Source organism: Leptosomus discolor, chromosome 1, assembly GCF_034619465.1.
Source record: "Leptosomus discolor isolate bLepDis1 chromosome 1, bLepDis1.hap2, whole genome shotgun sequence".
In the NCBI taxonomy this organism is placed as follows: domain Eukaryota; kingdom Metazoa; phylum Chordata; class Aves; order Leptosomiformes; family Leptosomidae; genus Leptosomus; species Leptosomus discolor.
Window position 1 is genome coordinate 178,764,176 of NC_141391.1, and position 576,716 is coordinate 179,340,891.

Genomic DNA, 576,716 nt, shown 5'->3' on the forward strand with positions numbered 1-576,716 from the left:
GTTATGTTTGTCTGCTGTAATAATAACATGGGAGAATGTTTGCTGAAATGTCCTGAATACCAGCCTGTATCTTGTGCCTTTACAGTCATCAAGTAGGTGTTCCAATTTATGAATAATAGGTTTTATGGAAGCAGGCGGGTGAACCAACACCACTGGTTTGCCTCATCAGTAACTTCAAAGGGAAACTTTTCTTCAGAAGAGACAGAAAGATCACATTCGGAGGTTGAAAGGGTATACTGCACCCTTTAGCCAAGACAAGGAGAATCAGCCAGTGTCCAAGAGAACTCTTTGTCAAATTATTTAAGTAGAAACACAAAGAAAATGTTCTTTAAGTTGTAAGTAGCATGGATGACTTATAGGCAAAGTGCCTTTATTATTGTTTCCAGATGTAAATTTTGAAATGCAGAAAAGGCAGTTAGCATTTGGGTCCATTAAAAGCAATATAATTCAGGACTCATTCAGCCTCATAGACTCTTGGATGAGAAAGGGAAGACAGGAATGAGAACCTAGTGCAGCTGAAGGCAAGTAGACATGGATGGAGCCATAATTGTGGGGCTTGGGTAGGATGTGTTACTTGAAAAGCAGCATCTGGACATACACACGCACCAGCAGAAATAATTGACAGTTTTGTTCTGTGGCCAAAAAGAAATTGGAAAAAAAGAATTCTTTCAATCTGATTGTTTTTTTCTCGCAGCGTCAAAACTAACATACAGTTAGCCATTTCCAGAGGAGGTGAAGGGAGATACAGCTTCCCATTTCCCACTGAAATTCAGAGACTACACCTCACCTTGTAGGCAACCCGGAGGACAACTACTGTGAATGAAGCGAAGGTGCTCACTAAAAATGATACATTTTTTTCCTCCTATTGTTTACTTCCACTGTGTGCTGAGCTTTGCCGGCTTACTGTGCTGACTCTTGGGACAGGTGCAGTCCCTTAGAGGGTAGTTCTCATATAATCCAGAGGGCCACAGGACTCCTGAGGTCTATAGTTATGGGCTCCTTCAGGGTTCATGAAGGCACTCATGCACAGGGTGAGGAACCCTGAAGCATAAAGTCAAGCAGAAAGTGAGCCAGTGCAGGCCCAAACACAGACTGACGCACCACCAGGCGGGCCTTAGTAAAGCAGCCTGCAGCTGTCCTTCCACAGCCATGTGTGAGCAGCAGGCAGCCAGGAGCTGGAGCACACGGTGCTTACAGCTCCTCCAAGGGTGGCATAGCCCTTGCCAGTATGTTTTAGCTGCTTTCCTTTTTCTGGAGAGCCAATGAATTTACTGAGAGTGGTTTGGTTTACTGTCAGTCTTGCACAATAGCATTTCTAATGGAGTTCCAGCCGTGAGGCATCTTTTGCTGGTGATGCTGATGAGCATAAACTTGACTTTTACATTTCAGACCTAGTTTGGAGGGTTGGCATTTACAAAAGGAAGCACAAGCATGTTTTAACTTGTAAACTGAATAAAATTGATAGAAAATTAATGAGGTCACTGGGAAATAAAAATACTGAAAGACCACAGTTTTACAGAGGGCTATATTAGTATACTACTGGATAGTGAGATAGGTTTTATTCTGTGAATTCCCTCAGGACACTGACTGTTTATGTCTTTCTCACTAAGGAATATAGAGGATCCAATTCTTCTGTGACTCTACAGTCACAATTACTATATTAATTACACAATTAAATGGGTGCCCCATGTGGAACTGAGTAACTCAAATTATGGGACCCCTGTAAAAAGATCTCTACTGAAGTGTTCCAGCTTTTAAAGTTTGTCCCTTGTTTCTGCACATAAATTTCTGTCTGTAAATGGATGCAGCCAAATGTGTAGGCGATGCATATACATTACTTAACCAAAATAAAATTTTCATGAGTAGAATTTATTTTGGCTTTTCTTTATCCTGACAGTGTAACTGTTTTAAAAATATTTAACCAAAAAGCACAAAATGTACTTTGCTTAAAGCTTTCAGGAAGTGCAATAATACACCACAGGAGAAGAGAATAAAAATCATCAATTAATAATTCATAACATTTCAGTAGCTGTAGTAATATCTGCTACTAAATTAGTAGAAAAAGCAACTTTACAAAAGACGTAACAAAAAGATTATACCAGCACTGGCTCTCCTGAAATCATTCTTTCTTGGATGACCTTCAGTGTGGGATTTTCACAAAGCAAGCCAGAGGTCATGACATATCTGACTCCATCCATCCTTTTGCTGTTTGCTTTATGCAACTATCTACAGAAATCTTTCATTTCTTAATAAAAATATGATTCTACTGTTAACATAAATCCCCCTGAAGTAAGTGGAAAGGTTCACACTGAATTCAGTAAGACCTCACTTGCCGGTCAGTCACCCAAATATCCGTCTGTTTTCTCGAAATAAAGCAATGTTTAGGATACAATTGCAGCACTTGCTGGTGCAAAAGTTAGGCTCATAAAATATGTGGCTATCAGGCTTCACCTTATGAAAATCTGGCCTACAATGTAAAGGGATAGGGAAATTTAAAGGCACTTAATACTCTTCTGGTTTAAAGATGACCATGCATAACTCATTTGGGGCTTTACTTCAATCGACACCCTGCACTTTTGTGCATAAGGTCATCCAAGAGTCACAACTAAAAGGGGCATATTCTAGGGGGCCACAATTCCTTTGACACCTCTTTAAAATTAAATGATAAATATGAATCACAACTGAGAGAATCTGGTAAACCTGATGCGAAAATATCTAGACTGCCGCACTCTACTAAGTACCTTCAGATGGCAATAGGCATTTCTGGAATTAAATCTTTCTAAACTAAGCTATTTTGCATTACCACCACTTAGTTCCCTAAGCTGAAGTTGAAGATTGCTGAAACTGCATTGAAATGAAGTACGCAATTCCTGAAGAAGCAGCCAAAAAAGACATTTTCCACAATTACCTCCATCTGGGGCTGCCTAAAATTCCCTCACTGTGACCCTGACTGCCCTTGAAGGTGTCCCCAGGCCCGTGCAGAAGTGCCCCCAGGGTGAGTAAGAGGGTCCTGTTCTCCTACCCGAGTTCTGCTGGCTTGCAGGAGTTCGGAATGACTCCCCCATCCAAAGCCAACCTCTTGTTTGCACTCAGTGGCCAGGCCCAGACCGCTCGCCTTCTACAGCAACGCCAGTGCTAGTGTCCCATTTGCGTCACAGTATTCAGCCAGGAAGCAAGAAGGAGGACCTCCAGGCTCTCTGGAGTCACTGGCTGATACTTCCTCTGAGAGTGTGGCAGCTCCGGCCGCAGTGCATGCAAGAAGAGGGTCCGTTTTGTTAAACCCAGATCACTGTGCTCCTGGGAATGCAAGAGACTGCTGTCAAAATGAAACCATAAAGTCTGACTTTGCAGCTTACCAAGTCAGGGAGACCAGGGCTCCTTGATCGGGAAAGCATGCACCTATGCCTGTTAATGCTAGCTACAGATCTAGCCTTGGAATAACTGCTCTGCCTGTTGGAGGCAGAAAATTATCAAATTATATGAGAGTTGTGTATCCTTCGTTCAGTAAAGTGCAGGTACCCTATAAGCATGTTTAGTAAGGGAAATAAGAATACTTCTTTACAACAGACTTTAAAATATTCAGTTAATTCAAATTCTGTTTGGATTTAAGAGAACAAGTATGCTACAAGGCTGGTTGTATATAGACAGGGTTTCCTTCTAGAAAATTATACTATATTGCATGTAAATTAACTTCATTGTTTCATACAGTTTGAAATTATTTTTCTTCCTGGGAAAACTTTCAAGATTTTGATGATTCTGTCCATCCCTTGTCAGGGCAATACGTTGAAATTTTGGAATGGTGGTGAACTTAACTATTGCTTTTGCATGAATTGTTCTTTTTGATTGCTTCTAAAGATATAATTCCATTTTTAAGGTATATTACTTCAGCTATTACTGCCTTACATTTTGAGATTAAAGCAGAAAATTAGTTAGAAAATCATCTGAGTAACTCTTCTCAGTACTTTTGAAATGTTTCTTTTTTTTTTTTTTTTTTTAAATAAGAAATTCAGCGCAGTTGGCTCATCTCCCCAAACAATTTCAGTTTAAATCATTTTGTATCTTGTGGCAAAAGTAGATTTCTTAAAATTTTCCATTCAGCAGCATTCCTAATCCTGGAGGAGTAGGGATTCATTTATTTCAATGTGCTGATGGATAGGCAGTCTGCTTTTTTACTTTTAAAGTGTTATCTGATGGTTAGAAACATAAGACAATATCTTAAACCACACAAATGCCTTAGTTATTTAATAGAAGAATAATATCAGTATGTTTTTCCCCAGCATTGAGTCCATGCAGTCACATTATAATGATTACACAGGATTTACACGGATGACATCACACAAGTATTTTGTCATATGTATCAATATTAGCTTCCAAATAAGTTGATTTTGGGGTTTCCTTTTAAACATCAGAGGTCTATTAGTGTCAGTCTTCTAACAGAAAATATAGAGGAATTCACTAGGTGAAAAAAAGGCTTATAATGAGATGAAACATGTTCAGTTTTAGGTTTCCAGAGAATGCTTCGAGCATTTTATATTTTACAAACATTGTTAAAATCCCATCTGGTGTTTGTGAAGTATTTTACTATCTCCTGCTGGGCCAGGCAGACATTGGTTTTCATGTCTGTATGTTTCCAAAACATTAGGAAAAAAATTTGAATGGACCTGGACCAAGTGCAGCAAAATGATAGAATACCGTATTTCCATTCTTCTGCATTTGGGAACGGAGACAAATGTCCCCCATTCCAGAAAAGATCCATCAGTTCCCATGGTGGAACTTCTTGTGAAAAATGCAAAGGAGTAAATCTCTCTAAGTAGTTCAACATTCAACATTTTCTGCATGATAGTTTTTTATGAGCAAAAAAGACATAATTTCTGTTTCAATTATATACTTAATTTTCAAGGGAATTAATTTAGAAAATATAAAAGCCAGATGAAAATGTGTTCCATTTCGATATATGTGTTTTTCCTTTATGCAGTTGACTGCCCTTATTAATTGAGTGTGAAAAAATAGATGAGTACCAAAACAGAAGTGCAAAATCCTCCTAAATTTGTATTCCTGGAGCCAGCAGCATGCATACTCGATGACCCATTTTCTCTGAAGTCAATGGGAACAGACCCATTTCTGGTCTTACACCGCATCTGCAACTGGTATAGCTTTTAATTATTTTAATTTGGTTACTGAAGCAACAAGAGAGAAGAAAAGAGAATCAGTTCAGAAGGGAGAAGGGTCAGTGGGTCTGCATGAGCTGTTGTTTGTAGAAGGAAGATAATTATCTAAAAAGACCTGGCAGTGATAGCATTGCTACTGCATACAACTGCATTTTAATGGCTTAGGAAATATAAGTATTTCCAAACACATTCGTTGCACTGAAGATCCTAGAAAGCCTTTCCTACGTTCACTGATAATTCATAGAAAATGTAGATACATTGCCAAAACAAATAAAAATATCTTAGAGGAACAGAAGTATAAAAATAGTCTGATTGCTTTTTAATATGCAGTGGTTGTACCATTGGAATATCAGATGGAATTTTCCGTAGGCCCTTTTGTGCCTTTTACCTGACAAATGGCTGGCGTTATGTCAGAAAACCTTTTTTGTTCATGTTTTTGATTGTATGTATGCTATTTTCTCAAAGGACACGCTTTTGATGGGAGTGTAATTCCTGCTGCATTTGTTCATCCTTTGTGCCTCCACATAGGGCCCATCTTCCTGCCAGGGAAGACGAGGAGCAGGTACACATGCAGACACACATTTCATATAAACTTCATGTGTGAGCAACCCAAGGGGCTGATTGTGTGTGCAGATAGTCAACAGGTGCATCCCCACTTCCACACAGCCTTGGCTCCTGTGATGTCTTGAATGTCCCTCTCATTCCAAGCCCTTGGCTCTCTCCCGTTGCTGGTACCATGCCCATTCTTAGAGCTAAAGAACAAAGTTGAGAATGTGACGTCAACAGATCACCTGATGCATATATAAAACCCATGGAAATTAGATTGCTCTCTGATACTCACTTTCTCTGACCAGTATAAAAACCCACTACCTTTGCTGCTTAAAATGATATTTTCAAATATTGATCTAATATTATCTTAATGTCTAATCTAATGCAATCTTAAATGTCATGATAGTCAGCATTCTGGATATACGGCATTTATTTCTATTTGAGGCACTTTGCTGAGTCTGTACACACAGAGGCTGATAACAGCTTTGTGCTTAGCAGCAAACGTGAGCTGTTAACTCTCCGGAAAACAGGGCAGAGGGATGGAGAAGCTCCACTGAGCTAATTGCTGTCTCCTCCATAAGGCTGATGTGCAATACAAGTATTTGTTCCATGAAGATCTGAATGTCTGATAAAGAGGAACAGGAGAAATTCTTAGAGAAAGGTAAGAAGCTGAGGGGGAGTAGGAATTGCTTAAATCTGTAACAGCAAGGAGACAATTGCCTCTTCAAGCCCCTTTACCCTTGTTTAGGGGATATGGTGGTCAGTGGTGAGCTGGTGACCAGCTGTGGAGGTGGGGGTGGGGGGGAGTGGTAGGAGAAAGGAGGCCAACTGCAGCTCTCCAGCAGGTGGGAATGATTATGGAAAGAATGAAGACCTGTACTGTACAAGTTATTGATGGTAGTTCCCAGAGGAGTTGAGTTAATAAAGCTGCAGCCAAAATAAACCACATCCCTTGCATCTTGTCTTTCTTCCTGCATGTCCGGAACAACACAATGAAAGTCTATTGCCTCCCCTTCCCCCCATGCCTCCCCCAACACGCTGAAGTTTTCTTCTACTCTGTTCTATGCAGCTGTGTCACGGAAGGGTTTGACTTGTGTTTTCTGTTAAAAATACTAAAATATGAACATGGAGTATATCCTGATTCTACTTTTCTGAAAGCAAGTATACACTCAACGTGGGAAAAGGAGTGGAAAGCAAAGGGGCAGAAATAATACCTGCTTGATGTAACAGTACGTTGCTTTTGCCTTTAGCATCTGTTCCTAGATCTGTGCTAATGCGCATTACTCTAGGCTGGGCAGAAATTACCGTGTTTGCACTCTACAGTCCATGAGGGGAGCTGACATCCAGCAATCAGGTGATGGTCTTTCAAAGTGATTGTTCTTATGGACTTGTAGACAAGGAGTTGTTCCGAACAAGAATAATCGTAGAATAGAACTCATTGAAGGGTTGAATTCCCAGACTCCAAATTCCGGCCTTCTCAGTGGTTCCTGTTGATCCAGAGCTTTTTTTTTTTTCTATTATGTCTTTCTGGTAAAAGTATATATATTGTCCGTTTTGTAGACAAAGTAACTTTCTAGGTATTTTCCACAACAAACAGCAAGTGGCAACCCTGATCCTACGTTACGTTTTTCCATTTGGTTTTACAGCTCCAGTTTTAATTTTCATTATTTCCATCACTGATGCTAAATAGAATTCTTTGGTACGACTTAGGTTCCAAGCCCTGTCAGTATGGAAGAACAGTTGAACTAGTGTGGACCGAATGACTAGCTTGCCAGTCTATTATTTAATAGCTTTGGCTTGCTATTTCCTTGAAAATTGGTTTGTCTGCTTCCAAGTCTATCACAGGAGCCACGTGTGCCAGGATGCTGTTTTATGTAGACATTAAACCCCCACGCTGTTGCCCTGGATATAATTCTTTGCACAGTTGTTTGTACAGTCCATCTAGGAACTGGCCTGTTACTGAAGTATCAAAGTTCTTCCTGGGTATTTAAAAATAGAAATATCTTTTTTTCCTTTTTCTTTGTCCAGGGTGTAGGAAAAATATCTTCATTAGTTTATAGCTTGCCTGAATGGTCGTTTGTGTACCTGTGTATGTGATTGAGTGTGTCTGTATTTATACTGAGAACTCATAGTGAAAGGTATATTGACTATACATTTATTTCTGAAGGTGGTGACATTTCTACTCATTCTCCTGTGAGTCCTACAATCAAGGTTAGTGTTTCCCGGACAGGGGAGCTATAGCATTCATGAGGAGGTCATCAGCCAGAAGTGGGGATGTGGTCCTGAAACTTGATGTGCTGATGTAAAAGCTTGGGAACAGCTCATCTGGGTCAAACTATTGTTAAATGGCATTTGAATGGAAGATAGTATATATAGGTACGTTTATTAGTTCATTAGTAAAGAATCTTCTCTTAAGCTCAGGAGAAAAGGAATTTAAAATTGAAAATTTAGAATAACAGGCATGGGCTGCACAGCTGTTTACTACCAAGTCAGGCATTTTGTGTGCAGTAGTTTGTTGCTATTTGGGTATCTGCAGTTATTGTGAAATCATTACATCTTCCTGTAACAGTACTCCTTACTTGTTTAAAAGCTGAGCTCACTTTCGAAACGAAATCAATCAAACCCATTGTTTTTCCATGAGCTTTTACAGTCAAACACCTTAACATATGTATATTCTAGTTTACCCTTATTACATACTCTTTTTTACTGCTTATTCTCAGAAACACTGGGATAAGGATTCCTACTAACATATTTTTCCTTAGTACATGCATCAGTAGTGAAATAGGGAGCAGTATTGGCATTAGCACCTCTTGTAATTGGTGGATTTAGTGCATGTCTAACAGTACAAGTTGCAGGCAGACCCCTCTGAACCGACTGCTCCATTTTTTGCTGGCACCTTTCACACACACAAGTTAGAGCTTTAATTTTTAATAATGGCAGCTCAACCTTTGTTAAGAGAGTTGCCCACCAAAGCCAGTCCATATCCTAAAGCATGTTCTACATATTGAGAAACGTTGTTCTTTAATTACCAGCTTAACAGCAGGGAAGTGAAAAACTCTTTTCACATATAAGGACTAGACCTTTTATAAAGATAAAACGTTTTGCAGACTGCAGAAATTTTGCAGTCTTGGTGATCTTGGATAAAGTTAAGATGAGGGTATTTGCTTCTGTTGATTGAATTCCAGCATTAATTTAGACCTAATCATACGTAGCTCTAATCATCTTGTTCTTTATTTCCCAGTGAGGGTGGAAAATTTCCTTAAAATCCCTTTTGTTACCCTGCGTTTTGCTTGGTTTGCAAATGTAAGGGTCTATCCCTGTAATTTTTTCAGGTGTTCTCTGATGTGAAAGCCTTTAGGGAGCAGATCACTCGACTGTGGGCATTTCATGTTCGATGAAGCATGATTGTATTACTAAAGCTTTAGGTATCAAATGTTTTGAATTCGTTGAGGTACAATTTTTCCTAACAGCTACTCCTAACATACCTACAGTATGTAGAGAGTTTGGCTAGTGGATCCAATGACTGGGGATGAGTGAGTAGGCCAAATGTGAATCCTTGCTACCCTGCCCCAGCCTCAAAACTTTCTTGGGAAGGAACAAAAAAACACAGCGTGGTTGTGTACTCATGAAGGGTCTGTGGCTGTCTGCATACAGCAAGATCTGCCCCAGCACTAATAACCACAGTAAAGACCGACACTTATTTCATCAATTGTTTTTAAGCAGCTGGGTCAATGATATTTTTGACAATGTGAATGGTGAGCATTTCAATTGCTTTCACAAAAGCGGTTAACACATTGTACCACTAATTATATGATTACAGGGGAGATATTTATCAATTTACTTTTACAGGAACTGTTTATTTTGGACTTAACCTTTGAGTTTTGCTGTAGTTTGAAACAGAGCCTCTCACAGAAGGAAGCTGTTAGTAGTGGCTAGTTTATAGAGTTTGGGGCCCAACAAAAATACCTCAGAGTCATCCAAGGCCAGACATGAGTTTTTATGAAAGTCTCCTAGTTCCACACATGAAACACAAGTTAAGTTTCAGTTTAAAAGTGACCAGATTTTTTGTTTCTAAATATTAACCTTTCTTAAAATTTGGGTTTCGGCTCATGCCAGCATAGGTAAGTGGTGACACACAGAAAAGGACTGGCAACCTTTGTTCTGTCTACCTTAGTTCACTTCCCTCCTCATATAGCAACCCTACTCTTTGGTTTTTAGCAGCTATAAGAAATAAAGAAAGTCAAGTTTGCTCATGCTCTCTGGCATGTACTGGCTTTGAGTGGAAAGATTTTGCTAGGGACAGAACAATAAACCAAGCTGCCTTTTTTTGAAGCTATGTCTAAGGGCTGTAATACATCTACATCTCCTTGGTAGGTCTGCTAGTGATGGTATGAGGAATTTTGCATGATAGTTGAAATATGAATGTTGCACCAAAAGTGAGCACGCACAGTGGAGTAAGAATGTGGAGCAATGAGAGTATTAGAGGGAACAGTGTGTACTAAACCTGTAGCCAGTATAGCATTAACCGACACATGCTGGCTTTTTTTGCAAGTTAATTCCAGATTATATGGAATGGACCGTTCTCAAACCTGGGGACTTATGCCCTGTGCTCCCTTTGGAGGAGTCCGCATATGCAGAATAAATGCAGGGCAGCATGCCCTGAGCTTTGCCTGCAGGAACGAGTTGCGTTGGTTTAACTGAAATTTTAAAATAGATTTCAGTTAAACACTCTGTGAGGACATGGTTCCCTTAGTTTAAGTATTAGATAGGTTCCTGACTAGCTGACCTGAAATAGCAAGGGTTTTGTACAAGAAGCCTCACAGGATACTGTAGACACTACCAAGTTGAGCCTAAAAAACAAGAGCATAGAATTTATTCACAGACTTATTTAAAGAGTGTCTTTGAACACACCTGTACTTTCATAAGAGTTGAGCAATTTGTCCTGCTCAGAGCCTAAGGGCTAGCCCTACTAAAGGCTGCTTAAAAATTAGGCACCATGCCCCTAGACTGGATCCCACATCCTGCGCTAAGTGCTAGCGTTAGCTGTGCTGAGCGTGGGGAAAGAGGATGAACCAAAAACATCTGCAAGAGGCCTGTATAGGGGACTTTCTACAGAGGGCCAGAAGGACATGTTAGGAGTCTCAGTTCTCTGCTGAAGGAGCAAATCTGACTTACAATTTCAAAAGGTGTGTCCTTCTAAATTTGGATGCCTGGTCTAGAATCCTTTTCATGGGAGACCCTCAAAGTTCAGTGTATTACTTTGATTACACATTTGCTGGTAGTGCAGCAGCCGTCTGCTTCTCTTAATAGACTGACAGCTTAGGACTAACAATCTGAGGACTTGGAAGAGCTGGGATCACTGCCATTGGCTTGAGGGGCAAATCTGGATGCGGCAAGTGGACTCTGAAGTGAACATTGCAGTCTTGGTTTCTTGGAGATCACACCAGGGACTTGGCCATAACACACTAAGGCTTCAAGTTCAGGCTGTGTACTTCAGTTTCATTCTCCCAGGGTGCCATGGTGGTGATGGTGCAGCCCTGCATGTTGTCCCATGTCGAGATGTGATGTGATGCGGCAGGGGCACTTACTGAGATTCAGGAGTCCCATATAACCGAGGGCAGGAAATGCTCATTTCTTCCTTCCCAAAAGATGTGTTTGAATTACGCTCTGCCTGTACTATTGAAGTTGTGACACCATCCAGAAAAAGCGTTCAGAATTCATTGATCCAGAAAGGCAAGAAGAAACCTGTTTCTGTACCTCCTATTTAGGTATTCCAGCCTCAGGAGCGAACACCAGAACCCAGAATATCCCATCTGGTTGACAGGTGGTCTGTATTGCTGCCATTCAGAAACAGACTCTGCTGCAAATTGTGGTATCACAACTGACCTTTTCTGCCTGATAACCTCCATATTAGCCAGCAGCCTCAGAGGCAGAATTTGAGTCCTCTCAAAATATGTACTTAAGCCGTTGAATTTGCATTTCTCACTTCCTGGGTAAATGTTGTAAGATCTTCTGTAAAGAGGAGTGCTCCCACCTCTGAGTATTAAAAAAAATAAACTTGGTGGCTCACAACTGCTGCCTCTAGAAAGTCCAGTTCCATGAATATGTGTTATATGTCTCTCTGAATGTCTGTTGCATTCAGTTACTCTGAGATTTTAAGACAGTGGAACATGTTTTTTCTGGATCCTGACCATATCTGGGCTGGCAATGGCAGAAAAAGCACTGAATCAAAGAGATGCATATGTCTGGGTGAATTTAAGTAACTTCAGGGTTACTTAGGGAAGCGATTGTCCCCCTGTACTCGGCACTGGTGAGGCCACACCTTGAATACTGTGTGCAGTTTTGGGCCCCTCACTACAAGAAAGACATTGAGGTGCTGGAGCGTGTCCAGAGAAGGGCAATGAGGCTGGTGGATGGTCTGGAGAACAGGTCTTGTGAGGAGCGGCTGAGGGAACTGGGGTTGTTTAGCCTGGAGAAGAGGAGGTTGAGGGGGGACCTTATCACCTACAACTACTTGAAGGGAGGCTGTAGTGAGGTGGGGGTCAGTCTCTTCTCCCAAGTAACAAGTGATAGGACAAGAGGAAATGGCCTCAAGGTCTGCCAGGGGAGGTTTAGATTGGACATTAGGGGAAATTTCTTTACTGAAAGAGTAGTCAAACATTGGAACAGGCTGCCCAGGGAAGTGGGGGAGTCACCATCCCTAGAGGTGTTCAAAAACTGTGTAGATGCGGCACTTCAGGACATAGTTTAGTGGGCATGGTGGTGCTGGGTTGATAGTTGGACTTGATGATCTCAGAGGTCTATTCCAACCTCATGATTCTTTGGTTCTATGATTTTAAGATTAGGCAACAGCTGGTGAGTCTTATTTGGATCCAAATTTTGCTCTCAGGGCCTTAGTTCTAACTTCAGTCCTGCTTTAAATGCCTGTATCCTTCCCGGGTATAGCACAAAGGCTTTAGAGAATGCTTGTGCCTGTGTTCAAGTGTGCTTTTACATGGAGCCCCTGAGGAAAAGATGATCCTCTTTATATCTTCTTCAGACTCCATGCTATGGCATAGATTGTCTTTTTTTCACTTTTGAGTAAACAAAACTTACAGGTTCATGATGGTCTGTACAGATCTCAAATGTAACTTTCTTCTTCTTTCCCTACTCTTAGGGCTCAGATACTCCAAATAAGGAGTTTGGGAGTTTTTGGTTTCTTTGGTATGATTTTGTTAAGGCTTCATTATTGCTTTTGTGAAGTAAGGTATAATTTAGTAGATTGTAACATATGTGTTTCTGTGCATGTTAATTAAAATTTGCAAAGATAATTGATCTAATCTCAAACACCACAAAATCCCCACTTCTTAGCATATACTGATCTGAGATTTGTAGTGGGAATGAAATGGAAAGAAAGAGCAGGTGTTACAAAAATACACAGGGACTCTCTTCTGAAGAATGTTGACCAAGAAGCTGTGTACACATATTTCTTTTGTTAGAAAAAATGTTCTGAAAGGTGAATACAGTAGTTCTATATTTTCTCAGGGGAAACTTCAAGAAACAATTACATTACAACAATTAGAAATTATATGGATATATATTAAAATGGAAAAAGTGTTACATTCAGTAACTTGCAAACACTATTCTTGCTTTTAAAGCTTCCTGTCAAAACAGAGAATTTGCTGCTAGTCTGACAAGAGCATTAAAGCATTAAACAGTTATTCCTGACCTTTTTGGTTGCTCTCAGATGCTAAACACCAGAAAACATGAAAGTAGCCAATTTGGGGTTTAAGAGCTTACAGATCAGATTCATTTTATAAAACTGTTACCCACAGAAAATAAATAGATGTTGCCTGTTGGTAAATATCCAATGAATAATTTCAGCCTGCAAAATACAAGTGTCAAGGGAACAGAAATTTGAAGCATAGAAAAGACTGACGATAGATAGGTGGCTTGTTTTTAGTCACTCATTCTGAGAGAGGAGTGTGTCTGATATTTACACTGCCCACTATTCTTCATTTCTAACCCAAAATTAAAATTCACTTAAAAGTGGAGGTCAGTCTGTCAAGAGGATTCATCAGATGGATATCCATAAAACCATGTGCCAGAGAAGTCAGCTCTGACGCAGCTTTTCGGCAGCTCAGGGGATGATCTAGGCAGAAATCCTGTGACTGGTAATCCTTTTGCTGGAATGACTGCCCAACTTGCAATACGGATGGCAGAGAAGCTGCTGTTGCTAGTTCCTCACAGTCTGGCCAGTGGTGTTGACAGCAGCTGAGGGAATCGGATTCCCAGGCCTGCAGCAGCATCGTGCATAGTGCCTTTTTTCTTCGTTTTGAAGGAAGAAAAGGAAGAGTTAATTTTAGCCTGACATGCAAACATTTTCTTTTTGTGTAGTGCACGAAGCATGAACTCAATGGGAGGTCCATGAAACAGAGCCTGACTCTGCCCCATTAGCATTCTGGTCATATTTTAGGACAACATAAGCAGCCTTACAGCTTTTCGAAATGTTGTTTTGCTCTCATCTAAATCTGCCTCACAGCTGAATTGTGTTTAGAGAGGGGGTGTTGTCCCATGCCAAGGCTGGGGTATTTCAATTTCCCAGCTGTGTATATTGTATTTAATTATTCTTTCTCCCCCTCCCCACCCTGATAGCTTTTAGAAATCAATGAGAAAAATGAAAGGCAATTAATTCTGTTCAAGATTTATTTCTACCAAGTCATTCCCTAGCCTATGTTAAACTTTACCATTTTCTTCTCTTTTTTTAGATAAACACTTTTACTAGTAGCTTGAAAACATTGTGGTTTTAGTGTCTGCTCATGAACAAAGTCATAGGAAGCTTCACTGACCTCCTCTTGCTTCTTCTGCAGGGAGGGAAGAGCAGCTGTGCCTGTTATTTCCACCACCACAAGTTGAAACAGGCAGTAGTGTCTTCACAGCAGCCCGGCCATCTGCCCAGGTGAGTTCTCTATCTGGCAGAGTCAGGGTCCATAAGCAGGCAAGGGCATGCTTTAAAGAAATTCTTGTAGTGGAAGCCACTTGTCCTTAATACAAATGATCCCTACTGCAGGCTCTTTTTAAATAGTGAATTATTTCTCATTTCTGTAGTGATGGAAGTTTTGTATTTCACTTTTCAGTTTGTGAATACTAAAGGAAATATATTGATTGATTGATTTAAGAAGCTGAAATGGTTTTCTTCTGTAGTGATTAGAACACATGAAATAAGTACAGGAACAAGTCTCACACTAACAGTTTATTTTGTTTAATTCTTTCTGCAGCTAGCTTGAACTAAGTTTTCATGTTCCTTAGGTTTTTGTTTGTTTGTTTGTTTGTTTCAGGCAAAACTATCGGTGCAACTGGGTTTGCATTAAGCAGAAAATAAAATATTCAGAACTGTTTTGGGCTTACGCCCTGTAGAACCACAATTATGTCTCTAAATGAGAAATTGATTTTGAAACCAACCACAAGTTTTAGTAATTCTCAATGTTCCCTTCAGGTTCCCGTCCTGTGTAAGGAGTGCTGTAATTTGCACCTCTTGGTTCAAGGCAGAAGCACCTTAAATATGGATCCGAAATGGATCTGTCTGCAAAGGTTGGCTCTGTACCTTCCCAAAGTTTGGGAGTGTTTAGATCTTGGAATTTGATTTTGGTCAGGCTTGTTCTTTGATATCCTCAGATGAAAGGCACCCTATAAATGTGAAGACAAATTCTTCTGCCTTGGTTACACCAGTGTTACCGAATTAGCGCCAATGAGGTCGCATGCTGTAACAGAGTGGAAAATTTGGCCCAGAGTGTTTATTGTAAGTAGCAATAAGGAAAAGAAACCTATTGAAGAGAAGAAACACAAAACTGTAAATAGTCAGGCAGCAGGCCTCTTGCTAACTTTACTTGCCAAACTGATGATTTACTCCAACATTAACATTTTATACAGCCAAGCCAAATTCACTGTATAAAACATTTTATTGCAACAACCCTGCCCTTTGCCTTTTCCAAGAGATTGAAGGGCACATATAAACTGCTAAAAGAACTGAAATTGTTTAGCTATCTGTATTCACTATCCCTCCAGGCTTATTTACTACATAAAGAGCAAAGAAAAACAGCTAAACGTTTTAAGAGGATAGAGAATTTTCAAATGTGAAATATCCAGGGCCTTTATTGTAGACTTACGGGTCCGCACAACACATTTCTAATAGCAAACAATAGAAGTAAAAAATAAAAGGGTTTAATGCATTAGTTATGGGTTGGCAATGGACAGATATGTGGTGCTTATTCTCTGGCTGTCATGGCATGGAATCAGCATTGGGTCCCTACTAAAACAAAAAAGCGGAAAGTCAAACAACAGTCATGTCAAATTAAACCTCTTTCTGTTTAATTTTTCAAAGTGATTCATTTAGCTGGTTGGCAGTGAGTCAAACTGATAGCTAACAATAGTTCATTTATTTAATGTTGCTTTCAGTACCCTGTAGCCACTCAACTGTATCAGAACTTATCTTCTGTAATTCTCTTTGAGCTGTGAAGATAGGCCAGGAAACTGGAGTAGGTCAGGTGAGCATGAAGGCGCAGCTCACATGGTGGGGCAGTTTGTGCTTCGTGAACCGTAGAATTGGGAAGGGATTTTCAAGAACAGTGAAAGCTTACTTTTAATCTGAATAGCGAATAAAACCGATATCACTGTGTTCCATGTTTGCTGAGTCTCAACAATTCAAAAAATAAAAGAGCTCAGTTTATAAAGAAAAAAAATGTGTTGTCTAAACTGCCAATACTGCAAATACCCTGTGAGAGCAAATAATGAGAATGAGATCTTTCCTGACTGCATTTTTTCACCAGTTATAAAAGTCTGGGGATGGTAAGTTGGTCTCATGGTGATTTCCATGTAATTCTATTTTTTTCAATAGGGTTGAAAAAAGTAAGTTTGATTAGAATTACAAACAACTCTGCAGTTTTGCACAAATATAAGTAAATCTGGTCATAAGCACTTCTTGGTAATGGTTCTATGTGGCTTATAGGAATAACATTAAGCAAAGGTTAATATGTCAGTGAAGTCAGTAGATATGAACCTAGTAATCAGAGAGGAAGCAGATCAGTTGAGTAAGAAGATAGTATTTACAATAAGTGTGAGTGTTGATAGCAGAGGTTTTTCTGTTCTATTTAATAGAGTTTTGTGTGAACTGTTGGATGGTGTTTGATCACGCTCTGGCATAGGTTGTTCACTCAATGAAAACAAGTGTAGTGTATGACAGTTCTCTGGCATTTTAAAATTCTATATCATGCAGTATAACTGTATACAGGAACACTACAGTGAGTGGGAATATATGAGCAGCCTACACATGGAAGACATCTGTTTAAATCCCATGTGTAATTTTTGTTTGTTTGTTTGTTATAAAAGGCTGGATAATTTTGATCTTTAGTCAATTTTTACATTTTTCAACTAAACTTTTCCATATATTCACGCTCAGACAAGGTGATCTGTGATAAAAGAAAGCATTTTTATACATAAGAACCATGCATTGTACATTACATAAATCTTTCTATTATTCAGCTCTGGTGAGGATTGTATATGCTTGCAAGGGACAAGTTTTCTGAAAAGCCAAGTGGCCCTTTCACCTCTGTTCATGTAAGCATGCTCTGCCTGTGCCAAAACCTCTTATGCCTGTGATTCACTTCTAGTTTTGTGCAGGTCTTCTACCAAAGAAGGTTTTTTTAGAATAATTGGCAAATGCTGATTTTCTTGAAGAAGCATAGTTGTTTTTCATCTTGTATTTATGAAAATATAATCATTCTGACAGAATAAAAACATTTTTTCATACAATGTGTATAGCTGTTGCTAAGTAGAAGGATTCTATCAAAGAAGATAAAGAGTGATTGATCCATCATTCCTGATTCTCTGGATCTATCTTTATGTGATCCTTGTGTTAAAACCTGTAATTTTTCCTCTCTGAACATGTAGTTTTGATTATTCCTTGTGTTATTGCATCTTGAATGTGTTGGGTAAGGTTTGTGTTCTCCGACATCCTGGTGAACCAAGCCAATGAGAATTTTTGGTAAGTATGGCTCTCTAGACAATCAAATCAAGAGTGGATTCAGGTCAAAAGGAATGCTTCAGCCTAACAGGGTAAAGAAACAATCTATTCTCAAGAAAATTTTACATTATAAAAATAATAGTGTCCATAAGAAATATTCTGCTTATAAGAAATATTCTGCTTATGGTATGTACTTTCTGGTGGTTTTGAGAGCGATACGAAATACAGTGGAGAAAAAACAGATTCTAAATGTGTATTACTTACCACACTATGGTATGTGTACCATGAGTACCCTGGCGAGAGTGCCCAGAAAAGCTACCACTATTGAGAATATACCCATTATGTTGAGGATCAAGAACCACTCTGCTATAATAGAGGCCCACACTGCTAAGGACTTTAAAATAAAAGAACACTTAAGAAATGTAAAATCCATACAGCATTGGTTAGGGTTAACATAAAGGCAATGTAAAAAACAAAACAAGCATAATTTTATTGTTATTTATTAACAGTGTTATTTATATTGCGTTGGAAGTGATGTAGATGTTATGTAAATAGATATATAAATAATGTTTTCTCCCAAAATTTAAATCTAAATGCCTGTGTACAGAAAAAGCAAAACCACAGGAAGGGAGGTGCCAGGATTGTTCATGCCAATGCAAAAATGTCCTACTATGTGTGGTGCTGGTAGTGTTGGCATGGGGCTTACAGGACATTTTATACTGTTGAAATGTATACTTTGAAAATATATCCCAGAGGGTAAAATCCAGTTGTGAAATTGAGTTTTGCCTTTGACGTCAAAAGGGCCATGGTTTCAGTCAGGTAGGTAGTTCTGTCAAAGTACAAGAAAACATATGCCTGGAGAGAGTATTAGTCAATAACTGGGAGGCAAGTAATAAAATTTTATAGTTAATTTTCTTGAAAGCCCTTTTAGTTCTGGAAAAAAACAGACTTCAGTATCAAGGTTATGCTTAAAAGTTACAGCCTAAAATATGTGTTTTACCTTCCACAGCCAAAAAGTGGAGAAAGTTTTGTTGGCTTTTGGGCTTAAATTACTTCACTTAAATGAAAGGCAGAGAGAGATCCCATTAACGAATCACATTAAGAGATGGGAATTTTAGTCCAAAACTTACAAGTTTTGCGTTCCACAGAATTCACGCGTAAGCATGCAAAGGTGACAAAAGAGAGTAATTGCTGAAAGGATTCAGCTTCTAGTCTGGAGTATGTGTTGCGCACATACCTCTTTACTCGTGCAAGGTGATACTTCCTGAACACTGCTGGAGTCAAAATGTTTAGAAAACTGAATGGAAGTCAACCATCTCTCCAACAGCCTGAGGTTTTTTTTCATAATTCCCACAGTTTTAAATAAAAATGCAAGGAATCCTGTTTTTTTCCTGCTCTTACTTGCAGAAAAATATAGTTGCTTACTCAAATAATCTGGTTCATTGCATATACTAGAAAAAGAAATATTGATGGGAATATGTCATTATGACAAGCTTTTATTTGCAGACTTATTTTAGGAGACACCATTCTGAAGACACATCCCGTTGCTGTTATAGCACACACATTTCTTCACCGACAATTTCTGACACAACTGGAGGGCACTAGAAAGGTTTATAAGCTTATAAGTAGTTGGAGCAGTCTGTATTTAAGGAGATGTTATAGAAAATAACCTTAGACTGGGCAATTGGAAGTTAGAAGGATGCAGAGATTCAGACTGTAAGTGGATTTAGGATTTCAAAAGGCCAGTTTGCTAAGTTATGGGTACAGGTACATGCCTTTGCTGAAGAGCAATAGCTTTACTAGTGACAACCTGTCAGCTGACACACAGAAATTATCTGTAAACACGCCTCAATCATGACAAAACACATTAGCTCAAACCTCACTGAAAGTAATCATCTACCTTGCATTAAAACTCCGGATGGGCACAGATGGCCACAGAAAAGCAGCTGACAAACCATAGGTTAAAGTGAGGATTACTCTGCAGCAATTCATCACTGTGTTGATGCAGTAAACGCAAGGATAGAGATACCTAGCGACGAAGATGGAAGATAAAGACCTAAAATAAGTAGCTGAATGGTAAAGAGGTTAAAGAAACCACAGCTATTGACACAAAAGGAAAGAATAATTTCCTCTGATTTCAGTAAGTTGACGTATACAGGGGAAAAAAGAAGTATAAATGGCAATGAAATAATGGAAAGGACTGTAACAGAAGTAAAAGCAAAATTACAGATGATTTTACCAAAAGCGTAACAGACTCAACAGTGTACATCCCCTTTCAGAATTTGCACTAAAATACAGGTCTAATAGCAACTGTTTTAAATCAAGCCTACTGACTTAATGTTAGTACTAGATCCGAGGAAAAACGTTTCGCATGTGTTTGTGTAAGGAGAGGAAACTGCTGTATGCAACTGCAGACTTGTGAGTCTGCCTCAGTAATACACGTGGTTTTAAAACAGGTTTTGAAGGGAAAGTCCATTAAAGCTACAGATAAAAGGGAAGTGGAATATTGGTTTACCAAAGCAGGGTATGCCAAACTAACTTGATCTGTCCTTTTTTTTCTTTCCTTTTTTTCTTTCCTTTTAAACAGGATGACTTCATTTTCTAGACAAAAGAAACGAACGGGGTGTATTCTGCTTGCCCTTCTACAATGCACTCATTATACTGCTGTAAAGAAAACTACTTGCTTGGAGGAAGCAGAATTTAAGAGCGCAACTGAGACGGCCATAGTAGATTATTTAGGGCAACATTGAAAAAGGAACCATTAGGCTGGGGGGTAGGTAGTTAAGACTGACCCTTAAGAAGCCCTATTAGGAGAAATCTTTTCACTGATAGTCTTAAAGGAAGTGGGATTGAAATTTCCTGATAGTACAGTATTGGAGACTTAGATAACTGAGAAAGGGCTCAGTATAACCAATGAAAAGAGCTGCATCGCCTTGAGGACTGGGGCACTAGACATGAGGTTCAGCAGTAAGAATTGCAAGGCATTGCAGAAAGGTACAATAAAGAAAACATGAAATCTTGTTATGAGCTGAGAAATCAGCTGGAAATAGAGATTATGAGAGGCCTGATTTCTATGTATCAATGTACTAGATGGCTAGAAAACGCCATTCACTGTTTTAAACATGACCTTTGGGTCTTATTATGCCTTCCTCTGCTGTGCTAAAAATCAGTTATTAAAAATCTCTTTTCCACATGGCTACTTGTAGAATGTGTTCCAGTCACTTTCTTAATTAAGTACATGAAAAGAGCTTCTATCACCTCTCTCACTACAAAGGAATTATTCCCGGACCACTAGCTGTTCTTGTAGCTTGAGTTCCTGCCATCAGGATCCCTTTAGAATTGCAAACAGCGGTGCATTTCAGCAATGATCTCATTAATACCATATTACTAAGAAATTACTACTCCTCACACTGTTACACATCCCTCTGTTCAAGGATTATATTCTCTGTCTATACCATATTAAAAACAGACATTAGTTAATAATCACGATTTTGACAATTTTCCAGTGTTGCTGTGGTTTAGAGTAGTATCCCCGTTCTTCTGAATTTGACTTACTGTCTGCATTCCTAGGTATCTCTATCCTTGTGTTTAGTCATACTAAACAACTCGTTTATTTACCAAGCAAAAAGATCAGCCTGTACAGGTGGTTTGACCCTACTTTTACATGTTATTCCTGTAATAAGTGGAAGGTTATCTGCATGTAGATGTGATAAATAGAATACCAGGAAGGTTATTGCATGTAGATGTGATAAATAGAATACCACCTTAGATACAGAAAGATTTTTCCTGGCTTTGTTAGAAATTGACCCTACCAGTGCCAAAGTGAGGATCCTTCTTTACAGAGGTGCTTTGGTTTTTTTTTAGCTCTATCAATTAAATAAGAAATTGTTTATATATTTATGTACCAATTAACAATATATATCTATATTTATCAATGTCTTTTATGTGTGTGTATATATATATGGAGGATACATATATATGTGTATATATATGGCTATGTCTTTGTATATGTTACCATACATAATTAAAAAATCAGTATTGATGTGTGTAAGTCTTCATACAGTTAGCTCCATTATAAAGCACCAAGATTAAGATAGTTTAGTCTTGTTTATTAGTAAATCCCTAGTACTATGAATAAGTCTCAATAATGAAATTGTTTAATAGGTCCTTAACAAATAAGTACAGTAGGTTAATTCTATGTGAATCGAAAAAAATACAGCAAGTTACTATGAACTGATGTTAAGGCCAGAATAGCAAGAAACATTTGCCATGTAGAAACAGAAATCTTGCCTTCAAAATCAAATCCTGTATACTTAACACCATTGTAAAAGCTGTTTTACTGTGTGCACTGCTACTTGAAAACACATCAAGCTGCTGCTGTCTGAACTCCACTTCTTTATAAACTGTATAGAATCATAGAATCATAGAATGTATTGGGTTGGAAGGGACCTTTAAAGGTCATCTAGCCCAACCCTCCTATAATAAGCAGGGACATCTCTAACTAGGTCAGGTTGCTCAGAGCCCCATCAAGCCTGACCTCAGATGTAGCTGCAGGCTAGCTCTATATAGGCAGGCGTGCTTAAACTAGTGGCCAAAAAATAATCATAAATGAAAGGCTCTGGAGACAGATGAAATGGTGAGAGGAAGCCAAAATGTAACTAACAGCATTACAAGGCAAGCATTGGCTTGGAATATCTTTCGCCACACTGCCCAGAACACCCCAGAAATGTAGACACCTTTGCTGTTTGCTGCTCCAAAGAGGGGTGGAAGTGAGCTGAACCAGATAGCAATGGTAGAGCCATTGAGAATTTACAGGTCTCCTTGCTGTCAGAGGAAACAAGAAGATTTTATCTGTCCAGATGTCTCCCACTGCCCCAACTCCTCCAGAGGATCAGGAGAATGTAAACAGTAAGGGTGCGGCTGGCCTACCACTCCCTGCAGCTGATGACATACACAGCAACCTGCATGATCTGTGTCTAAAACCAACGTTTTTCCTAGGCAAGCTGCATCTACTCAAACAAAGGACACCACAGGTTACATAAAAAAAGGGGGAAATAACCATTAAAAGGGCATCTGGAGAAAAAAAAGGCTGTCACATGGAAGTCAGAAATCAAGGGCTTATGTTTCACACTGGACAAGGACACACAGCTAACCACTCAGCTTACTGTCAGCCAAATGCCATTGTATTGTCTGCATTTAGCATCTATACCTTTCTCCTTAAATATGTCACTTCTTATCACCATGAGTGGCAGTGACAAGTGAGACAAAATAAAATATCCTTTTGGACACTAAACTGGAGCTGTAAGACATGACATGGCCTAGGCCCTTCACTTACAGAAATGTAATGCATGGTTGAGGGACACATTATCTCTTATTCCAAGCAACAGATTCTGGTAAAACAACCCAACTTTCCCATGCAATTAATATGGGAAACAGTCACAACAAGGACTTAACTTCAGAATAACAGTTTTACTGGCATTATGCACTGTGAGAGTTATATATTAGTTGGACAATTCAAAGACTGCCTATACTTTTGAGCTGGTGTTCAAAAAATACTTTGGAAATGATTTTCCACACTAAATATAAAATTACTAAGCAGTTTATTACTGTCAAAGCCATTCAACACAGACATCATTGCCTCTAATGCAAATCTCCTGAGGGATGTATTTATGGCAAAATACACATGAAGTGTTCATTTCTCAGCATCCCTGTAAGCCATCCACAGCAGGAACACTTCATGGAACTTTCCACTGCACATTACTTTCCTACCCTCTCAGTGATTTCTTTTATGTCGTTATGGCTCAGTGGCTGTTAGGTGAGGGAACTGGATACAATGCTGTTGCTCTAATTGGACTATGGTGATCAGTCAGTGGAAATTGCCTTGCTTTTCTTGCACTGCTTCGTTCCCCTTCCTGTTTGAGCCTGTAAATCTTTTCTGTCAGCCTCTGAATTCCATCTTTCCATGCACTTTAAAAGTTGAGGTTGGGATGGGGATTACTATCTCCAAAACTGCTTGGGTATATAAAGCTTTCTCTTTTTTTTTTTTTTTTTTTTCCCTTCAAAAAAACACATTTTGCTAAGAAAACATTGTGAGAGATTCTTTGTATTTAGCTAAATCCTGCTGTTCTTACTGAGGGTAATACACACTAATGGTGATAAAATCTCACCCACTCTAAGATCCCGTGGCCCCAAATCATTTCCTCTACCATAATCCTTAGGAGTGAATGAGTATTTTGAGTTACTTGCCATTATGTAATCAAGACTCTACCAGATTAAACTGCTTTGCTGCTCAAAAGAGCTTGAATATGGCCTTTCAACTATACTTGTAGTTTTGCATATGCGTATTCTTCTTGTGCCAGCTCTTGATAGTCTTGGTTTTTTCCCTCCATCTTTCTTATTGAAGCAAAATCCAATTGAACACTTCGGAATAAGCCCTGGTACTTTCAAACTTAGTGTTTACATGCACGTGAATCACACTCTGTATCAGATAAAGTAGCTGGACCTGAGGCCACAAACTGCAGATCTGTCTGAGCGTCAAAACAAGAGATCTGTTGCACATCATTGCTGTCAACTAATTTTACACAACAACTTTTTTCAAGTGAGGAATGTTTGCATATTAAATGCCTTTAAATACATAAATGCGAGGGAGGAGGATGAAAGAACCGTTGAGCTCTTCTGCCTTTAGTTGACTGTAATGCTAACTCTGGGGAGGATTAAGCCCTCTGGAGAGAGCTACTTCTACTGTCATAGCTTTGTAAGTACGAGCTATAAAACTATAAAGCATTTTAACACAAGCAGCATGGAGGTGATGTCCAGTGTTTGTAAATCATATGTATCAAAGAAAAACCTATCAAGCTGTGTTTAATAACGTAAATATGGAGATAATTCAGAGGGATGTCTGCATTTTTAAAATATTTTTTAAAAATATAATTCCAGTATTTATTTTGTAATTAAAATATGTATATGAGGAAAACTTTTGTTATTATTCCCAGAACTAACAAAGAGTGCTAATTTTTTACTGTGAGTATTTAATTTAAAATCTTAAACAAGTCAGTTTTAGCTGTTTGCTTTCTACCACTGAATTCAACCTGTACTAACAGGCCCAGTAGCAAAGAAATTTTTTCCACTCAATTATTTGAACAGCGAAGAGCACAAATTCTCTAGGCCACTTCTGTAGATTTTCATACAAGAAAGCTAATGTTGACTTACACTTAAAAGTACTGAAAACAAAAGTAGTGCTAGATAACTTACCTGATCAGAAGTAAAGTAGAACTTTAGATTTTTTACTTGAGAATACAGAGAAAAGGAAGCTTAAATAAAAATGATCAAATGATGAAAACATTAAGGAAGTTTCTGAAATATTCAGGAAAAAAGCAAAAATTACACAGTAAGTGGATATTATAAATTATTTCTTCCTCTCTGATGATTTCCCTTATGATTGTAATGAATTTATTTAAGTCTTGTTAGTGCTGACTGTCAACATTTTAACAGTTAATCAGGAAAGGAAGACAGAATCTCTGGTGGTCATTCTACATGATTTCACTGCAAAGTGCTTTTTCAGTTAACGTTTCTAATCAGTTTGTCAAGTGATGCTGCCTAATACAGTTGGGAAGAACTGCCTATAAAACTTGCAAAACAACTCCATTTGTTATCTGTCACATCTGTCTTCAAAATTTGCCCTTGCTGATGTCTGCAAAAAATATATCAATGGGTAGACTGCTGGGGTGCAACCATAACTGCCTATCAGACAGAGATTTGTTTCACTTCTTATCACCATCTGAAATACTTACTAGCCTTTTGTCATCTCTATCATTTTTCTCATTCTTCTGGAGTAAGGTTTTTGGAGGAGAGGCTGTCTTTTTGCTCTGTGTTCTACAGTCATGGTCCATGTCTAGGGCTCCTACTTGCTAAGTGAAGGCAAGTGAATTTCAGCCTTTCTGTACATTCTGTTCCCTGAGTAGATACCGCCCTTCTCACATATGCTAAATATCTTATTTTTCTTTGCCAGTGATGCTTCAGGTGGTATACTAAAATAGTATTTTATTTTCCTCAAAGACAAGTAAACGAGATTCAGCAAAGCATGTAAGCAGACTGCACTTCAAGCATGTAGACCATATCATGGCTAGGAACCAGTCCAATATAAGGTTTCAGTGCATAGTTATGTACTGTGCTAAGCAGTGATAAGAGACTTTTGTTTAAAATTCCGCATGAACTTCAGGACTTTTCTGCCCTGGGGTCTTTCTTTGCTTGAAAGCCATTAAAATCCTAGGATGTAAGTTTCTGTCAGTTCAGGCCCTTTAGCCACAAGACCTTATGCAACACATATATTTTGCATTGGGCAAGATAAAGGAAGAGGACATGATGTTTGGAGTCATGATAACACAGGAAAATAAATTTGTGAGGGAAATAAATCAAGCCCGAGCGCCACGTAACTCCCATGTCTGTTTTCAGAGTCTACGGGACGTGGGAAGAAAATACAAACTATTTAGTTCCTCTTTCCAAAACTATATCTGAGTCCTGCGTAGATGAAATATTCAGACTTCAGGGATCTTGAAAAGAATTTGATTCTTCAAGTATTTCTCAATGTAGGTCACCTGAGAGAGCAGCCAGGCAAGACACTGTCATGCTTCACATACTGTTGAAGATTTTTCTAAGCTACCGTTGTGAAACTTTGTGGGCTTATGCTCTTGCCTCGTAAGTGTCACACAAGCAATTAAAAAGCCTGGAGCACTTTATACACTTCATAAAATCTTTTAAAATTTTTCTTCTTTCTTTACGTAGAACACCGTTCTGGTCCCTAAAGTAGAGTAAGGAAAAACAAATATGAAATTATCCATCACATGGATATAAACCAGTGAGTTATACTTCCAGTTTCTTTCAACACTCGGAGAAAAAAAATTAGTCTCATAATAATGAAATCCTGAAGTGTGCATCACAAGACTGATTAGTCTTCCTGATCATAAACCTCAACAGTAAAATTATGTCCTCAGGGAGGCAGTGAATGTCCTCATGCAGGGCATAATCCCAAATATCATTCATATGTAGTCAGATCTGATTAGCCTAGGTGAGTGGTAAACTCATTTTGTATTTAAATTACAGCACTAATAAAAAATGTATGAAGGCAAGAGATTGAGAAGAGGAGGCTGCAGGCAAGCAAAAGGGGGGAAAATTCCATACTTCTGTTTTTTGGAATGTATTTGGAGTGTGCAAAACACACCTGAACCCTTCCATGTGTCATCTGTCTTTAGAATCAAACATATGAAAACTTGCCATTAGCAAAAAGAATGGCCTAAAAATTATATAAACAATTGAATACTGCCTTTGATTTAGTGAATGTATCGATATTATTGCAAGCCTGATAAAACTCTTACTGATCATTATCATTGATGTGAAAGGAATAAATAATGAAAGCCATGTGTTTGTACAGATTTCAAAATACAGTTTTTAGTTGACCATGAAGTGGACTAACACAGACAGTTCCTGAAGAGCTACAGGGCAGCATAAAGAGATATAAAAGGGGGAAAAAATCTGGGAGAACCAGAGATGAGGGCTTGTTTTTTTGTGTGAGGCTTCTTTTCCCTATTTGTTTCACCATCAGAGGAGATAAGGTGTTTTGAAAGATAGTCAAATGATCGAGGAGGAAAGGCTTGGTACACTACAAAAGTAATTGAACTGGAAGCTTAATTAAGAAGTCAGGATCTAGGCATTGTGGACATCATTAATGAAAGTCTATATTACCGAATGTTTTTATAATTATATTTCATTGTGGATCCAGTACCAAGTCACACAATACAATTTCCCAATAACTTCAAGAGGTAGTTGATTTTTTTTTCAGGATAACAAATTGATTCATTTTGTACAATATCAGTGATATTGCTCAGACTTTGAACATTACCAGTCATATTCTGCTGTTTTTTCTTGCAAAAAATAAGTGGCATTTTGTCATGGCTGGCTTTGGTCTGTTCTGTTTCCACAGTATTAGAAAAGGGTGCAAAACAGCCAATAGAAAATTGCTGCATAGTCATTCTGCAGCCTTTTCCTAAGTGCTTGTATTTCTCTTTCATCCTATTATTCATCATCAGTGTGTGTTATTGCATCAGTGTACTTGGAGTTCATCCAAATATATGTTTACACAAGGTAGGCTTTTGTAAGACAAAAATCTCAGTAGTCTTAGCTCTGAAGAGAGAGTATGAATGAAGAAGCACGTCTCTGAAATGTAAAGGCACAGAAACTCTCTTGGGAGAAGGCATAAAGTTGGAGGACATTCTGGTCATTCATGAAACTCTCATAGAGCAACATACAGAAAAAGGCCAAATAAAAAATGTGGGATTTCTTCAGAGTGGGGAAAAGGTAAGACAGATATCCATTCCTAGGGCACAGGTGCATGGACCTACCTGACTATGTACAATAGATGTTGAGTCACTAAAAAGGTAATTCTAAGGCTCTGAATCCAGTTTGGTATAATTCTCTCTATGCAGACAGAGTTAAGCCTCTTCCTGCAAATCTCATTGCCTCTACATTTTCTTGGGAACTCACGACCTGAATTCTGGATACCGTTCAGAAAATACTCAATCTTTAGTTCCGGCAGTACTGAAGGCATGTGTTCGATATAGGAAAGCACATTCTGTTAATGGCAGTTTCTTGCTGTGATAACTCTTGTGGGGGATAAAATGATGTAATGGTGTTGTGAATCAGGCCCATAGGTAACACATGTAGTTAGCCTATTAGATGGTGTCTTTAAACAAAATTCACATTTTTATTAATACTTTTTTTTGATTCCTAGTTTTATGGATGGCAATCCATGGAAGGCAGCTAAAGGTCATTTTAATTATATTTCATATTTAAGGGCCTGCTTTTGCAGGAATTATGGCAAGAGAAATGTTGGCAAGTTCACAACAACTGCAAGATTGGGCAATAAGGGAATTAAGAAGTTTTGTAAAAAAACCAGTGACTAAGTGCCTATTTCTCTGCCTGTTGTATCCTGTTATATCTAGAGAATGGAAAAAGGAAATTCCATGTTGACTAGATTGAGCTGTACTTGCCATCTCAGTAATGAATCCATCATGCAATTCCTTCAAATGAAACCTCAGTTAAACTGCACAACTGTTTCTTTTTACTTTCACACTGTAAAAATTCAGAACAGCAAGTGTCCGGGAAAATATATTCACTGGAAAGAAGCTACCAAAGTCTGTGCATTTGACTGTCATCTGCAGCTTATTTCACACATCCTCCAAAAGCAAGAAGTCAAAAATGGAAACTGCATGGGTGGTTTATTACTCAGCATTGGGCTCCAAGTGTGTCTTCTTGATGCAATTGTCTTCTTGATACAAAACAGACTGATAATTTATTTCCCAATTCCATAATTATCTGAACTCATTGTATTTCAGAAAATATTCTCACAGGTAATTAATGACAGAAAAAGAGGGAATGGACCCAAGCTGCAGCAGGATAGGTTTAGGCTAGACATCAGGAAAATTTTTTTCACTGAAAAGGTTGTCAGGTATTGGAATAGGCCGCCCAGGGAGGTGGTTGAGTCCCCATCCCTTAATGTGTTTAAAGGTTGTTTAGGTGCTTGGAGATATGGTTTAGGGGTGTACTTGGTAGAGTAGGGTTGATGGTTGGACTTGATGGTCTCAAAGGTCTTTTCCAATGTGAATGATTCTATTCTATGATTCTGAGGGGCATGAAAGTACATCCAGCCTTGATATCCTGAGTGTGTGCTACCAGGATGCTTAAAATTTTCAGAAGCCAACAAATACTTAAAAAATACGCTCCCACATGCCCCTGTATTTAAATTTTGGGCCTAGGTCCCTTCTTCCTTGTAACCAATGCCATAATTTACAGCTTTGCAGGTGTAAGAGGGTGTAATAAGCACACAAACTGATTCTGATTTGCACAGGCCCTCCATTACACTGAATCTGAACTATTTTTAACAGGATATGAGACCTGCATACTTAAACTGCCAATGAAGACCTTTTCCATGATCAATGATATTTAAAGTAGCTTTGAAGTCAATGTTCAATGCAGTGATGTAAATAGCAACAATTTCTCTAGAAAAAAAAGCAATTTCTTTGTGTCACTCCCTTTTTAGAGAGGGCTGTCTTCTCAGTTCCTGTGTCACTACAGTTCCTGTGAAGAGCACTGTAACTGAGAGACTGCAGTTATTCTATTCACACAACACAATGATGGACAGGTTAATACTATTGTACAATATTCATATGCTGTACTATAATCAGCACAAGTTCCTGGTTCTGCCAGAAGAAAAAATTCTTGATACCTTGTTAAGTAGCATTTGCTACTCTCAGAATTGCAGAGTGGGGGGGGCGGGGGCAGGAAAAAAAAACCACATTCTGTATATATCAAGAGAAAAAGGCACAAAGACAAGCAAGCAGAATAAAAAGGCACTTTAAACTTCTTTTTCACCACCTTTCACCAGAAATTTGATTTTAAGTGTGTTTCATTTTACTAGAGTACTATCTTTAGACTGGAGTTTAGCAGCTCACATTAGAGGTCAGGAGTCAATGACTTACCTTTCTACGTTGAGGATGAGGGAAGACAGAGAGGATTGACTGTTACACTTACATAGTCTTTCCTGGAGTTCTCTTGGTTCTGCATAGCTGCTCATCCCTCAATATTAGGAGTAAAGACTATTCTGGCCTTCACAAAATATTGTCCAAATATCTGTTTCTGAGTAGGTCATTAATTTTCAGGGACTTGCCAGCTATCCTATGCAGTAGGTGAGAAAAAATGTTGTGCTGCTTGGGTGTGATGCCAACAATAACTAGCAATTCACAGCTATGATTTTTCACCAAATAATTATAACTTTTACTTTACTAGGGGAAAGAAAATAATACTGAGAATGAATATTTTAATAACATTTATCCATTACCAAATTATTTTTAAGTTTTCTTTGGGAAAAGGTGGTATGAGCCTGTCATACTGGCTGGAAATTTCCACTAACTTTCTTGGAAATTCCAAGCATGCTAAAAATACAGTATCTCTATACCTATGTGGAAAAGCTCATCCACTTTTCCTAATAAGATGCATTCTCTATCCAACGTAGGCATCTCACAGTTGTATCATGGTCTTTATGTGGTTTTTGCACAGGTTCCTTCCCAGCAGAGCACTTTAGGCATTCCTGAAGGTAGGTGTTCCAATATTCAGTTAACCTTCTCCTGAAAATGTCACTGCTTCTTAGCAGTGCCTTTGTCTGGTCAAGGGAAATCTAGAGCAGGATCATGAGGAAAAGACTCCAACACTCATGGGGAAAAAGTGTTAGTCAGGTTTGTATAGTGTTTCCTTTCCTTATGTAACTGCAGTTTCAATTAAAGCTTTACCATGTGATTCATTTGCAGTTCTTGTTATAAGAACCCATTGTATTTTCTTTCATTCGAGGGAGATAATTATCACTTCCAGATTTAATACTGTTTCAGACTCACATTAACTTGCAGATGTATTACTGTATGTACTCAGAATTTGTCCATCAATAGTAAGTCAGTTTTTCTGGGACCTCGGTTCACATTAGAAATGCAAAGCTTCCCAGTAATATCATGGAGGTGGGTTTTGCATTTTTTAGATATGTATTTTCTTGTGGATTCTTACTAAGACATTACCTGTCCATGCACATAAGAGGTCATAGAATCACAGAATCACAGAATGTTAGGGGTTGGAAGGGACCATCTAGACCAACACCCCTGCTGAAGCAGGTTCACCCAGAGCAAGTTGCACAGGACTGCATCCAGGCAGGTTTTGAATATGTCCGCGGAAGGAGACTCCACAACCTCTCTGGGCAGCCTGTTCCAGTGCTCTGTCACCTCTCACCACACACACAAACGAAAAGTTTTTCCTTATGTTAATGTGGAACCTTCTATGCTCCAGCTTGCAACCGTTGCCCCTTGTCCTGTCATTGGCCATCACCGAGAAGAGCCTGGCTCCATCCTCCTGACACTCGCCCTTTACGTATTTATAAACATTAATGAGATCACCCCTCAGTCTCCTCTTCTTCAAGCTAGAGACCCAGCTCCCTCAGCCTTTCATCAGAAGGGAGATGTTCCATCCCCTTAATTACCTTTGTGGCTCTGCGCTGGACTCTTTCAAGCAGTTCCCTGTCCTTCTTGAACTGAGGGGCCCAGAACGGGACACAATATTCCAGGTGGGGTCTCACCAGGACAGAGTAGAGGGGGAGGGGAACCTCTCGACCTACTGACCACACCCCTTCTAATACACCCAGGATGCCATTGGCCTTCTTGGCCACGAGGGCACATTGCTGGCTCACGGTCATCCTGCTGTCCACCAGGACCTCTAGTGTTAGTTTTGTCTGCAATGTATTTGAAGAAGCCCTTTCTGCTGTCCTTGACCTCTCTTGCAAGGCTTAACTCCAAGGAGGTCTTAACTTTCCTAGTTGCCTCCCTACATGCTCTGACAACAGTCTTATAGTCCTCCCAAGTGGCCATCCCCTCCTTCCAAGATCTATAGACTCTCTTCTTCCACTTGAGTTTGCCCATTAGTTCCCTGTTTAACCATGCGGGTCTTCTATCTCCCTTTCTTGATTTCCTGTTCACTGGGATGCTCTGATCTTGAGCTTGGAAAAAGTGGTCCCTGACTATAAACCAACTCTCTTGGGCCCCTTTACCTTCTAGTACTGTGTCCCATGGGATTTCCCCTAGCAATTGCTTGAAAAGGCCAAAGTTGGCCCTGCTGAAGTCCAAGGTTGTGATCCTGCTTGATATTCTGTTCCTACCGCACAAGATCCTGAACTCCATCATCTCATGATCACTGCAGCCAAGGCTGTCCTCAACCTTCACCACTTCAACCAGACCCTGCTTGTTAGTGAGTGTAAGATCTAGCAGTGCTCCTCTCCTAGTTGGCTCATCCACCATTTGCATCAAGAAGTTATCATCGATGCATTAGAGAAACCTCCTGGACTGTGAATGGCACCTCCTGGACTGTAAATGGCAAGATGCAATGTTGCAGGCACTTCCTCAGTTCTGTATTTTATTCAGGCAGTGTTTGTTCTTTTAAATTACAAGATTATTGGTACATGGTCTCTGGTCAAGATTTGTTTTTAAGGTGCTTAAAGTTAAGCCCTGAAGTCTACATTTTGCACCAGTTCAGTTTTCTAATAACCTAAATCACTGGGAGCTGTGAACAGCCATGCATTTGGGAAGTTTAAACTCCTATTTTTTAAAACTTTGGCCCCATCACTTGCAGATTTTGACTTATGCTGAGGGACCACTCTATGTCCTTCCTCTGTTAGATAACAGAAAGTATATAAAAGAGTTAAGGAAGATACAGGAAGGGATTGTGTGGTGGTGTTTGCATTTTGCCCTGTTTTTTTTTTTTAATGCTAGCGATTGGGAATGGAAGATGTTAATGCCTCAAGGAAGAGAGGAGGCAAAGATTACCAGCTGCAGAATTTATGGGATGAGTATTGTCCTCTAGAGTGTTTGTGACAGAAGGCACTTTTGGATGAAATGTTACTCACACTCCTAGAAGAGAAGCTGAAGTGATGCTATAGGCAACCATAGGTCAAGTCCAATGTCAGGGATAGATGTTGGGACATGATGGAACAGGAGAAGATGACACAAGTAACTGAAGAGGTGCGGATAACTTCTGATGATGGAGATGGGGAAAACAGAGCTCAGTGGAAAGGGAGATGCAAAGAAACATCGAACAACAGGAACTACCTAGCATAAGAGAAATAGGATAACAGAAGATGAGAGAAAACATGGCAGCCAAAATGGGAAGAAGGAAGAGAAGGAGACAGTGCTGCTGTAAGACAATAAGGTATGGGTATGAAGGATATTTGCAGATTAGAACCAAAGGGAGAAAATAGATGATACACATCTGATTTGAAAGAGATATACAGGTGAGATGAAATGAGTGTCAAACAAATGGAAGAACCCTCTTCATGCCCTCATGGAAAATAGGCAAGTTTGTGTGATTGGTATTCCTCACTAAGAAGAATCACCAGGCTTGTCATCAGTACAGGCCCAGAGGACAAAAAGGCATGATGGTTTTTAGGCTCTGGGATGCATGGAAGTAGAGAGAAATTGGGAAAAAGACTTTATGGTGGGAAAAATAAAACCAGCATTGCCATGTTAGCAGTAGGCCAGCCAGGGAGCATTCTGAGAGAAGCAAAGCAGGGGACCTCACTGGTACTGCTGTTTTCTAGTGAAAGACAGAGAAATTATGATAACATAAAGAACTGGGCTTACTGGAGTGGTTTGTGGTTTTCAGCTTATGGAACTAAGTTGGTAATTCACAAGGAAAATTTTAAACAGATACAGAGAGAAGGTTGAGAGACACTTATGTAACCTCCAAGTCTTGTTTTATTTCACAACAACAGTGAAATTAGGTAAAGGGTAGCAAAAATGCAGTTAAAGGGTAGAAAGTTGCTGTACAATTAAAGAACACCAAAATGAATAGAAAAGATAGTATTAAAAATGAGTAGAGTCACAGTCAAGTGGGTGCTGCAGCTAAAATCATGTAATATAGCTAGAGAATTGAATGAAGTCAGAAGCAATTGAAATAGGTAAAGAACCTCAAAAAGAAAGTGCAGGAATCTGAACAACTGATGCATTATATGAATTCTAAGTATTACAGAGAAAAAAAGAGGCATAATAGAGTAGCCAGATGAACTGAGAAATACCTGTTGAAGGGTATGCAGTATTAGAGAAAATAGTAAGGTGAATGCACCAGGCAGGCATTGTACGTGTTTAGATGCAGAATGCTGCAAAACAATGAGAAAAAGGAGCATGCACAGAAGACAGCAGATATTCAATCTCGCGAAGAAATTAAGAAAATTATTCTGTGAACATATCTCGAAGACCATTTTTACATGTTTAACATTAATTTAGAAATAATGTTTCTAGGCATTGTGTTGGGGACATTAATTTCCTTGACACAAATTGGTGAGCACATGCTATTGGTAATTTTAAGACCACCAGTAGTGTGTTGTACTGACAAGAGAACTGTGCAGCACATTTGGGGATGTATTTTATTTAGTATTTTCACTATTGAAAGTGGTACAAAAGTCTGGAGAATGATCATGAGGTTTCGTGATGCCATAAAGTGGCATAAAGTGGATACCAATATCCAGCAGCATCAGACTATCATATAAGAAGCATTGGATTACTTTGAGAAATACAATGCTAGATAGAAATGGGTGAATGTTACAAGGAAAATGTACAAATATTTTTGAGATAAGCCAGGGATTCACTAGCTGAAGACAACAGACACATCAAAAGATGTGTATGTGCTAACCTAAGGCTGAGAAGAATCGGGAAGACTTGCTGATCACAGGACCACCCCATAATGCAGAAGCTGAAGCAGGCACAAGTGTTCTAGGACATGTGAGCTGACCTGTTTCTGAGAGTGGGAGTCAATCCTTGGTGCCTGCTGAGCAATTGCACTTGGGTTCAGGGAAGTGAGCTGCCCTGAAACAGAGGAGGGATGCTTGATTGATGGGGAGTCAGAGACTCTGATGTGTGAGAGAATTTAAAATAAATTCTCAAGAAGAAGACTGAAAGGGAATGTCATGGTAAATACACCATGTGTTCGAATCAAACTGGGAATGAGAAGAAATATTTTAGCCATCAGAAGTGCAAAGCTGTGGAACAGTCCTCCTAGTACAATAGTGCAGGCAAGAACACTGGCAGCTTTTAAGATGGAGCTTAATGAATGGGAGCTGTCTGACATGAAGGGGACTCAGTAACCCAGATGTTCCTGTCCCCCAGAAATCAGCCAGGATGCCCAGCTTCACTTGTCGTTCCAGGAGCTCAGGGCAGGCTCAGACTGGGGTGCCAAGTCTGACTGCAGCAATGTTGCCAATACCCCTGGGCCCAGCCCAGGCGCTGCAGAGCCTGGTGGGGCTGTCTGGATGGACTATAGCCCTGCCTTCCCACACTGTCTCCAGTGATTGCCAGGTGGTTGGCAGTGCTGTCACTGTCACCACCATGGCTGTGCTTGGGGGCTGCAGGCCTGCACCCACCAGAAGGCCACTGCTCGGCCTGTGTGTGGGTTGCCTGCAGCTCCTGACTCATCCTGAAGTGGGCGGCCCCTCTCCAGCTGCTCCCTGGCAATTCCCTTCCATCCTTAGTGGTACCTTCCTAGAACAAGGCAAACAGGTGACGATCATGTAATACAAGGACTGTTAATGAGCCTGTGTTAGTATTGATCCAGGTCTTGATATCCTGATAAAAATTAATTACTAAGTGTGCATGGTGATCTGTAATGCACTGATTGTAATTTCTTCAGTGGCTTCATGGCCTTCCTAAGGAGATCAGTATCAGTGTGCATATTTTCTGGTTAAGAAACAGCAGCCAGATACTCAAAGGCCACCCAGCAAAGTAGGGGCAGAGACTGAAGCAGAACTGAGCTCTTCCCAAATCTACTTGGGGTCTGTCCAACATCTACTTAGAGAGACCTCAGAAAAACTACATTTCTTATGGTGGCCTGTTCTACACTGAGTAAAAACCAGGCCTATGGCCTGTGCTAATGATTTGGCCAGTAGCTAAAATGCTAAATAACCAGTCAGTGACACCAGAGTTAAGTATAAAAGATGCGCATTTTTGATGGCAATGCCTAGAATGAAAGAACAATAATAGTTGTGTTGGTTGTGGTACTAAAAATATCTTTAAAAAAGTTTAGAACCATCCATCATTGCTCTAATGGACAAATTGGCCTGGATGGTCCCTGTATTTGGTTGAAACTCTTTTGAATGCTCACTTCTCTTGCATTTTTGTGAAGGCAACAATTTTTCCTGTCTGTTCAATTCAAGGAACTAGCTCTTTTCCCATACTGAAATGGAGGACTGTGAAACCCTGCATGAGATCCTGTGACTGGAAACAGGCGTCTCTCCTGTTGAGCAACACAACATATCATCAATGTCCTGCGTGTGGTTAAAAGTAAGAGCTACATCCATTAATATTTTTGCTGATGCTAGCGATGCTTCCCTTGCAGTATAATTCAGTGTAATAAAATTGCAGCTTTTCTCCAGAGGGAAGTCAAATCCTGTAAAGAGAAAATCAATGTGTTGGTATTGAAGTAGGGCATCCAGGGCAACTTTTTCAGATGTACAGAATGCTTTACCTAGAACAAGGTTAGCTAAATCCTTCTGTGTTATATGATATCCTTTTGTCACTTATGTGGTACAAAAGGAATTTAAAATAACTGGGGCAACCAGCAGAGGTTTTCCTGCTGCAAGGGTAACCTCTGCCTGCAGAAAGATCATGGCAGTATGGAAGTATCTTGTGCATTGGTCATATTTTGACCTTGAAATAAATGAAAGCCATTTGCCACTGTGGACAGTGAAGCAGGCTGACACCGAGGTATGTTTGCTGAGGATCTTCATTCAGTGGAAAAATAAAAAGACCTGCTTCTAAATACAGATCTCCTGGGATTAAGGAATTTCAATCACCTTTTTTTTTGCATCCCTCTTCTCCACCATCTCCAAATATAGACCAGCTAGAGTGGAAAATCTAACTCTCAGTGCAAATATGTTCAGTACACAAAATTGGGGTATGTGCCTATACATTGGTAGGTTAACCACTCTGCATGCTCTAATGGAGCTTTTAGACGTATGTACTCAGACAGCTATTTATGTGCTGGGATTTTTCACATAATTTAGGGTATGCAAGCTCATACTGCTAGTTTAAAACTGTAAATCCATTTATATAAGCATGTGCAGCCAATACGGGATTCTGAACATGTGACAGCACTGAAACCATGAATGAACTAACTGAGATGAACAAAGTTAAGTCTGGTAGTGCATAAAATCAGCAAGATTCTAGACAAAAAGCACCAGAGACTTTAAAATAAAAAAAGGGATATGTTTATGTTGGATGATCTTGAAAGTATATAACAATACCAGTAATCTCAGTTTTTTCATTCTGTAGTCACCATGGACGTCCCAAATTCCCTATGAATATCCAGCCATGTCCCATTTTACTCCCATAATTACTCTTTTTAACTATTAATATGTTCTTGAACAAACACACACTTGCATTTATACATAGATAGATGTCTATGATCTATACTTTCCCTTGTGCTAATGATTCAAACCAGAAATATTTAAATTTGACTGTGTTTGTCGCCTTTGTTAAAATAGTCTTCTTCTTGAATACCTGACTATTGTAGTTTTCAAGAAACTGTATGAAACTTAAACATTGTGTGGTCACACTTGATGTCTGATGTACAAAGAATTTTTGTGATGTCACTGATATGACATGACTGGCTTAGAACAAATGTGAGGAGTGGCCTTAAGTTCTCATTCTATTAATTAAAACTTCAAAAGAAACTAGGAGGCATTTGGGATGAATGACACTACAGAAGCAAGTTTATTTAGATGTCATTTACCCTCAGGTGCCATTTTGCTGGCATAGATGGTGATTTGGATTATCGTTACCTTGTAACATGTAAACACTGAAATTGTAATTTCCACAGAAATTATTTTTTCTCATAGGATTAACGTGACAATAGTATTGTTACAACAATAAGTTGACAGGCCAACTAGGCAAGGAGGAGGAGTTGCTTTTTATGTGAGAGAGCACCTGGAATGTATTGAGCTCTGCCTAGGGGGGGGATGACAAGCGAGTTGAGAGCCTATGGGCAAGAACTAGGGGGCAGGCTAAGATGGGAGACGTTGTTGTGGACATTTACTATAGGCCACCTGATCAGGATGAGGAGGTAGATCAAGCCTTCTAGAAACAGCTGGAAGCAGCCTCACAATCGGGGTCCCTGGTCCTCATGGGGGACTTCAATTTGCTGAAAAACTTTGATGATAAATTTTTGACTCAGATGGTGGAGGAACCAATGAGGAGAGGTGCGCTGCTGGACCTCATAACAAAAAACAAAGAAGGACTGGTCAGGGATGTGAAGGTTGGGGCTAGGCTTGGATGTAGTGACCACGAGATGGTGGAGTTCAGGATTCTGTGTGGAAGAAACAGGGCAATCATTAGGATCACAACCCTGGACTTCAAGAGAGCTAACTTTAGCAACTTCAAAGACATACTTGGAGGAATCCCATGGGCTAGGGCTCTAGAAGGTAGGGGGCCCCCAGAGAACTAGTTGCTTTCTTCAAGCCCCAAACCGATGCATCCCTATGAGGAGGAAATCAAGCAGAGGACGCTTAGATGAGCAAGGAGCTGATGGAAACACTCAAAGGAAAGAAGGAAGTTTAAAATGTGGAAAAAGCGACTAGATACTTGGGAGGAATGTAGAAATATTTTCAGAGTATGCAGGGATGCAACGAGGAAGGCTAAGCCTGTTGGAATTAAGTCTGGCTAGGAACATCAAAGACAACAAGAAGGGATTCTTCAAATGCATCAGTAGCAAAAGGAAGACCAGGGAAAATGTGGGCCCCCTGCTGAATGAGGTGGGTACCCTGGTGACGGAGGATATGGAGAAGGCAGAGATACTGAATGCCTTCTTTGCCTCAGTCTTTACTGCTAAGGCTGGTCCTCAGGAATCCCAGACCTTGGAAGCAGGAGAGGAAGTCTGGAGGAACGAAGACTACCCCTTGGGCAAGGAGGCGGAGGCTTGGGTTAGGGATCTCTTAGCTGGACTGGACAGTCACAAATCCATGGGCCCCAATGGGATGCACCCATGAGTGCTGAGGGAGCTGGTGAAGCCACTCTCCAAAATCTTTGACAGGTCATGGAGGCCAGGAGAGGTGCCTGAGGACTGGAGGAAAGTCAATGTCACTCCAATCTTCAAGAAGGGCAAGAAGGAGGATCCAGGGAACTACAGGCTGGTCAGTCTCACCTCCATCTCTGGAAAGGTGGTGCAGCAGCTCATTCTGACTGTTATCTCTAAGCATGTGGAGGAAAAGAAGATTATCAGGAGTAGTCAGCATGGATTCACCAAGGGGAAATCATGCCTGATCAACCTGATGGCCTTCTATCATGACATGACTGGCTGGGTGGATGAGGGGAAAGCAGTGGATGTTGTCTACCTCAACTTTAACAAAGCTTTTGACACCGTCTCCCACCACATCCTCATAGGTAAGCTTAGGAAGTGTGGGATAGACGAGAGGACAGTGAGGTGGATTGACAACTGTCTGAAGGATAGAGCTCGGAGAGCTGTGATCAGTGGTGCTGAATCTAGGTGGAGACCTGCGACCAGCAGTGCTCCCCAGGAGTTAGTACTGGGTCTGGTCTTGTTCAATATATTCATCAACGACCTGGATGAAGGGACAGAGTGCACCCTCAGCAAGTTTGCTGAAGAGACAAAACTGGGAGGAGTGGCTGACACACCAGAAGGCTGTGCTGCCATTCAGAGACACCTGGACAGGCTGGAGAGCTGAGCAGGGAGGAACCTAATGAGGTTCAGTAAGGGCAAGTGTAGGGTCCTGCACCTGGGGAGGAATAACCCCAGACACCAGTCCAGGCTGGGGGTCGACCTGCTTGAGAGCAGCTCTGTGGAGAAGGACCTGGGAGTTCTGGTGGACAGCAAGTTACCCATGAGCCAACAATGTGCCCTTGTGGCCAAGAAGGCCAGTGGCATCCTGGGGTGCACTGAGAAGAGTGTGGCCAGCAGGTCGAGGGAGGTTCTCCTCCCCCTCTACTCTGCCCTGGTGAGGCTGCATCGGGAGTACTGTTCCCAGTTCTGGGCTCCTCAGTTCAAGAGAGACAGGGAACTACTGGAATGAGTCCAGCGGAGGGCTAGTAGGATGATGAGGGGACTGGAGCATCTCTTTTACAAGGAAAGGGTGAGAAACCTGGGGCTTTTTAGCCTGGAGAAGAGGAGACCGAGAGGGGACCTTATCAACACTTACAAATATCTAGAGGGTGGGTATCAAGAGGATGGGGCCAATATCTTTTCAGTGGTGCCCAGTGATAGGACAAGAGGCAACGGGCACAAACTGGAGCACAGGAAGTCCTGCCTCCACATGAGGAAGAATTTCTTTACATTAAGGGTGACAGAGCACTGGAACAGGCTGCCCAGAGAGACTGTGGAGTCTCCTTCCCTGGAGATATTCAAGGCCCACCTGGATGTGGTCCTGTGCAACTTGCTCTGGGTGAACCTGCTTTAGCAGGGGTGTTGGTCTAGATGATCTTTTGAGGTCCCTTCCAACCCCTATCATTCTGTGATTCTGTGATTAGAGATGGAGGAAAGAGTAGGTTATCTGGTGTGCTTCTACTCCCTTGCGTCTGGACATTTCTTAGTTTTCATATATTGTGAAAGCATTTTTGGCATGTTTTTTACAAAGTGTAAGTGGTGGAAGAAGAGTCTGAATGAGGAAGTAAGACAGGACACAGAGGAGCCTAGGGAGAAAGCTAAGGTCCGGAAAGTCTAGTATGAAAACCATTTGTTGAAATAACTGCTATTTGCAGCTGAGAATGCTCATCAAGTTCCAAGTATTTGGCTGCGGATCTCTTTCCATAAACATTGGAGTCACATCATACGTGTCTACAGGGCTCAACCACACCTCTTCTGCCTTTTCCTCAGAATCCTTGCCTCTAGTGGTGCAGCCAACACAACAGTCCAGAACACTCTCCTTATCATTCCTAATTCCTTCTTTTAAAGTTTGTTTTGGGGCTGCAACAGGCAATGTCTTTCCCCCATCTCTCTCCAATTCAGGGTCACTGACCTCTTTGGGCATTGGCAGACCAGATTTTTCTTATGCTTCACGAGAGCCCGAACTTAACCTACATGTTGGTGATGGTTTAACTTTCAAGCAGAGTTTGAAGCTTTAGGGGCTTTCTCCACCCTGTTGACTTATTTAACCTAAACAGATTGCCAAAGTTTTGAGGATGCCAAAGGTTGTGCTAGCTAGTTCCATTTGGTTCTCCCACCCAAACAAAAGGGTGGAGAATTCCAGATGCTGTGTGATTCAGGAAGGCCAAAACCCCTGTAAGACTCCATGAAAAATATTTATTTTTCACTTTTTAAGCCAATCCAGAAGAAACAGCACATCCTTTTTACCTTGAACTTGGGTGCAAGAGAAATTTGAACCACCACAGAAGGTGGAAATTCTGTGTACCTGATCGTATTGTTGTATTTTTTAAGTAGAACCACAATGGTTTTACTGGAGTGTTTTGGTTAAAACAGAGGTCAGTCTACCGCTTGGGATGTTTTAGTTGTTTGCATTTAAACAGGTATGGTAAAATGTAGTGACAGCTCTTTGTCTGTGTGTTGACAATATACGTGCAGGTAGCGTTACTTGTAGGTACAGTGTGAAAAGCAAATCCTGGGAGGTACCTGCCTGTACTGATAGCAAGAGAGTCTTATGACTTCCCTGCATTTTAGGTGTAACATATATATAAAACCGAGCTTGTCACCAGTGCTGACTGACAGGCTTTGCCAAAATGGATTGCTCTCGTGCTTTCTCTGATACCCATTGGAGGAATCCTGGGAAGTATTTCATCATGCTGTAGCTATCCTGACCAGGAGTGCAGCAAAAACCTTTCTCTAGAGCATAGTGGAGGTGGTAGCTACAGATTATTTATTGGAGGTTTCCCTTATTCAGGTTCGTACTGGTTTTGGCTGGGATGGAATTAAATTTCTTCATAGTAGCTTGTAGAGGGCTATGTTTTGGATTTGTGATGAAAATGGTGTTGATAACAGAGGGGTGTTTTGGTCACTGCTGAGCAGTGCTTACACAGCGTCAAGGCCTTCTCTGCTTTGCAGGCTGCTCTGCCAGTGAGTAGCCTGGGGTCGCGATAAGAAGTTGGGCAGCTGATCCCAACTGACCAAAGAGATATCCCAGACCATGAGGTCATGCTCAGTGATAAAAGCTGGGGGGTGGAGGTTGGTGAGGTCTGCCATTGCTCAGGAACTGGCTGGGCATAGGTTGGTTTGTGGTGAGGAATTGTTTTCTTTTGGGTCACTCGTTTTTTTGCTTGTCAAGGTTTTCCCTTCCATTTTTTCAAATAATTAAAGTGTCGTTATGTCAACCCATGGGTTTTCTCACTTTTACCCTTCTGATTCTCCAACCCATCCCACTGTGTGGGTATGAGTGAGTGGCTGCATGGTGCTTAACTGCTTACTGGGGTTAAACCATGACAAGATTTGTACTGCCACATGAGCCCATTTGCCTCTCTTCTGAATCTCTGGCAATCATAACTCAGAATGTCGTTTGGGTGCTCATCATGAATGTTCATCTACAATGCTTAATTGGCCTTGTTTCTGCTCTGCTGCACTCCTAATGTTTTATTCCAATAGTAGTGGAGAAAAAGAATAGATAAAGTAAATATATAAATATAAACATTTACAATAAAAGTAATCACTTTTGGCTCCCTTTGTAGTAAATGGAGAGAAACAAACATTTGTAGAGTATGATTCATCTCATTCCGAGGTAGGTGTCTAAACTAGTTTAGATGAATCATGTCCTAAAAATGCCTGATTCTCTACATAATGGGAGCCGCTGGTGACGACTTCAGATGTAGGTTTCTTCACTTTAGAAACCCTTAACCAAAGAGAGATGAAGCGTATCTCACCTAAGGAGATCCTAAGAACAGATACACTGCCACATAAGGCCATACCATCTAGCTTAGTACCACCAATGACTGATGCCTGAGACAACATCTTAAGGAACAAGGCAAGACCAAGGCAAGTATTATCTTTCCTCATTATACTCTCCCAGCTTCTGGTAGCCAGCGGATTACAGTCTCCATGCGCCAGAGGTTTCTCCCCAGTCGTTGCTTATTGTAGCTATTAGTGATGTCTTCTATGCATTTGTCTAGGCCAGTGGGTTAATGTGCCCCACTAACCCTTCCTATCATGCTCCTGAGGCTTCAGGATTCTTGCCCAGGATTAAGAGTGTCCTACTATTCCCAATCTGTCCACGTGTGGAAACTGTTTCAGTCTAATCACTCTGATACTTTTCTCTATTTCTGTTATAGCCTCTGGGAACCAGAACTGCATGTTGTATCTAACACATATGTACTGCATGGATCATATTGATGTATTTTATTCTCAATTACCTTCCTAATATTTCCTGATGTTCTAGCTGTCTTTTTGATCAGTACTGAGCATAACACTATTTTTGTAGGTAATTATTCACCATCACTCCAGAACTGGTTTCCTTAACAGTGAGAATTAACTAATTAATGAACCATAATGTACTTTTTCCTGTGTGCATTGCATTACGCTCATCAATAGTAAACTTCAAATTCCATGTTCTCTCTCAGCCCTAGAATATTCTGAATTTTTTCTGTAATTCTTTGAATTTATCTTGATTATGGCTACTCTTCTTTATTTCATGTGATTTACAAGTATTGCTGCCTTCTTGTTCATCCAGTTCCTGTGTAAATGTGTTAAACAGAACAGATTCCAGAACAGATTAACATAGGACAACACAGATACATTCCCGTAAAAAGTGACCTCTTAGCATCAGTCTTTGATCTGTATATTTTAAGCAGTTGTTTATCCTATAACAGCTTAGTTTTTAAAAATTTTCTTTGACAGAGGATCTCACAAAAATCTGTTAAATTTTACGGTGAGTCTTTGCCAGTTCGAGATTAAAAGGGGTTTTCACCACTAAGAAAGAAAGTGAATTGCGAAATATACATTATATTAGCAGAGGACTGTCATATTAGGTAGTGGAAGAGAAGCGTGGAAGATCATTTTATAATAAATAAAAAAGGAATTCTGTGGAAAAGGGAAAGAATGGGGAAAAAGAAGATAATTGCTTTCATCATACAATAAATTAGTTTAAATAGGTTGTGAGTCTAGTACTTGGAAAGAGCAAGATTCAAAGGAGGACTCTTCCCTCTCCTTCTGTTTCAAGCCTGCTGCTTTAGAGTGTGCGTGCTTCTAATGTGGAGCTGTAGCGCACCATGCAAAGTATAAATATGGATTCCTTCAGAGGTTTGATGACATTTTGTTGGAAGACACAAACATGTTTCTTGCAGATTTGTGATCTGCAAGAATTCCACATGTACCAGTACATTGGGGACCATGCCATAGATCACAGTTCAAAATTGCCAGTTCACTCCCTTTATTTACCTGGGTTAATAGAAACAAAAGAATATTGAACTGCAATTAAACTGAACTTGGAAAAGGATTTATGAAACCTTGTCAGCTGTGTTATCCAACACAATGCCATTTGTGGGAGAACAAAGATTGTTCATTTAGAATATGTTGAAACCATAAGTGAAATCACCTTACAAATATTTTTCTCCTTGAACGGATAACATCTGACAGACGGGAAAGCAATGCCTAACCCACTATTAACCATTACCAGGTTACCATTATAGTTAATTAGCAAGGCATTACCCATAATCCTCTGAAGACAATAATTTTCTGGCTGTCACCCAGGCCTCCTGCAGCATAGGCTCACTGACTCCAGAAGGCTGACAAGAGGTTTTTTCCTGCAAGAAGCATGTTATGAAAGAAGCCTGGTGAAGGTGAAACACGTGTTGTTACTTCAGCTTTAGGAGACTAATTTGATCACATTAGCTGGCAGCACTTCTGATGTTCATTTCAATGTCAGGGAAATTTCTGCATCAGTTTTCAAAACATAGCTCTGTATACTAATTGCTTTTTCTCTTTGGCAGACACCTAACTTTAACTAGGAACTAATTTGACACCTGTGCCCTTGTTGAGAACTCATCTATAGACCATGAAAATCAGGTCACTGTTTGAAAACCTGCAAGGTTTTTTCACTCTACGAAGAGAAGAGTTAAAAATCTGGATGATGGGGCAGAGTGTACCCTCACTAAATTTGCTGCTGACATAAAACTCGGAGGAATGGCTGATACACCAGAGAGTCTTACTGGAATTCTCTATAAGGATGACCTGACAGTAGCACTGAACATGTTTATCTGGGAGATGTGTGTTTCCTCTTTGGACTGTGCCAATATGGCCCACCTCCTGACCTGGACGATCCTAGCATTACTGTTGCAGCAGACCGTTCAACTGCTGAAATTAATCAAGTGCCGTGCTTTAACCCATAATGACATAGCTTGGTCACTAAAAAGGAGAGTCAGAGGACTTCAGTGGCAGCTCCCAGACAGCTGACTGGCATGTGGATGGACCATGCAGTGAGCATGTCACTGGACTGTCAGACCTTTATCATACACAACTTGAGAACACTCCAGCAAATATCAACACTGACCACTTCACACCGTAAAGGAACATAAATAGGGATTGCTAATGTTCTGTTCCTTATAGGATTTCTGACTCACTGTGATAAGCTATTTCTGATGCATCCTGGTATTCAAGCCCTCATATTTTCAATGACCTTTGAAAAGAATTCTTGCTTTTCCATTCCTTTCATACTTTTGACCCATACTTTTATTTTAGTAATATTCTAGCTGGTGATGCCAGAAGAAGTGAAGATTGGAAAGAAAAACATATGTCATTACTCGGCAGTCTCATTGCTCAACCAGGCTGCATTCTCCATAACCTGCATTCAGAGCTTTGCTCATTGAAACACCAGTGTGCAGATTGCATAGCTCAGAACCCATGTTGCATGGTAGGATCAGTGTCAGGGGACTATTGTAAAAGAAGACCTTGTGTGACAGTCACTGCACAGAACATGGTGGCTTAGCACTTCCCGTTTGTGAAGCAAAATTGGTTAAACAGAGTTTATATGTGCATGGGCTCATTCACATTCTTCCCATCCTATCTGCCAGTGTCTAGAGGCAACAGAAAGACCAAAGTTTAATGGCTTTATTGGCGACAAAGGACACCTCTGTGAATTTTGTTGTTGGGCTGCTGATGGAGCCGCTTGGCACTCCACATCGGTTCATGGATCAGGAATGGCAAGGGACAAAAATGGAGCATGTGAGAGAAGACTGCCCCAGTAAACTAAGTGGCCTTGAACAGATGTTGTGCATAATCTTACTTGGGGTTCAGAATTTAGCACTTCCTCACCAAAGCACACTGAAAGGCTTCATCTGAAGAGCAGGACCTACTCAAAATGTACTGACAAAAGCATTCCTCACAAAATTTGTCTGTGGGTGCCACCTTCGTTATAAAGCTAGAGCATAAAGACACCCTCCCCGTCCTCCTCTATATAAAAATCTATTGGTGTGAACCTTCAGCCTGGAGATGTAGGAAACCTGGATTCAGGCCCTCTTCATTTTAAGGATAAGCAGATTCAAATCTCCCACTAGAGTGCCTTAATCCTTGGCTGTGGGGAAGCATAGGGAAGTGATCTTGGTCCATTTTGTCAACATAAGTGCAAAAAAAGGAGCCAAGATTCATTGGGCCAGAGAAAAAGAGACAGATCCGGGCAATTTCCCGAAGAAGGGGAATCCTAGACTCTTGAGCTTTACTTTCAGAGAACTGTTCCTGTATATTATATCAAGAAGTCACTGGATAAAATTAGCTGAATTGAAAGAAAAAACCAAACCAAACCCTTTTCAGGGGCCTAAGTCTTTTTGGAACTAACCATAGGTTCTTTCATTGCTAACTTTTACGGCGCTATATCACTTTGATGACTCTGTTGTGAATTCCTTTCACTTTACTGTAGCAAGCACGGTGGCCTGTTACTGTAACTTTCCTTCTGAGAACAATGACATGACTATAAGCTGCTCATGTACATGTAGAATGCGTGGTGCACATTTTGACCTCACTTCGCAGAGCAGAGATATTATTCTTACTTTGGCTCGCTTAGTAAGTTCACTAATGGGCGGGAGAAGAATAATGGAATCCTGGAGATCTGGCTCATGAGGTACAGCTGTGTGCCGTGAGTAAAGCCCCCTTTGGAGATATAATTTGGGGCCAATTTCTTTGTTTTGCAGTCAGGCAAAACTCCCATTGACGTCAACGGGAATTTTCCTTCCATAAAAAAATGGGGAGTCAGGTTTGGCCCTAATTTTTTTGTCAGCTTGGGCTGCTTCAAATAGTGCCAGTATTCTGAACACCCGTTGGTGGGCAGAAAGCTTCTGTAATGTATTTAAGATATTCTCAGGCTGGCATAAAAAGGTAGAAATAAGGAAAAACAACTCATTGGACAGCCTTTTTTTCGGTATTCCCAAAGGTCTCTTGTGAAGAGTTGGACCCTCTCAGATGCATAAGGATAGCAGGTATTTTGAATTTACTCTTTCAAAAATGCTTTTTAAATCATACATCTGGTAATAGCTTGTAAATAGAAATGTCAAGAAAAATGCATCTTATTCAGGGATATTCACAATGTGAACTGCTTACTCCACCCCAAGCTAAGGAAAAGTAAATGTTATCCATTTTCACATAATTTTTTCAGCCAAAGTCTTTTAAGCATATAACTTTACAGCTTTCATAAAAAGGGCATAAAAATGAAAAATGTGTTTAGCAATGAATCTGCCACTGATATGAATGTTCAATTAAATGGACCGTGCAAGAAAAGAGGAAAGATTTGCTACTGGGATGTTGCCAATGGTATCCTTTGACACTTCTATGGTCTCATGTGTTCTTGATCAAGCAGCACAGAGTACTGGAAAATCCCAAACCAATAAGCTTGAAACCAGAGCAGTCTGCCTACATTTGATATGCAGTCAGAAGAGGCTGATTTGAAATGATTGGCACTGAACTATGGCCTTTCTGTTAACTTACCTTAAACCATTTTTGCCCTTTTGTCGACACAGAACTTCACCAACTCTATTTATACCCTGGACAACTGCGTGTTTCTGCTTAGACAACAGATTTGAACTGTGTTTTTACTAGTGGCAGCCATTTGGAATTCTTTCCTACCACACTGTATCCCATTTCACTTTAAGTCTTCTCTTCTGGACACATACAAGATTAATACTTCTGTAAAATCTAGTTACCAAATTTGGTAATTTATTACTGACATTACCCAGTGAAATATGTAACTGGTTTTAATCCAGTTCCTAAATTTGTGTATTTTGCTCCCATCACAGAAATGTTAATGTTCCTGATGCAGTTTGGTATGGTTCCCAGTGTAAGATCCAGGTTGCCATGTGTGCTGTACTGCAGGTGCAGAGACAAGAGTGTCAACTCTGCTGTTTGTCCTTTCTCTCTAGCTCCAAGCCTCTCTCCTATGACCACAGGATGCCTGTTCTTCTGTGCACCTAGTTTGAAGATAGATGAGCATGAAGTAAGGACTGGTAGTTGATCCATCTTGGCCATTGTTTAAACGCTTAGTAGCTGATGGATGCCGAGATTGTCACGGGTCATAGAGTAGCCTTCCACCTTTGTGGTGCAGGTTCCTAGAAGGAATAAGGAAGGGAAGCTTCAGGGAAGAAAAGACAGGATGTCCTCTGATGGCAGAAAGCCTGTCTACACTCTGACCTGAGAACCAATGCTGGGTTCCCATGGTTTCTCTACCTGTGATCTTTTGATTTTGGTGCAACCTCCTGAACATTGGATACTGAGAGAGCCATTGGTTTGGGGAGACAACTCCTCTGCTGTTCCCTCCTTGGGACAGCAACCACTCATTCTGACTTAAGAAAGAATAGGAATCCCTATGAAAAGGGTGTATAAATGTTTCCATCATCTACTCTGTCACACACTCACACATACAGAAAGATGCATTTAGAGCATAGAAGGAGCTCTTACAAAGAAAGTGTGAAATGTCATAGAGACTATTTTTCTTTATAAAACTAGAAAGTGGAAGTGCGTCATGAATATATTTGCATTCTTGCCACTCACTGGCTTACCTTCCGTAAAGCTGAGGTCTTCCTTTTCTAGTGCTACAAATCTGGCACCACTCATAATGATTAAATTCTCTTAAAGTAAAATAAGAAAAATAATTATTTTATTATGGCCAAGGAATGTGCAAACTGTTGGAAGAAGAATTTTATAACTGCTTAACACAACATAACAGAGAGGCTATGCCAGTCTTCAGGATAAAGAAAACATCTCACGAGGAATTCAGCTTCTTACTCGCTGTCTCACATAATTGCATTCTCATCTGTGCAGATGCCGTTTAGCTCTAAGTATAAAACTACTATCAATCAGATTTATTTTTCATATGCGAGGAATCCTATTTCCATCAATTCAAGATCCATCTGCTATGACTGAATTTGTTTTCTTGTGCATGAGGAAAGATATGTAGCTCATTTATCAAACGAATGGTCCTGCCACTACTCTTCCAAGCATATCCAATTCAGATATATCTTGGTCTTTGTTGGTGAAGAGCACAAAATCTGGCTTTCTTCATGGCAACTCACTCAAGTTCCATCTTTGTTTTCATTTACCACTGCATCCCCAGTAGGCGCATTGACTCCCTGCCCTGCATATGGACAGTTGATGCCTACAGTATAGAAAGTGAGACAGATCTCAATCACAGGGACAAGTGCCATAGCAGACCTTGTGATTGGCAAATGTGTTTCCTCCTCAGAACAGGACAACCTTCTCTATGCTTCTGGGAAAAGTCTCTGCCCTGTATCATACCTTGGCATTACTGGGAGAGTATGAATTGTCTAGTGTCAAAACTGGGAAATATTCTAACAATTATACCTAACAGATGATCCTGGGAAATTGTTCACACTGGTGTCCTGACTGTAACCTTTTTACTAGCATAAACATAGTCCAAAATATCTAAAATCCACCCCATTAAACCTGGAACACTAAGGAGTAAGCTTGAACTGGTTTGCATGGGAAGAACATGGGAAGTTTTAGTGTGTTATGAGTTCTCATCGGTCTCTCTGACTTAAACTGAAGTCTCTATGAATATTGCCATTTAGTGGTAATTTGGGAACAGAGGAAAAATGCTGAAGACAAGTAAGCACACCAAGTCTTTGAAAATGTCAAATAAATGTATCTATGTAACTTTTAAAACAAATGATGGACATCTCTCTGGACTGCTGAAATAACATCATCCCTCCATTATTTTCCATAAATTTATTCCCTTGTCTAACCAGGAATAATTCAGTGCAGCTGAAATTCGGGAGCTGAAATGAAATGCAACTGTGACTAATCCCAGTAAAGTTACTTGCCTCATGCCAGCCAATGACTTCAGTACAATGAGTCATTTTAATTGCATGATGAGTGTCCAAAACACCTTCTGTTTCATTGACCTCTTGGAAAAGTGAAGGCTTCTGGTTGGGATAAGTCCTTTTTATTTCTTTCTTTGTTACAGTGTGTATGTGTGTCTATGAGATGTATAGAGGACTATAAAGAACTGGCTCATCAAACTCCAGATGAAATTAACTCTGGTTTTCAGAACAAAGAAATATGACTGTCAAACATACAAGCCTTTATTTAATTCCTTTTCAGTCCAAGTGGGGAAATAAACAGAGATGACATTCAAATCTAAAAGAGAAACTAGTTATGTTTTGCATATTGCTACATGGACACCTTCAGAAACTAAATCTTGGTATTCTCACATTTGTTGAAGCAAAGAGAAAATACGAAACTGTACTTGCAACTGTATTATTTTTCCCTTAATTATTTCAGACCTTTCATCTATTGTATCATGACCTTCTTTACAGAGAAAAACAAACAATCCAATAATATAATTAGTGCAATTTCATGGCTCTAATTTCCTTTCTTGTGAAGTGGTCAAAAAGAGTGTGTTTATTCTATTTTGGTTACAGAGCATTTTGGCAAAAACTTAATTTTGTAATAATTTCCTTGACATTTGACTTACCAGTATAAAGGAGAATGAAGAAGAAGAAAGAGGAATTTCCATCTGGAATCTTTCCATTTCGTGCTACCACTTATTCTATGACAATCAGTAGCTATTCAAAACCTTCCTCAGATACAAGCAGTGAATGGTAATTGCATGTTAATACATATTTTATTTCATTTTACTTTGTTTTGTTTTGTTTATTACAAACAGTGTGACTTGTTTACATGCAAGTTTGAGGTAACAGTTCACAGTGATTTTAAGAAATGTTGTTTGATAAATACTCTAAAAATGATTTGCATGAGACCTAAGCTTAAGAAGTGAAAAGAACTTCAGGAGATCACCTATTCTGAAGCAGATCTTTGCAGGATCAGGATCAAGCCAAAAGTGTTCCTAGAATTCATTGTCAGCAGAAGATAATGTTTCAGGGAATCATCACTGCGGGAAAACCATGCATGGTACATGGACAGGCAAAATTCCTGCACAATACCTCTGCATTGCATTAAATCCCACATTAGCCCAGTATAATTTGTGCAATGTATAGGCTTGAGTAGGCCTCTGCATAGTTAAAATAGATTTATAGAGCAGTGTTTTCTTTACTTGTCAGGAGAGTTGTTGAAAAAAGTACCCCATAATAGCAGGAAGTGGGAATAAAGTGGGAATGTGGTTGCATGTAAGGATAGAAACCCCCAGCAAACACTGTACTCTGAGACTGAAGGACTACGGACCTGTTATTAAGCCCATTAAAGTTAACAGGAGCAGTTCTGACCACGAGAATGAGTGCAATTCACATACGGACTTGGGCTCCATGAACAAGTTTGCATAAAACAAGAGCAAACCTGAAACCTTGCGAAAAAATCTTGAACTGAACCAAGCCTTTTCCTGAGGGTTGGAAAAAATTTGATTAATTGTTTAATTTTCACATTCCTCATCTTTTCCATTTTCAGCTTGGAGAAAAAGTGGACAAGAGAGTATTTTGTGGTATTTTTACTGGCCTGACTGAAGCTGAAGAGGTATTAGAGGTAATCTCATGAGAAAGTTTGACCTTGCAAGATTTCCAATTGATTTCCAGAGCCAAAAGATTCAGATACATTTGGATAGACTTTGAACAAACATCCAAACTTCTGCATGCTTGTCTGAACTGAAGATCCAAATGTTTTGATACACCCTCCTTCCTCTCCTCGACGAACACACATGTATATTGTGCGTGTATTTGCATGTGTTATTTGTGAAACTTGGGAAAATACGTGTACATTTAGGCTTTTGTCAGAGGGGTTTCTGGACTGGAGTGCTAATTCATTACTGGAAATAAAAGTTGATATAAAACATAAGTGCTAAGTACTCCAGAAAGTACATTATGAAAAATAGTTGAGCTATATGCAGTCTTCAGTCTCATTAGGAAGTGAGGAAGAGATAGCATGGAAAAAATTAACTTGTCAACATAGCCGTATATAATTTTCAAAGAGCGCAATGTGAACACAAGATGTTGCACTGACCATTCAAATAAATCAGAAAGCTGTGAATTGTTTCAGAGATTTATTGATTTAATTACCGATCATAACACAATGTGTTTGTTCTAAAGTAATCCTATAAAAAAGGAAAAAACATGATGTATTTATGCAGGTCTTGGACAGAAAAGCAGATCCTTTGAAGCTGGTGAGTTATGGACTGCATGGAAATCATGCATTTACTATGCAAAGCTTTTAAAAAGTTTCTATAGAGAAGAGCAGCATCAACAGGGCATGTTAAATGTTAGAGATTCCAATGGAAATCTTTTTGACCTTAGAGTAGCTGAAGATTTCTCTATTTTAGTCGTCACTGAACCTGAAACAGCAAAGGAGCACACTGACCAGAGAGACGATTTAGCATAGGAAAATCATTGGCGCTTTTCAGCTTTGCAAAGAGACAGCATCTAAAAATAACTACCCTGTAAAACTCGTACTGAGATGGAGGGAGCCTGAAGAAAATTACCTGATGCTCCTGTCTGAATATTTGCCAGCATTTCAATATTTAAACACCCTGAACAGAAAAACTCATTAGAGTAAAGCACAAGCTAAAGTCTCCTGAGGCAGTTCACATGCTGAAGGTAATGCATGTGCTTAAATCCTGCCCTGCGGCAGGTCTGCGTAGATATGCAAGCCAGTATACTGGAGCAGTACTGGGAAACAGAAGCAAACAGGTGTAAAATTATGGATGAGGACTAAAAAAAGCAAATAGCCACAACGTAGTGGAAGAGAAGTCACGGTTATTAAATTCACTGTCTTATGATGGATCCCTTTGTCCAAGGCAGATTTTCCTCCTCATGACATGCTGCTGAAAAACCATAGTTGGGTTGTCCAAAGAACCCACAAGGCATGAGAGATCTTTTTCCCATAACAGCACAACACAGTTTATACATATATTTAAACAATACTTGTAATGCAGAAATGTCAAAGCTTTTCATTTTCAGGGACTTGGTTCATCCAGAACAGGACAAGAGTAAGCGTGTGTGTGCTTACCGTGAACAGTCAGAGTACAAGGCCAGTGAAATGAGAAGTGAAGGAAGTGAATTAAACTTAGTATTTTAGACTAAAAAGTATCACCTGCTATCAGGGATGGGGAATGAACTTGCCAAAGCCACAAGGATTCCTGTCTACCTGACTCTTGGTCCATGTTCTACAGGCAGGGAGATGAAATTAAACATAAATGAATGTGATTTCTTTGGGACAAAATTTAATTTTCCAGGCTGTCCGCTGGAAAAATTAACCTCTAAACTAAATCTCTGGGATTTAATTTGGGTCTGATTTTTATTGGTCCTTAAGGAATAGAAGTTAGTGACATCTAAAATAGTGTAACCTACATCTCCCTCAGAGCTGGAATAAACAGAAATTTTAATGATCTATAAAGTTTTATGAGTGACTGAAATTTAGTCAGCAGTGTTTCAGTGGGATTTCTAGAAACATCAAAAGAACAAAAAAAATCCAAATATAACACCACTCCACTTTGGTGGCTAAGAGTTAATAAAGTTAAAACCTCTTCCATACTCTGTCATTTAACTCCGTATCGTAACTCCTCTTACACTAAGGTTCGTTGCCAAGAATTCATAGTAGTAGAAGCAGCAAATGAAAAATGACCAGAAAGACCACAGTTTTGTTAGGCAAAACAGTTCAGGTACAAGACTTTGGCTGCTGTGAAAGAAGGGGAGGTGGCCAAAACTACTTGAGTATAACAGCCTCCCCATATTCTGCAATTATGTAACAATGAGTCTAGTCATTAATATCCATTAGCTGTCTCAAAGTCCTGAGCAATCCAGTGCTATAACCCCTCCCGGAGTGCATCAAGCCGACAGCCTAAAGAGGTTCCCAAGACCTAAGCAAGCCGAATAATAATAATGATAGCTAGGAATAAACACCTTTGTTCAGTAAAATTAATCATTGTAGTGCTAGAGTCTGTGACCAGGTCATTACCTTAAAGGCAGGTCCTGATTGTGACAGCTGAGCAACCATAATGGAAAAGCTCATATGCAGAGGGCGTGAAGCAGTTCTTTCATAAAGCATAACTAGGCCAAGGGAGCAAGACCTTACAAGTGACAAGCTGAGCTGGAAATAGCCACCATGTTGCTAGTGTAAGCAGGGATACTACTATGGCTATAGATACTGCCATTATCTAAGGATGACATTCACTAACTGGCAGAAGAAGAAATGAAAAAAAGAAAGAGAATAACAGGCTGAGAGAGTTGGAGTTGTTCAGCCTGCAGAAGAGAAGGCTCCGGGGAGACCATACAGCACCCTTCCAGCACTTAAAGGGGGCCTACAGGAAAGGTGAGGAGGGACTCTTTTTCAGGGAGTGTAGTGATAGGAGGAGGTGTAATTGTTTTCAAACTGAAAAGCGGGGAAATTTAGATTAGATAAAAGGAAGAAATTCTTCACTGTGGGGGTGGTAAGGCACTGGAAGAGGTTGCCCAGAGAAGCTGTGGCTGCTCCCTCCCTGGCAGTGTTCAAGGCCAGGTTGGATGGGGCTTGGAGCAACCTGGTCTAGTGACAGATCAAACATGATAATCTTTAAGATCCCTTCAAGCCCAAACCATTCTATGATTCTATGATAACTGTGTAAAACAGAGAAAACAGATGAAGAAGCAGGACAATTTGAGACTAAGACAGCACTGCCTCAGAAACTGAGCTTCCCTTGCTGGGAAGATGCAGTTGTACAGAAACCCTGCCTCTGTAGTTAGGCATAGGCAGTGTTAACCACCCACAGCCTCTGCTGCAGCCATTAGTAGGTTTCAGGCCTCAAAGACATACCTACAGAGCTGGGGGGAGGACATTGCCTAGTTCCTATAAGGTACCTAACTTGCTACTGATTTCCATGGGAGGTTAGGCATCTAAACATTAAGTTAGGCACCTAATACCTTTCATGGAGCTTCCTGCTCTGGCAGGGTGGTTGGACTAGGTGATCTTTCGAAGTCCCTTCCAACCCCTAACATTCTGTGATTCTGTGATTCTGTGACTTGGCCCCCTATCCTTACAAAAATATGGTGATTTGGATTCCTCAGTAACAATTCCAAAGATAAATTCCTCACAGTTACTACTACCACTTCTATAAGTAGCAAGGGTTCCCGTACGGTGTGCAGGTTGGAGGCAGATAGCAAAGGGTACAAGTCCTCTCCATGTCAGTCATGGTGGATGAACTCAGTGAGTCAGATGAAAGGATAAGACAAGTACAAAGTAAATAAGGCTTAGCAGGTATGCTAAAATCACAGCTTTGCATTTGCATGGCCAGAGCAGGAGGGTAGTTATGGAATTTATTTCTCTGTCCCCAGACAGAGGAGCCTGCAGGGGAGGTTAGATTAAGAATTCTCCATAGTAGTTTTCCTTATGCATAGGGGACAGGCAGATGAAAGCATAGAGGTGGCTGAGGAAGAAGCAGACGTGGTGATCAAGGCTGTCATCTTTGTCAGATCACAGGCAGGAGCTGACAGTTTGATAGGCCAATATATTTGACAGATAGGGTGAGGCTAAATGTGAAGGATCTTAAAGACAAAGATAAGATGCTTGTGTTTGAAAATGCAAAGCCACTGGAAGGACACAAGGAGAGTGTTGATGCAGCCAAAGCAAGGAGCCAGGAACGTGGTTCTAATCTCAGTGTTTTGAATGGAAGTGAAGGCAGCAGTAGTGCTGGAACATGGCTGGAGACCAGATTATTACAGACAAAGTGCAAAATGACGGGATCCTGCTATGAGCCTTAGCCAGCTGCTGAGAGAAAGGATGAATCTGTGAGCTATTACGGAGGAGGAGGCAAATAGACTTGGATCATACAGTGTCTGAAAGAGGGAGCAGAATCTAAAATGTTCCCTGAACATGGGCTGGAGGAAGTGTGAGGTTAAGAGCAGTGGAAAAATCAGGGAAGTTGGACAGAAAATTTAGTGTTAGCCATTACTGACTGTCAGAGATGTGGAAGTGAAGTGTTAGAATAAGAATTACACAGAGAAAGAGATACTGAGAGATTTGGGAGTCATTTGCAGGGATAAGTTTTTAGGAAGGGCACCTACAAATGCAATAGAGCTAAGATCTTTAAAGAAATTTTTCTACCTCTCTGGCTCTGTTCTCCTGATGCCTAGGCAGCTGGAAAAGTCATGGGCATCACCAATAGAAATTCTTTCTTTCTTTGCTTACTAAAAACATCATTTTCTTAACTTTATTATCACAGAATCACAGAATGTTAGGGGTTGGAAGGGACCTTGAAAGATCATCTAGTCCAACCCCCCTGCCAGAGCAGGACCACCTAGAGCAGGTCACAGAGGAACACGTCCAGGTGGGTTTTGAATGTCTCCAGAGAAGGAGACTGCACAACCTCTCTGGGCAGCCTGTTCCAGTGCTCTGTCACCCTCCCGGTGAAACAGTTTTTCCTTATGTTAGTGTGGAACCTCCTATGCTCCAGCTTGCACCCGTTGCCCCTTGTCCTGTCATTGGACATCACTGAGAAGAGCCTAGCTCAATCCTCCTGACACTCGGCCTTTACATATTTATAAACATTGATATTTTTCTCACTTCTACAGTAGGTCATACACACAGCCAATTGACTCAGCTCTGGATGTTCCAGATACTGGTAGGCCATACTGGACACAATAGAGCTTGTGAGTTTTATGAAAAAGGACAATATTTTCAGTGCAGTGACAAGACCCATCCCAAAATGTGACAATCTACTGGATACGCAATGGACTCAGTCTCTTATGGATTCTATATAAAATGGTGTGGATATATGACAAGGCCTTGGATATTCTTAAAGCAGCTTTATGTGGCTTCTTTAATTTTCAAAGTGAGATATGCTTTTCTATCTCAGTGATAAGTGAGATAAGTGAGAAATGAGAGTCCTGATAGGAGTCGCCAGATTGACAGACTAGGAAATACTTGCTGGACATGTCATTCTTATCAAAACCATCAGTTTTGCAGCCAGGTTGCATTAAGCTCCATCAGCATGCCATGGTTCAGTTTTTCTGTACTTCCCCCCACCCCCCATCATTCTTGTTGGTGGACATGTCACCCTCCCTGCCAGCCTCAAGAGGAGAAGGGCAGTAAGGGCTTCTGTGCACTTTTTTTTGTTCACTCCTTTTATCCCAGAGTGGCAGACTTGGTTTCTGGTGAGAGACAACAGGATGATCTGGCCTTCAAACTTGATCCATGACACGTTTTAATTCCAACAGAATATCAACAACATTTTCACAGACTTTTTGTTGAGAAACTGAGGCCAAAAGCCAAGGGAACTTTTTGAAGAGATGGCAGTGATTCTTTTTTCTTCGTAAATTTCTAGCCGATGTCTAAAAACCGTGGTGACGGCCAAAGTGTTGAGAGTAGTAAAAAGAACACCTTACCGATCATTTTGGCTTAAGAGAAAGAGAAAAGCAGCAAGTCTTTGTATACTTTAAATAATTATTAACAGTTTTTATTAGGAAGAGACCAAACCTGTTCAGCTTCTTTTATAGTAAACACGTCTGGTGGGGTGGAAGGAAAGGAGGGAAAATCACACATACATTTTATACAGTCTGGGTGGATAGCTAGTAAGTGCACCTGTAGGGCATATGTGAATGTATAAACCCACACATGTTCACTTAAAAGGACTCCGTCAGCTTGCTTCAGAGCTTTTGTTTGCTCTTTAAATCTGCATTATTTTAATACTCTCTTAGAAGCTTAAAAACCATTATTTATTTCCCTGATTTCCTTCTTCTCTTTCCCCTTGTCAAACCCTTTCTGTATGTGTTTGTTTTGCTTTGTTTTGAGTGGAGATAAAATTAACACAGCTGGTCTTATTTAACAGCCCAAACTTCAATTTGTACCACACTTTATCAGGCCAATGCAAGCAAGACAAGAGCATCAGTGGACAGTGAGCTGAGTAGGCACGCTGTGAGACTGCTGCTTTATGGTGCCGTCCTTAGACAGGACTTTGATGGGACACCAAGGGAACACAGTTGCTGTTTTGGTCACCTGGGCCTGGGAGAGAGCACAGTCACATTGAAGAAGTTCAGTTCCCATAAAAGTGAGAGTAGCCACTTGTTGCCCTTTCTTGAACAAAAAGGATTAATTAAAAAGACACAGTGGCCTTTGTCTTAGTCTGTGCAGTCAGGTTAACACCTCTCTGAAGGTGCAAAAAGACCTGGTGTTAGTGTAACTAAATGTGAGAACCTCTATTTTCAATTCTTACTGACCACTATTTTCAATTCTTACTGCTGTTATGAGTGTGGGTCTGTTTGCAGTGGTGCAGAGCTCCATGAAGAGCTGTGGGGGACAGAGGCCGCTGGCCCTTGCCATCACCTCAGGCTGCTGCAGGCAGCAGACACACCAGGAGAAGCAGCCTGGTGGAAGTCACCCAGTGAAAACTCCCTGCTCCTTGCCCTCCCCATGTGTGGGGGAAGAAGGGTGCAAAGAGGAGCTTGCCAGAAGAGCAGTGGTGGTAGGGAGCCATTCTGAGTACTGGGCTTTCCAGGTAGATTGAAGTGGGGAGACAGGAAGGAGCAGAGAAGTAGGAGGAGTTTCCTAGTCAATCCACTGTGCAATAGCTCTGCTGTGGGACCTACAGCTACCTACCTTGGAAGATTTACTTGCAGTCACTGCTCACTTGGCCATTGCCTTTAGGATCTGTTCCAGAACAGATTAATTTAGCTGCTGACTCTCATTTTTAGATATTTGATCAGGTGAGGAGGCTAGAAGGAAAGCAACAGACGTTCAAGGATCACATAATGTTTCTGTCTTCAGCCTTGCAGGCTTTGTCAAAATCTAATAACCCCTCTTTAAAGTTCCACATGGATGAAAAGATTTTGTGATTTCGCCAAAGTTTAATTCAAAAGGAAGAGGCATTGCCTTTGACAGATTGTTTAACACTGAATGAAAGCAATCAGGACTGGCACTGTACTGGTGGTGTTTCTTCTACCTGGTGGTGTGGTGGGACAAGCTTGGAAATGAACCCTTGCAAGCAGAAAGTGTAGGAAGGTCTCGTTAAGCAAAGCACCAGGCTAAAACATACAAAATAAGCAGCACAAGATCTTCAAATCTGGTGTTTCATCTGTTTTTGAGAATTTGCAGGATTGTTGTCCTTTGGAACGTGACTCTCCAAAGATTGCCCCAAAAAAGCAAGAGCTGTGGCTACAAAAGCAGTATGCAATAACAGGGTGAAAAGAGAAATTCACACCCAGCCTGTTACTGGATTAAGCATTTTATGTTTGCACGCAATGTTCAGCTATTGTCCAGTACTTCTGGTGACAAAGAAACATAATAAACCAAGGCAAAGAAAACACTCCAAAATGCTGAGACGAAAAGCCGCTCACACAGAGGTCAGATGTGGCTACTTCTTCTGCGCTGAGCAGCTCTGGAAAGGACTTTCCCACCTGGGCTGGTGGGATGGCATTTCAGGGCTTCCTTCTGCCATCTTCTGCCTCTTTGCAGTATTGCGAGCCGGGGAACGAATGCTTCAGCCTCCTGCAAAGGTCTTTGGTGGGTGGCAGCAGGACCTGGGCTTTTGCCCAAGGGCAGAAGATCTGATTATAGTCATACACCAGGAAATAACTGAAAATAACTTGTTTACAATAGTAATTATGTTTTACTGAAATGATACTCTAAAGTGTTTATAGGCATCCCTGCCTGAGCACCTGGTGTCTGAGCACATGCAAGAATATAGAGGATAGCAGACAAAGGTAAGAGACCATTTTTTTCCCTGAGGGTTTTTTCACCTGGACCTTGCGATGCTAGCTGCCTCCCCTCCTATTGAGGGAGGACCTTTGTCCACCCCAACGAGGTAAGGCGCCCATCATCTCTGCAAGGAAGTCTACAGGTTGTATCGATCAAGACAACTAAGAGGGCAGACAATGAAGGAAGCAAGAAACCATCTACTTCACAGTGTCAACAGATGACTGCACACTCCCATGGGTGCTCAGGTGTTTGCTTCCTCCCAATAAAAATGCATCCAGTGATCATGTAACTTTACCATGTGTGTCTCAGGAGATTGTTGATTGTCTGACAGGCCTGGCTTACAGTTGTCCCTTTAATTTGCTCTGACCAGCTGACAGTGATAGTGAATACTGCCTTATGCCTGAGTTTCAAACAGGGATTGTCTCCTTGGGCTACTGTAGCAGAATTATACACAGTAATGGTTATCATCCCCAATCAGTTGTGATGGAGTAAAGACTGTGAGGTACTCTCCTTTGCTCCCCTTCATTTTAAACTCCCAGACTGAAGGATAACACACATGCAGTAAGGTGGAAGGCTACTATATGCACACGTCCCAAAGAGGACAGGGTGTGTGTGTGTGGGTGTATGTGATCTATGCCCCTTCTGAACAGGCTCCCACTCTGCTTTTGTCGCTGATACATTTAGTCTTAGCCAAGCAGCTTTCTGGATATGCCTGCCTCCACCTCAGTACACTTTAGTCGCTGCCATTGCTGGGTTGGGTATGAGTATTTGAAAATATGTAAATGTGGCATTATTTCCTTCCAGGTGTATCCATCTACCATGCTGCCAGCTGTCTCATATCATCCAGGATTTGCATTGGCACTCTGCTGCATTTGTTTTCATATCAGTTAGTAAGTAACATTTGCAGCTTTTGAGAAAACCTCAGCTACGAGCTATATATACACGCATATTCTGTGAGGCATTTGCTGCTGGCATTTAAACAATAATATCAGTGACAGATACCACCTTAAGTCCTGCTATTTGAATCTAAGCTACAGTACTACGTGAGAAGGTGGGAGGAGTTCAGCTGTTTTCTGCTTTTTCCTAACAAACTGATTTATAGTTTCCCGTGTGTTTTTCCTCATCCCATTTTGGCCCTGGTTGTGTCCCTTGACTCTATTTACAAATGTTGTCCTGGAAGTATAAGGTTAAAACAGTGGTCTCCCCATTCACCTCTGACTTGGAATTATGGACATAGAAGTTACTTTCCTGACAATTTCTATGAACAACTGCATCTAAAAGCTCATATGATGGCTTTCCAGGCAAAAGGCTCCTTCTCGTTTCCCTTCTTTTGTTACATTCTTTTGTCCTTGCACAAAATAATTAAAACTTTCTGTTCTGCTTTCTCTTACCTTCCACTCATCTTTGTTTAATTTCTGAGTTCGTAAATTTGTTTTTGAATAGAAAGGTCTTTCTCTTAGCTCTTTCCAACAACCTTGTGTACTACATTTTGTGAATGATTCTGACTTTTACAGAGTACAGCCTATTTGTGTGTGTGATTTTGCAGTGCTAAGGTTTTCAATAAAATTCCTCTCACTGCAGAAGTGTAGTTAAGTAAAAATTGACTTTTTTTTTTTTTCAGTTGTACTTGGAGTTATTTTTATGTGTTGTTAAGCATGTCTAATTAGCATTGGCACAACAATTTTGTCATAGAAGTGGAGAAAATACAAACAAAGTAATCCTTGCCTAAAATCTCAAAATACAGAGAATGTGGGTTTTTTTGTGGTTGTACTGTGATTTATTTTAACAGAAACCAATTTACTTCAACAAATCTTTTTGGGCATTCTTAATCTGTAAGGTTTGTTTCCTTGCTTATTAATACAAATATTTGCTATTTTTGTGCAGTTAGGGGGAGTCTCTGTGCAGTCCTGAGCAAGAAGTGGGGTTTATTGTGCCTGGTTGCCCAACCAGCCCAGGGGACAATGGACCTTTCCAGGCAAAGCTCTAGGCACAGAGCTGGTCACTGGGTGTTCAGCAGGGCTCTGAAATAGCACAGATGCAGGAGACTTTTGGGGCCCAAGTCTCGAAGCAACATAAGGACTGCTGCCAGCAGTTGGAAGACATTTACACACTGAGGAGTAAGAAATAATCAACAGACAAAAAGCCTCCAAGAAACAAATTAAAAGGTGGGGAAGGTGTAAAGTGTTATGATAAACCTGTGTTTAGTTTATAATTTCTGAGACAATATTATCTTACTACAACTTGCTAAAATATGCTGTATCAGTTGCACCCTAGTAAAGAAGCTGGGCGCATGCTGAAAAAAAGAGAGAGAGTTTGATAGAAGAACATTTTGATTGCAGCATGTTCCTTTTCCTTCCTGTTTCTCCAGCAAATATATGCGTTACAGTACACACCGTATTTTAGCTTAATCAGTAATGTACCAGGCACCAACAGTTACACATCATCACACACACGTTCTTATCATCTCTCAAGGTGTGTTTGTAGATAATGTGTAATGTAAATGTGAGTGAAGTCTCCATCATTACATGAATTCCACATACCAGTTATTGTTATCTACAAAAATTATTTATTAACAGAATAAGGGAGGAGAAAGGCTGGGTGCAGTTTCAAAATAGGGTTTCTTTTGCTTGACCTTAGGTTACATGACTCACAAACTGAGGTGTACAAAGGTGTACCTAGAGCTGTGCTTTATTGCCTCAACTGTGAAGAAGCTCAGAAGCATTTTAATTTGTCTGATTCTGATGTATGTTAACAGTACACTGTGTAACACAGATCATATACAGCCCCCATCTTTCTTGATTTCCTGTGCCTTCAGTCGTCCACAGTATTCTTCCCCTGATTTCCCTGGTATTTTCTTTGTCATCAACTCTGTGCCCTGTTTCTCTTTTCCTGTTCTCTCCCCCACTCCTGACACTGGAGCAGAGCATTTGGTTTGGAGAAGTGTCAGGGTTGCAAAAGCCTGCTTCGAGTGCTGTGGTATTCCAGCAGTCAGGGTCGCTATTGCTTGGCCATGCCCCAAAAGACTTTCTATAACTAGAGCTGGTGCCAAAGTAGTTACACCAGTTTGATGAACGTAGAGGATTCCTCTGTGCACAGAGGACAGTCGGTTCCTATTTAACCACCTTTAAATTTTCTCATGAAATCTGCAATGGTGCCCAAACAAGCCTAATGTGGTTAAGTATTCAGCCCAATGATCTCACATCCTCCACAGAGATGAGACTCATAAACACATTTTATGTCTGTATTGGTATGTTGTCATAATTTGGGAGACACATTGCCTGGAAACACAATAGTTGGTTATGAAAGTCTAGTTTGATGCTGAGAGATCTCAGCCAGATGTTACATTCCAGTAATCAAAATTAAGTTATTGCAGGACCAAATAGAAAGTAGTGAAAGGCTAAATTTATATAGCTCTCGGTTTTTTTCTCTTTCTTAAAAACATGATTTATTTTTGTCTTTAAAAGAAGAGTCTACTCAGAGAAGACAATGAGGACTAGGAGATGAAGAAGAAATACAAAGAATTGTAGAATAAGTAGAGCTAGTCAGGAAAGACACTTCATATTATGTATTAACTCAGAATGTATATCTGATTAGAGCTGTACAGGCATTAAATATATCAGTGCTCCAAGAAAAGATCAATAGCATGTAGAATCAACTGGTGCAGGAGTACAGATGGGTATAGAAGATACGGTAGAGAAAAAGCTTCACAGAAAACTCAGAATTTGCAGATACCTACTGCACAAGACAATCTCAAGGCTGTTCTTCCAGATAAGTTGACCCAGGGAAGTATGTCTGTAACAAAAATGTAAAGGAACAGAGAGTCAACTGAAAGACACAGAGGTAATTAAGGGATGAGTTTTCTGTGCTGTGAAATGAAGAACAGGAAGGGAGAGAAAGTGAGAAAGAAGGAATTTGGAGAGAATAGCCAGCTTCACAAAAGACAGGAGGAAGAATGGAGATATTTGGCAGCTAGGATCCAGGGAAGAAGAGAAAAAAAAAGACACAGAAAAGCTGTCTCTTTGAAAAAGGGATGTGAGAGGAGGACTCCGGGCAGGGGGTGAAGGGCAAACAATCTTGTTGAAAGTAAAGGAAGATTCACCCACCTCTCTGAAAAGCAAGATCCTTGCAGGAACAAATTGAAAGTCAGTGTGCTGGGCAGAGGTGAATACTTAAAGGTGGAAGCTCAGGGATCTTCTGTTTCTGTGATGTATTCTGATACAACCAGTTCAGCGCAATATGCATAAACACCTACAGCAGATGAATCCCACAACCGATCTATGGTTAGTTTACTGTCCTAGAGAGTAAACTAATATAGGACTAACCTTCTTTTCCTACTAGTCACCTGGACTGTGCTTTCTTATCTCCACAGGGGCCTAGCTTCAGAAGTAGGTTATGTTTGCACACCCTACCTTCATACCCCTCCACAATGCACTGTCCCCTGATAGTGGGGGTTCTTCCTCCCCATTCAAGGCCGAGATTTGCTTAGACGCTAAGTCTTCTGCTTCTCGGGAAAGTACTTCACCTAATATTCAGAAAATCACCATCACTGGCCCTGTCCTGAAAGACATGAAATATGCTTGATAAGACAGCCACTTCTGCAGCCACTTCTGCAGACAATTGAAATGCAGAAATGCAGGAGCTCTTCTCTATCCCATGTGATGGGATGCCACATAGGGGATTACCTCTTAAACCAGTGAAGATGGAGACCAATGGAAGTGCTCTGTGGTGGGTAAGGAGATGCTTAAAATAAGAGTGTCATCAGGTAGTGTCGAAACAGAAGATGCTGGCGTTAAAGGAAGTTAGTTTACAGAGAAGCAGAGCAGGAGCAGCAAAGGAACATTGTTGGGACATTTATTTTTTTTAACATTTTCACTGTAACATAGAGAATGCGGGAGCGCTGATGGGAAATGCTAGCAACACAAAGGTTTGAGAGGTAATCAAGGTATGAATGATCAAGATATACAGAAAAACTGGATGGCCTGAGAACTGGGGGATTGGAGTGGGATGGGTTTCTGCAAAACATAATGTCAAGTATTTAGCTTGGTCAGGGATAAGAAAAAAACTTTTGTTATAAACTAGAAACTAATCAAGTAAAATAAACTGAGGTTGGGAACCTGGGCATGTTACTTACCAGGATAAGTATGCACTACTGGTGTGATACAGCCAAGAAAGGCAACTATGGTCAGGAGAGCAAATACCTACAGAAAGAGGGGTGGCTATTTTTCAGACCTCATCTGGAACTCCATGTCCTACGTGCGGCTCCCTTCTTCCAGAAAGGTGAGCTCAAATGAAAGAGGTGTGGAGGTTCAGTAGGGGAACGTTAAGCATCTTGAGAGAAGAAACATGAAGAATGTGGCATCTTTTTAGCAAAGCAGTCTTTCAGTTCACAACGGTGTTACAGAAAAAAATAACTATTTAAGATAAAAGATGGGGTTGTCAGAAAAGACAGTAATAAACTGTATAAATGTAAACTGGCCATGTGCAAATTCGGAATGGAAATTAGAAGAACTTCCCTAACAAGTATAGCTATGGGAGAAGAGGAAGGGAAGAAAACAAACTGTTAAAATGGAAGTTGATAAAAAAAGATATAATATGATGTCTGCAATAACAAGAGACTGGTTTGTGTGACTCAGGAGTACTCACTAAGCTCAAAGGCCAGTTTCTTAAATTAGATGTATTTTTATACTTCACAAAATCAGTATACCTATGGCAGTGAAGTACTGTCTAGCTCAATGAGACAGGATTCATATGTTCAGGTAAGAGGAGAGAATTAAGATCATCTATTCTGAACTCTAATGTAATACAGCCCATAGAAACCTACTCATTCATTTTTGCTCCAGGCTCAATGCATCTCTTTGATCTATAGCATATCTTTTCAGAAAGGTATTCAGATTTAATTTAAATGCTTCAAGTGAAGTAGAATCCACCACATTTAACAGCAACATCTATTGAAACTGCGGTGCAGATGGGGTTTGAGAGAACAGCTTTTGACCTTCATGATATTTTTTTTCCTTTTTGCCATTGTTGACAGGCTTTATGAGGAAATACATCAGACGGATCATTGTGGAAGATATTAAACTTCCTACATATATTCTGATCTGATGAATTCCTTTTCAATAGTCTCAGGAGTTAATGGCTTGTGGTATGTTCTTTCTGCTGTTGAGCCCAATTTTGAAATCAGTGAAGTGATTCCCACTTACACCAGGTAAGAATTGATCCTTTATGAATATGATTAACAGACTTCCTGGGATGAGTAAATATTTTCTAAGTAATCCAAGAGGCTGGAAAATAGCTATATATCTTATCCCTGAGTAAAGCCAGCAGACTTTGTTTTATTGTACGCTGTGTGCAGTGCACAACATTTAATTTCTTACACAGATAGAAAGTTCTTAGGGTAATATCTATTTCCTTTAATATTAGCTTCCTAAATCTGGTACATAATCCGAGCTAATCCTTGAAGTTCTTTCTATAGTTGGAGAAAAGAGATAAATACTTGCCAACAATAAGCTATCTCACCTGTTTTATGTACTTGGGATAGAGTTCCTTCAGGTTAGAAAACTAACTTAAATTACAGACTCACCCTTTAAGTGGCTGCAATTAAGTGAAAGGAATCCTATTTATAAAGTCAGGAAAAGAAATATCCTCATGACAGGGAGTTCTGGGTGACTGTCGTAGAACAAATTTGGAGCAGTGCAGTGGTAAGACTAAATAAACCAAAATAGGAGTACTCAGATGCAAACAGAGGTCTGATTTCTGTCTGATAGGGAGAAAGGACAAGAGACGAAGCTGTTCAGATCTGGGAATAAATTTGCCTCCTCATAAAGAGCTGCGAGCCTTAAAAACCAAGTATGGAGATGAACCCAAGCATAGCTAAATAGCAATTACATTCTTAGTTATTCTTCTCTTGCAACATTTCTGTTTGATTGTAGTATTTTGTTGGCACCCCTTCCAGAGTTCTTGGGTGCCCTGGAGTGCAGTCCTGTACAACCAGCAGTGTCCACCCTGGAGGATGCTCCCACTATGTATGACATCTTGTGACAACAAGCTTATTGTTTGCAGCACTGTGCTTATGCCTTATTTTTAGTACCCAAAGGCTCTTTCAAGAGTGAAGTGCAATGGTGCCAGTCTTTGAACTAAATCTCAGACTAATCAAAATCCTTGCCCATTTTTAATGTATAGTCAGCACACTGTTAAGTATGTCTTTTATAAGGATAGTTTGAATATGTTTAATCTGTACTACGGTGCTATGAAAAGAAAGACGATGTGGCCAAACTCTGCTCTTAGCTACAGCAGTCAGCACAGCCATCTGGAGGTCAAGTATTTTTAGAGGTCTGACTTGGATTAGAGAATGACCCCCGTGCACATGAATCATCACAAGGATTAATGAAGTGTATAAAGTGTGTGCGCTTGTTAATCTCATCTATGGACATGACAAAAGAAGAAATTCTTTACTTTGAGGTAGTGAACGGTTTAGCAAAGAGAAGACACAAAGCCTAACCATATGCTGATGGGGAGCCTACAGCATAATGGAAAAGTGTCTTTTTTTTATGTTAGCAGTTAAGAACTACAGTGATTGTGCTCAAAGGAGGAATGGCGTGAAAGCGATCCTGTTTCACTTTTAGCCATAAAGTTTTCACTCTTCCTCCTTTTGGCATTCCCACCTCTGTTTTAAATGTTATCTATTATTTAGATTTTATTTTAAATTAAATCTAGATTTTCATCATTTGCATTGATTTTAGTTCACACTACCTGTGAGTTCCTCTGGCTCATGCCATGGATATAAACATGGTTGCTCAAGATTTGGGTTTGGCTTAGCGAAATACTTTTGCAGGGGCAAGTATTTCCCATAGCAACTCTGATAACCTAAAATAGGAAGTTTACTAACTTAATTTTGGCTTGTGTTGTTTCATTAGTTCTTTAACTGTAAGGTTAACAGGGGCCTCTGCCATTCCAGCTATCCAACCAGGGCAGATACTCTGAGGCAGAGTACTGCCGTAAAGATTAACCTCCCTGGCCCTGTAGAGGAGGTTTTTTAAGTTTCAGAGTCAGCTCTAAGACGAACTGTGTGCAGAGCTTCGAAATCCTTCATGGATGGTGGCAATCAGAGGCTTGTTTTCAGAATCTCATCCCTTCTGGTATTGTACTGTTTGAAACAGAATGAGTCAAGGGGGTCAGAGAACAAGTGAGGAAGCATACCATGGCCTCCAAAAGGTTGAGCTGGTCTCTAAAAACTTCTGTAGATGCAAAAGTCCTGGTTTTGTTCCACTAAGTGTCTTCTTTCTTTCTATCTCAGTAGAGTCTTGGACACTTCTTGTAACACTGAAGAGAATCATCTTTATGCAACAGCCAAGAGTATCCTAGCTCCATGTGGTGTCTGTTCAGAGGGAGGTAATCCCAGAAAACTTGTGAAAGCTGAAAAAAGGGGAACTTTTTATACAGTAGTGGTTAACATTTGGAGCTTAGTGCTGGATGGTACTGGGATTCCTCTGAAAGCAGCTCAGCACTCTCAGCTCTGATTACAGCCTTGGGAGGCCGACAGTCCCTCAGCATGGGCTTCTTAGCTTTTCTGAGGACTGAGCTCTTTACGGCATCTTTCTTCAATGGCTTCAGTAGGAAATTAGTTTTTTAGTACAAATGTGAATTGCACATGTGCAAGTTATAAATCTGGATCATGGCCAATAGGTAAAGCCGCTAACCCTGCTATTTGGTAGTTACTATAAAGTTTTTCAGTAATACTCTTCAGTTCTCTTCCTGTCCTTTCAGCTATAGAAAAAAAATTAGGAAAGAAAAGAGTCTTTTTATGTATAGAGGGGCTAAATGAATAGCACTTATGGGACAAAGATGAGTGGGAATGAAAACAAGAGTTTTCTCAGCAAATGTTTGTAGTTTGCAAATGATAGAGTTTTCATATTCAAGCTCTGTAAAAAATAGCACACAGGGGCAGAAATGAAAGGTTTGTGTGTGAAAAAGCAATACAACTATCTGAATCAGAAAAGACTCCAGTGTCCACAGAGCACTGCAGAGCAGCAAAGTTTAATGTCAGTGGGATTGTGAAGGTCAGTGAGCAGATGAGGCTTGATGGAAACTCCTCTCTGGACTGTGAAAAGACTGTACACATCTGGTAGAATAGTCCCCGAGGATCTCTGGGTTTCAGGGGTGTGTGAAGCCTGTAACTTACTTGCTGTGTAGTGCTATTTTGATAGCATCACTTTGTCTACAGCAACCATAGAAAAATAAAGAAGCTCCCCTTCAACTTTCAGAGCATGGATGTTTTACCCCAAATGAGACTTAAGGAATTAATGATGTTGAAAGCTAAAGCTTGCTTACTTATGTTTGCTTTTTAATTGTTGTATGTGTTTACTTACTTTGCCAAACAGAGGTATGCCTCAGTGAAAGTGGGGATTGAGTGTCATGTTATCCTGAAATAGAAGAAATATACTTGTCAAAATAAATATCAAATCTGCATTTTTGGACCAAAATTTCATGACAGATGTTATGTACTTCACATGTACTAATTCTAAACATAACTGGTGACCACATTGCCTGCCTGCCCATATTATGTAGAGTTTTCACATAAAGCATTAAGAAAGCGTCTTTATAGGGAATAATATAATTCTAGTTATATAACTGATGTCTATAAAACAATAACATATTAACGTATTTCTCGTTCTGTATCTGATTTTTAGATCACAAAATAGCTGTGTACCTGTCTGGGCCTCATCTAATTTTGGACACTTCCCACCCAGGGCTGGAGGGCAGCAGGGAAAATTCAGAAAGTGTAACATTTTTCTGGCAGGTTTATTCTTTTTCCCTTGGAAAAATTAAAGCAGGGAGGAAGGTTAGATATATAATTTCTAATCTGTACTGACAGTGTCTTGCTTTATAAACTCCTTTTTATTCACATAGGCATAAACAAAATCAGAATTGAATTCCTGGTATTTAGACCTAAATATGAAATATGCATGTCCTTTTCCAGGAGAAACACTCCTAGATTGTCTCCCCCCCTGCTTGAAAAAGAAGGTGATATTCTAAAGATGCATCTGAAGACTTTTGAGTCTTCATTCACAAGGACTGTTCTCTATATTTTCAAGGCATCTTTCTTCACAGCAATCTGTACTTGACGGCACGGACAGTTTCAAGGTATGCTGAAAACGCTAGGGTCAAAAATACCACCTCTTATGTTAGTAACGGCTCTCATACATTGAGCCCTGCCTACATAGTACAAACTTGCAAGAATCATATTCTGTATGCGTTTATTAGCAAGCTTTTTTTTTTTAAAAGAAGTTAGGCTTAATATACTTACAGGCTGGATAGTGAAACCCTCACTGACACTGATTAGCATGTTAATCCATGATGAATTCATTCTGAAACCAACAAAATGTTTTAAACCCAGAGACATACAGTTTAAATGAATCCTGACCAGGCGCTGGGAAATAGGAAATCCCTGACATAAACCCTGACATAAAAGAACAGCTTAGTTCATGAAGTACATAAATGAGCAAAAAGGATGTAAAACAGCCAAGAAAGCTAGCAGTAAATGAAAAGGTCTGGGGAGGCAGGGAAGGTGAAGAGAACTATGTGGATTAGGTATGTGACTTTATTCGTACTTAAGGACTTCTTTTATTTTAATAGAAGCCAAATATCAATGAAAGCTTAAAAACATGTATTTCAGAGAGTTTTCAGATGAAAGGCTTAGGAGAAAACTGTGGTGTATGGGAAGAGGAGGCTGCATCCTTTGGGAGGGAGAGTGGATCACAGGCAGACCTGCTGCACGTGGTTTGCTTTCTGGTGGAAGAGTTGTTGCTTTAGGGGAAGTGAGAGTGTTCAAGACACTAGACCTTGCTAAAGCAAGAACATGTGAGTGATGTTGGCACCAGGCCACAGAGCGCCTGGATGGGAGTTCAGCACAGAGCTGGCTGGGGATTTTCTGATGAAACTCTTTTGTCAGAATAGGAACCTTTTGTGGAGACATATCCCCATTTAAACTCCCTCCCCAGGGACAAGATTTCCAATGCTAATGTGAAAATTGTGGTCAGAGGGAGAGCATGACGCACCTCTGGTCGACACCCCCAATGGCCAACACACTCACCTGGGCCACAGGAGTCCCCCTCCGGGTGCCTTTTCTGCGATGAGGGGTATTATACATCCACACCACCTTTCTCTGGGCCTCGTGATAAGGGGAGAGTAGCAGGTTAACTCAGCTATACGTTTCCCAGACTGGAGCTGAGATTGGCATTGGACACAGCAGGATTTGCCTGCTCCGTATTGCTGAGAGTATAGAGATAGCTGAGACATGTAGGTTTGTTTTGATGGTCAGGCCACTGCCTCCTCCGAGCTGGATTGCTCACCAACTCCTGTGTTGGGCTGTATATTTTATATAAAGTTTACATTTTTATTGGCTGGAGTGCAGAGGAACATAGTCATCGTGAAAGAAGGGTTTACATTGTTAATGGCTCCAAGCACCTATTATTTCAAAGCAAAAGTAAAAGCCCTAACTGGCAAGAAATCAGTTCCCAGTATGACACTAACCGGAGCCCAGTTCACTCATATAGCCCATATAGGAAACTGAGAGGCTCCAGATCCTGCTTACAGCTTTGTTCACCCTTGTAACAGTTCAGGGTGTGGTAGGAGGGAGGAAAAGAGAGACGTCAGTAGCACTATTTGGCACCAAGGGAACACACTGGGCGGCTTTCTGGGTGGATTCTAGCTCATCCTGAGGTGAAACCGGGGTGGTGCTGGGGTCAGTGCACTGCAGAACTGCAACAAATCAGTGCCTCTGAGAGACTGGGCTTGCTGCTTTGGGCTGCACACCATGCTAAGGCAGCTACCCAGCTTTGGTTGGGTCAGGACAAAGCCATCTCATGGCAAAAACTGCATAGACGTGCCCACAGTGTTAAACACTAAGGCCAGATCCTAATTTCCTTTTTTCTTTATTTTTGCACTTCTTGCATTGCTCTAACAGAGTAAAGAAGCCCTAAAAGGGAAGGAAACTTGTTCTTCCTTTAGAGCACTGTAAGAGCAGATGGGGTCTGCTCTGAAACAGAGGTGCTGTCCTGCTGGGGAAGCTCTTGGGTGGGATCCATCTCATACGACTTCAGTTTCCTGGGTTCACTTTTTGGTTAATAGAAAGAAACAGGCAATTTAAGGGCGCAGTTCATGTGGTCTGTTTTCATGCCTGTTTTAGGATAAGCTAAATCACTCCCTAGCAGTCCCCTTTCCTCTCCAGAAGCTGTGAAGGCACCCTAGACAGCTGACTCAGCCAGCCATATACATGCCTAACACTGGAAAACACTCTCATTCCTTTCCATGTGTTCAATTGCAGGATCAGCCTTGGCCTCCATCATAGCTATCTAAGCCACGTGAGGCATAGAAGCTTGCAGAAAGTTTATCTGCTTATAGTATTGTTGATCATGTCAGCTACCCCGAAATCATGACAATGGTGTAAGATGTGATTAAATACAATACCACTGTCCTCTTTCTTCTACATTTTATGCAGCCTTCGGAGTTTTCAGGTATGTTTTTGTCATGCTTTCCACTCTTACCCTTCATCTCAAGGCCTAGATGAAAGGGTATTTTAAAATAAGGGCAAGGAATCTTGTAACACTGTAAGTCTGGGTGCTGAGTATAAACTCACCAGCCATGTCAGTGCCATGTAAATTCCAATGCAAAATAATTCTCCATAAATAGATCTGTTAGTAATATTACACTAAGAGTCAGACATGGAAATATACTTCAGTTTTACAATTGAAGTAGTACTAGCTATTATGGTATTGCAGTAAGATCTATTTGCTAAGGTTGAACCCAAGACATGAGGTGTAGTAAACTGACTGAAACCTCAGTTAGACCCAGTGTTGAAAATACCTTCAAGGACAAAACCAGATGCTCCCATTTCCGACTGGTTTGAAAGTGTTTTTCCTACTGTTTGGACTGCAAATATGTTTCCTATAGGCAACAATCCCCATTTAAATGAGTGCCAAAATGCTGTCAAGGCTGATGGCACACAGCATTTGTTTCACCTGGCATCATGGGTCAGCAGCTAACTGTGAAAGCATGAAAAAGGTCTTATACTTTGCACTGCTGTTTAGACGTGAGTTTAATCAGGAAATGCAGAACCTTGTATTGAGTAGAGATCTCAGGGCAACGGGTGAGGTTGCAAGAGGTGAAGTATCACTTTGGCTGAGGGATGAATGCTGTGACAGCCTGAGATCTGCCTCCGTACAGCCTATATAAGGCTGTCCCTATTGGTTCAGCAGATCCAGAGATCTACTGATCTCTTGAGGCTGCAAGCTCCACACTGAATATAGTTCTTACCTGTCTTCTCTGTTGTGTGTTTATTACCACACAGAGCAGAAATTCCAATGGCAAACAAACTTTTATTATCCCCTGTCCACATCCCACTGTTCAAAGAGCTTGCTGCTACTCAGAACAAACCAGTTTTTCAAGTCTGGACCTGAATGTATGACTGGCTATGCAGTGAATCATCTGACATGGGGCTTTGGTCACAGCCTGACCATGGAGAGTCACCTCCCAAGGGGAAATAGAGGTTGCAAAAAAGGAGAAAGAGACTCATTGTGAGGAAAGGTTCAGAGGAGAAGGAAGATCAAAACATTATAAACCCAACTGTAGCTGCGTGGGAAGTGTCAAATGGGAGGTGCTTCACTTCCAGGTTCATACCGGATTTTTTTTTCTGCCAAAATATGCCTCTCCCTCTCCAGTTCCTTGTGTGACACAGCGGACAAAGTCAGCATGTCGTCATAGCTCCCCTGTGGTGCTGGGCAGCTGTGTGCTGTGTCAGAGGCTCCCACCCTGTGCTGCACCTCGGCTGTGCACTGATAACCCTCTTCTAATCTGTAAGGAGGTGCAGTAAGTGAATGGGGTTTTACAACTTCATTACTGAGAAAAGCTTTGGAGCAGTTTGTGGCACAGGCTTTGTTATTGGTAGGGTATGGCTGATCATCTAAAAAATTGGTGGAGGGGTAATGGGAGCAATTTCACATGCAGCCAAAGAGCAGCAAAATTTTTCATGCTGTTGCTATAATTCATAAGCCTCTGCAATTATCTGCATGACCTTCATACTTGTAGGTACAACTGCAAATGTAATCTGTGCCATAATTGTGGCTTTCCCCTTCTCCAAGACGTATAAAAAAGCACTGTGTAGCCAGGAAATAAGAAATTGTCAACCCATACAGAAGATTTAAGCTGAGAATCTGTCACTTAATGGAAACTGCTTGTTTGCATTTAATCTTAGATGACATATTTTTGCTTTGGATACCATTAAATATAGATTTGAATCATGTAGGAATTGTAGAAAGTTGAGATGCTGAGTTTCTGTTCAGCAGCCATATTTAGCACATTGGAAACCCACTAGGAAATGTGTTTAACTTTGACATTATTTTCTATTTGCCATCTTAGAAAAGGAACATCTATCAGGTCTTAGGACAGTTTATTTTTGCTTTTTCCAAAGAGATCGGTAAACATGTAAAATGCAGATAGATTCTTCAAGGTTTAGGAAGAATTGGGATCTTACCAGAACTTGCTTGTGGTTAATGTTCATTAGGCATATTTAAAAAAAGAAAGTAAAATAAAAATCCCAGATGTTCTGGCAAATTTCTTCAACATCCACAACCGTTAAGTATAAAATTGTAATGAAAACAGCTTTCAGATCTACGTCCTATCTATCTTCAGCTGCTTAAATTTCGTAGACCGAATGAGAAGCTCAGCTGTGCTGGTCTTATACCTCCCAAGGATGGAGGCTGGGGAAGGGTCCAGAGATGCCATGGAGCTCTCTGCCCCTGGACAGGCCTGGGGTCCTCTGACAGCCCAGACTGTATACCACCCTGGGAGTCACTCCTGGGCATTGCTGGCGCAGACCCCTACCTGCTCAAAATCCAAGAATGCTGTGAAGAAAAGCGGGGAGGCGGAGAGGGAGCGGGCCTCTTGCGTGTGAAAGGTCCTTGCACACCAGCCTTTTTTGAAGGGCCTGTGTGTGAACGCTCATGCTTGCTTGATGTATCATTACTGACCTAGCACAGTCTTCCTCAGACAGCTCTGACTGAATGCCTGGGCTAAGCGTCTCACAGACAACAGTGCTACAGCTCAAGCCTTCTTTAATGGGTATCTATCCACCGTGCATGAAGATTTATAGCTGTGTAGTTTTTGGTATAAAATGCTGTTTCTGAACTCCACTTAAAATAAACTTAGTTTACTGCAATTGCGTGGTCTGATTGCAGACTTACCTCTTCAAATCTTGTGCCATCTGTGATTCTCTTGTTACCCTTCATGGACCTTTTCACACAATTTTACATGGCCCTTTAAACTTTTCTCATGATTCATCTGTGGCTATGGCATCCCTCCATAAAGACACCCACATTTCTCAACTTACTTATTTGTTGAGTGCTTTAGATCTAAACCATACCACATAGTTTTTTCTCCCAATCCTTACAAAATCTGTATTTCATGAGTGCAATTATTTTTAGGAACATTCTCAGATTCAGGGTGGGTATTGCGAAATAAACTAGTCAGACAGCTGATCTCCTAGAGTTAGAAAACAGAGTATTACTCCAGAAAGGAGACCAGATAGTCAAAGGCAGGTATAGAGCCACTCATAAAAATGCAAATGGTTGGTCTCTTTAGATACAATTAGTGAAAGTGAATGGAGATATTATATCATCACACCTTCATTAAAAGGTGGTTTAGAGAGCAGCTACAAAAAGTTGCTTTCAATGTAGAGTAGATTTTTATCCTTTTCTGAATCCTATAAAAGCCAGGCTCTAAGTTACATCTTTTTGTCACCATCTACAGGTGTGTTATATACTAACACTTCCCATTTTTTTTCAAATGCAAACAGCAGAATTGAAGAATGTGAACTGACAGTGAAACTGAAAAATGGGCTTGAGCCAAGGGGGCTTCATAAATCAGTACAGGCCAGCATGTCCTTAATCTCTCACACTTAAATCCTTTGTGCTCACCTGCAAAATAAAGCTTCTTTTTTTTATGATGAACTCGGGGGAACCTGTGTCTGACCCTCATCCCTCCAAGGACTGCTATACAGGGCTTCTCCAGAAAAATGGCTGATAGAAAAAACAGAGGAATGATACCTTTATTTTCCCTTCAGGATTCCTAGTTTGTGGAGCACAAAAGAAAACAAACAAGACATAAAACAAAACTAATGAAATAGGTTTATTGCCTTGTCTTGTGGGACAAATCTAGCTCCTGTTGCTGAGAGGTATCCTGCATCTGACGCCAGAACTGTGATTGCTTGCTGGGGTTCACAACGCTTTTGGGAACCTGCACAGCAGGACGTTTTGCACACTACAGTGCTCAGGTTCCAGGAGTCCCAGGATTTGACAAGCAAGAAGGAAAGGATCTGAAGTAGACTCTGAGAGAGAGAAAATGGTGGCAGATTCCTTACCCCTCCTCTGCTGGGATAACACAGACCCATCCCTTTATGCCAGTTGAATATCAGGAGTGGGAGGGTGAACGTGACCAAATGAATGTTGACAATGATCAATGGGAAATGAAAGAGTAAACGCTGTAACTTAAAAGTATTAAAGAAATGCAATCGTTTCCACCTCTTAAAAGCAGGTCTGTAAAATGTTTTTATGCTCTCTTTCCTTTCTCTTGAAACTACGACTTTATAAACTGCATTATCTATTTACTTTCAAGGCGTAGGACAAGACTAACAGAACTGTAGGAAAATACAAATCACAAAGACGCAATATGAGTCTGGAGACTCTGTGATAACACCTGGTAGTGCTTCCCCAATGCTCTGGTTAATATTTACCTGTAGTATAGGAACTATTTAAATAATTGTTGAAGCCTTGGTTACAATTTTTGCTTTCAGTAGCAGAGCATGGTGTATTTGATGTGGTTTGAGAAGTTTTCTGAAGACACAAGAACAACTTTTATATCAAAGTCAAACTCTTAGGAAAGCTTCTTCTGCAGTGCTCGTTTTTGTTGCAGCTTGTTGAAAATGGCGGGTGTAAGCAGCTGCATGAAGTACTCCATGTTCATCTTCAATTTCTTATTTTGGGTAAGTTGGTGTTTAAATTGTTATTAGTGATGCATGAAATGTGTTCAACATTATCTGAAGAGTGTAGTTGAAGGAATTGTGAAGAAAATAGAGCATTAGTGGAACCAGAATATGATTCTAAGTCAGGGAAGGAAGAATATGTTTAACTTTTGCCCTTTCCTTGGTCTTTTTTACTTCAAAATATCTTTCCGACTGCATTCAAAAGTAGACCAGCCATGATGCTGTCTCCCTGCCCATATTGTACCCCTCATGTCAAGGGACATCACTCATTTCAGTTAGAAGATACCAGACTCTCCACTTACAATGCATTGTTCTCTTGCTTTTATTGTCTATTGCTTATATCCAAAAGGCATAGAGCTGAAAATGTAGTTGCAACAGAAGATACAGAAAATTCCTTTGTATTTTTAGCCTCCTAATTCATAAATTGTTTTCATATCCTTCTTTGTGGTTCTTTGCTTTATGTTCAGTGTTGTAATTAGTTTCTGATGGTGGACAGTAAATGGTTGTAAAATGGTATGGGCTGGCAGTAGTGCCAATAGCTGTATCAAGGCAGATGCAGCACAGGGCAGCAGGTGGGATTCTGCGTGTTGTTTGGATTGTATTTGTCTATTTATCACATCTCAGCTGGTTTGCAACAATTTCAGGTCCTGGAAGCTCTGGAAAGGTTTGAGTTAAAGAACATTTCTCTCACAGTTCAACCTTACTGTCAGCTTTCCCGACAGAGATTTGTCAGGTTCACCAGAGGTTCACTGAAACCAGAAGCGGAACTACTAGCCACATTATGGGCTTTGCCTCAAGGGATTTTTCTAAGTGGAAAGGTGATACCATTCAAAAGGGACCACAAACAGTAGCCTTGGAAAGTTTGTGGCTAGCCAAAATGAGAAGAATTAGCGAAATTCTTTGATTGCTTGTGGACCTCACAAACAAATTCCTAACAGGCCAGTGATGGTTTGGACTGCCTCCCCCTCTTCTTCCTCCACCTCCATCAAGGCAGATTGAAGATATTTGACATCTGTGTTGAAGTTTTTCTGCAACAGTACTTAAAAGAGTCCATAAGTTTCTGACTTGGAATTCCTACCCCTCAGGAAGTTTATCCTGTTTACATTAATCTGTATTTTCTGTAAGCTAAAACAGGCAAATGTCTCACACCAGCATTAGAAAAGCACCAAACTACTTCTGGAACAAACATGTGAATAACGACCCACGCCTAAGCCTCCAGTGACAGCATGGGTTTTCTAGGAAAAAACACAGGATGCAGTCCTGGGGGAGGCTTGAAGGCTCAGGAAACAGGCAGGCATGGAACAAACTTCCCAAACCTATCTTTATGCCAAAGGCAGGAAGATCTGTACTCTATTCTGGGGAAGAATATGCTGAGAGCATTTGCTGTGCATGTGACTGCCTGGATGAGACAGAGGTGGACAGGAATGCAGCCATAGTTATTTTAAAGGAAGGCATTTAGCACTACCAAGATAGGGAAGAACAGACCATGGTGCAAACCGGAATATGGGCCGATGGAGTACAATGAAGCTGAATTCTTTGATTCACATTCCTGTCTCTAATTCCTGGAAATCATTAAATTCCTGTAGTAAAGTACAGGGGGAACAGTGAGGTCCCACAGCTGCTGTCCCTGGTGCACAAGGCAGTTGGCAAGCAGAAAATTAAACTCATAGTGGGAAATGAAGGTGACTTTGACCTTTAACTAGATAAGAGCAACGGCTGCATATTTACCTGGAGTCTTTCATTTTAAGCCCTCTGCAATCTCTCTGGGAGTGTCCCCTCTTATAAAACTCAGAAATGGGCTTTCCAGCCTTCTGATGCCTTTTTCTAAGCAGCTCTTACAGCACAGAATGAAGTGTATAAGCCCTGGAATAGTCTAAGCTATCTCTGAAAAGTGGCACTGGCTTCACTACATGACATGCCCCCTGGGAATCTACAGTCCCGTGAGCCCCATGCTGGGCTCCAGCATGTCCACAGAGTTTTGCATCCTCCCAGTTTGGTGAAATAAAGCTGAATATGAGCTTTTGAAGACCTGTGCTTTGGAGCTGGTTGCCTGTATGGAGCTTTTAATAGTCCTTAAGTTAATCCGTAAATCAGTTTTGTGCATTAAACCTGACATGTAGCTCAGATTTTTCCTCTTTCCCTTCTTCAGAGTTTGCAGGATATCCAGTCTCACCTGCTGCCCTCATTCTGTCAGCTTGTGCTACTCCACATCATGCAGAATCGTAGAATTACCTTTTTTTTTTCATTAAATACTGATGTCTGATCCTAGTTTGAGGAAACCCAATCGGTGACAGAGCAATCTTTGATCAGCTGTTGATACCAGACTTGCAGTCCCATCTACGACCAAAGTGGCCCCTTCCCCGTACCTTACATCTGAACATCTTGATCCCTGAAAGTAGCAACGCAGCTGAGCCACAGACCACATTCTCTGTAGGACCTTCTAAACAATGTTAATTTTGGGTATCTCAAGGAAATATTCCAGTCAAATGTGTTCCTGAAGAGGAACAATCTTGCAGAAAGCTCCTCCTGATACCCTTAAATTGTCTGCTTAAAAAGTGTGTGCCAGTGGGGGGAATTCCCCATAGATACTTGTGTTTGAGAAGTGCAGGGTCTTGATATACTGCTGGTCCAGAGTCACGGCAGGCTCATCTGGGGTGATACTAATTTAACTAGGCTATATTTCTTCATCACACCGAGACTGAAGGGCTTGAGAATCGAAGGACCAATTGAATTTGAAGGACAGCAGTCCTGTTCCTGGTCAGTTTATGAGACCGTGACAAGGTCACAGATTCTTGGTCAAGGGTTAAGGCAAAGCTACGATAGCCATCTAGTTTTAGGAAAATGGGTGAGGGCTTTTCAAAGAAGCTCTTTTTATTCCATTGGAAAATACTGGTTAATTAAAAATAAAATTTCCTGAAATTAAAGTTTCTTTAGTCAAAATTTATTTTAAGAAAAGTTGATAGTTAGGATGTAATATTCCAGCAAACTTGAAATGTTTGACTTAGAATCTTTGGGAACAGACCATTTTGATTTGTTATCCCAAAACTTTTCTTTGTGTGTTCTTATATACTTTGTATATCATGAAAATAACCAGAAAAAAAACATTAAGATTTTACTGAAATTAAGCATTTTTTATCGGCCTAAACCAACTCTATTTTTATAATTAAAATTTTAAAAGTTTTGATTTATAAATGATGGCTTTTTGATTGGAGGAAATAAATATTGTAGCATTTCCATTTGATTGGTAAGTTCCTATACATTCAGCTATATTTACTTCTACTACTGTGCTGTATTTTTATGGGAGGTCCTATATAACAAATAGGGCAGTGGGCCAAATTCTGTTTGTATTTGTAGCAATAGCTGCTTAAGTGGAAATTTTCACATTAGCGAGCCCATGTTGTCTGTTGCATAGCCACATGGCTCACATAGCGCTGCTGAACAAGACCCAACTATAGAGTTATATGATACCATCAGTTTCTAGGCAGATTCTGTGGGATTGTTTCAGTGGGGAGTTCTAGTTAAATCTGATAACACGATATAGCTGTCATCGATCCTTTTCATGTTTAACATCTACTTATAGGAACTTTACTTTGAGGAGGAAAATGTGTAGTACTCATGTCTGCATGCTGGCTCTGTTCCATATTAAATAATCTGCTAAAGTCGTTATGGTCTTTGATGCCGAATACTATATGAAACCTTTTGTGGGGAAAGTATTTTTTAAGAAAAATTATCTAAACCATGTAAAAATAGCTCTTCTCATTGTAAAAGGTTAGGAAGAGTCCCAGTCTTCATGGGAAGCTAATAACAACATTTCAGGGCCATTTATGACTTGAGTGTCAATGACACACAGGAAGATAATTCTAAATCTGACTAGTCTCTGGTCCTCAGTGATCTCTCTTTCCTACCAGTCATCTCAGTAGGCACAATCTTACACCTGATTAGCCTCCTAATTACCTGTCTCCAACACTTAATAAAGAGAAATTCTGTGTAAGAATCGTCATGGACGAGGTTAGGAACAGAGTGAGTGGTGCATAGTGGAATGGTACCTCAACAATCAATGCAACAGAAGCATACCTGGTGATTAGGGAATACATCTGGCCCTGGGGTTCATCTGCCCTGACTTCAACATCTTAAAGCAAGTCATCCCGGTCTAACTTTCACATGTACAACACCAAGTATAATTGTTTTCTGTAAAAGTGTAATAGAAGTAATAACTATAGGTATTTTATAGGAGGAACATTCTAAGGATTGGAGATGGCCAGATATTGTTGCAATAGAAACAGCAGAAAGACTTTATTTAGAATTTTTCCTGATAGTTTTACCACAGAGAATAAGTATCCTGAATAATTCTAGAAACAACATTTATACAAACATCCCTTATGAAACCTCATGTGTTTCCATTATACAAGAAACAGTGTTCTTTAGAGCCGTGTTATATACATACAATAGCAATTTATATTCCTCTCTCATCTGACAGAATTTCTGTATGCTTCCCAACCACATGTATAAATCATCAAGGAAATGTGGAGTCCTCTGAGGTAGAAGCATCAGGGATTTGGTGCATAACTGAACATTTAACTACCCTTATGAAGTTTCCTGGATATGAATCAATATTCTATGCTCCAGCAATTCATGTTTCTTTCACTTTGCCAAACAAATGATTTCAGAATTTTGGCCAGCATCTGGTGCAATTTGGACTCTGAACATTAATCTAAAATTGCTGATCTTTCTGAATATTCATTATTTTCTCCTGCAGGTGTGTGGTTCCATTATTTTGGGAGTCTCTATATGGATACGTGTTAGCAAAGATGCTCAGCAGGTAAATATATGCAGTAACACCAGAACCATGTTAAACATGGAAGCCACTGCATACACTTCCATTTCCCATCTTCATTTTCACAAATTTGTTATGTTTTTATTGAGGCTATTTGTGGGGGTAAATATTAATGCATTTTTTGATGTTTAAGATTAAACAAGATGGTACAGGTAGTTAGATAAAGTGATGGATGTAAGCATAGACGTGTGACTACAAGGAGTGTCTTCTAGTGTTAATGTGAGTTCTTGAAGATGCACACTGATTTCTATTGGAAAACATGTCTCTCTGTCCTCTCATGGAAACTAATGATGGTTTTGTCATTGATTTCAGTTTTAGAATAATGAGGAGCAATGCGGCTCCTAGACTTTTCAATATCTTTCTCTGTTAGAATAGTATAGTCATATTTATTCCTACGGTTACTTCCATATGTTTGTAGGGGATATTTTTACCTTTCTCTCTGTGGTCAATAACACAATTATTATTTCCCCAGTAACTGCGACTTTGGAAGGGAGCAAGGATTTTTCCCTACTATTTTCAGTGGCTCCTAAAAAACACCTTATCTTTTACCCCTCATATTTATATAGAAAGAGTTTTAGAGACCCAAAAATCTTTACTTTGGATGAAAATGTCCTAACAGCCTTCCTGTAGGGGAGAAGAAAATCCCTGAGTTCCCCTCCTGGATTTTATCTGGGTTATTAAATTACTTCAGACTTTCTGACTTTCCTTTTCCGCAAAGCTGGGGAAAATACAATTTTGAGGAGCCCTTGATCTTGCAGCCATGCAGCAGAGGCCGGTCCTGTTGGTGCAAAGGCCCTTTGGCCCTGCGGGCCCTGCCAGTCTTTTGCCAAGTGTGTTCCCAGTGGCACTGGCCTCTGATGTGCTTCCGCCACCCTTGAGTGAAGCTGATTTCACAGCTCATAGATGCTTCTCTAAAAGGCACTGTGCAATCTTTGTACGTTGGTGCTTTGTTATACTAACAGGAAGAACAATCTGACTGAGGTTTAAGCAGTATATTTCTCCTTGTGAATTTGGGCCATAGAAATGTAAATGAATTTGAAATTTTAATTTGCATACTTCTATTTCCAAAAAAGACTTTCTGGCTATAGAAGGTTAAAAATGGCCAGGTGAGACCCGGAAGTATTTTTTTCAGCTTTCAGGTGGAGCTTTTAGTATAGATTAAGTTGCAAATCTTTAAATCTCTCCTCTGCTTCTCTACTGCTTCTCTACTTCTCCAGTCAAGAAACAATAATTTTTAAGTCAATATTTTCCCACCTGCAAACAAAAGGATGGTGGAGATAAGAAGATAGGTTTATATATTTCCTGCCATTTGGCTGATGACAGTGTTTTGCCCTTAGCCAGTCCCAGATGGTTAATGTCTGGCAGAGGATGGATGCAACAGAGCTCAGTTCATGATGACGTTGTGCCACGGGGTAAATTATATCATGGGGGAAAGCTCTGCCATTCTCTGCTGTGGAAGAGGAAGAATGACAACTTTCACTCTTCAATCAACATTTTACAAGAAGCTAAAATTGCCATACTTGCTAGTTGACCATCTCTAGTATGATAGGTCAGATGATACAGTGGAGCTTGGAAAACCATAACTACTATTGCCCTTTCTTATGTTTTGAGAGATTTTCTATTTAGAAAAGCACACTTAAGTGTGTCCCAAACTGGTTTCCTGAAGTGACACTTAGTACTCCTCAAAAACTGTGAATTAAGAGTAGGGACCAAAACCGAAAGCGTTTTCTCTCATTTTTGCCTCTAGGCAGGCAAAGTTCCCATTCAAAACCAATGCATGTTTTGCCGGAGTAATAATTGAACAGACCATAAGGAATTGGCTGTAGATGAATAGAGCTTTCTAAGAATAAATAACAAGAGGTTCAGTCCAACTTGGAAGGGGAAAGAACGACACATTCTTCAAATTATGCTTGTCCATATACCTTTGCAATTTCCATCAGAAGATAACTGTGACAACTTCCAGGCATTTTTGCTAATCTTGGCACCAGCCACACTGGAAAATATTCTTTGAACATTTTTTCTCTGTTTTGGCCTTTGGCTTTAGTCACTCCTATGGGAACTGAATAATTTGATATTTAATAATATTGAGGTATATGAATTGTTTAGTTGAATGTCTCACACATCAAAATACAGTCCTCATCTCTGAGGGTAATATTAGAGATCATGCCTAAAAAAAAGAAAAAGAAAGCTGCTTTGGAAAATACATCTAACTATTTCTCTAGTATATCCAGCATCGCTCTGAGAAGTGTTCTCTCAGGAACAGCCACAGAGTGTATTCCTAGCCTTCTAATGACAAACAGAGGTTTTGTTTCTTTAACATTTGGTTAATGTAGAAGAAATTTTGAGATAATAAGTTTTGCCTCTTCCAGTAAAAAGCAAAGATTCATTGACTGAAACCTAACTGAAAGCCGCTTTAAAGTCAAGAGATCTTTATTTACTTTGTAGAGTTGACTTCCATCTTTTGCAGAGACAAAGGCTGTGAAAAGCCAGGTTCTACCAAGTTCACCAACAAAATATTTAAAAGGGGGCATTAGATGTTTGATTATTTATGGATCAGAATTTCTCCATGGTTGCTAATCAGTATGTTTATCAGTTATGAAGTAATTCTCTTGTTTTGGGGGATACAGACGTTTTTAGTAAGAGCTTGTCGCTGAAAGATTTTTTCCCCTCTCTTTTCAGGACTTGGACATAGACAGCAGCATGTTCGCAGGGGTTGATCTGCTGATAGCTGTGGGCTCCATCATTATGGTCCTTGGGTTTCTGGGGTGCTGTGGTGCCGTAAAGGAGAGCCAGTGCATGCTGCTGTTGGTAGGAAAGAAATACATTTGTCTACCTTTAACAGGGTGCAGCTGCATTTGATGGATAAGGTCCTTGCAAGTAGGACCATCAAATGAGGATGGGAGCCTTTTTGTTTAGTCACATGTTTGATTACGATCATGTGTTTTCATTGCTTACCTTGTGATTGAGCCCCTCTGAATTCTAGTGCAGAAAAAATGACGGATGGTGTCATCAACAAGAAGACAGGGTCCAGAGAGCCCCAAGCATGTCACTAGCTTTTTATCCATCCAACCATCACCAAAGTTCCCTCCACCAATTTCCCCCACTACCTATCCCATTTAAATTCATAAATTCCTAATTGCTCCCTTTGATGGTCTTCCTAGAGCGCCCTCCCTGTCTTGCCCAATGCCTCTCACCTACTGCTCATCATGCCACTACTCTGGTGTGCTCCTTGTTTTGATCAGCAGCTGAGCACGCTCTGTCTCGAGTACCCCATTTTCATATCTCCAAAGAAGGAATAACAGGAGGAGCTCTGACTGGAACTTCAGTTCATTCTACCTACATGATTATCAAAGCACATGAAAGCTTAACATTCACTTAGAAGAAATTATATAATCTTGGTCAAAAGTCCTATATTCTTCTCCCCTTTTGTTTTCTTCCTAGTTTTTTATTGGGCTGCTTCTGATCCTGATCCTTCAGGTCACAGGAGGTGTTTTAGGAGCAGTGTACAGATCTCGGGTACGGTATTATTCTACATTTTCACTGAAGTTTTCCCAGAGTTTTGTTTCTACCCCAAAAACTAATAAAATATTTGGACTTGCAGATTAAAACAGCCCTTAATGAGACTCTCCTGGAGAATGTGAATTTATTGCAAAGCTCTACAGAAGAATCTATGGTGTTTCAAGAGAAGTTCCAGAAGTTTGAGACAATGGTAATTAAAATGTAACAAAGGGCAGGGGCTGTTGCTGTCTATTCCACCTCTAGCATTTTTCTGTGCTTCATTTTATGGCTACTCTGCCGTAGATTTGAATTTCATTCTCTGGGGATGGGGAAGGGTCTGACTTAAATGCAAGTTAAAACCCTACAACAAGGAGGCTTCTATTCTCTTGATATGACATTGGCTTTCTGTGATAATTTCTTTGTGCAATAGTGTTTATAAGAGCAGTAGGGCAAGGGCACGTAAGTGATTCTGACAGGCAGCTAAGCTCTTTCATGAGAAGGCTGCCTGCTCCTTTGTTACAGCTTTCCGTTCTGAAGAGACATGCTCCTTCGCTGTATCCCAGCTAAGAACTGTCCAGTACTCTTAAGGCAGTATTACCCCAAGGATAAGGAAAACTTCAGGAGCGTATTTCATTTGGAATATCCTATTGCTACAAAGTCGTTAAGCGCCACACTTTACTGTGTGAGAAGGTGGAAGAAAATATGATAAAAGGGAGGTTTGTTTGCTCTGTGCTTATACCTATCCTGGCTTCCCCCATCTGCAGGTCCACAGAAGGTGGACACTTGGTGCCAGCTCACTGCTGGGCATCATACAGAGAATACCGTTGAATCTCCCTGCTATCATTGATGGTGTAGACTCCTGCCCCTCCCATCTGTGCATTGATGGAGTGCCTGCTGTTATTTTTGTTTATTATTATTCCCTAATGGGGGGTGACTTTGATGGGTAGGCTCAAAGAATTCCTGTATGTTTAAAGGCTGCTAGGGTGAAAGAAAAGGAAGTGAGAAACAGTATTTGGGTGGCTTATATTACTCCCACTTCTCCTTCCCCATTCCACCTCCAGCCCTGTTCTCTATTTCTGAGCCAGCTTATTTCTTCTGATATAATAAGCAGCTCCCTGGAGGGATGACTGAAGGGTGAGCAAAATGAAAAATCCTGTAATTGTTGTATTAATTTTTAAATAGACCAGGATTGCTTTATTGTGTTCCACAGTTTTTGCTTTTATACAAAATCATGTGAACATTTCCAGCTGGTTTTTAAAAGAGGGAGGACCTCAAATCCAAGTCTACACCCCTGAGCTTTAGTGGCTTGAATAAAGTGGAACATGAAGTGAAACTGCACCTGGTTTAGGTTTCACAAACCCCAAATGCAGGCCTGGCCTGCTCAGTCCCTTTCTAATTTAAAGGGCTAACCATCATTCAAGGTGGTTATTTTTCTGGATTTCAGAGTTTTAGTGCCTGAATTTTGCATTTTCAGTCTGGCTTTTCAAGATGTGAAATGTGGATGTTACTGGAGCTGCTACTTGCCTTCTGCAAGTATAACCTGCAGAAAGAAGACTTGATTATCAAAAAATACTATACTCAGTGTTGTTCCATGTTCCAGTTCCATTCTGGCACTGGCAATTACTAGCTTTATAGTATGCTAAAGACTTTTGAGCACAGTATGCTGCAACTCTGGGTTTTTTTCCTTTTTTTACCCCTTTTTTTAGACTTGTGCACTTACATTCTTATAACATGGAAATGTAAAGGGTGTTTGAGACGTAGCAGTTTGGGACAACTTCCACATGGGAAAAGATGAAAGGAATTTTCTCCATTGTTCCTCTCAGTTCCCTTGCCTACTCTTTAACTGCAAATCACTTTTTTCCTCATGTCCCCATTTTCTCCTTTCTTGCAGAACCATTGCTGTGGTTTGCTGCAGGGACCTGCAGACTGGGGAAAAAATTTTAACACTGCTGTTGGTGGCAATAAAGTCTGTGAGTGTGAACTACAGAACTCATCAGCAGATCTCTGCACCAACTTTCAAGGCAGATACGTTTATAAAACGGTAAGAAAAAAGATAATGTTACACTCTTCTTTCCAAAAAGAGCTTTTAATCCAAGGTTGTCTTTGGTGACTGGCATAGTCAGCAGTTCTGTATCTTTCCAAAAAGTCAGTTTTGCCTTCTCTTGATTTGCCAGAATTGCCCCTGTGCCAACTATTGTGAAATTACTGTTCATACATGAAATATGCTGCTGCTTCCTCTTCCTGGGATGCCTCTGTTTTAGCTATTCAGTGCAGTACCCTTAGGACCTCAGCAGTCTGCTTGGTTACTATGAGTGAAAACTATTATGGCTTTGGGGTCAGGTTATGTCCCTGGGTCAGAGCAGCACGTCAGCTACCCTTTGGCTCTCATTCCTCCTTTGGAAGGTTAAGTTCCCACCCAGGCTCATTCTGGTGTAGACATGTTGACTCAGAGGCTTTCAAAGGGCTAAGGGATACTGGAAAATGAACACATTAAATGCAAGACCTTTGGGGTTTTGTAGTCTTTTATTAAAGAAACCCACACTCATTTTGCAGAATCTGCTGGAAAGAAACCTTACATGTTGGAGGCTTCATGGCAGCATACTCAAAGTGTAATTTCCTACAACTACAGCCTTTTAAAAAGCTTGTGGCAGTTAATGTAATAACAAGGCAGAAATGTCTGGTGACAGAGAACAGGAAAACTACTCAAAAATTGGTAGATGGGCAGCAGAGATCTCAATTAATTAATTTCATGATTTATCTGTCTTCTTATACGGAAGTTTGGACTTCATGTACAGAAAGAAAAATATGAAAAAGAAGTGGATAATTAGCACAAAATAGTTGCATTTTTAGAATGCTGGTGGTACAAAATTTGCCAATCTGCATCTAGCACAAAGCAGGTTTTAGCAAATGTCCATTCTGGTCATATGCTTTCCTAAATGCACAGCTCCTTAGCCAAGTCCTGCCTGAACACTAATTTCCTCCCTGTGTAGTCCCACAGAAGCAAATACTCTTTTAAAGGAAGGGAACAGTCTGGTTAATAGAGGATGCCAGAACCCAATCTGGAAACAAGATATATACAAGGAGGCTGTTTTGGCCACGTTTTAATGTCTTTTTGGCCTCAGGCAAACCCTCAAAGGAACACATGAGAAGCCATCAGTGAAATTACTGCAGGTGCAAGATATCGCTCTCATGAACACACAGATTTCATGGTGGTGTTAGATGCTAGTGAAGGCATTCGACTCTTGTGATCCAGGAAAAAAGATTTGAAATCCAGTGCAGTTCTGAGTCAGCTTAAATGAGAGGTTTTTTAGAAGGACTAGAAGAAGATCCATGTGTTTATGGTGAGGAAGGAAATATGGTGAAAGGATATAACTGTATTTGGGGGGAAGGCAGTTGTAGTGTTGGAACAGTACTGTAGTTTTGATGATTGAAGCCGTACTTGGCTTTCCCTACAGTTTGCAAAAGGAGTATTGTCAATGCCTGGAGAAGATATAATCATTATATGAACAGATGTATGCATTTATTAAAAAGGAGAGTAGTTCTGCATAGAACTTCAGATATGAGCACTCTCTTCCAGCCCCACCGCCAGACCACCAAACATCTGTCAAAATTAATTTTTAAGCTAGATTTTATGTCCAAATATTGTTAGTTGGGCCCAATTCTAATAATAAGCTTTAAAGTTTCAAATCCAAAGATCAGATTAGTGGGAAATTGAAGTTCTCTTTCAGATCTGGTTATGGTCGCATTGGCCCTTTCCTAGCAGTGAATGATTATCAAGTGAAAGTAAGAATAAACTTTTCCTTCCTTGCCAACTGAAAATCATGAAAACATTAGGCATTGCAGCTATATGTCTTTGTTTTATATTGACTCTTTTATGGTCAGCTACTAAATCCGTCTTTGTATTTGGGAAGGCAAAGACTAGATGTCTTTCTCAGAGCACAAGGTATGTATAGCTGTGTTGTTTGTGTTTGTCAGCAACAAGCCAGAGTAAATTCAAATAGCCTTTCTTTAACACAGAGGGAAAGAGAGCGTGAGAGGAGGTCTTTTAGAGGATATATTCCTATAACCTTAGAATAATATTGGTTACCTGTGATTGATCATTTTGTCTTATTTTTCAGCCTTGTGGAGATGTGATTATCAAATACTTTAAAGACCATCTGCTCATAATTATGGGGATTGCCTTTGGACTGGCCGTTATTGAGGTACAAGTGTACACCATTAAAATATTTAGTAGCTGACACACAATATGTTGTACTTAGAAATACACTGGGAATGGGATTAAAACACCTGGCTTGTTCAATTAATAGACAAGGGGAAAGCACCTCTCACCTCAGCTATAATCTTATTGTTATTTCATATAAACAGTATATGGCTGCTGAGCTGTGAACTTCAGGTGGGATCAGACCACCCTGCTGCTTGTGTAAGTGTATCACATGGGACTTTTTCTGCAAAGATTTGACAGTCCTGGAGCCAGGCTGTGCCTTGACAACGAGTCCCATGGACAGAGGGGTGTGCGGATACCCAGCCTCAGGAAGACACGAGGCAGAATAGCTGGTCTTTTCCTCCTCTTCTTCTTTGCTTGAGGAAAAAGTCACCTCGTAAGAAAACTTAGCCCCTAAACTGCATATTCATATCATGGAGAAATTATGGTACAAAGTTATTATTCTGAGGCATAATTTATCCATTAAGATGGTACGTGAATGTGCCTGAGTGCACACCCGTGCTGCTCGATATATTCCTGTGTGTAAAAAAAGTGGAGCATGTGAGCTCTTTATTTTTCATTGTTTCATCATACACTGAAGAATTACATGCAAAATTTTCTCCAAAGAGAGGAGGAAAAACAGAGAGGTTATCCAGACAGCTACTTGATGAATGATAGGCTTTGATTAGGAGAAAATGACAAACACGGGATTTCATCATGTTGCTTTCTTCGGTCATTTTCTTTCTTTTCACTATTCCTCTGTGGTTTCCCTCATCCCTTGCCCCCCGCCAATGGATGTTTGAGGGAAAAACAGAAATGACGAAGATTGCTGTGCAGAGTTCAGTCTGTTATTCCAAGTGAAAACTTCTTAACATCATTGGCAGAGGATTACTCCTCGTGGTAGAAGAGTGGGCAAGAGCCCCAATGCAAAAATACATTTCCAGGAAAATAATAGTAAGCAGGGAAGAGTTATGCAGTTGCAGCACTGGGAGAGGACAGACCACTAACTTCTTGCTCGGCACAGGCTTCCTGTTATTTAAGATACTGTATGTGGGGGGGTCAGGTAGACTTCAGGGGGAAAACAGGTGAAATACACCAATATTAAAAGAAGGCCTTAAAAAATATAATAGAAGTGCAAAATTACATATCTAAACCAAAGGTAAGTTATAAGCCACTTTGCTCTAGTTAATGCAGTTACATGGGTTGTAGCCTTTAGTGCATTGGCCATCATTCTTCCCTGTTCTCCAGTTGGCATTTTCTGTAGTGGCTGTCTCTCCCAATCACAACAGGATTAGAAAACAACATGAATAAACAATATGAGCCTCAGCTGGTACAGATTGTCAGCTGGCAATTTACACTTGCTAAACATTTAGACTTTCCAAAGATACTAACTTACTATGACTTCTCAAGTAATTACAAATCAAAGGCCACATGCTTAACCATCTCTCTTCTTTGGAAAACCCCAGATAAAAAGAAGCGGACAAGCGAAAGTGCTCTTCCCAAGAGGTCCCCCCTCTGCCTGCTCCATGACACTTGTGGGCTGCTAATGGTTTCAGCTCACCCTATTAGTGGAAATGATACAGAGAAGGGCACAGTTTCACTTAGGGCAAGTGAAAATGTGGGCATGATATGTCAGGGAAGTCCTGTTGGCTTAATCCAGCTTTGAGTCCATCCCTTTAGTTGAACCCCTGTGTTCTGTATGCTCTCTGCTGTCTCTTCCTTAAATAAATGAATCATCCTGGTGTTCATGGCTTCATTTGGTGAAACAGCTTCACAGATTGGTTAATTTTAAATCCAGAAGGAAGTTTTCTGATCTTCTGATCTCACCAGCTGTCTGTCACAGGCTGTCGAATTTCATCCAGTAATTCCCACTACAGAAGGAGACCTTACTGAACTTTACATTTCAAGTGACAACTTCTTTAGTGGACTCAGTGTTTCTATCCCAAATCTATTACTGATGAACATAAAATATTTGTTGCATGATCACTTGCCACTCAAAATGGTGGGGTATGTGTGTAGATGTATGCCCGTGTACATATCCACATATATGCCTTTACACATATATTTACATAAAAGCATGACAGTGGAAGATAGATTTCAAAGGGAAACAACGCTTAGTATATGCAATGAAATCAGAAAGTTCCTCCAAGTTCCTTAGAAAAGATTGAAATTTTGTCCAAATTTCTTGAACTTCTCAGTATCTGCTGCTCCATTGCAGCTAACAACTGCATTTTAAACCCCCAGAGTTACAGGGTTGCCCATCCACAGAGGCAATCCGTATTTTAAACAAATCACAGAATCATGAAAGTTTTCCATCATGTCTGCAGTCTTACCTGTGGTACATGCTGATTTCATTAAAATAGCTATGTTCTAGAGTTACGTTCTTTAAGGACTACATTGGAAAAGATCTTCTGCATAGCAGATTTAGGCTGCGTGTAAATCCAAGACTCTTGCAAACAAAATGTTCCCGCTGTGTATTGGTTGTATCCTGGCTTTTCCAGGACTGCCAAGTAATACCAGAAATGTCTTTGTTTTCCAGATTCTCGGTTTGGTGTTTTCTATGAGCCTCTACTGCCAGATCCAGAGAAAATGAAACTGTGGAAGTGTCAGAACGATGACACCAGCCAAATCAAAACTTTTGTAGATAGAAGGATATTTGGCTTGGCACATTCAGATAAATATATGCATGTCCCAGACAGCTGTTCTGATGAAAACGGCAGCCCTTGTGCGCACGGATGCTTCACAACTTGCAGAATGCCCCCCTTATATTTCATAAGATTTAATGATGTGAATGTGAATTTTTATTTGCAATAAATGTCTGTCTGTGTTTATGTTTCTGAGGAGTCTATTTTATCTGAAGACAGCATTTAAGTCATGTTGAGGTTCTGAGTTCGCCATTCAGTGTGTCCGCATGGGTGTTATGCCACCTGTGGCAGAGTCACTGTAAAGAGCTGCAAATGATCTTGCAGTGGCTGGCTGGTCCAGGGAATCACACACCGCCAGACAGCTTTGCTTGTGGGACAGGGTGTTTTCATTATGAGTGTTGCAGCTCAGTTTGACACTCGATACGGTATATATGGTCAGGGTTTTGTTAGGTGTGAGAAGCAGAGGGACTAACATTCATCCAAACAGAAAAGCTGCAGTTCCCTTCTGGGATGTTTAAATCAATATCCTGGCAGATGAGATGGTCACTCTCAGGCCCAAATGATGCTTAGATTGCATACAAGAGTTGGATTTAGTGGCATGTGTTTTGCAAATATGCATCAAGGGTAAAATCCAGGCCCATGTGGAGGCAAGATGTACACAGAAGTCATGTGGGTGAGACTGCACCCAAACCGGCTAAGCAAGCAGTGGGCTTCCCAGCAGCGGGTGGGCAACTGAGGGCACAGCTGGTGACACAGCAGCATCAATATGAAGCATACCTGCCTTCAGATTGACCAAGTGTTGGCAAGTGTTGGGGACCTGAGGCACTGACAGCCCTGACTGTCCCTGCCCAGGCCCTTGCGGCTCTCACCATGTTGCCCATGGCCCAGGACTCCATGCCAGCCTCCTGGGGCCATCGGTCCATGTCCCAGTGGTGCCTCAGCTGGACCAGCCTCCAGCTCCCCACAGCCCTGCCCTGCCCTGCCCGGCAATGGGGTTCCACCAAGCTGGGCCCACCCACGGGCCCACGTCCTGGCCTGGTATCAGCCTGTCCCCATCCCCAGGCAGGTGCCTGATGCCCAAGGCTGCCCCAGTGACCCCAGACACCCTGCTCCTGGCTGGGGTGGTGGGATGAGCCCTGGCTGTCAGACCCTGCCCTATCACCCCAGGGGAGCCTGCGTGGTCCTGGCCCCCAAGCAGCTGCTGGCCCAGGTGGTTCCCTGACAGAAAGTAAACGGCATCAGGGAACAGATTTTTTATAGGTATGAAGATGCTAACGATGCTCATAGGGATCTGCTGTTTTCCAATACATGCTGATGGCCTTGCGCGTTGAGGGTTAGCTGTTTTCACCAGTCCTGCTGGGGCCCCATCTTCACCCTTAGGAGCAACTTTAAAAACCTTCAGACAGCTGCTCTTAAGAGAAAACAATGTACCATGCTCTTCTACTTTAAGACCCATCAAGTGCAACGGTCTCAAAGCACAGCCAGACTGCTCCCAGCTTGATAGAGCCATGCAACTCTTGCTTGTAAATACATTAGAAGTTTTGCTTGTGCAGATACTTTTGTCCATGCCTTATATTGACAGGACTGGGCTCAAGTAAAATTCATCTGCAACAAACACTTTCTTTTAAAACACATTCAGAGGAAAAGTTTCTGTCCCACCCCCAACCCTTTCCCTAGCACTCAGACCATTAGGCCAAGCAGTAAGAGCTGCTTTCAGAGATTCGTGTGTCTCCCAGGAAAGTCATCTAGCTACTAGACAGTTCTGCCACTTGCCCTTCCCTCTGCTGAACCTCAGAAACTCTACCAGAAGAATTCAGACTTTGCTGGACCAGAGAAATAGCACAACTCCATAACCCAGCAATACTCAAGGAGAAACACTGGCTTCTGGTTCCTCCTCCTCCCCAGACTGTTTTTCTCTGTGCATATCTTACCCATGATTTGAAATCCTGGGAACTGAGCCCGAGTCACCCAGATCATGGGACAGCAGCTGGACTCTTGGATTATCATCACAGAAAATGGGAATAGAAGAGCAAAATGCAGAGAGAATTGCGTCTTCCTCTTCCTCCTCCCCCTTCACATGAGAAGGAACGTTCTCCTCTTTGAACAAAGGACCAGAGGTTCTCCCATAGAGAGGGAGCTTAGAGCTGTGGATGCCTAATGGATGGACATGAAGGCGAAATTACAGCTCACCCTTGCTGCCAGAAGTAGTTAGCTTCAGGCAGCGATAAACTTGAGTATTACTGCTATGGATTTGTGATAAACATTGACACAAGATTGACACAATGTACACTGGCTTGGACACCAGTCTGGTCCTGTATGCTACTCTGTGGGAGACAGATGTATGAAAGCAAGGTGTTAATATATTTAAATTTTGATTGTCTGCAGCCTTGTTTTGGATATCCCTCAAAATATCCTCCTCTTGCATCAAAATAATGATCTATGATACATTAGACTTTTTGTTAAAACTATGATGCCATTAAAATCAACAGTGAAATGTTGTTGTCTTCAGTGATAAACTTTGACACATGCATTTCATCTGGAAGTAAGGTGAATTGTTCCTCTGTTTATTTAGGTAATTGTCTTTATTTCCTAAAGCTTTGAGGAATAAAACTGAAGCACTATGATTACTGCTCTCATGACTGTTTAAATGGGCTCGAATCAATTAATTCATTCAGAATATTACCAATTGCCACTGAAATGTGTTTGCCTCTAAAACACGCCTATTGGTTTTGACAGAATCATAGAATCATAGAACAGTTTCGGTTGGAAAAGACCTTCAAGATCATCGAGTCCAACCTTTGTCCTAGTTCTACCAACACCTAAGCACAACATCTACCTGTCTCTTAAACACCTCCAGGGATGGTGACTCCACCAGACGTTGCAAACCCTATTTACTTGTAATGTTCTGTAGCCTCCAAAAGTTTTCTCCTCCATTTTTTCAACAGAAAGAGCGAAAAACCGATCATAAAACAAAGACAAATCTATCTGGATGGGATTCACCTGGCCACATGCAAAATTCTACAGAGTAGAAATTCATATCATAGTATCATGGAATGGTTTGGGTTGGAAGGGACCTTTAAAGATTATCTAGCCACCCCCACTGCCATGTCTGAGCTACCTGTTTAGACTGCCCTTATAATCAATGATGAGAATTAAGCACATCTAGCATTTGAGCCATCTCATTCTAAAATAGATGTCCAAAGCAGTTAGATGAGTCATTTGTATTGCAGATAGGTGGAGTTGGAGTGAATGAATCTCACCCTGCAATACTGAACTTGTTAAAATCAATAGAAGCAGTGGTCAGTCAGGAAAGAGCATTATTACAATATTCCATGAGCATGCATTGATTATTCGTCGATTCATTGACCTTTTTACTCAGTCATAATCCAGCCTGCTAGGAAATGAGACCTGCTTGCTCTCTGGGCTGGTAGGATGAGCTTCATTTGCTGTGCAGGAATGTCCCTCTCAGAGCCACAAAGCTGTAACAGAGATGTCAGCACCACTCCTTCATGGAGTCCTCTTGGTGTTCTTATCACAGAACATTTTGAGTTAGCAGTTGTCTCAAAATAACAACAGGACATTTTTCTGAGCCCACATCCACTTTTTAATCATGATGTCCAGAATTGCTGAAATGGAATTTGACAATAAATCCTTGATAGAACAATAAAACCATAAGGGTTTTCTTTTGTGGGGTGTTGGGGAAGGTTGTTTTTGTTTTTTTCACAACAATCTCATCCAAGGTTATGTTCCTCTCAATGTTACCCAATAAAATCAAGCATACAGAGGAAAGACACATGGCCAAGTTCTTTGGAATAGCAAAGTGAGAAAAAGCATATATCATTATAATCTTTAATGATATAAGAAAAGAGTGGTAGGAAGAAAGACAATGTATCCCTGCCTTTGTTAGGGAAGTTGAATCCTAACTTAAAACCAGGTCTATTTAACACAAACTTTCATGTCAAAGCCAAACAACAGTTTAATGGCAACAGATAAGACATCGCATCTGGGTCAAACTATCTTCAAAGAATGATTTGTTATATCATTTAAGAGATTTCGAGGGAACATGTTGTTCTCAGAAGGGATTGCATTTTGGGGAAAAATACAGCATGAATAGAAAAAGAAAAAAGTTATAGTTTATGGTAAAATATGAGTCAGCAAAGCAATGTCAGGAATGCCATAAACAATGAAGGGAGCATTAATAAGTCCGTTACAGGAAACAAAAAAGAACAAAGAAAAAACCAGAGGCAGATAGACAAACAAAAAAAAAAAGAAATCTCATTTTGAAAAATTAAAGAAGAATGAAGAAAACCAGGACAGGTTAATTTGAAAGAAAAAAGACTGAAGATACTGAGCTTATCAAGATCCAAGGTTTTGCAGCACTTAGCTCAGCATGAGGGGAATTTGACCCCGATCCACTTTTGTGTCCTGGTGTCATGTCGAAAGCCAGGTCAACCTGTTCTTCATGTAACACCAAATCTGCCCCAAATTTGCTTTGCTGTTAGGACCCCTGTGAAGCCAGTGTCATAGCTGGGGCTCATTGGAGCAGAGCTAGTAGCCCAAGGGTACCCCAAGAGACAGCTCTGCTAGTTGTATAGCCCATGGGGATGCCTGTAGAATGGGCTTGAGGAGCTTGAACCGCTGGCTTTCCCTCTGGGAAGGACACCAGGGCACTGCAGAGGTGGCCCAAGTATGTTTAGAGACATGATTAAGTGAGGCTGCAGGGTTTATTTTTAAATTAAGATGGAGGATTATTAGTTTAAATTCTGAAAGAGAATTGAAACCACAAAATTAAAAGCCAGTTCTTTGCTTCTGCTGTAAGACCTGTCCTAACTGCTTAGCCAAAGGTTTTCTGGCGTAGGAGAAACTCAGCTGATTTAGGCTGGATTTGACCCTCCTCAGCTGAGGGGATATTTGACTTTGGGTTGCTTGGGTCAGCCAGTTATAGAGCAAATACCTAATGCTGCTCCAGGCCAGAACCAAAACCTCCCCCTGCAAATGTTCAGGCTGGAGAAGCTGCCTGGACACTGATCCTCCAGGAGGGACCTGGGCTGTGCCGATGTGGGGAAATGTTACATTAGGACTTCATTCAAGGACCAAAGGGAGGCTTGGATCTCTTCTGGCTTTATTCATGGCAATTTGATTATTCTTGTTAATTGTATATGAAGAAAACTGGCAGGTTTTCTCCCCGCCCCTGTCAATAGTAATATTCTCATCCTTTCACTGAAGGGCTCTCTTTTTGTGCAGTGGTTTGGATTAAATTGCTTTTTGTTCTTTTCAAGTCTTTCTTTTTTGAACTCAAAGCTGACCCTCAGTGTATTTTGCAAAATGCTGAGCCTGCTTGGGTTTCTTGGGGAGGCAGAGGGGTGATGTCATTCATCACTTGATAGGGTTGAATCCTTTGTCTATCTGAACTTGGACACTGGGGAGGAATGGGAAAATCATGCCTTTCTCTTTCTGTCTCAAACACACTTACGAATTCTCTCTCCTTGTAGAAAACAACAAGTCTCCGCAGCAATATCCCCTTCTCCCTAGATTTTATGAAATTTGCTTGAGCAGGCCGGAATTCTTTAAAAGATAGGAAGCAGAGAAGTGGAAAAGACGTGAAGGAATAAGAGGAAAGAGAAGTCCTTGGGCAGTAAGAGGGATAAGAGACTTCCTAATCTGTGAGTAGCTCAAATTCAGCTGATATAATTAGTCAGAGAGACACCAGTTTCGTCATCTATATTAACCTCTGCAAGATTGGAAAAGACTGTTTGGCCCATTTTTTTTCATGAAAACTGAACTAAACAGTGCTAATGGACTTGCACACACAAGGCTCTGGAAGAAACTGGTAAGAAAACCAGGCATTGAATATGAATAAACCCAAGTGTGCTCTCAGACAGCTTCGTAAAACAGTCTCAAGGCGTTTCAGCATACCAGCTTTTTACACCGAAAGTCTGTGATCTTGCTGCCGCAAGGAGGTTAATTAGTGGAGTGTGTTCTAGGGGTTGTATTAAAAGGCCCAAAGTGTCAGTAGTTTTGTATCTGCTATTAAATGAACATGTTGTGTTTCTAAGCTGTTTCAAACTGGGCTTTTGCAGTGTTTGTTATCTAAAAGATTTGTCAGATCAGCTAAACTCAGGTTGATATGTGAATACTGACTATTTTGTTGCTGTAATGCGTTTTCTTGCTAAAGTTTCAGCTGAATATAGTACTTCACTGTAATACAAATATTTCCCAAACTCTGTTTCATTATATTCATGAATTAAAGCAGCAGCTACACTCTGAACCATTAAATCTATCATTACTCAACTTCACATTAAGTTCTTTATTATTACAGTTAATTCAGACCAGGAAAGATCTTTTGTAGATTTGATTCTGCTGCGGATGAGAAAGGAATTGAATGTACTTACTACTGTCTCTGTTAAAAAGCTATCTTTTAGAATTATATGAGTTTTGTTCAAAAATGTTTGTCAAAATCATCTTTGACTAAGGCTTAATATCTGTACCATTGATTAGCAGTATATTAAGAGTACTATTAGGAAGTGAAGCCATGGAAATCAATGTTGGCTTCATCAGAGCCTCCATTATTTATCTCTCTTCCCTGTCTGTACAAGTCTTTACTGCCGTAAATACTGTTGAGATCCTCTGGTATAGGATTAAAATAGACTCTCAAGAAGACAGTGACTGAGGAAATTCTTTAATAAAAAGTATATAGTAATGATGTAAGTAGGAACAGAAATGAATATACCAAAGAAATATACCAGCACTGCATTACTGCATAGGAAGAGAATTGCAATCACTTCTCCCATTGCTGTAGCAAAGGAGTTGGGAGCACGCTGCCCTGATACTTGGGCTATTGCACTTCCATGTGTGTTTATAGACAGGCAAATAGATGGAGTGGGGAGTACAGATTGCGTGGCAACAAGGCTCAGAACATCAGAAAAGGAAGTGAATGCGAATGATGTACCTAATGGCAATTGGGAGAGGAATTCAGGGAGCCAGAACGTGAATTATGTGAACCAGAAAGCGATGGGAGCAACAAGACAGAAGTTACAACCAAACCTGATGGGAAGCATGATGAATCCCTGGAGCCTCTGGCAAACTGATCAAGGACAGGACTGTTTGTCAGCACAAATGAGAAATTACAGACTACTGAACACAACAGTGTGTGCTGAAAGGGGAAGGAAATGAGGGCTTGTTTTATAGTGGTTGGATTTCAAAAATGTCCTCTGCTCTAAGAGACATTCCAGATTCTGAAAGTGTTCATCACATTAAGTACAGGAAATTGTCTGTCAGATACGGTTTTCGGTACTGTGATTGTGGTGCAAAGGATCCAGATGTGCTATCTCTGACATGCTTAATACCATAGCACAAACAATTACGATGAATTACCTTCTCCCTGTGGTTTAAGATTCTGCTCTCATTCTACACACGGACACTTACGGTGACATGGGGAACTTCCTGCTATTCTGCTATTACTTTTTTCATACTGTTTTTCAGACTTTCAGCCAGTAGAAAAAGAATTTGAAGCAATGAAATAAAGACGCTGTTCTGAAGTACAGTGTGGTGAATTTGTTTAAACATAATTTTTAAAATATATATACAAATCATCTGAGAAACCTGTGGCTTTAGCATAAGAGATGTGCTACAAATACAAAAAGTTGTGGACAAAAGACTTCAAAAGCTGTTTTTCAGATCTGAAATTGGCTCTGTTTCAAATATTCTTAAAAGACTAATTTTTCTGCATGGTAGCTACCATAAGTTGATGTTAATAATGGAAGTCAATTTCAATAATGTGTGGCTCTAACTGCAACAACCACTGCCACGGTTTTCATGCTAGTGTGAAGAATTTTGTGAGCAGGTGGAGTGGGTTTTACATCTTCCAAGAGGGACACTTTATGTATTTCAGGTCATATGGCAGCCATTCCTGAAGCTTGAAACAATAGGTGATATAGTTGGTATAAACTTTCTGTGCTTGCAGATCCATGCTTTGAATGTATGTCCATCGTCTGATGGCTATCACTTTAAGTTGTATTGGAATAGAAATGCATTAGAAAGCCTGGAATTATGCAGGCAGAAATGAAAAATATGTACAAAGAGATGAAAACAGAAATGAATGTTGACACTTACTCAACAAATGCAAGCCACCAAACTGAATATTTAGAGAATATTTTGCAGGGAAACACAGTTTATGTACTACTGCGTATTACGGTCCATGACCATCTCATCACATGTTAATGTCTTCAAATGGAGAAAATTTAGAGGTTCCCTGATCTGTTCTTGACTTCAGTGGATCTATTTATCAAATTAAGTTTGGATAAATTAAGTGGGATTCAGTCGTTTAATGAAGCATTTAGTGCCTTTTAGACTGATAAGGTCTTCTGCCTGGGATCCAGCTGCTGCTTGACAAGACCATGTGTATCCCTTGGGTTTTGTGTCATATCTGGCAGCCCTGCATCAATTTCTTCCTCACCTTAGCAGAGCTTTTATTATAAGGCTCTTGATTCACTCTCTTGGTCCCTAGAAAAGGATTTGTTATCACTCGACTACCAGTTACCTGGATTATTGCAACAGGGTGCTTAGATGGAAAAATCAGAAGTCTAGAAAAGTTTGGTTTATGCTGGAAGCAGAATGATTGTGTCAAAATCCTGCTATGAGTGAAGATATCCAGGTAAGGCACTGTTAGGAATGCTAATGGAGCTACACCAACTTCAAGCCATGCTGGAAATAAGAGCTCAGTATATAGCCTGTGTTTGAAGCAGTTGACCCAACTGTGAGACTGAGAAAGAGGTACAAACGCTCTTGTGGGTCTTGTGGACTTAGTGACTTGTTCACAAGAAGGTGTGATGGTGACTCATCAAAGCCACAGGCATTATGATTAAATTAATTTTGTAGGCAGCAGAAAGAGAAAGAAGGCTGCAAGGAAGGGAATGACTAAAACATTTTAAGGTTGCAAAGTGCAATTCAGCTGCATATTCGGTTTTGGGACTTTGTCATGCACCTGGGAGCAAAATTATGTTGGCATGGAAAATCCTGGGCAGTTTGAGGTGATAGAGGAAAGCAAGACAGCAAGGGCTACCTTAATTAACATTCATAGGTTGTCCTGAGGCTTGTCCATATGCCAAGGACAGTTCTCTCCAGCATTAGATCTGTAGAACACATGGAAAATTTGTGACCCCACACTTTTACTTTCCATTGGTTCTCCAGAGTATATGTCTTGCATATGTGCTGTATGTGCTGTGTGTCTTGCTACTCCAGCCAATGTAATGGTGTTGCTGCACACTTTGTAGAGCTCAGGAGGTTGCCTGTAGCCTAGAGTGTGACAAATTCTAACAAGGATATGCAATTATTAGGGCCCAGATGCACTGAAAAATGTGCAAGTCATCACTAGAGACATGGGTTACTGTGACCCCGTGCCAGCAGCCTGCTGTCACGCAAAAGATGCAGCTCAGCACCTGAGCCACACTTCAAAGCTTAGCATCTGCCTGCAGCCAAGAAACATCCACCCCACTGGAGTGAGGATTAGCACTGTGCATGGAAAATAAGCTTTCACAGTCATCTTATAATTTCTTCGTTCGACTTTTCTGTACATTTTTGCAAATGTTAGAGCGCAGAACTAGGAGTTAAAGGACTCTGAGGGGGGCATTTGAGGTGGTGGCAGACAAGACGAGTTTGCAGAACAACAGTGAACTAATACGATATCAGCATCTTTTCACAGATTTTTAAACCATGTGTGGTTATTCTTTTCTGAAAGTGCAGAATTCTGCAGAGGATGGTACTTGTTAATTGTAAACACTTAAACTGCTAAACCAGCAAGTGTCGGTTTCTTAGGAATGTATCTATTTTTTTTCTAATAAAAAATGAAGAGTATCAGTCTGGTGGCCAGACAACATTCACAGGCAGGAGTCCATATTCGAGCAGATACAGTGAATTTGTGCAAGCTCAGAGTAGCAACAAAGAGCGCCATGTCACGATCTCAGGAAACAGAAAACAGTTTTGTACTATTTAGATTTAGATTAAAGAATCTTTGGGAATCAAGAGTTTTAAAAAGCAAGTTAGTGTTTAGGGCGACAGTGCTATGCCATGTGTGGAATAATAATGTTGTCTTTAACACAGAAAATCTCATTCACCCAGGAGACGAAATGGGGCCAAATCCTCATCTGATGTCAATCAGCATGATTCCTTTGCCATTAGCTTGGCTCCAATGTGTTCGGTGGAGCAATACCAATTTACTTCTGCTGAGGGCTTTGGCCTTCTGTCTCATTGCTCAAAGAAATTAAGCTGCCTTCCAAGTCTTCTGACTGAAGCTGTGTGCAGTTCAAATGTTGTTGCAAAAAACCTGTTCAGATATGTTTTTCCTTTCTGTTTCAAATGATTTTGCACATTCACCATATGAGTTTAAAGGAATATGTCTAATTTTCCTCAAACTATGGAAAACCAAACCTGTTTTGCTGAGAAAAAAAAAAAAAAAGGCACTTACACTTAAGCTAAAATCACCTTGCAGAAATGCTTTCTCTTTATTTTTTTTTAAATTTGTAATGAAATGTGAAGGAAGTCAACATATGAGCCATTTTACACTTTATTAATAACATTTTGACAGCCCTACTTTGAAAGTCTTTTCAAAATAGAGTGAAAACCCAAGAAAATAATGTCAATATTATTTTAAGTTAGAAAGGCACCTTTTTTTCGTCTTTTTTTCCTTGGTCGTGTTTAAAGTGGCCTATCTTAAATTTGGAAAACACTGTAAATTCACAGTTAAAGATACACTTCTGTCCTTATTTAAACTAATAGTTTCCTATGTTACTTTAAGACCTCAGATCATTATCTCATCTCACAAATCAGGTAAACTATGATGCTCCTACAAAACAAGAAAATTGTAAGAATTACCATTTTCCATGTTACGTAGTGAGAACACCTTACACAGATGTTAATAGTAGCTGAGATCAGGAGTGTTGTATGCTTCCTCCTGGTGTGATTAGGTTTTGCAGTTATTTTGCCTGTCTCTGCCATCACTAGAGTTAACATTTCTATTAAATGAGGTATTGGCCTTCATTTCATTTTGTATTTGTTACGGTAGCCCTAAAAGCTCCACAGTCTTTCACATGTGTGGTATCAGTTGCAACTGGCTGCTCCCTAGGAGATGAATTCACCTACGAGGTGAATGTTGCTAAAGACCAGTAGGCAAGATCCGTGGGGAGCTTACAGGAGAAAGAAAGGGCTTGAGAGGGGCTGGTCAGCCCCCGCTGTGAGTAGGACCTGCCCATGAAGAGGCTGAAAGAACCAGTGGCAGGAGGCTTGAGGGGACTGAGTCAGGTCCCTGTTGGTGATATAATGAAAAGGTCTCCCTAGGTGGAAGGAAGTAAGAAATGGTGCCTGTAGTTTGGAGATACTGACATACTGGTGCATGAAGTGGTGTGCTGGCTTATTTGAGAGAGGGGCACATGAGGGAGGACCAAGCATCTTGGAGCAGGTCTACCTAAAGCTTCCTCTTAGTTTTAAATTTCCCTGCACCTTTGTCATCTCTCCTCACTGACCCCATCCGTGGTCATGGCAGGAAACATCCTTGTAACTTGGGTTCAATGTACGCATCCCACCGTGTCACTTGTGATTGCCGCCATGGATGTGAAAAGGGGAAAAGTCACAGGGCGTGAGGACATGGTGAACTGCGGTGCTGGCTGGGCTGGGCAGGATCTGATGGCACATCTAGAGGAATAAGCCCTTGTAAGAAGAAAAGCAGACAGTGTTCCCCAAAGGAACTACACAAGATGACCGAAAGAAGCTGTTTCCCAGCAGATGCCATCTACACTAGGGCTCTCCTGGCATGACTGTGTCAGCAAGTCTGGAAACTCCTAATTGAAGCACAGCTCCAGCAGCCAAACTTTAGAGCAGAACAGGCCTCAGAAAGGGCCAGGACGCTCTGATGCATTATTTCCAGTGCAGGTCCCGCTAGATTAGGATGTGTTTTTCATTTGAAGTTGAGCTACTCTAACTCAATTCCCTCCAAACAAACAAACAACAAAACGAGCGAGCAAACCACCCTGTGGGAGGGATAGCTTATTCGTGCGCAGCAGGGAGCAGAGTGGGGTGGGGACCGACTGGCTCTGAGTGCCAGCACTGGGGTTTTTTTCCCCTATAACTTTCATCCTGTTTGTCACTGTTACCAGGGGATTACAAACTTAAAGCAAACATCTGGTCTGCTTTAATACCAACAAGAAAGAAAACTGGATATTAATTTTGATATGACAGTAAAGCAGTTTGATAGCACTCACGCTGACAGAGCCACCACACCATTTACAATCCCTAAAACTAAATTGATTTTCATAAAACTCTCGCAAGATCATATTAAGGCTGACAATTAAGATTATAATGCAGCCTAGCCTGTTAAAGACCAGTAAATTTTCCTGGAATTTGGTTAGTTGGTTACACTGATTTTATATTAAGTTCAAGAAAATTTTGGTCATGTAAAGGCAAAAGCAGTTTAAATCTGTTTCATACATTGCAGCATGGTCTCACTGATTAAAAATACCTGGGCCTCTTCCAAAATTGTCGTCATGTTGGCTACATGACTGTTACAAGCAAACCCCCACAAACAGAAAGATCTGAAAGTTCAAAGCTTATTTAACTTGAGAGTGCTTGTAAAAGGGGAAAAAATGCTATTTCTGCATGGAATAATGGCTTGTAACTTTTCCAGCATTATTTTTTCATTAATATCACCTGAATCTGATATGCATGTTTCACAGCAGACTCTAAATAAGAAATCTGGTACCTTTTGGCCTGTTATTCCTGTACCATCTGGCTAACAGGTACTATACTGTTCTTGCAGTGTGACGCACCAAATAAAAAAGTCAGATCTTTTTAAAGCCACAATAAATTTCCCAAATGAGTTTGTGTGAAATGTTAAAAAGCAGAAGATAGAGGGTTTGGGTTACATTGCCTCTAATTTGAAAGGGGGATAAGTGGAGCCAGGTGGGCTACTTAGCCAATACCTGCCTGTTCCAGCTTTTTGAATCTGTGAACATTACACCCGGATACAGATGGAAATTGGAAACAATAAATGATTATTACAGAGACTTTATCATCCTGTAACTCGTGCACAAAAGATGAGCCACTCTCAAGGACACTTTGAAAGTGTGCTGCTTAGGCATGTATCCGGACAGATGTATGGGAGTAAGAATGTGCCATATATCAAGTGAGAGGAATAAGATTTCTTAATTCCACTGTGACAAGCACGAGTATCTTTTAAAAAATGAACCTCCCCTTCTCAGCATTAATCCGGTTTCTTTATGATGTCTCTTTTTTTTTGGTTAAGATGAGCATCCACCCATTTCCAGAAATCTGCTAGTCTGCAGCTGGAAATGGGGGATGGTATAAGCACACAGATATTAAGAAAAGGGGCTCATGAGATCCTATTTGAGTTACAAGTACAAGACATAAAGGCAAGCTCAGACAGTTCTCCTCTCCCACTGACCACTTCTGACTTATAAGTCTATATTCTCATTAGTGTTCAAAAAGTTACGTTTCAGGACAACAACTGCAAATAATGCCAGATCAGAAATTACTCAATGGCATATTTCTTCGTTGACTGGTCACAATAAAAACTTTCCACATGGATGGCTTGATTTTGCTGGGGAATTGATGGAAAGCAGAAAAATTTCCGTCACAAAATGTCTAGCTTTCTTCCAACTCACACGGCAGAGGCCAATTACCCTGTGACCTGGGATCCCCCCTGCCCATCTCCTACCAGCTGTTGGGAGCAGAGACTGAAGGAAAACCATGGCTCTGGGGGCCTTGGCAGCAGGTCAGCCCAGATCCATCTCGACCTCAGGTGAGCCAAATCCCTGTGCAGAAGTGTGCTGCTTTTCCCACTAGTGAGGGAGGCAGCCTGGACAGGCGCAGGCACTGTGAAGAGCTGGGCAGCTGAGTTGCTGTGGAGTTCCGGGCTTTCCTTTGGAAGTCTGGAGTTGGTGACAAAATGAATGCTGAGACATGAAAATCCTGAGCAGGATGGGATGAGCTTCTCTGCACATCTCTACAATCAGCTGATAGGCTCTCCTTTTGGGATGAGAGACCACTGCAGCCAGCGCAAGTCCTGATAAAGCTTGTAAGCACTGGGTAGGTCTTCCTACATTTGCCTCTGAATCTCACCTGTGTGAAGAGGTTTTCTATTTCCACTTTGTTTAAGACAAGTACACCAAGGGGCTGAGCATCGTGGTGCTTAGCACTGCCATGTTAGGGCCTGGGGTGAAAAGGAATACACAAACCCAAGGTAGGGGTCCCAGTCAGCTGTACCCTGAGTGGAGCATGAGGGCTGTAAGGGCATGGATAGCCATAGCCCATGCCCCTTAGGCAGGCAGGTGGGCACCCTGCTGGGACAGGGGTGGGTGCAGCACCCACCTTGCTCCTGCATGGGGATTGTGCCTGCACAGCTGGGATTCACAGCCCAAGAGCTCTGCTCAGGAGCCTAAGTCGCTCCGCTGTTGTAAGGGACAGATTTTACTCTCTTACAGTATTGCAAGGCTTTCTTAAGGTTCACTAAACAACGTGCATACACTTTCGGTTAGACAGGAGAGGGCAGAGGAGTGACTGTGCTGGACTTTGATGACTGCATTTGCTCATGGCTTTTTTCTGCCTCTCAGTCTCATACCTTACCACTTTGCCACTGTCTTCTGTTATCAGCTTCTTTTTCTTCACAACAGTCAGCTCACTTCAGCTCCTTGTAAAGTGTCACCAAGCTCTGCAACACAGTCATTCATTAAAGGGCAGAAAGAAAGTGTAGTGATGTGATTCTTAACCATTTTCTAGTCATTTTTCTTTTCTCTTAGGAAGAATAAAACATGAGCTGGAACAGCAGGACTGTATTTAAAACAAAAACAAAAGCCTCTTCCAAAATACCTCCATGTATAAGAATGGGAAATTATTCCTTGCAATTAGATCAAATCAGGGTATTCCATAAGATGTAAGACTCAGCTCAGAAGGAACCACTGGAATGAAGTACACTGGAAAGCTTAACACCATCTCTATTTAAAAGGGAAAAAAAGAAACTTTACAGATCTGATCTTCATTGTATGAGAAATCAAATAACATTTTCAATATTTATATTCATTCTGAATTAGTGGCAGTGCCAGAAGAATGATGATTTTTTTTGGCCTAGCACAGAAAATGCCACTTTCATAACAGCTGTACATGTTACCATACTTGTTCCCTTTGGGGTATTTGTATGTCTTACCAGCTTAAATAGCTCCACTACTTATAAACTAGTACACAAACGTCTAACAGATGTACAAGTTCACATGAGAAGGAACAAAAAATGCACAAACCCCATCACTCTTTCACAACTAATCTGCTTTAATGTAGGAAACACAGCCCACTTGCACTTCTTTCACTGTGAATGCTTTCTTACTCTGTGAGACCCCTGAATCCCAGCCTACTCTTTGTTCTTTCATACTTGAAATAGCTGTTGGACTTTTAGAAATGCTCCATCAGTCTTTTTTAATTGTCTCATGAGACCCAGTATTCTGAATAAGCATAAATAAATGCCTTTAAAAATTCGAGATGGATTTACTGGGACGACTGAGGTGGGTACATTCCCCCTTGTATAACAGCAGAGGAGCTATGACCCTGAGTGGTCCTTTCCTCCCCTTATCCACAACCATGTGGCATCCATCTCTGAACAGTCTGATTTTCATTTACTTGGCACATTAATCTGCATTTAAACAGTTTTGAGCTCCTAGTTCACCTTCTTCCTGGTTCCTCTTCTTTTGTGAATTTGAGCCAGAGCTGTATGGAGCTGACGTTTCTTCTTTCTCTTACATCCTGTTTGCCGTGTCTCTTCTTCAGGGGAGGAACTGGTCTTACATGCACATTTAGGATATGTCTATATCCCACAGTGTGGTTCTGCAAAAAGGTGGCCTGAGCAAACTGTATGTTAACAAGCACAAACAACATAGCATAGAGATCTTTGCAAAATAAATCAGTCTGCAGTTTTACCTGAAGATAAATTTACCCTCAGAAGTACAATAAAATAGTCTCTCTGGACTGCCATATGAATTGGGCTTTACTGCTTCTACTGTCCAAGTTAGCTTGCTTATGGTTGAGGCAGACTGTCTGTATGACAGTGGTTTGTGCGGCACCACCTTCATAACTCAAATTCAGCTCAGCATTTGAGAATGCTTGGGCTGATCAATCACTCAGGCGAGTGTCTCCCTCCAACTACTGCACACAGCATATACTCTTGTGTGCTGAATGACAGCAAAATCATTCTCATGGTTATTAAGAAACCACGTATTTTCTGAAAGAGAAGAGAGGAAAATACTTCTTGACCAATTGTTAGCCCATGCTTGCAGGAAGGTAAATGAGGAATACATTCTTGTCACTTCAGAAGACATCTCAGCTCTGCTGAGCATCCATTACCTTTATCATCCTCAAGTTTAACTAGATGTCAGTTAAACGATTGCAACTCCTGTATCCTTAACAGTGCTGTGGATCTTGCCGGTTTGCTGGCACGAGTGAGACCTAGATTGACTGGGATTTCCCCCCATGTTCTTTGCTGTAGATCCTGCCTACGGCTTTTGGGCTAGCTCTTCTCCTTCATCAAGAGAAGCAGTAAACAGGCTGGTAAACCTGTCCTCTGCATCGTCAAAGTGTAAAGTTACACCGCATCTGTACTTTCTTCTGCGTTTTGTTTTTTAATAATCTATTGGGTTTGTTTGTTCAAGTTAATGAAAATAGCATGTTATTGTTATGTAGTTATGCCAAAACACTTCACCAGAAATTTCATAAATGTTTTCTTGGTGCGTTGCCCGGTTTCATGTGGTTTCACTTTTTCCCTTCATATAGAAGAAAAGCACATGAAAGATAAAGATCTTAGGGTTAATGCAGCTAGAAAAAGCGCTGGGAAGATTCCCTTAAACAGCAAAAAAGGAGTTAATGAAAAATCAAATACAAATGAATTATTGTCTGGCTGGCTAACAGTAAAGCTTTAAGGACTTGATCGCAGCTTTTATTTGCAACGGTAAGCATTTATTCTCAGCAGGAGTGCAGCCAACTTTTGGGGGGACCATTTGTGTGAGAAAGCACACATCACCACAGGGAAAGGTCTCGCCACCTAACATTTGCAGTTTCACAAAGTTTCAAAATTGTCCTCATAGTAGCATTCCTCTTGGGCTAAAGAGTTTCCATACAATTACAAGGAGAGGGTCTCTGCCTACAGGGAGTTCACAGCTGAAGGTCAAAAAAAGCAAGGGGAATCAACAAAGGGTTTTTTGTGCAAATCAGCAGGATGCTACAAAACAGCATTGCACTAGCCTGTCTTTTAAGAAGCCTCGGACTTGTTCTGTTAGTACAAAGAGGCTATTCTCCCAGAACACCAGCATTATCCGTGCAAAAATGCTACTTTTGGAGATAGCACCCGGGAAGTTCTAGAACTGTGAGAAAGCAAATTATAAGAAGACAAACTATAACAAACTGTAGTTTGTTCATATCGATAGTGCAGAAGCTGAGTGCAACAGACTTGCAAGGATGAATATGTGTGCAAGGGTGGAATTTGTTCCTCTGAGGGTAAATACATCTACTAATTTAATTTTAAAGACTGAATTCTGATAAATCAGCCTTATATCCCATCTTTGAGTCCTGGCTGTATACATCTACCGAAGTTCAGGGCTGTGGAACTTCCTGAATATTTTTAAGCAGTAAAATATTCCTCATTTCTGATTTCTCTGCTGTTCATGTTAAAGTTAGTGGAAAGATCTCTTTGATTTTATTCAAGTGGGATCAAGCTCTCAAACATAATTTAAGACCTCAGCCAGTTCCCATTGCAGCAAACAGGCCCAACAGCTAACAGCTAAAGTTGCACATGCAGATTGCCAAATGGAAGGAAAACAGGCTGAAAGAAGCATAAATATGAGGGGTACTGAAAATAAATTTATTGGAAATGAACATTGAATCTGAATGAAATTCTGTACAGCTTCCAAATCAGTTTCAAAGAACTGATACAGCAGAAAAAGGCCTTCTTAGCCAGTATTATGTCCCTTACCTTAGATAAACTAACCTATTAATGATGTATAGCACAGTCACATATTTTTCTCATGCATCTGCCAAACATCTATATGTGCAAGTGAATTCATAGATCCTGGATTACTTTCAGAGACGGGGATGTAGACATCTAAGCTCTCAAGTCAAAGTAATGTGACCCTCTTTGTAGCTGGATATTTTTTTCACTCTAGTTTCATGTACACTAGTGCAAATTTCCCCAAGACTGGCCGCAGCTGCTTGGAGTTACGTGATGAGGCACATCTGCCTTGACAAGCCACATGGTGGGGGGCATGATGCCAGCCTCGGAGCACAGTTTCTGAATATGGGGTCCAGGTTACAGTGTTGGGCCATAGCCTTTCCCAAGCTCTAGCACACCTCAGGCCTGATCAGAGAGTTTGGCAGATTTATGGTCAAGCAGACCAGCTGGATTTGGCATTTAATTACAGGAAAATTAAGCTGAGTGAAAAGAATTAAGTCTCATGTGGTGAGATGGTGGGTGATGGTAAACTGCCCCTGGTATCTCTCAGTCCTAACTGCCACAAGCCCCCATCTTCTTCCCTCCCAATGCTCTTGTGCTCACCTTTTCAACCCACTCTGCCAGCATTTTTCAATCTGTAGGTCTCTAGACTCCTTCTTACTCCAACCCTCTCCACTCCTCCCCATCTGCAAACATTCCTGTTCTGTATTTCCAGACCTCCTTGAGCCTGATCTCCCATTGCCTATGCACATCCCCTGACTAAAGCCCAGCTTGTTTTCAGGATGATGCTGATGATGTCCTATCTCTCCCCCTAGGCTTGTCCCATCCCCATCACTGTCCACATACATCACTGTTGTCCCATCTTGGCCATGTCAGCTCACTGCCCTAATTGTCCCTGAAGAGACAATGACGTTTTAAGAACCTGATCACAGGCTGCAACCAAGAAAAGCCTTCCAGAGCTGCACCATAGGGGTACAAAGTGTGGGAAACAGAGCCAGTTTTGCCTGGGATCGCAAGTTGGGAAGGCGTTATGGTGTCACTTTCCCAACATGCAAGGTACCAGTTTTGTGGGGGAACAACATGAGGTAGGAGCCAGTTACAAGGGTGTTCAGTACTTGAGACTTGACCAGCCCACCAGCAAAGAGCTAGCAGTTGTTCACTAAACTTACTTACAATAAATGTAACAAAGTCTAGGACGCTTGGAGTTGGAAGAACCAAATATGAAGATATAAGTCCTTTGGGGGGGCCGCAGAATAAATTCGATTCTGTGAATTTCCTCTCACACACACAGAGACACATTATTTAAATGAACACATGTCTGTCTTGTCCTCTTCCTCCCATGTTTCCCCCCCCTCTTCCTCCACCAGTAGAGGTATAGCAATAAAACAGTTTTGCTTTTTTTGCTCTTGGAAAGCTGGGCTCCACATTAGTAACTTCCCTTTTGAAATCTAAACTGAAAAATTATGTGCACTAGCAGACCGTATTGTGTTCTTATTCTTGAAGCCAAGCTCCCCTCGGGTACCTACACAGCTTAAAAAAGCAGGGACAGGATATACAGCTGGACAGAGTATTTCCAGTGGAGCCACTTTCCACTGGACAGTGACATTTTGGTGGAATGTGTTGATTCTGTCAGAATTTTCGCTGGGAGCCAGTCTGGTAAGCAGGTGGGTGGCCAGAACCACAAAAAGCAATTTTTTAACAAAATTCCATTACAAATTTCTTTTGTCTTTCTGGCTTTTCCTTCCAATTTGAAATAAAAAATAAATAAATCTGGAAATGGTAATTTTTCTGTGGAGCAGGAATTCCTAAGCCTTAACCAAAAAAAGAAACTATTTGTTTATTTTTCCATTTGGCTCTTCCTCTCTGTTTCTCTGGCTTCTCTCAGCTACCCTTCCCACTCCCCCTTTTTGTTCCTTCTGCTCATTTTTCCCCTTTCACCTCTTCATTTCTCAGCTGAATTGTCCTCTCACTCCTGGCTTTGCAATCTGTTTCACAGCTGATATTTTGCCGAGTGTGAACTCAGTAACACTGGAGGTGAACTTTCACGCTCGTGTCGATTCAGAGGATTAAGGTAGGCAGGTTTGTCTCTCTCTGCGCAGTAAGTAAGGTTAATGTGTAAACTTCCTCTCTCTATACTTTATATTCTCCTCGGTTTTATTATCTTAACTTACTGTTTTGTTTTAAACCCCTGATCTATACCTAAACATAACCTCATGTGAACTGCCTGGCCATCACCACCACCACTTTGCCCTAGCCCAGCTCCCCTCTTTGAGTAGCAGAGTTGCTGTTTGAAACAAGACTTTGGATTGGAAATGACTTCAGCATTCAGTGCAGTACCTTCAGTAAGGTTGTTTGGTAATGGAGTTCCTGCTACAGGCACCTTTTTCCTCTCACCCTGAGAAAAGTTTTACCTCCCTTATTAGTTTCACTAGCAGTAGCACAGGTTGTTTTAATATTCTGTGCTGCTTGTAACATACTGCAGATGTACCTGTGTGAAATGGTCTCCCATTACTGGAATGCAATAAAAAGAAAACAAGGTTCTCAAGAGGAAAGAGGGTAAAAGAAAAAAGTTAACCCAGTTTGGGCCTGAAATTCCCCAGATTTTTATACTAACATTAACATTTTATAATACAGCTATTAAATTACCCATATAAGTGCATTTAAAAGGGCTCTGGGCTAAATTCCATGTTCTTTCCTTTACTCAGTCCCTGTATGTGTGGCTGAAATAGTAATAGAGGTTGCCCGATTAAGGCAGAAGAGTAACATTTGCAAAAGCATGGCACTGTTCGAGGACCTCTTCCCTGAAATTTTGAAGCCAAAGGATAGGCTTGCATCATGCCACAGAGAACGATGAGGAGACATCTGAGGCAGTACACACCACACAGTTTCAGCAGCAGCAGGAGTCTGGGCATCTCATCTGTGTTGTACCCCAGCTCAGGGCAGAGCATTTCAGCTCAGCTGGACCTTGTTGACCTGGCTGCAGTGTGCTGGAGACTGGGGCTGGTACTTGCACTCATTTCTGCACCGTAGCTTGAGAGCGCTAGTGTTGTTATCTGCACTGTGTTTCCTTGGCTGGTGTAAGATCTACTGTGAGTCAGTTTTTAAATGGGACTCATGCTCCTAAGTTAACTGGAGACTTGCAAAATGTCCAAGGAAAACACAAGGGCTAAATGCTTTCCCCTGAAGGAAAGCCCTCATCTGGTATAGATCTGACACACCGTGCCTCTTATTAAGCACACAATGTATTAGGATACTTCAAATGAAGCAAGATATATCCATGTATTGGTTGTCCCTAAAGGGAAAGGGCCAAGTGATCCAACAGAATCACATCCATGCTGATCTGAAGTATGTTGGATATGGCACAGAAGTGGTAACGGGATCAAATATGTGTCTCTGCACTTGTTCTGTGCACCCATTGCCATCTCTGAAGGGGTTTTACTTCAACTGAGCTGGCAGATGAACTCATTCTCAAATCCTAAAAGCACCTCCAGATTGCTTGCATGCATGTGTAGAGGTCTCCAGCTTGTAATTTGAAGCCAGTACAAGTATTTTAATTTGTTTTAATTCACTGCCTCTGTGAAATAAGACCAAGGCGGAATGTCCCTCTCTCCCTTAGAAGAGTACAGGGCCATGCCAGTGTTATTTCTCAAGGCAAGCTGCATTATTTCACACCAATTTACTCCAAGTTCTGCAACAGTTTCTTGCAAACACTGTTTTTTTTCTCAGGGTTTGTGTTTTCAAGTGTAGTGTGTATAGCTGATCTCTTCCAGTTTGAATGCTTTATTACCCATTGATGGTGGAGATAGAATAGGAATAGTTTCTTAGCATGAGAACATCATCTATGATCCAAATGGGCTTAGTGTACTAAAATGTAGGGGTTAAATACAAATGTGTAGTTGTTAGTCCCATGCCAAAATACAGTTCACAAAAAAATGAATACAGGTCAGCAAGCCAGGGATTCCGGCCTGTGTTTATGTAAATCCATGAGTTTGGTGATCTTAACCTAGGGGCAAAACCTGTATCTGTCCCTCTGCACCTTGAGAGATGAACAGCGAGAAAGAAGCTGGATTACTGTAGTGGAAAGGAAAAAAAAAACATTGTGCAGCAGTTGTTTGTAATGGGCTAGATCATCAACCCCGTGTAATTTGGCAAAGCTCTGCTGCCTTCAGTGAAGCTGCCCCAGTTTATACCAGTGGCAGACCTGGTTTGCCGTAGTTTGTCCTTACTGTCAGCCATCCCTGTAATTGTAATCTTACAGCATCTATGAAGGCCAACGTGTTATGCACAGCTTCTCTTCTGGAATCAGAAGGGAATCATAAGCCTTCTGGTAATCTTGGATAATCCCTGAAGCTATGAGTCACTAGAAGCAGAGGCCCTTCATGCATCGTTTGAACCTCTAATTATCCAACACATGTGGGTGAAAAGTGAGAGGCAAGAGCAGGGCCAGCAGCAGACAGAAAACACTGGACAAGTGATTTTGAAGGGGACTTCCCATTAATATAAACAACCTTCTTTCCTTCCTAATAATGCACCTGTTAGCAAATATATTCCTGGAGAGCTGCTCTCATGCATCTGCTTATGACTTTGCAGAGGAAGTAGCTAATTGACATTAGGGGACTTTGAGGTGTTTCCTGAGTATAACTGTGCAGTATTTAACACTGCTTTATAGAGTACAATGCTCAAACCACTGCCAAAAACTCCGGAGTCCTGCTGAAAATGTGGAAGAAGCAAAAGGTTTCCATGTCCAGAATGGTGACCTACAATTTAATCTGTTTCCAGGTAGAATTAATAGCACTCTGGCGTGCAGCCCAATCTTTTCCTCTGCACAAAATGAGTCCTGATGTGAGTTTTTTCCTCTCTGAGTGACTAATCGCATCTCTTTTCAAAGAAACGTGATTCCCTTGATCATTCTCTGTTCCTTAGGGTGGAAAAATCAGAGCTCTTGAAGAGAAATCTGGGAAATTGCAAGAACATTTTAGAAGCAGGGGTCAGGCAGTGGTGCCAGCAGGTCTCACGTTGTGCCAGGCTCAGTACATGCTGCGCAGGAGGAAGGAGGCATTCAGCCCCTTGGCTGAGCACCACTTTGAAATCACTTGTTGCCATAGCCTGCTGTGTACAGTACCCAGGCAGGGTTCATGCTCTAATCTGCAGCTTACTGATAATACAGATGAGCAAAGGCTTGCATTAAGAATGCAAGTTCTTCTTTGAGCATTGTATTTTACAGTTCATTCAAAGGGAAATATTTTTAGCCAAGTTTCTGGAAGGAACAAGGTTAGTAAGCTTGCTCAGTGTGCATTGTTTGTGCCTATCTTTTGAACACTATTGTTGATTTCAGTGATATTGAGGGCTTACATATCTCAGAGAATTCACCAGAGAGAGACAGAGATGTATAACTGCCCCGAATGTGTGAAAAACTCCAGTAGAACCTACATCTGCATAGACACAGGAGTCAACTGATCCTGAGACACAAGCAAAAGGAGGCTCCGTTAGTTCAGATGCTCTTTTAATTTAAATACTGCTTCTGCTGCATTTCCAGTCAACTACATGACAGAACTGAAGGAATTTCTCATGGGACATGTGGGGCCTTTGACAGTAGTAATGGACAGGGCCTTTTTTAATTAGTGTTGTTACTTCTGGTCATTGCTCGATACAAAACTGGGCATTTGTGCTTTGAGTGTGCAATTCCAGAGGGGAACAGGCTGCTGAAAGTTCAGCTAGCAAGAAGGTAGAAAGGACTGAGACTCTGTACTCATATGCCACAAAATTGTTGTTGGTCTTAAGACATCTGTAAATCAGGTCTGTCTGTTTGGTGTCTCAGATTAGCTGGAATTATTTGGGCCAATGCTGAAGCGTTGCCTCTTTAAATCTTCAGCAGACCAGTACTGGTGAAGAGGATGGACTGTCAGAGTATGCTTCTGGGGGAAAGATGGGATATAGGAACTACTCCATCTCTCAAAGCTATGTTCAAATTTGCCCCAATGGCTGCAGAGCACAGCTGGATATTGAAAATCCTGTGGATTTGGCTGTAGGCTTGTTACAGAAATTATTGCAGCAGAGTACTCTCAAGCAACAATCTATTATATTTCCGGGAATACTTTTTTCTTCTCACTATAGCTGGAGGTTTTGCTCTTTTTTTTGCTCTTAGTTTAGCTTGCCTAATCTGTTCCTCTCTCTTTTTTTTCTCCTTTTAGGAAATTAATTTGTGAGCAACTTCAAAAATGGAAAATATTTCAAAAACTGTAAACAATTTCTTTTGTTTTCTTGTGGGGGTCCGTCAGCTGGCACTGATCTAAAGAAGAAATCCCATAGCTCTCGCAGCCAATTTGTTTTAGTTTTCTCCTTTGGTTTATTTTATAATTACACAGACCGGATGGGTGGAGATCAGATCAGTATCATTGCAATCCCTGTTATATTTGTCATCCCACAGGTCTGTTTGCTTTCCAGAGATGATTGGTGTTGATTTCAGCAGTTCTATCAGCTAGTATATTGTGCTATTCAGTGCTTCTCTCACCAAAACACACCTACTGTATCCAAATGCAGGAAGAGGGTTACTTATCCACAGCATGTGTGTACACCAAGAAAGATCTAGCACATCTCAAAACATTGTGAAACAGCCTCTTCTTTGCTATGCATAAGTTTCCCATTTACTAAACAGCTCTGACTTCTTTCTCACCTGCTGGTATGAATCTCTTTGTGCAGAAGAGGCAGCCAAAATTCCACTTTCATTATTAAAAAAAATCTTCCAAACCCTAAATCCTTTCTTCTGTTGAAGACACAGGAAGCAGCTCTGGGCTGATGGAAATCAACAGCAATGTCGACATACACTTCACAGGGTCTAAGCTTTCATTCAGTAATATTATGCCAGAGTGTAGATCTTCAAAGAATTTTCTCACTAGAGAATTTCTCAACCTCCACTTTCTTACACAGAGTCAAGCTGGGAATAGATGCTTCCGTGTTAATTTAAAATGGTGCTTGTCTAGATGCCATATCCTTAAATCAAGACAGTATTACTCTTGACATAGGATGATTTTGCATATGTGAAGCCCCAGAAGATGCAGACACTGGCACCACACAAAATAGGTAACAGAGGAGATTAAGATACTTTATGTGGCTTGCAGACAAGAAATCAGACGAGCTGCCTTGATCTCTGTTGAATAGGAAAAGGCGTTAATCAGAATGAAGAAAAAAAAAAAAAGAAACCTCAGTCATCTTCATTTGCTCGTTCTACTACTCTTCTCTTAATCAGAGGTAGGTAAAAAAAGTTCTGGGCGTATTTAAACTCCTCTGTTTTTCCAAGACTTAACGTATACACAGTTTTCATGAGAGAGAAAACTTGAGGACATCAGCAATGTGCAATAGCTCATACAGGGAGCAAAAGATACATGCAGTGGGAATCTGCATTAGGACAATGACGGTGTTCAAGAGTAAGAGGGTCAATGACCAACCACAGAAAAGTCAGGGCCAAATTTAATGCTAACTGAAACAGTATATCAGTTCCAGGCAGGTGTCAATCCAAAACTCTGCAGAACTGGGTATTGTAGAAAACTCGTATAGTTTTGATCTTCGGGAACTGTGAATAAAAATAAAACTCAAGAGATCAGCAGAAAGGGAGATACAACAACCAATAAAGATGATGAAAAGTAGTATGAACAAGAAATATCGCCTAACATATCACTAGCATTGTGGGTTCATTCTGCCATGTACTGCAGCGCGTCTGAGACCGGCATTTGAAAGCAAGACATGAGTCTTACAGAGGAATAAGGCTGATGTTAAGGCTATTTGCATATGCTTATGTCTTTGGCAAAAGCTGAATTCATCATATACTGTATTCAAGACCGTTGGTTAAATCAGAGTTGTAGGTATAAAATAAAAGTTGCTTTTAACCTAAGTTGGTAGGTTAGTGTTTGACCAGAGGAAAGAAAGTTGTTGATCTTCTGTTATCTCTCAGTTGCACTGCATTAAAGCATGTTAGAAGGCTTGATAAAGTATTTTTCATAGAACCATTATTGTGTGCCTGATTTATGTGGCTACTTTGATGGTAGGGAAGTTTAATTAGTAATAGCTGCAGTTCTTGAAGAGATTTTTAACAAGGTGCCTCACATATGAAAAGCACAGAAGCCTCTTTGTTCTGAACAACCTCTAACAGGGTGTAGAAGGAGACTTTTGCTCGCTCTGCTCGTTCTGATAAATTGGTAGGTTACTTTGAGCAAGTAAGCGGAACAAGATCACAATGCTATCAAGCATCGAGTCTTGGCCCACTGAGAGAACAGTTGCACCATTGCTAAATTGTTGCAGAAGATTTATACTGTCACAATGTCAATGCTGGGATTTCCTTCCTTGGTTCATCAAAATGGGGCTTCGAACTCCAGAGGCCCTTTTCTACCTGACCCTAGCTAGATGTCCAAATGCTAAGCTATTTCCCCTGTGCATAGAAAGAAATTGGTACAGCTAGGGAGTGAGCCACCTCATCCAAACTCAGGAGTTTAGGATAAGCCAGTTCAATTGCTATAAGCAAATCTGCTGAAAACAACCTTCCACAGTTTCTGTTACCAAAAAAATAGGTGCGGCTGCTATTGCAAGGTCCCTCTAATTCAGGCTCTGTACCCATCTGGAGAACATAATATATACTTTATGGCTGTTACATTTTGGAAAGAAAGCAGATAAACAAGTTGTTTGAATCCATAAATCTGATAAAACTTTCAATAAATATTTTGGTGTTGTCTGAAAGGCAGTGCCTACAGCACCAACTAAAGGAGGCCAGGGATCATTCTCTGCACTAAAGGCCAGCTGGCAAGGCATCAATCCTGTCCACAGACCCAAACTCACTGCCCTCTCAAAACAGAGATGTCAGGCTGCTTTGTGGGAAGGGTCCCTGGCACTGGGCTTGAGCACAGTCTGTGGCAGCACTAACGGGCACCAGCCAGAAGCAGGCAAGAGTGCGCTCGTCATTTCATCACAGTTGTGAACCGGTGTGTGAGCTGTGCCTTGCCTCTTTCTTATTTACTAGAATAGAGGTAGTCAAGAGGCTTTATCCTGATAAAATATAATTGCTACTGAAAACACTTCTTTTAGCAGCAAAAGACCAGAGACTCAAAAGGGATAGTGTTCTCCAGCAGGACATGGTTATGTTTTCAGGTTGGGAGGACTTATAGATAATTTCATAAGTTTATGGGTGTAATTATGGGTATAATTTCACATGTTCTTTAAGAAAGTTCCCCAAAGGGAAAGCCACACTATATGGTCTCTAAGTGAATCCTGATCAAATGAGTTTTGATTATTTTAGCTATATCAGGTGGACTACCTGGTAGTGTCTTGAATCCTTCTTTACGTGTAGAGACGGTGGCTCTCATACACTTTGTAAATGCTGTGAAAGCTTATAACAGTCTGGCAAGAGAGCAGTGGAATGGAACAATCATTTATTTCTGGCATCTTAGATGTATGGCACAAAAAAAAAGTAGGCTGAGCATTTATTAGACATCAGGGTTTATGATAAGACTAGGAGAGGTCAAGGATACTATCTTCAATTCTTTCTTTTTGATGAAGTGCTTTAAAATTCTGAGGTCTAAGGCAGGTCTGAAGCTCTCAGTTTTGAGGGGATAAGGAACTACAGTGAACAAAATATCTCTCTGCAGTGTCGTGAAGGAACTACCTCTGTAGCTCTGAGAAATCCAAGGGGAATTGTGCCAGGAAGTTAACTCAGTCTCACAAGAATTGAAAAGGAGATGGATGGACACAAGAGAGGGACTAAACCCAGAAACTATAAATCACTTCCACGGTGTCTAAAGCTAAACTGAATTTCCAAATGCTAGTGAGATGGTTTAGAACTTAGCTTTTGCAAATACATCTCCTACTTGTCACAGGGATCCACTTTGAAGCTTATGTACATAGAATTTGGAAGTTATTTTGTGATATTTTGTTTTCACCTTCAGTCTCCAGGACGTGAAGTCCTATGACTCCATACAACTCTCACATTTGACTCAAATCAGTAAGTTATTAATAATAAAGATAATTGTCAACAGTAGGGACAAAAGGGTGAGTTCCTAGGTTTACTTAGATTAGAAACTGCCATATACAATCAAATCTGTGACAACAGCAAATGGGTTGAGAAACACATAAAAAGACTGATTACAGAATAAGACTACCCATTTCTAAGCATGAAGTCCCAACAGTTATACAAGCACAAGATTTAAGGCAAAGAGATATTTCTCACTGTGGGCATTTGTGCCCCCCCCCCAAGCCATTAGATAGACTCAAGCAGAATTTTTTGGTCTCAGGTATATATTTTACTGCAAAGACAATGAGATTCAGATGTGCCATTTAAAAAAAAAAAAAACCAAAAAAAACCCAAAACCAAAACACATGTATTTCTCAGGTGGCACAAGATAAAGAGCTGTATGTAGCCTCTTACGCTTGAAGCATCTCAAAACCAGACGTGGGGATTTTTAGTCCCGCAGTGCTGCTAATGTCTAACAACTTTCTAAGAGTGAGGAAGCAGACAGTGCCTCTTGCTCCTCAGGCACGCTGTTGCAATATCAGTGCAGATGCCCGTTGTGACAAAGGTTTCTTGTAATGTAAACAGTTATCGGCTCTTCCACTAAGAAACCCTGCGCCAGACCCTCCGGCACGCTGCAGGAGCTGTGTGCTGAGCCGGCTCCTGTGCTGCTGCCTCTCCTCCCAGGGTCACAGGTCCACAGCTAGACCCCTGCAGCAATCCCCCTTGCCTTGGCCGGCTCCTGGTCCCCGGGAGCCCCTGCCAGCTGCATGCACTGCTGTGCTTCGTGCTGAGTCTGCTCGAGCAGCTCCCTTCCACCTAAATTCAGCAGAAAGATGGAAAATATCACAAATGAAGAAGGAAGGATTCCAAAAACAAGCAGAGCACGTGGGACACTCTCCATTGCAGAGGACAGCAGTGCAGCCTGGGTCCGTAATGAGCTACACAGACCTCTTGTGGTGGTCAAACCTCAGTATGTTCCTGCTAGTCAACTGTTGAGTATTTCATAAAAGTTAGCCGGCATTTTACCATTAAAGTTGGTTTTAGAAATCAAAAATACTTTGCAGTTGTTATTCTTTCTCAAATATCTCTGTGCTTTTTTAAAGCAGTCCCATGCACAGACTTTTATTTACATGTTTTAGTAGCCTTGTAATTTCTGGCTTCCTACAAGTTTTTCCTCTAAAATGTACCAAATTAATCAGAAACCTGAAATTCTATTCATACGTGTCTTCGTAGTGCATTTCCTGTCATTCATACCTCCAAGTGTCCCAGAAAATCCATTAATTGAGAGAAGTCAACAGTGATTAGAACAGTTACAAGACAAATGGGAAGAAGCAACAGTAATTATGCAACAAATTAATGAATATATTAAAGTAAATGGAATTCTTTTCTATTGCAGAAAAAGTAGACATAATTAAGAGTAGGGACGAATTAGTGTTCTTCTGTGTTACAAGGAGAAATGTTAAGGTAAAGGGCAGATAGAACAATTAAAGTATGCAGGCAAATCAATCTGGAAGGCAGCAAAAGTGAATGATTAACTGAAAGCCCTGATCTAACCCACTTAGTTGACTACAGCATGAGAATTAAACAGTAGCATGTCCCAGCAATGCACAATTACCAGCATAAATATCTGGTGTTACTTCAATTTCACAAAGAGTGACATTTTACTCACATAGATATAAAGATACATAGGTATATATTACACCTTCTGTGGTGCAAGGAGATCTCCAGTATCCCAGAGTAGATTTTATTGAGGTACAGAAAGAGAAGGCAGTGACAAAGACAAAAGTTTTAGTTATACAAAATGCATTGGTACAGTTTACAGTTTTTCCTTTTTTTTGCTTTTCTTTCAGTCTTACTGTGATTTTTACCCACTTTTCACCACTTTTGTCAAAAGTTGTTCAGTTTTTGATTGCTGAGAGCTGCCAAGTGGTTAGTTTTACGATGAGTAGTCAAGAGCTTTCATAGGAGAAAGTGAACACTTTTAAATTAACTTTCTTTGATAAGAATGTAATTGTTAGTATCAGATAGGCTCACCAAATTGTCCTTTGACTAGTGCTGATGAGGTTATTGCTACTGCTCCAAGTCTTGTACTGATTCTTCCTTTATTGAAAGGGCTAGATTGTGCATTGCTTCCACTGCAATGAGGTGGTACTTAGATGGCTCATACATGTCCACCTTCGCTAACTTTCAGGAGACATAATTGAGTCTGAGACTCCAAATCTGGGTTTCAATTGCATTACGCTCCTGTTTTCAGAAAGAGGTACACTTTTATGTGTCCTGGAAAAGAGTCAGACACATGCTTTGATGTCATCTTTCTGATAAGAAATAACAGTGCCTGCAGCTCAGACATTACTTTTGAACAACTGTAACAAAAAAGGGAAAGTATGTGGAAGGAAAGCAACTCTACACGAAAGAAAACTCTCTACAGAGAAAAGGTAGACTTTATATTATAGTATTCCATTTTTTTCCTGACAGAGAGAACACGCTAAGGTTAAGAGTTACATTTTATAGGAAGATAGTATCGGTAGGTTAAAGTAAGTAGACTACTCTTTTCAAGCTGAATTCGGAACGTAAACTGGACGGTTGCACTTGGTTATCTGCATGCCTGTAATTATTCTAACTCTCCACTGGATGTCAATACTGCTTAATACAAATGTTGGCTCAGAATGCCCTGGTTGAGCAGAGCAATCCCTGCTTTTAGAGGTGATTACTGTTAAAGAACGTAGGTAAGGAATTTAATTATAGCAGGTGAACCTCGCGCATTTGGAAGTAGGCAGAAGATAGCCTTTAATAGCAAAGGCACTTCTTCCTCCCTTCTCTGAAAAGTTGAGGTTGCGATTGTGTTTCCATTACATAGCTGATGTTGTGCATCTCACTGCAAATTTTTTTTGCCCTGAGCAGTTTGGCAGAATTGGGAACATGGTGTCTAAAATTCCTACTAAAGATAGATAAGTATTCTAGGAAAAAATTACCCTAAAAACAATGCAGATCTACCTTCCACTTTTTACAAAGAGGGAAGGCTTGCTTGAAACCTAGTGCATGAAAGAGAGACATACAGAGTAAGTTTTCATTAAAAAAAAAAAAAGTTGTTAAATGTTTAATACCATGGCTGGTATTAAAGCCAAATTACTGATTGGCTTGAATAAGTCTTAGTTAAGCTCTGAACTTCCAGGAGCTTCCACCCCTTTTGCTCCTACCTGAAACTGATCCCTTGGTGCAGTTTTCCTCTGCAGAGCAGAGGCATGGTGGAGGTGCTGAAGGAAGTGCCAACAGCAGCAGGACTGCAGAACAGGAGATGGCAGGAAGGTAAGGAGAAAAGAGGAATAAAGATTCCCTGTCCTGCAGATACAGGGATGTGGAGGATATCCTGTACTTCCTCTGAAATCCCGGTGAACTCCACCTGATAAAAATTCCATTAAATGAGTAATTGTGTGGTGCAAGTACAGTAGAGTTTAGTTATCTCTATTATCCTCCTGCTGCTGCCAGCACAGGTGAGAACATGATGCCCCTTGAAGAGGAGAAGGAAACGGTGCGGGTTACAAAATCTGAGTAAGCAGAGTATAATTTTTAAATGATAAATATTTTAAAACTTTTTTTTTTTTGGCCAGGTGACTCTGAAAGACAATTAGTTTAACATGGTACTTTTGGCAAAGTAGGGGGTTTTGGGTTTGGGTGGATTTTTTTCACTGTTATATGTAGCAAATCAGCTGAAACAAAATGTAGAAAACAAAATGAACAGAAATGGTGTTTCAATGATTGAGCTCCCAAAGCTGAGCTGATGCCAGTGGCACCCCATGCTTCTGTGATTCTGCCTAACGATGCCTGTGGTATTTAACTTTCATAAGGATTTAATATTTGACACTGTGACAAGATTTTTTCCAAGCATGCATGGAGTGGTTTTTATACTCTTTTTTGGCATATTTATTCAAAATGTACTATATTTAAGATTTCTGTAATCACATACATACATTGGCTACTGGCCACAACTTTTGAGCTATTAATCATACCCTGGAATCCATGGCAGATGTAAAAATTAAGTTTTATTTATCGAACTTACTCATTGGAAATGGCAGCCCAAGAAATTTACTCCTTAGGACTTTGACTTTTCTTACATACTTCTGGCAATGGGTTCAAGGTTTTAGAAAGGTGTAAATCATATTTTTGCTCAGTCCAGACAGTGTTGGCCTAAAACTAAAATTATTTTTCCAGAAACGCAAACCCTTTTGTTTGGATGGCCTTTATTTTTCTGCCAGATTATACCACCAGTGCTATTTCTTTAGCCTAACACTATTTTCCATTATAATCCCATCTTTCAAGAAACAAACCAAGGCCGTCTACCCTTTCAGACATTTCAGACCCACAGATATGACTACCTTTCAAATGAGTTGGGAAGTGGTCTCCAGTGACAGGCGTGGAGGATTCTGTTGGAGGATACTTATTCCATAAATATCTAGGTGAAAACCCAACAACCTGATAGGGAAAAACAGGTTCAGGAGGACAACTGTTTCTGTGGTTTGACCCACAAAAGCTCTGGCTCTGAAAACCTTAGTAGTATATGTGTTTTTTTACAAAAGACAGTGTCTTTGAAAATAAATGGCATGAGTACTCTTCAAGCTGTAATGGGCCCCAAGCGATTGTGATGCTGTTTCTGTTGTTCACTGGCATAGGAGAAGCTCCTACAGCCCAAACTTTCTCAAGTTTTCTATTAAAAAGAACAAATTAGCTACAATGATACAGAAAAGAAGAAAAAAACCCCAACTAACAAGGCTAGCATTATGAGACAAAAATACACCCACCATATGAATGTACAGAGTGCTGCAGATTTGTTCCTGTTTTATTTTACTTGCAAATTGCTTTTGTTTTACAACGTGAAACATTCCTTTTATATACATATATGATATATTAAAGTGTAAGAACTAAATTAATTCCAATTGTCTTCCGCTTGGACTAAATATATGTTAATGTCTGGGCTCTATTTTATTCGCTTTCACATTCCAAACATTGTCATGTCATAATACATCTTTTTGTATTTGTACCGCAGATCTATACAGCACATTATCATTCAAAGCCCAGTTGCTTTCTTGAGAAGCTTATAATCTAGCCCAAATTAAGAAGGCACCTGAATGACAGTTTGTAAGAGAGTGTATAGACACCAGTGGAGAGCATGTCAGCATAAAAGGGACTCCTCTACCAAGATGCAGCAAAGGAAGTATTTGGGCTTTGTTCACCCAGCCCTAGCTGCTGCTTAGCTGGTGCTTATGCTGGTCTGTCCTTATAAACGTTGGAGAGAGGGTTATTCAGACATTAGGTGAGCTAACTCATTAGGTGCCTAATGCTAAAAGGGGTGGATACCTTGTGTTCCAGGAACAGAAGACTGTTCCAGGAACAGAAGACAGTCCCAAGAACAGCACGTTGAAAAGGAAGCTGTCCAGTTTGCAGGAAAAGCTGTTTAAAAAATATACTCATCGTTTAATCCAGACTGTTCTGGCTGGTGGTCCTAGTGCTCCCCAGGTGGGCAGATATCCCTGTCACCAAAACTATCTTTTCCCCCTCCCAGGTGAAGGCACTACCACCAGTGGGCACAGCCCTCTCCCTGGACCTGGCAGAGATGTTCCAGCATGGCACGCCGGTGAGATATGGGTTTATGGGGAAAGACCAGGCAAGCAGGGCAGATGTTAAGCAGGAGGATTAAAGCTCTGCAGTCTGTGCTGCATGTCCTGTGGGAGGGGGACATCTTCCCCCCCAAGATCTGCGGTCATTTGGGGAGTGTTGGTCAGGTGTCTGCGTCACCCACCTGCAGCGAGGGACAGGCTGGCTCCAGACTGAAAAGATGGAGCTTCCTCCTGCAGCGTCAGTGATCTCACCCTTCAGTTTATTTGCCCGTTTTATTTGCTGTAAAACAGAACTTTTTTGGTTTCTCAGAGGAGAGCAAACACAAAGAAAATCCGAACTCAGTTCAGTCTGAACTGAATCGGTGTACAACTTGGCCTCCAAACTGAAATCAACTATCTGCAAAGCCCTGAAGGAAACCGTCATGCTGATTTGAGGTAGACCAGTACAAATCCAACAGTTTCAATAGGCTACTTCAGGCATTAGTGTTAATATCTGTGCAGCTGTTATGAGGGGAAAGATAAGCAGCATCTATGAGGTTCTGTCTGTGACTTGAAACGTGGTGATACAAATTCATTATCCATGGCGCTGCTCAACACACTCATTATTTATTTGTTCCTAAATAGTCCTCTCAGGTTTTGTTTTGTAAGTTTTCCTACATTCCTCCTGCTTCAATGTCTCGTTGTTTGCCAGCATCCTACTTGTACTCAAAATGGGTAAGATTTGTTTTCCGAAATGTCAGCATTTCCAGGTGTCAATTTTCTTCCCTTTTCAGGCGCAGCAGTGCCAGCAGAAGGTTGGCTCTCTTTTTCTGGCTCCACTGTGCATTAAATTCAACCTTTCCTTTGAAAGGTTTGTGTTTCAGAACAGCTAATTTGAAAAAAAAAAAAACAACAAACGAAAAACCTGACCCCAAACAAGATGGTTAATGGAAGAAAAAGCTCTCAGCTTCTGTTTGAAAGTTCTTCAAAAGCAGGAATGTAAAGGGCCTAGCGAACACAAACAGTTCTCATCCATACCCTTTCTCCATGCCAACATATTTCTTCCTTCCAACTTCTGATCACAAATCAGTAGTTTAGTAACTGACCCTGTAGTATTTTGGACTATTATTCTATTTGGGTCTGCTTTCACCTAAATAACAACCATCTGGTGGCATCTCAAATCAGAATCATGTGATGGACTGTATATAATAACCAGTTCAAGGATTGTCAGGGGAAGGGTTAACATTCTTGCCCTGAGCAGAAGGACCACAGCTGCATGCTGTAAACTTCGCACAAAGATTGTCAGGGTGGAAGGACTGGGTCAGCTGTAAAGAATTAAGCAAATCCCCTTACTACAAGAAGAGGGAAGAAGAAGAATGGAATTAAGTCCTTTTCTGTTCTTGTGTTTGGTTCATAGTAAAATAGATAACTGAGAACATTTGAGGCATACCTTGACCCTTAACCTCTACACAATTGTTCCTCATGGAGGGCCTTGCTCCTTGATCTTGCAGAACCTGAGTAATTCATCTGCTGTTCCAGTAACATCCAAGGTTTGCAGAAGGTGTGTGGAAAAGAGACCATGTGAACCTGCAAACTCATTTGCTATTTATCTGGAAATATGTATCCCTGCTGTCAATCTAACATTATGTTCCTAAAGGAAAGGCAGAGGGTTTACTCTATGCTGAGATGTTCCCTGCACAAATCCTTCTTCAAGTGCAAGACTGACTTAAAGTATCATGAAAGTGCCTTGTTTTCCCCAAAGTGTTAAAATCCTACTTTAGCACAAACAGAAGGTCCAAAATGCAGAGTTCCCTGAAAGGTTCATCACAGGGACATGGGGAAACAGCAGATCTTTCTGCTACAATAAGTCATTGGGCAGCTGGAAACAAAAGTATGTGTCACAGGATGTTAGAGATGGAAAAAAAAAAATAATAAGGGCCTGGTAGATTTTGCTTATCCAAAGGCTCTTTTGTGGAGAGGAGGAATGTGAAATGCTGGAGCATGTCGCAGAAAGGAGGCTTTCAAAAAGAGACGTGGCTGAGGATGCTATTACAGCCTGGGACCATGGTAAGGGTATAGTCCCAGCTCCTCGTGACGGGTGGGGAAGGCCACATTCTGCTCTCTTGTTTCTTTCTGCTTTCTTGGGTTCTTTGAGTTTGTTCGCATGCCAAGAGTTATTAGGCTTTGGCCTTTTTCATTGTTCCTTTTTAGCTGTGGGTTGGGAAATAATTTTCCTCTATGTATCTACGTGAATGCAAGGTGTGTATGTATACACAGAACCTAAGTATGTATAGATCTAAATATATGCATGTGTAGACATACAAAAACTTCTGTATGAATGTAACTTTGTATATACCAAGTTGTACAAAAGCACAGCCATATGCTTATGTTTGTAATCATACAGAATCCTACTGAAATCAGTAAGACTTCTTCCAGCAACAGCAGTTGCGTGGGGTACGTTTTGACAGTTCAGAGTACAGGTGGGCTTTTTCGCTCTGAGCCCAGATCCAGGCACTTGCTGCTCATCAGAAGGCTGATGCACCTCTGGTGTCTTTGGAGGAACTGCCTAAGGGAGCAGCAACCTATCTGAACCTTTGTTCCTGCTTTTCCTGAATTGTGTGAGGCGATGCTTTATGAGCTTAACTGTTTTGTCTGTGACAACTGCTGCACTGCACGTCACTGAAGCTGCTGTCCATCTGCAAGATTTAAAGCAAGATTTGACTGTAGCTGCTATTGACAATGGAAAAAGCAGATTTGTACTGGGTTGTTTTTTTTTTTTTTTGGTGGGGTAAGACTTTATTTGGTATATGAAAACATTTTTCAAAATTATTAGATCAATCCCTCTGTAATTTGATTTGTTGGGTGGGAGGAGGGGGAGGGAAAAAACCTATTGTAGAATGTTTTTCAATAAAACTGCAACAACTGAGACTCCAGACCAACAAACACTTACACATGTGCTTAGCTTTAAATCTGAGTTAGACCCATGGGGCCTATATTTGTATTTGATTAATGACAATTATTTGAAGAAGGATGGACTGGGTGGAATCAACTGGAAAAAATATGTAGCTATAAAAATGTATGCTTACTGTAACTTATTTTTATACTGTTTCAGTTCTCTTATATTCTTTTATCTTGCGTATTTGGCACACAGCTGTAGATTTCTAGCATAAGGAAAAGGTTGCACTGTCAAATTCTGTTTAGTTTTAATCAGAAGTGTCCAACTAAGTCCCCATTTGCCAACATGAGCCCAAGCAGAAACCATATTAACACTAGGGAAACTGATTGCAGAACTGGGACCGTAATTTGAATGAGCTCCAGGGGTTGATGTCCCTTTCTTCCTTCCTCTGGTGAGTTCAGGAGCCCTGCTTAGATGGTTACAAGATCGAGCCTACAGTATGATAGCAGGATCACTTCATCGACAATCCCCTTAACCCTGATATGTGTTTCGTCTTGTCTGTACACAAACTTGTCTGTTTGCAACCAGGCATTTGAGAGCAAAGTTAAGCAGAGCTGGCGTCTTTCAGATAAGAGCCTGTCACAGAATCCTCATGATACTGCAAGAAGTGTTTTTAATAATATGAGAAGTGGTAGAGTACTGGGACAGGTCTTACTATGATAGTATTATCAGATCACTGCCAGGCTCCACGGCTCTGGAGGCACAAGTTCCGGTTACGTGGGTGACCGTCAGGTTTGTCGAGTTTGCTGCCTGCATGAGTTGCTGCCTCGATCTGCAGAGTGGCTCTGGGAGAGCCAGCAGCCGCAGTGCTCCTACCCCAGCCTGAGTGCTCCTGCTCCAGCATCAGTGCTCCTGCCTCAGCCTGGACACCTCCCTTAGACCAACTGTAGGAAGAGGAGCTGTCAGGGTGGCAGGAGAGATCATGCAGCCACTTAACTACTCTTTTTCTACTGGAGAGAGGTCTTGCTGCCCAACCCTTTCTTTTCACTATGGCAGACAGGAGGAGGAATAGAGCACCTAGACTTGGCATGGGACCTGCTCAGTCTCAGCTCAGGTTAGCAGTTAGAAAAGACACTGCTTTGAGAGCACAGCTCAGATGAGGAGAGCATGAGCATGTCCACCCCTGAGCAATTCACTCTCTGTTTGTAGTGACTGGTGAGAAACAGCCCATAATTTACCTCAGCCTTAGGGCAGGGGTAGGATTCAGCTCTAGACTGACAGCTGAATCTAGGATGTACATATAGGTGTCTAAAGGTGAGCCAGGTTTTCAAGTGTCTGATGCGATCAGTGGAGACATCGTCTATACAGCAAGGGGAAACCAGAGGGCAGTTCAGCCCACTACAGGTAACTCTATTGTAGGGTGAGTTTCTTTTTGGTCTCCGTTGACTGTGTTGACCAGATCTCCATGGCTGTACTGTAAGCTTAGACATATTGCTCCTGCTTAGGTACCTATGTCTGGTATGTTTTTCTTAAACTGTATCCTGTCCCAGGTGTTTGTGTTTGGTCAAGTCCTGTAGGTGCTTGTTTCCCTCCACTGTCTTCAAAGGTAGGCAGCAGATGACTGCTAGGTGGCACAAACCATAACAGAGCTTCACTGCTGTGGAAGGAGAAAAAGAGCAGTGACAGTTCCCAGGAAAGGTCCTGCTGGGGCTGAAGATGCCAGCTGTGCTTGGGTGAGGTCAGTAGAAGTCTTCTCTGGACTGTCTCTGGCTCAGGCTTCTAATTCCTAGTAAATGGCTTCCAGGTCCTTCTGGAAGTACTTGTTTTCTAAGAGTGTGGGTTATCCTTAAGCAAACTGGAGAGCCAGATTAGTTTAGTTAGTTATAGTCTCCTCTAGTTAGATCCCTAACTCACTCAGGACTTCAAAGAGAAAGATAGCTGGGCTTGAGATGTCTAAATCCAAATTGCAGTTCTGCACATGTTAAGCATTACCTAAGCTCTCGAGAAGGCCAGACAAGACCCCAAGATCATGCCTAACCCTGTTGCTTTATATATAGTTGACTCAGATAAAAATTGGTACCTCAGCTGCAAGAGCTGGATTAAGACCATGAAGCGAGTGCAGGGAGGCATTGCACTCAGCACGGGGAAGGCATGCTTGCCCTCTAACTCTCAGAGTAGTGAGCTTCTCTTTAGAAAACATAGATTAGCAAGACTGAAGATGGCCCTCTCAATATTTCCTAGCTTGAACACTCTGAGTAGAAAGCCATTTTACCGTGTGAAGTCTGCTCTGAGGAATCTGACTCTCCCAAGTCACCTGTAAGGACTACCTTACTGCATTTCACAGCCAGGACACAGAAAGGTGAAGTGAGATGATAAAGGTGCCACCACCCAAGTTCCTTTGGGAAGCTGGCACTTGGCTATACCTCTGCAGCCAAACACTCATAAAGGTTAATGTATCTTGAGTCTAAACTGCTGCTCCAACCTCAGCCTGAAAATACCTTCCTCTCTGAACTGCTGGGTCCTGCTGTGCATTGCTTAAACAGCTGCAGAGCTCCACTCCTGAGGGACCTGCCGGCTTGCACTGGGTGAGATCCTGTGTACACAGTTTTGTGTGCTTCTTTGGAATCACCTGATAAAAGGTGATATATAAACAGAAGGTCATCATTGGTGGGCAGTAAGGATTACGTCTAAGCCTCGTTATTTCTATGGCTGAGATAGATTTTACCTTTTCTTGTAGTACTGCCTAAATGGAAACCACCAAGACTGAGGCAAAACATCTACACAAGACTTAGCTGTTTAGACCGCTCCATTCTGACCACGGGTTCAGATTCTGCAAATGTGTCTGTTTTCTCCTGAATTGACTAGGAGAGATGGTCCAATCTATATTGGGTTGGGTAAGGCCCATGGGCAAACACAAGTTAACAGATATGATGCTGCATTTATCTATAGTGCACGAGGTTGTTAGACACATAAGAAAACTTATCCACAAGTCAATACTGTGAATTCAGTGAATATAACAACAGATGCAACAAACCCCACCCCTTCAGTAAAAAGCCTTTGCAGGCTACCATTTGGGACTTTGGGTCAAGAGTTCCCAGTCTCTCTTCCTTCTGCTTCCACTGCAGTACCACTCCTACTGCAGGAGTACAGGGCTGTGGCTGAGACTACTGCTGGGGTGAGGCACCAAGAGAGACATTTGTCTTCCCAGAGCCTGTAACTCTGGGCTATAATCACACACAAATGTCCTGTAGAGACTGTTTGACAAACAAGGTGCAGAAGCCATGGAGTCATTTAGCAGAAATTGCTGTTTGACATGTCAGGTAGATTACTGAAGTACAGTAGAGGTTTCAGATTTTATTTTCTATCTAAGTGTGTTTTACATCTCTTTAAAGACTCTAAAACAAATAAACTGAACAGTGCTTGAGTAGCCTAATCCAGTTGTTACTATGACAGTTATTTAGAAATACTTTCGTATTTAACAATACATTCCCGAGCCAAGCAGGGAAGCCTGTTCTAGCACAGTGACACGGATATATAATTTCAGTATATAAACTACTAATGAAACAGAACCAAGTGTATGTGTAGTAATGGCAAATTAAATTCTACATATGTTATTAAGTGAAAATAATAATTGGGCCCTCTTGAGTGCAAATTTCTGCAGTTGCCTATGATGACAAGCTGGAGAAAATGGAAGGTTTGGCTTCCAGATATCATCTCATAATTTTCCAGCTATTGGACCCATGAATCTCTGTGCTTGGTAAGTAGACTCTGGGCTGGAGCAAGAGTTTCAGCCCCAGACCTCCCTCATTTTAGGAGACTACTCCGAGAGCTAGGTTTTTGGCTATTCGGTGGTGGTCCTCTGTCTGTAGTTTTGGGCAGAAATTCCATCCTCGAGCAGAGAATGCTTTCCCAATCACTATTTCATTGAAGCTGGCACACACTGTGAAAAGCTTTATTTTCAATGAGTCAGCACTTTCCGAGTAAAATCCATTTTGTCAGAAAATTGTCTACTAGCTTTCACCCTATGCTAGCTGCACACATCCCCTGTACGGAAAAAATCCCAGCTGAGAAGGATGTTGCAGCTGCCGTAGATGAAGTCTGACAGGTAATGGACCTGGTCTTTTGCATTGCCTCCCACAGATGCATCTGACCAAGTACTCTGGCTTTCCTCTGCTTTCCTAGCCAGCAGCTGATCCCTGATTCATATGGGTGTGAATTGAGAAAAAAGGCCTTTAACAGCACTAATGTTTAGTTAAAGGCACACCACATGACGGTGTGCTGAGCGGGGTGAATCAGGGAATAATCCCGGACAGCAATTTAGGCATGAATATAATGAGATGTGTGCTGCTGTTAAAGCAATTATTTCTGTACAGTGATGAGTGTCACAGGTGAGATCAGGGTCTTAGCAATCTTTAGCACATAGCCTCTGTTGTTCTCCAGTGTAGGTATTCCATTTTTAAGTTTGGTTGTGGGTTTTTTTTTAAATAAAATAAAGTAAACTAAACATATATGTATATATACGTATATATATCTCAATACATATGGGAACAAAGGTGAATGCAAAAAAAAAAAAGCATTCAAAAGACAATTGCGTGTGACTAATGTAAAGAGGTTAATAGATTCTAATATACACAGCTTAGGAAAGGCATTTATGGAAGGAAGAGGGAGGAAAAATATTTAAACATGTGAATAGTGAAGTAATGCTATCAGAGAAGAGTAACTACTTCAACAGGTTGTGAGTGGGAATGATAAGGTGAAAAAGCTGCAAATTAAAGAAGATGAAATATCAGAAACATGACAGAACTGAACAACTTGCCTTGTACAAGTGAAAACTGGGAAAAATAAGGATAAAATCTGAGATGCCTAGGTCTTGGTGTTGGTTGTTTTCTTTTTTGTCTCTGAAGATGACAAAATTCTCAGAAGTTTCAGTAGGAGCTGGTTTGTGCTGTCCCAAAGGGTTAAATACAGTTCAGCTTTGGGGGTGGAAAGTACCTCCCATCAGTGGGGCTGAAGGAGACAGAGCAAAAGCCTGAGTGGCAGAAAGGTGGTGCTGTGTCATCTTCCCTCTTCCTCCTTTCCCCTCCCTTCAAAATGAGGATTAAACACCGATAAAAAAAAAAATCTGCAATTTTGACAATCTTTTTCTTAATTTAAAGGCTGTTCATACACAACCTAAAGGCTGGGTTGAATTAGGCTACAGTCCACAAGCTGCTCTGCCCGATTCTGAGTGGTATGAAACACGAGGAGCAGGAGTTGATATTTATAACCTTATAATAAATTATTCTGATAAAGAACAGCCTGATAGCAATGCATGCATATTCATTTCTCATAATCTGTCTTGAAGGCCATTTACATAATCAGTTAACTGAGAAATGCAATGGGATTATATTATCCCACTGCCTTCATTCCTAAGTCTTTTGCCTTAATCAGGGTGGAAAGTTCAACTGACACCACATTTCCAACAGTAATCATACCTTCTCCTCATCTCACAAGGCCCCTTTCACCAGAGAAGAGCCCTAAATACATTGGCATTTTTCGTATGTGGCGGTAGTTTCCCTAGGTTCTGTGATCTAAAATCTCGAATCTTGAATGTTTCATAGTTCAGCTTAACTATGTTTCTTAAAGTCAGTTCAAGGGGCAAAGAAAATTACTGAGCTCTGTTTAAAAAAAAAAAAAAAAAAGGCAGAAAAATGCTGGTAAACTGAGTTTCGAGCTAGAAGTGAGAGAAATATTGATGTTGTAGATAAGTGTGAGATTTCATGGAATCTCATGGCAGGGATATTTCAGCAGAATGCCCCTGCTCTGCACATTCAGGGAACATGTAATGGGATACCACTTAAATGAGTGGAAAAAAGTCATTGTACCACTTTGAGAGGGAAATAATTGCATTTTATTACCCATTTGGGCCACATGAAGCAACACCACTTCTAGCTTGACCCTTTAGTGCTGCTAACAAGTGTCATTTAGTTTAATAAATATGTCATTATCTTTTACTTAAACTACAACTCTAAGTCATTATTAGAGCTGGGCAGAAGAAGGAAATTCCATTTTATGTAGTACTTTGCCATTTCAAATTAGACTTTACTCTGACTTGGCAATGAAAATAAAATAAATGTGAACTTTCTTCAAGAGAAGGAATTGAGGGTGGGGAATTGAGGGTGGGCCAGAAGGTCTTGAAGCTATTGTTGGACCCACCTGGTTGGAGGTTGAGGAGCCAATGCAGGAGGCGGTAGAAATGGTACAGTTCTTCTCTTGCAACTATTTTTGGTTTTCAAACCCATGCTTAGCTTTCTGTGTGTGTTTAAGTACCACTGACTTTACTGGGATTAAGCTCATGTTTAAGTTTGAATGGGGATGAATCCAAGAGGGTTCATAAATCCTCTCCTCTGAACTAGGAGGCTGATGGCTGGAAGCCAGCACAGCTTAACTGGTGGTGCTCCCCAAGTACGCACAAGGACATGCTAGGCCTGCCAACCAAGAAAAACACAGGTTCTTTCTGTATGAAAATCTTCAACTGGAGTTTGGAAACTCTACTTCACCATTGTACACTCCTACAAAACCAAACTGATACAGTGGTACCATGTGCTAGGCAAGGGAGCTACTTCTAAATATGGACAATGTTTGCACATAACCTAATTTTAGATCATGAAGTTTGTTTAGGAGGGAGCTAAGAGACAGTGATGTAGTCTCTGTATTTGTCTGTATTTGAAGACCTATCAATTGCATATGAGGTGCTAACATAAAAAAAGGGTAAAAGAAAGAGATAGTATCTTAGTATGACCTTTTCCCATCTTTCATCAACACTGAGAAAGTTACCTCTTTAATCTGCTTAGTCTGTGTTGGCTGGAGGCCTGGGAACCAAAGCCTTCACTGGCAGCCCAACAGCCACTACTTCACTACCATCTTGGCTGAGTCCAACTCATTTTTATTAGCAACTAATTTATTACATAACATAGGCAGCAGGAGGACATTTCAAAAACAATAAAAGTTTTCAAAGATTTATGACCTACTAAAGACAGCAAAATATGCTTTATACATAAACTATGAACACAAAGAGATTTGAATTTTCTTCAGTTTGAGGCATAATATACTTGGTCCTGCATAGCAGCTACTTATTTATCTGAGTTTAGTAAGGTGACCGAAAAACAATGGGGATTTTGTTTACATATTATTAAAAAGAAAATCACAATATGCATCAGGTCATGAAAATTCTATGATAACTGTGTTTACAACTATAATGGTCAGGCATTTCCTTTGATTTAATACTAACATATGCTATGCTTTAAAACCTGTTAAAAGAATGTTATTACATTAAAGGATGGAAAAGTAAAGAAAGTCTGAATATTAAATATAACTTAAATGTGAAGAAATTCTTGTGAGTCTTTGTGAATGCTCAACATACAAAGCCCTATGAGCCCCCTAAGAAGAGATAGAGGAATATTCCTTGCCCATACTCCTTACTTATGAAAGCAGAAGGTATTCAGCAGACCAATTAAAAACACAGTTAGGATTATCTAAATCTATTCGTGGATTTCCGCTGACAAATATTTTTGTTCAAAACTACAGATAAATAAAATAGTATTTTTAAAAGGTGGTATACTGCATTTTCTATTTGTTGTACTAAATTTCTGTAGTAGTAGTAGTAGTAGTAGTAGTAGTGCTATCTGCATTTCAAAAATTGTTCCTCAAAATCCTGAAACATAATTTTTTCTTCATTTCAGTGAGCAAACTGAGGAACCTGATTTACATGGCAGCTTTTAGGTTTGCTGCTGGAATTGTTTTGGGTGAAAATCTGGACTCGTGTTGAATGATTTTCTTCACAAACAATGCAAGGGAAAAATGTGTATTTTTCCTTGATAAAACAAGTCCAAATGGAATGTTTTGATGAGTGTTGATCAAAACCAGAACACTTGGTTTAAAATAAGTTAAAACAGTTGATGAGGAAAGTAGTAGTGTGAATACCTCTAACTTCTCCTCACTGTGGCTGGCTTCCCTAGCTGAGCTGTGTTCCTGCCTTGCGCAGCAGCCAGGAGGACTTGCAAGATACAGCTCAGCTGGACAATGGTGGGACCATCCTCCATCCTGGGAGATGTAGTCTCATTATGGAGGTGAAATCACACAGCTTTTGGAGTATTCTAGGGGGAAAAAAACCCACAAGAAGTGGGCTATCTTAGCTTCCCATCAGCTAAAAATGACGAATAACCTGGCATAAATATCAGCTTTTCAGCCAAATAGCGTTCAGGGTATGTGCAAGAACATTGATTGTTTCTTGCCCCTCTATCGGTAATATGTTGCAACTCGTAGCTTTTATTTTTTTTTAGAAATGTCTTGTAAGTTGGGTGATTAAATCAAATACAAACCTCTTGGCAGTTCACTGCTGTCACTGGTTTTTTGGTCATATCACTCATGCAAACTTTGATAGTATCAAGTGTTATTGCTAAAGAATATATGCTTAACCAAAGGTATCTTTACAGACAACCTGTAAACTTTCAGTATAGCAGAAGCTTACATATATGGCTTCTTTATCTAATCTGTTTCTTAAAAACAACCTATACAGTTCTCTAATAGCCAGAGCTACAAAAGCCCAGTTTCCGATTTCTTTACTCTTACTGTTGACTATTTTAATGACTTGTATGAGGCCCAAGCTTATGTTTTATTTGAATCCACATTGACTGTCAGTACTCACAATACAATGATTTTTTCCCTATATCTAGCAGCATATTCTCATATCTTTTGAAACCTTTATCTTAATATCAGATTAAGCTAAAAGTGGTCTGAACGTTATAGGAAAGGAAATGAAGAGGACTGATGGAGCACGTGAAGCGTGCCTTCTTCAGAAATCAGTTAAAATGGATCCACACCCTTATCAAAGGGATAGGTAAATTTGATATTTCAATTAGCATAATTGATAGAGTTTTTCTGATGGAGTAATTTAACTCTTATATCCTCAGAATTTTTTTCACCTTGCAAAATATACAGTTGTCATCCCATTTTACTGGAAATTTTTGAAAGGAAAAAAAAAGGAGATACGCAATATTAAAATACCAGGTCTACCTTTGTCAAAACTGATTTGTAGTGCTGTGAAGTCCTATGCAGCTGAGGTCTAGAGTGAATTAAAGCCTGGAAGCATGGCTGTATTTTAGTGCTGAGCCATCAGGTGCGAATATTTGCCTGGATGAAAGAGCCCTCATTTGTTACTACTGGATAGACGTGCTGACCATAAATCTGAAGCAAGGAAGGGCACTGGGCTGAACTGGCACCCCAAAATACTTAGGCACGTAAAACCCCCAAGTATTCTGTTATTTGTGCCCTGAATGTTGACGCCTGTCTGACTGGGACCGATAGCCTTGTATGACTGTTTTTTGACATGGGCATCTGCATGCAGAATAGGAAGCCAAACAGCTGAGGGGCAGTTTATTCTGCTCTCTGCTGCTATAGTTACTTCAAAGCTTGAACTAGCGCTTTTCTTCCATGATGGCTATTTTGTTAAAACCAAAGCATTTTGTAAAACATACTAGTATTCTCTCAAAATATAATTAACAAGGTTCTCAGGTTCAGGAGTGTATCAGAGAGAGAAAAGCACTTGCCTGGAAGGAGGGAAGCTCAAATTCAGCTTCTTCACTGCCTGGTTCCTTGTGGGGAGCTGAGTTCAGCTTTTTTTTTTTGTCTGAGGTGAGTAACTAATCTGCAGGTTATACACAATATTCCGGCTGTTCTCCTGGAATAGGTTTCTTTTCTTCATCCTAGTTTAAAAGGAGGCATTGGTTTTATTCACGTTAGAACAGGCTTTGAAACCTCAGTATGTTTCATGAGCTGGATTTACTGCTTTTCAGCCAGCCCTAATGTGACCTGTGGTTCTTATCATGGCCCAGGGTAGTTATTGAGATATTGTTTGATACCTTTCTGGTTGATCCCCAGGAAGGTCTAACAGGGAGGAGATAAAAGTAGCTGCAGAGAGAGTAATGCTCTCCTTTTTTAAATAACTTGTTCAGAGCTAGTAGATGGAGATCACAGTTATGATGCTTATTCTGATCATAGGAAATAGAGAAAAATATACGCTTAACCAGACCAGGAAAATAGAAAATACCTATTTATCTAATAACAAGAATAAAGGGATATAATAATACAATATTTTGAGGGGTTTCTATGTCAGTGAGTGCTCAGCAGGGCTGGCTGATAAATCTTTAGTACTACGCTACAGGCCAAATAAATTGAAGTGGCCTAAAACAAGAGTCAAGAGTTCACTGAAGACCTGACTGAACCGAGAGCTCAACATCAACCTGTCAAACCCCAGTGACTTGGATGCTACCACTGTGTACTCAGCTGCTTAAGGAGAGGCTCAAGGCAGTTGACATCTGTCTACAAAGCAGTTTTGCATGTACCACAGATCATTCTGCACCCTGTGGTCAGCGACTGAGCTTGTCACACAATATATAGCACACTGTTCACCACAAATAAGCATTCAAAACTCTGTATCCATTCAAAATGACTGCATGGAATAATGTCTTCCTCTGTTGCTTATTCTGCTGAGTATTAGACCTTTACAGTTTGTGATAGGGATGCTGCTTCATGTCATGTTTCCATCAATAGTCATTAATACATCTGTTAGGACATCCAAGCAACAAACTGCCAGCCAAGACCTGGGTCACAGGCTGTCTATTTGTCTATATTAGCTGGAAAAAAGTAGTGCTCTGTTGGCAGAAGAATTATTTAAGAATTTCAAACCTTTTAATGATGCTTAACCAAGTTGTCTTCATTTTATGTGAACAAACATTGGTCATAAAGGGAAAGGAATGGTAAACAGGACCACAGCCATAAAAGATACGAATTTGGAGCTTCTTCCTTGAAATGGAATTATCTGTTAGACACTGTACAGTGTTTCTAGTCTACAACAGAGGTATCACAGCCACGTTGCTGTTACTTGTTTTACCAGCATTCGTTCTGAAGTTATTGTAAGTCTCTCTCCCTTGAAGTCATTAGCTGGTGCTGTTTCATTTAAACTAAAATAAAATATTTTGCATTATCTGTACTAAATGAGATAGAGGCTGCAAATAGCAGTAGCAGCATTTAGTCACAGGGCTTCGGATAAACAGCAGGGTAAATTTTTCACACAAAAAAAGTAATATATTGTCTTTTCTTAGTGACCCTTTTAAAAAATATTCACTAGCTATATTAAATATACTTTTTTTAGACTAGATTACTCCCAGTTGAATGACTAAAGCTGCTAGAAAAGCATTGACTTTGCTTTATTGGATTGTTAAATGTTAAAAAGCTACATTATGTTTTATTCTAAACAAAGCTATGGATCTCAACATGCATTGCTAAGGTTTCCTTGCCTGCTGGTTCTTTTTGCTGCACAGTCTATGCACATTGAAGTTTAATTTCTTAAGAAATTTGTGCAACTCCCTAAATAGTTACAGAAAAATGCTGTTTATGCCTTTGGTATTTTTCCTGCAAATGGAAAAAGTAGAAAATTAGACCCTGAGGCATTTAATTTCTGTTATCAAGTTTCCTGTGATTTCTTTAAAGAGAGATATTTTTGGAAAATCAAGGTTGGAACAGTATTTTAGCATAAGATTTCTTTCTGCAGTTGCAAAGCACTGTTAAAATGTTATACTTTTTAACGATATGATAACCAGGCTTTGTAATGTTTTTGGAGATATATACATGTGTGTGTCTGTGTGTGCGTGCATGGAACAGAAGTTATTATTCCTAATTTTCTGATTATCTGATCCAAAAATACCTAAATATCTGCAATCTGGAATGTAGACCTATAGTTTAAATTGTTCACCTAGTCTGCCGCCATAGCTGATAAAAAGAGCATATCTCCTGAAGGCAGCTCATTCCACCTCACAGACATCTATTTTAGGATGGGATTAATTACTGTTTGGAAATACTTCTCCACTGATCAAGGAAGGTGCCTGTGTGATGATCTTAGACTGAACACTCAAACTTGTCAATGTCTGAATTCAGGAGAGCTAAGTCTCTCTCGCAGACAATGTGCTACTTGGCTGACTGGCATAGGCTTTGTCCTGCCGAAACTTAGATGTCAGCCACCCACATCTGACAAAATCCCTGGAGGCTGCCCAGGCCGAGGCACGGTTCCTTTGTTCTGCAGTGGCCATGTAAAACAGATTGGAGGAGTTGTCTAATTCCACACTTCCAAACAGGTGACTTTTTCTGCAAACCACTGTACAAGCTTCCCAGAAAGGCCATGAAATCTCCATCCTGGGGATGTTTTCAAGGCAAAGCCAGTGCTGATCTGATCTAGTGCTGCTGGTAGTCCTGAACTAGAAGACCCCCTGTAGATCACTTCCAGCCTACATTTTTGTGCTATTTTTTTTTCCCCTGCTGATGATGAAACAAATCCAGATAATGAGCTTTGACACAGGCATTGATGACTAGGTGAGACGAATACAAACTCTGGTCTTAGGGTGCTTCTGTACACAGTTTGCTCTGTTCTGATTACGGAGAGGTATTCCTGCTGGTCTATGTGAACCAGAAAAAAAGCCTTCAGTAGCAGTAAATACTAATTCATGGTTAAGTGTGCTAATACCTGAATGTAGAAATGTTAAGGAGTATCTTTACTTGGACTAATATAGGGCAATCTCAGAAAGACATTTAAGTTGGATAGTATGAATTCTTCAAAGTGAATATCCACCTGCTCTGATTACTACAGCAGAAGCTTAGACAAGTAGCTTAAACTAGACATCTAACATGCAAATAGCTAAATATGAATGATGGATGGAATATAGCTTGTAAGTCAGCTTTTTTCTAAAGATTTTTCTGCCTTCATTTCTTGCCTTTTTTAGTTACCAGGGAAGCAGAGACTGTATTGTAGATACAGCTGCTTAAAAGAAAAAAAAAAAGAAAAGATTCTTGTTAAAGATGACAGTTTTATCTGCTCCTTTTACTAAAAAAAAAAAAAAGGGGGGGGGGGTGTTAGAATTTTCCTTTTTATTTGTTTTTTCCATTACAATTTAAGGCTTTCACCGCATACTGGTTTCTTTAATTTTATTTGTTTCACAATAAATTTAAGTATTTTAAGTCCTCATTAGAAACAGGAACATTTCAGAGAAACCAAACCTTTCTTTCCTGCCAACGCTTTTCATAGTAAGTAAAACACTGTATATAATCTTACTGAATAAGAATAAGGGTTTGGGATGTGTTCTTGGATAACGAAAGCATCCAGAAAAGAAGATGGAGAGCAAGAAATTTTTAAGCAATAGGATGGCAGTAGAACCCTAGGCTGCAGTAGAACACAGCATCAATGACAATTAAGAGACTGCTGCGCATCAAAGCAGTAATACTACTATTTTTGGAGCATTACACGTTAGCTATCTAATAGAGACTTCAGCATCTGTTCTTTGAAGATTTGATCAATTTAACAGTTCAAGTACATATAATCATTTGTGGAAGAGGGTTGTGGTTGTTGTTGTTGGGTTGGTTTTTTTTTTTATTATTGTGTGGGTTTAGCACTTCTGTTATCTCCCACCCTTTCTAACTCCTTTCCTGCACTGCGATATAGCATAAATTTTATTTTAGGGATGTGTGCTGTCAGCCACCATATTATCTGGACACTTTCCATGTAACTTAGAGGGTAGAAGTGAACTCCCTGACAGACCTTATGGAGGTTCTCGCTCTTCTCCTTTTTCTGTTCTAGAAAACTCTGTTTGCCATGGGTGTTCTTTGGGCGAAGAATGAGAGATGTTCTGGTTATGATAAAATGTACTCTATCGAATAAATGAGTCTGGCAAAATTTCCAAAGTGTGGTTAGACTCTAGATTAATTTAATCTCCTCTGAAACTTCATTCCATATTTTCTGCAATTGCACATGAAGGACTAGATCGTCAGCTGTTTTAAGTCAATACAACACCACTGACATCAGCTGTCTGTTACTCAGGACAATCTGGGCGTTACAACACTCTGGCACACAGAAACCTAGGCAGTGTGATAGTTTCCAGCCCTGAACTGGCTCACACAGAACCAGCTTAAACATCCCTACGCTTGGCTCCCCTGTGTATCTATTATTACTTCAGGTGCTGAGCCATGTGAACAAGTGAGACTTGTGAGAGTTGAAGCAGTATGGTCATCACTGTGCCCAAGTTACCAAGGCTTTCCAGACACAGATGTGCTAAAGACAGTGGGGACGTTGGGGGAGCAAGTCAGTGAACTTCAGCAAGGTCAATACTCAACATAAATTGGAGCTGCGAGCAGAGTCAGCTTGCACTCCAGAAGCGGAGAGTCTCTTCAAGGGTCTGATCAGTGATACAGGCTCAACATTCAGCTGTGTTTCTTGGCTGTGAAAACCCTGTCAGACACTAGATTGCTCCTGTGGAACAAGTTCAAAAGTGTCTTTTCATAAGGACACAGTATATCCCAAAGCCTATCTGCCTGCCTAGACTATCTATGCAATCTATTAATACATAATGGAAATCTGTTGGTTTGTAAGAGCTAGAGATCCAGTCCAAAGGCTTTGGCTAAAGTTATGTTCACCTTTTCTGGTATTTGAGTTAATGCCATCTTTCCTTTCATAAGCAGCAGCTAGATATTTAATGCCCTTGAGAAAATACTTTTCAAATTTCTCACTGAAAGCTTTGCAGAAGAGGAGAGAACAGACATTTAAAGAATCAGTTGCCTAAACACAGGTGTTTTGTGCTTGTTTAGATCCCTGTTTAGAGGACATCCTGTTTAGTCTGTAGGTAAGTATGGATATTCTACAGGTACCGACAGCCCTAGGTTGTTGTACTACAGCAACCCAGATGGCACTATGACTTTCCGAGTCAATTGAATTGAGTCCCAAGACTACCCACTGAATCTGTATTTGGCTTGCTCAGCTGGAGCTTCTGCAAGCAGTGGTCAAAGAAGACAACCCAACAGAGAGTCTGGTGATTCCTGTGTAGGACTGGCAGCCGCGTCATGCTAGCTATGTTTGGAGAGGCCCAGTAGTGAACATGGACAAACCGGAGAATGTGACCACGGCTGAGGCTGCTGCTTAAACTGAGTGTAGGGAAGAAACACATGTTTATGAAAACAAGAGGTAATGTCAAAACAAAAGGTCTCTGACCTTTTTTCTCCTTTTTTCTTCTTGACTTTTTCTGGAAAACATATTAATCAATCCTATCATGCAGTCCTTCAACTTCCTGGAGGTCTCCTTCTCATACTGCTTCATAGACATGAGCACCATTTATAAAAACCCTGTGGCTCACTGTTCCTGAGGTGGGACACAGAGCCTCTGAAAAGGAAGTAATAGGAGGCTAAAAGGGATCATGTGGATCCAAAAGCTGCTAGAACTAACATTCATCAAACGCAAAAATTAATTGCCTTTAATTTGAGAGAAAATCATACTAGTTTCTGAGTATATACTTTTACAAGATAGCAAGTACTTGAATAAATGTAGCACTTCATATATAAAAACTGCAACTCGAAGGGAGGCAGCAATAATTAAGCTCAGAAAAACCATGGAGCTCTGTATTTCTCATTGAGTTGGCAGAGAAACCCTCCCATGTCCTCAGAAGAAATGGAAACAGATGAAGGAGTCCTGCATAGTCCATTCTCTAGTAGGAAGCAGATCATATTTCTCACATCTGTTACCAACATGGCTGATCAGCTCTATTCCCATCAGAGGGATAGTCAGGACATCAATGATTTGAGGTTTTGCCTTTTTAGGACATATATTTCTCATCTTGTTATGTCTTTTGTTAATTTTACACCAGTTTGATGTTATGAAGGAGCTCCTCCTTTTCTGTCAGTAGTACAAGATCACCCGATCAGAGCAACATAATACATCACCAGCTTGCATGCTTCAGGCATTCAGTAGATTCATTTTGTTCTGGTAAAACTTAGCAATGCATCTTTACTTCCTGCTTCTCTGTGGACAGTCAGTCCAATGCTAATGTCAAAAGTAACCGCATGTTATGGTGACACATTAGGCTTAAAAAGAACCAGATATTGTAAAGATCTGAAAGTAGATTGTCATAATGCTTTAGTTCTGGGAAAGTTTTTTTAATTTTACGAGCTACAAATAAGTTGAATGATGGAAATCACCTAAATTCTGCCAACTTGCCAATATGCAGCAAGAAGAGAGAGAAACAGATTGACAGGCCTTCCTGTCTCAATGCCACACAGAAAGAAACTCAGGGATGAAACTGAAGGACCACAGCACACCTGTAGCTTCCACAAATGGTTTTGAACTGTAGAAACTGCAGCCTGAAACACCTCTGAAATGTAAAAGTCTTTGTCAAAACCAAAGAGCTTTGTAGTGAAAAGCTTTGGAAGTTTTAAGTATATTGAGTCTTTCAAATTTTAGAGACGGAAATTGCCAGAATAAGTCCATATGACTTATGTTCGTATGAATCTTATATTCTAATAAAATCTCATTATTTGCTCCTACTTCAATCAAGGTTTACAGCACAGAATAATATTTAATCGTAATATGTAAGGTAGCCATAAGAAAAGACCTTGACAGGCTTCTACAATAAAGTAGCCAATAGTGAAATCTAATCACTTCTAGAAATACTTCAGAAAAGAAAGAGGTTGCAGAAAATAGATGCAGGAAAACTGGGAGATCACTAAAAAGTAGCTGCAACCATACCTTTGTGGTTTCTGTGTTACATGGGTGAAGATCAAGGGAGTATCAGTGGAGAAACACAGAGAGGTAATGAGCAAGCTCAGAATGCTGAAAATCAGGCATCAGTTAAAGAAATACTGAAATATTTATAAAGCATGTATAAACAGAAGAATAAACAGCAGAGAACAGGGATACACCTGATGGTTTTACGTTCGCCTGAGAAATTGCGAACAATGAGATGGATCAAACACACAAGAGTTTAAAGGGTAAAAATCTGCCATTTTCTGCTCTTAGAAACACTTGCTCAATATTTCAGAATGAATTGTAAGTTACAGGCTAAATTTTCTGTAGGATATCTTGGGGGCCAAAGATTGGAAAGCGTGTTTCTGGTGGATCACTTAAAAAAAATCAGTCTCCAAGAACAACAGAAGAGCCTATTTCTGCTCAAATAGGTGTCACAGAAATACACGCCGTTAAATGATATATATAGAAACAGAAATTTGGACAGTTGGTAAGAAAATTGCACCTTGTCTGTGAAAGCTACACAGACAAAAAAAGAAAATGGGAACAACTGCCACTGCACAATGATTTTCATGTAATTTATTAGGCTGATACACAGGGCTTGTTTCTGTTTTTATTGAGGCAAAAAACATGTGTGTCCATTTCAAGGTAAAGAATCATTGGGGCTTTTGGTTCTGAATCAGGACATCACATAAGGGATAAAACACTTTATTCTTCCAAATGATTCAAAAAAAGCTGAGATGCTTACTTTGTGTCTTAACTTTCAGATGTCAAATACATTTTTAATTATGATATTCTTTCTACTATGATTAACATTGTTAGCAGATGTTTCTGCTCAAGAATCAAGACTATTGGAAACCAATATGTTTCTTAAACTAGTTATGTTCTTCCTCAAAGAGAATTCTGATCTAATTGGCACGTGTATTAAAGGGATTTCCTGTTCTAAATATACTGATTTTGTCAGCTGTTGTGACTATGTGTAACATATGTCTCCAAAAGCAGAGTATCCTCAGTTACCAATGTTCCAGAGTTCATGCTGTGAAAGCTCAAAGATCTCATACAATTTTGAAATTTCATTCTTAACTTCTGAGTTCAGTGGGATTTAAGGGCATTTATGACTTTTCATGATATGCTCCGTATGTTGCAGGATCAGGCCCTTAAGTATTGCCACAAGAAAGTATTCAGAATATGACTTTCTGGATTTTGTCATTCAGAATGTCATAGAATTGGCTCAACAATCGCAAGAACTCCAAAACATCTGGAAGGCATCACATTTCATACTGATGGTACCTACTAGATTTAGGTAGAAAAACCTCCAGGCAGTGTGTTTTTTGTTCGTGGGTTTTTTTGTTTGTTTGTTTTAATATTAGTGCTAGCTCTGTTGGAAAGAAGTTGATACAGACATAGCTAAGTTCTTAAAAATGTAGAAAATCTTACCAGATCTGAATAAGGGTTTAACAGAAGGATTTAGAAGGGACTATTATGACAGCCTTGGACATGTCATCAGTGGGTCAGATAGGATATAGAAGAACAGATAGAAGGTGAAAGAACCAAGATTTGCAGGAAAACTGGAGTTTTAACAAGAAGTATTAAGTGGAATATGAAATATTACATCCATATGCTAGAGAAACCACATGTTGAACAGAAGGAATGGTAGACTGTCAAAGCAGTGACTTAAAAGTTGTTGGGTTTGGCAAAGCAAGTCATAATAAGTACAATAAACAGAACACTAAAATACCTAAATAACCTTGAAGAAATGTAACTGCAAACAATATTTTCCTCTTGATTTAAAAAAAAAAAAAATGTGGCACCGATTCTGTTAGGCAGTATTATGTTTTAAGGTTTTTAAAATTTGAGGGTACTTAACATTACTACATTTTGTTGTTATAGAAAATACTACTCTCATGAAAACACTACCACTTGTTAAATATTGCATGAAAAATATCTACACTTTGTGTGCAGTTAAGTAAAGACAAGTACAGCATATGCAGCAGCAAACTGCTGATGAATGAAAGTGCTATGTGTATTACATTATAGTATTATTTCATAAAAAATGTCATGCATTATTTACAGAATTTCCTCACTCTGTGTAATGCTGGAAGCTTAATCCATTCTTTTAAAACTTCTGAGGACACCATATTATCCTCAAAACTCTGTTTTCTTTCAGCTAGTACACTATGTCACACTAACCAAGATGCTACCTGGAGTCAGAAGTTTAAACTGATTCTCTTGTTTTTGCTTTAATGTAAAGTGAAGCAAATGTCTTTCATAGATCTCAGACAGATGTTGCAAAACAGCAGTTTTCTTTAAAAGTTTCCACAATGTCTCATGATGTACACTAAGAGCATACGACCCTAGGAATTATCACTAGTATTTAGAAGTAGACATTACCTCTGAGCCATAGGATGGCAGTCGTGCAAGCTGCAGCATGTAGTGTGCATCATACATTTCTGAAGCAAACAACTTCTTGAGAAATTATGTATTGGAGATGTTCTTTTTTTTCGGCTTGTGAGAAATGCTCAGGCCGCAGCAGTTTATGTTTGCTGAAATTTACATATGTTCTAGCTACCTTTCTGTGTGCTAAGATAACAATCACACATGAATTGATCAACAAGAAAACATCTATAAACCAATAATGTCCAGTAAACAGTTTTTCATTAATCATATCCCAGTAAATCACAGCAACAGCCTGAAAAAAGGAGATATTGATGGAATTGTAACATTTCTTCCAGTTTCACAGAGGTGAGAGCACTGGGTCTTAACTCCAAAGGTCCAGAACACCTCTGTTGCACCATGCTAGAAAACATGGTGTCCTAAACAGGAAGGTGTTGATTGTGATCCAGCCTTTGTTTTCTGATAGAATATACATAAACACACATTGTGAATTAATTGGTTTGGAATGGCCAGAATATGTGCATTTCCCCACTCACTTTGAAGGGGTATGTCCCTCAAGGAAAGGGTATGTTATCTCTACTGTAAGATCCTCCCAAGAATCCTAATTCATCTCTGAACATCAGGGTTCATGATAGACTGAAGATGAAGTGCCTGAAATGCATTTGATGTGGTTTATAAGAAACTTAGACATTACAAAAATGTTGTTTCTGTTTGTCAGACAGTTTCAGGGCTCTTCATTATGAAGTAGTCCCTCAGTGACCTTTTGCAGCATGGTAGAAAACCTGTATGTTCATGCACTTCTTCTTAAGTGCAGGTTATCAGTGAAGTGGCAGAGAGTTATATTTGAAAGGAGAGTGGGCAGATACAGGGTGGATTCTCAAAGCAGGATTTCATTGTGAAAAAAAGCTCTGTACAGTGTTAGCCATTCAGATATGATGTGCAGAACTAGCTGTACTTACAGGGAGGGTGGGTACATACAAACAGCACTGTGGTAGGATGTTTGCACCTGCTCCTGCTTGAACCAAACAGTGTTAGCCCATAACTCTAATGCCTTTTGTGACAGTTGCCCCAGTCACCTATACTGTGCAATTAAAGAATGACATTTTTGAGCAATTTTTGTACCACAGTAGATGTGCAATCCTTTCAACAAACAGACATTTTACTGTTCCCTTTTCCACATTGACTTCCAGGCAGAAGCTACGGTGGCCCCCTCTGCTAGGACTTTTTCTGTATTTCCAACCCACATGGATGCATCAGCAAATGCTCAGTGAGGAAGAGATCTGCACTGCCCTGTTACTCCCTCCAAGGGAAGAAGGCATCCCTCCTTCCTCTAGAGGAAAAGGCAGAGAAAGAGGGCAATGACTCCATTTAAATATAAGGAAGTGGGAAGGAAGTCAAGAGGCGGAAGAATGAGTTTCATTCTAAGCTTAAAGCATTTCAAATGAGACTAAGGTTTCAGTTCAATAACTAGAGCAGAGCTTTTTCTTCCCAAATTAAAATTGGCAAGTGTGTAATGAAGATTAATTGCATATTTTGCACATTAAACATATTCACGTTTACTTACACCCTACAATCAAGATTTTTTTGATATTGATTTGGGGATATTTACGAGTGATGCCTGTTTAGTATGGGGTGATTTTTAATGGATGCAAAGCACCAATCAGTGCAAAGAAATTCCCTCAGCCTCTTTGGTTCATTTTCTTTCTTCTTTGCAACAGTGTAATAGTCTTTGCTTGCTTCAGGTCTCACTAATGGTAGTACCATTGCTAGTAGAGGATGATTAAGAACTCCTTAAAAGAAAGAAAACTCCTTCAGTCCCATTGCTTACTCTAATTTATATTACCAGACAGTTTAAGCCTGTAAAACTACTTTAAAGAATATGAAATTGGTTTGAGGAGTTACACATCCCAAAAGTTAGCTCCTTTTTTAGGCAGCCTGCCCTGAAAACCTCTTGTGTTTCATGATCCCTAGACCAAAGGCCAAATCACAGCACAACTTGGAGCAGGCTGTGAAGGCAGAAGCTCATTCCTGCCTCCTGCTTCATTGTAGAATGGCCCATTTCTGGGACCCAAAGGTACAGAGGGTACAAAAGGTATAGATATAAACAAATAAATTTTATGGTATCCAGTATCATGCCCACTCATATGCTGGGAAATTCCCAGCTCTCCATCACCTTATCACTTTTTATCAGTGCAAGAAAGACTGAATCCAAAGCCAAAATCAAGCTTGAAATATCTGGTTAATTTTTGCTGGGCTGTAAAGACCCACAAAATTCATCTGGAAATTCATCTGCAGGTTTGAGCCAGACAAGAAAGCCAGAGACTAAAGGAACATTCGGCATGGTGAATTGCTAACGGTGTTCAAAGGGAAGCTCTTCCTCAGTTTATGCATTCTGGGGTCACTTATGTTTTCTGTAGGGTTTTAAATGCTAGTCTGTTGCTGGCTTTTAGCCAGGCCTATTGCTGGCGCCAGAGAGACTCATCATTTTATCAGGCTTGCCTCTGTTTCATGAACATTTAATTGTTTGTGGGATATTCTTAGAACACAGAAATTATAGATCTTTCTGGCATTCAAATTAATTCATTCATTTGATTTATTTGTTTTCCCTAATAGCATGGGAGTTTTCAGCTGAATATTTATTTGGAAGGGCTTGGTATACAGAGAAATGTGAAGAAAAACAAGTGTTTTTGTTCCATTCAGATTAGCTGGCTGTAGCGCACACAAAGAATACACAGCCTGTGTAGATGCAGAAGAAAAGCCAGTATAAATGTTTGCTTTACAGTATTCAGTAAGAACCGCTAGAGGCACAACTGGTCCTGGAGAAAATTGCTTGAGCTCTGTCTTCAGTGTTAGCCACATAGCTTTCTGTTTTTCAGACTGGGTGTCTTACTTTGACATTAGTATCTAGAGCGGGGTATCACTCCAGCACATGCAGAATATAGACAGAGCAAGGGTACTGATGCGTGTTCATTCTTCAGAAAGGATAGAGTATCATTTCCATTTTTTTTGAGAGAACAAAGGCTCAGCAGGCTGTGTTCAGATTGCCCGTATGCCTCATTAGGGACTACAGTACCATGGTGTTTACATTAAAGAGGGCAATGGCTAACTCAAAATTTCTACTCTCCAAGACATCACATTTGGATCCCTATGAAGGTGGGGAGACAGAGATGAGAGACAGGTAACATAGCAAGGCAAAATAATCTAGGCCCCTGTAATTCTTGTAATTCAGTCCACCTAATGAAGATAATGGCATTTCTCTTCACTGGCTACATATGCAGCAGTGATTGACAGCCTTGATGAGAAGATAGTTTTACACACTAGCTGCTGTTCTGAAAGAAGATATCATCCTGGTAGTGCTGACAACTAAAGGATGACCTGTGATCATTAAGGTGGCTGACTGTTGCAGAGGCAGTGCAAATTGCCCAATAACATGCAGTCGAGCCAGTGACCTGATACAAAACTGTCCTGTGATCTTCTAAATCTGCCTGCATAATTGTCACAACAAGAACCAGCACAGATCTAAATGGAGGTGCCGCACAGCCTGGACATATCCTATCATGTGGGAGACTGTGCCACATTGCTAGTGTAAATTATGGAGATAGATAGGAAAGGAAAGAGGATGATGTATCTCTCTTCTCCATTGTGTATCTGCACCTGACCCTATGGTAATACTTCTCTCAGCATAATGTTGAAGGGTAGTAATGCAGCATATGAAGGCTCAACAATGCTACAGATTTCTTCAGTATATAAAATTCTTCTGAGTTAGCTCTTGGTTTATTTTTAAGGAGTTCAGACACAAACTGCTATCATGAAAGTGAAAGTGTCAGTTTTACTTTTAAAAATCAACTTCTGAATCTCATGCGTGTAGATAGAAAAGTATTTACCAGTAGGGTTTGCACCGGGAAAACAGCATCAACAAGGTTTAATGATTTTTTATCAGAGAAAATTATTTCAATCTTCCCATACTAGTAAAGCTGAAAATGTTCATCTGGATTTCAAACTAATGGTAATTCAACAATATCAGAATGAAATATGCCTGTGTTTTCATATCTGGTTTTTTTTTTAGAAATTAAGTTCCACAACACTTTTTAACAATTTAATGGTTTTGTCTGTTGAGCACAGAAATTCTGTTTATGAATAGCTCTAGTTGTTCAGGAAAGCTGGAAAAAATGATCATGGCAGGCTCAAAAACCAGAATACCAATAAAGAGAAACAAAAAATGTAGTACTTCTTCATATTTGGATTTTATACTAATGCCATGAATGTTGGTGGCCTGACACTGTGGTTTGGCATTCCTGCCTTCATTCAAATCCTAAATATTTTTCAGCTCAATTGTGCCCTTAGACATTTATGCATATGAACAATTTGCATATGAACAAGGCATCTGTGCAGAGATGAGCCCATTTGTTCTTAGCCATAGTTATTCATTATTATTTATTATTCAGTCACATGTGAATAGCAACACATTGTGGAACAGGACTTAACCAGTCCCCACACCGAATCTCAAATATTTGTTGTGATAAAAACTATAACTCTTCTGTCACTTTTTAACCACAGGTCTTCAAGAGCATCACAGTGAAAAGGCACGATGGTTACAGAAATGGGGAACCGAGGCACAGAGCAGTAAAGTGACTCTTCTGAGGTACTGCAGCAGGTTGGTGACAGACTCCTGTATCCCTTCAGTTAGACACCTCGGCCTTTCTGGCTTCTCAGGATCCTCTATTCTTGTGTTAGTGTTAAAGCACTGAGTTGCTTTAATGGCCATTTTTTCGGACAAGTTGTTCTCTGTGTGTTTGTCCAAAATGGGTAACTATTGACTTATACTGCTAGACTCACATGGGATAGATTAATTTCTAAACCGCAACCAAAATGTTCTTTGAGTAGTAGAGTAGTAGAAATAGCTGTTAATACAGTGCATATGCTAAGGGGAAAAATTTAATTTACCTAAGACTTTCTTGCAATACATACAGAACCCTTCTTATTCTGCCCTATATATTGAAATTTATTATTGTTTCCCTGGTTTGACCCCTCTATTTTCTGTCCTGGTTGGCACCAGAAAATTCAAATTATACCAAACCTTCATTTAATCTAAAATTTTTTATTATCTCCCTGTGGACCAATCACAATTAAAATTGTTACTCTTTACAGCCTGCAATTATACATATGTGTGATCAGGCTAAAAAGGATATGTTCCATCTGTGACTTTTAAGGTTTTCTCCATATACGCTGTTAACTTCCAGGACATCACAGTCAAGACATGTCTCATCAAATAATAGGGAAGGGACTATTATTATAATAGGTTTTCATAAATATTTGCTTTAAAGTTCTTACATAAATTTCTAGGCAAGTGTTGGAATAAAGAAATGTAAAATTAAGGCTAAATTTTGCTGACCTGAAACTGAATAAGCAGTGAAATTACCCCTTCACATTAGACCTGCTACATCAATGCACTTTGGATGAGATGACAGCTGAAAGAGATTTGAGAAGGGTTCTGCATGCTGTCACTTAGACATTAGGGCTAATCTTTTCAGACTATTGGCAAAATGAGTTGGCTGCAACCAGGTTGAGGTTTGAAATTTGCGTAATTCATTATACAGTTGTCTTATGGTTTGGATTTGGTTGAGAAGGGCAAGTAGGCACCACTGAATAAAAATGGCTATCTTTCATTTTGGTCTGCCAGGGGGTCCTTAAGATCAAACTCTGGCTTTCTAAGCGATAGAATTCATACAGAATCTGGTGAGGGTTTACAATTTTCACATCAGCAATAGTCAGTTTGTTTCCATCAGAGAGGTTAGAAGCTGTCATTTTCATTTTTTTTCTGCCTGCTGGTATGTTACAGCATTCACACCTGCCAGAAAATGTCAGAATATTTATTCCAAGAATAAAAATGCAGGCACATGTCCGTCTCCCAAAATAAATAGTACAGCAGATATATTCTGTAGTGCCTCCAATACTCACAGGTTGGAGTTAGTCATTCTTCCTGTGAGAGGGTGGCCATCAATCACTGTCAAAGGGAGCCCTGAGTTCGGAGTCAAGAACAGGGGTACTTGGATCAATGGACAAGGAGCACAAGGAGGCTGCAGGGAGTGGATATGCCTTTTCATATGTGTAAGCGGCAGCACTGTAAAGTCCCAAAAGTGGCTGGGTTTGAGGAAAGAAAAATTGCAGTATGGGGAGTTCATTGGTTTGCCAAGCAAATCATCTTTCAGTCACAACCTTCTCCCACGAGACCGAAGGGTGAATATTTTTGTAATAAAAATAAATTATTAAATTTTTGTCCCTGCCAATGGAACATATTCAGCAATCATCTGCTAAATTTACTGGAAAAAAGGAAACCTTTGTTCTGTTGTGAAGTGGTACCACAACTTTAAGACGGCAAATGCATATGGAACATCAAAAGTGATATTCAGAGATTAAATTAGTCTGTCAAACTTACTCTTTTAAAACAAGTTCTAATAAACCAGCCTACTTTAAAAATCTTCTATTTAAGTGATCTGAAACTCAAACAAAACAAGTCATGAAAGCTTTACAGGGAATGGTAATATTGCCTTGTATTAAAAGTGCTGGAACACAAATTGCCTAAATTTCTGGCTCAGTCACAGACTCCCTGGGTGACTCTGGATGAGTTATTTAGTCTCTCTTTGCCTCAATACTTACAGAGAAGAAAATATTGCCTTTGAACTTGTTGCTTTACAAGGCAAGTATTGAGGGGCAGGTAATGTGGCTTGAATTCCTCTGATGCAGAGAATGCAACAGAGCTTCCTTAGTGAGAAACATGCCAGCTTCAGGCTCCCTCTATAGTCAGAGCAGGGGAATAAGAAGCTACTCTAACCCTTTATGTAGTCCAGCTATGGTTGGAAGGGCCCTTTGAGAGGACTTCTTTTCATGCATTCACAGCAGAAGCAGCTCAAGGTGACACCACTCCGCATTTGGCATCTGACTTAGCTGGCTGGTGAAAAAATTATTTTTTATTTTTTTTTCCCATGCTGATATGATGTCCTCCAGAAGAACTGGTAGCTTCTTTCTTCTGTGTGTTTCATGGGTCAAGCTCCACAGCTAGATTGTTTCCCAAGAACCGCTACAGGAGAAAACACCTCTTACATGTGATCTTGCCTAAATACAAGCAGAGAGCGAGGCCTTAATGGTCCTGCATCTGCAGTAATCGCATACTCAGTACTTTCAGGTTTTTCTCTGAAATAGGTTTTATGATATGTCTGAAGCAATGTTTTGGTCAAAGTTCTGCCAGCAACAACCTCTCAACTTTCTGAACTACATCTTAGATGTTGAGTTGAAAACAAGCAGGAACCCTTTGGCTGCCAAACAGCTACTTATTCATACATCATCTAGAAGTCCTCAGTTTTTCTACCAAAAAAAAAAAAGTGGGTTTGAAACAACAAGGCTTACAAGGGGCTGAAATATTGTAACCAAAGCATAATGGCAATCTAAGAACAGATAGGAAGGTGTGGCACAGAAAATAATTGCAATACTCGCACTATTTATGTATTTTATTATGTTGCACTAAAAGGAATGGAAAAAATCCCATCAAACATTCCATTTGGGGAGGTGTACCCATGAAACATGTAGTGTTTTTACAAAAAGAACCTATTTCAGCAAAAGAGATGGGAGATACCTAGTACACTTGGTCAGGGCACTGTCTGAAGAAGTAGGAGAATTTAGATCAAATCATTGATGGGGCTGCAAACCAGAGAGATTTGGAGCATGACCCTCACATCCTGGCCAACATTCCAAGACCACCCTGTTTTCTGGCTTGCTTTCCTTGTCTTCTGTTTTTCTGCTCCTTTCTCAAGAACTTTGGTGAGTCTTGACCCAAATTTGCATTTCTATGAATTTGCTGCACCCTCCACACACCTGGAAGCCCCCCGAATATGAGAAACCATCAAACTCTCTAGGAAAAATAGAAGTAGGCTAACAAAGTAGAATTGTCCGTTTCTTTGCAATGTGAACCATAGTCAGAAAATATATTGTCTCCCACTCCTCCTTGTGCCTATTTATTTAGTGCCTTCCATTTTATTAGATATAGTTTTGTAAAGATACAGTAATATCTGAGCAGGGAAACCAGAAATGGCTTACTTGGAAAAAAACCCCATCATTTATTTGATGTTTAGCCTTCTTAAATGCAGGTGAGGATAAATACCTGCATCTCAAACCACAGAGTTTTGTAAGTCTCTGGCAAATGCTTACTGGCCTTCAAAATCTCTGAATTTAGTGTTTATTTCTCAGCAATGAAGTGTAACCAAGGAGACACATGTTCCCAGACAGAATATCTTTACGTAGCGTAGGCTCCTAGACATGGATAAGAAAAGTAGAGAATTGCTTGCTTGTAATCTATGAATTAATGTTACTGTGAATACGTGTTCTTAAAAACAAACATTGTGCAGAGAAAACCTAGAAGTGGTTGGCGAAGACACCCATCAGTTCAAGTCTGACAACTCTCCAGTCATATATTTAAAGACAGTTTTATTAATTTCATCCTAAGGAAGTTCAATGAAATCTTTGAATTTCTTTGAGAAAATACACATGACAGGAATTTCAGTTCACATAAGACTCTTGATGCTAAGGGCTAGTCAAAAGGCTTTGATTTTTATCTTTCTCCTAGTGGTTCCTAGCAAAATAAAGAATCAATCTCCCATAGTGCTTGGCACTTTCTAGCGCAAAAGACCATCCATGAAACATTCTGATAAGGTGTCAGGAATGATGTGAAGTTTCTGGACAAAATGAGAGCAGATGACAAGCTGAGGTAAGTAGTAATGACTTCTGAGTTTAGCTGATAGACGCTTGGCAGTCACATACGGGTTTGAAGTTTTTGTGCTGCCTTTTTTTTCTTTTTAACTTCAGTCTTCTAACAGGAAAACAGCTTGATCTTTTGAAATTAAATTAGACAAGCTGTTAATGAAGACTAATTGCTTTGCATAATTTAAAATATGTAGAGAGAGCTCCCTTGATCTGTGCAAGCTGTACTTGGGTTAGCACTGGGGCTGAAGACAAATGATGTCTCCAAGCCATTTGCCATCCCCCTAATCTGTAACCAGACTGAGAAGCAAGATGCCCCTGAGAAAGTCATAGCAGCTCAGAAACATGCATTACTGCTCTTTTATTCAGCCCTGTCATAAAACTTAGCTGTGCTTTCACGTTTTACTCAGGAGGGAATGTGACTGTCCTCTCCACTTCATTGACAGAGATCCTTTCCATGATGTTCTGGACAAAATCTTGTTGCCTCATGAGATCTGGGAGCCAGAATCTGCCCTGGAAGGTTTACACTTCAGGAGGTGTGTTTGGGGAATGGGGGCAGAGACTGCAGGAAGAGCATTGCCCAGTGCAGGCTATGTTAGGCACCTAGTCAAAGGAGTGGGTCCCTGGCAGCATGAGCAAACCTAAGTCAGGGTGACTGGGGTCTTGCTTTCCATCACCCTGGTGGCACATTTCCACATTCACCCTGTGCTAACCCTGTGGCCAAACATCAAGTCTCTTCAGAGAAACTAATCTGATTTTTTTACTCGGGATTAATTTTTGTCTGAACCAGCTCACCACCTACCAGACACAAGGGAGAAAGAACAGGAATGTACAGCCGGAGGTGGGACTTGCCACACCACGGACAGACCAGTTTAAAATGCTGTTGAACTGCACTCTTGAGGGCGATTTGCAGCCTAGTTTCTCTATATAAAAGTAAAGGAGTCACTAGAGAGCAGTAGACTCTGCATAAGGCGAGTCAGAGCACCTAAGCTAACTGCCTTAAGTCAGCAGTGTGACCCCCCATGTTGAAACATGCTGTTATGCGCTAATGATGTTCTGGACACACTTGGGTGACTGGTGGTTTGGATTTTTTTCCCCCACTGTTTATTGGTTTAGCAAACGTGAAGAAAGGAGTGCCAAATCTGGCAGTTATTAGTGACTCCATGCCTGTAGCCTGCTTGTGAACATACAATGTTCTGAAATCTTTTCTAAAGAGTCTAGTTGGATGCAGCCTGATTTAATTCAGTTATCCTCTTCACAGATGATTGCCTCTCTAGCAACTCCTCTGCCTCTTCTTCCAGTCTGTTTTCTTGCCAGTAGCATCATTTCTAAGTTAAAATACATGGATATAACCCAGTCCAGTATGCCTGGGATTACTCACAGTGCCAAATTTTAATCAGGTAACTTTATGTGCTCAGGTAAGGAAAGACATCTCTCCCTGAGCTGCTTTTCCAGAAGCACATGAATTGTGCTTCCATTCTGAGTCACTGTGGGAGATCCAGTTGCTCTCTAGCGATCATACAGGGAGCCCAAGAAAACTAACTTCTAATTTAGACTTACGAAGTTAAGTGCCAAAAATTAAGCACTTGGACAAAAGTGTCATCAAAATATTTTCAATTGTCTTTATCTGCAGAGTGAAAAAACGTTAAGTACACATGCACCCAGGCAGTGCAAAGTGCTGCATTGTTCATTCTGAGATCACCTCATTTCTAAAGCACATGTCTTATAAAGTATGGTTAGGTAAGAGATTGAAAAATGGCAGGATTCCTCTATGGCCATGAACAAGGACCACTATTAAATTTTGAGAAAAGTTATTCTTGGTTCATGTTGAGGTAAGTGAGAGGAAATTCAGACAGCGCAAGTGAAGCAAGGCATTTGGAGATACCTTTTGCAGAACCATGGAATTTTTGTAGATTATTTCAGTTTCTGAAAATACAAGTTGCTACATTACTTGGTTGAAGACCTACTATATTAACAGCCAGAAAAAAGTGCTCACACATTTATTTCTGGACAACAGTGACATCTAGTGAGCGTCCTGACAGATACTGAGCATTCCCTGGGGTCTTTTAAGACTGAGACTGCTACCTGGGCTTAGTTTGTTTTTCTGCTATTTGAAATTTACAGTTCCTGGAATCTCAACTGCACATGCTGCTCATCTCTGACAGGGTCTAATGAATATAAATGTCAAAGCAGCTGCGAGCCAGAATGGTGAAGGAGTGGCGTGACTTCCAAGAGGGGACTCAGGAATGATAAATAAAATGTGGGTATGTGCCCCAGGACAGATTTGCTATGGCAGAGGAATTATGGTGGCAGCAGAGTTGCCTAGGAGACAGGCGTCAAGCTGTCAAATGGACAGAAGCTGCGTCAGCCAGAAAACCACAAAGTCATTAGTTCAGCACTTTTCTGGTAGATTTTCTGTTTCTGGGCTCCTGGGAAGCTCCCAGCAGAATTCACAGCTGCTTTCTCCTGCTGGAGATCCCAGGGCATGTAGCCATACTCACTTCCACTTGCAGCCGTGGGGACTTCCCCAGATACTAGTCTGAATTAATCCATCAGATAAAGCCTCACTTTCCTTCCCTACTGGGGTTCAGCCCAGGACTGAGAGTGTGTGGACACATTCGTGTAAGACTAAAGACGTCAGAGCTTCAAAATAAAATGCTTTTGGAACTAAAAATACTATTCATTCTACCTTGCAGCTCTGTGAATAAGTGACGACTGGGATGATCCTCCAAGGACCCCTGGGCAGAGGAAGGGGTGTCAAAAAGGACTGGAAATATTGCAGTGAAGGAACAATTCTCAAAGATCGCAGTGAATGACACAATGAACTTGGGGATTACAAATGGTTTTGAGGTACGCACACACCAGACTGGAAGTCTTCAACACTCCATCAGCATCCACAGCTGGACACTCCATTAGCATTTAAAAAACTGGAGAGGTGATCTTTCAGCTGTGTCATAAATGACCACTATATCCAATCCCATCTGTCCAGGCTGTAATCATGTATTTTATCATATAAATTATATATATTTTATTAGTATTCTGAGAGACACTGGGCCAGATTCAGCAGTGGTTTTTAAAGAGATTTAAGTCTAAGGAAACAGTTTTTCTACATCTATGCCAGTATAAAAAGGCACAAGCCTTTTACACCTAGATTATCATATGATATCACTTTTCATCTGCCAGCATTCGAAGAAACTCAAAAGGATGACGAGAAGGTCTAGGCTGGTGGAAAATTAAAGGTAATTAAATCTTTACATTACGCACTAGTTTCTAAAACTGGAGGATGAGAAGTTTGTTTTACAGAAATTCCTTAACATAAGCTACTTGAATGGATGAAATCCCCACTGTAATGTGAGTTTGTGATAATTTCCTGTGTCATGTGTCATGGCATGTACATTGTTGTGGGTTTTTTCTTTCCCTTTTTTTTTTTTTTTTTTTTTTTCCTTCGCTGCAAATGCTGGAAGTGTGCACACATTTGGGGAAAACTTGTGCAAATATCTCAAATGTCAGGAATAGAATGTGAAGACTATCCCATTTTATTACATCTCTTCTTGTTTTATCTCAGGGAAAAGCATAATACTTGGCCATCTCATGGAAACTGCATCTTAATAGATAGGCACAACAAGACCAAAGTAAATTTTTCTAGGCAAACTTTATCTTGATGTTTCCCATCTTCTGTGTATTTGACTTTGCTACCATGACATTTCTGTAACACTGTGACGGAATCAAACATGTCTCTAGAATCTTTTCTCATATTTACAAGGCAGCTACACTGAATTTTACGGAAGATAGTTGTTGAGTCCAGAAAAGCAGCTTGACTTCTTCTAAGAAGAGTACTGCTGACTGTCATAACCATGCTGCCACCAATGTAGACACTGTCTCTCAAGTCTTATCTGATCCCTTTTGGAACAAGGGCTTTTCTGCACAGATCTACCAAAGAGTTTGCAATAGTGAAGGCAAGAGCTGCAACCTGTCAGCGAAAACGTGACACAGGAGCCAGACTGTGTGGCAGCCAGCTTATGGGGGCCAGCCATAGCCATGTGATAGAAAGTGTTCGGAGCATAGAGGGAGCAAAATCGATTTTCTTCTTTACACCCCCAACAGTCTGACAAAGGTACTGCAGAAGGACTGAGATAGGTGTGGAGCAAATTTATCTTATGGTGAGGTGTTTGAAAACCTGACTGCTTTAAGACTAAAGCTTCAGCAGGTAAGAAATTTTGTCAGTAGGCATGTGCTTTGCTATTTCTTTCCTTGCTCCTAGGATATATAGTTTAACTTCTGAGAGACCATAATTTAGACGAAGCAATGGACAGGAAATGTTTAATGTTAATGTTGATAGTCCAAGGAAAGGTTTTTTGGCACTAATTTGAGAATCCAATACAGCTTCCTATCGGATTACAGAGTCAGATGAGAGGTCTGACCTAGGATTGTTTCCAAAAAAGACAGAGCTAGAACAGTGAGACTGTTTTTAGCCATTCTCAGCTGATTTTAAAGTATGTAAGATTTAGCAAGAGTCTAAACAGTGAAGTATTTGGCTTGGCTGTGTAAGTGTAAACATAATATTTCAACTAAAACCTTCCATATCAAATTATTTTTCTCTTCAATTTGCTTTTTATAGATAACTCGGAATTGTACAGATTCCCAAGAGTCAAAAACAAGTTGAAATCATTACATGGACAATGTCCTCTACAACCTGAGCCACTTCAAGTGTCATAGGCTATTTTCATTCTCAGGGTACCAGCTGCTGGAGGATGAGTGATGCACTTTGCCTGTGGCTTAGTAGCTATTTTCTGGTAGTAAAGCGTAGGGAAAAACATTATTGATTCGAAGACGGTTATTAGTAAAACTGTAATGCTAAATCATACCAATCTTGTCAGAGTCTTTTTCTCAATTTGAAAAGGTATGCTTGATTATATTTATACCAGTGATGACTGGAAAACATTTTATATATGTATACATATATTTATGGGTTAGGTTTTAGAGGAATCACTTTCCATTACAAAATGCTCTGGATAAATAAAGGAATTCCTTATCTGCTGTTAGTTAAGGATCAGTTTCAAGTGTTAAAATCTAAAATACATTATCCATAAACACTAAACATATTTCTTAAAGACTCAAGACAAAAATTTACAACTCTTCAATTTTTAACACTATTTCCTTTTATGCTGTAAGTTGGAAAGTACATAAAAAGCTTTGTGCTTTGAAGGATTCTAATTATATTTTGAAAGTGGTTTGCACACTAATAAAGTGTAAAAGAAACTGTAAGTGAAAAAGCAACTGAAGAAGAGTTACACCATCATTGCATGTCTCTGGAAAGAGCAAGGCCTGTCTCAGAAGGCTGAAAGAACTTTAAGAAAACAAACACTATGTCAGAGTTGAGTGTCAGAAAGGTTCTAGACTTTAAAAGAAAAAAAAATAGTAGCAAACGTGGACACAGCTTTGGTTTGATGCCACATGATGGAAACAGGTCAAGAGTGTATTAGGGAAGGACGAAGATAATGAGTCTGTAGACACTTCTGACCTTGTGGGCTCCTCCTTTTCTGAAGCTACAAAAAAATGAAATTATACAACAAGTAGTCAAAGAAAGCACTTGTTCCTATTCTCAATTTTCATAATGTGTCCATTGGCTTATATAAATGAAGAAATAGCCAGATAAATGAAAATGAATTGTGAAGCAAAAATGCTGCAATACACCGCTTGGGAATACTGATTTTCTTTTAATGAATGTTTCTGTAATACGATGACAAGACTACATTGCCCTGTGAAAGACAAAATGGTGAAGCATTGCCAAGAAATTAGATTGATATATCTATTTTGAAGTTCCTAAGAAGGTATTGATTTAAATATTTTAATATTTAAAACATTAAGGGGAACAGAGAACGTTAGAAAGACTTAATTTTTTTATATCAGAGTATTGACATATATTTATATGACTATTACTGTTGACAACTCTCCAAATGACTTATTTTTATAAAATCACTTTTCAGATTTTATAAGACGTAAAATTTCTATCCATTGATAGAAATTGGTTAGGTTAGGTTAACTGTGATACATTACATAGGTCTGATCAATCCTTGGCTAAAATTGCTGATCCACCTGTAGACTATCTCTGTGACTTCTGTTACATTGAAATAAGACTCGCAGCTACTTGGAAGAGCAGATATTCTGGACTCCATGTGGTTAGCTCACACTCTGTGATGTAGTCTTTGTCCAAACCTCTCCACAAAAAGGATAAATAAAAAGAATTAAAACAGCCATCCCTTTTGTTTGTGCTCTGTCTTTAATTTTTCTTTTCCTTTTTTATCAATTAAAAAGTCATCGTTAATAAGCACAATCATTTTCCTTGTCTTTAATCTTTGTGTCCCCTGGGTGTTGGCAAGGGAGCCCCTGTGACTAGGAGAGCAGGACTGGAGTTTCTAAATTGGCATTAAGAGAAACAATTACCAAATGTTGGCCTCTCATTTTTTTATTTCTCCAGATTATAAATTGCGGAGGGGAGCTTTGGTTATTTCTTTGTTTGGAGGAAATTACTTGTCACTCAGTAAATTGGAACATGTTTTTTGCAACCCACAAAGAATCTCGCATTCTTTTCCAAATCATAGTGTTTACTTTACTGTCTACAGACCCTCATGCTTCTATTGCCATCTCCTCTAGTTTCCCTGACCACTTTTTTGTCTCATCTCTTATGTTTTCCCCCACCCACTACCACATTTTTTCCTTTTGCAATCAGACTGCATCAGAGTATTAACATCTTCCTTATGAGGAAAGGCTGAGGGAGCTGGATCTCTTTAGCTGGGAGGAGTCTGAGAGTGACCTCATTAATGTTTATAATATGTAAAGGGTGAGTGTCAGGAGGATGGAGCTGGGCTCTTCTTGGTGATGGCCAATGACAGGACAAGGGACAACAGATGCAAGCTGGAGCACAGGAGGTTCCACATTAACACAAGGAAAAACATTTTCACTGTGAGGGTGACAGAGCACTGGAACAGGCTGCCAAGAGAGGTTGTGGAGCCTCCTTCTATGGAGACATTCAAAACCCGCCTGGACGCGTTCCTGTATGACCTACTCTAGGTGGTCCTGCTCTGGCAGTGGGGTTGGACTAGATGATCCTTTGAGGTCCCTTCCAACCCCTAACGTGCTGTGATTCTGTGATCAATGCCTGTGCTGTCTCGTGTTGCTAATATTTTCCTTTCCACTTGACCCTGTTTCTATATTCCCCTTTGAGCTTCTCCTTTACAACGCCAGGAGCAGGCAGAGAAAGAAGCTCCCTGTATTCCATTATGCCACCTCAGGACTCCCTGCTGTTAAGAACAGCAGTTACAAGGAAGTCCTCCTACCTTTGCAATGAAGCACGCACTTTTGCTCCGACGGACTGGCCCACAAGCGTTCCAGCCAGCAACTAGAACTGGAGTATATTCAGGGCAGATGAAATTTTGAGAGGATTTCACTTCCAGCTGAAACAGCAGTCACTGCCTCCAGAAACTCTCAAGTACACATACTGAAAATGTTCGTTCTTATAACTTTGTCAAATTTGGGACAATATTTCATGGTAACAACAATAGATACATCCTGACATGAGAATGGTTCTTAGTTCCTATCAAAAGCTTGGCTATATTAGAGATATTATCTTTTTAACGGGTACCTCTTGGCATTAACAGGTAGAGTCAAATTTGTTACAATAAAATTAAGCAAACCCTCCAAAAGATACATGGAATATTTCTGATCAAATCTTTAAAAAATTATATGCTTTAGAAGCAACCAGAAAAGAAAAGCACCCTCTAGTAGAGGATGCCTGGAAACCTTAATCAGAGGCTTCAAAATTGCAGATGTTCTGAAATTTTTATTTAAGTGTTCTCTGACTCTTCCCTAAAGAATAAATTGTGTTTTATTTGTGAATCACAATAACACTTTCAACTCTCAACAAAACTAGGTATATTTGGTTATCTAGGCTTGCTAGGAAATTGTCATACAGTCCTCATAATTCCAAACAACACTTCCAAACCTGTAGACTGGAGCTTGGAAAATGTTTTGCTGTAAAGAATTTATTTTTTAGATGGGCACACTAGACCTTTCTTTTTTGGTGATTCGTTTATTACCCTCTTTAAAAGTACATTTAATTTTAAACATTATTTAAACATTCTATGTATTAAATATATTTTAATATATATTATTTAAGTGGGATATAGGCTGCTGCTTTACAGTTTATATTTATAAAACAAGCAAGAAAACAATTTGACTAAACAAGACACCCAAAAAGTAATATTTCTAATAAGAAAATGAGGGACTTCTTTAATGCTTTAGGAGTGTGCTGTGAGCTCCTCCAACTCCATGCGTAGACCCATACCATTCAACTTACACCAATTTGTTGCTGTGAGACTGCTCTTCCTTCCAGAATTGTATTCAGCAATACAGCTCGCATCTGCCTGATATTGCTTATTCTTTTCCCCATCTTCTGCCCCAGAGGAAAATTGTTTGAGAGAGATTTTAGAACAAATATTATGTGCATTATATTGTGGGCTTATGCTGGATAAGGGAAGGTTGAAGAAATATGCCTTAGACTTCTAATGAAAGTAAATAAGCTTTTGCCATGGCTCTTAATACCTGTGGAATTTCATTCCATGGTCTTGACTGATCACTAAAAAAGACCTGCTTAGGACACCCATGAACTTCAGTAGGATTGTCTGTGTGTGTGTAACTGGCAGTGTGAGTAGAAAGGTGAAGATCTGATACTTCAAAACAGACACCAGGCTTAAAAAAAATAGAGAGAGATAGATAAACACAGAGTTCATCCAGAGATTTTATCGGGCCCAATCTGAGATGTCTTGGGGTGATCAGGTACCTTCTCCCTTAGCAAATGTATGTATAACTTCAGCCTGACAGGAAGAGGTAGGAGTCCTAACAATTATCTAAACTTTCTGGCTAATGCAATTACTTTAAGATCTTTACATTTACAGTATGTCATGTGTCTAATCAAAAATTAATCAAATTATATCCTGAAGCAAAATAATTAATGCAAAAATTCTTCTACCCACTGAACCTCTGAACAGCGTCAGGCTGAATATTAATTGTACAAGATGTTTACTTGTTATTTGCTGAGCACAACTGCTGTGACTCCCTTCCCCTAATGTTCCATGAATGTCAATTCAATATTGACAGAGAGCAGGTTCCTGTCCATGTTCTTGTCATCCAGCCTAAGGTGCTGCAGATCTTAATCCACTGAAACCTCAACTCCCAGTTGCAAGTATATTTAGAAACATTGTTTGAATAGTCAGTGGGCAGCTGAATCAGGCAAATTTTCATTAAAATCAAGCTTTGTGCCTACACAAGAAAACAGTGAATGTTAAACCAATCTGACTGGCAGTTTGGTCTTGTCTACTTGGGCTAGAAGAAAGTCAACTTTGCACAAAATTGCAGATTCAATTAATAAGATTTTGACTGATTTCTCTTTTACTTCCTATTTCAAGGAATGGTACACTTCTTGAAACATAACATCAAAGTAAACCATCTGAGGCTAATACTGCAAATAGACAAAGGCCCAATTTCCCTCATCTTACCTGAACCTGAACTTACCATAATGCTAGCATCTATGGATTAGATCAGAGTTGTCTGAAGTCTGATTCACTTGAGACAGATGATGATGATGATGATGATTGTTATCTTTACACAAATTTAGTTACTTCTGTATTGAGAGGTTTGAATCTAACATACAAATTTTACTGCGCAGCTTACTTTAAACTTCAAGCATAGCTGCATCACTCAGATATGTGCTGTGTAGTTATCAGTAACCACGGGTAACTTGCCTTCCATATTTAAATGCAGATTAGTATACACATACATATTTGTGGGCTTTTAACCAGTATTTAATAAGAAAGGCATACCATATTATTATTTTGACATAAAATAACTGACTATACCAATAAGTAGAGTTCAAGAGATATACTCCTAACCTTGACTAAAGGTCTTTAAGATAATCTGAAACTGTTTTTTACATCTTCTTCTGTCTGTGTTGCAATTTTAAGTACCTGACTTTATAAATCTTGATGCCCCTGGTAGAATATTGGAGGATGATATCTTTACTGCCCTCTGGTATGAATAGCATAAAAGAGAGAACTTGAAACCAGAGAAAATGGTGACAAGGTACCTGGGCTGTATGAAATCAGAGCTATCACTTGCTGTTCCAGATACGTGCTATGAATGGACCTGGACATAGAATTGTTGATTACAACCTTGTGGAGGGCTGTTTATCACCAAATCAAAACCACAGATTTCTCCAATTAGAAATCTGGGAAAATGCCCATGTGAACAACTTTGTAAGAAAGTGTAAGAGTCACCTGAGCAAATATTCACATTTATATGTGAGCTAATTATCTTAAATTCCCATTACTGTCAGTGGAGGAAGATCAGCATTTTGGGGCATGATTCATCCCACGGTTGACTTCTAAAACGGTCACTTGAAACATGTTCTAGGACTTCCTTTTTCTCTCTCTTGATGACAAAGGGAGCTCAGCATGACTGGTTTGGAGGAAGATATTGACCTTGGAGATTTGTCAGGTTAGGTGAAGTGAATCCCACACCTATATTTCAAATATTTTGACCTGTGTCTTAATGTCCCGTTTTCAGGCAAGATAGTAGAACAGCTAACACAGCACAGCGGAAAGCAAAGCTGAGGTTTCTGGCATTTTTGCACAATTAGGCTTCAGATGAAAACAGTGCTAAAAGACCTTGCCATGGGCAAGAGGATAAATAGCCATCCTGATTAGTTCACATATATTTAAAAGTATTTTACCACTAAATACAAAACGCTGGGACAAGCTATCATCAACCTGGTAGGAATAAGCAGCTGCACGTCACATCCATTCCTCTCCTCCTTCATATGGAAAATAGGGAGAAAGTCATAACCAGCATCTGAATTGCCAGCTTCATTTCCCCTCTCTATCTGCAGCTTTGTAAACTCCTGAAGTTGTTGCAGAAAAAAAAAGCTGCATTGGAAAGCAGGTGACCTGGAGCTCTACATCTTCGCATCAAAAGAAAATAATGTAACTTTGCTGGCAATTTAAACGCATGAATGAAACTGGCTGCCAGAAGGGAAGTAATCAGCATGGCTAAACGCATTTGCAAGTATTCATGTCTTGCCCTCAGTAGGGGTTAGGGCTACCCCAGATCCTTACAGGTCTCATTCAGTATTTTAGCTGCTCAGGCTGGTGATTAACAATGGTTTGTCTTGTGTCTTTAACAGGCAGCACTTGGTCAGTTATCCTTTGATTAATTTGATTCTTTCCAAATGGCCTCATGAAACAAGACTGAAATGTTTCCACTTAAACTATATGTAACTTAATTTAAAAAAAAAAAAAAAAAAAGGAAAAAATTAAGATTATATAAAAATTATAACATGGTCTTGTGAAAATCTGGATAATGGTCTTGGAGTTTCAGATCTACACACATAGCCACAAATACTCTTGCACCCTCCCTCTCTCTTATGCTGTCAAAGTTTTTGTTGCCTCTCAGCTGAGTCAGTGTCAGTTTTTCATGTCTCTATTAGAGATTCTGCCAAAAATACACTGGAGAGTCCCAGACCACTTTAGAAGGCTGTAATTCTATAATGACAATACTCATTAAGGAATATGACGCATTTGCGTTGGTACATTAATGATTTTGCCCATAGGCAATCTCTCAGGACACAAGCTACTCCTCGATGCTTTTCCTGTAGCAGTTACCTTTCACACTGTGTTAAAAGCACCCCTCTTCCCACCCTAGCAGTATCATTTAATGTGAGACCTAATCGTACCTGTCATGAGTTTTCCTCTGCCGAGATTGCTGTATACGCACACACGCACACACCAAAAAGGAGTTGTTTTTCTGATTTGCATTCATCTCTCCAAAGAATCCTTTGATCTATGCATATAACCTCCTCTTCACCCCTCCTCCTCCTCCAACCTGCTTTCATTTATTACTACACAGTACTTCAGTTTTCTGCTGAAGCTTGTCAAGGGACAACAGATATAAGCATCCGTATTATTCGTCTTAGACAAAAGTGTGATTCTCTCCTCTTCAGATATTCTCTGCTTGCTAATCTATGTACTGCTGCTCTCTTAAAGTGAAGATTGGTTTTGAATTTGGTGTTCATTGTTTTAGCTTCCTCTTAAAGCAATTTGTCAGTGGAAGTCTAGTGCGAAATGATTCCCAGAAAAGGAAAATTGTCTACTCAGCGTGAGAGGGGAGGAAAACAGTGAGAACTCTAACACTTGGACCAGTCTCTTTTAATTGTAACCAATATCGAGTGTGACTTCTTAGCAGCATACTCAGTCTGTCACATCAGAAGAGAAAAAGGTACTGTGGAAAAAAATGTTGAAAAGAATTAGAAATATCCCGTAACATTTGCCTCACTTGTAAATATTGGTAATACTCAGCATTCAGCTGAACATTTAATTCAGCTCTAGACTTAATACACTCTCTTAGAGTAAGTCACACACTAGTGATCTACCCTCTGTTAATATTGTGTACTATATTTGGAAATTAAATAAATAAATAAATAAATCATTGAAGCTAGAGAATTCAAGCTGATGCAACATGTGTTAGCTCGCTTTCTGTGTAACAGCTTCCCACTCCACAGTAATGCTTCCATTTTGCATTGATGAGACTGCCTTTTAAAAAGGATGCATTGATATAAAATTCAGGAAATTATTTAGTCTTAGCTTCCCACTGAATTCAGCTTAAGTATAAGCCTAAATGTTTTCTTGGATGTGGGCTCAAAATCGTATCTCAAGACATTTCCCCAGTGGAAAACAATTTTCTTAACAGAGTAGCGGTGAGTCATCTGGTCTTTGTGCCTCAGGGCTCTGAAAGTGAGGTGGGTAGATATTGTTACAGTGCTCAATCATATGAAACCACAGCTGCCTCATCTGTAACCACATGGAGACAAATCAATACCATTAGCTTCAGTGGAGTTATCCTGTTGACATATTTGACCCCAAATTCTTACCTAGAACACACAAGGGTGATGACTTGTGGACAATAACAAAACATTAGAGGACTGTAAGTAAATTTTTGTCTTTCCCTAGGAGTTGGCTAAACTGTAATTTGCACCGCACAGCTCACTGAGGGAAGTAAGTATAGCCCCCTACTTTTTTTCCTATATGAATACCTCTGAGACCAGAGCACATAGGAACTTCAGTTCTGGGGGCAAAAGTGGGGTGCACAGCACAGATAGACTTCTTTCTTTCACTTCTTTTAGCTTTCATTTGTGCTAGTCAGAATTAATAGGATCAAACTGGAACAGGATATGCTGCAATTTGTACATACCCACAGCAAATTATCATCTCGGCAGAGGAAGCAGCAGCAATCTCATGACTTAACAGGGCACCTGAGGCACAATACCTACAAAAGATACTACTGAGATGACAGGGCTCAAATACCACTCCTTGTTCAAAAATCCCCTTGATCATTTTAATTCCTCGTTTCAGGCATAGCTCAAGATTGAGTGCTGCTTTCCGACCCAAGCCTTTTTTCACTTATGTTGCTGTCAAGTGAACGACCTAGCTGTCTGTAGGTAGGTGAACAGCCGTGTGGGGGCTGGCAAAGGAAGATCATTTGCATACGTACAGTCACACATGCAATCACACCTAGACGTCAGGCCTTTCCCATCTTTATACGAAGAAAATTTCTGCACAAAGGTTCATTTAAAGCCAGTTAGAAGCAAGAAAGCTTGTTAATCTCCTTTGTTATTTTCTACTTAAGACTCATCATTTTACAGAATCACAGAATCCCAGAACGTTGGGGGTTGGAAGGGACCTCGAAAGATCATCTAGTCCAACCCCCCTGCCCCCATCCAGCAGCAGGCTGCAGACGGATCACCTGACGGGTGACCCATCTGCCACTTCTTCTCAAGGTTATCCTCCAGTGACTCTTTGGATCAATTAAACTTGACTTCAGAAAATGATCTTGTTACAGGGCTGTTTCTTGTTTGGCCTCTTTATGTGGGTCTCTGATACCCGTGTAATCAAATTTCCTAAGTGTCTCCTGAGCAGGTGTTGCATCAGTCTTGTCTGAACCCCTGCCTGGAGTTCAGCAGATGCCAAGCAAATGTTACTTTATTTCTGTGTCGGCCGTGATTTCCAACACGCAGTTTCTGCTGCTTATTTTACCACACGACGTGTTTCACAACATATTGAAAGGGAGGACTGCCTCCGCTGCAAGCACAAAGCCACACATCATCAAAGTCCTCCCAGACGTGCCAAATCTCATGAGACGAGCCTCATCGGCGCTGCGGTATTGGGGAGACACAAAACCCACCGCTCCGCTGCAGCGGCGAGCCCCGACCGCTGCTTCAGCTGAGAGCTGGGGGAGAAACCTCCGCCCTCGCTATCGCCTCCTGCCCATACGCGCGGCTGGAAGGGGAGATCTCTCCCTTCGCCTCTCATCCCCGGACACGTCGGCTCCCCGCGGCCCTTCCCCAACTCGATCTCCCCGTGCGGGGGATGGGGGGGGGGTGGGGGTGGGGGCTGGCGGGACCATCTCAGACCCGGCCACCGCGGCTCCCCCGCCGCCCGGGCTCGCCCCTCGCCTCACCCCGCTCCGAGGAGGCAGGTGAGGGGCCACCCGCCCGCCCAACCGCCCTCCCGCCCGCGCGGCGCTGCGCGTGCGCAGCCCGCTCCTAGGCATGCTCACTGATGGGGGCGGGGGGCGGGGGGCAGAGCGGGACGCGGTGGCGCGGCGCTTCCCGGCTCTCCTCGCCTCGCCTCGCCTCGCCTCGCCTCGGCTCTCCTCGCCTCGCCACACGGCGCGGCTCGCACCATGCGGCGGGCGGCCGCGTGCCTCCGGGCGCTGTGCCTCCTGCTCCACCTCCGCGCCGCAGGTGAGCGGGGGCGGCCGGGGCCGGACGGTGGGGCGGGAAAGGCGGCGGGAACCCGCTTACGCCCGGCGGCGCACCTGTTGTGGCGGGCGCGGGGCGGGCGGGGGTGGGGTGGGGTGGAGTGGGGGGGGCGGGGAGGGGGACACCGCGGGCGGCCCCGGGGGGGCTAACGGCTGCCGGCGTCCGGCGTCCGCCAGTCCCGGGCGGGCGGCGCGAGCGCCTTTCAGCACCGCGGACAGCGGGCGGCCCCGCGCGCCCCGCCGCCCTCCGGCCCCGCATGGCGGGGGACCTGCCCGGGGGCTGGGGCAGAGAGGGGGGGATCGTGCGTCTTCATCCCGTTTTCTTCTTCTTGCCTTTTTTATTTTTTTCTTTTGGAATTCTGGAGGGGGGGGAGGATGGCGTTGCTACTTGTATGCGCTCGTGGCAGCAGGATTTTTATTTAGAAAGGGGAATTTCAGCTGCGACAGCAGCGCTCGGGCTGCAGCGGTGGTGGTGGTGAGCCCTCTGCCTGCCTGGCTGGCGGAACGTGTGCCTCATTCAGAAATGTGGAGAGCGGTGGGCGCCCCGGTACGGACGGGAAGTTCCGCTGCGAGGTTCGCTCTGATAGTCCCAGCTTGCATGTCTGGAGTAAATCTTTTAAATCCTGAGAAACCGCTTGTTTTTCAGTCACTCTCTCTCCTATGCAGACTTAAGCGTATATACTCTTAGGAATGGAATAAAATCTGGGGTGTGTATAACCGAATTAAGTTCTCGATTAGTAAAGTTGAAGAGTTTCTTTGTTTTATCATTTATGGCAAGAGTAGCTACTTCAGAAGTAGCAAATGGCTGTTGCACCCTGCTTCTAACTTCCCTGAAGTTTAATTAAGAGCAACAATTCAATGCACACATACTGATTTCTTCGCTCCTGGGAATGTTGTTTTTAGGAGAGATTTTTAAGGTGCAACCTATTTGCATTGTCTTTCTTCATTAAAAGTAATACCTGAACTTCATGTCTCTTTTGACGGCGAAGTGGTGCATGAGCCTGTGTACCTCCCCCCACATAAGCTGTGTCATGAAAATAGTTGTTTATATGGATGCATCAGGAAGCGGGCGCTGCATTTGTTTGTTCGCTGTCATCGGGAGAAGGGGTTTGCCTCAGTTATTGGTATTGTTGCCCTGGAATATTAGGCTGCGCTTCGCAAAATCTCGGGAGCCTCTTTCCTGTGTGTCTCTAGCAAGGAAGCTCATTCTGCTGTGCCTTATATTCATATCTGCAAGAGATTATTGACTGGCAGGGAGGGAGCATTCCATGATCCATTTTAATAAAAGCCTTAAGCTGCTTTTAGATTGTTCTTTTACAGCGTGTATTAAAACGATCATCTGGACAAAATTAGTGTACAGCCTCTGTTTGACATAACATGCCTTCTAATCTCCATATATCCTCTGTTAATAGGGAACTTTGCGGTGGTTTTGATGTGCTTCGTTTTTCTGTCCTGCTGATGGAAACTGGGTTTATATCCCACCAGTCAGCCATTTACTTTTCTTGCTAAGTTTTACTTGTTTCATTAAGTTACTGGGAATACTTGCAAACAAAGCTTGGCCTTTATTATCAAAATGTCTCTACTCATGAGAAAAAGTGAGGAAAATAGACATTTATATGGTGTTACTTTGTTCCCTGGGAAATCTGGGAAAATAATTGTTTCAGAGAAGGCAACAGAGAAGATGGACAGGAACCGAATCCAGCTTTTGTGTATTGGACACAGCTCCCACTGAGCACAAGTGCTGTGCTTCCTCCTAGGGCAGGTCTGTGTACAACTTGCTCTTGTTGGAAGTCATTGAAGATGACACAACTGTGAAATAATATAGCAAGCTTAAACTGCTACGATTTTTGTTTCATCTGATGCAAGTAGAAAATTTGGTCTTACACAGGCCACCATTTTGGACATCTTTTATGCATAGCCTCGAATTATGCATTATTGACAGTGATTTTGCAGCTTTGGTTCATGTGGAATCACAAAATGCATTCCACTTGCCACTAGTGCTAGGACACAAATTATATCCTGAACGTCAATTTTTTTGTAATGTGATGGAAAATCCTTGGCTTTTTTGTTCCAAGACCGAATTTGTACGAAGCATGTTTCTAGGGAATGCTAAAGACACTGTCAGGAGACATTAACAAAATTTACCTTGATATCAGTTGGTGATAATATATTTTAGAGAAAATATAAGTCTTCATTTACTTGAGCTAATGCTACAGCAAAAATAATTAATTGTCTAATGTGTTTAAATAGTGCTTTGTAATGGGAAGGTAATGCATGTCATATCACAAATCTGTTTTGCTATGGAAAGAGAAATCTACTACTGTTATGTTACATATACATTCACACAAAAATGGAAAATATTATTGTCAAAAATGTGATCAGGAATTGTCGTGTGCTTATAAAGGTATCGTTTTACTAAGTTGATTTAGATACTGACTCCAATAAAGCGTGACACCTGTGTAAACAGAAAATTAAATCCGATTGTGCTGTTGATATACCCATATATTGCTTGCTGAAATCAAAGACGCTTGTGTGTGCATCTCTGAAAAGAGAATTAGGCCCCTCGGCTGAGTGCAGCAGGTGAAGTAATCAGCTATGTGGAGCTTGCTGTTGGATGAAGACCTAAATCTGTAGCGACTGATTACAGGTCAGCATGAACCTTCAACTTACATTATGCATTGCATGAGAGAGTGCACAGCAGTGCAGGTTATACTCCTTTTTAGTAGGTATGATCTAATATATGTTCTTGCAATAAAAAACTAATGTCTCCCCAGATGACTAGGGAGCATTGTTTCCTTGGAAAAGAATAGCAGGTGGTAGCAAAAACACAAAGTGATGCATTGGACTAAGTTGTAATCAGAGAGCCATTTGAATCATCCAGATTACTCAACTAATTAACTATTTCACCTCATCTTCTTTTTTAACAAATTCCATGAACAAAATTAAAATATATGATAAATTAAATATCCAGTCATGGAAAATAAGTTAGGAAAATCAACTAGACTAGAAAAAAACTTAGTTAACAATCACCATATCAACCCACCACCTGCCTTATGTTAAAAATCTCTTTCCAAGAGAGCATTTTGCAGAATTTGCTTTTAAGATAAACAAACTTTGCTCCTGGAAAAGTGAAGATTAACAACTAAAGATTTGGTCAGGTCATCTAAGTCATTGTTTCTTGAGCAAAGGCTTTACACCAGCTTGCTAAGGGCTTCTATTACCTCAATTTATTATTCTCTTCATCAGTGAAGAGATGCATTGACAACCTGAGGTCAGTATGGACCAATAGTTCACTACTAGGCTTTTCAGGGAGGAAGATCCTTGTAGATCATAGAATCATAAAATCACAGAACGGTTTGGGTTGGAAGTGACCTTAAAATCACCTAGTTCCAACCTCCCTGCCATGGGCAAGGACACCTTCCACTAGACCAGGTTGCTCAAAGCCCCATCCAACCTGGCCTTGAACACTGCCAGGGAGGGGGCAGCCACAGCTTCTCTGGGCAACCTCTTCCTGTGTCGATCCTTGTCTCGACCTCTTGACGGATCCCTTCCCTAAGCCTGTCAGCTGAATCAGGTAACATTCAAGGGAGGAAATAGTGGCATTTTATCTTCTCAGGGCAATACTTTAATAGCTTGAGGATTGCTTATAACAAAACTGAAATTTCTTCAACCACAAACTAACACTGCTTTGGGTAGTAGTCACTGGGTGTAGAAAAATGTGTTATAAATATCTTAGACTGGTTTTCAGTTAATTGGTACCAAAGTCCACAGGGTGATTTTACTAAGATCTGCTGAGCAGAAGCTAGTAGTTCAGCTTTCCTGAAGTCAAACGTGCCCTGCATGGTATTCTCATGGTTGGAAACTACTTGAATGGACTGTGATTTCTACTTAAGTGTTGAGGAGCCTATTTTCTATAAAACGCACAAACTCTGTCACAAAAATAATAAAATCTGGGCACTGTACTTCTAGGGTTGAGGGGAGACCTGCGCAAAATGCATTGGCAATCAGATCCATTTCAGTAACCTCATACTGATGAGTGAATAATGCTAGCTTCTAACTACATTTAGAGCAAATGTGAAGGAGCTATTGATTTAAAAAATGTATTGGAATCCTGCTTCATTACACTAGCGTAATCTAAATGAAGCTGGTACTTATAATTCCCTTCTTTAGAAAACATATTGCTGGCCATGAGTGGGTGTTTTTACTAGAATAGATATTTCTGCCTTTTATTAGTAGACTCATGGATAATCAGAGGGTAGTCATCTGTCTCTTTAAAGGTTCTGCTGAGGAGAAATAGTTTTGTAATTCGGCATCTGACTTCATATTTTTGAGGAACTATTTAGTTGGAAAAGAGATTCTTGTCATGTTTTAACTTGCAGAAATTCTTGCTATTCATAATTCTGAAAGACGTCATCTTCTACAGGAGGTTTATGTTCAGTACATCCATCAGGAAATTATTGAGGTTTATGATCTTGGAATCCCTGCCTAATTTCATTTGTTGTATTATGAGAAGACTGAAACATCTTAGACAGCAAAGGCTGGTTCCAGATCCTGTGGAAAGCGAAACAGGAGACTCTGAAAAACCATGAATTATGCTCTGGGGGGAGTGTGTCTTTCTAGAAGGAGGCTAATGAGATAATAGTGGGTGGCTGTGTTTGGTGGTGTTCCCCCTCTATGGGGTTGTTGTGAGGCTTAATGTGGGGGACTAGAAGGAGAGGTAGGACTCTTACTCTGTAAAGCACAGTCATTGTCCTGTCGGATTTTCGGCATGGCTTCAGAATAAGTACTTGGAGAAGCTTAATAAGATCTGCTCAGAAATCCTCAGTGTAATTTCCTGGAGCAGTATTACTGCAAAAAAATCCTGCCAAAACTTTAAGACTGAACTTGACTTCCCTTCATACCAGCTACCGATTTCTGTGGTGATACTATACATTTTGTGGAGATACTATACATTTACATCCACATTATGCAGAGCAGAATTTAGCCGCAACCTTCACTTATAAAATAACAGTAATCACAAAATTAGCAAATTGATGCAGCACTTTCTCACATCTTTTGGAAAAAAAGAAAGTCTGATGTGAGACTATATGGTACATTAGTGCCAGGGCACAAGTATGGCAGAATGCTTAAGTGCCTTTGGGACCAATGTCTCGTCTCTTAATTCACATGAGTAGACCTAGTGAAATCAATGGTCTGTGGTATCCAGTTTCATTATTGACATATCAGGCAAGAGGCCCATAAAATGAGATGCAAAGTGTCTTTTTGAAAAAGATATCACTTGTACTTAATTCAAATTCACTGTAGCTGTGGATATTTTTGGCCAGAGCATTTTTTTTTCCCTACTGAAAAGGACAAATTCAGCAAAAATGAATTTGCAGTTGTTTCCATTTTGAGCAGATTGCTTATTAGAAAAAGGAAAAAATTCCTTGCAATCATCTCTCTCTCCCCTTCCCTGTCTTACATGTACTCCCTCCATCTCTCGGGTGTGCTTTTGCTCTCTTGCTTGCTCTCACAAACACACACACAAATACACACAGAAAAATGAATTGTATATACACCTGCACACATACACACATTTTGTACCAATTGATTTTGTCTGAATTTTTTGTTTTGGTCAAAAGTTCTGAACATTTTGTTTAAGGGCAAACCAAAATATTTTCCCAAATTTATACAATGGTCCTGTTCTGTACTTTCTTAGCTCTGGTGTAGGTTACTGTTCTGCTGCTGCAAAAGGCCTGGCCTTTTTGTTACTGGACCTAGCTAGGAAAGTGCGGAACCCTTCCTATGAAGGACTGTGACCTTGTACCCCTATAATACAGTGTTGCCGCTGCTAGTAACAAAGCCATGAACTTTGTATGGAGTTTTCAAGGCCTCATGACTGGGTCTTGTCAGGCCTGCTCTGCCCAAACTTTCCTTGACCTGTCTGTTTTACTTGATTTAGCACTGACAGCAGATTCTTGAATTGACCAAGCATCTGTATCTGTTTTAATCTTGTTTGTCTTTGTGTGGCAGAACTCTAGATTATGCAGGCGGCAGTGACACAGGCTTGGTAGAACAGCAAAGGCACTGAGAGTGGAGGCACGGGATGTGATGTAGAGGAGTGCAGGCGTGGGTTGGTAAGAGTTGGGGCACAGGTTTGGCACTGAAGATCCCATGCTATAAAAAGCTCAGCAAGAGGTAAAAATGAAGACCTGGAGCTTGAAAAAACTGATTTTAGGGATTAACAAAGAGAACAAAGAAATAGTATCTAACATATGTATGTGGCACCATTTATAGTAAATTCAGATGTAACCTGGAGCTGCAGACAAATTGAAGAAAGAGAAGGATGTAAATGGATGTTAGTAAACAAATATATATATGGCCCTAGGAGGAAGGAAGAAGAGAGGAGGAAGAAGAATCCATCAGCACGAGCATCATATTCCTCTTGGCAAAGGACTCCAGATGCTGACAGCTCCTCATAACATCCCCCCATTGCCCACACCACCACTGACCTTAGGACCCAGAGAAGCAGTTGAGGGATGAGCGTAACACCAGGGAAAGGGTTAGACAATTTTAATTGTATTACTGCTATTATTGTGACTTTTTCTGTATTATTATACTTTGTTTATAAAACTTAGGTCTAGAGTAATGATGCTTCTTGAATTAGATTGTTGAATTTTTCATTATGCTAACAATAAACTCGCAGCTTTACTTACATGTATAAGGTGTGCTTCATCTTTCTTCATGAACAAGACTTCGAATGTAACAGGGCTGAGAAATTCTTCTAGCTGAAGGAGACCGTGAGAAGCTATGCAGGATCATGCCGGATGAAAGATCGTTAGGTCTAACAGCCTACTTTGGGTGAGGAAAAGCTTCATTCGTATTGCTCTAAGAGGTTTTGTCTTAAGAGGAAGCTGTGGTGGGAAGGAAGGATCTGATCAGGCTTTGTGTTTTGGCATTATTCTCTGAATGATGGAAACAGTCACAGCCTGCAAGTCACTCTGCTACAAGGACTGTTATATATGTGGGAAAGTATTGTCCCAGGTGAATTTTTTATCAATTCCAGAACTTCCAATGTGTTGCTTCATGCATGTGCTACCAAACCAGCAAGTGGATTCATATTTTTCCTTTTCAGGATTGCCTGATTTGCCTCACAAAAGCACTTTTGAAAGTATGTTCTGTTGCCCAGCTAATGATGGAGTCGTATTTTAACCACCATTTAACTGCATTTTATTGGTAAAAATTTTTACTCCACCTTGCTAAAGTTGAACAATAGCTTGTGTTTCGCTAAAACTGCGTAGCCTATCCTTATGAGATTTAGATTTGATTGATGTACTACTTTGCTGACAGTAAGACATACTGTTAACTAGATGGTACAGATGCAAGGCATATTGCTTCCAGACAGCTTTTGATTTCATTTGTGCTTTCAACATAATTTAAAACATTTTTATTTCCTACCAGATATGTTGACTCCTCTTGGTAAGTTTTGTTTTGTTTTGTTTTGTTTTTTTCCCAGTAAGATAAGTGAAACAGGGATAAAGCAATAAATTTTGTATCTTTTAAAGTAACTTTCAAAAGAAAGTCCTATTGCCTGCACCAGAAGGGACAACCTTCACAGCCCAGAGAAGACAGAAGTCTTTTAAACCTATAGTAGTGTTTATGCTACTTCTAGAAATTACCAGTAGTTAGCATTTCCTTTAGTATCTTTGTCATTGGGACTCTTGAGAGTTAGAGCCATGGTTATAAACAGCTGGCATGGTATTAAGCATTTTAGCATAGATGCTGAAAGATTTTTTTTTCCACTTCCTCTGGGCCAACATCTACTTGGCCCTTATATAGACAAGAGAGAACAGCAAACTCTGGTCTTCAGGGTGTGAGTCCTTTTCTATCTCAATGGACTAAAAAGAGGCAGGCAATGAAACTCCTAGCTGTAGGAACATTGGTGTTATTGGAGAGGACTGATCAATGGTCTGCATAAGTACATTGGCGTGCCTCTCGCAGTGACTCTGGGTGGCTCAAGAAGAGACGAACCATTGTGCAAGAGGTGATAAAGACTGAGCCTGTCCAAATTCTGAGGCTGGTTTATAAGATGCGAAGAAAGGTTGTATGGAACAAAGAGCATCTTTCAGAACAGTGAGCTAAACAAAAAAAGCACGGGGAGCTCAGGGTACAAAATTTAATTAACAAGTTTAGTAAGTCTTTTTACTGAAAATAAGAAATTATTTGGCAAGACCATTAAGTACTGTAACTCAAATTGCATTTGACTTAAATTTATCTTTGAAACCAATCAGTCAAGTTTCAGCATGTTTTTCCATTGTGAAATGACTCTACATTTTCTGCCTTTTTTTCTTCAATTTCCAGCTTGTTAGCATGAAAATCTCAAGCTGTGTAATACATCAAGATATCTGTAACTATAAAGAGACTTCAGTGCTATTATAGTGCTAGTTATAGTATTGTGAGTTTTAAAACATATGCACTATGTATCTACATTTACTTGTGCATTTTACTTACTAATCAGGTATAGCACAGCAGTTCTATTGATGGATTTGGGGTGACCGCGCTACTTGCAAGTAGTAAATATACAGTATACCTCTCATTACAGAAAATGGGAATGTTCAGGAACATACCTGATTATGAATCTAGTTTGTTCAGATTAAAATAAATAATAAGACTTAAGACAATGACCTCAAATCGTTTTTCCAGACACACATAAAGACTTTAGACACCATTATCTTGGCCCTATCAGATTTACAAAAGACTGTTATGTCCCACTGGGACTCTCCTTTTCCAGTTGAATAAAGTTCTGGTTTCTGGCTCTAGAGGATGTGAGAGAAAAAAATCTGTAAAGCTGTGATATTTTTGGGTTTTAAACAGAGAAAACTGTACTACTGTGTTACTGGCTTATTAATGGATCTTGACTATCTTGAAGTTTTTTATCTGTCTATTTTAGAGCAAGTGAAGGTATTTGGGAATTGGGAGTCTAACAATTTTCTGGCAGGTTGCTTTAAAATAAAATGTCAACTGTCTGAGACTATTCAGGGAGTCAAGACAGTCTAGAGAAATCTTGGGATTTCTCTATTAAGCAGAGGCCAACTGGGACAGTCAAAAGTGCCCACAACATCTTTCACATCAAATTTACTATTTATTATAGGCTTTCATTTCTGCATATGTAATACTAATTTGTAGTGTAAGACAGGCTCAGCAGCGTGTGATATCTAGCATTCTTGTGATTTACGCATCTGTTATCATGAGAAAATTTTGTGCTTCCCATATACTGGGACCATGTGGGTATTTCACATGGACTTCTACTGACCCATTCTCCATCATTCTTCTGTAGATGGGATATTTTTTTTTGTCTTTTGAATTCAGGACAGAATTTGTTTTAACTTGTACATTTCTGCAGACAGCTAAGAAAATCAAGTGAACATATAGTTCAAACCAGCAAGCAGAACAGTTGGAACCAGCATAACAGGGAGTTTCGTAGGGATTTTTCCAATTTTCCTTTCAGGAAAGATGATGAAGACAAAGATGGCAACTGGTGGCAATGGTGGAAATACTGAAATTAGTACAAGCAGTGAAGATGTTCAGATACAGAAAGTATGCATTCTACATCACCTTGGAGCTTCTTGTTGCTGAAGTGTTTCATTTGGTAGAGGTTCTAGAAGCAACTAAAGATAATCGGAGATTTTGAGGAAGGAGAATACTGTTGTACAGGAGTAGTTAAATTAAAGAGGGGGGTTACAGTGGAGGAACATGGAAGCAAGATCAAGACAGGTTTTCTTGTTAAAAAAAAAAAAAAAATTAAGGAAAAGCAGCAGCAGCATGTGAGGAGTTGCAAAAAAGAAGGAAAAGTCAACCAGTATGTAAAGAACAGAGGAAGAAGTAGCAATATTCACCTGGAGCCAAAGCCTAAGAAAAAGAGTGGTGACCAATCATTACATCATACAGACAGAAGAACTGGAAGATGGAATTAACAAATCATACCAGTATAAAGTCACAGTGCAGCATCTGTTACTAAAGGGGATAGGAATGGTTATTACATGAGATAATCTACATGAAGGAAGGGTAGGCTGTCTTCCAGGAGCAAAGGTAGATACAAACCGGCTGCTAAGAGAAGTTCTGGTGTGAGTTTGAAAGTAACTATTGATTATTGTTAATTTTGGAACAAGTCATGAAATAACATCTTCCATTGATATAAAAATAGCTATACTTACCTGAGAAGTAGGTGAAAACTCAGCATCTTTTTGATAAGAAGAAATGGCATGGAATCACAATCTGAACATCTAGTCTGTTCTCCTCAATGCCAAGGCAGAATAAACAATAATTCTTTGTAAATACACTTGAGTGGAGGGAATTTTATAAGAGGGAATAAAATTATTTTAGTTAAAGGGTGATATCAACACCCAGTGAATATTACAAGACAGTCATAGAATCATAGAATTATAGACTCATGGAATGGTTTGGAAGGGACCTTAAAGACCATCTAGTTCCAACTCCCCTGCCATGGGCAGGGACACCTTCCACTAGACCAGGTTGCTCAAAGCCCCATCCAGCCTGGCCTTGAACACTGCCAGGGAGGGGGCAGCCACAGCTTCTCTGGGAAACCTCTGCTAGTGTCTCACCACTCTCACAGTAAAGAATTTCTTCCTTATATCTAATCTAAATCTCCCCTCTTTCGGTTTAGAACCATTACCCCTTGTCCTATCACTGCACTCCCTGATAAAGAGTCCCTCCCATCTTTCCTATAGGCCCCTTTAAATACTGGAAGGCTGCTATAAGGTCTCCCTGGAGCCTTCTCTTCTCCAGGCTGAACAAGCCCAATTCTCTCAGCCTGTCCTCATAGGGGAGGTGCTCCAGCCCCCTGATCATCTTCGTGGCCCTCCTCTGGACCCACTTCAACAGGTCTGTGTCTTTCTTATGCTGAGGACTCCAAAGCTGGATGCAGTACTCCAGAGCAGAGTAGAGGGAGAGAATCACCTCCCTCAGACCTGCTGGCTACACTTCTTTTGTTGCAGCCCAGGATGCAACTGGCTGTCTGGGCTGCAAGCGCACATTGCTGGCTCATATTTGGTTTTTCATCCACCAGCACCCCCAAGTCTTTCTTCGCAGGTCTGACTTCAATCCACTCATTGCCCAGTCTGTATTTGGTCTTGGGATTGCCTCAACCCAGGTGCAGGACCTTGCACTTGGCCTTGTTGGACTTCACGAGGTTTGCAGGGGCCCACCTCTCCAGCCTGTCAAGGTACTTCTGGATGGCCTCCCTTCCTTCTAGCTTGTTGACCACACCACACAGCTTGGTGTCATCGGGAAACTTGCTGAGGGTGCACTCAAGTGCACTGTCCATGTTTCCGACAAAGATGTTAAACAGCACCAGTCCCAATACCAACCCTTGAGGAATGCTACTCGTCTGGTCTCCACTTGGACGTCAAGCTGTTGATCGCAACACTTTGAGTGCGACCATCCAGCCAATTCTTCATCCACAGAGTGGTCCATCTGTCAAGTCCATGTCTCTCCAATTTAGAGATAAGAGTGTCATGTGGGACAGTGTCGGGTCCTTTGCACGAGTCCAGGCAGATGATGTGTGTTGCTCTTCCCTTATCCACCGACGCTGTAACCCCATCGTAGAAGGCCACCAAATTTGTCAGGCATGATTTGCCCTTAGCGAAGACATGCTGGCTGTCACCAGTCACCTCCTTATTTTCCATGTGAATAACTCTACATTCTGAAGTAGAGTTCAAACAGGGTAATGTGAGCAGAATATCAAAACTCACTTTAGGATCCAGTTTGCTAAGCTTATGGAAGAGGTACCTCTAGGAATTCTATTTTTTGAGCCTTATTTTCTGAATTTCTGTGTATGTTGGGATATCTGAAGATTAAAAGGCACCAAACCCACTTTTTTGCTATCATAATTCAGTTCTTCATAGCTTCTGATGGTTTCCCTGGGGGCCACAAAGGAGCATTTGCTTTTTCTGTATGGATACAGAACTTGATATGGGAATTCCAGTCTTTTCTCTCTTAACGGTTGGAGACCAGCAATATTTAAAGGTGAAGTGTTCCAGAAGTGCTGGGGTTTCTAGTGACTAACTTCTCTGAATGTCTTATTGGTGCATACTGCTTGTGTTTAGAGCTGATGTCTAGGGGGTCAAGAAGGAATATTTTCTCCCTTTATGAGATTAAGAGGAAGCTTTAGCGTCCTCTGTAGTATCAAGGGTGGCCCACTTGGTAGGGTCACCTGAGGCATCCATAGCAGTGTAGAAGCCAAAGTCTGATTGTGGTTAGGGCCTTATCCACAGTCTACCAAGATCAATGAAGTTTTTCACGTGCGGCACTGTAAATGCATGTAACCTACTTAAGCTACTGGGTCTATGTGCACTTCTCAGAAAACCAAATGCAGCCTAGTAATTTTCTTGGAGCGTATTTTAACTTCTGCACTGTCAGCTGATAAAAATAAATTTGTGTGAGTGCAAAGAATATGTTGTGAAATTAGACTTGTTAATTTCTCATTTCTAGAAGATGGACCATTACCAAAATATATTTTGTGGTCCATCTTGAAAATCTGCTGCAATGGACCATGTATCGAATCCGCTGCAGGGACCTGTGTTACTGATGTGATTTTTAGCATTCTAATGGAAGCAAGCCTGCTGGGGTTTAGTGGAAAATGATGATATTGCTGTTAAAAAGCACTGAGATTCATGAGCAGGCAAGCTTTTCAGGAAGTTCCTTTAACTATTGTTTCACCAAAAGTGAGACAACTATTGAGGTTTTTCTGCGATACTTCAGAGTCAGTCAGGATACTTGGGATTTACTTTAATATTTTTCAGTGAAGAATTTGGGGTAGTACCTAATTACATTATTTTTTTCTGCTGCTTTCAGCAAAAATACTTGAAATAAAAGGGGACTTTGGAATATTATAGTGGGTAGGAAATGCAATATAAAGGATTTCAGGAGAATTACAGTGGTTTTGATTCCCTCAGAAACAAAGGAGTAGGAATGAAGGAACCAAAGAGGAATCACAGACACCAAATATATATTATCTATGATCAGTTTTGGAATACTGGTTGTCTGTGAAGGAGACAGGAGAATAAATCCACTAAGAGGTGACTGTGAGAAGCAGATGACTACGAGAAGTGCTGATGTTTCCTTGTTTTTGTTTTGCCATTCATACAACTCTCTAAATTTCTAGGTAAGACCAGCCCTCAGGATTTTATCAATGAAGCCAACCCCTACAAAGCTTAATGAGATCCCAGCAAACTTAACAAGCTTTGAAATTCAGCTGTCTTAGACTACAATATGAAGTTTCTCTTTTTTTTTTCTCCTGCTCTTAGTCATCTTCCTGATCAGAACCTGACAACAGCTGTACGCATGTGACGTCAGCGGCGATTTAGGAAATTATCAGTTTTTGTTTTCACCATTTAAAAGCGTAGCCTTAGGTTTAGCATTGTACTTTACAGTAGAGGGATCTCTAAGTGTACTGAAAAATGCAGGATTCTGTGTCTGTCCTCTTCCTACTGATTTTCTGCTCATGTATGTTATGAATTTCTTTACCACGTACTGACATGGACCCGCTTTTGGCAGAGAATGCGTTTCCCAATGCTGCATAGTGATCCTATAGCACAGATAAGGTATTGTCCTTGATTTTCCTAACTGAAATTTCATGAGGAAATTAAGTCAACAGAATGAAATTACCTATGCTGAAGTCTCCTAAGGACACTGGATAGAGCTGTGCAAAAGACTGATTATTTTGATTTGCTTATAAAAGCAGAAAAATCAGAGACAAAAATCAGTCTGAATAGAACAAAAAGATTTCTTGTTCCACCTGAACTGAAACATGTTGTTGGTTCTGAGCTGTTCCTCACAGCTCATTAAAATAACATTGATTTTATTTTTTTTTGACTGAAAAATCAGCACAGAAATTCAACATTGTCATTAACTCCAACAGTTTCTGAAAAGGAAATTCCAGGCTGATCAGAGTGAGTTCAGTTCTCTTAGAACACAAAGTCCCTTTTGTACCACAGTGGGTTACTTAGAGCACTCTTCCAGGAGGTGACTAATGCAGCTTCAGTTACTTTTCATATATGAAGGAGCTGATCCTTGCCTATTTTTCTGCTCAGAGGGGGCTTCTTCCAGATTGGGGGCTGAACTGGGCTGTTGTAGCTGTTCTGTTCTGAAGATTCACTATGTTTCATTCATTTAAAAAAAAAACGCACCAAAAAACCAAATAAAACTTTAGTTCTGGTTCCTTTTATAAAGGCATCATTAGGAAGTATTTTGATTATCAAAAGAAAACTGATTTTTTTACTAATACATAGTTTATGAAAATCAGGTAATCTAAGAGTTCTTTGTGCCCAACACCAAGGTATGCAAGGCATGGCTAAATCCACGCAGCTATATCTCCCCTGCAGAGAGCCACGTGCTGTGTTGGCTGGCCAGGCAATGCTTGAGTGAAGGTTAGGTCATAACAAGAGCTGGCACAAGGAACTATAAGGCCTCCTCATTTAAGCTGCTCAACAAGGAATGCAGAATTATGATTATGGACTCATGCAATTGAACTTTACCTTTCCTCTCTTTCTTACATGCTTAAGTCTGAATTTTGGATCTGGTTCTCTGCCTTTTCTCCTCAAGTCCCCATATTTAAATGACAGTCAATCACACCAATTCTCATCTTTGGTATTACTGGGTGATTAAAGACATCAGAAAATGGACCGCATATGTTTTCCTATTGGAGCTGATACCAATACAAAAGTTGGACTTGGCTCAGCACGCGCTTGCTCTTGCATATAATTTTCGAAATGTAACCCCATCTGGAAGTATAAATAACATTTTAAAAAGCCCTGTAAAAATGAGTTTAAGAATATGACACACTTCACATACATAGTAGACTCTGTAGTGCTGTTAAGCTATTGCTATAGAAATTGCGTTGTGGGATTTTAAGGGAACTCTTGTATTCCGCAAATATTCTTTCCAAATCTTGCAGAACCCAAAGTCTCATCAGATTTCCAATGCTGTCTACAGACTATCCAAGAGAGACATTCTAAACTTACTTTTCTCTTTCTACAGGCTGCTTTTCTGGAGACAACGACCACTTTTTGGCAATTCATCAGCGAAAGAGTGGAAAACCTGTGTTTATTTATCACCATGTGCAGAGTGTGGAGAAAAGTCTGGATACAGACAGTTATAAGAATTCCAAACAAAATTTTCATTCTTCTTCCCACACCCATATAAGCAAGTTGCACCCTGCAATAATTGTTAAATCAACCTTCCCCAGACCTGCCTACGACCCATCTCTCAATTTATTAGCTATGACGGGTGAAGATTTGGAAGTAGAAAATCTTCCCATTCCTGCAACGAATGTGATTGTTGTGGTAAGTGCCTTTTTCTGGGTTCTTGAGTTTTTTTTTTGTGAATAAATATGCCTATAGATAAATATAGACAGATTGTAAGATGGGGTATCCAAAGTCCATATTCCACTGCGTGGCTGATCATCTAAATTTAAATAATGACCACATGTCTTGAATCTTTTCACTTTAGTGGAATTTGCATTCATGTAGTCTCACTATGATCAACAAGCAATATGATGAACCAGTGCAGAATATAGCCTCTCTGTAGGTAAAGAATTTACCTTTGCCTCAAATGCCATCAATCCTCTTGTCTTGATCGATGTTTGCACTGCTTTTGCTGGGTTTTAAACTTATCCTGCATAGGGCACAAGAAAATGTACTCCAGGGAAAAATTCTACAGAGGCAAGGAGATTTTAAAAAGCTGACACAAAGGTTTCTTTTGCTTCTGTTTCTCCAGTAAATCCACCATTATGCTTACATAGCTGTTTGAAAACAAGCTTGTTTCTTGCAAAGTGTAAGAACTGTGTTTCTGTTGGTGTAAGCCGTATGTGCTCCTTCTGGAACATATGGACTAGGACCCTCCCCATTCAGTTAACTGTGTGTGTGATCTTTTCCATTCTCAAAACAGTGATGGCAGTGCTCTGTTCTGTAGTGGAGGGCATGTCAGTGGAACTGTATACTGATGCCACCCTGCTGCATCCTCACCCTTCGTGCCAGTGGAGCAGCATACTGTCAGTGGAGCTGAGTGCACAGCACAGTCTGTATATGTTCCACAGACACTGCTCTGCCTCACCCTGATGCCTAGGTAGCGCAACTTGATTATGGAGAAGAGCATTGGGCTCAGCCTTCTTCCTGGAGGGAAGAAGAACCATTCATAATGGCTCATGCACTCATTAGAGTGAACTAATAAAGATTAAACTGAAACAATGTGACTAATTACAAACAGCAGCTATTTGCCTAATTCTGTAAATTACTCTGTAAAGAAGATGCTAGATTAACAGAGAATGGCCTTTACAAACAGGGAAAGAAGACAGAGCATACAACATTAGGGCATGTCAGCACATGAAGCGTTTCAGGATCACGTACAAGTTCCTGATACTGTTGGTACCTCTGCCCTCATGAATGCACCAAATGCAATAAAGGCTAGTGACACAGAAAAGAATAATCGGGGAAAAATGGGTAGTAGTTTTTTTAGTCTAAGGTTAAAATTTTAACAGTGTGGTGGTTTTGACCCTGGTTGAACGCCAGGTACCCACCAAAGCCATTCTATCATTCTCCCCCTCCTTAACTGGACAGGGGAGAGAAAAATGTAACGGGTTTGTTGGTTGAGATAAGGACAGGGAGATCACTCAGCAGTTACCGTCACGGGCAAAACAGACGCCATTTGGGAAAAAATGTAATTTATTACCAATCAACTCAGAGAGGAGTAATCAGAAATAAAATCAAATCTTAAAACATCTTCCCCCCACCCCTCCCTTCTTTCCCGAGCTTAACTTTGTTCCCTATTTCTCTCCCTCCTCCCCCTGAGCAGCACAGGGGGACAAGGAATGTGGGTTGTGGTCAGTTCATCACACTGTTGTTTCTGCTGTTCCTTCCTCCTTGGGGGGAGGACCCCTCACACGCTTCCCCTGCTTCAGTGTGGGGTCCCTCTCACAGGAGACAGTCCTCCATGACTTTTCCAGCATGAGTCCTTCCCACGGGCTACAGTTCTTCATGAACTGCTCCAGCGTGGGACTCCTTCATGGGATGCAGTCCTTCAGTAACTGACTGCTCCAGCGTGGGTCTCACCATGAGGTCACTAGCAGCAAACCTGCTCCAGCGTGGGCTTCTTTGTCTCCATGGGACCACAGGTCCTGCCAGGAGCCTGCTCCGGTGCAGGCTTCCCATGGGTTCACAGCTTCCTTCAGGCATCCACCTACTCTGATTTGGGGTCCTCCAAGGGGTGTAGGCAGATATCTGCTCCACCACTCATGGGCTGCAGGGGGACAGTCTGCCTCACCATCACCATGGTCTTCACCACAGGCTGCAGGTGAATCGCTGCTCCAGCACCTGGAGCAACTCCTCCCCTCCTTCTTCACTGACCTTGGTGTCTGCAGAAATGTTTCTTTCACATATTCTCACTCTCTCTCGCTGCAATTACTGCCAAGCAGTAACTCTTTCTCTTTCTTAAACACGCTGTCACAGAGGCGCTACCACCATTGCTGATTGGCTCGGCCTTGGCCAGCAGCGGGTCTGTCTTAGAGCCGGCTGGCATTGACTGTATCTGACATAGGGGAAACTTCCAGCAGCTTCTCACAGAAGCCACCCCTGTAACACCCTCGCTACCAAAACCTTGCCACGGAAACCCATTACAAACAGTTATTAGGGAACTAGGCTCAAAAGGCTGTGCTTTGGACTTGTTTCATCCCACATGAACGAGATCTCCTAATTTGAGATTAGATGGCTAGCATAGTCAGTGGACTAGATTCAGTTATATCTAAGTGTCCCTTTCAGAGCAAAATAAGGTACTGACAGCCTTGCTTCACTGGGGACATGCCAACTGTACACAGAGTCCCAATATTGAATGCTACTGATCAGGAGGAAGAGATGCCAAGCAAGCTGGATACATCTATGTCCCAAGTTAGCCTAAGCCAGCAGGGCCAACTCCATAATATAGGTACCTGCTCTTGTTTTTCCATAGCAAGTGCTATTTGACCTTCTGTGAAAGTGAAACCTTCCTGTTAGTACAAGGAACTCAGAATATGCACGGTCCCTCATTTTTTCATTAGATGATGCAGTTACCTGTGGCCTGTTATTTTAGTAGACCTTTACACACTTTTAGAGACCCACAGTTCTCAACTTGCAATGGAAGAATCTTGCAAAATATTCTGGGGCTACCCTGATTTTAGCTGACTGGCTCTGCACCTGAGTTAAAAGCTAAATGAGGCAGATTTTCAATTGGCAGATCTATTAAATCCACATTAAGTTCTCATTAAGTGACCTCAGTCTGAAGCTTTGCTACTGCATTTCTCGAATGGAGCTGCTGCTCTGAAGCCTTCTGTTCTGGCTGAGAACCATATGTGCTTTAAGGGGGGGGGCATAACAGCATGAACTAATCATGACATGAAAGCTGTTTGTTGCTTGGGATCTTCAGCAATCTCTGGATGTGTTGAAGGACTGTGTTTTTGGTTTGTTTTTAATGTCATCCTTTCAGAAAAAGCCTTTGGGGATGCGTATGTTTTAAAGCCGAAGTGCTGAGAATCAGACAGCTCATTGGACTAATCCCACCGTAAGAAATTTTGAAGGTGTCTTCCTCCAAAGGGCAGCTGTCCCACAGCAGGGTGGTTGCCATAATCCAAGCACAGCCCTGCTCCTTACAGGTTTCTGCACTTCAGCGTTTTGCTTCTTCCTCTTGAATGTCACCTGAAGTAGATTGTAATGTTAATGTCATTGCCAAGGGACTCTTGTTTTTTTTTGAATGTACATATATCTCTCCCTCTTTGTTTCAAACAAGCACTTACTGCTTGTTGCTGCTTTTTGGTTTTTATCATATAGGGCAAGCAGCAACATTTGTTGTTTTGCCCTGGCTGACTCTTTTTGTTCCAGCCTTTAGCAATGTTGTTGGTTGCTCAACTTGAAAGGGCAATTGCTAGTGTTAATGCTTCCTGTAATCCAGTTACATGACTAGTGCGCATTATGATTTAGTATGAAAGCCAGCAGCGGGGGTTATTTTTTAAAATAAATCAACGCTGCTGTGGCTCTGCAGAGGGGAGGAAACTGAATTCAATCTAATTTCAGTGACTTGAGGTCCATTTTCTTCATGGTTGAGGTGGAAAGATAGGGTTAATGGACGCCTAATGTAGAACTATTACAAGGTTACATTTTGTGCTAAGGAACAGACCATCTGACAAGCAAAATGTTGCCAATGCACAGCGGAATGCTATGAAGCCATGAATGAATTCTGCAGGTATTGTGTCAAAAAGTGATGTTTTGTGAGTCTATCAATAAAGAACACATGTTAAGAAGTAATTTTACTGAACCTGGGGAAATTGTAGTATTTGTTTTCCTAAGGGGAGGAAGAGGAGGGATTTATTTTCTGGGAGTGAGTTTTATATAATAAGGCTTTCCATCACGTTACTGAGTTTTAAGTTCCTGTCTTTTTGTGTGTGTGTTCAGTGCACATTGTTTGTTGAGGGAAGTGAGGACACTTCAGAGCACTTAGAAGCATTTTGACTGTTCTATAAATGCCTTAGTCCTTACCCATATGTTCTGTTTAGCTGTCTCTCTAAATGATGTGAGACCAACTCATCTGAAAATTGCTTGGTTAACATACGGTATTACATAATTTTTTTGTAATACTTCAGAGTTTTCTATTTGTATGGGTTTATTTTGGATCTCAGAAACTATACACTCACCGAACATGTTAAAGAGTTAGTAGTGAAATGAACAAGTTCTCCAAATATTTATTTGTGTTTATTCCAAGTCTCTCCAATATTGAATGTGAGCACCACCAAGGTCAAGGCAGTACATGGAAAGTAGAAATAGTCTGTGGATAACCACTTATGATTAAAAATGTTAACACACTTGTTAAAAAACCCAAAGAGAGAAAAGTAGAAGGACTTGTAGTAAAGGTTACAGCTCAGATTAGGCCTAAATTATCACTGCACAGAGGTGCTAAAGCATCAGCCCTTGTAACCTGATATTGTTTGGTCTGACCAAAGTCTCTCGCAGGCACAAAAGTGTGTTGTACTAAGATTGCGCCAAGCTTCTCAAATGCTTTTTCCACTTGTATCCTGTGGAGTGTTTCAGAAAGTAAAAGTAATACGCATACTTTCTCTTTCACACCTTGCTATTACTGTACACCTTCTTATATAAATGTGAAAATCTGTCTTTTTATGTCACTTAGAAAAGTCACAGCACTGTACAGTAGCCTAAAATTCAGCACATCTCTTTAGTTTTGTTTGGTTTACATGAGCATTACTGAACTGAGTTGATTTAATTAGAGTTTCTCTCCGCTAGTGTCAATAGGATGTAAGATTCACATACAGCCACACAGAGTTTCCCTTTGCCTCTTCCATGACGTTTTGTGCAAGGCTGAATGCCTCAGAGCTATAGCTCTGCCATACTATTACATCTATTTTGTTGTCAATGTTTGATCCATCTACCTTCAAGCACACTGAAGAGCACAAGGAAGAGCTTCAGGTGCTAGTGCTTTGAGAGAGGATTCCGTGGAAGAGTAAAGCACACAGGCATATGTATCTATAAGTAGATATCCACATGTGAACTAGGTATTCGAGCTTCAGTATAGGCAGTGGAAATTAGCCTTTTGGTAGTCTATTAAGCTATCTAGCACTTTTCTAAATATTTTCTGGATTATTAGGGAGTTAATATGGGTCAGGAACCATATCCAATAGTCAGACTGGATGTGATCATCCTGTTTTGGAGGTTAGTACTGACATGGGCCATTTCCACATTGGTTTTCTCAGTGCCAGAGAATAGCACCAAACACATTTAATATACCAGGAGAACGTAGCCTTGATGTCTGCTTCAGCATGAGCTGAGTGTCTCCCTAATTCCAAATGGCTATAGTGGCAAGATTTCTATTGATGATAGTGGATGCTTAAGCACCAACTGCACACTAACTACTTACATATTTATATATATTCACACATGCATACAGCCATGTACATTTAGTGCCATCTTAATCTGGAGCTGATCCCAGTTTAAACAACACATTTTATATTGAAATAATGTGGAAATCCTTTCCAAATCTAGCCACATTTCAAGTAGGTGGGCTGCTTCTGGGTGGATTTGGGTAGCTGAAAACCATGAGGCTGTGAAACCATGGCAGAACTGCTTTTACACTTATGTCAAATTCATCCCACAAGTACTGCTATATCCTCTTGTCTAACTTTGCTCATACTACATACTGCATAGAGAAGATGCATCTTTTACTTGCTTACGCATATAAGTTTATTCCTTCATCAGTTCCCCATTTCCTGATGCATCAGGCTTAATTACCAGTGTCAAGGCCCAGAACTCATCTACCTTATTTGTTCCTATATTTTATTTCATTATTCCTACCACTTTTTTTCTGCTGGAAATGTCTGTTTTTCTAATTCTCTGTACTTTCTGTGAAGCCACGACTTCCACGTGGAATATTGTTTCTAAGTTCTTCTAGTAACAAACAGGATGTCCTACTCTCTCCTGCTGTATCCACTTGAGACTTAGTTTTGATGCAAGACTTGCTTCTTCCTTTTAAAGATCAGCCAAACAAAGAGAGACAGACTACAAATATGCTTTCTTCTGAACATTGCAATTGTCTTTACTGATGGCCTTTGTTGGAGTGCCATAAGAAGAACTGTATGACAGCTTGATAAAAGGGTGGGGGCATCCAATCCTTCCAATAATATTCAGTCCAAAATAATATTTTCCCTATAGGTACTTTTTTGTGGAGACATTTAATATAGTTTTCTTTTCATAAAAATGGAACAATGTTGTGGAATTTGCTTTTTACTTTTCTTTAAATGAAAAATATATGTTTCTTCTCACTGGTATCTTGATAATATAAGATGCCCTCTTTTTCAAGGCTAAGTCATAGAGTTTTACTGAATGAGAGGAGCAGGATACAGAGAGCCCTCTGAGTCACAGCACCAAGCTGTGTGGGATCTTTCTGTGTAACAGAAGGTAAATGGCCTTCTGAGAATCCCGAGAAGATACTCTGATAATGTTTTTTCACTAATAACCTGTTTCAGCTTTCCCCAGCTGTCCACTTCACTGATTGACTATTTTTCCATAATTTTTTACTACTCTCTTCCCTGACATTGAGTACTACACCTTGATATAAGATAAAGTCTCTTCCTTTTTCCAGTTCTCTTTGTTAGGAAATCTTCTGTCCTTCAAACACTGTGACAGCATCTGCTGGCACAGCATCCACCCAGTTAACTGGCCCAGTAAGGCCATGGTGAACAATCTGAAGTTATATTTAAATGTTTCTGTCTCAGTCTCATAAAAATACATAGAAGTCTGTGACAAAATTTGGTAGCTGAGAGTAATCCATTAGACCAGAAATTTAGGACTGCTTTTAGGAGGCCACAGACCAAAAGTCATTCTTCATCTGGGAGGGAGAGCAGAGGAGAGGAATGGATAAGCCTGGGGATGTTCCTACAACAAAACAGGCAGGGTTTCTGAAGTGGTTAGTCGTTGCTTGTGCACCGTCTGCCTTCCATCATGTGTTGCGTGATGCGTTATACTACAGTTAGTTTGGAAGTTATTCAAAATGGTAATTTTATCTTCCTATTACACCCTGTATTATACTAATTTTCACTGGGATAGATGTAGAGGTATGTATATGTAGATCTACCTATAGCTAGATATAGCTATACTATAAGTAACTAAGGAGTTGCATTTTGAATGCTGCATGAACCTGGAGTCTCAGCCTAGAGTCTGTCAGATTCCACCTCCAAAGGCCATTTACCTTCTGGTTTTCAGAAAGATCGCAGACAGCATGGTGCTGTAACTCATAAGGCTCTCTGTATCCTGCTCCTCACGTTCAGGAAGAGTACCCTAAGCTCACTCCCTCTCTAGGCCTTGTGAAGATGTGGCCAAAATACTTTAAAAAATATATTAAGCTACAAAATGGGGCAAGAATAAGGCAAAAAAATACATTATGTGTGGGGAGAACAAGCAGTCTATAAATTGGCAGGTCAATCAGTGCTGGAGCAAACAGCCAAAGTAACTGTCTATGAAACGTAACAAAAAGTCAGATGTCACTTTTTGTCACTTAACATCTGTTATTGCCAGCCTGAGAGAGTGATTGGCACTGGGCCAGGGAGAGGAGGCAGAAATAGAAAATCATGTCTCTGCACTGACATCTCAAAAGAGCCTTCTGAGGAGTAGGATCTCAAAATCCAGTAAAGTATCAACTGCGTCCCTCTCCGTTTCCAGGTCATGTGGTTGTCTGATGCTCGGAACAACAGAGGACAAGTGCTGTGCTGATAGTGAAGTTTAAAACCGTATTATAATCACAGTGCTAAATTGCTAACAAGCTCTAAATGTTAGTCACACGTTACAACAGTGGGCTATATTAGTCAATACTCTTGGTGTGATTGTTATAGTCACTGTTGTGTCTCTTTACACTTTACATCATGACCCTGAACATCAGGTCTTCACAGTATTTGACTTCCAGACTCAAGCCCACCTTCTAATAAGAGATTGATGCTCACAATTAGCTTAGTCCTTGCTTAAGTAATTATAGAAGACATAAAATATCTGCAGCAAGCCTTGCAAATAGACCTAGTAGCCTGCAGCTCTGTCACTCTGGATTTCGTTTGCACAAAGAAATCTAGAGAGTCTGCATTAGTTGGCCTCATTTGCTTTCTGCTTCCTTCTGTGCACTTCAGCAGGGGTAATTGCATGCTGAACCATTATCACGGTATTGTGTTTGCTGTCAGTCTTTGTGGAAAACAGGAAAGATTGCATTAGGTTGTAACATGCTCTAAAACCTCCTTAAGGCACTTTTTTGTCATCCAACTTGCAAAATGTTAAAAGAGTGTTACTGGGATATTCAGCAACCCAGTGCTTTAATTGACTAGCTTACAGCTGGCAACTTTGGGGTTATTTTGCGTTAACATTCAGTGGTATGCTTAACTTGCACAAAAGCTAGTCCTACCTTTCACAAGTTGCCCAGATCCTTTTTCCTGCCTTTTTTAGCAAAAGGAAGATATTTCTTGAAGTCACTTAGTTTTCGTCATAATCTGCACAGTTTAAATTAAAACTGTGTTTCAGGAGCAGGCATGTTATATGTTTTTAAGCTAAAGCCTAAAGTTTCATTGCCAGTTAACATTATGCAGTTCCTCTGCAAGAAGGTAAGTGTCAGCTGTTCCATACTTCTTTCAGCTGTATATTCTTATAACTGGCCAGTCTCAGCTATAAAGTAGATAGTTGTGTGTAGCAGAATGGAATATGCCTATGTTTTTTCATTCTTCAAATTGTTGGGTTTTGTACTCCACGAAAATCTTCATTAGTTGATACTTTTTTTAAAACAAAACCAAAACCAAAAACCACAGAGATTTTCCATGAAATTGGATTTAATTCAGCCACAGTTGCAACCAAAGCAAAGGTCTTCACTTTTGCTCAGGTGTTTTCAAGATATCTTGGAGGTGCGTGGGAGCTCAAATGTGAGAGGAAGTCTGTATAGCCAAATGTGGGAGACCTGGTTCAAAACCTTGCTCTAAGGAGGTAGAGGAGAAAACTGAACCTGAGTCTTTCTCATTTCACATGACCTAGTCACTGAACTAAGGGGTACAGAGTATCACTTATCTCATACTCACAGATGAAATGATTTTTTTGACCGCAAGCACATCATTTCAGCCAACTGAAAATTTGGAGAAGTGATGATCTTGGGCTGTTCCAGGACAAATCTGTTGTATGTGTTTTGATTTGATCTCTGAAATAGGGAAAAAACACACAAACAAGCAAAAAACCAAACAAGCTTCCCGTGCTGCCTCCTTATTAGTTACATGGCGCCATTTAATCCTCTGATTGAAATGGGCTTCTATACCATTTCTGTGCCATGCTCTACTGAATTCCAGGAGAAAAGACACAGAGATTTAGACAAGAGTGGATTTTCATCCCTGCTCTTTGGCTTTTTTATGACAATGCCCCAACTCTACTTCGGGTATTTCAGCATTTGGCTTTGGAGGTAGCTGTGCACTCCCTACCACTTGGAACTGCACTGGCTCCGTTACCCTGAACAGTACAGACAGGCTTGTATTTCAACAGGAGTTCAGGAGATTGCTCTACCACAGTCAGTGTTCTGTTTTGCTTTTACAAGTGAGCTGAAACCTATTAATGCCTAAATTTGACTAAGGAGAGGGAAAAGGTTCCTCGCACGCAGAGTTTCAGGTGCTGTCACTGGAATCACAAGTGCCTGATGTCCAAAATCATAAATGAAAAAAAGGGCCTTAATGGGGTCATGCGACCCACCAATAAACAAACCAGTGACTATTTCCAACAATAAATCTATGTGTTGGGTTGATGATGTTCTGGAATAAAGACTGAAGAAGCACTTTTCTTCTTTTTTTTTTAAGTTCTTTTAGTGCTCTGAGAGCTATCTTTGTGAAAACTCAAGTCCCCTACAGTAACATTTAAAAGGCAGATAAAGCGCATTCAGATAAAAAGACAGCAAGACAGCATGTGTTTCCTTATCAGTCAATGTTTTGTTGGATCTGGCAGTTCAGCCTCCGGATTAATCCTTTTGGTTCTTTACTTCTGACATCATTGTTAGGAAAAGTGACGGTATCTATAAATTTCCTCAATAGATTGTTAATAATGTGTTCTTGTACGTAACCCCTTAAATTTAAGCCTTATAAAAATTGCCTTTGAAACAGAAAAATAATATTTTTTCAATATCACTACATTAATATGTGATTTTTTTAAAGCACAATGACATTTTGAAGCAGACAAACATTATCAGGGAGCAGAAAATTATCTTTTGAACACACTTTTTGAAATGCTTCATGGATTAAGTATTACTGCACTTCAGCATCTCTTTTGCAAAAAATAAACATTGAATTCTGAAATAAAATGCACAGGCTGGGTGAATACTGGAGTTCGAAAGTGACTGCATTGCTGTCAACTGAATGTTTTTTTCAGTTACCTCAGTGTTAAAATGGTTCATGGAAAGAGGAATAACCTGGGGAGGTAAGCAGAGAGGTACAAAGCCTTTGTCTGCCTTTGTTGTTGTTGCTAAAAGCATTTAAGTGATATTGTACTGTTCTTCCTTTGGAGGTCTGTCGTGACTGACAATTTGTAATGGAGCTAGTTCTTATTTGGCTCTGCACCACAGTAAACTGGTGGAAAATACTTTTAGTGGATATAGTGCTTGGGATCGAATTATATGGTAGAAGCATCATGAAAAGTGTTGGGCGTATTTATCAAGACTTCTAATGTAATAGCGTTGAATAGTGCAGGAAAATGGTTGACTGCATATGTTATATCTATGTTTATTTAAACATGAGTTGAAACAGATTTACATTTCAGCCTTTATTAGCTGTTGGAGAATAATAGTGGAATGTCTGCTTTATACAGATTTGGCTGAGGATACACATTCTCCTTGGGAAAGGTCATTGTGTCAAAAACTGTAGCATAGAAATCAATGACAATATAAATCAAGATTTTTGCATTTACAATATGCTAAAGTAAATTTTGCTTGATTTACACGATGTCATTGATTGAATTTAATTTTGTTTTTTTTTCCCATTTTCCTGTTCGTGTTTTTAGAATAAGAGGTTATCTTTTTGCTGGTACTATTTGTGCTAGTAATCTTGTTTTCTTTTTGAAAACACACTGAAAGAAATAAAGATCACTTCTATTACAATCCTGTGGTGTTCTGGCAACACATAGCTTTCTGCTCTGTTTAGCGAAATTGTTGATGATATGCTTTCCTCATGCAATACATAATGTATTGTCTAATTAAAAACACAGCTCTGGAGGCTAACCTTTACAAATAGATATGATATTTCAATTTCATGTAATAAAAATTGTTTCATGTTATAACAGTTTGATTTCAGGTACTGTACTATGTGGTTGTATAGTAGTGCAGTCTTCTGAGCTGACAGGTCATTAAAACACAAACGTTTTGGGTTAGTGGAAGAATGACTTTAAATACTGTGCTCTTAGAGCATTTGCATTCTTTAAACAAAGTAAAGATAAAACAGTATAGAAATTACATTCCTTGTCTTAAGATGATGATGAAAAATAAGCATGAAGCAGACACTGCCCCCAAATCCTCTCTCACAGGCTTTCTCTGGAATGGTGCTACAGGATGCTGTGGCTCTGCCTAATTAGCCACAGTAAGAGTATATACAGGCAATAGAAATTATCTGGAAAATTTAAAATACTCACTCACTTTCTTTCACTCTTTTCTGTTTAAGCTATAGCTGCACTAGTTAAAGACCTCTCCCCTTTATCCATTGCCTACTGTGACTTAAATTTAGTTTTAAGTGTTTCTAGATTGACCCTGGTAGAAATACTCTGCTCAAGGACGGCTGGGGTGGGAGGAGGGAAGGTAAGCCTTAACTGTAGGAACACCTCTCTGGCATGCTGTATACATACTTCTGTAGTTGGAACAAGAGACTATTGACTGGAGCTGTGACAACAAGGAAACATAAACTGCAAATTTAAAAGACTGCCCAGATAATGAAATAGCAAGAAAGCTATTGAATGTTGATCAAGAAAATTCTAAAAAAAACCCGACTGACCCCTCTAGAAACAGGTAATAGTACAATAATTAAATAGATCATTTCAAAGCCATACACTAAATCAAAAATTTGATTATAGCTTTAATTTTTAAATGTTTCATAAGAATCTGCCTGAAAATGGATATAACCTTTAATAAAATAACTGTGATGTGAGGCTTTCAGTAATGAATGAATTAAAAAACCATATAGATGCATTAAGTAGAATAATAAATGTACCATACACAAAAGTAGGACATTCATAAATCATTTATGATGTCCCTTCTCATCAGTTCTTGGCTGTTTGAGTCTTAATTGAAAGCCGGGGTAGCTGGATATTAGAAAAACCAGATTTGTTAGTCAGATAACAGACAACTTTCATTAAAGCATTAATTAATATTAGAAGGCTGAGGGCCTGATACTTTAAAAATACTTACAGAGCAGTGCTACTTTAGTCACGGTCTTTTTCTATTTTAATTACTGTCTTCCTCTGGTCAATGAAAGTAATTCGTGTTCTACTTTAACTTGCTCAGCAAGCATGATGGGATACTATTGTGTTTATAGAATTAACTATTGTCTTGCCCAAACAATTCCAAATGCTTCAAATGGCTGCAAGGTACAGAACAAAAGATAGCTATACAGTAACTATGAGTAAGCTTGTTTCCTCTTTCAAAGGCAGAGATTTAGAGGACCTGTGTTAGGCAGTTCATTCTATGCACAGTCCTTCATGCTAGTAGAGACAAAGGAACACTGCAGAAAATACCTTTTTTCTTTTTTTCTTTTCACTTTTCTTGTATTTAAAACACTAATTTAAACTCTTTTTTAAATGACCTTTAGTAGTTTCCTTCCTGGAATATAATCTCCTTAAGAAGATGGCGAAAATAAACATTTTGCATCACTTCTAAAATGAGAGCTCAACATACATGCTGAAATTAATGTGAGACTTAAGCTACAAGCTTACTCTGCCAAAGAGGTACATGTCTATGCCAAAACGATCAGAATTGATTTAATAAAACACTTTAGGTAAATTTTTAACAAATAACTGGATTTACAATATTGATTCTAAAAATATAAAAGATTCAATCTGGCAATAACATTATTCAGTATGAATAGCACATATTTGTGGTGGTGATAAATATGCTAAGAAAAAGTAGAGATAGGCAGGTTATTTTCAAGGTTTATATTTATTTCTTTCCAGCTATTAAGAGTAGGATATTTTTATAGTTAATTCTCCATTGTTCAAAGTGGGAGAGTAAGAGATGTTGTAGATAATGAAAAAATAACTGATAATATAACACTACAACGACATAACGTAGTAAGATCATGATGTTGATGTACTGGGCACAGAGTTAGCTCACACCTATCAGGGCTTGCTAGGCAAGGCCTCGCATCAGTGCACAGAGCTGGCCATCTCTAACCAAAAGCAAGTCCCCTTGGAGTCGCAGGGATGGGAATGTGTTGCAGAAAATGAGCAGCATCAATATCAGTGCTGAGTTACAGTATCCTCCTGACTCTGAGCAACCACTGCTTAAGGGCAGCTTTGGTGTCTTCACATTCATGTGCCATTAAACTGAAATCCAAGGGCAACTGAGCACTGTATTTCTAGGCCAGGGAATGTATTTCTAGGCCAGATTCAGATGTTCCCAACTGTCCTACCCACAGTCAAAACTTTTGTCTCATTCTCATGTAGTTGATATTCCTTCTTCTGTAATGCTACCAGTTTGTTTGGCTGGCCACAGGGTGTTCAATGGTTGACAGTGCTTACTCCTGGCCTACATCAAATTTACTTGTGCTTTCTACCATTATCTTTCAGTGAACTGTAAAACTGACTTAGCTTACAGCTGTAGGCTTTCCTGGGGGCTAGCCAAAATTTCCTTGCGTGCCCTATTTGACTCATGGGCTGCCAATTGACCAGTCCTCGTCTGTTATGAGTACAGCCCTATAGATTCTTTTCGTTAAAGGTAAGAGACTTTAAAGGACTAATTCAGTGCTTTTGGCATGCTGCATATTCGTCTCTTTTAATCGATCACTGAAGAAATTAAATACTTCAAAAATACATATCTGCTGCTTGAAAGGACTGTTCAATCACTGTGGCCTTGTTAATGTCTTGTGCGTCACCAGTCCCAATGATCCCAGCCTTTGCCAAACACAGATATACAAGTTTGGAGAAGGCTGCTAGCTTTTCTTTGTCTTAATGTTGTCGTAACCCTCGCCATCCATTGCTGTACTGCTATTGATCTTTGCTCTCTTGGCCATGTTACTACTATCACAGTGTCTTCATGTGTAATAGAAAGGCATTGACTACAATCTTTGGCTCCAATACATAGTAATTTATTTTCTTGGTGTGTTTACTTTAACATATAAGCTATATCTTTGCTTTCTTAAATCTTATTCTGCCTGGAGCTGACTGACTCTGCCTTTATCTTTGGCTTTCTTTTTGTTTCCCTTGTCTCTAGTTGTGGACTTCTTTCAAAATTACTTTGAGGCTGATGCAATAAAACAATACCTTCACTTTGATATCACATCAGCTGCCAGCTAACTCTCTAACAGCTTATTAGTTATGGAGTGGGTCACCCATTCCTTGTAGCAATTGAGCTGTACAAAAGGCTGATCAAGAACCACTGAAATGAAGTCTTATGAGTCAAAAAGCCAAATCAGAGGTATCCCAAAAACAAAGTTCCTTTTTCAAGAATTTTGAGGTTTGAGGTAAATTTTTGAGGTAAAATATATTTAACTGGGATAAAATGGAACTGTTTAGACCCTTTAATTGGGAGGTAAGGAGGAAATGAGAGTCATGCATCAAAAATGGCCAAGATCCCGGAGCTCAGGGCATAAAGCTACAATGGACACTCAGGTTCCAGCACCTCTTTTGCCACATCCTGGTGGAAACCAAGTCTCAAGGAAGAAATTAAATCATCCAAGTCATGTTATTTGGTGTCTTTGTTTACATTTTAGGATAGACCTGAGACAGATTCATGCTGGGGGTGTTTTCAGTGCACTTGAGATTGGTATTGTGTTCAATATATGGGAGTTTCAGAAGGCTACATCTCTTTTAGACATTGAAATGCTTTGCTCTCCTTTCCAGATCAATTTTTATTTAATTATTTGGACTGAGTGGAATTTGTGGTGTTGGCAGAAAAAGATTTGTCTGGAAGTCTAGTCATTCAGTTAATCATGTGGCATATGGAGGACAAAGCAATAATTGTTTATTCTGAAACACATGCAGATCAGGGACTTGAGCTGTCTCCTATAGCCAGTATAAAGCACCAACTACAGATCTGTTGCTTATTGTGAAGTAAATCAATCTTCTTCAGATCTTCAGCAGGTTAGCCCTCGGTGAGATTATCAGCAATATATTACTTCTCAGCAGTATAAGACTCACAATTTTGAGAAGAAATTCTGGGGATGAGAGCTGGAGAAAGAAGCTATTCTTAGCTGTTCTTTTGCTAACAGCCTGTACAAAATCAGGAGGCAGTGTATGGGCACGAGTCTCAACACAGATTATCCTGATAAGGTTATACCGAGTTCCTCATACAACCCAGATAACAGGGAGTTTCTGCACCTTTGCTAGAGAAAAAAAGCTGAAGGAAATACTATAAAGTAAAAATGCAGACAAGTATTTCTGTACAGGGAGATAAGATCACATGCAGTCCATGTGCTTTATCTGCTAAAGTGGGAGGGTAGAAGTTGGTTTTCAGAGGCAATACCAGACGGTTTATATAAACAGAAAGGAATGAATAAAACTGTGTGGTGAATCTAACGCACTCCATTTTTCTCTGTTTGGAAAGATCACTTATTATCTGTGGAAACCTTTTAAAAATTCTCCATGTGTAATCAGGAATCGTTTAGTTAAAATCGTAACGTCAACTAGACAATCATTTCAGCCAAATTTGAACTGCATTACTTCTGCATTGTTCATTCTTTCCTGAATTATATTTTCTACTGGGACTTAGAACCTAGTACTACTGATGTGGATTGATGTGAAACTTATGAGAATAAGACTCCTAACTGCTTGCTACGTTTTATGTTGCCCAGTATATACTTGTATTTCTCTCCATTTAATCAGGCATGTAATGGATTCAAAAGCATTGATTCAGAAGAACATTGCTGCAGTTTTCATACGTCTTTCCTTTTTTTTTTCTGTTTTGGCTAACAATTTAGTGCTTACCATGCAGTATTATCTACACTTTTTTAGCCTTCTCTTTCATTCCTGTAATAAGTTTGCTGGAGTTCTTGCCCTCAAAATACCTAGTCTGTAGTGTCTACTTAAGACTTTTGTCTTACCATCCATTCAAACAGTCCCCGATGACTTTGTTCTTTCATCTACTCCCTCTCTGACTCTGTGGTGTGTGAGCTACATAAATCCTTTAATCCTTTCCTCATCCAACCATTGTCTTGTCTTCTTTTTTTAACATGCGTTTGGGATTCAGGCTATGATAGGGTAAATATCTAATCTTGCCTAAAATCTTTCATAATAAATTCAAACCTGGAAAAATACTCTAAGTAGCATATTCATCTTCCTTCGTCATGCCCCCGTATAGCTGCTAGAAGTGAAGCTCTGCTTTCCTCCTTGAAGTGCCGCATTGGTCTTCTGCCCACTTCTGTCTGTGCACTCATCCTTTCTTCTCACACTTTCTCGTTCTTCTCATACTCTACTGTTCTACCCTCCTTTTTGCATCTCTTCAGTGCTACCCCTTACCTCAGGCTACTACCAGGGTCTTGGCTTGCCTTTGTTTTTTAATCACCTTCACCTTTGTTTTTCTTTTCCTCTTTGTCTTCTGCTCCTTCCTTTAGTCTTGTAGTAGCCTGAAGCCATTTTACTGATCTCTTTTTCCTCTCCATTTTTACATATTTCTTAGCCTATGCTTCTCTTTGGTTCCCTTGATAGTTTTCCCTCTGCTGTGCACACTCCTTTTTTGCCCAGGGCCCTTCTGTTACCAGATCTCTGACAATGTTGTGGATATGCGTACATTTTCTTGAACTGTAATGTGCATCTTCTCATCGTATATTGTGACAGTACTGCAGATATTCCCAACTATGGTTTGAGTTAGATGTTTTGGTCTGAGTTTTTTCTAAATTATTATTATTTAATTTATTTGTGGCAAATAACTGCTGTGGTTTACTGCGAATATTTCTAAACCTATTTGCTTATTTGCTTGTGTTAAGTTAGGAAAAACCAACTAGAGAATATTCCTGCTATTGGTATAGGCCTGCCCTTTTTTTGCAGTGCTCCATAGACTTCTGGGTTCCAGGTGCTGTGGGGTTTATTGTGAAGCTTGTACACCCATATACTTATAGACCTGGAATTAAATATGTTATAAGTGATTTATGAAAATTTGTGACCAAAATATACTTTGAAGTCCAAGATCAAATTTTGCTGGTTTTGACAAAGTGGAGTAGAAAAACATATTTGCACTTTGAAAAGGTTCACATTTGCCACCTGAGTGATGACTAAAAGAAACTAAATTAATATCTGCTCAAAGACAATAAAAAGTTTTCTCAGCTGAGGTAAATATTCATTTAAGATTAATTTATTGTAAAGTGTATATGCCAAAGGTCACTTAGCAGTATAAAAATATGCAGTATTTTTCAAGTGTAGGCCATTGAATAGATTGAATTTGTACTCTGTGGAGTTTTGGAGGAAAATGTCTAGTGAAAAATACATAGAAAAATATCAAATAACAATATTGTCCACCAGATGTCCCTGTACTCATAGGTGGTAATGAACAATATTCATTCAACTGTATAATTGCTTTTATTAAAGGCAATTTACACACAGTGTATGTGTTTCCTAAGTCTCTGTTAACCACTGTGTAATAAGATCATGAATAAATGGCAATTACATTAACAGTATGTGAGAGCTGTAATTATGAAAATAAATTACAGGAATTCACTGTTAAGTTTCTACTTGCTGTCTTTGTTTTGTGTGATTCTCCTTCTCTTGGGAGACAGTCTGTCTTTATCATGCATTGCATGGTAGAAGTGACAAATATTGATCTTTTCTATTTGTAATTTATATAAATTTTATGTATGTAAATAAGTTATTCATATAAAGTAAAGTTAGTCATATAAATATTACCAATCCATACGTTCTCATCTACCTGACTATCTGTAAAAGACTCTAAGTTACTAGAACTGACAGAACTAGTGAGTTGGAGGAATGTGGCTTTTGTGGAGATTTCTTTTAACTTTGGTGGCTATTGGAGCAGACTCTAGTCATGCTACCTGCATTCATGCAGGGCATTTCGTTTCTGTCAGCTGCTACCTTACCTTGCCACGCAGCATGCTCCAGACAAATGGCCACCAGCTGTCCATGCATGTTTAGGGACTACAGCAGGACTGTGAAGTACCTCTTCTCGAGTGGGGATTTAGGCTACTGCCCTAAAATCTGTAGATAACCATATACCTGACCATACTCACAGTGAGAACTGGGCAGGTCTGCCAACATGTGTGCCCTTAAGCATAGTAGCCAATTCAAAGACACAACCTGACTTTTTAGCGATGCCATGACACAGACAGGACACCTTATCCTCCTTTTCCCTGGGATGACTAAGGTGCGAGAAAAGCGTCTGAATCCCTGCTGGGAGCAAGGCCCTGGCACGACTGAGAGATCCCACCCTCGATGCTCACTCTGACAGGTCTACATTGGTGGTTATCCTTGGAGAGATAGACTGCAAATTGGTGGCAGGCCGCTTGCTCACACGACCCGTGCCCAAGCCTTCCTTTCGTTTTCTGTGTCACTGCCACTGTGGCATAGCCCAGGTTGGCGATGTGCAGCCCTGGCAAGCTCTGCGGACCTTCCCTACCTGTGTGCAGTTGCGTACCCTGACAGCTGCGACACATGGCCAGGGCCCAGCACTGCTGACAGCTGGCATGCTTAGGTGCAGATAACCAGAGGCAGGGAGCAGCACCATAGCTTGGAGTGGCCTCCTTTAGGGTCATCTCTTGGGAAAGGCCACACGCTTAGTGCTGCCCTCGGTCGTTTTTTCTTCTCCTTTTTGCTATAAGGAGCTGGTAGATGATGACAGGAATCAAAGAAGGCTTCTTGAGTAGGACTGTGTGGGAAGGGCACAAGACATTTGTGTTAGCAGGGCCTGTGACAGGCAGTCAGCAGACCCAAGCGCTCCCTGCAGTCTTGGCATACCTAAGCTGATCTATGGTGTCATGGGAGTTGTCATGTAGCCCTTGCTTAAGGCTTGTATTCTTGCAAGAATCCAAACAAATAAGCATGGACAAACTGCAGGTTTACAGAGGCAAATCTTGTCTACCTTCTAAGTGATACTTGTGTGGAAATCCCACCTCGAACAAGAGCTGTCTATTTATTCTCAAAAGTAGTCCTGTTTTACGGAATTATGCTGGTGCTGAATGCATATTCACAAGAATGCATCCTGTATTTAGTCCCAATAAGTTAACTGAAAAGTGTGGACAGAATTATAATTTTAGAATTGTTGTCATTCTCCAGAAGTTTCTATGTTGGGCAATGTATTCCTTGATTAGAATGTTTGGCTTTATTAATGATTTTATAACCAATCTGCTGCTTTTCAACCATAGTTACAAAGTTTTGCAAGATGCATGACCTTGAAGATTTCTGTTGAATGTGTATGAACTTATTTATGGGCATTTTTGTTGTCTTCTGCCTTTTTTAAAAATTAAATGGTACCTAAAAAATTCTGATTAAAACCATGTAAATGTTTATTGCTCGTTAACACTGCCTTTTGATAGTGATGATAGAACAAATGATACAGTTTCTGTTGTTTTTCAATGTGTTTGTGATTCTGTCTTTTGGTATATGCATGTGACTTCCCCAATCAGTGAGCAGTTATGTAAGTTTTTATGCTAGATACATAGATTGATTCATCAGTAGGAATTCTGTCTTAATAAGACGACTGCCTTCTGGTATCTAAGCACTGTAAGCTTGATTAAGTAAGAGGAAATCAGTGGGAGCCAAAGGAGGAAGGAAGAGAGTCGGAAAGAACAAATTTCTTAACTCATTTGGAGAAAATAAGGCACTCCTGAAAGCAGCAGACATCTTTATCTTGGTGGATGTGCTAAGAGTTTCCCCTTCCTAAATTAAGTTATAAACTAACACTTTATTACATAAAAATATATCTTGTATTTATGTATACTTGTGTGTATGTATTTCAAAATGGCATATTGTATGGAAAGTTAAGTGTTTTCTTTTGACTTTTTGGTTGCAAAGTTTTCTGTTTCCACAAGGCATTACTGTCTCTCAAGAACAGCTATCAAGCAAAATAATAACAAAAAATGTTTACTGCCATAGCCCAGTAAACAAGGCGTGAAAGGTTATTCCAAGTCTGAGTATTAGAAAGTGCTACTCAGATTTTCAAATCCATAGACCAACACAAAAGTAATTTCTTTTTTTAACTTTTTTTTCTCCTAAATATATTTATTTTTATTAAAGTATTTTCAGTTTGTGATATACCATGATATTGATGTAAAGAAGCTGTCAGAAAGAAGGTTTAGTCGAAGTAGAAGGTTTTATGTGCATTTTAGCCCAACAGTGTGAACTAAATTTATTTCAGTCCACTGAGCTAACTATATAACTTAATCCTGTTATTTTATTTGCAGTTTCCTGGATTATCTCTAGCTCTTTAATCTCATAAAGTACTATGTTTATTAAACTGCTTGCATGTGTTGGGGAAAGGCATTGACTGAAAAAGAAATAGAGACAGCAAAATTTCTTGCACAACTTTCTTAATTTGAATGTAGAAATGTACACCACCTACTGTAAAGGCAGTAATGAAGTCTGATTATGTAAGTACTTCTAATTTTTGAATAGATTTTGTGCTTAAACCTAGAAGGAATGGTATAAAATAGGCTGAGGTATAATAACCAAGTTGTGACTTAGCTCTATTTTAGCAGTATGTTGCTAATGCTGCAATAAAAGGGCTCTTGTCTGAAGTTACTTGAAAATACTCATTACACTTTGTGCTTTTAATGAGCTAAATTTCAGTTTATAGACAAAACTAGCACTAATTAATTCTACAATGATGGTAGTTATGAAATACTACAATACTTGTGCTAATCTATAAAGTGCACAAGCATGAGTAAGTTTTGGTCAGGAATGGCCTTTTTTAATAAAATTGCTTCCGTAACACTCTTTTTAGGGGAGTTAAAATCCTCTTACTGTGGCTTCTCAGAATTGTGTTTACTAACAATGAGTGTAACACCTGTCTTTAATCTTTAATCTGGTAGAGCTTTATAAGGAGAGTTGACAGCGTATTTTTGAAGTGAGGGAAAAATATAGGCAGTAGAGGAATTGTTTTGAATAATTTTTAACCATATACATTTGGTTAACAGTAGTTTATGCGCTACTGTAAAGTTGAAACATGGCTAGAAAAAATGTGGAATAATTCATCAACTCTGAGTAGTATCTATATGATGCCTGTACAATGGAAAAAAGGTCTTGGATAACATATATACTATTGTTTCTTTAATTCTTTTCTTTCATGCATAGTGTACCTCCATGCCTGTATGTTCTTCTGTTACCTTGGTGTGGATTACAATACGTTTGTGTATGAAAAATACCTGTGCATACTTTAGGACCCGTAGGTATTTCTTTCCCGAGTTCTAGCCACATCTAGTTTGTGTCTCTGGGGATCTGTTCAAACACAGGGCATCTATTTACATGTGTCTTACTGAGGGAAGAGAGCCAAAGCTTCCATCCTATGGATACTTGTTTAAACTGAACGCACCTTACATAAATAGCTGCACAGGTACTGTGCTCATTTCTACTTTGATGATAAAAGAAAAGGCTCAAGTTCACTGGTAGTTTCTGCCTAAACAGGACTGAGATCTCAGTACACAGGAAAACAAAAGCTACCGGCCAGCAGTGAGCACAATATTTCAGCACAGCAGACGAACAAGGAACATAGAAGGGACCAAATGCTTATACATTGACATTTTGAGTCTTATATGAATATGACCATGAATGAGCATGTTGTCTTGAAGCTCTCAGATTTCAGTGAGCATGGGCAGCTAATTGTTTGTTTGTTTGTTTTGAATAGCTGTCAGGATTTCATCTGTGATTCCAGAATACCTTTCTGATTGCTACAGTACTTGCTGTTGATCAGTGTGACACTGAGCTCCACCTGAGACCTCCCTGCCAGGGTCTTCAGATCACTAGAGCTGCCCAAAATACAACTATCCTTCATTCTTGTCTTGTCCTTTCTTGCTTCCCATAAGGGCTAATAGCCATGATATCCTTTTTTGAGGACAAACCTAATGCCTGATTTTCAGTGAACTAATCTGTTTACATTTGGCTTGGCTCCATCAAGGACAAACAATATTAAGTCTATTAAATAGCATCCTGGTATTTTAGAGCATTTGCGCATAAGTTTTGCAAAACAGGGCTTGAAGGTTGTTTACACAATGAAAAAGGCAATTCTCCTAACTTAGTGTATTAGTTATTTCTTGTAAAATTTGTATCACAGTCCAGGATACTTATATTCACAAAGTCAAAGATCCAGGAAAAATCCTTTCCTTCAGCAGAGTAGCTGAAATGAACAAAATGTTCCTGGTTCTTTAATTGCTTTTCTTTCTATGACTTGCCATATCACATAATAACATGAAATAAAACAAAAGTGCATCTGTCTAATCTTAAAGCGCTCATTCAAGCTGAACTCCCACGTACTTCAATTTAACCTCTTCCTTTTGGTTGTGCTCCTCTTGCTGCAGTAGTAGAGGTGAAACACCTGAGACAGAAGTGGTACCAGAGCGGGTGGCACATGGGAGAACAGTAGTTTACTTGGATAACCATGGCCTTGTCAAACAGCTTGTGTGATTCAGTTTTGGGGAAGAGGTTGGGAGAAGAATGATATCCTGAAAGAGTCAGAGGTCTGCCCTGGAGCCTGCTGCCTTTGGAGCAGGGCAGCTTCCCAACACACATTTCTTCTGACTACAACCATAAATCTGTCAATGTGTGCTCATGTTTAAAAAACTACCACACTCTTAGACATTTTAGCAAAGGACCTCAATATTTTCAGCCTCTATAAAGACCATAGATCACATAGTCACCTTGGAAGACAGAGTAGCAAATAAGGATACATTTATGACATGTATTGCAAAGAACTAGCTGTAAATGAGCCAGTTCAGGTATTGGAAGCAGTGTGGCCATCACTACATAGTAGTCACAGCCATGGTTAACTTGTAAGTCTCATGAAGCTATTTTGGTTTCTCTGCACCGCACCCCAAAATGCCATGACTCAGCAGATGGCATCTGCAGGCATTTGATGCACAGTAAGGGACCATGTGGACATACAACCTCTTTTCTTCTTGTTCTTCAGCACAAGGGTGAATGGTGCCACCGAATGTCCTCTGAGATGCAAGATCATAAAATAGTTAGCAAAATAAGGCCTCTGTTATAAACAGGGTATTAAATTTGGTGCATGATATATATATGCTAAATAGTATGTGTTTATTAATAATCATGAATAAAAGGAAAATTCATTCTTAATTCTCTGAAATGTATCAAACATTAAAAGATTGAATGATATTCTGTTCAGGAACTTCAGCATAAAATGAGATGAGGTACTCAGTGGGAGATGTTTCTTTATTGTTCATAAATTAAAAATGAGTACTTTTTGTATGTGTTTGGTTATTAATTTCTAAGAAAGAATTGCTAATTTTTAGTAACTATGTAAAAAATAACCAAATACTGGTATGATTAAATATTTACTGGATAAAAGGCAGGGAACAGAATCCAGGACTTGCCTCCTTCTGTGCCTAAAGCAGTTACTAAATTGCAGAGTCACAGTCACATTTGTTCCTTGTCTCTTACCTCAAAAATCTGGACTTCTTATCTATACACTGAAGTGGCTTCAAAATGATGGATGGAGAATGCTGAAAGTCCTAGAATAACCTCAGGCTTGTTAGACAACACTTATTCTTGGGAATGTAGTTTGAAGTCTCCTTGTAAAAGGGAGAATATTGGACCCACATCTTTTTTACTTTGGATTACATCCCTAATCCCTATACTACTGGAAGGAAGGAATAAGGGAATAATAAGTCCCGTAATGTATTGGGTCTAGAAATGGGCTAAGCATAAACAAGTCTTCCTCCAGAGCTCTGGGTATGAATCCTTCTGATGTGGAATAGGATTTAAACCATGTCACTATCCATAGTGATCTTTGTTTTGTCATCAGCTCCAGCACAGATTTTGTGCATGACCTGACTGTTTGTGCCTCGGTTTCACCTCCATTCAGACAGGATATTATTTGATTTTGCCTCATACAGAGGTAGCTGCTAATATACATTCATTAACAGTTCGTGAGTTTCTCAAATACGACCGTAATGACTTTAGAAAGGAAAATGCCTTCAAAAAATTAAAAACCGTATACAAATATGTCTGAAAAGGTGCTTCCAAAGTGAATTTTCTCACAGTAATGGCAAAGAAAACCTGTATTCCTTGAGTTTCACAGAGGAAAGATATTGATTGAATTGCATAGCTTTCTGGGTTCTTGTAGTTTCAGGTTACAATGGGTTCATATGACATGATTGAGTTCAATAGCAAGAATCTTGACCCATTAATATGGTAGGTGTTTCCTAGTTCTATATTATCAGAAATAAGATAATTCTTAGTCTACAGCTAAAAGCATAGGCTGGTTTTCACTGTGAACTTTTAGAAATTAACTCAGTGTGTTTAGTTTTGAGCAAATTCACACACAGTTTGCATTAAAATCAGAGTTCTAGGAAAATAATTTCTTTTAAGGTACTAAGGTCCTTCTAAGGGTTTTTTATAGGTACTATAGAAGAATCAAAGAATGAAAATTTCATATGCAGGGTATCTCCTTAAAGCAGTAACACTTAAAATCAAAATCACAATACAGGCTTGTTGGTATTACGTCAGAGGTAACACATTCAGTAGGTTGGATCTGGCTTTACCTAATGAAGGTGGATCATTTGTTATCTCTTACAAAAAACCATGGAATTAACATAACAGTAAAAAATCTTACATGATGAGATATTCCTCTAGTAGAAACAAATCTACATTTGCTTCTATAACAATTTAAGGAAAATATTTTAGTGAAACTATCAGTAAAACTGTGAATCAGACTATAAATACATTTATTATTTTTTTGAGTGAAAGGCTTAATTTGCAGCAGAGGTGCTGTGTGCAGATGTTGCAGGTAAGGCAAAAGCAGGGCATGAAATTGCAGGCTGCCATCTGTTTAAACAAATTAATTTTTCAGTTCTGCCAGCCAAAATTTAAAATTCATGATTAATGCATGGTGCTCAGTTTGAAGCTGTTTGAATGACAGACTGTTCAGCGCTGAATTCTATTACAACTAACAAGGCAGATCAGCGAGGTCAAAGCTTATTTCTTGTAGTCAATGTAGGCAATGAAATCCTTCTCCTCATCCTTAGTATCTTGATTTCAGAAAGCTCGCATCATCTCCAATATGTTTTCTTGAAAAAGAGAAGGCTATGAGAAAGAGATAAGTGGTAAGACACTATTCATGTTATTACATGTCTTTCAGTATTTTGCAGAGGTTGGTGTTTAACACTGCAGAAAATCATCCTAAACCAGAGAAACTCTGTAAGCAGTAGTGATTATAAATGGTAAAAATTCTCTCACAAAGGATATTAATTATAAAGGTAATGGGGCATGCTTTTAAACTCCTGCATATCTTTCCTTTTTTCTTTCTTTTTTCCCTTTTTAAAGGAAAATATTTGAAATTTTTTTCTTGTATTTTTGTCCAGCATTGTGGATATTCTATAGAAAATTATATAGATTTGTTAGATCAAAATTCACTTTATCTTAGCGCTCAACCCCCCACCAATTTTATCATTTCTTCTTATTTTCTCTTTTACTGTTATGTAATTCAGTAGAATTAGTCGTACCTGTGCTTTTTTCAGGTTTGTTATTAACCTTTTTTTGCATTTTGCATTCTGTAATTCTTAAAAACTCGAAATGATTTGGATAAGTTAAATAAGCAGTAACAAAAAATACAAGGCATAAAGAGAAAAATAGGAAAACTGGAAAGGAAATTAAAATAAATAACAAAGCTGGAAATAATTTCTTCTATTACAGTTGATGGCAAAAAAATTGGATTGGGATGAAGAATTAGAGGGGGAAAAAGATGCATCATAGTTTTTGTTTTCCAAAACTAAATCAATGTAGGAATTCCAACTGGAATAAGGTCAAGTTTGCCAGTTTGATTGTTGGGTTTTTTTAGTTACAGATTTCATATTAAAAACATTCAAATGTTGTCTTCTTTGGTAAAAATAAGACCAGGTTATTTTTCAATGGGAAAACTTTCAGACAGAATATGTCATCCAGCTTTTCTGGGACTGACAGCTTTTTTGCTCTTGCGAATTACAGTCACGACTTGGAGAAGTTTAGGAGCTGATCTGTTTGCAGTGATCCAAGAAGCATCCCCAAAGCTGCCAGGGACCAAGTTGCAGTTCAGAGAGGTTACAAACGGCAGGGCCAACAGTCTATTATTGATCAACATCTCCATCAGTGAAGTCATCTGGGCAAAAGGAATTTCTAGGTTTCATTTGCACTGTTGTGTAGTGTCCCTTACTTGAAGTAATGATCTTGTATCTGAATGGTGCATAGTTAAGGAAGAAAAATTAAATCTCTATATCAAACTTTCAAATATTAGACTTGTCTGCTTTCTCAAATGAAAGAAAAAAAGCAAGCTACAAGAAAAAACCCTTTAAATTATAGCACATCTTGCAGAGTCTGTCGTGGAGAAACTAGTGAAGTTCTAGGTCTCTCAACTGCTCCTGGAGGTTTCTACCTTTCCTGAGAAATGTTAATTGTACCTGCCATGCTGTCAACTCTACATCCTTGTGGTGGCAGTACCGACGTGAATAAGGGCAGTGCAAGCGTGAGGTTTTACAGATGACAGGGCAGTGTTCTGCAGTTATGATCAAAGACTAGTGTGTGGTCTCTGAGAAATGTGCACTGGCAGATTGTGTACTTAGGGAATTGCTCCGCAGGGCAGCCTCACATGAATGATTCAGGTCAATATCTCTTGAGCAAGAAGTTTGCAGTGCAAAGACATTTGTGATTTAACAAAAAAAAAGTACTTATGTTTTTCAGATTAGCAGATCTTATTATTATTTTTGAAATTTTTGTTAATGGCCTTGTAATCCTGTTTCAAATTTTCTAACATCATGGTAAGAAATTAAAAATGGATTCAATTAAAAATACTTCTATCTTTTAGAGAAAATAATTCCTTCAGAAACAGAGGAAGTCACGTTATTATGTTTAACTCCTGGCCTTTCCTTGGTAACTGGATAAAAGAATTTGAATCAAAGCTAGTCTTCACATGATATGTTCTCTTTTTTTAGAGTTTCTCTATCTTACAAATTATACCAAATGTATTTAAGGCTTTTGAAGCATGCAGTTTCTTTCTAATTCTAACTGTGCATATGTGTGCGGATCTGATTTGCAGCACAGTTACTTCAGGATGGAATAGAATAATTAAAAAAGATCAGTATGTACGAAAAACACATATCTACCTGCATGCTGGAATTATGAAAGTACAATTTCCATCATTCTAGGGAAAGGAGGTGATCATTCAAAGAAATACAGCCAATATTTAGTATGTTCTGTCTCTTGTATGCATGCATATGTGCACATATGTGTGCGTACATGGATTGTTCAGTGTTATCATCCATTTTGAAACTGTTCTCCAAAGCAGTTTCCTATGTGTCTGGTTTGCTGGCACATTTTCCTCAAAGTAGCACAAAGTCTTCTTGGACAAAATAGCACCTAACTGCCCTGTCCTACATAACTCCCCATATATACATGTTATGTATGTATAGCTATACACATTTTTTATATATATATATATATGATATGTGTATATTTTTATACAGTCAATGATATATATCATAGTTAGGTACGTATGTTACGGTACAAGTCTCTAAAATGCTTAATAAACTTAATTTTTGTAAAACAAGTCTGTCAAATTAGATTTCAAACACCCCAATTATTTTGGGGTAGAGAATTTTAAAGCCACAATGCTCAATGAGTAGTGATTTTTTAAAAACCCGTTACTGTTTCTATGCTTCAAATGTGTGTTGCAAATCTGCACTGAAGTAAAAAACTAAGTTGTTTCTAGGTTGCTCTTTGTTTACCGTATTAAAAACCGTGGTGTACTCTTCCCTGGATGCACACATGTAACTCCCATTAGCATTACAGTAAGTATCACACAAGCACTGAGGAGATAGAATAGTTCCCCAAGGCCTTTATGTTATCCTCCATGCATTAAATCATTTGGAGCGGAACAAAATAATCTGAAAATATGAAGGCTTTTGAACTAGGGCTATTGAACTGTATTATCCTTGCTGCACTAATTCCAGAGAATCAGCAGCAGCAGCAGAGCTGATGTAGACAGAGCTACCCCAAAAAGCATACAGATATTTGTCTAGCCTTCTGGAAGGCAGTGAGGGACAAAAGGCTGATTTGCTCTTGAGATACAGTTGGTAAGTTGCAGGAAAACTGCAGATTATTTGGTGTAAGGAAGAAATTTTGTAGAACACTTTTTAAAAAGTGCTTTCTCATACAATACTGCCTTTTTTCTGTGTATGAGTAGTATACAGGTATTGATGACTAAGGTCTCTCAATAGGTCATTAAAATAAAATTATAAGTGTTCTTCAGCTTTAATTCTGAATAAAGCATTATGTCTTTATAATATTGAAGAGTTAAGACAATTTTGGGGGAAAAAAATCTACTAAAGCGACGTATTCTACTGAAGCAGCCTTGTATAATAGTAACTTATCTTGCCAGAGAGTTTTGACCAAGTTTTTAGGTTGCTTTTTGAGCAAAACTAGGACAAAAACATAGCAAAAGCTTTTGCCCAGTAGCTAAACGAGCTCTAAAGCTAATAACATTGGTGTGCAGCTTCCATCCTCCAGGATGTGTAAAACTATTCTTTTAAATGTGACCTCACTCAGAAGTATCGGTTGTTCTTTGTGGAAAATTTAGGGAAAACTAAAAATTATAACGAAAATGTTTCTTGGAAACCAAGTAATTACTTAGGATTTTAAAAAAATATTTAGAGTATAATGCATATAACTTTATGGAAGATATGTTTAAAATTTTCCCAGCATATTCTGAATGAAATTAACAGCCTGGTCAGTAATTTAGTTCTATTAATATATAATCTCCGTTACCATGCCTTTATCTGTTTAAAGTTCATATGTCTTCCTGGCTATGATCATGAACTCTTATGTAGTAACCATAGCTTGCAAATATTTGTTCACTTATTGCTGGTCGTTGTCCTTCTTACCTGTAATAAAGCTAAGTAAACAGCTACAGGCAACATATGCTTATCTCATTGGTAGGCTGCAAAATGATGATGAATCAGAGCAAATAATTATTTGGAAAATAGACTGCTTAAGAGCAAAGAAAGCCACCCACCTTGTGCCATCTTAGAAACTTTTAAATATATTAGGAGAATATTGCCTGGGAAGGCCAGACTGATACAAATTACTAGGATGTTAACTTTTATTTGTAATGTAAAGAGACAGAGTAAAAGGTCACAGAAAAATTTCATTACTGTAAATCTGCCAAAGATGTAGCTTGCCCCTGATACAGGACAAACTGTTCTGTAAAAGAAGTGCATTCGCAAATCTCATTTTTATAGGACTTGTTTCATTACTCTGAATTCAGTGACAAATGTCCTGATGGTCTTGATGGCGTACAGCTACTTTCCTGCAAGGTGCGCTCGTGTCTTCTACCTTCAGGATTTTATTCAGCAATTAATCCCTCCACTGATGTTTGAGGAGGTCATACTCTCATTGGGTTGTCTCAGTACTGTGACAAAAGGCTGGCATGGCAGGTTATGTGTAAGGTGAGAACTGATGTTTTTGGGGCAGCTACCACAGGAAAGAAGCTATGTGCATTGCTGGGCAGGAAGTAGCAAAAGGAAAAAAATCCTAAACCACTAAAAATATCACTTCAGGAACATGAGATTTCTTATTTGGCTTCTTCACTGAAGATCAGGTGGTATGAGTTTGGTTGTTCTTGCACTATGCATCAGTGACTAAAGGTCACTTCTTTCTAGTCCTTTTCTATCATTTCATTCTCATGTTACATTTTGTCTTTCGTTTTTTATCCTGCCTCATTGCCTTTCTCTTTCCTACTCATTTCATCCCTAGGTAGCGAATGAAGGTGGGGGAAATGGAATAGTGTCTATCTCCAGTAGTATTTCTTCTTGACATTAGAGTTATTTATGTGACTCAAATATATTGCTTCCCTAATGATTAATACTCAATTTATTGACCTTCCGCTTCACCACACAGATTGACAGCTGACAAAGAGCAGTAGGTGACTGGGGGTTGCCAGTCCATTCTCATCCTCCTTTTCCAGAGGTCATTCATTGAGTCCCTCCTGTCTTCCCTCCAGAGGATCTTTCCTGAGGAAACTTGCTGCTTCCTTCTCTGACATAACAAGAGACCATACTAGAGAAATCCTGTCTTCAGTCTTCTCCATTTACCCCTGTGAAAAAAGCTGCTTAACTATAAAGATTTTAATCTATATTTCTATTCAAAGACATTCTTCATTTTGGATCTTCTTCAGGCCTTACACTGACATATTATACCACCATGTGCTTCTTTTCCATTTTTGTTATATATTCTGTAGAAAATCACTAGGAAATCTTCCAGGATCCTCCCAAATCATGCCATGATTGGATTACCTGTCCTTTCCATCAAATGTTGTGCACCATCCTATTCAAAAGTGGTTTTCTGCACCTGTCACTGTGTTATCTGTATACCTTTTTCATAGCAATTTGCTAAGCATCTATCAGATGAATTACTTCAGTGCTCCCATGTGAGTATGTGAATATCCTAAAGCTATGTGAAAGCAGACAGTCAAGGAGGTCCATATGAAGAATCACCTTGAAACAATTACTGTGTTTTTCTCTATTCTTCTTCCCACTCATTTCTCCAGTGAGCTGGGGAAAATGCTTCTGCAAAATGATTTAATTTTTTATGAAGATATAGAAAGATGCAAGAGTTATATTACTTGCTGAGAAAAGAAACCCCAAGTGGGCACATAAGATTATTATTTGAACCTACCTGCTTTAGCAGGAAAACATGTATTGCATACATTTAAAAAGTTGTCTTGGCCTCCCAGCGTGAGCCGAGCTGTTCTCACTTGTTACTAAATTTAGCATGACTGCACAGAAACAGAAAGGAAAAAAGCAAATAAACCTTGAATCTTCACTTCCATTAATAGTTAATTGTTAAATGCATAATGTCTTACGAGATGATACTGGACAGACATTGTTCTTTATTACAAGTGCTGTGATATTATTAGAGACAGGAAAAAATAATGGAAAAAATCTGCAAATAAATGTGGTCCTCAGAGAAATAAAACCTTCTCAGATTTTTCTTCCTCTTATAAAACACTTAAGCTGGCCATCAGACCCTAAGAAGAAGTACATCTGGGAAAGTAAATCAATGGTAATGTTTCATAAAAAAAAACTAAAGGAGCTCAGCTGCTCTTTAAAGATTCTGTGGTGCTGTGTTGGTTGTGTTAATGAAGTTCATTCTCTGTAGATTATATAACTGCACATGCTAACGCTTCCTGCATTAGTGAATGGATTCCCTTTTCTCTTATAGCAGAGCAAGTCTCTGATGAGAAACTGAATTCATGACAAGATATAGGTCAATATCTCCCATCTGACTAGGGTGATCATCCCATCAGCCTGCAGAGAATGTGGGTGGTAATGAGAAGGGCACAGGTATTAGCAGAGATTAAAACAAATAAAATGAGCTCTGCATGTCGGCAAAATTATCAGCTATTCTAGTCTTGCGGATCTGATGTTTAAATGAGTAAGAGGAACAACTCTGATGATACAGGATAAAATGGAAAGTACAGAAGCAAAAATTTCATCAGGTTTTCTGCTTTGGGACATAATTCATGCTATGCCTGAGTGTGTTAGACAGAAGAAAACCTTCCTTTAAGTGAGGATCCCCATTTCCTGACTTGCTTGTGGCCTTCTGGCTCTCCAGAACTGACATCTTCAAAAAGCAGAAGAGAATACGAATGAACTCATGTCTGTAAGTTGCTGGTTAGGCTGCTGTCAGTAATGGGAAATGTGATCCCATGCAGAAGGAAACATCAGGCACTCAGCTGTAATTGTACAATGTTTGAGATGATGATGGGCAAAAAAATATGTGTCGAAGAGAAAGCAGGTTGTGATTACCCTTTACAACATCTTCCAGCTCTGAGAGAGTGGCCTTAAACTGCCTCTCCTTCCACAAGTGATTTGACTGTTATTATAACAGTAATTTCCAAACCTGATTCCCACTGAGACTATAAAGGAAGGATTTAAGCCTTTCCAAGGATTCTCTAAAGTTGCATGAGTCAAAAGCTGTAAGAAAACATTTTTAAGGCAAGGAACTTTTAACAGCGATACCTTCCTGATGATTAGGGGACTGGAGCATCTCTCTTATGAGGAAAAGTTGAGAGAACTGGGGCTTTTTAGCCTGGAGAAGACTGAGAGGGGACCTTATCAACGCTTATAAATATCTGAAGGGTGGGTTTGGTGCCCGGCAACAGGACAAGGGGCAACGGGCACAGATTAGAGCATGGAAGTTCCAGCTGAACATACGGAAGAACTTTACTCTGAGGGTGACAGAGCACTGGAAGAGGCTGCCCAGGGAGGTTGTGGAGTCTCCTCTGGAGATATTCAAAGCCTGCCTGGATGTGGTCCTGTGCAACCTGGTCTAGGTGAACCTGCTTTAGCAGGAGGGTTGGTCTAGATGATCTCAGAAGGTCCCTTCCAACCCCTACTATTTAGTGATTCCCAGCAGTGACAAGATTATTCGTATGTGAATAGTTTATTTCCTAGGGCCCTTCAGTAAAATTGGTAATATGGATAAATGCTCTAATACACATTTCCATTGCCAGCGAGGAATAGTCACTTCACCAAGCTCTGAAGAGCTATGATGAGATGCTGCACAGAGATACATTCACTATTAAAGTGCCTCTCGGCATGTTCAATAACAGGCAGTGCCCGATGGACAACTGACCAGTTACCTCACGTCCTCTTTACTGTTGACATGAGTTGCTGCAACCCAGCTGTCACAGTGTGTTTCAATTAGGCTTGACTTCCTTACCTAAAATGGTCTGAAAAGCTAATTGGCACAGAGGTGCTTTTGTCTCCCAGTTGCAGAGAAAGATACAATTATGCAGCAGACAGGGGAGAGGGAATACACAGGGCAATGCTGTTTCCTACTGTCATTAAAATATAAGGTAAATCTGGAAGAGTAGGGATCGTTGTAACTAGAGATAAGGAGAGGGAGTACTTAAATTTCTCCCTGAAAGGGACAGGGTTTTATGTTTCATAAGACAATCTCAAAAATTAAAAATGCCCTGTCTTAAGCAGAAGAGCAGTGCTATGATACACTCAGGTATTTCGGAAACTGTTATTGCCAGTGAGCAGCTGGCGATAATACACTTGTTTAAATGTCACTTTTAGAAGAATTGATATATTATCCTCCTTCTTAAATACAAACATTTTGAAAGATATATGGAGGATTCATGGAAAGCTTTCACTTTTGAATGCTTGTAAATAATTAATTAGTAGGGATAATTTACTGCTTTATGTTAAAAAGGGTTTAAAAAAATCCACCCTTCTACTTTTTGCCAGTGGAAAGGAAATGTGAGATGAGTGCCTATGCTCATTTTCCAGTCTTACATCTTCCTATTCAGGACTATAGAGAGAACTATTTTTTCACGCACTGCCGCTACCATCTAGTGTCATGAAAAATGCTAAATAGGATTTTTATTGTGTGTACTGAATTAATATCCCTGGATACTTCAGCACAGTTGCTATAACAGAAGACAGAGCCATTCAGTTACAGTATTTGTTGTTACAGATTCCTAGGTTTGTGACAGGAGAGAGGGAAATAACCAAAAATAGTTTCAGGGCAGATCTTCTGGTTTGCAACTACACCATATGCCCACCACGCACAATATGTCTGATTATTCCAAAAATTGAAGTGTAGATGGTAAAACATGATGAATGAAATATATGGCTGGTATAGCACTACTGACTTCAGAGAAATTACACTAGCAACAAATCTAGCCCAATGACCTGACAGGTACATCTATTTTCAGGCACCTACTTATAGCTGTTTATCATTTCAGTACAGTTCAGTGTCATATCAACGTAATTGAGAGATTCTTTTCCACTCATAGAGAGCTTCCAAACTGATTCTGAAACTAATTGAAAAATCGCTCCTCTGTTTTTTCCTCTCAGTTTACTCAGAAATTGAGCCTGTCTGGTATATGTCCCTTTCATAACAGCATCCTCTGTGGGGTTTTAATTGAATCTGCATTCTAGCACGATGTTCTGAGTTTCTGCTTGCTCTGTTATAAGCAAAAGTGTCCTTTTGTTCTTAGGGACACTGTTTTTATTAGATTACTGTTAAGGGTATTAAAGAAAAGACTAGAAATAGTCTTTCACCATCCCTCTAAAAACTTACATACCTGATTTATATGTTATGTATGAAACCACTTCACACATTCCGCCCCATTAGGCTATGCAAGGACATGCAGCATAGTATCGTCCACAAACATGCTGTTACTTATTCCATAGTTCATAAACTAATAGACTTTAGTAGGCTTATGCAAAAATTCTTCAAATCCTAACATTACAGCTGTCCCCCAAGAAGTAGCCCACAGAAGTGACAGGTTGCTATAGGGGCTTGCGTCTGAAAAAGCAGGGATGTCTAAAGTTATTCAGAAGAGACCAGAGAGGAGACAGAAGTAAATGACACCTTGTGAATAGAATTTTAGCTTCTGTTCAGTTTTTTCCTACTGATTTGCTTACTTAGTACAAGCCTACCCCAGATCCATCAGTGGAAAAGGAAAATTCTGACTCAATTCAGGCAGCTTTGGTTCCAGATTTTTAACAGGTCTGTAGTTTCTGCTTTGTTTGCCTAATTCTCTTCCCTTTATTGCTGCTAGAGGAATACCACAGCTCCTTTGTCCTCCCCTCATAAGCTGAATACTTGACCTCAGCAGGGTGCAGTTAGAAAAAAGAAATCTATAGCTTGTGTCTGGTTGTCAGAAAGTTTAGCATGAAAATCAGTTATTCAAGCACCCATGTTTGAACTTACCATACTTGTCAAATCTCTCACCTGTTCTTTAAGATCTCTGCCTGATCTTCTCTTTTATGCCTTTTATTAAATCAGCATTAATAGGCTCGATTATGAAATAGATTTGATTTAATGGTATTTATTATATCTAGAAGAAAGAAAAACAAGTGCCTTCACTCACGGACCTAAAACTAGTTTTTAGAGTCTAGATGAGGGAGAGAAGCAGCATGGGGCACTGAGATGATCTGTGCTTTAGCATGACCAAAGAACAGTAAATCCCCTCAATTGTAAATCAGCAAACCCTGATCAATGGCTCCATGTCCACATTCACCACACAAAGATCTGGCCTAATAATATGAGCAGACTAAACAAATCTTGGACGGAAATGTCTTCTCTTTTTTTTTTTTTTTTTTTATTTTTCAAATTCAATGTAGCCAAAGTGGCAGATACCGTGTGGCAAGCCAGTGGCCAGATCCTGCCACTTCATTCCAACAGCAAGCAGACAGCTCTGCAGCTGTTCCTCTGGATTTTTTAAGGTTCATGTTTCTTGATTAGGTAGATTAGCAAGCAAGTAAAGATTTCAGCAGTGCTTAATGATATCAACAATGACATTTTCAGCAAGTGTCCTAGAAAGACGCATGTAGCAGTTCATGCTTCCCAAAGAAATAGTAGAGATTGTTTGCAAAGCTCAGGAAGCAACTCTGCATATTTCAAGTTCATTCATGTTTGAGGAGGATTATTCTTGACCTTGTAAGTCCAGAAAGCATATTTTTAAAAACAAGGTCAAAAGTGATAGAATAATTGCAGGAAGTGGTTTTAATACACAGACAACTAAGGAAATCTTGGGTTTTTAACACAGTCACTGTTTTAAGACACTCTTCTTTGACATCCTCAAAGTTTCCCAAGTTAATAATTAAAATGAGCCAGGCAATTAAAGATGATAGATAAAAGTAGCACGCAAATATAAAGGAACATTTCTTGCTGAGATAATAACAGGAATAATTAACTGTGAAACTCAGTATATTCCAGCTCTAGGTTTTATTCAGACACATTTTACTTTTATCTGCTTTCACCTGCGGGGAATATATAACTTAGCAGCACTATCTTGAACTGAGGTAGAAAGCTCATAGCAAAAGTTAGTTTCAAAATACAGATCTTTCTTTTTTTAGTGAAATTTCAGTCCTGTTAATATAAAATTGATTTGTCTTCTAGAATATAGTATTTAAATTAGTGCCTGTTATTGTGGTTTACTTAAGGAAATGCATTCTTCTACCAGCGGGTTTCAGAAAGACTCCTCTGGCTGAGGACATGATCAGTGGAGAAACAAAAATCTGTGCATTCCCAGTTTCTTCTGACCAATTCACACTTCACAGGACAAAATGGTAATAAGAGAACAAATTCTTAGCTGTATCAGCATTCCTAAGGCTAATATGGATGTCTGAAAATTAATTTTCTTTCAGACAGTTTTGTTTTTAACCCACCTCAAAATGAGCCAGAATCAGTAAAGCTGACTCAAATATTTTTGGTAAGCAATAAATTTGTCACAAAAAAGTTATCTCAAAGAGAGTTCACACTGAGGTCTAATTCAGTAAGTAGCTTTGACTGAAAACAACAAACTGGTGGGAAGGGCAAAGAAGAGGACACAGAAAATCCCCTCTATGCATCAGCTGAGTCTCTAGAATACTTCCCAGAGTGTGAAAACCCTTCCTCATCTTCATGGGTTTTTGAACTTAGTTTCTGGACTATCTGCTTTTCTGTGTTAGCTGCTTTCATTGTCTTCCCATGACAATTTTTTACCCAATGTGACCTAATTGGAGATTTACTAGAACAGTAGCTGTAGCATTCAAGCACTGTTGGTGTCCTAACCACCAGGCTAGACTATCTTTTTTTTCTCTGCTGTTTACTGACTCAGTGTGCTTTATATAACATTATATAAGCTTCTGAAAGAGAAATCAGGATTTCTTTTGCCAAGGGTGCTAACTGACCCTGTGGGTGTCACTTTCTTCTGGTGGCCTGGAGAAGACAATTAAGGTCCCCCTGCTACATTGCAGCAGACTGGTGGACCTTACCTCTTGCATTTCCCATGGGAGACTTCTGACTGCTTTGCTCCTTCAGCATAGGTGGAAACATGGACCAAATCTAACTTTTCACTGTCTTTATTTTTTCTATAAGTGCCCAAAAGTGAAATGCCAAATGGAAAATGACAGGTAGTAGGAAATGCTTTTTTTGGTTCCTCATTTCAGTGGGAAGTCAAAATTTGTAGTTTTCTCTCATTCATGCAGTTTGTCAGATAGATTAAAGCATTGAGTATTTCTGCAACCCTACATTCATCGAGGGCTAGAACAGAAATTTTGAGCTTCAAAATGCACGGCTCTTCCACCTGAGCAGGAAGGGTAACTGCTCTCATGGTATCAACAACAGCAGGTATCCATTATTTGGTGGCAGACAAGCAAAGTGAGGGGATGTGGCAAACATTTTGTCATTTACTGCATGAAATGTGTCAGAAAAGAGGCCAACTCTCAGGCCTGCTGAGCTCCATCTTGCAGAACTTAAATTGCCTGCCTTTATTACAGGTCATTATTCACCATGACCATTAGAAAAAGAGGAAGATTCACTGGAAAACACACAGCATGGGTCTGTGAGGACAGGGCTGATAGAGCATGTACCCTGTATGTCCTGCCTTCATTACTTGTTCTGTTTCTCCCACTGATAGCTGAAGTTCTGTGATAAATGGCAACATTGTGCAAAATTAATACTGTGTATAGTTTGTAAATCAGTTTGTAATGTACTTAGATATCTTTTTAGATGAAAGGTATTCACCATTATCTCTATGAATCACAGACTCCTGTCTTGTCAGGAGACACAGTAAGGCATAAACTTTTTGCCACAAATTGCTTTCCTCCCACGTTTTTGCAGTTTTACAAAAACAAGGCATCTCAGGAGTTCCATATTTCATTTTTATATCATTAAACCAAATCTTTACCTCTCACTCTTTTAATGATTTCTCTTGTCTTTCTTTTCCTCACCCTGTATCAGTCACATTAATTACAATAGTGGAAGGTCTGTAAAACCACTAAAAAAAGAACGTCTACTCCTCTCCCTGTCCAATTCGTATTTTATGATTCAATCAACTTCTCAAGTTATTAATTGTTAAAATAAAATAATGGCACTCATGAATACCATATCTGGATCTTTTAAAAAGTTCACTAGTAGTTCAGATATTCATTACATATAGAAAGCTGCTCCAAAAAGTGGTGATAAACCAGTAAATGGCATGAATCTTTTAAAACCTGCTTTGGTGGGAGAAATATTGTAGCACATCGATTATATTTGGATTAATGTGGTTAATCACTATGTGTGATTTACAATGTTTTTCCACGTATTAGTTTTGCTCTACATTTGTGTGTCAGTCTCAGGAATGGTCAGGAAGCATAACGTGCGTCTAGACCTGCCAGCTGCCTCCCTATTGCATAGGGGATTTGCAACAAGCTGCAGGCCCCACTGCTGACGTGCTTAGGGGCATCCAAACCCATCAGGTGTAGCCAGGTCTTGAATATGCTTTCCTCATGTGCTATTTGAACACACTTTGGTTATATGCCTATGTTTGATTTATTTGCTAATAATACAGATTTTTGAATGGTGAGTTTAGTCTAGGAGACATCGATCACTGGTTTTTTTTCAGGCTTTGCCAGATTTAAATGCTGAAATTGATATGTTATCATGGCTGCCTGTATTTAACCCTCCTGATGGAGAGCAGTGTATAGAACAAGTTCCTGCATTTCAGCTAGTGAATTCATTGTCCAGCATCATCCTGCAAACCTGCCTTCCTCCGTGGTTTTTCTCCATGGACCAGAAGTCCATCTTTGCACCATATGTGGCTCGGCTATGAGTCCTGTTCCACCAACCCAGGCAGGAGATCAGTGGTCTCTCTGCAGAAAAGGGGCAGAGTAGACTTTATGGAGTAGCAACATCACAACTGCACCACCCTACCCCAGCCCGCAAGTTCTCTGGACTCCATTTGCCAGAGCCCTTCAGTGTCATGCCATATTTTGAACCCTTTTTCCAGAGCCGCAATATATATGTTATCGTCAGAGTCTTTCACTGGCAACAAGAATACTGTTCAGCTGGTGGTCATCCAGGTTAGGAAGGTGGTTACATTTTTAGAACTTAAATTGCTGTTTAGCATTGGTTGCTTGGATGATGGCTTTTGAATAATGAATTATTGCCTCAGACTGGAGGCAAGTTATTGTTTTCTGACATCAGTTTCTGAAGCTTGTCTCTCTGAAACCTTGATTTTCTCCTACCAAGATATTAACAGATGGAAAAAACACATTTGTTATGGAGATTAATTTGTTAGTGTATGTTCTGTGTACCTTATACAGAGAGACAGCTGAGCAGTAGGAGTTAAGTGATAAGTCCATAACAAAGATACATGCTAACAGTGGAGACCTATTATTGTACACACTCAAAACAAAGACATTTTTGTCGTTACTTTTATGTATGTGGAACAAGATAATATACATTTTAGCCAGCTCTTCTTGTGCTATTTTTGCGAAGATGTTGATATAGTTGTGAATAACTTTCTATGAGCTTAAAACACAAGAGTGATTTTCCACAGTAATCAAAACAACGTTACCCTGATAAATTCCTGTTGCAACTCATGTTGCAAAGTCCCCATGTATCATGATAGCCAAAGTACTCTGTAGGCCTCAGCCCTAGCGAATGAAGTCATTTAAAGGTCTTGGATTTTATTTTGTGTCATTTAAAGTTTATTTATTCTGTACTGAATGACTGTCATAACTTTTATCAGGCCCTGGTGCTGCAAAGACACCATGTCATTGTGGACATAGGGTCGTTGTCATCTTTATCTCTGAAATAGTTTGCAGTTGTGTGAAAATGTGGATAACTAAATTGTACATTAAAACTTGGTGTCCTTTTCTAAGGACTTTGTGCATTCAAAGTCAGTGCATGGGTAATTTTAAAATTATTCTAAATATACAGAAATGTACTTTTGAAATATGTCTTTTTCTTATGCCATTAGAGGCTGTGAAGGACATGGAGGGGAAGGATAGGCAACATCACAAGCTACAGCTCTGTTATCTCCTAGCTGAGATTTGCCACCCCATTGTGCCATTTCTTAATCTCTGCAATGGCTGCTGATCAGGTTCTAACAACGTGTTGTTTGATTTGATCAGTTGAATGACTAAAGTGACTGTTTTTCTGGATATCGTGTTGTCATATATTTGAATTGCTCTATTCTTAACTTGATTTGGAGTATTTTTGTGTATGTGAAATGGTTTGGATGCGTTTCACATGCAGAAGAATAACAGCTGGTGAGGGGGTGAGGAAGAGTAAGCTGTAGCTACCAAAAACGGGGGATAGTTTTTATCATATGCCATTATGTAGAGAGTTCTTGTCTACAAACCACATGCTATGCAATTCTTCATCCTTTGTCCAAAATGTGTCCTTTCTAGAAGGCAAAAAGTAAAAAAAAAATCTGTTAGTGCCTGCCTTGCAACGATAGCAATTCTGCTGAAATGTTAATCCTAGTGTAACAATTGAATTAGAACAAACACCAGCTTAAACAATTGTGTTTGGCATCCTGGGTCTAGGTTCAATCTCATATTCCATGAACTAAAGAGGGAAAGAACTGCGGTCAGAAATGATGAAGCAGGAAATGTCATTGAAACCGTGTCCTTGCATGGCACTTTTATGGCCCTGCATCAGAAACACTGAGCAGGTGAGAGGACAGGGAACAGGGTAAACTTCAAATCACATTTAGGCTCAGAAGCTTATCCCAGTCTGACAGCTTCTGCAGAGTGCTTTGATCTCTAGCAAGCTCTAAGGGGGGAAAAAAGAGGAGTTTTTAATATCAATATTAAGGAGATAGCTAGCCTTCCTGCAGCTTCCATATGCTCTCCTGCTATGCTTCTAATGAATGAAGCAAAATCTAGGGTTGAAACCTGTATTGCAGAAGCTATTAGGGGCACTGCTATTGAGGTCAGTAACTGCAAACTCACACTTATGTGATTTATTTATCACCGCTGTCTAAAGAGAAAGAGACTTTAAAGTAGCTTTCTTCAAGCTGTTTAGAACCTCTTACACACGACAGAATTTCTCTTTTGAAAGAAATGTCAGAGTTTTGCAACTGTTTATACAATTAATCCATCTACTAAATGCTTTTATTATTGAGAAATAATCCTAGAAGTAAGAACATACAAAATATGAAATATTGCCATGCTGGTTAATTGTAAAAGTGTTTATTAGAAGCCAGATGAAGAAAACTTAATTGAAGCACAGTAGACTATGTGGAGCATATAACGTCAGAGCATGTTCTGGGGTTTTTTGGGGGAAATCACAATTTCATAGTGCTAGTACAGCCCAGAGCAGCTCTGCAGCCTAACCTGTGTACTCAGTGCCCCAGCTTGCATCATGGGAATTGCTGCGCTGTGATGTTGCCTCCTCTTCATATTCTGGCTTCATCCATCTGAGGAGGAGCTAGGTTCAGATCAGATGAAGAAGGTGATTCTCCAGACAGTGACCAGTAGACTTTATCCAGTGTTGCCATGGCTGCAAGAAGTTCACTCAGTTTCACAGACAGAACTTTGAAGAGATCTGTTGAAGGTTATTATTACGGCAAACTACAGTATACTCAGAAAATCCCCCAAGCCAAAGGTGGTTTGACACAGGATTAGTAGCAGGGGAGAGATTTCATATGCTTGCCTTGTCCTTACTCTTCCCTTCGCATCTACTTACAGCTGTGCACGAGACACAGTATTGGGAGAGCTGGACATTTGGTCAGGACCAGTAGGGCTGTGTGCTTCTGTTGTTGCAAAATGTAAGTGCTGGCACAGTATAAGTAATGTTTTAATTTTATTTCATGAGAGCTATTTTGAGATTTTATGCCCATTTATGCACAACTAAGCATGAAATAGAATACATATTTCAGAGAATTGCATGTTGTGAAGTGATATGAAGGAGGTGCTTTCCTCCTTAAAGCGTTACATGCATAACAGAATTGTGAATAGTGATGGGAGCCGTTGTTGTACACCATACACTGTCCGTGTTCCTATTATAAGTGTTCTATAAAATGCAAAGGCTAATAAGAAGCAGGGCAGCAAAATGCTAAAGCATAATGCTGAATATGTGAACAATTTTCTGGAAGTTAATAGGAGCACTCGACGATCATAACAGCTGCTCTGGAAAATGATTGCAAAATGCCACTCTTGTTCTTGGCAGGTCTGTGCCCTGTGTTTATTCATAAACACAGCTGTTTAATATTAGATACAAAAGTAAGTTTCTCGTTGTTTTATTGTCTTCAACCCTGTAGCTTTGGGAAAGTGATCTGGATGAAGCACTTAAACAGCGGGTCAGAGTTTCTCATTGAAAGAAAGAAACATTTTTTTTAACTTTCTTACTTTACTGATTTTACTTTTTCCCTTTGGAAAAAGTCCGTGTCATTTCCCCATGTAGAATTACTTTCAAATTTTTGTTCTAGGAGAGAAGTTGCGGTAAGTCTGCAGTACATGTACAATATAGAGAACAAAACCACTGATTCTGCCTCATTTTTAATGTCATTTTTGATTTCTTATCATAGAATGGTTGAGACTGGAAGGGGCCTCTGGTGATTGCGTGGTCCAAACCCATTCCCAAAGCAGAGTCCTTCAGACCTGCAGGTTGCTCAGGACTTTCTCTATTTTTCTGTTTGGAATATCTCCTAGGATGGAAACTCCACAGCCTCTCCGGGCAATCTGTGCCAGTGTTTGACCACTCTCACAGTAAAAGTGTTTCCTTACATGTAAATGAAACCTTCTGTGTTTCAGTTTGTGCCTATTGCCTCCATGTCCTCTCACTGGGCGCCACTGAGAAGAGCCTGGCACCATCTTCTTTACTTCCTCTCATCAGATATTTATACTCATTGCTGAGTTCCCTCCTGTCCCTTCTCTTCTCCAAGCTAAGCAATTCCTTTTCAGGAGCTCCCATCAAGTTCCAGTAACTGCTTTGGAGCTGTTGTCTTCATGGAGGTGAAGTACTGTTGACTTTGGTGCTTGTGTGACCAGCAGTGTGTTCTGTGTGACAGCTCTCCATCTATTTGGAGTTCACCAGGAATAACAGTTCCTTTCATTTACAGTACAAGCCTAAAGCTATTGCCTGAATCAAACCTCTGCCACTGCCAAAGGCATCTGCTCTTCTCCCCCAGCTCTGGCTTACTTCAGGCTCAACAGAAACCTGGAGCACTTGCTGATTTACAGTGTCTAGCCTTTGTAAGGTGTAAGGCCAAGAGCTAACCTGAGAAGCTCAGTTTTCCTCATTTTGATGGCATAGAAGGCAGTATAGTCCTGTAGGCACAGACCCGGCTCCTAGGCTTTCTCTGTTACATGACCACAGGACTGAAAGGAGAGCCTTTTCTGGCATAGATATTCACTACAGTATTCAGGGTTATTCATTTATGGACTATGCCTAAAAGCTCTGAAGTAGGGACTGTGAAGCACCCATTAGTTGCAGGCAGGTGAAACAGAATCCAAAGGAAAACAGGGACATTAAAGCCCTGAGTAACCACTGAAAACCTTCCTCTCTTCAGTGTACACCTGTGTAGAGCAGCAAAAGGAGTAAATGGTGTTCCCAAGGCCTAACTCACTTCCAGTTCATATCTCTATGCACACTCTGCATCTTTACATTGTTCTGTAAGAAAATACTTTCTGAGATTTCCCCAGAGAATGGTTTTTATTAGGTTGTTATATCTGTCTGCTGACCCTAGACAGAAGTAGGAATTATCTTTCAATGTGAGGAACTGTTAAGCTTATCCAGCAGAGACACAGCATAAAAAAATGTTTTGTTTACATTATTTTTGTACTTTAAAATCATTTATCCTTGGCATGTAATTTAGAAAATAGGGTTTGATGACTGTTAATTGCCTGTATTTTCTGTGATCAGTCTGTGTAGTGTTCAAAATTGATGTTGCTAATTAAATAACAGAAACAGGAACCAAGAATTAATTGCAGTCTGTGCAGGTTGCCCCTCAGGTGTTTTGTGTCACCCGGTAAGTCTCAGCTCATTAGCAGAAACAAAGTCAATAAGTGTTTACAGAACTGGAAGCAGCTGGAGAGTTACAAAATCACCCTGTCCCACAGAAGCTGTATGCATGTGAATGTGTGTGGCCATGGTCATGGTCATGGTCATGCTCCTGATCACCAACATGAGCGAGACAGTAATGAATTGAAAAGTGGTAGAAAATGACAGCCTGCATATAGTTGTCTGTGTTGATTAGCAAGATACAAGATATGATAAACGAATTTTACCACCTCTCTGACATGGGTATATAGCTTCCAGTCAGTTCAGAGGTTGAGTAGGGATCGTATTCATATAACCTTAGATGCATGTTGTCCTGAAAGTATCTGTTCATGGGGTTATTAGGTATGAACCTTGACTCACTTTCTGAGTCACTTCTTTCAAAAATATATTTCTTTGAAGGTGAACTACATAGGCTATTCCAAGACTTGTATTGTCTTGAGTTTAGCCATAATAAGTACATGATGTTCAGATGAACTTCACCTCAAACAGCTGGTGCGTCTGACCTACCTTGATGTTTATGGTGTGTTCCCTGATGCTGAGTTACCTTCAATATTCTATGTTATCTTCAAGCTTCTGTATGACTCTGTGTGGCTCAACAGACCTCTGATAAGCATGTTGACTAGCACAGAGCTAGGAGCAACTTTTTGAAAGAGGTCATCTGTTCCAGTGTATTTATAGGTTTACCTTTCTACTTGCTCTTTCAGCATCCAATGTGATTACTTTTGGAATGGAATATATACATCATATTACTATCACTGTTTCTTTCTTATCCCTCAAAAATCTCCAGAAGTGATTCCTTCTTTCTTTTCTCTATCATTATGAAAATTTTGTTATCTCAATGTGTATTCCTGTTGATATTTAAACAAAAAAGCTTAAGTAGACTTAAGTCTACTGGCCCTAGTTATCCATTAAGTTTTTCTTCCTTTAGCCGTTGCCAGCATTCAAGCAGACTTTTTTTTTTTTTCCCATTATAGTATTTACATGGTTATCTGAAGGGATAAAAATTAGTCTTCTTCACAGAAACGTAATTTCTATTATTCTGTTTCTAGTCTTTTCACAAGCTTGGCAGTTTTCTTCATGAGGAAGCACTTTGGGTTTTCATAAATGGGGAATGTCTAGATGTCAGCACTCTCTGGATTTGAAAGCAGGCATTCCTAGAGGGCCGGAGCATAATTGCAGCTCACAAAGTATTTCTCTGTCTCTCCTAAAGGGGCCTTTTAATTGTGGCCATACTCAGCAGAACCATTTACAAGTTAGAGCTGTCATGGGCAGACTATCTTTTCCAGATCTGCGGGATATGTGAGACAAGAGCCTTAGGCTGGGGTAGCACTGCCACTGCCACGGTCACTGTTTTCAACATTCTGAGCAGCCCACAACTGGGTTTGCACTGCAGATAGATGGGCAGCCCCAGCTTGAGTTCATATTCATTGGGAGGCTTTTTAGGAAACCCTGATTTACAACCTTTTTATAGAGAAGGAAGTCATAGCCAGAAATACAAAATTAATGGCACTACAGAAGTGCAAATATCATTAATGGTGTGAAATTATCCCTTTCATCAAGTTCATTTAATGAAATTTGAAAGTTGGAGGAAAAGATGGGTGTAGAATTCCCACTGGGGAAACAAACTGGATTGATAGCATTAAATCTGAATTCTCAGTTCTCTTTTTGCTTTTCCAAGTTTCTAAGCCAGTCTGTTATTGCTTAGTACCAGCTCTCATCATCTGCTTTCTCATTATTTCAGCTCTGAACCAAGAATAGCACTGCTGCTTCTCTGTACATCCAGATGTAATACTTCTTCAGTCTAAAGTAAACCACCACGTGCTCTACTAATAATTGAATCTCTACATGTGTTCTATTGTACTTGAAATTTGAATACACAGGTATGCATAAATATCTTAAGGATATGGCCGTAAAAAGTCTCATATATCCAGTTAGTCACCTTCCATAAAGGTGACTAGAAGCTAGCAGCTTCTTTCTTGCACAAAAGTTTTGTGAAAAACATCTTTAAATGACAAAAATTGTCAGCTTTCTTATGTAGGTGTATATTCTACTTTCTTTTACTAAATCGTCTCAAAAATATTAAAATTAAAATTAAAAAGGTTTGAGTCACTGAATGAAGATTTGAATCTTTGGCTTACATTAATTGCAAAATAGTTGTTGAAGTAGAAGATTAAGTCTATTTGGACTCCTGCAAAATGGAAAGAAATTATTATTTATTCATTGCATTTTGCAAAATATTTTTGCAACTACATTTTTCTCATTTGTGAGCTGCTCTATGATCTGTCTAATCTATGAACTGTTAGTGCAGAAAACATAGGAGAACACACAGAACACAGAATTATAATGAAATTTAAGAACTTCACAGTTAGTTGCAAGATTACATCTTAGTATCTCTAATCACAGTCTAACTTTAAAAGACTGATGAGTCTTAAATATGTTTTCAAATTATATTAGGTAAAAAAAGACCACTCAGATGACATGACAAAGTCCCCATCTTTTCAGGTTACGCAAATAATTTAAATGCTTGCCTTGTATTTTGCATATTAGTTATGTAATATATTATGATGTCAATTGACTGCAAAAATTGTTCTTAATAAAACAGAAGAATCTTTAATGGTATATAATATAGACTTCAAACAGAAAAGAACATAAATGATGTAGTACATAAAAATAACTCAGGATGAAGTACATGAAAAGAACTTCGATTCAGTGATTTTTTAAAATGATATATAGGTAGTCCTCTGTTTCTGTACTTTAAAATCTATTTAAATCTTAAAATTTTGGACCTTTGTTAGCATTAGAACACTAACATTTTCTGACATGAAGTATAAAGAATAACCCCAAAACCTGGAAAATGAGTTACGATGGATGTTGTCCAGAATTCTGTGTTGAATGTCCAAACCTTCATTTTACTTGCAGCATTGGAATTACTTACCTTCTTCATGTTTGTGAGATAAGCACTTTGCTGTGACGCACTTCTGTTTCTTCAGACCTAATGAATGTTCTTAATCCCCCTTGTTAGGTCTTTTGGTGTGCCTACATGAAAGGAACTGCAAATGTAAGCTGAGAATTATTATTTATTACTAAAGAGTCTTTCTCCTTGCATCCTTGCTCTCTCTGTCACCCAGCAAGACATAAACCCTCACCATGTTTTTGAAATTGTTTAGGGAGAATACAAGCAGTTCTGCATGTAACAGAGGAGACACGATACTAGACCATGTTATACCTGCCTGAGAAAAAAGACCTGGCCCAGGAAATACGATGTATGCAATAGTAAGGGAAGAAATATTACTGTATAGATGACCAAAAAGGTGTTAATACAAATAACAACAATACTGTCTATTACAATCTCTTGCTGTTGCTTAGATCAGTGTTGCAGCTGTCTAAAATACCTCTCAGGAAACGCATACCAAGTAATTTGGCAGGAGCTGCTTCAGTCTTCGTGGGGCTAATGTGCTTTTCTTGAACGTAGGTCCTGCTCTTTGCCTCACTTGTATAACACAACTTTATGTACCCGTTTGCACAGACCTGTGATGATGATAAAAGCATCCCTTTTGTACAGTCCTGTTCTAGCGGGACACAGGAAAGAGCCGCTGCCCACCTGCAGTGTTCTCCCAGGGGGACTGCCTCTTAGGAGTTTGGGACTGCTTATATACCTGCAGGAATAGCTGGCAGGGAATGAATGGGTTTTCCTTTCCTTTCAGCTGGCTTATAAACATCCCTGATTAAAGCAGATGAAAATGAGATGCCTAAAGTTGTGCACATGAACATGACTCTGGCAGCAGAGGCTGATCAGCTCTCAGAAAAGTAAAAGATACCAGAAAGTTATTGAGAGAGAGACATAGGTCTGTTATACATGATGGACTGTTGATGAGAGGATAAAAAGGCTTGTGTGTAGACAGACGGAAATGAACTTTACTGAGATTTTGTCTGACATGGCAAATATGAAGCATATGTTAGTGGAGTTGAACAAAGAATTCTCCCTCATATATTCCTGTATCCTGTGACAAGAGGTAGATGAAGAATTGAGGGCAAAGGGGTCTCAGCTATGACATTCAGCTTCACTGATTTTATTTCTCTCCTTTCTTGCACTACCAATTTGTGGAAAAAATCACAACTGAAAAAAAAATCACATTTTTAAAACATTTTTGCTACAATGACAGAGAATATGTAAGAATGTTTACCTTCCTCTTGCTGTCTATTTTGCTTAAAACACTCAGATTTCTTTAGAAAATGGTAGTTTTGATTAGTGTGACCTACTCTAGGTGGTCCTGCTCTGGCAGGGGGGTTGGACTAGATGATCTTTCAAGGTCCCTTCCAACCCCTAACATTCTGTGATTCTGTGATTTTGTTTTCCTCTTTTCTCTCCAGTCATTTAATTATGCAATTTCTGGAAGGTTTTCTGGGAATGTTATATTTAATGGGAAAAAGATCCAAGAAACGAGAAGCTGTAAAAGCCATTTAGTTAATCTTATGTTTCTTTGTTCATCCCAGCATGGGGTTGTTCCATTTTATCATCCTTTATTTTTGTTCAGCTTTTTTTCAGCTAGTGAAATGAGCGTTCCTCCACTACTATAGACAAAATCTAATTATGAAGCTGGTAAGGCAAGTTTGTTGAGTTTAGTTCTAACTCAGAAAAAAGGCAGAGGACGGATTAGTTGACAGACTTAGGATAAGCCCTGCCAACCTTCATGACTTTGGCAATCAGCCACCACGTTAGCAGTAACTTACCGCATTTTCCATTGAGATAACATGTTACCCTGCTGCTTTGGTCAAGTAGTAATGATGGTTTCTGGATGTCCAGAAATCCTGTAAGCACATATATAGGGCAATTGCATAGCTCTTGCACAACTGATCCAGCTTCTTCTGGCGAAGCTAAATGGGATGCTGCTGTATGCAACGCCATGATAGCAATGTTATGGCAGAAACGGTGCTGAGCCCTTTGCCATACACCTCTGGTGCTGTGTCATGCCATCCCGTTGGGTCATGTAGTGGTACTATGCCCTCATATTGAGTTTTATGATAGGGGTTCTGCTGTGCAAGGCTGACAAGACAGGGGATGAAAGGATAGAACATACACATTCAGGCTGCTGCACAACACTGTGGCTTCTCTGTCTCTGGAGGAGTCAGAGGTGGGACATGAGAGCAGGCCAAAGCATATGATTTGCCAACACTACCTGAAAAGAAGGCAAAACACAGCAAGTAAGTGGAAAGTGAAGGTAGTGCAGGAAATAAAGCTCTTTCCAGCTCTCCAGTAAATTCACATCTGCATCTTGGAGAGTATAGTGCCTGTTTAGTCCGGCACTGATGGGATCCATTGAGTTTGCTCAGGTGCACTGACCAGTAGTTGTGCAGGACCAGCGTGCCTGTGTTCAGTTGGGGGCAGCCTGCGTCTCCCAAGTAGCCATATGAGTTTCAGTGGGATAATGCCAGTGGATTTTCTTCCCAGAAGCATTTGCTGGTTAGGACCCTTTGCAAAGTGAATTTCTGTTTTATCACAGCTAAAAGCAACAAGACCTTGAGATATTTTCTCAAAATAAGCTAAATATCAGTTGCTCCCATTAGCAATTGCATCTAAAAAATAGACAATAGCCACAGTCTCCAGTGAAATTCCTGTCTTTCTCTGCAAGACACTGTCAAAGAAATATCTCATATAAACGTACAGATATAAATCATGTTCCTCCACTTTTCCTGAGGCTTTTCAGCTTTTCGTTTTGTTTTGCTTTTACACTTAACTTCTGAACTTGTTTAAGTAGACACACCTCCACTGATAAATTTAGGCCCTAAGTTTTAGCCATATACCAACTGAGATAGAAGCCATACAGCTTTATATTAACAGGCATAGATGTTATCGCTTTGTCTCCTTTCTCAGGAATAAGGTAGATGTTCTGGGGGTTTTTTGAATTCTATGAGCCTTCTTGCCATCATTTGCAGGACTTGTGTATTGGTACGGCAGGTATAACACAGATACTGCTCTGGATTGAAGCCATACACTTGGTTTCTAAGAAGCTGAGTATTTCTTCCCAGGCGTCTCTTTCTGCTTACACAGAGCAGCAGCCACAGAACAACTGGGAATCTCCTGGGTTTCCAGAGGGCAGGAAAGAGGCAGGAGATGTATATAAAGGTGCACTAGCTGCATTCGTACAGAGAAAAGTACCTCTCAAACACAAACGGCACTGTATGTGGTCACTTGGGGAAATCTGGAAGATTGCTTCTGGTGTGTTTAAAGAATATTGTTTCAAAAATAAGGAAAAAAAAAAAAAAAAAGGAAAAGAAAACCTCACCTACCAGATTTGCAATTGCTATGTCTCACTGAAAGGATTATGAATTACTTTGCTTTTGTGTGTGAGAATGAGAGAACCACATGCAAACAGTTTTTAATATTCTCTTTTAAGGTTGATCAGTTCTCAGTATAAAGGGGAAAAAATGCATTTTTCTCATTCCAAACATCTGAGGTTGTCTTTGACAGCTGTGGTTTCTGTTTAAAAGAAATGAACACAGAATGCTCTTCTAATCCTAAACATAAAAGACAGAAATTGAAGATCCATGAATCGGGCTCTGTCTCCCGGTCATTTTAGAGCAATAATATCCCATAATACAGGATAGCACAGCTTCTTCATCTTTGACCTCTCAAGTGGAGTCATCTCTAAAGAAAAGTTCCCCAAATTAGTCTGAAAGCCTTTTTCTAAAACTTTCTCTGTAATGGTTGTGTCAGAAAATTTGTCCTATATTAGGACATTTGGGACGCAGTGTATGTGTTGCATTTCCGAAGCCAGAAACCTGAATCTTGAGCTGCTGCTTAAAAATACAATATTGTTATTAACGTTAACAGAAACCATTGAGGTAAAATTTTCCTTAATTTTTTGAAGATTTGGTGTTAGCATTTTCCCTTAAGCTGTGCCTTCTCTGCTCAGTACTAGACAGAAGAGGAAAATCTTTCATCTGCCCATCTGCTCAGGAGAAAGGGAATTTGTACCTCATAACTTCTGAAATACATTTGCTATTAGTAGCTTCGGCAGGCCAAAGATCCTGAGAGTTGCCAAAATCATAAGATTGTCTTTTCACCTGCTTTCTTGTTTCTGAACTTATAAGATTCGTACAAAATCAGTAATGGTTTTGTTGAAACTTTGTGACAAAGGGACATATCTAGTCATATGAATCCATGACAGGATAAAACCCAAAGTAATGCAAGTTTTGTCTAAGAAAAAATGCAGGTCCTCAAGATTTTGCTTGGTTTTGCTTAACTTTTTTTCAAGTTCATAATAGGAAAAGGAATGTAAGGCAGAAATTATGAGGGTGCCTTGTACTGTCTGCATTCGGTTCATGTGGATTTGGAGTGCTAAAGCAGGTAGGGGAAAGTCAGTGATACAAGTTTTATTCCCATAGTTTGCAATTATGGTGATAGTAATGGCTATAAACAAAGTTCAGTGGGTTAAAAGGCTGAAAGCAGATAAAGACCCAAAACACACTGGTGAATTGCATCGTACTAAAGAGCCCTTGGTTTTGGACATTTGTTTCCTGAAAATGAGATCCTTATTTCAAGATCTGAGGTGTAAGAATCACTTCTTACTTTGAAAATCTTGGCTGTGTGCGCAAATCATCCAGATTGCCCTGGGACACGAGCTGTATTCAGGAACCGCACAAGAACAGTCTTTCATGTAAATATCTCTATTCCAGTTGAGCCAAATGTATTTTAAGATTATTTTTTTTTTGTCAGTTATATTTCAAATTTTCTTCTTCATGTGCCCAGGAACTACAAAGATCTATGATTACGTGTAAAAAGGGAAAGTATTTGCCTCTTTCTACAACATTCCCATTGTGCACGTTCAGGCAGACTTTGCTCATCTGAAACTACCAATAAAAATTGTCTCTGAAAATAAGTGCATGAGAAAACTAGGGCGTCAGCAGTACTGAAATCTTACTTTGATTTCAAAGCAGAAAGAAAGGTTACTAAGGAGAGTAAGTCAGTGGGAGTCTTTTTGTCACATCAGCTCCTGAAAGGCGTCGAAGTTGCTGTACTCTCTTAGGTTTCTAGTTTTGGTCTTCATTAGTTTGTAAGGTTACATACATATGTATCTCTGCTACAAACTGAATTTAAAATTCTGAAGATAGAAGGAAAAGGATGATTTTGGCGTGGGTTTTATGTCTGTCATTTTTGTGAAAGGCATTTTGATGTAGTGAGGACCATTTTATAAAGTCAGAACAGGAATTGAAACTTCAGTAATAGAATTGTTTGAAACCTAAAACTAGCTGAAATTAGGGTTTTACAAAAGAAGCAAGGAGAAACAATGCTGGTTTTCTGGCATTCAGAGCTTTACGCTGCCTCGACCTAGAGATTTAATAATTGGTCAGAAAAAACAAACGTATTATAAAGCACTGTGCTGAACAGGCTCAAAAGGGTCTGTTTGCTCTGAGGATTACAGCTGGCTTTACGATGATGAAATAGGATGTGAATGGTACAACCATGCTGTGCATAAAAGTTGTACTGGACATAATAGCACCATGCATTTCTTTTGTAATGGAAGGAATAATTTTTTTTGCTAACATTGAATAAAGACAGATAGGACAATTTTATCGAGCTCATTATATATGCCTCTCAAAGAACAAAAAGGTTGAAACAGTGCTCAGCTGCGCTCTTCCAGACCTCCTTGTGTTTCCACCTCTCTGTATTGTCTTGTGCTTTTCCATCATCTTGTCCTTTTCAACTGTCTACCATAAGGGAGGAGGGCAGGAAGCAGTGGATGGAGGAAGGAAAAAGACTAGAAAACTATCAGAGCTTTGAAACTAACTTCAGCTGTTATTTTAAGAAAACTCAAACACTTTGTGATGAAGTAAATCCCAGTCCTTCAAGAAATGCAACACCAAATTTTAAAGAGGCAGGAATTAACTTTTGTGGGCAACATTAAAATTATCTGTGAAAGATGTTGAAAAGTTCCATCCTACATATTTGCCCCTCATCTTCTTAGTAAAATATATAAAATCCTGTGAAACAACTAAATGCTATTGTCCCCATTTTATAGACACAGAACTGAGGCAGATTAACTGAGACACACTTGCTAAGGCCAGAGGCACAGCAAAATTTCAGCCTCTCATCCCTACTAATAATCAATTTGCAGTAATTTCAAATGCTCCCAGCTTAGTACCCTTTAAAATAGATGTAGTATTGTTGGGATCAATTTTTTTAAAAGGAATAATATACTTCCACACACAGGAGAAAACTGCCTCCTTCCATCACTAGGTACTGAAGTTCCACAAGGTGGTTAAGCAGAAAGTTCTCTCTGTCCCAAAGAAGCCCTAGAAGACCAGCCACAAAGTCCAACAGAACTACTGTCGCCTCCTGCCCCTCTCCCACAGTACAGAGACCTTCCAGGACTTGTATTATTTAATGACAAGGCTGTGTTGAACTTTTGTCCCATGGACAATAGATAACCTTTCCTTCCCCTCTCTAGCACCCCCTTAGCAATGACAAGCATGGTTCCCGTGGATATTTAGGATATGGGATTCTGCAGCCCTCTGACTCAGAAAAAGTCCTGTTAGCTTTCCTGGGCTCTGGATAAGGTTATTTCCCTTAATGAGGAATATTAAGCCCACCAAATGAGGTGGGCTGTGGGAGGGTAGTCTCATACACTCTATAGTACATAAGGTGTTTGAAAGCTGTACATAGTTTCTGACTTCCAAATACATAATGCTTGTTTAATGCATTAATGGTACCACAGGAAAGAGGTAAAGGGAAATGGGTGCAATGAGCATTGAGAGGACAATCTAACCCACTCTCTCAGACTGTCACCCCACTAACTACATCACAGGAATGACCCACAGGACTCAGAAGCCAGGAGAATGAAATACTCTGCCTTCTGAGATTTCCTTCAGAAGAAAGATAGAAGACTATTCTGTGTCTTCTCATTAGGTGTGATGAGTAAATCCACATTACCTTGTGACACAATGGTGTCAAATGACACAGAAAGAGCTGACCCTTATCTTTGCTAGGAGACTGCAAGCCCAGAGATTAATGCAAAACATAGGACTGATAGAAATCAAACTGTGCCTCTTGAAGACAGGCATTAACAAACCTTATCCTTAATGGGCTGAATGCATTGTCATACACTTTAATCGTCCATGAAGGTCATAGTCTTTCTATAGCAGACTGACTCACTGCCCAAGTGCATGTAAAAGCTCAGTGAGGGAATCTTGGACAAAAGCCAGACCTCACAGATGGAGCATTTCTCACTCTTGTGTTGGTTCTTCCTACAGAAGTGGTCAAATCATCCCCAAATCAGCTGATCTCATCTGAGAAATGAGTTCTCCCTGAAAAAAGAAGTGTAAATCTGTCACACAGCTGAGACAAACCAGTTTAGTCATATCACCCACCCACCTCCAGAGCAGCTTTCCCAGTCTGAACTGTGGATGCCAGCGGAGTGCCCTGGCCTCACCTCAACACCCAGTAGAGCATCGCTGTCCTCTGCAATCCAGCGGTCTCTAGGATCATCCTCAGCTGGTACCTACATGTGCAAATAGGACTTGCATGAAACCCAGTATCTAGTCCAGGATGGTGGCCAGCACTCAAACCTTTTGATAGCAGATTGAGAAACTTATCCTTTTATGGCACTAGGGTTTGTCTTAGTTTCTCATAGTTAGAGGTTTGGCTTCAACTGTATGACAAAGGTTTATAGTATCTCTTCTGTAGAGTTTTCAAGGGACATTAGTGACTTTCAACATCCATCTAAGCATCCATCCCTTTTTCTGCCTCTTGTTCAGTTTCTGGCCTCATCAACTTCCTGTGGTAAAAAGGTCTGGGGATTAATTGCAGTGTGTGAAAGACTGCTTCCTTTTATAAATTTTTATTTTCTCATATTTTAATGAACATTCACTTGAAAATCAGTATGGGGGGAGACCATACAGCTGTCTTAACTAGTTAGATTAACTCTACATTTCCCATTAATGTTACTTCTGTCTCTGATTTCTTTCAGTTTTCTTGTAACATGCACAAATATTTAAATGTATATGCTTTCATGAAAAATTGATCAAGAGCCAAAATTGTTCTTTAATGCTATATGAGAAATGCATAAATCCAGGAAATATGCTTACTTTAAACAAATATTTTCCATAAAAGATGTGGGAGTTTTTTCTTCAGCAAAAATGTGAGTGAAGTTGTACAATGTCACATCTTGAAAAGCAGCATCCGAATATACAAAACTTCCCTGAACTATCAGGACTGAAGCAATCAGAGTATCCCATTCCTATCACTTTTTCCTTAATGTTTATACAGAACCAATTTAGAGTTCTTTCTCTCATCATCCAAATTCTCTTTGGACAAGAACACTTAAATTTTCACAGGCTACACTGTGAAATTTGGAACTGTTTGGCAGATTTGCGTATTCTGCAACCTCAATGTCTCCTCATTAGAAAATGGTGACTTAATCAGAAGCTTGTTCCAGGTCCAGAGCATTTCTCAATTTTTTCGCTGGTTCTTATAAACTCAAACATCTGCCTGTAGTTTTTCTACTTTTTTAGGTGATTTTCACTATACTTCTGTAGAATAGCCAAGACTCCCCCTCACAATTTTTCAGTTATTGCTCCCTGACCTTAGAAATATTTAAACATCCCAAGATTTATATTTCTAGTGACATTGTGTTTTAGCAGAAATACATTATGTATGAAAAGTTGAGTAGGTCACTGCAGGCAACTGCTAATACACAGAAATATGAAGCTTCTTTAATTAATCACCAAGAACAATTGATTTTATACTCAGGAGAATTTTATCTTAGTTTACAGACAAAATTCAAGGTTTAATGTGGACTTCATAAAAGGATAGGTTTCTCCTCTTGGAGAAAATAGTATCGTAGAGGGAGAGGTAAATGGAAGAGCAGGGAATGCCACCTTGGACACCAATTTAGGGCAAAGTGCCTTTGGTGTGGCACTTGTCTTGGCAAAGTCTTTCATTCTAGTGGCATAATGCCAGCTGAGGACATGCTGGCCATGTGATTCATGGGCTACGTGAGACATTAAACTTAAGTTTAAGACATGACACACATAATGTTATAAAAGCCAAAATCTTCTGTGGATATGTATTAGGCACCTGAGCCAGACAAAGGGGCTAACCTGATGCCAAGTTGCAGCTGCAATCTCAAATCATTGAACAGCAACAGGAAGGCAAGTCTGACGTATTTAGGGGAAGAAAAGAGAAAATGCAGGTATTTTCACAATTCACTTTCATGTTGTGATTTTTTTTTTCACTTTTAACACAAAAATCTATCAAAAAGCCCCTGTAGGATCTCTGTTGTGAATGGTCTTTGGTGTTTTTCTGTACTGAGTTTTCTTTTCTGGAGCTCTGTCTTCCCAAGTTTTCCACTATAAGCATAAAACTCCTTCTCTTCAAACTACCTGTTTTGCTTGGATCAGATAAATCTAGAAACTGTCGCTACAGTTGCAATATCCAGGTCGGTAATTGCTCAGGGAAATGAGTCCTCCGGGGTGTTTGCCTCTAGGCTCAACAAGTCGCCATTGCCAACAGCAGTGGCAGATTCAAATTGTGAACTCCTTGGGGAGTAGGTTGCAATCCATGATAAACACTGCAGATGAGCAAAGGCTAAATGATTAGTGCTGTCTAACTGGGATGCTTCAGCCCTTTCTTTTCCAAAGCAAAAGGAGCGACTAGAGGAGCACAGTAAGGCATACCTTGTGTACCTATGCTAACGCTTTTTGGTTTTTTATTTGTATGGATTTACTTTACAGGGGTTAATGCCACATTTTATTGCAGGTGGTATTAGAATACACAATGATTTTGTCTGTGTAATTATAACCTGTAAATGGCTGGACAGGTTTCCATTCTAGGAGTGATTCTTTTAATGATAGTTTATATTGTTTGTCTAATGTACAGGTATTGTTGCATTTGTAGTTCAGCCATTATCAATTTTATATGCTAACCTCTTACCTTCATAGACTATAGTCAACACAGTGTGTAGGCATGCCATCAGAATGGCATAATAATATTAAAATATTAAAATTTTAATAATGTTTTAGGAATTTCCTACTGATAGGAATAGTTAGGACTTTATTTCTTTTTTCTCTTCTTTCTCTTTTTTTTTTTTTTTCTTTCTCTGACTAACTTTTCTCAACAAAAATTGCCATAGTTAAGAATTTGCAGAGAAGCAATTTTGTACCAGACCCTCAGGTCAGACTTAAATTTCAGTCACCTCTGGGAGGGCACATGCCAGAGTTGAGAATATAATGCCCCCAAGTGTTGCCTTCATCCCAGATCTTGATAGTGTCAGTATGGGTTATTGTATGATAACATTCATGTAATTGAGGAGACCCACTGCCTTTTAGTGCTGAGGAGGCATAAATTAGCCTGGATCCAGTCAGAAGGAACTTGTGAAAAGAGGATAATCTTGCCCTGTTCCTATCATTTTCTGTAAGCAGCCAGAGTTGGCCACAGGATACTGAACTTGATGTGTCTCTGGTCCACTCCTGCTTTATGCTTTTATGAACCCAGTACAAACAAGGGGGTAATAGAGAGGACAGAGCATGTTTGTGATGTGCTGCTCACTCAAAAGCAGGTGTTCTCAGGGTCCCATAGAGCATTTCTATACATTATCTTTCACTGATCAAGTTAGAAATCCCATTCCTAAAGTGGCAGATTCTGGATTGCTACCTTTCCTCTTGATAAGAAGAGGCAAATGTACTCTCTTGTCATGTCTGATGTAGAAAAAGGCAGCCTATATTACTCTTACTTAATTTTTACTATAATTGCCAAGGAATTAAGCTTCACACTAACACTAGCAATTGGGAAGCAGATCCCTTCAATGCACAGCAAGGCAAGGTTCTTGTAAAATATGTGAGCTTTTTCTCCCCCAGATACTTCTTGGGGTTTTTTGATGAACAGTCACAAAAAAAATCTTCATCGCTGAACAAGAAGCACCCCTGAGATGAAGCTTAAGGACAAATTTCTTTCCACTCACTTAAGAGGTTTCCTAAAAGGGTCCTGAAATCTCCAGCTGCAAGACTAGGTGAGCTTTCTAGGCAGGCTGCTGCCAGACTGATAGAGCAAGTGCTGTGGTCTTCAGGCTTCCCCCAGAACCACCAAGGACAGTATAGCTGTTACAGAGACACAAACACTTTGTGCAGTCTTTTATGACTATTTGTTACAGGACACGGTGCACCAAATTCAGACCTGTAGAAGGAAATGTGACTCTCCTGAAGATAATGCAGTTTCACCATGTTTTATTGTCCCTGGATATGATGAACCACAATCCCAGCATACTAAATCTATAAGAACTTATTACCTCCTTACAGGTTCTTTAAGATCTTCTATTTCATCTGAAGCTAGATATTTTACTGGCTATTTCATTTCTGTGTCTTTATCACTGAGCTCTTTACACACTATTTAACAACATCTCTATTAATGTGATCTGATCCCTGGCTCAAGTATGTTTAAGTGAATGTGTTTTGATTTTATGCCTTCTAATTTTGCTCAGTAACAACAGTTAGCATTATCCAATAACTCAGGGTCACTGACTTAGCTAATCAGTTTTGCATTCTTTATACCATCCTGATGGATCTCTAGGGACCTTCATGACAGCCTTCCTACTTCAGCAACAACTCCCTTTCTCATTTATGCAGGATTTTCAGACCAGGCTGTTGACTTTCAGTGTAGTGACGGCTTTACAGCTTCAAACCATTTCTCATCCGCTGTATTGCTCAGGTGCGCTGTGGCCAGAGCGAGCCAGTCTGGGGAACAGAAGAAATGGTGCTCAGATCTGTTAGATCTCCATATGTCCCCTCTGAAGATTTCTCTGTTTCAGTGTCAAAGCTGGAGCAGTTTTGTAACCGTTCAGGATGTCCGTCTAATTCAAGAAGAAGCCAAAAGAAGAAGATTTTGCATTTCGAAAGTGCCAGGTTAGAAAGGGTAATTTATATTGAAGAATACTATAATACTTCCAGCTGAATTCATAGAATCATAGAATGGTTTGGGTTGGAAGGGACCTTAAAGACCATCTAGTTCCAACCCCCCGATGTCTCAACACCTGACAAACTCATTAGTGTAAAAAAGTGAGAAAAAGGGGGAAAACTGAAAAACATTTAGCACTGATGGAAAAATCAAATTGACATTGGAAAAGGAAATCGAGTATTTTATGGTTTTACTTATTTAACTTATGAATAGTTATAGATAAATAAAGAACAACAGTCAAAATGTGTGACGCCTTTTTTCTTTGAGAAAAAAATGGCCTTTCTTTCTAGACCATAACCATATTCCCCGTGTGATATCTGACCCATGGATATTCAATTCTCTTTATGCAGCTCTGGTTAGGAAGGAAAAATACTTGCTTGGATCCTCAGAGCAGGAAGCCGACCTACAGATCTAAACAGGGAATTTAAAATAAAAAGTCTTTTTCAGCTGAAGTCAACTGGCTCAGTCAGAACTTACTGACTTCCTAAGTCAGAAGTTACTAGAAACATTGTAAGCCTTCTGGGACCATCTAACATACTTTCCTCTCCTCTGCACTACATGAAATCTGCAAACGGGATATGGAAGTGAAGAAAGGGACCCCAAAGTACCACATGGAAGTATTGGCCGCCAGGCATCACATGAAGACCCCATATCTAGGTCTTCTTGGAAACAGAAGATTTGAACCTAAATTATTTCCTGGGTAAAATACCATGGACTTCACAGGAAGGATTTGAACTTGAGGAAACATTTACATTTCACTATGATTCTACACAGAGAAAGAAAACGCTTCAGTGATATAGTTGGTCTGTGCTGAGAATTATAGCGTTCTCTGACTCACATGAGGAAGTTTTAGGAAATTCAAGCATGTGGAATGTATCCAGAATGTTTCTTTTTTGATCTCAGAAACTGCTAATCAAAATTAAAATTGTATAATTTCACTATGTCTGACTCATTCTTCACCTGCAGGGAGAAATGCTAAGATAATATTCAAAGCAAACCTTCATTGTGTAAATCCAACATCTCGTTCTTTAAAGGTGAATAGATATTTAATGCTTGACTTACATTTTAATCCAGTAACTGTGTTATCTTGAACACTGTGAGTTGTCCAGGGAATTTAGCCAAAAACCTCTGGAACCTATTTCAAATGTAGTTGAGGAAAGGTGGTACTTTGCTAACGAGCAGCATTTAAGATGCTTAAATTTTCCTTTGCTCTTATTCTTTATTGCGATCAAGTAGATTGCACAGATTATCATTCTGGGAAAAAAAAACACTAGTGAAGAGTCCCACAGATCAGTCATCTTGAGAAATGAAAATGTTGAGCAAGGAGTTCATTTGAACTGGTTTTGTTTTTCAGACACTGCAAATGGATGTGAACAAGCTGAATATCACATTGCTTCGGATATTTCGCCAAGGAGTGGCAGCAGCCCTTGGACTGTTACCTCAGCAAGTTCACATCAACAGACTCATCGTAAGTACCAAAGGACTGTGTATAATAAAATGTACCTGGTTATTTTGAATTATCTTAAATTTATTTTCGTGTCACTATGGAAAAGTGCAATAAAATAGGACAGAAAAATACCTTTTTTCAATATTTTTTAACTGCACTACAGAAAAATAGATCTCCATTACAAAATGATTTAAATTCTGTTTTGAAAGCAAACCATTCTCAGTTACAGTCTAGAGAAAAATTAAGTGAGATAAATGTCTTTTGTGTCCTATTCACGAGCAAATTGCTTATCCCTTAGTTTTCATTCCAATGCAGTTCTACATTACATTCATTAAGAAACACTTATTCCTGTTTTCTTTCTCAAAGTTTGAATATTGCTCAAAAAATACATGTGATTCTGCCTTTCAAATGCATCTTCACAATTTATCCTCAGACTTTCCATTAGTAAATTAAATGTCTTCTCACAATATTAATATTCTTGTTTTGCTATTCAGCTATAACAATTCGTGCTCCGAAATGATCCTGTAGACTTCGGTATCATATTTGCAAAAGACGACAAATTTGCTTCTAGCAACAAAGATTTTTTAAAAGCAATTGTCATTATATGGTTTTCTGTGTATGGTTAAGAGCACACATTCTTAACGCTGTCATCTTTTTATGACAGTTTTGCCATGAAGCAAGAAAACCCCAATATAATGTGTGTATATCTAGCAATCAGTTCACATTTCCGAGGAAAGAAGAGTTATTTTATTTTATTATACATGTAGATTGAATATTAAGGAAGAAAACTGGCAGGTTCAGCATAAAAGTACTTCCTGCCTTGATAGCTTGATAGGATTGTATACATCAAAAAGGATTATTAAACTCCTTCAAATAATATCTCTGTGAGAAAGGATCACACGAGAAGTACAGCAGAAAAGATCAATAGGAATGCAATGCAGCCCTTTTCATGTTTGCCAGGGATGTCAGTCATTGGTGACAAGTGATGCTAAATCTTCTTTGTCCCCTGCATTAACCAGAATGAAAGGCGGAAAGACATATTCAGAGAAAAGCACAATTAAAAGAGAAGTGTTCCAGAGTTTGGTATGTGTGTTTGAACATACTAAATCACTTAGTAGCTTTCTCACTATGCTCTCTGGAAATTATGTAACTAAGCAGAAGAAATACGCTGTTTATTTTGCTACCAGCTCCATAGCTTTTCCCTTTCTCCTCTCATTTGTGACCTAAGGGAAAAGGTAATGTCATTTTGCACCTGCATACAGCTCAGAAAGTAAGTAGTAGTAATTAATTAGTCTTCGCAACATCTGTAAAGGTCTGCTATGAGTAAATACTTGAGTGATATAAGAAAGCAAGCAAACTTTTGGCCTATTTGGTCAAAAAATAAAACACAGTCAAAATTCACAAGGAAGAAAAATATATCTCAGGAGATATTATTCCCACTTCACATCTTTCTAACACAAGACAGTTCCTCTCATGCTGAGTGCTGGCAAGCAAGCAGGGCATATCAAAATTCATCTCACCTCACTTCAGCCTAGTCTGAGCTACTCACCTAGGCTCCCTGTAAAAGCAAAGTAGAGAAGGCTAACAGGAGGCAGACATTGAGATCTCAATTATTTTAGGATTAATTAAGTCATTCTCTAGAGATGCCAGTCCCTTTCCCCTAACTTTGGAGGTAGTTCAGGTGATTGGAGTGAGGTAAGCTGACTCCCTCCCAAGTAAGCAGCTCTCAGAAGTGATCAGGAGCCTAGCAGCCAGGATGTGGTTGGGCACAGGGAGAGAAGAGGGACTGCTAACCTCTTACATATAACACATAGTGGGCCAGGAAATATTAACTGGGCATTTCCAGTGTCTCTTTAACCTTTCTGGTAAATCCTGCCATAAAGGCCTTTTGATGGGCAGAGGAACTCCTAAACAGAGGAGGCACAAAACACTGGGAATGTTGTGTCCCCACTAAGCCTTGCCTCGTGCCTGCCACCTACACCCAGAACCAGCCACCTACCCACATCAGAGACTGAGTGGGACTGCAGCCTCAAATCAGCTTCTTCAGTTCGACAAAAGTCTCTGCCTTGAACCTACATTCCAGACCTGTAGGTCTGTTTTCACTCTATAACCCTGCTGATCTAGATAGCTCCACTGAAAAACACCCAGTCCCACCAGTAGCAATGTCCTTACCAACCTTATCAAGCAGATGGACCCGTGGCACATGTCAGAGCACAGAGGGCAGATTTAGGTAAACACATTTGAAAGCGTCTCGTTCTGTGCAGCTCTACTTCTGAACACAAAACTACAAAAAATGTCTTTTTATTCACTTTACTGATGATAATGATGCATGTTCAAGGTGAGGGGAAGGAGGAGGGAGAGATCAGGATAATCTTGGTTTGAACTGATCTCTCCTACCCCATAACAATGAATAGCAAATAACCAGACCAGTGAGGGTCTTGCCTATGCAGGCAGCAATGCAGGTCGTAGCGCCATGCTTACCTTGCATGTGTGGAACTCTCCAGGTCTGGACTCTACATTACAGCCTCTGCTAAGTTGGGGAAGCTGGGATCCCACACCCTGTTGGGACATCAGTACTGTCTGGAGCGCTGGTCGCAGGTGCTGTTCTAGTCTATCACAACCAGAGGGACCGTCTGGCAGTCTCACCTTTGGCTCCCTTACGATGGAGTGAATACCATTGACATCACTAATACAGCACCCCTTGGGCTACCAGGGCTGCATCAAAGACACCAGGGCAGGAATTAATAGAGGGGAGAGTAGGCATTCCCAATTTACCCATTAAATGTAAACAAAACTTTTCTGGGCCCTTCCTTTTGTTGTGTCATTTTAAGGAGTTACACTGCAGTCGACTAAAAGGACTTTATACTTTGTTGTGGTATGTGTCTGCAGTGTGTTGACATGGGATTAGAAAGCAGTGCCAGAATACCACAGCGTTATACTAAGCATTCCTCTTCAAGAGCCACCTTCTAAAACAGAGCTACACTTCAGCTCAGATCAATGAACTATCTGATAAAATTCCTGCTTGCACTTTGCCCTTGACCCTGTCCCATGGCTCTTCCTCTCACTATGTTACATTGACCTATCTAGTTTAATGGTACTAGGCTCAGGAAGAGGGTACCTTGTCAATAGTCACCTTGTCAACAAGAAAAAGCACACATGCCCACGTATGGTATTTGCATTTTCTTGAATGGTCAGCTAGGATTTAAGGAGTTGGAATAGGTATACTCTCCTCACAGAGCAGGTTGCAGGCTTTATATTACATGCTTTTGATTTTGGAATTATAGTTACAATCTACAGACAGCAGAGATTATCTAATCTCAGACCCTTCCTATGATTCTGCATTTTTTTTTGTTTTCCTAGGGGAAGAAGAATTGCGTCGAACTGTTTGTGTCTCCACTGAACAGAAAGACAGGAATTTCTGAGGCACTCCCATCTGAAGAAGTGCTGCGTTCCCTTAATATCAACATTTTGCATCAGAGTTTATCGCAGTTTGGAATAACAGAGGTATCCCCTGAGGTTGGTTATCAATTTTCTAACCTGTAGTTTTTTACAGATTAGGCAGTTACAACATCCCTGGTAGTTTTCGGGCTGAGGCTCTCAAGCATGAGGCAGGAAATATATAAGCTAAGATGGCATTAATGCTATAAGGCAAATTATACAGCTAGCCCTGTTAAATTACTTTTAATTACTTTAACTTCATTAGGCTATTTAAGCATTAATCCAGGTCCTCCTCACACAGCTGGGCTACCATTGAAATCGGAATTTAGATCCTAAGCATGCATCAATTGCCTTAAAGGAAATGGGCCCAAGGACTTTTCGTCTATTAATGCGGGTCTGCAGGCATAACAGTTTCAGTAGAGAGATAAATTAAATGCAGATGTCAGGTGTGAGCGTTACTACCTATGTAACTCGTGTCTGGCATCATTTTGAAAAACTGAATGTGTATGTTGTATCCATGCTTCTTTCTGTTCTCGGGAGAAGTGAGACATTTATTTTGTTTATCTGCTCCAAAAAGAGGGCAAAAAATAAAACTTGTAGCTATTATTTGTACGACTACATCCACTTTTTTGGGAAAAAAAAAAATCTCTTTCAAAGCAGAGACTGCACTGCCATCTCCGCAGTGTCCCAGACATTACCAGTGAGATGGACATGTAATTCTGGGCTGACCACTTGATATGTGCACAGCAAATGAAAAGAAGTGAAGGCCTTCAGGAAAGGAAATCACTGAGCTCATGGACATGGTCACATCATATTGCATTTTATTTAGTGTCATGTATGGAGACCCCCAGAATTCAGTGGGAGGTCTGAATAACTTCAAACACATTGTCAAAAATCAGCATTTTCCATGGAAGCTCCCGTTTTGACAGAGGAGATGCCTATATCCAAAAAAGTGGGGAAAAAAGGAGAGGTTCTGATGAGCCATGTTTCTCCCTATGGGTAAAAAGTTCCTGTTTTTTTTATCTCCAAACCTATGTTTAGTCCATTGCTGAGGTAGTACTGGCTGTAATGTTCACCTGTATTTCTACCAATTAGAAATGCTTTTGCTCATTTTAAGTATTCTGTCTCTGTTTAAGAACCTGGAAAACGTCTTTGGTGCAAAAAATCAATTATAAAACCAATGCCAGTTTAATGCAATTTTACATGCAGCCTGCCACTATGAAAATGAATGGATTCTCAGTTTTCAGCTGTTTTAATACGAAATGAGGCCAAGCAGTGCTGTCCAAATGTCAAATCAGATCTTTATATCATCCATCAGCGACCCGAGCTAATCTTCCTTTAGGTCAGAATTTCCTTTGTTACCAAAGCACATGAGTCTGATGGTTGTGATAGATGCAATTATCTATTCCAAGTACTTCAGTTACAAATAACACTTCAGGTAGACATGGGACAAGAACATATATGAATAATAGATGAACGGAGAAATGTCAACAAGCTATGAAGCAATGCTGGAAAAAAACACAGCGCTGAACTCAAGATCTTGAGTTAGATACATTTCAGTAATCTGGAGTGCTCAGATATCTGAATATTCTCTCTGGGAAAAAAATGTAGGCAACCAGATGGAATAATTTAGAAAAGGATTATTAGAATGAAAGTTGTGCAGTCTCTAACTCCTTCTAATACTGTTGAAGAAATTAGAGATTATTTTAATGTTTCAGTTGCTAGCAGATTATACAGCTAAGGCCCTGATCCTGAAAAAATCATGCAGCTTTGCACTAATAGGTATTCCTTTTGGATATCAATAAATTGTTTACATGTGTAAGACTTCAGAGAAAACAGCATCTAAAAGACAACAACATATAATCTTTACTTGTTCAGCTGCTAACCGTTTATTTACTCTTCTCTCAACTTGCTCTAAGAACAAATCGTGCCAAACAAAGTAATAGCAAAAAAAAATGTAAACAGGCAAACCTGTGAAGGAAGATATAGTTATACAAAGCTTTACATAGCTTTGACATTATTTTACCCATTGTGTGTGTGTATTCCTGAGCTGTCAATCCTAATTAAATCATGAGCTAATAAATTGTACACTGTTCTGCCAAAAAGTCTGAATGCTTCAAAACCAGTATTGTATGTGTACTGTCAGTGTATCTGTGCAAAAAGGAGGCATTATCCACGTCTTTCTAGGTGGGTGGATGACACAGAGATGTTAGGACTGGAATTTGTCTCCTTTTTCAGCTGCCTATTTCAATATGAGCTGCCCAAGGCTTGAACGTCTACTGGCACTCTCTACAGTAAACAGAGAGAATATTCAGCAGGCAGCTCATCCCATCTCTGAGATACCTCTCCTGAGATTTCTTGGTTGATTCTACCTAACAAGGCTTAGCTTAAACTAGACCCCAAGCTGTAGAGGGTTAATGATGGGGGAGATTACCCTGCCCTAAGAAACTTTGCCAAGATTACGTAGAAAAACCCAAGTGGAAAACTGAAGCTCTCTGCTTAAGTCTCAGCCCACTGATACCATAAACAGCAAAAGTCTCAGTGGATGTAAGTGACTGGAACTACATTTCCATTCATCCGGTAATAGTTTACCAGTTCACATCTGCTAATGCATTAATGACTGGTTGATCTATTTTTGATTAAATTGCCTGTCTCAAAACTCATATCCTAGTTTCTTATTCTGCGGTAGCTGAAAGAGCAGATTCCTTATATGCCTTTGTTGTCAGAACCACTAGAGTCCTTTGCTGCCTGGTGTAGAACAGGATATGTACCTGTGGGAATGTGAAAATTTGATTTAATAGAGTCATTGTGATTTCAGGGCAATGGCAATATCTTCCATATGTCCTTTCTCTTCCTTTCTCTTCCAATGGCCTATTGTAGTTGTAGCATTTGCTCTTTTATTATGGTCTAAAGTTTGTGTCTGAAGTGGGATTTGGGATTGTGTTCTGCTCCATGGTGCATATCAGGGCCAGGACCAGACTTCCCCAGAACAAACTACAGAATTGGTGCTTGTTGGTGAGACTACATTCAATGACTCGGGCAGTCCATGGTATTATGGTATGGGAATCCTGACTTCCTAATGTCTTTAAATTGTGCTCAGAGAAAAAAAGAAAATACAGCTGGATTTCAGATCTTGGTAGAGTAGAAAAGGACTTGAAGTGCTTTTGGATGACAAAAATAAACTGAAGTTACAGTAAGTAAAATAAGGGATACTGTCTTTTGAGAGATAAGCTAACTGCCAGCTGGAATGTGTGGCACTAAAGGAGAAATTTCCAGAGTTCATGCCAAAATTATGCAATGCCAAAATGTAACATTGCAGCCTCCTTGTACAACGCTTCTGTTAGTTGCCTTTGAAGTGTGTGATATTAACTTCTTAGAAAAGAAATCAAAGGAAGTAATCATGTGCTTAAAGCATACAGAAACCGTAAGTCATCGTAAGGACAAGTGATCAAAACCAATAGCTTAGAAATTACAACAGCCTAGACCAACAGAGGCGCCTGGGGACGAACCAGAGCACAAGGATGTGCTCCTGTGATCAGGTGAGGCAGATGTGGCGTTACACGTGCGGGGTGCATCCAGACCATCGTGACAGGGACTGGAGCCCTGCAGGCCTGACAGCTTTGACATGAAATCACACCGCTTTATTACATGTGCATGTAAGGTAGAGTCCTTGGGGAGGCTTTGTCATGGGAGACACTGAGTGGCTATTATCCAGTGTCCTGGGAGTCTGAGAGGTCACCCACGTTCCCACACGTTTTCACTGGGGGTGGAAGTGATTTCTTGGCAGACATTCATAACCTGCCTTAGATAACACAGTTAAAATAGCAGAAAAAACAAGGCAACTTAGTGTGAACTTCGATGAACCCTTCTTGATCTGAAGTTCAGTCCCCAGCTCCCTGTAAGCTTTCTTCTGAGCTCAGAACTACAGCTTGCCATGCTTTCATTAGTGTTTCAGCCCAAGGAACTAATTGGGGTTAACTGACCCACTTTGCAAATTCGTCTCTTTTCCAGCAAAGACTTACCTTTTCTGGCAGCTCCTGATACCTTGGCAGGATCTTTCATGCACATGTTTTATAGTGACTGCTTCAGGTCAATATCTCTCTTGTTATTATAAAAAGCTGGCTGGTCATTTTACTTGTTTGTAGAAATAATCCATTAGTTTTCCATAATAGGACCAGAAAGGCCAGAGGGGATATTTAATGTCTTTTTTTTTTCCCAAAAAGTTTTTTAAAAATGATTTTTATAAGCACGTTTGTTCCAGTTCAGAGCAAAGCAGATACCTGTGCAAGCACACTTCAGTAAGGTTAGTATAGCATGGGATTGTTAAGAATACGTTGAATCTTCCCCACCTTGAATTATGCTGAATTTAAACTGTTTAAATTAACCTGGCTAATTCTGCCTGAATGACTCAGCTGATTGTGGAGACTCCTTAGGGAACATATTCAAACACCGGGGGATGATGCTCTTGATGATGTACATGATGATAAGCCTTCCTCCCGGTAGTCAGGTTTGCTCTGAGACCTGATGGTATTTAAGCTACTGGAACTCCCCTGCCATCCCACCTGCTCTGGTATTCCCCCACCTTAATCAGCTGTGCCTTTTGCAGCTTAGTTTGAGTTTATCTTCCTGCCCTCTGATGGCAGTGGTACATTCCCACTCCTGAAAAACTATTCAAAAGTCTTAGTGGATTCTCAGGCAGGAAAAGGTTCCCAACTGAGTGAGAGAAATGTGGAGTAACACCAGTCAATTGAGACACGGCTCATTTCTGTGCACGCGACCTCATTGCCCATGGTCGTGGACCGATGTCCTCTCTGTTTTTCTTTTTCCCTAGCATTTGGCCATCTTGCAAGCTTGTTTCCTGGGCATCAACAATTTGTAGTGAGTGTGGCAATTGCCGTCCCTCTTATCAGTTCTCCCAGAGCAGGGAACAAAGTTCTGAATGAGCAGCACTGACGTTTCAGAAAGCAATTCCTTATTGTGAGATGACTCAGTTACTGCAGGTCACAGCCTCTCCTGTCACTAGGGAGCAGCTTAAGCAATGATTCTGCTGTCCTGCTGTAAGATCCAGGGGACAGATTTCCTTGGTTAGGTGAAGGTACTACTAAAGTGTTTCAAAATTGTATGTCAGATGTGTTTAAGTTGTGGCATACTTTTTTTTCCCCTTTTTACAGCATTTGTTAATATTCTTTGAACTTTATTTTTAGAAAGATAAATCAGGGAAGGACATATCCTGGACACACATACCATTAGACAGATGTCACAGGGATTAATTCTCTTAGACTCAGTTATGTATATGAAATCCATTATAAAATATTTTAAAAGTTTTTTGACACTAATGATTTACAGTTAATTTAAATCTCTCACCGATTGAGTCAAAAAATAGTATTAGCTCTTACTTTACTTTTTAGCGTATGTGTCCTTTCAGTGAAGAGGTACAAAAAAAAAAACCCCATTTACTCACTTACAAAAGGTCAGCATGGCCAATTCTCCTTCAGCTCCTGCTTTTTATCTAGATTTCCTCCTGAGAGATCTGAAACAATGGAAAGCCATCAGGTAACCCACCCAGGGTCAAACGCTCAGTTTATAGCTAATGGGCCAGAGCTGCAGCTCCGGCTGTCACCGTGGGATTCCCACGGAGCTCAACAGGAGCAGTCCTGAGTGCAGAGCAGCTGTAGATTTGGGCTCTGAGCCAGCATTGGGACCCGAGTCCTGTGCCACGAGCACAGCAGAATAACCTTGCTGTGCTGTGGTAGCAGATTACACAGAGAACTGCACCCCGTTAGAGTGGCAACGCTGTTCGAATGTCTAGGAACAATTTTTGCAGAAATATTTGGCAAGATTTCCAGCTTGTCTTTGAAAATCATGGTTTTTAAGTTGCTTGCTAAACACAAGACTGACACTTATAAACCCTGTTAAACTGACAATACCTTCAATACTTTTAAGTCCAGATCATGAAACACTACTTGACCACACACGCACACAAATACACTAATTTTACAAGGTGTGTTTCTATAGTTTAGCAGAATGGGGTAAAGGGTTTCCATTCTGATCCTTATGGCTATGACTTCAAAAGAAAACTTTTCTTTTTTATGCTTTCAGTTCTAAAGCAGTCAACGCCCAGTTATACACATGCATTTTTTTTTAGCAAGCAAGTCTGTAAATTAACCATGCTACCAAATACTTCCGTAAATATTTGCATTTTGTGGCAGTATGACCTGTGAATTGTCTTGCATCTGCATTGACTTTAATCTGCATTGTCCTGGCCTTTTTCAAAGCAAGAAGGGCACAAACCTGTGCTGAAAGGAGGACTGTGAAAATTGTATCAGGATCCAGCATGCAGCAGGTTTTTTTTCAGCTTGTCCTCTCTTCCACAGGCTATGATCTCCTCCTCAGCAAGCCTTTCACCATAAATTCAACTTCATCAGGACTTTATATGCTTGGGAGACTGATGGTCAAAAGGAGTTTACTTGATATATTAAAGAGCAGGCTAGTTACCATGGCTGAGGAGAGTTTGGAGCATGAAGTACACATGTAAAGTGCTAGAGGGTCCCTGCGGTTACACAGGTCCAGTCAGCAGCCACCCATCTTTAAATGGAGGAACTCTTTTCTCTGTGGAAAATGCCCAGTCCTCTTATGCAACGTCCCCAGAGAGGAAAAAAAAGCCACTTTGAGATGGGAAGACAACTCACTAGTTAAACAAGAAGTTTAATTAAAGCCATTAGGGAATTTCAGTGAAAGGGAAGCACTGAGGACTTGAACATTTACACTGGAAACCAGAATTTAAGAAAATTGGTTTTACTCAGTCTGAGAACTGTACTGAAAATACACAATTAAGAAAAGAAAAGCAAGTAGCTGAAAATTGGGAGAGCTATGTCTACCAAACTACGGTCATGGAAGCACAAGATGATGTACTTTATTCTAAATAACATATTGCAGTTAGACTGAGGGTGCATGTACCCTTTTTTCTACTACCAGATTTCTATTTGGAAACATAGCGAAACTCTGGTAATTTAATAGCCCAACCAAGTCCCCACACTGCAATAAAGCCAAAAATAAACGCTTTTACAATTATTATTATTATTTTGTAATCCCCAGGGGTTCCCCAAGAGTTCTGGAAATTTTAGCGTGCACAGCTGTTTTAGAAACGTACTACCAGCAGGAACCCGAAGATAATGAGATTACTTTAAGCATAATCAGAATTATAGATAGACAGATAATGAGATTACTTTCAGCATAATCGGAATTTTTTACGTATGCGCATGCATGTGTACTCTAAAGGCGACAGTGTGAGGGCTTCCTGGCTCATGAAGGCACACTGGCAAGTCACCTGCTCTTTGCTCCTGTGTCAAGTGGAAACAGTCCTGAGGCTGGCACGTAAGTGCTGGGGCTGGAGATAAGCGCTGGAGAGAAAGAGGCAGGGCAAGTGGTTCCCGCAGCCCACGCTAGAGCTCTGCCCTTTTACCTGATGAGCCAGGTAGTTTCCAAGAAAGACCGTGGGTCTTGTTTGCTTACCTTCAACCAGCCCGTGGCTCCCAGTGGAGGGTTATCTCACCAGCCACGGATAAGTCTTAGATCATCCCGCGTAGCATTGGGAACCCTGGGTTGCCCGCACAGACAGACACACAGAGGGCAGGCAGGGTGCGTAGCCGAGCTGGGTGTGCAAATAGCAGCGTTGAAAGTGAGTGCCATATACTGTGGAATGTGAACTGTGACAAAGCTGAGGAGGGTGATTAATGCCTGACGAGAGCTATTTAATCTGCGCACGCTACTGTGTAACTTTTTTTCTCTCCCCTTTTCTGTTTTATTGCTTAAAAAAGAAAAATGTTTTGCAAGGCCAGCGTGAAGCAGACAAAATCTGGAGCAAAGAAGGATTTTATGCGGTTGTCATATTTCTCAGCATCTTTGTCATTCTAGTAACTTGTTTAATGGTAAGTTTCTTTTTTATATTTTTTTGCTGTTCTTTACTTCATGCTTTTCTTAGTCTGAAGGATAGAGTCACACATTCTTTACAGGAGAGGTGTTTTCTCAAAGCTGTTAAAAACTCAGCTACAAGGAAAGAGTTGGTCACTCTCATAATGCTCTGAAGCCAAAGTCTGAAGAACCACATTTCTTGATATATTTTATGTCCAAGCAAAGACTGTAACTAGAAGGAAGCTGAAGAAATACATAGTGGGCTCTTAAATCTGCAGAGTAACTGTGTAGTGACGTGAGTGATGACTTCTTAGCCTTCCTACTAAGGTCCCAGGATCCCTGAAGTCGCATTAGCTGCCTGTATTTCAGCTTTATTGAGTAGTAAAAACGACATTACATTGATACAATATTGTCAGTGCATAGTTGTTAGAGTGTGTGTTTGTGTTCATGAATCCAATATAAAAATTTTAAACTGAAATGACTAGTAAGTACATGAAGGAGTGATCATCTTTTTGAACAATGCTGTCATTTCACATTGTATGAGTTCAGTGGCCAGGTTTCTGGGCATTAGACATACTTGTTTCATGCTGAACATGAGATGCACAAGGGTCACACAGGAGATGAAAAACACTACACCACTACTGACTTTCATAGGGTAATTTTTGCATTTTTTCCAATGTTGTATACCACATGTTTTCCTTCTCTGAATTGTATATTTCTTCTGTGGTGGATAAATATAAGGGTTTGCTAAATTCTATGACAATTCTCAGCACTTACGAACAGATAGTATCTTTTGGCATATTTTGCTTTCAAACGCATTTAATTTTCTTTAACCTAGGTGCATTTCCCACTTACAACCTTCAGATGGAAAGAATATTCAAACTGAAGTTATTAATAAACAATCATATTTCTAACAAAATCTTATTTAAGCTTTTAATTCTCCCTAAGATTTGAAAAAGCACTTATTTTCTGACTAAAATAATTGCTTTATATAATTTTCACTTCCTAGTGATCTCCATTTATCCATGCCATGTCACTGAAAAATAGGAGGGTAACTGTAGAAGTACTAACTTTTACTCAAACTTTTTACTTTGGAGAAGCAGATATTTTGGTCATTACTGACTGTTTAACTAGAAGGGTATAGAAAATGCTGTATGTCCTTGTGATGGTACTACACAGTATTTTCATTAATTCTTTGAAATGTGTAGACGGTATCGTGAGTTGTAAGCATCATGGAGGACAGTATCAGAACTTAAAATATTCTTAAAATATTCTTAATATTCTGGGAAGTAACAAGAATACTGCTTGGCAGGGACAATAGCTCTAACCATGTGCATCAATACAATGTAGGAAATATGTGGCAAAACGACAGTTCTGTGGGAAGAGTTTCAGCAGTACCACAGAGCACACACTGAAGTAAATGAGTAACATCAAATTGTTGCAAAAAATACACTTCTTGCTCTGGGATGTATAAATGAGGATATATGATCTCTAAGATCTGCATTCAACTTGGCTCTGGTAATAATTTGGCTGTAGTCATGCCTTATTCTCTGTGGTCTCTTTCAGGTACCACACTTGTGGAAAATGTCAGGCAATTATAGAGAGAGGAGATACAAGAATGATCAGAGATACAGAAGACATGAAATAATTTGTTTTATTTATGGCAGAGAAAAGAAGAGCAAGGAAAAACATGGTAGTTCTCAAACATAGAAAGATTTCAAAGGCTGCAGTGAGGAAGAAGATAATATTTTCTCCACTGCAGATTAGAAAAGAAGCAGATTTTTTGAAAGGGTGATTTGGCTGCCTCATTAGAATATTTTCGATGTAGCTGATCTGGAGTTAGGGCAGAGCAAAATACTAGTAGACTCCTTGAAGTTCCTTCCAAATGGATTTACTATGATGCTGTGGTCTTTTCTGCAGGCATTCCCCTTTCCATCCCCTCTCAGGTCCAACCTGTATCTTTACGTGTGCTACAGTTTATACTGTTAAATGGACACTGGCTCAGATTTTACCAGGACCTGCTGGTACATGGCGTATATGCAATCTATAAAGCTAACAAATAGCTCACATATTGCTTTTCATCCCACTTTATGTGTGTCAGAGTGGCAGATTTATGAAAAGTGGGAATTCAGTATTTCAGATTCAGTCATTGCAGTCTATTGGACCATTCAGCTTTAGAGTCAGGCATTAGGACTCATCCTAAGTAGCTTTGGCTGTAACAACCATATGAGCTCACCAAAATGCAGCCTCTTTTTTGAAGTTAGAGGCTAAGCACCTCTTTGTCCATAAGTGCTTGTTTGGACCCTTATTTAAAGGGTCCAAAAGACGAAAGTTTAGCCTGCATCTGTAGATGACTTGGAAGTGTCCTTTAAAGTGTGGAGCAGGAAGTACTTTAAGTGATGATTATGATGATCATCAGCACCCAGTGTAAGGCAGCCGAATTGTCAGTGTTGTTGCTTTTTTCTGCATAATTTCACCAGAAATTGTAAAACGTGCAGCCTTGTCTCTTAACTGGGTTTTACAAATCACGATGCTTCCCTGTGCTGAGAGTGCACTGTGCATTAACAGCTTTCAGGCTTCTTAATGCTTGGCTGGAATTTAATAAATATCTGGCATCTATACGTTAAAATCAACAGTGCAGAATATTGCTAAACAGGAGCACATGAGCTAAATTCAAATTTGTAAACTGTACCTCTTAGGTCATTTTATATATTTACTCAGCTAGTCCTTGTTGTCATGGTATGGGTACCTCTTGCATCCTAGGAGCGATTCATCATGTGTGGAAGCCAACACACAGCTCATTGCTCTCCTCATCATGGGCTGACCATGGGCTCATTTCCACTGGGAACATTGTACATCATTCATAAAGTTTTCCATGCAAAGTGCTAAGCAAGAATAAGTATTTTTAGCACTCCTATGTGTAAAACTGTATTTTTTATTTTACATAGATGGAGAAATAACTGAACCATCACCAGATGTTTACTAAATAACACAATATTTGTCAGTCAGTTAAATTATTTGCTATCATATTTCTTACTAATTTTGCCTGATTTAATAAACTGGTATGTTTGCATATCCTTTTTTTTAAAAAAAAATGTACATATACATATCTGCTGTGTAGTCTGGAAGTATCACTTTCAGATTACGAAATATTTGTAGCTATTGTGATATGAGAGTTTTCTAAACGTTTTTCTTTTACCCACTAGAAAAATAATCAAAAAGTAGGATTTTTTTCATTTAAAATCATGAAAGACATGAACTTTGAGCAACCTGTGAAAGATGTTCCTGCTAATGGCAGGGGGGGTTGAACTTGGTGATCTTTAAAGGTGCCTTCTGACTCAAACTATTCTATGAATCTATGATTCCATGACCTTTACTTTGTCAAGAAATTGTGAGGACCTAAATTTTTACTACTGTCTCTGGTGTTTTATGAGTTATGAACAGTTATTTGATGTTTTGGGGAGATGATAGTTACTTAAATGATAAATATTTTTTCAGCTTCATGATTGTATTTTGGAATACAAAAAAGTGCATTACAGCATCAAATTTTCACATGACACATCTCTTGTCCTTAAATTTACAAGTTTCAGGTTTCATAATGTGGTGCAGGACCTCTGAAAGCACTTTGATTATAGGATATATAAACTAACTAATATCGGCCTATCAACTTTAGATTTTGCCAGTTTAAAGGTTTAAATCAAAATTAACAGTAGGTATTTTTATCATACTGCAAGTGTGTTTAAGACAACTTGAAATTACAGTGTTTGTCTATAAACCAGTCCTTGACTGTCTAAATTCTTTTATTCTGCTTCTATAGAACTTACATAGTGATTTCAGATCATGGTATCCAAATGCTTCCCAGTAATGCAGCAAACAACATCACTAACATCTATTGTATTTTTGTTCTTTCATCCTTTCCCCAGGGTTTGAGGGAAATTTTCTTAGCTCATTTTCTTCTCATGTATACACACACACAGTAGCTCTTCTCATGCAGAGATAAACACACAGCCTCACACACATTTTTATCAGTACTTGTTAGAGGGCATGCTTTTGATCAGTGAACTGTCTTAATTTCCATTGTTTCTGGGAGATTTTACTATAGAGTCCTAGGTGTCCTATATATCTCTAGCCAGGTGAGTGGTCTTTGTTCTGGAGACGTAGCTCTTTCATTGAGATTTCCTGTTGATCTCTGAAGATGAATAAAAGCAGTTTCCACTGGTATTTTGAATGGGTAGTTAGGAGGTACTGGCCAAGCTAGGGCATAACATGTCAGCTTTGCTTTGCAGAAATCTGAGCAGGGATATAAGGAGTGAATGTCATGCTGTCAGCACCCTGTCATTCTTCCATATAAGCTGAGTCAAAGAGGAAGCAGAAAGAAGAGTTATTTTCCTTTCGGACTGTGGCTTTGAACCCTAGGCTTAATGTATGAAAAAATTGCAGGTGATCACTTTGTGTGCCCTGAACAACAGTATTTTGTGTTGTTCAGTTGCTCCATGCCTCTTATCCTTATAGTGAATCTTCTGGAGTATCAGTAAAATAGTTTTCCTAATTTAGGGGCTTTGTATCTGTTTCCACCCATACTGACAGATGTGTTTGAACTGATCTGAAACGTGACTACAGTTAAATTGTTCCTTTTGCAGAGCTTGGTGTTTGGGCTGGTCACTGTCTTTTTGGCCATTTCTGTTTGTTTGACTTTCACCTGGAATTCATTAAAGACATGATGGCCCTGACCACACTTTCTGAGGAAAGTGAATTAGCTCTTAGACCAAATTAGGTTCTTCAGCATTTCTTCAAATTCTGCTGGTGGCAGGCTATCTTTTTTTCCTAGGGTCTAATAACAAGAGTATCAAAAAGGACATGAAGTAATACTCATCTGGTTTTTGGAAGTCGAAAATATAATTCCTTGGGTCACCAAGGGATGAAACTATGTCAAAATATATCAATGTGACAAGAAGGTATGGTTAACATTGTCATGACCATGAATGTATGAGCTGTATATCTGTGGTTTACCACAAACAAATGAAACCAAAGCAATCACTGGAGGAAAAAAGACTTAAAATATTTCAAGCTCCTGTTTTATCTTTACTGATACTTATGTCCTTGCTTCACAGTAGCGCCATTTTTTTCTGCAAAATAATGGCAAAGAGCCCCTTATCTTATCCATGCAATTTAATTCCAAACTCTTCTGAATGAACAGATGGTTTACATAGCTAAGTCTTGTTTAATGGGTGTATTGCTAATGACATTAGGTCAATTCCCAGCTAAACCTCTAATGCTAATCCTTGAAAAAACAAGCCCATCAGCTATATCCAGTCTTCACTGGAAAGCTATGGAGTGATAGAACTTTGTGCAGTGCTAGCAGAGCAACGGCTGTCAAAAAGCTTCTGACTTGCAGCAGAAAAACCTTTGGTCTAGGCTTTGTCTTTATGTCTTTGGAAACCATGGTTCAATTAGAATGCTTTATGGAAACAGATAAAGCAGAGTAGAAGGTATAAGGGTAACAGATATTTGCAGACACCTTCAAAAAGCTGTTTAGGTGCCTTTCACTACCCTCAATACTCAATACTTATGATAGTAATTCTCATAAGTTTCAGGGACATTTTGAAAATGGCACAACTGCGGCTCAGAAATCGTTTTCTCCACTGCCCTCAAGAGAGATAAGATGTGTTAAATAGGTGTGATACAGGTTCCTCTGGAGTGACATTACCGAGCATACACTACCCACCAGCCCTCACCAAGCCAGTGTACAGCAACATCAGCACAGAGTTCAGTGGAAGAGGATCAGTACAACTTCTGAAAAGCTTTTGCTGCAGATATCTGACATGCAAGTTCATAAGCAACAGGTGGACAGAGAATCCTGGTATTACAGTGTGTTCAGACGTCAATATAAAACACAGTTTTCTGAACAGATGGTTAAATAGCTTCATAGCCCACACTTCAGCTTTATTCCAGAACAGGCTATGTTTCTCTGAGGATATTGAGAGATATCCTCATCCTGAGAAGTATTTCAGAGTAGTAGCAGCCTACCATTACAAAAGCGGCCTAGTAAAGTTACTCTGTTCAACCGTCAGCAACATGCAAAATGAGTAAGAGATTTTAAGAACATCTGCTCTAAAACAAATTTAGGCTGCTATGAATAGAAACATGTACCTGGATATATCATGAGCATCTATTTTATTTTGTGCCATTGTTTCTCCAGTGTTAAAATTCTTGCAAATTTTTCTACAATTACTCTATTTATCAGTATTTCCTTCTTCACACTGTCTTTTGTAACTATTTTCCATTCTGGGTTATTTGCCCCTTTAATAATACAACTGCTGGTAATACAAATAATTACTGGCTCAGGATGAGAACTGTAAAATCCCTACTGCCCACATGTACACATTGTGGTTTATGTAATAGAAATATTTATCCTGTTGTGGCAAACACAATGTAACACAACTTGTGGTTTACCTTCTAGGAATGAAAGGCACATATAGCAATCTTATCCAACATCTGTGATACTTTCTTTGCCTTGTTTACCAGGGAATTGAGATTCGGTTTTCCTCTTTATTTCTGTAGGTTCTGTACAGATTAAAGGAGAAGATCCAGTTGTCACTGAGACAAGAGAAGGAAAAGAAGCAGGAGATCCACCTCTCGCCCCTTCCCCTGCAGACATCCCAATCCGAGTATAAGACCACCAACAGCATGGTCCAGCCTGAACAGGCTCCAAAAGTTGTCAATGTTGTAGTGGACCCTCAAGGCCAATGTGTCCCTGAGCTCAAACCTCCCCTGTGTGCCAGTCCATCTCCTTTCAGAATGAAACCTGTGGGGCTCCAGGAAAGGTAGGACTGTGCCTGGCACGTTCAGGATTTATTCTGCTTTGTTATACTCATGTTGCATGATTTCATATGTGTTTCTTCTGTCAATGAATGGGAGACTTTGCCATACAGACATCTGAGAACTGGGATTTTGGTGTGTTAATACCTATCTCATGGGTATTCTCTCCTTTCCTTTTCTTTTCATATGAGCAAAGGTCCAGAAGTTTGGACTGAGATTAACTGCAGTACTGGAATTGGTTTTGATAATTTGTTTCTTCCCTTTTCCAACAATTACTCTAAAGAAATAATTTTTAATTTTCCATTGATTTTTGCCTGTTTTGATCCTGGAGATCCTGTCAGAGGGCACAAGAGCTGGTTATGTTTTGTCAGCAAAGGATGTTCTCATTTTCAGGTAGTCCCCAGCACATGGGAAACTTAGAAAGAAGAACTGTTTACACCATCTGAGTGCATTTACCAATCTCAGACAGTCTTTCCATTATCACCTTGAGATAATTTTTCTTCTTAAATCCGGATTTCTATGATGATCGGGATACAGTCCAAGATCTATAGGCTTTACAAAAAAGAGAAAGAAGTAATTAGTAATGAACCCAACCCTTGTGTGCAGCTCCTCAGAAATACTTGAGCACCAAACCTTGCCACTCATTCTACCTTTCAAAAACTGGGCCAGTCTTCTTTCTATAAAACTAGTTATTCTTCCCACAGGAGAATGCACACTGACATCTGTCTCTCCTCTCTTAGAAACCTATATAATTTCTTGCCTGATGGCTGCAGGCTGCTTTCATAAAGCATCAGTGCTCTGAATAACTAACGCAGCATGCAGCCGCACAACTGAACTCTTCTGCCCCAGCACAGACAACAAATGAAAGAACAGACGCCACGCAGATCTGACAGGGAAATCAGAATGAAAAGGAGACCAAGCGGAGCCTTGTCTGTGAGGACTCTCAGAGTTGAGCAGTAACCCTGATTCAGCATGAACCACAGGATTTCAATGACAGAGATTTTATCAATGGCTTTATGAGCCACAGACAGAGCTAAGGGAGGGCTACTGATTCTTCCATGAGTAAAAGATGCTGAAAGGCAGAGCTGTCATAAAATATCTAGTGATATCACTGCAGCTAAAAAAATAAGGAATGGAGGAAGCAAGTAAATACGTTTTGATAGTTGCTCTAATTCCTCAAGATTCTAAAAATAAAGCACATGAGCATGGGGATCACATAGCTAGTTTGTAATACCTGGCACCTAACATAGCATACGTAATAGTTGAGAGGGATTGGGGTGAAGAAATTTGTAGAGGGAGTTTGAACTGAAGGAACAGGGAAGAAATTTTTCCATTGATCAAAGAAAGAGAAGAAAAACTGTTGATCTAGGATCTTAATTTCCACCACCACAGATAGGAACTCAGCATTTAATACTCGTAAACCAAATTTCATCCTTTGGAAGGACAAAATTCCGAGTCAGATGTTTCAAAATGGAGAGCTGAGATACAAAGAGGAAAATAAAACTGATGTTTGATCAAATAAACCAGGCATTTCAGCGTATTACTAAGGAAAAAGAAGTTGAAGGAATTGAGCACTTCAGTTTCTACTGTAAAAGAACACTAATAGGCTATTGTGAAAAAGGGAAAGCAATTGTGATAACGTCCCGTTCTGCTGTTCTTTCTGTCACGTTTAACACAGTTATACTTCACCAGTCCAAGTCCACTTCTAAGAAATGATAGTTTAAATTTATTTCAAGCTCAGTGACATGAAGGTCTGGGGATGTGATGGAGAGAATTTTAGGGAATAGGTTGTCTTATTTTCCTCTGAAATAAGCAGCTAATCTTATATATATTTCTTATTTATTTACTATATCCTGCACTATGAACAAATTTACACACATTTTGACATACAGATGCTTTGGAGGCAGAAAGCAACACATTTGCCTCAGACATCATATAATGATCAGGTATGTGGACAGTTTAAAACCTCTCTCCACCTTTCTGCCCCACAAAAACCTTGCACTAGGCAACCTTGGGACATCCTCATTACACATGGGAGCAGTGGACCTTCCAGCATGGGTCTGCACACTGTAGGCAGCACACTGTGCACAAAAGAGCCTGCTCGCAGCCCTTTTTCTGTCCGTATGGAGTGGGATCAAGCCTGAAGGTCCCCTCCTGCTCACAGCCACAGCTTGGGGGCACCCATTCAATAATGTTTGCTACCCTGATTTTGGTTTCTGCCAGGGGAAGAAGCTCTTGGCAGGCTAATGTGGACATGAGAGCTCCCTGACAAACTTAGCATTGAGATGCCTTTGGCCAGATGGCTTGCAGTGATTCCTGAGCAGTATTTTCTAACTATCCAGATTCCCTTGTTTGATTCCTTAAGTGTGATCTGTAGTCATGAAATGCCTAGGATGACCCAGGCTGAACCGTATCTCTTCAAAGAGAAATTGATGGTCTGTGGGCCAAACCAGGGAGTGGGCCAACCGCTGTGACTAGCCATCTAGATGGGAAGTTTGTGGCAGTACCTCTGAAGGATGGGGCAGAAAAGCCGGGTGATGCTTGCCTCTCAATCTCTCCCTGCACTGCACACTGAGTGCTGCTTTGAGGAGCACATCTAAATGCAAAAATACGGTGGAACGGAGTTTTCACAAAGCACCACATCAGCATCTGGCCCTCTGAACCTTTCAATTTTTAACAGGAATAGCATTGCTGGGTACAGAGGCAGACAAATTGTTAATTGACAACTGTCCATAGATCAAAATGTTTCTGGGAGTTTGTCCAGCTTCTTAAAATATATTTTGCTTCTAAATACCAGAGCCAAGTCCATGTATGTTTTCTTCTGCGTATCTGGAAAGGCTTACTCAGCTATTTCTATAAGACACAGCTTCCCCAGCCGGTTATGCAACATTTTAACTATCAAATGTGTAGAATGCCAGTGATTTTTATGTGGCATGTCCAGCCCCAGTGCCGACACCTCGCTGGAGGAGGCGGTGGACGAGACTGGGAGGGGCAGGGTGACAGCTAGAGCCAGCGGGCAGTACTACCACCCCCCACCCGCAGTCCCCCACCTCCACCATCAGAGTGGCCTGCAGTTTTTCATGCCTTGGCTGCGGCTCGTGGAGGAGGGAAAGTGGTCACGTAGCCAGGATGGTTACTGGCCCAGCGGCCTCAGGAGGTTAGTTGTTTTCCTGGATGCTGATCAGGGTTGTGTGCCCATGTGCAGCGTGTGGTTGGGGAAGGGATGGAGCGGGGGTGGCCGGGAACAGAGGATGGACTGACAGGTGTGGAGGTGAGAGGGCTGTTAGAATAAAGAGGCACTGACCCCTTTCTATTACAATTAATAGATAGATGCTGAGGCAGGCAAGGGAAGGGCTGTCTTCAGAGCCTCCTGGCATCCTCTGGACTGTTCAGTACAGAATGCTTCAAAGTTGCTCTCTTGTGGTGTTTTCACAACTGCTGCTCCTTTGCAGCAAAAACCTTCTCCATCAGCAACCCACACAGTGCTGTTACTGACCGAAGGAGTGGGAGAGCTAATGTTGTTCTCCTGTGGGTGTCTTCGGTGATGAACTGTCACAATATCACAGCGCCAATGCCTGCATTTAGGATGTAAATGATCTTTTTCTCTTACGTGAGCATGGCCATGAATATTGCATCAGCGTTTATTTTTCTACTTGGGCTTTTATAGGTGTATATGAATAATATATACTTTTTCCTTCCACAGAGTAAGGCTTCATTTTATTCTGTTGGTTGGCCCAAAATTCATCTTGATATGAATGATCCCAGCCAAAATCAGAATCTGGTGAAGTGGGATGTGATATTTTAAATTTCATTCTGATATGGCAAGCACTGAAGATTCTTAGAACAAGCAGTGAGTTGTTAAAACATAAGCATAGTGGGGATATAAATATAAATATGTTACCACACCAGCACAGTATTTACTTGTTTTACAACTGGATTTACTTTTTCTCCAGCCACTGGTTCTGTGAGCTTAGTTCTGGTATTACATCTAAATAATCTGTGGGGAAAATCACAGCACTGTGTGTTCTCAGTCTGTTATATATTCATTGGAAAATTATTCTGTCTGAAAGGAAGAGCTCCTCAGGATGCTAGGGGCATGCAGGGCTCTCATTCAGACCAAGTGACATTTTACAAGTGCTTCATGCTCAGTTTTTTTTTCTCTGCAAATAAAGAAAAGAGAGTGGAGAATATAACATTTAAAAAAAAGTTTGGCAAATAGAGCAAAAATCTAGCAGATAAGTGAAATAATAAAATATTTTTTAAATGTGAAACAAAAGAATTCTGCAATGGTATGGAAGCACTGCTGGGACACAGGAAAACAGAAGATACTCTGTGAAAAGGAAGACACACAAAGCCAGGGTGAGCAAAACTGGAGGGGAGAGGGCTACTCTCTCTCATCATTCAACATACACTGTTCAACCAAGTCTGCAACCTCTAGAGAAGACCAGTAGGCAACAGAAGAGAGGATACTAGGGGGAAAATCACCTAAATCAATGTCCAGTGTAACTCCCTACAAACATAACGGATTGGATTGAATCTTGGCTTGAACTCTGATTGTGAGAACTGTGCATGATGTTACTCTTCCCCACAAACCAGAGCTATACTATAAAAACCCTGTGCCACAGGTAATAGACTGTAACCAGTGAGATTTGGCTTACTATCCTGAAGATGCCTGTAAATTGACAGCAGAATTCTTTTCTCCAGTTTAATAAGTATTCAGTGGACATACAGTGAGTAAAGCTCCCTGTAAGCTGTAAGTATAATGAAATGAAAGTTAAGATACTGTATTGTAAAACTGCTAAATGCTCACCCCTGTCCACTTTCTTACAATATGAGGAAAAAAAAAAAAAGATACTCTGATGAAAAAGAAAGGCAATAAATTTTTAAATACCGAAAGAAAGTGTTCAGATAACCCATACTAGTCTGTGGAATTCACACCGAAAGATAAAGTTTGAATCAGGAAATGTATTAACAGGAGGTACTCAGACACATAGTCACACAAATAATGAGAACAATAAATGTTCTCTCTCTGGCTTTGGCATCCTTCCTCAGCAACATCTTTTATTTGACACCTTTACAGAGAAAATCATGGACAGTTTGGGCTTCAAGTTTGGAGGTGGAAGAAAATTCCAATGTTAGTACCAGTAGTTGTTCTCTTTTATTAGTTACTCTGCACAAACACACAAATTAAATTATTATGCCAGCCACCTATACAATTTCTGTGCCAAGTCAATTGCCATCGGGATGACAAATGCTGTGGATGACAAACACAAACTGTAATGCCTTTTTTCCTGATGTTAGAAAAACAGTATCTGTTAAAATGAACCATTATCTTAACAATGCCAAATAAAAACCCTGGTTCAACCTCACAAGATTGTTGGTTGGAACCAGGGTGAAAAACCTGATGCGGTCTTTGCTTCACTAGTATAACGGCAGCTGCACCTCAGGATATCACTGTTTAACCATATCTCTGCTCTAATACATGAGAAAAATTTCCAACAATCCTCTCTGGTTCTGTTCTGATTTTTAGATCACAGAGCACAGTTGCTGCAAATATAATTATGGTGTTGCTGATCTGTTATCTTTATACAAAACCGTCCATTGTGAGTAATCATTTCAAGCAATGCTCAGAGGGTAGTACCTTGCAATTGGACTACTGTAAACGTGCCAGATTTTGTAGTTTATGACACAAGCATGGGAACTTAATATATTTACAGGAAGGGACCTTGAATTTCCTGGCTAAAATATACTAGCTTTGCATAGATTTGGAGGATAAATTTACCCTATTGTGTGGCGCTCAATATGCTTTCTGCATTCTTAATTTAAATCCTAGGGATTGTTTTTAGGAAAATGTCAGTGTAATTGTTCAAAGCACAGCTATATGCCGACACAAAAGTACTAGCTGGAGAACAATTTTACAGTGATATCCTATCAGCAGTAATTTGCAAAGCACCAGGGGCCAGTAAACTGAGTTTGAGGTGGGAGGCAGGAATTTTTGTGCTCCTGTCAGTCTCTGCCACCAACTCATTAGAGCACTTTGGACATGGCACATAAACCTCCTCCAGCCACAGTACTGACTACTGGATTGAGACTGGCTGGCTGATGTGTCCGTCTGAAGAGGTGTAGCAAAGACGAGAACGTTAACGTGAAGTACAGTAAAAGTCCTACGTGTCATTTAAGAAAGATGAGAGAATAAAATAAAAAAAAAAAAAACCACTTTCTGAAGGATCTAAAAATGCATTTCTCTTGTTTGGCAGACGTCTCAGCTATATTCTGTCCTGGTCTGTGAGATGCACTAATAAATTCAATACACCCAGAAACACTTCCTGCGCTGAGGCCAGCTAGCAGAGATTAGTTCGTGTCCATACTGTCAAGCTCCCTTTACCTCCAGAAGAGTGGGGGCTGGATGCAAACCGCCTACTGGGGATGGTTTGTGCGTGTGCTGGTTCCCAAACTGTGCCAGTAAATTGCTTTGGAGCGCTCTTCTTGGCAAAGGCTAAAAACAAGCCAGGGCTGCAATGCTCGAAACGTAGCGATATCGATTACCAAGTTGCAGTGCCTGGGATTGTTTCCTGGCACTGTTTAATTTCTTTTTCCAGATGCAGTTTGCACATGAAGATGTGTACAGCTGGTGTAGCAGCTGACATGAGGGGAGCAGTTCTGACAGTGGGCAGCCTTTTAGTAGTGCTCCTTTCGGTACAGGGTCTCCCCAAAGCGTGGCTTCCCTCCTCCTCAGGCCATCTCAACTAGCTGGAAGGCCACACCGTGACTGTTGGCACCTGCACTCTGGGTGACAGGGTAAGGGCAAGGGCTGAAAACCTGGGCTACCGAAGTGGGAGAGACTGGTCTGTCTAAATAATGGGGAGGTGGGACCCAGCACTGAGGGTCTCCTGCTCAGTGCAGGATGTGGACTCATGATTAGAGAGAGAATAATGCTTTACCTCCAGCTTGCATTTGTGTAACGTTTCTGTTCATGCACAGTCACTCTGAAAACTTTTTGCAAACGCTGGACCTCTGAGTTGCACAAACGTCTGTTCTGTCCAACCCATTACAGACGTCTTTGCTTATCTACAATGTAGGAAGAGGGCAGGAATGTGAATTGTCCCCTTTCTCTGGAGGGGAAGTGAACTCAGGCACCAGCCTAACAAAGACCCTTTAAAAACCGTATTTTAACTATTTGACTCCTGGCTGGTCAAGAAAGTGTTTTGGTCGTGGTTAGAACTCTTTGAAGCAAAACTCTCTGGCAGTTACGATCTAAATAATTGGATGCAAATAACTATGTACCATGGCCCAAACTTACACCCACAGTCCATTTCCCTGTGTCTTTAGCACCTCTTGCAAATGATTACGCATTAGTGCAGGCAGACAGTTCATTTCCACTCCTAGCTCCATCTCTGCTTTAAATTGTCCCATGTGCCTTTTTTTCCCTCTTGCAAAGAACTAAAAGCTCTTCAAGGCATGTGACATTCTTTTCTAGGTGTGAACAATTCAGGAAAATTAGCCCACCCTTGTTTGGAGAAATTCTTCTGGTGCAGCTTTGTAGTCCTCTTCTCTCAGGTGCCAGGGAGTGCTCAGTTTAGCACACAGCCCATGCCTACTCTTGGCTTTGCCTTTACCGTCTTGTGAGGCTTAGTCAGGAATTTTGTAATAATTTTATTATATTCCCAGGTCTCTTATCTGGCATTTATTCTTGTTACTCCAGTTGCTACTGGTTTTAGCTTGTACACAGGAAACCTCAGTGCCAATCAGTGTCGTTCCCAAGGTGACAGGAAACCCTGTTTGGTCGGATGTTGATTGTGCTTGTCTTTACTGCTCCACCCATCGCATTTTCTTCCTTTTTGGCTTAAGTTAAGACAAATTAATCAGTGTCCGCCATCTGGTAGACAGTTTTGGTGGTTTTGCAGTGATTTGTCCAGCTGATCTTTCAAAAAGTAACGGCACCAGAAACCGAGGGGAAATATCCATGTTAATATTTAAATGATTCTCAGGCCTAGGATTAGACGAGCCATTGTTGCCCTGGGCACATGAGTAATTTGAATTGTGTGAGTAATCCCTTTGTCTTGTCCAGCATTGAGTTCGGGTTTTTAAGCATCGTTTGGTCAGAGGGTTAAACTCTGACACAATTTTCCAGTGACTGATTTCCTCAGCTCCTCTCTGTCTTTGCTTTGTTTCTGTGGTCAACCATCCCAGGCAGGGTTTCTGTGACTGCTTCACTATCTGTCCTAATATGCAGGCAGATGGGGACATCTGGGAAAGTGACGAGATCCACATTAGCTGAACTTGAATGCTCAGAGTATCTCGGCTCAGCCCGTAGCAGGATGTGTCCATCTGTGACATTTATAACCAAATATATTGCCTTTTCACATCGGAAAGTTGGAAATGCCATGCTAAGGGACAAAGACAGGGAGAAGAAAATCAGTTTCATGATGAGACTGTGTTATAAGCAGGATTAGGTACATTGCATCTCATGAGTCCTTGACTAGAACTCAGAGGTACTGATTTCAGTACAATAAAAAATCACGTAGAAGGGAGCATCCCTATCAGATACACAGAGGTTTGAAATTTACAAGAAAGGTTGATTTTTGAGATTCGGGGGCTTTATAAAAGTCTCCTTGAATGCTCCTATTAATATCTGAAAAAGGACAATACCTCAAATTAAAACAGAAATATTCACCTTTCCTCTTTTTTTAGAACATATTTCTCACTGATCATGCCATTCCTTCTGGCCAGCTGTTCTGCAGAGCAGCCTAAAGCTGAATTTAGCTCAGTTCCCCTTAATTTGAAATGTTAGGAACAGACACAGAACACAGTTAAAGAAAGAAAAGGAAAACATCAAAGCACCTCCAAAACTGCAATATAAAATATCCAAGTATATCTTTGAATTGCAGGAGCGATGTACTGGACAGTACTTACTAAGCATCTAGCTTATATTGTAGCCATCAGTTAATATTCCAGGCCATGAATCTCTTCTTTGAATGCAATCATAATTCATTTTATTTCTGTACAGTGTCAGGAAAACACTTATAAATTATGACAGTTGACTAATTATACTGCTTCTTTTTGGAAAAAAAACAGTCCTGGAAATTCAGCAGAGATCTCTTATGCGGTCAGAGCTGGTATGTACAGAAAGCTTAAGATTGCTAGCTAGCAGAAATGTCCCGTTTACAAATACACCTTTCCCCAAAGAATACTGCATGTAAATCAGTGGGTCAGGCTATTTCTCAGCTCATGAGGGAAATTCTCTTTAGCATTTTTAGCTGTTCACAAGGGTTCGTAGCGATAGGACAAGGGGTAATGGTTTTAAGCTAGAAAAGGGTAGATTTAGATTGGACATTAGGAAAAAGTTCTTTAATATAAGGGTGGTGGATCACTGGAACAGGCTGCCCAGAGAGGCAGTGGAAGCCCCATCCCTGTGGACATACAAGATCAGGCTTGATGGGGCTCAGAGCAACCTGACCTAGTTAGAGATGTCCCTGCTTATTGTAGGGATTGGACTAGATGACCTTTAGAGGTCCCTTCCAACCCAATACACTCTATGATTCTATGGTTTTTGTTGATATAGTACCCGAGAGCCTCGGTCACAGATCAGGATCCCTCTGTGCAAGGCTCCATATACACACAAAAATGAAATGACCCTCTATCGCAAAACCTTAACAATGTAAACATCAGACAAGGTAGTAGATGCATACAGATAATCAGGCAAGCCTCAGGAAACAGAGAAGCAATAGCATCATGGGAGAGATGAGGATGCCCAGAGTATGCCACGAGAATGGCTCAGCCCAAGAAATACTGCCCAGAGGCAGTATCTGATTTCATATGACACTGACATTTCAGCTAGGTTCTTGCTAGAGTTGTTTCGTCTGCTTTGATGCCATCACATCCAAGCTGATGCATCAGTTTGGTTTGACTCTGAACCTTCGCTGAGTACGGCCAAGATGTTTCAGGAACTCTTTTTATGATTTTCATACTAAGGCAATTGAGACATGAATTGGTTAAGTAAGTGACTGATCCAAGACGATACTGCAAATCAGTGCCCTATCTTCATAAAATAGCTGTACTCTTGAACTCTTTGTTCAGTTCTCTAACCAGGGGACTCTATAAGAAGCTACAACAGTGATATTTCTTTCTGGGACAGGGACTTCCCTTATGTTCCCTGTAAAAGAATGTACTTTTGATGCTTAACAAACTCTGTGTATTGTTGTTATTAATTTATGGTAGCTATAATTATCCCTGTTATGTTAATACTGTGATTCGATAACAGGAGCAAAACAGAACACAGCGACTTCAAATGACTGCTCAAATACGCGATAGGCATCAGAAGGGGAAGTACTGTATATAATTCCCACACAGAAAAATGTCGTTAAGTACAATGTTTCTCTAGGGAATTCCGTCCCCACGCTTTGGGATGACTAGTTTCCAGGGATGAGCTCCCTGGAAAGCCGTACTGCCAGTGAGAGATGGGCCTGGTGCTGGACGAGAGGCAGCTGAGCCTGCCGCTCTGCCAGGGCAGGCGCTTCTGCTTCCTACCATCCCCCTGGCAGCCGCATCTCCTGTCTTCGAAATGTCTCAAATCCTTCCTGAATTGTAGCAAATTCCACCGGAGGTCTGCTGCATAGTCCAGAGGCTTTCAGTTCCTTTCCCTGCATTTGATAGTGGTCGTAACAGCATAGCCTTACAACAAATGAAGGAAAACAATCAGAACGGCAGGAAAGTACATAACAACTAATAAATCCAATTTGCATGGTCTTGTTTCACTTTAGGCTCAATTTAGCTTGTTTTGCCTCAGTGGATTTTTAGAGGTATCTGGGAAGAGAATTTGGCCCACAGAGCACAATACTGAATAAGTTTGTAAAAGAAGGCGGCATTGTGAAAAGCAGAAAGCTGGTATTGTAATTAATCCCAAAGGCAATCCTCTGGCTACAGAGAATGCATTTGCAATTTACTGATAAGATTAAAATAAAATAAATGTTTTCTGCTTCATCATAAAGATTTTCCCAAATGTAGATGGCCTAAATACCCCTCTAGTCCCCATGTCTAGTGTTCACTGTCACCTGACTCCCAGCTTCGGAGCTCATTGTCCTGGAACAGTGCAGAGGTCGTAAGTTGGGCTAAGAAAGCTAAGAAAGGATGTGGAAGCAACCTTTGGTTCAGGATGTTCCTAAACTACGGATTGCCAGAAGCTGGAGGGGATACTAAAAATAAGTAACAGTGTTAATCAAGTAATCAGTAATTCCTGCTTGCTTTATTCTTGCATTCTTTCCCTAAACCTCCTCTTGCTGGCCTTTGTTGAAAACAGGTTAGTGGTCAACCTTTGGTCTTACATAGTATACCAATTTTACGTCCATATTTCTACATCACTCCCTTCAATGTATGTTAATTCAACTCATGTTAAATCATCAGCTGTATGGAGCCCTGTGTGCTGAGAGCGTTTGTACTGAGGTAGGTGGGGTGGAGGTTGGGTTGGGGCGGAGTTTGGTTTGTCTTCCAGATATAACTTCTCCTCCATTCTCTTCATTTCATAATGCAATGTGCATTTAGAGGAACACTGCTTTTATCAGAGTCCTCACATTTCCCTCCTCTATTCATATTCATAGAAGTGAATTTAAATCACATGATTCAAGTTTCTTAATGCCATGAATCCTTTGTTGATAAAGAACTATGAATCTGAAGCAATTATAATTATTTCACTCTGAAATTTCCCATCTGTACTGGCTCGTTGATGGTGTGTATCAGGAAGAGTAGATCCAGAAAGCCTTTGCTCTGGCCCGTGTCTTCATCTCTCAGCACAGGTACAAGTGCATTTCCCTTCTCTAGAGACCAGCCTGTGCACTTCCTCATAGGAACGTCTCTGATGAAGGCAGGCAGTGGCCAGGGCTGTGGCCTTTAAGTGATCTGCTGAGGTCTGTACAAAGGAGCTCCAGGTCTTTTACCTGTCTGTTCCTCATCAGCCGTGCAGTCCTAATACCTCTTTTAAAGGTCTATCTAATCTCTGAAGTGCAAGATAAAGTACGCCTTTGTATGCAGACATTTACAGCTGTCTTTTGAAAGCATTCAAGCATTGCTCCATTTCAAATTGCAAGCCTAAGTGGATTTCCTAAACTTCATTTTCAAAGGGAATCCAGGCAGTTTGCACATTAATATACTCGTTTGAGCAAGCTTTGCCATAGAAAGCAAGGCTGGAAAACCAGATGGCTAAATTGAATCATGAAGAAAAAGCTGGGAAGAGAAAGGTTTATATACCTAGCTTAGGTGTCAGCTCTGGAAACTTCAGAAGCAGCTAAATGGGCATATATGGTTCCTGTCTCTAAAAGCCTAAATCCCATCAATTTGTAGTATAATTTAAGCACATAAGTCACTCTGGAAATGGGACTGTACCTTCCAAAGTATGTGAGCTAAAAGGATTTTTGGTCTGTATAGGCAGCCTTAGATGCCTTGTCCACTGTGTGACTGAGTGCAGCAGTTTCGCTGGCTCCCTTTAGAAGTGTCCATAGATGGCGCAGCTCTGTTGAGCAACGGTGTGGGTCTGGAGGTTTTACATTCTTCAGGAACTGCTGCTGTTCAGTAATTTCTTCAAAGTGCACTTACAATTCATTTGTCTGCTTAGAAATCTTCTGTGTGACACTTGCAGTGGTTTAAAGATAATGAAGACCAAGTCAAATAAACAAGGAATGTGCTTTTTTATTATCTTAAGGTTGACAGGGTGTAGTAAACGCCTCTTTCCCAGATGTTACTTCCTGTCTTTCCCAAATGGCAAACTCACCAGGAAAGAACTCATTGTACTGATTAGTCTTCAAGTCACAATAAAAAATAATTTTCTCTTACTGATACTGTCTGAAGATACTGCCCATTTACATTAAGAATACTCCTACCCATGTCTTTTTCCAAGTCAGCTGATTTTGGTTGAAGCCTCAAAAAAGTATTGAAGGACACTAATGTTGAACAGATTATATATTTGCTTGATTGGATTTAAGGGTTGTGGATTATATTCCTTAAATGAGCAGCAGGTACAGGATGGAGGTAGAGTTTGTGCTTAAAAGATTAATTAGCATGGAACACATGAAAATAAATGGACTCATTGATAAGGCTCCTGTTATAAAAAAAAAAAGAAAGAAAAAACACAAACATTTTTTTCATCTAAAAGCTAAAAAATCTAACATCAGTCCATTATTTATTTGTTTACCATAGGGCTGACCAACTAAATAGCAAAAAATCTCAGTTGTCTTAGAAAACCACTTCCTAGAAGTTATTGCTGTGTGTTGCACCTCCCTGTTCTCATTTATTAGATCTCTTAGGCAGGCTACAGTTCTCTCAATACTTCAGGCAAGCACCCTCTCGGCATGCTGTAGTGCTCAGCAAAGAAGTGAGGCTTGCATGTGCTGGGAAAAGTAATCAGGCTTTGCACCTGGGCAAGAGATCTAAATGGGAAATGATGGTGCTTGGCTACAGCTCCTCCAAGGCATCATGGAGGTACTTATGAACTGAAAGCGTAGAGGGGTGACTCATAAAAGTATGACAAAAAATATTTTGCAAATTGATTTTTTTTTCTCATTTTCAAGCCAAAGATACAGCAGACAGAATACGTGGGGTGTTTCAAGATTTCTTGTTGGCTTACCTTAAAAAAATGCATTGTCTGAGCTCATTAAGTTGTGCATTTGTTTAATCCGTGCAGCCCAAGCAGGTAATTGTTATTCCTCTGCATTATCTTTTCCCTTTCCCTATTCTTTTAATCCATTTTGTTTATATTCATTGTAGCTTGGTTTAAATTAGCGTGTGCATTAATTGAAGAGAGAACAGGTCATCCAGTATGTTTGTGCAATGAGGTCTCCAGTATGAAATAGAGCAATGCTGTAATGCAAGTAGATAATAATAGCAATAAACAAGACTGCATTCAATCAAAGCTGTACCATCTAAAGCAAATTAACCATAAAATAGTAAACATTTATTCAGCTCTTTGAAAAAACTAGCTCAAATAAACACAACAACTTAGCATCTTCATTTGTTTTTACTTCTGAACATTTAACTCAGTTTTCACTCATGCTGAAAACACATATATGTGAATATGAATCAGAAATAGAGCTTTATGTTACCATGCAAATTTTATTGGAGAGAGAAGTTTGCGTGAGAGAACGTAATTTGATTGTAGAAATAATCTACAGGAAAAGACAGGAGGTTGTATAAGCTTTGCATTTTTGAACAGTCAGTTCCCGTAGCTGAGCAGTGTAGCCTTATCGAGGGCAGAACAGGAGTGAATTGGCAGTACATTAGAAAGCATGATTAAAAGAGGGAAAGTTGAAACTACTCTCATGTCAGCTGTTTTCCTTTACAGGATATTGAGCCATTCCTGTCCTAACCAGATACTGATTGCTTAAAACTTAGTCCAGAAGTACTTGTCAAAACCGTTTCCTCAGTTCATTTTGACATGCTGAGCTGTGAGTAGATCCTGAGAATTGTTTGCAGTTTAGTGTTAGAGGTATTGGCCTGCTCTCACTCATGGCTGTGGGAACAAGGTCAGACCCTCTGGAGGGAACATGAAGTGTCTCCGCTTTCCAGAAAAGCTGTTTAAACTTTGTGGCTGAGGCTTCTGATCAGTTTTTACAGATTCAGAGATGGTTGGGGGATGCTGCCAGGTGCTGCCAGGAGGGTTTTTGGTAGTTAGGAAGCTGCAGAGGATTGGAAGTTTTGCCTCAGAGCAGCCATACATCCCTCCTTTTCTTTCAGTAGGCACACAGCTTGCTGTTGTCACTTCCAGAACCATTCCTTAAGTGAGAGGCAAGAAGCATCAGTTTCTCAACTGACAAATAAGTGAGGAAAAAATAATAATGCAACACTGGAATACTATGAGGAGAGCCGCATGATAGAGCAAATGTAGCAGAAACAGCAGATGTTCTTTCCAAGAAGATGCATAGGATCAGCATACTTCATCCTGTTGCCTCCCTTAAGTCCTGAGCTTAAAAGTCTTCCATCTATGGCTTTCTGGTGACAGGTATTAGCTTCAATGTTATATCCAGATTACTCCTTCTGCACTGTAAATGAGGTCCTCTGGTTGGTGAGATCGAGCTGCCCACACAAATGGCTACAGGATGTGTCTTGGGTGCAGATGATTGTGAGGCAGGGTAGAAATATTATAAATATCAGTAATTAACAATTGAATTGCTAAGCATGCTTGTGGAAAAATTGGGCTAATATCTACCTATCTGTCCAGGATCTTCTCTCTGGAGAGTAGGAATCAGAGCCAGAGGAAGGTTAATCTGTGAGAGGAATAAGGCTTTGGAAATGAGGCCAGAAGGCTATAGAAAAAAAGAGTTCCACTGTTCCTAGGCATGATTAGGAGGTCAGTAGGTGACTTCTGGTGTTTTAAGCAGCAGGTGTGTCAGGGGATAGCAGGAGAGGGAGAAAGATCAAGTTTTGACCACCTGCACACCGAAGTGCTGTAAGTGGAACCCTGGTCCTGCGTTTTTTATTTTCATGCACAGGAAAGTTGCTCCAAAATGACCAAACATAAGCTGAGTAGAATAGGTCCTTCAAGGTATCGGGCTGTATCGATTTAGACTGGGAATAATGCATATTATCCTTTAATGCAAAGTAAATCAGTCATTTTATATTCATAGTTACAGATTTTCTATCAAAATCAGTTTGTATTCTTCTTCTGTTGTTTCTTAATTAAATGATTGACATAAATAATACAGAATCTTGAAATCAGTTGGAGAGTAATTTCCTTTAGAGAAGAGTACCTGTTTCAATCGCTTGAAAAATTACTTAAAGTAACGTGAGAAATGACGCAGATTTAGGGAACCTTGGGTTTCTAACCTAAGTTAGCCCTGCTTCTAACACTAACACTCCTTTGGCCTTGTTGTAGTTGTTTGATCGCAGCTTCTGATTTTTGAGTACTTCAGTTTGGGTGCGATGTAGATTTAGTTTGTTTAAAAGTGTCCATAAGCCCAGGTCTGGGTGTGTTCCCAAAAGCTGCAGCACTTGTTCAAGTGAAGACCAACAGCAACCCAGAATTTTCAGCAGGAGAAGCAGAGATCATTTGGGAAACTGAGTTATCATCACAGCTCTGCCAAGCATAACATCTGTATGACAATGCTTCATAGGGCACCTAGGAGTGTACATTATATGCAAGAAGTACTATGTGCAAGTATTTGTTTCTTAGGATGATATTCACATAATTACAGAATGTATTTTTAATTCATTATTTTCTTAAACTAATACTGATGATATTGATTGACCTTTGTTGAAAGTAGGAGTAAATAAGGGGATAATTACATTAATGGGTATTGTATATTATCAGAACTTGTGCAGTTTTCTATCAGAATATTCGTAATATTTGCTGCAGCACAACAGAAAAATGAAACTTATGACTTCTATATTTCCAAGAGAAGAATGTAGACCTAGGAAGAAATTAATCTTCTTTTTTCAAGTTCAGGTGGTCAATAATGGAGTTTTACCACATACTTTGAAGACTTGTTTGAGATATAGTATGCTGACGGTCAGAAAAAAAACTGAGATTACCACAGCCATTAATGTAACCACATTCTCATTCAGCCCTGCTTTCCCAAGACATCCAGTAATATAAGCAGTACAAAGTGATGATATATATTTCAGGCTAAATGTACAGAGCAAGGATCATATATAAGCATTTGTGAAAAATACATAAACCATTCTTATTCTTGTTAGAAGCAACTATTTAACAATACCGTGAATGTTACTTTAAAATTTATCGAATTATATTTCACTTCAAATGAGAGTCATGTCTTAACCTTCTGAGGATTGACTGTAATGGATATTATAAATCTGGATTTGTGAAGAAATGTCTCAGTCATATATTAGAAGATCTGTGTTACTGTTTGCCCAAGGCTGAAAGAAAATGGCAGTAAGTTCAGTCCTTTGCAAAGATTATTTTAACCCCTCTGTATTTCTGCTTTTCTACTTTTCCTTTTTTCAACACTGATTTTTCCTGATGAAGTCAATGGGAGTTATGCATTATCCTATTTTTATTTATTTTAAATTGAAATACAGGATTAATGACAACAACATTATGTCCTTTTCTGATTTTCCATCCTTTTCACAGCCCACCGCATCTTTATATATCACGTTTGTTCATCTACATGACCATGTTTTCGCTTAGCTATTTTGCTAAAAGCAGTAGGAAAGCTGAGACCTATATTTTTTCCATTGTCCTTTTTTACAATTTATATTTATTTTCCTTTGTATTACTCTACTGAAAGATAAAACCAGATAAGCAGGTGAAGTCTGGCACCGGTAAGGTGGTAAGTGGTGGAAACCACATGCCTAGTTGTGCTCTCCCAGTGCAATTGCAGCAATGCAAAACCCACCTGAGTTCGGTGCATTTGCTGATGAGATGGACCAGCAAGGGAAGAGAATCAGGACTCATGCCTAGACCTAACCTGTGAGCACTAGAGAAGTGAAATGTGCAGGGTAATCTCTGTGTTTTGCCCGCCATCCCTGCAGCAAACCCCAAGGAGAGTGGCCCTGTGGAGCGTCCCCTGGTCCAGGCGGGATCTGGGGACCCAAAGCAAACTCCCTCCCCAGCAGCCACAGCCAGCGCTGCTCTTCCCACTAATTAATGGCTTCCTTCCACCCGCACGGCTGACACAGCTCCCGCCCGGGCCGCGCAGAAGCTCGGCAGCGCGACGAAGGGCCGAGGGTGCAGAAGGAAGCGCCTCCCGCGCCTGCAATGCCGGGGTCGGAGGGCAATGGCTCTTGGAGGGCAGCAGCCCACATCGCCACTTCCAAAACCACTAGAGAGAATGAAAAGCCGAGCACCGGGAATCTGGGCGTTGCATTTTTCAGGAGTGCTGAATAAACATGGGAATGTGTATTTAAAGAAGTTACCCAGCTTAAATAAACAACTGGGAAAACGCATCGGGTAATTGGATTTTCATAATCACCAGCTATGGCTTAATTTTAGGGTCAGGGAAGACCTGGAAATGACCTCACTAATGATTAATAGGCTTTAGTAACCTGGTGGCCCTCTGAGGTGGACAGGTGGAGCTTCCTTTTGAGAGTTTTCAAACAAACATTGCATTAATCTTTTTTTTTTTTTTTTTTAACCGTGGTCTGTAATAAAATCTGCTTCTATAAATGTATTATTAAAAATACTCCAGTGGATTCTCATCAGTAGACTTGTTCCTATTACCCAATTGAAAAGAGGGCTGTGAGTGTGTAGTAAGACCCCCCTCTGGGATACTAGACAATACACAGACACAAGTGGTTTCCTGATTGTACTTATTCACGTACCCAGTAATGAGGTGGCTGTCCCAGCTGGTGAAACTTCGGAAGAGTTAGCCTCGTGCTGATTTTAATGTAATGTTGTCACGAATGTTTACAATTCCTCAGATTCCTCACATGATGCTCTTCCCATGAAGACACAACTTCGAGGGGATGCTGGGGGAGGTGTATCACAATAAAGTGTTCTCTAATTTGGCCCAGACTGTAACATGGGGAACAAAAAGAATATAAAGTTATTTAGAAGTTAAAAAACTATTGTGAATGTTCAGAAATAAGGGAAAACCCATGTGTATGGCTCCTGCACTCTAATTTAAAGTGGAAAGATTCCTGTATGTAGTGAGGACATATATATATATATATCTCCGAGAAAAATGAGTTTTCTGACTTGAAGCGTCACTGGTCTAATTGTGATTTCCTTATTCAAAACCTATTGGAGACAAGAGATAGTTACCAACCACCTTTGTTTTAGGTGTACCTCCTTGTTGCTCTGTAGCCAGCCTTGTGCTGTCCCTACAATAAGGTGGGAAAAGGTGGGCTCACTACCTCTTTCAACCCAAATAGTGAAAGAGAAGAGAGTTCTTGCTTTCTACTCTTTTCTACAAAAAGTGAAGGATTTAACTGTTGGAGGAACACAGAGAATCCAAGGAGTCCAGAGCAAGACCTGAGACTATAAGCATCTTCTATTAGGACATACAAGCGCATGATGGGTTCAGACCCTACTTCGTCTTTCAAGACAAAGCAATATGTTGTTTTCAGCCCTATTGCTCAGCATGGTCTTGAATGCAATAAATAAGTCTGCATGATTAACGTTAATAGTGGCAGTAGCTATTATTGCTAACATAAGCGTTAATGAAAAGATTTTCATAACTGAAGCATACTTCTTCAAAAGTGTTCTTTGGGATGCCTGTTTTTGTGGAAGAATTATCTTTAGAGCTATTATCTATTGTATATCCTCTTATGAACTTTCAAAAAAGACCACTGTCCTTTAGGCAGTTATTTTCTGCCCTATATTCATTTTTTATCCAGTGTGTAACTTTTAATGTGTTGAATATGCAGCTAAAAACTATTTCTTCTTTCCAAAGTGAGTTATTTGATTCTCAACACTGGTATTCATCAATAATCCCCATAAATGGTAAAAGCTGTAAACTCAAAGTTATAATTAGAACAGGTATAATTTTTGTTGTTGTTAAAAAGGAAATAGCCTTTTTGCCAAGACTGTCAGTTACAACAATGTAAGGCCAAAGAAAATATTAACGTTTTCACTGTACTTTGTTACTGAACAATGCGAATACTTGTCCTCTATATTAGGAAATCTCAGTAGGCTCTCCCAGAAGTATGTCTGGATCTAAATCACTACCCATTTCTCAACCAAAGGTAGCCTAAGCAGTTTTGGAGAGGTTCATTGCACATCTCTTCTGTGGATTTCTGGATTGTTTTCAAAAGATTGGATTTGCGATACATGCCACCTGTTTGAGGGACTGCTTTTTTCGACGGAATAAACTGCTAGTTGCAGTCAGAAGAGGCACTTTTGCAGGAGGTTTTTTTGTGAGAAAGCAGTCTAACAGGATGTTTTCCTTGAGAAGCAGTGTGGAGCTGGGGGACTGGCTTCCCCCGAAGGCGGGGGCTGTCCCCGGGGAGCTGGGATGGGTACGTGAGCCAGGATCCTCCCGCAGAGTCCAGCAGAGAGCAGCCACCACAGCTGGCTCATGGCATGCCCACCTTTCTGAGCTGTCACAGCTCTGGATTTGGGTGGTATGAGCACTGGTACCGCCGACCAGGGCTTCAGTACGATGCAGGGTGTGTAGCGAGCTGCTGAGCACTACTGGTAGCCCATGCATATATCAGTTACCAGGTATTTCTGCTCAGGATGCTACTTCACTTCTGCCTACCTCCTAGCAAAACCAGCAGAATCACACCCCACCTACTTCCCTCTGCCAACAGAAATTGTCCCCATCCAACCCTGGAGGCAGCCAGCTGCCTGCGGCCACCTCAGCCCTGTCTTGCCTCTCCCACCTCTGCTTCTGTCTCTGACTCACTGTTACCATCTGTGGGCCTAGGCTGCAAAGCTCTTGCTGTCACCCACCCATCATCTAAGCTGAAATAGGCTTATGGACACTGTGGCACAATGTGAGATTCACCTGTTCCACCAGGTGGTGTTGTCTCTTGGCCATTGTTGCTTTGTGTTTTGCTAAGTGACAGGTGAGTGACTGAAGTAATTTCTATTCATGCAGACTGACATGATCGAAATGGTTTAATTTAAAATAAAATTACTGAAGGATCTGATGACATGTATGAGAGGAAGGGAAGTGCACCAAAGATGTGTCAGAATAAAAGCAGTAAATGGTTCGTCACTGCATATGTGATTTTAAAAATGCGCAAGGTGTAGCGTTGTATTCTGATCTGGCAGGATGACTATTACGAGAGACTTGAGATGGAGATCTTAGGTGGTGGTTGTATATAACCAAGCATGATAGAGCAACTCATAGCTTGAAGAACTTCCCTCTAAGTATACGTTAATGCAGAGATAATAATGTGCAGAGGAAGGAATTAAACTTGTGTTGTCATATCTCTATATGTGCATATCTGCTCAGTAAATATTAGAGACGTTTACACTGAGCTGGGCATCGGTAGCCTGGTTCAGACAGCTGAATCTTACAGTCTTATAGTACTGATTTGTGATTAGTAAACACAAAAACTTTGATTAATGCCTACAAATGTGTGTTTAGTCATCACAATTCACAGAGCACAGATTTATTGTAATCAATTGCCTGAAGTTAAGGGTTGAGTAGATAACATTTGATTGGTAGGTTGAAACTATGAAAAAAGACAGTTTTCTTAAGTGCTGTTTGGAAAAAGTAACAAAAATTAGCGCTCGTACCAAGCACACAGAAGTGTGCTTTATTTGTATTGTCGCAGCTCAAAGGTGTTAAATCCAACTTTATTTTCCTGTAGAAATGTGAAATGTTGATGAATTTGATTGTCCTGCAAGAGATGTTTGGCATTTCTGAATAATCCCTCTAAGGCTGTGACCATTCCTCCTCCTGGGAGGCAGCTCATTTATCGTGGTTTACTGCCTCTCCCTTCTGCCTAACACGCGACATTGTCCACCATCATGTTTGCACTGCCTTTCCACTTATTTCTGATGATTTTGTCACTTTTTTCCCCTCCATTCTGTATATTTAATTTGAGTATGTTCTTAAACATATAGTTGACATAACTGTGAATTTATTTCCAGGTTGTTAAGTGTATCAGAAATATAACACCTTTTTCTTCACTGAAACATTTCTTCCTTACTAAGATACCATTTTCACATTCGACATCCATAATGATTAAGTAGCATATAGGGAGCAGTTTCTACTTCTAAGAATAATCCAAATAGTTGCTCCCTAGCACATTGTTCTTGCAGCATCGGTTGTTAGATTCAAGAGGTATGATCACATGTAAAATCTTGGTTTTCTGTCCACCCAGTACTTCCAGTGAAACCAGTCTTGCAGTCTTTGAATACCCAAATCTCCCAGGGACTACAAAGAAAGTCAGGATGCATAAATAACTCAAGATCGGCTGCATGACTTACAGTAACACATATCTGATATAACTGTTTCAATTATTTTCTAACGCAGACGAGGATCCAATGTCTCACTGACTTTGGATATGAGCAGTTTGGGAAGTGTTGAACCTTTCGTCTCTGTGCCAACCCCACGAGAAAAAGTAGCGATGGAATACCTACAGTCAGCCGGCCGCGTCCTGACACGGCAGCAGCTTCGAGACGCAGTTGCGTGTTCTCATTTACTTCAAACAGAATTCATGGTGAGTTTAACAACAAGCTTTAAATGAGGATTTTTGACATAATTGGCACAGCAGAAACTGTGGGGAAAAAGTAATTGGGCAATACTTTTATGTCAATGTACAAACCATTTCTGAAGGGCAGATTAGATAGTTTCAAGGTGGTGTTTTATGTTAATGCACTAAAGACAGGTACGTAAGTCAGTTATATCCACGGATAATACAGATTCCTCTCAGTTTGAAATCCCAGTTATAGATGGAATAAATGTCACATTAGAGCTACAGTACAAACAGCCAGGACTGTAACACTGTGACAGTTTCAAAGAGATCATGAAGGCTATGATGACAGAAAACACAGTAATGATTGAAGATTTTGTTTATCCACATGTAAACATCACGTATGTTTGCAATTTGAAAGCTAAATTTTTTGTCACTATAAATGATTTTTTGTAGCAGACAGGGACACCCACAATCAGCCAGTCCAAAGTATCTTTAACAAGTACTCCACATACAGCAAGCCTAAGATACTTAAGACCAAAAAAACTAGTGTCCTACAAGTGTATTTAATATTAAAAAGGGTAAGAATCTAAAATGAAGACAGTGGCCAGGTAGAAACAAGTCAGAGCGGAAAAACTCAGTCAGGGAAAACACATTATTACATATTACTTTAAGACAACCTAAAAAAGACAGGTATTGCAAAAAAAGCCAGATGAAAGAGGCTATCAGAAATAAGGAGACAGTCTTTACGAGGGAAATATAACAGAGCATAAACTGAAGCCAGTTGAATGTGAAAGCTGAATAAGGCAGGCCAAAAAAGTTTTAAATTAAAAAAAAAATAAAAATCATAACTTCATTTTCAAATAGATCAAAAGCGTGAAGCTCACCAAAGAGTACAAGGATCAATAGATGATCAAAAGGGTAGAAAAGGGTTTTGGAGAAGTTGAAGCAATAGGAGGGAAGTGACTGCATTATTTCCATCTGTGTTGACCATAGAAGAACTTAGGGAATTTCCTGCCTCTGTGGCAGGAGTAGATTCAAACAGGTCACTGGAGGATCTGTCTGATATTGAGGCATTAATGGAAGAGATTCTAGAACAAATCAATAAAATTCATAAAAGCTACTCGCTGGAACAAGCTAGTATTCACCCAGGAATCCTAAAGGGGTTCATGTATGCAATTATTGATGTATTAACTGGGCAGGGGTAACGTAGCACTTAGGCCCCAGCAGCTGAGGAATCAGAGGGACAGCTGTAACTCTGAAGGGCTCCAGAGAACTGCAGGCCTAGAAATCTGATGTTTAAATCAGAGAAATTGGAAGGAATTATAATAAAGAAAGAAGCCAATAGCTATATGAACAAATGCAATACAGTGGGGAATAATCAACACAGTGTAGCTTCTCAGAGTAAAAGGAGGTCACTGGTGGAGTCCTAGAAGCATCTGTTCTGGAGCTGACGCTGACCAAGATGCTCTTAAGTCATCTGGAAAAAGGAAAATAAAGTAAGGTGTCAAAGTTTGATGATAACACTGAATTACCGAGGGTAGTAAAACTAAAAATAGACTTTAAAGAAATAACAGAAGGATTTTATGATTGCGATGAGGCAGAGGAAATTCAGGGTTGATAAATAAAATGTTATGCACTTGAGAGAAAAAAGTTTTGTACACTTTGATGGGTTCTGAAATACAAAGCTAAGAATCTTGGGAAAAGAACTAGATTATGATATAGAAAACATCTTTATGACGTTGGAAAAATTTATATTGCATTCACAACTGCATGCTGTTCTGATCTCAAAGCACATGCAGAAGTACGGCAAACATAACCACAGACTAGGGCAGCTTCCTTATCAGCAGATACTAAATAGACAAGAACTCTTCTGCTTAGAAAAGAGACTGTGAGAGGCTCTAACAGAAGCCTATAAAATCACGACAGCAAGAAGAACGTGAAGATGGAGTGATTATTCATGATTTTTTATGCTGAAAGAGCAGTATGAGATGACCAGTGCAATACAAAAAGAAGCTTGTCTCGTTCTAGTTCCCTCAGATGCCTTGCTACAACTGCTATCAGAAGGTGTCAGAGAGGAGGAATCCAACCCAACCTTAGCGTAACTTTTTTAGCTCTTACAACTTGTTGACAAACTAAACTAAACAAGCAAAGTTTTTTATGACTGGTTTAATAGATCAAATATAATAAATAGAGCCACACAGAAATGTGTATCATAACAAGACATGTAAGAGCAGGAAGACCTATGCAACACCTTGAGCATACTGTGGGCCTAATGAAGATATACAAACCATTGCGTTCTTATTAAACATGGCAGAGCACATGATCCCTTGGGTTTCATTTTATTTTCAATTTGTGCAAGTAAGTCAATAAAATAGATGATGAGTGCCACCTTACTCTAAAAATAGGGTTTCATTATGAATAATTGCATCCTACAAAGCAGTCCTTTGATCACTTTTTAAAAGCCATGATTTATAGTAAAAATAATTTGCTTAAGAAAAATAAATCCCTCAGTTGTTTTACCAAAAATCGGTCAGACAGTGTACAGGGAAAAACTTAGAAGCATCCAGCATACTTTTATCATCAGTTATGTCGTCGGATCTCTGCCATTCTGCTGCTTAGGCAGGATAGCTAGCAAAAATAACTTCATCGTGCTTAAAGCCCCCATGTTAGGAGGCAGTTGGTACAGACAACTTGTCACTTATGTAGAATCCTATTTACCCAAATCCTCTCACAGAGCATCTGTACGTGGCTTTGGGGGAATAGAGATTCACATCTTATTTGTCCCTCACGGGGCACAACATGACTTTGGCCATTCAGTATTTCCGCAGAATTTTATTGAAAAGCTCATGACTTGTCTATTCCATTTTTAAACCATTTTATAAAATGTGTTTTAAGATAAAGCTGTTGAACAGTGTCTGTTTAATATCTTCCTTGCTACAAATAATAGCTTTAGTAGGAACTTGAGGCATGCAAGGAACGCAATATATAACCCTCACTCGTTCTGCTCACTCAGCTTGTTTTAACTAGCTAAAGAAATACAATAAGACAGTCTTCTTGAGACTAAAATTATTAGTTCACATGAAAACCTTCCAAGTGTGCAAAAAGTGGAGAAATGTTCAAATTTTTCAGTGGAAAACTGAAATATGAGCAGTTTTGGGTTATTTTTAGTTGTTTAATTAGCATTTAATTTTTTTGGTTAACAGTTAAGGGAGACCAAAAAAAATTTTTCCATAATACTTATTATGAAAAAGAGCTATTTCCCCTTTTTTTTTTTTTTTTTAATGCTGACAAAAAGGTTGGCTACTTTTACTTGGGAGAATATACTTGATTTGCAAGGAGGAAGAAACATAAATTGCCTAGCATATACTTGTTTAGTAACCTGAGCTGCTAGTATTCATAAGACAGAATGTCTGAAGTTCGTGACAGAACAGAAAAATACATTATTCCCAAAATACTGGAATGACAGAAAATACAGTCCTCATGGGAAAGTGCCAGATTGTTACGTCTATAAAATTTGGTACTCATAAAAATGGATGAATATAACGAAATCCAAATTTTCCTAAATTTTGCCACATTTTCTTGAATGCTTTCAGAGATCTCTTCAAGTGCATGAATGGTTGCAGCATTTAATGGCTAATGTGAGCCAGAATAGCTGTTATTGGAAGAGTATCACCCAGAGAGGTGAAGTAGCTCATGAACAAAGACGTATATGCATATGCATCTGTAATTGCATGTGTGCAGTTGAGCACGTGAACGTGTGCAGCTTATATATTGTCATTATGTAATTACATATAATATGTCTATGTGTTTAATAAAACAAATTGATACATATTGCCTGTATAGCTACAGACTTTGTATGCCAATTTGCATGTTCATGCTATTTGCAACCTGCTGGGCTTATTTTCACCCACCTCAGCAGGAATGTTATCCCCACAATATCCTGATTTTTTTTTCTGGAATAATCTCCTGCTTCTCACAGCCAGTTTCAGAATAAGTGACTTGTCTGTGGCTGTGCTCTACAATGTATTGTCAGACTTCTGGCTCTGCCCTTTGCCCCACAAGTACTTACTACTAGGAGGAGCCCACTGACTACAAAGTGTTTACAGGATGTAAGTGATTAATATTATTAATTGACCTTGTTGACCCAGAGAAATGTGTTTCTATTGTCAACCCAGTGAGGTTTCTGCATCTGTCAGTAACTCGCCAGCTGATGAACTACTTTAAAATTTCAGTAAGCATTGAGAGGGAGACAGCCAGGTGGCTTGAAGAGCCCCACTGACCACCATCTCTTGTTGTGCAGGCAGAGGACTCTTCCTCACGCATCTTTTTCCAGTCTCTGTAGATGACAGATGTGGGTCGCATTAAACATAGGCTTAGCATATTGTGCTCTCTCAGTTGGTATATAGTTCAGCAGGGAAACCCAGAAGCCATGCACTGGTGGTGTTGATACAAAGCCAGGACAGAACTAGGGAAGCTCGTGGTCAGCCACTAGCCCATACCAGAGCCAGTTAGGACAATTGAGACTCCAAGGGCCAAGGGAAAGACTCACAGAGGTCACACTGGGAAGGTGTGAAAGGCAGAGGTTGGTATGAGGGGGGTGTGGAAGGTCATTTTGTAGTTCCATGAAGGAGTAAGGGGCATCAGCAGCAGGACAGAGGTTAAACAGTTTGACCTGAAGACATGGGGATGAGGTTTGTGCAGGAATCTTACAAGTGGGAAGATCCTGTGCTTAGTATGGGCATCATATGGATGGCAGTACAGGGAGCTGAAAAAAGATTGGGCAACGTACCTGCAAGGAAGGTGTATCTTAGCAGCAACTCTTTGGCTGGCTTGAAAGAAGAGGCAGTGAGCCATATTTTTGAGGAGTTAGCTGAAGAGCAAGGAAGAGACTGAGGAAGAAACTGAGTGAGGGAGAAAGGAAGAATAAAGAAGGTCCACTAAACACATGGGCATAAGGCAGAGAAGATAGAAAAAAAAAACAACACAGAAGTTCAGCCTCATGTAGTAAGGTGTCTAGAAACCAAGTTGGGAAGCAAAAAAGAATCGAAGCAATTCATTTTGACCCATCTAAATTTTACTCAACTTTGCCTTCTCTTCAACTAGAAAAGTAAGAGGGTAGGTCCCCTGCTTGATGAACCCATGTAGAGATCTGCTGTTGGGTGCATCCTTGGCAAGCTGTTAGAGGCCTCATCCCTATTCTTCTAAAAAACACCTGCAGCAGCCAGCCATGCTGGACAGGACCAGAGCTTGGGTCTGAAGGGCTGTGGTTGTGCATCTCATCTGTGCTCACACCTGTGGAATTAGAAACCAGCTCATTTAGGAGAAAAATCCTGAAGTAAATTTTCCAGTGGTGCAAGTCAAAGGAGGTTTGCACTGAAGAGGGTAGGAACATACTTTTTGTGCCTCCTCATGTCCTTGTGTGTCTGTAAGAGACAACTATTTAATATGCTGCTGTCTATTTGGATAAATGTCCCAAGCTAGCAATGAAGTTTTCAAATCTCTAGTAATGACTGTGCTTTTAAGTAGAAGTATTAATTTACTGAAGATCAAATTCCCGCTTAACCCAAGATAATTTATATAATTGTGGCCAAAAAGATTCAGTAAAAAATGAAGATTTGAGTCTTCTGAAGCATTTTCTAATGTGATTTTGCCAGATTGTTTTGGTTGGTAAGACATCCCCCACAACCAGGATGAAAAAACTTACATGTTTGATCTTGTCATTTTCAAAGGGTTGTTTTTTGTTCAACTATAAGAACACTAACAATGTTTCGAGATCTCAAAATCAAAATTATTCTCCCCCCCCCCCTTAGATCAAGTGAAACATTTTGTTCAATGAAAAATTGGAGGATTTTTACTTTTCATGGTGACAATTTGAAAAACAGTAATTTTAAGTTGATCAAGAGTTTATCATTTGTATATTTTTAGAACTTCAAGCAAACTGTCACATTACTTACTTGCACATCTGTTTGTTTAAAGAAGACAACACAGATCAGTCACTAAAAGATCAAAATGAGAATCAAGAGAAATAACTTCAGATTTTTATTACACTTTTGAATCACTGAATGCAAAAAACTAAGGCACTTTATTCTACTGGTTTCTATAAAAAGCAAGTGAGATCTTTGACTGACATTGTTAAGGGCTTTGCACAAAATTAAAAAAAAAAATTACCATATATTAATATTTAATTATTTTGACAGTTCCTCCCCTAATTACGTAAAATGTTGCACTTTTTTGCTACATTATTGCACTTTTCAACTCTACTTTTCTGGAACTATTGTTCATTTTAACCTCTCTCCTAATCCTGTAAAAACTTTGCTTTTAATAATTCATCAGAAGTGTTCCTTGGAAGTCACCCCTTCAATATGCAACTCCCGGTGTTTATTAAAGGAAGGGTGTTGACAGGCTTGAGGTGGGAACCACTTTTTTTTCTTAATAACTTTGATGTCAAAAGACAGTTGTGTAACAGCAGATGGCCTTCTGGTGATAATTTCCTGCATGGCTCCTTTGGAAACACCAATCTGATTAAATTTATTTTTTTATAGGAAATACCAATGAATTTTGTGGATCCCAAAGAAATTGACATCCCGAGTCATGGAACTAAAAACCGCTATAAAACAATTTTGCCAAGTAAGTGAGTTAGCCCATGATTTCCTACTATGATATTTAGTCCTGATTTAAGAATGTATTGCTGTGAAAATCTAGCTGTCTTTATCTTTGATCGTTGTGTATCTATTCATAAGTGCATTTATAGTCTATGTAGAAAGACAACAAAAGCCCAGTGTGGTAGGACTGGCAAAGGCAAAACTCTCACTGGATGCCTTAGTAGGTACACACTTTGGCAGCATCCCAACCGTGTACTGAAATGCAGCCTGGGTGCATGCTGGTCTTCTCTGGAGGGCAGCTCAGGCAGATGGGTGGAGAGAGGTCTGCCATGTCTCGCAGTGGCTCTGCCCATCTGGAGGACGAAAGGACCAAGACTGTTGCCTCCATCACAGCCCACGCTGTCTTGCAGTCACTGAATTTCCTCTGGTTGGGTCAAGCTACTTGGGATTCTGCCCAACATGAAGTGGCACAGACTAAAAAAAAAACAAGTGCACTCTATCCTTTCTTGCAGTGGACTTCCATCTTTATAAGTCCTCTGGTGGTTTCTTTTTTATTCTCCATGTGCCTGTTGGCTTTGTGGAAATCTGTTTACATTAGTAAGAAAACCACTCTCACACAGTGCTGCCTTATCGTTGCTGTTAACTTGCTACAGCTTTGCCCTACTGCTTCTGTATTTTCATTGGCCCAAAATATTTATTTCTGACCAAGTAACAATTGCTTTGTTATAATTAGAGGTGATTGAAAACTTTTCAGTGGAATAGTTTTCCTTCAAAATACATGTTTCTCTGAAATGAAACTATTTTCTTAACATTTGTGGGAGATAATGAGATATTCCATGTCTTTTTTATTATTCATTTTGGTTTTTGTTCAGTCTCAAACTAGGTTGCAGGAGTTTTAACATTGCACTAAATATAGACATGAATAGTTGAGGTTTTATAAATTTTGACATCACCAAAGTGAAAAAGTTCAGTGATTCAAAATGTTGGAGGACACTCCCACAGAAAAATGTAAACACATCCCTTTGCTTAGGTTTGGAATGAAGAATACTTTTAAAATGACAGCATATCCTATCAACTTGAAACTTGTTGTCTAATCATCTCTATGATGTCCTTGTAGGCCTATGTTATATGTTAATCAGGCAAATTCACACACTTTGAATGACAAGATTTCTTTCAGTGAGCCTGAAGACGTTGTAATTTGTTCACATTATACAAAGGCCTTGCAGTCAAATTAATGAAAACTGATGGCCTTCAGCCCATAGATTAGTCTCAGAAATGTGATATATAGCTGGAAAAGAAACTCATGTGGAGTCCTCGCTTTCCTTCAGCCCCCAGGAAAATTTCCATTGTCTTCAAGGTTAGTTTATCTGTTGCAACCAATAGCTGTGTGCATCTGGGTGCAGTTGAGGAATGATGAGGGGAATTAAAGAAAGTAACCGAATTCAAGTTATGTACCAAGTAATCAGAAAATTTAGTGTCCCTTAGAGTCTGGCCCAGCGTCAACAGGATGTACCCCTTTGACGACAGCAGGACTTTTGCCATCAGCTGCAGTGGAGCCAGGATATCGTCAAGCCTCCCTCCGCCTGACGGGCAGATTTTTGGAAGGAGTGTTCCCTTCCCATAGCACCTCACGTCCAAGCTGCCCCAGCCACCATCAGGTTCGCCTTCGGCAACACCTTGCAAATGCCATGAGTCTTCTTTCACTGCAGCATGTGTTTTGAATCAGGACACGACAGCTGGGCTGTGGTTGATTCTGATGAGCTTTGAGAACCAGCATGCCTTTGTGTTTTCACCTCCAGTTAGCTGGGACATGCCGCTAACTCCACGGCACATTTTCAGTCCAAGCATGCTGCCGGTGTGCACCACAGCTACTCACCGACAAGCACTTTGTAACTGTCCTTGACAGAAATTAGAAAGTCTGTTGTGTGTTAGCACTAGGCTTTTTCAAAGAAGGTATTTTGAGGATTGAGGCACATGCTCATAATAAATACCCACACACCCCACACCCAGTCCGAGAGGGTTTGGAAACGATTTGAGAGATTAATTAGAACAGCCTTCCTGGTTTCCTGCTCAGATGATATCAACCCGCTGCTTCATACACCCACATCAGCTTTTCCATTCCCAGCGCTGGGTGTGTCTCCTGAATTGGGGCACCTGTGGTGACAAGTGACGTTTGAGCTGATGGATTATCTCCTAAAAATGCCCAGTCCTGCCAGCTCCACCCTCTGCGCTGTGGAGGATGTTCTCATTTTCTAAGAGATAGTTCTGTGACAGGGTGCATGAGGGCAGGTTCATGTTAATAGATGCTACCCAGCCAGGCATACTCATGTGAAATAAAATGAATGCCTAATGAAAATCATTCTATGTGTAAAACTATAAAGTGCAGGAAATGCTACATTTCTATGAAAGATGATTCAGTTGCAGTATAACATAGCCAATGCTATTGTGTAAACACTAGGATGCCTCTTTAAGTTTTCTAAGTGTTCTTTACTTTATAATAATATGCTAATACAACTAACAAGGGGACAGTGTGGAATCAGAGGCAAGTGGCTAAACAGTACCTTAAAATCACTGTTTCTGCATCCTTCCTCCTGACTGTGACCCCACTGGTCCTGTTAAACCCCGCTCCATATCTTCAGCTGCATTCCCTCTGCCACCCACCTACAGCGTTTCTCACTCCCTCTGAGCAGGTTCCCAATTCTGCATACAGATTTCCCAGTCTCTCATCACGGTCATATCCTTGTGGCAGAACACCAGCCCTGCTGCTCCCTCCTCATCCTCTTACTCCACATCTCCACCTTTGCCTGCTTGTCTGCTGCAGCCCCCACTACATGTCCCCGCAGCAGGACCTCAGCTTCAAAGCTCTGTATCTTTTTCCCTTCCTATCTCACTTTTACACCTCAGAGCAGAAGCAGAATTCCCGTGGTGCTTCAAAGCAGGTGTGGGCTCTTGCTTACAAAGCAGCAAGTGGCTTAACACTATTCGGTGGGTATCTTCATGTGTGCAATACATCCAAGGTACCTGGATGTTGTTCCTTACCCCTTTCTGAAGTGTACCGTCAGGGCCAAAGCCCACATGAAAACACTCGTGGCAGAACAGGAGATTCACAGTAACATGGAGGTAGAAAGCACTTGTGGGTCAGACCCACAAATCCACAAGCTGTGGCCTGAAGTGCTTGTGTTAAAACTGGCTCTGGCACTGCAGCAAAAGACAAGGGGAAAGTTAAATCTAAATCATATGAACAAAGCACTTTATTACGCATGCTTATAGACAGATGCTGGAAAGCCATTCTCTTGATGTTAAGAATTTTCAAGCTCTCTTGCACTACAGTCCTGACTACAAACAGTCATGTTTGCTCCAGTCCTGCTCCCTAATGGAGGCAATAGGATCACCAACAGGCTTTCAGACTAAAGAAAAAAAGTACTATTTGCAAAGCAGAAGGAGAAAAACTCTTAGTGGAATTCAGTATGGGTTCATCAAAGCACTTTTGTATATCCATGTGAGTCAACCAAATGTGTCCTAGTTGTGGTCACCAGTATCATAACACCTATTATATTCATAAATAGCTAGTATTATAGTAATTAATCTATATTAGGCTGCATAGTTAAAATATAAATACATATTAGGCAGACCTTATTTTTAGTAGATAAGAAAGATAACCTTTGCATGAATGAAACTTTATTTTGTAAGGCTGAAGCATGTTTTGTAATGCCGAAGCATGTTTTAAAATGCAGAAGCACTCACCATGATAAATCTGTTAAGTTTTCCATTGAGAAATGAAGGATTATATCAGAAGTAACAGGAAATTATTCAGGTGAGATTAAAAAATGATGCATAGTTTACAGGTGGGTGTTTTATACACGAGGTGTTTTGAGGCAGTTGTATTATTTGCAACTCTAATAGCTTATTCCTCACCTGGCAGAGATCGGGAATGCAGTCTGGTATGATTCTTCCACATTCTGTGTTACAATGCTTACCAAATAATACCAGTATCCATAATTCATTTATAGACTGCAAGCAAACCCAGGCAAAACAGAGGTGAATGAATTTCAAAATGTTTCAATGCAAGTGTGAGAGCAGTCTGCCAGACAAAATTTTCGTCTTCCTTTCCTGCTCATGAAACAGAAATACCTTAAGGACAGCCCTTCTCACAGTATTTCAGTCCTACTGTTGGTAAAGCAACTTGAACTGGACTAGGAGTAACGAATTACTTGTCTTGGAAATGCTACAAATGCTGACATACCCATGCCCTCAAGAATTCAGACACAGTAGCAGTTGAAATAGAAGAAGAAAAAATGACCACAGCACATCATACCCACTGTACAACGAATACAGCCTTTGCAGTGGGACAAAGCCCTGGGTCTTCATGTCAAAGTGGCGTTCGTGGAGTAGATGAACCTCCAGTATCAATGGCAGTGGGGGAGGCTGTCCAGCAGTGCCACCATATAGCCCCACTTGTTCCTTTGACCAGGCGGTCTCACGGGGACAAGCTAAAGCCCCTTTAACACCCTCTTATTCCTCCAGCTTGGTAAATTCAGGCCAATATTAATGTGCTAAAGATGGAGTTAGAGAAAGCTTCTTCTGCTCTAATGGGAGAGCTATTCCAGACTTGCTAGATACATGGAAAAAAACAGCAATAATTTTGCCTCAGTCAAAATTGTAGGAGACATCTTTTATTGGCAATTATAAGTGCTTAACAGCTCTGCTGCATTTCAAGATGCTTTACAAACATTGATGAATTCAGCCTTGCTGCCACCATCTGTGTCTTTCTGCTGTAGCTTCAGACTCTCAGACTTTGCCATCCTTGAGGAAAAGATTATTACCTCCAAGGTATTTGTCATTCAGGAGGAAGCTAATTACTTCCATTTGTGTCTGACAATTAATTGCTAAGTGGCTCTGGCTCTTTAGCGGCGCTCGGGTTTTCCTCATTTCAGAGCTGAGTTTACAGCACTTACCTATTTCATAACTGATCGGGACTGTTAATTTATAAAAGATTCTCATTCAGAAGCAGTGTTTATTTCGTTGATTGGAGTTGGAAGGAGGTCTCAGAAATTGTGAGACTGATTAACTGCTCCTTCGTAACAGAGGGATTTATCTCAAGACACGGTAATTAAACTAGATGTTGAGTCTGCTTGGAAGAGGTTTTTTAAGGTAGGGGTCAAGCTACACCAGAATCAGAAGCATTGTGTGAGCTAAAGGAAGCTGGTGTTTTTTCAAGGCCACGTAGCCTGAGGCATTTGTGGAAATTGCTAATAATCACTCTGTGCTGAAAAGGAATGAGAGGTTTCCTGTCCTTATATTGTTAAGAGGAAAAAAAAGCTCTAAGTGAAAAAGTCGGGAAAGCTAGTACAAAGAGATTTGAACACAAGCTGACTAGGGTTCACGCGGTGCTGTTAACTCGGAAGACAGAACTTCTATGCAGGGACTTTGAACTAGAAGTCTGCATTCATTTGCACATTTTAAGAGGCATACTTTCAAAACACCAGCCTGGGTCCTGCAGAGGCTCCATTCCTGCCCAAGTTGCTCCCGTGACCTCCAGTGGGAAAAGGACATAAAGTATGTTTGGGATCATTCCTCCTCTTCCTTTGATTTGCCTAGATTGCACTCAGTGAAGCAGCTATCCAGAGACTATTTCCAAATGAATAGGTGTCTGTATACTCTCAAAAAGCTGCTGATTCTAATTAATTAATTAAGCAAACTGCCAGAAGAAAAGGTTATTTTTTTCAGTAAAGAAATCACAGAATCACAGAATGGCAGGGGTTGGAAGGGACCTCTGGAGACCATCTAGTCTAACCCCCCTGCTAAAGCAGGTTCACCTACAGCAGGTTACACAGGACTGCATCCAGGCGGGTTTTGAATACCTCTAGAGTAGGAGACTCCACAACCTCCCTGGGCAGCCTGTTCCAGTGCTCTTTCACCCTCAGAGTAAAGAAGTTTTTCCTCATGTTCAGGCAGAACTTCCTGTACTCCAGTTCGTGCTCGTTGCCTCTTGTCCTGTCGCTGGGCACCACTGAAAAGATCATTTTGTAAATTGTAAAATATTTTTTCAGAAAAGCTATGAAGAAAGTCAAAGTGTGCCCCTAGACAGCCACAACATAGGCACCTCAGTCCCCTTCTCCTTATTCCTTTCTGTTACACTGTGTAATTGAGAGTTTACTGGCTTTAATTCCAAAAGGGTAATACATGGGAGATCACATCATCACAAGCAAGAACATCCTTTGCAGGAGGGACCTAGTAACCCCCAGCTCTATACTGAACAGAACTGGCCCCTGCACCGTTCTAGATCATCTGAGACAGTGAAGCAAAGAGCATGAAGGAAAATATTCCTGTATTTTGGCATTGTGTCTCCAGTCTGGTACACATGAACGACCACAAATTGTGTCAGATGGGAACACAGGACTGAAGAGAGGGATACGGATTACCTAGTCCAGCCCCATACAATGAAGCTAAATTGGTATAAAAACACATAGCTGATTTCATCCAGGCAGAGGGAGCTTTTCTTATTTTAAATCTAATGGTAGTCTTTGGAACAGTACAGCTTCAGGCAAAAGATATGAAAGTTAAATCCAAAAGACTCGGTGTAATTATCTAGCGTTGTACAATGATATGACCAGCTTTCAAAGACAGTCTAGGCAGGTCAGCTTGATACTCAACACAGGCAGACTAGACCTTGCTGAACATTGCCTGAACCTGCTGATGTTGCTTCAATGCCCACAGCTTGCTGAGATACTTCTACACGGCCCAGCACTGTGCAGCATAGCTGTACCTTAGTTAACACGTGATGAGCCTTTGCAGAGGGAAGAATTTGATGCATAGTGCTTTAGTGCTTGACAACCCTGAATAACAGTAGATTATTTTCTTCAACAAGTCTTTGATTCTCTATAGAAATCTTCTAATTATGGGTTTTCTTTTCAATTTCCATCTTCCTTGTGCTCTTAGATCCTCTAAGCAGAGTGTATTTGAAACCAAAAAATCCATCTGACTCCTTGAGTACCTACATAAATGCTAACTACATTAGGGTAAGTAAATGTACACTCTTCATCTGCTTTTGAGACAATATTTGATTTTCCACATGAATAGCTGGTTTTGGCAAGGTGCCACTCATTTTATTTCTACCCATCTTCATTGATAAATCCTAATCTTTTGTCTACATTGGTGTGATAGAAAGTTTCATGAGCTGTTTGTAACAAAGGCCACATAGCCATGAATGTACTAAAATGGTTGCAGTAAGTAAACAATTTATCAAATCGTTACTAAAAAACATTAAGAAACACATGCATTACTATTTGTTTACTTCAGTATTTACCATTTAATATTGTCCTACTGCCTTATAGTAAGGAGAAGAGGGTTACCTTTTAACAGTGACAGAGATACTGGTATTTTGGTAACGGGAAGATCAGAGTCCACAGCAATATAAGCTGTATGATTGCTCATTGCAGTCATGTTATCCACAAATAAGTTCAGTGGTGATAGGTTGTTTTCATGCATATCTATTGATAGTCCTGAAATCATCAGTTAAGTAATTAAATAAATATTGTAACAAGTTTGTGAAAAGGAGCACAAAACAGATGTGTTAAATATACACATGTGCACCAGCGCACACACTTGTTCACATTTTACTCCCTATATTGAATAGTTACATGATACAAAACTTGGAACCTGTTGCAAAGCATTATTTCTAAGTGTCAGCTATGTTATAATCCTCGATGACACACACACACACACAGAGCCTTCTTGAGCTCATGGCACACTGTATACCGAGTAGACTACTAAGAAACTACTTCAGTCATGTTTGAGTAGTCCTCTATGTGCAAAATTAAATGTTTTGATTAGAGTTATGTACCAAATCCTCAGCTGGAATAAATGTAATAGTGCAACTGAAATTTGGCCCCAGAGTTCTACAATGACATTGCTTATTTAAATAACAGTACATGAATATATATGTACACATCCCCCATGCCCCTTACCTTGCCTCACTTTACATTTGTACTTCCCTTGTTTTGTATGAAAGACATCATCATGTAACTAAGCAGAGTGGTTCTCTTTGGAGAGCAACTCCTCTATCAGCCAGGCCATGTTTTGAGTCTTCTGAGGTCTCCTTTTTCCCCATATCACTGCCCTTCAGGCTAACATATGATGATTCCTTCTGCTGCTAACACCAGTTGAACTGTCGGCAACTGCAGAAAAAATACAACCCAGCGATGAAATGAAATTTCACATCCATGTGTGCAATATCACTAGGCTTGCTAGGATCCTGACAAACCTGTCTTGGACAAAGTATGTTCAGGCAGATTGGTGAGTAGGAGGAGGACTGTTTATACCAGCTGAGGATCTATCCCATTGGTTCATGCAATGAGTAACAGCTGTCAGGGAGAAGGGCACCCAAAAGAAAGATGCATGGCTAGAGGCTCCCACACCACCTCCAGCCATTCTCCATTCAGTCATCCCCTTCAGATATTGCCAGGCTCTCCTGATCTGCATCACTGTTGGGCACTGTCACTGCACAAACTCACAAGTTCTTCATCTCACCTGAAAAATAAGAAGTCAGTCTCTTGTTTTTCCTACTTCTTCTTGCCTTTCCCTTTCCTCTGCTTCCCCACTGTTTGCCTGACCTGTCTTTGACCGCCTATACACTTGTGTGTCTCGGGACTCCCTGTACTGATAAGCTGTCCCTCCTATCAGGTCTCATAAAGGTGCTTCTCCCTTAACAAAGATGCATAGCAGTCTTTGACTCCACAAGGATTCATGTATTTTAAACCTTTTTTCCTGTCATGAATCTTCACAGAAACCAGCTTTATAGTTGTCATTTTTTTTCTGTGGCTTGTTGACTGTAAACTATCTTGTAAACACTGCAGCAGTATAAATCATGGATTAAAGTACAACTGGATGATGGAAAGCCCCAACAACTTGGATAACAGAGTAAGCTAGAAGCATCCAAGTAAGCAGGGAAATTTGAGAGGGATTGATGTATTCTCAAGACCATTTCAGTCCATTGAATCAGTAGTTTCCAGAGGAAAAACTGTTCTACTGAAAAATTTCTGATCTGCTCTACTGTTAGTTGTAACGGCTTTCAGTTCAAATAACCTTTTATTTTTTTAATTCCAGATTAATTTTTCTGCTCTTTTAGGACATTCACCTGCAATTTTTGTCGACCACATGAATTTAAAGTAAATACTTTTGTGTCTGTTTCTAAACCAGGGATATGGAGGTAAAGAGAAGGCTTTCATTGCAACTCAGGGACCCATGATTAATACCGTGAATGATTTCTGGCAGATGGTTTGGCAAGAAGACAGCCCTGTCATTGTTATGATCACAAAGCTGAAAGAAAAAAATGAGGTATGACAACCAGCCAAACTAGGAAGTTATTCCTATGTCTGCATACTGTAGACAGAACCTTAGTAGATATGGAAGGAAGCTAGCAGATAACTGGCTCTTAAATACTGTGGTAATGGGCAATGTGAAAAGTAATGTTGGGGTAGCTACATAGACCAACTGCAATTGCATAGCAATCATAAGAGATGTATTAAAAAAGACAAAAAGTAATTCTGTTTTGTAGATCTGTGCTTTTGGGTTCATAATTTTTTAAGAAACACCTCATTTATCTGTTGGTCATCTCTGTACTTCTTGTTACTTTCGGGTATATAAAAAGCAGATAGTGTTATGATTAGAGGTTTCCTGACGTGGTTGAAGTTTGCACTTTGCTATAATGGCAGGTTTTGAATCCACTCCAGATATTATAAATCTTCTGGACCGTCCCAGAAATACAGTTTGGGCTCCCAAATGCCAATACTATGGAGGGACTTAGCCAGAATGGAAATACATGTCTCTTTACCTTAGTACCAAGCAGAGATGACAATTGCATTTTAATTGCTAATGGCAGTCTAACTGCCTGTTATACATTCTATGACTTTTGGATCTATTCCCAACTACATCTTTAATAGCTTTATTTAGTATTCATGTAAATTGTTGCCAGGCTTTCCTTGATAGTGCCAGAGTCCATATTTATGACTGCCAGATACTAGGAATGAAAATTCTCCCATGCAGAGGGCCAACACAAAGCTCTGTTCTAGAATACTGTTAAAGAAGTGGTTTAGAGGGCTTGTGGACAAGAGAGAGACAGACATAAAGGAGTTTGACATTTTTTCTTGAGTCCAAACTGCTAGACTTGATAGCAATTCCCAACTCCGTGTAGGTGCCTCAACCAGGTCTTAGCACGTTGCTAGGTAAGCACTAGGGCCATACTGCCCCTGCTCCACTCACACCCCTGCTCTTCAAACTCAGATGCATGTGATGATAAAGAAACAGAGTTTTTTCAGGCAAAGTTCCCAGCCTGAGCTATCAAGGGACCAAGATCCTGGGTGCATTACTAGGGCTCAAATTCACTGTTCCATTTAAATGTGGACTCAGTAGACATACTTTTCTTTCTTCTTCACTTGAGAGCTGCTTGACTCTTTTTCACCATGAGTTTGGGCTTCTAACATGAACTTAAAATCCAGTGGATTTTAAGAAAGCTGTATATAAAAAGTAGGTCAGTCCTGTAAAATACCACAAGACGTATTTCCAAACAAGGTGCCATTTTGCACTAGACAGCTCAAACAAGTGTCCAGAAGCCTACATTAAAAAGATTACTCCTGGAAACATAGAAAACTTACCCCAGGCTAACTGGCCAAAAGAATAAGTATGAGGAAATGCTGACTGTTTAAACACTCACATCTGACACTGTGTAAGAAGAATGACTTGAAAGAAGTGCCCGGTGGTTTCCACCGTGTCAGGAAGCCCTGTGTTTACCTGAGTTACGCAGGCTCTAGGCACTGGTGTTTATCTGCATTGTTGTGGCCTGGCAGTGGTAATTTCCTCCTAATAGAAAGGGTGAGGAATCTCAAATCGTTCCCAGGCTATATAGAGAGGCTGTGTTTGCACTAGCTGTCCTGCCCTGTCTAGAAAGCTTAGGAACTCTCCCACCATTAGCAGGTTCCTCCTGAAATGTTGCTTGCTATTGAAAAGAAAACAACTTAGCTAGTGGCTATGCTCAGCATAGTAACTTCACTGTTAAAGTATCTGCTGTCTATGAAGAAGGCAAGACCAGATGTTATTTAGCATAATAGCAGTTGATTATTTTCCTCTCTGTGGTCTGCTTTATTTCCATCAATTTCAAAGAGGTACATCTGCAGTATACACACATGCAAATACCTTCATATTTGAAAGCATATTCATCCGCATCCACCACTGCACAAATAAACCGCTGTACCTGACTCTCAGGTATAGGCCCCATTCCTCAGTTGTTATAGTGTCAGTCAGCCTCCATTTGAACTATAATATACTATAATGTATAAAATAATGTATAATGAGGGAGGTCTCAAATGAGAGACAGAAGAAAAATCTTAATCTCAACAATAAATTAATTTCTTTAGCATAAGCAAAATTATTTGGGACATTAGTGTCCTGGTTCAAAATACTGATGAATTTGCAATAACACTGGGAATTGTGTGAAATGATAATAAACAAAAGTTTCTGTAGAGTTACTTCCTTCCATGAGATGAAGAAATGGTTAAGACTCTCTGTGGTAACAGTCTTTGTAAAATGGATGAAGTTGTAATACAAACATAGAGTGCTAAGTAAAATATTCATTTTAGCTGTATGAAAAAAACACGGAGCATTAAATTTTTGGATTTTCTTTCTTTTTCATTTTCAAGTCTGATAAAAAAAGGAGATTGATTTGTAAGCAAGAATAATGCTGAACTATGGGTGCTGTGAGTATTTTAAGCAGAATCTGTAAAACCTGTCCTCAAAACTACACAATGTCTGAACAGATTGGTAATCTATCTGTGCAAGGAGAGTCCACAGCAAAGGAGCTTCTGCCTGAAATGAGAAACTTGGAATTCTAGGCTATAATTTTAGGGTTAACATGAGGAAAAACACATGTCATCTAGTCATCTTGGTACACTTTCTGGTCACTGAAAAGCAGTAGTCACCTTCAGAAGGTGATCCATCCCACCCTAAGAGAATGAGATAAATCACCCACTGAAGGTGACCGTCTCTAATTCTGTAGCAATATTTTACAATCTTACAAAGTTTCATCCACGAGGCACATATAAACATCTATTACTGTTTAGTCAACACAACTGAGCAATGTAAATTAGACAAATATGTGGACTGTAAGGATTTTATAGACTTCTATATGTTTTCATAGGTAAGTCTATACACTTCTATTGTATCAAGTGTTTTTTGTAGATACGCTATGTACTCCATAGATAATACGCATTTAGTTTGCCTTCAAAACTTACTAGCAACATTACCTGTTAACCAGGAAACATATTTTGGGGAGCATAAATAAAGGATACTGTGCAGCATTCTGCAAGAAGAAAGGACTAGTACTGACAGATGCATTAAACAATGCATGTTTATTCAATTCAGATAACGTAAGTCTCGTTGTCAGTAATTATCTAGGTCAATCTTGTTAACTCACTGTTTAAACGTCATATTATTTTTCATGTAACACTTTTTCCCTCAGTTGGTCTATAAGCACACTTATCTACACATAGCAAAGTAGATTTTGGAATTTGGAAATCCTATCTTTTACAGAATTCACATAAGCCTCTTTGAAGATTATTTATTAGTAAAGTTGAGTATTGGCACCATAGATATGTCTTAGGTTTTGGAAATAATTAAGAAGATTTGGTCCTAACTTTGAGGATTTTAGTTATGAAGACAAATCCTGCAAGCCCTCTTAAAGTATTCCTCTCATGCTTCAGTTAGTAGTAACAGTAAATAGAGGGCAGGAGTAAAAAGGGATTTTGGAATTGAAGCTTTGTTGTAATTATTTGTTGCTGTTGTGTGTTGGCCTGGTTATTGGGATATTTAATGTGTAAATTTGTCAGCATAGCTATATGGAAAATTAAACAAGAAGTGGAGCTGAAGTAAAGCAACTTCAGAAATATTTCAGAATTGTTAAACTAGTTTTGTTCAGAGTCCAAATCCAGGGACAGTAAGGCAAGTAAATAACACGTCAGCTGGCCGATCCCTCCTCCATTCGGCAGAACTGAGGGACCGGAATGCAATTGGAGCGCTTCTGGCAGGTTAAAAAAGCCTGTGCCCCTGAGCACAGACCAACTGTGGCAAATGGCAGGTGGCAGCCCCAGTCCAAGGCAGGGCCAGATACTATGCAGTTGTGGAGATCCACCTCGGGAGTGGTCCCATGAAGCCTGGCACCCAGTGGGCATTGGATGAGGCCTGCAAGGAAACTGGACAGGGCATGGAGGGAGCCTAAGCTTGCAGCCCTGTCACAGGGGGAAGGACAAAGGCTGAAATCAATTAAAGGTCATGTGTGATACTCTTTCTTGAATAGACTTCCTGTTCAGGTCAGGGAATGTTGGTTTGTTGGGTTTGGTGGTTTTTTAAAAAAAAGGCATCAGATCAGAAATAAATAATCATTTATTAGGAACAAGATCACAAACGGAAATTAATCCGAGGGGGGAATTTGAAAGATAGCAGGAACATGAGATTTTCCATGTGAAAGTAAGAAGATTCCCAGGCTTTTGGCTGCCATGCAAGTTGGTTAGGATTTCTTTTTTTTTTTAAGCTTAAGCATCTTTTAAAAAATCCTGCTCATATCTGTTACACGTTTGCTGACTACATAGAAGATTGTACGTTCAACCTCAAGCTCACAAAAGATGTGACCTATTTAGAAAGTGCTGTAATATATGAATATGCTGAAAGGGAAACTGTGCAGCTTGAAAGAAGAGCAAGGAACAGAATCAGGACCAGCGCAAAGAGTGGAGGTGGAGTACTATCTGATAAGAACAAGTGAATTCTTCCTTTTTTCTGATGTATACTACATGCAATTTACTTTTACTGATTACAGACACGAGGCTAGAAAGCAGCCTTCTCAACCACTGTGTTTGGCTTTTGAATGGGTTTAAAATATACCTACTTGAGACCAGTGGAATTTTCTTTTAGGTTCAAGTAATAGCTTGTCGCAATTTATTCTTTTTTGCCAATGCTCCTGGGATTTTCTATATCATTTTCTGTATGTCTGATATCTTTATCCCTTCGATCTTCATCTTCATTCTTTTTTTTACAATTAACTTTCAAAAACATGTTAATTCTCCCAAATATCTGTCTTCTTAGAAGTACCTGATCAAGCTGATCCCAGCTGTATTTTCAAGGCTATTTTTTAAAGCAGTAACAAATGGTATTTTTAAAAGACGCAGGGAGACTGTGTTAAAAATAATCCATTGTACCTCACTAAATGTAGACGGCCTGTTAAATGAAAGTTATTTTAATGAACAGCCCCATTTCATTGTCCACCCAGCACAAGTTGCCAATTCCAGTTCTGGGAAAGAGTCAAGAAAAACACTCTTCTGGAGTGCCTGAAGGCTTTGTAGCAAGTGTCGCATGCTCGCATTTATCAAGAAGTCTCAGGGGTTGACTCAACTATTGTTGATTGTCAGGGTACGATTGTGTATTTTAGACTTTTCTTTTTCCCATGTTAGCACTGAAAACTACACTCCCAGGGAGGGGCATGAATTGCAAACCTGGGATATGATAGTAGCTATATGTGTCACATGGGGGAACTGTGGAACTTGTGAACACTTTTTTTCATAGACATTTCTGAGTATTTTTATTGCCATTCTTGATGTCTTCGGGGAGACAGCAAATTTAGGATGTTCGAGTAATTCTGCAAAAGACAGGATTTGGACGAAACCAGTCAGATTGGCCAGCATTATTTCAGAAAATGTGCCTTTCACACACCTTACACTATTAAGGTAATGAGCATCTATTTTTAGAAAAGTATTTATACAACAGGGATGATTCGGTTCAATCAGCTATTAGGTTATTGAGCAGCAGCTTAAAGATCACACCTGGTGGTAAAACCTTGCATTTCACTCGTATTTTTTTCTGGATCATTTTTAGCAGGATTTACTGGGAGTTATCCTTTATGGCAATTAATTATATTAAAGGATTGTTTCATTTTGCTGCATAATGCAGTCTACTGTCAGTTTCTTCAGCAAGAGTTTGTGAGGAAATACAAAAAAGTTTGCTTCTGGGATTCCTATTATTGTAGAATTGTCTGTTCTCTTGGTGTTTTTACCTGTGTATTGGATATTAAAAAGAAGGTTTTCTTTAATTGTTGGGGTTTTTTTTATTATTTAATGAATAAGTCAGGTTGGCCAGCATTATTTCAGAAAATGTGTTTTTTCAAACACCTTATACTCTTAAGGTAATAAGCATCTATATTTAGACAAGTGATTATACAACAGGGATGTTTGCTTTCAGGTAGAATATAGAGATACTTTAATGGAAATGAATATGAAGTTGCAGTTGACTTGATAAGTAAACTATTGGGGAAAAATAAAATGATTCATATTTTAAATACTATTTCTTCATCTCCCTTTTAGTAGCTGCTTGTCAGATACGTTGCTGAAATAGTATAACACTACTTATTCATTAAGAATTCTGTATATAATTTTATGTAGCTCTAGCAAGACTGATGGATTTTTTTAACATTCATTTCCAGTAAGTTATAGAGTAGGCAACTCAGATTCTGCAAAATACTTTAACATGTACATTAAGTGCTATTGAATTCTGTAAGATCTAAGGGCACATTTACGTGATTTGTTGTATCAGGGCTCAGCAGAGTAAAGAGGATAAAAAGTCTGATAAGAAGAGGACAAATGCTGACGCTCTTGCTCAGAAGGAAATCTCATTTGGAATGAGTAAAATTTATAAATTTAATTCTATGAAATAAAGAATGTTCTAGGGAAAAAAATCTTTAATTCTGAATGTGGAAAATAATTCCTTTAACTGAACTTCATTGAGCTTTTAAGATTAAAAACAGTTGTCCAAGGTGTTCAGCAATAGAGGTCCATATTTGAAAAACTCAGATCCTGAAGATCAGGCCAAACTAATTCATTAAGAACCCTGCAGTATCTTATTTAGGAATGCTTCTGACATGGATAACACCTTGGTTGAATTAATCTGAACTTTCCAGACAAATACATTTTGTGTAAAAAAGTAGATGTGAATATGACTCCAGGATCCAGTTTTCTGATTACACTAATGCTTGCTTTACAGAAATGCGTGCTTTATTGGCCAGAAAAAAGAGGAATCTATGGGAAGGTTGAAGTCCTTGTTAACAGTGTGCAAGAATGCGAGAACTATACTGTCCGTCAGCTTACAATAAAGGTAACAATCTGCATCTGAGAAGCGTTGTTCCTAACACTTTGTGTTTTTAACGTTAAATGAAGTTAAACTGGTTCTTTTAAACGGTATAAATTTTTACAGGAGGAGTAACTGAGCTACAAAGCTCACAGCTGCAAGGTAAGATTGAGACCACAGCACTGGAATACTTACCATGTTGCTGCTTTGTATCACTCTGGCAACAAAAAAAGGCTTCAAAAAGAGTGCAAGTTTCACTCTCTTGCATTACATTTGCTCTGAGGCTTTTTTAGCACTGCCAAGGCGATGTAAAGGGATTTCAGTGAATGAAAGAACTAGCATAGCATCATTCTGAAAAAGATACGCTGCTCATGTTGTGTGCTGAGTGCATCTATAGCCTATTTGAGAAGCTAAAAATATAAGGAGTATACAAGGAAAGCTTCATGCTTTCATGATTCTGACTAAACATGAACTGTGCAAAATAAGGCAGATGCTCCTGTTCTAAGTTACTCCCCCTATTATACTTACGTGCTATTGGATTACATCATCTGCTGCTTCTGACAGGGCTTTACAATAAATAATGAAGTGGGAAAATTTGTTTGGTGTTTCAGCCCAGGCAGTGAGAAGGGGGCAGAAGCCATATCATCCAACACAAATTACTCTAGCCCATATTTAGCCACTTTGCTTGTTGAAGTAAATGGCAGCAGCATCTGTTGGAGAGAATAACTGGATAAACTAGGATGTTTGATTAATCTAGAAGGGCAGTTCTTCTGCACCTTTAACTTAAATACTCTGGTAATTTTAGTATCAGACCCTTATTAATGTCCTTAAAAGGCAGTGGAAAGATATAATAATTTAGAGATTCAGAAGCCCAGATCAAGCTAATCTCTCTAGATCTTACTGCTGATCTAACACAGACCTCTGACAATTCCCAATTGACAACACAGGCAGCAAGTCAGTAGTCAGATGGACAGAGCAGAACTTACATAGCTGAAAAAACAGCTAAGTTTTCAGGTGCATAACCCCTTCTTACAATTGGGTCCCTGGAAGCATGTCTGTTCCCTGCAATTGCATCCTCCAAGTCCAATAAAAAAAAAATTGTTAAATCTCTCAACATTTTTACTGTCTTTTTACCATAACATTGAGAGAAATAAAAAGAATTGTTCACCACAAGTGTGCATATAAAATCTTCATGTTATTTTCAGCAAGGGAGTCAGTCCCGGAGTGTGAAACACTACTGGTACACATCCTGGCCGGACCACAAAACCCCTGACAGCGCTCAGCCGCTGCTGCAGCTCATGCTGGATGTAGAAGAGGACAGGGTGGAATCACCGGGCAGAGGGCCTGTCATTGTGCACTGCAGGTAATTTGCAATCCTTCTCTTCAATGACTGCCCAAAGCAAGGCCACAGCAAATCACAACAAACAGTCTGCCTCCTAATCAAAGAACGTATTTGGGGAAGAGTAGAATTCTGCAGATCCTTTTCATGCTAATTGACTTTTTCAGTTCATGTTTGAGGATTTGAGTTTTGGAGAGAATTCCCCTGTTGCTAGCAAATCATTTCTGAACCGTTCTCCATTTCTGCTAATGAACTCTGGTTTTGAAAGACCAGCTGGAAAAATTATGTTGCTTCTGTTTCTTATTCCTAGTTTGCTTTCTTTTTAGTCTTGTTGTGTAATTACATACCTAAGTCAGATGCAATGCCCTGTGACTGGTTGGCTAAAATGTTGTAAAGCAAGTCAATTTTGAGCAGCAGCCATCAGGTACAAATTTGGAGAACAAAACACATGCATACTAAAATTTGTGAATGTTTTCACAAAGGCAGTCGGTTTGACGATCAAGAGAAAAGTGTTATTCAGTACACAGGAGCAGAGTGTTATTCACACAAATTGTAATGAACCAGAGAATGTCCTGCTAATAATTCTAATTAAATTCCACTTGATTGCTTTATATTGATTCATTGCCCCATGTTGCAATGTAAGTAGTAGGAAGCAGCACTGGATTTGTTATATTGGTGGTAAGAAGTAGGTGAAGCAAAACAGAAAAAAAGGTTTAAAATCAGCATTTCCTTACTTGCTTTGTCTTGTAACTGTGATGACACATCTCTTACAGTTGGGAATGTACTTTTCTTTTTTCTTCCTACGAGTATCCATCTCAAAACAGAACTTTTCATCTTGAACCACTTCTTTTCAACTCCATATTTAGGAGATTTAGAGAAATGGAAGCCAGATTTGAACAACCCATCATTTTTCAAAACCAGAATGTGATGAACAAGGAACTTTCCCAAATCTTATGCAGCTGTTTTTATCAGGAATTGTAGTTTCCCTACCCAATCCACAAATCTGTGGATGGCTACTAAAGTCCTGTTTTTCTAGTAAGGATCTTCAGTAATCAAGGTCTTCAGAAGAATAGGGTGTCTTTCTGAGGTGAGTGATATGACAGTAATGTCTGTATCATGAGCAGGAATTTATTAACGATTAAAGACCCAGATATCTCAGTTGTGATTAAAATTAATAGTTATTCAGTGGCAATGCAGCTATCTATACACTTACTACACTATGGTCTACAAAACGTGTAAACTCACTCACACTCCAGTTTCTAGTCAGACAGTTTATTCCCTTTTAATCTGAGTTGCAGTTGAGGTCATCCAGGTCTTAGAGAGCCTGTGCACACTTTTAAACTTGGACATCAGATACAGCTACACAATTCTCAGTTATTCCCAGAGGACCTTTACAATGCACACTCAGACAACGATCCTTAATCTGAAGCAGAAATGCTTTAGTAATCCCTGAATATTGAGAATTATGGCACTAGTGCAAAAAAAAAAGAGTTTTTTGTCCATGTCCTCTTGTATCTTATCAGCATAGGGTGCCATCTTACACACTTCAGTGATGAGCCCATTCAGGATTCAGGGTGTAAGAAGGGCTCAAATACTTTTGGCAAAGTAGTTCCTATTCTGCAAAAGAGTAGGAAATATTGTAAACATTTGTTTTGGTCCTTGAAATCATAGAATCATAGAATCATTTTGGTTGGAAAAGACCTTCAAGATCATCAGGTCCAACCATTAACCTAACACTACCAAGCCCACCACTAAACCATGTCCCTAAGCACCACATCTATATGTCTTTTGAACACCTCCAGGGATGGTGACTCCACCACCTCCCTGGGCAACCTGTTCCAATGCCTAACCGCTCTTTCAATAAAGAAATTTTTCCTAATATCCAATCTAAATCTTCCCTGGTGCAGCTTGAGGCCATTACCTCTTGTCCTGTCATTAGTTACAGAGGAGAAGAGACCGACACCAGCCTCACTCCAACCTCCTTTTAGGTAGTTGTAGAGAGCAATAAGGTTCCCCTGAGCCTCCTTTTCTCCAGACTAAACAACCCCAGTTCCCTTAGCTGCTCCCCATAAGACTTGTTCTCCAGACCCTGCACCAGCTTCGTTGCCCTTCTCTGGACACGCTTCAGCACCTCAATGTCTTTCTTGTAGTGAGGGGCCCAAAACTGCACACAGCATTCGAGGCGCGGCCTCACCAATGCTGAGTATGGAGGCATGATCATTTCCCTACTCCTGCTGGCCACACTATTGCTGATACAGGCCAGGATGCTGTTGGCCTTCTTGGCCACCTGGGCACACTGCTGGCTCATGTTCTGCCGGCTGTCGACCAGCACCCCCAGGCCCTTTTCTGCTGGGCAGCTTTCCAGCCCCTCATCCCCAAGCCTGTAGCGCTGCATGGGGTGGTTGTGACCCAAGTGCAGGACCTGGCACTTGGCCTTGTTGAACCTCATACAATCGACCTTGGCCCATCAATCCCACTTGTCCAGATCCCTCTGCAGAGCCTTCCTACTCTCAAGCAGATCGACACCCCCACTTAATTTTATGTTATCTGCAAACTTACTCAGGGTGCACTCAATCCCCTCATCCAGATCATCAATAAAGTTATTAAACAAGACTGGCCTCAAAACTGAGCCCTAGGGAACACTACTTGTGACCGCTTGCCAACTGGATTTAACTCCATTTACCACAACTCTCTGGGCTCAGCCATCCAGCCAGTTTCTAACCCAGTGAAGAGTACACCTGTCTAAGCCATGAGCTGCCAGCTTGTCCAATAGGGTGCTGTGGGAGACTGTGTCAAATACCTGACTGAAGTCCAGTACACAGACACCAAGGACACAGACTCCCAAAGGAAGAAAGTTTTAAATTCCTACTAATCTTTATAGTGGCATCCACTGGAAAGGTATGTATTTCCTCTCTCACATCACTCATTGAAAGCATGTGGTAAATATGGAAAATATCTCCTTAATCTGTCCTTTGGATGTGTAGTTAGTATATCAAAATAAGTTTGGATTTAATGGCAACTAGGTGGTTTGGGATCAAATACAAGTTTTAGTTGAGAGATTTCAAATGTAGAGAGAAAAGGTTTTTTATTTAAATTGAATCAATAAGGAAGAATTAGAGCACAGAATTATATTCTGCAAATGTGAAACTAATTTAGCCCCATATAGTCCATGAAACCAATTGACTGAGAATCTGGACCACAATGCCATTTCCTATTTCCCAGAAGAACCAGCCATTTGGCATATTGGAGGACTTGTCAGAGTTTCTTAAAGGAGAATAAGGGATAAAATTTTCATGCTCAGAAACTTGACACTGCTATAGATATTGTTGGAAGTTTTTGCTTTTCTTTCCTCATCAGCTAGTGCATGAATGTGTTCTATAAAAAGCATACTGCCTGCATTTCTTAATCCCAAAATTGTAACAGTCCAATAGTCCACACCTCCAATTAACAGACCACAGTTGTTACGAATGAGCTATAACACCCTAAATTCCTAAAAAGAAGGGGAAAATAGAAATACATATAATAGAACTATATATATATATATATACACATCATGTTTGGGTGCTTGAAAATACTTCAAAGTAAGTAGCTCTCCATATTTTCTAGATATACCATGAAAGAAATGTCAGACAATCAAAAAACAATGTCATTTTTATCTTGCACTATCTGAAATAAAGCTATGTAATAAGATAGGACCGGCACGCCTGAGCTGAGGAAGAAAATACATTAGAAAACGCTAGTCTTTGTTTAGAACATATTAAGAACTTGTCCAAGAACACTTAATCCACCCCAAAAAAAGGGAAAAGAAGAACCTTTCATTATAGCCAACTGCACTTACATCTGAATTGTTTAAACTCCTTAGCCCTGCTTTCAAAGTTTTCAAAATACTTGAGGAAGAGAATGGGGGTATGCATTAGATTGCTTTCTCCAAATCCCTCTTTATAAACTATGTCCTTCTCCTTTTGGATACATTTAGCCCGTAGATATTGATGTCCAAGGAGACAGGCTGTCATCTCAGGATCTTCGTCTCACTTGATCCTTTCTTACGCTGCCAGTTTTATCTTTCATTATCCCCTCATGGTCGGCTTAGACATCCTCATATATTTAATACTGTTGAGTCCTCTTGGAAATGTTCACTTCCAGATGGGAGGGCTCTTGAGTCTATAAAGCACTCCTATCTTTCATTCTGTGGTGAGTAGATCGTGATTTGTTTCAGCTGGAGCAAATGGACATACTCCTGCACTCAGATATGTCAAGTTTCCATCTGAGACACTCAATGGATTCTTCCTGGCACTAATTTAAGTAATGCCTGCATTGCTCTTATTAGACAGGTAGCCTTCATACCTATTGCACAGATGAAGAAAGCAAGGCACCACACGATTAAGTATTTACTATAAAGCAGTCATGGAGATTGGACCCCCTGACTCCATGTTTTAACTATTTTCCTCCCATTTTCCTGCCATACAGCATGACGGGGATGAGCTGCACTGAATTCCACACTACTTAAGCAAGAAACAGGGTGGGGCAGAGATTCTCAAAAGTCTCAGAGACCCAGGGAGTAAAATTAATGCTAAAATGGCTGTTTCCATGCTGGCATCAAGAAAACCTGGAGAGTTACAGCACCAAATCCTTCTCCCTCCTGTAGAATCACAGGAGAGGAAGTTAACTTTATCAGCATGGTTCTAGGTCCTTTTTACCTTCATGGTTAGAGGTATGGTTAGCAGAACCCCTGTATACTTTGAAGTCTTCAAACATAAAGCCCCACTGATTTTTGCCTTTAGGTGGGCTTTTCCCCCATCTCAGTGCATCTCCATCATTTGCTTGGACTGTGTCAGAGAACACTTGGACTTTGTGGTGCTGATGGAGATTGTTTTTCTTACCATACACTTGTGTGCAAACTGGAAACGTGTAAGCCTCACTAATTACCCACTAGAGCTGGACAGCTGGAGCAGTGCACCCTTTCATTTCTTTCTAAGAAAGTGAGCTGAGAAGTTACCCTTGCTAGTCATGCACCCAGGAACTGAGTTCTAGCAATTCCATATTTAGTGTTTTCATATCTATTTAGTGTTTTCCACTTAACTCTTTTGATCTGCAAACTCCATTCCCCTATTAAATTTTGCCTTCTTTTCAGTGCTGGTATAGGAAGAACTGGATGTTTTATTGCCACGGCCATTGGTTGTCAGCAGCTGAAGGAAGAGGGAGTTGTAGATGCATTGAGCATTGTCTGCCAGCTTCGAGTGGATCGGTGAGTTCCAAAAGGACCATAAATCAGTCAATGATTCCAAAATGATTCTGAAATCATTACTGAAATGATTCAGTAATGATCAGTAATGATTCAATAATGATTCTGAAAACCTTTTCACGGTTGAATGTTGCTTTACATGAAATGGCTGCCATCACTTTTGCTGACTCTTGCAAAAGCATTAACTGAGTATTCAGGGTAACATTCATATTTAGATCCTGAATAAGGAATATTGTTTTCTGGGTGAAACTGTATGAGACTCCACTGAATGAAATTCTCCGATAGCAACCCTGCAGTTGCTGGGCACTTGGCACTCCTCTTTTCCTCTCCTGGAGCTTTCTGCTGTCTGCAGCACCCCACTAGGACACAACAGACACGGGCAATCTGGAGGCAAGGGATTGTCTTTGAGCCCAAATTGACAGGGACATCCAGGCTTACTCAGTGTGTAGTTTCTTTATGCAGTGGAAAGAGCCAAATCTGGTGCTGTTGGTATTCCCTCAGCTGTGCTGGGGGTCCTTTTGAACTGGGTTAGCAAATTTACTCAGCTTAAGGAATTAGCAAGGCATTTGTTGTGGAATTTTCTTCAGTCAGATCAATTCCCTGATTGCATTCAGAGCTTGGGAGCAGGAACACTGTAAGCCAGCATTGTTGCAGAGTGATTTGTTTTGTGAAACTGTGGCTGAAGAGAGATTTGTGTTGGAAAGGAGGATGTGGTTATTGTGCACAATGGAAGCTGTTGGTTTGGTTATACTTTTCTTATTTATTCTGCTTGGGGAAACAGGATTTTATATAAAGTAAATACAGGAGTGCACTAAGAACAGGGAAGTCTTGTTTCTCTCCTCCTATAGGTACCGGTTCATACAATCTCCTTGCAAGTACCTCAACTGCTTCTGACATGCATTTCTTCTTTAAGTGAAAATAATCCATAAGGGTGCAAATGCTGAAAAAGAGCTTAGGTCAAAAGGACAGTACAGGATTTTTCTGTCCTGAAGAGTTCTGAAAGGCAATGGAACCATGAATTGCAGAAGGGCCAGAATCCCTATAGTTGACCATGTTCATGGATCACCTCCTCTGCCTTCCTCTCCCACACGCCTTCATCGTACTAGAGATTGCAATGCAATTCTTATAGGGCAACATCAGCCACTTGGAGTGTAAAATTCTCCAAGGGGAGTTCCTGACATAAAAATCTCAGCAACAAAAAAGATGGAAGAGCTGAGGGAAAAATGCTTACTCTCTTTTAAATTATCAACCCCAAATTTCCATCACTCTGTTCTGATTATCTGTTCATCTTATTGAAAAAGTTTGGTAGTATTCTTCCCAATTTTATCATTTCTGTTATAAGATAACCTTTTTCATATTGCTTTTACACTCCATTTTAGAGAAGTAGAAGCAAACTCTGGTCTCAGCTACATCATTTTTTATGTCATTATTTCAGCAATAGAAAAAATAATCCAAATTTTCAGCATTATAACTGACAACACAATTTCATTGAGTGTATCTGACTAATGAACTCTTTTACATGTATTAGTATCCTAGATAAACTTGGAAAGAGAATGCAAACCTGACCAAATGTAAACATTCATATCAGCAATGTCAGTGACACAAAGCTTTTTATAAAAATTGTTAGGTCTTGTGATTTACTCATTTCTGTATTTTTTCAAGATTGAGATTATATAAATAGACTCCAGGGGTCTTGCTTAAGGCACCTCAGTTCTCCAGGCATTGCCTGAGACAAAAAGTGTATCTGTGTTTTAATTTTTAAAGCTGTTTTTCTGGGCAAAACTCAGTAACCAAAACCTCTTTTTCTTTTCTTTTCTTTTTCCAATTGGCCATAATGCAGAATAGCTCTCACTCACCTGGCAGAGCTTAGCAGCCCCTAAGACTACGGTAGCCATGGTCAGCCTAACCAGACCATGGGTTCATAAAGTGGCTGAGTGTCACTGTTGCATGGACAAAGCTCGATGAGACCAGCTTCCTTTGATGACCCAGTCCTGCCGCGGTGGTTATTGCAGGTGGTGTGTGAGACAGGGTCATTACACATGGCATGAAGCTGGCAAAAAGTAACCTCCCGCTAGACTTGGCTGTAAGAGCTGGCGCTGGCCACAGCTGTGTCGCGCTTCAGTTACCAGCATGGCCAACATTAGCAATGGGGTATAAATAACCAGGAGCAGAGCAGGAACAGCAATGAAGCTGTCTTCCTCATGATGCTGGCCAGCAGCTGAGCTCCAATTTATTCTTTGTACATCAGAGGGCCCTCACAAAAGAGAAAAAAAAAAGAGAGTTCAGCAGAAAAGGATAGTTTTTTCTGACCACTTGGGAGCCAGAAACCTGCGTAAGAGGGTACACTGGCTATTTCATCCCTGATACCTCATCTCCACTAGGTTCCCAGCCAGGCTTGCTCATGCTCAGAGCTGCACCATCCAAACACAGACCTACAGATGGAATAAACACACTCGATGGTATCCACTTGTGTGTGAACTTTTTGTCATGTGGGTCCACGGCCACATTTCTACCAAAGCGAATCGAGCAATAGGAGGAAAGAGCTGTGCTTGAGGGACTCACAGTGAGCTGTAGTGATTTACCAAAACATTCCCATTGCCCAGCACACTCAGTGAGAACCAAACATGCATCCAGACAAATTGCAGATGGTGGCAAAATGTTATGCTGAAAAGTATTTTAATTAACTGCCTATGTAGTCCCTCTGGAAACATCTAAAATGAGCTCCAACAGGGAATGAGACAGGAGAGAGCTGTTCCTAGGTAAGTTATGTCCAGGTGCCACTTTCTTCTTAGCTGTTCAGTGCAAGTTCAGGGATGAACAAATCCGGCAGTAACTATCTGCGCTGAGCTAACATGAGGAAATGGACCATTCACTCAAAATCTTGACCCAGGATGGAAATACAGCCATGCTGTGTGTGGACACATAGGTCCGTTCAGCCTACATTTTTACCAGTTCATTTTTAATGTTTTGCAACAGAAACAGGAAATGTTTGATGTGAAGCATCTTCAAGACTTACTGTGATATCCAGAAACTTTGCACATTCTTAACCTTAAAGGCACATTCTTGGAATGACATCCGATAACTTTGCTCTTGGCTCCTCAGACAGGATGAAAAGAGTTTCCAGTGTGCGTCAATTCATTGTTTAAGTGTTTTGACTAATCGCCCCAGGCTAAAAAAAAAGTTCCTAAACCCTGCATCACATTCATTGTGGAGCAGTCTGCACCCAGCTAGGGAGCAGCAAGCCAGAGGGCAGGGTAAAGGACCCTTCCCTCCCCCATGGCTGCCTAGGAAGAGCTGGTCATGGTCCCTGAGCCCTCAGGATACCAGGGGCTGTTTATTCTGAGCACCAGCCCAAAACAAGCAGGCCACACTGCCAGCTCCCCTGTGAGCTGCTGGGCTCTGACAGAAAACGAAGGCTGCACACCCAGAGGTGCTGTAGCTGTGCGTACATCCCTTCTGGGGACTAGGGATGTGGAAGGGGAAACCTCCCTCCTCGAGCAGATTTCCTCCTGAAACGCTCTTCCATGCAGCCTTTTGTACAAACTGATGCCTAAGGGTCACAATAATTCCTTGCTATTAAACACGAGCCTTGCACAAGAACATAGGGGAGGAGGACTTGGGGATATTGGTAGATGAAAAATTGGACATAAGCCAGCAATGTGTGCTCGCAGCACAGAAAGCCAATTGTGCCCTGGGCTGCATAAGAAGTGTGGCCAGCAGGTTGAAGGAGGTGATTCTCCCCCTCTACTCTGCTCTGGTGAGACCCCACCTGCAGTACTGCATCCAGTTCTGGGGCCCCCAGCACAAGAAAAACACAGACCTGTTCAAACAGGTCCAGAGGAGGGCCACAGAGATGATCAGGGGGCTGGAGCACCTCCCCTATGAGGACAGGCTGAGAGAGTTGGGGTTGTTCAGCCTGGAGAAGATAAGGCTCCAGGGAGACCTTACAGCGGCCTTCCAGCACTTAAAGGGGGCCTACAGGAAAGATGGGGAGGGACACTTTATCAGGGAATGCAGTGATAGGATGAGGGGTAACAGCTTCAAACTGCAAGAGGGGAGATTTAGATTAGATAAAAGGAAGAAGTTCTTCACCGTGAGGGTGGTGAGGCACTGGAGCAGGTTGCCCAGAGAAGCTGTGGCTGCCCCCTCCCTGGCAGTGTTCAAGGCCAGGCTGGAGGGGGCTTTGAGCAACCTGGTCTAGTGGAAGGTGTCCCTGCCCATGGCAGGGGGGTTGGAACTGGATGGTCTTTAAGGTCCCTTCCAACCCAAACCATTCTGTGATGCTATGGTTCCATGGAACCTGTGTATATTAGCACTGACAAGGCCAAGTTGTCTGAACTCTGTGTAAGACTCAGGTGCCCCTAAGCTGACAGGGATGCACATTGGTTTACACATACAGGGTTCAGAAGCATCATAACATCCCTGTTAAACTTGCTAACATAAGGTAAATGTGGCAGTGCTGGGCTTGGCCCCAGCCAGTCTTATACATGCCCTCTTGGGGATTTTGTATGTTACTTCAGCACCAAAGAGGAAGGAGCAAAGATCACCCCCACAAAAAGCCTAGCACAGCCAAACTTGCTTTAACCTGCCCTTCCTGCCAAGTCCTTCTCCCTGGATACGTTCCCTTCCTCCACTCCTTCCACTCAGCAGATCTAACCTGGGAAGCGCACTCCCTTGGAGAACATCTTGGGGGAACATTGATGGGGGAGACAGGGAGGGAAGCAGGCTGGGAAGAGGCTGAGTGGGCAGGGCAGGACGCAGCAGTGAGGAGGAAGGAAGGAGGCTAGGCAGCACAGAGGACCAGAGCAAAGCCCTCCCATCACATTTAGACTCTTGCTGGATCTCCAGGCAGGGGACAGACACAGAGGAGAGCAGCTAAAGGCAGTAGGCCACCAAGAGTTAAGAATTTGTGGATATCTTTTTTGGCAAAGCTAAGAGGCTGCAGCATTTTGCACCGGATGGGACCGTTTAAGGGTCTGTGATTTAATTCCTAGGAATAGCATATCATAACAGACATGCAACTCACTAAAAGGTGTTCTTCAATCGCCTGAGCTTACTGGAGGAGCACAGACAGTTGGTCACTTGCTTAAAGAAGTAGGTATTATTTTAGTTATGTTTTTCCTGACACAGCCATTTAACCACCCAGTAGCACTGAGGAAAATGAAAGGACCTTAAGGTTGCAGATAATGTTCTCTAATACTAAAGGATAACACTTGTTGAGGCAGTTTTACCTTTTTTCATATATCTTTGTATATCAGTAGACACTTTTGTTGCTAAGTGTCTGAAGGGATCACATGGGAGTTTTGTTGGACCCTCTCCTGCAAGATGCCTGGCTTTGACATTGCTCTGGATCCAAATCCCTCACAAATTTGCCTGTTTCAATGAAGATCTAGCTGAAGCCAAATACAAACACATCTTAATGTCTTCCTTCCCACTAAGGCCATTTAGTCTTTCATCCCCTCGAAGGTAACCAGCTGCTCCAGGGTACACTGAGGTTGAACTGAGGGCTTGGTTCTAGAAGCAGAGTAGGTAGCTTTGAATACCCTGGCAGATAAGATAATAGAAGTGGAATTAAGTAAACTTGAGGCTACACTTCATGAGAATTGAGACCTGGAAGACCTTAGCACTGTCAGAAGAGGCTCGGTTTAATTTCAGGGCTGAATGGTACCACTGTTACTAAATATCACACCAACCTCCTGTGGGACATCATCCGCTTCCTACCACACTGCTGTTGGCACTGGAGATGTGGGACATGATCCTTATACTTAAACCTGAACAGGGGATTGCTATCAGGTGAATGTCTTAAATACAGGCATCTAATCCAAGCTGGCTGTATCTAGTCTTTTTATGGTCGTTAAACTCTTTTGTATTGTTGGTCCTGAAATGAGTCACTGCTGTAAAATTTCTTAGGTGGCTGCTGTTCAGACAGGATGCGTTGTAGGCGTTAGAAAGAGGACAGGAAAAGCTGTTCTTTACGCAGGCGATCTGAGGGTCACCAAAGGTTACGTTTTTAGTAACGGACAAAAATGAAAGGCCAGATTCTGACTACTTTGCTTCATCTGTAGTAGTGCTGCATCCAAGTATCTGGCCTTCCTTGACCAAGTGACTGAGCAAAATTCTCTTTGAATGTGTGGAATTTGAAATGTGGGTTTTAACAATGTAGATGTCAGACGTTTTCCTCTCTAGTTCTTACCCTGACCGAATCGGGAATGGTGGTTCATGCTGGGCATGTGCTGGATGGCGTAAGTCACGAAGAAAGTCCTTCTGCTGAGGCAAATCTCCCACTTACTCAAGCAAACTCTAAGTCAAAAATTGAGAAAAGGGCCTATATTATCTGGTGGTCCTGGGGCTGGCAAGCGCTGGACATACTTGCGTTCTTAAGAAATAAGATTTCATTCCAGTGTGTTTGTTTTTCAGGGGTGGAATGGTTCAGACCAGCGAACAGTATGAATTTGTGCACCATGCACTGAGTCTGTATGAAAGCAGACTTTCTGCAGAAGCTGTCCAGTGAAGCCAGGGAGAGGAAAACCGAATGTCAGTCTCTTGAGGTAATTTGTTTCATTACCTACCAGCAGCTTCTTCAAGGAGTTTACTGCAGTGGGAAGAGCGGCTTCGAGGCCAGCTCCTGAAAGGATTGTGGACGGTTTGGCAAAAGTATAGAGATTGCTGGACCCTTCGTGTATATGAATGTATTGTGAGCTTCCCAAAAATGATTTATAAAGAAGGTACCGTACTGAAACTACACATGGATGTTGCATATATATCTAAAGGTGGGTTTAATTCTGTAATGCTGATATCTGCCATAGGGAATGTATGTATGTGCTACTGCTGCAGTCGGATGGACATTGGAACTTCTACAGAAGAATTGTTTATCAAGTGTATAAATGCTTTAACGTTTGCAAATTGTCTTGTGAATGGACTGTCAACTGTACTGTAAAGTGCTATTACTGATTATGTGGTGAGCTTGTTTCTTGGCCACATAATATTCTTGCTGCTAAAATTGCAAGTGTTCAATTATGGATTAAAAAAAAGAAGATGAGATAATAAAAAAAATTTAAAGTCTTGTTTTTGAAAATATTCAAAAGCAGTTAATATTTTATATGGAAATATATGTTCTTACTATTAACTATTAAACGTGTATTTACTGTAGGTCTTACAGAGCAGTTGCAGAGCACAATGTCTGTTATTCAATGTGTATGTATTTACCCTATACTGTTGATTGTCTTAGAACAAGCTTCCGCTACAGACCCAAATCCAGTGTATTTGTAAATTGTGTAAGTCGTTTTACTTTTAAAAGAAACTTTGTAGCATATATTAAATGGTAAGGATTTTAAATATTTGTCTGTCTTTTATTAATACGGAATTTTTTGCTTATGTTGTTTATCTGCTCTATCTCTTTCCATAAGAGATAGATGCCTTTAGTGATATGGACTGTTCCACAACAGGTTATAAAAGAAAGAAAATGCTGCTATTACAGTTTCCTTTACTGTTCAGTAAGAGATTGTTTTTAAGAGAAATGCGAAGTTGGCATTATGACTTACAGCACTGGGAGGTCTGTTTACAGGGTATAATGAGTTTTTAATGCAGTGATGTTGACTTTGCTTCATACTGCTAATAAATTACACTTGATATAAAATATTTGCTGAAGTCTCTATTCTTGCCTAGAGTCATTAATGCACCACACACTCTTGAACCCCATAAACAGGCACAGCCCAGTACAATTTGGTTAGCCTCCACCATGGCTTCAGACCACTGGAGAACCAATCCAGAGGACACAGGCAACCTCCCACTGACATGAAGCAAGGTGGATCACCTGATGGGAAGGCAAAACCAGCATCACTTGATCCCTCGGGGGAGTTTGCGTAAGACCTGGTGCAGACCTCAGAACTTTGCCTCCTCCTCTTCCCCTTCTTCCTCCTGCCACCCCTCCACCTGGCTTTCAGAACTTGTGGAGTTAGAAGTATCAATATCAAGAGTTTGCTTGATTACATTTAGTTACAAAAAATGTGTGCTTGTTCCCTGGACAATACAGTATATACTCATTCACCACCATTCAGATCACCTGCAGACTTGTAATATTTCACAGGCAACGAATCACACAAAAGTATATTCCCTTTTCTTTTAGTCAGAAGAGATTCAGTATCATCTCTTTTAGTTCCCCAGGTGTTTGAAAACCTCTCTCTCATTTGCTTGTATTTTTCCAAAATAAAGCAACTAGTAAACTCTGAAGAATCATATTAAAGGACAAAGTGGTGTAAAACTCCCGAAAACAATTGAATAGAAGGAAGTGCTCGTCACTGACTTTTTCCCCCTGTGAAGGCACATTTCCTTCCTAGCCTTCGCTTCACTTATCTGAGGTGGGTTTTTTTAAGAGAAGCATGGGGAGTTGCTAGAGGGAAAATGGATTCTTTATTTCACCTCCTGGTTTCTACCTGTCTTGCCTTGACACTCTCAGGTAAGTGTCTTTCCCCACTTCCCCTCCGCTGTATTGCTCTTTCTGCCGCTGAGCAGAGCCCTCCGGCAGAGCTGGTGACTTAGAAAAAACAAGTCATTTCTTTGCTGGGGTTCATACAAGAGGAATGGGGGGCAGGGCCAATGTAGCCCATTCTGTTTAGATTTCTTTCCAAAGGAAAATAAACTGTCCCCTTCTATGCTGGAGATACCTCTTCTGGTTTTTAAGAAGATCTCCTGCTACACAATTTAGGAGCTGAGCTTTGGGACAAGCTCTTTGAAGGGGAGATTCCTTTTCTTTATTCCAATTTTGTGAAACGTCCAGAGCTAGGAGCTTTCTGTGATGGTTAGTTAGAAAATACCTAGGTCTGTAAACACAGGGGGATGACGAAGCTCAACCAAGAGAAATAAATACACATGTTGGGTTTAGCACTTGATAACTAATTAGGCTGGAAATGTTTGAGTAACAGATTTAAAAAAGAGAAAAACCTAAACAATGTGGCAGGGAGGCTGCATTTGAAATAACCAGTTCCGTGTTCTGTAACAAGTATGGATTTTGCATTGGTAACTCTGGGGTTTTTAGATGAATGCATTGTAGTTCTCTTCATTTGAGTGTTTGGTGTTGATCTTTAAGTGTGGTGGCACAAAGAGCTAATCTAACGTGAATTAGGATGGGCACAAAACTAACAGCTAGATACACTGGAGTAAATCCAGTTAAATACAGGTACTTCCTATCAGTAAACAGCCTCCATTCCTGTAATGGCACAGGCACCGAGGCACACAGATTTGGGCATGCCCTCTTATATGTTTTCTTTATAAATGCTATGAGTTATACTAAAACAATTTCCAGGCAGTAAATTATATTGTAAATAGACTGTCGTAAAACTGAAAGAAAAGACTGAGAGCTCATGTAGATCTCTGTATGCTTTCAAGCAGGGGAGGTGGGGTATTTAGAACTGATATTTAAAGTTAAGAGTGCTTGGATTTCTTTCACATCCAGTTTAATTTTTTCTTCATTTTTACATATAATGAAGGTCACGGTGGCCTTTGCCACAATAGTTTGCTTTTTGCATTCTCATTCTTTACATTACCAGCACTTGCAGCATGTGGGTCGCGCGTTTGGGTTTTTTAAAAATAGGTTCAACATATGGAAAGTTCATGAAAAGCTCAACGCATAGAAAGTGGGAAGAGAGACTTATTTGCTGATGTATTTTAAAGCATCAAGAATTTTCTGTTTGTTAAATAACCATTTGTAATCTATTGTATTTTTCTGGAATTTTCCTCTTCCAGAAGGGTTTCTGATTATCCATGTCCAGAAACAGCAGTGTCTTTCAGAAAAGAGAGGAGTTGTTATGGAAAAGTGTAATATGACCAACCTCAACCAGCAGTGGCAGTGGACAGCAGATGACAGGCTCCTCCACGTGAGATCTGCCCAGTGCCTGAGCATCTCCACGCGCTCTGCCCTGTCATCTCGCAGCATCATTGTCGATTGTCCCCAGGCAGTCAGGTGGACTTGCCACGAGGAGGATGGGCTCCTGAAGGTGGCCAACAGCTCTCTCTTTCTCACAAAGCAAGGTCAGAAGGTAATGGCCAAGCAGAGTAAGAAATACCTTCATACATGGATGCAGCTAGAAGCCAGCAAGACGGGAAAACCTGTTTATGTAAATCTGTGCTCAAAGCAAGGTGAGCTCCTCCTTCAAGGAATTATCCTGGAAGGTTTGGTTACAAAAACGTCTCTTTTATGCTAACTCAAATGTTAAAAATAATATTTTATTCATAGAGACAAGTGTTTTTCATAGTTGAAAAGGGTTTAGGGAACCATAAAAAGAACAGCTGAGATGAGGCTGTCTTTCTCACAATTGGTGGCCTTTTTAAGTCATTTTATATTTTCAGGTTGTCTCTCCTTTTTTCTACTCCCAGCCTTTGGATCAAAGTGCTTATGTGTAAGCTCAGCTCACTATACTTGTGTCATTTCCTTTTTCACCTTTAAACAGAATTGTGGGTTTCCTAGTACTTCTAAAAATTTGGGTGTACAAAAGTCCTTCTGCTCCCCGTTCATTTTATCATACAAATTCAGAATCAATCTGCCAAGACCAAGAAGACACCAGAAAATCAAACACATGCACGATTATTTCTCTGATTAACCCAAATGCATGATTAGAACAGATATGGCTTACACATTCATGTGTTTACACAGTGTCACTTTGCCCTGAGATGCAATATATATGACAACACTCAAAATCCTGAAAATAACGAACTGAATCAAAAATCTCAGAAATTCTTCCAATAGCACTTTGAGATGCATGGGTCAGCACACATACTTACAGATGTGTTGATACACCTGTGTGGTGATATGTTTCCATATCTATTGCAAAAGGGAAGGTAGAATGGTTTGATTACTGCTTTGTAACACTTTCCTTGATGTCCTGTTGTCAGTACTTCCTGATAATCCTGTTGACATTCTTCTTGTGCACTACTAAGCAGTTCTTCATGGTAAATAAGAGCAACCTGCAGAGTTAAGCTTTTTTTGGGGAAACACACAATTTATTCTTTACTTTAAGGGATTACCAAAAAATGGTTTATGACCCAATACTTTTGCATATGGCCAAGTTTTCAGAAAGTTTAAAACAATTCCTTGTTCTTTCTAACCTTTCAAACCTCCCATCCGTTGTAAGGCAGGGCACGATTTTTTTCAGTAAATTTGCACTTGCAGAACTCTACTCACAGTAGCAGGACTACTCACCGGAGTGGAGGTCTGAAAGGACAGCTTGCAGAATCAGGGAATGGAAAACTGGCCAAGATGCCACTCCAGCCCTCCCATATATTTTAGAGATTGAAAAGGCAAAATCATTCGAAGTCCTGTGTATAGGGTGAGTATGGCTTGCTTATCCAAAGACACCACGAAAATTTAAGATGAGGTATGCAGTCAGTGTTATTTTCTTTAGATAGCTGGATGAAGTGTGGCCTAACAAAGTTAAAGTAACCTTACGTCCTTTTCTTACTCATCCTCAGAGGAGAAGCAACTTAAGTCCAATGAGTATTGAGTAAGACAATTGTCATGGCGTATTAAAGCACATTCTCATCTATTTCCTGTGGTCCTTTAATGAATTTACCTTAATTTTACTGAAATTCTCTCCATATACAGGCCTGTAGATCCACTTTAAGAGTCTCACTGCACCAGTTATCTCCTTTTTGACAGCTCTGGGAAGCTCTGCTGAGAAATCAACAGTACATTATGATCCTCAATACCTAACTAAGAAATCCATAAGAACAAGAAACTCAAAAAGAGTTGAAGTAGTGCAAACAGGCTAATTTTTCAAATAATAATAATAATGATAAATACTACAAGAACAAAATCTAATGCCCACAGTGCTGGTCTTAACATCCATATGCATGTCAAAATTTTCAATGTTGAATGCATAACATTAGTTTTCCAAGAACATCTATCTACTTTCAGTGAAAGCAGCATTGGATCAGCCTAAAATAACATATTCAGCCTAAATTTAGCTAATATAGTCAAAACTGAGCAAAGTCTTTTGAGATGAAATGGCTGTAAGTTTTTCTACTCCTGACTAACACCATATTTTGATATACTTTACTCTTTGTTTTCATAGTACTCATAAAAATAGTTATATTTTGGCAAAGGACTAACTCACTGAATTGCATCCCAAATGTCTTATCAGCCCAGATATAGTACAAGCTCCAAACCCAACAACTGCAACTACCTTTTATTCTGGACCTAACTCAAAATGCCAAGTGTGATTTTTCTGAGCCCGGACAAAGTATGAGCTTGGATTTGGTTTTCAAATCAGCCATCTGAGATGTGTTTGGATAAACATTTTTTGCTACAATCCTGACCTGGATGACACTTTGTGAAAATCAGGATCAGTTTAAATACGTATCCCATCTCTGTTCAGTCAGAGACCACTTTAAATCTAACAGCAGACGCTGCTTCTCACAGAAACCCGTGGTTGAATCCAGCCTCTGGCTGCAACAGCTAACATGAAGAAGGGCCAAGAGGTATCAATCTCCCTTGAGACAGTGAGATTTCAGTTCTCATCAAATTAACAAGCAGATTCTGGGCAGAGAGAGGAATAGTGTCTACAGTTCTAAGGCCTTCTTTTCACTAGCCAGCTGTTGGGGTCAGAGCCTCTCTAAGGCCAGGGTCCAGGAGAAGGGACAGGAATGGAATCAGTGAGGAGGAAAACATGGGGGAGGTGAAGGGGCAGAAGGCAGGATGACTGAAAAGAGCAAAAATTGTTGCAAAACAAACCCCGTCTCCTCTTGTGTGTCTGGAAAGCACCCAGAACACCACTAATGCTGACACGCTAATGCTGATGTCACTTCTGAGCTGTGTGAGCAATTCTTACAAGCTTCTTTTGTTCTGGGTAGGTTAGTTTCAACAAAATATCCAATTGGAGGCTATGCTACGTGGCACCTCGAATATTACCAACAAACCTCAAAAACACTGCAGACCAACAATTATTCACGAAGTGGACAATGACTTCAAACAGGGAGACACAGGTCCAAGCAGTACACTGCAGTTATTCACTGAGATCTAGAAACGCCATGCAGCCTGTAGAGCAGCCTGGATGCAGGAGGTGGTGACATGGACTGTTTTGTGATATGTTGCTTCGCGTTGCATTTGTCTTCTGCCATATCACACATAGTAGAGACGTCTCCTGAAGGAATTGTAGCTGCAAAACCCTAGAACTGTAGATATCAAGACAAAGCACTGTTCAAAAGAATAGGTGATTTTGTGGAGGACAGTAGTTTTATTACTTGCTGTCATGTGCCAAGTACTTAGGAACCATAGTGGGATCTACAAAGACATAAAAAAAGTTGGACAAGGAATTCAAATTACAAATACAGCATCTTTTTACCTCTTCATTTGTTTGCAGTCTAAAAGTGACAAAATATCAGATACTATGTACAAGCTAAAGCCTGATGTGCTATCTGACGTTTGAACTGTTACCTCCATGGTCTTTCCTCCTTTTCTTCCCCAGCTTATGACCCTGTACCTTCTCTTTCACATGGGCTTCTCTCTTCCCCTTATCCCATTTTCAGTTTGCTTGCTTCATGTCAGAACCTGAGCTTATTGAGGTCGCATCCCACTACTGACACTTCAGTGGGTAGGTGGAAGGCAGAAGAGACCAGAGCAGTGCACACTCAGAGCATGCTCTGAACCAGTGACGCAACAGGAGCAACTGTAGACCATGATAAAGGAAGACACAGGCATCTTCTTGGCACCCTTGGGAAAGCAGAAAAGCACCAAAGGAAGGTGGCAGAAGCACAGAAAAGGCAGCAACTCTTACCCATTTCTGCAGTCATGTTATTATCTCTGGGCTTCAATTTTTCCACACCTTTAGTGTTTGTAATGACTCCAACAATCCATCCACAGATTCACAACAGGTTGGATTTTTGTGTGTGTAACCTTTACAAATTTCTCCAGGAAAAATTAGAACAGTGAGAATCAATAGTTTCATTCCACTTTTGTGTTGACCCAAAACTTTTTTCCTAAAAAACTTTCACTCAAGCCCATTTTTATCTCCCTGAATTATTATTTTATAGGATTTTATAAGTAAAAGATTTTGCTAACATCTGTGTGAACCCATGAAACACCAAAAATTACTTGAATCTTCTTTGGTCAAAGCAATACATGGCTGACCGCTTTTGCTCAGCTCCACCTGGAAAAAGAAAGGCATCAATACCAGATCCTTGGACATAATTACAAGACCTCGTACACAATCCAATAGCACACTGACTGAAGCTCAAAGATAACTGTGTTTTATAAAAAGAAATGGAAAAATCTGCAGCATAGCCTAGGTCTTTGTTTTTTGTAAAAGTCTCAGTGAGCCACAGCGCAGAGAGTACAGAACAAAATCAGCTCATAGGGAACAAATGGAATGATATGAACAGCTCCCCAGAGCAACCAGGGGGATGGCAAGTCCTGCTTTACTATTTCGTCTTCTGCTGAAAGTGCTAGCAAAGATGCCAACTCCAGACAACTACATGGGTAATTTCCATGATTACATTCTCTCCCTTTAACTTGTATGGATCTCTGTGTAGAAGCTGGAGTGGGTTTCAGCTTCTAAGGTATCTAAATCTGGGTGTCTGAAGGGCTTATTTCAGTTGCCTCAACATAGGTGTGTTTTGCCATTTGAGATGCTCCAGGATATCCCGTCTGACCTCTGACTGCCCACCCAGAAAGACATAGGTCTCCCCTAAGCGCTGTGAGAGCCCTGAGCAGATGTCTCAGACGCCCTAGGGCAGTTCAGATTGCACTGGGCAATTACGTTTAGGCAACTGAACCAAGTCCTAAGTGTTTACATAGTAGCGACCCTTCTGAGCTCTCTTCAGTAGAGATGGAATCCATGGAGTTAACGGAGTCTAGATACCTTTCAGTGACCAAAAATCCACTTCAGGGTGAGCTGGAGCTACCCTGAGTGTCAGAAATAGGGCTGATGATAGAGCTATGTTATTATCACCATAGTTATCTGGGATGTTCTGCTACCACTGAGGCTGAAAGAGCCTTTAAGTGGCTACTTCAGCGTTTCAAAAACAAGCAAGTAAAAGAGCAGCTCAGGATTAGACTGGAGTTTGGAGACATTTGATCTCTCTGACACAAGACACAAAAATCACTAACTTCTGCAACATTTCAGATAAAGAAGGTAAAAATTTTTCAAGTAGCATAGATTTTGCAGTTTTTAAAAGGTCTACATTGAATGGGAAAGGAAGGACATTCAGTGGGTTTTGTTCTTCTGTCACACTCCTACATACAACAGAAATCTGACATATGTTTCTTAACCAGAGTCTTTAGTTTTGCAGTCTATTTACAAGTAGTTAGACAGCTAAAAGGATAATTCATTTTGTCCTGCACATACAGAGATCTTAAACCCACTTCTACTTTCAAGTCCTGCTGCCAGTGAGTTAGATGCAGTCTTACAGAGTATTTTTTTCTTATGTAACAGATATCTGATTCATTTATGTTTCACCAGCAGTTCAGCCTTAGTTTTCTGAAGCTGCTTTAATAGGGTAGCCGGTACAATGCAAGCTACTTCAGAAAGCTGCACCATGCCGGCTCATCAGAATCTGAAGGCACCACTGTAGGGTTCTCAGTATTTGACAACTAATCAGCGCTCTTGCTCATCATACAGGCAAAACGTATGGATTTCCTTCTCTTATAAGCAGCCTGCTGCTGTGCAGATGGAGGCAGTCTGCAGTGCACCCCATGGATGAAATATGCGCTTAGTCATAATGTCATAATTTCTCCTGGGTGTGCTACTGATGATTACAATGGTGTGTTCACACACTGTGTATCATTCAGCCACTAGCGATCAACGTCAGTGTCAGTGCTGTGGTTCTGTTCCCATGAACAGCTTCATGACTGATTTCCAAAGAGACAGCTAGAACAATGCTAAACACTTCCGAAAAATCCCCCTGTTGAGATTTCTGTGTACTTCGCTGATGTCCAGACAGGAGGTGAGCTTTTTTCTGGTTTAAAAATTTGGAACTCAAGTTGTGTAGAAATCTGGTTGCTTGGGTCTTATGATACGCAGTTTGCTTTTACAAGTGCCTGCTATTGAAGAAGGGCTATGAGGGTCCTTACGCTAGGACCATACTGGCTTCCCTTAGAAAGACAATAGAAACGTGGATCCTGATTTTATTGAAGTGAGAGCAGATATGAACCCTATTAGCCAGTCCAATGTAGGATACATGGAAAGCACTGGTACGTATCTCTGAAGTTCCAGTATGTCATGGTGCTATGTGCAAGCCATTTCCACCCTTAGGTTACAGGTAACAGAATATTGTCAGTCTTTGCTGGGAAAGATCCTTTAGCTGGAAGCCCAGGGTAGCCCCAAGCTCAACAAGAGTTGCGTTGTGCAGTGACCAAGTGCTTGTTCATGGTATCTCCTTGGGCTGGTGGAACGCTTCTGAGGACCAAGGGCTTTGCTCCCAGGAGGGTCGAGCTCTCCCCTCGGCTCCCGCACCAGGAATGCCGGTTATGCCCCCACTGCTGAGTCCCATAAATGTCACTGGCAGCACCAGCTTCCCTTTTATGGAGCAGCAGCTTTCCTAAAGCACAATTGCACTGGAACGCAAACGTCTTCCTGTTGGAATCTGTGCTATTTGTCTGTAAATAAAGCCAAGGGGGGGGTTAATATGTTTTTAAGTTGGGTGTGTAAATCTATATTTAGGAACCCAACGGAGTGGCCTTTTTTTCTAAGTGGCTGCTGACCACTCAGATGTGCTATTTTTTTTAGCTCTCTTTCTATCAGTAAGTTCTACTCCCTGCTCAACTTGGAGATATCTGAGAGGCACGGAGCCAGCAGGCCTAATTCTTTCCGAGTCCTTGGGGCTAGCATTTCTAGTTGCTTACTGCAGACTTTCAGAATCCCTCACCTAACAAGAGATCCCCAGGAACAATAACTTACATGGAATTTAGACTAAGTCTGGACTTGAGTCAGCTAATGGGTTTGTTGGAGCAACTGACGACAGCTTGAACACAGGGCTGTCCCCGCCAGACTCTTCCCTGCCCTTTTGGGGGTGGCCATGAAGGTATGTGACGTAGGACCACAGCAGACTCTGCACCATAGGCACTCTGCAGGGGATTCTGCAAAGGCAGCAGCATGAGGATGATGACGCAGCGTTAGACCAGACCCAAGGGTTTGATGAAATCCTTCACATGGATATAAGAAAGAGCAGAATTAGATCTGTAGTATTGTTCTCAGTGCTTTGATTTGGAAAAATATTTGATCAACATTTCTTGTAATTAAATGAAGACTTGGAGATTTTTATTCCCAGGGAAGCACAGTTAGATAAAAGCAGGGAAAACATTTAATCTAGGTGTCAGCCCTTTCCAGCAAACCAACCCTTTTCAAGAGGATCCAAAACTGCCTACCAGGTGAACAAACTGTGCTGTCACACATAGGAAACAACTTGCATGAAAGTGTCTCTTACAAGGGCTTACAATCTCACTTTTATTTCTGGATGCAAACGGGAGTGCTGCAAGTTTCTTTATATAAACATGTTAACATATATATTTACACATATACAAAAACCCCCCATTGTGTTGACTTCATGGAAGCTCACCCACTGATCCTTTGGGTAAGAGGTAATCACACACTGGCCTGCTAAGACATCATAATTGCACACCAAGTAATTACATTTGGAAGCTTCTGCTGCAATTTAACCCAGTCATTACTTTTTTTTTAGAGGGTTTATGAGCTAAAATTGTTGTAAATGGCAACCAGCCCAGTGGCTCAGCAGCAAAACAAGGTTCTGTCATGCTGGAGACCCCAGTTCAAGGACAGACAAAGTGTCTTGGGCGTTGAGCCAACGCACACTAGCTGTGCTCCAGCAATGGCAGGGCAGCTTTTTGTGAGGAGAAGGGGCCAGTGAGTAATTCCAATCCCTTAGCTGAAATGTGATGCTACCAGATGTAAAGGCCACCACAGCTTGAACCCTGCCCTCGCAGCCACAAAGAAAGGATATTAAATACATACCAATGGGGAGGAAGAGCCATGAAAATGTGGAGGAAAAATGTGTAGTAAAATCTTTCCTGCGCTCTAATTGCAACTTTGGTGTTCTCTGAAGGATACGTGACTGAAAGAGCAAATCCACCATTATATTTACAGACACTTCAGTTAACTGATACAATAGTTAGCTAAACCTTGGGAAGAGAGCAGTCAGGGGTTAGCATGGTCTCTGCAGGGAACTGATTTAAAAATGCAAGAGGAATGTCCCATGTGGGCACAAGGAACTTACCTTGAACAAACACCTTGAACAAAAAAATTATCTTGAACAAATTATCTTGAAAAATTCTCTTGAACAAAGACATATTTTCAACTTACACCAACAAAAGGCAGATGAGACTCTGGCCCACGCACTTACAAAGAGGGGGGTTGACCATTTAAAGCTGAAACTATGTGCTGTTTGATAGATTCAAGCGAATAAAAAACCTACGAGTGAAAATGTTGTGCTGTTAATGACAAAATACAGCCTTTCTCTTCACTTCAAAATCATTGATGGCCTGTATTTAAAATGAACAGTACAAATATTCAGGGAAATTTTTTTTTTTTCTGCCTTTTTTTTTTTTTTCCACAGACTTTGGTATTGATGCAAAATACATATTTGCACTGAAAACAAAAAAACTATAGAACTGACAGGTGCACTAAACCGATTTGGAAATCATATCAGCCACATTTATTGGCATCTAAAGAATTGTTTATAAAAATGTAGAGCTAATTTTAATTACTTTCCTTTTTGTCTTAGATCTCCAAGATGCAAACACTTCTGTATGGAGTGATAGAACTACATCCCCCCCTTTAAACGCTGTTACCTCTAGGCCTGAAAATCTGCTGAAGAGTAGCACGGAGATGTTCATCAGAAACGTGACTGAACACTTCAGTAAAAATCTCAGTGAAAACCTCTACTTTGACTTCAAATCTGCAGTTACAGAGAAAACCCGGATTCCAACAACTACTCTTCAACACTCTAGCACTACAGAAGAGGTAAGGCAGAAGAATTATTGATTGATTTTTATTAAGCCTGCTCCACTCTGTGGAGCCTGATAGCTATTACAGGTGGATGTTTCGTGGACTGAAAAAAACTATCATGCTGGTAGTGCCCCTTGCTAGAAACACAGCTGGAGAAAAGTTCTGCCTCTTCTGTACAGCACGATCCTGGTGTGCACAATGCATTGGGAAAATCTCTAAACTCGAGGGAAACGTTTGGGATGCGTGAGGAGCAATGGAAAGTTCACAGATGTGGCAGGAGCCACAGGAGCCTGGGTATCTGCTCTCAGTGACTCCAGCTCTGCCATTGGTTTGTTGCACAACATGAGGGTCTAGCTCTGATTACGCTCTAAGAATCACAGTATGTTTTATAACCTTACTTAGGATAATCGAGTCCTAAAATTTCATGCATTGTTCACAGATCACAGCAAGTGAAATCCAATTGCTTTAACTTGCCTTAGAAGGAATCCTGGCCTTGACCTTGGTCAGCTTATCTACTGACCGATAAGCAGACTGGAGAAGTGCAGCTGCTTCTTGATCTCTGCTCTGTCCACAAACAGCCCTGGCAGAGGAGGGGAATGGGAATGCCAGCCCCATCCACAGAAGGACCTAACGGTGGGCATTCTGTACCGCCACATCAGTTTTCCAGTCTTCCTTTGCTGTAAGGCACGGTTAAGTAACCTGAGAGCAAATCTGGAATCACCATTGGGAAAATTTGCAGGGGCAGTTAGAGCTAAACCATGCAGGACATTATTGGTCACTATCGCTATCAATGCATAGTGGTTTAGAACTGAAAATCCCGAAATTCCCTGTGGCTTCTTCTCCAGGAGACCACACTTCACTCAACGCACTGGGGCAGGCAAACCTGTTGTATCAGTTACCGCTTCGGGTGTCAGCGTTACTGTGGGTAAGACTAAGAAAGGTGGTTTTTATTTGGGACAGCTGCGGACAGCACAATCTGTAGAATCTGGTATGAACAACATCATTAGAGACAGAGAAAGGAGAAGCAGTGTCACCCAGGACGATGTTGACCCAGAAAGTTTTTGGGCCCTGACACTGCTGTTCTAGTGCTGATGAGGGGAAGGGACTGAGCCAACGGCGGATGCACTGCACCCCATTCCATAGCTGATGGAGACAGTTCTTTTAAAAGAAGATTATCCTGGCTTGGTGCAGGCCGGCTGAGCTTATTTCCCCATGCCCTCTTTCCATATGCATATCTCCCACACAGAACAGTGGTCTCCTCCAAATGGAAATGTCCTGTATAATCTGGTATTACCCAAACTGCCTCCAGCACTCCTACTAAATAATCCCACCAGTGCTAGAGAAATGGCACCGTTTGAACTGAAGCTACTGCCTTCTGTGTTCCTACTCCAGTTCGCCTCCTGATTCACAGGATTTGCACAGAGCAAGATGCTTAGGTCAAAGCTTTCAAACCAGAATCCTGATGATAAGCACTCTAAGCATATCCAGGAAAAAAAAAAAGAATCACGAATATCTGTCTCTTAGAGCCTCCAGCCAGGTCTGGGCATTTGAATCTAGATACACCAATTTAGACGCACAAACTGAAAATATCTGGCCTCCATCTCTGCTTCCTTGTCTTTAGCATGGAGTTAAAAACATTTTTGTCGAACTAGCAGGGACATTTAAAGGATTAACTGGATTTAACATGGTACTTTGAAAAAAACACATAGACTAAGTAAGCGCTGAGTACTGCTGTTAGGAAGACAATACCTTCTACGAACTGTATTTGCCTAGACTAGGTCCTCTTGTTTGTAGAAGTAACACCTTGATGTTATTTGGCTGTGAGCTTACCCATTTTGGGGGGACAATGGTGACACTTCCATCAAACAAAATGTTTGGTTTAGAGCAACCTTGGATTTCAAGTAAAACTGCAGCTTGCACTTTCAAACTATGACAAAAGCTATGCAAAGCCCATTTCCTCTTGATTAGAGAGACACAGAGCGGGAGGTTGGTGTTAAAAAAAAAAGTCAGGAAACCTTGGGAAAGTGTCTGAAAGGGACTTTGGAGCCTGCTATTAGAGACACGTCCGGCCACTCCCAAAACTCACTTCCAGTTGGTTTTCTTTTTCTTTTTTAATTAGTTTCTTGGCTTGCCACACAGATTGGTAAGTGTTAAAAGGCTGTGTGACTACTGATTTGCTAAAAGCCCATTTATTCAATACCAGTCTGGAAATAATTACTCGCATTATGTTGGCTATTCTATATAAATATATTGCCACCAGTGGATGATGGACCCCTCCTGTTTTACTCCAGTGCTGGCACAGACATCTGTGTCAGACCTTACCCTTACAGCAGCTTTGTGCTGGGTAACGTACAGAAGGAAGTCGCAAAACCCTTAATAAACCAGTACTTTCCTACTAATACAAAAAGGTAGTTTTAAAGACTTTACAATAGCAAGAATAAGAGTAATAAAGTAGGAACTTCTAAAGTATAGGCACTGTTGAGAAGCAGCAACACCCCCTTTCTCCACACATTATCTTACGTTAGTTGGAAGAGACAGATGGACATTTCCAAGAGTTTAAAACTTTTACTTGTGGTAGCTTCCTGAATTTTACAAGTTTGCACTGTTGGGTTTTTTTTCCTTTCACATATTGCATCTATTTAACTAACTTACACTTACATATCTGAATTATGTCTTCCCTACAAATTCAGATTATGCACATTTTCAAATATCCTTACAATGTGAGCTCCACTTTCCAAGAAAAGACAAGTTACTCTGAATACCACCATTTTCAGAGAGGGCTTTGAAGTAACCCAAACATCCCAATAAGCCTTCAGATTTGCTTTTCTCCAGTGCTGGAAAAATATTGGTGTGGTTTATGCCATTAGGTTCAAAAAAGCACCATCATCTAAAGATGAATTCACACTGTAAAACTCTCTCACCTTGAACTGATTACAAGACACCTATGTCATTTTAGTCCCAGTTTAGGTCTAATACACACACTTTGTGTTTTCCATCACTGGTTTGTTTATCACTTTACTAGCTCTTTGGAGCACGGTCCTTCCTTTTGCTTGAAGTATGTAAGTAAAACATCTCTTCCAAGGGAGATTTTGTTCTGCAATGGGCTTGAGAATGGCATAATCATTCACACATATTTATATTGTCACTTAAGGTGGTGTTAATAAGGTTACTAATCATCCCGAGCTTTGCAGAGTGAAACCCAACACTTTCAGCCTCATGTCCCTAGGACTGAGCATGGAGCTCCTCTGGGACAGATGACGACTTCCATAGGTGCAGGCACCACCGAAGAGTACTCAGACCTGCAGTTTCTGAACAAAAGAGTGAGAGCTAAGGTTTTTCAGACATTTGTATCCTGTTTGACAGGCTGATGCCCAGAAAAATCCCACAGCAGCAGCTCACCTAAAAGGCAGACTAACGTTTGTAAACCCTAGAACCTTTTTCTCCCTAAAATGGGGCAAAAGTGAAACAGAGATGTGTTGAATTTGCTTGAGGTGCTCCTTTTAGAAGCTAAAACCCCACGTACATCATACAGTATAGAAAGATGCAGGAAAGTGTCATTCCCATTGAGGAAAGTAAATGTCAAATTCCTTACCCTTTATGCAATCTCAAATTTGCCCCACAGCTGCTAGATTTTTGTCTATTTGAGTATCTGAAGGTCCAAAACACTTCTGGCTTTGTTTCTTCTCCCTCACCCCACCCCACACACATATATAGGTGAGTTTTAAGAGGCTGAAACCTAAACAAGGAGGAAATGGGCATGCATGGCAGAAACGGAGAGCTCTGCTGCGGCTGGAGCTGATTCAGAGACGTGCCCAGCTCGCTTGGTGCAGTCTGAAAGCAAGGAGACTTTCTTGCTTTCCGTGGTGTGTGTAATTTTAGCTTGGGAGTCGTTCAGGGGATGTGGGAAGGAATTGTTTTAAGGACACAAGTCAAAGTGGAACAAAACAAAAAGCTAACTTGGCCACTGACCGACAGGCTACTCCTCCGTCGGCACGTAGGGCTGCAGGCACTAGCTCGGGAGAGGACGGAGGCCTTAGTGGTCTGTGGCGAATCCCTAAAAATGTCAGCGTTTGAGACACGGGAGCTGGAATGGTGGTTTAGTGATGGATTAGGCCAAGAGGAGGGTGGGCCAGGAGATGGGGCAGGTGTGAGGGGTGGCAGGCATGAGGCAAACCCGGCATGTCAGGCGAGGTGGCCATGAAAGAGAGGCAGGTGTGAGGTGTGGGAGGCGTGAGGCGAGGAGGCCGCGAGGGGTGCCAGGCATGAGGAGACGGGGGCGCGCGAGGCAAGGCATGAGGCAAGGAGGGTGTGAGGCGAGGCAAGCATGAGACGAGGCAGCCATGAGGCAAGGCAGATGGAAGGCGAGGCAGCCATGAGGCAAGGCAAGGTGGCGTCGAGTGAGGTGCAGCCGGCGTGAGGTGGGAAAGCTGCCCCCCACCCCCAACAACGGCACCGCCTGAGGGGCCCCCATGAGCCAGGAGGAGCTCGGGGAGCGAAGCCCCGAGGAAGAGCCGACATCGGGAGGAAGCAGGGAGGAAGGACGGGCGGTGGTGTGGGAGAGGAGCCGGGAGGAAAGTGGGACCCACAAGGAGCGAGGGGCGGCACCCCAGGTCCAGCGGGTCGCGGGGGGGGGGGGGGGGGGGGGGGGCGGCAGCGGCGGGCGGCAGGTCCCGGGTCGCCGCGCTTCGCCCCCCGCAGCGAGACGCGAGGAAATCGCCTCTTGATTGCGGAAGTCGGCGGGAAGGGCTCCGGCAGAGTCAGCCCGGGTCAGAATGGCAGCGTGGGAAGCGGCGGCCGCCTCCCCCGCCTCCTCCGCTCCTCCTCAGCCGCGGGCGGGCGGGCGGGAGGGCGGCGGGAGCCCCCCCACCCCAGCCCGGTGGCAGGGAGGCGGCGAGGCGGCCGGGGCAGCCCCGAGCGCATGCAGCAGGCGGGCGGCCCGGCAGAGGGCTCGGCGGCCGCCGCGCGGAGCCCGGCGGGGAGCGGGGGGCCCCCGGGGCCCGCCGCGGCCACTTCGCTTCTTCATATCCCCCCCCACCCCCACCCCACCCTGCACCCACCCCCGCCGCCTCCCTTCCCATCTTCCCCTCCCCGCGAGGGTTTTCGGGGTTAAAAACTGTCGGCGATGCTGAGCTATGGAGCGGGATTCGCCCTGTGGACGGCGCTGGCCCTGACCAAGGTGAGCGGCTGAGGGTGGGGGTGGTGCGGGGTCGCCCCTCGCAGGTCCCAGCCGAACCCGGTGAGTGCAGGCGGGTTTGCCCCGGGCACCGGCACAGCACGCAGCGGGGACGGGGTTGTGGCGGGGGGAGTGAGCCCGGCGCGGGGTGGGCTGGCGGATCCCGGCGGGTGTCTCAGAGCTCTCCCCGCTCTCCGCAGGCCGCGCCGGGGGAGGCGGCGGGATGCAGCGCCAACCTGACGGAGCGGCGCGTCGCCGGGCAGAGCGTCCGGCTGCGGTGGGGCGCCGCGGGCAGCGCCTGCAACTTCAGCCTGAGCGGGCGCTCCGAGGACGGGAAGGCGGCCGGCTGCCTGCCCGCCCCGACGGGCAACGGCTCCTACGGCTGCAGCCTGCGGGGCCTGGAGGCCGGGACCTGGTACCACCTCCGCATCCAGCCGCTCGCCGGCGGCGAGGCTGTCAACGTCTCCGTGCAGACAGGTAGGGGCGCAGGGCACGGCAGGTGCTCGGGGAGGGGACGCCGGGCTTTTCCTTCCCGTCCCCTTGTCTCGGCCGGCTGGGAGAGAAGGAGGGCGATGCGTTTACTGCTACTGCAAGCCCAAACAGTGTTTGCTGAACATAGCTGTCCTGCGCTTGAGTTCTCTTCACCCTGCTGCCAGAAATAAGCGCTGCCAAAAGTTAACCCAGCAGACTTGAAAGGAGAAGGTGCTGTGAGGAGACTAGGGAGCACTTACACGGTCACATTCATTACTGGCTGTAAAAATGTTCCAGAAGCCTGCCAGAGCGCTGCCAAGGAAAGCCCCCTTTCTGTGCATGCGTTTCTGTGTGCATTGTGAACAACTCGGCTGTGAAGCGGTGAACGACAATGAGCCACTGGCTGCAGTGACAAAACTGGACTCTCTACCTGTGTTAGAGGTTTTTTAAAGACGATGAAATAGAGTATTGTCCAGCCTTTTAGTGGTGGTTACACAAGACTCAAAACAGAAATGTCTTAAATGAGGTCCAGCATTAAACGCCTCCTTGATTTCTCCTGAAGTGTTAGTTTTGGAGAGGTACTTTGCAGTATTAGTATTGAAGATTACAGCAGTCAAATACTTAACAATTACCAGTTCAGAGATGTCATTTACTGTCAGACAGTTTTCCCTGCATTAACTGTACAAATGCACTAAATACCATCCATTAATTTATTTGGTAACTCAAGTTAAAAAAAGCCTAGCGGCAAGTTTGCTGGTGTGCAGACTGTACAAGTCGCGTCACTTGGCAGAAATGAGTAATGGTTTCTGTGCAGACAGTGATTTAAATCCGTGTCATCATCATGCCAACTGTTTTTAATATTGATGACTTGTAATTTGAAAATTCAAAGAATAAATCAACCTTACCAGAGTGACAGGTATAAATCACCATCCTTATGGGACAGTAGAGATCTGCGATTCAGCACTTGCGTAGAAGGAGAGATAAAGATACCACTTTAGACTACATTTTGATTAATGCATGATCATTTAGACAGTAGCTTGTACATGTCATTTATGACTTTTTTTATCAGTAAATAGATTTTGCAGGATTGTAAGATAAAACTGGTTGAAAGCAACTGCTGATGATAGTCATACTACGTAGCTGACATCAGAGTAAAAAGTTTAAGTTCAAATACTGCAAATTAGTGGACCATAGTTGAAGTGAGGTTTATGTTTAGATTTTGGATAGCAGACATCAGTCAAAAGCATGAAATAAGAATAGAGAAACCATGGAGGTTTCCTGCAAAGACCGCTACTCAGATTGCTCCATGGTTCCTTGCTTCCCTAGATTCAGTCATATCAGCTGCATTGCTTGATGGTGTTCAAAATATGCAATCAGCTCCAAAATTTGTCAATTAATTTTTTTCCTAAAGAATATATAGGGTTTGTTATGCCTGCCAACAACCCACGTTGTACTCTCAGTACTATGCATTTCAATGCAGAATGAGGAAGGATTATTCCTCTGTGGGTTTCCGCTAGGGGCAGCATTTTAAACCAGTTTTCTGGAAGCTTTTTCACCTGGTCCTTTGTGAGTGGATGTCCGTAGTTTTGTTTTACAATGTGCTGAGCTGAATGTCCGTAGGCATGTGTTCCTGGAAACTACCCTGTGAATATGGAAGTATGAGCAATATTTTCAGCCATATTGTAAACAAAATTCCCACTGATTTGAATGTTAGCGGAACTGAGCTACCATGGGCTGTCTAAAAATATGGTGTCTGACCTTGGTACTCAGTGAGGTTCCCTTCCTGAGCTCTTTGTCTAAGAAAGAGGGGCTAAGCTGTCCTTTGGAGGTGCCCAGCTTTCTCTGCTGGCTATAAAAGGAGCTGAGGTTAAACTGGGCACCTGAAGTTTGGGTGATTGAAGTCAAGTGAGAGAAATGACATCTCATGTGTTTACTTTTGCAAAATGAGGGCTTGAACACCTATATTGTCTCGATACAATAAATGTACACAGAGAAAGTTGCAGATTCATTTATATACCTAGTTCAGAAAATTTAACATTTGGCTTATATTTAATGCTGTTAAAATTTTCATGTGCTTGTTCCTGTTATGATTTAGATTTTCATCATGTTTCTTATACAAAGTGCTGGAGTAGTTAAGCCCATAAAATCCAAAATATTTCATTAAATTTTGAGTGTGATCTCTACTGACTAAGGACTTAAGGTGAAAGCGATTAATAATGTGTACTGTAGTTGCAGTTGTAATGTGGAGGCTTGGCGAGGACCAAATCGCTAACTTAATTTGGCCTTTTGAGTGTTTAATTTCACATTAAAATCGTAGTTAGGATGAGTTAAGTCTATGTTGTTTGCAAGTTTGATATTCCAATAGAGTAAGTGCGCAACTCACCAAGACTGCATGAACTCTCAGGTAACATCAGACCCTTCGTGTGTCTTTTGAGTAGAGAAGCAGCTTCTGTTTCGCTTGTGGATGCATAGATCTGAAATCTGATAATGTATGGAATACAGGTACAATGATCTGCATTAGTCCACTAAGGTGGAGTGTCTTTACTCAAGAAATTTTGATCTATGGGTTGTCAATTTAAAATATCAAGTATTTAATCCTCTAGAACAGAACTAAAATAGGTCCTCTAAAATGATGGAAAATGCAATCACAGATGCACTGTATAAGCCAGGTATATACAGGCATGTGAACACACATACAGTGTTGGCAGTTGTGCTATTTTGGTAGAATAGGAAATGAAGAAAAAGCTGATAACACCATGTATCAGCTCTGGGCTACAGATAAATTTTCCACTGCAAACCTGAGATTACTGATATTTATTTCACATTCCTGTTTGCCTTTTCTTATGGTTTTTGAATATATATACATAAAATAGCACATAAACCCGTACAACTAGTCAGCATGCTTGACATTGTAAAGTTGGGACAACACATACACCTGTTGGTCCTTTCATGTTGTCTTCTTGCTCTCAGTGAAAGTATTTCTGTGACTGAGAGCTACTCTATGACAAAAGATAGTCTACTGAGTTGCGTGGTTCTTGATTTCAAATAAAATGCTTTTTAAGTTCTTAATTCTCCAAATGTCTGTGCACCAGCATAACTGTGTATTTTAGTAGTGTATTTTCAGTGAATGACTAGGTCTTTAATTAAAATTCTGGCTGAAAACAATAATATATGAACAGATCCTAAACTACAGTTAAATTTATGAACTTCAGTTCTGAATTGAACTTCAGAATTGAAACACTGGTCTTGAGAGCCATGAAAAGCAACTTGGCAATTCCCCCACTTTCAAATATCTTCTAAAATAATAGGCTTATAAATGCCATTTTCAACATTGTTTTCTAGAAAAATATTGCAGTGATATATTATGTTACTGCCTAATCCAAGCCACCTGTAATGAATGAACTAACAAATTTTTGTCAGAAAACCTGCTAAATATCTGAATGAAAAAATTCTACCTTTTAAGACACAGACTGGTAGAGTATTTTTCCATTGTAATATGTACCTCTGTAAATGCCAGAAGCATGGCTTGGCCATGTGTTCACTCCTGTAAATTTCAAATTATTTGGGAGAAATCTGATTTATTAGCCATCTGCAGGAACAACTACTGTGACATGGCTCTGACTGTAGGCTGTATAATCATATCATCCAATAATCACATAATGGTTATGATCATCGTCTCAAAAGGCAGAGTATAAGATGAAAATAAATAACCATGTTTTAAAGATTTTTCTAGGTTGCGTATCATCGCAAAGAAATGGATATTTGTACTTAATAAGGACAATGAAATCAACCCTCTTTACTTAATCTTCAGAAGAGTCCTTGTGAAGTAGGTTACTGTTTTATGAACAGGGAAAACTAGGAAAAAAATGGATAATTTGGTAGAAAGATGGCTGAGACTGGCAGGAATTACTCAGTCCTGGGCTCATATCTCAGTTATTTTTTTTCTCCTGCATAAGGTGGGGGTGTTTCTGTGCTTACAGGCTGAATTTGGGAGTCATGTCATTGGAATTGGACATAACCATATCTGTCATTTCTATAAAATGTATCTATAGCAGCTGTGCACACAAAGCTTATCCTCTTCCCAAAAAGTGAAAACGGAGGTGTCTGTAATTCAAACAGCATTAAGACTTCTGGAAGATTCCTTTGTAGACCAGGAGACAGTAATTCATATAGTATCAAATGGTATAAAAATATCTTTGTGAAAATATTTTATTTCTGTGATATATCAGTGCTGTATCGTTGCCAGCAGAGACTTGTATAACAATGTAAATGGCTTTTTAAGTGTTTGTTTCCATCCCGGGCTCTTTCAGGCCAGGCACTTCCCAATCTCATTGTTCCTTTGTTCTAGCGGATGTACAAAGCACTGAGTGTTTTGTTTTCTGGACCAGATAGATTAGATAAAAGCCTGAATTTCTGAACTTCACCTTCTAGGCACGCAACTCTTTTTCTTTGCTAGTGCACCTTAGAAGACAGATTACCCAGGACAGTATAAGCGCTTCCAAAAATGAAGGTGTCTTCTTTTGTAGATTTTGGTAAATAATGCAGATTGCAATGTTGATTACTTTTGCAGGACTAACAAGCAGTCAGCCTTATCCTAGCTTTGTCAGAGAGAGAGTTAAACTTCTTGATAGTTATTGTGACTGTTCTCTTCATGTCAGTCAAGTTAAAACTTTTTCAGCTGGCTGTGCATCTGACCATATATAGTGCTGGAATTTATTTCTGACTCCCAAAGTTTGACCTTTCTGATTAGAACAATTGCCTTCAAGGAACAAGATTATACCCCTGCTAGTCACTTTTGCCAACATAATAGTCTTTAGCGGCTTAGTATATATTATAGGTGGAGCTGGTAGTCAAGCCTATTGTTAAGATTTCCTGACACTTTTCATTAAAACCTCCTGTTTCAATTGCTGTAACTGGGTGAAGTTTTAACTACTTGGCCTGAAGGTTGATGTGCTTGGTCTTTGACTTGAGGTTTAATTTTTTTTTTTTTTTCCAGGTTTAAGCAGAGTTAGTTTGGCCTTTAAGAAAGAGTTCAAGAAAAGAAGTTAGTTATTTTTATTTATTGATTTTGTTGGTTAGTTTTCATGTCTTCTCTGAAGACACTGGTGTCTCTGTGGTACAAAACAGGAATCTGAGTGTAAGCAGAGACCTGGGTTCAAAGGAACACAGTATTTTTCACAAAGTCACAGAATGGTTGAGGTTGGAAGGGACTGCTGGAGTTCATCTGGTCCAAGCCCACTGCTCAAGCCAGTTGCCCAGGACCATGTCTAGACAGCTTTTGAGTGTCTTCAAGGAGGGAGACATTCCCTTAAAATTCCTAATATACTTGATTGACAGATCATACCACCAAAACCTGGCACCAGTATGTTCTCAGCAGAGCTTTATAAGAAGCGATTAAACCCTCTGCACCGTTCAGGCTTTGAAGAAAAAACTGCTCGAAGGCTACTACCCCCGTGATATTTCTCTCGCTGTGTTCATAGGGTGCGAGTAGGTTCGACTTTGTCCTTTCAGCCTTTACAGTGCAGTTTTTAATTATGTGATCTCACAGGTTTTCATCTGCCTTGTTCAGGGAACCAGGCAGCAATGACTGCATTGGAAAAAGGGTCTTACTCTTCTGTGTTTAAGGTGCTGTTCATACGGAGACCTCAATTCTCAGCCTGGATGCATCATACACTCCCTGTCTGATGCTAGGCAGGAGCAGCACAGAGTGTACTCATGTGGAAGCCAAATTTAGTTGTTAAATTGTTGGGAAACCTTTATTCTTTACCTCCCCAACTTGTGAATGCTTGGTTTTGCTGCTTTGGGTTGTTTTACGATACCTTTTTAATATGCAACTGCTTAACCTCATTGGGAGATACAAGTGTCAATACCTTATACATCAACATGTAATACATTTCTTTTGGTTTGCATGAAGTCTTGTGAGTGATGAAATACACCTGGAGAATACAAGCAACCAGAGTCTTTCGTCTTGGTCAATGTTTGCCATCCCTTTTATGTCTGATTTTACTTGGGACCTCCTTAATAAACAGCATAATGAATGCTGAGAGTTTCTCAGAGAAATAGTCCCAATTAAATATGGTTCCTAAAAGTTTATTGAACGTACCGTTTGGGGTTTTTTTAATTTGTATGAACAATACCACAGCAGAGTAGAAACATATTCTGTTGGAATCTTTTTGAAGTGGTTGAAGTTAATACTAACAACAAAGGATTGTTGCCTTTAAAATTGTGTAAGTGTTCATGCCCATTACTGATAAAGCATTTAGCCTGAGTGCTAGGAAATGAAAGCCACTGGTGCCATTGTATCTATAAAGCTACATTACACTGAGGCATTGAGTGTAATTTGCAGGATTTTCATGTTTGCTGTTTCTTATGAAAGTTGTTACAGTTTTACCATCAGCAGATTTCCAAGCTTGTTATATACATCCGCAGCTGGAAGTGATTTTCTGCATGTGTGTGTGTGAGTGTGTCCACGGATACCCAAGTAACATTTCTGAATTCTGCAGGACTCTTTTGTAGGCAGGTTTCAGTGGTACGATATTTATAAACAGAAAGAAAAAGACTTTTTGAAAAGCCTTGACAGCATGGTGATGATAAAGGGAGAGTTTTAGAAGGGTTTTTTGTGCTGCTCTGTAAAACTTCAGATGATCCCAGTGCAAGAAATACTAGTTTATGTTTTCTGTTCATTTTTTTAACTACAGATCCCTTACCACCACGTCGTTTTGAAATTAATAAGGAAAAAACTACACTCACAAGCTTGCAGGTTCAATGGGATCCTTCCTCAGGAAAGGTGGACTTGTATAAGCTGATATTATTCGATCATGGTAATAAAAAGCTACAAGAAGTCTCTGTACCAGGAAGAATTTCAAAAACAGAAAATACTTTTTCCAGTCTCACCCCTGGGAATAAATACAACATTGTCCTCAGTGCAGTTGCTGGAAATAAGAGCACCCCGGAACTTCACATAAGTGGATCTACTGGTAGGATTTCTCTTATCGTAGTTTGTCTAAGTAAAACCATTTAACGGTATTTTGCAGTTCTGCATTTTGAAATTGACAAATGTGTATGATTCTTCTACCTGGCAAGAGATATATATACATAAATATATATATATATATATATATATATATATATATATATATATGTAAGTATCTATTGATTAAAACCAAACAAAACGTGAATTTCTGACTGAGATAGAGAGTTGTTTGCTAAGAATGGAGGCGTATTGTTGCAGTGTATTTAGACATCAAATTGGGTTTTCACTAACCCTAAAGAAACTCAACATATTTCAGAAGTAAGTATCTTCAAATTTACTGAAGTTGTGGAGATAACCATTAGGCCTTAAACATGTGGCTTTTATTCCAACAGTGCCATCCCCTGTGAAAAATATTCAGGTCAGTGTCAAGACAGACACTATATATGCTTCGTGGTCTCCAGGCTCTGGACATGTGGATCATTACAGGCTGGTGTTACTGGATAATCATGTCCCAGTTCGTGAGATTCACCAGGAAGATCCTCTGACCTCCTACACTTTTTCAGGACTCACAGCGGGCCACCTGTATAATCTCTCTATCATAACCCAGGCTGCAGAATTGGAGAGCAGCAATTTTCAAACAGTCCGGACAGGTATGATTTCAGAATTCATCACAACAGAACAAGAAGCTAAGGCCATAATATAATAATATTACAGGACATATTTCAGAACAATAAATGATTTGTGTTCCAAGTGTGCATTCCCAGACTTCAGTGACTGAATTAATCTTGGCAGGTGTTTTTCTTCAAAGGTTATGGAGGGAGTTGGAGACACCATAAGCTTTTTTAGCTCCCTAAGTTAGCACTGCAGCAAAGTTAGCAGCTAAATTTGCTTGTAGGGTGTCTGCAGCTAACTGAGCTGCACTGCTTAATCTAGGCAGCTCCGTTAAACATGTAAAGTTAGGTGTTAACAATCTACGCCCAAGTGCCCTAGTATCACCTCATATCTGTGAAGGAGGTTCATCTGACTCCTGCATGAACTTCTTCAGTGAATTGCGGTGGTGTATGGCCTGATTATTTCACAGTACTGAAGGCAGTTTAATCCCATGGTTCTTACTTAGCTGAATGGGAGATGCAGAGCTTGTGAGTTTTGCAAAAAAATATTTTCTGTGACTTTTTTTCTCTGGATTGCAAAATAGCAGCACTTCTGAAAAGAAAGTGAAAAAAAAATGTAAAGCACATTAAAACTGAATGTTACTTTTGTTGGTGGCTTTTTTAACAGAGAAGTATTGGTTCACAGAACCAGAGTTTTAGAAATGAAGTTATTTTTCCAGAGAGGTTTTTCAGGATAGAGTTCTGTGGTCTTAGAGAGAAAGATAAGATGACATCCTACTAGAGTCCAGTGGTAAGAACACTCATGTAAGCAAAACCAGGGTCATGCCTTTGCTTTCCTTAATTTCTGGGAAACGTAAGGTGCAGTTTCTCCTACAGAAATCTCAGCATGTGAACATAATTAAATATTAAGTGAACAATATTGTGATGTCTAGGGCACACAGATGGGTGCTGTTGTCATCCAGCACTGGGTGTTCTGGGGGTTACACTCTTGTTTCATTTTATTTATTCAGAATTTTTTATTTCTTCCTGTTGTGGGTGCAAAAATTTTGAATCTCACCGGTTTTCTCGGCACATAAAAGCACTCCATCTAGCTTGCAGCGTGGCCCTCCATTTCAGTACCTAGTGTGCCCCAAGCCTGGGAAATTAAGATATTGGGGGTGGCTATGCTTTTCCTTTTATGGAGCATTTGAGTAAGGGAGTTTGATTCCAATCCCTTCTACACTGGTGCAAATGAGGTATAGCTCCAACCATGCTGTAGTGTTTACTATGTATGCAGGCATCTCTGTTCCTAGAAGCATGTGTCTGTTCTGTTTTATAGCCAAAATGACTAGCATGAGTACAGACATGGCTAACAGATTTTCTGTTCCTTGAAACAAGAGTGGGCATCATAAGAGGTGTCACTCTCAGCATCAGAATATCTTAAACAGGGCTGGGTTCAGTTTCACTGTGAGCAGACTTTACCCTTTCACTGTTCAGGCACAATCATTCACGCTCCATCTCATATAACTATTCAAAAGCAAAACATAACTATCGCAGTTTGGAGGCAGCAGGTCTTACATGTTCTACGGTGCAAGTATTTTATTCTTTCTTTCTTTCTTTTTTTAGCCCCAGCTGAAGTCCTAGATTTGATGGTGACTAACGATGACAGCTTAGATGCTTTAAAAGTTAAGTGGAGAAGACCTTCAGGAAACCTCAATTTCTATAATATCACTCTGTCTCATCTTGGGTCAGTTAAAGAAGTCAAAACTCTACAGCCACCGGTCACAGAGACTCGCTTTGACAAGCTAACTCCAGGACGTCTTTATCAGGTTACTGCCCGCACAATCAGTGGTGAACTGTTTACTGATCGGATGGCAACTGGCAGGACACGTAAGTCTTCTCCTTCAGTAAGAACATTGTAACCAATGCTATTTTTGCCTGCATCGGCCTTGTATAAAATCATTGTAGGAGACAAAATGATTTGGATTCCACGCAAAGTAAGATAAAGAGCACAATATTGTTCCTGGAGTACTCTTTCCTGGCTCTCTGGTAACAGTTAATCCAGCAGCCAAAAGCAACTGCAGCATAGCTTGGGAGCAGGAAACAATAATTTTGGACCTTATAGGTTTGTGAGTCTGTTACAAAACTGTTACACACTACTGAACTTCTGACCGACTTTGTTATCTTGAGTTCAAATCAGCGTAGTATATAAAATGAGTTACATTATGAAGAAGTATGTATGTGGTCAAATTGTTAATGGATTTTTAAGTAATTTTGCAAGGTCTAACATTATCCCTTGCTCCAGACACAAGTCTACAAATAGGAAAAGATTAGGTCTCAGCTTTCTTTACTACGAACAGCATGGATTAAGTAAGGCATGTGGCAGCCTGGATAGAGCTGGGTTATGTTTTGTTTATCTTCTTTCAGAAGTAAAATTTTCTTTCAGGTATGTCTTGTATGAGTTCTGAACCTGAAAAATCCTGGCATAATTCTCCCACAGCAATACTGGCCACAAAGGCGTATCATCTTCTCCACACCAGCCTAGCCCAGGCAGAATTTAGATGGGAAAAAATACATAAGTGGGTGAAGAGTACGTACAGAAATTGTTGGTAGACTCAGAGCCAAAAAATATAAAATGCATGTATGAGAGAGAGAAAAAGCAGGGTATTTATTTCAGAGGATATTTATCATCTACAACTAAACACGTCATGTGAAAGGCACATCCTTCACATATGTAGCTGCTGCCCCGTTCTCAGTGCGGGCTGGAAGAGACCTGAAGAGCCTTTCATGTCCAGTCGGTACAAAGCTGGATTGGTTACATGCGTGTCTTTTTGTTTGTCTAGCCTACCATTAAAGACCTTTAAAATTACCATTTCCATCTGAAGGGGAAGCTTCAGGCCATCACTCAAACCACTGATCCCCACATTTGTGACCTAGACCCAGCACTTTCAAAGTTGGGGATCTAGAAGTCCCATTTCCAAAGATGCTGATCATGTGCAATTCCTTCCCTTGGCTTTTCTGTGGATACCAAGAGCTTTAAAAACAGAGTCACTTCAGCAGAAGCTTTGTGGCCTAAAGATAAGATTGTAAATCTGGGCTATCAGGTCTACATGCTCAAAGGGTTAGACTCTTAGGATCCCTCTGTAACTCAGAGAGAGCCAGGTGCCCAAGAACATAATCCACATGGCTGTGTATTGAGAGGATGCCTACAGCAGCGTAACCTGCTGAGGGATGTTGTGGCGAGGACTATGGACATCTTGGGGACTGAAACTTTGTACCATAGGGGTGTAATGATGTCCAGCCACTCTGACAAGTCTGAACTTTATCTGTAACGATGTAAGCACATCCGTGCTTCCTAACAAAATGCTGTGTGCTTTTATCCACTCACTCAGCAAATGAAATACGTCTCCCATATTCATTGGCTTGTGGGAGATCTAGGTTTGATAGTCGGCTGTGCTTGTGGGAAGTGAAACTGGTAAGTCCTTTGTTAGGTACTGAGCGACTAATGTTAACTAAGCAAGAGAAAGCATGAAAGCATGATTCTAGCCTTGTAGTTTACAGTCAATGCTTGCTGATGGTCTCAGGGCTCCAATGCTGATCTCTGAGGATCTTAACACTAAGCTGTAGGTATCCTAACCTAAGGGTCTGCATCTGTCTTCCAGTCTCTACTTGGTGTGGTTAATATTTAGTTATTCAATGAAAATCAGCAAAGCTTCAGTGGCCCAATGTGACCTGCAGCAGCAGGGCAGGAAGGTTGAGCGTGTAAATTCAGAACCCTTGAAGCAGAGGACAGGATGGAGTGGATGCTTTAATGGACCTCAGTTTGAACCTCAGTGCCTCATAGCTGGGAGGGACTAGGACATACAAGGCCTTTGTGGAAGAAGCCATCAGACTTTGCATTTCTGCTACTAAGACCAGAATTTGGCCCATAGCAGTTGAAGTTTTGGCCTTATCTTTGAAAAATTGGTTGACAGTTTCTAAGTGAACTTAAGTCCAGGAACAAGCTGGGAAACAAACTGAAAACTGCAAGATGCATCTGAGAAGTGCATGGGGGAGACTTTTTGTGCCCTAAGAAGGGTTCCCCGTTTCTGATGTCAGAAACCAACAGGGAAAAAGTGAGTGTTTTGTATGGGGAATAGTAAAAATTATCTTCAAAATTAATGCCAGCCTTTGTAACAAAATACCTCACGTTGCTTTAACTGATCCAAGTACTTCTACGACAGCTGTGCCGTGAGACAGGTTGTGCCAGCGTGCAGTTACATCTTACCAGAAATATCCCACTTGATAGTTGCTCTCTCAATCTCTGTTTCAGTTCCCCAGAAAGTTTCTGAGCTGAAAGCCGGTGGTGGTGGCTGGCTGAGGTCTCTGCGAGTGAACTGGCTGCCCCCTGCGGGAGACTGGGAGAGGTACCGCCTGCTCCTGTGGAACCGCTCGGCCCTGGTGCTCAACACCACCCTGGACAAGGACGCCACGGAGTACCTCATCCACGACGTGGGCCTCATCCCGGGGAGGCAGTACAGCGTGGACGTCGTTGTGGAGAGTGGCGATTTGCAGAGCAAGGCGAGCTGCACGGGGAGAACAGGTCAGCGTGCTCGTCTGGGAAGCGTGAACGTGCGAAATGTTCAGCTGGGCTCTCTGGAGAAGGAGAAAGAAAGAGTACTTGGGAATCCACAGATGTGTTTCACTATTAATACAGTAAAAAGGAGCTCCCTTGTAAAAAATAGAAATAATTATTTTTAGCAGTTCTGTGAAAACTTTCAGGGTTATTTTCGTGGTAGGTGTTTCGTTAATGAAAGTTTTGGGAATTATATCATCATTCTGTCATGACTGAGGCGTTACACTGCATGTACAACATTTCACTGTTATATTTTGTAGTTGATTGTAGGCACCCTGTACAGTTCTTAAAGAGAGCAATATAGATCTTCCTGTATTGTTCATCAGCATTTTCAATGGCAAACTGTTTTCCTTGACAGCCTGTGTAAAGAATATCAATGGTGTTAGCCAAAGTTGGCTGAGATGCTTGTTAGTGTGGCTGTTCCATAACATCCTAGTTCTTGTTCCTGTGCTCCAGAAAGAAAATGGGGCTAGTTTGTTCAAGTCAGCCTTTCCAGAAGAAATCCACATACACTGCAGGGATATGAGTGGAATTCTTTTGCAGCATGCTAGTCAAAGCCACATCCGATTGCTTCAAACTTAAAAAATAATTGCAATATAATTGTTAATGTTTCTGCTCTATGAATGCAAAATAAGTGCAATTCAGAGGAAAAGAAGACTTGGAAGAGGAATATCAGGCAAGGCTCAAGCCTGAGCCCTGTCTCACTGGAGAATGGGAGCTAAGATAGGGCCATGCTACTTTATCCTCACCCTTCCTTGTGCCTGCCTTTCCTGCTACACCCTTACCTGTCATTCCCTGAGGGCTTTGTATTGTTAATTTTGCACAATGTTAAGACCAGTAGAAGCTACAGAACTGAAGCTTTCTCTAACTTCTAGCCAACTTGATCAGAGCAAGGCATATTCTCATCTTGCTTACTTTGATATACATTACAGATAATTTAAGTTTATGGTGCTACTTTTAATTAACGCAGCTAAGCAATGAGAAAACATGGTCCAATAAATAATATCCAGCAGTGGGTGTGTCACATCTGTGTTTGACCCACAGTCAGGGACATAGTGTACCTGTTACAAAGCGTAGATATTAGGCCCTGTTCTGACTTAATTTTAAACCCACAGTCTTGGAAAGTGAGTTGTGTTCCAGTGTAACAGGGACAAAACAGATCAGGGGACTACGCTAGGTAACAGATGCCCTCTGTGTGCATGCATGCACACACACACACTTGAAAACACACAGAAATTCACTGTTCAAATTCTTTCTTTCCTACCACTGTAAGTTTGGAGTGTCTCCCAACTTGACTGAGATATGAACCAGTACAAAATCAATGTCACTCTGACCCTATAATTTGCATCCTTGTTTGTTACAGCTAAATTGATGTAGACCTGTTCTGTGGTACAAGTGTTTTATATCCTTATCTAGCACCCACAGTTCAAGAGGAAGCTCACTGACTTCACTGCATTTCCATTCATACTAAAATATGTATCCAGACATAAGTTTAAACGTAAGCATTACAGCCATAATGCATTGCTGAAGTCTGTTGCTGCAGCTCTTTACTGGAAGAGTAGCACAAATACCAGATTTGTAAGACTGGCTTCCTTGAGAAAGGTAGAGAATCTCCTCTTGATTGCAAGTACTCCATTGCTGTCACATTTTGGTCTTACAGGACAGATTCCTTAGAGCCGCTTGAGATATGCCATGTGTGTTCACTACAAAGTCCTGTTCTCAGTGTGATATTTGTGTACTTTTGCAGCTCCAGAGCCTGTTCTCCATCTCCGTGTAAAGCATGCTAATGAATCTTCACTTAGTGTCATGTGGATTACCCCTGTTGCGGAATGGGACAGCTATGTGGTTTCACTGGGAGACAGGGATCTTACTGTCATAAAAAAAGGGCTTGCAAAAGACGCTAAGGAATTCACTTTCACTGACTTGGTACCTGGAAGAAAATATACAGCTACCATCACTACCATTAGTGGGATTTTAAGCAATTGGACTTCAGTGGAAGGAAGAACAGGTATCATCCTGTCAAACTATTTTAATCTTTACTTCTGTTAACAACTTTCTTTGCATTGTAGTGAATTGAATGAACTCAGTGTCTAAATCTCAAAAGTCTTGAATTTACATTTGTTTCCTTCATAGAAAAGTTATGTTTCTGAGTCTCTCATTTCTGACTGTTAGTTATCTTGCAGTATTTATTTAAGGTTTTAGGGAAATAGATACATAATTCCTGGCAAAACAGTTTTCTGAAATACTATGTCACATCTGATCAATCTACATTACTACATGAGAGTCCATATAAGAAGAACAATTTTCACTGGGTATCTTCAGGAAGGTCACTTCCTTATTCAAAGCATTCACCATCTGGAAAAAACCAAAACTACCACCACACAGGAAAATGTTGCTTTAGGGAGAACATTCCAAGGTTGACAGACGCAAAACATATGTGACCTTGAAAATGTATTTTGAATCTCTCTGCTCTTCTGATTCCAGAATCTGTGTCTGTTGCTTAGGATGATGGCTGTGACACAAGGAAGGTCCCATTCCCACCCCCTGCAGGGTGCTAATTTAGTGCACGTGTGCAAGTTTTAAACCATATGTGTTGCTTACTCTGCTTGACTTATGCATTCTCCAGTGCAGGCTAAGTCTGAAAATGTAGCTCTGGTCTGGCACAGCACAGGGGAAAACAAGCTGCTAGTGTATGAATCTAATCATGCCTATGGCTTGATAGTGGTCCTTACTTAAATGTTGTAACTCCTTCCAAGGCCTGAAAAGTTTGACTTGCACTTTCATTTCTCTGCTATGTGATTAGATAGCTGGGATTTCTCTTCCTTCTGCCTTACGCCCTTTAGGAGGCCTATTCAGGCATAAAGGTTACAGTGTCCCACTTCACTGGTATGAATCAATGCTTGAAAACACATCAAGCCGGGATAGTGTGTCAGCATTACATTCAAAGCAATAAAGAATGAAGATCAATGAATTTGAATGTAGGTCTTAATAAGCATTCCAAAGCTCTTACTCTTCTTTGCAGTAGGACAGCTTATGACACCTTCAAAATATTGCTGTAAATATGACAGAAATAGGTCTTACGTGCATCCCAGATTGGTCAGCTTCTAGTGAAGCCTGAGGTATCGCTAAAAGTGCCTTTAGCACAGAAATGTGGCACTTCAGTGTCTTGTTGGACCTTACTATGTTATGACAGCATTATAACACACATGGGATTTTTGATTCAGTTTTTAATCAACATTACGTTTTTTCTCAGCTATGTGCTTAATTTTCTACCTTTTCTTAATGATTGCTAACCCAGTACTACATGTGGAAAAAGGCTGATATAAAACAAGAGATGAAGCTTGCAATCACATTTTGTAAAGTCAGTGTTCTTTATTTCAGTTGTGCTTAGCCAAGTAAGCAGAAATACTTAGAAAGAAGTAACTGTATTTCCTTGCTTTGATTGAATATTATCAAATTTTTTTTAAAAAAAGGGATTTTGGGTAAAGTTTGTGCTAGATATTACATTCCTTTTGTTCTTTCTTTTTCCTTTTTGATCTGGCTAGGTTTACTATCTTATACTTAGGTAAATGTTATGTGTGTTTAACAATTAATTAATCTTTTGGTGCTATATAAGTTAGTGTCTTGCAGATCTTCTGACTTAAAAACTAAGACCAAACCATCTATCTCGGTTACCCCCAAAATTAAAGGGACTGACACTTCTCTGGGGTATAGATGGCTGTGGCTGAGTTATTCAGCAAACTAGTTTTCTATTTAATGGAAAATAGAGATGGGGAATAGGAGAGGAAAGGGACAACGAAAGATACAGACTGTATTTGAAACAGTCATCAAAAAGACAAGTGATTTCCTAAAGTGATGGCTTTTGTTTAGTAGTATTTATAAAATGCCACCTCTTCCACCTCCCTGATCTTGAATGATTTTGGTCTGACTGAGAAAAACTGTGCTAAAGCCTGAAAGACCTTTCTGTGCCTTAGATAGTTTCCCATAGACCACATCCCATCAGACAGGAAGCAGTCCACAGTTGGACTATTTTTAGTCCTGTTGAGTCTGGCTGCAAATTGGAATGTACTTTTGATGCATTTCCTCAGTGTGACTAAACTTGGGTTATTTGGGGGATTTTGGTTTTGTTTATTTTGTTTCTCCTCAGTAATATTATGACAATTTTCTTTACAGTGCCAGCCCAAGTGACTGGTCTGACCGTGGCAAGCCAGGGATCAACCAACAGCTTGTTCACCAACTGGACAAGCGCACTGGGAGATGTGGACTCATACCAAGTGCTACTGATTCACGAGAATGTTGTCATTAAAAACGAGACTGTTCCTAGTGAAACCAACAGATACCACTTCTATCCCCTGAAACCTGGAGGACTCTATTCAGTTGTTGTCACCACTGTCAGTGGGGGGATATCTTCAAGGCAAACGATCGCAGAGGGGAGGACAGGTAAAAAGGAAAATACTCCTGTATGTCTTTCAGTTCCTGAAAGCTGAATTTATTAGAGAATGGTCTTATGATTAAGCCACTGCACTGAAAATTTAGAAATACATGAGTTTCAGACATATAATTACTGTATGTGACATCAGGCACACTGTGGGTCCAGATTCATGTTAACGTAGCTTTAGGGAGCTAACTGCTCTGCCTGCCACAGGAACTCTGTACAGCAGGATCACTGTGTAGGGAAGACAAAAATATGCCCTGAGAGTGATGTACAGCTGTGGTGGGTGAATCACTCCTTGGAAGGAACTGTTTTGTTCCATTGACTGGATGACAGCGTGGGGTGATTGCTTCTTACTTAGGAGTGCAAATTAGCTGCCTAAAGGTGGTGGGATGAATTTGTATCTCCGTCTCTCATGACCCATTCTTTTTCTCCAATCCAACATTAAAAAATGCTCACCAGGGTTAATTACTCATTATGAGGCCCTTCTATACTGCATAGGACAGGATTTACTATTGCATCAAATTCTGTAAGTTTAATGACTCATGAAAAGTAATGCCAGTCCTTTGGATATTTAGACAGAGGGAAAAATTGACAACACAGTGCAATTTCGCCCTTTATGTGAATTTGGCAAAGGCCAGGCATTCTGCAGTTTGCTCCAATGTTCCACTTGAAAACGACTGTTTTCAGGTAGGGGAAGGAAGAAAAAAAAAAAAAAAGAAAAACAGTTGGAGAAGAATAACACTAAAAGGCTTAAAGTACATAAGCATATTTTGTAAAATCTTCTGATTTTTTTCGCTCTGACAGCTGATGGCCAGCCCCTCTACTGAGGTACATCAGTTCGGTGCATCAGAGTCCAGTAAAAATGTGGCAGTGAATTATAATCAAGGTCTGCCCCTGTGATAATTCTGATAGTTTTGTACCTGAGTGGTGGCAGTTCTGGCAACGTGGAGCCCTTGAGCTCACCTTGCTGGCTTGAAAAACAGATTGCATTCGTGTTTTGGCCACTAGGCGTCAGAGAACTCATTGTAAATGAAACACATTCTGCTATGGGCCTGAGCTCTGCGCAAGCCTCAGTAGTTATTGCCGTTACTGATAAACGGCGATTTGAGAGGATAACGCATCTTCTGGGGTTTTAGAAGACAATTTCCTTCACTGTATTCAAAAAAAGCAGATGGGTTCTGCTGAGTGGCAGTCAGCGTAGAGCTTCTCAGGAGTCCCAGATGGCTTATTTTGCAGGGTGGAGTTCCAGGCATTCTCACAACAATAGGAATTGGCTAGTTAAAGCTCTTCTGGTTTTTCCTTTTTTTGTTGCACAGTTCCTTCCAGCGTGACTGGAGTAACAGTAAATAACTCAGGTCGCAGTGACTACCTCAGTGTTTCTTGGCTGCCAGCTTCTGGAGATGTAGACAGTTATTTGGTAACACTCTCTCATGATGACCAGATTGTTCAGACTCTCACCATTTCCAAATCCTTCAGTGAATGCTCCTTCAGCAGCCTTACTCCTGGAACACTTTACAATGTGATGATAACCACGAAGAGTGGGAAGTATGAAAATTATTCCTCCAGCCAGGAACGAACAGGTAAAGAGAGCCTCTGGGCAAATCCTGTCACCATAACTACTTTGTATAGCCATCATCAGTGATCTATCAATATCTCACCAAACTGGGATGGGCGAGTAGGGGTTAGAGGGTCAAACCATAACATTAAAGCTCTACAGGCTTAATTTTATTCTTATGCTCCTACTGCTGCTTTATGTCATACAAAATTAATTTGGCATGAATAAAAGTCATGTGTCAGTCGTTGTGAGTGAACAGAAATGATGTATCAGGTTTGGCTCAAATGCATTTTCCTGCCCTTAACCCCTCTACTTGGCTCTTCAAGTATATCCTGCAGAGCATCCCCCGAAAAAGTTATGCAAACACTGAAAGAATGGGATAGGATAGGCTAACTACTAAAGTCTTAGTAAGGTGTCACATGAATGAGCAACACTCATGTCTGTGGTTTTGGTCATGCAATGTTCAAGGAGATTGTAACAGAAATAGACACATTTCAGAGAAGGGTGGCAACAATGATGAAAAACTTTTTAAAACTTCCTCAGAGACTGAAAACACTGAGACTTTACAGTTGACAAACCAGCAGAATGAAAGAAGGATGGTAGGGGGTGTTAAAATGACAGAGAGTATCAAGTTAGTACAGTTTTAGTCTTCTCACGATGTAAGTGAAAATCCAAGGGACAGCACTGAAATGAGGAGAAGCAAATTCAGGATTAGTGTGAACCTGTAGAACTCACTGCTATAAGCAAAACTGACCAAGTTCCGAAAGACCAAAAATTGGAAAGATAAACCATTGTCATGTGACATAAAGCAACCTGGAATCTGCAGTTACTATTTTAGAGGGTAGGGTATTGCTTAAATCCACATTGTGGTCTTTTTGCAGCTTCCTTAGGAAAGTCTGGTAATTACCACAAATATAGTCCACTATGGCAACACCTGTTACTTCAGGAAGTTACTGCTTTCGGAATCTTTAATTGTGTTTTTTCTTTCAGTCCCTTCAAGTGTTCAGGGACTTACTGTCAGCAATTCAGCCAGAAGTGACTACTTGAAGGTGTCCTGGTTACATGCCTCTGGATATTTTGATAATTATGAAGTGATCATCAAGAACAACAACGATTTCATCCAAACAAAAAGCATCCCAAAGGATGAAAATGAATGTGTCTTCACTAATCTGGTCCCAGGGAGGCAGTACAGTGTCACAGTCAGCACAAGGAGTGGGAAATACGAAACTAGTGAAAGGGTCTACGGCAGAACAAGTAAGTAAAGACCCTGGACACATCCTGAGACACACCAGGATTTTTTTTTCTATTTACCATACCTAGGCTCAAAAATCTCATATGATTTTCACATAGAGCATTAAGTGTGACTCTTTGAATGTGTGTCATTCCAAATACAGAAAGCAGTATTTATGACCAATGTTGAAGTTACAGATGTATAGAAAGAAGAGACCTGCGTTGTGAACTTGGAAGGCAAATCTTGAAATATGGGAAACTGAAAAACAGTTGTACAGATTTCCACATAAGCTTAGTATTTATGCCTAATCTATGCCAGAATGTACAAGACAGTTTTTTCTGGTCATGGAAATGTATGAGGAAGAAGACAGGCTAGACCTCACTCTACTCAAATTACCCCAAAAACTGGAGTTGGAGAGCATGGGGCAAGAGCGGTGAGTTGACTCATTGTGAGCCAGCAGGGATCTGGATGCCATCTGCCTGTCTTTGCCTACTGCTACATGTAAGCTAATGAGCCATGCTAAGAAACCGAGTTTATTAACACAGATGTAGCAGTGGGCAAAAATGTCTGACCTGTATCTGGCAGGAGTTAGGAATGCGCCGCGTGGTGCTGCGTCCCATAGACAGATTGCCTCAGGTCTCCACTAGCTCAGGCCTCTTTGCACCACATTTGTTCATGCAGGTCCTACTCACTTTTTGTTGGCTATGCAAACTCCCTGCAGGCTCTGTTACTATTCGTTTATTATTTTTATGCTGATAGATTGTGGACTCCCTGTTCTGAAATGGGACCTTTCAGCGTTACATACGGTGCCAACCACAAAGAGCAAATAAGTGCAGTCTACTGCTTTTCCTAGGGAACTGAATGAAAAGTTTTAGCTCAGGAGCATGGCTTCAGAGGTGTTATTTTTTTTGCTGTGATCTGGTAATAAGTACTGAGAAGTTTCCTATCTTTCTTCTCTCTTCTTCAGTGCCGGAGTCAGTGAAGGAACTGACTCTTAGTAATAGGAGCACAGAAGATCTGCAGGTAACTTGGTCAAAAGCTGAGGGGGATGTTGATAAATATGAGATTCAGCTCCTCTTCAATGATATGAAGATCTTCCCACCCATTTTCCTTGGGAACACCATTGAGGAGTATTGGTTCACAGCTCTGACTCCAGGACGTCTATACAAAATTCTTGTCTTGACCATCAGTGGAGATGCACAACGTGCTACTTTCATAGAAGGCCTAACAAGTAAGACATAATGTGGTATTTCAAATGTGTTGAGGCTTCTCTAGAGGAAAGAATGAGGCACAGAAAACCAAGGGTGAACCATGATCTTATTTGAGCTCCTGTAACACTGGCACAAAGACAGGAGATCTCCTTGGAAATCACACTAGTACTTCAGCCAGATTGGTCTGTGCTTAATAAACAAATGTCACAGTTACCAATATTTGGTATTTATTGGCAAATAATTATTTGTTGCATAGGAATGGTATTGAGATGTCAGTATTTGGGTTTCTGTTATTCCCATGCATGCCAGTTGTTTGCTTAGTATCTCTAGCTAAATCACTTTTAGGCTATTTTACACCTCTGTTTACCCACCTGAAGTGAATGAGTGAGATTATAACTGTAAAACGTCTAACTAAGTGTACATAAAGAGCTCTGATTTTCTGAGATGTTTCTAGAGCATCATTTGGATAAGAGGGAGATTACTCAGATAACATAGAAACTTTTTTCTGTTTAACTTTATTTTCTTTACTTTTGTTCCTGTAAACATGTAGAATTGCTTTTCTGAAATGGCAGACCTACACAAATGTCTTCAGCTTTACTTTTGTTTACTCATGAGTGAAATTACTTATACTTGTAAATGCTTTTTGTCCTTTGACTCATTTGCTGTGGCCATAAAAAAGTAGAAATTAACAAGTCTGAAGCAAACAGGAAATCTGTGAGCAGGTGTCTTTGTGTTCCCTTTTTTTCCCAGTTCCAAGTGTGGTCAGAAACATTCACGTATCACCTAATGGCATGACAAACAGCCTGAAAGTGAGCTGGACCCCTGGAGGTGGAGATGTTGATTCCTACACCGTGACTATATTTCAGCAAAACCATCAGCTTGATTCCCAGAGTGTCTCCAAACACGTCTCTGAGCACATGTTTCACAAGCTGGAAGCTGGGGAGCAGTACCGGGTGGTGGTGCAATCTAACAGTGGCACCTTGCACAACAGCTTAGCAGCTTTTGGGAGAACAAGTACGTTTCTTTTGAGACACGGAGCAAGTTGCATTATGTCTTCCCAGAAGCTGACCCTTATTTAATAAAGTTTATGAACGTACCGTTGGGTATGGGGACACCCAGACCCATGAGAATTTTTTATCTCACAGCGTGAGTCCTCACTCTTGCAAACGCTTAGGCATGGCTCTGTTAATTAGTCCCAGTGAGATCTATCACATGAGTAGCTTTACCTGGGTGAGTATGTGTGGATTTCAAGTCCCCATCCCAAAGTGTGCCTTCACAGGATGAATGCAGTTCCATCCGTCCCCGAGCCTGTGCCTGTACCCATCCAACACATACATCTGCAGGGCTCCATGTAGTCAAATTCTGTGTTCTAGCAGAGCCCGTTGCATGGTCAAGGCTTGTCAGGCAGCGTATTGCCCCAATATACTTGCATGTCAGAACACACAAAACAGTGGAATACCTTGTTTTTAATCCATCCTCTCTCTTTAGCACCTGCATGTGTTTGCTGTGGCCTTGACTTTTCTGCAACAGCTGCTGGCTAACATTTTCTATTCTGTGACACTGTTTTGCACCAGTTTACCACTGCTTTATTTTTCAGTTCTTTTTCACGTGTCTTCTTAACTGTTTTGGTCAATTCATCTCGCTCTTCTTCTTCTTTTCGTGATGATAATTTATGTATATCTCTTGCTTCTCCATGCCCAGTTCACATGTCCATGATGCTCTGTAACTTCATCTGACTGTATTTGTGCCTAGTAATTAATTGCTTGTGCAAACACATGCACTGATACCCCTTTGCCCACAAGTGAACATGCAAATATATAAAGATATTCTCTATTAATTACTCTGTTCACAGTTGTGTAGCGAATGGTCCATATTTCACCTGGTAATATCCTGCCTTTAATTGTTGCTTCCAGTTCCAGCCTCTGTCCAGGAATTATTTGCCCATCATGCTTACAGCAGTCATTCCTTGTTAGTAACCTGGCAGAAAGCTCCCGGTGTAGCTGAGAGATATGACATTCTGCTCTTGAATGAGCAAGGAATCCTCCTGAGCAACAAATCAGAGCCAGCTACTGCCAAACAACACAAATTTGAAGATTTATTAGCTGGCAAGAAGTATAAAATACAAGTTGTGACAGTCAGTGGCGGGCTCTTCAGTAAACGAGCAGAAACTGTTGGCCGAACAGGTAATTAGAACATCTCGGTTTATTTATAGTTCCCTTGGTCAGATATCATTAAATACATGAATCATCTGTATGTCTTGCTTCTGGAAAGATTCTAGTAGTAGACTCCAGATATTTAGACATCATTTTTCCTGATATGTGCTTGGTATGTGAATCTGAAATTCGTTAGCATAATAATGTGGCCATGGTTCATAATAAGGATACTAAACTGAGGTGCTGAATGCTTCCCTCAGTCTGTCTGTTGCGGATCTACCTGAATGCTTTACTGTCATCAGGTTTTTAATTCACAGTCTCAAGGCTCTTAGTGCAGTATTTGATGTGAATGCACACCTCTAAACTTAGAGCCAAGTCTTGTGGTCTTTACTCAATTAAAGCTTCTTGTAGAAACTAATGGACAGTTCTGTATGAGCACAGGCTGGAGAACCAGGCCTGCTGGGAAATACAAACACTGTATTGGAGAGGCTTGGCGGCACCTCATAAATGCTTTTACCTTACTTCTGAAAGTTGCTGTTGACTGACTTAGCTACTTGTGGCTTAACTGAAATGTATTCCAGCCGTGAGTTGTTACTTCATTAAAGGTTCAGCGTAGTGGCTAGACACTTTGATATTTAGTCTTGCATTTATCCTTTTCAGTTCCAGCAGCTGTCACAAATCTGAAGGTCACAGAGAACACCACTGACCGACTGTCCTTCAGCTGGACCACCTCTCAAGGGGAGCTTGATTCATATGACATCTTCCTATACAACCCAGACAAATCCCTTCATGACAGGATTTCAGGAGAGCAGCATCTCCAGGAGTGTTCATTCCAGAACCTGCAGCAAGGCAGGATGTATCGAATGGTGATTGTTACCCACAGTGGAGACCTCACTAACGAGTCATCTATCTTTGGAAGAACAGGCAAGGACTTCCAAGAAAACTGTCTGTTTCCAGTGTAGTGCTCATGGGGGACACCAGGAGACTGGTCTGAGTCTGATGCTCATCCTAAATTAGAGCAACTATTAGAAATATCAAAATTGGCTCTTCTACATGAAAAGCATTAGACAAATAAGAAGATAAATTCTGAATGGTGTGATTACAAGAGGGAAAATGAAGCAAAGACCTTTACAATAGTTCCCACGTACTTGGGTCAGGAGAAGGACATCCCAATATATGCTGCTTGAGCCTTAAAGGAAAACTTGCTGTCTCCCATACTAAAAGCAGTATGGGTCTATGAGTGGAAAAGACAAAAAGGCAAAGCACCCAAGGTTCATGGGGCAGACAATCTACCAGTGAAATCAAACTTGTTTCCCATGGGGAGCTCTGCCTCTATGTTTGTTCAGCCACACGTGGGAAGTTCTAGCAGCCTTGACACTCTGTGAAACCTTTCTTTTATCCTCTGAGGCACCATATAGTAACCCCTCTGTAAGACTGCCTCTGGACAGCGGTGCACTTTTCAGTTACCTCAGAATTGGATGTTTCCAAACACTGACTGGGAAAAAGCTGCTTAATATTTGCAAAACTATTATAAGCATTTCAGCCTCTTATGGGGACAGTGGCAGTTCAAAATAAGAAAGGAAACCATTGAGATATACTTCCTGATGCTTCCTGGCTTTTTTGGCCAGCTGTGGTGGCTGTGTAGCTTACGACATGGCTGTCATTACAGGAGAAGTTTTAAGATTGGCTTGACCTTGTTGCTTCTCCTCACCCCAAGGATGTTCTACGTAAAGTAATATTCATCCCATTTTTTTCAGTACCAGCCCCAGTTGTTGGTCTCAAAGCATCCAACGAAAACATGACAGACAGTCTGTGGTTCACCTGGGGTCCTGCAGCAGGAGATGTTGACTTTTACGAGCTGAATCTTTACAACCCAAATGGGACACAGAAAGAAACCTGGCACAGGAAAGACCTGAAAGAGTGGCATTTCCAGGGTCTTGTTCCTGGCAGAAAGTACACTCTGGTTGTGGTGACTCACAGTGGTGACCTGACCAACACAGCAAACGCTGAAGGAAGAACAGGTAACCTTTGGGATTTTTGTTTAGTCCCATTTGTCATAACTCATGTCAGTTCACAACTATGCAACAGACTTATTCTGAGGGAGAATTTATTATAAGAGTCGCTGAAGGTGTAAAGATAAAGGATATGCTTAAGAGTATTAAACCAATGGAGTGTGATTTTGTTCAGCACTGGTTTTCTTTCAAAGGCTCAGGAATATGTAATGTCTGAAAGTTGCCATCATCAGCACAGATGCAGTAACTGGCTGTGTATATGGGATAATATAAACCACTGTGATGCATGAAGAAAATAATGCGTGTTTCATCTTATTTGCTTGTGTAAAAATTTGTTGAGAATCTCTTTTTTTTTTTTTTTTTCCTTTTCCCCCTTTCTGTGTAGCTCCCAGCCCTCCTAACACTGTATCGTTTACTGATGTTGCAAACACTTCTTTATCAATCACTTGGCTGGGTCCTCCAGACTGGACAGACTATGACGATTTTGAGTTGCAGTGGTTTCCAAAGGATCCCCTCACAGTATTCAATCCCTACAGCAGCAGCAGATCTAAAGTACGCATCATCTATGGGCTGCGACCAGGAAGACTCTATGAGTTTAGTGTCAGGACTGTCAGTGGCGACAGCTGGAAGACATACAGTCAGTCACAATCTGCAAGTGTGAGAACAAGTAAGTGACAATTTCCGTTGCACCCTAACACTCAGCTGGAGAAGATGCAAAACTGTTAAATCTTGCCAATTCCTTTCACAGTCAGTAATTTCCATTAATAAATTCCTGAATGACGGCAATGAATTCAGCTAGATTCTAAGCCCTTGCTGTGTGCAAGGTCAACTGCTCAAAGATTGAAAATGGATATAGATTTACAATCTTCACATCCAGATGGGACTGTTTGGTTGCATCAATCAATCAGTTTCAGGAGTAATATAAGGCTGAATATCCAAACTTCTCTCACAGTAGATATTGAAATAATCAAAATGTTTTTGAACAATCAGACAGAAACTGCTGTACTAGATTTGAAACTGGAATCACAGCATTTCACTGCTCTGCATTTCTGTCCATGTCCGTGGATCCACATCATCTCTAGCTGTCTCTAGCAACCTCAGTAGCAGGCTGACTTGAGAAAGTGACCTGGAATTGTAAAATAACTGAGCTTTGGCAAACCCTCCTGTCACTTGGGTGGGATTCAGCTCCAAACTGACATCTATGTTTAGTAAGCTGAATAGCTCTTTAAACTTCGTTCAGCGTATTAATTAAAATGAGAGCATAGCTACCTCTTTTACCTGTGTTTAATCACTTAAGTGTAGATGTCGCACGTTATAAATGGTGCTCCAATATTACATGGATAAAGCATACTTCTGTGGTATGTCTTAGTAATATGGACACACCACATGCTACCAGGAAACCAGATCAGTCCTGAGATGACAGTACTAGTATTGACTGATATGTTGATGACATGTAACCTCCAAATAAGTTGTAACAAAGTTCTAGAAATCATTGCTTTGAAGTCTTGCTGTTCTTGTTAGGAATTCATCAAGTATTTTTGTTTGCTTGTTTCCACAATTAATTACTGAAGCTTCACAGACCTGATGAGGCTGATGCCACTAGATCCAATTTCAGATGGCTAAAATGAGTTAGACAGCCTTGCCTAATAATCAAGCAGCTCATATTTGCAGGAGAGATGGGAATTGTGTCTCCCAGCCTCCTGCTCTGATCAAACAAACGGTTGATGCAGAATCTAGGTCCTGTAGAGTGAGTAGAGAGTGTATGATGCTTGTCCCTTTTCCCACTGAGCTTCAATTTTTCAACATTCCTCTAGAACCAGACAAGATACAAAGTCTTCATTGTCGGCCCCAGAACTCTACTGCCATTGCGTGTTCCTGGACTCCTCCTGATTCTGACTTTGATGGGTATAGCGTCGAATGCAAAAAAATGGACACTCGTGAAGTGGAATTTTCTAAAAGGATAGAAAAAGACAAATCTCTGCTTAATATCATGACCCTCGTTCCCCACAAGCGTTACCTGGTGTCCATCAAGGTGCATTCTGCAGACATGACGAGTGAAGTAGTTGAAGACAGCACCATCACAATGATCGACCGTAAGTGGAATTCAAGAGCTGCCGTGAAGGGAGGCAGCGAGCAGCGATAAGCAATTGCTTGTGTTGGTTAGGCAGCAAAAGGAGTTCTGAACTCCACAATTGCCAATGTGTGGCGCTCGTAGTCTGGTGGCCAAAATAGAGGGAACCTGTCCTTTGGTCTCTGTTGTGACAGCCAGTGCAGGATTTTAACTATATTGCCTCTCATTACATTGCCACACCTGGCTCATTCACAAAATACAGCCTGAGAAACACAAAAAATTATCCTGTCACTCTGATGTTCAGCACCAAAGATGTCCTCATTATCACACACCTTTAATTGTCTTCATGATTGCTGTTTAGCTTCCTGTGCCTGGCTGGTTCCCCTCAGCACAAATATCCATCGGTAAGGACATCGGATCGTGGCACTGGGTCCTCTTTGGGCTCTCTGTACACTTTTCTGAGGTGCTACCTGACCAAATCACCTGTAGGAGTGTCGCCTTAAGAGTGAGGATGTGATGTTTGCCTGTCAGAGTCCTCTCAGGAACTTTTACTGAAGCAGTTTTGCAAAGCCACATGTTAGAGTCAACGTTTCCTAGATAATTAAGCAAAAGTTTCACTCCAGGGCAGCATAGCCTTCAGAGTTTTGTGCTGAAACAGTTTTTCTGCACTCTTTAGCCAAAACAGAGCTGTCTTGCCTCTGCAAGGCTCCCTCTTTCAGCTATTATCTCCCCTCACAAGGTTTCCAGAAGGGAGAAGCAGATACCAGCACTCTTATCCTTTTGCTGTTTTTTGCCAGATGAGTAAGTCGCTCAGCTCTCGTCCTTGCTCTGTCCAGGGCATAATGACCTTACAAGCCCAGCATTTCTCCACAAGGAGTTATACCTGAGGGATGATCACAGATTTCCATAGCATATGCTTTGAAACAGCTTCTTCAATTTCTCCACCTATAGGCTGCTGAGTGGAGTGTAGTGGTAGCATCTGCTGGTGCCTCTGCACTGCCAGGCATCACCATGGTCAACGGCCTGCCATTGCTGGCCCTAGAGCATCTCCAATTTTTGCAGTACCTCTGAATTCAATGGGACAGCACAATGCAGAGGCCTGAACTACACCAGGGCTAAAATTCTCAAAAATGACTGGATGGCTGGGAGGCCTATATTCAGGGATGCTTCTACAGCTGCTTTTTGAAAGCCACATTTCTGTGAAATGCTAGATCATAAAAATTAGGTTTGGTTTGGGAGCTAGTGAGCTAAGCTACAGAGTTCAGTCACCAATCCACCTTCTCCCTTCTCCCATCAATTGCCTTTTAATTGCAACCATGTCACCTTCTTCCTCTGCCACAAAGGATGCTGCAAATTCAGATGCTGTACAAACTAGCTACTCATATCACAGGAAGTGAGACCGAGTCCTGTTTGAAGGTTAGCAGTTTCCTGTTCATTTATTTGGTTTGAACACTGCTGCTCTCCCGGACTCTGATTAACACTGGAGGCCCTACCTCAAGGGAACACAAAAAATTGCACTAGGCTTTGTGGATCTAAGAGATTTAGCTAAACAACGTATAAATGTGTGAATTACTGGTTCTTTTTGCAATCTAAACCATTTTGAAATTTAGCCACCTGCTTACATATTTGATGCATTTCCCATACATGCAATATAATTTCAGTAATACAGATTTTTGAAAGATTCAGCAATATAGATGCTTAAAATCCCTACTTTTGCTGTGCTGGTCCTCTGAAGGTTTTCCCCTATGTACTTCGCTTTCCAGTTTACTTCTGCTGTGTCACTGTTCGAGGTATAGCTTTCTATCATACAAAGAATATTTCCTATGGAAATTTTGCAGTCAGTCTGGAAAATGGTACTCTATAGTTGAATACTGTGTCTGGCTGACTCAGGGCTGTTCTCTGGAAAAGGAAGCAGAAATTTAGATGCTTAAAATAGGTAACTTCCTGTAGTGAGTGTACTAAGCGGCCTCCAAATACCTGGCTTAAACCTGTGTCATTTTTAGCAAGTTACGACTTCTGGTTTCATAGATTTAGCAAGACGTTAATACATTTCCATGTGGGCTTCTGCAAGAATTCCTACTGAGGAGCTGCCACTGTTACATAGTTAACTCACTGCTGGCTTGTTTCATCCTTTGGCAGTTTCCCTGTGGGAGGTGAAGACACTTTCTTGGTTGCAAAGAGAATAGAAACAGAGGCTTGGGTCCAGTCTCTGGACAATATTATAAATTGCATTTCCCTTACTAGGTCTGGCTCACAGCAGATACATTGATAATGCTTTCTCTCTTTTTTTCTTTTTCTTTTTTTTTTTCTTTTTTAATTACTTAGGTCCCCCTCAGCCACCTCCAGACATACGAGTGAACAAAAAAGAGGTGCTGATTACCAAATCCTCCATCAACTTTACTTTTAACTGCAGCTGGTTTAGTGATACTAATGGAGCTGTAAAGTACTTTACTGTGGTTGTGAGAGAGGCTGATGGTAAGTGTCATGATTTAGTTCTGTTCTCTCTATAGCCTATAGGAGTTACGTGGGGAGGTACCACCCCTATCAGTACACAGCAAAGGAGCTTCTCATCTAATGGCTCAGTCTTTTCCTCAGAGAGTCAGTAACAACTGCAGAGCTCAGCCAGTAGTTAGCTTCTGTACTCTAGGTGTTCAGGAAATATCCACAATAGGAGACTTAAGTTGGATGCCATTGGCAGTGAACACAGAAGAAGCTGCCTTGCTGTGCACAGATCTCAAAAGGTAGTTTAAATATTAGGTGGGAACGCTAAGGCAACTCTTTTGGAGAACCTCAGTAAGCCATGCTGAGAAGGCAAAGGCAGCGTCTCCCAGGTGGTGTTTGCTTTACATGCAGCACTGTAAAAGATAACAGAAATTGCCCTTGTAGCATGCATGTAAACCTTCCTTTCTGCAGTTGACCTATATGTGACAAAACAGATGGATGTCTCGACAGTTAATACCTTGCTTTTAGAAGTGGCTTCATTTACTGGCATGCCAGGACATATTCTGTGATCCTTGAGAAAGTTTCTTAATCTCTCTGTCCATCAGCCCTTAGGAAAAAAAGCAAAGATAATATTTCCACTGTCTACTCTGTCATGTTTGTGCAGATTATAAAGCTCTTTTAGAAAGGGACTACTTATTGCCATGGCTTTGCCTACCTGAGTCTTTTACACATTGCAGGCTTCCATTCAAGGGACTCTTGTCACTTCCTGTTGCAGCTTTTCTCTCTATACAGTAGACTTGTCAGTGTGTGGATGATTTTAATTGCTTTTTGAAATAGGTGGTGGTAGGATCCAGGAATCTGGATCACAGAGATTCCCACCAACAGCACAGGAAAAAATGTCATAGCACTGAATTCGACCAGTGCATACCTATTGCAGCATTGTACCTGGAAAAGTTACACTGAGGTCTTGTGAGGAAATCTGTCTGAAGTTCCCCAGAAAAATAATAGCAAGGTTGGTACTAGAAACAAGGTACCCTAACCACTCAAGCTTTGTATTCACAAGGTAGCCCGTGAAGCCTCCAAGGAATGCTAAAAAGTTGGGTAAGAGCCCATAAACTGCATCACATTAATGGCTGAGGTATGTAAACCTTCTGTCTTTCTCTGTGTGTGATGTAGGCAGTGAAGGACCAAAGCCTGATGAGCAGCACCCATTACCTTCCTACCTGGAATACAAACACAACAACTCTATACGCATCTACCAGACAAATTATTTTGCCAGTAGATGTGCTGAAAACCCTGACAGTGACTATAAAAGCTTTGACATTAAGCTTGGAGGAGAAATGGAAAATCTGGGAGGAAGGTGTGATCCAGATCAGCAGAAATTCTGTGATGGACCTCTAAAGCCTCGGACTGCTTACAGGTTAGATTTATGTTGGTAGTTGTGCTCTGTCACATTATTAGGCATGGTGCTGTCTGGATGCCCGATACACTTGAACTTCTGTAGATTAATAACTGGGTTGTACGATGTTCTTCACGTTTCAATGTGAATTTGTAGAAGCTCTATCCATGCACCCATTCCATAGGTATGAACCAGTCCTTCACTAGCGTGGGAATGGTATGATTAATTATGCATACAAGTCTGTGCAGTGGATAGGTTTACTTACTTCCCTCAACTTGATGTGGAGCTCTCCTATAGCTGCTAATCTTTCTTTGGAAAGACTTAAGACTATCAGCTAAGTCAGAAGAGTACTTAACAGGAGAAGGCAAGAATGCTGCACTCAGTCTGTTTGGCACCACTACCCCACACCAGTCCTTTGGAACAAGCCAGAAAAACCTGGAGGTTATTCTAACCTGTGTTACCATCCCCAGGCTCCAGAGCTAGGCCCAAGTTAGCAGTAGGGCGTAGCAGAGGGCAGCTGCCAAGACCAGGCTTAGCAGTTACGCAGGTTGTGAGACCAAACATGAGCTCCTGTGCAGCTCAGTCACACCCCTCCCACAGGCAAACACTCTCCCAAGAGGTCTGCAAGCTGCTCACTGGACAGCCACATGGACAGAAGGCACGTGCAAGGCAGTGCACATTATGCCTCTCAGCTTCTTCATCCTCATCATCATCAAGACAGTGCTACCCTACCACAGTCTGCTCTCATTAGGGCACATTTCCCAAAAATTCAGTCTGGGAAATAGCCATGTTACCGGGAGAACCAAGAGAACTGTAACACTTCTCCATTAGCACAGCCCCACAGCCGTGTGAAGGGAAAACATGTCGCCACTGAGAAGCTTTTCTGAGTCCTCTCCCCACAGCAGCTTCTGCTAGTCCTGCCTTCAGGCACGGTCAGGCTGTGTGTGCCAGCAGCCCCATCTGTTACCCCTGCCAGGGTACCCCGGAGCCCTCCACCTGCACTAGCTGGGCTCTCCCAGTTGCAGTATTTAACTCAGGTGCCTGCGTTAAGAACTGTCTGTGGTCAGTGGAAAGGTTTTAGTTATCTCTAAGAGGCAAATGAATTCTTACCTTTCTGTTGTTGGTTCTGAACATCTGGTGAGCTCTAACTGTAATGGTACTGGTTTTTTTAGGATCAGCATACGGGCTTTTACCCAGCTCTTCAGTGAAGACCCAAAGGAACTCCCTAAACCACTCTTTGCAGACACCTTCTTCTCTTTACCAATCACTACAGAGGCAGGTTAGTTTCAGGCTTGTTATTCAGTGACTGTAGTATGTGATTTTATGTTGTGCCTTAGAACACTCTAGAACTATTTAGAACTATTTGCAAGGAGTGGAACAAAATCAGATTGTTGTGCATGTCCTGAAGGCTGCTCTGAAATGAGGCTGGAGCCATGGCTATCAGGTCTTAGTTTGGAAAAAGCACTGCTTGATGGAGCTGCTGACAGTAGGGGAAAGGTTGAAACCTTCAAAGTGCAAGAGAATCAAACTCCCATATAATGGAACTGTGCTTTTTTTTTTTACTGTGATTGGTAGTGAAAGATTTTGTGTAATGTTTGGAAAGAATAAGGGCAGAAAATGAAGGCCAGGTTTTATCTAAGTGTTTAAATGCCTTACATTTCCGTGTATTTAACCATTTTCTTTAGCTGATAATAACATATCTGCTGGGAGTTATTGATTCTTTGATTCTTCATGTCTTTTCCTCAAGATACATAAATACACTGTTTTGTTTCTAGAGCCTCTGTTTGGAGTTATTGAAGGTGTGAGTGCTGGCTTGTTTCTGATTGTGATGTTAGTGGCTGTTACTGCTTTATTTGTCTGCAGACAAAAAGTTAGGTAAGTTGAGTCTCTGTTATTGAAGTCAGGTCGTATCATATTAATTTAAGCAGTACAATATTTAAAGCATAACTGTAAAATTGGAGGACTGCACTGAACTATTCAACAGATAAAATCTATGTACCCCAACATCTTTACACACCAAGTATAGAACTAGTGACTTACATATTAAGAGATCTATATATTTTTGATTCAAACCCTTACTGACGTTAGTCAGAATTATCTCATAGAGGATTCTTGTAACTTCTGGTTGTCAGTAGGAGTCTGAATATTTCTGAAAAACTGGTTTATCATTCAAACTGAATGTCTTTTGTCAAAAATGAAATGTTCCAAATTAATTTCAGCTGCATTGTAGATGGCAAGCTCTTGAAACTGTTCATTTAAACTTTTATCATTTCACTTCAAAAATCTTAAGGTGTGTCGTTACCTCAGCGTCCAAAAGATTAATTCAAACTTTATTTCTCTTTATCTTTTTGTAATTATAGTTGTATATTTCACCTTATAGATGAATCTTAAATAGTGAATTTTAAATGTTTTTTAAAAGTTAAATGCTGTATCTCAACTTTGAAAAAAGCTTTATCCATTTAAGCCATTTTTCATGACTGAAAGACATATGACATTATTAATGTGAAATTTCTTGTGGCTTCTGAAATAAAAATAATTCAACATTTCCATAACATGGCAAACTCTGAAAATCTGAAATTCAGTTCTTTCACTGGTACAGGGTTAGATCTATTTTGTTTTGAATTTGCTTTTCAGATGCCAGAATTTTACATTGAAAAAAACCTGCTTTCTGACTAGTTGTAGCTTTTAGCCAGAATGGATTTACCCTTTAGCAATGCTATTCTTAGGCTCTATAAGCAAATTCAGTGTATGTCATCCAAAAAAAAAGAGGCATAAATCATTAGCAATAGTAAATAAAGTCTGCTTTTGCATGTATAGACTTGTGCACTCCTGACCATCTCGGTACATAGTGACGTACAGAGTATGAATAGAGTGCAGATTGCTGTGTTTTCCACCTTTCCTATCTCATTACATGTTTGTAGTGTATATAAATTTCAGATAGAGTGTGGTTTCTTGTAGTAAGTTATATGGCCAGCAGGACTGCAAGAATACCAGTATGGTTTTCCCTCATCATACAAACAGAGGAAGTGTTCTCCAAGGGAGGTGTGTTGAAGGAGGAGATGGTGGTGAAAGGATGAAAGGCAATGCCAAGCATATGGAGTCAGTACCACTTCTGTGGCTTTCCCAAAGCTTGCTGTCGTGCTGCCACTTACTCCAGCTATGAACCTAGGCATCTCCTTGAGGCCTGGTCTGCAGAGTGGATATGCTGGAAGCTGTAGACCTTGTACAGCTCTGAAAATCTAGCTACATGTTCCTCTCTGCATGTAGAGAGAATCAACTGATTTAGGGCGCAGCTTAGCATAGGACACCCTCCTTAATTATAGTCTGGGCTGTGAGTGTTTCAGAGCAAGAAAAAAGGCTAATTGCCTGTGCACATGCATACACTCCACAACAGTGTTACCAAACTAAAATACAAGAAAGCTCTGTGCCACAGCTAAGAGCAGTGTCACTCAATCAGAGCCACAAATCAAAACAGACTTTCTAAAATTCCTTTTTTTCCAACTTACCAACTTTTTTCCAATTAAGTTCTGTTATTGGCAGCTCTTACCAGTATCAGAACATAACAGTAAAACAGAGTACTTTCCTTCTTATTTCAGCAATGGCCACGAGAGACCTACAGCAAGGCTGAGCATTCGCAGGGACAGGCCACTGTCAGTCCATCTGAACTTGGGGCAAAAAGGGTAACATGAAAAATTTAGTCTCTAAGAGCCATATTTTAACATGGCTTCGTGTATGAACAGCCCCATCTGATCACTTACTGATGAAGTGTTTCTTTTTCTTTTGAAATCATTTCTAGGAACCGGAAAACTTCCAGGTAAAAAGAAAAAAATTAATACCTAAAAAAGCTTCTTGATAACCAACTGGATAAATTATGACTGTGATTCATCCTGTGATTTTCTTCCTCCTGTTGAATATTTTAGTCCCATCAAAGTCAGCCATTTTGAAGCACACTTCACCAAACTTCAAGCAGACTCCAACTACCTCCTGTCCAAGGAGTATGAGGTGGGATCACAACCTAGGCAAAGAACTTGCTTTGTGAAGGGGCGGGATGGTTGAATCAATGGGTTAATGCATCAGAAAGGCCTGCATTTGTTTGTCATATTCACACGAGTCCAAGTAAGTTTGAGAGTCTCACCTGAACTCCACTTGTCCTAGTGAAGAAACCAGCTCTTCATTTGGCATAGCATCTTCTGGTTGGAAGCCTCTGCCTCATACTTGTCTGGCTGAGGTCAGGAGCATTCATTTGTGAGGCACACCTGTGTGATAAAGCATGGAAAGCACCTGCCAGCCATGTGCTTGCTTTAAACCAGTATAATTTCAGGGTTTTTTTTTAAAAAAAAACACCCATTCTCTGTAGAGCTGATAAGCACTACATCCCCCTGTGTTGTCATGTCCTTAATTATTTTCACCTCACATTTTATTCCTACATTTTTTTGCAGGACTTGAAAGATGTGGGTCGAAACCAGACATGTGACATAGCACTTCTGCCAGAGAACAGAGGGAAAAATCGATACAATAATATATTGCCCTGTGAGTTTTAGGTTTGGTTGCGTAATATTACGTCACACCAGCTATTTTTCACTTTTTTTTCAGCAAGCCTAGTGGAAAAGAGAGTGCAGCCAATCCCTTCTCTCCTTCCTGTCAGAGATGAAATACCTCTGCCAGCTCAGGTTCTGGTACTTGGAGGCAGATGATGTATGGCCCTGAATGGCTTCACACAGACCAGTGATTTCGTTTCACACTAGAGGTGTAATGACTAGCATTCAGTCTAGAGAGAAAAAGCTCCAGCTGTTAGAGCATTCAGTCACTGCGGATGACAAGGATAGTAGAAATAGCAGTAGGGTTGTTTACATACAGGGTATCATCCATTCAGTGCTTTTTCACAGCCGTGCCAAATCTTTCTTCTTCAGAGGACACAGTAAACCTACTATGGAACGTAGAGCTAGTGTGGATCTGCATGGTAAGACACAGGAGGTTAGCCCTGTTCTCCTGAGGCAAGACCTGTCATTGAGAGTTTCCCCGTTTAATCTCCTCTCTGGCAGTTTTGGAGGTAACACATGCTGTGCATTGAGGAGGAACGCCATGTGACTCGCTGCTCCACATGCCGCCCTGCTGCTGGGTGTGGTATGGGCTTGGACCACAGCCTCACAGCATCCCCTGTGTTCTGCCTGCCATGCCGGGCTGGGGAGCATGCTGGTGATGTACAAGAAAAAACACTTGACTGAGGTCCAACGTGGCATTATCTCATGAAACTGGTGGCTTAGGCACTCTCTGCCTCTCTGCAGAGGGTTCTCTACCTAGGGAAGATGGCTGGCCTGTTCACCCATGTTAGCTCAGTAGCTGTGCAGACCACTGAAGCTCTTTCATGGTCAGCACTGGGCACTGCTCTCCAGTGCAGCACACTGCTGGCAGGATCAAATGACAATGCTGTTGTGGCTCGTTCGTTGCCATAACAAGTCCTATGCAACTCAGCAGAGGAATTTTGGGATAGTCGTTGCTTCCTTCTCACCCATCCATCTCCTAGTCTTTGGAACACACTTGTGGATGAAAGAGGCAGTACAAATATAAACAGTTATCCCTCTAAATTATCCCTCCGTATAAAATACTTGTAATAATGCTGCCAGTCCTCTCACAAATGCATTTCTGTAAATGGGAGAGAGACTGAAAATCAAGACCTAGCCATAAGCCTCTTGTAATCAATTTCTTCCTAGATGATACATCAAGAGTGAAGCTTTCCAACGTGGATGATGACCCTTGCTCAGACTACATTAATGCAAGCTACATACCAGTAAGTGACTCAAGGATGGTTTTTTACAGTCCTCCCTCCAGTGGTAATTTGTCCTTCATCTAAAACTGAATATGCTTAAGGCTCCCCTCCCCCTTCATTTATTCACTTGAGCTAAAAGTCTGAGAACTCATTTTGAGGGTGTGCTGAAAGGCTATGTCTGACTGCCATTAAGTTAACTGTGAGTGATTTATCCAGCACTTAAGGACACTTTCTTGGATTGCTATAGTTGTGTAAGATAGCAGGTCTAATTGGCCAAGGACACGTTTTTAAAGGTCACTGATTTTATACAGCGTCCACAATAACTGTGGCTATCACTGCAGGTGGCATCCTCATTGTGGAGCTGTAGCTCATCCTGACAGTGTTGGCACCTTGCAGGATGGTGAAACTGCCTGAGATTAAAATAATGCCCTTTGCCAAAGAGTTGTGATTGATAATAGCAGTGGCTTTAGCAATCCAGATTTCAAGCCAGAACTCAGCTAATTTATTAAAAACAGTAAATAAAACAAAACCCCCTAGTAGTTCCAAAATTGCTTGAGACTGTGCTGAACACAATAGAACAATGAAAAGCTTTGACTGCCACAAAAGGAACAGTATTTAGATACACTGCTGCAGTCTCTTCCTTCTGTCTGCTCCAACCAGCCTTCTGCTTCCAGGTCCAAGGCATCAATTTAGCTCTCAAAACTATTGTCCCAGCAAGGGCATTGTTGCTGCAGAGCCCTGGCTGCAACTCCATGTCTTGTTCACTTGCTAGAAGATCTGTTTTTCTGCCTTTATGGAAACTAATGGAGTTCTCTTTACTTGCAGGGCAATAATTTCCGTAGGGAGTACATAGCAACTCAGGGCCCTTTGCCTGGCACCAAAGATGAGTTCTGGAAGATGGTATGGGAGCAAAATGTTCACAATATTGTCATGGTAACCCAGTGTGTTGAGAAAGGCCGGGTGAGCAGTGTCTCTATTATTAATGACTGTTTTAACATATATTAAAAGTTTATGCTTATTATTTGCATCACACTAATGCTGAAGGCCCCAGACAAGGAGATAGATAGTAAGAGATGGGAGGTATAATCTAGGGACTGGAGACAGATTAAGGCTGTGAAGTGAGGATGCAGTGACCATCCCAAGATCATGTGGCATGTCAAGGCTGGAGTTAGGAACAGGGCTCAGTGCTTCTGGCCTCTAATCCAGGACTTTGCCCACTAGTACTCATATAATTCCCCTTATGCATGCAGAAGGACAGCCACCAGCAAAAAATGACTGTTTATCACATCAACTCCAATCAACTACTGCTATAAATATAAGCTCTGGAGAGCAAATGTTGATCATTAAAATACATGAAGTTCTTTCTGATGCATAAGCCCTGATGTAGTAAGCAAAGAGACCACTCAGGTAGTTAACAGTCTTATTGAATGCAAGTGTAGGTAGGTTATTTAGCTGTCTCAGCAGTCCACCTCCCCAAGTATGACCACATCCTGTACCCTTTGTAAGACAGGGACTAGATCTGTAAAAAGACTAACCAAACTTGAAGTAGTGGTCATCTAGTGGCACATATGGGGGTACTTCCTTTCGGTTCACCATTTTTTCTTGAGGAGGTGGCAAAAGCAGATGCAGGACAGGCAGCCACCTGTCTCCTGCACCTCACTGGCTCTGAGTGGAACCCCACCATCATGTCTCAGCAAGAGGTGAGGCAGCTGACACTGGAGGCCTAGCTGTCAACCAAGCAGAGCTCTGAGAAGAGTTGGCACAGAAAATGTTGTGGCATCCAGAAGAGGGCGTCAGTGAAGTACTTCCCATTACCGCCATCACAAACATCTATGATGAGAACTTCCACTTTGCAGCCCCATCTTAGCCTGTTCCCACCCCAGGCACTGTTTGTTGAGCTGACATGGCAGGGAGTCTCATCTCTGAATTCAGCTGCTGCCTTTCTTCCTTCATCCTCAGGCACAGGAGGTCTGAAGTCTGCTTCTGCTAGTGCTGGATGGAGGCATTGTTTACAGCAGTTGCTGACACTAAATCTATCTTTTTCTGTGTCCTTGCAGGTGAAGTGTGATCACTACTGGCCCCTTGACCAGGATTCCTTGTACTATGGAGACCTGATCGTTGAGATGCTGTCTGAATCGGTGCTCCCAGAATGGACAATACGAGAGTTTAAAATCTGCAGTGTACGGTTGTGTTCATCTTTTTTTTCTTTTTAAAAAAAAAAAAAAATTAACTGGGTTAAAACTGCCTGCAAGGCTAAATTAGGAAGGTTTCTTCTCCTGTAGCACAGTTGCATCGTGCCCAGCTCATCTCTGGTGGCAGCTGTAGCATTTGCTCTCAAGGTGCATGTTGTGTGTGTGCCCTCCTCCCTCATCTGTTCTGATGACCCACACTTTTGTTTGTCAACAGGAAGAGCAGCTTGACTCAACGAGGCTCATTCGTCACTTCCATTACACTGTCTGGCCAGACCATGGCGTGCCAGAGACCACCCAGTCCCTGATCCAGTTTGTCAGAACTGTAAGGGATTATGTCAACAGGACACCAGACACAGGACCAACTATTGTGCACTGCAGGTATGGGCAGCAGCAAAAGGTCAGCGGCACAGAGCCTTTGTGCGTACCCTTGGGAAAATCCCAAATGTTAATTGCTGTTAGGCCATGGGCAGCCACAGGACCTGAGAGACAGGTGATGCACTTAAGTCTGCAGATACATCAGAGCAGCTTTCCCAAGGCTCATGCACTTGCTCACAACATCACCCTGGAGAAGCCCTCAGAATGATTCTCAGGGAACCACTTGTGTCTCTGCGGGACCACTGGAGAGCACTAAAGGTGTCAGCAGCTGCCACTGCTCATAAGCCTTTGCATTCTTAAATTGCCTGTGTGCTGCTGTTGTGGCCCAACATCTGAATCACAAAGGGGTGTTCTGAAAGGGTAAGATATACCCGGGGGTGAACCTGACTACATATGGATGTTGAGACTAGCTGGAAGATTCATCCTTTCCCCCGTTCTCAGACTCCCTCTCCTTACTGCCTTCTCAAGCGCTTCTGCTGTTGTGCCATCTCTGGCAGCTGTAGGGCTGCAGTTTTTCCTCTGCTTCCTGATCCACCGCTACATACATATACAAAAAAGGCAAAACTCGACAGCCTGATCCATGCTGACCAGCTGCAGCAGAATATAGAGTTACAGAGTGAGAGTGCGGTGTGGTGCTGTGTGTATCTTCTGCTACAGCTGGATGCTCACTGATACTACCTGAAAGTAGTGTCAGACCCCTCCGCCCATTATATGGGCTGAGGCATGTATCTTACATGACCCCACCTGTGTCTGCCTGTACATCATGTGCTGCAACATGTCAGATGCCTACTATATTACCGGCCTCCTGTCTCCGAACCCTACCTCCCAGCATTTCAACTACTGGGAACTCTGGGATACTTTGCCTTACTCTGCCCTTCCACAAGGCACAAGCCAACTCACCTTTTAGAATCAAGCCTGTTGGTTCATCCCTAGAGAAAAGAAGAGGTTTAAAAGTTACAGTCAGGTGCAGTCTCTCAGTGTGTCTCGATGAAATCATCGCCATGTTAATCCAAAGCAGAAAGCAGTACGGGCAGTAGCAGAGATACCACTGCCATCACTATCCTTTCCTTTTTCCTAAACAAATTCCACTATAAAGTGTTTGAAGTCCCAGAGATGCCATTTGAACCCTGGAGATCTGAACTTTACCAAAGTCTCACATGAAGATAGTGAATGCTTTGATCCATCTCCTTTTAAGTCTTTTGGGTTGTTTTCTTTTCCAGTGCTGGTGTCGGCAGGACTGGCACATTCATTGCACTGGACCGAATTCTGCAGCAGCTGGATTCAAAGGACACTGTTGACATTTACGCAGCAGTACATGATCTAAGGCTTCACCGGGTTCACATGGTTCAGACAGAGGTAAGCTTTGGATAGCCTACAATACAGCAACGCCAGCTGCAGTGTATAATAATCAGTCTCATCTTAAAACAGTTACTCCACTGTGAAATACTAGTTAGATATATTTTAGCTCTGTGAGAATTTCTAGTTCAGGGTTGTTTCCATTGGCTCTCGTACAGCGGGTCCAAACCATAACAAGTGGTAGCTGTGCTTCCCATAGATTTCTTCTATTGGCCCTGGCCCACAATCACCCCAGTAGCAGACGCTTAACAGCACCTTGTGCAGTGTCCAGTAAATGAGCTTTGAGCGGAGATAGGTCCTTCAGGGATGGGTTTGGAAGACAAGCCTAAACCAGACAGATAGGTCAACATAATAGGGAAAAGGAATGGAGGGCAGAGAAAATTAGATGTACATACTTTTAAAACTCTAAGCACTGTGACCTTGTGGCTTTGCAGTTCATTTTTTATTGAGCTGCCCTGTCATTTTCATTAATGGTACTGGAAAGTTGATCAGCATTCTGCTAACCTACTATGCAAAAGCAAGTATATTGATTCGTGAAGTGCAGAAAAAGTACGTGTTTGGGATTTCTTTCTGTGCTTTTAAAACTGCAAGAAAATCACATTACACTAATAGCAGCAAAACACTTAGGAGCTGATCTAATAAAGGCGAGTTGTGGAGGCAGTCTTTACATTTTCCCTGTGAACTGTAGTGGAGGAATCAGAACAAGTTTGATGGGTCTGCCTGTGGCTTGCTCTTTGTTGCAATTTGGAAATGAAAGCATCAGTGACAGCACTTCCTGATAGATGTGAGAGTCACACATGATTATAGAGAGAGGCTCAACTGGGAATGCAAAAGAGATTTCTTGGAACTATCTTAATCACAGAGGACCTGTTGGAGGGGAGACAGATTCTCAGCCCGGCCTGGACATCCACAGAGACAGATCCATCTCACCTTCTACGTTCCCATCAGCTGTAGTCAGCGAAGGCAGACAGGCATCTCAGGAGGGTAGCTCTTTTTCCCTAGCTGGAAAAAAGAGGCAGCTATCTCAAGAGCCTAAATTTGACACCAGGCTTATAGACAACTAAAGTTGTGTGATACAAAGCCCACCTTTGGCATCAGTTTAATGCATCATCTGAGTCAAAAGGCAGCCAGACCCAAGAAAAATATCTACAGCAATAGTGAGGAGCACCCCACCTTCCCACTACCAGCACTACATGCACTTCTGCGCCAAACCAGCAATGGCTCCAGTATTACGCAGATCCCTGTTGTAACCAGTCCTGCCCCTGGAAGGATTCGCAATCAGCATCACAGAGACAGGTCGACAGAAAGCTTTTGTAGCTCACGCATACTTACCCCACTTGAGCTCTAACGTGCTTACAGACTGACCATGTAGCTGTGTCAGTGCAGAGCCACTGAGCTGCTGTATTCTCAGCAAGTCTTATTCATCTGAACTGTCAATTGCATCTGTATATGGTTTCTGATTTGGCACTCCCTTTCATCGAGGTAGCTTGGAGCACAAGTAATGCATCTCTCATCCTCCTGCAAGAAAATGAAGTAAGTTTATCCTGGAGTTTTATGATGATTCAAAATTTGCAAAGAGCAGTGAATTATGAAAGAAAAAATAAAGGCGGTGGGGAGAGGAGGAAGAAAAGATCTGCTCCACAAACTACATTTGATGTGTATGAAGACCCTAGTTCCTGGTGTTATCATTCGTGTCTTGGCTTCCACAGCCTGTTTGGGGGTTGAGATAAAAGCTAGGTCCCCATCTGTTGATGTGGTGGAAGCCAAATCCCACTGGGGAGCACAGGCCAGCCGATAGGACTGTTTGCAATGAGATGCTCCAGCCAAAGGTCACAGCACCATCCCATTTAACATGATGCAGTTACAGTAAAACAGCAACAAAACACTACCCCTGCTTCAGACTTGGCTGAAAGCTCTTTAAGACAAAAGACTGCATCTGGAGACATGCAGGGGAGTAACAGAAAACTGTCCATCGTCTCATAAGGCAGTGGGCTCAGCACAGCAGCTGTAACACAGGCAGAGAAGCTGTCCACCATTTCAGTCCTAAGTGGTCTCTGCCAAAGGAAATCTCCATGCTTTGGACAACTTTCCACTGAATTGGTGGGTGGGGTGCAGGATTCTGCTCCACAGAGACAGCAGCCATATGTGCATAACAGCAGGCATCCTCACGTTCCCAGAGCCAGACCACTGAGAAAAATGCGCAGAGCAGTAGATTAATTTCTTGTGAAAAGTAAGTTAAGAAGATGTGGGGGGAGAAGATGCATATGCTTATTGAAGAAATTACGCCTTCAGGATAAAGTAATATTAAAAAGGTACACCTTGATGTATAAAGATGCTAGGGGTAATGGGTGGACAAAAAGCTGGACATGAGCTGGTAACGCGTACTCACAGCCCACAAAGCCAACCGTATCCCTGGCTACATCAAGAGTAGTGTGGCCAACAGGTCGAGGGAGGTGATTCTGCTCCTCTACTCTGCCCTGGTGAGACCCCACCTGCAGTGCTGCATTGATCTCTGGAGTCCTCAGCCCAAGAAAGACACTGACCTGTTGGAGTGAGTCCAGAGGAGGGCCACAAAAATGATCAGGGGACTGGAGCACCTCCCCTGTGAGGACAGGCTGAGAGAGTTGGGGTTGTTCAGCTTGGAGAAGAGAAGGCTCCAACGAGACCTTATAGTGGCCTTCCAGTGCCTAAAGGGAGCCTGTAAGAAAAATGGGGGCAAACTTTTTAGCAGGGCCTCTTGTGATAGGACAAGGACTAATGCTTTTAAGCTAAAAGGGGGTAGATTTAGACTGGATATAAGGAAGATATTTTTTACAGTGAGGGTGGTGAAACACTGCAACAGCCTGCCCAGAGAGGTGGTAGATGCCAAATCCCTGGAAACATTCAAGTCCAGGTTGGACGGGGCTCTCAGCACCCTGATCTAGCTAAAGATGTCCCTGCTGACTGGAGGGGGGATGGATTAGGTGACCTTTAAAGGTCACTTCCAACCCAAACTATTATATGATTCTCTGAATCTGTGATTGTAATTTTGGGGTACCATGCTACACTAATCAAAAAACAATAATGACCCATGTTATAAACCACAAAAAGTAGCAAAGCATGGGGATTTAACAATCTATTCTGTCAAGGTAGTTTGATAAGTAGTCAGTAACATGCTGACACTCCCTACTTTGGTTGTGAAAGTCATCTTAGCTCCCTTGTATGAAAGGCACTCTTCAGAAAAGACAGTCTGTCATTCGCGGCGTAGTCAGAAGCAATCTTATAACTTATATTGTATCAAAAAAATACTGCTTTTGCCAGAAAATTTGGGTTCATCAAAGTTCTATGAAATATTTATATATTGTTATAAAATTCTGGAAAATATCTCTTTTCAGAACAAAAAAATCAGGAAATCATTTGTCTCTTCTGTTACACGTTATTAATTCCATTACATGTATTTTATACCAAAGCCTTCAGAAGTAGTAGCTGTCCAACACAGCATCATGTCAAATTATGCCTTACAGTTGATAGAGCTTTCACTCATGACATGATCCGTCAAAATGTATTATGTTCATTTATGTTTTACTAGCATTTCTAAAAACAGGTGATCACAAAAGTTTACTACATTACTAGTGTGAAGAGGAGTTTAATTCTAGAAGTATATTGTCATTTTTAATACTACCCTTGATTGTGTTAGGGAGTTAGCCTGTAATGATTTTTCACAATACAGAAAATTAAACTACAAAATTTCCCAGTGACTTAAAAAAATTTCTTTTATAGTGTCAATATGTGTATCTACATCAATGTGTGCGAGATGTGTTAAGAGCCAGAAAACTTCGCAGTGAACAAGAAAATCCCTTATTTCCAATATATGAAAATGTGAATCCAGAATATCACAGAGGTAAGTGCAAGCTTGTCAAATTATAAAATGTTTCAAATGTAATAGCTCATTGGCAATGTAATTGAGGGGAAAAGTGAGCTATCCATTGCCATTGATATTTGTTCTCTTCCTGGACCTTCATTTCTTCACTCCTCTGCTCTTGTCACTCTTGCAATTGCATCTTTATTTCCTCTGTTAGTGGTCATTATAACATCTCTTGCTGCTCCTACCTTACCTTCATGCTCTCTCTGTCTCACATTTCATGATTCCTATGCTGTTGAGGGAACCAAACCCATTCCCTATCATGATGTTTGATTCCTCCTTTACCTCACCAGTGTTTACACCATCCGCTTTTAAGCACACTGGGGCCACTGGCTGGATGCGCTGGGCTCTTCTGTCGTTCACGAAGTTTGATTTCTGTCCTGAATCACCTTCATTTGCTGTTGACCATGTAGGCGGTCATAGGAGACTTCCCATCTGCCTTGACTGGACAATGTAGGTGTCCAAGGCTGTGCTTTGTCTTTCTCCCCCAACTCTCCATCCTTGTAGGCTCTTGTTCCTAGCCTGTGTCCAGTCCCTTGGCAATAGGAATTGCAGGAATAGCAAACCTGGCACTAGCACTGCCCTTCACCTCCTGTTCTCATGGCCAGAGGACCAGCCTGGAGAAGCTGTAAGCAGAAGTGACCCGTGTGTCCTGGTAGAGCTGATTCCTAAGGGCTGTAGAAGTTTTCAGAGTCAAACAGCAGGATCCTATTAGCTCCTCAAATTTGGACATTAGGAATTGAGATTGTACAATGAGAGATCAAAATAATTATCTGAATCTAGCCCATAGAAATGAGTGTTGTCATCAACAGGCGTGGAGGAGGCCAAGGACTGAAATAACCAGGGTTCCACAAGTTGGGAATGCTAGCAAAAGCAGCGGTGGGATCTGCTCTTTAGCTGTCACATCAGTCACCAGCCAGCACTGCTGCCACACAACCACCTTTCAGAGCACCATAATCAGCTGGCAAAGTTGAACGTGAAGCCACCTGGGTTATTTTGTTTTTCCTAATCTCAGTTTTCCTTGCTTTCAGATGCTGTTTATTCAAGGCACTGAGAATGTTACAGACATCTGCTTTTGTCACCACATTCGTTAACTAGGGGTTTTGTTTGCATTTTTTTTATGTATGTATTTCATGCACTAGAAAGGTGCCAGACCTTTCTGTTGAGACTGTGTATAATTTATTGGTCTGCTGGTTTTTTTAAAGATATATAATTTAAATGTAATAGATATTAATGTATATAATTGTATTTTGGCATTATGTAAATATGTATTTTTTCTATATTGTTAATATTAAGCTTCAGATAATACTATTTTTTTCTTATCACGGTTTTTATGAACTGTTCTACATAAACTATTTTAAATTGTATGGCTAACAGGACTGCTGCGTTCAGGGCAGTATTGGCATGTAACACACAGGAAAAATCCTATAAGGAAAACCTCATTTTTTTTAACTACTTCAGTGTTTGTGAGATGAAATAAGCTACTATTAAGCAAGAAAACAGTAGTCCTGTATAGGAATTACAATGCTACTCTAAACTTACTGCTTTTGATCTGACAAAAATAGGTGTAACCCATAACAAAATGGCATACCTTTTACAGAATTCATAAACAGCCGAGCAAAACAGGATCCACCTCACTAGAAGCAACTGTTTCAGTCTAATGTGACATAGTAGAAAAATATCAGACAACATACACTGCTGTGAAGTCTAGCAGACCTTCCCCCCACACCTGTTTTTAGGGGAGACAGGTCACATTCTGATTTCTTTACACTGGTTTTAGAGAGCAGAATCAGACCACAGCCTGTGTCTGTGCATTTTCACGTGCGTATAATTACAATAAGAAAGGTGTTCAAGGAAACACCTCAGACATTCGTGTTAACAGACATGTAAGAATGTGAAGTCTGGCAACTTCCATGGCTCATTAAAAACAATGCTGTACCATGACAGCTGAAATAGTAAAGCGATTATAAACGTGTTGAAATAAAGACATACAAAGGTCTATATCCCACAGTTCATACAACTGGCTTCGGCCTTAAGCCGCTTGCAGCATAGCCGCCTTGGTCCAAATGTTGGTCTCCTCCAAATGCCACTTGCTTTCACGAAGGGAAGGCATGGCCCCAGCATGTCCGCATAGAAAGACTCCTCCACTCAGGTGTTGCTTGATGTCACCACCACAAGCGCAGTTGGAATAGAAAAAGGCTCATCAGTAAACCAAGGGATGAAGGCTGGCGGGGCTGTGCTAATCATCGGATGACTCAAAGCATTTAGTGATTAGCAAGAAGTACCATTGAAGAGCACTCACCAGGTATCCGGCCCTGCCAAGCGGATTAGGTGCCTCCTCTCTCCTCTGCAAAGAGGCTTCTCATTCAAGGGGCTGAACACTCTGCTCAGCTCTTCTTTGTCTTTATAAAACACTCTTCAAACAAATAAAGGCAGTGCACAGTGTTTCTCCATCACAAAAAGAAGGAAAGACGTGATAGTTCTCCTTTCATGTGTCTACCCATACTTTACCTAGAGAAAACTTAGCCTGCCGCTGAAGACAAGTTCCACTAGAAAGACTAAATTCCACTTTTATTCTGGAGACAAATACTTCTGAAGACCTCCTGACAACCAGCCAATACATCTAAGTGCCTAACAGAGGAATTGCTGTGGCCCTGGGCCAAGACTACTGTGATTTTACCGTGACTTATTGGAGCCACACTCTCCTTGCGGTAGGAACACCTGCCTGACAGTGGCTGAAGAAATCTGCTGGGCAGCTCTGACATAATTTTCTTGAATTATTCCAAAGCAGAACCAGCAGGACTGTGCACATCCATGTCACACTGGTTTTCCTAAAGAGAAGGAAACAGCCTGATAGTCATTCCTCCTTCCTGCTCCATCTGGAGTCTTATCCTTTCTTGACTAAATATCCTCATGTGCCTAAGCAGCCACCCTTCGTGTCAGCTTTCACAGCTGCTCAGGACATGTAAGCTTGGTTAACCTTTTAGGTGCCTCTGTATGAAAATACTGCTAATTCTTCTTGTACATCGTCTTTGACCCTGCACAAACCTCAGGATTCACCACCCTTAGTGGGAACTGAAGAAGAAGGGAACTAGCATTATAGTGGAAGCCATTTTCACAGAGGAAAATCTAAGCAAAACGACAAAGAAAGTGCCAGTTTTCTGCAGGCTCCTTTTTTCTCTTGTTTCCTTTAGTAGATAGACTCTAGCTTAGGAAGCAAGGACAAACAAGGATGGCAGCTTTAGATTGATTATTGACCCTGCTAATAACAGCTGAACTTAGGGCATCATGAAAATTCCCGTTGTGTTACGTGTGCTGCATTTAGTCCTTTCTTTTTGCAGCGGTAGCTGAGGAATGAGGATCACCATGTTAGTTACCAGCAGTACAATTACACTGTGAGGACATACCAAATGTACCCTATAAATTATCTCACACTGTGTATCACTGTGTCATTTTTTATGCTGAGGGAAATGGAGCTCGCTCAATAATTTGTGATCTGAGGGCAGAAGTCTGACTGTATACTATGTATGCGTGTTGTTCGTCATTTTCAGAGAGACACATCGTTCTGCGCTTTATTTTAACACTGTTGCTCAGCTCCCTCCTCTGCACCTACAGAGTTCACAAGTGTGCACCCAGCATGATGATGTCGTAGCAGACAGCTATGTTCATCTTTTCTCTCAGCTAATAATGGACACAGTTCGTAAGCCTCTTCCTCCTCATCACTTAATAACATGACAGATGACCTTAAACACTCTGGCACAATGCTCCTGAGCAGCTTTACATCTCTGCCTAGCTAGGTCGTGCGTGAGACTGTACACACACTTTATTGCTCTGGTTCTGCTTTCTAGCCAATTCTGCTCATATGAAACCAGTGTAAATCCACTGAGAACAAGTAAAAAGTATCTATGTAGCATTTTGTTAATATAAGACACCTACTTACCAGTATGATTAATTATATTTACTGTGCCTCTAAGCTGAATAACAGGACTGATGGGAAATTCTTAATGTAACAAGAATGGACTTGAAGGAGCCTGTGCACTGAACAAAGACAGCTTTTAAGGAGAAAGACATCCTCCGCTGAAGAGGGTGTTTCTCTTTTGAATGTCCACGAGTGATGTTCAGAATTCACTTCTTGTTGTTTCCCGATACTAATGTTATAAAGCATGACTAGTGTTGTTGCTGATCCATAAGCTAAGATTTGCACACTTGGAGCCCAGTCCTGTGAATCTCTGCATTGCCTACAAAGCTACCTGAGTACTTTTCGTGGAAGTCAACTGGAATGCTTGCCTGAAGAATACCGTTCCACTTCTGAAGCACTTGCAGGGTTGGGCTTTTAGGTTAATTCAAATTTTTGTATTGAACGTTATTTAATAATGAAAAAATTGTAATTAATATTTTTTTAATCTGTGCAATACAATTACAAGATCCACTACCGATTGTATAAAAAAAAAAAATATTTTGCATAGCTGGAGTTGATAAATGATATTTTTTGTTACTAATGGAACACAAAAGTGGGTGAGAGAAATAGGCATACTGTGAAGATGTCATAAAAGTGCAACTTTATACGTTTTTCTCTGCTGCTATAGTTATTTATACAGCTTATATACGTGCCTAAAATTGCCAGAAATATTATTTTATGCCTTGATATACTATGAATTTCCTTTCAGTTGTAGAACAGAGAAAAGAAAATGTGTGAGCTTTAAGTTTGTATTATATATTGTATACGGTTATTTACGCTTTGACTTTGAAAGCAATAAGTTAAATACTAGGCAGACAGGAGTACATGAGCACTTAGCTGTGCTCCTCAGCCTGGGAGCTAACACGTGGGCTAGAGGGATGAGAACAACCGTCTAATCGCTGTATTGGCATCCCCTCCCAGGGCCACAGGCCGGAGAAACGTTGACATTGAGACATGCAGCCTACCGCCGCCACAGCTTCGCCACCACGGCGCCGCGTGGAGGTGCCAACGTTTGTCCAGGTTCCTTTCAGTCCTGCCGACGTGGGGTTTGCGTGAAGGAACCGCGGTATAGAATGAGCGCCGCTCCCCTGGCAGCCCCGTCACTTGCGTCCGGGCTCTGGAGCTGTGAGCTCTGGGACCTGTAGTCCCAGGGGGCTGCAACTTTGAGCAGGAGATGAGGGTGCACCCCAGTGCTTAGGCTGCTCGCTGTGGACACTGTGCCCTCACTGTCCCTCTCAGGCTGCTGAAGTCAAAACTCCTGACCGGTTGGTAGCACCGCTATGGCCAAAGCAAACTGGTCTGTTATCAGAGACCTCTCGGATCAACAGCTAGTTCAGACTGGGATTTGGTTTTTAAGACTGGCAGGAAATACTGGAGACTAGGGACTAGCTAAATTTTGCAAGTACTGTGGAATTTGGGCACTTACAGTGTCATTGATGCTGGTAGGTTGTTACGCATAATGATTTGATTGTTTCTTAGTTCATTTGAAAGCTAAAGAAATACTGTAAGTAACATCAAGTAGCTAAATATATATTGCTCTGCAGCAGGGCAGTATGTTATAGTTAAAAACCCCACAATTTTAAGTGTGGCTAGCCGCAAATTCTTTGCCAGTGCCTGGAGTAAAGTGTCTGAAAAACATCTTCAGCACATATTCCATTCTAATATGCTATATAATTACTTACATTTGTGTTCCTGACAAACACTGGGTGAACACAGAATTGTGCTACTATTGTCGATTTAATTTATGCATTTCTTAGGTATATTTTTCTATTTTTTAGCTACAGTCAACAAATCGAATATATTTGAGTGTATTTTACACATTTTTATGAATAGTTCATGAATAAAACATTCATTTAAAAAAGTCACTTCCTCATCTTCTGTTTGACTGCCTTTGCATTATGGATTTTGTTGTCCTGCTGCTCAGAGAAAAGGTCGTAAGTGAGTTTGATTTCAAGTGAGATGGTCTTCAGAGAACATTAAATTCATCAGAAGCCTCAGCCTGTTGGGGGAAAGGGGGCTCTGCTGTTGCCCGCTGGCCGAATTAGTGCCCATGCGGAAAGACACCGTTGTTCCCTTCGCCTCCTCGGTTCTCTGCCCTCCTCCTTTAATAACCCAGATACTATCTGGGTTACTCAATGGGCATTTCAAACAACAGCGCGTCTTGAACTTGGCTACCCGTTATTTTAGAGACATTTCGCCAGGCAGCTGTACCAATTAACACCGCACTGGAGCTCCATCGCTGCCTACCACCCGAGGATCAGAGCCATGCTTTTTAACAAATTTGTTTCTTCCCCTCCCACTCTCCACAATGCTTAAAAACCATTAGCATTCTTGTGGGTTCAGGGTGCCTGGCAGTAGTGTGCTTATTGCCAACGCTCTGTGTCTCAGTTATTCCTTATTTGTCATCAGAAGCGTTTAGGACAAGTTAATTCTGTTTATTTAAAAGGAAGAATGATTTATTAGCTTCTATTTTGTGCTGTGAACTATTTGCTGAGGGGATGTGTACTGAAGGCTGAGGGAGTTGTTAGATTTTCTCTTTGTGATACAAAAGCTTCCCGCTGAGCCATACTCTGTCCTGAAGCCAACAGAGACACAAAGGAGCAATAATAAAGGTAAAATAATGTACAGTTAATATCTCCACAGAAAAAGAAACATGGCCAGCATTGCAGACAAGAAGAAATATGAATGATTTACAAGGTACAGCAAGGAAACTGGAACACAGAGGGTCTCTTCTAGTTTGGCCAGAATGCAGTGGTCAGTTCCCGATACTGCCAGAATCAAGTTTTTAACTTTAGACCTGATTTTTACCTGGGCTTCGTGCCTGTGAGTTGGCTGTTTTGTCTGGTAAGTCATTTCCTATACCAGTGCTAGATAATAGTTTCCTCTCTCTGCCAGTCCCGATCTTCACTATCAGCTGGTTTCCTAAGCCCTAGAAATAGCTGCTGGTGTCAGACGTCTCACGGCAGGCGCGACGTGGCAATACCAGTATGTCAGCAAATACCACAAGTGAAAATTTCAAGTGTCACTAACCAAGCCTTTGCGCATCACTCTCATACAATACCAGTCCTGACCTGTCCAAAAACTCCCATCAACATCAACAGAAGAAGAAGAAGAAAAAAAAGATAAAAAGAGCATTCCAATTAATTTCAATTAATTTGAGGAAAATGTCGCATTTTGGAGGAGCTGCAAAAGCCAGACCCACTTTTCCGATTCTCAAGGTCAGTGATGCGTGAGGCTGTGGGACGCGCCTTGCGGTGGCTGCCAACAGGCCATGCACGGCTGCCCGATTGCCGGGAGGGAGGTGGCAGTGACGCCACAGTCATCGCCGCGGCTGGGCTGTATCGATCGCTGAGCTGCTGATGGCCACCCCTTTGGATTGATCCGCTGGTTTTCATCACGCAGCGGCTGCGGGTGCTGTCTCTGCTTGCTGGGCGGGCAGCCATGCTGGGCGTGTGCGCCCAGGAGCACACAGGGCAGAGCAGGACCCAGCAGCATCGCCAGGTGAGGGTCTTCAGGCACAAATAGCCCTGGGGCCTTCATTGCTGCTTGTATCTGCATGACCAGGCGTGCATCCTGCATGCTTTTTGGAGTCTGGCTGCTGCAGGTATCTGACATCCTCTTTATACCCAAGTTAGATGCCAACTCTCATTTGCATCATGTGAAACCTCTCCACAACAAGCAGCTTTGCTTGGGATGAGGGATGGTCTCTGCTCCCAGGGGCTTGGAGTAGTCATCAGCACCGAGCAGGCTAGGAGGTGCCAAGGTCCAAGGGCAAAGCTTTTTGTAGACCTCAAAGTCTTTAAGTCTCCAGGCAAAACATTACCTTAGCATGTACAGCTTTGCTGTTGAAGAGGTCCTGGGGCCCCCAAAAGAGACTGAAGTCCCCCTGAGGTCTGTCACTGACCAGGCAGGGTCCCCACCAGCATGGGGAGGGTCCACACCAAGCCCAGCTGCAGGCTGCCCTCCCCACCCCTTCTGACTCCAGCGGATGCCTCCATTCCCAGGCTCAAGGGCCAAGAGCATGAGAGCACCGCCAAGAGCCAGGCCGACAGGGTGACAGCCATGGCCTTGTGCAGCAGCCGAATGCTGGACACTGAGTGCTGCTGGCAAGTGCTGCGACGGCTGGGCCAGACATTTCTGTACGCGGCCTTCCCCACACATGCCAAAATCCCTGCCAAGTTACACGCCGTGTCCTTGCTTGTCTTTGGCGTTCAAGCACCCAGGCCTGTTTATGTGCCAAATCAATAGCGGAGAGCAGCTGGAGCAGCTACCTCTTACGGAGGGTAAAGGCAGAGTTTTCCTGCTCTCCCTGCAGCAGCGAGGCCACACAACCTGGTCGACAGGTGCCACCTGAGACTTGCAATTTGAGTCTTCTCAGGACAAGGGGCCCAAACCCAGGTATTTCTACCCCTACAAATCTTCACCCACTGCTCAAGGAGAGGCACTGTGCTCTCTAAAAGACAGGGCACAGGCATGAAGGGGTGAGCTGAGTGAATGCCTCTTGGGGGCACATGTCTCCCAGCAGCCCTGTTTCATGGAACAGCTGGAACAGCTCTCATAGATGCTTTTTATATGTACCTGTCTCAGCTAGGCTGCTTTGCACCAAGCCTTAATACCAGGCACCTTTTCCTGAGTGATGTCCAAGCGCACCCTTCTGCATAGGTCCAAAGCCTGTGCAGGAGAAAGCCATTGATCAGGCTAATATAACACCTCCATAGGTTATCAGGAACATGAATTTGGCTTTGGGCTGGTCCTTCCTTCTTGTGGAGAACAACGTGCATTCATTAAGTGCTTCTCTCCACTTCTAGTGGAGCTGTAGCACTCCCATCAGCTCAGAAATGATTGCATTGCCTCTTGGATATGGGAGTCAAGCACCCAGATAGTATTGAGTTATACATGCCACATGCAGGCTGCACGCAAGAGGCACTGACCAAGCCACAGCCTAACCCTAGCTCCCTCCATCTCCTCAAACCTGTTGTGGCAATCACCTCTGGCATCTCAGGTCTGAAGTACCTTCTGGAGGAGCTCATTGACTGCGGAGAAAGAGCAAATACCAGGAGTGTTTCCATCTGATCACACATAAACATTTCCAGCAGAGAGATGTCTATCTATCCAGGGTAATCATCCCAGACTGCCCTTATGACTGCTTATCCCTAAGCAGCCAAAGGGGTTTGAAAGACCCCAGAGGTATGTCTCTAAACAAAGACACAGAAAGTGGTTAGATTGAAAAAGCAGTCATCTTGGTAGACTTCTACAGTACCTAATGTAGATGTCCATGGGCTTAAATAAACATGTTAGTATCCCTGTATCATGGTCACGTTTGGGGGTGGACTAGGAGTTGAGGACCTTCACCTGCTCAATGAAGGTGGTCCTGGGGCCTCCCTGGGGGCTTCAGACCCTCGCAGCTCCATAGGAGCTGCTCCACATTTCCATAATAAAGCTCTAAATTTAAGCGATACCCTTTGGAGTCATGCTCAGAGGTCTGTCACTAAACTAAAACTCAAGCCCAGTTCTCACACTAGTTCAGCTTCTTCCCCAGACCTACAGCCAGTGAGCATGATAGATTTGCAGCTGAAGCGTCTCCACTAATCATCAGAGTAGCAAAGTGCTGGGGGAAAGTAGTGCCAGAGGCCTCTTCAGAGAGGAAAGAAAATGTGTTGGGTTGTGGGGCTCCACAGGACACCAGCACTAGATCACTGCATCATTCTGCAAGTGTGAAGGAATCATCAGGGAATACATACTGCTTTAGAAATTCTCCCTGTCCTTGGCATAGACATACACATATATGTCAATAGGGATGGCAACATATTTCAAATTCATTTGTTTGCATTGCCACATGATACAAAGTTCTGAAAATCATTTTCACTTTGCAAACTGTATTAGAAGGGTTTAGAATTATCTGTTCCCACTGCAATAGAATCATAGAATGTATTGGGTTGGAAGGGACCTTTAAAGGTCATCTAGTCCAATCCCCTACAATAAGCAGGGACATCTCTAACTAGGTCAGGTTGCTGAATGCCCCATCAAGCCTGACCTTGAATGTCCCCAGGGATGGGGCTTCCACTGCCTTTCTGGGCAACCTGTTCCAGTGATCCACCACCCCCATCTTAAAGAACATTTTCCTAATGTCCAACCTAAATCTACCCTTTTCTAGCTTAAAACAATTACCCCTTGTCCAATCGCTACAAACCCTTGTGAACAGTTCTTCCCCTGCCTTTTATAGGCCCCTTGCAGACATTGGAAGGTCGCTACAAAGTCTCCCCAGAGTCTTCTCTTCTCCAGGCTGAACAACCCCAACTCTCTCAGCCTGTCCTCATAGGGGAGGGGCTCCAGCCCCCTGATCATTTTCGTGGCCTTCCTCTGGACATGCTCCAACACGTCCACTTCCTTCTTGTGTTGGGGGCTCCAGAGCTGGACACAGCACTCCAGGTGGGGTCTCATCAGGGCAGAGTAGAGGGACAGAATCACCTTTCTCCATCTGCTGGCCACACTTCTTTTGATGCAGGACACAAGTGGCTTTCTGGGCTGCAATTGTGTGTTGGTGGCTCATGTCCAGCTTCTCATCCACTAGTACCCCCAAGTCTTTTTCCACAGGGCTGCTCTCTATCACGTCTTCTCCCAGCCTGCATTGATACTGGCAGTTGCCCCAGCCCAGGTGCAGGACCCCACACTTGGCCTTGTTGAACCTCAAGAAGTTCACCTAGGCCCACCTCTCCAGCTTGTCCAGGTCCTTCTGAATGGCATCCCATCCCTCTGGCACATTGACTGCACCACCCAGCTTGGTGTCATCAGCACCTAATCATGAGAACTTTCCCACTCCGATTGGATACGGGGGACAAACGCATCCAGTTTCTGCCCAGATCAAGTCTGAGGCTGTAGCACAGCCAGCACAGAAAGAAGACCCTTCAATTCTGTTTTCCATCCCATGGAGAGTAAAGAATCTTGAAATTAAAAAAGAGACTAGTGGCATTACAGATAAGAAAGCCCAAACTTCCTGGAAAATCAAACACAGACCAGGTGGCTTGTAGTAAAACTACCCAAAGAGATTCGGTATGAGCTGAGCTACACTGTAAAAACACAGAGTAAAAATAATTGGATGCAGAAAGCAAAGTGAAGGTGGTCAGAATGCTCTACACAGCTTGGCTAGGAAGAAAATGGAATGAAAATAAAGGACAGCTACAGAAAGGTCCATGTGTTAATTGGGGACATTTCTTCTGCCTGTCAATGACTGAAGGAGCAGTAATGAAACCACTAGGAAAAAAAGACAGATACTTGCAAAGGCAATAAAGAGGTATATAATGTCCAAAGTAACAAGCAGATCAGAAAAGATATGCTCAAGACACCGCGCATGATAAATGCCAATGTCCTATTATCTTATCACTGGATCTAAAAGATACCTGGAGCCAAATTATTTGTGAGAATCCAACTTTGAGAGAACAAACTGGCAGACAACTGGAATTAATTAATGCCCTACAGATCTGTGCTAGAAAGGTTGGAGAGCACTAAAAATATCCGAGGAGCCTGTTTCTTTACACATCATGCCAATTAGATCTGGTCAGGCTGTGACAAATTTTCTGTAAACATTCTGGTGAACAAGCAATTCCTTCAGCCCCTCCAGCAGCTCCCACGGTGGCTGAAATCTTGCCTTTAAGATGCCTGAAATTTCAATGGCAAAAATGGGGGAGGGAAAAAGCAGAAGGAAGAGCTGGTGTCAAGTACGTTGTTGTTGATGAACCAGGGCAGGTAGGAAAATTTCAGATCCTTGACCTGGCAATGTTCTTGAGCATGGATTTATGTTTACTTCTGTGGGATTAGACCTAAACATTTTGTTGTACTGAGTCCATTAGAGGAAAAGGAGAAAAGACAGAAAATATGGTGAGTGAACTTCTACTGCTCTTGTCTAGGGAAGACACATCCGTTTGTGTGTGGGGAAAAAACGTGCATGCATCCATGCCGGGACGGGAAGGCAGCTAGGAAGAAGGATAAAGCCACCAAAGACCTCCACCAACTTTACAGTGATATATTTCATTTCCCTTCTCTCTATGCCGCGCTGTCAGATTAGATGAAAGAAAACCCTGTGAAGGACCCTATGGTGCAATCATTTGGGCCAGACCACATCACGCTCTGAGCAAGGGCTGAGATTGAGCAGTGCAACGTGCGCCTCGCCCAGGAGGTCATCACACCGAGGTGGGACCCACTCCTCCTTCCTCGCTCAGCCTCACCATGGAAAATCGCACTCAAATTGTCTGAGCAAGCTGCTGCTGTCCCCGAGGGAGCGGCTCTCGCCTGCCTCCTCCTCTCTCGCCCCTGTGCCGCCCACTCGTTCCCACATCTCTCTGCTCGTTGCCACTCGGCGCAACAGACTGGGGAAGTGATCTGTGTTAAAATTACCTTGTCATCAACAAAAACAAATGGCTATTTTTAATCTCCCCAGTCTGTTCCAGGAGACAGCATCTGAGGTTTTTATGCAGCCATGCGCTGGCAAGGCACTGGTTGTCAGACATCACTCTTTTTGCTTCTCAGACCTTCCCCTGCTCCCTTAGCCCAGCTGCTCTGGCAGAGCGTGACCTGCCCCTCACCAGTCCCACCAGGCTGCCCCCAGAAAATGAGCCTCCAACCCACCTCGGTCCCCAGCCTGCAACCTACATCTGTCAGGACCAGGAACGATGGGTTTGTAAAAAAGTGGGTCTAACACTAACTTTTCCATAGGTGCAAGTATGACTGATGGCTGGGAACCAGCTTTGAAGAAGAAGGAAGCAGAGAAAGGGAAAGAAATTCTCTGGACAGCAGGAGGAGGATGGATAGTGGTTCACGCCCTGTGTTATGCCAAGAGCATGAAAGCCCAGGGGTTGGACTTTGTTCCCTGCATGGACCTCCTCCAGGGAGACGGTGAAGCTGAGGGTCTTGTTATTGTGACCAGCTCCCCTTGCTGCTGAAATGTTTATGTCTTCTAGTACCCGTACACTGAAAGGGAAAATGGGGTGCAGAGACTTCACAAACAAATTTCTCCATATTCTCCCCCCTCTAGTTCTTATCTCTGTAATTAAATTATGCAGCTGAGGAAAGTGGTTTGGAAAACAGATGGCATGCAAGATGCTGTAGAAAACAGTGCTGCATTTTAAACCTTACAGCAGAGACACAGACAGATTTGGGTGGTACACAGGCCTTGAAGTTATTGAACTTCAAAGTCTGCTTGTGCGATGGCCTTTAACCAGTAGAAATGAATGGCCCTCTATCTTCCAACTTGATACTCACAATTAAGTATTAAAATCAAGCTTTTCCCCAAACATTGTGGCTGGTCTAATTTGCCACACAAGTTGGTGTGACCTAACCATGGTTCCTGTTAAACATCAATGGTAGGAAATATAGGATTTGAGTAAGATGGGATCTTGAAGCAAGCACTTTAGCCTAGCACTAGTCTGAAAAGTAAGATAGAAAGACGCAAAAAATAGCAGATCATTATTTAATCTATGTGAGGCTCTAAGCCCATTCTCCCACTCTCCTCCTTATATTTAAGACCACGACGGGGCCACATGAACTCGACGGGGCAGGGCTGGGTGAGGACCAAGTGCCACAGCTGCTGTCAGCGTGAATGCCGTGTTCCCAGACTTGCTGGAGAAGCACCACGTGGTGGGAGCCCACTGCTGCCTCCCAGTAGCTACGTGCCCAGTGGGAAAGGAGAAGGGGAGCTCTTTGGCTAATGTAGACGAGGAAAGGCATTTGCCAATGGCATCTGCCTCTGGATCAGCGTTAAAAATGTCTTCACTCAAAACTTAGATGGTAAAAGAGATTGTGCTAGCTTGTATTGGATGGGGCTGCTGCCTCTTTCCAGGAAAACGGCATGGTCATCAAATCCCACCCTCTGAAACAGTGCTGGAGATCGCCTTGTTGTAATGAAAACCATCATGAGAGGAGCTAGGGGAGCCCTACGGCTGGCAGCTGTTTCCACTGCTGAGTATATTTCCACGCAAAGCTGGAGGTAATTCTCAGAGAGACTAATAAATTGAACATAAAGAGTTTAAACCATCCGGATAAATAACGGCAGATGTTTAGGGAAGGAATAACAGGCAAAAGTATGAGTTATGCAGTGCCTGCAGTTCAAAGAAAATTAGTTCAAACTGTGAGGGCATTGTTCAGAGGAACAGTAAGGGATAAAGCAACTGGGGGAGGGAGGAAGGGCAGGAAAGGCTCTCTCCCTTCCCTCAGACACGTGAGTACCATCCCCAGCTAGGCTGGTGAGCCACTGCTTTGTCGCCAAACTGGCATCCAGCACTTGCAGTGAAAGCCAAAGCAAGCACCATCACTTCCAATCGCGCATCCCGGCCTGCAGCTCTGGCTCCCCCAGAGCATTATTAGCATTTAATGGGGTCGCTGATGTGCAGAAACGCTGCGACCCACTACAAAACTTGCATCTTCCTGGGGATGTTTTCAGCAAAGGACAAGAAACTGGGCTAGTAGCTGGGGTAGGGACTGAGGAACCAGGATCCCTGCATATCATATCAATCTCTGTTTCACTGTCCAACCTTGCACATAACACGTAACCTCTGCAGGCAGCAGTTCAGCTGCCTGTAAAAGAAAATCTCACTTCCCAGGGATGTGAGGAGAACTGCGGTCCAATTTAATCCCTGTTTGAAATACACTATGAAAAATAACTGTGCTGCCAACCGTCTTCTTCCTTACCCAAGGACAGCACATGTTTTAACATGGTACATTTGCCAGAATTGACTCTCTTGAAAGGGGACGCAAAACCTCGATTGCCAGAAAGGTTGCAGCACTTCTTACGTGTTTTTTTCTCAGATTTCGTACGGGATAATACGTAGTGTTTAAATGGAGAGGGCCAAATTATCAGAACACTTTTGAGCTACATGAGTATTGCTAATAGCAATGCTTGACTTGGCAACACAGTCTTCAAGGTTATTTAGCAAAGCACAGAATGTACATGAAACAATACAAAAAGTTAATTCTAATATGTCTTTGCAAAAGAAGTTTGAAACTAATCAATTTGGCTTTTCACTTTTATTTTGCCTTTTTGTTTTGGCTATCAATAAAAGCAACCTTGAAAATGCAACATAAGAAGAATTAGACAGGCGTGATAGAGGAACAATAAACCAAGGAGGACTGCAGGTTGGTACAGAATGTCTTCGATCATTATAAAGCTAATTATTGAGAGAGACAGCTCGGTGTGCATGAATACAGAATAATGATCAGTTTGGTAAACCTTTACTGCAAAATACATATGTATTTGTGTGCCTGGAGAAAGGGTGCTTAAGAAGGAAGCAACAGAGTGAAATCAAAAAGCTTGTGCGTCACTCCAATAGCAGGATAGAAGGAAGGAACAACTCCCAATCCATCTTACTCGGAGGCACAGTTAACGCTGCAACAAGCCTCTGCTATGCAGCCGTATGTTAATTGCCTTATTGCTCCAAACTGGGCTATAAATCTTTACAGGTGTTGTGAGTTTCAAGATAGGTCAAGACATAACTTAAACAGTAGGTCATTAAAAACTGATTTGAAATATGCCTAAACCTTCTTTAATTTTGCTCACTTTTCGCAGCGCAAATTCCTTTGGCAGGCGTGCGTGTCCTGTAAGTGAGGAAATAAGTTGCTGTCAAGTAACTAACTTGGGTGCATGACTATGTGTTTTATGCCCAAAAGGAGGAAAAACCAACCTAAGCCCAAACCTCTTGACATTGATGACAGTGAATTTTGAGATGTTCAGCCCTGGCGATGTCCTGCTTGCTGCATCCACTTGTGCAAACTCCTTCCCCTGGGGAAGAGTTTAGGCAACGGTTCTGTGGCCATGCACGGGTTTGCAGCAGAAATGTGTTGCTTTTTGGGAAGAAAAATCAGTGTGATGGTCCTGAAGCTGCAATAACAAAGCCTGAACTAGCAGAGCCTGGCGGCGTTCCACACACACACACACCGCCCCCGCCCCCATGCTGACCCCAACACACAGCCTTAGGCATCAAAAACTGCCCGAATTGCTGCAAAAATCCCGTGCAACACTGCTCTAAATGTGCCCTCAATTTCAACATAAAAAGAATGGGAAATACACATTGCTCTGAGCAAAACAGATTTAAAACAAAAGGTTGATACAGGTTAAAAAAACCAACATGGTAGCCTAGAAGTCACTGAATGACAGCTACTGGAGAAAAGGCTGTGATTTCAGCCCAAGACACCAGCTAAATGCCATCAAAGTCAGGATTAACTAGGAGTGATCGCACTAGCGTGCAGTCTAGCATCTAACTGGAGGCTTTAGAGTCACACTTTTGCTTGCTAAGACGTTTCCTCCCACCAAACATTATATTTGCTCTGTCCCTCCTGTCCTCATTTATTACCTTGTATAAGTAATATTACCTTGTTCCAGGAATAGAAAAGACATTTTATTCTTCTGCTAATATTCTTATCTCCTCATATTTGCTGTTGAATCACCTGGCCGTCAAACTGGAGCTCACAAACCTCCTGATCCGGCATATTTTAAAAAATTCAATTAATTTGCCCTTTACTTTGCCATTTCATATCATGAATAAAGCTACTGAGACACCTCACCCCACACCTGCGCTCAGTGTCTCGCTGTTCATTATTGCTTTGTGTTGACAGTTCTGCAGCCCATTTTCAGTCTCCCCTTGCTTGTTGCCATCCTGATCTAAATTAATTTTTTCAATAAGATCTTGAGGCATTATTTAAAATGCTCCCTACGGTGTATTGCTTCCCGTATACGTCTCCATTAGTCTCCAGTTTGGCTGTAAAAAAAGCAGCAAAGTTCACAGGGCATTATTTGCTTTTAATACACCAGAATCATTTACTGCCTGTGATTCATTTATCTGGATACTTGTAGATTCAAAGCATATGCTCTGTATTTTCGATAAGGATTGAAAATTAATCCATCAAAAGCAAGAGAAAAGAAAAACTAGCTATCTCCAGAATTTCCTTTTTTTTTTTTTTTCCTTTGGTATCAGATCCATTTTTCATGATTTTCAGAAAAAAAATAGGTAGGATCTAGGCTACCCGCCATTCAGACGTACTGACTGCTGTATATTTATTTGGTCCTTCCAAACTAGTCTCCCCCGCCTAAAAACAGACTTCCTGACAATTTTCAATTTTTAATTGTCTCAAACATTATTCTTCAGAGGAATAGTGCAGAAAAATATAGTTCAGCCCTTTTAATTCCACAAAAGATTTCATTTGCTGCCAAACCCACAGCCCTCCCAGTGTTTGGCATTTGCCCTTAGATGGACGCGCTCTTCGTGTTGGCCCCGGGTCATGTTCTACCCCCCGCAGCCCCGCACCCTGGCAGAGTTTCCAAAATCCAGGCCCGCAGCAAACACCAAATATTACATCCCGGAGATGATGCTGCCTCCAACCTCTGCAGCGGAGACGGGGCGAGCACTCTGCCCCTTCGCCTGTGGGTACCATGAGCCAAACCAGATGGCTGCAAGGGGGGAAAGGGGCTGGGGAAGAGCTGCTTTCCTGCCAAGTGGAGAAGTGCTGCGGCGCTGCTCAAAGCAGCTGACCTGCAAAACTCAGGTTGCAGCCTCACAAACTTTCGGTGTATGGGTCTGTGCTTCTTGCATCGAGATACATTGAACTGAAATGCAGCCATGTGCGTATATTGAAGACACAGGCTTCAATATTGCCACATGCTCCGATAGGTACGATCAGAAATTTCTCCTTATCTGAAGTCTGGATTCATCATAATCCCACAGTGAGGGAATGGAAATGGCCTAAAAGTTGGCTTTTTGGAGCTTTTGAAACAAAACATTAGCTGCTTGCATCTGTTTTTGAATTGATCCTGCTGTATGGGGTCCAAAGAGTTGAAGTATTTTGTCCAGAAACCATCAGTTGCTATCAGTTGCTGAACAAGCAATTATATGAAAAGGCTTAGTAGCTGATTTTTTCCAACTGCTTTTAGTCAATGACAATTGGCATGCAAATATAGAGACAAACCTTATATTAGCTGAAAAGTTATAAAAAAGTTATGTTACATAAGGTAATGTTTGACACTGCATTAGCTCATTGAATTAAATTACTGGCAGGCTTTTTTTTTGTTTTTAAATGCAATATCAAAGGTGATTTAGGTAACTTTTACTGCATTTCTGAGAGAGTTCTTTCAGGTTGATTGCTGTACGTGCTGTTTGGAAATTGTTTGTGTATTGTAGGTCTGTACGTAATTTTACAGCTATGCCAACATATTTTATATCAAAATTTTATATCCAAATTACAGCTCTATAATTTAATTCTTTTTCTTCTTATTGCGTCTCCAACCATACATCCCATGCATGCAAAGTGATTTCTTGGCTTACAAGACTTAAAACCACTAGATCACCAAGGAGCTGTGAATTAAACACAGTGCAAGTAATGACGGCATTCGTGTTAGTATATCAAACCAGAAAGAAAATTGCACAGGCTCTCAAATATCAAACTTTGGGGTTGATTCCTTTGGTGGGTCTGTGACCTGACAAGGCTGTATGATTAATTGCACACATATTCCCTCAGAGGTTTTCCTGCTCATGCTTTCTGCAGCAAAGATTGTTAGCTTGACAGATCAGCGTAGCAACCTCTTAAGATGCCAGAAAGGGAAGGGGCTGGTTTCTGATTGAAAGTTAATGGAGGAATAGCAGCTGCTCCATGCTGAGACAAAAAAAAAAAAGCAGCTTTTGATTCTCAGAGAAATGACACACAGAAATAAGCTGATTTTTTGATAATGCCAACTATAGGATTTCTGTCAGGGACTGTAAGAAAATATTCTCATGATACAATAGGCTTCATAATTAGGAATTCTGCTGTGCTTCCTTTCATCTGGTTACCTAAATGCAAGCTGTGGCCTGAGTTTTTTTCTTTTCTTATTAAACACTGTTCTAGGTGTCTCTTCTTCCATGTGTTTATTCTTGGCATTAAGATTTATTCTTGGTGTTAAGATTTGTTCCTGGCTTTAAGACTTTTGGTCATTTAGGCTAAAGTTTGCAGAAACACAGATTCAGCAGGCAGCTCCCGTACTTGCAATGCTGAGCGAAGGTGCTGGCACAGCATGTTCCTTCTGTAAAAAGGCAATCCACACTGTCCCAGCATCGTACCAGACCCACACAGACATTGACTGCCCAGTCTACAATAGTCTCAGTTTTTCAAGTAAGGCCTAAACCCCTCACAAACTGCATTAGACACTTCCTCAAGGTTACTTATCTGTGAAAGTCCAGCAGACTGTGCTGGACCCCTGTCAAAGGGCTATGCTTACACCAGAAGTAACAGGTAATGACTTTTAAAAATGCTGCTGGATACCCCCATGACATTCCTCATCTGCTCCTGGCGTTGAATTGAATTCTCAATTTAGAAGCTAAATTTTCTAATGCGTTGGGAAGTCTTGTCTGTTACTGGCAACACAGAAGCACACAAAGCAGGAAAAGCGCAACAAACACCACTCCTATTACTTCAACTTTTAAAATGAGCGTAAGCAGCTAGCAGAGAAAGATACTATATAAACAAAATGATTTAATTGCACTGCATGAAAGAGAAGGCAGGTCTCACTGAAGCAGAGCAGCAGACAGCATGACGGAACAAAATTCCTCAAAGCGATAGCAAATAAATATTAAATAAAATGCAAAAGTCAACTCTGCAGATGGCTCTGGAAACAGCAGCCGCTCTGGCTGTAAATAAGCTTCAGAGAATATGCCGCAAAAACTGGAAAGCCACAAAGCCAAGGGGGAAATCAGTGAATAATCCGCTAGAAGGAAATCCCCAGCTTCCACGATCAAGTATGGGGATTAGAAAGACATTTCTAAATCAACGAGGTGCAGGCTGGGACAGAAAAGTGAATTTTGGGAAATTTTTTTTTTTCCCCTCTGCATCACATACTGCCAAGCCAGGGAGATACTTACTGCCTGTCTTTGCACGCCAATTTAGATGTTTAATTTGGGACATTAATCTCTCTGCAAAATGATTTAATATCATCCTTGTAGCTATTACTTAGTTCCAGAGGCCTTCACAAACAGCATTTCTAAGAGATTTAAGGATATGATTGCCAATCATGCAAGCTGCATCAACTCTTCACTTCTTGCCTTTGCTCAGTGAATCAGCTGCACAGTTCAGTCACAAAAGCTTCTGGAGCAAAGCGAGAGAGGATTTTGTTAATCTGGATTTGTGAGCCCCGAGCTACTGGCTTAAAAATCCATGGTGAATCTGTGTCACGGTGTATTTCCTTTTCCCTTGGGCAAACTAAGGATGTATATATGCAGCAAATCAGGGCTATTCCCCTTCCCCCTAAGAAGTTATGAAGAGCAAATAGAAGAGGGGAACTTACCGGGACATCACCCAGATAACCAAACCACCCCATTGCAGCAGCTTTCTATGATTTGCAGAGTGTGAAAAAGTCATACATAAAAAAACATAGTCACCAGCTCCCCCAAATCAGACACACGTTTGCGGTGTTTCCACAGGTTGCCGAGGCGCGAGAATCGCAGAGATGCGAGCGAGGCCACAGCAGTGAGACACACGTGGAAGCAAACGTCGCGTCCTTTGCAGACCAGCGCTTCCAGAAGTCGGCAGGGTTTCATCCGACAGGCTGAGCGCTTACAGCCTCTCCTCATCCAGTATATCCAGTGCTATCCTTTTTGGCAGGCTGAGACAGAGAGTACCTGTGTGAGCCTGACAACCAGCACCTCCAAAGTGGTGAAGTTTAAAACGGACAATTGGGAAATTTTCGTGCAAGCAGCACTTTCCATCCACAGAACTGGAAGCGCTTGAACATGTGCAACAAACACTAATCAGATTTTTAATACAGAGTAACTAGTCAAGAAGCATCAAGTTCCCACTTCCACAAACAGATTTCCTCAACTTCCTTTGAAGGAACAGCTATCCTGGAGTGCACTGGGACCAGTGGACCCTCCAAAAGTTATACAGCAAGTAAGCAGGGGAGTGGGGAATGACCTCCAGCCGCCCTGCTGCCCTCATCACTGGGCACCACGACACCCACGTGTACAAGTTTACAAAATAAGAAGCTGTACAGAAATTAATTCTTAAACGCACAATACAATTAATCTGAGATGGAGACTGGGCACTACATGCAGGCTTGTCACTGCACCTTGTGCCAGCAAAGCTTTCAGGCTTTCAGGCTTTCAAATCTAGCACTTTCCTCATCCTCGGGAAATACATCTCCCATGTGTTAAAAGCACAATGAAACACAAGGTATTTAAACATAATACTAAGAATATCAGAGATTAGTACAATGAACAGTATGGTTAGAATTGCAGGATTGTTAATGTAGATTAAAATGCTTTGCCAGTAATCACATGCTGAGAGACTCACTTTCCTGACTGAGCCACGTGGCTTTTCTTCTCTGCCCTGTGCCGGGCCTTGCAAAGCCACAGAGCTGGTCCCAGGGGTGCACAGCCCTGCGGGGGCGAGGATGGGTGCCATGAAGCTGCTCTGGTCTCAGGCCCTGACTACAGCATGCAATGGATGCGCTCAGGGAAACTGCCAGAAAAACAGAACTCTGCATGGGCCGGTTCTCCCATCATACCCAGTAAGGAGCTGGGATAAGCAGCGAAAGGCAACCAGCAAGATGCCATGCCCCGCCTGCCTTGTATTTTCTGGAGCACCCGTTTGGAGGCACCCTGCACGGAGCTGGTGTGACTGGGATGGGCAGTTCAGCAGCAAACACCCACAGCCCTACAAAAAGTTGATGTCCTTCTCTGGCCAGCCTTGGAGCCCAGTGACGTGTGTGACACCACAGCTCACAGGTTCCCCTCAGCAAGTGCTCAAGGCACCTCGTTATTTGGGGAAATCTCTAGTAAAAGATATTAATGTAAAACCACTCCAGATCCCGCTCCTTACAGCCTGAGAGCATTTTGGTGAAGGGGATAGATGAGAGGGGCAAGAAAAACTGTTGGGACTGAATACCACCGAGGCAATGAAATTACATCCAGTATTTAATCACCTTTTCCAATAATTGTTTCATTTTTTGGAGAAGTATTTCTGAATTTCTATATTTCTTCACAATGAACAGGTGATCATGAAGCATTTAGTCTAGACAGAAGTTAAAGTTTGAATTTTAAAATTAAATTCTATACAGCAAAAAACCCTGAAATTAGCACAGTGTAATTTTCATCATAAAGCTTTTTTTTTTTTTTAAAACAAAACAAAACAAAGGTTAAAAAACCCGAACCAACCAAACTTTATTATTTTGGAAATACAGTCTATCATAAAGTAAATATTTTAAATATTTAATATTAAACAATAGTAAAGATCACTTTGTGGAGATGAAATGAGCCACATCAGGGTTTTTATAAACTGTCTCTCAAGACTGCTAGGACCTGGGTAGCTGCTGTTCGGGACTAACAGCACACAGCGTATTTGGTGCAGTGTAGATTTTTTTTGGTTTTTGGTAGGATATACTTATTTATTGTCATAGCAGAAGAAGCAATTAGCTGACATTTCATGGGGCAGTCTCCCAAGAATAATCCTGAGGCAAGAGCAACTCCACTGTCAGATGAGACAGTGGAAGGAGGCGCAGCTGGGTGCCCCACAGACCTGCAGGTGTGTTAAGTTGCCCCACTCGAGACCTTCTTGCAAATTTTTCTTTTCCATCAGAAGCCTTGCCATTTACAAATGCTTCTTCTTTTTTATTGCCTCTGCCCTGACAGCCAAGCTCTTGGCACAGATGGTCAGGACCACAATGAGGACTCCGACCACAAATGTAACCAGAGGCCAGAGGAAGCAGTGCAATAGGACAGTCTCATCATGGGTGCGCTTCAGCATCACATCATCTGGCCTGCAAAGAGAAGGAACAGAAGAGGGAGAAAATATAAGTCAACTCGACATCATCAATTCCTCGTAAGTGGAAAGTATCTGCCATGGAAACCATAAAGGTGGTTTATTCATAACAGTGTTAGAAAACGATTAAGTGGTCCGTTTCATTCACTACTTTCATTTGCCTGTCTATCACCAACACTTATGGCAGGCCACGAGGGCTTTCCCCTTGCAGTGTTTACAGGCTAACAAGTTCATTCAGATAAAAAAAAATACAAAAAAATCATTGTTGCTTTAGGTCTTCTAGGGGTCATGATCATCGCAAACAGCCATGAGAGATAAAATATCACACTGTGGATTGAAAAACCACTCCAGCAAAAACATAATATCAGGTTATACATATCTACCTCAAATGGCATCAGACACTGTGCAACAAGTTTGAAGTGCAATTAAAGCTTCCCTTTTATCTTTGGGCCCTGACATGTTCATGGGGCTACATGGAGGCTTCTGATGAAGCCCTGGCTGTGGTCTGGATGGAGAGCCACTCCCTGTGCTCAGCACTGCACAACAACTGGTGGCCCAGGCTAGCCCAGCTGCACCAGCAGGCAGGGGTCTGCACAAAACCTACCCCCAGGAGGACTCCTGCTCAGCTCCAACGTGCTGGAGGCTCCCAACTCTGCCCTTCCCAGCAGAGGCTACTTCAGCAATAAGCTGTGATTTCTGGAAACGCCAGCTGCTCATTGGACTGGAGTATGCTCCTACAGGGACACTCTGGGGAGCCTCCCCTGAAGATCTGAATCCCCATGCCTCTGCCAAGAGCATCTAACACACAGTCACAGATTTATGCATTTCCAAAGGGAAATGGAGAAAGGAGGACAATAGCAAGGAGACAGCATCTCAAGAGGCTTGGAAATTCAGCTGTGCCGCATGTCTGAAAGATCAGATGTTCATCTGCCGCTTCCAAGTCTGGGAAGTTGGTTGGGAAATCTGACAGCAGGTTTTCCTCAGCTTTCTGTTCTCCCTGCAGTTTAACAGTCATTAAATCTGTTTTGTGACATTTTCACTTCACTTCTGCTTTCCAATCTACAGCCAGAGACATGCGGTCTGCTGGAAAACTATGTGCAAAGGAAGGAAACAGAACTTTCTCTAATTAGGAAAATATATATATTCTTGACTCATATTGGTCCTCACTAGTATTGAACACTCTCATCCCATGTCGCTTCATCAATGCTACCTGATGCTCCAAGAGTAACAAACCTCACAGCCTAAAATCCTGGCAATCCAGGCTCATCCAGCCGTGTCCTGGGCCTTAAGCTCTTGTAATGCAGTGGCACATGGGAACAGATACATGCACAATGACTCTGCTGTCTCTCCCCCAACAGCTTTGTCCTGGTCAGAAAACAGCACTAAGAAAACATTCCCTGTACGGGAAACAAGAAGAAACTTTTTTCCTTCACTGAGAAGTTAATTAATGGAGATGCCTGCAAATCTACAGAGTTTCAGCCATCCTTAAGGAGCTGGTGGAGTCAGACTGCAAGGCTACACCTGCTTACTGATTTAATTGCACCTGCATTTGCATTTGGGGGTCTCTCCGCCAGAATTGCTTTGTGGAGGTTCTTCTGCACCTTGCCAGCCTGCAAGTCCCCAAGGCTGGCACCACATGTGTGTCTTTATTTGTGTAGTAAGGAGCAGAATAAGACTCTGATTATGAGCAGCTCAGCTATAGAAAAGTTGAAACTCGACAACATAAAAAATGATCAAAAGAAACCCAGGTGTATTCAGTAGTGGAACACATGAAGTCTGCTCAACTGAAATCCTCCAGATACATAATCAGGCACATGTGGAGACTGTAAATTGAATAAAATAATATTAACTTTATGGGCACAAACTCACCAGCCTATGCCATATAAATGACAGCAACGGAACAGAAAAATCCTTTCACTGGAGGATTCCCTTCCCTCATATTTACTGTATCATCATCTGTGAATAACAGAGTGCTAACTGGCAAGGAGGCCATAAGTAGGCACCATTCAATCCTCACAGCCCTCAGCTAACAAGTGACTTTGAATTTTAAGTAATTTTTTTAAAGCAGATACTAATCAAAGAGTTCAAAAATAAGGGGCAAGCAAACAAACTAGAAAATTGGATTCAGATAAAGAAAAGAAAGCATGATTGGGGAGAGCAAGATATTCCTTTGACTGATTCTTAAATATTTTGGGAAACATCTGTACCAAAGGTAGCAGCGGTGGATGCCAAACATCCATCATAGGTGTGACTGTAACTTCTGCAACTTAGTAATTTAAAAGAGTTTCTCTTTTGGAAAAGAGTCAAAGACTTACAGAGGCCTTTAATGAAGCCTCAAGATGAATTTTGGGTTCAGATGGACATTATTGCTGTTCTTAGCTACAGCAAGAGTCCCTGTGCCATTCCTACAGAGCAGAAGTTGTGCAGCAATTCACTGTCAACTGCTCACAGCAACTCTTAAGACAATGCATCAAGTCATTACTGGGTCCTCCCAAAATACATCATTAAATGACTATTAGCACCACATTTAAGACATTAAATGCCCTTCTTTAGTCAAGAGGAGAGAGAAGCACTCCTGGAGGGTCACATGGCACACGGGAGAGCTCGAGGACCCTTTGGGATGTAGGGAGGTACAAGGGAGGTGGCTTACAAGACAGACTTTCAAGTCTCGGGTCAGAAGCCAGGGACTGGCATTGTGGGCAGTGTGAGGGAGAGCCTAGGAGGCCACACGGCTAAAAACCTGAAGAATAAACATGTTCACATTTGTTTTCAGGTGATCCATGTCAGGTTAAAAACTATAGGTATTCCATGTGAGATCTGTAAGGTCCAAAACAAAAGACTGGGGGAAAATTAGACTGAAGGAGTTAGAATCAGAATTAACCAGATGAATTAAATATAGCAAAATCATTAGGGATTAACTAACAGGTTAGCCTAAAAAGGCTGGATTTCACTTCTACCAGGCTGTTTGTTGTCCTCGTGTGATGACATCAGTTTAAGAGAAGAGCTGTTCTCCACCTCCTGAAGAAATAAATGAATTCTCAGGCAGAGCAGAACGGCCATTCCCACCCAGTGAACCTCCGAAGGATCTGGCGACATGCACAGAGCAGCTGTCCTCTGACATCTGAGTCTACAGAGTCTTAGGGACAGCTCCTAAGTGATCCTGCAATGAACTCTGAGGGATAAGAGACAAAATCTGCTTGTAGAATGTCCCAGAGCAGCAGCCAGGACTGCAGCAGCCCTGCTTGGCCCACGGGACACAGCTGTGCTGCTGGGTGGCTCACTGCAGCGTTCTGCTTGGGGCTGAGCTTGTTACTGGGGCACCGCATCAGCCCCCCTTGGGGGTTGGCAAGAGCTGGATCTGTCCTGCTGTCCTGTTACAAAAACCTTTGGCTTGCATTCCAAGGCTTACACAGTGATCAATACAAGCGAGGTGCCCCACAGGTTTTGAATCAGAAATATGCACACAGAGATACCTGTCTTGCCAAGCACAGACAGAGAGCATCACCAAGAGAGCAAAGTCACTGGTGGTGAGTCGTGAGGTTTATGTGGCTCATCACAGTTCCTTCCGAGCCCTGAGATAATCACGATGGCTGCGCTGTGGGACAAGAGGAGCCAGAGCTGGGCTGTGTCAGTGGGGGCAGATTCCAGCACAGTGCTGCACCACGATGGAGACGACCAAGATCTTAGCAATGAGACACTCTATAGGGCCTTCAGGTGGTTATCACCTGCCCACAAAATGAGGCACACAGCAGTACGAAAACACTGTGGCCAAGTGGGCACGCTAGATATGGGCCAAAGGAGCAGAAAAATTTAGCTGAAATATCTGGATTCCACCTCTAAATCAATAACTCTTATCAACTGCAGAAGCAAGGAGAGCAGGAGCCTGGAAAGGAGACACAGAGCTGTCACAGGAACGGCAGGAGTGACAGAGGAGGCTAGCAGGGCTAGGCAGAGAAAAAAAGGGGATGGTGGTAGGGGGTAGGAGAAAGAAATATTTAACAGGCAAACAGCAAAAAAAAAAAAAAAAAAGAGGGGGGCGGGGGTTGTACTTCCACAGCAAACAAGCCTTTTCCTCGGGAAGAAAATAAATAGCTATCAGGACACCCGAAACAGTAACATAACTTTTGGTTTTGCACAGCAAGGTCAGCATGTATCGAAACAGCAATTTTTATTTTTCCTTGCTACTTTTGTAGAGGTAACCCGCCTATTCTGGGAGTCTGAAGGCTTGTTGTTTGGCTTGGAAACAGAAAAGGGAAGCTGCCCCCATCCCCAGGGGAAACCCTCTCATAACCAGGACGCAGCTTTGCTGGAAGCCCCCACAGCATCACTCCCCTGGTGCTGAGGCAGCAGTGCCAAACCCAAAGAAGGTATGTCATGCCTGGAAACGTGTTTCTTTACCCTGTGAAAATCAGCAGATGTAATCTACCCTGTGAAAATCAGCAGATGTAATCAAAGATATTGCTTTGTCCCTGCAAGTCTAGTGCATTTAATAAACCTGTCTTTGCTCTATGACTTCCATATAATACTTCAGTTCAAAGATGTTGACCAGCTGGCTTGCACATATTGCCCCTAAGCTTGGTTATGGACCACCTCTTGTTTATAGTGATGCTACCATTCAACTCTACAGTAAATGCAAATCCTCTCAAGGGGATGCACCCAAACTCCTAACACCAGTTATCAGTGCACAAAACAGTGTCAGGGGCAAGAGAGAGACATAGCGAGACAAAAGCGGGAAAAAAACTTGAACACTCTCAAGCCCTGCTCAGGCATCGAGACCTTGTTCTGCTGCGAACAGTGCTGGCCACGGTGCAGTACCACCACCACTTCCCAGCAGCAGCCCCAGGATGAAAGAAGAATGAACAAACTAAAAAAAAAGCCCTGAAGAAGTCTCTACATTAACTATAAAAAAAACCCCACACCTTTCCCTTTCACTGAACAAATACGGAGGGAAGAAATTCGTTTTCATTGCTAAAAGATGAGACCAGTATTTATTTTTAGCAGCACCTGGAGCTCGGGGCTGGAGCCTCGTGGGGCTCTGACCAGGGGTAACTGGATTAGTTGTTGCATTATGCAACGCATCCCTCTTAGGTGCCAAGCAGCTCAAACAGACACTGGATAAAGCAGGCCTTCATCAGACCCTTCGGAGCAATTACTGAACATCATGGGAAGAATTGCAGTGCAGGGGTTACCAAAAAGTCATGTAGGACCAAAAAGTTACAGGCACGTAAACATTTCAGTCATCACTTGTGCACCACACTGTGCAACTTATGCGGCACAGCGGAAGCTGACAGAGGTGGGGGCGTGGGATTGGGAAACCTAACAAATGGGTTTTGTATTCAGACAATCTGGATTTAAAGATGTTTGCAATCTGCATACACTTATTTTGCCCACAATTATTCACATCCCTTCACTATGACAAGCACTCATCAGTATTTCTTCCCCTTATTGTTGCAAGACGTGTTGATCCTCAGCTGGACGGCTGCATGCAGAGGCAGTGCTATGTCTTACTAACAGCAAGGTCCTCTCCCTCTCGGGCCTGAGCACTGCTCCACAGGTGATACAGTAAAAGAAAGGATGTGAAATAGCAACACTATCTTCTGACAGGAGGGAATTTTTTAGAGAACTTTGTGAAGTACCAGAGCAAACCGAGATTTCTGTTCCATCATTTATGAATGAGCAGCCCTACTACCTGAGCACCTTTAGCTTCTGCAGATAATTATTCCCAGATAAATGGCCTGCAGGGTACCCCAACACTGTACATGTTGTCACTAGTCACTAGACAGTGTTTGCTCTTCAAATCTCAGGTGAATTTGCGCACAGCATCCTGCAGCAAACACAGAGAAGTATAAAGCCCATCTGGCTCATTTGTTGCACTGCAGCAAAGGAACCACAGATCGTTCTTGCTGTACTGGACAAACCCGGAGCCAAAAACCAATAACACCACATAAATGAGTCACTGATAAGAAATGACTTGACATATGTTGCTCTGCCTGTCTCTGCATGGCATGAGACTGGAGATCTTGGTTTCTCTCCTTTTGTTCTTGTTGTTGATGTCAGTCCAACCTGGAACACAAATAAAGTGACAGGACCTCCCCCATCCCACCCACTCCCACAGGCCTCCCACCTTAGGGCATGCAGCTGTGACCGTTGTTTGCATGTGCTCATGGCTACAGAGCCTGGGACACTCAGTGTGAGATCCGTGAACACAGAAGCACAAGAGCTCAGTGCCTTCTCAAACCTTTGGCACCAGCCTGGGAAGTGTATCCGAGTTTGTCATTTATTTTGTGCTCTGAAACACTGCGGGTTGGTTTCTGCTGGGCAGGGCTCCCTTCAGACGGGAGTATCATCATGCCAATAGACAGGCACCTTCAGCAGAGGTCTGGAAAAGCAACTTTCCCATGGAACTTGCACCACTTGTCCCAAAGCTAGCCAGAGAAGAGTGGGACACTAAAGGTAAGTGCCTACAGTGGCAAAAAACTCCCTCACTTTTCAGAAAAGTGCTGAGCTCCAAGCTAAGCTGCACTGTGGTTTCCCAAGATAAATGTCAGCCAGCTAGCTGTGCTGGGCCTCTCTGTTTATATTAACCGAGAATGATCGAAACTGCTAAGTCTGCTTCTCACAGCTTTTGTATAACTTTGAACTGTATGAATGGCATCACTTTCTTCTTTTCAAAGCAGCCTGTTGCCCCACCATATTGACGGGAGGTGTTACCTAAGAGTGTGCTCTGCATGCAGCAGCAATTCTGAGAACTAAATTAAGTTTGATGAAGAGCTGACAATGTTCATTAGTTGCCTAGATATTTACCTAGAATTTTATTCTGCTGTTTCAAAAGAGACAGTATTAATATTGCAAATACTACTCTCTCTAAGGAGCCTACTACTATATTCTGTGTTTCATACAGACTGACACAGAAGAGTTAGCTCATCCACATGGTCAAAAAAATACTGACAGAAAACACGCACTCTTCTATTTTGAACAGATTTTCTCTCAGTTTTTGTGGGGTTTTTTATGGCTTCACAAGCTGTTTAGTCATCATATGCCTAAAAGTATACCTAAGCAAGCACATTCCTAGTCAGCAAAACTTATCTCTCAAAGCTCATTCCTATCTCCAGAAGAAAATAGATGGTGCACACATTTCAGCTTAGACTATCTTCAAGTATGTCTGGCACTGAGCCTCTCTTCTGCTGTACACAAATTGTTGTATGATCAGCAAAAGGCAGCATTTCAAGGCAGCCATTGTATTTGGCAAGAACATTTAACAGTATACGATGCAGTAACTATAAGGAAAAAAACTTGCCCAAGTGCTGTAAAATTCCTCCATGTCAACCAACTTAAATGGTAGACCCTAGGAAGTATGCAGCTTCAGAAACATTTTGCCTTTGCTTCACCTACAGCTGTTATGTGATAATCAGCTCACCCAGCTCTGGACACCTACCACCTAGGTGCCTGCACCCCAGCAGATCTCCCTAAGCTCCTTTACAGGAGAGAAATAAACATCTCAGAGCATCTGGCCTATATTAGGCATTTATTTTGGGGTAAGATGAAAGGCTCCTATCCCTCTCCACTGCCTATAAAAGCTAACTTTCACGGGATCTTGTCCCCACCAGCTCAGATGAATCCTAGCTGTGACATGTCCTACAGAAGATCCCCTGTTTCTCACTATCCTGCTCACTCGGGCAGCAGCTGCTGCAGGTCCCAGGTCTCAGCAGCGCAGGGAACTGGCAGCACCTGCCAAAATCATCACTCAGCTCCTGGTTAGCACACCCAAGCATTGGCACCTTGTGGACGAAAACAGCTCCCAAGAAGGTCCCTGCCAGGTCTGATGTCACCTCACAGGGTGCCCTAAGTTTTAACCTCTGCATGCTCTAGATGGTGCCTCTTTCCCTGCTATAAGAAACAAATAATTTTTGCTGCAAAGCATTGGTGGTTTCCCGCTGCAGAGAGTTAACCAGGGACAACAGACTGTCATCTTAGGCACAATGACGAGGTCTATGGTCTCTCCAGGGAGAGGACAACTCAAGTTGAAGCACTCAAGTCACTCAGCGGGCCACCCACAGGAGAGTTGGGCATCTCTCTGCCTGCCACCCTGCTCCAGCTCCCCAGTTCCTCCAAGGTCCTAGCATACACTGGCATCAATTTTCCTCCTGTGTGTCTTAATAAACTTAAGTATCTGCCAACACTCCCACACTGAGCCCTGAATTGCATCAGGAAGCACCAAGCTATTCCCACCTAGGTCTCCCTCATCTGTTTAACTTCCAGGTGCTGGTGGGGTAGGACCAACCTCCTCCTTTAGCCCCTGATGTGGCAGATACTTATTTGAGTGCTTAACGTAGCAACCCAGAACAGTCTCCAAAGCAGCTCTACCAAAATTACTCATGCTGATCAAATTAAACAATTTGTCATATGCTTCCAGACCCCCATAAAACCTTGGCTGATCTAAAGGTCTTAAGTATTCTCTTTCCACCTCCCTGTCTACATGGACCTACCATCCCAATCATTGCTGTTCTCCCAAGTCCTCCCAGAGATCCTGCACACTGCGGTAACAGTAAGTTTCTGCCACAATATCACCTTTTATTTCCCAGCACATCATCATCAGAGACAGGCAAAATGACTCCCTCCTCTTCCCATTTACTGAAGAAAGGAAACCACGGATCACCCTTATACACATGTAAGTCACATTAACATTGGTAATAAAAGTAAAAATTGAAACAGAAGAAGAGATGCTTTAAATTACAACTTTCTGCTCTGCAACCTTGTATGAAAACTGGGAGTTCTGTGAACATTTATTACACGTATCTGATTCACTAATCTTCTATAAACACAATTACTGAGTTGGTTTGTACTATTCACTGATCCCCCCTTTTCTTCCAGCCCCTCATGAACACAGTATGATTTCTCTTCCTTGGAGGGAAGGAACATTAATACCCAAGCCATAAATTTGCCATCTGAGTGTTAAAAGCCAAGAAGCTTTTTGCCATAAAATGACATGTTTTAAGGGAACCTTTCCTTGGAGTTTTATATTTTTATTTCAAGTAGGAAAAATGCTTTTCCACTTTCTATGTAGCTTTTCATCAATAGAGTTGTCTTGTAAAGTTCTGCACTAAGCTCTGTGTGATAAACCACATCACTGTATGGGTGTATGTGTACATACATATGCATGCATTTAGATATATTTTCAAACAGAACCAATAGACAGCTGCTAAACAGATGCATAAGCACTTCTGCCTATGCAAATGTAGATTACTCACCTCAAGTGCTGGTTAAAATAGCATGTAAATGGTTGTGAACCCACTTTCTCTTTCCAGTATTTCTGCTTGTACGTGACGTTCTCAGAGTTCTCTTGATCGTCTCTTGCGCAGGGAGGGATGTATGAACACTGCCAACACATGTTACAACACAGAGTTACTTCTGTGCTCAAGGACCTAGGGCATCACTTTCTCTGCATTTTCCTCATAATACCAATACGACTGAAATGGGCAAAGAATAATAAGCACAAGCTCCAAAGAAACAAAAAAGAAAAGTCAGTTAAATTTACCTCAATTGCTAGGTATTCCCTGCAGGTACTGGAAAAGAATATGCCAGCATTTAGAAACAAAACAAAGGCTTTATCATGTTTTGTTCCATTAGCATACCGACCTGCCATGTAACACCTTGGGTTTTTGCATGGTGAATGTAAAAATGATCGTTTCATTTTGATGTATCCCTAGCCAGGTACATGGACTGGGTCTGAATTACTTTTTAATTTCAGTGAGGCATGTAATCACAAGTTTTGTTTACCATCGTACTAATAAATAACCCAAATATTCCAGCAAGCTTTCCCAGATGATGGGATAGCTGATATCTGGCTGATACCCACTGGCAAAAGACTAGATATTCTTCCACTGTTACAACACGGGGAATCAAGCACAGAAAGTTCAAAGCCCCACTTCAGCAGAAAGGTTCAGCATCTGCTTCTGCTGTATAGAAGTCAACAAGAGTTGAGCATGCGGCTGAGCTATCTGGAGATCTCACCCTCAGACATCTGCTTCAAAGCCCAAAGAGATCAAGGGAAGTTTCTCCCCCAGCTTGGTGCACTTAGGACTGGGCTTTCAGAGGCTCCACTCTGGGTCACACACAATGCACATACCTTGTTTCCAGCTCCCATCTTTGACACACCACCCTTCCCTTCTAGCCACAGGGACTTAAACAAGAGAAAACAAATAGGCCAATGAAGCCAATGTCGGCAGTGTGGGGATCACAGTGTCAAAGCACAAATTCCCCCTATTGTTAGAAGGGATCCATGTGAGAGATCATTACAGAATATGTTGAACCAAACTGAGTAACACAGCTTAACTGATCCTTGGGTAACATAAAGGCTTTTCACCCTGGAAGACGCATGGACAGCAAGGGTCCATGTGCACACACAGATTTTTAATTCCTTTAAAACTGGGAGCTGCAAGCAAAAAAAAGTGACTATGAAGGTAGCCAGAAAACCTCCTACTTAGATAGGATGAGGAAGCAGGAGGTGCAGGGTATGGGAAGCCCCCAAAGGGATCCTCACACATGATCACAATATGAGCTTCTTCACAGTATCCTGAAGGCAATAACAACAAGGAGAGATACCCTCTCTAACTTGAAAATAAAGATCACTGGTACCTAGTGAGTGCTTCCTCTTCCTCTCCATCTAGTGAGGTTTCACAGGGGCCTACCGTGCCTCAGCTGCACACTATACTCAAGCTGTACAGACCTACAAGCCCATCTCCACCTAACAACAGCTTGAATCTTCACCATTCCAGGGGGATGGGAGAAATCTCAGGATTTTATTGGCCTGATCATGTAAAATCTGGCCAGTTCTGTCAGCACTTGAAATTGCTGCCGATAGCTTCCATGCTTCAGACTGGAAGAATCTGCAAGTTCTTGCTTGTTGCTTCCAAGCTTAAACTTGCCTTTTTCACATGGGCCCACATCAGGTGTTGCCACGGCACAGAGCGCCCTTTAGATCCCTGTTCAGATGACCCTAAACAAGGATTGTCCCACTGATGATGATGAAGGGCAGAAAAGAGCAGCAACACCACTCTGCTCCAGAAACCAGAACACAGGATTTGTCACAAGAAGTTATTTCCATCTTAGATAATATTCCTTGACTGGCAATGGTTTTGGCTTGGTTTCGTACTTTGGAAGCACCAACCACACTCCTCTTTCCCCCATGCTCCCAGTGCACAAACATATCTGTGCAGCAGCTCAACAGAGTCAGTAGGTCTGGAATGAAGAGACCCGAGGGCGATGCTGGCTCTGCTTTGACCTCCTGACAGCCACCAACATGCCACACCATCCCACCTGGTCCTCTGCTGGTGCTCCTTGCTCAGTCCAGAGTCCAGCATTCCCAACCTTCTCCACTCCAGTGTTTTTCTTCACGAACGGTTTCAGATCCTGCTGTGGAAATGGTACCATATCCCACCAGTTGTACACTCACTGCCTACATCTGGCTGTAATCTACACTCTTCTCTTCCCCAAGCCCCCAACTTTTAGGTACTCTCTTGCAATATGGGGATACAAGAGAGTAGATGTAAAGAGGCTTTTCTCAGAGTCCCCCAAACCAACCACGATTTAGTCAGGACACAAAAATGTTTCTTCATTGTGTCTGAGCCTACTTTTGTCCTCTGCTGTGAAAGCATGACCACCCCACCACTCCTTTGCTGGCCAAACTTTCTCTGGATTCTTCAGAGAACTTCCACCTCCCCCAAATATTATGTGAATCCTTCACAAAGTTCACAACCTTATGAACCATTGTTTATCCACATCCTGACTTCCAGGCTTAGAATTAACTGCAGAGAACTCTTTTCCCAAGAGATATCCATCTGAACAGAAAAGTAGCAAGCTGTAACACTCTCCAAGGAGAGGTCCGTCACAAAGGACTTCACAATTTTTCACATCAGTCACCATGCTTTTCGCTCAATATGAAGGTGTTAAAAATGGAGTTTTTCAAGGCAGGGATTTTGCTTGGTTTGGAAAATGTAAAGAGGCCCACAGACAGCTTCCCTGATCAACACATCCATCTTTCCCCGTACCAAGGCAAGACAGTGTATGGGAGTACCACCAGTACCTACAGGAAGGACACCTGGAAGTTGGGGACAACAGTGAATACACTTTCTGTAACTCAAACTTCACACCACTCTTTGCACAAGTAATCCCAATGACAGCTGACAGAAAAAACACTGGATTTGTTTCCATCTCTTCCTTTTTATTTCCATGTGGAAAACACAAAGGAGACCCGCAGGGGCTTTCCATAAATCAATGGGAGCTCATTGATTGAGCCTGTCAAGGATTAACAGCCTTGAAGAGAGGAGCGATCCCTGCCTAAGGTAAAAATCATCATCATACGAATCCCAAGGGTCACCCTAAAACATTTCTTCAACATGATAAAGGCCTTGAGCCACAGTGAACACCCAAGGTCTGACTCCACTGTGGACTTATCAATTCAGTTGCACAAACACCAGAGCCTCTTTGCCTCCCCAGGATGCCAGCACAGTTCCCATCAACCTGACGTTCATTTTGGCCCCTTCTGATCCATGTAGGTGGTGGATCTCTCTTTTCTCAGCCTCCTAAGTACACTTCTTGGGACTTCGCTTGATCAGCTGTATCACCCTTCAAAGCACAGTCAGCAGGTGGGTAAGAGGGAATCGTAGCCTGGCAACTTTCATCCACAAACTCACGGTAGCGAACCTGAAACGACCTCCTGCTTTGGCAACAGGCAGTTTCTGAAAGGTTAATTCTGCAGTCCTCCCCCACAAGACACGGCATGAAATCCTACCATCGAAACCTAAGCAAATGCCAAGTCTTTGAAAGCAAGCTAGGATGCCTTGTGCTCAATTGCAGCTCACGCAGCAACACCCATTTTCAGTGGAAGTAACCTACTCTGCATTTCTTTGATTTTTTTTTTCTTAAACAAGTTACAATGAAGTTGGAGAATAGCACTTAAGATTAGACATTCAGAATAAATCTAATGGAGTGGAGGCCTTTTCAGCAGATCTATTGGTACATGGCGCCGTAATCGCACCTCCTACGCTATGTCATAGCAATGATAAAATTGTTATGTAATTCAAATACACTCTCAATTACACAGCTCAAAGTCAGTTTCAGGCTAATAACATTCCCCCTTCAATCAAAGCCAGTGAGTGGATAGACAAATAGGGATTCAATTCAGTAAAAATGTCAGCGAGCAGCTAATCTACCTTCACACCAAGGTTTTGTAAGATTTGTATCTGTGTTTGCTGCTGGATGCTCCCAATCCAGTGTCTCTGCAGATGCCTGGGAAGATTCCTGATTCTTCTGAACACTTCATCAAAGCAGATACTCTTCCATATCATGGAGAAGAGAAAGAGGCATGAACTCTTGGCCATGGTTTATCTTCCAGGCTGCATTTCATGTTTTAAAAAGACTTTTAAAAGAATTTAAAAATTCTTGCCTAATACTGTCACATTTTTATAAAAAGAAGCCAGACTTGGTAGGCTCTGTGGGAAGCTGTCTCAATCCTAGAAGACACTGCCTCTAAGATGAGACCAAGACAGCCTCAAATGCGAACAGACATAAGGGCCCAAGGTAGAAGCAAGTCAGCCCATCAGAACACAAACTGATGGCACTAAGAAGCCAGTCTCCAGCCTCAGTCTCCAAGCGACTTCTCCTCCTGGCTGCTGGTGAACAAGGGGACACAGCACATACCAATGGCTTGGCAGAGATGAGCGCCCACACACAGTGTGCTGCACAGGTTGGGAAGCTTTTGATGAAACAAAGGAGCGGAAAGGACGCGCTAGACAAGTATCATTGTGAAAGTACAATGTACCACTAAAGCCAACAACTTCCGACTCCTGATCTCCAAGTGTGTTGGGTTTGTGTGGCAAGGTTTTGGTAGGCGGGGGGGCACCCTGTAGGGGTGGCTTCTGTGAGAAGCTGCTAGAAGCTTCTCTCGTGTCAAATAGAGCCAATGCCAGCTGGCTCCAAGACAGACCTTCCACCAGCCAAGGCTGAGCTCATCAGCAATGGTGGTAGCGCCACTGGGATAACGTATCTAAGAAGGGGGGGTGTGGTGTGTGAAATGCTGTGACATAGCAGTTGGAAGAGTGAGAATACGTGAGAGAAACAACTCTGCAGACATCCAGGTCAGTGAAGAAGGAGGGGGAGGAGATGCTCCAGGCACCAGAGCAGAGATTCCCCTGCAGCCTGTGGTAAAGACCATGGTGAGGCAGGCTGTCCCCCTGCAGCCCATGGAGGTTAATGGTGAAGTGGATACCCACCCGCAGCCTATGGAGGACCCCACGCTGTAGCAGGTGGATGCCTGAAGGAAGCTGTGACCCTGTGGGAAGCCTGCACCAGAGCAGGCTCCTGGCAGGACCTGTGGAGAGAGAGGAGCCCACGCTGGAGCAGGTTTGCTGGCAGAACTTGTGACCCTGTGTGGGACCCACGCTGAAGCACTCTGTTCCTGAAGTAAGGGACCCACGCTGGAACACTTTGTGAAGAACCAGAGCATGTGAGAAGGACTCACACTGGATAAGTTCATGGAGGACTGTCTCCCATGGGAGGGACCCCATGCTGGTGCAGGGGAAGTGTGTGAGGAGTCCTGCCCCTGAGGAGGAGGAAGAGGCAGAGATAACGTGTGCTGAACTGACCACAACCCCCATTCCCCATCTCCCTGCACTGCTGGGGGGCAGGGAGGAGGTAGAGAATTTGGGAGTAAAGTTGAGCTCAGGAAGAAGGGAGGGGTGGAGGGAAGGCGTTTTAAGATTTAGGTTTTATTTCTCATTATCCTACTCTGATTTTATTGGTAATAAATTAAACTAATTTCACCAAGTCGAGTCTGTTTTTCCGGTGACAGTAATTGCTGAGTGATCTCCCTGTCCTTATCTCAACCCATGAGCCTTTTTTTATATTTTCTCTCCCCTGTCCAGTTGAGGAGGGGGAGTGATAGTGTGGCTTTGGTGGGCACCTGGTGGCCACCCAGAGTCAAACCACCACAGCAAGCAATGTATGACCTTCCCCTAACTGTGTGTGAGCATCTCCACGCACTACTAGGTTACCATCATGGCCTGGAAGGGAGGAAGCGCTGCCACAACCATCCCACTGTGGCAGGAGATGAGCAGGGGAGACTTAGTCCATTAGTACCAAAAAATACCCCCCTGCCAGCTGACTGTACCAAGGGAGCTGGAGCTGAGCATTGTACCTGGTTTTCACCTGCATCCATCAGCACAGACAAACCCACCAGGATTGTCTAAACCCACAGTCCCTCACAGAGGCTCGAGGTGGTGAGGAGCACCCCAGACAAGAGTAGGGGGCAGTGGGGTTTATCTGGGGCACCTGGGGCTGCTTCCAGAGGAATCACTAGACAGCATCCTCAGAGTTTGCCCATCACAGGCACCAGCCCGAGCACAGAACTGATGCTTTACCAGATGCACCAAACCCTCCCAAAATTATTGTAAGGTTGGGCATATTTTGGTATCAAACTTCCTCTGCCATGGGTCATATATGAGGGAGTCTGAAAACCAAAACCTGTTCTATTTACTGCACAGAAGAGATCACAGAATCGTAGAATAGTTTGGGTTGGAAGTGACCTTTAAAGGTCACCTAGTCCAACCACTCTGCAGTCAGTAGGGACATCTTTAGCTAGATCAGGGTGCTCAGAGCCCCATCCAACCTTATCTTGAACGTTTCCAGGTTTGGGGGCATCTACCACCTCTCTAGGCAGTCTGCTCCTGTATTTCACCACCCTCACTGTAAAAAATTTCCTTATATTGGGTCTAAATCTACTCTTCTTGAATGTAAAACCATTACTTCTCGTCCTATCAGAACAGACCCTGCTAAAAAGTTTGCCTCTTTCCTGCAGGCCCCCTTTAAGTACTAGAAGGCCTCTATAAGGTTTCTCTGAAGCCTTCTCTTCTCCAGGCTGAACAATGCCAACTCTCTCAGCCTGTCCTCACAGGGGAGGGGCTCCAGCCCCCTGATCATCTTCATGACCCTCCTCTGGACCCACTCCAACAGCTCAATGTCTTTCTTGTGCGGAAAACTCCAGAGCTGGACACAGCACTGCAGGTGGGGTGTCACTAGGGCAGAGTAGCCGGGGAGAATCACCTCCCTCGACCTGCTGGCCACACTTCTCTTGGTGCAGCCCAGGATACGGTCGGCTTTTTGGGCTGCGAGTGCACATTGCTGGGTCATGTCCAGATTTTTATCCCCCAGCACCCCCAAGCCCTTCTCAGCAGGGCTGCTCTCAATCCCTTCATCCCCCAGCTTGTATTGAAACTGGGGATTGCCCTGACTCAGGTGTAGGGCCTTGCACTTGGCCTTGTTGAACCTCGTGAGGATCAAAAAGGCCCACTTCTTGAGATTGTCCATCTCTCTTTGGATGACATCCCTCCCCTCAGTCCTGTCAACCACACAACTCTGCTTGGTGTCATCTGCAAACTTGCTGAGGGTGTGCTCGATCCCAACATGTGTGTCATTGATGAAGATACTAAGCAGCACTCATCTCGTCAGGCTGAGCGGTTACAGAAAGAAGCACAACAGGAGCACAGACGAGGAGCAGCGGCTGCCTGCTCTGCACCCCTGCCCGGGGACAGGGGCAGGAAGAACTGGGTCCTGCTGCACAGCTGCTAACATCAGGCTCACCAGTAACTCCTCAAAAAGTTTCTTCAACAAAATGCAGGCAAGTTCTGGCACTTCATTTAACTTCAAGCATAGAAAGGAAAAAGCCTAAAAAGCCAAAAATAAGATCTCTTTAGCAGCTGACATACTCCACTGTCATTTTACCCAACCAAACTGATAGCCTGGCCCTCGAGCTGGCTGAATGCGCCACCGACGCACTCGATGGCCAGAACGATAGTGACAAATTGACTTTGGAATTAATTCCCCTTAAGCCTTATCTCAGAGATTATTATTGCTATCAAGGCAGCTGAAGAAAGTCTACCGTCCCTCCACTGAAATTTCTTCCTCTGAGACAACAATTATTGAAAAAAAAAAAAAAGAAAAAAGAAAAAAAGAGAAATCCACAAATCGCTCAGACTGAACACGAATGTAATCATGCCTGGTGCTTTATATATACATTTCTGGATTAACTCTGACCCAGCTATATAATCTTTTAAGAGCTAAAATGAATCCTGGGCTGTACAATGATGTGATTATCTAAGGAAGAAAGAGAGAGGGGGAAAAAAAATATATTTTTTTTTCCCTGCAGCTAGACCTTGCTAGAACAGACAACATATCATAGCTGCTGATATGTTTATATACCAGCCCGCCCTACTACAGAAAGTAGAATATTTTCAGTCCAATACACTGGTGAGTTTTGGGGTGGACTGAAGCTGCCAACTGATTCAGTATTGTTGCATGTGGTAAGAAGCCCAAACTGTGCTTTTTCTACACTATTGATTTACCAGGAAGAATTGCTTCCCCTCACACAGAAGCAGCTAAACAGAATGCAAAATTTAAAGACTGTTCAAAACAAAATTGATCAATTTTTTTTTTCCTTCTAGTTAGTTGGAACTGATTTGTGTATTGTATGTCTAGTTGCATGAACATGAGTGTGCTGCAAGAAGGTGATGGAAATGGGAAGGGTTAAATGGCTTCTTAAGTGTTCATTCATAAATACATACTAGATCCCAAGCATTAAATCCAGCAGATGCCTACCCTATTGGTACTAATCTTTATCAGCATAAAATCCCGAAAGCTTTTAAAGATGGTGAGACTTTAGGACAAAAATTAAAAGAATGTAACTGCTCAGTTATGTTGACATTAAACTTGGGGAAAAAAGGGAAAATCAAAGCGACAGCTACACATACTTCATTCCTTTAAAAGGATATGTTTTCCTAATGAGACCTAAACTGCTTTTCTTCTTATTTTGTATTGGTTTTACCCAAGCTCCTCAAGGTAAGGAAAATAATTGGAGCGCACTTGTTTTCCACTTAGTTAAATTCATTTACTACCAGAGAATGCAGTTACATCAAAAAATGCATCCTTTCTGCTTGGTCTCATCTCGTACATCAGACTGAGTCCTCAGCAACGATATCCCAGGGTAAACAGTCCACACCTAGAGATGCAAGGTGCAAGCTAGAGAAAACGGATTGTATTTGTAAGAGCATGCAAGCACAGCACACTGCCAACACACAGCCCTGTGTTTCCTTATTAATTGTTAAATAAAAACAGGCTCCTGAGTGACATTTATGGACATTGCTTCTGAAGCTCTGGGTGCCTCCCTGCAGAAATGGCAATCCAGCCCTCGGGCAGGTGCAATCCTCTGCTTCCCACCGGACTTCTAGAAAGTCAGGAGAAGACAGGATCAAGAAGTAAAAACTAAACAAAACCAAACCCTCCGACTACTCAGAGAGACATTGCGATCACAGCCCAGTTCGAAAGCCTTTGCTGAAACTGAGGATGCTACAAGAGCCGCTGAGCTCTGGCGCGCTGGTGGCACAGAGCACCACCCAACTCCCACCTCCCATCCCTGCTGGAGATGGCCACAGTGGGGCTGTTGGGCTGTGCTCAGGGGCAGCCACGCTGCACCCTCTGCAGCTACACAGCATCTTCGCCCCATGTCAAAGGCACGTTTCACCAACCACTCCAAGTCCGCCTGAAGACGGAGGGAGGTTTAGGGAAGTCCTGGTGCTTGGACAGCTGGGTGCTCACAGTGCACCTCTCCATAACCACGGCCCTCTCCACGGGGAGCCTGACAGCAGCACCCCCAGGGAAAGGTGAAGTTTGCAATGGTCCCTCACACGCCAACATTTCAGCCGCTTTGCTCTCAGGCACCATCCAGCACTGCAGCTTCATGGCTCATCGTTTCTGAGCGGTGCCAACAAATTAATACAAATCCTGTCAGACTTACTCTCCTGTTTCTTGCTCTGCTGATTTTTGCCCCAACCACCCTTCCAAGCCCACAAGCTGCCAAGGGGAAAAAAGCAACCGCTGAATCCCAAACGTGCAACTTAATCTACCTTCCAAGGGACCAATCCACACTGGTGTAACTGTGACTGCGGAGAGGTGAGGCTGCACATCCCAAACTGGACATGCAAGTCTGCTCCCCAGCCCCTGCACGCAGACCCCTGTGTCATGTTCAGCACGACCCTTGCCACTGCGCTACCTCCACAGCTCAGTGGAAGAGCTGAAATTCTCTTCTCCAATACAGTCCTGATTCCAGGTGCTTTCAGAGGGAAGGGAGGAGATTCTGCCACATTTTAAATTTCCTAGAAACTACTTAAGAAAATCACAGGCAGCATTCTGGCAAGGTGGTCTTTACTTAGCATGAAAAGAAAAAGGACAAAGCAGAATAACTGCCTTTAGAGAAAGGAAAAAAGCGCAAGTCACACGTTGCCTTCAGACTACCCTAGTTTGCTAGAAGATGCAACTTTAACGATGCTTCCATTCGGTCCATTTTCACGTGGGTGATGGAGAAGTTTAAGAATCGAAAGAGCACCAAGGAAACTTCTCTCTCAGTGCATCCCTCGCCCCAGCGCCCCAACAGCAGCGGCTCCGTTAAAATTCCTCCTTGCGTTTCAGGCAGCAGCTCCGGGAAGCCCCTCACCCTCCGGGACACCCAGCGCAACAGCACCGGTCACCGCTCGGGCGGGCAGACAGACCCCCTGCGCCGGCAGCAGGAGGGTCTCCCCCGGCTTCCCACCGGCGTCCCGGGGCTGCCGGCGGGGCGGAGCGGGGACCGGCAGCGGAGCCGCGGTGCTGCTCCCCGCTGCGCTGCCGCGGGGCGGCACCGCTCCCGCGGGAAGGGTGAGCGGGGGCTGGGGCTGTTCGGGACAGAAAATACATCCAGTGGGTGTGCGTGTGTATGTGTGTATATAGATATATAGTGTTATACTATATATATAGTACAGTGCTATGCTAAGTGTACAGTGTTATACTATATATATAATAGAGTACCATACTATACATAGTGTGTCTATATATACATGCTATACATATATATACACACACACACATCCCATACATACCATGTATAGTATTTTGATATAAATACACCATATATATATACTTTTTGCTGAGTAAGAGCACAGGGTCATTTCGGAGGGATGCTCCGCGACTTCATCCCTCACAGAAAAACCCGCACCCAAACGGAGGGCAGTCGCAGGGGACCCGGACCCCAAAGGCGGGCACAAGGGGCGGTGAAAGAGCCCCGAAGGAGGGCAGGATTTGCCCTGCGGGGACCCCCTCCAGCCCTTCCACCCCTCATTTTGGGAGCTCGGCGCTGCGCGGGTCTCACCTTGGGGTTAGTGCGGAGCTGCCGCTCGTCCTCATGGAGAAGGGCAGGGAGGGAGGAGCGGGAGGTGCGGACCAGGACCTGGAGACAGGGGTAGCGGGCGGTACCGCGACAGGCGGCCCCGCAGGAGAAGGTACAGGCGAAGCGTTCCCCCAGCTGCCGCACCGCCAGCACCGTGCAATTCGCGGAGCCGCCGCCTCCCCGTTCTTGTAAAGCCGGGCGTAACCAGCAACAACCCAAGCCCAGGAGGGAAAGCAAACCGGCGGCGATGAGGAGAAAACCCAGCCGCATGCTTTTGTCCTCCGCCTCCGTATATTCGTAAGCCGCCCGGCTCCGCGCCATCGCCCGGTTGCCGCTGGCATCCGCCGCCGGGCAGCCGCTGCCATCGGGCTAAAAGCTGCTCCCCGCCTTCCTCCCCGCCTCCTCCGGGGCTGAGGGATGCAAGGGGGTGGGTGTAACCATCCCGCCCGTCAGACAAAAAAAAAAAAAAAAAAAAAAGTAAAAAAAAAAAAGTAAAAAAAAAAAAAATTAGGTAAATAAAACGCAAATGGAAACCCGGTTGACCTAATTCAAAGTCTCTCCGGGGGTGGAAGGGACAGATTGCAATGGGATTATCTGGCCGGGGAGATTTGCTGCCGGGAGGGCTAGTCCGGATTAATACCGGGTACTGTGCAAGGTGTAATATCTAGAGGGGGGTGGGAGGGTGGGGGGCCGCAACGCGCCCTAAGGGCGCGTTGCGGCCCCCCACCCTCCCACCCCCCTCTAACCCAACATCCCCCCCACAAGATACAGTAGTAACCCTTCAGGTAAAACCCAGAATAAAATCCTGGCTTGAGCCAGGCCATGAAAACAGTTTGTGCTTCCTAGTTCTCACGGCCGGCTTGGTTAAGTCCCAGCAAGCCCGTCTGAAGTCGTGCTCAGTATCCTCACGTGTCAAAAATCTGCAAGGTGTCTACGTATGCACATGGAGTCAGACCCAAAATTAAGTATCTGGAAGTGAGGAAGCAGCTGCTATTTTCACCTTATCTCCCTTCTCAGTTAATAAGGGGAGTGGACAGAACGTTATCCTGCCTCAACATGACTTTTTGGGGGTTCAGGGCAAGCGCTCTTCTTTGGCCAGCTCCAAATCCAGTATCTGCACAGCAGGGACAAACCCAGCCTCTTTCATCGTTACTTGAAGGTTATAGGTAAGCAAGATGATAGCTGCCAAAATGTTTTACATTACATAGGAATTGCTTTCAACAGGAAGGTATTGACCTTGGAAAGATCGCCCTAAGGAGTGCCCTCTTCGAAGCAGGTCTGCAGAAAAACAGTCAAACCAAGAAAATACAAAATAGTTTGGTTATCACCCAGAATTTCCCACCGTGGCAACACAATAGAACAAGCTCTTTGGTGCCAAAGTACCATAAGCAATAGTTATATTTTTATTCTGTAGTCTATGTGACAGGCAATTAGGTAGAACAAAATGTGACAGTTTCAGAGCTGATAGCTGAACTTGATGATACAGCAGACAAAAAGGTACAGAAATAATAGAAAATTAAATACGAGAAATAGCACTTTTCTCTGGCCACCTTTTCCAATCACCTCCCCACTGCAAAGTGCGACGTCAAACTTTTAAAAATAAAGTTGATCCATAGGTTCTCCAAATGGACTATTGAGCAAGGTTTGGCAGGAAGGTTATTAAGAATCCATGCTGTGACGTGAATATAAATGGATGCAAATACTGTCCTTGTTGCACCAGTGCGCTACCACACTGCCCTCAGGCCAGCTGCTCTGTGGTAGCCTTCCCTAATACCAAAGGGTTTCAGAAAAAGTTGGCCAGCTCTAAGCCTGGGATTATTTTTATTTTTACTTAAACCTGCAATAGGTTTTTATACTAGAAACTGAGCTCGTCTTGGTTGGTCCTTGGCTCTGTTCTTCCATTCCCACCAGTCAGACTTTGCTGCCAGCATCTGTGGTGACAGCAGTCTCTGGTGGTGGGGCTTGCTGCGTAGAGATCTTCATATTATATAAAATAATTTTTTAATCAGGCAGGTTTGTTGCCTGCCAACTGAAGGGAAGCTCCAGCCCTGATTTCCCAGTTTAGATGGGCTGTGACTTCTTGTCTGTCTTACCTGCTGAACAGCTGCCATTGAGTCTCCCTGCGTTTGGTAGTCGGTTCAAGTCGTTGCTGTCCCCTGTACATAAAGTGCTGTCAGCCGAAAATTAAGGCAACAGCTCACTGGGTGACGCAGTAACCTTGGGTTAGTCCTCCTGTGTGCACCCAACCCTACATCATCCGTAGTCGGAGAAGATGCTGAGGCTGTATTTTAACTGGGAACAGCATTTAATGTTCACCAGGTAATCTCATCAGTTCTGAAGTCCTGCAAAAATAACTTGCCGAGGACTCAGTCTATTTGGATCAGTTGGAAGTGAAAAACGATCATCAATGCCCAATTTTTAAGAGTAAAGCTGGGCACTAGAGGCTTCTTGTGCAGATTTTAGCTCTGCTGAGGGCAGGAGTTGGGATGCTGTCCCCACAACCACGGCCCACGCCAGGAGCAGCCAGGGCTGAGGAAAGCAGTGTACAAACTTAAACTTCCGTATGAAATTTTCAACAGCAGGAAAACGGGTTGCTACCCACTTTCTGAGGCCCCTCCTCGCCCCGCGACCGAGGGGCAGGCTTACCTGTGGCCAACCGCCGATCACCCACCTGAAGGCAGCTCACACGGCCCGCAGCGAGGCTGCCTCTGCTTTGGTCACGGACCTCGAGGCTGGAGAGGCCGTAGTGGGGCTCTGGCACCACACACCCGGTAGGGCCGGACGGCGGGAATGCACTCATGCATCCCTGTTTCCTTGCAGAAGCCCAGCGGTGGTCCTCGTGATGTCCATCGGGGAGCTGCCTCGCATCATCTTCCATGAAAGTACCAGTAATGAACTGCCTTTTCAAATACAAATACATATATACACACATATATACACACACAGTAACAAAATGCCTTTTTGAAACCAATACTGTGATGCCCACCATTGATCTTCCAAGGGAGGGAGAACCCAGCTGGCTGGTACAAACACACCTAGGGGCAGGGGAACAACCAAAACAGCCCTTTCATCCAAAAGAGCAGCTGCAGAGAAAGTTTCCACAAAATTTCATCAATGTCTCATCAGACACAGCAGCTCCAGGACGCCTCCCCTCCCTCCGCTCCTCGTCAGGACGGTTTTATAGGTGATGCAGGATGCTGAAACCGTGAAAACTGGGTACTTCACTGGAGTGTTTGTTAAACCAGAGGGAGTTCAAAGAAGCGATTTTGCAGAAAACTATTTTGGCAACTTCAGCAGGAAAATTCTGATGTTTACCCACATCCAATATCGGCATGCTAATACTGACAAGGGAATATGAAATGCAAATGATAAACCAAAGTCTAGGAAAACAATAAGCAAGCTTGGTTAGCACTGCTAATTCTGAAGTGGGTTGAATCAGTAATTGTTTGATGTGCTTTAACACAAAATAAATCAAGTTTAACTTGCACAGTAAAGTGGTTTTAAGAGGTAAACCTACTGAAGTAATTCAAACCACAATTTAAAAGTCATCAAGCTGTATTTCCTCAGATCTTTTAATTGTACTAAAAGCTTTAAGATTTGTGGAAATGAGAGCACACGCAACTATCAGAGGAAACAAAAACAGCTACGCCATTTTAATTCTCATACTGTATGAAAACAAAAGCATCAGTTGTCAATCCAGACTACCCACTTAGCCCAATCTGCAGTCTTCACCAGAATTCAACTTCTACTAGCACAATTTTTTAGGCAACAGCAATTTTGAGGAACACTATGAAAGGGTACGGTATTTGAAAACTTGCCACACTCATAAATTTTGCTTTAATAGAAGCAATTGTTATATTTAGCATGTTAAATCAAAAGCACTGTCTAGCTACCTCATGCTTAGGATGACAACTGTGCATTCAGAAGCTCTTCTCAAGCATGGCAGCTGGCAATCAAACTTTCTTTTCTGTTTCAGTCAATATCCAGCTGTAGAAGTAGTTTCAATCAGAAGTTATGGGGAATTAATTTAAGAAAAAAAAAAAATGTAACCCACGTTCCTTTTAGGTGACAAATATCTTTAAAACAACTAACACTTCTTCAATAGCCATGGCCACCTACAAGTCATATGGGATTGAGCTGACTGCCCCATAAACCTCCATGCCTTCCAACACTGCTTAGGTGGCTCCAAAGATGGTTCATGGTCTCTCTACGGTCAACAGGAAGAGTGCCTCAGCACTCTGCGAGCATCCTCAAAAACAATTTCACATCTAACTACAACACGCAGGTTCTTATTTGAAGCACATTGTCAAACGGAAATAGAAAGGTACAAAAAATACTGGCTTAGGGATAGAGAGGATTTCAGACATGACACGCAGCAAAGTGGTACGATTACACATCTTTGTACCATACAGATGCCACAGCCGTGAAAGGGCGGCGTGGTCACGAATCCTGACACACACTTGCAGCCGACACCTTAACAGAGGTCACAGTCACGTGCAAAATAGTTTTACCCATGTGAGTGTCAGCAGGCTTCCCTGGATTACCTGGGCCTTCAACGAGATTAATCAAACCCATGATGGTTCTCACATGCTTAAGTATTTGTGGCACCAGGTACTAAGGCAGAGATCGAGTCCTGGGTGGTTTTTTCTTCATTTCTAAACACCCAGGTGATGTGTCCTTACCTCCTTCCTCCAGGACTCCCTGGTACCCTCGATTTTCCCATGAGCAGGGTGTGGTTTGAGTAGTAACTGTTCAAATAACAGCCGCAAGTGTTTTCTGCAATACCAGGGATAATCACACGGGTGAAACCCATTTTAACCCTGGAAATTCCAGGTAGTGGATTTCCAGAGAAACTGGAGCTGACTACACTATGAAGATTTATAAACAATGAGCAATAAGGAGCGAAGAATATGAGAGTGGGTTAAACAGGCCAGAAATAGGAATACTTCTACTTGTTTCCAAGAACACCGGGTTTACTACTCAGAACTTACCTTGCACGTTGTTGTACAATGCTATAATTATGGGGAAAAAAACCCACCTCAAATAAATGTATTTTTAAAATAGCATTCTACTCTCTCCCCTTATTCATACTGTTAGTGGAATGTAAAAACATATTAAATAAGCCTCTGACCTTAATTGTCAGTGTTAAAAATCTCCAGGTCAATTCAGTTGCCAATTTGCCACGTGTGCAAATGAGTTTTTTTTTCCTTTCAGTAAAAAAGACAGTATGGTTTTCTTTCAATTTTTTAAATTAATATGGTATCAGCTAAGAAGTGTTTCAAATTTTACACATTGTTTCCTGTTTAAACTTGTTTCTCCTGCTTCAGCCCAGAGCGCAACATGATATTAAGTCACAGATTTCAAAGTCTCCACATATGCTTAGTTAATCGATGAACAAGAGCCAGACTGCTCTTCCCCTTGGAAGGGGCAAATCATCAGTTCCTTGCTCACAGGTGAGAAGTTTGCTAAAAATCAAGCACCTCACATTTTTTTGAAGTACATGCAGTTGAATACAACAGTATCATCAAAGTAACTTTCTGGAGAACTTAGGCTCCCAATTTAATCTTATTTGTTTTTAAAGTACCATAGGTATTTAGTAGTGTAAGATACCATTTTTAATGTAAACTGCCTCGCTCCCTTTACCACATCTGTTGCTCATTTCCATGCAACTGGCTATGCAGATGAACAATGACATTCAAAAAAAACCCAAGCCCACACAGTAAGAAAAAAAAGCACATTTGATTTGAAGATGGAAACACCATTTCAGGGATCCTTTAAAAAAACAAAACAAAACAAAACAAAACCCACAAAGCTCACAGCAGACCTCTGTAAAAAAAAAAAAAAAGTAATATTATGTTAATTATGGAGTGAGTAATATGCTTTTGGGAAATTATGCTTCTTAAAATTTATAAATTTATGTTTGAATAGTCACCTATATGTTTGTATCTGCTTGGATGTGAAAAAAGCCACCACCTTTCTCAGCTGTGTTAGCCACTGTTTAGATTATAAGCACCCTCTTTCAAGTTGAGAAAGCAGTTTGCTTTAACAATAAAAAAAAAATATAATCAATAGGCTTGTATTTTTATGTCTATCATCTTAAAATAGATACTAAAAAAGCTTATAATTTAAAATTGCTATACACCTGATGCAGAACCATAGCAATGCCAGTAATGGTCCAATTTCCAAGCGTAATTCCATGCATGCCAACAAGCTGCTTTTGCATTACACAGAAAATCAGGTCAAAACCTAAAAAGAAAACCCCATGGTTCACTGACAGGTGTTTTGCTGTCTTGTCCTGCTTTGGTAAATTAAGGTGTTTTGAAATGGTTTGCACCACCAGAGGCAACTCGATGAGAAGCAGCAGTCACATCAAGAAAAAGGAAACCATCCAAACGGTTCAGGTTTTTCTTCCTCCACTCCAGAGAACAGTTAGCATTTTCAGAACCAGTGTACACTCGTGTGTGTTTGTGTCTGGAAGTTCAAGTAGTAGCGATCATCAAATGAAACGTATTTCTGTTTTAAGTGGGAAAATACCAACCTGGAACTAAGCTGTGATCAGTTCTAAACCGCACAAGTTCTTCCAAGTGTTCCTTCTGTGATGCATTCTTGAAGCATCCTTCTATCGTGTGAACTGTTACCCACCCGCCTTCCTAAAAATGATTTGCTATTACAGAGAGGGGATCTGAATCCAAGGTTAACCAAACTTTTTGGCTGTGGAAACTTTACTGTGGAGAAGAATATAAAACTCTCTCATAAATTTACATGTCAGCAGCAAAAAGACTCTTCAAGTGTCTTAACCACTGTACAGCTCGATAGTTTTAATACTTCAACTTCCTTTTTTTTTTTTTCCATTATTCATCATTGAAGAAATAATTTCACAATCTCAAATCAAAGTCAACACTGCAGTGAGGAGAGCTTTTCTACTTTATTACAAAGAGAAGAAGCCTTTATGTGGTCAGAAAATACAAGATTGATCTTTTTTTTTTTTCTCTTCCTATGAAACGCTGCTGTTCAAACAGCCAGAGTGAATTGTCTCAGTTCACTTCTTTAAGTCCCATCACATTCACTTGGGTATGGATGTCCTTGGCTGCTGAAAATCTGGCCCTTTAGTGCACAGGGCGACAAAGTAGTCCCCTGACCAGCAGTTCCAGAATGTCCCGTTTTCATATATTGCATCCATGCACACCTCCTAAAAATGAGGTACAGCAGGGCAAACATTTTCCAAAATAGATGTCATATATATAATATATACACATTCGTACATACATACCTTTATTCATGTGATGTCCAAAAATTTAAAAAAAATGTACACATTTATTACAAAATCGTAACAAAGACTGGACAGTGTTTTGCTCATTCTGGAAAGATGAAGCTCAGTAATACACAACTCCGGCAACTAACCAGAGACTGTGGCAATATCTTTCTTCTAAACAGTCAGATATTCTTGCATTAAGCTTGGCGAAAACTGCCTTTCAAAAACAGAAGGGGAAGTAAAATGAAGGAAGCAAACCTTGCTCATCTTTCCAAATGAAATACGAGAAGGATCTTCACATAAAAATGCACAAACATTTTTTATTACCAATAGTGCTACAATGAACAATGCAAATTTTGTTGTCTAATTTTTTCTCTTTTTTCTTTTTTTTCGTTTTTACAATTTTGGAAAACTAAGTGGTAAACTTTTGTCAGTGTACTCGCTTGTCTTTACAGACCCAAGCTTGTCTGCTGGCAAAAAAAACCAAAACGAAAACAAAAAAAAAAAATCAGACCCTGCTCAAACTAAAGAAAAAACAATTACAAATTTAGTTGTTGGGCAGCACATAATTAGTAAGGCAGGACCTCAAATGGTGACCCTTCGCATGAGCCAATTGCCAGATCCTCAAGGAATTAAAACCAGGATGCCTGAGCCACATCAGTTCTGCAGTTATGTTGAGTATTGTGCTGAGACAGCCATACCCCAAGAAAAGGGAAGTCTTTAGAAGGCTTGCTGAGCAGGGTTGTAGTTGAAGGTTGATGGCAGATGAGGCCTTTCTTCTAATTTGTCATATTCCAGATGGAACTCCTACAATTAAAATAACAAAAAAGACAAAATCAAATAAAACAACGTATCATTTACCTGTTGAGACCTGGTCTTTCTACCAGCCGTACTCGAAAAGCACAAATACAGCAGAGATCAAAGCCTAACTTCTCTTAAGGCAGAAACACACGATTTCGCTATCTTTGGTTCCATTTTTAAGCAGAAAAAAAGTCAATATCCTAAGCCCTTATAACTGCAACACGTAGAGCATCCTATCCTTTTCAATGCCACGTTACTTTCAGACCCTAGTTCTGATCTCAAACAATTTTATATGCGCACGCACACAAAACACATACACAATCATGGCACGAGCTGAATTACGAATAAGATCTTCTGCCTTTCAACACGTCAGGCATACAGATACATATTTTGGATGACCTGAGGTTTGGGGATACTTTGTGGCATACTACCAGGCCCAACCGTAAGTTAAACTAGCTAGGTTTCTCCTTGGAGAACACTATCTAAAATGCTAGAGGCAAAGTACTGAGACCTGCTTCAGCCAGAATTTAACAAAACTACTCCACCACATTTCATACTCAGATTTAAGCTTCAGATTCACCCAACCCTCCTATACGTCCCAAGCTCCTTGATCCTGTATCACACTTGGCCAACACCTGAGAAGTTACCTCAGTGTTTTATAAACAACCACACAGAATAAAAATCTTTGCCCCTGTACTCGGATGCCACACAAGCTTCTGCTTCATAAATAAGCAGCTTTACCGTCCCACCAGCATCGTCACCTGACTTTTGTCTGAGGGCATCTGGTTCGAATAAATGTAAAAGATTTCAGGGATCCAGCAGGAATTCTTATTCTGCCTGCAGCAGCTACGCCAAAACAGACTGCATCCACCCTTGATGCCTAAACACGTCCTGACTATTACAGCGAAAAAAGCAGCTTCCTTAGTTTGTGCACACAACCCTCATTAGTGCACTTCGACAGTTGGGGCTTGTTGTTTCACTCGTGCAAAAATGTACGAGGACTTACTTCAGTCTTACATTTTCCAGATCATTTCAGTAGTTTAACTGTCTCATCCCCATTTTATCTTCATTCAAGAAACAGAGTAAGCAGAAGTTTCAGAATTGGTACTTTTGGTAACTCAACAACAGCTACCTCGGACACACACAGTAACTCATCTTGCTAAACTCAGCAGAGAACCTCAGCAGAACATCGTCTGTACCTGCAGAGCAAACCTACCCTGCTATTTCACATACAGTTGAAAACACTAAGAGTACTGAACAGACTATTTTAGAACATTCCCTGAAGTGATTAAATAATGTAATATTTCAGTTTTTATAGGTAGGCAAACTAAAGACCAAGTCAGTGCAAGAAGAGAAATAAAATCTAGGAAATCCAACTCTCAGACCTCTCTTCTTTAAGGCAAAAGAAGGTCCATCCAGCATAGAAAGAACATACACCACGGTAAGGTAGGGGAAAACGCTAAGCATTTAATAAGTCTGTATTCCCCAGAGAATACTTCCCCTAAACCTGGAAAATCCTAGCAAAACCTACGTGAGGTTACAGCCACCTGCACTCAAGCGCTGCACATCTGCTTCATTTCTGCTTCCCCGCTCTCTACTCCAACCAAGGGTTTTTCCTAGTGTTTTGTTGTTGTTGTTGGTTTTCGTTTGTTTTTTGTTTGGTTTGGGTTTTTTTTTGTTTAATTTTGGTGGTGGGTTTGTTTGTTTGGGCATGTTAGCTTGTACATAAAAGTCAACTGTTTTTGGCATTCCTAATTAACACTGCATGCCAGTTGATGCATGTTCTCTTTTTGTGCAAATGCATACGCATGCGCCGATGCCAAAGAGATCCCTGCTCTCTCCCTTTCTCAGAAGCAAGATCAAGGTGAGCTAATCTACGTAGGTATTTTGGTGTTAGGTTCGATGGATCTTCAGTGATTCTGACGTCATTTTATAACAGAAAAAAATAGCACTTAAACTTCTCTCCCATCCATGGCTCTCAAAGTTCCCATTTTGCACATAACCACGGAAGGGTCTGCAGATTTCTATCAATCTATGGTGAGCTTCAACCGGTTACCTGAACTTCCACATGCTCTGAAATGCCTCCAAAATTACCCATGGAAAATGGCTACTTAAACCAGTAAGACAGTATCAGCAGTCTAAAAAGGGCTTTCCAAACCTAAGGTGGCTGCGTGTCTCTCTCGGCAGCAGTAGCTGCGAGCAAGGTGTGTGTCTGAAAGAAATGCTCAGCAGCTTGAGCTGCTCTTTGTGGGCCACAAATTGGAAGCCCCTCATTTAGGAGAAGGAATAAGATTCCCTACCAAATTTTATTTAGAAGTACGCGAGTTAATACATCAAACTGTCATCAACTGTTAAAATGAACAGGCTTAAAACAGCCTTTTTGATTTGCACCCCAGTGTCAGCAACGCTCAAGTCCAATATCCAGAAGCGTGTAAGAACATCTAAAGTTGTATCTGACAATACCAAAAAAAGAACTCATTGACCAAGTATTTTTGAAAACTAAAAGGCGATTATTTATTACATACAGAAAAATACTTGTATTACAGGTATATTTCATGTTTTTTTCTTTTGATTCCAAGGGCCAATGTTGTTTAGGATGTGAACAGTAGCACTGATATTTTTTAATATAAATAGATACAAATAAAATCTGAAAAAAAAAAAGGAGCCATTTATCCATTGACAAACATCTGTTAAATTGCTTTATTTTCCACATGGAAGTAAATACTAAAAATTAAATACCTTTTATTAACCAAGAATTATGAATACTAAATACGTGTGGAAAGTTACAGCATATGTGTGACACTAAATAGTTCTATGCAAAGAAATCAATCGCTTCTCATGTCACCCTGAAAAGTTGTTTCGATCGTAAAGTTACATCAGCCTGCACATGCACAAACAATAATAGATAAGAATTCTAACAACAGAAGAAGAGAACTGCTTAAGGTGATCCATAGCATTAATAGAGTAAAACAAAACAAGCAGTTCGCAGAACAAGAAGTGTCCTGAGGACAGAATATTCTGGACTGTATAAGTCCATCAAAGGAGATGGTAGAAATCCCATGGCTACCTCAAAAATTCCAAATGGGGCCAAAAAGCAGCATTTATACTGGCTTAAAGATGGATGAAAAGACACAAATTTAAATTAGGCACTGAACGGATGTGGTGTGGCACATCTCTATTAGAAGAACAAATTTAACTTTTTAGCAATTATAAAATTATTTCAATTAAAACTGATCTTAAAAGGATAGGGGGTAATTTAAAATGGGCAGTGACCCTTACAAGCAAATAAACACCTGGAAATTTAACCTTCTCTCCCATAAAGAATTCCATGTTTTACAACTATAAAATCAAAATTAAAGGGCTTTATAATCTTGTTCCTTAAACAGGATTACTTTTCAAAGGACAAATTCCAGACAGTTTACTTCAGACAATTTAAATCAGGATTTCAAGTAAAGGTGCAATTGTAGGAAGCATTTTTGGTGTCATATCCACTTCCCTTCCTCTCTCACGTCTCCTCAAGAAATATATAGCCAAATCCTCAGAGAAAAATCAGTGTCTTTAACCACACTGTACTTTCCACATGCCCTAGGATGAAAAACCATATATACAGACATATCTGTCATCAGTATTTTCCTGCATGTTGTTTTGCATTTAAGGTGAAATTGAAGTTTATTGTCATTCATACTTTTTCACTATTTAATGCCATGTATCAACAGAAAATTAATTTGATTTTATTTCCTATCAGTTTAGGAATTGTCTTATTACTCAGCCGTTTTGCTGCATTTCCTTCTTCAGTCTATTAACTATTAGGAACATGAAAATACGAGCCTACAGCTTAACAGAAAAGATAAATACATTATTTGGTGTCTTCTTAAAAGAAGTTATCCAGTCTGCTTTACTGGGCTTTGTTAAAACCAATCTAGGACACTATAAAAAAAAAAAAATCTGTTAAACCACATCTGGTTTACGGTGTTGTGGGTTGTTTTTTTTTGTTTGGTTGGGTTTTTTTTTGTTGGGGTTTTTTTGGGTTTTTTGGGGTTTTTTTTGTTTACAAACTTAGTCTTAAGATTTAGTACTGTTATCCAAAGTAAACAGCTATATTTCACTGTATCTGTCGTAATGCAGTATAATTTAAAATAGGTACAATAAATAGGTAAGTTCATGTTGCTTAATGCACCATGTCTGCAAAGCACAGCACATTAAAACACGTGCTGCCCTGCATTTGTGCATATAGGCTAGATCAACAGACAAATTTGCAAAGCATCTTGAAAAACAATCAAATTTGCACAGATAAGAGACACTAATTTACCAGAAATAATTCTTGTCTGAAAGGACTAATGAAACCATTCAGCAGCAATTACTATGGTGGCCTCCTAAGGAACCGATATTCCCAGCATTCACTAATAATGTAGCAGTTATAGTAAGAGACTGCAATTTATCAGAACTCTTTCTTTTTTTCCAGCTTCTCATAGTTTTAATTTCCTGAAATGTTAATTAATACTTCTGCATTAGAAAAAAATTACTTGGCCATACTTTTCTTCGCATTCAGAGCGATGTGGAGTTATCAAATATTGCCATTCCTGTTATGGTAAGTCTATGTTAGTGTTCCTCCAAGGAAATGTCAACTCCAGAAACTAGTATCAGAGGTAACAACATTACATACAATGCCAAAATCTGACATACATCTAAGTTCTTATTTATTTATCATAGAAGGAAACATCACAGAATAATTTCTAGCAAGGGATTCCTTTCCTGTGTAACAAAATCACAATTTTTCCCTAAATCCTTCTATAGCTTCCTGTGATCAATACTCAACTTACCTGTTGTATTTTGCACCAAACAAACTAAAAATTTCATAACAACATCCCAGTTCCAACTTCTACATTAAGAAATACACAAGCCTAAAGGAAAAGATACTATCTCTTCCTATGGACACTGGGAAAAATAAAAAAAATCCTGTTCCTTGTTAACTTGCCGCTGCAAGTGCAAAACTTTAGAAAAATACTATCCCTCTTCCTTACTAGCTACCAATTGCTTGTTGGGGGAATGATTTTCAGTAGGCAAAGCAAAGAGAAAAGAAGAGAATATGTGAAGATCTTGGGCAAAATCGTCTGGAGAACTGTAACGATTCACCTCTCTCTTTCGCTACAGTACCTCCAGGAATGCCTCACAGACAAAGCGAGCTCTACTCTTTAAAAGAGGAAGGATGTAGTGTGCTAGTTAACAACTCAAACACTGGATGCTGAATTTCAGGACAGCACTCAGGACTCCAAATAGAGACAACAGTGTCTTCAAAAGTAATGCTTAAGCATCAAGCAGCAGCTTCATACATTTACTACAGGCAGAAAAAGAAGAGACACTAAAGAGGTTATTATCCTTACACAATGGGCACCACTTCCCCTAGCAAAAGAAATGTTGTGCTTCCACATCGGGTAAAAACTCAATTCCATTGATATATGAGCTTACACGAGGCTCTTATTGCTCATAAATAAATGGAACAAATTCAGTTGACTCCGAAGAAGAAATCTATCCTTTCAAAAGGTAATTACTTCCCCTCTGATAATCTTATGTAATAATAAAATAGCTTTAAACAGTGTCTTGGGAAACCTAAGAAAGTACACCAAGCAGCAAACAAATAATGCGAGTAGAAATCAAAACTTTCCTTTTGTTTGGGTTTTCTTTTGAGGGGAGTGATGGTTTTGCTTGAAAGTTTTTGAATTACTTGGCACTTACGAAAAACCACATGAGTAGGGCTTGCCACTAAAACCTTCACTTACAAAGTCTTGGTTTTCTTATGGTCACAAGAAGGGCAGCAGAGGCAACAAGTCATGCATGCAAATGGACTGAAGCCTCCCATATCATTTGGGACAACTAAAATGTTAATTTCTGAAGCCAGCTTGCACAGACTAAGAAAAATTACCGAGGGGAGGGGGGAAGAAAGAAAACAGGCCATTACATCTAGTTAATCTCTAGATAACGGCAAACTTCAATATACTGCCTAGGAAGAAATGCAATGCACTTAATAGGGGGCAGAACACTGAACGTTATTCCTTTTAATTTAAAGCTTATGTTTAAATATCATCAGGCATGTAACTATTTAATGCAGTCTTTCATAATCTCCAAGTGTATAGATGCAACTTGCTCACGGAAATGAAACACCTTTTCAGCAAACAATTCATAAGCTAGGCTCCAGGTGAAAAGATTTCTGATTAAATGAAATACCTAAGCATGAGGAACCACAAAACATAGTTCCAACAGGCTGGAATCACATCTATCGAGTTCAAGGCTTCAAGATTAATCTGGTCTGATCTGCTAAGTGCTTTTTAGAGAAAAGCAAGTGTGTGGTACTGTATCTACAAAAGGTCTGACGTGGAAGTTTTACGTTTGCTCTTTCACCGATTAATCCAACACGTCGGTTAGAACTTGAAGCAAAATCATGCCACAACCATAAAATTTCATATAACTTAAGTGGGGAATGAGATTCTTGACAAACTATTTAACTTAAACAGACTCTAGGTAGGTGTAATGGTTGTATGCATATTGTGAATGTATCTTTTTTTTTCAGCTCCAGCTGAAGTGAATGCATCACCTTGTAGGTCAGGTGATTTTCAAAAGAGCTCACCTCTTGCCAGGCTAGGGAATGTTAGCACTCCTGACTACTCAAATGGAGTTTTGACACTTATCTACATTAGACAAATCTTTGCTTTAGTGGAGAAGGGAAATCACAGAAATCATAATCCAGCCAGCAAAAGACATCATATGATATGCTCTCAAAAGCTGGAAGCTGGAATTGGAAGTTGGATGGTCTTAAAAATTGCAAGATACTGAAAATTAATTATCTTTGGGGCAGGGTGGAGAAAACGAAGTACAACTCTACGTTTCTTCAGCTAACATGTCAAGGGTGAACATAACTGACAGTATTCATGGGCAAAAAGGAAGAAATAGATTATGAGAAGTGAGAAGGGAGAAGACTGTAGCTTTCTGATTTTTTTAATGCCTCTTGGCCTGGAATACATAAAACAAGCATCATGAAAAGATGCCTCCTCCCTAAAAGAAGTGATTTATTTCAAAGTACTCTGATGTTCAAACAACAGAGCATGGACGTCCTGCAGTATGCTCAAGGAGAGACAGTACCTGAAAAAAACCCAAAAAACCTCACTTCCCCCACCCATCCCACCCTCATTTTTAATTCCAAAGTGAGATGTGGTAATTCCCTGCTCAATTTTCTAAAGCAAAATAGTAAAATATTTGCAAGCACAATTTCTAAAATGCCAAATAATGCTTTCTACTCTGTAATTCTGTACTTAAAAAAAAGCCTTCGATTTTAACAAAACTCATAACGGAAGTTCCATGTCTTTGTACCTCCCGAAGAAAACTGGAAATAGAGAGACCGCTCCTCCTTCTCCACAAACAAGCCAGTTGTTTTCGGCAGTCTTTATTCGCTCACACATCAGAAATTAAGATAACGAACTTAAAACAGCAGGAGGTTAAGAAGTTTGAGATTTTGGGGGAGGAGGTGGGGTTTTAGTGTTGTTATTCTAAAAATACACGGTTGACAGACTTAAAAAATCTGCACAAGGGAAAAGAGATACCTTAGCTACTTTCCTCCAGTTAAGACAGTCAAAGAAGTAATATGTTCCCCTCTCGTACGTATTGGTTTTCATTGTTGGCTCCATGCCGGGCGCCCGGGTGATCCATACTCGTTCTTCTTTGTGGTATCTCCAATCCCGGTTAAATCTTTCATTTTAATAGGAAGGAAAAAGAATTTTTAGTGTTAGTTACCTGAATTTGGAATTTGACTTAATAAACTGAAATTTTAAGAGTTTCAATCAAATCTGTACAACGCATACAAAACCAAAACAAAGTTTCTAAGTCATCGTTATACCTGTGATCTCATACCTCTTCCATACAATTATTACACTTCAAACTAAGCATATATGAAACTTTAAGAGGTCTGGTAGGTTCAAACAACAAATTTTTTAAAAGATTATTTACTGTTTCTCATTTTGTTGAAGGTAAGTTAGATGTTTAATAACGGCTGGCACCTGCCACTTTTCCACAGTGCTTCTTAATAATGCAAAATTCATGAGAGAGACTTTTGATTTTCACTATAAGAACTGGAAAAAAAAAAAAAAGTACAAAATGGAACCAAGGTTGGAGGAGGCATTTAAAAAAGGTTTCCGGCTTTAGATTGACTAAGCTTCTGTTTTCAGTATCTAACATGTTGGTTGTTTGGTTGGTTTTTTTGGTTGTTTTTTTTTTTTTTTTTTTTTTTACATCTACTACTTCATTACTGCAATAGATTAGATCATATAAGACTGACAAAATAGTTTGAACGTACAGCTCTACTGCTGCTAATAGCTGTAATACATCTCCTCCATTCATGTAATAGAGATAAAACAGGAGATCTTCTCCATATCGGCCAAGTTTTATTGCAGCCAGCTGCAAAAGATTGAAGAAAATGAGGATGAAAAATCACAATAGATAAAAGTTTTAAGACATACTATCCCACTTAAATAACACAAGGATACATCCAGAACGTGCTTCCATCCTAAGTGTGTTGCAAATGACACTCTAATACAATTAAGAGTAATAATTATTAAAACAATCAGTTTTTCGTCACTTTTAGTTAACCTTTCCAACTTAAAGGATACAACAGAAAAATAAACAGAAGACTCAGCAAGACAGAATTTTCTCCCTGTACCAGTGTCTTACTTTTATTTTATTACAAAACACCCCAAACAAACAGTTCCATGTATTTGCTCACTTCACACTCTATTAAGTAACATTACTAAAATTGCTTACAATATTTCTCAATGACCCCTCTTTATACAGATACTATAGTGGAAAGGAAATATATCTAACAAAAAACATCCGTATTCATGTAGATATGAAATGCAACAGATAAATGTGAGAATATCAAACCACAACTCTGAGCTTATCTCAAGAAGAAGTATCTCAATTTAATATGGCATTTGAGTATGACAGTATATGGACTATAAGAAACTTCTGCTTTGCATGAAGGGCAACTCTTAAAAACATGTATTCTTTTGCTAACCATGCTCAGTCTCAGTTTTGTCTTCCCTTTCTTTATCTAAGGTGGAATGGGTGCATGATGTGTCCAATTAGCCCATTAACGCACCACTGTTCCTAAAAAGATCGAGGACATCCTTAAAATGCACCGATTTTGAACATCACCTATCTGAAAGAAAATTTAGAAAATTACTGGTAATATATGAACAAAAAATACGCACACACACACACATACTCACCTTATCCCTAATGTGAATGTTAGTTAAGTATTCAGATGGAACATGGAAGTCTAAAAAAGAATCGGAATTGATGCAACTATTAAGACATGTAAATGAATATAGTTTGCAAATATTAATATTGAACTAAACAGTTATTTCTCTCTTACCTATGTCTTGAGGTCGACAAGGTGATGATGCCCAGGGTGATGCAAATTTAGGATAAAGATTTCTGAAGAAAAAGAAAAGCGCAAATTTATCAAAATTAAGAACATAACCCAAACGAACAAAACAAAAAAACCTCCATAATGAACCTCACAAACCTAAAACCCATACCACACCACCAAAATCACAAGCTGGGGTGAGAAGTAAGGAGAAAAGGAAATTTCCAGCTCACTCTCCTAAAACAGTTACATTTATTAGTTTTCTTTTTAATAGATGCAGTAAGATTGCATTTAAACTGCCATGGGAATCTCAGGGTCAAGATTTCTTTTTTAATCTATCATTCCTTCAACTTAAGCACCAGGGATCCCAACCCTTTTCAGGGATCCAATTTTATGCAGGGTTTCAGTTTGCATAGGAACAGCTGGCACAAGCCTAGTGGGTTCTGATTTATTACCGTATGATTTAAAAGGGGAAGAAAAGCTTATACTGGCAGATTTTTTTTTTTTTAACTAACCAGTGAAGATTTTACTTTTCCTCTAAATTTCAGCAACGAGAAACAAATTGAATCCCAGCAGAACATGAACGTAAGTTTATTATGACTTAGTATTTTTCTTTCATAGAGATTTTGCTAACATATTTTTAAAAAATTGGAGCCATTTAATAAAGGGAAAATGATGAATCTTCCAACTCTACTACAATGACTGATGTACTGAGGAATGAATTTTCTAATTAACAGGTAAAGAAGTGAAAAAAAGGACTGAGCAAAATGTACTTTCGGCAGGTAGCTACCGCCTGCTTTTAATTATCCATGATAGCATGCTATTATAGCAAGTTTTGTAAATTAATCTTGATTATGGTACAGCCTATCCTTGCTTCCTTCTTGTCAAAAGCCTATTAATTACCATAAAAAAAAAAAATTCACCAGAAACCTACCAAACTACCTGAACACAATCAACTCCCAGCTGATCTATATTGGCCAAAAACTACAGTGATCCAAGTGGTGCTAAACTTACTCTAGGCTAACTAATCTTACTGTTAGCAAAAACTTATGCTTTAGAGCCTGAATGAAGATTTCAGTGGTGGCAAAATCTGCAGATATTGAAAATAACAAAACCACTGCTTCTGCAGAAGGCATGGATAGGCACTGCCCCAAGAAGAGGAGAGTGTGCACGCCCTAGAGGTTTGGTTTCCTAGGGCAAGGAATCCAGGATTTTACAGACTCAGTCTGCACCTCTGTAAGCAATAAAAACTGAAGAGTTTGTACAGAGTGTTCCCTCTAGGATAGAGATAACACTTTTAAGATTTTTCAAGGAGGTATTGAACAGCCTACAGTCTATTTGATGAATATTTCAGAAATCTTCAGAACATGAGCAAACAGCTACATAATCTCTGAAGAATTAAATGAAGTAATGCCATTTTTTATATTTTTGTTTATGTAGAATTTAAGTTATCCTAAGGAATTAGAAGTCTATTTCTTAACAAAGAAGTATAGGACTGTACAGGCAGGCAATGCAAAATCATTCAATCAACAACTGAAATAGATCTTAGCCTACCTGCACAGAAAATTTATATAAACCCAGGAGTTAGAAGGGTTAATTCAAACCATTAGAGACATACACAGAATCCTAAAAGTTTATTTCTAAAAGCACATTTATCGTGATGCTTAAGTCGAATGGGTATTTTTACCATCAGCAGTACCTCACAAGGCAGAAACTTCTGGTTTTCAACATGAGAAATGCTTTTAGTTTTTCAAATGATGATTTATAAAGCAAGCAAAGGATGTTTAACGTAAGGCAAGATGGCAAGCCAGACTGCAAGGCTGTTTGCAAAGCTTTTCTGTAGTATAAAATAAAGCCAACTTTATGATACAGAACTGTCCAGATTAAATATGACACAAAACTGGGAGGAGTGGCTGACACACCAGAAGGCTGTGCTGCCATTCCGAGAGACGTGGACAGGCTGGAGAGCTGGGTGGGGAGAAATTTGATGAAATACAACAAGGGCAAATGCAGAGCCTTGCATCTGGGAAAGAACAACCCCATGTACCAGCATAGGTTGGGGACTGAGCTGTTGGAGAGTAGCGTAGGGGAAAGGGACCTGGGGGTCCTGGTGGACAGCAGGATGACTGTGAGCCAGCAATGTGCTCTCGTGGCCAAGGCGGCCAATGGCATCCTGGGGTGTATTATAAGGGGGGTGGTCAGGAGGTTGAGAGGTTCCCCTCCCCCTCTACTCTGTCCTGGTGAGACCCCACCTGGAATATTGTGTCCAGTTCTGGGCCCCTCCGTTCAAGAAGAACAGGGAACTGCTTGAAAGAGTCCAGCGCAGAGCCACAGAGATGGTTAAGGGGGTGGAACATCTCCCTTATGATGAAAGGCTGAGGGAGCTGGGTCTCTCTAGCTTGGGGCAGAGGAGATTGAGGGGTGACCTCATCAATGTTTACAAATATGTAAAGGGCGAGTGTCAGGAGGATGGAGCTGGGCTCTTCTCGGTGATGGCCAATTACAGGACAAGGGGCAATGGGTGCAAGCTGGAGCACAGGAGGTTCCACACTAACATAAGGAAAAACTTTTTCACTGTGAGGGTGACAGAGCACTGGAACAGGCTGCCCAGAGAGGTTGTGCAGTCTCCTTCTCTGGAGAATTCAAAACCCGCCTGGACGCATTCCTGTGTGATCTACTCTGGATGGTCCTGCTTTGGCAGGGGGGCTGGACTAGATGATCTTTCAAGGTTCCTTCCAACCCCTAACATTCTGTGATTCAGTGAAATATCAGCCCTATCCCCTCTACCCAAGATGCTAAACACTCTATATACAGTAATTAAATATTAAAAATGTTAAAAATCCAGCTATTTACAGCTGCTAAGGAAAAGCAGCAGCATGCCAGGTATGTAACCGTTCGTGTACAAACACACACTAATAATTTGGGTGCTGTATTCAGGAGCTGCATAACACAGCTACAAGTCATCACAGCATCAAAATATGTGTAGTATTCCTCTGAAATAAGGTAATATGTAACCCTATGAGGTTTTATGTAGACTTTCCAATAGGTATGTTAAGCTTCAGCTTTATGCTAGTTATTGAAACTAATGAATAACATCAAATAAAATATGAAATATTGTCACCAAAAGTAGTATCACTACTACTATTCTGCATGCTGGCACCTAGAGAAAGTAGCTGTATAACCAAACGACATAACCAGATTCCACCTGTGTCTAGCAACAACTCAAGAACTCAGATACAGACGTACTTGAAATTATTTCCATGAGCAAAGGCATTCTACTTTCAGCTGATCAGCCTCAAACTAACTTTGAGCAATTTGTACTAAGAACAGTAAACTACTTAAGTATTGTGTAGATCCAGGAGACCAGTCTCCTGCTCAGTGCTGTAAGCCCTCGGACTACCAAGGAAAAGCAGCAACCCATGGCCAGCGTAACTGCTCTGTATGCATTCTCTTTATGTTGTGGAAAAAGGGAGTGGGGAACTACTGGATTCACCGGAAGAAGTGGCCTGCAAGACCAAAGCTACACATGAAGACGCTTCATAAACGTAACACATTCTGCAAGTAACTACAGACAACTGACTTCAGATGATCATTCTGAAATACTTTTAGAAGTGCCAGTGGCATAACAATTTGACTAAGTTTTCATGCAAGCTCTATAGAAAGAATTTCTGGAAGTTGTAATTCCTAAAAAGTTACATCTCTAGAAAGAAATATGTAAATTAATGCCAATTATTTCAAGACAGCCATTTTTCCTATGCTTTCCCTCTCACCTTGATACCCACATTCATCAATCCCCCCTGAATTTATGCAGCTCCATGTAAATCTGTGAAACATGCAAACTCTGTGTGTGTGCTGTTTGGTCTTTGTTTGGTTAATGTATTATGTGCAAACCTTAAAACACATCTACTACTCTGTCAATAAGGCTAACAGAATGCAAATCCCTGCTGAAAGAAAATGATGGGAGATTCTCAGCTGAAAGTCAAGAGTATCAGAGATTAAATTTCTCTCACAATTAGTCACCTAGAAGATATTGGTTTTGTCCAAACTGACCTAGGTTCCTTCTGTAACTAGTGGAGAAAAAGAGGCATCCTGGGCTGGGATTCATCTCACTTATCCTATCATCAGTGCAGTCACTAACTGCTTTTCTCCCCACTGCCTCTACAGGAAGCCTAGATGACTAAACTTAGGTGAACTGAATGACTAGAAGTTAACTATAAAACTACATTTTCATTTAAATTAATCTTTGGGGCAGGGTAACGCTACAGATTCTCTCTTCATTATTACACTAATATAAATTGCATTTACCTCCCAAATTGCTGAGAGCTAATATTCCTTGAGGACATCTACACTTATTTGAAAAATAACGTATACATGAAATTTATTGACAATACACTGTCAATTCCTTGAAGAAAGTCCTAAAGAAGTTAGGAGAATAAACAAAGCCACTAGGTTTATTGAATGCTTGCATAACAAGATCTCAGTATGCCTTAAAGCACAATTCTCTTGTTTATGAAAATTTTATTTTACTGTCATTACATTTTCAAATTTTATTTGGCAAAATATCTTGTGGGTTTGACAGCTGTGTGAGCTAAGTGAGCCTATTATGAATGACAGTATAATAAAACCAAAACTGAAGATAGTACTAAAAACCAGAAACTTACTCAGGAGAGTTGAGATTGAGACCTAGTGTTGTTAAATCACTTCCTAATGCAAGATGTACCATTCCTGGATCTGTCTCTGCTGCCCTGATGAATGTTAACAAGCCAATCATTCCAAACTGGTCCGTCACCATCCCTTGAGGAATGTTGGTAACCCGACCTAGGCAAGAACAACAAATCAATTTTCTCCTTTCAAGAAGTGGAGAAATCAACAAGGTGATCTAAATGACTGTCAAAACTTTTAAAGAAGAAAAAATGGAATGACACATACCATCAGGTAACACCTGGATCCCTTTTTTCTGCTGGTTGTTGTTTTGCGTAGTTGAACTTTTATCTCCAGGAAACTTGGGCCCATCTGTGCTGGATGAGGTTTTGCCTGATGTACTCAAATTCTATTAAAAATAATTTGTAGAGTCGGTATGATGGAAACAAACCAAAATGGAAAAACTTGTTGACTGTATCTTTCAGTCAAGCACTCTAAACCAGTACGTCAAGTCACTAAGAAGTTAAGCACTAAAATGGAACCAAGCTGAAGCTCTTGAGTTCTGTTGACAAACCTTATGTAATATTTACCACTTCCTAAAGTATACCTGTCATACAATAAGAGCTATGAAAGAGCCAACAGCTTGCAGTCTAAAAGGACAAGAAAATATTTCACACCTGAGTCTGAATACACATTGGACATCCCAAGTACCTGTGCCTACAGGATATTTCTGTCTCATCACATCATATATTTTTCTCATGCAGTCTTGCTCCTGCATAACACTCCATGACGTAGCAACAGATAACAACTCAAGCCAGATAATAACTGCAAGCAACACATAGTTGACACACTTGCAACTATCAGGAAAGAGATGTAAACACTATGTCTGGCAAGAAACTGTGATTGTGCTCCAGGAGCCCACATACTGACGAAAGATACTTCCCATAACTATCATTTCTTACTTTTTATTATCCTTTAAGTCTGCAATAACACAATGTAATCACATTTACTCCCTCCTTCCTCACTGTATTCAACACTAACTGTATCAGAACACTTTCCACACCATAAACCTGGCCACATCATTCGGGGGCTAGGCTTCTTTCCCCCTTCCCGTTTTCGAACAGTTGCATTTTTCAGTTTTCATATCAGTTTGTAGGCACATGTACTACTTACTCATCAGTATTTATGCCACCCTGATTAACATATTTTTTGCCATTATAAGTAATAAAACAATTGGAAACTAGAACCTTTTGTCAAATACCGTAAGAAACTGTTCTCTGGCATCCAAATTTTACTCACCTTTTATTTGTAATTAAAAAGCAATTTTTATTACAAATCTTCCACAGTAAACAATGGAAAAAATCCCACAATCTTATAATCTAAGCTAGTTATTTAACACATGTTAATTACAATACTTAATATACAGTGTATCCCACTAGTCTACAATATACCCATGAATGCAATGGTCTCTATTAAAAGAGCTTTTTCCCTGTGATTTCATTTCCCCTTCAAGTGATATTGTACCACCCAACTTTTAAAGGATTTGACATCTTTGAAGAAAGATCTTACAATGTGTAAATACTACTACTGATGAGAGGCACCAACAGCAAAATAATGAGCTGGAATTGGTAGAAAAAAGAAGTTAAGAATGGCAAAAATTAAAAATATATATAAATTCTCAAAAATAAATTTTGAGGTGTTCTTGCAAGTTCCTCCCTGGCCCCTACCCCAGGCCCCTACCCCAAATACAACAGGATACACAGAAGTCACATGAAATTAAGAAAGCAAGGTTGCAGTGACCTGTTGGGACCAAAAAACTTTCTGAGAAATTACATTTACGTAGTTATATATGAAATGCTGTTTATGCAAAATTTCTTGTTAATTTAGAGGGGCAAATTTGAAAATCTTGTATTACAAATACAGTCACTGCCCATCAAAAGAAGTATGGACACTCAAAGTAAAAGAAGATCTAAGGTTTACTTACAGATTTATTGTCATCATTACTCGATGTTGGGTCTTTGTAGCTGGAGCCTGGTAATGCTGGAAAATCTTCATTGTGTATTGAAAAGTCCTGGGACTGCTCACTTGCTGGTTTTGTTACCATTCCAACTATTATCAAAATGAAAGCAGGAATAATGTTAAATGACTGCTAAGTAAAGAATTTTCTGCTGTTGACCTTGCTTACTGTCCACTTTCACTATGTGCAAGTTGTACAGCAGAAATGACTTTCAAAAAAACAGGTAAACCAAAACAAAGCATATTCATTTAAAACATCCACACATATTAGACTAAAGCTTCTTATTTAAGTGTGAGCTGAGAAACACTCTGGGTTAAATTCATAGACACATCCATTGCTTTAAGAATGAAGCCCAGTACTTTTACCAGCACCTGTTTTGCACATCTAAATAATCAAATCATCTTTACAGGCATTATTAAAGCGATATTTAAGGAAATCCACTGATGAAGGAAGGATGTACTGCTTTCAAGATTACAAATACATTTTTCCTCCATCCCCTAATTGCATGAAGAATTTCTTCGCATAATCTCTTTAGAAGCACATATTCTTAAAGGATGCCCAGCTAACTTGCAACAGAACATATCACCAATGAAATACTTGCCTGTGACATAAGAACGACTCCTACTTTCAGTATGAAAACTGAAAGCATTTAGCCTGCAACTCTCAGTGCTCTGACCCTAATTTAAAAAAAGTAGGCCAGTCACATTGGAACATGGATTCCGACTACTGAAAAGCAACATTCTTTTTTTTTTTTTAATGCCAGTTAAAAAAACCAACACAAAACCCAAAACAAAACAAACAAACAAAAAAACAACTAAAGAAAAGCCCCCCCACCACGCACCCAAGGGCAAATATTCTTTGCTGAGAGACAGAGAAGTAATACAGTGATTTGGTTGCAAACAACACTGCACTAGAGGAAGATGAAACAGAAGGAAGTCTAGCACCTATTTTTCAAAGATTCTTAATAGATGTATAAGATCTAAAATGGTTTAATAGATGACTATGACTTTCTCTAGTACTGTGAAGTTAGAGATCAAAGTTCCGTTATTTAAGAAAAAACCCCACTGAGTTAGTCTTGTTTCTGCCATTCACCCTTTTCATCCAGAGTTATTACAATTTCTTCCACTGGATAAATAAAATTGATAACGAATTAACTGGGTTGCATATTCTCATTCTACCTAAAAGTTATCTGAAGTCTTAATTTTCCTGAATAAGCTGAAATATGAAGGAAGTATATGTCTGCTTGGTTTCAAACTTCCTTTTTCTTAACCACAACCAAAAGTGCTCTCCACTTTTATTGCTGGAGACAGCGTCCAGTGCATCTCATACCCCATTTCTTGATTGTTTCTACCACCATACCCATCCCCTGTATTAAGCAGATGCTCACAACTCTTCAGACAAAGAAACTTCTTTCCTGGTTTGCCACACAGTCATGCAAACAGCTATACTAGCATCGAAATGAGGAAATGGTGTAAGCCCAAGGGCCATTACAGGTTTTTTCATGTGGCAGTGCTGCTGAACGTTGAAGTCCAGCTCCACACTGGAAATGCATCTGTGGGGATCTCCTTCCTGCCTTCTACCAATTTTCCATGTAATGGCTTCTCTTTCAGAGACAGACAAAATCTCATGCAAACCACAAGCCGTATTAGCTCTCCACTCTCAGTGTGACTTTTCACTGTCTTTATTTGGGGAAGTGACTTTTCCCTATGTTTAAGAACACTTCAGTTTAACTCATGTAGTTCTTTCTCAGAGCTATCTTAAGCAGAGGGCCCTGGTTACGCCCCATCCATGGGGTTACTTTCTCCTGATAATCCGGTATCTATTATTTCTCTTCAATTGAACTTGGAGATATCTCTGAAAAACACTGGCTTTTTATAGTTCCAAAACATTGAGTTATTTTTGGTTAGAAACAACTTTATGTTATAAAAGCAACTTTTCAGAGTAGCTGATACAACATGCGTGACAAAATTTCTAAAGCAAACAAAAAACAAAAAAAAAGTATTGTGCCTCACACTAAGCTTACCTGAGTATTTTCCAGACCCAAAAAATAAGATTTGTATCCACCTTAAAGTTTTTCCTTTTATTATCTTTAAGCTGTTCAGCAAGAATTACATAAGACACAGACCTGGAATCTGACTGATAAGAGTTGATGCTTACAGGTTATTTTTTTGAAATCTGATGTTCATCATAACAGTGACAGTGAACAGTACTATAGCAAGTACTACCAATAAACTGAGAAAATATGCAGTATGTTTAGAGCTGCTGACTTTTTACACAATAACACTTCTAATAATCAAATGTTACTTCTAAAATTTACTACTCTGACCTCGACAGTTTTTGTATGCATACAGTTGGAAAACAATCTATTGCCTAAGAAAGGTCTAGAGTGAGCACCTTCAGAGTAACCATACTATACATACTGAAAACCCCAATAACCTCTGTTGATGGTGAAACTAAAAAGCAGACGACTTCTAACACTTACAAAAGCCTAAGGGGAATCTCCAGTCACAGAGATAGCATTTTTGAAAAGCCCACTTATTGTCTTATGAACAGCAAAAGGTGAATCGAGCAAACACTGATTTCATTCAAAGAGCTTTCAAAAGTATACTCTTACCATAGGGTGCCCTTCCAGCTAAAGGGTTTATTAGTGGAGTCGGATTGCCACTTCCTTCCCTTCTGTTTCTGTCTGCTAGTGCTGGAAAATCTGAGAGGTCCAGTCCTGTCACATTTTCACTTCCATCTACAACAAAAACAGATTAAATTCACTTACGTTTTTTACGCAAATATTTCATTACGTGCAAGATACATGTAGGACACATTTTCTTTCTTCAAGTTGACATTTTTATTCTTAGTATAATCACTACAAATAGCTACAGCCTCTGTGTTACGAGGCTAGCCTAAAGAGCATCAAGATGTTTGGGGCTTGTTTTTGAACAATAGCTATTTAACAGTGTTTAGTAACAAAGTCTACTCATTTTGAATTAAAGACTGCACACGTAAAATACAGGCAGGCTACCAACATTACAGTACTAGGATAGGTAGCCTGTTTAAAGTTTAAGGAGCTATCAAGAAGAAATTACAGGGAAGATAATAACCCATATTAGCAGCAGCATGAAGGAGCTCTTTTGTCCTTAGACAAGGTAAGATAAAGCTGAAGCAGCTGTAGAGCCAATGCAGTGCAAGTTACATGGGAACATTTTTTTAATTCGCAGTAGAAAATACTACATTGGTGAGACCAGAGCTGCAGCTCTACAAAAATGTCACTAGGTCCTAGGGGATGCCCAAACCCTTCCACTCAGTGATATCACCAGCACCTCAAGTTACTTGATATACACAGCCACCTATAGGTTTGTCCACGCTGATGTTTCTAAGGTATTTATGCACAAGGTTATCCTCCCCTCTCTAGTTCATTAAATTCAGATGAAGAAGTAATTCCCAGAGAAAAATTACAACTGAAACAACCATTTGAAAGGATCACATTACAAACGAGTTGTTCAAAAGAAGTCTGAGATTTCAAATGCTTTCCCACCGTTTTCACCCTATATAATGTTTTTGTAGAAAATGGATCTCTTTTCTTCTCTTAATCCCCTTTCCAATTCCATAAGCTATTTTCATTTCTAACCGACTAGGTACAATCTATGGTCATGTGATATACAGTGAGTATTCTACAGAATACTTTCACTTTGTCTTCAATAGTATTAAAATTCACTGTTACAAAGTAGTAACAATTTCATAGCACTACTCTTGGAGCAGCATTTCTATGGAACAACTGAAGATGGTAACAAAGTTGCACTCCACAGAACAAAGTGTTTTCAACTAGACTTATTCAGTCAAAAAAATATCTCTACTGTACTTTAGGATCAACATTAATTAGCCTAAACTCACCTGTTCCATTAAAAATGTTACTTGATAAGGAGTTATTCATTCCAAATGCCTGATTTCTGTTCATCCCAAATCCAGACATACTGTGAAAAAAATCCAGGAAGTCAGATAAAAGGGTATACAGACTTTGTAATTTCCAGTGGAAGGCATTAAGGGAAAAAAAAATAATCTAAGACACTTGAAATAATTTAAGCTTAAGCAACCTACATTAGCCTAAAACTCAGTTTTTAATTATTTTCATTTGTACTTCTGAATACTCTGAGCAGGAGCAGCAGGCACTGCTCAGTCAAGGCAACTGGAATGACTTCAAAATAACTCAGTTTTTTAATAACCACTGTGTCTTAAGATATCTGTCAACGAACAAGTTATGACAAACATAACCGTTACTCAATTTCATACAGAAAAATGAAGCAGCAGTAAACACAATACTGAAAAGTCAGACTGCAATTCACTCATTTGCAGGTGGGAAGCCGAATCATGGAAGTGATCAAGTTTGTCATGACTCAGTTATAAGCCAAACAGTTATGGTGTGCAATCATCACCACATGGCACTATTATGAGCACAGGGATGGTCTCTGCCACACAGGGACACCAGCTATATTGAAGTTACATATAGTCAGGCAAAAATGTTTGAAGACATCTAAATATCATATAGGACTACTGTGGTTGGAAAGACACCCTCACAAATTATCTGCTTCATTCTGTACAAGCTGGAGATGTTGAGAATCCCAAAGGTAGGCCCCAGCCGTGTGAAACTCTGAATTTCTGCCCTGTGGGAAACCATAACATTCATTTCCCTGTAAGAGGATGGAAGTTGATGTTTTGTAAGTTTCCATAAACAAAAAAGTCAAACATTTTCCTAGAAGAAATTTTACCTACATAGACTTTTTCTGCAAATCAATCATTTCATTCCAATTTGAAATAGCTCTAAATGCTTCAATTTGGATTGAGACATCAAGAAAGAAAACAGTTAGCCAAGACTGGTCCTGTCCTGCTTTGCTTCCCCCAGGGTGGTGTATTTGAAAGACATCCAGATCTTTGACACCTCACACATCTGAAGAAACACATTCCTGGTATCATCTGTGAATTCTGGACCTGGTGAGTGCACCAAAGGAGACAACTCTATCTTGAGGGCATATAATCTACCCTGATGACAGACAGTATTTCTCATGCAAGGTTTTTTTGGTTTGCTTTTAAAGTAATTAGAAATAACCATGTTCAGAATTTCAGGGATAAGGCCACAAAATGCATACTTCTGCAATTATTTCCAACCTGTTTTACCAACATCTAAGAAAGGGAAAGTGAAGTATTTTTTATGTTCAAAACCCTAAAAACTTTCATTGCACCGGCTAAGGCAACCATTCAGAAAACACTTATTGGAAGCCACATAATTCGCGCATCTGTCAAGGAAACACCAGATTATTTTCTTTTCCAAGTATAATTTCAAAACTTTGTTAAAATTAACAACTGGATCTATACTGCTATTATACTTCCATCGGCTAATAAACTATGGAATATGAAGTTCCAGTGATATTTCCTTCTCAACTCGTAAAAATTGTAACTTCTTGAAAATGAGATATACAATGCAAACAGTGAAAGATGATTTTAATTCAAATGCTCCTGAAGACAGGGATTTCATTATCTACCCTACAGCTGAACAATATTTAAACAAGTACTTTCTATACACATATCAATCTCCAAAATCATTGTCCCCTGCACGTAGAGTTTTTAAGTATATTATTATTTCAACCTTTTGTGATGCTCAAGTTTCAAAAACACTTAAAATTTAAATTATTTTTAAATTATCATTTCCTTTACTTGCCGCTATACATCACAGGAAAGAAAAGGCAAATTCTCTGTAATCAGAGGCAAGATACAAAGTCTTCTCAAACTCCAAGAACATAAACCGCAACTACCAAATCTCTATTGCTGTGACTGAGAAAAACATTTTTTTATGCCTGTATCAGTGTGAAAATACAGAACTAAATAACCTGACCAAGTTTCAGATAACCGTGACATTAGTTTTCACCTTTCTTTATCAATTTTGTAAAATACTAGACTGGTTTAGAGATGGCACCTGACTGTCATGAGCTTGTTTGTACTCCGTGTAAGTCAGTCCCCTAAGGAAGAGCCTGAAGGGAGAAACAGGACAAAACTGGGAGCATGTAGATTGTGAAGTTGTGGACTGAAGCCTGGAAAGCAGTCAGCTGTGCAAAGCTGTGACTACACACATTAAGTAATTAGAATCAACACACTTTTTACTACAAGCTTCTCCATATGCTTAGTTCATAAGCACAGCACCAAAAACACAGTTAAAGCCTAATGATTTAGGATGTTAGAATCTTGCCCAGAGTTAGAAAAAGAGCAGAAGTGACTGAGAACCTTTTAGCATCCAAATGAGCAGCAAATCCTTAAACAAATGGCAAACCACTGTTCTCTACGTTATTTTAGAATTTAAAGTAGAAAAATACTAGGTCCCTACTGTGTCTGTTACCAGAATAACTATTGTGTTGTTAAACTTTGCCTTACTTCTTCCCAAACTCATAGATGAACAGTCTTGAAATGGATGCATATACCCAAAAATTAAGATATATTTCAAAACCAAACTTGGGAACACATGAGAAACACCACATATTTTAAAGAAGCAGCAGTAGATATTCAAGAGTCAGAAACAGAGTTTAGCTTGAAGGCCTCAAAAAGCTTGTGCGAATACTAAAAGCAGCTTCAAAGTTTACTGCCAAGAGATGAGAACACACAAAGCAGCTTTCCAGCTTTATCTAAATGATAAAAATTAGATTTCCAGAGCAGCATTGAAGCATGTCCATGGCTGTACAGGGATGGTCCAACTAAACAGCCTTACCTGTTCACAGTAAAAGGTTGTCGAGAGGGTTGCTGCTTTGGCATACATATTATGCTTGGAGAGCTTCTGTTGGGGCTGCCTAACCCTGAACTGCTCATGCTGTTTGTCCTGCTGGGAATTCCAATGCCCTGACCAACCTGGGAGTGGTTCATCATATTCCTAGGATTCATAGGCAATATCCCCCTGAAAGAGAAAAACCATCCACAGAGATGAATCTGTACAATAGTATTTGGTTACTCATTTAGATTACTAACGTAGGATGGACTCTGAGCTGTTGCAACTTAATTTGTGCTTAATGTCAATACAGCATGTTTGGATTACTCTCTGTAATTAATGTAGTTTTGGATTTCTTCAGAAATACCAGATGACCCATTACATACTAATCAAGTCCTTGGCCAGGTTTAGATAAATACTTAAGTCTTATGCATTTGAAAAGGTGTTACAGCTCTTTTTTTAATGAGCACTTCAGACATACTACCTTAATATTCTTACATGGCGTATGACATCCATACAAAAATTTTAACTGTACATTTACCAGAACAATCAAAAAACAGCCTCTCACATTCTGAAGCAGAATTTGCCAGCAATTTGTCCTTTACACACAAAAATCAAATACTGTCTTACAGTAAGCCCTTACGGTTTTACAGTATTATTTCCCTAACACAGGCAGTGGTCAACAGAAACTACTTTTCTTCTTTTTTAATTCATCAGACTGTAAAGTAGTTGAGGCAAAATATGCAGAACATTTAACAAGAGCTCTGCAGAAAGACACAATCGCAGAAATATTGGCTATCAATAAATACCTGCTCGGAGATGGAGGCGTGTGAAGTGACATTGTTGGTACCCCTGTTGTTGGCGTTACGTGGCTCGGTAACTGAGTGCCTTGTGATAAGCTGCGATTTAACTGAGGGGTATTGTTGCTCATTCCCCTCATTGGAAGGCCTAGTGCACCTATTGAAAAAAAATTCAGAGGGGTGGAGATATAGAGCAATCAGGAACAAAGTCTTCTCCATCAAGTGTAGATGGAAACATGCTGACAACCTACAAAAAAGTGTAAAGACTGAAGGAAAGTGCAGTGTAAAAACTAAGTCCTTGTTTGCTTCGCAGAAGCAAAATTATCTCAAATTTAGCCCCATTTCTGCTAAACTTTAGAAAGGCTCTTCAAGGAATTTCTGTATTTGAGTAACAAAATTTTTTTTTTCTTGGAGATGTATACTGTAGAGAAAGGGTTCGGTTTTGACTTTGACGACAGCTACAAGATATCTCAAAAAAGACAGCGTTTTGAGAAATTTAGTAACTGCACTCAAGAAATCTGTATATTACTTCTGAATAAACTGTTATATATTTGGCCAGTATTCAGAACACTGATCTTTCTTAAAAATTAAGTAATCCTTTAATTAAAAAAAAGTTATGAATATTTAGTTAACAATACCATTACTTTTAGGATAACAAAAGCAACATTTTAGGCCAGTTCACTGTAAAGTTTAAGTTGCTTCTTTTGATAACAGAATGTCAGCACCCAATATCAAACCAAGTTCAATCTTCTGAGAAAAGAAAGCAAGCAGAACTTGAACTGCCCTCTAGTAGCATTTAAAAATATACAGGTTTTTAACATTGTGATCACAAGTATTTTCTACACAAACAATTGTGTGTGACAGAATAAAGTAAAGGTAAAAAAAAAGAGGTAACAAAAGAAATTACTTTAGTTCAGAACAGCAAAAGATAACCAGTGGCTGCTCTCAAAATGTCCAAAAACTTTACGAAGCTTCTCATCATTCTCACATCAGCTTTATGAAGTTTCAGAATGATGTTCAAAGGCAACAAAAAGTCATTTAGTGCAACGTATCATTAGAAACAAACTTAGCATATAGAATGTGATCGCTATAAGTAACAGCTCCTATTGCTTTGGCATAAGGCTGCTGAGGTAGACTCACAAAACTCAAAACCTTATCTTGCAGACCAAACAAAAGAAAAGTTATGATGAATCAGCACGCTCCCATGGTAGATCATCCCTGCAGAAGAGCTGAATATGCCAGTGTATAACATGATTAAATACTACGAATGCAAAGAACAGACATAGCATATGCTCAGGTTACTACCATGGACAAGGTCTGAAGAATCATGTAGCTCTCACGCTTTAAGAGCTGCTGTGTGTCTGTGTCCTACTCTATAATTTGCCATCCAAGAAGTCTGCAATCACACTCAAAGTTTTGATAACACTCAAATTTATCTCTATACATTCAGATTAAGTGATAGTGTGACTTGCTATAACAAGCCTCCTAAGACTTCATTAAATGCTGATTCTATCAACGTGCTCACTGTAAATATTTTGGCAATTTGCTGCATCAGAATAATTTCAATGAGCATAAACATATATTATAAATAATATTTCATGCTGATTAACAATTATGTGAAATTTTAAAAATAAAATGGCAAACAAAAAATACACTTCTAAACATGATACAGTACACGGAAAAACAATTTCAATATTCAGGTTAATTTTGTGCAAGCATTTGTTTCAGCAAAGCCAGTTTTACACTGATGGTTATTTCTTATTGTTGGCTTTCTTTAAACTAGAATTTTTAATGAGTAGGGCTGTTACAATGAAGTGGAACCATATTCCTGTGGCTAGCTGAAATATTCACCGTAAGGAAGAAGAAAAAAAAAGTTGTTTGTTTGTTTTTGTGGGTTTGTTTTGTTTTGTTTTTTTACACTTCCTTTTTCCACTTTTTTTAACTGAGACAAGAGATATGCATGGGCTACATGGGAGGCTGATCATTGAAGTGGCCAATTTCCTGCCTAATAGTTAAATTACATTAACTCTATAACATGATGTCTTGCTTAATAACTGACAGCTACCAATCTAAAAGCTGATAGGCATTACCAGCTTTGCCTTTCCTAAAATTATTTTAATCATAAGCATTGTCTTCATCACTGAAGTTTCTCACCACTTTTTCTCAATATATGGTAGAAACCAATAATATTTACTTTCTAGTTTTTAGCCATGCAGTCTCCATGTTAGAGAGATCATGTCCTAGGCACCACAACCAACTGAATGAACAACAAAGCTGATGAAAAAAGTTAACATTAAAAATAAACAACAAATAACTGTGATAAACAGAATTAATAAACTACTTCAGTATCTTTATACAGTTAAGTCTGAAAGGTTCAGTAGTGCCAGATTAGGACCCAAAGCACCAAGAGCCAAATATGACTCTCAGAAACTGCTCATACAAATCTGAGTAGCATAATCAAATGTCAGTTTATACTACATGGTCACTCATCAAGAGCCACTGAGATAGTAAAAAAAAAAAAAAGATAAAAAAATCCCTATATATTTAAAATTATTTGAAGAAAGCCGAAAGAATTTGTGAAGGCCATGCATCTAGCAGACAAAGCTTTTAGTTTGTCCAGATAAAGTCCGGACTCTCTAAAGTACTCTGAAGACAGTTCTTGCTAGAATCTGAGCCGGATGCACTTGGCAAGAAAGTTGCGAATATTCAAAAGTGTACAGTGATAACAGAGATGTTCACTAACCCGTTTCACCTGTGTAACTGTATGTAACTCAGATATTCTGAGTCACTTTCTGGATGCACCTCTCAGCTACAACAAGGTTCAGCTCCCAGCGCTGGCCCTTAAGTTAGGTGGCTAGCGTTACACCCTGCGACTGGTGCTCTACAGGTCTTATATTGCAACAGTACATACACAAGACTGGCAGATACAGAAAAGATCCTCAAGGTATGGGAAACAAAACAAAACAAAACAAAACAAACAAAAAAAAAAAAAGAAGTGCTGCAAAAGGCAATAACCTTACTGGCATAGTTCTTTGCCAAATTTGAGTTGCCAAGCATGTACACAAGACTTAATTTGCTCCTGTAGAGTATGAAATATCAGTTACAATTTAAGGTATAATTTACTTCTATTCCTTACATATTTATCTGAACTAGGTTCATTTTGGCCCAGCTCACTGTCCTCAGTTTTTCCTTCAGAGAGTCACAGTTAAATCATAGACATTCATTATAAGATGATTATATTTGGATATTTAACAGCTATAGAGCGTCAGTATATGACGCTTTGCACACTAAACACTGCAAAAATGCATATTAAGCAAAGCAAACATGTATCTTCAAGAAAAAAAAATAAAAACCACACCAATAAGGAGACATATTGTCTTTTTTTAATCACCAGAAAACAAAGCCATATGCATGTTCTTTATCCAAAGAATGTGAAACTAGAACATATTTAGCATAACATAAACATATCATCAACAAAAAGAATTCTTACTTTGTTGCCCGTATAAACTTGCCCCAAACTGAGACAGCTGACCTGATGTTGATGGTGACGCCAGCATCTAAAATGTACGAAGAATAAAACATTATTAAAGACACAAAGATATTGTGCTATCTTGCTCTGAAAGTTTACAACAGTACACTGTTTTGCCAAGTAAGGCAAAACAGCAACTGCAAACTGCTTTTAAGTCATGGAAAGTTTTAGAAACTCCCCAAAATATCTGTACAGTAACAACTGTAACAGTGTATTATATGCCAATAAAAATTTATTACTTTACATATATAAAAAACAGACTCATTTGATTTGCGACAAATAGTAGAGGAAGAAGATGTAAAAGGTTTCCATTTTTCTACCCTTGTAGCTAAAAGACAAATCTTTACAGATGAAGGAATACAGCAAGTGAAAAGTTTCATATTGCCAGTTACAACAGCAAAAGGTGGGAAATGAGTGGCTGGTTAGAGCAAGTATATAGAAACAGACAGGAACTTCAGATAAGATTCCAGTGTTAAAATTGTAACGTACCCCCTAAGACCTGGCTTCATGCTTGTATACACCATAGGAACAGGTAATATGTGTAAGTGTCAGAAGTAATCTCTCCTGCTATATTATGCCCCCTTTACAGAGATATCACATACTACACCAAATATTTCCATTAACCCTTCTTTCTCAACTTTCAGATATCACACAAGAAACATGACAAGCTTAAGAGATTAGGGAAGAGTAAGATCTAAAAAACTCTCATGATCTATGAAAAAGGATTGAGATTTGGGTTTGCATACTCCAAAAAGACGGCAACTAAGGTAGGGACATGACACCAGACTTCCAGTCATTGCTGTAAGAGGAAAAGAATAAACTACTCTCCATGGTGTTGCAGAAATGGTACTTGAGAAGTATTAATAAATTTAAGAAACAGGAGATTTAGGGTAAATATTTGGGAAAAAAAAGCCCTTTGCAATCCAGGGACTGGAACATCCATCCCTGGATGTTTTTAAAGAAGAGATTAGATGCCGATGAACATTAGGTATCGCTGATTGTCCCCTGGAGCAAGAAGGGGTATTAGTTGACCTAATCCATCCTGCTCACAACAGAATACACTACTCATACTTACTAACCCACGGGCAAATGTCTGCTTGTTCAGTGCAGTAGTCTGGATTTTGACTGAATTTTAGGATGGTTTCAAGAAAAGGAATGTCTGGATTCTTATACATAAAGGGATTTCAAGCTTTGCCAACTTGAGAGTAAACAATTCAAATCAAGATAACTTCTACTGTGATAAAGTGCAAATTATCTTGTTGATTTAATCTAGACAGAAGTAAAACTCAAGCCTTATAAACTGAATCTGATAGTTGTCTATACTGAGAACAAATCCAGATAGTAGAAATGAGAAAGATGACATGCAGGGTAGACACTAAATATCAAAAGTGGCATTCATGTTTGTCAATCAAAGTATCATTGATTTTTGAATACATACAGAAGGCATAAGAAGAGAAATTACAGCAGGCAATTACTGCAGACCACCAGAAAATGTATCAGAAATATCACCCCAAAATACTATATACTCACACATATTTTGAATAGAGTGCACGTATTTGACAGCAAGCAGCTACAGCAATAAACTTCCACATTTGTATACACAAGAGGTTTGAAATACTAAGACAAAAACTTCCTGGAGAAAAAACCCCAAACTAAAATACGTGCCAAACTGGACAAAAGTGCTCCTTTTTTAGTGAAGAACTGGCTGTGAACAAAAAGAACACTTTCACAACCACCAGTGGCTTCAGCTCAGCACTCATATAGCCAAGTTCACAGGCCACATATGCATCAACAAGTAATGAACCCAGAGAGAAGTGCATTTGTAAAACACAAAAGTTGGTCCTCAGGGCCTAACGTATATAGTGTATGCCCTTCTGACTAGAGTTAGCCATGATTAAAACACCTGATGCCATGGACTGGTTGCCTGTTAGTGAGTGGAACACGTTTAGCACACTCCTGGAGGCTCTTCCAGCCTGTTTTGATCCAGACGAAGTCACATACATTCACACCAACAGTGCTCTGCAGTGCGAACCAAAGCATGCTGAAGTGGGGACAGCTGGGAGACAGACTTCAAAAGCACACTCCCCACCCAAACTAACAAACTGGTATTTGTTAAATATTGATAAAACCAGCTGATACAGTAGTTTTAAGAAAGGAAAGACAAAGTAAAATGCTGAGGTAAGAAACCCCGAACATTCATGTTTCACAAGTTGGAAAACCCCAGAACATGTTGCAAAGTGTGGCAAACTGCAATTCTATGCAACAAAAATGAGAAAAAAAAAGTTATGAGAGACCTTCAGAGAGAATAACAAGGGCACACAAGCAAAAAATAATAATTAAAAAAAAAAAAAAAATCACAAACCAACCAGACATCGAGATAGAAACAGCAGCCAAAAAGTATTACTAGCTTTGGGACAGGTAAGCGAAACAGTTAAGCCAAAAAGAAGATCCTGTAAGAACAGCTGCTCAGGGCATTCAAAAATTGCTGTGATGGCATGTGATATAATAAGCAGAAGATGGTACAAACCTCAGCATAAAAACATTTTATTTATAACATTCACTTGGATACAAAAAAAAAAATTCAAAATAACTAAAAAAAAAAAATCACAGACTTAAGATGTACTAGATTAGTTGAGAGGAAAAAGAATCCCACCTCTTCTACACTGAGTACTACTTTATTTTTTAAATTCAGTTAAAAGAAAAGGAATGGCAAATAATGTTTAATGAACACTGCTTATTAGAAATTGGATTTTCTTTTGTAAGATTGCAAAGTAGGTCACATGTATTGTGCCATTTGCTTTTATATGAAAATTTAATTGCAAAATGACTTGTAGGAAAACCTTTGCAGAAAACCATAATAAAGGCAAAGTATTAAATTCAGTAATTCTAACAACTAGTCTTAAAGTCGTAATACACTTAGACCATCAAAGATAGCAAGCTTCAAGAAGAAAGAAATAAAAACTGCAGATCTGTTCCAGGCTGATTAAACGCATCATTTCTCAAATCTCATGGAGAGGGAATATGCTGTACAGATATCTCACTCTCTCTCTAGTTTATTTTGTAATACGCCACACAACCCTCCTCATTATTAAACACTTTTTTCTGTCATAGCTAAGTAAAGAGCAGTTTAAAATTTTGTCATCTTTTTCTATTATTTCCATGTAATTTAGGTCAACAACAGAACAACTAAAGGACCTTTATTTGCATTCACCACCCCTGTGTCACTACTACAGTCCACTCAAACTTGGTCTACCAGAAGATAACGAAAATACAAGATGAATGCTACTAATAGTATTAAAAGCATTCTTTCTGGCACTCTGAAAACATTGTTTTATCTGACTGGACTACAAGCCACATTACACACAAAACAGAACATCTCTCCAAGAGTATACTTGCAACAGTGGCTGGAAGTCACTCTTGAATTTCTTTTAGTCTGCAACAGCCGAAGGTCATGATAATCTTAATAAAAACTAAAGCAGTCTACCCCTTAAAGTGACTAAAGCCTCTTTGAGTCAGTAAGATCTTCTAAGCTTTATTCAATTGTATTTTAAGGAAAATATCCTCAGAATTACACCTGTAACCACCTTTGAAAAACACAATGTACAAAATTACTGAGATCATGTCCATGAACAGCATATTCTAGCAGTACGCAGACAACACCAACTTTTTAAAATGAGTGACCAATAATCTTTGATCAAGTCAAGGAAATTGTTAAACAAGTTTCTGACATCTGTAGCTTTTGCTGCACATGTACAAAACCCCCTCCACTCTTCAAACTTTGGCACTTAGGTTTAAAGCAGTTTGCCAGTAGCTAACAGCTACAAAACCCAGCTGTGAAATAGCACAGGATTTCTGCTTCTATTCCAACCTCGTGTGACTGAATTAGACTGTTTCAATTGGCTTTCCCTGTACACGTTGTCAGGAGATGGAGGAGGCCTAAGACTTGTGTATCTCACAGGGCAAGGAGACAACTGAGCAAACAAGACTTGTGTAACACGAAGGGTGCACTTCAGTTCTGCTAGCATACAGAAGGACCAACACTCAGTGCCAGCAGACTGAAGGACTGAGTTGATGACAGTTGTTTAAGATGCGAACATCATTTTACTCACAAGTCTCAAACAGCCACAATGCAGTTCGGATCATGGAAGATTCTGCAACTAAACTTGAACCAAGCGATGATGCAAGCAGATGACCCAATTTCTCTGGACTGATCCACACCAAAAAAATCACTAAGCTGTAACGTGCTATCAGGCAATCACCTCTGGTGATGAACGAGATTTTACTGCAACTGCTTTTGTTAACTCTTGATGGGTTTATTGCAGTAAATTCATTTAGGAGTGTCAACAACCTCGAAAAACAGCACGAGCAACTGCTTATATTTGCCAGAACTGTGAAAAAACGGCTGCATTTTACAGCCCTCTCGGGAGGCTGGCGAACACAGGCCGCAGGCTCCCTGAAAGCAGAGGGAGGTGGCGGGAGGAGGCCCAGCCGCAGCAGAGCTGGCTGACCGGGCTCCCGCCTCCCCCTGCACTGCAGCACCCTGTCTCTTCCAAGCAAACCCCCAACTACGTGGGGAAGGCTGCCCGCCACCATAACCGCTGCGGTAGCACTCCTCGGCACAGCAGCACCCAGAAAACTCAGTAAAGCAACGCTTCTGCAAAGGCTGCTACATTATGCAGTCATAGCCTAAAGCTACTTTCTTAAACACAAGGCAAACTGAAGTTAAAATACATCAATCCGGCACTACAAAGTCAACTCCTCAATGCAAAACGTGTTAGAACAGTATTTTAGAATAGGTGATGGGTTTGTCACAGGTGCAAACATCAGCATCATTTCGTATTTGCACTACTTTATTTTTGGTACCTCCCATTTGTGCTGCGCTATTTAAGAATAAAACAGCAGACCCCCAGCCTCAACAGAAGAAAGTGTTATACTAACATAAAAAATAATAAATTAAGCCAACAAATAACAGATAGAAAAATTACACATTTTTCTATACTCTGTGAGTTTTTTAGTAGCATTATTAAACCTCCTCTAGATTACAAACCAACTTTTAATACAGTGCTCACAAAATTCCCATATTACAAAAAATATTTCCAAATCTCAAAATCAGAGATCAATGAAGAAATTTTGAAAGCCTTATAGTTGCAGGCATTATTTGCAGGTGAAAATTGTTACTGATATAAATTATTTGTGAAATATAAAAGCAAATACAATACTGAAAAATAAATGATGTTTTATTCAATCTTTCATATTTCATCATTTACAGTCACGGTCTTCTGCCTCCAGTGGCACTTGGGAAGCAGGAGGTGGTAGGACAGCACTGCTGTCAGCAGCAGTATCTTAAGACCTCAAAGGCAAGATGTGGCCTTTGAATGACAATGACATTATTAGCATGAGGTTAACACAGCTAAACTCTGAAAAACAAGCTATCCCTGTGTAGAGGCATTCAGTTTGATGGTACAGTGTATTAATGAGCCAAAAAATTACTGAAAACTCGTTGAAAGCTGCTACAAATCACGCCATAAGCAATTAAGAGCTAGGACAAAGCAAATATTTTTATTTCAATTAAATAAGCAGTTGCAAATGAAAAACTAAAAAAACCCCAACAAAACCAACACCTACACACTGAGCACATAAACCACCAATATTACAATATAGTATGTTCAGTGAACTGAATTATTGTGTAAGAAACCATAACCTCCCCCTTCTAGAAAAGGCAGATAATTTTATGCATGGAATTAATCTCATCCAAGGAACCACTTCAAATGCTAAAGCTGACATACAAAAACTATTACATATTGTTGATTTAAGTGGAGATGCAGTTAAAATATAGCTTTTCGATGAGGTACAGAAATAAAACCGACCACAGTCATTTAGTGCTTCTATATGTAGTTATATAATACCACAGTCATCAATACTGAAATTAATTTCCTTGTGACATAATTCCAAACTGTAAAGTGTGTGATGTGAAATCACTTTAATTCAGATATGTATTTCTTGCAAACTGCGTGACATAGTATACAAAACTATTTTCCTCTCTATGTAAAATTAGTTTGTCATTTATTATTTTATTTGATAAACCTATCCAGGTGCAAACTTATAGGTGACACAGTAAAAGGCTGCATTTTGCATTCTAAACTTTTCATTCTTTTTTCATACTGTATAACTTTATCATGAAAATGCAAGCTATAGGTAGACAATAGGCTCTGAAAGGGTATATTGCACTAAACCACAAAAACTCCCTCAATTTGCTTCTAATCTCATCCTCTGCAAGTCCTTCCAACTGTTTTCATTAATAGCATTGCAATTTTCATTCATTTAAAGTTTGTTTTTAAAAAAACCAAAACAACCGTATTCACTAAAAGATACAAAGAATGCTTAATCACTCTCTGGGAAGGCAAGAAGTAACTCTGTTACTTTGAAACTCACACTTCAAAGAAAAAAGCTTAAACCATGTGTTTCACAAAGCACGCAGGGCAAACCAACCCACTATTCAGCCAAATCTGCAAGTATGTTTACATGTGAAGTAATGCATATGAAAATATTCATTTGCCATTTATAATTAAAAACACTAATCTGTTTTCTTCACAAAATAAGCTTTACTTTTCTTCCTCCACGAAAGGATCAAAACCATTCAGACTATGACAAGTTACATTAATGTAAAGTAGCTCTATTCAACCACTCAGCATCAGCATGAATGCTGCAACTGCTCCTGATACAAGAGGGTTCCATGGGAATTCTAAGATACTTACAACAACTCCACGCGCAGCATCTGGAGGTAAATTATGACTAAGCTAACAAACTCTCATGCAATGACTAAGGCAAATGCCAAGTAAGATGTCTTGGGAAACAAGATACCATAGGTTTCCTTAGAATCCTAAAAAAAAAGGCATTAGACAACAATCCAGCTGAAACAACATGGTGTTCAGCAACCCTAAAGCCAAAGATGTCTCCAGAAGACAGAATAAACCCTTCTACATTTAGTTTCCCAAATTTAGCAAGATTCTGGATCTCTGTCTCCATGGTAAGCTAAGTCTTGTTTCAGGGTTTTCTCTCTTGTAAAAGTACCACCTCTTTACAGACCATATATTTCAAAACACAGTAAGAGTTAGGTAAACATTCTATAAATTACTTTAATGGAAGTTCACAGTAAAAGGCTTTGATAGCAGCTTCTGACCACCCCTTTGTTGTATCACCACCATCATACCCAAGACAAACACACCCATGTCTGCCTTCATGCAACTGTCCCATGACAGAGGAATACCCAAATTTGATCCATCACAGACATGCTTCTACTACATCAGGATGGAAGAAACCTCTGGAAAGCAGGCTCCTAGAATCAGTAACTCATTTTGTTGTGCTCAATATCCAAATCTGAGGACCTCCTACTTCAGAAAAGGTAGTGCCAGGGAGCTAGATTAATAGTTGCAATGAGTCAAATCTACTCTGCAGGCTGCATCTTACTTGCCCCAACTGTTAAAATATATTTGCCTTCACAAGAAGCCTTCTTTTGAAAGAACCAAGCTGCAAAAGAACATCAGGTCTCAACTGAGAAAGTCCAGTATTAGTTAAAACATGAAGATTTTTCAGAGAGAAGAATAAGCTCAGCAAACTAACCCATTAGAAGTACAAAACAGAGAATTATTATGTTACTGTGAGCATTTTACCATCTGTTTAGCAACTGGAAGAGAAAAACAAAGAGCAAACGGGCCAAGAAATAGAAAAAGCATTCAGTGAAAAATTTCTCCTAACTTTCCTTCTAATTTGGGCAGATCTTCATTAAAAGGCACATCTGTCTACCATCAGATTTATGACTGCAGTTCAGAAGATGCCCTGATCTTATATTCTCAGTAGGCATCTTCAGTGCAGTGGGCTAGACTGGTCAAACCTTGTAGAGCACTTCTTACACTCTTATACATGAGAAATCAAAGAAGTTCAGACTGAATGGGTCCCATCTTTTCTCAAAGCTCACTGTAATATTTTTTTGCTCATTTGAAGACAGTAGATTCAAAAGTATATGAAGGCTTTGAGTTACCAATTTCTACCATTGTCACTCTATCCAGTTAAAAATACATGTACCACTCTCCTCGAAATGATTTTGCTGAGTGCACAGACAGCTCAACTAAGTTGGTGAAATTGGCCACATATAAGCGCTGTAATTATTTTGTGGTCACATTGTGCATCTTGTCAATTTCAGTTACAGGACCACATTTGTTTCAAGCCAAATCTTAAACTATTTTCTTAAACTGTTCTGTTTTCTGTAAGTTCTATAAAACATCTAAGTTCTTTGCCAAAGGATTATTGACCTGGTTATCACATGCACTGACCCTAAGCACAGCAGAATTCATAGAGCATTCATGGACATAACTGTTCCACTTCCCTACTTAGCACAGCAAGGTTTGTGATGACTCAAGGCAAAGCCACTCATTTAGTAAAAATGAAGCATTAGAGGGCCTGAGTAAGATTTAATCTCATCTAAGAAACCATAATTTTGTGCCTAAAACAACAGACCCAAACAGCACCCATATGATTTTGGAAGCACTTGTGCATACGAGTGCAACTTTTCCATGTCAATTACCACACCAGCCCTGTCTAGAACTGTATTCCCTAGTGAAAAAAGGGTAAGTTAAAAGAAAGCTTTTAGGTTTTAGCTACACTGAGGCTTTGAAATAAAAATAACATATCCTAAACTATTTATTGATACTTCTTTCCACTTGTAAAAAGTCTTCAAAATTTAAGACAGGACTTGAGCAGCCTTAAACCACTTTACCTTTGTATAAAGGAAATTCTTTTAATATTCAAACTGGCCAAAGCAACGAGAAAATTGTTTATTAAAAGGCATAGAATACTTTTTTCACACCCTTTTCACATAGGTTCTAAATTCTTTTACCAGTGAGTAAAGAACTATTCCCTAATTTGAAAAAACTTAAAACCTCCACCTTAGGTGTTAAAACAATGTAGAAAGCTGAAAAGCAACCAAGTCAATCAAAAGAGTGTACACAAGACATCACCGTACCCCACCTGAAGACAATACCTCTTCACAAGGACAGAAACCCTACTGTAAAAGCAAAGTGAAAAACAGGTTCCATAGTTTATACAAAGTATGTTTGTAGTAACAGTCCTTGCTCTACCTCAAATTTTAGGAAGGTTTCACCATTCTGTACATTCCTCTGCTGGGAGTACACATACACACGTGCAGTAACAATTCCTTGAAAAGCAGCAACTTCTAAGGTCAGAATTAGTAAGACTTCAACAAAGTGAAAAACAGAAAAACACCTAGTCATGTCCAGTATGTGGGGAAATACTAAACAAGCTTTAGACCTTCCCAAAGAGTAGTATTTAAGGAGGCCATTCACAGAAGGCTTCGCTTCCCTCAGAATCACTCTATTTCAGGTTGAAGAACTTTAGAGGATAAACGAAACGTAAATGAAGAACTCAGAACTCATATATATATATATATATATATATATATATATATATATATATATATGATACATTGGGAAAAAAGTTTACCTCATTTTCTACAGGTTTGTGGCTAAAACCTGAAATACATTAATTTTACCTGAACTGAGTAAGGACATACAAGAAACTGAAAACGAAAATAAAGAGGAATAATTTAAATTGTAGTGCACCTTGTTCAGATAATTCTACTATAAAAAAAGGCATACTGGCATTTTTCAGTAAGCTTACAAAAAGATTGTGTATGCTATGTTTTAATCTTTTTATTACCAGTTGGATTTTCTGAATATAGAAGTGATTTACTCCTTTCCGCAAAGTTTCTTCTACCCTTTTTTTATCCCCACATTTACCTACTCCGTTTCAATACAAAGACAGAAAGATTCAAAGTGTTTCAAGATCTAGAATGCCACAAGTCTTCCCCCCCAGGTGTTCATAAAATCGGATCCAGGTTTTGAACATTAGTCTTTATTAGCTTAGAGAAAATTCTGAGCAAATTTAGTTTTGTCTGTCAATACTGTTATTCGAATAACAACACAGTCAATATATTTATTGTGTTCTCATACACAGAACAACATCTTTAGCAGAATTCCAGTTGAAAGACTATTTGAAAACATGGTTATTTTCAATTGGAAAAGGTTTTCAAACCTGCAAAATTGGTTGGAAACTTCTTAAAAGAACACAACCATCTTTGCAACCTTTCTCAACTACTGTGAGCCAAATGAGATATCCAAAGGAACACGTAATACAGAATATACATTTCTCTATACATGAGTGATGAAAGGTGTACAGACAATGTAAATATCACCACCATATATTTATTTTGATCACATTTTTAAAAAGTATTACAATAGCATATAATGGTTTAAGATTTCATAAGCATAAATTCAGGAAGTTGTAACGGTCAATAGTGAAGCTACAGGGGTAAAAAAAAAAAAGCCCTTAAAAAGGATTTGGAAATAAAACTTAAAACTTTAAAAAGCTTTTGCAAAAAACATTCTTCCATTTCCTGTCAGAACGACATCACTCTTCTGCCAACTACAGCAGCTTCTATGCCCCATTTTGGCCACTTCCACAAGCTTTCACGATTTCTCATTTGTCATTCCTGATGTCTGGAACACCCACCTTCCTTCTCTTGAAGTCCCATTCTAAGATCCACTTCTGCAACATTGCCTACAGAAAGAGTAGGCAACTAAAACACTCATTCACTGTGTCAACAAAGTGCCAAGCATCAGCTTTCACTGAGTAAAGTGTACAGCATAGCATTCATCTCACTTTACCTTTCCTACTACACCGTCATGATTTCTCCCTCAGTACCTCAAATCTAAAAGTGGGGATTTAAAATCTAAGAATCACTTTGGAGAAAGGGAAGTTGTTCAATATTATAAAATATTCCATTGTGCCTGCATGCCTATTTAATTGTCTTTATACTGCAGAACACTTTAATCCTTTGCTGGCTCACCTGAAACTTCTCATAAAAATAACTTGTAAAACTGAATTTGAAAGCTGCATTGAAGCAATTTTTTTGTTTTGTTTTGTTTTAAAGAGGCTTCTAGTCTAAACCTTTCTCTTTGAATCTAGAGCTAACTACGAGTCTATTGGAAATTTTTATGTTTACAGAGGTCAAGACTATGTCCACATCTGCTATTAAATAACTACATTTCTGGACAGTCACGGAGGCAGACTTAAAGCAATGACACCTTTTCGAAAGTCTAAAGGGATTTTTTTATTATTATTATTTTTCTTTAATTAAAGAGGAAAATCTAGCCTATATGTTGCTTACATATATTAAATGCAAGCCTGTTATGAGATGGTATTACTGACCTTCAGGTGACATGAACTTCATGTCATGTTTTCAGTCTTCCATATATTTCTACATACCACTCCATATAAAAGTGAAATATTTTACTGGCTAATTTATTGATTTTAATAACAAGCAGAGCTTCAGTAATGCCAATGCAGTTCTAACATACACTAATGCATGACCAGGGGAAAAAAATGGTTAAGAATGTAACTTTGTGTCATTACGAATGGGAGAAATACCTAAATTAGAATACTTGACCAGATAAACAAGCTGCACAAGGCATTTTCAGAAACTAAAAATAGTTGAAGATATAAAATGGAAAACCACAAATAAAACACTGTAAAGACACAACATGTAAACACAAGATATAATCAATAACCCAATTTAAGTTACAAATACAATTCTTAAAAGATGAAAAATTAAAACCCTGGCAAGCATATGGCTGAAGTTTACATGTAGCAACTCACTAAAATTAAAGCACTTGCCACTGAAAACAGTCATGCACAGTTTAAAGCTAAATGAAGCCATTCCTCACATATATTTCATGTACCTGAAACTATCTTGCTATTGAAAGGAAGAAAAAAAAATAAGCTTATTCAACTTACATCTTTTTCTGACCGATGTGGGAACATCGATGATTGGCTGTAGTACATGTTCTCATCATGGTAGTCACCATCAACCCCCTCTACAAACTTCTTCCTTGAAGCACCAAACATGCTGTTTGTCACCTAAATAAGAAGAGAAATTATTATATACCACATATGATTTAATTTGCTACATACTTCATATATATTTTAAATATATGTAAGGATTGTTAAAAAAGTCCTGCTCCTAAACATTTGAAAATTCCTCTTTAAAAACATTTTATGTATATTGCCAAAGTAATGGTTCTTTCAAGTGGGATTTTCACTTGACAGAAACTCATTTTCAGAAGGGACTGGGGTGGGGAGAGGGGATGTCCTTTTTTTGGAGGGTTGTTGATTTGTTGGTTGTTTGTTGAAAGTCCAATGAACTTTCACTCAGGTTTATTTAAAGTCATGGAATCTCAGAAAAGAAAAGTGCAAATTCCACAAGCTTTCCTGTCCTCAGGTAAACACTTTCAATCTAAAAGAGAAAAATTAAAGAAATGTTCTTTAGAGCTCAGCTACCTTAACAGAAAAAACAAAAATAAAAAAAAGGGAAGAAAAAGAACAAAACTGTGAAATCACTCCTATGTCTCATCACCACAACTTTGGAAAAGCAGCTTTCTATTCAACCCTGTGCACTCAAGAGCCACGATTAAGTAAGAGAAGGTCGACCTTAGCCACACGTAACAACCTCATCACAGACTGGCAAAGTTACTGCAGACAACCCATAAAAACCCGTTGGATTTTATTCTGCCCTTACTCCCACAGGCACACACACAGACAGAGCGGCTCAGTCTGGAACTGGAAAGTAAGGAAACAGCAATCATGCAGCTGGTCACAGAACCTTAATTCATTAGAAAATTTAATCTTGCAGCAAGGTCATACAACATCGCTACAGCATCTACCACACGCAGTGCATATTTATACACCTGACTTATTTATGTGAAAATACACGCACCTCTTAAGTTTCTAATCTATCTGGCTACGAAACACTATCCCAGCACCATGTGGGCTCACCAAGCCCTCTTTTAACCTAATAGGTTAATGTTCAAACCAGCGAAACGGCACACACTGGTCAGCACTGAGCAACTCGCCCAGTTTCTAGTATCATACGAGGTGACTGGAGAGAGTAACAGGATGGTAATCAGCCCTGAGCTTCTGCCCTACATTACATACCTTCAAACAGACCTTTAACATCTTGAAAGGTAAGGAAGTTGTTACAGTTAGCTTATGAAACACTCTGAGGCCTAAGATTTACTATCTTAACTTGACAGCACTAGCTAAACTTAAAAAAACACCCACAGGACAACTTTAAAAAATATTTTTTTAAGGAGTCATTTTGCACTATCTTTGGCTCATGCTTGAAATTGAAATTTCAAAACATTTATTCTGGTTGGCTGCAAGGAGAGTTGCACTCAGCTTGAAAACCTCTTACCCCTACCGACATAAAATTACTCTGATATTCCTCACAGTGCAGCTTATTCAAATTTCACCTTCACTGACAAAGAGTTCTAGGCAGTGTCTAATAACATGGGTGCTCCTACACTAGTTACAGCTTAACCCCACAATTTCAAAGTCATAGGAATTTTGAATAAAAGTAAAGTCAACACTTGTGACACATTTAATACAGCTATAATCACAGAATTGCTCTAAAATGTTCAACTAAACAAAAGCCTATTCCTCTACTCCTACAAGACGGTTTCAGAGATTTAGACTACCGATGTCTCAAAACAAATTTATAATCTGTTCCACACATGTGAAGGTCTGTAAAGGTACTGCAGACCTTCTCCACATGAAACTTGTATTTTATGATGTTTATAAAAATGTGGAAATGTAAGGTCCCAAACCGCTCAAATGCATTCGGCTGACTTTCACACTCGTAGTGAAGCTTTCATTACACTATAAGCATATCCCACTGTGCTAATCCCTTTACAATACAATTATCACCTACCAGATGGGATGGAGCATTTAACAGGCTAAGGGGATTATCTCGTCCTTTGCTCTGTCTGAGCAAAGTGTGCAGAGATGAGCAGTTGCCTTTAACGGCTGTAAAAAGGATAGTGAAATGCTTTGGTGAAGCTACCGCTAGCAATAAAGAGAAGCTGAGCGTCTCAACCAACTACTGCTCTTGAGAAGGTAAAAGGCAGCTTCTCACAGGTCCTGAAGAAATTTTTGGCATTCCTTCAACAATATCTGGGACAAGAGAAGAATTTTTTTTGCCACGTAACCTTCTCTTGTGATACATAATCAGACTAATATAATGATGACAGAAAGCAAGTCACTGAAGCATACACCATACTATAGTAATGTAATACCTAACCCTGAGCTACAGCACAGGAACTATATAATGGGAAAAAACAATTCTGTCTCTGACCCTGTAGCTTTTGATCTTATTTCTGTAAAGCTTTACACATGGCTGGCTAAATACACACTGTAAGGATTTCTGAGTCAGTGGGGTAAGGTCACAGCTTTCAGTCTCAAAATATATGTTTAAAGCTGTTACAAGAAAGCTAGTATATGCAAATATTAAGTCTATATACTGAAAAGCTGAAAGGTGTTTTAAACACTCTCCACTAAATTTAAATTGTCTAAAATATTATTGTCTATATTGATAATTGTACAAGAGAGTGGCCCAAAAACTCATCAAGATTATGCCCTGAAGATTGAAGAAGTGCACTGATATTAATATGGAGCCTTACAAGAGCATGGTTACTAAAAAAAGAAATGAAGAAAACTGTATAATTATTAGATAGATTAAACATTGATATTTTTATTGGCAACCGTATTTCTACATGATACCTAACAGGACTGTGCTGACAAACTCTGAAGAGCAAAGCAGTACATTGCAGGCTGCAGCTGCAGGGGAAGAGGGGAGGCGGAGGAGCCCTGCGTGCAACCCAGCTGCATCGCCGCGCCCCACTGCTCTGAAGACCTTCAAAACCTTTTTGCAGAGACTGACACTTCTTCACAGCAGCATTTTTGTAAGCGATTCTGTGGCGTTCAATGCTGCCAAGTGAAGCAGTTGCGTGCAGTGCCCAAGCCAGGGAAGCGGCAGAGGACTGGAGGGCATTCTGGCAGCTGCCTGCACCCCTAACAGGATTTCACTTCACTAGAAAGAACTGTCACTTGTTCTCAGGGTGAACCACAACATAGATCACAATGCAAAAACGTGGCATTGCAATTCACACTGCTATCCAGCCCTGTTACAAAACTAACAGCATGATAAAATGAAGCACCCACTAAAGACCAGTAACTGAAAGGGCAGGAACTGGGGTTAGAGACTGAAGCTGCAGCTGCCGTAGCCAGGCTGCTTACTTCTTGCTTGTTCTTAGGCTAACACCAGCAGCCACTTTATCTACTTCCCAGTAGTTGCCAGTGACAGTAAACAGCTGGCAAACTTCTGAATCAGAGCACCTATCCCCATGTAGACTCTTTATAATGTTACAGCAGGTTTACACAATGACAGCGTCAGGTGGTTGCCAAGTTAGCAGCAGGCATCATCCCATCCACATTAACTTATTCTAGTATTCACTAACATATTCGTTAGTCAGTCATGCTACGAGCATATGCACAGATACTGAAAAAAACACTGTTGCAGTACTACTTGTAAGGAGGTGTGAGAATAACTGGGGCTATGCCAAACACAGGCAGATCTGCAGATGGAACTTTATTGCTTATTTCTCAAGACAAGAAGCCACTAGGAAACCTCATACACAAAGACTGCAGCTCTGTTTTCAGACTGATAGATCACTGTCCAATCAGCTGCAAAAGTAAATACAGCAAAGTTAATGCATAATAATTAGATATAATTATAATAATTTTATATGCAATTAAAATTACATATAATTTTAATAAAACTTATAAATAATTTTAAGCCCTTTGGAAAGTAACAGTGACTTGAAATTTTCTAACTTCACAGGGTCTAGATTGATGAGATGAAAGGCAGAAATCAGCATTTGTATCATATATACCTTCACGCACACACACTTATGCCAACACAGCCTCACAGAAGTGGTACTCCAGTTGCACAGCAGTTTTATTAAGTAAAGAATTCCTGTCTACTCAGCTTAATTACATACAGATCTCACTCCTAATCCTGTAACTACTTTTCTTCTTCTACTGTGGGAACTCAGTCCTCTGTTGCACAAGTAGCAGCGTAACCATTCATTAAAAATGCAAAAATGGTGCACTTCTGTCAATTCATCCTCTAGCACAATATTGCAAAAGTACTTACAACTCCCACTGCTAGACCCATGTACAAATATTATTAGAAAGTATTCATGGTAACAGAGGAAAGACAAGGAATACGTTCAAATAAAGTTCAAAGAACTAGCCAGCCACGCTGCCACACACCATGCCAGATGAACACAAGTGCGTCTTTCACAGCACAAGCACATCAGGTCTAAAAATCAGATTTGCCCACAACTTCAAGTTAATGTTAACAAAGGAAAGCAGTCACAAACTTGACAAGACTTTTAAATTCTTCTGTGGAACATTTCCTAACAACCACCAGTACGGGGGAGATAAATGCACAATATGAATGTTAAGAACTTGATGCATCTAATAAGTATTTTGTTGCCGTCATTCACATTTATGCTTCAGCTGAGTTCAGAATACACGACAACCAGCAATACTTATTTTAAAAAAATAAATTAAAAAAACAAAAACCCCCACCAGATTTCAAGAAAAATCCTTTTCATTGCAAGAAACACTGCAGTATAGCATACTGCAGCACACAAAAACTTGTTTGTAAGCAATAACTGAAAATGTTATTGACACAGAATTTATAAGGGAAAAACTATTAAAACTTTTATCCTCCTAAGCTACAAAGAGATCCTCTCTGTAACAATTTATAAATCACAGAATCACAGAATGATTTGGGTTGGAAGGGACCTCAAAGATCATCTAGTACCAAACCCCTGCCATGGGCAGGGACACCTCCCACTAGACCAGGTTGCTCCAAGCCCCATCCAACCTGGCCTTGAACACTGCCAGGGAGGGGGCAGCCACAGCTTCTCTGGGCAACCTCTTACAGTGCCTCACCACCCTCATAGTAAAGAATTTCTTCCTAGTAGCTAATCTAAATCTCCCCTCTTTCAGTTTAAGACCATTACCCCTCATCCTATCACTGCACTCCACCTTTCCTGCAGGCCTCCCTCAGGTACTGGCAGGCCGCTATAAGGTCTCCCTGGAGCCTTCTCTTCTCCAGGCTGAACAGCCCCAACTCTCTCAGTCTGTCCTCACAGGGCAGGTGCTCCAGACCACTGATGCTCTTCATGGCCCCAAAAGTGATGAAGTGATACCACGATTATATATTAAATTAGTTTAACAGCCTGAAGCAAATTATAGTTTTAAAATATAAAAACTAATTATGTTTCTGTTTTGCAATATTACTACAGGCAGTGCCCAAGGAGAGCTTACTCTTGACATTAACATAGCCAGCTCTAAACTAAGAGGATAGTACAAAATCTCCTTGAGAATGAATATTTTTAATTTTGCATAGAGCTGAAAAATTGATCATTGAATTACAACTGATTAAACTCATCATCTTTATGAGAGCTGAAAACTATATACAGTAACACAAGTTACTAAAAAGAAATCACTTTAGGAATTTTAGCAGTATTGTTCCTTTCCTGCATCTCCAATCCTAGAAGCATAGAATCACTTTGGTTGGAAAAAGACCTTTAAGATCATCAACTCCTACCATTAACCTAACACTACCAAGCCCACCACTAAACCATGTTCCTAAGCACCACATCAACATGTTTTTTTCAACACCTCCACGGATGGTGACTCCACCACCTCCCTGGGCAGCCTGTTCCAATGCCTAACCCCTCTTTCAGTAAAGAAATTTTTCCTAATATCCAATCCAAATCTCCCCCGGCCCAGCTTGAGGCCATTACCTCTTGTCTTGTCATTAGTTACTTGGGAGAAGACATCGGCCTCACTACGACTATGGTATTCATCAACATGCGCGCTATCATTATGTGAGAGCAATTAGAAGTTGTAATCTCAGTCTGACGTTACAGAGTTTCCACCCACCTATATACTAAGGCTTCTGACACTGCTCTTACTAAGCAAAGTTAATAATTTACTCTGGTTTTCTCCTCTGGTACAAATCAATGTTTTCACACAAGGTAACATATTTGCATACCCAAAGTATCTACAAAAGTGACCCTTAAGGAGCTTTTCAGTGAAAAATAAGTGTCTCAAAATAAGCGTCTATCAAAAGTCACATGCTGGTAACCACCAAATCAGCCTGCAATTTAAGTCAAAATACGGAATTTGGAATACCATCAGCTGATAAAAGATAATAAATTCGATTTATAGTAAAATCTGCTACTGTTTATGATCCTGTTTCTCAGAATCAAAGATAATTTTATTTGGCCCAAACTGGAACTGATATACAACAGAATATATACTATCAGCTTGCTAAATGCCAAAGATCTCTCAAATCCCGATCCTTTAGTGATAAAGTGCAGCTATTAAAAAATATCATCAAAAGTACACTCGTACAAATAGATACATTTTAGTTTCAGGATGAAAGATGAAACAAAACTAGAAGTTGAGATCCTTTGTTCCCTCATTTCATTTCACACTCCATTTCTCCAAGGTGACAGATAACCTCTAACAGTATATTTTATGCTTATGCTACAGTAGCCCTTCAAACAACTTCGTAGTATCAACAGTATATAATCATGGAAAATGGAACTTAACTCTATTTCTTTTTTGTTAAAAAGTCTTTTTATTTTAGGAGCTTAATATTGGCACAGATTTGTACTCACTAAGACTCCAACAGCAAAACAGCTGTTTTGCCCACCTTTAACAACTGGCTTTATATTCTTTTAACTTATGTAAGTATTTTTAAGTTTAAATCTCAGAAATACAGAAGACTGAAATTAAGACTACCACAATATATGAGACACAAATATGCCAAAAAACTTGAAGGTTGTATAGGCTTTAGAATAATCTCATAGTACTTGTGTCATATGGTTCATAAACTCATTATTTTCAAAATTCACAGAACCCTATAGAAAAGAGCAGCCGTAAAGCAACCATATGATTTACAGACTTAGGGGTCAAGTCTCGAAGCAGCTCAAGATACATCAGGCCTCCTTAAACTACGGCATGGTCTTCCCTTTCAAAAAGGAAATAATAGAACAGATGCATAGTAATTTCTGTGGAGGATCTCCAGAGAAAAGTTTTGAGCATGAAGGAAATAAAGAGCACATAGTTACGATTTTAGGCTATCCTCCACTCATATTCTCAAGAACAGCCATCTACTAGGTAAAATTTTTCAAGTGTTCTGTAAAGTATAACAACTTTCAAAAGCTACGCTAAAACTGTGAATCTCTGCTGCATGCAAACTATGTCAGGGAAGTGCAGTCCCTAGCATCAAACAAGCCACAGAAAAGCCACAGAAATTCTCCTGACCAAGATCTACATGCTAATTGTTTTAAACCTTTAACCATCCTTAACTATTATTAAATGAACATTTTAAAACACTCCTGAAACAAAACAGCCCAGAAGGAATAAGAAAAACTATTCCACCTTAAAATTAAAATAAATCGACACAGAAATTACTAAAGTTAAACTTGAAAATTGAGATTACAAGAAGCTCCATTTGGTTTCATAACATGGTTGACACCACGTTCATCCTGGGGCAGATTCCCGCAGGTTATACTCCTACTCATCACAGGCACAAGATTTGGAAGATGTGAGACACCAACAGTGGTTGGGGATATGAATTTGCACTAAGCTGTGTGGATGCCTTTTACGGTTCTGATCAATGAGATGCACTCACTCAAGAAATAACCTTTGGACACGCCATTCAACAAAATCCAAATACACACAAGAAAGACATTTCAAAGACAAGAAAGACAGCAAGGGATCTGCAAAACTGACCAGAAGAGCAAACAAACTAGCACTCCAACTAGAGCAGCTGCGGGGAGAAACCAAGATGATGTCAGACGCATTCCACCTTATCTAGTGATGTGACCTGAGGAGAAGCAGGAGCGTGTCCTTTGTAGACATGGCAATGAAGTCACAAGTCCTGACTAACAGCACACATGGGCATACCCACATGCATACTGCAAAACATGCAGCTGGAATTATCTGTCAGAGACATGCTTTAAGAACTTTGTTGATCAGGAACAGCTATTACTTGCCTGATAATATTACAAACAACGTTGTTTGCTCAACAATAATAAGAAAACCCAAAACCAATATACCATCTTCAGCCTATCCAAAATGCGAGTATATTTACCCACTTTCTTCTTGATGTTTCCAGTCATTTGTAATATTTAGAGTCAATTCAAGACTCAGAGTGGTTCCAGATCTAATTTAACATAGCATTTCTGACTTACTATTGTAAAATGCTACACGCTTGGCTGTGCAATGCCCTTCAAGTCTAAGGTTTCACCACAAAAGATGACTGCATTTCAGAAAGCAGTGACAATCATGCCAGTAACTTCAGGGGGCATTATGTTGGCTCATACTTTTAAATGCAATGCTATTTTAAGTATGCATGCAGTGAACAACAGCAAGAATCTCGAACACGAATGATGTACTGGCATATTCCTTTTACCTACTTAAGGCACTCCTCAGCCATAATTTCTTTTTTTTAAAAAAAAAAAAAAACTAGTTCAATGCTTAAACAAGAAGTAACTTTTAAAGTATGTTCTCAGTTGATGATCCATCAAGATAATTATCAGCTAAATATACACTATCTGTGTATCACACTTATTTACTGATTGTCTTTTGAGAATACCATCAAAGAAGAAACCAGTTACACTAAGACACCAGACTTAGCCGAAATTAAGTTTGGAAACCAAACAAGCTTCTGAAGTATGTATGTTGTCAGGGGAAAACAAAATAAAACCTAACAAGCAAGCAAAGCAGGACACAACAGATAGGCAAACTTGCATTTCTAGCAACTACTACAGTAAACCTGTCTATGAAAACCGGTATTTGGTTAATATAGAAATGGGTCAGTCTTAGAAAGGAGAAACTCAGCTGTCAAATTGTAAATAAATAAGCAAGAGACAATTCCACTCTGGAAAGATAATGAACTTTACTTCAAATATTCTCATCATAAACTTATTACTATAGTGGCAGTTCTCCTGGCCTCTCCAAAGTTTACTCTGTGAGCTTCTCTCAACCAGTATTTTGCACCTCAACCATAAGAAAAATTGCTATTGGAAGATATCAGAATGACAACTTCCTAATCTCTTTGCTTTGATAACCTTTGACCCATCCCATTAGGTAATTCAGAAACACAGTGGTTGAAAATTATTTTCACTTTTAACTAAAAATCGATTTTGCAATTGAACAACATCGTACCTTGCCATATGGACTGCATTAGTGGTTTTGAGTGTTTTGCTGTAGACAAAATGAGTTTTTCCAGAAACTATCCTTTCGTAACAACTTAGAACAAGGTATCCTCTAATTCAGCAAGTTAACCTATTTGAGTTATCTCCAGTTTTATGCCTAGGCTTACCTTTTTTGTTGCTTTGTGGCATGTTTCTTGGGGTTTTTTTGTTTGGTTGGTTGGTTGGTTTTTTAATATATAAAATAAATAAAAAGGCACTTTACCCAGTTAGAAATTCTAGATCTACACAGATGCACTCTGGAAAGTTCCTTAATAGGGCATATACAATGGTAAAGCCCAACTTTAAAAGATTAGGAAATCAGCTACTGCACTAAGTTCTTCAGAAATAACAAAATCCTATCATTTCTTCTAGTCCCTAGAGAAAGCTGGAATTCAGCATTTTCTTAAACATTGCAATACTTTGAGCAAATTGATAAAAACTACTGCAAACTCTGTGTATGGGCAAACTCACATGATATATGTGCAGTCTGAAAGCTGGATCAAGTCACTGGAGAAATGAACCCATAGAAGTAAAATCACACTAAGCACATGCAAATTGTTCCTCCCAAAGGACTTAGAACTGTGATAGATTCTATGCATTTCTAATTGAGGCAAAAAAGGAAACAATGACAAAAAAGCCAACAGTTAAAGAAATTTGCACTTTCTAAACTAAAAACTAATTTCTGTATGAAATAAGTTGTAGAACTAGTTATAACTTAAGTAACTTCAGCTGAAAATTCAAGGAGGGATGCCAAAACAAGGCAAAGCAGATAGAGGGAACAAGAAGTTTCAGCCTGAAACAACTGTTGCAATTTGTATAAGCACCAGAAAACAGCGGATTTCAGCAGGGAAATGCCCGTCTGCTGTCAGAGTACTGGTACTATCAACTCTCTCTTTACTGTACTCCTCCTTTGCTAGAATGCACCAAAACAGGACAGTTGTTTTACTAGCGGTCCTGGTTTAACCCCAGCCACCAACTAAGTCCCCTAGTCACTTGCTCACTCACCTCCAGTGGGATGAAGAAAATTGGAAGAACAGGAGTGAGAAAACTCGTGCGTTGAGATAAAGACAGTTTAATATGTAAAGCAAAAGCTGCACACGCACAAGTAAAGCAAACCAAGGAATTCATTCACCCCCTTCCCATCGTCAGGCAGGTGTTCAGCCATCTCCAGGACAGCAGGGCTCCATCACCCATAATGGTTATTTGGGAGGACAAAATGCCAGCACTCTGAACGTTGTCCCCTTCCTGCTTCTTCCCCCAGGTTTATATGCTGAGCATGACACCACATGTCATGGGGTACGGAATATCCCTTTGGTCAGTTGGGGTCAGCCGTCCCAGCTGTGTCCCCTCCCAATTTCTCGTGCACCATCTGTCTGCTCACTGGTAGGGTGGGGTGAGAAGCAGAAAAGGCCTTGGCTCTGTGTCAGCACCACTCAGCAATAACTAAAACATCTCTGTATCACCAAAACTGTTTCCAGCACTAATCCAAAACATAGCCTGGTACTAGCTACCACGAAAAAAAATTAACTCTATCCCAGCACAAACCAGCAGACTAGTATATGTTCCACAACGTGTGTATGGGCATAGAGTAGTGAAAAAGATCCTCAAGGGACATAAACGCAACTCCTACAAAAAGAATTAAGCAGTTTAAGTGATAATCAAACAGGCAGTAAACCAGGTTTGGAATTCTAGCATCTTAATTCATAGAATCCCCAAACAGGACAAATATGTTAAAAATGCAAAGAAATTATGGGTTTTTTAATTAAAAGCTCAGAACCGGGGGGGGAGGGGGGGCAGAATCTTTTAACAGGTTTTCATTCTTCATTGGTATTCAACAGCCACCACATACTCACAAAACATTTTTTTCACAGCTATTACAACAGGAAGTTAACTAAGTAAGATTAAGTAGGTCAGACTTCAGCTTCACAATCAAGAGACCTGCTATGCTAAAATATCTCTTCTTTACCAAGCGTTACAGCTTCAATATCAACATGACATACTTTGCCACCTCTGATGCTTGGTATCACTCCCAGCCACTCAACACCTTTTTCCACAAAGGACAGACAACTCAGATGATGCACACACAGACCAACAGAGCTTAACCTGGAAAACAAACCAAGCCAGCCAATTGCTCTCACCAACGTCCAATTTATGAAGCAGAGAGAATTGCTCCCAGTATTACAGAAATGATCTAAAGTTTCATTAAAAAGGAGCATCTCAGAAACCTTTCATATCGACGAGTCACCTAAGTTATAAAAACAAAGAGAAAACCCTTGGCAGAGTAACATGCAAACCTTATTTTACACTGAAATAAGGTGGTAACCATTCTTCTGAATTATGCACATTGTAACTACTATGTTACAGCTGATACTCCTCCCAAGAAAAGAGTCTGTAACTGTTCTGCAACCCAGGTCCCTCCTACTGCTTACCGAAAGTGAGAAAAGCAATTTGCCTATGTGGAGGGCAGATTCGTGCTTGATTGCCAACATTGTTGCCAATGAATCATCCACTTTTTGGTACTTCACCACAGACTCTACAAATTCATCTGCAAGCTTCACTACATTCCCTCTTTTAAAAACATCTACATGCCAGTCTAGGGTGACATTATACTTAAAACAAAACAAAAGGATGTATGTAAGCCTCCTGAATGGAAAGACAGTTAAAATAAAATGGCCTTAAATAAATGTGGCACATGGAAACAATGGCTTGCGTACTGACAGCCAAACATCTTACGTTGTACAATTCAAAGCCTTTTAATTCCCATGTAAACTGCATCCTACTGCTTCAAAATGTTCACTGAATTTCTTGTATTTGCCAAATTGGAAACTTTTACAAGGAAAGCTGGTGGTGAAGAAAGACAAAACACCACTCCCAAAGGTCTTAGGGAGGATTTATCCCTCCAGGGGACACAAAAAACTGAAGACCACCAGCAGCACCAACATTGGCAGGGCAGCGGGTGGTAGCAGAGAGAGAGGAGTGGAGGGGTTGGAGACATGACGGTCAGCTGGGTCTCGCGGGCAAGGGAAGATGGTTGCTGACAGCGCAGCCGAGAAGCAGCTCTCAAGCAGCGCTGGGAGGACGGCATCCATACGGTTGTCAGTGAGCAAGTAAGACGCCGATGTGCACTTTCTGTCTCTGGGAGATTGTTTTTTCCCTTCGTCTTAATCTTGGTGTGGTCCCTTAGATGTGATACAAGCCAAGCTGATATCACTTCATCTGCTAAGTGTCCTCCAGCTCCCTCTATAGTCATTACCTTACATACTCTTCAAGTAATATTTCTTAACTGTTCCTACACACCCTATGCAGTTGAAGCTAAAAATGCCCATTGATAAGCTTTCTATGTCTGTACTACTTTAAAATATTAAGCCTTATTAAATTACATATGTTGCAGTAACTATTACCTAGTCTGTATCTGTTCACTGGATGCTATCTTTTGTTAGTTCATTTACCGTTTAAAAACTTTCGCACTACATATTAGACAGGAAGATAAAGCTTACAAAGCAAGCAGAAAAAATAAAACTTTCAAGTAACTCAGATTTGGTTCATGATGTCAGGATTTAGATGTTTTCCTCACATCAAATTTCTTCTATTGCAGGAGAAGAATAAAAGGTTAAAAATTGAGGAATAGGACTACTCTGAGTTTTCATTTGCTTTCACCTGAGACTATCAGCCAGGGGAGTCCAGATTTCTGCATCTGTGCTTCAGCTAAAAGAAGGATAACCATCACTCCAGCTGGGACATTTCCACATTGATTTTGAATATGTTCCTCTTTCCAGGAATACTGCAGTTTGAGGGTTTTTTTTTTTCCTTCCCCATAACAACGAGTTCCACTAATTTTTTTAAGACTGCCTACCTATTCCTTCCTGGATACAACCAAAACTTTCATGTTTGGTTAATTTAAACCACTGTATTTTAAATAAGCCCCAGTTTCCCAAGCATTTCTTGCAGTTAAGCTCTATATAGTCAGATGTAGATCATGATTAATGCAGTAGCAATAGGAATTATTTTCTTCTTTCAGTAGTTGGATGGAGTTTGCTGACATTAAGTAAATCAGTACTAGATCCATTTCTACCCTAGCTAGGAAAAAAAAAAGGTAAGTTGTTGGGGTGTTTTTTGTGTAGGGATCACACAACTGAAAATGAGCGCAACTGATTTTTGAAGATTTATCTAGCAGTACATTCACATATACAATATTTAATGTAAGCCACTGATCATTTGTTTGAAGCATCCTCATGAAAGGAGTCATAACACTATTTTTACCTTATGTTGAATTTTAGGAACTACAGGGTTCCTTTTGGTTTGAGGGGTTTGGTTTTTCTTCCACAGAGGTATTCTAAAAACAGAAATAACTGAGAATATTCTGGCCAAAAAAGTCATTCTGCACACAGAGCACATCAAACATCTTGTCTTACCTTAAAATACAACTGGAAAATTCAAAACATTAAGAATGTTTAATATATTGAATCCTTGAAGAGAAAGAAATATTTACTAGCTGCCACAACTTCTTGGCAGCATACTCTCTTCTCAGTGACTCTCCAGACTGCAAAAGCATTCTGCAAAAGCAGAAACATTTCCCCAAGAGCACAGACAGGTTAAAGTTAAATTCATGTATGGTTTTTTAGTGTGTTCTCCTAAAACATACTTAAGAGAGTCTGTGACTCCTCAGGGCAAGCGCAAAAATGCAACGTTGAAATTAAAGACTTCTGTCCTTCAGTTTTTGTTTGGCTTTTTTTTTTTTAAAAAAAAAAAAAAAATGAAAGCTTTAAGGCATTTTAGGAAGCATGTTTCAAAATATTCCAGGGCCTGTTTCTTGTAACCTTCTGACTATGCAGCCAGGCTATGTTTTGATTACAGCTGTACTGGGTTCAGCCATAAAATGAAGTATGACAAACCAACTTTGATGTTTTTGCATCATATCTAAAGACTAAGGATACAACCAGTCTCAAAAAAACCTCCGAACTACCAAATTGATGTTAAAAGATAATGAAAAAGTACCAGAGTTATTTAAGATTTTAAATTGCTGAACTGCAATTTTTCATTGATTTTTTTTATTATTTAAGTATTAATTTATCTTAGTAAAGAATTTTCAGAGTTAGATACTATTCCACACTGGAAAAGATAAGTTACAGACTAAGATCTCTAGCATGCTATCACAAATACAATCGCTAAGTAAAATTAAGACAGCAGTAAATGCACCTATCATGCCTTTCCACTATACTAATCTTCCACACGTTCAACTTAAACCTCTTCAATCATTCTGTCCTCCTTTATGGTTGTCAAAAAGTGAATTAATCTAGCTATGCACTCTCTCATTTAAGCACGTGGACTTTAGTCAGACTCCCATATTGTAAAACTTTGGCTCAATATGTACCCTAAACTTTGTTCAAATATCAGAAACTGCAATAACATGTCATTTTTCATTTTAAAGCAATTCCCCTTTGAAGTGAGAGACTTTATGCCACAACGTTTTAAAATAGAGCTACCTCAAATTGGCAGTCTAAGCTCAGACTGCAAATGTTGCTTAGACCTGGCCCAAGTCCCAGGCATGGGCTGGTCCCCTCCATCTCATACCTTCCTCACAGTTTCTCAGAAAACAGTCGCATGTATTTAGAGCTCCAAGACAGGACAGCAATGTTTAGCACCTCAACAGCCTGGTAAAACAAGCAACAGGGTATCACTTCCCATTATTCTGTTCTCACTAAAAAAATAAGAGTATTTTTACTGAAAACAGGACTACTCAATCTTCGGCTAATGTATCTAGTCTTGCTCACAAGGGAAGTTTTGTAGTTGAAGTGCTTGCAAATGCGAGACCTCAGCTTTCAGTTTTTCTTTTCCTACAGCTGATTTGTAAGATTCAAAAGTTATCCTGACCAACAGAATTACTATGCTTTTATCTAGGAGTTGTAACAGCAAAACACTCAAATCAATTTTAGTCTCAACTTGTTTTACCAATATTGCAGATGGGGAAAATACAGGGATTTAAATCATTACACCACAAATCTGATGCCAAATCCTTTCCAGGCTTCTCAGGGTCAGCCAAGTCCTGGAAGAAGTTCTTGCTTCTTGAGTGATATAATCCTTTCCTCACCCACCCCCACCCTGCAGAGTCTTGAAGCAAGACTCTTAAAAGTTTTGCTTTTAAAAATATGCATCGTTCCAGCATTAAGTCTTGTTCAGGAAAGACACAGGAAGACTAATTTCTTTACCACATTTTCAAAATCCAAATGAATACTCTAAAGGCATGGGTATGTCTTTTTCTGAGCTTTAGCCTGGTGAGAATATGAAGGGTGATACATTTCATCATGAACCTATATACTGGATAACTGGAGGCAGTTACATGTTACATAAATTTGTAACTATTCTTAAATTAAACAAAACATCACTCACATAGTGCAGCTCTCTTTCAATGACAGCAAGCGTATGATAATGAGCTCTCAAAAACTACAAATGGCAAAAGCATTTACAAACACCGAAGTATTCTTTGTGTTTGATCTCCTTCATCATCGTAGTTTTTAATAAACCATTTCTGAATCTCTGTGGTGCCACAAGCTTTTTTACTGAGCTGTTAAATAAGGGTATTCTTTACCACTTTTGCTAACCCTTCCCCCCGTTTTTAAAAGACAAGTTAGCAAAATACCTATTGCTACAAACAAAAACATTCCTAGAGGCAGCATATGTAAACAGCCCCTAGAGCAGCACTGCGCACAATTCACAACTTCCAAAATCTAGCCACAAAATAGTACATTTTTCTAATTCTGCCCAGATTTCATCTTCAAAAAGCTAGTTTAGAAACAGAAATACTTTTAATGTAATCAGGTAAGAATAAAAGAGCCAAAAAATATATTCCATATAGTTACTGGATATATATCATCCATTAAAAGCTTTCCGCTCACGAATAAAAAAACAAACTTGACAAGATTGCTGGATCACCCACAACTAAGTGAAATGGAGAAAAAAAAAAAATCAGGGTCACATACAGGATTTTTTAGGAACCTGAGCTTCAACAGTTACTGAGCAAATTCTATTGCAGACATACCGTTTGCCTCCAAAACTGGAGATTCCTGGAAGGGAAGATACATTAGCACTCAGTGCTTCTGAAGTACTGACCAGAATTTTCTTAAGCAGCTGCAAAGAAAGGTCTAGATGACTCAAACTAAATAACTGATGAAAGGTTTGAAAGCAGAACAAGGAAAACCAGATATACTACTGATAGTTGGTAGAAAGCAGTTTACTTAGGCCTCAAAGAGTTCTTTGAGAATAGGAAGGTCATTTAGGATACTCTAAAATTAGTTTAAAAGTGACAACAAAGCAGTTACAGGCAGGAAGGAATACAAACACATAACCATGATCTGCTACAGGCTGCGGTTACAAAAATTTGTCGGTAAGCCAGTTTTTCATATTTTGAAGTGACAGAGAGAAGCCGCCTACACATTCACTGGACAATTCTTACATTAAGGGGCTGCACAGGAAGACTTTTTTCTTTAATTAAAGATTCACTACAGTGTGAATCATTACTGAGCAGGATTTTCACAAGGCATAAGGTTTCACAGCAGCAACGTCTACTGTCATAGTCCCGCTCCTGGCCGACTTGTTCAATTTGCAGCCAGTTGGCTCCTCGGTCCAGCTTTGCTACATGGTTACAGCCATGGTTACACCACACCGCAGGGGAAGGACAACGCAATAGCCACAGCCTGCATTTACAGTACCTTAACAGACAAGAAACTGTACCTGAAGATCAAGGTACTAGGAAACGAAGAAGGCAAAACCCCTCCTGTCCGAATTCACTTTATCAGACTGATGAATCCCGGTATATGGACAGCACTACTAAGCAAGTACAACATTAACCAATCACATGCAGTAGTGGATTGAACCACGGTGGCCAATAGAGCTGCCATCCTAAGTTTTTCAATCATGTCCCTTCCTCAGGGGCTGCTGACAAGCTGCAAAGCACAAGCAGCAACCGAGGTACCACCAATTCACTCTTGGTAGGTTACAGTGAAATTCACATAGGATTTGTTATGTACCCTGTCCAACCACCCCTGCAGCGGGTACAATCACCTCTGGGACAGGAGGAAGAACACAGCTGAGGGCAGTAACCACACAAACCACCCCACTCACACTCCACAGGGCGCCAATCGCCATGCAGCATCAGCATGTGCCATTTTCCTTTATCTGCTCAATTGCCTTTTCTTCGGGAAAGAACAACAAAAACCCAACAAACCCACAGATCCTAAAAGATCTCAACTACTGTTATCTTCATGCTTCTCATGTCATGTCAAGTGTTAATCCTCAGTCTAAAATGTCAATTGAAAAAAAATATTGACGAATGCCTGTTAATTTATGATTGAGGTACTATTTAATAAGAGTGCTATAAGAAAACAATGCTAAAGGAAAAAGAATCTGTCAGCAGTTCATGAAGAACAGAGAAAAGATGCGTGACAAAGCGCCTTTTTTTTGTTTTTAAATAAAGATAAATCTGCTAAACTTTAGATTAAATGCTTACATAGCTCGTTTGGGCATGCATAAGACCTAGTTGTGCAGACAGAAGAAAATTTACAGCTCAGTTCTAAGAGATAAACTTTAAAAGAGGACTTAAAAGTTTCTATGTTTCAGGTTATTTAAGAATGAAGTAATTCTATGAAGATTTTCATTACATTACAGTTATGGTAACTTCAAAAGTATTCTCTGCATCCTCTGTGTGCTCATTTTTCTGGGCCCCCTGCGAAGTCTATAGTCCCATTAACTGACAAAAGATTGAAATGAAACTGTTTAGGCTTTTTACTTTCTGGGCAGAAAGTGCATCCTTGGTCAGTTCTACTTTCCTCCTATTATTGTTTTCCAGTTTAACAGCTTGCTTTATCATCACAATTCTGATAAATTTCAGAGGAAAAATTATTTTGAATCTCAATTATTTCTAGTGATACAACAAATTTTCTAAGGAAGAAGAGCTGGGGCTTAGCCTAATAAGGAGAAAGACAGGAGTCCCTCTGGGAACTTAGTGACTTCCAACATTCCTTATCTGATCTTTGGCTCTGTATTGCTGCTTCCTAATTTCTTGTCATCAAGAGCAGAGCATGTGTACTGTTTTCTACAAGGATTTTCCATTTTCTTTCTGTAAAGAGTACTAACTTTTATAAGTGGTCTTACAGTTTAATACGAAGTAGAATTTTACAGTTTGTTCCCTCCCCCCATATATGTTCAGAGACTGACATACCTCTGAAATATAACTACTTCATTCTTCTTCAAAGCAACAAATCTGTTCCCAAGGATTTAATACAAACAAAAATCCGCATCTGAAAACATCCTGACAAAAGCAACCCTCTGTTCCAAGTTCTGTTTTAAAATACCTACTGTTAAGGGAAGCAAAATGTACTTTAGGCACAATCTTCTGTGAAAGGTTTCTGTAAAATTTCTTGGTATCAAAAGTGCTAGAGATTGGAAAAGAGACAACAGAGATAGAAGAGTGCACAACCAAAGCAGGTTTCTTTTACAAGACAAACCCACTTTAATTCTTCAAAAAGAACAGAGATGAAGATTACTCTCAATAAATGAATGACTTTTCATGTGTGAATCCAGTATTTCAAAACAGGTCTGTCTGGTACTGCTTCATGAAGTATCAGATCTAGTCCAAATTTAAATAAGCAGGGCTGCACTGCCACTCCTGAATCACACGCTTAGGAGCACGCAAGCTGTACCATTCCCTGCTCCTCGTACCCTTGTGTCTCCGTCTGTCTCAAGGATTTCTGACTTTAAGAAGCAATCCTATTGCCTGGTTCAGAATAAATAAATTCATAAACAAGAACAATCACCTGCCTTATCACAACAATTAAGTCAGGACAGCTTTGGTCTTCCTGATACCAAGAATATCTGGGACTGCAGCTTCTCAAAGTCAGAGTTACCAGTCTGCATGCTCCATTGCTGCACTTTAAATGTTGGCTCTCAAAGCTGAGCTTTCACCGGTGTAGGGAACTGTAATTCCACACTACAGGCTGCTCAGACCTCAACTTCTTTCTACAAAAAAAGACTACATGGAAGACTGAGGAGAAACATGCTTTGCCACAAAAATAATTCTCAGAAACTATTAGTGAAAAGGCACGCTCTCTAACGGTAAACTACTTACCCAGCTTTGTTCTAGGAAAGCCAAAACAGTCTGGAGACTGCCTTGGAAGCAAAAGCATCACACTGATAAATTATTCTGAGGAACAAGAAATCAACCTGCGCCAAGCATAACTTTTTCCTAACCAATTTGGGATTCTGAGACAAGAGCTAGGAGCACATAGGAGAGAGTCCACATTCACATTTAAATTCGCAAACCGAAGCCTAACTGAGCATAACAAACAATACATGACAAATTAAAGGAAAAACTCCACAAAATTACTTCTGGGACTTTCCACAGTGTATCATTAAATTCAAACACATATTGCCAAAATGTAAAACAGAGTAATCACAAAAGCAAGCTATTATTGAGGTTCACTGACTCTTCTGCTGATCTAATTTTAATTAATCTCAAGCATGTCATGGCATGTTCCTGGGAACGTATTCATGCTACTTTAACATGCTATTTGGCAAAACCCCAAAGTTAACTAGAATGTTTTTAACTTCATGTCACCTTATCACATTCTTTTTTTTTTTCCCACAGTAATTTGTAAGCTCTAAGTAACCGACAGGTCGCAGTCCACTGAAATTCCTTCTTATCTCATAGGAATTTAACAAGTTTTACTTAAAAATGGTGTAATCCCCATTTAGAAATGTCACCTCCTTCCTACTCTACTTGTAGGCCATAAATATAAAATCTGGCTACATTACATAGTACCACAGTTTGAGACTTGCAATAAAAACAGAGCCACTGAAGTTTTACTTCAGTGATGTAAAGATAAAACAAAACAGTCCTTAAATTGAACCTTCCATCTTCAAAGATGATTTTATTGAATTAAATGCAATTCTAGCCTGAAATACCCTACATAATTATTAACAACATACATTTCTGTATGAACAAAATAGAATTGTTTTCAGGGATTTTTTTTTTAGGCTTTGCCATTTGAGCTGAAGGAACACTAGTGATTCCAAAGAACATTTATTTGCAGAGCAGACCATGTTACTATGAAAATTTTAATCAAGGATTTGTATTATTTCTTTTTTTAAGGGGATAAATAAAACAGATCATTATTCACATGCCAAAACGCATAACTCGCCCACCCCCTGTATGGTACCACTGCTGCAAAGTTACAATCACCAAAGCTTGACTAGCATTTGCTATGATTACAGAATACTGTAAAACAAAAGAATATACTGAAGTGTAACAATTATTGCACTACAATTTCAATGCACCGAATGTAGTAAAACACTAACAGCCAACAAAATTAAGGATGCTCATATCCAATTCCTTTATAACTCACATTAGGCAAATTATGTTCGAATTTGGGAAAATTATCAAAAAGAACACTTTGTCTACAAATCTTAAAGAAAAAGCACATCTAAAAGTAAATATACTCGCTTCAATTTCTCTCTACCACACAAATGCACATCTGCATCATTGCAAGGCACTTTTTAATGAAACCTCATAAAAGTAGGGAGCACATTAATATCCTTCAAAGCCTCTTCATTCAACACCACATTGTTGAATCTACTCCCTGAATATTTTAAAGAGCAAAATCTTACATTTTGATAGCTATCCCACTCCCTTAGATTAAGGATCTCCTCGAAGAACCTTAAATGCACTGAAAATAGCTACCTACCTACACACTGTACTTTTGCCCATTAATTTTTTGTCTCTGCTGAGGTAAGCAAATTTTGACCGATGAACACTTCCTGCAAATGAAGTAGATTAATAAAACATTATTAGTAAAAGTATATTACTATCTTCCAAGCTTCTTACAATTCTTGCTGTTCCATAGATGGCCAAAAAAAAAAAAAAAAATATTCATTTCACAGTATTTTCTGCACTGAAAAATTACAAAAATAAAATCAAAAGCTTTTGGGTAGTTTCCAAGCAAAAACCAAATGCAATAAAAAGCAATAATCACACACAAACTAAAGCAGGAGTCGTTAACGGTCAAAATTTCATTTTAATAACAAAATTAGTGCTCTTTTGGAGACTTCAGAAAAAAAAAAGAATCAGTAGTAAGCTTTTTTCCCCAGAAAAAGAAAGGAGTTCTAAACTAAAAGGCTACAGAGATCTAATGTATCTACAGATCCTTTGTCCAAACAGAAAGGCACAGATGCCTTGATCCTGTAAAGACAAGTTATTCTAAAAATAATACAGAACAGAATTAGTCTTATAAGAAAAACACATAAGAAATCACAACTGCTCCCAAAATTATTTTTAGCTGTGTGTACTTTATTGTCCACTAAACCCAAGAAAACCTGAATCCTGATCGTAGCATCATTTAGGTTGGAAAAGATCTCCAAGATCTTCAAGTCCAACTGATAACCCAGCACTGCCAAGTCCACCACTAAACCATGTCCCTAAGCACCTCATCTAAGCATCTTTTAAATACCTCTAGGGATGGTGACTCAAACCACTTCCCTGGGCAGCCTGTTCCAATGCTTGACAACCCTTTCAATCAAGAAATTTCTCCTAATGCCTAACCAAAACCTTCCCTGGCACAACTTGAGGCCATTTCCTCTTGTCCTGTCACTTGTTACTCGGGAGAAGAGACCAACACCCACCTCACTACAGCCTTGTTTCAGGTAGTTGTAGAGAGCGATAAGGTCTCCCCTCAGCCTCCTTTTCTCCAGACTAAACAATCCCAGTTCCCTCAGACGATCCTCATAAGACCTGTTCTCCAGGCCCTTCACCAGCTTCGTTGCCCTTCTCTGGACACGTTCCAGCACCTCAATGTCTTTCTTGCAGTGACGGGCCCAAAACTGCACACAGCATTCGAGGTGCGGCCTCACCAGTGCTGAGTACAGGGGCATGATCACCTCCCTACTCCTGCTGTCCATGCTATTTCTGATACAGGCCAGGATGCTGTTGGCCTTCTTGGCCACCTGGGCACGCTGCCGGCTCACGTTCAGCCGGCTGTTGACCAGCACCCCCCGGTCCTTTTCCGCCAGGCAGCTTTCCAGCCACTCATCCCCAAGCCTGTAGCGCTGCATGGGGTGGTTGTGACCCAAGTGCAGGACCCGGCACTTGGCCTTGTTGAACCTCATACAATCGACCTCAGCCCATCGATCCAGCCTGTCCAGATCCCTCTGCAGAGCCTCCCTACCCTCGAGCAGATCAACACTCCCACTTAATTTTGTGTCATCTGTAAACTTACTGAGGGAGCACTCGATCCCCTCGTCCGGATGACTGGTAAAAATATAAAACAGAACCGGCCCCAATACTGAGCCCTGGGGAACACCACTTGTGACTGGCTACCAACTGGATTGAACTCCATTCACTACAACTCTTTGGGCCCAACCATACAGCCAGGTTTTTTTTTACCCAGCGAAGAGTGTGCCTGTCCAAGCCATGAGCAGCCAATGGTGCTCCAGGAGAATGAGAAGGTGCTCCATCCAGCTGCCGTGAGCAGCTCCAGGAGAACACTGTGGGAAACAGTGACAGAGGCTTTACTAAAGTCCAGGTAAACAACTTCCACAGCCTTTCCCTCATCCACTAAGCGAGTCACCTTGTCACAGAAGGAGATCAGTTTAGCCAAGCAGGACCTGCCTTTCATAAACCCACGCTGACTGGGCCTGATCACCTGGTTGTCCGTTACATATCATGTGATGGCACTCATGATGATCTGCTCCATAACCTTCCCTGGCACCGAGGTCAGACTGACAGGTCTGTAGTTCCCTGGATCCTCCTTCCAGCCCTTCTGGTAGCTGGGCCTCACATCTGCTAACCTCCAGTCAACTGGAATACAGGCCAATTCTTTTTATTGTACCTTAAAGGGAACTTTGGCTCCTTATGAGAAATACAGAAATGCTACTGAACAACCCTTGGGACAGCATGGGAAGAATCACAAATTCATGTCCCAACAGTTTTCAGAGATGACTGGAAAAACACAACCAGAAGCTGGAAGCACAGAATCCGCATTTGCAAATCCCAAGGAGAAGCAAGGGAACAAAAACCATTCCCAAAAGAAATTTTGGTTCACTGAACAAATAATGGGGGGGGGGGGGGGGGGGGGGGAAGATAAATAAAAAAAAAAAATCAACCAAACATCTGAAACCAATTTGGAAAGCAGAAGCTCTGACTTTTCAGGATTTCCAGAATCAGTATGTTCTGCCTGTAGCCAGTACAGGAAATGAACAACTATATCAGTGAAAAACCACATCACCTAAGCCTTGAACACAGAGTGGTATTCCAGTGCCCTAAGCTAGTGAAGGAAGCAGCCACTGCACGCAATGATAAACTTGTAATTTTTTTTCAACCAAAAAACCAAAAGGCATGTTCATATTCTTAAGAGTGATGCCCAGAAGAGGCACAGCACAACCAGCAGGTTTGGGTACTGCAGCTACAGGATAAAGCTCCAAGCATTCTGCACCATCCCTTCTCACAATACTTTCCTAAGGTTCCTCACCCAAGAAGAGTGGCAAAATTTCAAAGCAGATTTGCTAAATAATTTGTGTACACTTATTCTGCAAAATTTTCTTCCCCAGCTTTAAGCAATTCAACAAAAACACTTCACTGAAAGTTTCACTGAAGCACTGATACACTAGGAGACCTATTCAAAGTAGTTACCACTGACGTGGACTTGTGTCTGAAGAAAGCAAGTTCCCCAGGCCTACAGCAGTTACCCCTGTGGTCCCTGAGCGATTCAAGCGTGGCCCCAGTGCCAGGGCTGCACCACACAACCAAAACCATAGTTTGACAATGGTGGAGCAATGGGAGAAAGCGAAGCAGGAGAGGCTGCCATCTCTGATATGGCTATACTGCCCTGCTGCAAACCCAGCCCCGTCACGTCCTGCAAAGAAACTGTAGGTCACCAGGCAAAATGCTGTCGTCCTCCTTCCACTTCCAAACATTGCAAAGTCAATATGTATCACCAATAAAGTCAGCAGAAAGTTTCAGGTTTGCCTGGTTCCGTGAAGAGACCAGGCCCCACAAGTGAAGTGCCTATGCCAGGTGATCCAGAGACACTCTCCCTTCTCCAGCCCTAGCAAAGAGCAGTAGGACTACTTGATGCAAGTAGGACTTGGCACCGTTGGTATGAGGTTGTGCCTGACAACTGGTTCTTCACCTGACAAAACGGAAACGGTATCAAATACTACGGAAAACCCACAGTTTTATTTTTTGAGGAAGGGATTTTTATAAGAACTACATTCCCTATTTAAAAAAAAAAAAAATATATATATATATAGCACTGAAGTCTTACAGGCAGACTGATCCTTTCTGCCTGACAAGGTACCGGATCTTTTTGAGAACTCCAACACCATGAGATATAAAACTTCATTGTTTCCAAGACTCCCTTCCAGGTAAGTTCTAAACTCAGAATGCATCACCCCACACTCAGTAATGCTGCTTTCTTTACTTGTCTTAATACTTCATCATTTCAGTTCTAGCATCTGTACACTTGCCAATATTAAGTATTTCTTCTAACACTGTAATCATTCAGACTGTATTAAATTAAATTTCATTAAATTCAGACTGGCTACACATGGAATAGCTCTTTCATCCAGTCCTATAAACCTATTGGTGGGGCATGCATCATATTTGACATGCAAATATAATAAAATCATAAGATAAATTAGAAAGAAAAGGATTATATTCTTTTCCTGAATAAAGTTAGTCATAGCATAAGCAACTGGTTTTAGGGTATAATCACTAACTAAGTATCAAAATTTCAACACAAAACTAGATTGCCCCTTTCCCTTGCAAGGAGGGAAAGGACTTGGGTTGCAAAGCCTCTCTAGGCAGTGCCACAGAAGTAGCTGGGTTTCAGCAAATCCCTTTCCTCTCTACAGCAGCCACCAACTACAGCAAAGCAGCTTTCTGGTCAGTTCCAAAGGAAGACAGATAATCTCTCGCCATTATAACGCAATCTTTACCAGGCAAATTAAAACAGCACTGATGAAATTCCACAATACTCCAGCCTTGTCATACCTGCAACAAGGACTAATAAACCATGAGTGGGACCTTACTCGAGCACCAAAATACAACTTGAGAGTGCTATAGTCAAAGAAAATTGGAAATAAATACATTTTGAATGAGGAAATGCCAATCTTCATCACATTTTGTTACATATGTATATAATGTTATATTGAGAGGACAACATGCTAATACAAATATTAGCCTATTTCATATACACACACAAACTCTACACTGATTAAAATCACTGTAATTTCCTTCATTACAGAGCTTTTGTTCCCTGTGTTTTCTGGGAAATTAGAATTCTTCGGCCCACAGGCTGTGCATCAAGCTGTATTCTTCTTTTCCAAATTAGATGTTAATTTGTTGATGAAGAATTTTGCAGGACATGGGAAACTCTCCCTAGCAAAGAGACACCTAGTAGCTGCTACTATGTCCTGCACGGTAGTTCCTGGCTCCTGCTGTGCTTTCACTTCTGCAGGAGACAGAAGCCAGTTCTACGGGGTAACACCACTACTGGCTCTCAGACCCACACAACAGACCTTACACAACCTTCGTGAGGAACCTATCCCAGTATCTGAACATACTTACCAAAATTCCCTCCAACCTCCTAAAAACCCTTTCACACAAACATCGTGATTATCTTATCCCTTCCCAGAGGGCAAAGAACAGCTTTTTCTCTCATTCTCCTTTTGCACTCACAGGTCACAGCACTGTACTCATTCTCAGCAGAGAGCAGCTCCAGTTCTTCCTCTCTGCTTTTCTGGTCCATCTTTGCTAGACTCATGTTCCTTTCCAGTCCTTTTAACAGTTAATATACTTCTGTAAGCACAGTACTCCATCTGAGGTCCTAACATCTTTGAACACAGCAACAGTATTTCACTACAACTTGGACACAGACATTCTTATGTATACATCCTGGAACAGTGTCTTCTTCCCTCTCTCCCTCATCGTCCTGCCAGTCTGAATGGCTTATTACTCACTATGAGCATTACATCCTTCCCTGCTAATTAGTCAGTACTCCTCATTATATATTTGTACTGTTTGTCGTTTCTGTATTTGCCTTTTTATGCAAAATGGGTATATTTACTTCCTATTCTAGCATCCAATAACTCAGGGGAAAAAAATAAAAAAATCTCAACAAGTACTAGGCTCAAGAAAACGCATATGAAACCTACAGTTTTTCCCTAGTTTCCCAGTGAAGTATTCATACTACAGTTTTCCAGACAACTTGTAGTAGCTTCAGTCTAGCGCATACCTCTTTAGCTATGTAGACCATACCAGTGTGTGCCAAAAGCTCTTCATAAAATACACAGTAGCTACTGCTTCTCCTCTACTCAGATCTTCTGCTTCATCACCGAAGGATAGTAGATTGCTTTAGCACAGTGTGGTTTTGTACTAAATCTCTTTCAGATTAAGCTTCAAGAGTAATACCCAAGTCAAGCTCAATCCATAGCATAGGTTTAGGTTTTCTAAAAGCGACTGACCCCCAATTCTAACAAACTGAGAAAAACACATTGCTAGGTACTCAAAATGTTTAACAAAAAAATAACCAAAAACACCCCACAAAGATGACACACTCTAAGAGCTATCTTGTTTTAAAAGAAAATTAGACACAGAGTAAAGGTCCCAGAAAAATAAGTAACAATCTATTTTTTTAAAAAGAGAAAATGAGTATTAACAATAAGGTTTATATAACCACAGAAAATTCAAACATTTTCTTAAAGGTCAGCTTCCGTTTTTTCCCCACCCCTTCGAGGAAATTTGGAAAATACTTCTTCAAGCATTCCACGGATTAACGCAAAGCTAAAACAAAGACATCTCTGATATTAAGATCTTAGGTCACATACGGTAGGGACAACAGGAAGTATTTCACTATTGGAAAGATTTCATTATTTAATTTACAAATCCCACTAAAAAAGTCAAAATACATTTATAACAAAACATTAAAATACACATGTCATTTTGCATAACATTACCTCTATGTTAAGCTCAGATAATATAGTCTGCTTCTCTTTGTGATACATTAGTTTAATATTTGCATTCTGAATACTGGAGAAGGCTGCCTGCATTTTTCCCTGTAGAAGAATTACTTTGAAAGATATTGTCTCTGCAGTTTCATACTCATTAGTCTTATTAGTCTTGACTGATGGACAATTCCATTATTTTCAACTTTGATTTACTGTTGTTATACTTGAAAGCTAAATTTATTTCATCATTCAAATTCAAATACACTACTTTGACTTTACATACTTGCAAAACCGTCGGCTGATCAGTGATCCTAATCCCAACCACTTCAGGTCATTTTCATGCACAAACTGTTGAGACAATTTTTTTTTTTTTAAAAAAAAAAAAAAAAAAGAGAAACAACTCCCTCCTCCGGTCTGTACTAACGCACAGATAAAAAGAAAAGGTTTCTCTAGGTAATGAGGCTCTTTTGTATGCTCCACCAAACCAAGCAAATCTGCAGCACAAGGCCTTTGTCAGTAATGGAAGAGATCAGAATCAGACAACTGCACAGAGAATCCTGCTTTCAAAAGCAACACTTAGGCTTGCCTTATAGTCAGTCAAGAGAAGTATCAGGGGAGGAATCACTCCCTAGAGTGACCTCTATCCACTGACTACAAAGGGAGCCTGAAGAGGTAGGTGAACCATGTTTCAAACTTGTAATTAAATATAAGCGAGGCAGACCTACTCACTGCACCTAGCTACACATACATGACATTTCCTCTGATCTTACTGATTAGAACAAAGCCAATAATCCTAAATGTGTCACACCAGAACTCTAATGGCTCATGCTAAAGAGAATATCATCATTTTATTTGTCACACAGAAATGCAGCCACCATCTAAAATAAACCACTAATTAACTTGCATAATAAACTAAAACAAAGTTTACCACTTACTGTATTTATCTGCAGCTCATTTACTTATGCTCTCACATACTCTACTTCAACAGCATCATACACTCCTCTAAGACAGCTCTAAATTGCCATTACTAACTCAGGATGCAGCACTTGCAGCCTGAAGCAGAACAGACACCAATGATCTGCACTTAAAACAATCAAAAATTATTTACAAACTGCTCAAACACGCAGAACTTTGGCAGGAGCACAAAATAACTACACAAAAGGTAGTTAAGAGAAAACAAACGTTAAACACAAAGGACTCATAATCTTGAATTGTCTTTTACCATAGACACTACCACTATTAACTTGAGTGGGACACAGCCATCAAAGCAGAACCACTGCTACTTTGCAGACAAGTTCACCTACACAACCCAAGTGTCACACTTGGTAAGTACAGATGCACAGAAATATCCGAATAAGGCTTCTAAAACTTCCTACTACACAGGTAAAATGAAGTAGAGAAAAACAAATACTTGATGGTTGTTCTAGTAGCAGTTTCTCCTTTAACCACTTCAGGAACTAAAACCAAAAAGATTACCTTTGTTTCCATATAAAAGTCCAAAATACAATTTCCACTCAGAAAAAGTCACCATCTGATGATTATGAAGGAAAACAATGCAGAAAAATTTTGATTAGTAGCTTTAACACATTAATGGAGAGATCATCTTAACATGTTCACATTTCTGTATACATTTCTGTCCAGTTTACTTGACAAAAAAAAAAACAAACAAACAAACCAAACCAACAAACCACCAACTTCACTACTTGGTGCCTTACTACCACATTCTTGTTCACTTACATCATGCAGATGACTGAAAAATCCTAGCAGAACAAAGTGTAACCACAGTTAGAGGGCAGGGGTATAACAATCTATGTATCAAGATATACGCACATGAATGTGTGTGTACATGCCTATCTCAATAAAGAGGTCTCCCTGAAGACTCCAGATTTCAGAAGCTTTACGGATAGCATTTACAATTTTTTTTTAACTTTTTTTTTTTTAAATTGATAATATATGACTCCTATAATCTAAGCTTCCTGTGTTTATCCCCACCACCCCAAAATGTTCACAAAAGAATAACAAAAAGGTATTCAAAGTCATAAAACCTAAGCAGATATTCAGTTTCTGGCTAACTATATTCACATTCAGTAACATTTTTCAACTTGCTCCTTCAAATTTCTCCATTAACCTGTATGATTTGACAAGTCCTTTTCATCTTTCACTTGCAATTCCTTCTCATATTACACCTCAGAATATCACTTTAAAATCCACATCTGTTATCTGTGCACAAACTGTTGTCTTCCCCAGTATCTGTAATGGGTATACACACTGAAGATTTCATCTGAGGAGTGATTTTCCTATGGGAAGACTACTTATTTTTAATAAAGATGACTAAAAATGACGAAGCTTTCATTTAGTTAGATTTCAGATTGTCAAAGATCTTCTAAACAGATAAAGAAAGGCAAGTAAATGTCACCACAAAAGTTCATAAAATTACAGCATTCCAAACACACTGACTCAGCCCACGCTGCACAGACATTAACACAGGCTCCCCATGATGACCAGCAATATGAATGAACACCAGTACTCTTTGGACAACGTGCTATCAAGAAAACAACCTTAACATGGTATGCATGGAAAAGTATGAAATGGGGCCAAATTGCTGTCACTACATCAATAGTGAGCCATTTCCAGTGCCGAATTAACTCAAAATGAGAATAAACATACAGATAAAAGTAACTTCAAATGGATATATGGTCAAAAAGGGAATTAAAAAAAAAAAGTAACTATCTGGTTTGGGCCAGTATATGGCAAATGTTTACAGTGTCAACAAAATTACACAATTTCCTGTTGATACTGCCTGCTTTTACAGTCTCATATATTTTTTCTGCTACTTGGAAATTACAGCTACACAAAATACTCAAGCTGTTTTTCAGTGGTTCTCCTATCAATAAGGTGTATTTCAAAATATCCATTGTAGTTGATCATTGTTTTAATTCCAAATTTTAATTCAAGAAACATTAAATGCACATTATCCTAAAAATTGGAAGACATTACTCCTGGAAAAAGGAAACTGAAAAGTACCTTCAAGTTCCCAACAAGATGCAGAAGCAGGTCCAAACAGAAGCACAGATAGTACTTAAAAGAGCGACCTACTTTCTCACTGGTCCAAGGCAATTTTAACCCTGTTGTGCTCTCTAAGGTGTGCAAATTCCAACACACATCACTGCAGCACTAAAATAAACAGAACTGATATCTCAAGAATTTTCCTCTGAATATGTAACAGAGTTGACAGAGATCCATCTGTAGATGTCCACCTCTGAGACACTGGTCTGTCTCCCATTCAGATCCAAAGGCATGAGGTGACTCAGACTTTTGCTAACATACTCTAAACACCCAGAAAACAAACTAAAGGCAAAATGAACCCCTGGTGTGTTAATTTATTTGGTCCTGGTAAACACCATGCAACTTCACAGTATTTTCTTCAACACTGCCGTACTGTAGCTATACACACCACCACTGTCACCCAAAGACTGACCTCTCAGCCACTCCACTGAAGAGCTCCAGAAAGCTGATGTGACATTTCTGCTTTGCTGGGATGAGCAATTCTGAACTCCAAACCTGTGCATCCCACCCTAGATTAAGTAAAACTAATTAAAATTAAACTTTAAATTGGAACAAGTAATCGACTACGAAGGCAATCCCAAGGGCCTTACTCTACGTGGTAGGATATGGATCTAGACCAAGACAGGGGGTCTCAATCCACCAAGGCAGAAAGACACTGTGTCCAGAATCACCCCAGTCAGCTGCATCCAGCTGACAGGACATAAGGGAAATTTCTGGGCACTGGGCTTGAAGTTTAGTCTTCCACTGAGAAAAAAAGATGTTTCAAGTCAACAACACGGTTTTTGGAGTCTTTTCTTAAAAGACCCCTATATCATTATTATGAAGGGAAAGGAGACATCATCACCACACCTTAGTGCCATGAAGAAGCCAATCAATCAGATATTTTATTGTTAGCAGATCTGCATCACTAAAAAAAAAAATACAGATACTTCCTCTGTGCTGCTCACTTCTGGTATCTTGAGATCAAGAGACACACTGATTTCTTTCCTGACTAGCCAAGAGAACGGCCAGTACTGAAGACCTTAGGAAAAAGGGGGGGGGGGGGGGGTGGTGGTGCGGGGAAGATGAATGCTTAAGTCTAAAACGACTCCATCTTTCTCCTCCTTTTTCATATTAGAAAAACAGGCTGTGAAATCCTTTCCCTCTGCAGCACAATGAAACTCCCTCTAGTATACAGTCAAAGTCCACACTTCAACTCCAGAAAGGGAAAGGTAGTGCTGAACTGTAAGACAGTAGTAGCATGACTGGTAGGACTTGTAGCTAGGGTATCAAGAATAGGAGAGGGGTGAGGTTTTTTTTTTTGGTTTTGGAGTTTTTTTGCTTTTAATTTACAGAAAGGAAACTATAGGCAGGGTGGACAAAGAGGGTGATACAAACCTGCTGAGACACCTAGAGCGATACCAACAGAAGGAACACAGATGGGTCATTAGGTACTGGAGGTAACACTTGTGAAGCCTTCAAGCTCCAGCAGGATTTTTCTGCAAGTCTGAACAGCAAGTAAGGAAAAGCTGAAGCTGAGGTCTTCAATCAGTGTAAAAGCCACCTTACTTAGAAAAAAAAAAAAAAAAGAAAGAAAATATGCTCAATGGACATCACTGTCAGCTAGAAACCCTGACAAAATGAACAATCATCTGTTTTCAGGCCAAACAGCACATGTCTAATAAAAGGCAGATCCTCTAGAACAATAATTTTGGCTAAACACATGTATATCATTGCATATCCGGGGCTTTCCTAGAACACCTGGCCCTAAATTTTTAACTATTAAAACTTCTCTGATTGTGCCAAGACAGCCAGACATGAAGGCAATACCAAAAATATCCTCCTAGAAGCCTGGAACTTCTGACTCTTCTTTCTAACAGTTGAGGAAGCAGAAGTCTGCAGCAAAGAACAGCTGTGCTTTGGCCACACCATTAGGTAAGAACAGCCTAGCTATCGCCAACTACTGCAGAACAGTCAAAGTAAAGCCACTGTCCCACTAGCACAAGGACAAAGACGGCAGAAGACATGTATTGTAAAGAGAAGTTATTTTACCCTGCAATGATGTGGGGGAAGACAGAGATCCACTAACATACCGCACAAATCCGCAACCTGGAGCACATGCCCAGACAGGTTAACAGGCATCCATCTCATCTGCTGTTTGAGAAAGAGGTAAACAGAAGGTTTTGCACCTAGCCACCATCTTTTGGCCCTACACCACACACAGCTTGAAGAGACCACCAAGCCACTCCCACAGATACTAATGACAAATAGGGCGAGTAGATTTAAAGGCCAGAAACTCTAAGTGAAAAACTGCACAGCTCAGGGAAAAACAAAAATAGCAAAGTGTTGTCAGCAAACAGGGGAGTGCACCAAGAATGCTCCAGCTAAACACCAACTGCAAAGGAGAAGAGGTCTGTGGTTCAAGTAGCTGTGCACGTACAAGGATCTCTGTGCAAACACGTGGCTCATGCCTCAATGGTAAAACAATCCCCACATCTGTCAGAAACCTGCAAAACTTTTCTTTTTTTTTTTAGTATAGTTAAAGGAGTACTACATTCAATAAGAATTTTGGGGCAAAGATGTTAACAAGTTAACCAAATATTTCTCAAACTGTTGGACGCAGTATCTGAGCCCCAGCTTTACAGCATAAGCAGCATTTGGCACAGTCTGTGAAAACAGAACCGAGACAGTCCCGACAGCGACAAATCAGCTTCCGCATGCTGGGAGTTCAGCACGAATCAACAGCACTCATCTGAGCGACCTGCACTATTCCTGCTTTCTTGTTTGAAGTTGGTCAGTACGCATCATTGCAGCTAAATCAAATTTTAGACTGAAACTGTATTTCATTCTACTCCATCAAATGGATTATATTTCTCCAAGTTTTATTCTTCTTAACTCTTCAAGCATCGTATGTTTACGTGGAGCTACAAACACGCACCTGTGTTAGTCTAGCACAGTCAAGCACTGATGCAGAGCTATTTTGTTTAGTTTACTCAAAGGACACAGCCCAGACACAGGTGTACCTTTCTTCTCCAATCTTTCCATTCAACCCAACACCACTGTAAAATATCCCATAAATGTTTCAAGCATTTTAGCCACTACTATTTAAGTGGGTATTAGATAATCCCAAAATGCCCTTATTTTTAGGTTGCCAGTACAGCAATTTTACTGTAATGCAGCAATAATAACAGAGCAAAATAAAAGTGCAATTCATGAGAAACAGCTACGTATCTCCTAGTTAAGGCTCACTAATACAAGGATAAGGAGATACACCTTCATCCTTAATATAAAGGGAATATAAAAAGGAAAAATATAAATTCACACACATTGCTTACAGAGACAAGAGTACATGATTTCAATAAATACCTCTTGCAGACTTTGTTAAAACCATGAAACAGAGGTTTATGAACTTGTCGGCTCCGCTTGCAAACAAATGCCTAATCATCAGCGAAAGTTACTCAAAATACTGCTAGCATTTTTGCTTATTTGGTTTGAGAGCACTTTGCAGATCACTGGTTTCACTCTTACTGGCACTTCCTGGTTGGTCCAGCGATGCTGTGTGCTGCTCACGCACTCCCACACACCCAGACCAACCGCAGCGTCCAACAGCACCAAACGGCAGAAACAACCCTGGCCCTGAAGAGCCAGCAGGCAGCAGCGGGTGCATGAGGAAGGGAAAGAGGAGAACAGACTAGCAAGATACCTTTGCTGACAAACAAAAGAGTTTGCTGCAGAAACTGTAGATCAGCAACAGAGATGTAGTGGGGAAAAGAAAAAAAAAATTGAATAAACAAAAAGGCCTCATGGTATAATATTCAAAATGTCTTACTAGAAAATGTCAACTTAAAACAATCAGCAGTGTCCCTTCAATCACACTTCTATTTTCTTTTTACACAACCTGCTCAAGTGGAAACACTATACACACAATTAGCCTCACTGAAGTCAAATTAGAAACTCATGTCTTAAATCAAGCTACATTCAGAGTAGGATCAGGGCCAATCTCTCCCCAAATGCAGGAGCTTTTACGCACAGAGAATCCTGCTGATATCAACAGGGCCCAGTCTATTCTAAATTAAGATCTGAAAACTAAAGTTTGATTCCCCCACAACTTTTTTTTTTTAAAGAGGAAGAGAGTGTGGTAGAAGAGCCTCTTCCCTTTCCATTCAGTTTTCCCTCCTCTTGTTTTAAACAGGCAGCAAGGAAGAAAAATTCAAGGAGAAAAATACAAGAAAAGCACTGTGATCTACAGCTCCCCAGCAATAACATATCCTTCATACCGGAATTTCAAGAAAATCTGCTTTTCACAAACATCATAGCATATTCTTTCAGAACTGAATGTTTACCTGCATAATTGTCTTTGACCAGGTACACTAAAAATTTGGACTTTACTGCTTATGTTTCAACACTGGACAACACATAACGGCTTCAAACATTTCAGCCTTTGCAGACTACCTACAATTATCAAGCAAAATTACAAAAATCTAATTGCATTGCATATGTAAAAGTACGGCTACAGTTACTCCTTCTAAGGCTCATCCAGATATTACATCCCCTTTATATGAAGGAGCAAGACAGCACTGTCAATTAACCAATCTGAAATCTCCTCCAGCTGATCAGCATCCAGGTTATGTTGCCTTTGATTAGAAAACTCTTCTTTATTCCTGAATGGTAAATCCAAAGTACCTACGGACAACACAAAACTTACTCGTCTCCTCTCTCATAAACATGCTTAGTTCTCAAGTCAGAAAACTATTTAGCCTTTTGCTCTTTAAATTGGAAGAGCTAAATGGCAAACTTTTCTTCTGATGTATTGCAGAGGACAATGCAAGAACTCGTTAGATCAAATTATTGCTTCAGTATTGCCTATGTCACTCCACACTTAATTTGCTGAAGGAACAGAATAGTAATTCTACTCATTAGTTAAGGCACTAGTAATATTTAGATGACAGCTAAAGACAAAAAGCTCGCTTTCTAAGGTAAGCACAGATATATCTGAAAGCACAAGGATCTTATAACTAGAAGTGTCATTACACAGACACTCTTATAGAGCTATATAGAGCACTGCTTCGATTATTTTCCAATAAGAACCATTAAGAACCATTCTTTTAAGGGAAGGTACATTAGAACACTTGAGGCTTTACATCAAATTCCAGTATTACAAATGTTACTATGTATGCTAAACCCTTCTCTTGCCGTATTCAAAATCAATTAAGCTTCTAGGAATGAGTACCCAGAGATCTTCTTGACTGACTATACGTAATTAAGATTAAAAGATACGTATGCATAATAAAAGATTAAAAAAATGTTCCAAAGTCAAAGTTAGAGATAACGATATTTACATAGAATTAAATATAAAAATACATAATATTTTTAGTAAGTTTTCCCAATAGTATCGTCCCCAGGCTGCCTCATATTCAATTTTTTCTTGCTACGTATTTGCTGGCCTCTTGTCCCTTAAAAATAGCTCCTGTAACAATACAATAGCAAAAAAAAGTATTTGAAAACCTTCCATGACAAATCAATAAAAAAATAATGCTGGCTGGTATAGTCTCTGCTCTTGTACATATCTGGACGTCCAAATACATCTTAAGGTACAATAGCAATATGCAAAACAACATTTTGAAAGCTCAATACGTTCTCATAATAAAGGATTTGAAAAAAAGCATAATAGAACAGTTTACGTTTAGATAAAAAGATGACTAAGTATTAGTCTCTCTGTTTGCTTTGAGTTGAATTGGACATGCCCTATATCCATTTTCACTCACTTCTGACAAAAGCATAAAGAGCGACTGAGACAAGGGGGAAAAACCCCAAAGGTCTCAGACAGTACCAATTAAACATCAAAGGCAACAGATAGGCAAAATGAGGCTGACAGTATTATCAAAGATTGACAATGAGAATTAATATGATCCAAGTTATTCTGCTTTTTCTTCCTTTGCAAATTATCAATGATTCACTAAAGCTAAAATTTGCACTGAACATTTGTTAGTACTGGATAGACCTTAACCACCTGAAATTAGTAACACAAACAGAAGTTACGGGGAATTATTAGCATATTTTGCTAATACAAAGAAGAGCAAATCCCAGGTTTATTCTCTTTACTGAAATGCAAGGGTTCCCTCCTTCATTCCCTCCCTACGGATAGAATGCAAGGAATGCAGCTTCTGTTTCTCTATCTAAAGCTTGAGAAGTGAGACAAACAGAACTTACTATAAAAACTGTTATTCCTAGAGAAATAAATTTGATAAGGCTATTATAATGGATACTCAGCCTGCAGCAGCCAAGAGCCAGACTTAAGACTTGCTACTAGAAAGGCAGAAGGTCTGGCTCCTGGAAACAGACTCACTTAAAGAAGCTGAGAAGTAGTTTGACTGTCAGGAAAATATCAGAAAGCCACCTTCAGATAAGACAGGCATATAGATAAAAACAGAACAAAAACAAAGCGGAAAAAAAATGGGAGGAGCCTAGAGCAATGCAAGACAACAGATTTGAAGTTTCTCCCCTATAAAGTTTATTTTACCGTAGCTCATTTTGCAGATTTTTTCCAACAGACCTTTTCTATTTTGGGTTAGCAGCCTATCAAGTGACTTTTGTAAAAAGGCAATAGACATGGAAAACAACAGGACCTTTCTACCCATTTTCTTACTGGCACGATACTCACCTTTAAGTAGGCATCAAAGCAGAACAAAAATGCATAAATTATTATGTTGTGCAAAACAAGCATACTCACTACAGACAGTCACAAAAAAAGGCATCCTATACAGAAAAGTATCTTGGGCTTCACCTCAACTCCAGCAATTTCATATGCATACTCTGTGAAGTACCATATTAGTCATATCATGAACAGACCCACAACATCTTACTTCAATGACACATTTAAATTAGTTGGCAAGCCAGGATCTTGCTCCATCTATGAAATATTCCATCTATGACCTCCAAAATCTAATTTTGCAAGAAGGACCAACAGCAATAGCTTCCTAGATGACATTTAAGCTGGAGAAGAGCCCAGCAAACTACCTGAAATATCTCTTTAGAAACTTGTTCCTGTCTTTCCCTGATGTGGCAGTTCTCTTTAATTCAGCTGCCTTGCTGGAAATCAGAGATAATTGTTCAAGCCTAAGGCAGTGTTTGCAAGCCTGTCTAGCAACGAACAGTTTAAAAACAGCTTCCCAGATTTATCAGAGCAGGCTCTGCCAACCAACTTCTCCACCGGTTCTCACAGCAAACTTGTAGCCAGTTTATGGACTGGCAGGATCTCCAGAGTTTATGTTTATTTGCTCATTTCCCCAGCATACAGGTACCTGTGCTGGCAGGCCATTGTTTGCCAGGAAGCTTTTATGAATGAAAGGGAAAAAAGGAAGAGCAAAGCGTTTTGTGGCTGTGATGATCATATATAGTCTGGTCAGATACAGCTGTATCAAAGCTATTGCTTTGCAGTTGACATTTCAGTCGGAAGGCCGACACCACAGAAGTAAAGCCGAACACATTTAGATCATTCTTCCCCAATCTCTTTCCAGGGGCAACCAGCACCTTGCATAAATGGTTTCTGTCTCTTGCTTCCAAGAGAGAAAAACATGACACTGTCCTGAACAGCCTACATTATCCAAGACCTTCACCGGTTTTTACATTCCCACACTTTTTCTAAAATCTCTCCATCTAATGCTTTTCACTTCCTATACAAAACACCTTTTGCAGGCTATGAATGGTAACACTGACATTTTCAAGAAAGGCAGAGGAGAAAAAAAAATAATTCTAAGAGACAGAAGTTATTCCTCTATGCCCTTGGAACCATGAGCTGCAAGACCAGCTGCAAGGAATCAGAGAAATCTTATAAATGAAGAACAGTTTAATGACTTTCGCTTTATAAACCCTTAAACAGCATTTCAGGGGACACCCTCCTACAGTCTTGTACAGTACTTGTTTATCAAACACTAGTACCTTCCAGGACTCTGATCTCCAAGACAGCAGATCCAGAATCAGCTGATGCCCTCCTAACTCAGATGCAGCAGGGGAACCCCTGGATCTGGACACATACTTTCTGTAACAACCCTACAGGAAGGTGCTTTGAGCTAACTGAGGAAAGCTAGCCTTAATGTTTAAGTAACAACTCTGTTAACCCTTTAACAGAGACATTATTCACTTAAAGGGTTAACAGAGACGTTACTTAGTAAGTCTATTGAGTAGTTTTAAGCATCTCAATAATCCAAAGCGCTTGCTTAACAAAGGTGTGCTTTGAAACAAATAGAAGACACTACTATCAGTCTCCTATCTGGACACAAGCTAAAGATATTTCGGTGGATATCATGCTTTCAATTTTGGTATTAGCTTGGTTTAATGAAAGCGACACTGCGGGTTTGAGATGTTTTGAGGCACCTCTCAATACACAATCCTAAATTTTACTTTTCCCATAACAAGCTTCTATAAGGAAGTAGTTCACTGGAGAACTGTTTACTAAATTCTGCAAGAATTAAATATGTAGCAAAACCACAATCTCAGGTTATATTAACACTCAAAACAAATCTGTATGTAAAAAAAAAAATAAACCATGATTGCCCAATTTTGTAATATATCTGATGGCATATCGGTTTGGAGATGGCAACTCATGTTCGCAAATCAACAGTAAACACATAGTTTTCACTATAGAATAAAAAAAAAAAACCAGAAGAATTCCAGAAATCTCAAGTCTTCTCTAACATGATGAAGAAAAAAAAAAAATTTCACTATTAAATATATTATCTGCAATATTGAGAAACTATAGGTGTTAATACTGAAACTGAATCCAGCGAGGCTGATGCTTAAGACAAAAGAAATCTCACTTTTTAAAAGAATTAGCCCTTCAAGAACCTTAAAAACCACATGAAACATAAGTTAAAAGTTTTAACTAAAGTATGAAAGATCATCATCTCTAATTGGCATAGTTTCTATTTAATGTCATTTAGTATGGCTCCAGTGTAAAAAAATACTTTAAGAAAAAGTTTTCAATTAAATACAATTAACCCACTCATACTTTTCTTTCAGAGTAAAGCGTTCCTAAATTATGACCAAACATCCCAAGATAAAAGCCTAAATGAAATAAACTGTTTCAGTAGTTTACTGCTTTGAAGTGCATCATGATTAACATGTGTCAGTTATATGATGTATATGGGAGTAATATACTTCTGCTACCCTAACGGAGGCTCCCTTAACCACTTCCATATCTACCTCTTCTCAGAAAATTAGATTTTTACCATTACATTTCTTATCAATCCAGAACTCATTTTTTTTTAAAAAAAAAAAAAACAAACCCCAAACAAACAAAGTTTCCACAGTAAATGTTTATAGTAAGTCCATCAGTATCAAGTACATTTCTACAGTCATAAAGTCTAATAGCCAATTTAAAGAACAAACACATCATAAAGATAAGTTTTAAAACTCAGTGATTCTTGAGTATGTTACATACTTGACTTGACGCAGACGAACAAAACTTCAATTAAAAAAAAAAAAAAACAAGACACAACTGAAAGGCAACGTAGCCTGATTTACAACTTTGTTAGGACACAGAAATTGGTGACAAGAACTCTACCGCATATTTTAAGGAGGTTTTTATAAGCAAGGTCAGTACCTTGGGCTAACTTCATACCATTAGCATGGTGGCCCAGTACGGGCTTTCTCACAATAGATCTAAGGAAAAGTGAAAATTTAGAGGACACCAAGTCATTTACTAAGCAAAGATTACACAGCTTGGAAACTTTTTATTCTGCATACTCTACACCCAAACCAATTTATACTGTCCCGGTTCTCTAAAAATAAGCACAAAACTGTAACTTAAATATATTTTTAGTCAAAACTGGCAATGATTTATACATGTATCTGAAGGGGGAAGCACACATTAAGAGTCTGCAAAATCAACAAAACTCTACTCTAACACTACACATCATTATAAAATCATACACTAAAAATTGTCACACTTTTCAGCCAAAAGAATCTAAATGAATTTTATAAACTACAAACTCCACTTTTCCCAGACAAAGAAGGTTTAAGAGGAAAGATCCCAGAGGCACTGTGCCTGAGGAGCAGGCACCACGAAGCCAGTGAAGAGCTGGTAAAGAAACCATAATTCGATACAGGCCCTTCACCAAGGACGAGTGCCACAACATAGGCCTGATCGAGAGGGAAGAAGAAAGTATGAGTCCAGAACTGATCCCTTACAGGAAAATATGCTAACCACATTCTCATTAGTCATCTCAATAAACTCTACTCACACAGGCACAGGGAGGCAGTCTTCAAAAAAAATGCATAATCCCACAGGGCTTCTACTGACCATACATTGTTGCATGCTTTTTTTTAAAAAAAAAAAACAAAAAAATATTATTCAAACGTTTCACACAACTGTTAATATATTATACGGTAATTGCTATAGTGATACAGGACGTATCTAGGTTCTTGTGCTTCAGCACAAGTCTAGCATCACTACTGCCTATTTTTATAGGAAGATTTTTACCAAAACCCTGGGTTACAGGCAGAAAACAAGACCTGCATAATAAGAAAAAAGCATCTCTATCTGGAAATTGAAGCATAAAGGAGGAAAGCTTTACTCCAGCAACTCACAAATGTCACAGTTACACACTGTAAGTCCATCCTAGTGAAAATCACTATTTCTTCATTATCTGCAGCATATTTGCATAACATAGATTTGCTATAATGTATTGCCACAAGTATAGTCTGAAAAGGAGGAAAAGGGTACAGCAGCGCTTACACTGACTGTACGATCTGTTATACACATTACAGTAACACAAGTACTCTCTGTTCAGTCATGTTTATTCATTCAGAGAGCAAATGCTCACTTCTGGTATATGCATATGTTTTCAAGAATATGTAAGAAGTTCTTCCAGTTCTTTCCCTGGACTTCCAGAGGCCTAGATGCCTACCTTTTAGCCAGCTGAAGTCAGAAGACAGAAATTTCACCCCAAGCATTAAAATAAAGAGGAAGAAGATATACAGGATAAAACTAGATCTTAAATTGACACCCAAAGATTTATAGCTGAGTCTGGGTATTAACTGCCTCACTTGTAAAATACAAAGAAGAGGAAAAAAAATCAGTCATGTATTACTTGAATAGACACCTTTACTATTTTCATGACAGTTTTTAATGCAGGTAAACACAACAAATAAAACTAAAGCCTTCACTGCTCTTGTAATAATCACTGTCTCTTATTTGCTTCACCCTTTTCCTTGTTACATAATCCTCCCATACCTTTACAAATAAAGTATCTTCATTTACAACACAAACTTTTTTCTTTTTTATTTTTAAATGTAACTATGGTAGTCATTCCTTCACTACAAAGTTACACCGAATGGTAGTTTTCAAACAATCTTGTAACTTGAGGTTTATGCCACACTTCCAGACTAACAGTTTTCCAGAAATTTTCTACAGCTCTTCTTACACTCCATATTCGGAGAACTGCACAATAAATTGCATGCACATGAAATGCACTTTAATCTGGGCCTTGTTTAAAATTGCCTTCAAATGCACTACTTTGGAAGAAGAAAAACCTATGAAGACAGAGATTCAGTTTTACTTTTAAGAGCAACTTACATCATTACAGACAGCACAGGCAGTAACGCTGTGTTGGATAATATTAGTAATTGCTTTTAAGACCTCATATTCATTCACTTGGTCAAATTACAAAATGCACAAGCCTTTCATGCCCAAACACCTCCTTTAACCATCTTTCAGGCTGAACCGATTTTTATTTTTAAGTAGCTATGATGATTCAATCATTTCTGAATGTTTTTAAACAGGAAAATATTCCCCCTCCAGCTGAAAACATTTTAAAATCTAGACTGTTGGGATGCTCTAGCACTTGAACGCTGCGCAACACTGACAAGCAAGGCATGTTCTTGTCTTAGGAATGCACTGCATACCATCACAAGGAAGATCTGCTCAAGTTTGCTTCAGCTGTAAGGCTCTGCAACACCACCCCACTCACATGCTACACTGAGATCGTACAGAATTTCACAACCGATCTACAACACATTTCACCTTCTTGCCTGAGACCTCTGTGCAGTGGTGTGGATGTAAGCCCAGCCACAGGATGGCTAAGGACACTTCATCCTAGGACTGAGAAATACTTTAGTTCTCTTAAAAATCAGTTGGGTGCCATCAAGAGGATAGCTAGGGCACAGGGGAGGAGGAAAACAGAAAAGGAATTAGAGTTCAGAACAGGAATAGAAAAAGAAACTGCAGAGAGAAACAGACACGTGTAAGACACTGCCGGGAAAGCGGAGAGTCCCAAAGACCCTGCCACTACAGCATGCGGAGCTTCAGATCCTGGACCCACCAATTCTGGATTTCCTCCTTTTTGTGTACAGACAACAGACCAGGGACCACCGTCAAGATACACCTGTACCCTCTTCTAATTAATGATGCAGAAACTATAGAAAGAAAACATGTCTAGCTAAGATGTTTAAATGTCACATATGTAAACTGATTTCATGCCTGTCTTCAGGTTTGTCTTTTTTTTTTTTAATAATGCTGGGCGAGCCACATAAAGATTTTCACACGTGCCTTCTGCTTGAAATATTTCCAGAGTCTATGCAGAAGCATTCACCATTCACAGCTGCAAATTAAATGAAATGAAAGGTATTTATGTTATGAAATATTAAACCAATGCCTCAGTTTCTCTATTTGTAATGCATTGCTGCACTGAGGTGACAGCCATATAAAAACAGAACTTTTTCAAAAGCATATTATAAACCACTTCCATGAAACCTGGGAGAAACCATTAATCCAGAATTTATTTATAATTTTGGATAGCATGATCTGAACAATGGGATTAAAAAAGAAAAACCTCAGTGAGGGAACACCATGCATCCTTTCTAATAAATGAGGCCAGAGTCCTCTGGGAAAAACACTTGATCAAAAAAACTACATAACAGTGATATGCAGATGGAACCTGACTTAAGATAGGAAATAAAACCTTCATTCCAGCATCTCTTAAGTTCAGATTGCCTTTGCAATTTTAGCAGTCATTGAAGCAGGGCTTTATGTACCGACTACGGGAGGGGCTTATTTCTAACAAAACTTCAAATGCTCATATAAACAGTGACCTACATCCCTCTCAGTTTATGAAGTGAAAATGAGACAAGTTTATGACATGTCAATACAAAGACTAAGCATCAGGCAGAACAATGAGGTAATACAAAACTTTGCTTTTCAACCCTAAATTGCTGGGGAAGCAAAGAAACTAAGTGAAAAGGAGGTAAAAAAGAGTAAGAAAAGTACAGGGACAAAAAAAAAAAAAATCAAACCCTAAAAATACATAAGGCAGAAAAAGGAGGCATTCAGGGAGCACAGGGAACAAAAAAGGCTAGCTGAAGTGTTTCTGCATGTATCTAAAACCCTATCTTCAGATAAAAATTAAGTTCACAGAATCATGTACCTATACTAACACTGGGAATGCCTTCATCGCTTGATGGAATATAGCTGCTCCTCTCTAGATTTATAGAGCAACCCAATTCAAAGCTTCTCACACCAAGTGAAAAAAAATAAAATTTTTAATAGCTAAAATTCCAAAGCATATTTGATATTACAAAAAATGTAAAGGAAATATTACAAAATGAGTATGAGAGGGATATGACCACCTCAGCAGCATTTCATAGACTATTTATCATTACCACTTCACACATCAACCCCAAATTTAAATTAGCTCCTCCTAACAGATGTGTAATTACAAAGTATCACTGGGACTCTCAAGGGACATACTTCCATCAGTAATCCAGCCATTTGTAATTCTGACATTTTGTCCATTTTATTTTGACAGTCTGACAGTGTCCAGAGGTCGGACTGCTGACAGAAGCAGGACCTGGTGAAGTTTCCAGCGAATGACAAGACCTTGCTGTGGAACCCAAACCAAACCCACTCTATTAGCAGCTGCCCATCTTGTTCCAAGACAGCACCCTTATTCTGACACTGCTGGACTGTCACCTCAGAGAAAAATACTGAGTGGTTCTTCAAAGGAGAGTGAAAAAAAAAAAAAAAGGAAAAAAAAAAAGGATAATGTGGGCAGAACCATGGTAGCTGCATTCAGAGAGAAGAAACACACCAAAGGGAATTCTGTTGACCAAAACATGGTATGTCTTCTGGGTTTAACACCACAAAGCATGAGGGCAACTGATTAGGCAAGACCATTTTCACTTTTTTTTCTTCCCATTTCAGTATTAGCGTTTAACACTGACAACTGGATTATTTTAAATGCTCTTCATGCATAACAATTTCAGAAGCTTGCCTTCTAAGCGAAATCTGTCATTCTATTGTGGTTTTATATGCTTTTTTCCTTTCTAGTAAAAAGCAGTAAGATATTTTAAAGTGTCACTACAATTATTAGTGACTAAGAGTTTTCACAGAAAACATGTTCACAACCAAAATATCCATACCTCAGAAGGATCAAAACATACCCACACAGTTTTATAGAGTGCCATGGCAAGGGCAACATCAGAGGGATGTGAGCTTATTCTGACCCTGCGTCAGTCAATGAAAAGACTATCAACTCATTCTAGAAGTTGCAAGTCAAAAAAGGCAGACATTGTATAAACCTGACATAAAATTTCAAAGTTTTACTTAATTAAGAGAGGCAAGGGTGGTTACACCATCTTCCACAAAAATCTAAAACTTTTCATAAATAGCAGGTTATATCAAGAGTGCAGGATACACACACTAACTTCACTACATTATATTAACAGGACAATTAAGCATTTAAAGTAAAAAATGTGTACTGACTCTATGCAAAAATAAATAGGAAATTCTTTTCACAAAACTCTCCTCTCCTAACAACCCCCCCGTGAACCTAGGGATACCAATGGTTTCCTGACACAGTCCTGCTCAAACCAGGCCAAGACAACTCAGTGATAAAAACCAGCAACTGCCAGGGCCTCCTTGACATCAGCAGTCTTCTCTTACCAGTGGACAGATGGACAACAGACAGCTATGATGAGGAAACTCTGGGATACACCCTTAAAAAAAGACTGGGCATGTGTTATTCTTACGTATGGCTCCCGAGTAGACTACTACTCTAGAAAAAGAGGAAACAATACCAAACAGAACCAAGTAACCTATTTACTACAAAAACATTGCATTTCTCCTCTACAAATACAGTATTAACTGACCAACTAGGCCCAGGCATAGAACAACATGGCCTGGCCTGCAGAGGCTCTTCCTTTCTGGGATGCTTTGCCCACCCTTGCCCTCCTGTCCTTGCCTTGCCTACCAGAGCTGCATGCCTGCTGCACCACGGCTAGGGCACAGTCCTGGCCTTTCTATACACAGAACATGGCACTCAGGAGTCCCTCAGTGCCAGCAGACGAATGTCCTTCCTTCCCTCAGAGCCAGAGTGCCCCAGCTGTGTCCCACAGCTCTTTGGAGAAATCAGAACTGAGAAAAATGCAAAACATTGCTATTCACAAGGCAAAAACTGAGTAACAACGACTTTGTGTTGGACATCATGCTCCTTGCTCTCAGGTATATTCAGCAGTTCCCCAAGACCAGGAGGGATTGTTCCCCTATCACCAGGAAAAAAAGATATTGTACCCACAGGCCTCCAGGAAGGGTGGTGCAGTGCTTTGTGGTTTCCCCCCGCAATACACAAGCTGGGTCAAGAGGGTTTCTTAAGATCCACAACCAAAGGGAGAAGGCACAGGATGAGATGCCTTACAGCAGGTGGTCACCTAGTGTCGTTGCCCACTCTCCTACTGAACTCTCCAAGTTCAACCTAGAAACAAAAACTTCCATGCAGAAATAGCATCTATCTACCTATCTGAATATGTACATACGCTGATTGGCCTCAGGAAGCACAAAGGTAACCCATACTTTGTCAAAGGTAACCCTTATACTGAAGCACAGGCTTCTGACATCATAAATACTAAGCTTTACAAATTTCTCAGTCTTTAAGGATCACCTCCATGGTTGACATGGAAGTTCGAGGGCTGACAATACTTTCGCTGCCCCAAAGTTCTGGACATTTGACCTAGACACTGCTAGAAAATCAAGTAATTTGAATTGTTCAGATAAAACAATCACTAAAAGAATCTACAAAATCTCATTTATCCTTAAAGCTGTGACCTAACGAAGAAAGTACCTGTTTGTTTAGTTTTACAATTATCTATTTCTTCAGACCTTAGATCCCTTTGAATTCACTCTTCACTGAACTACAGGATCCCTCAGGGAAAGAGAAGGACCTTAAAAAATTAAGCACTTGAGATGTCAGTAAACAACTCTACAGAAAATTAACTTTTGTAAGGACAGTAATAGAACAAACAACGGTTGTTTGTTCTCTGTTTTGGTCTCGCATTTTGAGACTCTCAACTTTCAACCCTCTACTATGAAATTTCAGCTGTGCTCCTAACATAAAAACATAGCATCTACTTCAAGAAGCGGTGAAAAATGAGAACAAAGTTACTCTGTAATAAAGCTGTAATTCTTGATGAATCCAATTTCTATCCCTTAAATTATTTACATGACAGGTTTGTTCTGTACAGGTGTCATCCTATCAGCAAGACATGATGCATTCTATCATTTAATTTAACATGTTCTTTGCAGCCTGAATTCAAAAAGCACGAGAAAAAGTCACATTAAAGAGATCAAAACATTGCTAGGACTACAGCAAGAGGTGTACAACAGCTAAGAGAATTGTATAATTTGATCATAAATGTCACCTAAAATATGGAAAAAAGTGAGGTTTATTTTCAAGCATATTTCAAGTTTGCCCTTAAAGTTGCATTAATATGATTAACATCTCCTTTTCACATCTGCAGCATTCACAGACTTTCAGAACTCTTAAGAGTTACAATGTAGAGCCAGATTATGTGAGAGGTCTCTGAGGAAGTGCACATACCTGTGAGCAGGAATCTACCTTGCTTCTTTAAATTAGAGAAACAAATGTTCACTGTATTATATAGTACTTTCAAACTGTTGTTTCACTCAGATATGCCAAAATAATACTGTAAAACTCTGCAAATGCAGAGGAGTAACATACTTAACTGTGAAAACAAGATATTTGATATTTCTAAAACACAAGTTACTATTTGGCCACAGACACTGGCAAGGAAAATACGTCAGATGTAAATACCCACAACCAAAAATTATGCAGGATGTGTTCCTCTTCATACCAGTGGGGATGAAACTTCTAGGTGCTAACAATACAAGAAGTGTTACATAAGACTATGCACTTATTTTTAGAAGCACATTACAAAATTAAGTACTGCACTGGAATCTGTTGCAGAGCCATGGACAGTTTCTCAGTTGGAGCACGATATCAGATTCGATTCAGATTAGAGTTCTCTCCCACCAATCCCAAAAAATACTGAACCATCCGAGACTAAGAAAGGTAATTTGTATCAACTAAAAAACCCCAAAACACAAACACACTAATCATAAATACGGACATCTACTTTTCTAAGAGCAGCAGAACTAATAAAAACTAGTTTCTTACACATTCGCTCTTTTGTTTCTTAACACTTCTCCCACACTATGATAACCCTCAACTTCCTTCTTTTCCACATCTCTTTATGACTCTCTCTCTGCCCTGCTCCAGGGCAAAAAGTCATGGTGCAGACACTCTGGAAGCCTGTATGTGCTCACATGCTGCCTGGCCAGCTGCTTATACAGAATACTTACTAGATAAGGTCTGACTATCTCTTTTCCACGAGAGTGCACTAGTTTGGACTTCCTTCCTCGACCTAGACACAATTTTACAAGGTTTGTAGTACCATAATTTGAGACTTAATTTCACTTTCTGATTTGTTTTCAGTTTCCTTATATAAACATAATTTAAGTTAAATGCTTCACTCTTGAGTTAACTCAAAAGTTGGGTTATCTATATAGACATGACATATTTTAAAATTATATATACATATATATATATATGCTCACTGCAGGGATGGACAGACAAGCCAAATAATCTCATAAATTACATCACCAGAGAAAAACTGAATCAAAGCTTCCTAGGTATTTGCTTTCTTTAAACTAGATACCGCAGAATGAACCCAGCACACATTTGCCTAGATTAAACTCTACTCCTCCCTCACCATCTCCGATTTTCACGGTTTCTTTCATTTTTACCACTTTTTAAGAAAGTACAGCTAACTTTGTCATCATGTATATACTGCTCTTCAAAACAACGCAACCTGAATTTATCAATATTGCTTCCCCTATTTCTTGCAGATACAAACATAAGCCAATCCATTAAGCACATCCTACTGCCAACAGATTTTACTACCACTGTTTATTCATTTGCAGTCTATGTTACTCCTCTTCAGGCTCTTTGCTAAGTACTTCAACAGAGTGGCCTGTGGACTATGCTTAGTCGACAGAGTTTTAAAATACATCTCTCAAAATGTTTTTGCTCTAAAAACTGGACTCTGTCTGCAGACACAGGTATTCACCAGTACAGAGAAGTCCAGTAGCTGTACACAGGAATACACACGCGCTGCAGTTAAGGGGCAGTTAAAGACCCCTGCTCTCAGCGAGTCACTCCTGGTTGCCAACCAGACCTACACTTGATCATCCCAGTTTTCAAGACTTGTTGATCTGTTGCTATAAAACCAAATTCAGTCTAGTAGCATACTTAATAAAGTGAGGCCTGAAATTGAATCTACAGTTAGGACCCTAAAAGAACTGCCAGATGCTTTAAAAAAAATTGGTCATTTAAACTAAAGCTATATGTGTTTTGGAGACAAATAAAAGATTAGGATCATAGCTAATATCAACAGTTTGAAAACTCCCAATTAAAGTGTTACAAAACTACTACTTGTCATCAAGCATATAGTGCTGCTAGTCACAATACACACCTACCTGAGACAGCAAAAGTTCAGAAGAGCACCAATCTTTTGAAAACTACATTTTATCCTTCCAAGAAATTTGGAATACTTCTTGTTCCATCACAGATGTTCCCACATGTTCATATATATAACCGAACTTCCAGGAAATTAGGGAGAAAACAAACCATGTATGTATTGCCCAAAACATGCCATCCTGAAAGTGCCAAAAAGTTTCCTAAAAAAAATTGACTCCATATCACAGCAGCACAGGAACCTGAATTTACTTCAACTTCTGCCACGAACTAAAAAGAGATATACTGACTTAATTCTCCCATATAATGCTGATCTTAATCAATTTGATCTTGAAGAATCAACTTAGAAGAAATGCGCATCCACATCCAGTAAACAGGCCAGCAAATTAAGATTTCAATATAAGGTACCTTTCTACTTTATGATGATGCTTTTGACATGTTGAAAAATGCACATCACACAGCGGAGTATCAAGAACAGTACCGACACTGCAACAAATTAATAAAGTATCTCATATAAAAAGATTTTTACAGTAAAAAATTTTACAGATGGACACAATATTGCAAGGTACTTTTAACACTCAGAATTGCTCATCATCTCTTCAGTCTTTCAAAAATTTGACACTGTGTACAGCTATGATTTTTTTTTTTTTTTTAACCTTTCAGATTTCCACTTCTCCACACCACAAAGCACGGTATAAACTCTGAGGAAGAGATAAGACCTTCTTTCTATGTTTTAGCCTACTTAGTCATTACATAAAATACCTGCTTCAGAGCTATTTTTCCGCTTTACACATTTTATAAAAAAAAAAAAAAAATAGATTTATATGCAACAAGTACTTTCTCTCAAACTGCATTACTACTGAGTAGTGAAAGACTCCAAGCATATACCTCAACAAGTCCCCTACACAGCAGAGCAACAGAAAGAGGGTTGGCAGACCTTTTTTCCATCATTACAATTCTCTGGCAACACTTTCTTTGCGAGAACAGTTTTCGCTATTAGAACAAAAAAATGCATTAGAAATAGTTACGAAGAACAGTCAGACTACCTCAAATAATGCAAGGTTTTAGTAGGCTGAAAGGGGAAAAATACTGTTCCAGTGAAGCTTGAAGAAAAAACTCACACAGTCATGTAGACTATATGACAAGTGCACAGTCCACAGACACAAGCATTCGCTACTTATTTTGCACTAGAGGACAGGCATCTTCCTGCAATCCTTAAGCAGAAAAGATAATACATGATTTTACATTATCATTGTCTGTGTTACAAAGGCAGCCTCAGAAAAACTTGTTTGCCAAGAAGTTGCCCACAAATCTAAACATTAACAGTTTATAATTTAAAATAGCTGGTGACTGTTTTAATGTAATACTGCTGCTTTTTTGTGCCTAGGAACTTCTTGCTATTGTTTTCAAACACACACATATTTAGATTGTAATGAAAGTGTTCTGCATATACAATCCTGAAACACATAAGGACAAACAATACAACTGCCACCTACTGAATTTGGTATATCACCATTTGGGGTTTTTTAACATTGTTTTCTCTATGTATGTTAGCTGCTATTGGTATCTAGTTCCACAGAAGCCTTGAACCGTGCATGTAAAACACAGGCAAGCATTATCTTCTTACTACGGACTAGAACTTGGATATAAATTGGTTAAAGGATTTACCCAGAGTCACGCATCACTTCAGTAGCTAACTCAGAAAGACAGAAAGCATGCTCCAACTCTTACGCTCAGGCTCAATCCACTGGATTACCGTCTGCTCAACGAGAGTAATATGAAGTAGGAGTTTACGTCTTACTTCCCACAAACAGACCAGCATTTTATACTGGTTTTTGTTTTAAATAAACTATACCTTTTTGCAAATAACTTGACCTCAGCCAACTATATTCAACTATCATTGATCTCAAATGCATAAAAAAATTTGAAGGCAGAACTTTGAAAATGCTTCAGAAGTTCATTAAAATACCCACTCCAACCAAAAAGAATCCTGAGTGACATGGGGTACAAGATGATACTTAAAAATACCTGCAAAAACTTACCCAAAATGGAACGGAAAACAGGAGGCAACAATGCTTTACTCACTAACAAATTTCTGATCAACAACTCTTGCACTGCAATTCAACAAGAGAAGGATGTGTCTGAAAAAAACCTCTCAATTATACCCAACTTTTAACCTACCACCACAATCTGAAAGGAATCCTCCTAAGAAATGTAAATAGTTGTGAAATTAAACATATTAGCAGTGTAAAGGGCAGTCAAATTGCAGAGCAAGCAAGTCAAGGGGAAAAAAATAACGCACGCTCTTCTGCAACACCACTGGTAACCAACACTATCTCAAGACAAATCAGGGGGCTCAGTAACCTCTTTGAACAAGGATCATTTACACCTTGATTTGGGGCCTGTTACACAACGAGAACAGAAGCTGAGCTAGTACAAGCTACCACAATACATATATGCAATTTTCATCAAAGTATTACAAATGAAAGATAAAATATAAGTTAAAAGCAATCTGAACAATTTATGTGGGTTTGTTTTTTTAATTTATTTTATTTATTGCCAATACAAACACAAAAAGATCTTAAATCCCGTAGACGTAGAAATCTCTTACCGATTAGCACAGGCCATGTTTGGTACACACACACCTTCTCTAAAAACAAAGTAATTCCGTAAGGACAATTTTAAACATCCTACTGTGCAATAACTTCATTTGACACAATTCTTCCTAAGTTGTTATAACGCTCAATAACAGTGTAGTTAGCTGTCAACATACAGCATCCATCCTGAAAACTCTCACACACAAAGTTAACTGTCAACATGCAAGTAGGTGCCTTTAAGTTAATGAGCCCACCCACAAACTTTCAGTTGTTCATATGTTTTTACAGGAACCTGAGTCAGGAGACCAATGCAACACGCACAAACACAGAACGTATGTGCTAAAGCACATTTGGAAAATTAAAAAAAAAAAAAAAAAAAAAGGGCCAGCCCTATTCAGGAAACACAACTGAAACAGATTATTTTGAATTGCTCAGTATAGGGTACCTGAGACATCAGGATAAATTTCAAGCACAAATATTAGCAGATCTCTGCTGTGTAGAAAAATGTTTACATACAATTTTTTTGTTATCTATACATTAAAAGCCTAGATGAAGCAAAGTTAACCTAACTTGAACTTCTTGGCTTTTGACAACAAGCACTGTAATTTTTTTTTTTTTTTTAAATGAGAAAGACTGTATCACTTAGAGAGCAATCATTTAAATCTGTAGCAAAAACATACTGTTTTGACTTACTATGGTACTACTATATAAACTGGCACAGAGCTTTCTATCTAAGCTAACATTTAGAAACACACACAAATATAGCAAGTATTCTGCCAAGAATTTAAGAATTTTTTATATATTTAAGAACACATTTTTTAAGGTGCCTTTTAAAAAAATCTGTATTCAAGCACACTACAGCTTTAAGGAAAGATACAATAAAAATTTTACATACAAGGATCTACTTACTTTAGAACACAACTCTGTACTTGGAAGCTTAGGCGCACTTTCTGTACTACCTCAAAACAAAACAAGCAATTCAATGTTCCTTTTAAGTTTCCAGATCAAGTCAGAAAACCAGGTGCAAGAAACCTCTATTTTAATTCAACTATGGTGCACTTTTAAGTTCTATTCGCTTCTTGAATCAATAACAACAAGTAGGTGCAAGATATTTCTGCATTAACAAAGTTATGATACAAGACTGCTCTAAAGCTATAACGAGGTTACAACTTTGCAATTACTACACAACAGACTCTTGCACCAACACAAAAATAAGTAAAATTTTTTAAAAAGCTACAGCAGAGGCTAAAAATGCAACACCGTTTCTGATTTCAGAGCTAATCTCCATCTAGACAAAAATATATTCACAAGTACAGCAAACACAGCAGCAACACTTTCTGAGAGCTACCGTTCCACTGTGGGCACATGCAACTTTTATACGAAGGGACTGAGGTGCAGACCAAGATTTTCAGGTGCAAACAACCACTTACGGGACCAGTTTTTAGCATCAAACTTCATGACATGTTAACCGCCCTATTTTTTGCACTGAATACCAATTGTCTAAAATTAGATTCTTTTAAAGAGAATTAAAATCAAATTTTGTACAAATTCCAGGGATTTTTTTTATTTTTACTTTCAGTTCTTTGCCAAGGGCTTTTGTTTTTTTATTGGTGGAACTGACACACAAACGGGTTACAATAACAATGACTACTTTGACAGCAATATTAAGTTTCTAAGAGAGACGTGTAGACAAGGTTTATCTACTACTACACTCTTAGCTTTATCAACAGCTTCCTGAAAGTGAAACGGAAATACACTTGCAAGGCAAGTCAGGCAGCTCATGACAGCGAGTATTCAAATCCCTTCCTAAAATCAGAAGCAGTCAACACCTTGAAGTTTAGCATGCTGGCTGCATTCTCAACATAAACAATGGTGGAAGTTGGGGAAAAGGGGGAAGGTACTGGACACACACACAGTCTTCAAGATCATAAAGCTGCATCTTGTGGGTTGTGTTCTATTAACATGCTGCTACAACAGAACTCAAAGTACATCAACACACACACACACCAATTCTTCCAGGTCCCAGCAGAAATACCTTTGCAATATAAACCTAAACAATTATTTTGCTCTTACAGGTCTCTACAAGTCTTAACAGTCTGAAACATATCCAAGTTTCCAGATACATAAATGTTTCCACTAACTGATGTGACAGCAGGTTCGATCATCTTAAACTCCCTTCCCCCAAGTGAAGAGTTAAGACTAGCAGCCAGTCACCAGCACCAGATGTTACTGCCATGCAGGCACACAGGAATGTCTCCTTCACACACTCAAGTCACAGGCACACACACACACGTACAAGAAGGAGACACAAAAAGTTATCTTCCCCTAGGGATAAAACAGCACAAAGTTGGTAACAAGTTTTTCCCCGATAAAACAAGACTTACAGCAGAAATGAAAACATGTTTGTGTTAGACGTGGATCCGCAGCAGAAGCTACTGATCCACATCTAACACCAGCATGTTTTCATTTTCTCATATTACAAAACCTCCAAAACAAAGTTACCTGTAACTTCACAAAAAACCCACTCCAAAACAGGAATGCTAAACCTACAATACCTGTAAGCAAATCCTTGCTTCCGTCCGGAGCGCACACACACCCTACAGTGTAAACACTACCTCTCGCACCCTTCCCCACCGCTCTAGTGTCCCCCTCTCATCCCAAACCTGTCACCCTGTGCCTCCCCCGCCTCCAGCCCGCACCTGCACGCTCGCCCCCGGGTCAGGTTCACGCCAAAGCTTCAAACCGCCGCCCCGGCGGGCGCGCAGACGGGGAAAGGCCGGCTCTCTCCTCCGGGGGCAGCGCTCGGGAAAGCGGCTCGGTCCGTTTCAAGTTTGTTTTACAAACCCGTCCGAGGAAACACCAGAACCTGTTTATACTCCGCCTTAACCGCCGCAAGGAGGAAAGGGGAAAAGGCGCAGGCAAAAAAAATATTTTTCGATAGAAAGCCAGCCAGCAGTACCCCTGTCTCAGCCCCTTTCTCCACCCCGGGCCTTCCCGGGGACCGGCGGAGCAGGCCGCGAAGCCACTCCGGCGCGGCGCACAGCCCGGCGCCGCCCGGGAACGGGGCCGACGGCAGCCCTGGCCGTGGGTGGCAGGTTTCCCTGCCCCGGCGCCGGGCCCGGGGGAAGGAGGCGGGCGGGGGCCGGGCGGCCGCGCACCCCCGCCGCAGAGCGGAGACGGGCCCGGCGGGAGGCGGGAGCGGGGGCGCGGAGGCGGTCACCGCCGCTAGGCCCGGGGCCGGGCTGGGGAGGGCAGCGAGACGACGGCGGGAAGGAGCGGTCCCGGGCGGGCCGAGCGGGCCGCGGGGCGAGCCGCCAGCGGCGACGGCGGAGGATGCGGGGCCCAGGCACCGCTGGGCCGCGGCCTCGGCCGGCCCCGGAGCGGCGCCCGGCGGCCGCCGCCGACCGCGGCCGCGGAGGAGGGCGGGGGGTGGCGGGCCGGGTCGGGCCTGCGGCTGCGCTCCCGGCTCGGGCGCCGCGCGTCCCCCCCGCTCCCCCTCGGAGACAAAAGCAAACGGAAACCCGGCGGGACGGCCCCGGGCCCGCAGAGCCCCGCCGCGGGCCGCGCCGCCGCCCGGCCCTCACTCATCGGCCCGCGGCCGGGACGGCGGCGAGGCCCTGGGCGGCGGCGGGGGCCGGGGAGGGGGTGGCTGGGGCCGGACTCACCGCATGAATTTTCTTGTCCCGCGGATCCAAGATGGCTGAGTATCCAGCACGGAGGATGCTGGGGGAGCAACCTTTACCCTCTGACCCGGCCGCCGCCGTGACCCCGCCGCCGCTCGGCCCGGCAGCCAGCGCCGAGGGGCGGGGGCAAGCGCCGCCGCACGGCCCAGCCCGGCGCGACGCGACGCGACGCGGAGAGGAGAGGAGCAACCCCGCGGGGAGCGGCGCGGAGGGGCTGAGGGGGACGGGGAGGAGGAGGAGGAGGAAGGAGCAATGAGGCTCGCTCGGCTGCGCTCCCTCCGCCTCCCGCGGGAGACGCGGCCCAGCGGCTGGGGCCGCGCACGTCGTGGGGCACGTAGGCCGCGGGGCTGCCGGGCGCCGCCGCAGGCCTAGGGCGGCCAGAAGCGCCGCCGCTGACAGGCGTTGCTGGCCGGGGGCGCGAGGCTCCGACGCGGCGGGCAGCGGCGCCCGGCCCCCATTTTGTGAGGGGAGAGGGCGGGCCGGCCCGGGCGGCGCGCAGGCTGGGTGCGCGGGCCAGGCCGGGCCGGGCAGGGGGTGTGGGGGCGGGTAGTGGTGGGGGGCAGCGCGGCTCCCCGGTGCATTCCTCACCCCACGGGGTGCTGCGGGGATCTGCCCCGGGCGGACGCGCTTCCCCGGGAAGCGTCGCAGCGTCCAGAGGGGCTGGCCCGTCACCTGCGGCCCGGGCCTGTCGGCTGTCCCTGGGGTGCGGGGTGCGGGAGGAGCGGCCCGGCCTTGCCGCAGGGTGCGCGTTAGCCTGCGGAGGACCCGGGTCAGGAGCTATCGTCCTGATTAGATAAATGGTGTGAAAGTTGTCATTTTTCTGTTAGTGAGGTAGTGGGCAGGCAGGCGTTGCTATCCGCTTTGTCTGTTATTAAAACGGAACTGACCCAACTGGACTGGCTTTTTTTTTTTTTTTTTAATTTATCAACCCCAAAAACAATGGCTCAAGTATGGCAAATGCAGGTGCATAAAAGCACTCATGATGCAAATAATCCCCTTGAATTCAATGACACTAGCAACAGTACAAAAGCGAAGCCTGTGCACAAGTGTCAACAGGATCGAGGCCAACTGGCTTTCCTGCTCCATCAAGAAAAACAGTGGTGCTTCCACTTAATTTTGTTACAAAATCATCATAAAGTTTAAAAAATCGAGTGGAAAGGTGAGCATACAATACTCTGCCAGAAATAGCTTGTTTGTTTCAATAATTTCACACATGTGCTTTCTTCTCAGCTTTGATTTTGGTGACCCAAACTGAATGTTAAAAAAAAAGCATTCAGTAGGTTACACACACTAGTAATTAATAGAAACATTAGTACTACAGTAACATGTCTGTCAACATAAACATATTTTGAGGATGAAAGAACACAGTCTTTCATCCAAGCTAGGAGTCCAGTTTCTAAATGCCACCACCTTTTTGTGCAGCACAATTGCAGGCTGAACATGGGTGCCATGTCATTGAAACAAATGCCCGTACACTTTGTCCAGGAAAATGCTACATTTTATTATTCTAATATTTTAACCTTTCCTTTGTCGTTCAAATGTTCGTGCGTTTGCTATAATGAAACCATTATAAAATACCGTAAGTGACATCCTGTATTAAGTAGAGTATCTGTGATCTTCTGGAGTCATTTTGTTGTTCAATCTGAAAAACCGAAGTTTTCTTTACACTGCATGACAGATACAAAGGCAGTGCTTTTAGACTGAAAACAGTAATGAATCTTATTAATCTTCTCTATTGTTAAATAAGCTTTTCCCTTTTACATCCATTTATAAACGTTTTGCCTCATTATGTTTCATTTTACAGTTTAATGATCTGAGTTTCTTTTTCGTTATATTTCCCCAAAGAGAAGTTGTTTAACACTTACAATATACAATGATGCAAGTAAACTAAGCACCTGACATTGTCATTGCGTCTATGTGGACTGATCTCTCTGCCCATTAGAAAATAACAGTTTACATGCAAATCAATTAACATTTATACAACAAGAAGCCTCTATAGTTCAACAGAGCTAGGGAACAGGAGAAAAATAGGTTTTCTTGTGTTAGACTGGTTAGCTTAGTATAACAATCTAACTAGCAATCACAATGTGTGTAAATGTGGTTTAAATTCTGTTAATTAAAAAAACCCTAACCTGCCCTTCTGCCTAAAACTGTTTAGTTGAGGAACCTCGTCACTGTGGCTGTAGTAGGTGTGATTCGACTTCCTCATTTATTTTCTTAAAGAAAGTGAAAGTTGTTAGCATTTTAACGCTTTAAAATAACCTTTGAAGCTGGTAAAGAGGATGTAGTGTCATCTAGGTGTTCATACATTTGCTACTTTTAGTCCCAGCTCAATACATTTTTCTACAACAGTGAGGCCTGTTGCACATAGTTGCACCAGCTTAATTGGAAGAGGTGTCCTGAGCTCATTTAATGCAATGGCTGCTAGTCAAGTGTGGACACTCCTAACGTGTTTTGAGCCTTGTATGGTACGATTTGATCTCCTTCTGTATTTGTCCTCAAACAGATATGCATTTGTTATTTTTAATCTCATTTATAATCAATGGTCTCTTTTTTTTTCCTTGACTTATTTCACAGACTAGCCTGATGCACCTCAGTTTTTCATCAATATGAGAACGTCTATATGAGTCAACCTGCAAACTGTTTTCTATGACAGCACAAGTGAAGATGGCAGAAATTACAAAATACCTGTCCTGCAGATGATAGCATGTGCAGGCCCATACAGTCACCAACTCATGTGGTGCTGTTAAAGTCAATTAGCACAGTCTTGTACCTTATCTTTGTGAAAGCCGGGGCCTTAATATGCGCTCATCTAGTAGCCATTTGGATTTCCAGCTGGCTGTTGCTGCTGCTAATGCCCACAGAGGGCTAAAAGCCTAGAGCATCTGGCTGAAAAAATTTGGGAAGAGGTCATCAAGAGAGATGGATGTGCTCAGAATTCCCAAATGCTTTATTATCATGACTTTGCATGTCAGCTGGAAATTCTCTGCAGTTTTTCTGAACCTTTGCTGCAGAGAGTTTGTGCATGCTCTTTGGCTCCATTCAAAGCATCACCAACAGATGCGGGCAATGCCATTGCAGAAGTGGAAGGAAGGCAAATTGCCCAGAGTATCTGCAGGGCACAGTTAGGGTGTTCCACTTTACCAAAACATAAAATTAAATTAGGCATAGTCAGACCACCGTCCTCGATCATGAGCAGAGGCAGAACATGGTGAATAGCCAACCAGTAAGTCATTTTTAAATAGAACAAAAAACTGCACTGGAGCGCAGCAAGGGTCTTTCTTTCTCCCACCTACAGATTGTCCCAGTATTCCTCAGGGAAAACAAATACAGTGCAACCACCTAGAGCAAGGGTTAGCAGCTGTTCAGCGGTGGGGAAATAGGCTGTATTTTTCTTTCTTAAATTACGTTTTAAGTCCCTTGGAAGAAACAGCTTGAACGAGAAGGCAGTGCCCCTCAATTTCAAGGTGCATTTGATTAGCTAAAACAGTGAAATACCTCTTCTGAAAGAGGCAAAGGTTTCTGACTTCTGCTGAAGTCACAACGGTGAGCAACTGTGAGACTCACGAACGGGGAGCAACAACTTTGGATGGGTGTCTTTCTTGCTGCATGATGTCCAAAAGTCTCTCAGTTGCTTTCTGTGGGAGAAGGTTGTAGGGTTATAGCACTGCTCTGCATTAATCTTTGCCCTAGAAGAACGTAGCAGATTTTTTTCATAAATATAGCCTATTCAAGTTTTAAAATATTTCTAAAACACAAGGATGAAGGTGTGTCAGAGGGTACACCAAATCTGATATTAAAGATCTCACCACAAATAGGTGTTAAAACATTTTTTCAAGAATAAAAGAATTAAGACCTCTCATTTTCTTACTGTATGTTCTCGTAATTCTTAATTATTAGCCTCAAATGGAGCACAAGATACCTATATTTGGGGGAATATGGTTAGTTTGGCTTCTGCAAATTAATCTCCAATTTCTAGTTTATTTAGGAAAGGTAAGGTAAGGATCAGATGTTTCCATGGCACTGTCCTTATCTATCCTTTCACTCCTACAGGGGATTTCCAGGGATGGCTGCTGGCAAGGGAAGCCCTAGAAGTGCAGCTCCATTACTGTTTTAGTGTTAAAATGCATCACAAGGTATCCACACAGATGGCCTCTCATCTGCTGGATTCGTAGTTTCCAGGAGGGAATATTGGGAGTAGAAGTATCTTTATCACAGTCTCTTATATTTTTACTATCAGGAAACCCTATCTCAGCCTTCTGCTGTAGTGCCTTCAGTGTCTGCTTTCATGCTAATTATACCAGGGTATCAAGGAAAAAAATACCAAGTTTAAAAAGAAGTCTGCCAATTCTGGAAAATAATATGACCCCAAACAGGAGATAAAATGTGAAATTTTCCAAAAATAAGATGCTTCACATTGCTATATAGCAACTAAGAGGTCTGCCAGAGTGCTCATAAATGAGAGGATAAATCAAGAATTAGAGATAGCAGCAGTTTCAAGTATTTCTTACGAAAAAGAAGAATAATGCTGCAGACAGAGATTTGTTTTCCAGAGGAGAGAAAGCATTAGAGAAACACAAGCTGGTGCCACAATGCTGACTGACAATCCCAAGCTAGATTATATCTGGAGAGACGGGAGTTACGGCAGTGGTGACAGGGGAACCCTTCCTAGCTTAGTTCTCAAGATTGCAGTCAGCAGCACACTTGGTGGTGGTCGTTGGAGAGCTGCCTGGTCAGAAGTGCTGTTTCTCATTCGAAACTATTAAATCATACAATCATAAAATCTTTCGGGTTGGAAAAGACCTTTAAGATCACCAAGTACAACTGATAACTAGCACTGCCAAGTCCACCAATAAGCCATGTCCCTAAGCACCCCATCTACCATTTTTTAAATACTTCCAGGGATGATGACTCCACCACCTCCCTGGGCAGCCTGTTCCAATGCTTAACAACCCTTTCGGTGAAGAAATTTTTCCTAATGCCTAACCAAAACCTCCCCTGGCACAACTTGAGGTCATTTCCTCTCATCCTATCACTTGTTACTTGGGAGAAGAGACCAACACCCACCTCACTACAACCTCCTTTCAAGTAGTTGTAGAGAGCAGTAAGGTCTCCCTTCAACCTCCTCTTCTCCAGGCTAAACAACCCCAGTTCCCTCAGACGATCCTCACCAGAACTGTTCTCCAGGGCCTGCACCAGCTTCGCTGCCCTTCTCTGGACACGCTCCAGCACCTCAATGTCTTTCTTGCAGTGACGGGCCCAAAACTGCACACAGCATTCAAGGTGCGGCCTCACCAGTGCCGAGTACAGGGGCACGATCACCTCCCTACTCCTGCTGGCCACACTATTGCTGATACAGGCCAGGATGCTGTTGGCCTTCTTGGCCACCTGGGCACACTGCCGGCTCATGTTCAGCCGGCTGTCGACCAGCACCCCCAGGTCCTTTTCCGCCAGGCAGCTTTCCAGCCACTCCTCCCCAAGCCTGTAGCGCTGCATGGGGCGGTTGTGACCCAAGTGCAGGACCCGGCACTTGGCCTTGTTGAACCTCATACAATCGACCTCAGCCCATCGATCCAGCCTGTCCAGATCCCTCTGCAGAGCCTCCCTACCCTCAAGCAGATCGACACTCCCACTTAATTTTGTGTCATCTGTAAACTTACTGAGGGAGCACTCGATCCCCTCGTCCGGATGACTGATAAAGATATTAAACAGAACTGGCTCCAATACTGACCCCTGGGGAACACCACTTGTGATCATATGAAAAGACAGACAATGTTTTATTGTGGGTCATGTGGGTTTTTGGAATGACTTTTCCGTGTGACTAACTGGTATAGTTACCATGAATATGTGCTACATAGGACAGTCTCTCCATTAAGCTGCATTCCCTATTGATGAAAACATAAACTTAAGTGTTTAAATGGTCATAATTAAAAGTTGAGCTGGGAAGTAAGAATTATTACAATGGCTTTGTAAAAAGTGATCGGCAAATATGTAACCAGCAGCCTGGGGAAATCAATCACAGTATCTACGGTAGAAGCAGGATTAGTTTCCTTTATGAGATGTCTCAGCTGGGGAAGTCTGGGGGGCTGGAAAATGCTGGAGTCTATTTCTTGCTTTTTGAGATTTTCAAGTTTAACTGTCAGGCATATTTCAAAAAATGTGCTCTCCTCTAAATAAGTGTTAATAAGCCCAACAAATGAACTCTGACTATAGCAGATGATGATAATCTGCCATTCCACCAGAAGCCAGAGGACTCCAGTATCACTGTCCCACTGAGCAGAGTGCTGGGGAGCATGGCCCCATCCCTGTTTAAGCAAGTTGCCAGTGTGCAGCTACAGAAGACCCACAAGAGCACAGCTGCCTGGGCAGCCCAAGTTAGCTGACTCATGCCATTAGCAGGAATTTGATGGTGCCTGGAGAAGGGCCCCTGACCTCCCAAGTGGTGCTGTTAGCTACCCATGTCTCATGCTGGCCCTGCAGCCTGCAGACGGTTTCATGTGTGGATAGACTCTGGGAGTGCTTACTGACTGTGGAAGTATTTGGCTGGGCTTTGTGCTTGTTTGAAGATGAGAGTCAACTGTTAAGCTACTTTGAAAGCTTTGATGGGGTCCTGATCATCACATTGGATGGCTCCGAACATCAGCAGAGAGTCTTTTGCATTTTTCCTGCAATAGGGCCAAAGGCCAGCTGCCAGGCACAGTGCCGGTTTCTGTTGTTGCTTTGCGTGATCCAGGACAGAATGAGGCTTACAAGGGCTTGGAAGGTCTTGTGCTACCTCATTTTCCAAAGCCAGCATCAGCTTATGTTTTAAATTGAGACTTGTTTACCACAGACTTAGGCAGAAAAAAACAAAAAGCACATCCTTTCGCTCTTGCCAGGCTTGGTGTATCTACCTGTTCATCCCAATGAAGGCTGAAACCCAGATCCTAAGTCCAAAGCTGCCACTTCCCTGTTTACCCAATTCAAGCAGCAACATGTTGCTAGGCCAATGAGAAAGGGAACTTACTGCTTCAAAGCTAGTCTGTGTCTGCAGCTAGTATACTGAACTGAATTACTTTTCATTCTGGCTTGCATAAAGCCAGCCACCAGCATGCCTGGGAATTTCCAATAGCCTTTACCATTGCAGGGCTGAGACTGAGCCTTCCTAGCTGAGTAACAACCCTGCTGTATCACAGACTATAACACTGCAATGGAGGAATAGCAGCTACTTCTGAGCTATTCTTTGCCTTCACTACACTGCCCTGCAAGAGATATAACTATGTGCACATGTCAACCCAGGACCCTCCAAAAGTTTCCTGGGTCTTAGTTTTGCTGCAGCCAATAAGATGCTGGTTTACAAAACTGCCCTCAAAGCCTTGGATACCTCTGATGGTTCCCTACTCCCGTCCCATCTGGGTCCATAAATTCAGACTTCTGTTCACCACGCAGCCAAGCTATTTATGAAATCTCCTGATGCAGAAATAAATACTGCATGCTCAAATATTTGAACCTCTCCCACCTCTTCCCAAACCAATCCTGCTCATCATTTTCAATACTCCTAGCGGAGGAACCGCCCATGTTTGATGAGAGCAATGGAGCCACTCTACGTAGGGAAACCAACTGACCGAGGCAGTCTGCTGCTTCCCCAGTCAGACATGTCTCTCAGCAGAAATAAGCTGAATTTAAATTCAGTGGCCTGCCATGCTCCTGTCACCTCCAGCAGAGGCTGTGGTTCCTATTTCAGCCCTGCTCCTCACCTAGCTCTGCTTTTTACTTGGTTGGGTTGGCACTGAGAAAAGTGGCGGCATCTTCAGAGAAGAAAAACAAGGTTTTTTTATTTTTTCTCTCTCCCTCTTTTTCTTTCTCCCCTTTTTTTCTCTCTTTCCCCCTTTCTCTCTCTCTCATGCCTTTCTCTCTTGATTTATCTCTTTCTCTTATCTTGTTGTCTTTTTGAAATCACACACAGAGTGATATAAGTATTCTTGCAACAAGCAGCCAAACCCTTTTAGTACAAGAGACTAACCCAACTCTTGCTGTGGGTCCTGTGCAAACAAACTGCTGCGCCTGTTGGGGAGCCCCACAGATTTCAGTACAGGCCTGAAACACGCAGTTCATATTGTGCAAAACTTACACTTACAATTTCTACATCCAGGATGTTTCATGTTTCATGACGCATTGTGATAGCCAGAAATGAAAGCATTAAAGCCCCAGTTCTTCATCACTTTCTCAGGCAGAAACTGTGGCAGGTGGTGCCTGGGCTGGGCACAGGGGCAGACCCACACAGACAACCCTGCACGTTTTAAATTCTTTTTCTTCTAGGTACGTTCCAAGCAAGCTTATGTTCTCAGCAAGTCCGTGGCGTATACACACTTTTCCTTACAACTAAGCAACAGCATAACAGTAATTCCCAGTGGTAAGTGAAAGGATACAGTATTGCGCACCGGCAGGAGTTGTGTATCCCACATACACAAACTTTTTTTTGTATTTTCCCTTTGATGTTAAGTCAGATGAATTTGAAAGCTGAGGATATGATCTCACCACCTTTAGCTGTCTGAAAACGAGGCACCTAGTCTAAGCTATTCATCCAGTCTTCCTGCAAGTCAATGGAGAGAGAAGGGAATTTTTACTCCTGTGGATCGGTGTGTCTGCTGGCTGCAGGTGGCTAGCATAGGTGGGATGTGTAGCTAATGCCAGCTGAGAAAAATTCTGCCTTATACAGTCTGTTTACTCAAATTTGAATTCTGAATATTACTTGTTCTGCATATTTAGGATGTGTTTGCTTAAAATTAAATTTTTGCACAAATATAAAGATTTTATACTCAGGGCCTGTTTTGGAAAATATGCAAGAAAGTCTCTCTTTTATGCACTGTATGATATATCTGCCCATGAAATATTATGTTGGCATAAAAGAATGGAAATATTATCTTGATTTCAAAATTAATTTAATAGGAAGATCTTATATATAAAACTATGTAATCCTAATGTATTTTCCTAAAAACAGTTTCAGAAGGACCTTGCCTTTTTTCAGGGCTGGAAAAATCTTCTGCGGTAAAACAATTTCTTAACATGAAATTGTTATTAGCTTCTTAAAATGTAAGTAGCAGTTCAAATGTCCTCTGTTTTCATACCCATTAAGTTATGTCTGGGGTTTTTTTTTAGTATGAAGGCATATTTATTTCAAATTCACCAGCATAAAGAGCTGTTATGAGCCCTAGAGATCAAGGTTCTGGTGTTATAAATACATAACTGGAGAAAGTCCTTTCCTGAGTGCTTACTGTCAAAACAGACAAGACAGAAATGGAGGAGTTGATGAAAAGGAGCTGAAGTGACTTGTTAATAGTCTCCTCTCCCAAGCTCCAGTGCAGGGGTGAAGCTGCTGACTGGGACTGCAGATGGACTAGCTTACCCTACAGTTAGCTTGGCCTTTCCAGTTCAAGTAAAATGTTCCCTAGGGAGAAAAACAATATGACAAATTATTTTTATTCAAACATGGAATATCATGAGCAAGAATTTTATGATTTTTAACGTTGTTAACATGGCAAAAGATTTTCTGATGAGTGGCTGTGGTTGCCACATCCTTGTTAGCAATCTGTACGAGTACACAAGTGAAATACTAGCTGAAGGCTGCTGAGTATGATCTTTTTTAAAAAAAACTGTACAAATATGAAATAATCTGAGACATCTTCAGCAGCCCAGGTATACTCTGACCCTGTGCCTACTTCCCCGCTCAGACTTGAGTATTTCTGTATTGACGACATTTACGGGGACTTCTTGTGCTAATCCAGTGAAAAGATAGTTGGTGCTCTGAGCCCTGAAAGCACTTGAGATTTGGTCAGAAAATAAATCTGACTTCAGAGTTCCCAATATTGACTGTAAAATACTGTGGCCCCTCTTCTCTTGATTCACAGATTAATTTTGTAACAGCAGGCTTTATGCCAAATCAAGAGCCTAGCTTCATGTCAGACCATGTACTGTTTGTCCTTCAGCAGTCAACATAAAATCAGGAAAAGCTATGAACTAGCTCTGGCTGGGTCAGCAAGCCCGTAGTGGGATGGACCAGAGTGTGCCATGACTCAACAGTGCGCAGATCTGGCATGAGCCATCATGGCATTGCAGCCTGAGGGTAGATAGCCGTATTTTGGGTTAGTTTTTTTTTACAGCTAATCACACTGCAAACTGACAAAAGCTGCTTAGCCCAAGAAGCCCTAATAATTATGTCTCTGTGCTCGGCTAACAAAGTTACGTTGTTTTCAGGAAGGATGAGCTGTGGGAGAGGCCTCACATCTGCCTGCAAAACATCGAATGGACCTACCCTGGCACCGCAGCCTGTGCCTTGCTCTGCTGCCCAGCGAAGCACTAGGAAGTTTGGCCTTTGCACTTCTTCCCCCTTGTCTTGGGTGAAGTGCGTGAGTCTGTCATCATTCATTGCCTTTGGGATACTTGAGATGGCATTGCTCCCTGCTCTGGTGCAGATGGGGTTTTTACTGTCTTAGCAACCATTAAAGCGATATCTGTAGCCATCACTTCTGGTTGTTGAACTACTAAAGCAATAAAAGAGAGTACGGTGTAGGGCAGTCATTGCCAAAATCATTTGAGTCTGAGCTGAAACTGATTGCTAGGCATTAACCGACGCTGGCTTAACTCTTTATTAGTGAATTCACATTTACAGAAGTAGTTTCATATATTTGCTTGCGATTCCCCTAGGAATTCGTAAGCAGGATTTAAGGAGTCAGGTTTCAATATTTTTATTGATATTATCATTACTATAGTTGCTAATTGCCTGTAGAGGAGCTGTGTTTAACCGAGCCCAGGTTGCAATGTGTTAGGTCAGGACCTGCCCTGGAAGGTTCCCAACTCAACAGCCAGCTGCTGTGGAGCATGGGAGGTTGGTTTCCAGCACAGCCTGGGGCAGATCGCTTGAGCCTTTTTCCCAGGCGGATCTGACACCTAGAAGCAGACTGTTTTCTCTGTGTTTCTCCAGATGGTTGCTCTGCCGCAAATGTCCAGCCTCCACTATTCACTCCACTATCTGTTGCTGCTGTAAATAAAGAAATGAGGGATGTCAACCAAATTTTCACTAGTTACCAGGAAATAAGTATCTTAATTCAAGTCTACTGTGAAGTGACTTCTGTGTCTTGGCCTTGTGGTACTTTCAGTAGAAGATCTTCCTGATGGAAGATTTTTATAGGTAAAAATTTTGTTGGAGGGAAGGGAGTAATCCTAATGCTAAAACTTGTGTTTCTAAGCTCACTATTGAGCGTTTTCATAAGTTTAATCATATCTAATTCATTAAAGAATTTATCCTTTGTAACATATAGTTAAAATCCCTGTGGTATAATATAGCAGTAACTTGTACAAATTCATGTGGAAAATAGCAAGCAATAATGTTTCTATTTGCAGTATTGTCAAATATTTTTCATTTTATGGCAATTTGGGGAAAAGAAAAGCTATTGAATTAGTTTAGAATAATTCCTCATTTATATTCTCTAAACTGGTTGAACAGTCTTTCACTTCTCCTTTATAAGAGACATTTTATGAGTGCTGGGGCTTCACCCACCCACAGCAAGGAAAATAACTAACAATTGTGTTTTAAGGGCTGTGTCACATGCATGTGCGTCGTATGTGTGAATACTATACTGTTACAGTTCTCTGGAGAGAAACAGAGCAGTTGTGGATCCACTTTCTTAACCCGTCTCCTAGGACGAAAATAAAAGCTCGCTGGTCATCCCTGCTGCTACATATCGCATGACTTCCTTTTTCTTTTGGATTTCTTGAGAATAAGAGTTACCCGGTTACAATTTTCACACAACCATTCCTTCCCTGAAATTCTTGTATAAACAAGTAAGTAGAAATATTATTTTAAAACAAGTTATTTTTCATACATTCTGATTTCCTTTGTCTGTCAGATATAGCTGGCGTTGGCATTCATCTGCCAACAGAATTTCTCAAGTCCTAATACTTGTTTATTTTAGACCAGGAACTTTTCCAGAGGGGATATACCCTGATTATTGTACATCAGTGGCAGAAGTATTGAAACACTACTTCCACACCAAACCAGAATTGACAGAGAAATGAAATTCACACAAAAGGAACACAAATATCACAGATATTCACCTACTTACTTCATTTCTATTGTAGATATATAGCTTGAATTTTAGAAACATTTTTCTGTTTTCCTTACCAAAGGAGCTATCTGCAGTGATTTTCTCTTCACTTCTTGTAAAAGGAACATCTTTCATGCATCGATACTTTCTAAATCATATATTCAGCATTTAATTATTTTAGGTTTGCCTTCTGAAATGAAATTCTGATCTTGCTTGAAATGCGTAGGGAGTCTCTAACCTAAGCCAAAAGTCCCTGCCAGACGTTCACTGACCTGCATGGTTGTAAGCCTCTCCTGGGCTGGGTAACCTGCAGCACTGCCTCTGTTGTTCAGCCCCTCCAGCTCACTCACTGGATTGGTATCTGTATAGATAGTATAGAATTATAAATCTATAGGTCTGTGTATCATGATCCACTATCTATATGTGGGATGCTCCAGTATAGCTGTGGTGAACATTTCTGGACCACTGATAACTACTGAATACACCCTATTTAGCTTGTGTTGTCCCAGAATCCAAATCCTGTGGAAACCCTCATTCTGAATTAAACTCTTTCAACTGAGTTTTATTTTAAGCAGCATATTTAGCATGTACGTCTCAGCTTGATTTCCCTACCACATTTTAGCATTCTTTTGGATTTAGGTCAGCAAATTTTTATTGTTTGTGACATCTTTCCTCCTACCTCCTCACGCTTCTTCTGGGATTTCCTTCAAGGTTACTCTCTTCATCTAATCAGGGACTCTTTCTTTCTCTCCCTCTCCCCCTGACCTTTGAAGTACAATTTCTTCAGCTCCATTTGGTCCATCAGTGGAAAAGGGCATTCTTGCTCATAAAACCTCTGTCTTTTAGACAGTTCTCAATGTCTTAGCTTTTGTCAAGCGCTTTGATAGGCTGGATACTTGTTTGGGCCTTTGTTTTGTGTTCCCTTCTTGGTATAGTTCTGCGCTCTGCACTTGTCTCCATCCAGCTCCCTGGGATAAAAAAGATCTTTAGCAGCCCCTCTCCTCAATGTGAAATCTTAATGACTCTTTTTTTTCTCTTTACTTTTTTGCATGACAAAATTCTTACAAGCCTTTAGCTATTTTGCTGATCTCAGAGGGAAGGGATTGTACACAGATTTCTTCAGTGCCATCAGAGCACACTGATACATCAGGAATTGTACTGATCCCCCACCATGCTGAAACAAGCCCACCTGGGTAACCCCACCTGGGCTGCAACTGCTTCTTTCCAACCTTGACACATCACAGATGATCACCTCCAAGGCCAAGGATGTGGCAATCATGAGCATTTGTCACGAAATCCCTCACCATGGGAGGTAAGGACGGCTGGAGTCCAGCCACAGGCTCACCAGCATGCTGCCTGTCATGTGGGCTGGCTTTGGCTTTCCCTTGGCCTTGGCCATGCTTACAGTCATGCTTTGCTGTCGAACATGAAGTTGTGTCCTGGCAGTGAGGAGGGTAGATGAAAAACTGTTTGGATTAGACAAAAGTCTAGTGTTACTATTAGCAGCTACACACACACACAGACACACACACACAACTCTGGCAACCCAGGACGTGCAATACTTACAGGAGCACAATTCTCTGCAAATGATGCCCGTCTTTAGCCATCCTTACTCCCTTCCTCTTGCAAAAGGAGACTGGAAAAAGAGAAAAGAATAAAGACACTGAATCCATTGTAATTGGCTCTTCTACATAGACATTTTGCTGCTTACACCTTCCTCTGTCTGAAAAAACTGCGACAGGAGGATTCGCTCTAAATAACTGCAGCCTTGCTCAATAACACAGCATGTACTTTCCTGGAAACGCATTTTATGCACCTTGGCTTCAAACTCTAATAACCCTCCTAGCCAGTTAGAAATATGTTGTTTATGTTTAAAAGGGAGATGAAAGCTTTTGCTTTCCTGAAACATCCTTCTAATTATGAACAAACCGGATGACATTTTTCCTTGAAAGATGCATTTATATAGATGTTTTGGTTTGAAAGCAGAAAAATGTTCAAGAACCTGATCAAAAGTCAGACACCAGACATGCAAGTCATTCTCTAGCATGAAGAATAAACCAGGATTTCTAATCAGATTACCCTGAAACACAAAAAACCCAACAGCCTGAAAACCCCCCAAAAGACAATACCCCCACCCAAACCTTGCAAATAATTGCTTCCTCTTTGCTCATTTAAAATTTCAATCGAACAGTTTCTCATGTGCAGCTACTAAACTTTTATTTCAAATTTTCAGGATAGTCTACTTCTGGCCTGTGGTGACACCAACATGGTCCTCTACCCATTTGGCCCAGCAGAGATTAACCTCAGTCTAAAACTGTTAGCCAAGCACATTGGCACGAAGAGCTCACAGGTGTGTTGCTGCCGACCCTAGTGCCATTGCTCCTGGGATGAAGTTGGCGAGATCCCTGTCACGGCTGTGACATCTGTTCACATGGCACCCTGCCCACTGGTGAGGACTTGTGCCAGGCTTAATGACTCCTTGGTGCCAAACTAGGAAGGGTTTTGGTGACCATCCTGTGATATGGGTGTAGATAGCTCCGTCCCCACGCAGGTACCACTGTATTTGGGTGGCTGGGGTGTGGGACGGTTTGAGCATACAGACATCGGCAGGATATCTGTTATCCCACAACAAATACGGGTTTTGGGGGTTATGAAAGCCCTCGTTCACTCTCCTGGGTTTCTTTCCCATAGCATTACCTGGTGAGTGGCTACTAAGCCTTGAAGGGTGCCGGGGGCAATGGGGCAGTGGTTGGAAAGGTGCTGGTCCCACCTCTGTGGGTGGCATCCAGCAGAGCCAGGGCCACATCCCACCAGTACGCGGAGGCCCGCTGCCGCCACAGTGCGCTGCAGCATGGTATGTCATGCTGCTTCTTAGGTACCTGCCAGTGGGAAATATAGAAAGCTTTTGCTAGACTGATCCTTTGAAAGCAGCAGGAAGCTTTGAGATGGTATAGGCAGAGAAAGCACGATTAGTGGGTGTAAAGCTGATTTTACAGAAGGAAAACACATTGTTGTAGCTTTGCACTGCCTGAAAAAGGCCATGAAGTCTTGACCACCATTTTGCAACCTGGAGCTGCTCAGGCCCACCTCTGCAGAAACATAAAAATACAGTAGTAAATACCTTACTGTGCCCTTCTTCTAATTGAAAATAAGTTCCTTTACAACTAAATATATTTTAGCAAGATGCACAATATGCATACTGGATGGTGCGTAAGATGTATCTATATATTTTTTCAGACATATAGTAACATTTTTAAGACCGTCCAACTTTTCCAGACTTATGGACGATCAACATAAGTGTTCATGTTTGTCTGCTGAAACATATTTTCTTGTGTAGTCAATACTTGCGAACTAGTTATGGGACTGAAAATGTTACATTGGGTTTTCACCAGCTCAGGAGCAGGATAATGGCCAACTTGTCAGATAATTTATTTGCAATGAATAATTTAGTCTTAATTAAAATCAACGAAAGTTTTAATTCCTTATATCTTTCACTAATCAACCTCACTTAGCATATGGGGAATCAGGATAAATTCACCCTTTTAATTAGAAAATCAAAAGCCTTTATATGCTTGTTTGTCAATGACAGGTCTCATAAAAGCACGTGACCAAACTGCTGATGTTTCAGAAATTCTGTCTTATACAATGCAACTCATTGATTACACGAGGTGTTTTTAATCATGAGATTAAATTCTGTGAGGATGCCTGATGCCAGCACAGCAGCGCTTCTGATCGTGCTCTTTGACCCCAGCCATCTTTTAGACATCAGCAATCGTTGCTCTGTGGCACCCAGGATGGGATTTGAAGTGACAAGGCAAAGGTCGCATGGCACCTTATGGCAGGCTCTCATTTTTCAGGTGCCCTTAATGGGCTTGGTGCCTTTTCAAACAAAGAGATCTAAGACACTCAGCAGAATATGATCCACTTCTGATAAAAGATGCAAAAGAAAGAAGGTTTTATGATATTTTACTACCAAAAATACCAGCTTTTAGAGAAGTATCTTCCCCTTGAAAGTATGCTACTGTGTTTTCTGAGTAGCCAGACTAGAGAAGGTGGGGTGATTGTTAAAAATATTAGCACAGGATGGAAAAAAGAGTCCTGGCTCTCAGGTGGCGAAAAAGCAAGAAAGTGAGTTGTGTCATTATTCCAGAAAACCAAATTAAATCAATATAGAAACATAAGACATTTCACATTGAAGTGGACAATTTTAAAGTGTTTCCTCATACTGAAGAAATGGCTCTGGAAAGGTATATCAGAGTATAGTGGTCACAAAGCACCAGTTAGGGAATCTTGAAGACTAGGAGGTTAAGAAGTGTTGGACAGTACCCAAACCCATGACCACAGAAAGAGGTCTACCACTTCAATCCTGCTGCTTGCCATCTTGTCTATTTGCACCATCTCCAGCTGCAACTACTCTTCTAAGTAAGACAGGCCAGGGAAACTTTCCCTGCCCCTGAGGCCGACCAGCACCCCCACAGCTTCCCTTTACCAACCTGACTTTTCAAAGCTGCAGAGCGGGCACACTCAGCATGCATGCTGGGGATATGCTACCCCCAGGCCAGGCCAGGCATTTCTCAGAGAGTACCAGGTGTCACGGGCCAGGGACCACACCAATAACTGAGCGGTGTGGATGGCTGACCCAGGGCTCTAGCCCCTACCGGCCCTGTTTGATTCACCAGTAGACATACAGCCTTAATATCTGCTATGGCCTTGTATTGCTTCTGCTAACAGACAAACTAATGGGATTACGGGAGAAGTGGGGAGAGGGCATTGACAATCCCTCCTAACTCTATAGCGAATAGTTCAAACAGTGGGGAGGTAAGGAAGGAAACAGGTTTTGCAAATAAATTCTCTTTCCCATTGGAAAGGCACTTGTATGAGTAAAAGTTCCTCTTCTTTTTTTCTCTATTTTTCTTCCTCTTTTCCTATTCTAAAGTAAGCAGAATATGACAAAGGTTGCACCACAGCCACACGTTTCTCCCTCCCCAAACTGTCCAGCAACTTTTGTTCCTTTTTCAGGCTCACAATGAAGACAATATTAATACAGAACTACCCCTCTGTTGTCCCAGATCCACAGAGACAGACATCTGGCTTCATTAAAACTCAAAACCTTTGTCCAAATCAGAAATATTTCTTTAGAAAATGGAAACAAAGTGAGGGATTTTTTGCTGCATTAGGTCCCCCCCTTGAAAGAGTTGATATTATTTGGGATTAGCTCCCTTTGGGCACCTTCTGTGTCCTTTGATGGCCCAGCCTTCTTCATTTCCAGTTTTCTTTGTAAATGAACTTGTTCTTCCTTGTGGTAACATTTTTAATAGATTAAAAAAACAGAAAAAAGAAAATTACAGAATTTTCCAACTTTTCTCCAGCTGTGGATCATAGTTAGGTACCCATAGTCTAAAGTGTACGTAAATACAACTGATCATTATCCTGATAGTGGCACCAATGTACTGTAAATTATATCCTAGCTTTTCATTTCTTGAAAACCGAGCAGTTCTCCATCCTTATCAAAACCAAAGAAAGAAGAGTACAAAGAGCTTCAGATGTCAAACTCCAGAGTAGCAGCTGAACAGTCTCCACTATATTGTTGCCTCGTAGTGATGACATCTGTTGTTTTCACCATCCCAAGGAACCACAAGTAAGATGAGGTCACTGTCAGCTCTCAGATGGGAGACCTAAATTACTAGAGCAGAGGTGTTGAGGGTAGAGATGCTGGTGACTCATTATGTGACACATTTCCTGCTGAATCATGGTTGAATCCATGTCCTGTCAGGATGCTGAGAGGCATCGGTGAGGGCTGTCTCCATCCCCTGAAACCGACAAGAAAGTCACTTGTCGACAGTGAGGTTCTTCAGCATTTACTGGCTGACCTGGAGAGAAACAAGAGGGAAATAGCAAAACTTTTCTCTAATGGCAGCATTTCTCTCAGAACGGGCTGTGTTTATTCTCCGCACCATGCTTAGGTTCCTGTAGGTCTCTAAACTTGACAGCTCACAGCAGGGTCCTGTAGTCATCACCTGTTGTACAGTAACTTGCGGCTACACAGTAGGCACTTTCCACCAGACTTAAATCTGGCATGTGCTGAATTTTACTCTTGACTTTTTTCAGTATTGAAGCTCTAACAGTTAGTTATATTATGTCATAGATTTTTAGTTGAGCTGCTTCAGTGAAATATTTTAATAATGGAAAGGACAATGTAATACACTGGTGTGAACAGTAATGGGCTATGACCCTGACTTCCATACACAAGAATAATCTCGTGTCTAAGAAAATAAAATTCCATGGCATACTGCTTTGAGGACATACACACTAAAATGTATATTTTACTGATCGTGAAATAAAATCAATTAACGATGCTCAAAAATATGTATTTAAAATTAATACTTATAGCTAATGACATCAAGACAAAAAAGAATCAATATTTTAGCAAATACCTGTCATAGTAGTGTTGTAAGCATGATGTTCCAAAACCCAGTACAAGCAAATTCGTGTAGAAAGAGGTAATATTTTTGTTAGGCCATCTGGAAAAACTAAAGAAACTTTTGAGCAAACATTATCTCCATCAGCTCTGCCAAAGAAGTGTAAAAAACCCAAGGCTAGAAACATTTACTTTTGATACAATGTTCTTGGACTGAGGTAAGAATTGTTTGTCTGACAGCATGTTCATTTAATTCAACAGTATCAGCTGGTTTAATAAAAAGCGTTACGCCTACCTATATACTTTACAGGAATAAATGAAATGGAAGCCATCACACATCTCTATTGTCCACTTTATTTTAAGGGCAGCAATATTAGATCATATTACATATGTTGGTAAACTTAGTTTCCTTCACATTCTTTAACGGTGTACCATCTTCATTATAAAATGACTTTTAGAAAACAAAATAAATTGCATTATATTTAAAATTAAAATGAACACAAGCATCCTGTCTGCAAAATTAAACAGTGATTTGATGATACCTAGCCAATCCTTTGTTTTGTAGGTGGATAGCTGGCAATAAGAAAATAAACTGTGAGCTCTATACTTTAAACTTACAACTTAAGAAATAGTGAAAATAAAAAGGAGCATATCAGGCCATGCAGTTTGCTTATGTGAAAGATTTTTTGCATTTTAGAGATATATTACTTCACATTATTATGTATCAGAACTCAGCAGATTAGAGCACAGGAAGTATCCGAGAAAAAGCAGGCATGTTATAACAGTTTTAGTTATTCAGTGAAGACGTTCTGTTGGAGTCACTGGGCTAGTAATCAACATCAAAAACAAGTATTTGATGTGACATACATTTATTTCACATATTTGACTTTTATTTCATATCATTTTGTTGAAATTGAAACACTCCTACAAAATATTTATAGAAATAAACTATTTTCTGACCGTTCAGCCAAAATGCTTTTGAACAACTTTTCACATGCTACTTAAAAAAATTTGGAGGAATCAGTAATTTCAACATGAGTAACAGCTTGCCTTTTTATTGAGTAATCTAGAAACACAGATAAGCTGTGCACACTATAACTTGAATCTGTGACATGATTCCCTACTATTTTACCTTTTGAAGTATTCTGTATTTCGTTAACTTTTTTTTTTTTTTTTTCAGTAAGGTGAAAGGAGAAACATTTCCAGAACAGGAAATTCCCCCTAGGTGGCAATTTGGAATTCATTCACTTCTTTAGTAATTGCTTTCAACTTCTGGAGACTCAGTTTCAGTGATGATTAGTGCCCTGCACTTGCAAATAGGACTCGATGATGCTGACATGTATCACTGAGTAGATAGACTGATGTGGCAAACCCACAGGAAGATATTTTGTAGATGCCTTTTACTCCTAGTAGCGGTCAATGAAGTTAACATCACAGTTAATCACACGGGTCCGCACTGCAGTGATGACCGAGTTGCAGCACATGGCGGTGTATGGGATTTAGGTGTCTCCCCAGCAGGAGTTTCTGAGCCCTCTAGTGGCCCTCCCTGTGTTTCACTAGCCACCAGAGACGCTACGTGTGTGCTGAGATGAACTTCTCACAGTATATGGGACCGGGGCAACCAGATCTGTGTTTCCTTCTCGTTACGTGGTAGGAGTATAGAGAGCGAGAAATCCCTAGCATTTCGCTTCACATCCCTCCTAACAGCCTGAGGGCACGCACAGTCACACAAAGAAGGATGCTGCTGCTGCCCATCGCAGCCACTCTTGTCTCCTATGGGTTTCCAGGTGTTTCAGTAGCTATGGGCATGTTCTCCTTCCAATTATGGTGGTGTCCATGCTGAGCAGGCATCCAGGTGGCCTCACTGCCTTCATTTGCGCTGCGTTCCCTCCCAGGAAAGAGGCAAGAGGACCGTGCGTTAGTGATAGCAGGAGATGAAATTGGAGGTACAAGCTGAGAAGACCAGGGGTGGTTTGGGGCTTTTCAACTCAGTTCTAAGCCTGAGAGCACACGGCCACTACCTCTAGTTGCTAAATCACGTCAACTGCCTCAAAACAACTCGTTTGCCAGTCCTTAATCATTTATGGCCAAATGATTAGTTCTTTTTTATGTTCCTTTGGAGTCTCAAAACCAGAAACAGCCTGAGTACATTTCCCCGTGTGTGTAAAACAATTTCTGCAACTCCCCACCCAGTTAGCTATAAATAACCCTGGTCCTCTGTGGTTACCACTTTATAGTGGGAAACATTAGTGAGATAATTTCAGGCACCCAGCCAGCTTTTAATAGCACTTTATGTCCTGTCACATGGATCTCTTCTAGTATCTCCTCATGAAAGTTACCACCAAAAAATAAATGCTCACTCTGCTAGTGCTGTGACAGCATACGTTGCAGCATGAGAATGACAGCTATACACACCCCATCATGCAGCATACTAGATAAGTATAGGTAAATTTGGCTGTCCCTGACAGAGTCTATAGGCACCAGCCCTTGGTGGCAACACCTTGGTGCTAGCACGGAAGACCTTTGATGAGCCCACGTTCAGGGCATCATTGAAGGTTCAGCAAAGACGAAGAAGAGCTTAGAAGTATGAAAATGGAAAATGTCATCTGTCACGTCAGATTTAAGGGTCCATTTGCCAAGTGAGAACACGGAGCACGGCTGACTGAGCTGCGGTGTGACATCCTGGGAGGACATGAGATGAAATTCATGGGCGCTGCCTTCCCCACTTGCTGCTGCCTGACCCCACCAGGTCCAGGCATGCGTGGTGAGTGGGAGGCAGCATCCCACACTGAGTCCTGGAACAAAATGTCCATCCCCATCTGGCCCAGGACATCCTCCCTGGCCCTGAAATAGAGGTGGACCCTCCACAGTTCAGCACCTGCATGGTACAGATGAAACTGAGCTCTCCATCTCCTCTCTGGCTCTGTACATCCACCAGAGGCCTTTTTTTTCCCTGCTAAGATTTGTAAAAGTGAATGCTACAGGCCCTTCACAGTAATACACGAAGCATTTCCAGTGAAAAGTATACAGCTATGCTTTGCTACCTTATTCTGTCTTTTTCTATCTTTTTAGAAGGGAAAAAGAAAGAAAATAGAGGCTTTACTCCTTTCATCTCCACCTGATTTCCCAATTTTTTTCTAATAAAAGTCAATAAAAATTTAACCAACCTCTTCCTAATGTTTTTTAATTTCTTCATCGGAAGGGTAGTAATTCTGCTGTTGTCACGTAGTTTAGATAAAGTAGTTCATCCCACACAGAAAACAAAATAGTCACAAATGTTAATGCATTGTGACAGGTATGACATACAGTGACATATTTTCCTGACAAATTAAAAGACCTTTGAAATACTAGATTGTATTTTTCAGCTGTGTTGCTGTTAGTATTTTGGAAACTGTAGAAAATTACTTGACTAAGTCACATAAAACTTAGGCAAGTTTAAAAATCCAGAGTATCAGCCAAGGGATTTTATTTGATCCTGCCTTGCTTAGCTTCTGAATGATTTTCTACTTCAGTGGACTTTGTGGAAGCAAGAGCTTTATGGTGCATATTCTGTGTCTGCGTTTCGACTTTCACACTAAACACTGCAATTATATACTGTGATATTAATATTCATATTCTGCTTTCTCCATGGTGAACATGCTCATCTTGAAGTAAGCTTCACTAATAAGTGACCTGATAAAACTTGTGTACAGGAGAACTGGCATTTTAGGGTGTCTGGAGCAGTATGTGATTGAGTGCAGGTGATGGGATTATATCAAAACTAATATGGGTCTAGGAAATTTTCTGCTGGATTTCCTTGCAGAAGAAAGCTATGGAGCAGTGATGGAGTTCAGATGAGTGGGGAGACTGAGACTGTGGGATCCAACCAAATAACCTGTGAAATCTTAAAGGCAGCTGTGACTCAGAGATTTTGTCTGCAAAAATCTAGGCAGACAGTCCACATTTATTATAATTACTCTGACCTGCTGAATATATTATACAAGGAATTACTTGTCAACATTTTATACTTTGTAGACTCTTTGTTAAAAACATAGATTTTAGCTGGTTCATGAAGACTGACAAGAGTCTTTAAAAAAGTTTTGGAAGTACATGATGAGTATGGCTCTCGAAAAAAAAAATCTGTATATGCAGTTTCATCTTCACCTTAGATGTGGCTGGTTTTACAAACAAATTCGATCTAATAAACTCTAGGCAGGAATGGCAGCGAACAACCCTCATAAAATATAAAAAAATAATTTTCCCTCTAAATTATGCATTCAAATCACACCACAGTACATAGTGTTCTTGCATGTTTAATGAAAATAAAAAATTCAACAAGTTCCAGATACCACTGGTGAATAAAATATAAGTATTTTTCACACATCCATCTACTCAGATTCATGAATGCTATACGCTACATGTATGGAGCACCTGCAGCTATACTATCCTTGAGTGTCCAGGGTGATTACAGCACAGACAGGCTTTTCCAACCCATTACATGCAGTACTTGGTGGCATTCTTTTGAATAGGAATACAATAGCTTAAGTGGGCTGACTGAAGCACAACATTACCAAAGTGGCTTTCTGCGTACGTGGTCAGTTGTGTTCTGGAGCAGCGCAGGTATGGAGCTCTGCTGTAATGAGGAAATCCCAATGCCTCCGCAAGACTAGAAGGGGCTGACAAGAGAGAGCATCTGCTGCTCACTCTAGACTTCTTTTTTCTGTTCTAGAGAGGAACAGGGACCACCAGAGGTTAATTTGTCTTACCAGTCCCATCAGGTAAATCGACCTCCGCAGGCGTTTACTGCATTGCATGGGCTAGAAGAGGGAGTAAGATGCCTCAGACTGGACATCTAATTTTTAGATCACTAAAGCCAGATGAGTTGTATCCAACTTTCAGTTATTTGATTCAGCCAGGCCATTTCTAGCCCTTCAAAAAATGGGCTCTGAGGTTAAACTGGTTGTCTGAGGTTCTTCCACAGGCAGTGGGGAAATGGAGATGCCTGGGAAGATAGAGATGCTCTGCAGCATCAGGGCTGAACCACCGTCAGGGGCCTGGATTGCTCCCCATCATCCCAAGCAGTGAGGGTAAACTATTGCACATTCCTGAGCCTGAAAAGCTTAAGTGAGAGGAAATCTACCCATAGCTGCAGATTTCAGAATGACAACTATTACGAATTACCCAACAGATCGCGTGAGTTTGCCAAGTGAATCATAGCATTTGCCTGCCTGTTGCAAAGCCTGATCAGTGAGATATCCACATCACCACAGTTCATTTTGTCATGAAAGTGGTTTCTTCCAGATTTCATTTAACTCAAAGGACCTTTGTGTTTTGCTACAGATTGTTTTGTGCCCTGTGATCCTCCAGGCCTGATCCAATCTCAATGGAGTTAAAAAACTCGACACCTCCAAGTCTGAGCTTTGCCTTCTCTATTGGTAAGGTTCTCAGGTATGACAGGGCAGAGCAGATGCTGTGGAGAGGATAACCTGCAGGAGCAAGCAAGAGGGTGTTCAATCCACATCATTTTTTTTCTCCTACACTCATGGAAAGTCTCATGTATTTTCCTCTCTTATTAGCACATTTGTCCCATCTACCCTGGCTACCTTCTGAAATGCAGTATAAAAAAAGCATTTCCACAACAGTTACAAAATGCTTGTTTTGCAAATGTGAAGTTCTGTATCATTCCACAGATGGAATTGTATTGTTGTATGTTAATCCTTTTATATTCCAATAACTCCTCAGTATTTGGATGTTTCATATATTTATGCTAGAACTCTCCCAAAAGGGGCAAAAGAAAAGAAAAAGTAAACCCCAAGTTCCTAGAGATCTCCCATAAATTGTCTTTCCAATATTATCGCATTAGCACAGCAGATTAGCTTAATAGATTGGATATAATGCGCTCTCATTTTAACTAATGCTGCTTTACTGAATAAACTTAATTCTATCCAGGCCAGGATTACCTGGCAGAGTAAATGAGTAATTTTGTGTGCTTACAGATAGGATGAAACAGATTGACTCATTTCTTTGCTCTATTTGCATTACTTTGTTGGAAATTACTTATCCCTGGACTTACTCTGAGAGCCCTCGCTGTCATTGGCATGAGGCTACCGTGATCTCTCACTACCTGGAGGGGTTTTGCTGCCTGGCTCAGCAGCCAAAGGCTCATCCTCAAGCAAAATGTGTTTGGACTACATCTCTGGCCGTGGTCACTCATTGCCAGCGCTTGTCTGTCCCTGCACAGAGTGGGATGGCCACTGGCAGGATGCTGGTCCAAGAAGCTGAAGTACTTGCCTCAGAGCTTGCCCAGGTGACGGGGCCTTTGCCCTCCCCACTCTGGACTCTTCCCATGGCTTCTGAGCACACAGGGAAGGTATTTTTAGCTGAATGATGGCAACTCCTCTGGGGCCAGGGTCAAACTGCTTCGGTTTGTCCTGTCTCTGTCAGACTCTAAGGTCAGTGGGCAGCCTCCCAGCCTGGACACCCTGTGGTCACTCCGTGAGGTATTGCACTGTCTGGGTAACCTCACATTTACTCTGCAGTAGACAGTCACAGGTTAGCAGGCACATGCTGAGGCTATGCTGAGGCGCAAGAGCCAAATCCGTCTGGGCAACAATAACAAGGCAGTCGCAGGGTATGTTGCAGGACTATAGTTGACCCAACCTGTAGTGAAGCAGAAGACAGTGCGTGGGTAACCTTCCTGTAAAAGACAAACTACAGACCTTCTTGAGTCTTTAATTATATGGTAGCTACCAACAGTTTAAACAAACAAACTTTTTTTTTTTTTTTCCCTATACGCTCATCATTGCTGTGACCATGCTGTGGAGTCTCATGCATTTCAAAGGCTTTCTCTGCTAGTAGAGACTGGAGTGGCCATAGCAAGGCTTCTCTGAAGAAGAAATTCTAGCAGTGAAAAACTTTTGTAGCTTGCTGCTGGCTTCAGACAATCTCCACAGTGTTAAAAAACAAGAGAGGACATGAAAGAGGGAAGATTCAGGCCACAAGGAGAGACTAATGGGAGATCAAACTGCATATACTAAGAAAGTCCTCTATGCGGGGCTGAGGATAAGTGACGAAAGGAGTTTCATTCTCAGGGAGTTTAAGTTATTAATGTCCTTGTAAAGCAGCCACTGTAAGGTCTTTTCTACTCTCAAATACAGTGAATAACATGTCAAGAAAGTGCTGGAGAACAAAATACTGATAGCAATCTACATGAGATGGCACAGCAATCGTGTGGGGAAGGAAGAAAATTCTTCATTGAGAGCTAAGTCTTACAACATCTAAACCTGGTTCTCTGGTACTTTTATCCATGGACTCTAAATCACTTTACCAAGGAGCCTAGGTTCCCCTACTTTACTGATGAGGGAGCAGAAAGAAGTTAGAGACAAGTCTTTGAACAGGTGATCACTAGTTTTCTTTGGCCAGTTTGACATCTCTGCAGCCTGGCTCTTAAAAATTGTGGAGGACCACAGACTCCATCTGATTAATTTGTTTTGGAAGAGCTTGAGTGCAGCTGGCGTGACCAAATTCACCCCAAGTAACAGTAGAAGAGCGTGAAATAACAAATGTATTTCACAGGTCAGCTCAGCATCCCTCCCTAGGGAATATGTGCTAGACTTAGTTCTAGTTGAGCCATTTTGACAAAAAACAAGAGCTAACATATGCAATGGCAAAACTAAGAATCTAAATAAATGTTGAAATCCAACTCTGTTAGTTTGTCTGTCTTAAAATAGCCTGCCCTACAATAATAACGCTGCTACATTTATATAACTGACAGTGGGAACATCAAGCAGATTTGAAGTGTAACCATTTTTGAGACTCTTCGGTGTTCCTATACTTTGGCTAGTCTCCCCTTCCAAGCTGCCTGACAGCTCTTTGGGAAGTGGGATGCGCAGCCTGTGCAAGCAAACCTCAGACTGTGGCTGGACCACGCAATAAGAGTGTTTGCCAGGTTCCTGGAGCCTGACTAAACCACACTGGCCACCAGCATGTGTCCTGTATAGCACACTCAGTAGTTTATCCTTGCTCAAAAGGTATTAACGAGTTAACTCTGGACTGTCAGTGTTTAGGTCCGATCACATATTGTCTCTCTGTGCTATTTCTAGTTTCTGTCGGGTCAGGTAGTGCCTGTGTTCCCACAGCTGGGCTGGAAGCATGAACTTTCTGTCATGTGGCTGTGTTAACCCATCTCCAGACTGTGGACATGCCTGGATGAGGCTGAAGTTGCTTTTCTCCAAGCTTCAACATTAATCCAGTATTAAGGAATGAGGAATGCCAGGCTCACTGACTTCAGCAGGACAGTGTAAAGGACTAAGCACTAGTGAAAGAGTTGTGTCCAACCGTGAGAAGTTGTCTCTGTAAGCCTTTGGGTTGAGTTTAGCACACGTACTTTTTCAAATGATATTTTGTTCTCGTGAAGGTTGTGGTACTGATAACCAGCTTTGCTCAGCAATAAACTCGGTGTGGAGAGTGCAAAATACGATGCCCTGGCAGTCTGCCTGAAGCCTGTTTTACTGCAATCTGCCTTAAAGAGGGTCTATGGGAGTCTCCATACTCTTCATGGTGAGCCAGTGATGGTCCTCATGCCATCTGGGCACAAGGACCCTGTAAGCTGCTCAGGAGTAGGGTGGATGCAGCAGTAGGGAGCCAGGTGCCTGGGTGCAGGGCAAGGACTCAGGGAGCAGAGCTACAGGAGCAGCTGGAGGCTGAGGAAAGGGGTATGGTTTCCAGCATCTTGTTGCAAACTTCAAAATGGTTAAGGCAAAGCCTATCCTGGACTAGACCAGATAATGTACTGATCACACATGTCCAACAGTTCTACTTCTTTGCATCAACATTGTAAAATAAAAACAAATATATGTTTTGCTTTTCAGAGTTTTAATCTCTGGGTTGCTCTATGTTCGTTTTTCGTGTTGGAAGAAAATACCTCAGCTCCTGTGAGTTTGTCCTCACAAATCTCCCTTTAAAAAAAGAGACAAAGCTCATGTTTAGGATTATTTTTCAAGTTTATGTATGGGGGCTTATTATTATCATTGAAACTTTCCTGTCACCATTAACAAATGGGATAGTCTCTATGCTCTTATTCATGTACACCGATTTATCTTCTTGGAGCACTGTGTTGTTGCAGGGAGTTCCCAGGATCAAAGTCCAGCCAGTACAAAGGCACTATCTGATCAGCTCCATGCTGCTCGCAATTGAAATAGAAATTTTATACTACAGGAAAGGAATGCAGTAGTTCCTGCTGTAAAACTTATTTCATAATACTGGCTGACATATATGGCATTTTAAGTGCTGGTTAGCATACCACTGTGTACTAGTTGATTCCAGATGCTGCGAGTAACCTGATACGTCATGGTCAGGAGCAGCTCCAAGAACAATGCAAATATTACCAGATGCTGGAAGTCCATATTAGGAGAAGAATTGCTCTGTCCTTCTGCATCAGCTGGGTTTATGCCTCTTCCTTCTGAGAGAACCTTTTTTTTTCTTATCCATTCATAAGTCAGTCTGTTGTGGGTTTCTGATTCCCTTGTCGAGGGGAATGCTCTGGTCTCCCACTTTTTGGGAAGAAAGTGAGACTTACTTTCAAATTTCTTAAGGTGAAAATGTATCATCTTCATCTATAAATGTAGCTCCTATTGACAGCAATGAATACGTTTCCACGTAGCAGGCGGTTCTGTTATGATTCCTGAAAAGGTGTATGCACCTATGCAAAAATATAGATGGGGAGGGCTTTTTCTGTAAATGTAACTGATCCCCATGTACCACCAATATGATCAGAAGGAAAGAGAATGCTTTTGATTAAAAGACAAAAACATGAGAGCAGTCCAGGGCAAAATTAGTATTTAAACCAGTCAATTTTTATTTCTTTCTACCGTCTCTACTATCTTGTATTTTTCATTCTGTTCATTCTCTACTAACAGTAGATATACATGGCAATATTTCCAGTGCAACTGAATACCCAATGGCCATGGAAAGAAAAAATATAATTAGCTGTTTCGTCTGTATATATGTTTTCTCCAGATTTTTAAAGATTTTCCCAAGGCTTTGGTTTATTTTCTGTTTGTAAAACACCTTTCAAAATTATTTGCGATGAGGATGAAAAAAGGTAGACAGCCAACAATATGACATTAAAAACACAGATGAAGATTTTTCTCACAAGTAACTCAACACTGTTAGGAGACTTCTCAAAAACAAGAAAAGTTTGATGAATGCATTTTCTGTATACCTACAGAAATGGCCTTCTTGCTTCAGTGTATTTTTGAAAATCAAATAATAGCTTTTTAAATTTAGCTTAGAGGAAACTCTGCCTTTCTTCTTTGAATTTACCATCAGTTTTTGGGATATCTCTTGGAGGTGTTTTCAGTGATTTTCACATGTGAAGACTTTCACTTATATAATATTGCTTTTTTTTATAGGAAAAAAAAGAGGCAGTTGACCTCTGCAAATGGCACTGTTAAATTTTATGAACCTGGTCCATTCTATAAGCAGTAAATGAAAGAAATTTTGCATGCCATATTCAGACAGGAACTTTGGAGGACTTTACCATAAAACGCTGCCAGTCAGGAAATTCATACAATAACTGGCTCAGCCATATGAATCAACTTCACTCAAAACCTGAGACTGCTCTATTTAGAGATGTCAGACTAGCATAGATCTGTTCAACTCTGGATTGCCAAACATAACCCACCCCAGAGAGGAAATGGCGTGAGACACTTGAAAAATGATAACTGGAATTTTCTACTGGCTACTGCAATCTAGCTCTTCATCAAGAAAAGCCCACACAAAAACAAAAAAAAAAACCCCACAAACCTCACTATATATTAATTGGCATCCTGTCAACCTGAATACTACATCCATGCAGTGCATAAGTCATATTTACCAATCAGTTAAGCATTCATTTTGTTTGCCTGCAATATCATCCTTTGTACGATACCTACTTTTCATGGAAGATTCCAACACAAGCTGAATTTCTTCCATTCCTGCTGCTTTTGGTTTTCCCTGTCCATCAGGTTTCAGCCCAAAATATTACTTTTAGATGCACTACAAATAGACTTTTTACATGATGCCGGCATCTTGCCTTGAAGAAGCACATTCAAGTTTTTCAGACTACAATCTCATTCCTGGTGTTGCTTTCTGAGGTAAAGTAATATACATTCTCCCTTCATGAGTTTAAAAAGTCCACTTTTAATTTAGATTTATAAGAAGTAAGTAAAAAGAAGAAAGAAGTATCTCTATACCAAGCTGTGACCAACACCACCAGCATGGGGAACAACATGAAAAAAAACAAACCCCCTAACTTTGGTCTATTGTTATAGGCTTTTTTTCTTTTTTTCACATGAAAGATACTATATTTTTGACAGCTTTGTTGAATATTCTGTGAGTTAGTTTGTTAAGTATATGAATATTCTGGAAGTGAAGATTCAAAATATTAAGGGCTGAGGTTTATCCTAAGGCATACAAGGACATCTTATGTCAATGGCTCAGATTCATCTCACCTATTTAATGGTCTGGGCATGCTGAGCATGCCCTATCATCAAGAAGGGACATAGGAATCTTCCAGTTGGCTAATTAGTCCACTGAAATCTCTCCATTGACTGGAAAGGAAATCAGGGTGAATACATGCTTCACTTAATTAGATGCCTCATTTCAGCAAGATGCAGTAAGGGCCAGCAAGCTTGAAGTTATAAACCCGAGAGCAGAATTTGGCACTGCATGTGTATGATATTAAACCGTAAGATAGGCATCCAAGTTCATTCAGCAGAAAACCTCACATTACTTAAAGTGCTAATTAAATTACATGTCGAAGGAACTTATCTTTACCACTACAAGGGAAAGGTTTATAATGTGGTTCTATGAGAACTGGTAAGTATAGCCAGCCTTATGTATAGGATTAATTAATAATCATAAGTAACAAATGTCACTAAAAAGCAGTAACTTTTTGTTGCAACATTAAACTTAATGAAGCTATCAAACGACTCACTGCATTGAAAGACCATGTCTTACTGCAGCAGCAGTACATTTGGATACAGATCAAACAGCTCTGCAAGTAGCACAGTTAGAAGCTTCAATTTACAAGTCTTAATTCTCAGGAAGTCATAATTACAACCAGTCCGTATCAACAATCTGTCCAGTCCTTGCTTGAAATTAAAATAATCTTTTGTGCACATGATTAAATTCTGAGAACTGTAGATTACTGATCTCTTCAGTGCTACATGCCTCTTTTCTTGTTCTAATCTCCTTATCCTTTCATTTTTCTCCCATAGCTCTTGTGAGAAGACCCATAATAATTTGGACCAAGAAGGAATTTGCATCAGTATTACATCAATGTGCTTTCGCTGTCTTCCATCTTACTTAGCAATCAAGAGCACTACATAGTGCTTAAGGCCAGATGCTTATATCACCTTAACTAAGTGCACTATATCACCTTAACTCTCGGAGGACATAAAAAAAGTCCGTAGGATCACCTCTACAGGAAGGCTGTATTTGTTCGAAAAAATGCAAGAACCTGGCCTCTGTGATTATACGAGATGTGCACGTAAAGCCAATTTTGATGTAACGATGATTTGACAAATGTAGACTCCTGCTGATAGAGCTACTAATTACATTCTGCAACTGTAATATTAGATCAGAGGGATTAATATATGACATCCATAAAAATTCCTATTTTGATGGATATCATGTGCATTAATTTAGTAATTCTTCGTACATCTCTGTAGTCCAGTGAAACAAGGAATTACTGGCTCACCATGGAGATATAAAATAACACTAGTGTTTAGGAAGATCTGCCCCTCTAAGTTTCTGCCAGCTTTGCTGCTGCTTCTTATTTTTCTTTGGTATTTACATTTTCGGTGCAAGAGTAGGATTTCAAATCTTGTACTGTGAAAACTAATGCTGTGCTTATTACAAGCAAATAGGTGGCAAGAACAAATACAGATATGATAGCTGAACCGAGAATTCAAGCAATCTTTCACCAAGCCATTCCTTAACTGCAAGAACCAGCTCCAAAAGGAACAGGATAATCCAGGCTACACATCCATTTACTACATAGTCTTTCAAATGGGGTTACAGGTAAGGATGCAGTTCTCAGTCGTTTTCGTGCTGCATCCAAATGTTCTGGGGAATTATGCTGCCAGGACCAAAGCGTCACTTGATGCAGTTGATGCAAGCATCAATTAATAAAGATCTGGGTGAATTTTGGTCAACCGCCTGCAGAGAACTGAACAATTCTGTAAATATCAGAGATCCCCAAGACATCCAGACTGTGAGGAACTTTGTTTAAAAAATAATGAAAAGTTTCCAAGTGCTTAAGCTTATGGAATGTATACTTCAGCTTCCTTGCTGCTGTACTTTTAACGCAAGCTATCATTAGTGATCTGTCTGGTTGAGACTCCAGGCTCTGATATTCCTTTGAGAAGACTCCCCATTTTTCTAAATGTAGTCCTGTAAGGACAATTTAAGCCATAATACATGCCACTGGCTCCAGTGTGAGAGTGTTTTTATAGGATAGAGGTGTGGCCTGATTCTCCTTTCTTCTAAGATTGTCATATAGACAACGAATAGTTTCACTGGAGTTAGAAGAAACCTGCAAATGTAGGACTGATGCAAGTCAGCAGGGAAACCAAGGCTCTGCAGATGAGTCATTTTTAGTGTTAATTGTGACAAATCTGAGTCTGAAAGTTCCTTACCTGATGCCACACATCACCCAGCAGGCTCAGACAGGGACCCTGCCGAGGTAGAGGCAGATGTTTTGGAATGACAACTTCACTAAATCCTAGTCACCTGAAAGAAAAGTGATCCTTAAAGAAAAGTGATCCTTACAGAATGAGTACTGAGCTTCTCTAGACATTGTCTTTCTTATTCATTTGCCAGCTTTTCCATTTTCGCAGACATCTCCAACCCAAAAGCTTTCTGCCTAGGGAAATGAAGAGCTTCATAGTATGGGATGGCCTCAGGGACAGTCTTAGCTAGATTCTGTGACATGCACATAGTTTAAGCTAAAATATTTGGAAGTCACCATAAAGGGCACATGAAGGAATAATCCCTCCATTTTTCACATGGTCCTAAGAGACTGTTTGGCAAGGCTCCCACAGGACTGTGGCAGCCAGGCAGGCAGCCTGTGGCCAGCAAACATGACATATTAGGGAAACAATTCATCTTCATTCCAAATTATTTGCCATTAGTCACTGGGTACGTGTATGCAGTAATTAATCCCCTTTCTAGCTGAAGGGCTGGTTCACTGCGATGTAGCACAGATTTCTCCAACTGCCTTTGCTGCCATCAGCAGCTTTGCTTGGGCTTTCCCCCGATCATGCTATTCCGTCTCTCCTCCAGATGCAAGGTGAAAAAGCAATAGTGGAAATTCAAACACTATTCCAGAGGTAAATCTCTTGGATAAAGTAAATTTATAATAATAGACTTGCAAGAATCTGTTGGAGATGATACAATTTGTTTCTGTATATTGATACATCAGGAAGAAAGATGAACTATGCAGGCACCTTTCATTACAAGAGAAGCCTTTAAAAAAACCTATGGAGTGAGAAATCAAAGTACGTGACTTTCTCCCTGTTTTCATTCAGATAAGTAAAATTTTTCTACATTCAGGCATATGTGATGGTGGAAAGCAGGTTTAGATCAAACCTTCCACTTAAAAACCTTAAAATAATTCAGACTTAAATTGATGTTGCTTGTATTTTGTATTCCAGTCAAGACATCTGCCCCACAGATGTGAGATGCAAAGACAATTTTTTAAATATTTGGGGTTCTTTATACTTATTTATTGCTATTCTACGAAGCATCATCATCATCATCATCATCATCATCATCATCATGTAGGATTGGGGATTTGTTGCCTTGACATTATTTATTTGGTTGCTTTTTGGAGGTGGGAAACATTTTTTGAATGAAAATTCATGAAAAAATTGTATTTGGTCCACAAGTTTATTTCATTTGTACTATTTTTAAGTCAAAATTTGAAGTTTTGTTTCCAAAAATTTTAGCAGAAATCATTCTAGAATGTCCAATTGGAATAAAATACGTTATCTATGAACTAATTATTTATTGTACATAGTTCAAACTATGATTGCCAAAAATGGAGTAGTTTCATTCAGAATTAGAAAGACACAGTAATTCCTGTGTGCAGAATACAATTAGCATAAAGTTACTGCTACAGCAAATAGTTTTAAAAGCATCACAGCTGAATGGTTGGATGTATCCAGAATATAGACAAGGAGATCCACACAATTAGAGATTCCAGCTTTTCCCTTAATACTCTCAGTAGCATTTGCATAATTAAGCAAAGTGGTTGTAATATTAAGAAATGCCACCTGGGGAGGGATCTCTCTGATTACACCCTCCCCTCTTCATGTCATATGATACCATTTTAAACACATCGACTTAGATGTAGTCAACCCAAAGAACAGCTTTATGATGATGTACATGCTATTACTAGGTTAATTATAAAGCTAATATAGAGGTACGCAGGTGCTGCCTTGTGGTCTGCAATGTCAGTGAGATGTATTTTTGCAGTTCAACTGTTAAGGGAAACGTACACTGCAGTTTTGCATTTCCTAGTCTTATTTTTCCAGAACATACCTTTTCTGAAAACTTCCATCTTCTTTTATCTCTAAATACTACCTTATACTTTGTCTAAATAATGATGCTAAATTAATTGCCGTTAGGCTTTTCAGCCTAACCATTCTCCTTCTGTTATTATGCAAGCATAAACCTATAAGCCAATTTCATCTGTCCTCAAACTTTTTTTTTTCCCAACGCTTTCAGTTTTGTGAGAAAGAGAAAACAGTTTGAAACATCTTAAAAATGAACGGGCGGGGGTGGGGCGGGGATCCTGCCTTTTTTTGAATGGTTTTGCCAGTAAACGGAAAAACCTGTCATACAACAGTTGCCTTAAGTCACGAAATAAGGAATAATTTTAGCTTTTGTTAATGCAACCTAAGTGAGGGAAAGCAAAATATTTAAAGCATTGAAATAAAATCAGTAAATCTAGCCTTTCTTCTATTTATCTGTAGTTCAGTCAAGTGGATTATTTGGAATTATGCTGAGGATGCTCACATAGCTGGGGTTTAGCTGGTATGGGATTTAGCAGGAAGTCTCTCATGCTTCTTTCCCTGTCTGCAAGATGCACACTGTAAACATGCACAGAGTATGGGTAAAATATTGTTTAAACTAAGCTGCCTTTGTAGAGCAACACAAAGCAACTGCACAAAGCAAGGCATAGTGAGAACAGCCAAACGTAAGTCAGCTTCTGCGTTTGAAGCTTGCAGATCGTATGGTGCATGACCCAATTAAGCACCCTTGATCTCAGATTTGCTCCAGTGCCACTAAAAAAGTCTTTGGCTATGTTACTATCATTTTCTTCTGGCTGGAGTGTGGAAAGAAAACATTTCAGTGCACGATTAGACTGGCTCCAGACAACTAAGCTGGACTCTTACATGAAACTCCTGTTCGGGTTCTCATCAACTCAAATCTTAGGCTCCATACATAGCGTGCTCCTCTTTGGTCTCAGCAAACCCAATCTGATACCCAGGCAGAGCAGGGCTGCAGAGAGTGCTCTCCTCAATGGCATCCCTCTTCCCTCCCTATTCCTCAGCACAGGGTGCTTGTCCTTGCTGGTGGAGCTCCTCAGTGGTTATTCCACTTCCCTATCTTTACTGTTCCCCACCCCCTGACAAACTTTCCTCTCTCATTAGGTATCAGGAGGGGACTTTCTGCTTCATCTTGGCCCATGATGTTAACCTCTGTCACTAATTTTCAAATCAGGTCCTTCACATGTACTTCTCTGCTTGGAGGACCCTCCCTGTAACCACCTACAGAGCTACCTCGCGGTCCTCCTGTGGTCCCTTCTTAAACTGCCCCCTCGCCCCCCAAATTGCTTTGACAGCAGCAAGAGACCTGGTGTCAGTCAAGTTGCAGATGTGTTGTACCTTGCTGCTTCTCTGCGGAAGAAAACCAGAAGAAACCTTCTGCAGAAAAAAACCTTCCTCACAGAGGAGGGTTGCAAGGAACACGTATTTTTCACCTGGAGCTGAATCAAGATTTATACTATATCCAGTGGCAACAGCCCCATTCAGAGTCAGGAATATCCTGCCTAAACGTACCAGGGATCAGCTCATTCCCACTGCTTCTAGGGGATGGCCAGGAACCCTTTCTTCCATCTCCTGAGGTCAGTCAGACCTTCATGAGCCTCCAGGCACACAGGCATGCTGCCTGGGCATCAGATGAGATCTCTGAAGCAGTCACACATCTTTCTTGGACGATAACCACTTGTGAATAATGGATCGCCACAGTGCGGCATGCTGATGATCTGATATTCAAATGACAGCAATACCCAAAAAAGAAAAAGCCACGCTTGGATTCTGTATAATCACAGGATAGCAATCAACCTCTTAGCGCACGGGTGGCTGCTTCCCTGGCACCGCATGTCTGGTAAAAGAATGCCAGTATTGCAACCCTTAATTAGTACTTAATAAACTGAAAAGGTGTAATTTACAGTTCTCATTTACCTCTAGGAGAGACACTTATTCTTCTTGCTGCCTCTGTGCCTTTCCGGGCTTCAGGCCTTCCTGTTTTCTCTCTGCTCTCAACAGTAATGAAGCGAAAATACAATGGCATCTTTAAGCTGAGCAAGACAGTTCGTTTATTATGATTGGTGGCACTATTCTTACAGCTACCTAGCAAAGCCAAAATCACATGTCTTTTTACATGTAACACTCCGATACATCGATTCAGGAGCTGTATTTCAGCAAAATGTGCAGTGCAGCAAAGGCAGTCTCCTCCAATGGCAGGGACACAGAGTGCTCCCACTGGAGGAAGTCTCCGTTTGGCCACATTTAACCTGATGAGAACATGGTCCTTAGACACTTCATGTACTTATTTCAAATTGCTACATCTATTCAGAGAAATACAGCCCCATCGCTATGGGGCAGATTATATTCTAATCGTTAGGTAAAGACTGAGGACTCGGGACTTCCAGTCTGACGCTGGCTGGGCTAATCACCCTTTCTATAGTTTCAGTAGATCTGCAACACATATGTCTCCTCTCTTTAAAATGGAAGTTTTACATACAAAAGGAGGCCATGCATGCATACAGATCTCTGCAGTCCCTCACGAATGTTAGGAAACTCAGTAATTTCCATTTGCTGTGCACAGGCAGTGATGGGATGATAAATCGCAGCTCACAACCCTGCTATATAATGGGAAACCAGTCACTGAGCAAGCAGTGTTAAAAAAAAAAGTATCTTCAGCCACAAACAGCAAAAAGGCTTTAAAATGTGTCCATGTCCAGCAAAAGTATGAAGAATATTGAGAGGGTTAACTATTCATGATACGAAAAAGAGTAGTCACTAAATGTAATTGCAAGAAAATTAATGCGGAGAGCAGGTTTATAACATAAAACATATAAAAGCATAAGAACAATATACAAATGTTCTTTTTGTCCCAGAGCAGACATTTTCTGAAAAACTATTTCAAAATACACTTATTCTGATACTGTAATAATTCTACTTCTTTCACAAAATTAATCCATCCAGTTACATCTCTAAATACCGTCTTTTACTCATCCTTAAACGTACTCTTGAATTAATTATCATTAATTACCATTAAAGCTTTCCAGCCTTGTCATTCTCTTCATGCTACCATGTAAGCATAAAACTGCCAGGCCCTTTCGTCTGACCTCAAACAGACAAAGCAGTATTGTGGATAAAGGCCTAGAAAATCACAGTTAAAGTTGTTGTTGTTGACTTCAGCAGGGCCAAGGTTTCGTCCAGATGTTCTTCCCTAATACAGTGTCTTTCTGAAACTATGAAGGCACTTGATTATAGGTAGCAAAGTACATTCTGATGACCTCCAGCTAAGGTGGCAATCCTTGCACAGTGAATTTCAGCCTACTGGCAATAGATTTGCATTTCTTGGTTGCCTTTTAACCCATACATATCCGTGGACAGAAGACCAAAAGCCTAGTCTCTGACTGAAATGGCACAAACCCATATCTGAATGGCAGGTTCAGCAAACGGCAAGAACTGTAGCGTAGTCTTTGTACACCACAGAAAATGATCTGGAGCTATCTTTTCTACTAATTTTTTATTACTATTTCCCGGTGTGACTGTGGCATCTTCAGAAGCCACAGTGTGATTTAAGAGTGTAAGTGTCCTTAGATGTCACTGCTGAAAGTCTTGAAACATCTCCAAGCATTATGCAGAGGTCCTTCCCTGTTAGTTGCCAGAATTCAGTGCATCAAAGGAATGTTGAAGTTGACATTATTCATATATTCAAAGGTGTCTGAGAAGATACCTGCCTTTCGTAGGTTGCTGCTGCTCCTTTTGCAATGCCTCCTGGATCTGGACTGGCTGATGAAGAGAGGCTTATTTTTCTGGGAACACAGCCGTCCTGTATGAGCCTATGAAACGTGAAAACACAGGCAGTTTTGTATAAAAACAAAGCAAAAGAAAATAAAAAAATTGCTAGGTTGTCTTTCAAAGAGCTTTGCACAGTTCTGTGGTATCCAGATAATATATTCTGCAGGATCCCCAGTGGATCCCACTGTGCCCACAGAAGAGTCCAGAGTGCTCCCAGGGCCCAACACTGGCTGAAGAATTTAGAGGTTTTATGCTGGGTCTAGTGATGGGAAAGCTCCTCTGGTCTCCAATAGCCATGGAGGTGTAGTGGCTAACGCAGCAAAGGAGACAGGTTTGCAAAACATGACTCTGGTGATCACAGAAGGAAATCTTTAATATAGACCTTTTACTTTGATGGGAGAGAGAGGAAAATCCAGTCCTGAGCTTCCAAATACTGAACTGAGACAAAAGAAAGAGGGCTTCAGGGAAGTGAGTATTAATCAATTTGCAATACATTTCATTATTAAAAACATTAATTCTCTTTCTGCTAAATTAAGCTGAATCAGTAGCTCAGTTTAATTCTGTCTACCTTAGTGACATCCATCCTCATTTTCTGATCACTCTCCAGCCCTGCAATGGGAACCATTCTGTAAGGTGAATTTTTGGTGTAAAAAAAGTAAGCAAACGTAAATACTGTGGTTATGACCATTTCATTTAGAAACCTGGTGCCTTCAGGAAAATAACACTGAGTTTTGATCCATGATACATTTGAAGAACAGGCTGACATACTCATGCTAGTGGCTTGCATCTGTGGAATGACTTACACAGGCATGTTGATTTTTAAATAATTTGACTTTGGAGACATTTTCCTCTTTTTTACAGCTCAACTGATTTTTTTTTTTTTTAAAAAAAAGGAGTCATTCCATATCTTCCAGGATTTTTTAACATAGATTATAGCTTCTTTCTGTGCTTCAGAATCACCTTTTAGTTAATGGACAAAGTTTAAAAATACTTGTTAACCTCATCTCAGCCCATTAAGCTTTGAAAGTAATAAAGTATAAGGCTGTGACATGAATTAAATAAACATCTGAGAGATTGTTTTCAGTGAATGCCACGGTATTTATTCTAAGTAAATAATGAGCCAAATTGATTTATATTTTTAATGCTTTCTGCTTAAAAAAAAAAAGTTATTGCTGTAGATCAGGCAAGTAATTAGTAGTTTAGAATGTAAAAATAATCAGTAAAAATCTAAAAAAATCTCTTAATTTATAGACAATAACAGAAAATGTTGTTTCTCCTAAGACTGTCTTCGGAAAATTTATATATCATTAATTATTCCTAGTTTTGAACATTCAGCTGCTTTTTACTGGCAACATTGCTTACCCCCACCTGGGATGTTTCACACAGTAGTCACCTCAGGATGTTGCAAGGAGCCAAACTGCCATTACAGAATTCCATACAAAACAAACATATTTCAGTACAAATCAAAAAAAAAATGATGAGGAGGACCCAAGCAGGGAAACGATTGCAGTGGTAACTCTATTCCTGGCAAATCAGGTGTGTTTGTATGGAAGATACTCCCAACATCCAAGGAAAGTGGAGGGTGGTGTTAGGAAGGGACCTTCCCTTCCACGTTAAAAAAAAAAAAAAAAAAGTCTTTTTTTGGTGGTTCTGCAAGCCATGGTTAATGAGATAGCATTAAGGCTGTTGCTTCTGTGGATGTTTCTCACTGCATAAATTAGATCCAGTGTCCATACTAGGATGGTACCTGAGCATTTTGGCATCTTCAAAGCACAGAACGTCACGAAGCCACTGTGAGGGAGAAGATGCAAGTGATAGCCAAGTGCCACAGAGTTTTGTTAATACCAGCTCAAACATTTCCATCAGACTTCAGCTACCCACTCCTGCTCCCCATCACTTCCTCAATTGTGCCTCCCCACCTGCTTTTAAGGGCACATGGTAAAATTCTATCTGTTAGTTGATCCAGAATAAAAGTAAGCCTGCATGAAAAGAGGAAATGCTTTGTTCTCCACCTGGAGCAGTTCCCTGGTAGGACTCATTGCTCAGCCCCACAAGCAGTGGTGGCAGCACGTCCCCAGGATGCATCAGCACAGGAGAGCCTGAAGCTGACAATGTGGCTGAGGAATGCGAAGGAGGAATCCAGCATCATGCTTGATATCCACATTTCTTGAACTGCACTGAGACTCTCCTGGGTGGAAGTGAGATAGCCTTAACCTCATTCATTGAAAGCCTCGTCAACATCTGTGTACTGCAGTCTGCTGTGGTTTAATGAGGTATTTTACACACTTACCTCTAGTTAATGCAGATCAGTTTCCTGAGGATGTGCCTATCCATGAATAGGATATGCCTATCATTTTGGAAAGGCAGTGCTCTGATGCGTGCAGTGCTGCTCCCAGAGATGCCCCAAAGCCCTGTGGCAGGGCAGGAGCTGCCCCGGCCTCTCCCCCAGCCCCAGGGTGCCCTTCCTTCTCCTGCCATGGGGCCCAAGGGCACAGGAGCCGGAAGGGCAATCCCTGGGGATTGCTGAGGGATGGGATTTACACCCCCTCAGCTCTGTTTGTTCTCCCTCTGGCACCCCACTGGGGGACAGACAGCCTGGAACAGCCAAAAGACAAGTTTCTGGCCCAGGGACAACCTGGCCCACTGCAATTTATAATGGAGCTTCTATGAAATTACTTTGTAGTAACTTTGTCAGTACCAAATTAATTCACCATAATTAGCGCATTCAGTGTGAATCCCAGTGGAAGCAATAATGATTTCCAGTTTATTCAAAAAGGTTGCTATTTTCCCTGACAAAAAAATGATGACCTAAAAATATCTGATGTATTTCTCATTACTTTAGTGACTGTAATGATATGTTTGGAAGAAACACCAATTTTCCTGTCTACTGCTTTTGACACAACAACAATTAGTCATAAGCAATGAAAAAAATACTTGCATTAGTTAAGAAGTGATGAGAAATACACAAATGTTTCTATATTCATAGCTGCTGCAATACTGTTTGGTTACATTAGTCTGACCCAATTTGTAGGAGCAGGGATTTGGAAAACATACCCTGTAAAAATTCAAACCTGTTGATAAAGAGGGAAAAGAATTGTATTTCATCAGGATAGTCCTCCGAGAGGAAAAAGATACTGTGGTAGCATCCATGTATCACATCATGCAATGAAAATAACAATTCAGTTGTCAGGAAACTACAGCTAGCCTTAGGATAGTAGCGTTTGTCTCCTTACAGAAAGAGAATGTAATCACATCATATTATCTCTGTGTCTTGTCACTAAGTTTGCTTGCTGTATCCGTAGTTATGCAAGTAAATATATGGAAAAATATATTTGTAAATATTCTCTTTAACCCTTTACTTTATCAGTCTTAATTGGCATGCTTGTTGATCACTTTATTCATCTATTTGATAAACATAAAAAGGCTATTATGAAAATGGTCACTGTTAGTATTTCAGAAAGTTAAAAAACCTTTGCTACCACAACTTTACTGTATCAGTTTCTGCCTTTGCTTTCCCCTTCTTTACTCTTCCCAAGTCTTTTTCCCTCCAGACATTTCTCTTTCAGCTATTCTCTTCACACTTGGTATCTTATGCTTGCTGTCCAGTGCTGCAGCATTTTCTGTGCATCCATCTTCATGAATAATGTATGAGGGAAGAATCTACAATTTCTCTGTCAATCCTTGTCCAGAGAGTATGTTCATTCTCCCAGCACCAACAGGTGAGTCACTGACACACATCACCCTTGTCATACAGACTGGTTCTCTCAGAGTGAGCTGCATCTTTCTCAGCTTTTCTTAGCATCGTGTGCTCATTATACAATTATGAATTTACTGCCTGTTAAACATATATCTAACGTGGTTTCGAAGTCTAGACTCTCAAGGCTGCCATCTCTTAATGAAGGGGTGATGGTGGCTGAGATGAAGGACTCTGTGAAGGTCCAAGGCTGTTTTACTCCTCCATGTGGTCTTGGAGCCTTCCCATGTAATGATGGGACACAGGTTAGGCTGCTCATGCTATCCCCCTCTCTGGTAAGAGAAATCCAAAGCCTCCTTGCTCCCGAGCAGAATATTAATCCAGGCATGAGCTACAGCTGCATGGGTGGAAGACATGGGTCATGAGCCCAGTGCATGCAGCTCTGATGTAAAGTTTGGCTCCTGTAAAAGTCAAAAGGAAATTTGCCTCTTGCTTAATGCAAAACCAGGTTCTACCACAGCATGAGGCTATTTCTCCATTTGTTTCTTTTTCTTTCAAAGTAAAATAGATTCCCTCCCCCACTTCTTCATTTCTTACTATTTCTGGTAGACTGAGAAATCTCATCACGGTAATTTTTATGTCTTGAACACTGAAGAAAATGTTTTTGTTTCATTACTGCTCACCCTGCAGAATTTGGGTTTCCACTGTGCATTTTGCCTTCCAGTTTCCAATTACACACAAAGATACACTATTAAAATGTAGAATAACTTGCATTACTTGCACTTTTCTAAACCCTACTGCTTATAGGAGTGATTTAAACAGCATCTACTACATCAGCTAGGCAACTCAGTCTTATTATTTTCTACAGATAAAGGAGATCATTTGTTATTAATGAAGCTTAATTCAGTCACCTAATTTTTCTTGTTGAGTTCCCTCAGCAACAGACCCCAAACAACAAACAAATGAGGGTGGAAACTTTTTTAAAGGACACAGCATCAGCACAGCCTGAGCTCTCCAAGACAGAAGCTATGCACATGCTACCATGGCAAGAGAAGCCCTCTTTGAGGCTTCTTCTTTACAAAAGCCCCTCTGACAGTGTCGTGCCTCTGATGCATGGGGGCCTAGGTGTCCCACCAGAGCCAATGTCCAGCGGTGCAGCAGCTTCACCCACTGACTCTCTCCCTCTTCCCCCAGGGCCCCTTCTCAGAGGGTCCTGGGGCAGGGAACAGGCTTCAAGTAACACCAGAGTCTAAAAAAATCACTGACATGGAGAACTGCCTGCACATCCCCTCCCTGGGGTAGGATTAAAAATGCTTTACAAAATAAGTGTCAGACCCAGTTACTGGTGAATAGCTGAGTTGTTCAAAACTCATTTGTTTTACTCACACAATTACTAGCTTCTCATATGGAGCAGATACATCTGATTATAGATCATGAAATTAATGTATATGAATGTTTCCAGGCCTCCTGTGCCCCTCCCTCAGCTTATAAAGCCCTTTGAAGGAAAACAAAAACAAACCTCTAATTATCTTAAGAAAACCCTTGTGAACAAGGGGCCTTACCATCAGAGAGAAAAGTTCACCCATTGTCTATTCTATGCTGGTATTCCTATGTAAAATCTTTATCTGCACATTTGCTGAGTCCCTTTGCTCATCTGTACCAGGAGCCCAGGAGAATACATTTTTTTCTCTTTGAGTTCCTTATTTTTACTGCGGTCCCTACTGAAATGTTGCGCTGTTGTGATATTCTGTAATAATATCACCAATCATGAAATACTTGGTTTAAGAAAGGTAATGAGAAAATCTTACATTTATTAAGTTCATCGACAGTCCAGATATAAGGGAACATGGCCTGGGTTCACACAATAAAGCAACACATCTGGCCCCAAATCCAGCTTGTACACAGAGAGACAGATGTGTTCAAGAGAGAGCTCTCTGTTGGCACTAACTTCAGGCCTGATCCAAACAGGCCTGATCACTTGTCAGGTGCTAAGTAAATTCCAGGTGCTCAAACTCTAATCAGAGAAGAGCAATTTCTCTATATCAGTGGGTAAACGAGTGATCTCAAGTCCATAAGCTGCCACTGCTGCAGATACTAATGTTAATTTTCACTAATTTGGGAAATCAGGTCAGCCGTGTAAACCCTGCATGATCAGTGCATACAAATTTGAAAATCACAGATGTAAGTAACAAAACAGGCTCTGTGGGGGTCACCAGCTGTGCTCAAGAAGCCCATCGGGCTTCAAAAGGCAGTAGTAGAATAAGCTGTACTCTCGAAGGAGAGCAGAGGTTGCTTGGTGGATGAGGTAGAGCCGTCCCTTTCACTCATTTGTCAGAGGATACTAGGCTAATTCTGAAATCTGGCTGCACCCTCTCTCGATCCTGCAGGCACCACAATGGACCCCAGGGGTGCAGATGGTGAGTGACAGGAGGTTAGGGGGAACGTGGTTCAGCTGCCTGTGCTGCTCCCCGTGCTGCTGCAGAGCTGTGCTGGCCACATCTTAGCTGTAAATGGGGGAACTTGGTGGTTGCTATAAATTATGTTGCCAGCCCCAGGGGCTGTTCCAGCAATGCTGAGCCACTGCCACCTCAGAGTGAATACCAGAATGCCAACCCCCAGCCTGTGGGGTTACACACAGGCAGATGCAGTAGCTGTGTGTCCCCTGGGGGCTTCCCAACGCTGGAGAAATCCTCAGAGAGGCTGATGAACCGTGTTAAGGGCTGATTTGCACGTCAGTCACTCATACCACTACTTTAGAGCTAATGATCTGGTTCTTAGCATCTTTGAAAATATCAGTTGCTACCAAAAATAATAGTCAGCAGTTGTGTGCATCCCAAGCAGCTAATGCCCCTAAAAAGATCACATAGCATAAAAGGGATTGCCAAGGAAAAGGATGCAACCATTTGAAGCTCTTGGCAACAGCTAAACTCCAGACTGATTGGCTTAAAATTAGCCCCAAAGGCAGTTGAGAGCAGTTCCAGACATCCCATGTCACATGTCAGAATTTCATTGTCTGAAATGGAAAAAGTTCACAAATCACAAGGCAGTGCAAGAGCACACCAAGCAGAGGACCATCAATTGCGTACCAGAAGAAATAATGGTGCAAGTTTAACAAGCAAGTTTACAGGGGCTACACTAACCAGAGGGAAAAAAAGAAACTTTGTATTGTCTGTCCTCAGACCTATTTGCCTTCATCTGTCCTGCCTTCAGAAACCTCTGAGTTTCCTTCACGTTGTAGTCTTTAATTCTCTTTAGCAGTTGGAAGGCCAGTGTTCAGTTCAGTAGTGCAGAAGGTACAAAATCCTTCACTATGCTGAATGAAGCACTGACAGCTGCATCTGCGTCTGACCAAGGGCCCTTGACATAAGCAGGCGTATGTCATATAAAGCTTGTTTCACTTGCTGGGGCAACAGCATTTTTGCTGTTCTTCAAGCCTTTCATTATTTGGCCTCCAGATAACCATATCTGTTGGGCTTTCTAT

General features: G+C 40.6%; 5 protein-coding genes across 8 annotated transcripts; 3 read left to right on the forward strand and 2 right to left on the reverse strand.

Annotated features, from left to right (window-relative positions):
- Positions 1-77,308: 77,308 nt before the first annotated feature.
- Positions 77,309-92,494, forward strand: TSPAN8 (tetraspanin 8). The gene is made up of 8 exons (XM_009951786.1): positions 77,309-77,368; positions 82,125-82,187; positions 84,882-85,010; positions 85,644-85,718; positions 85,804-85,911; positions 87,592-87,741; positions 89,819-89,902; positions 92,441-92,494. Exons 1-8 carry the CDS (start codon positions 77,309-77,311, stop codon positions 92,492-92,494), a joined length of 723 nt encoding a protein of 240 aa, XP_009950088.1.
- Positions 92,495-171,542: 79,048 nt separating this feature from the next.
- PTPRR (protein tyrosine phosphatase receptor type R) lies at positions 171,543-323,774 on the forward strand. The gene is made up of 14 exons (XM_086461953.1): positions 171,543-171,603; positions 186,657-186,961; positions 247,627-247,740; positions 251,080-251,235; positions 258,975-259,085; positions 265,630-265,892; positions 287,760-287,946; positions 294,465-294,549; positions 301,464-301,543; positions 303,723-303,860; positions 310,599-310,709; positions 311,888-312,045; positions 317,153-317,266; positions 323,681-323,774. Exons 1-14 carry the CDS (start codon positions 171,543-171,545, stop codon positions 323,772-323,774), a joined length of 1,977 nt encoding a protein of 658 aa, XP_086318079.1.
- Positions 323,775-325,663: 1,889 nt separating this feature from the next.
- PTPRB (protein tyrosine phosphatase receptor type B) lies at positions 325,664-387,189 on the forward strand. 2 transcript variants are annotated; one of them, XM_086471770.1, is made up of 34 exons: positions 325,664-325,718; positions 327,005-327,397; positions 335,990-336,228; positions 341,587-341,863; positions 348,556-348,834; positions 349,223-349,480; positions 351,047-351,310; positions 353,733-354,002; positions 355,783-356,043; positions 358,209-358,475; positions 359,787-360,050; positions 361,016-361,279; positions 362,224-362,487; positions 363,218-363,481; positions 364,381-364,650; positions 365,281-365,544; positions 366,378-366,641; positions 367,018-367,299; positions 368,447-368,725; positions 371,029-371,178; positions 372,322-372,565; positions 373,717-373,823; positions 374,320-374,419; positions 376,141-376,224; positions 376,341-376,358; positions 376,465-376,546; positions 376,984-377,074; positions 378,256-378,332; positions 379,137-379,271; positions 380,369-380,491; positions 380,718-380,881; positions 382,099-382,234; positions 385,994-386,114; positions 387,167-387,189. In XM_086471770.1, the coding sequence occupies exons 1-34, from the start codon at positions 325,664-325,666 to the stop codon at positions 387,187-387,189; spliced, it is 6,633 nt and encodes a 2,210-aa protein (XP_086327896.1). The 2 variants fall into 2 exon arrangements, with proteins under 2 accessions (XP_086327896.1, XP_086327890.1); XM_086471764.1 differs by lacking the exon at positions 387,167-387,189 and having other exon boundaries at positions 385,994-386,140.
- Positions 387,190-408,687: 21,498 nt separating this feature from the next.
- On the reverse strand, positions 408,688-429,427 carry KCNMB4 (potassium calcium-activated channel subfamily M regulatory beta subunit 4). Its single transcript, XM_009958933.2, has 3 exons — positions 429,089-429,427; positions 418,107-418,234; positions 408,688-408,856 (listed from the first exon to the last, which is right to left on the reverse strand). Exons 1-3 carry the CDS (start codon positions 429,425-429,427, stop codon positions 408,688-408,690), a joined length of 636 nt encoding a protein of 211 aa, XP_009957235.2.
- A 6,585-nt stretch (positions 429,428-436,012) lies between these two features.
- Positions 436,013-531,747, reverse strand: CNOT2 (CCR4-NOT transcription complex subunit 2). Of its 3 annotated transcripts, XM_086471794.1 has the most exons (16): positions 531,677-531,747; positions 476,163-476,285; positions 474,879-474,926; positions 464,256-464,322; positions 460,775-460,922; positions 459,972-460,154; positions 457,115-457,194; positions 455,844-455,969; positions 453,197-453,321; positions 451,501-451,621; positions 451,233-451,389; positions 446,578-446,639; positions 446,432-446,481; positions 445,501-445,601; positions 444,752-444,896; positions 436,013-437,165 (listed from the first exon to the last, which is right to left on the reverse strand). In XM_086471794.1, the coding sequence occupies exons 2-16, from the start codon at positions 476,271-476,273 to the stop codon at positions 437,079-437,081; spliced, it is 1,611 nt and encodes a 536-aa protein (XP_086327920.1). In that variant the 5' UTR covers positions 476,274-476,285; positions 531,677-531,747; the 3' UTR covers positions 436,013-437,078. The 3 variants fall into 3 exon arrangements, with proteins under 3 accessions (XP_086327920.1, XP_086327927.1, XP_086327913.1); XM_086471801.1 differs by lacking the exon at positions 474,879-474,926; XM_086471787.1 differs by lacking the exons at positions 474,879-474,926; positions 531,677-531,747 and adding an exon at positions 530,567-530,581.
- Between the last annotated feature and the right edge of the window lie 44,969 nt (positions 531,748-576,716).

Bases quoted from the DNA above. Each gene is read 5' to 3' on its own strand.
- TSPAN8 (XM_009951786.1), top strand. From the start codon at position 77,309: ATGGCGGGTGTAAGCAGCTGCATGAAGTACTCCATGTTCATCTTCAAT. The intron at 85,912-87,591 runs GTAATTAAAATG...CCTTTCTTGCAG, and splicing joins TCCAGAAGTTTGAGACAATG to AACCATTGCTGTGGTTTGCT. The intron at 87,742-89,818 runs GTAAGAAAAAAG...CTTATTTTTCAG, and splicing joins GCAGATACGTTTATAAAACG to CCTTGTGGAGATGTGATTAT.
- PTPRR (XM_086461953.1), top strand. From the start codon at position 171,543: ATGCGGCGGGCGGCCGCGTGCCTCCGGGCGCTGTGCCTCCTGCTCCAC. The intron at 171,604-186,656 runs GTGAGCGGGGGC...CTCTTTCTACAG, and splicing joins GCTCCACCTCCGCGCCGCAG to GCTGCTTTTCTGGAGACAAC. The intron at 303,861-310,598 runs GTATGACAACCA...CTTGCTTTACAG, and splicing joins AGCTGAAAGAAAAAAATGAG to AAATGCGTGCTTTATTGGCC.
- PTPRB (XM_086471764.1), top strand. From the start codon at position 325,664: ATGGATTCTTTATTTCACCTCCTGGTTTCTACCTGTCTTGCCTTGACA. The intron at 356,044-358,208 runs GTATCATCCTGT...TTTTCTTTACAG, and splicing joins TTCAGTGGAAGGAAGAACAG to TGCCAGCCCAAGTGACTGGT. The intron at 366,642-367,017 runs GTAACCTTTGGG...CTTTCTGTGTAG, and splicing joins AAACGCTGAAGGAAGAACAG to CTCCCAGCCCTCCTAACACT.
- KCNMB4 (XM_009958933.2), bottom strand. From the start codon at position 429,427: ATGGCGCGGAGCCGGGCGGCTTACGAATATACGGAGGCGGAGGACAAA. The intron at 418,235-429,088 runs GTGAGACCCGCG...ATGTGTTGGCAG, and splicing joins AGCTCCGCACTAACCCCAAG to TGTTCATACATCCCTCCCTG. The intron at 408,857-418,106 runs GTGAGTAATCTA...TTCTCTTTGCAG, and splicing joins TATTTTAACCAGCACTTGAG to GCCAGATGATGTGATGCTGA.
- CNOT2 (XM_086471794.1), bottom strand. From the start codon at position 476,273: ATGTTTGGTGCTTCAAGGAAGAAGTTTGTAGAGGGGGTTGATGGTGAC. The intron at 446,482-446,577 runs GTAAGAGAGAAA...ATTCTTTTTTAG, and splicing joins TTGTCGACCTCAAGACATAG to ACTTCCATGTTCCATCTGAA. The intron at 445,602-446,431 runs GTGAGTATGTGT...AATCTTTTGCAG, and splicing joins ACATTCACATTAGGGATAAG to CTGGCTGCAATAAAACTTGG.